Consider the following 506,576-nt stretch of genomic DNA (forward strand, 5'->3'; position numbering starts at 1 on the left):
GCTCTGTCCAACATGGTAGCCACTAGGAACACACGGCCATGGAGCATTTGAAATGGCTCGTCTAAACTGAAGTCGGCTAAACGCCATTTGCAGTAACATGGATGCTCCTGGAGAATGTCATTCTAAGTGAAGTAAGCCAGAAAGAGAAAGAAAAATACCATATGAGATTGCTCATATGTGGAATCTTAAAAACAAAAACAAAAACAAACAAACACATACACAAAAACAAAGCGTAAATACAGGACAGAAATAGACTCGTAGACATAGAATACAGACTTGTGGTTGCCAGGGGGGCGGAGGGTGGGAAGGGATAGACTGGGATTTCATAATTGTAGAATAAACAAGATTATACTGTATAGCACAGGGAAATATACACAAAATCTTATGGTAGCTCACAGAGAAAAAAATGTGACAATGAGTGTGTATATGTCCATGTATGACTGAAAAATTGTGCTGAACACTGGAATTTGACACAACATTTTAAAATGATTATAAATCAATAAAAAATTTAAAAAAATAAACTGAAGTCAGCTATAAGTGCAAAACACACACAAAATGTCAAAGACTTGGTACCAAAACAAAAGGATATAAAGTATCTCATTGATACATTTTTTTTAAATTGATGGTACTCTAAAATGGTAGTTTAGATAGACTAGGTCCCATAAGATTTTTACTAAAATGAATCTCACCTGTTTCATTTCATTTTTTTTAATATGACTCCTAGAAAATTCAAAATTACACAAGTGGCTCTCCTTCATGGCTCATGTTATAACTCCATTGCATAGCACTGATCTAGAGTTTTCTACCCAGATCACGGGAGGCAAGTCGGGACGCGTGGTCCTAACTCCGTGTTCTCTCCAAACCACCATTCTCACATTACTCATTGACACGGAGACATAACTGACAGCTAAGAGCTTAAAGTGGCATCCCAGGGCAGCTTCCCTTAATGCGATGGGATGAGAGAGAACTTGCAGGCAGAGGTGAAGTTTGGGTAGGATTAGGCCCACAGATCACCTTCCCAATCACGTGTGTGTGTTTGGCGTCTGGGAAGAAACCTGCCTATGGGAGGAGCATTGATTTAGAAATAAGAAGGCCTGAGTCTTAGACCCTTTGATGGTGACCTTCTTTCCTTAGCTGGGTCACCAACCTTCTCATTTTCCTTACCCGTAAAGGGAGGGCATATGTTTTTCAGCAGTCAAAGTCCTCTTCCTTCTCTGGAATTCTGTGATTTGCCATTTACATATTCACCTGTATTCTTCCCTGCCAGCAAATACTTTCCAATGAGGTGTTCCCACATCTACTTCTTTTCCCTTCCTATTCCACTCCTCCTCAAAGCTAATTTCAGCAAAGAGGAGTTGGGCTGAGAAGGGAAGACAACTCCAAGTCACTTCCTTTTACCCTTGGCCCTGAGAGCAATGAAAGAACTGTTGTTCTCTTAACCTCTAGCCCAGTAAAGGAGGACCTGGAGAAGGAAAGGGCACAGAATGGATGAAGCATGGGGTGGTGGGGGAGTGAAAGGATAGGGGAAAGAAGAAGAAGGAGGAGGAGGAGAAGGAAAAGGAAATGGGTATTAGAAATATGTATCTGATGACTGGATAAAGAAGTTGTGGTATATTTATACAATGGAATACTACTCAGCCATACAAAAGAATAAAATAATGCTATTTGCAGCAACATGGATGGACCCAGAGATCGTCATTCTAAGTGCAATAAGCCAAAAAGAGAAAGAAAAATACCTTATGATATCACTCATATGTGGAAGCTAAAAAAAAAACAAGACACTATGAAATCATCTACAAAACAGAAACAGACTCACAGACTTAGTAAACAATCTTATGGTTACCGGGGAAAGGGGGTGGGAGGGGATAAATTTGGGAGTGTGAGATTTACAAATGTTAGCCACTATATATAACAATAGATATATTTTTAAAAATTTCTTCTGTATAGTAGAGGGAACTATGTTCAATATCTTGTAATAACCTTTAATGGAAAAAATATAAAAATGGATATATGTATGTATATGCATGACTGGGACACTGTGCTGTACACCAGAAACTGACACGTTGTAATTGACTATACTTCAATTAAAAAAAAAGAAATATGTATCTGAAGGGTTAATTAGCCTTCCACCTGGACTCCTTGGTTTATCAACTCCTAGAGAGCAGGGATTACATCGTATTTTTCTGGAGGGGGCTTGTATACAATACCCAAGCCGCTATTACACCCGGGACAACAAACACGAAGCAATCCTTTCGTGGAGCTCACTGAGTCTGTTTACCGCCTGCCTTTTATGGCAGGTACATTTATAACAGGCGTGACGGTGAAGGCAGATGAAGCATGTAGTTACGCAGGATAGGAGAAGTTAAATTAGACAACAAATGTATTCAACTTTTCACCCTCCTTCAGAGCTCCTGTGAAGCAGAAAACACCCAGACATTGTTTTAAGTCAGGGAGTTTCCAGCTTTGCAACTGAAGTCCTCGGCAGAGGGCCAGGCCCGCCGTCCGTGCGTGGGAGACGGCTGCGTTCTCAGGGCTGTGCTGGAAGCTGCAAGTCTATGAGGCATTTCTGGCAGGATTTAGCTATTACCTGTGGGTTCGGGGTTGAATTTTTCCTCAAAAATAAGCTTCATCTCTGAATGGCAGCCCATGCAGAGACACTGGTCCTCCTCTTAATGCTTCTCTAAATCTGATCTGAGATAAAATGATGAGGCCTGAAGCTTCTCTCAGGCCCCACCCACACCTGCCAGCCCTGCGGGAAGAGCCGCATTAGGGGAAGTGGCTCTGAGGACTGTCCTGAACGCTGGCCCACAGTGCCCTATTGTCCTCATCCTCACGTAGGCGGCGGGTAGGAGGAAGGGATCTGTGCAGCTTCGAAAGGCAGCTACAATGCAGCCTTTCCTGGCTGCTCCAGGGGCACGAACTGTTGAGGTTAGCTTTGCTGGGAGCCAACAAGCATTTAATTAAAATTTTTTTTTAAAAAATCCTTTTTAAAAAAGGAATAAGGGAAGGAAGGAAGAAGGCAAAACCAGACTATTTAGTTAAAATATCAGATTTAGGGAAGGCTAGAAAAGACTTAAACTGGCGTCACTGAGATGGCGGTGGTGGTAAGGGTGGAGGACCCAGGCATTAATACTTCCGACATATTATCCTGTTACTGTCGGTGCCCGACCTCTGCCTCCCAGGAGAGGGAACACAGAACCAAGCTTCAGCAGAGCTAACAGCCAACCAGCTAACACCGAGTGTCAGGCAGGCTTCCTTCCTGGTGGTCCACTAAGACCCTCGCAGCCAAAGCCCAAGATGAGTTTCCCCTGATAGACTCAAGGTATATGGATAAACCATCCCTTGGGCAGTTTCTTAACTGAGAAGGGGCTGCTGAGGGCCTGGCCGGGCCCTGGGAAAAGGGGGGTGCAAAGTGGGGCCCGTGGAGCACGCCCCCTGGGTTGAGCACGCCCTGTTCAGACAGTGCTGAACATCCTAGAGAAGAAGGCCCAGGAAGCACACTTCCTTCCTGGGGGAGACTCCTCCATTTCTCCGCACTGGGGCTTATGAGCCTTTGTAGTTTTTCTCAAATTGCTCAGGAACCCCATCTCCACAGCTCCATTCATACTCAGGACTGTAATGAAGGGGAGGAAGTCCTCTCCCCTACCTTAGCTTGTCTTCCGAGAACTTCCTGTAAAACGGACAGGCTTGGAGCGGCAGAGAAAATCCCAGGTGTCCAAACGTAGGGGGACTGCAGGGTCACCGTGTGTGTCAGCCCGCCAGGGCCGCCACAGTAAAGCTCCACAGGCTGGGGGCTGGAACCACGGAATTCAGCATCTTGCTGTTCTGGAGGCTGGAAGTCCGAGGTGAGGGTGTTGACAGGGTAAACGTCTTCAAGGCATTTCTCCTCGGCTTGAGAGTGGCCATGTCTTCCTGTGTCTTCACCTGGTCTCCCTTCTGCCCATGCCTGTGCCCTGATCTTCTCTTCTTAAAGGAGACCAGTCAGACTGGAGTAGGGCCCGCCTTACGACTTCAGTTTAACTTTATTATCCCTTTAAAGGCCCCGTCTAAAGTATAGTCACATTCTGTGATCCTGATGGGGTTAGGACTGCAGCGTGACTTTGGAGGTGGGCGGTGGGGTGAGGGACACACAGCTGAGCCTATCACACCACATCTGTGACTTCCGGGAAGGCAAGGAACCTGGAGGCAGCCCCCTACTCGTGGCCGCACACCACACTTAGATAACCCCACAGTGCCATTCGCTCTCTGTCTCTTTCCAAATGCTCCAGCTTTCCTGGCCTCTCTGAGCTCCTTGGGCCAGTCTCCTCCAGAATCTCACTTCTCTCTGTGCCGGGGGATGTTTCCTGGAACATGTCTCTCGAGGACGGCAGCATTGCCAGGCTGCAGGCCGCTGTCTTCCCTCACCCACCATTCCTCCCCTGCAGGCCCTTCCCAGCTCAGCGCAAGCAGACAGCGAGGCCCAGTTTAGCAGAACTGTGGTCTCACCCAAGAAGCCAGGTATACACACATCCCCAGCCCCTCGGGGATCCAAAAGACAGCCTTCCCTTCATCGGCTGGTGGGTCCTGTGGTGTTTGCAGGCAGGCCTTCCCTGTGTGAAGCAGGTTCCAGAAATGGATGTTCGGAATTGATTTTGCTTCCTACCGCTCCTCAAAAGTCATTCGTTGGTAACGCAGGCTGGGAAGGAAGACAGGATTCCTGAGCCCAGAGAAGCTCTCGCCTTACCCCTCTGTGTCTTTCGAAGAGCAGTTTAAAGTCACTTCTCCTCTCCCTGAACCAGAAAAACAACTGTCCCCCGCACTCAGAGCTTCGCCATTCAACTCATTAATTTCCTGTGATCAAGGTGCTGAGTTTATTACGCGCAAACCGCCCTCGAGAATCCTCTCCCTAAGATGATGGTTCTTGGGTGGTCCTTCTTGGGTGGGTCCCTGGGCACGGAAACCCCACACTCCCCTCGCCACGATTCCTCCTCTGCTCCGTGTGCCGGGCAGATCCTGCCTCACAAAAGCACAGCTCCAGCTTGTCCAGAGATAAGATCAGAGACGCTGCGGAAGGGCCGGGTTTTAACGAGGCAGAAAATACAGGCTATTCCAAACATCAGGGCCTACTGTGCAAAAAAACAAAACCCCTGCAGCACACACCCTGGCTTTGGGGGCCCTCTCCCGGAGAGGGTGTCTCCCCTCATAAAGATTGGTATCGCGGGGTGAGGAAAGAGTCACGTCCCCCGCAGCCAGGCTTCCAGTCAGAAGGGCTTCACTTTCAATCACCCAAGAGCAGCTGTGGGCTGCTGCTTATGTAATGGGGCCCATGCCTCCTTCCCGGGAGGAGGATGTGGAACCATTTGGTGTTTGCTGAATAATGAGTCATGGTCAGATTTAGGGAGTAGCAACAGTGAATTTCTGCCTTGCATTGCTTCATCCGGAACTTCTAGTAAAAAGCAGAGAAGCGGTGAGTCAGTGGCCGGCGGGGCTGGCCCTGGAAGGGAAAACATCGCAGAGGGCCCTGAAACGCGGGCCCCCCAGGCTCACACGGGGAGCTGCTAAAGGGGGCTTCGGGGGGCATTTGAAGCTCGGCTGGGCACCCTGTGAGGAGAGTCACTGTTTATTTAGGCCTGTGGCTGACCTGACAGGGACTTTTCTATCTGAAGCGCATTGCAGCCTCTTCCAGACCCCAGCCGGAGTCCAGTGCTGTCAGGGGGAAGACAGAGCCTTCTCCAAACCTTATTTTACCCCTAAGAAATGCAACAAAGCTCAGCTGTAGGAAGAGGGCCCTGTGGATATCAACGGAGAAGTTAAAGGCTTTGGTTTCAGCCAGAAAGAAAGAAAAAAAAAAGAAATTAAGTTATTCTATTGTTTATCACATTCTGAATTAAATCAAACAAAGCCCCGAGGAAACAAAATTAAGCCCTGTAGGAAAATGAGCCAGAAATTATTTGTCTGTCTTCATGTTTCTAAGAAATCCAGTCAAACTTTTGTGAACTTTTCCCATCGGCAAATGACTTCTCAGAAGTCCCGCTCCCCATCCCCTGAGATGTTCTTTCAGCACGCCCAGCAAGAAGCCCCAGGCTTTGTTGCAAGTCACAGCCCGAATCTGTGTGCTTATACAGGGCTCTCTTAGAGTCGGTGGGTCTACCTCACGCTGCTGGGGCCCCGCAAGAATTTCAGGGTGTCTTGCTTGATGAATGAAGCAGGGAATGTTTTCTCAGCGCACAAAGCTTCAGGAGTCTGCGAGCCCTTGCCTGTGAGAAGGCGTGTGGCCCAGAGGTCAGGGTCAACCTGCCTGGGTTTGCATCCCAGCTCTGCTACCGACCACCAGCTTAGTGGCTTTAACGCGCCATTGGCTCATCTGCTGGGTTCCCTCATCTGTGAAATGGAGACCACCAGAGCCTGCCCCTCATAGGGTGGTGGTGGGTCTGAGGCAACACTTACAAGGCATTTCAAATGGTTTACTCTGCATTTGGGGGGGAGGTAGTAGTTTAATTAGGTTTATTTTATTTTTTTAATGGAGGTACTGGGGATTGAACTCAGGACCTCATGCATGCTAGGCATGCACTCTACCACTGGGCTATACCCTCCCCTCTTTGGTTTTTAAATATGCATAGTTGATTTACAATGTGTTAGTTTGTGCTGTATAGCATAGTGATTCAGTTGTACATACATATTCTTTTCCATTATAGGTTATTCTGAGTTATTGAATACCACTTCCTGTGCTACACAATAGGGTCCTGATGTTTATTCTGTACACAGTGGTTTGTATCTATTATTGTTACCATTATTATCATGATTACACTGTTCATCTCCAGTGACTTCCACCCCAGAACGTGTTAGCGAGGTAGGGCGGCCCAAGCAAGCCTTATGGTCAAGCAGGGCTGGCTTTTATAAACCAGTACAATTGTTCTTTAGCCTTTTCATCTATAAAATGGGAAAATATGGTAAATTTATAGTGAGGGTTCAATAGAGTAAAGGATATAAAGTGTTCTAGCTTGGAAAGTACTCAATACATGGTAGCTATTTTGATTGTTATGATCAAGTTCATGAACCTCAATCCCTGCTCAAACAAGCTCCAGATTTCCTTATCCCATGTCATGAAATACTGGAGTCCCAAGCCCCAGATCACAGACACCTCTTTAGAGTATTTCTACGTATATTTACGATATAAAATTTCCAAGAGGGGGCAGATTCGGAGAATTCTAACTTAACATGAAGGTCATAAGGGACCTGATGTTCTGGTCGAGAAAAGAGAGGTTAACAGACAAGGCGATTTTCCAGATTCTTTAAGAAGGGCTCTTTCGGTTGAGTTCTATTGATTGCTTTCTTGGCTTGATCTCCTTCAAGGTATTTTGACCACAGGAAGCAGATGACGCATGTCCTCTGAGACTTGCGCTGAGTGCAGTAGGATGGGGGGGCGGCCACATAACCGACATCATCATCACCCCCCCATGCAGCTCCCACACTTGGGGGGGCTCTCACTAAGTGTCAGGCACGGCACAGAGGACTTTTAGCTCAATTTGATGCTTCACAGGACCCTGTTGTTTTAATATTATTATTGTTCTCTAAAGGATCAGAAAACAGTGTCCAGAAGAGGCTTGCAAGCTGCCCATGGCCCCACTGCTGTAAGCAGTGCCTCTGGGGTTGGAATCTAGGCTTCTGATTTTAGAAGCATCATCCACCAGGCTGTCTTGCCATTGCTGCTGGTGGGGTGGGGGGAGATACCTGGGACACCCTCTGCAGATGTGGTGTAGAAATCATCTGAGCACGACCCTGCTGAGCAGCCACGAGGTGCCCTGCTGTCCAGGAAAGCTCACAGCCGGTCTGTGAACCATGGCCGTCAGGCTGGGGAGGCCGTCGCCATTCTTGAGCTCTTGGTGTAACTGAGATGAACTTGACAGAAACAATCCAGCTCCATGGGAGAATGCAATTCTCCACGGCACTGCCAAGTTATTCTGCAGAGTCAGCCTTAGAAGGCGGGGCGTGCCACTCAGCCCTCCTTTGGTGTGGTGGCCTCACACGGGAATGACCCCAGCCCCCCGTGTCTTAAGGCAGCTATCAGAACCCTCCAAGAAGAGCAGAGCGGATGGCTTGGACAAGTTTCTTTTCTTGAAACAACCCTAATTTGTCCAGTTTTGTGGCTTTTTTATGTGGAACAACATTAGCTCATCCAAGCCTGTGGTTTATTTGAAAACGAAATTCCGGTAAATCTTTCACATCATCTGGCAGTGTGGTGATTGGCCGCCAGTTAGGAGCAAGCCACCGAGCACACAAGACAACAAAGCGAAGAAAACCCACCCTGAACACAGAAGCTTTCTGTGACCTCCATGCTCGAGCAGCCCCGCCAGGCTCTCTGAGGATGGGGCTGCCCCATGAGCAAAGCTGTGACCTGTCACTCTCGGGGTGGGGACCGACTTTTCTCGATAGCTGAGGCCCAGTGGAATTTCTCAGCTTAAGCTTTAGCCAGGGCCTTAAACTCTTTCTATAGAAACAGATTAAGAGGGGGCCCTTGAGAATACGTACAGAGGATCTAGAAACCAGCATGAGTGATCAGGAGAAAAGGGAACTTTAGCCATCAGCGGTTGACCTTTGGAGTGTGGAAAAATGACTCGGCCTGAGTCCCTGAGGGACCTAGAAGACACTGTCCTTACTACGGGTCTGCCACACCCGCCCATCCTGGCCCCACCTTCACCATATGTACGACACATGTCCCCTCAGCGCTGACTCTGTACCTGCCCTGCCTGGGTCACAGGGGACCGAATTATGAACTAGACAGACATGGCCCTGCCTTTAAAGCGCTTAGAGTCTAGCAGGATAGACAGATTAGAAAACATATCACTTAAAATAATAGTTTTCAATATAATAAGTTATATGCCCGGAACAAATAAGAGGCCGAGAAGAAGAATCAATAAGGGGGCGGGGTATCGGCACCGCCCTTAGCTGGATTGCTCAGCGACAGCTCTCTGAGGAGGTGACGTTTAAGCTGAGACCTCAGGAGATGCTGCCGGTCCCACACGGTGTGGGAGAGCCCAGGGTGCTGCAGGGACTGAGGGACCAGCCTGAGTGGACAGTGAAAGAGAAGGAGGGACGCATGAGACCAGGATGGAGGGGCAGGCAAGGTCCACATCCGCAGGGCGTGAGAAGCCCTTTCCACCTGACACAGGGGTCAGGTGGGACAGGTGTGATCAGCAGAGTGCTCTTGTCACAAGACTGGGAGCACAGAAACCAGTCAGGAAGTTACTTCAGTAATAGACAAGAGGTGACGGTGGCTTGAGCCAAAGGGGTGGCAGCAGAAAGGGAAAGAAGAAAGAGATCTGAGGTCGAACCAACAGAATGTGCTGATGGATCTGATGTGGGGGACGTGGTGAGAGGTCCCATAAGGATGCTCCCAGCTTGGAGCAGTTTGGGGAACAGTGACACCATTTACCAAGATGAAAAAGACTGGATACGGGAGCACAATAATCCGGGGAAAGAAGTAGAGAAATCTGCTTTAACCACGTTAAGTTTGAGTCATCTGACGTATCGAGCAGATATTCTAGAGTTCAGCAGAGGAAAAATATAAATTAAGATGCCATTAGCATGCAGCTGGTAGAACCCACGAAGACTAACGAGCCGACCTAGCACACGGGGAGTAGAAAATTATTCCAGAAGGGAATATTTGGCGGTTTCTTACACCCTGGCCTGCACAGGTCCCGGGGCAGGAAGACACACAGAGGGACGAGAGCCGCATCGGGAGGGGCCTCAGGCACCTGTGTGCAGACCCCAGCCCACTCGTGTACAGCCCCCACCCTCCATCACCCACCTCCACACACGGCACCCATCGCCCACTAGGCAGAGATGAACCCGGGGGAAAGCAGCCCCCCCTCCCCCTCACCGGCAGGTCCTGAAGATGGGCCTAGGCTGTTGGAAGAAATTCCGGGGCCCTGGAGAGTGGTCAGAAGGGACAGTGTGTGTGCGGGCTGAGCGTGTCCCCTCAGACCTATGGGCTCTTACTCAGCCAGGTAAGCGGCAGAGCAGGGACCTCTGGAGCCCAGGGCACAGGGCAGGGGCCTGGGTGCCAGATCTAAGGGCGATTCTGTGCATGTTATGTTTGCCGGGGAACCAAGGCCATTTCTCCAGGCAGCTGCTCTGCAGCCCTGGGAGGGGAACCTATTCAACACACTCTGCCCACCCCTGGCCTCCTCTTACAGTTCCTGCCGCTCAGTCCCACCCCTCGCTCCATGCCCACCTTGCCGCAGTGGGAGTGGGCACCGTTCTAAACTTGCCAAAGCTTATACTGATGGGGAGGAGGAGAATGCTGAGATGAAGGCGTGGGTGAAGGGAAGCCATGCAGCTGCAGAGGCTGACATCAGCCAGGGGAGTCACAGGCCGGATGCACAGGGGCCAGTGGGCACTTGACAGGCACTGGGATGTCCAGCATGGTTCACCGAGGTGCCGGGGAGCGGCCATCCCTCAGGCTGGGCTCACAGTGGGAGCTCCAAACCCTGAGCGACACGCAGCGGGATGAAGAGCAGCGTGGCATCTGCGGGACAGTCCTTCCGTCCCGGATCCAGCCAAGTATCGACTGGGACAGAATCCACCCAGGCGCCTTGGATCCCAAGGGCGGGGAGACAGCAACAGCCAGCTGAGGGATGTGAGGCTTCGGACTGCCTTCCCGTTTGAGTGGGTTATGAAGATGCTGGCAAGACAACTCATTTTCATTTTGATCTGGGTCGGCATTTTGGGAGAGGCAGGGGTACCAGGGGTGAGGCACACTTGCTCGTTCACAGTGTGTCGCCCACACCTCTAATACTGGGACTGTTGACACCACGAGTTAATTTCCTGCTCTGGAACAGAGGGCTAAGTCGCCTGCCTTCGACCCGGTTGGCTCAAGCCAAGACAGGGCTGCAGGCGAGGCCCCTCAGCATTCCCTTTTCAAAGACTTGAGGACTGGCACCCCTCCCGCCAATTCCAGGACTGGCGACCAGGCCTTCTTTGCTGTCTGAATAATGAAATCCTTAGCTTTCTTCATCTCTGAGCAAATTCACAAGGGGCAGATGTCACATACAATAGGGCTATAAAAATAATTCAGCTGCATGACTCTTTCAAATTCGTTTTTTGGTTGTTGGTTTTTTTTTTTTTTTTTTTTTTTGTCTTCATAGCAACCCCAGTATCCCTGAAGCCAGAAAGAGGTAGGGCTGTCAGGGGAAGGTCCTGAGAGCCAGGAACGATATGTCTTATTCCAAACCCCAGTGGTGGCACATTCTGTGGCCTTGGGCAAGTCATCCAATCTGTCTGCTCCTTCTTTCCAAAATGTGAAACAAGCTAGAAACGGATCAGGGAGAATTCATTAGTTTGGTAGAAAGGTTTGAGCCACTGGGTTCCATCCATGCAATAATGACCCCTTTCTATTTACAAGACTTTGGCTCCTGTCCTCACTTCACTTTTGATAGTCAAGTGAATTTGCAAGTAAATGGGGCGCTCTCATCAGCAATCTGTGGAGCATTCTCAGAGCCTCTGGTTTGCAGCATCCAGAGAAAATGTCAGGGACTCTTCAGAGTGTTACTTAGAGTGGCTTTCTGTAAGACTGAAGTCAAGACCGTTTTGAAGCAGGTCTTATGTGGGAATGAAATTACGCTCCATTCCTTTTTTAAATTAAGGCAACTGGGAATTTGTGTCTTTGAATTATGGCCTCGAACTTCACACCTTCAGTTACCTCAAGAGGTTGGCTCACATCTAGTGCATTGCTCTGGGCGTGTCACATTCAATTGCTTAACAAATGTTTCTGGCCACACAGATGGATGTGTGGATGACTATACCTTAGTAGAAAGTCATTTACCGTCAAGTTTCGCCCTAGCTCTGCAACTCTCAAAATTCGAGATTTAGGATCCTCAGGCATGCTCGATGGTAACATCTGTCCCCTTACCTCAGAAGAATTCAAGTTTCACTTGAATTGAGGCGAAACCAGAAACAGATTCACTATGCTTCCTTGCAGCTGTGGGAAGACACTGCAAAGTATAGTTTGTGTCGGGCAGAAACCCTACGGTATGGGTATGATTTACCAAAAAAGAAACCAAGGCTTGGAGATATTGAGCATTTTCATGTGGTCTTATCCCTAAGTAGCCACCTGTGATTTGAGAGGCATTGAAAACCCTGCATCCCAACCTTTAGTCTGCTAGCTTGCTTACAATTCTCTAGATGCTCATAGATTCTCCAAGCCAGCACAGGAAGTCTCTGCCATTCACAATATCTTCACAAGACCAGTTTATCAGACTGGTTTCTGAGAACTTGAACACAACCTGGTCCAGAGAAGAGATTAGTTAAACCTTGGTGGTCACCAATCTGCAGAGTCCTGAGATCAGCCACTTCATAATAGAGACTGGGATGATCCAAAGGATTCCATGTGGATCCTAAGATACCATCTTCCCATCCCACCATAAGGTCACTGAAGACATACCTCTCCCTCATATACCCAGACCCTCTCCCTGAGAGAAGCCAGGGGAGGAGGCAGAACTCTGAAGGACTAAGCATTTAACATAAGACAGACTGAAGAGTTATACAGGGACCCTATTTAAGACTTACCCTATGACCCAGCAATCCCACTTCTGGGCAAATATCCAGAGGGAACCTTAATTCAAAAAGACACCTGCAGCCTAATGTTCATAGCGGCACTACTTACAATACCCAAGACATGGAAACAACCTAAATGTCCACTGACAGATGACTGGATAAAGAAGTTGTGGCATATTTATACAATGGAATACTACTCAGCCATAAAAAATAAATAAAATAATGTCATTTGCAGCAACATGGATGGACCTGGAGATTGTCATTCTAAGTGAAGTAAGCCAGAAAGAGAAAGAAAAATACTGTATGATATCACTCATATGTGGAATCTAAAAAAAATAAAAATAAAAAGACAAATGGACTTATTCACAAAACAGAAACAGACTCACAGACATAGAAAACAAACTTACCATTACCAGCAGGGGAAGGGGGTGGGAAGGGCTAAACTGGGAGTTCTAGATTTGCAGATACTAACTAATACACATAAAATAGATAAACAACAAGTTTATACTGCATAGCACAGGGAACTATATTCAATATCTTATAGTAACCTATGGTGAAGGTTATGAAAAAAGAATATATGTACGTTCCTATATGACTGAAGCACTGTGCTGTACACCAGAAATTGACATAACAATTTTAACACCAGTCTAAGCTTACTGTAGTGTCTAAAACTCTTACTATTCAAATTGTGGACCCTAAATCAAGAGCTTCAGCTGTGAGTTCATTAGAAATGTAGAACTCAGGACCCTCTCCAGACTTCATGAACCAGAATCTGAATTTTAAGCAGATCCCAAGAAGGTTCACTCGTACGTATGCACATGCAAGTCTGAGCTGCACTGGTCTAAAGTACGGAACCCTTCCCCGTAGTCCAGCAAGCAGCTCCTGAACAGGATGAAACGACATTTCATCGACACATCTCAGTGTACCCTCAGTAAGTGTGTGACCCGCCCACACTCAAATGAGAGCAAAGAGCAAACTGAAGACAACAGTGGCAGCTTCCGGTACCGCTCTGAGTCAACAGGTGCTGGGAAGCCCATGCCGGCCATTGGGTGTCAGTTCACGTGTCACTTCTCTCTGTAGACAGCTGCTGTCTTGAGTGCTGTGTTGAGAAGGGTTCTGAGTTGCCCCAAAGGTCAGTGGGAAGGAGAGCCGGGCCACATTAGCTGTGACAGTCACGGGTGAGGGACGGGGGAGTACCAGCCCTCCTTCCCCACATTTGCCAGCTCTGAGGCAGGAGGCGTGCTGAGAAGGACCAGTCGGGAAAGAGCCATTGATCTCATCTCTCAAAAGCTGCAGCCAGGGAAATTGCAAGTGCTTCCTGACTCTGGAAGAAAGCGTGTCAGCGGATCACGTGGCCACAGAGTGAGCCTACCTCCCCATAGGAGAGGCCGCGAGCTCCCTTACGTGGGATCCCACTCATCTGACTTCATACTCATTAAGATTCCACGGGCCAGGAGAAAGGATTTAACTAAGCACAGTACCAGAAGGACCAGGCTCCCCTTGTTTGTGAAGCTGTTGCTTGCTTAAGTTTTAGGAGCACTGATTACATACGCTGCATCTCTTTCGTGAATTTTACTGGCAAAGATATTTTTTTGCAAAGTCAGAAATACATTTCTTTGAAACGATATTATTTAAAAGAAATTCCATAATTAAGATGTTCAAGATGAGACTTTTATTTCCTTCCCTTCCTTATGGTGTTTTGGTAAGAGCACTGGACTGGGAGTTGAGAAGATGTGGGTTCCAACCCTGATCCTCCTTTGTGTTAGCTACGTCTACAGGGAACTTAATAAATCTCTCTAAGCCTCAGTTTCATTGGTGACTGGTATATACTAAGCAATCAATAACTTTTTTTTTTAAGAAATCAATTCAAGCCTTCACTGTAAATTGTATTTAGTTTGAGTACATATTATTGGTAGGAGAGAAACTTTCATCTGCGAAATTTTCAGGGCATCTGGCAGATGTTGGAGGTGGGAGGAGGACAAATTTTTGCCACTAAAAATCATTCCTCTTCTATCTTGATTTCATGGCATAGCCCTCCCTGAAGCGGGAGACCAGGCCAGAAGACCCCCTGGAGGTCCCTGCCTCCCTAAATAAATGTGGTCAGGTTGAAGAATGTTAATAGATGCAAAAGCACAACAGGAATTTGCCTCTGCCTGCCCCTCCCAAATGGCCTAAAGCAAACCAACAAACAGAAGGACAAAAACAGGCTCATTCAGATGGCCATGCCTGGGCTGCATCCTCGCCACCTGCCCCAGGACTGCAGATGTGGCGCTCCTGATCCCAGAGGGGCTGCTCCTGGAGTCCCCAGACAGACTGTTTACTTCCTGACTCCCAGAGAACCATTCTAACGTCATTCACACACAATCGCATTTGCCAGGGGCCTTGGGCAGTTACAGTGGTCCAACCCTGCACAGCCAGAGAGCAGCAAGGTTAGCGATGGGAAGCCCGCCACTTCCGGTGGGTGGGGCAGGAGGGCAGGAGAAGGCTGAGGTCCCGGGCCCAGGCCCAGCTGCCAGCTCTATTAGGAGGCTGAGAGCAGGGACAGCAGATGGGAGAGTGATGATCTCCTCCTGCTGCAGGTGATTCATAGGGCATCTGGGCGCACAGCCCACCTCCAGCACCAGTGGGAGCAGATTTCATATGGATCCAAGAGCCTCTGCTGGTGCATGAGAACCGAATGGCGCTGGGAGGTGGCAGGGGAAGGGGGCGGTGTAGGTTCTCACAGCACAGGCCATCCCAGTGCCAGACTCATTGCATCTTCTTGTTTTTCTTGCCCTCAGAGGCTGTGGTCCGTTTCTCCATTAGGGCAGCTGCATTTACAGCCATATTTGCCTTCAAACTGCTCCAGCTGCATTCCCCGCCTCACTTCCACAGGCATCCTACACCTCTGACTCTTTTGGGATGCGTGCTATACCTTCTCTGCTGACATCCTCACCAGAGGAATCCCACACTTTCTAGCAGGACCTAACCACTTTCTCCCCCAACAGAAAAGCAACTCTGGCCAGGTCCTCTGGCATCTTACTGCCTATGAAGCTGTGCAAGGCTCAGGCTCCTGACAACAAGGAAATAGAGTAACTCAGCTATTTGGCTTTTTCCCACAAGACAGTCTCCAGTGGGATTTGATCTATTTCCTTCTCTCCTTTCTCCTTGCCACAAAATGCCTTGGTCAGGATACTTTGCACTGGAAACTTGCCATGTGCCAAGCAGGAATTGAGGTGCCCCTTTCCCTTGGGAATCCGGAGGCTTCCGGCATCCTCTGGGGGCAGTCACTTCCATCTCCACATTGTCTGAGGGGTTTTCTCGCTTCCTGACATTTAGAAAGCATTATAATCGCCCTGCCCTTCCCTGTCTTGCTCCAACCTTCTCCAGGGAAGGAAATTGAGAATTCTCTCCTCATGTGATTCCTAGTCGGGGACAAAGCCCCGAAGTCAACACTGGTTTACCAAAGCTTATATGTGCTGCCTGGGATCCTTCCCCATCTGCCTGGATGGGCATTACCGCAGCAGGAGTCTGGAGCTGCTTCTCAGCTCCCAGCATGTGACCCACACATGCCCAGAAGCATGAGACGCAACGTTAACCTTTTAGGGGATTTTCCAGAGCAAATGAGACAGTCCATGGGGTGTTATTTATGTCTCTTCTTCTCCACTCCTCCTTTGGGAAGTAGCTATCTGGAATGGACGGAATAAAACAGAAGTCAAAGAACGGTCTATGATCCTTCCCCCAGCTCCAGTGAAGATGGAGGCTCATTTGTCATCCTGAGGACCGGTGCAATCAAGCATATGACAGAGCAAGATTCTGGAACATTTTTATCAGTTTTGGAACCACAGCTCTTCCGTGGCCAAATTTCCCTTCACGGTCTCAGATTTCAGCGAGGAGACTAACATTTCCCGCACAGGCGGGCCACCCCTCTGCCCCTCTGCTTCGGCTGACCGCTGCTCCCTGTGGCTGCTTGCAAGGGGTAGGGGTGGACACATTCCAGCTCGCTGGGGTTTGGACCAGCACCTCTCATCCCCAGAGAAGGGATTCTCTGTGGGGGCTGAGTTGGCAGTGCTCGAGCTTGCCTTGCGGTCGGCACGTAGGCCATCAGAAATCATCTGGGTGTCAACTTGCCAAGCTGGGGCCATCCTGGGGCACAGGGATTTATTGCTAACAGAAGAAAGCAAAGAAGCCATTTCCCTAAGGCTGCTTTGCAGGCCACTTCCATGGAAAGGGCCTCCACTGTTGCCCCGATCAGTTCAATATCTAATTCATCATGCCTGTGTTCCTCCCCAGCAGCTCAGGCCTGTCTGCCACCAGGAGCAGGTGCCAAATCGGAGTGTGGAATTTTCCCAGCAGGCCCCAGGGTGTGTTGCTGCCAAGGCAACCGTGGTAAGCTTGAGGAATAACGAGTAAACCACAAATCCAGAAAAGGAAGAGGAGGCCGCCTCTTTGGCGTGGGCTGACTCAGGTACAGGCTGTCCCTTGAGAAAAGATGTGGGTTGTGAACCACCCCCCAACCCCCACTGCCAGTGCCAAGGCTGGACCAAGCCAGGGCAGGCCAGGCTGGGCCCCACAGAGCAGCTTCCCAGAATGGGGTTGATCAGACCAGGTGAGGACAGCGGAGAGGGGCTGCCCGCGAAGGCCACAGCAGGCTCTGCTCGGTGGGAGTAGCAAAAAGGAGTGTGTTGCCGGGGACGTCCCGAGACCCATGTTCAGTGAGCAAAAGCAGCACCAAAGTGAGCATCTGGAGAGAGGTCTGGGGCCAGGGAGGATGTGGAGCTGTGCACCGTGCAGGGGCAGGTCTGGCGTTCAGGAGAGCAGGACCAAAGGCAGAGATCTCCAAGGAGTTAAGGTCAAAGGTCCAAGCCAAATGAGTAGAAGCAAAGAAGCAAGTTCTTTGGGGCCAATCAGTAGCAAATACAGATTGGGATCATCTGATAAAGCGTGTTCACCTCACCTTTGTGAAGGCAACTCCACCCATGACCAGTGGGGCAAGCCACACACCTAGAGTGACAGGAGACTTGTCACCAGCGCTGCTCACCTGCCTTCACTTGCTCTGGACTCCACAGCCTTGGCTGCCATTCTGAGACCACATCCAAGGTCAGTGGGAATGAGTGACGGGGCGTGAGGTCGGCCGTGGGGACAGGAGGGGAGACTGGAGACACACTGGCCATGGCCACGCTTTTGTTCTTCCTGAGGTTTCTACCAAAGGTTTTGCTGAGAATGACTGAGCCCATAATTTAAAACGAGAAACCATAGTTTTACATTTTACTCTACATTAATTTAAGCAAAATTGTCTACAGAGAATTTGAGGACACCGGGTGAGATTTGACATGAAAGTCCAGGCCTTCATCTCTAAACAGACAAAGCCAGGGTACCTGATTATTTTGTTCTCATCGAGTTTTGATTCATCTTCTTCCATTGCTCCTCTTCTATGTACACACTTTTTTGGATAGGGTTAAGGTTTTTCTGGTTTGAAGTCTGAACTGAAATTCCCACTGGGCTGAAACATTGATACCGCGACACTCCCTGCATTTTAACATTGAACATCCATTGGCAGCAAAGCTCGAGATTTCTTTTTCTTTTCTAAATGCAATTGAGTAGGTACAGAAGGAATATTCTAGCCACTGACCTCTTAGGGAGGTGGAACAAAGCTATTTCTTCCTCCTTTTTTAAGGGACACAGCTATGAGTGTTTAATATTTGTATAGGGTCTAAAACCTCAGAGTTTGGGCTGGCATCTGGTAAGAAGAAGAATAAACAAACATTTATTGAGTAATCATGTGTCAAGTACTGCACTGGTGTATTTTCTTATAGATTATGTCAGTAGGTCCTTAAAACAACAGAAAGGAGTCTTCACTTCCATTTTTACATATGAGTGTAGGAAAGTCCAGAGAGCTGAGTGCTACAGACTAATAACTGATGGCCCTGACATTTGAATCTAGGTCTGGTTTTAAACCCCAAGATGCTGCTGGAGTCTGTTCTTTTGGTGGAGGATACTTTAAACTACTTGTTTCTTCAAACACTTTATGCTATAGCTTTATAGAGTGAAACATTAGCTGCATACATAATTTCATGAAAAACTGACTAACAGAAAATAAACTGACTAATCAATTTGAAAAAGAGCTGGATGTTCTATTCTTCCAGTAATTATTACTGTTTAAGATTTTATCTATAACTTAAATGTGACAGTCGTTCCAAAAAAATGTTTGATTCAGAGGCAGATTATTCTGCAAAGTTTATGGCATGCGATAAAAGGCAGACGAGTATGAGCTGACCTCATTGATACTTCCATTTTCATTTGGATGTTTTAAAACTTTTCAGATCATCCCTGGGCATCATAATTCTTGCCTAGGAACTGGGTGCATTTTCCTGTGTGTGTGTTTGTGTGTGTGTGTGTGTGTTCACCTGCTCATTCTCCCTCTCCTGCAGATCTCCTGCTCTGGGATTTCAGCTCTATAAGGAACTACGTCTTAAAGTATGAATAGTTCTCGAATGCCTTATAGAAAGATCTCTGAGATATATGAAAGTATGGAGACAGAAATTGTTGGCCCGTGTTACAGAAATGATTGTAAAGAGATGCTCAAAGCCCAGACCTGTCCACAGGATACCTGGCTGCTGCCAAGAGAAAACAGAGGAGCAGTATTTGAGTCTGAACACAGAGAAAATCAGAAGGTCTCAGGAAAGAGTCTTTAGAGAATACCAACTCTTGAACAACAACAAAAAATTACTTGGGACACAGGTGCTGTTTTTATCAGTTAATTCTGCTAAGAGTATGGATTTAAGATGAAAGGGAAAGAGCTAAAAGATCAATGATTCCCTGTCCAGAGAGTGTTGATGAGCTGGATTTGGATTTGGGGCCCATTGGCTTAAGATACTGGAATCCTGGGTTCTTGTCCATGGGTGGTTCACATTTCACAGGCACAGAAAAAAATGTGTCTGCCTAGAGGCTAAACTGACAGAACCAGAATCTTTTTAACTCAATATAGTGGGGAAAGGAGAAAAACAGTCAGATAAACCCCGAAAAACAGTTACCATGGAGGGTGGCAGGTAGAAACACGAAAGACGAGATAGGGAAGAGGCATGGCGAAGTCACAGGTGTGATGGGGAGAGCCTTCTGTATCAGTGGACAGAGCATGGGGAATTCACAGGGGTGGGGCTGGAGCTGATGATGCAGGTGGCTTGTCTGCTGTCACCAAGGCCTGAGGAAACTTCAAAGCAAGGTACATCTTAGGTGCAGAATAGGGCAAGAGGCAGGAGGTAGAGAGGCAGAAACAGTTGGTGAATTTGATCCCAGAGGGGGTTGCAGTGACTGGGGTCAAGAAGTAGGCTGGATTCTCTCCAGGTTGCCAAGGGTTATTCAGACTGACTAGTGCATATGCTTAGGAGGTGATGAGTGGAGGGCAGCTTTTTAGAAGGCCTATGGCTGGACCACAAATACATCTTTGGGATTCATTTCCATACATATTAATAAAGCTGGGTGGACTGGGATTCAAGGATCAGGTGGAGTTTCTTATTGACTTAATCATCTAGTCAAAAAAATGTGAATTGAATGCCTTTTTTATTGGGGTGCTGAGGATAGAGCACTGAATGAAGGAGACAAGAGCCCTTCAGTGATGGAGCTTAACTAAAACATGGGAGGGAGACAGACTAAATGTAAACAGGATGGTCATTCAACTAATACAAACATTTCATACAGTGATTTGTACTATGAAAAAAAAAAAAGTGGTAAGACGGAGAGACTGCCAGTGGAGCTGTAGTGAGGTGGGCAGGCAACCTTGATGGGGAGGTGGTCGGCGTAGACATCTCTGAGGGCATACTATTCGAATAAAGTCCTGAATTATGAGCTGGATCCACAATGTGAAGAAATGGAGACAGAATGGTCCAAGCAGAGGGAACCACTTTTGCAATGGTCCTGACGGAAAACCCTACCTGGAAAGTTTCAAGCCAAGTTGTTTAGGGAAGACCTGAACAAAGACACGAATAAAATGAAGGAGTAAACCATGAAGTTAAGCGGCCACGGGGAGGAATATTCAAGGCAGAGGCTGTAACAAATACAAATTAACAAAAAGGGCATTCGTACGTAGAAGGTCAGCGGGCGAGAGGAGGAGTGGATGTTGGGTATTTGAGGAGTGAAGGGGTGTATGAAAACCAGGAGAATGACAAATCTACTACTAGAGAAATGATGTGGCGGTGCCAGGCAGTGCTGTGTGCCCATCTGAGGTTTGTGGTCATGAATTTAAAGTGAGACTACTCAGCTTGGTTCTGTGATTATTTTTTTCTTTCTCAGCAATGTTAAGACTTAAGGATGTCGGCACAGTATAGGGTGAACTCAGGACCAGAGTTTAACCAAGTGAGTACGATGAAGGGAAAAAAAAAAAAAGAGGAAGACATCTGAGATGCTTGTGAGTTATTTTAATGATGGAATTTAAGCTAAGGAGGGAGGAGGGGACACGAAAGGGGACGATGAATAGTGAAACTTCTCTAGGCTCGAACGATTTAAAAAAAATCTAACCCTGTAGGAGAAGAAGCCGCTTAGCTGCATGTCAGGAAGCTGTGCACCTGTGTGGAAGTGTAGCAATGTGTAGATTTGAGGATGAGAACACCAGACAGGCATCTGGGTGGTTTTAAGAAGGAGCACATACGTGGGGCCAGCTGGCAGAGAGGAGACTTTCCTGACCCAGATCTCAACACAGCTTAGAAGCCTGCTCTAACCAGGAGGGCACCTTCAGGGAGTCTCATTTGGCTAAAAGTAGAGCATCTGACAAATTCTTGTCTTACTCTGCTGACAGAATCATCAATCAGCAAGTGGAGGGAGAGACAGGGAAGATTCTACTTTAACAAGGAAGGATGTCTTGGCCAAAGCGAAATTGATGGGAATTTCGAGAGAAAGTGGAGCTGGTTCACTCAACTTCTCTAAATGAGCCCAATGCTCCTGGTTCACGAGATCACTGAATTCAATATTGGTGATTTTTGTAGAATGGTGAAAAAATATAAAATAATATTGGCAATACGTAAAGGTTCTGACTTCAAGGAAAAAGCTACTTTCTTTCTCTGCAAAATAGCCAAAGGAATACCAGCAAAAAGGATAATCAGATGGAAAACTAAATCGTTGCTGACCTTACCCAAATGATGAAGATTAATCAGAAGATGTATCTGGTGCCAACTGACAGGAAGCAGGGGTGAAGTGTTAGCATAAAGGAATCCCAATCCCAAATGGCCTCCAGGTGTCGTCACAGGGAGCTAAATCTATCAATGGCAATAAATTGGTAAAAAGAGAAAAAGCTATTTTTTAATTGTGTGTTTATATGGAGTAGCATCGATACACCTTCTTGCTAGTCCTTAAGTAGCTCTGTAGTGGACTTCTTATACTAACCTTACTGTTGAGGAAACTGAGGTTTGATAAGGTAATTGACTTTCTTGAAGTCTCATAGGATATGAGAGAACCAAGATTCAAGCCAGGTCAGTCTCTCTACAAAGATCATTCCACCATGTCACTTGCTTCTGAGAAACAACTCTTGACGTAAAGCGTGTGTGAGAGAGCTTTGCAGTGACGAAGACAGTGGTTTTAGCTGACAGTAAACTCATTTAGAACCAACAACGTGGTTTGGTCATCACAAAAACACGATCTCAGTTTGCATCAATATGGGGTCGGAATCTTAAATGGTCACCATGTGCACCAGCCATGCCTATGGTAATGTGCCCCACTGTGAGTACCATGAAAAGAGATACAGACAAACCAGATTGTATTCCTAAAGCAATGACCAATTTAATGGAAACTCAAAACTATGGTGAAGGCTCAGCGAAGAAACTAAGCACTCAAAAAAGGGAATATTTAGAGGCAATATGATGTCTTGCTTAACATTTGATGGGCTCTCTTGTGAAAGAGAAAACAGGCTTATTCTGTTTGACGACAAAGTGACAGGACGAGGACTAATTGATAAAAATCAGAGATTCACATAAAATAAGGGCTATCTGATGAATATATTAAGTTTCTCATCCTGGTATGTTTGCCAACTACTGAGCACAGGTATCATGGAAGTACTTCAAGCCTCAGATGGGTGACTGTGTTACGTGACTTTTTTTATTCCCTTCCAGCCCTAAGATTCCATGACTTTTCATTTTAAGAAAGTCAAGTTTCTTTATACACACGACTATGTGGTTTTATAACGTATAAATGCTATTATGTCATGCCTGATATTTGTTCAAAAGTCAAGTCTGATGCACTTCTTTTCCTTTTTAAAATTGCATTTCCCCTCCTCTTATCCCTGCTACAGTCATTTCAGCAGCTCTGCACCCCTAAGGGTTCAAATCTCAGCTCTGCCACTTTCCAGCTGTGCATCCTTGGACAAGTTACTCAACTTCTCTATAATAATGCCTAGCTCATAGGATTATTATGTGGATCAATGAATTCAAACTGGTGAAGCATTTAGAACTGTGCCCAGCATTCAGTAAGCACTCGATAAACCTGAGCCATTATTACTTCTCATGTGATTCCATCCAGGTCCACTGGGAGAGCACACGTTGACCATGAAGGCTGCCCACCATTCTATGACTCACTCAGTCCCTCTTCAATACCTATTCTCTTTTTCCCCAGATTTTCCCCTCATACAAATAGCGTGGCAATATGTATGTGCTATTATGTCTTTTGTCTTGCTGTTTTTATTTCGATGAGATTAAAACAGGAGCGGATTGCTGGATTGAAGGCTATGTGTATGCTTAATTTTCAGAGACGCTGCCATTTGGCTCTCACCAAATAACGCTGCGAAGTCTTCACGCCACCTCCAGTAATGCGTGGGTGCCCTTCTCCCCACGTGCCCAACAAGAGAGCTTTTTCACTTTTGCCAAAGTAATAGGGATTAGTAAAGTAATATTGCATTTTTTCCTTTAATTTGCATTCCCATAATTTTAAGGAACTCAAATTCATGTTAGCTAGCCATTTACTTATTTTTCTACTGGGTCGTTGGTGTTTTTCTTGTCAACTTCTGAGAACTCTTTGTATAGCGTATATATTAACTCCTTATGTGACTGCCCTTAAGACAACCTTGGTTCCAACCACGGCATAACCATGTTTGGCTCACTTCTGCACTACCATTTCTACTTGAATATTCCTCCCTCTTTTTTTCTCCTGAGTACCTGGGATGGAGATTGGCTGGTAAGGATGTAAACATCCCACAAGAACACAGAAGGCACATCACCCCAGAGTTCACAAGCGAGAAGAAATAGGACTAAAGGGTGGGGTAAGTAGGATGAGAGACAAATCTGCAGAAGCCAAAGACAGGGAATGAGAGGCAGAATCTCAGAGCCCCGAGTGTGGAGCCAGAGACACGAGACCAAAGTGTAGGCAAGTCAAGGTGAAGGGGCAGTGGTGTGGGGTGGACCATTTGCTTAAAACACCCATTAATGTTGGAAACTGTTTTTATGGGCCAGCAGGAGTATTATGTTGCAGTGGGTGGACCTGGCTTCAAATGCTTAGGCAGGGACAGATAATTTGCTTGTTCAAAAATCTTTATGACAGCCTTGGTACCTAAATATCAGAGTACTTTAACTTGATCTTCAAGGTCTTCTAAAATCCGATCTGACCCTTCCTTTCTCACTTTGCACCCTCTATTCCTTCATTGTTCCTCCAGTTCTTTTCATCTCCCGATTTTTGCCTGGAATATCTTTCTCTGGCCTCTCCTTCTGTACAAATTCTATTCATTTTTAAAGGCTCTGTTTCTCTGAATGCTGTCCTGACCACTCTGGCCTGATGTGAACTCTCCCCACTCTGAACTCTCACAGTAATTATTATCTGCCCACACAGCTGGCAATTGGTCATTGTCTCCTTGAGATCCTTTTGGAAACAACCCCCCCACCAAGCCAGCTTAAGCAATAAGAAAATTTATTATCTCATGTAGCAGGAAGCCTTGAGTTAGGAGACACTCCCAGGTTGATTCATAGACTCAAATGCAGCATTGGAGATCCAGATTTTCTCCCTCCTGCCATCCCATGTCTGGTTTCTCTGTGGTCATGAGATGGCTTCCAAAAGCAGCTAAGGCTACACTCTTTGCTCACATCTAGTGGCAGAGAGTGGGGACCCTCTCCCCAAGCAGTGGCTATCAGTTTCCCTCAGTCATCTGGAGCTGGCATTGGTCACACGCCTAGTGCTAGACCTATAAGAGTAGCACAGGGAATGTCATGTGTCGATTTCCTTTACTAATTAGTACCTAGACCTGGTCTGGGGAGAGGGTCCTCTTCCCCTGGTGCCCGGGAGGCGTGGACACTTAAATAGTGCTGAGCTTCTGGTAAGAAGCGAGAAGAAGAGATGAATGCTTAGTCATGGGTTGACTTGTGACAAATGTTCATTATCTTGAGTTGCTACTTATCCCTTTTAGTGTCACCTTTTTCACACTTTTTATATCTTTTCTCCCCAGGTAGATTGCAAATACCTTGAGACAAAGCCTGTATCTTCCATTTTTTAATCTCCTCCAAATGACTTTCTTATACATGCGTCAATAAATATTTATAGATTGGATTTGACATCTCTGAGTCTCACCGACTCAAGGGCACAGAAGATGTAACTGAAGCTTCCTGAGTCTCACCAACATTCTCTACCTCAAGAGCACAGAAGATGTAATTGAAGCTTCCAAGGTTCAGATGCTAAACACAAAAATGTAGGACTTTGGAGACCCCAAGCCCCAAAAGCTGGAGGTCTGTTTGGAGTCACATTGTGTTCCTTTTGTATCGCTGCCTCAGGAACTACTTGTATATTAGCATCAAACACTGATCAAAAGGGTGAGACCAAGGAGACTGAAAATTCTGTAATGCAATGAATCCCTTTATCTCTGATACTTGCGTTTGAGGACAAGTCACTGCTGAGAACCACAAAATGTATATAAAGCACATACTCTATTCCTCTCATGAGAGACAGGAATCACAAAATTGACATTCAAGATATTTCATTCATTCATTCAACGTATTTATTTATTTTTTTTTTAATACTGATTACCAAACTCTGGGTGAGGCACAGGAAATATAAAGTCGGATGAGAAATTGCCCCTGCCTTCAACTTGCTCAGTTAGGAGATGTGCTATCACTTCTTCAAATGTGGTAGCAGTTACTTCTGGATGGTCGTTGGGTTTAGACCTCAAACCATCACCTGGAGCATCTGCTCTAGAAGTCAGTGTTTCACTGCGGACACTTTGCTAATTCTGGTGGTGAGAAACAGAAGTACAGTTTCAGCCTCTCTTCAGTGTCTAGCCTAAGGTGATTCACTTAGCTCCCACATCACTGAAATGGGAATTCATCCTACTAGCCTACTTCTGGGACAAGCTATAAAACCCATTACCCACGTGTGAGGCATGATTCTGACAGCCCAAGCTGGAGAATATCATCAGCTGAAGTCTAGTAAGACTGGGTGAGGTGGTGGTTGAGAGATTTCTGAATGAGTCAGGCCTCTGGCGCTAAATGTATTAATGAGTCATTTTCCTCGCCCAGCAGACAGTGTGGCAGAAAGTGAAAGAAGAAGCCATTCAATGTCTGTTTTTTAAAAATGTATTCTGACCCTCAGTCCACCCAAGTAGATTTCAACATATTTTAGCATCTTAGACCTAATACTTGCCACCAAAACATTCTTATGGTTCCTCTCAATTTGGAAAAAGCTTGTGAGGACTTTTCTCCAGGAATGAGGAAATTGGTTTTCACCTCCTTTCAGGGGTTTCAGAAGATAAATTCCTAGCGGCCAGACACAGCATTTATTACCTTGCTTTGTGTAGCACCTAAAATTCAATTCTGATTATTCCAGCCTTCACTAAAAACTTCTGAATGACAAGGATGATGACAAATCATGGACCTCACATTCACCTGCCTTATATGATTTTACAGGCCTTCATCTCCAGTCTGTACCAGCTTCCTACCTGCGTAGCTATACCCTGAGTCTCTTCGTAGGAGATTTCCCAACCAAGATCTCAAATTGGTCATTTCATCTTTCTACTGCAACGTCCTCATCTGGTCTTCCTTCCATTCAGTCATAAGAAGTAAAAATCCTCTATTAGCTCCAACTACTTATCATTCTTTCTCCAACACAAGCACATGGAAGCCTGTCTAACTTTTTTTGATGCTTCATTCAGCTTGGGCGGCTCCATAGTCAACTATTATAACATTGCCCCCATCATCCTAGACCCCCTACCCGTGTGGCATTTTGCCATCACACCAATCCCAAACCCCTAATCTGCATCCACTGTACTCTCTGGACCTGCCCTTGACAATCTGAGACCATGGAATAAAGACTGAAAGTCTTATGGGATTTGTCTCTTGCAAATTTACACTATAAACTTCACCTGATATGCGGGGCAATTTTAAAATTCTGTCAGAAGACTTAAAACATTCCTCCCAGTCAGTATTTCCAAGTACTCCATCTTCTTCGAATCTCCAGCCACATCATTCTTGATCTTCACAAGTTAATTTGCCTTCTTAATTTATAGAAAGTGTTAATGCTGTTTCATAATTCTTCCCCTTCTTCCTTCTTCACCCTCTCTCCTCTGTGTATGTGTGTGAATACATGTATCTCTATATCATCTATCTATCTATCTACCTACCTTCCTACCTATCTATCTATCTATTATCTATCTATCTATCATCTAAAACTCCCTGTGGTATCTGCCTTGGCTCGGGCTTTGTGATAGACTTGGAAATTGTCCATATTCCCCTTGAAGGAATGACTTTCTGCCCAGTTATGGGCAATGTGACCAGCTCCTTCAGGGTCTACCTCAGCTGCAGAGAGTTCCCTTGCCTGACCTCACATCCTTATAAGAGTGGCCCACAGCTGTGACTGAAGAAAGCAAAAACAAAAAAGTCCCAGCCATTTCTTCCCACCTTGTGGGATGATCAATGAGCAACCCTCACTCTCGGACTCCTTGCCACATCCAACCCTCTCTACCTAATCCTGCTACTCCATCCTTCCTTTGGAAGTGTCCATCCTTAATACATATCTTGACCCCAAACTCTGTCTCAGTATCTCCTTCTGGAGAAGCCAGTCTAGAAGTGGTCCTAGAACACAGGCAGAAATTCTGGCTGCTGTCTGGTAGTAAGGAGATCATTGCTGGTGGAAGGTGAATCACAGATGGCCCCTGGCACAAGGCAGCTATGACACAGGCCTATGTTCTCATCCCCTGATGACTCCACTACAAGCCCTACCTTGATACTTCTAGACGGGCATTTAAGGAGCTGATGACCATGGTTCCCTTGCTATTTACCAGCCATCCCTGCAAAACAGGGGGTCCAGGCTCTGTCTAAGCCATGTCCAACTTAAAATTTTTAGTATATTTAGGAAACTGATGGCAAGTAGTTATCAAAAATCAGTTGGTTTGAGAGATGGATGAGCTTCTTGGAAAATAAATTGGTCTTAAGAAGACAAACTCATAAATGTTGTTTAAGAGCACTAGGCCAGTGTCATGGGAGAGATGCAGTTGTGAATTCAGCTAAGCCTTTGCTGCTGAAATCATGTCTAACCTATTTATCCCCTCTCTGGCTTACCTCCAGCGGCCCCAAGCCCGTGCGCTTATACCATGGCCATGGAGAAAGACCTTAGCGTAAGTAAATATTTATCTTATAATGGGACAATATTATACTCTATTATTTTTTAAGTTTAAGAAACTACATAATATCTAGAGAGCTCAGAATGGAGCATAACAATAGATACCAAGCTTACCCAACTCCTTTTACAGAAATTAATTCATTAGAGCAAAGAAGGCCTTTTTGTCTGCCATGGGGTAACACTAGAACTGCGACTTATTCAAGGCCTAAAGACCCAGGGAACCCCTGTCCCTTTGTGTTCTGCAGATGGAATGCCTTCCCCTTCAGCAGCCCGTGCTTCTGAGTCCTGAAAGGGGTTCCATGTGGATGGACCTATCGCACTGCCACATCTCCAACGCTTGTTTTGAAAAAGCCTCCGTTGGCAGCTAGCACCTCATTTAGAATTCCTAAGACGTTTGTGGTCTGTCTTAAGCTAGGGTTCTCCAAAGAAACAGAGCCAATAGGATGTATGAATAACATGCATCTTATATAAGAAACTGGTTTATGCGATTATAAAAGCTGGCAAGTCCAAAGACGGGCAGGATGAGTCAGTAAGCTGGACACCCAGGAGAGCCGTGGGTTTAGTTCCAGTTTGACAGCCAGAAGATTGCAGATCCAGGAAGAGCCAGCATTTCAGCTAGAGTCAGAAGATAGGAGAAAAGTTGACGTTCCTATTTGAAGGTCCTCAGGCAGGAAGAATTCTTTCTTATCTGGGGGAGGGTCAGTCTTTTTGTTTTATTCAGGCCTTCAATGGGTTGGACAAGGTCCATTCACATCAGGAAGGGCAATCTGCTTTACTCAAACCACCCACTGAAATGTTAATCTCATCCAAAACACCCTCATAGAAACACCCAGAATAATGTTTGGTCAAATATATATGGGTATTCCATGGTCTAGCCAAGTTGACATAGAAAATTAACCATCACAGTCTGTACCAATGGTTTTGGCCCTGAATCACTATTTTGTATCTGTATGGCTTCCTTTTTGGAGAACATGGCACTGGCTTTTGAATTATCTATAGTATCCAACAGAATGCTAGGTCCATTGTGATCTGAAGAAAATCTGTTGGAACAGTAAATTATTTAAGATAAGGGCTAAATGTGAAATAAGAAAACACTGGCCTGGTGATCTTGCATTCTGCTTCTTTCTATATAATTTGCCTCTCATGGCTTCCTTTCCTCCCTCCCAGGGCACCGGGCCAACATAATCCACTCTGGCTGCCCTAGTGTGAAACCTCAGTCAAAAGGTGAAACCCCACACAAGAGATGAAAACCACTCTGGGTAATACCTTATGTCTTCGATATTTTCTTCCTCAGTCTTGGCTATGACTTTTTCTCTGCTCAAAGGTGACTGTTTCTTCTGTACAGCACAGGGAACTATACTCAATATTTTGTAATAACCTTTAATGAAAAAGAATATAAAAACAAATATTTGTATGTACATGCATGACTGGGACACAGTGCTGTACATCAGAAATTGACACATTGTAACTGACTCTACTTCAATAATTAAAAAAAAAAAAAGAATCATCCAACACATGGAAACAACCCAAATGTCCATCAACAGATGATTGGCTAGGATGACACCTGCACCCCAATGTTCACAGCAGCATTATTTACAATAGCCAAGACATGGAAACAGCCTAAATGTCCATCAACATATGAATGGATAAAGAAGATGTGGTATATTTATACAATGGAATACTACTCAGCCATAAAAACTGACAACATAACACCATTTGCAGCAATATGGATGCTCCTGGAGAATGTCATTCTAAGTGAAGTAAGCCAGAAAGAGAAAGAAAAATACCATATGAGATTGCTCATATGTGGAATCTAAAAAAAAAAAGCATAAATACAAAACAGAAATAGACTCACAGACATAGAATACAAACTTGTGGTTGCCAAGGGGGTGGGGAGTGGGAAGAGATAGACTGGGATTTCAAAATTGTAGAATAGATAAACAAGATTATACTGTATAGCACAGGGAAATATATACAAGAACTTATGGTAGCTCACAGAGAAAAAAATGTGACAATGAATATATATATGTTCATGTATAACTGCAAAATTGTGCTCTACACTGGAATTTGACACAACATTGCAAAATGATTATAAATTAATAAAAAATGTTAAAAAAAAAAAAAACCCAGATGATTGGCTGAAGATGTGGTATATATATATACAATGGAATACTATAATAAAATAATGCCATTTGTAGCAACACTGGATGGACCTGCAGATCATCATTCTAAGTGAAGCAAGCCAGAAAGAGAAAGGAAAATGCCATATGATATCACTTATACGTGGAATCTAAAATAAAGGGCACAGGTGAACTTATCTACAAGACAGAAACAGACTCACAGACATGGAGAACAAACTTATGGTTACCAGGGGGTAAAAAGGGTGGGAAGGGATAAATTGGGAATTTGAAAACTGCACCTCGGGGAGTGATGGAAATGTTAGCTATCTTGATTGTAGTAGTGGTTTCATTGGGGTATACATCTATCAAAATTCATCAAATTCTACATTTGAAGTATGTGTAGTTTACTGTACAGGAAATATACCACAATAAAGTTGTTTAAAAAAAGAAAATTAGCAGATTTGATAATACATTGCTCTCTCTGGAACAATCAGGAGATCTCCAGTAGATTATTAGGTGTATTATTTCCTGAATAATAAATAAATTTTTTAATTGAAAAATATATTTTAAAAAGTTACTGTCTGGTAGTGCATTGCCGTAGGGTCATTGCTAGGAAACAGGCAGGTCTGCAAAGCTACCTTGAAATAAGGTGCTAATGGCCTGTGGTAGCTTAATAGGATCCTGGTTTAAACAGCAACCTTGAATATGCTACTCATTCAGATTAAACATACTCTACTGAGCGTCCTCTCTGCTAGATAGCACAGGGCCTTGTCTTAGACAGTTCCACATGAGTTATATCATTTAATGATTATAACCACCATGAAGAGCAGCATCTCTATTTTAAAAAGGGAAAAACAGAGTCTCAGAAAAGGTCATTTAGGGGGAGGGTACAGCTCAGTGGTAAAGCACTTGCCTACCATGCATGAGGTCCTGGGTTCAATCCCTAGTACGTCCATTTAAATGAATGAATGAATGAATAAATCCTAATTACCTCCCCCTCCAAGTAAATAAATAAAAAGAAAAAATATTTTAAAATAAATAAAAAATAAAATAAATAAAATAAAAAGTCATTTATTTGCTGAAAGTCAAAGAAAGCTGAATTCAAACCCAAGGGAAGTATCCTGTCCACTTACTAATGGGGAATTTTCAACTTCTGCAGCAAATTGATGATGTGTACAGCCAACGGAACTTGTGGCATCCCTTACATTCTGTCCTTAATTTGTCTATGCAGTACCATGCTTTTGTCTCAAATAAAAGAGATAGAAGACGACTTTTCTACTCATTTCTACATTATTTTCAGAACTGTCATTCAATTGTATTTTCAAATAAATATAAACAAAACCTGTAGTTACTTTATAATCCATCACAAGGGAACAGACTCCAGGAGCAGCAGAGATTTTAAATTCCTTCCTTTGAGGGAGTCAATAGGCAGGGGATTAAAAGCTAAATAAGAAAGCAAGGGAGTCCTTCTTAAGACTGTGCAACACCCATGTTGCATGTGTACATGCATGGTAACACATATAAAGCACATGAATATTATTTTGCTGTCTTTTGTTTTGGAAAATGATTAATTAGTACCTTGGATCCTTTTATCAAACTTCAGACTTCTTGGATTAAGATAAATTGCTTTGTAGTTAAGCTTTTGAAAGAAAACTCTGCTTGCTTGCCTTGTCCTTTGCCCATTATCCTATACAACAAGGTAAACCTTTGATTATTTAGAGCATTAAAAACAAATGGACACTTTTTCCTAATTTCATACCAAATGTTAATTTTACTATCTGTAAAATAAAAAATACAATAAATTAGACTTTATAAAGTTAAAACCTTCTGCTTTTCAAACTGAGAAAAATATTTTCAATACATGTATCTGGAAAATAACTTAAATCAGAATATATTAAAAGCTCTTGCAACTCAATAGTAAGAAGTAGCACAAATAAATATGACTGAAACATGACCAGAGAGATCACAAAAGAAGATCTGTAAGAGAGAGCTACAGATGTCAGCGTAGGAAGCTCCTGAACTCAGCTCCTCCTATGAACACAAATCTAGACTTTTTCCCTCTGAAAAAGTCCTGAAAACTGAATGAAAACAACAAAGGGTAAAAGGACATCAGTGAAGTGGCTAGGAGAAACAGAGACACAGAGATATGATCATGCCAAGGGAAAAACCCACACCCCAACTCACACCCCAGCTGCCATGATCCACAATCAGAAGTAAATGAGTTCAGGAAAGTCACAGGGTACAAAACCAATATATAAAGATCTGTGTTGTTTCTAGACATTAATAATGTACCTTCAGAAAGAATCCCACCTACAATTTCACCAAGGAGGTGAAAGGCTTGTACACTGAAAACTTCAAGACACTGATGAAAGAAATGGAATATACAAAAAAATTGCAAAGATAGTCAATGTTCATGGATTGGAAGAATTAATATTGTTAAAATGGCATAGTATCCAAAGCAACCTACAGATTCAATGAACTCCTTCTCAAAATTCCAACAGTATTTTTCAAAGAACTAGAACAAATAATTCTAAAACTTGTATGGTACCACAAAAGACCCCAAACAGCCAAAATAATCTTAAGAAAGAACAAATCTTGAGGTATCATACGCCTTGATTTCAAACTATACCACAAAGCTATAGTAATCGCAACAATATGGTACTAGCACAAAAACAGACACATACATCAATGGAACAGAACTGAGAGCCCAGAAATAAACCCATATGTATATGGACAATTAATCTACTACAAAGGAGCAAAGAACAATACACTGGAGAAAGGACAATCTCTTCAATAAATGGTGCTGGAAACTCTAGACAACCATGGGCAAAGAATGAAACTAGACCACTATCTTACACCATACACAAAAATTAAATAAAAATTGATTAAAGACTTGAAAGTAAGACCTGAAATCATAAAATTCTTACCCCAAAACAGAAGTGGTAACCTCATAACATTGGTTTTAGCAATATTTTGTGGATCTCATCCCAAAGTCAATGAATAAAAAAGCAAAAATAATGGGATTACACCAAACTAAAAACCTTCTGCATAGTGAAGGAAACCATCAGAACAAAAAGGCAACCCACTGAGTGGGAGAAGACATTTGCAAATCATATATCCAAAGAGGTAATAATATCCAAAATATATAAAGAACTCACACAGCTAAACTACAAAAAAACCAAACAACCTTATTAAAAAGTGAGCAGAGGAGCTGAATAGACACTTTTCCAAAGACAACATACAGATGGCCAACAGGCACAAGAAAAGGTATTCCACATCACTAGTCATCAGGCAAATGCAAATCAAAACCACAGTGAGATATCACCTCACACCTGTTAGAATGGTTATTATTAAAAAGACAGAGAATAACAAATGTTGGAAAGGATGTGGAGGAAAGGGAACCCTGGTATACTGTTGGTGGGATTGTAAACTTGTGTAGCCACTATGGAAAATAGTGTGCAGATCCCTCAAAAAATTAAGAATAGAACTTCCATATGACCCAGCTATTCCACCTCTGCGTATTTATCTGAAGAACACAGAAACACTAATTTGAAAAGATGTATGCACCCTTATATCCACTGCAGCATTATTTATAACAGTTAAGATACGGGAACTACTTAAGTGTCCACCAATGGATGAAAGGATAAAGAAGATTGGTATATGTATGTACAGTGGAATGCTACTCAGCCATCAAAAGGCTGAAATCCTGTCATTTGTGACAACATGGATGGACCTTGAGTGTATTAGGCTAAGTGAAATAAGTCAGATGGAGAAAGACAAATATCATACGATTTCACTCACATATGGAATAAAAAAAAAACTAAACAAAACCAACCAACAAACAAAAGGAAACTCATAGGTACAGGAAACAAATTGGTGGTTACCAAAGGGGATGGGGGGTTGAAGGGTGGGCAAAATGGGTGAAGAGGGTCAATGGATGGTGATGTGGTAACTAGACTTGTGGTGGCGATCACTCTGCAGTGTGTACAGATGTTTAACTATAATGTTGTACACCTGAAACATACAATACTTTTTTTTAAAAAGATCTATAAATGGCCAATAAATATATGAAAAGATAGTTATCATTAATCATTGGGGAAATGAAAATTAATACCACAGTAATATCTCATATTCATTAGAATGGCTAAAATTAAAAGATTCCAACTATTGGTGAGAATGTGGAACAACGGGAAATCTTGGCGGTGGGAGTGCAAAATGGTACAGCAACTTGGAAAACAGTTTGGCAGATTTTTATTTAAACATAATCTAATCAAACTACCCAGAAATTCCACTCCTAGGTATTAACTCTAGAGAAACAAGGCATATGTCTATAAAAAGACTTGTATTGAAATAATCATCGCACCTTTATTTGTAAAGCTTGGAAAACAACCCAAATTACCAGCTAACAGTAAAAAGAGTAAATATATTGGGGTGTATTCATAAAATGGAATCTTAATAGAAAGGAACACACTGATGTACACAACAACATGAATAAATCTCAACTGGCAAAATTAATCTATGGTGATAAAAATCACATCAGTGATTGTAGGGGAGTCATGAGGAGGGAAGAGGAGATTGTGAGGAAGGACAAGGGAATTTTCTGAGAAGATGGAAATAGTTTACATCTTGGATGAGGAGGTTGTTACATGATGTATACATCTATTTAAAGCTATCGAATTGTATACTTGCATATGTGAATACTAATATACAACTTATAAAACAATAAATTTGATTTTAAGTGGATAGGCACAATATTAAATGTTATATACATATGAATTTAATCAGAAACACACATAAAAGTTTCTGTTCAAGGATCTGTCATAGTGGATCAAAAAACAAGACCCAACAATATAATTGCCCGTAAGAAGCCCACATTAAATACAAAGACACATATAGATCAAAAGTAAATAGGGAGGTTGAGCCAAGATGGCAGAGTAGAAAGACTCACAGCTCACCCTCTCCCACAAATACACCAAGAATCACATCTACAAACCCACCGAATCACACAGAACACCTACTGAGCTCTGGCAGAGTGTCTCTTGCTTCAAAATTCAGGATTCTCGCAAAATTCAATAAACAACAAGTTTGTACTGTATAGCACAGGGAACTATACTCAATATCTTGTGATAACTTATGGTGAAAAAGAAAATGAAAATGAGTATATGTATGTTCATGTATGACTGAAGCATTGTGCTGGACACCAGAAATTGACAAAACATGGTAAACTGACTATACTTCGATAAAAATATGTATTAAAAAAAGTAAATAGACAGACAAAGATATGCTGTGCTAACATTAGTCAAAAGAAAGTGGAAATAGCGGTACTAGTTTCAGACAGAGCACACTTCTGAGCCAGGAAAGTTATCAAGAACAAAGAAAGGCATTACATAATGATAAAGGTATCAATTCTTCAAGAAGACATTACGATCCTTAAAGTGTTCTGTGACTAACAACAGAGCATAAAACTAAGTGAGGCAAAAATCTGATAGAACTGCAAAGAGAAATAGATGAATCCACTATTATAGGTGGAGATCTCAAGAACCTTCTATCAGAAATGGACAGATCCAGCAGGCAGAAAATCAGTAAGGACATAGTTGAACTCAACCACATCACCAATCAATTCGCTCTAACGGCGTTCCATAGACAACTCCATTCAACAACAGCAGAATTCTTCTCAAGTTCACAAGAAACACTGACCAAGACAGACCACATTCTGGGCCATACACCGCACCTTAACAAATTTAAAAGGTTAGAAATCCTATACGTCTGCTCTCAGACCACAGTGGAATTAAACTAGAAGTCAATAACAGAAAAATAGCTGAAAACTCCAAAATATTCCCAAACAATTACATTTACAAACAACACATTTCTAAATAACACATGGGTCAAAGAAGGAATCTCAAGAGAAATTTTAAAATATTTTTCACTAAATGAAACCTCAATTTACCAAAATTTGTGGGATACAATGAAAGCAGTGTTCAAGTGAAATTTATATCACGGAATGAATACACGTGTTAGAAAAGAAGAAAGATCTAAAATCATACCTCTAGGACTCCATCTTAGGAACCTAGAAAAAGAAGAGCAAATTAAATCCAAAGAAGCAGAAAGAAAAAAATGGTAAAAAAAAAAAAAAAAAAAAGGAAGCAGAAATCAATGAAATTGAAAAGAGGAACTCAAGGGAGAAAATGAAACACAAAGCTGGTTCATTGAAAAGATCAAGAAAATCAGTAAGCCAGGCTAACTAAGAAAAAAAGAGAGGACACACATTATTAATAACATAAACAAAAAGGAGGACATCATCACAGATCCCACAGACCTTAAAAAGATAATCAAGGAATGCTATGAACAACTCTATGACCACAAATGAAATGGACCAATTCCCTGAAAGGTACAATGTGCCAAAACTCACACAAAGAAAAGTAGACAATCTGATTAGGCTTAGAGCTATTTAAAAACATTGAATCAATGCTTTTCCACTTTTTCTTACCCCTTGTGCAAGTGGTGCTGGCAACTAGGAGACATCTGGGCTTCAACCCCCACCATCTATGGCTAAGTATTAGAGCAAAGCACAAAGCCCGTGGAGGACCTTGAATTCACAGGCACCATTCCGGGGAGTTATTCAGGGACAGCAGAGCACTGGAAGCACGGACCCCTTGTGAATCAGATGCAGTCACCTCCCATACTGGCCTAGTCATCTGCGAGGACTCAGTCTAGGTTTGCTGACGAGGGGTCACCTGAACTTAATTCCCTTTAATGGATGAAGGAGACAAGGGGTCTTCATCTGAGGGCCAGTCTGTCTCCGGGGGCTTTCTTATGTTGGTGAGGATGCTGCAGTGCCTTACTGGGCAGCATGGGTTTTATGGATGAGTCATAATGAATCAGAATTTTTGTTGTGATCCAGTCAGCAGTTGTCTCTGCGTCTGAGAGCCTCAGGTGGACACCTGGATAGACCCATCATACAGTTCAGTTGCAAATTACGCGGTGAGGGGAAACTCTACAAATCATTCTCTGACTGGTTCTAAAAAGGAAAAGGGAAACAGGATTATGCAGCATTTAGCATCGGCCATGAGCGAAGTCACGGGGCTGAGCCAGTCCTTCTAAAGCTTGATATCCACAAACCCAAGTGCAAGTGGCCTCTTTTAATTACTTGGGAATAGTGGGCCTCAGGGAAGTGAGTGCTCTCAGCCTTGTGATCTGAGCAAGGTTCAGGAGCTGGAGCGGTTTTGGCTGAGTCACCGCTGGCCTCATGGCCCCACGCACATCACCTGACCTCCGCATGCTTCAGCTGGCCCAGCCGTAGAGATGAGTAAACTCAGCCAGAAGGCCCTGAGGGGCAGAGACAGCCTTCTGCATTCATCTTGCCCTGGGGCAGCTTCTGGGGGAGCAGCTTAGATCCATTAGGGGCAGGGGGACCCTAAGAGAGACTCGCAGAGCAGCTTGATCTAAAAGCTACCTCTGGAAAGGGGACAATTGCATGCTCTGTAAGAGTATACACTGACCAAAAAAAAAAAAAAAAAAAAAAACCTTGAAGCCTTAAAAATATTCATACATTTCCGACTGTATGGTTTTCCTTCAGTGAATTTACTCTTAGAGAATAATCAGAAAGGCACACAAATATTCATGTTCAACAATGTTCGTCACAGTGCTGTCTTCCACAATGAAACACTGGAAATAATCTAAATGTTAAACTGTAGAGCAATACTAAATAACCTGCATTACTTCTAGATGCTGAAATAGTGGACAGCCACTCAAAAAATCACTGTAGCAGAATAATTAATGACCTGGGGAAGTGTCTGCATTAAAACTGTAAGTAGAAAAGGATCATAGAACAACATGAGAATAACCCAACTTATTTCAACCTATATATACTCCCACATATGTAACACATGCCTAGAAGGGTATATACTAAATTGTTAACAGTGTTTAATCTCTGGGCCATAGAATTATGAGCTCCTTTTTTATTCATGATGTTTCCTGTATGTTCCAACATTTTCACAATGAACGTGTGTTCTTTTTGCCACAAATATCAATTCCCTGAGTCTGTTAACTGGGACTGTCGTGGACAGGGCCAGCCTGGGTGCATACCTATGGAGCAGACGAATACAGTGACATGTCTGTGAACTGAGGCTTGAGCAATCCAGCCCTGGAGGCTCTCCGGCCTGAGAACAGAGTGGGGTTTTTGTTTCAGGAGCCTGAGCCTGGAAGAATGATGACTCTGTGGGTGGTTTCATAGATCCTCAGTGCACGTGGCTCCCAGCCCTGACTCTGCCCTGAAATTCTGGCTTGCTGACCAAAACTGAAGACCAAGTTTGCCGAAGCAGTTAATTACCCTCCATAAGCCCATGGTTTCCTCTGTATCTCTTTAGTATCTATTAAGCAACACCTGATCCTGTTCTCCAGGAAGTATGTTCCGAAGGAAATCTTTCTTTCAAAGTTAAGCAAAGATCTCTGGTCAGGGGCTCTGACAGCTGGGGATCAGGCAGTTAAGTTTTTAAGCATCAAATCAACACCACTGTCATCCTGAGTCACAGTCTCATGGTTGGCTGGATGATCATCTCACTGTGGTGCATCCTGTGTGGGAACAAACATTTGCAAATGGCACATTTTCCTTTGAGAAGAAAGCTGTCTCCTCTACAGTTCATCCTGGGAAGAAAACAGGTAATTTGTGGGACAATCAAATCACATCCTCTACAGAGCTTTCAAGGTGATATTCAGAAGCAATGCAGACATTCTTAAGCCCCTTTACCGAAGCCAAGGGGCAGGGGCAGTAGATGGACTCGCCATTCCTGACACCTGGCTTGGGGTGCCTTGCTCAGGGCTGTAGGAAGCATGTGCCTCAGCAGACCTGGTGAGGACGGCCCGGGGGCGTGCCGAGCAAGGAGGGAAGGCAGTCGGAAGTATATTTTAACGCTGTTACAGATAAACCACGTGTGAAACAGGAATACTACTATCTCCATTTCATGTAAAAACAATCAACGAATCAATCAGAATACTAATTTATTTGGCATCCTCTTTGTGTCAGGTCCTGTTTTAAGTCCTGGGGAAACAGCAGTGAACATCACAGGTAAAGTTCTTGCCCTCAAAAAGCTTACATTCTATTGAGAGGAAACGTTAAACAGATTTATAATATGTTGAGTGAAGGAAAATAAGGCAGGGGACGCGGACAGAGACTGAGGGAGGTGCAGCCCTATGTTGAGTGGTACCCAGGGGCACTTCCTCTGATAAGATGACATTTGAGGAGAGACACAAAGGCAGTGAGGAAGTGAGACACGTGAATCCTTGCAGGATGAATGTTTGAAGAAAAGAGAGAAAGTACGAGGTCTTGAGGGGAGAACATTCCTGATGTGCGAGGACCTGAGAGATGACAGTGGCGCTGAAAGCCATGGTGAGGACTTTGGCCTGGGCTCGGAATATGACGAGAAGCCATTGGAAGGTTCCCAGGGGAGGGGTGATGAGACCTGACTTAACCTGACTGTGAGGAGTGGGCACGGTCATGGGTGGGGGCCAGGTAACCAAGTAGGATGCTGCCGCCATCATCGTGGTGATCAGGGTTGGGACCGGGCTTGAAAGAATAAAGGTGTAAGAAGTGGGGCAATTTCAAAGGAAGATATGGAAGGACCGGCTGATTGCATGTGGGAGGTGAGAGGAAAAGATGAACAAAGGTAATTGACTGGCCTAAGCAACTAGAAGAATGAAGCTATTTTCTGAGGAGGGGAGGAGGAATCCACAGTTTAGCTTTGGATATACAGTCAATTCTCATTTTTCACAGTAGTTATAGTCTACAAAATCACTGTGAACACTGAATTAATGAATACGGAACCCTTGCTCCTAAGGGAAATACAGGGTTCGCTTCCTGGGAGCCCCTGATTGCAATGCTTTTGTCAGCTGGTCAATATGTGACCTTGTTTTACATATGCTTCTGTTTAAAGACACCTTACTGAACATATATTGTTCATTCATTATCACTGAACTCACTGCCAACAGCATTATAACGCATGCCTGAATGAAGCTTATGTAACGTGGATTTTCTCCATAAGGCATCACTGCCTTCTTACACTAAGGGACATGCTTAGGACACTAAGGACAGCACTTCAGCCCAATGCTTAGGAATCATTTTTAAACAGAGAAATCACCAAAAAAAAAAAAAAAAGCACAGTTATTTTTTTTTTTTAATGTGGCATTAAAGAGATCACAAAAGGTTGCTTGTTTACATTATGGGAGGTGAAACTTAAAGACAGAGTGCTGCCATGTTTGACCTCAGGTGAAACGTGCACGTCAAATGATTCAAGTTTTTGCAGGTCTGCACATGTCTGCAAATCCCCAAAAAGCACCATGAGTATTGATTTTGGGGTCACAAATAAATGTTGGCAAATAGGCAAGTTTGCAAATAATGGAATCATGAGGGTTGACTGCACTGAGATGGAGAAGTCTTTTATTCATCCAAGTGGAGATATAAAACATGAGCTGGATTCTGGGGATTCCAGGGGAAATGTTGGGACTGGAGGTACTGATTTGGAAGTCATTGTCGCCTATTTCAATCTGTATCTATAAGCTAGCATGAGACTGAATGAAGTCATCTAGGGAGTATAGGAAAAGGAGAGAAAAGTTCCAGAGACTGAACCCTGGGGCACTCCAGGGAGACTACGAAGGAGTGGCCAGTGGATGAAGAAAAGAACCAGGAATGAGTTGTGTTTCAGAACGAGGGGACCGGAATGGGTCAAATGCTGCTGGAAAGTCACGTCCCTTGAGAAGGCCTGTAGCACTGACCTTCAGATCAGGCAGGATGGAGGTCACTGGGGATTTTGATGAACCACTTTATTGGAGGAGTAGAGATACACATCTGTCTGGAATGGATCAAAGAGCAAGCACACACCCCTTTCCAGGAGTTTTTGTGTGAATGAGAGAAAAGAAACGAGGTCAAAACTGGAGGACGACGTCGGGGATCAAGGATTCTTTTTCCAGGGAGCTCTGGCGGTGCTTGTATGCTGAGGGCAAGTAACTGATGGCGAGGGAATGGTCGAGGATGTAAGAGAAGGGCAGTCGCAAATGGTCCTCCCTGTAACTGTAGTAACATTTACCGTCACATTACTATCTTCAAGTGAAGCACAGAAAGGCCAGAAACTTGTTCACAGTCACCCAGTGAACATAAGAGACAGAACCAGGATGCCAACCAGCACCTTCTGGAACGGGAGCCCGTGGTTTAGCTGCTGTACTAGACTAGACGTCTGTAAGTTTACATTCAGTCAGTTCCCATATGTGGGTGACCTTGTATCCAGCAGGCACCAACTGAGGCTGAATGGGGAGGGGAAGAAAGAGTGAAACCTCTCCGCTTACCACCCTTTTGGAAACATCGCACTTGCCCTCAAAGGTGAGCGAGGGAAACGCTGCTGCCACTGCCGTGTCGGGGAAGCCCATGAAGTCTGGGTCAGGGCCGGGTCTGATGCTACAAGAGCCTCACCTTCAGAAATGCTACGAGATCAGTTTTGCAGCACAGGGGAAATAGAATGCATTCCTTCGGGTCATTCCCAGATCAAGAATTTAATTAATCTTCTCATAAACTTCTCCTGCTCTTCTTTTGGTCCCACGTGAGAGATTTCTGAGAAAATAGTTCAGCCTTTCCTCAAATGTACGCAACTTGGCATTCCTCGGACCCTGTCTACAGCCGTTAAAATAAATCACTTGATGCTAAACAGAGCAATTTATTCCCCTGACATCCACATGGCCCTCTTGGTTTATTTTAAAATATATCAGCTAACTTGCCACAACTGCCATTGCTTTTAATGTGTCTGACACATCCAATTTCAATAGCTCAATGAAAATGTCTCGTCATAAAAGAGAGAGGCAGGCAGTGAAGGGGAGGAGACTCAGTGTAGAGACAAACCCTCGGAAAGTAAGCAATGACATCGCTTGTTCAGGTGGAATTCAGGAAAGGGTCTTCCTGCCAACAGTATGGGAAGTTAACTAGATGACAGGGAAATATCTCTTTTTTACATATTCTCTTTATAATGTTAATTCCCCCACTCGTGTTATTCTAGCTCATGGAATCTACCCTCTCTCCCGAGCTATTTCACACAAAGTAATGCCTGACCGACTAACACCTTTAATTTTTCATTTCCGTGAAAATATTTACTCAGGAATGTAACCATGTTGTTTAACAAAGTAAAGAACTCTGGAATGTTAGGTGTGTGGCATCCATTGATTCATTCCGCAAATGAGTCAATCCAGTGACTCGGTGCCACCCTACACTAGCCATTGGGATAAATGACAGAATTACAAGAATTAATGAGACCGGTTCTGACCTCACCAGCTTTGCAGTCTCATGAGGAGGATGTCACTCAACAGGCAGAGGTAGAAGAGGAAGTGGTCCAGTCATAGCTCCACGACTAATGAACTCTGATATCTAAGACGACCAACTCTGAGTCCTCATCTGTAAAATTGGAAAGATATTAAATACCTACCTTACAATTGCTGGGGGGATTAAAAGTAACAGCACACATGAAAACCCTGTAAACCTTGACACAAACCTCGGCTCCTCTTAGCTGAACACGAAGTGCACTGGGATGACTGCATCTCCATACAGTGTTCAGGAAACTGATTCGGTTGCCAACTGTCTGCTATTCGTTACTACTGTCTTGATAGTGATGCTATCTGGCATTGAAGATAAGGTGTTAGGAGATCACAGAGATGACACAATTTTGCCTCAGCAATTTCAGAGTCTATTGTAATATTCATCTGGGTGCCTGGTAGATTCCTCAAACTCAACACATCCCAAACATACCTGCTGTTAAGAATTTTCTCTCCCTATTGATGGACATCTACCCTCTCTCCCAAATTAGAACCTTAAGATAATCCTCAACAGCTCTCCCTCTCTTGGGCTAAAACCCTGGACCACTTCCTCACTGGTGTTCTTGGGTCTGTCCATGCTTCTTCGTCAGACCACCATGGCATGTGCTGTGTGTCTGTGCCAAGGCGTCCTCTTCTCTTGGGTGGATCTTTGCAACAGCCTAACTGGATTCGCCTTCTTGTTGATAACATCTTCCTTTTCAATCTAGTTACTTTTCTAAAACTAAACATGATCACATTCTGCTTCCTACAGAAAAGCTTCTGCTGGCCCCTCTCCCATCGCTCCTGGCTCTTACCTCTCCTCCATGACACCCCAGCCATTGTGACTTTGGCCATTCAGTGAACACAGTTCCTTTTTTCTTCTGTTTGCCTTCACTCAGCCTGAGACTTCAAATGCCTCTTTCCCCTGAGCCCTTTCCTCGGCCACTTCTAACTTCCTACTCAGTTCTTCGACATCATGCCCTCTGTGCGGCCCCTCCCCCCACTTCGGACATGGCATCTTTCCTCTGAGTGCCCATGGCACCTTCTGTACTTTACCCATAGTATTTACTACATTGTGTTGAAATGTGTATTGGCCCGTCTCACTCTGGAAATGTGAGCTTCTCAAGAACAGCAGTTATGTTTTATTTATCTCTGCATCTCCAGTGCCCAGCTCAGTGCTTGGAACAGTGTGTGACCTTGACAGATGTTTGATGGATAAATAAACGTACGAAGAGGCACATCATGTCTTCGCTTCCTCCTGTCCCTCAGGCATTTGTCCCAGATCTTTGTCTTCTGAGAGCTGCCTAGCTGTTCTCCTGCCTCTGCCTCTCCTGCTTCTACTTCTCTTTTAATTATTAAACAACGTTGCTACCTTTCCTCGTCTCCTCCAACATTACTTGTCCTAATTTTTCTGTTTGTTTTCAGTGCACAGGATAGTACGTGGGCTGAGAGAATGGATTTGAGAGTCAGACCGTGTTGGTTCAGATCTTACGTGCTGCGGGACTTTTGGCAAATTGCTTAACTTCTCACACCTCTGAGTCCTTATCTTTAAACTAGAGATAATGATAATACATCATAGGGTGATAAGACGATTAAATGAGTGCAGCATTTTGTGTCCCTTGGTGCACATTCAGGGAATGTTAGTTGCTATCAGAATTAGGCCATAAGTGAAAGCCCCAAATGAGGACTCCTTTCCTTTCTCCTCCAAGCTCTTTCGGGGGACCCTCAGTCTACCTCTCTTAGACTCCCTTGTGCATCCCATGAGTTTTTTTTTTTTTTTAACAGAGTGTGTTCCACATTATCCCCCACCCCCCATACACAGCACAATTATTTTTAATTTAAAGAAGTGACTGACGAGTGGTGGACAGTGGAATCTGGACAGTCAGGGTTGGGCATGGCCTTCACAGAATCGGTCATCACACTGTGTTGGATTGGCTGCCTGTATAGCTCATTCACCGAGCCAGCCCAGGGTCTTTAAAGGTGATGCTAGAAGAATAAGATTGTGCAGGGCACAAAGTCAGCCTCAACTTTGTAGTATAGTACATCCAATATTTGTGTCTTTGTCTCTAGGCACATCTACATACAATACTACTGTATTATTTTAAACCAAGATAAGGTACACACCACAATGTACAGGTCAAACCAATAGAACAATGTTGAAGCTATTGAAAAGCAGATAAAACTGTGTTATGTATCTTAAAGCCACTATATAAAGCATAAGTTGAAATAAATGAATATATAGAGTTGGAAGTTATTAAAAAATCTCAAAGTTTGTTGGATTTGTATGTGAATGGCTGTCTCCTCCATCCTGTATTTGTGCAACTGAGCTCTTTGGAGCTAAACTTATATTTTTCCCAGTTAAAGTTCATCACAATAGCTTTGTTCATCATTCCAGTTTTCTGACAATATTTTTTATTTTCTCATCTAACATGCTTACTCTGCTTCCCAACTCTATGTCATCTCCACACTTTATAATTTTGCCACCTATTTCTTTATTCCAGATATTGAAATAAATGTTGGTCAGGAAAAGGTCAAGGACAGAGATCTAAAATAAGCCAAGGATATTTTACTCTAATCTCACGTTAAGTAAAATTGTTCACTAGCATGCCTATTTGTAGAGCACTCTCATCTAGGAGAAATTTTCTATCTTGTCCACAGGAATATCATGCAACTTTTCTTAAATGTGTGGTTGAAATCAATATAAACTGTGGTGATGGTATTTACTTAGTCTGCAATTCCAGAGATCTTATAAAAATGTAAATAAGTCCAGGTAAACTTATTGTTAAGAAACTCTTGCTGGACTTAATACAACTTTCCTCTTAAAAATGTTATTATTAAACTATAAAAGCAAATTTTAAAACCAAAAAAGGCCTAGAAAGTAAAAAAGAAACTAATATATAATCCTATAGCTATTTTAAAGTAAATACCATTATAGTGTGTTTTGTTCAAGTCTTTTTGAGAATCATGCTTTTCTATGGTTAATGGTGTACATATAATTTGTAGGCATTTAAAAAGTTAATCCTGCCATTTTCCAATGTTGCCTCAATTTACATATTTTTCATAGATTCATAATATTCCATCCTATGACTGAATCATAAATTCTAAAATACACCCAAATTTCTGGACCTTTGGACTACATTTCATTCTTCAATTATAAATAATTAGATTTTGCACATACTGATTTTTCTTTATATTTTTCTTGAATACATCCTGGAAATTGTATATTTGGGTCAATTTTCTGGTGCCTAATACATAGATCTGTATCAGTCAGGTAGGCTGGGTTATGCTACAGTAACAATCACACATACCCCAATCTCATTTATTTAACACCAACCAAAAATCCCTTAAATTTCAGTGGCTTAGTGCATGAAAGTTTCTCTCACTCATGTCAGTCCTGCTGTGTGTATCAAGGATCTCCAGGTGGTTTCCTTCAAAGAGTTAACTCAGAGATTCAGGCTGGTTCCATCTTGGCCTCCTTGACTGATATGGTAAGACAAGAACTTGAAATTGTACAGGGACTTTCTACTGCCTCAGCTTGTCAATTGTACTCACAAAATGAAAAAATTGTTCAGAACTAATCATATCAGCCACATGCACAAAAATTAAACTTAGGACCAGTGTCTTAAACCATACACAAAAATCAACTCAAAATGGATTAAAGACTTGAATGTAAAGTCTGAAACTATAAAACTTCTAGAAGAAAACATAAGCAGTATGCAATTTGACATTGGTCTCAGCAATGTTTTTCTAGATAGATCTCCTCAGGCAAGAAAAACAAAAGCAAAAACAAGCAAATGGGGCTGCATCAAACTAAAGAGCATCTGCACAGCAAAGGAAACCATCACCAAAATGAAAAGACAGCTTACTGAATGGAAGAAGATATCTGCAAATCATATACCTGATAAAGTGTTAAGATCCAAAATATATATAAAGAACTCATACAACTCAACAACAACAACAACAAAAACCTAATTAAAATTTTTTCTAAAGAAATACAGATGGTCAACAGGCACTGAAAAGGTGTTCAACATCACTAGTTATCAAGGAAATGCAAATCAAAACCCACACTGAGATATCACCTCACACTTTTTAGAATGGCTCTCATCAAAAAGACAAGGAATAACAAATGTTGGAAAGGATGTGGAGAAAAGGGAATCCTTGTACACAGTTGCTGGGACTATAAATTGGTACAGCCACTATAGAAAACAGTATGGAGTTTCCTCAAATAGTTAAGACTAGAAATACCATATGATCCAGTCATCCAACTTCTGGGTATTTATCCAAAGAATATGAAAACACTAATTTGAAAAGATATATGGACACTTATGTTCATCATGGCATTATTTACAATAGCCAAGGTATGGAAACAACCTAAGTGTCCATCAATGGATGAATGGATAAAGAAGAGGAGATATACATATACACAGTGGAATACTAATCAACCATAAAAAAGATGAAATCTTGCGATTTGTGACAACATGGATGGACCTTGAGTATTATATTAAGTGCAATAAATTGAATGGAGAAAGATAAATATTGAATGATTTCACTCATATGTGGAATATAAAAAACAAAATAAATTAACAAACCAAACCAAACAAAAACAAACATATGCATACAGAGAACAGAGTAGTGGTTACTAAAGTGGAAGGGGGCTGGGGAAGGAAGAAACAGGTAAAAGAGAATCAGCTGTATGGTGATGGATGGAAACTGAATCTTTGGTGGTGGGCAGGCTGTAGGTTACACAGAAATAGAGATTATATTATATATTGTGCATGTGAAATGTATATAATGTTGTAAATCAACGTCACCTCAACAAAAAATCTAAAAAAAACAAAAAACGAAAAAACCAGTCATGTGTTTCCTCCCAACTGCAGTGGATGCTGGGAAGTGTGTCCTCTGTGTGTCTCGTAGGAGAAGAAAGTTTACTGTTGGTGAGCACTAAGTTCTGCTCCTGTGGAGTGGCTTTGTACTATGTCAGTTTAGCTTGGCTGGAACTACATTCCCCAGAATCCCCCTCTCATGGGATTCTAGGTTAATTTTTACTACAGGAGATGTTTTCATGAGATTTGGAAGGTGAGAGCTAAGCAATAGTCATTAAGTTCAGAGGGAGTTGGCAATAAGTGCTGTTAAAAAAAAAAAATCCCACAAACAAAATAAACACAACATTTAAAAAAATTTTTCGATTAAAAATTAAAAAATAAAAATAAAATGAAACAATAAAAAATTTAAAAATAAAATAAAACAAAAAACTTTAAAAATAAAAAAGAAAAATAATAAAGAGGGTATAAAGAAAAAATATTTTTAATTTAAAAAAAATTTAAAAAAGAATGATAGGTGCTGTTGCAGTGTGATCTCCTGCTCACCATGCTGATGTGGCAGCATCCGGTCTACACAGTCGTCCATCTTCCAGCTCCCAGCAGATCCTCTCCTTCAGCTTCTCTGAGTCCTGGGTCGGATGCACACGCAACTCCATGGTGAAGCACACTAGCTTCTTTTTTTAGGTCACTTGGGCTATGGAGTTCGGAGGTTTTCAGGAGCTAGATGCAAATTTTAGTTTGTCCCCATGAGTCCTAGTTTGCCCTTGCTCTTCTGTGCCTCACACCCAGCTTTTCTTCTTGACCACCAGCCCCACTGACTTGCAGGGACTTCAGACCCACCACCAATGCAGAAGCAGCAGCCTTCCGTGGAGTTTCTCACCAGCTCTTCACTAAAACTGCATGATGTCAAACCCTTAAAATAAATTTCTCAGGCGGTGTTACCCAACCTGATTTTTCTTCTCCAATAAAATCCTAAGTGATACAAATATCTTTTTTTATAAAGCAGGGTCTAATTTTAAGATACTGTGTTCACAAAATTTTTATTTGAGTATACTGCTGAGAAGATCATAAAAAAAAAATTTGATCCACGCTGAAAAAGAAGGAACAGGTTCTGGCAGACAGAAAGGCAGATACAACTGTCCACAGTGAAGACAAGTATAAAAAACAAAATGAAAAGCACAATTGTTAGAACAGAGAGCAGCGTCAGAAGCAGCTCTTTCCTATGCAGAACTTTGGAAGGATGTGCTGCAGGGGCTTGCAAAGCAAATCCACACCTGTACCCACATTTCCACAGCTGTGAGGAGCACAGTTCTACCTGGAGCTGATTTCACCCCAAGAACCAGAGTTAAAAGGGAACAAGCTAACCTAGGGGAAAATCCACGATGAAGTGAAAGACCAGAATTCTCTGTTAAATTCAGTCAAACTGAGCTCAACAACGAAACTCTGTTCTTATACATTTTCTACCTTCATCACGTTTGGTCTCTGTGTTTGCTGTGTGGCAGGCTCCACGCAATGGCCAGCACCTCTGTTGTTGGGGAGGGACACAGGAGGGGTTCAGATTCACAAATTTCCGGCATATGGTTGGGCTCTTAAGACGAGCCTTCTGAAGACTTCCTCAAAACACCACGGTGGACCAGTCAAAGACACGTGACTTTCGAATGCCCATCACTCTCCCCTCCTCATGTGTCCTCCCACCCTTTTTACCAATTACTCCCACTGGAAGAGGAATGCACCGTCCAGTTTCCCTCCTGAAACCTTTCCTCAGATCCCAAACACAACAAAACAATTCTTGCCACACAGCTTCAAGGAACTGTGGCACACTGGAAAATGTCCACGTGAGCACAGACTTCTCTTTGTGGTTTGCATGTGATTCATGCAAGTTATTTTGACTTCAGTGGTGACATCCTGCATTCTCTTCTGAGAGGAACTATCATTTGAAGCACTCGGTGTTAAGAATCAGGAAATCCTGGGTGACCAAACAGCCTGTGCCCTTAAGCCCATGCTGGTTATCAGCACATTAGTAGGTGCTGGCCAGTTGGGGATTTGGCCAACTCCCAATAAACGCTGGGTACAACGGTCCATCTGGATTTGCTCATCAGTGTGGTTCAGGCCACCAAAATTTTTGTCCCCCTTGTCTTCCTACATAAAATAGCAATAATAATGACTTTCATACCAATGGGTGTATTATTTAGAAACATATTAGGAAATGAATAAAGCACTTGAAAGTATCACACTCAAAAAAGTTAACACAACTTCAATTTTATTAATAATAATTTATAAATTATACTTATCTGGTCTTGACATATGTTTAAATTGTGTTTTTCAAAGCAAATATAGTAATCCTCTACTGCAGGGGGTAAAAAAGGCTATTCGTGAGATGAGAAGATACGATCATTTTATAAATTATTCAAGTCTGTGGAAATACTCCAGTTCAGAGATAATACGTGGACTTGTTTTCAGATTTCTCAAGTCTCACGTGCATTTTAGCTCCTCTGCTTGGTTTTGGCACTGTGTGTTTTCATCTATTAAACGGGGTAGCTTTATCACCAACTATTTTAGAAACAGCAAATGAGTGACTAGAGCGCATCAGTTGGCCTCAGGCATTTTCTACAAAGTGGAATCAGTTGTCAAATTTGCAAATAGCAAGCTCCCCATGGGCTCCGCCCCCCCCCCACCTTATGGTGTGCACCTCACGAGTGCATGCATTTTAGCCCTGTGCCTGGCTCCTGTGGGCCCCTGCGCTTGTGTTTAAGCTACCTGCTCCATCCATTTTTGCCTTGCTTGTGATCACTGTGTACTGGAACAGGTCTGTGGGTCAGAAGGTGTTGATTCGTTAATCTGTAAAGGTTTAAGAACTGCTGAAGGGAACACAGCACTGTTCTTTGCATGGTGAAGGGTTATCTCGTGAGTCTGTCATCTGTTACATCATTATGCTGTGCAATATTTACTTATGTCCCAGTCTACTGGGTCCCTGGAGGGTCAGCCCTTTTTGTCCTGTCATCCACCCTTTACTCCTTCTTTTCGCTAATCATAGTGAAGTCCCAGCCTGCACCTTCCCTCCCCAAGTCCCCAGATCCCTGGCCTCTTCACGCATTCTCAGCCCTGGGGCGTGGGGGAAGAGTGGGGGCCCTACTGCATTACTGTTCATTATAAAACATCTATAAACTAAAAAAAAAAAACAGCCAAAACTGAGTTGTGAGCTGAGAAGACGGAAAAGCGCAAACAACTAGTTCTGACATGAAGGAAATACTTCCTGATTTATCAATAATCCACTAGAAACTGCATTCTTATCCCCAATATGGAAGAAAAAAAGCCCATGTCTAAACTAACTTTTTTAAGAGGTAAAAATATGATTTTTTACAAGTGTAACATTTATTTATTAATATTATAGTCTTATATGATACAAAACATTTTCTTCTCTAAAAACGGTATCTTAAAGAAACATTTGCATGAAACTCTTAACTTGGAACAGAACATGTAGAGGAATAAAATCCTTTTGAAATTAAAAATTACGTTCAGCAGAAATGGATATTTTTAAACCAATAGGGGTTTTAATAACTAAATAGTAAAACATTTCCCTTAACATCAAAATCAAAGATGATTGTATTTATTTTTAAATCACTATATAAATATGAGAATGTTAATTGCTACCTGCCAAGGTCAAATGTCCCAGTTGCATTATGAAACATACCCAAAACAAATATAAATTTATAGCAGATGTCAAATTTCTCCATCATGAATTTAATAGCCTGGAAAATGCCTTTTTTGTTTGCTTTTGTTTATTTTGCTTTCTAACCTCAAAGGATTTAGGTGGGACAGAAAAAGAAACACAATGGAGAAATATTTCAATTTCGATTAAATAAGAGTTAGGTTAGTTGCAATCTCTTTTGAATACTTTTCATAGGAGGAAACACACTGTGATGTAGTGAGCTGTCACTGCACAATGGTTGGCAAGGTTGGGCCATTTCTTCATGGCACTTACTTACTCAATGGTTCATTCTCTATGAAAAAGTGTATGAAAAGACCAGATAGTTTATTTGAAAGACGGGTTGCTCTCATCTGGACAAATTAAATTTTTTCCATGTTTGGACATCAGAAATATTTTACTTTGTGCTTAAACAGAGATAGTTTCCTGCACTGCACTACAGCCAATATTTACCACTTTTCCCTGCATGCAAAATTCTCTGCCTAATTAAAATACTTTATCATGTACTTTTCATCTAATACTGTTAACAACAATCATGGTCTTGTTTTTTTGTTTCTTTTTTTAATGGTTGCTTTCCACTTCTGTTTTGGTGAAGCCACTTAAAAAAAAAAATAGGTGATATAGTTTAAAGTTTTAATGAAGAATTAGGATTGAATGACAGAGGAATTTCTTGTACATTTATTGGATGCTTACTAGATTCAAAGTTCTGTGTTGCATGCAGAGATATACCGCAGTTTCTGAGTATCTTTGGATCATAGTCCTCTAGCGACTGGTCAGGAAAAATACTATCACATCAGAGTGAGGAATTCCTAACTTGAGGAGGTACTTAAGGTAGGGATGTACCAACAGATTCAGTTCAAAAACTCATTGCTTTGGGTTTCAACATCTTGCCTCCCAGCCTACATTTTAACGGTGTGTGGGAAAAGGGTTGGCTTAGGAATCCTTTTTAATCTACCTAGACCACGATTTGAGAATTTTAGGACCAGCATCTTAAACTACATTAAAATAATCCAAAGCTTTAAAAATGGTCACAGCAAACCCTATCCAAACCTTAAACCCTGGTGGTAATAACAGGAGAGTTTAAAGACTCTGGAGGCAATTTTTTGTTCTCCTGGAAGCAGAAACCAAAAGCACAGCTTGCAGAGTGCCTCCCAGAGCCCAGTGTCACGTGCCTCAGTCTCTTGCCACGTGGCAGTTCTCTTAACACTTTTTCACTATCTGAATTTTGCTTTATCATTCTGAAAGCATAGTCTCCAAGAATAATACGCATGGCAGGTTCTTTTCTCCCTCCACAAATTCTGGTTGCATAATTTAACATTAAAAACAATTTGGGGAAGAGGTGATTATCTTTTTACATTCTGAAAAGCTCTTACTGAAACAGTTTAAAATATGCAATTGAAACGCTGCATTTTCTTGAGTATTCAACACATTTCTTGGATTTCTTTTCCCCCAACTGCACGAATAGGATAAATAAAACCACTCAGTTCTTTAAGCACGGCAAACATGAATAGCTTTTACTCCATATTTATAAAGGGCAATGTCACCATCGTAAGTTGCTCAATATTTCCTGTCACCTTTAAGCATTTTCATTTATTAATCTCAATGTATTTTAATAGTATACGTATGTTCTCAAAAAATTCTTCCCTGGGGCTACTTTCAGCTTTCGCTTCCCCCAAATCTTTAAAAATCTTAGCCTCTACATGACTTAAAACGTGTTTTTAACAAGTTATAAGAAAATAACTTTTTCTGGTCCATCCTGACAGAGCCTCTCTGAAATCTGGGAGCAAGTGGTCACATTCCAGACCTGTTGTTGGCGTGAGAGGCATAAACTCCAAAGCACTTGTTCCTGGAGCTGTAAATCCACTGCGTTGCACGTTATAAATAAGGAAATTGCCCCGTGACAGCTACGGTTTGGAAGCATTAACATTTTCCTTTGCAACTCTCAGTTTGAATCCTTTCAGTTATTTCCCTTAGTAAAACTTGGCCACCAAAATATGACTTCCTGTATCACTGACCTGCACGCTGTAATTAAAAGAAATAGATTCCAGCCAACCATGACAAAAGCTGCAGCCAGCATTTAAGAGAAAACGGACTCTCATCGATTTAGCAAAAGGTAGCTCTCTCCGCCTTCCACCTCCTTCCACCCCGCCTCCCTCCTCCCCTCTCCGTCCATCTGAGCAAGTGGACTTCTCTTTGCATTAAGAATGCGTGATGTGTGCTTTCTGGCGGCTGCATTTTAAGTTTGGTCTTCTCGACCATGAAAACACAGTTATAAATTGTTCTCCAAGCGAAACCACTCAATGTCTTGGCACTTGGTTGTTTTTAACTTTGCAACAATAGGCACTGTTCACTCCCCTCCGTCTCAGTTCTTTATCCAGCGATCAGGCAGGACGCTGATGAAAGGCTGGTCACGGCTGCCCCCCTGGTATCAGTGTGGTGGCATGTGATGATTCACATGGGGTGTGTTTGATCCGAGAAAGCCCAGTCTCTGCTTATTCTTCCTTTGTTCTGTCATCTGGGGAAAAGAGACAATGTGTTGAGCTCACTCTTTCCCAGCGCGGGTGGGACACACAGCGTTGGGTGAATATTTCTTCAGTATACCTACAGTCTGTCCAGCATCACATAGAATATATTTATCAAACAAAGGGAAAATTATTTTTTAAAGTGAATTTCCATAGACAGAGAAGCAGAGCAAACCCCTCTCTGCAGTTAAGAAGCAGGAGTCATGGTTCTTTTAAAGCAGCCCTTGCTTGTCACCTAATCATCGCCATCCCCTTGGTCATCTTAACAGCTACCACAATGATTACTTCCGATATTATTTTTACTAATGCTAACAATTGACATGAGGAGGGGGTTGATTGTAGTATTGAAATGACAGGTACTAATGATGATCTGCTTTTCTGGAGAATTTAGCCGTTGCTGTGATGGCAGACAATAAGACTTTCTATCAAAAAGTCCAAAGCTGTCTCTGTCTTTTGGCATTTGCTCCTTCCTTTCCCGTTCCATAGAAGGAGAAGTGTCACACAAGATGGGGCAGTGTGTTAAGTAAAAGAAGCCTCTGCTTGCTGAGATGTGGTTCTTACAACACAACGTGGGGTTTCTTTATTGGAATTTACAGCCCTCCGTGGATAACAATCTCGCTCCCAGGAGTCTCCAGTCTTCCCTCCCTCAAGGTGGTGAAGGATTCCACCCTCCCCCGGCACCTCCGTCTCCCCGAGCGCACTCACCTGTTCCTTGAGCTCCGCCAGCTGACCGGACAGCTGTTTGACCAGACTCATGGTCGATTCCAACTTCTCCTGCAGGTTCCGAATCTCATTTTGCTCACTGTCACCTTCATTGCTAACAAGGGACATGGCTCGCATCCGAGGAAACCAGTCCAAGTTCTTCTCCTAAAAGCAAATAAAAGTTTAGGAACAAGGCAATAGATATGGAAGGGAGCCTGAAGTCCTGGAGAGAATGTTTATAGGTATTATTATTATTAAACTTAAATCTAAGCTTCTTAGCATACAACGCAAAAGGTACTCTTTCTGGCCAGGGATGGGGAGAGGTTGAGGGTGAGAATAAAGTGGGGGTTAGACATTGGTCTTCATGAGCTGGGGGGAGATGTTAAATATTGGAACAAACTTCTATGGGCTCCCAGGGAGGTCCTGGATAAAGCACTTAGACAGTGCCCTGGACCCCGTGGGCATTCATGAATCTTGGTGAATGATGAGGGAGGGTCTGGAGGCAGTAGAGAGCAGCTCCGAGTGTGGGGGGTAGAGTAAAGGCATGAGCTGTTATTCCTCCCCACGCCTCGCCCTTGCCCCTGCCCTGGCACAGAAGGAAACGAAGTGGCAGAATAGGAAGGTGGTAAAAGAAATATTTCAGTTCCAGCCACCCATGCTAGTTTATCTCCCACTTGCCCAAGACAGGCTCTGAGCTCCACTCAGGGAAGAGGGAAGTGGGGGCGGGGGGCATGGCCCTAGGTTACCCTGTCTGTTCCCTGTGGAGAAATTTTATTAGCGGGGTGAGGTTTCCGAGTTAGACTTCCCCAGAGGGCAGTAGCTGGTGCCACTTCTGTTTTTCCAGGCAGACTGGGTGTAAGGGTGTGTGTGTGAGGGGGTGCACGTGTGCTTGTGCGTGAGTGTCCCCTCCATTGTGGTAAAGACAGACAGTTAACCAGATACTCAGCTCTCTTGCAAACTCTGCCTAATTGCCCAACATCATGGGATCACAGTGAATTACTTATATCCCATCTCTCAATCCTCAAAAGAGCTTGCAAGAGAAATCACTGTCCCCATTTTACAGATGAGGACTTAAGTCCCCCCCCCTCAACCCCCGCAACTGTTTCTTTATCCTCATCACACGCTGGGAAATGGCAGAGTGAGGATTTGAAGGCAGGTGAGCTTTTCCACCAACTATTGGGTCCATCAGTCTGCACTCTATTTACTTATTTCTCTAAGTCACCTTCTCCCAATATCCCCAACCTGCCTGAGGTTCTTTCCACTGCAGTGGCTGCAAAGACTTCCACATAGCAGATCCTCAGGAGAGTCAGCAGATCTTTCCTCCCACAAGGTACAGGGGAAAGGCCCAACCTGTTCAACTCTGCACTTCCATCTAAATCTCGTTTGCTCCTTGGGTTGGTTTTCTTTGGTAATTGTTGTTAGAGACTGACACGTTCTTTGTAGTTCCCTACCCCCAATGGCAGTGAAAAGGGCTACCAAGGGATTAAAGATAAAACATATTAAAGGGTTTTCAACTGCATTTAAACAGCCGGAGCTAATTAGCATTTCAAAGGAGGATGGTAACTTATTTTGAAGAGTGACAGCCAGATTCATTCATTCAATCAATCCTTCAACATCTCCTGCCAGGTATTTAGAGATGGCAACTGGAGAAGACAAAATGTCTGCTCTCAGGGAGCCTGTGGCTTACAGCAGCCCTCCACGGAAAGCAGACTGGGCTCTTTGCACATCAGAATCCCCTGGGGTTGCTTGATAAAACAGCAGATTTCAACCCCACCACCTCTTACGAAATCAGAACCTCTTAGGGGACCTGAAAGAACTCTCGTCTACAGACACCTAGGCGACAGATGATAACACTAGGGTAGTGGCAGGGGAGGGCGACGGAGTGATGGAGATATGAGATGGTTGTTGTGAGGAATGGGAAGAGGAAGCCAAACAGGGGTCTGCTAAGTGCTTGCAGGGCAGGAGTGGGAAACCGTGCCTTGTAATGACTCCAGCAAAGACCACTGTTCACCAACAGCCCAGGTGGATGTACAGTTGAAGCAGAGATACAGGATGGTGTGGCCCCTGGAATGGGCATCGGGAAGACCAGGGGGCGGGGAAGCTGGGAATGTCAGCGGAGCAGTGGCCGGAGTGAGGAACACCAGGACGAGGACTGGGAGGGAGAATGCAGGACAGACCTGTGCTAAACGCTCAGTAAGCACTTGATCCTTCCGACAACCCAACGAACTTGAGTTCTCTTACCTATGCAGTATCTGTATTATCTACAATATTATCTGTTATCTGAATTTTACAAATAAAGAAACTGAGGCTGGCAAATAGTTTAGCTGGGATCCCAATCCTGACCTGCCTGCATCTGACCTGTGGACAGACAGCAGAGTCACCATACCCAACATTCTGAAGGCAAAACAACTTCAAGAAATGAAAATTCTCGAGTGAGAATGTCTGAATTCTGATAAAATATCAGCGAATCTGGGGAGTGAGTATTTAATGGGTACAGAGTTTTAGTTGGGGAAGATGAAAAATCTCTGGAGATGGATGGTGGTGATGGTTGCTTAATACGGGGAATGTACTTAATGCCGCGAAACTCTCCACTTACAATAGGTAAAATGGTAAATTTTATGTTATGTGTATTTTACTACAGATTTTTAAAGTCACGATTTGCAGAGGTGAATCTTTTGGATGAAATGTGCACCAAGTCCCTGAAGTCATCTGAAGGAAATGAGTAGCTGGGGTGGATGAGGAGGCTGTGGGCAGCCCAGGGCCAAAATCTGAGATGAAGGTATGGGAGTGACCAGGGAGTGCTAGAGGAAAGGCTTGAAAAAAATGTATTTTCACCAGTCTCCTGCTTTTGAGGAAACAATGGTGGTTCTCAGGGGAACACTGCCCCAGCCGTTTGGGCCATGGGATTCTTTTCCTACACATTCTTTCTTCACTTGTTCCTTTGTTCATCCATTCATTTACTAATTCTCACTGTGTTGACTATGTCTGTGCTAGGCACTGGGAAAACAATAGGGAGCCAAAGCCAGCGCAGTTCTTGTGCTGGTGGAACTGACAATCTAGGTGCAGAGTGAGACTTCAATCAAAGGATGATGGACACGGCGAAAGCTGGGCCTCAGGGCAGCCCAGGAAAGCCATCGGGCTCCTTTATCCTTTCTCCTAGTCCCTTGAAATCATTCTTTCTTCTAATCTTCTTTTGGTTTTTCTCATCTTTCTTTCACTGCTTGTATCTTTCTCTGTTTTGGGGTTTTTTTTTTGCTTTGTTCTCAGTCTTTTTTCTCCTTGTTTTGTGCTTTTTTGTTTCATCCCTCTCTTCCTCTATCAACTGACCACAATCTGAAACTAAAATATAATGTGTCATTAAGATTTTTTTCAGTATTGGGTATTTTCTGGTTTCTTTTCTTAACTATTAGAAGCTTGAATGTTTCACATCTCACTAAAATGACAAAAAAATAACCAACCTAAACTGATCGGTTTTTTTGTCCTTTTTATATGAATAAAGACAGTCTTTTAAAAATACGTTTTCACAACTGATGTTTCTTCAAATTAGTGCAGAAAGTACATTCCTTTCACCGAAATGAACTCAAATCCAACAGAATTCTTAGAATAAATGCTGCATGTGATTTTTCACTAACAGTGGCTTCCAGTGAAATGAAGGGTTCCTCTCTCTGCTCCAGTGTCACAATGAGCGGCTTCCATGGAAGGCTCAGCCTGAACGGGGTGAGTAAGGAGAGCCCCCAACTTTAGTCTCAGCCAGCGCCACAGGGCAGACACCCAGCACAGTGACTGGTTACCGGGACACCACTTCCTCACTGCGTCCACTTGCAACGTGTTCGCCATCTAACAAAGCAGTTTGACTTGATTTGTTATTTCTCGGTTACTCACATGCACTCCCTACACCTCGTGATCACGCGCATGATTAGAAGATTCCCATGTTGATTTTGGTTAGTCAATATGACATCATTTCCTTGTTCCACCAGGAATGAAACTGTTTGACCACAGGGTGGTCTGAAGCCAGGGAAACGGAACCTTAACTGTTAAGAGTCTGAGGTTACAATATATGATCCTAGCAACTTGGTGGGTGGAAACCCCAGGGTTTCTCAAGGCTTCTACAATGCAAAGCCCAGAGATGAACTGGTCATGTCCCTGAGAAGGGATAGAGAGCATGCCAGCCAAAACCCTCTTGCTACTCCTAAATTCTAATAATAATGGATCCTTCTAGATGACTAGAAGATTGATAAATGGAATGTCAAAACCTTTCAAATAGTCCTTTCAACAGTCAGGCCAGTTTGACTTATTTAATTCTGTAGCTCTTCAGTAAATGATCAAGGTTGTCAGAGTCAGAGCTTAGCTGTGCTATGTTTTCGTATTAGGTTCTTAAATGTGATGCCCTAGTTTGTAGGCAAGAGGCACTGTGGGATAAAGGAAGGCGCATGGACCTAGGAGTCAGGACACCTGGGTTCTGGTTTCAGTTCAGCCAAAAACTATGTGATATCAGTGGGGTGGGGAAGCCTTATTCTCTGAGTCCCAGTTTCCTCACCTGTAAACCAAAACGTTACCCTGGGTTGGTCTCCAGGTCTCTTCCAGCTCATCATTCTGTGAGCTGTGAATTCAAGGAAAGCTTTAAAAATCAAATCGCTGAGACAAGCCCCCAGCTTGCCAAGTGAGCAAACGGAAACACAGCATTTAGGCTAGAAGCAACCTTGAAACCACATCATCCAAGCTCAGCGTATTATAAACGCCCAGTCCGAAACCTGGAACATTTAGGTTTCCTCGAGGTCTTACAACAATGTCCCTGCACTTGATTTCCACTTCTGGACACGTCCTTCCATGCTACGTGGTGGGACAGCTCTTACATGACCCATCCCTATGGACGTTTCATTGACAACAGGCTCAAGAAAACGTAAAGACTGTAATGATGTCTCTCTGCATCAAAATGAGATTAGAAAGCAGAATGAGATTGATTTCAGTGAGTCAAGCAGTAGAGAAATTATCTTACGTCTCTTTAACTCTACTAAGTACACATTAAAGTTGCCTGCATGTAAGCCAAAGAGAAAGCAAGCACTATGGTACTAGATCACGGTAACAGTCCCATTTGCTGGCTGCCTGGCAAGTGTTAGGCACTTAACTGCCGTGTCCAATAACCACAATACTTCCATAAGGTTGAGATGCTGCCATCCCCACTTTACAGATGACAATACTGAGGCGGGAAGCAGATTATTTACTTGCCAAAGCCACACAGGGGCTGTAAGTGTCTGGGCCGGGCTTTGGCCTCCACCTCATGTGACTGGAAACCTCGTGCCCCTTTCACTGCACTGGACTATTTTTCCACGTCCAATGGAAATGTCAATGCTTAGCTCCTGAACTTGCCAAAGAAGACAGAGACTCTACAGTGAGAATAGAATTTATAACTTGAATCCCCTTGATTACTTCTTCTGAGGTATGCTAAAGGTTTATTTATGAAAATCAGAAACACAAGTGCTTTCGGTATTGTATCAGAGATGCAGACGCAGGTACCGTGGAAATGCGCTGATCGACACTTGACATTCACTGCAATTTTGCAGAGGGCTCTAAAATATTGCTAATGACGGGGGCCACGTTGAACACACCATGTACTGTAATGTGTTGTACCGGAATATCAGTAACCATTTAATGTACCTGTCCTCTGCTTCCAGACTCTGCTGAAAATGTGCTGTCATGGGACCATGTGCAAAGGTTTTTCTTGGTTAGCATCCTCTTGTCAGCCTTATGTTTACACTGCATTTTCCATTCTAAAATCATATGCAATGCCTCTGAGGTGACGAGTGCAATCATTTCCCCAAAGCGTCAGTGTGACCCACTGCTTTCCTCTTCGCACTATTGACGATGTCAGCTCAACAGGAGCTCCAGCAATGCTAACACTAACCACTCACTGGGAGCTCCCTGAGGGGAAGACACCATTCCTGTTTTCCTGGAACTTCAGATCTCAGACAACGATCTGGAACAAGGATTCTTTCTGGAGTTGAGGTAATCACGTTGGTCAAGAGGAAGGAGTTCTGGTACCGCATCTCAGCCTCTGCTCAGTGAAGGAGGAGGTGCACAGTGGGCTCCTCACCTTCAGACCAACGCTGGCAGGTTAGACATCATCTCAGAAACTTAACGGAACCCACAACACTGGCGTCTGGGCTTCCAGCTTTGTTCCTAGTGAACACCCCACCCGTACATGACAGGGATCGCTCAACATGGACCATGAAAAGGCTGATTCTCACAGGGGTCGGGATGCAGGCCCTGGGTTGTGAGGGAGGAAGGATGAGCTGCAAAACACACTCTTTTGTCTGACAAACATTTGGGACTGGAGGTGAGAGAAAGGACCCAGCTGTGTCCTTTGAAAAGAAAATGCTATTCCTGGATTGACAAATAAATGAAGACCTTGGCCACTCAATCTAAAAAAAGAGGAGGGAAGAAGAGTAAATTCTGCAGCATTAGAAAAATAACACGTTCCAGGACTGGCAGATTCATTTGCCAGCCCTTACTAACCGTGTCTTCGTTCTTTCTCTCCCTGTTTATTCTGTAGCTGCATCTTCCCTCTGCGACTGGGTCCCTGCAAATGCAGGAGGGCACCCTGTCCGGGTGGCCTGAGAAATCTTAAATGGTTAGTTACCCAGAGCAAGTCTGTACTGAATGATTTTGTAAAACAACACATCCCTTTAGAGTGCCATTGTCAAACCTTGAAATATTTTTGAAATCTATATGCTCAGATATCAGGTTGGCATTACGTGTGTGAAAATGGTTTGAACATTACAAAGCGCTGTGCAAACTTAAGGTGTCCTTAGGCTGCTGGGCTGATCGCAGGGAGGTTGGAACCCATACCTCAGAGGAGCTTAATAAATGCTCAGAAAACATCAGTCTCTGATGTAATTGCGGTGCCCCTGCCTGGCGCCTTTCCACAGCCCCCACCTCCAGGGCTTGGCCGGGAAGGGGGCTGTTGGCCGGGGAGCCTTCCAGGGACTAGGCCTATTTAATGTAGTCACTGTTCCCAAGGGCAGAGAGAAAAATAGGTCCAGGGAAAGTGCTGATCAAGGAGGGATGAAAATGACTTAACAGGGCTACTGATCTCAGCAGGGCCACAGGCTTGGAATCAAAAAGCCACAGCTGGGAGGGGCTGGCTGCTGGCGCGCGTCCACATCCCTGGTTTCAAACGCAGCACAGCCGCGGTGGGGGCGCGACCTGTTCCCAGCACAGGGCGTGCAGGACGCTGCCGGCAGGCTCTGGCGTCCGCGGAAGTAAAAGCATGAAGGCCCCGCCTTCTGTGGCCTCCTTGCCTCGGGAGCCAGAGGGAAGCAGGTGAGTGTGGGCCCCTCTCAGCAGAAAGAGAATCAAAACAGTTCACCAAATCTTTACAGAAGAGTGTCAGAAAAGAGTGCTGGGCTTTGGAGTTTCAGACTCATGGCTCAAGGTTTCTCTCCTTGAAACATCTGCAGACTGGCGGCGCGGGGAGCTAGGTGCTGGGGAAGTCGGGCTTTTGTGAGGACCTCGGCCTCCTGCAACGGGCAGGAGGCACTGCAGGCACCAGGCTGCCCAAAAAGTCGTTCCCTGAGGATGGTCTGCAAGCCGGACGGTGGGCCTCGGCTACTTGGGAGTTGACAGGACTGTGATCTTCAAGGCCCGCCTATCCCAGCAACCTGGAAATGCACTCATTTTGAATGCTAAGCAGGGCTCTCACCAGTGACCTGGAATAGGTGGTGAGACCAAGCTTTGCGCCCCTGGTGGAGAACGGCCGAGTCTCATCACGACAGCAGGCTGGACTGTGAACAGAGACCACAGCCCCAGAGGAAGCCCCCTTGCTTCCTTCCCGACTCCTCCATCCCTCTTTCTCAATGCTCCCTCTTAGCAACATCCTGTCTGTCCACGATGGGAAGGCAGTGGCTGCTCATGAATTGAAACTGCTTGTGGATTCTCTTTGGGTCCTCAGGCTTCTCAGCCCTGATGCAGCTAACCAGGGCTGTTGGGTGTCTACACAGCACACCAGCTACATCTGCAGATGCTGGGGTTCTGATCCATGCCCAGCCCACAGGGCACCCAGGGAGGGAGCCGCACTGAGGGGAGAGAGTGGTCCACAGCTGCAGAGGTCCAAGAGGGCGTGCACCTAACAGCAGCTTAGGGCTGCCGGGAGCTACAGTCCTCATCACTCACTAGCAGAGTTGCTGGGTGGGTCACCAGGGACACTAAGGGGCAGAAAGGCTCTGGCTGTGGGGGTGCTGGAGGGCTACGGAGCACTGGGCCCCACCTTGAGCAGCCACCAGGGAGGGGATCACTCAGAGAGGGGAGCGGCGGCAGCACCCAGAGCTGCTCTGAGCCATCGCGAGCTGACCCTGATATACAGCAGCACCGGATGCAGGGACTGAAATCCAGTCAAAGGTCTGATGATGCAGTGGTGGGGGGGTTGGGGGGGTATGTCTGCCAATTGGCTTTGAGCGATCAAGGAACCAAAGGGCCTGCTTGACATCCTCCCAGATTCCCAATGCTGCTGTTCCCACTGAAGTGTTAAGTGGGAAGCATTCTGACCACAGAGGAAAAAGAAAGAAATAAGCAAAGCTTGTGCATCAGAGGAGACCGTCCGGGGCGTGCGACAGCTTCAAGGTCCTGCCTGCGGGCTTCCTTAGAGCCAGGCCCTTCCCTTCTCTTCCTGGTGGTCCATAACTCCACCTGATCTATATTTTTATCCCTGGGACTTTAACCTTTTCTTAGTCTTCCTGGTAACTTCCCTATTTACTCTCATAAGTTACTCTCTCTTGGCTTCTTGATCAAAGAGCAAGAATATTTTCTTCTGCAAATAATATGAAGTATGAGCGTTTGCAAGTCTCACTGGGATAGGAAAAAAAAACTGGAGACTTCTTCATGGAGAGATTGGGGCAAAGTATTTTGAACTGAATACTCAAGTGGGCACTTGTCCAACTTTGGGCTGCCTAACATCGGACCCCTCCTGTGCTTGAGGAAAGCACCGCCGGGGGTCTTGGGGGAAGGCCGGGTCCCGCGTCCTGCTGTGGAGGCTGAAAGGCTGACGCCCTTTCCATCCTCCCCGAGGCAGCTGGGCCAAGTCACGTGACCCAACAGTGGCCCATCGGTTGCTCCTGCTTGAGATTCTGACATGGAACAAGGCGTTCTAAGAAGCGGGAACGATTAGAATCCCTTTTGCTCACAGTGGCTGAAACAGTGACTTCTGGCCGTGGTGACGCCGTTGGTGCCGGGGGCGGACGTCCAGGGCACAGGAGCAGCGGCAGACATACCTTCTCTCCAGCCAGGCTGTCTCCAGCCAGGCTGTCCCCAGGCCAGCTCACTTTGCCTGGATTCCGCCCACTGGAGCCTGGTTGTCACTTTCCTGTTAATTCTGTACATCCCCTCCACAAATTCCTCTTCTCCCTAAGATCACCAGAGTCAGCTGCTACTGTTGAAAGACCCCCGACTGGCACAAGTGTCAAGGGACTAAGACTAATAGAGCCGGGGCTAAGTTAACACTGGCCAATTTTGTTCAGGATAAAGATGATAAAACTTTTAACTAGACTGACTAAGGTCCTTTCCCAAGTCATAGAGCTAACTATTACACAGTGATCATATCTAATAATATCATAATTATGGAATAATGATGATTATCAGAAATAAGAATATCACAATCATATCATAATATCATAAATGTCATAATTAACACTATTCATTAATTATGGGGTCATTAGTTATACGGAGGAGAAATTTGTGAACTGTTTAGTTTATAAGCCCTTCCAGGGGCAGAATCTCTGATTTTTTCTGGCGTCTCTCATTGGATGTCATGGGCACCTGATACGTATCGTTGGTAAAATGGATGGATAATTAGGAGTTGGATATGGTACAAATGAACAGAGGTAAATGGGGTAACATACATTTTTCAATAAGACATATTACTACGAGCAATTCCCTTTTCTTTTTGTTCTTTACTAATTCAAAGTGAAAAGCCTCCTTTCTCCCCTTCTTCAAATACATTTAATAAGCACCTACTGTGAAGTTGATACTGTTCCAAGCTCCGGCCAAAGCAATGAGCAACTGAGAAAGGGTCCCTGCTCCTACATTCCAAAGAAAGGTGAATGAAGGGGGTGGAGATGATAACAAATGAAAGTAAATAAAACAATTTCAGGTAAGGGAGAGTACTGTGAAGGAGACAGTGGTGTGAAACATTATCTTGGGAGGACAGGGGGCGACTGCAGGTTGACGAGGCCAGGAAGGTTGCTCCGAGTAGGTGATGTTTGGCTGGTGAGAAGGAAATAGCCTGGCACTGAAACGAGAGGAGCTCCAGACAGAGGGAACAGTAACGCAAAGGCTCCAAGGCTCAACAGGATGCTGGCATGTTTGAAGAACAGAAAGAAGGATGGTGTAACCGGCGTGTGGTGCCGAGTGAGAGACGGGGAGTGGTTGGAGATAAGGTACCAGAAATAGACAGGGACCAGTGATGGAGAGCCCTGGACGCAGCGGGAGCCAAGGAGGATTTTGGCTCCCAGAAAAGGAACAGCACTTCCTGGTTTACAGCGAATACATATACAGGCACATACACACATATATACATTAAAAATAATATTGAACAGAACACTGGCTGCTGTGTGGAGAACAGCCGTGGTAGACTCCCATTTGGAGACCCCCACCTCCAGGTGGGCATTTGTGGGGGCTTTGGCAAGGGTGGCAGCTGTGGGGTACAGATCCCACAATAGCACCAGCTCCCACGATACCGTCAGCCCGGGGGCTTCAGTCAGCAAACGAGCGTTTGAAGATGCACACTTTGACAGACAACGCCTTTTCCTGGAGAGTAAGGCTGCAATCACAGAGCTCAAATCGGGGTTGCGTGATTAGTGTGAACAGACAGACTGGGTAATTTGGCCCCTGAAATGGATTACTGAGCCAGAACTCCACAGCTGTTCTCCAAGAGAACTGGGCTGTCCCACTGTGTCCCAAGTCTGCGTTCAGTGACACCATGTTGGTAACCAGAAATCAGGGAGTATTTACACCACGGAAATAGGCCATGCTACCATCAGGGCTTTCCCGCTGTCACCAGAACTGATACACATTAGCATACTACTGGACAATGTCCCTTACTGACAGAGCCGGAGGAAACCTTAAAGATGGTTTCAATTAAACCACCAACCCCAAAGTCACAAATCAGAAGATCACAGCATAGCCAGGATGACAATGAAGGACTCCTGACACAGCAAAGACCACCCCACCAAACTTAGAAGGTGTCACCTTCTGAATTTTTAGTTTACAGGGCTCATGGTTTAAATGTTTATTTTTTTTCTGAAACTTTGTTATTCTATATTCATATACGTACTCTGGATATCACTTTCCTCAATTACAACAATAAAAAGCACGTTTAGATTAAGATCATCCTGTTCTTTAAAATCAAAGAAAGTCAACAATGAAAACAAACAAGGGCAATTTATATTTCAATATTATTGAAAAGATGCTGAATAGCAAGTGGTGACACCAGACTCAGAGTAGACTAGAGAAGTCAGATCTGAGAGGTTTTGGCTGGACTCTTATAGAAGGGTCCACCCACACTTTACATGAAGGGTCTGGACACCTTCATCTGCTCACCTGCTAAAAGACACCTTCAGAGAGGGTTTTGGACCTTCAAACTATGCTGAGGTTCAAATAACACAACTGTTTTGTGCTTTAATCATAAATAGTAATAATCTGGCCCAGTGCATATTTCAGTTAATCTACAATTGGATACATTTCTTTCTAAAATGTAAATCAAAACATCCATTTCTGATATTTTGACAGGACTCTCCTGAAATGTCTCTCAAGTATAATCATCATATTTGTTTCCATGATATGTGACTTATTAGGAGGAAAATTAAGAATGTATCTATTTTAAAAAGAATAACACATTTATATGTAGAGCTCAAGGAAAATCTTATCTACACACACACATTCAGTGTCGACACAGAAAATATATTCCTAGCGAAAAAACATTCCCAGAAATTGTTTCATACCAGAGTCAAATGCAACACAGTAACAAATGGAATTCAAATCTGTTTGAGTATCTCCAAACTGTTTGAACTTCACTGTCTTTTTTACTGTCACATATATTTATGTGTATGTGTATATAGTCAGCACATACAGGTTTGTCTCATACAGAGAAATGAGTAAATCTTCAAAACAGACTATTTAAATTCTTCCTTTGGATTTTGCTCCAAAGAGAATGCTCTTTCTTTTTCCCCCTTGGGAGCAAACTATTTAATGAACTGTCACCAAACCTCAAAATCACATACAACAGTCAATGAAAGGTCCGGCACGCGGCTCTCATCCCGGGGCTTTGTCTGTCAGACTCTGATGAGCCCGAGGTTGCAGGCAGCCAGCTCACCAGCTGATGTTGTTTTATTAGTCCCTGATATTGAGACATTTTATCAAATTGCTCTTTTAACATGTTTGGTTTATCCTAAAGTCTTTTTCCTTGTCTTCAAAACACTACCCAAGGAGAAGAAAAGCGTTGGTGGTCCTCCAAGTGTGCTTGTCCTGGGCTAGCAGCATCAGCACCAACTGGGAAATGGTTAGAAACGCAAATCCTTAGGCTGCATCCTAGAGCTACAGAGTCAGGGATTCTAAGGCTGGGTCCCATAAGCTATGGTTCAACAAGCCCTCCGGGTCATTCTCATGTGTACGGAAGCCTGAGAACAATCACTTTAAATAATTTAAAACCCAACCAGTTATTTTTCTTAACATCACTAACCATTGGATGAACCTTAAAAAGAAAATACTTAACTGTGTTCATGTTAAACACTGAGTAGTCAAATCATTTGTTGGCTAAATAGGGATACATTTGAATATGAAAGGAGTGTTATTAAAAATTTTGCAGAGGGGAGGGCATAGCTCAGTGGTAGAGCACGTGCTTAGCATGCACGAGGTCCTGGGTTCAATCCCCAGTCCCTCCGTTAAAATAAATAAAGATAATAAAATAAAATAATATAAAATAAATATATTTACATTTATTTATGTTTATTTTACTTTATTTTATATTTATACTTCTATATTTATATTTATTTTATATTTATAACATATTAGATATCTTACTATATTTATATATTATTTTATTATATTTATATATATTTAATGACATTATATTTATAAAATATTTAATATATATTTAATATATAATATATATTTTATACATAATATATTTATAAAATAAATAATGAATAATATTTTAAAATAAAATAAAATTTAAAAAGATAAATAGGCCTAATTACTCCCCAAATAAATAAAAAGAAAACTGCCATTTTAAAAAATTTGCAGAGACACTGGCATAAGATGATTGTTCCCATCGAAACAATGGTCCCTCTGGTTTCCATTAAAACCTGGACTATCATTGATGGTCCCGGGACCAACTAGTTAGGAGAATGAGAGTTCCACAGCAGTATCTGGAGAGTCTGTTTTAGAAAATTGCATTTAAGTACATAAACTGTTGAAAGGATGTTTGTGAGCTATTATCTACTATGAAGTCGTAAGTATTTTGGTCACTTGTAAATTGCCCATAAAAATGGGTTTTGACATCTTTCTCATGGGAGTGGTCTGTACCCACCATTCTCATTGCATTATTTCCCATTCTCTCTTTTTCTGTTACAAAGTGGATGAATATTAACACTCCCCTGAAATTTCTCCTTGATTCCAATGACCTCTTCCTAAAAAAATGCAATTTTTTTCCCTTTAGTTTTTCCTCATCATTGGCCTCCCTACCAGTCTCTGAATTGTTTCAAAAATCTACCACGAACAGACTCACAGACAAAGAAAACAAACTTAAGGTTACCAAAGGGGAAAGGGGTGGGGGAGGGATAAATTAGGAGTTTGAGATTAGTAGATACAAACTACTGCACATAAAATAGATAAACAACAAGATCCTAGGCTATAGCACAGGGAACTCTACTCAGTATCTTGTAATAACCTATAATGGAAAAGAGATGAAACAGAATATAGATATGTATAACTGAATCACCCTGCTGTACACCAGAAACTAACACAGCCCTGTAAATCAACTATCCTTCAATTTTAAAAAAATCTATCATGGAGAGCTGGAGCACAGTCATGATCAAGGACTGGAGTGGCCCTTTGGGGTCAGCACAACACAGAGACCTAACAATAAATTCAGAGTTGGACTAAGATGATGTGCCAGGTTGTATCAAAAAAATTTTATTCTCAGGCCAAACTTTTCCATTAGCACCAACGAATTAAAATTTCTTCCCTGAATTCTTTGAATAGGACATTATGTGGACTGAGGGATGCTGAACAAAAAAATCTGAATTGAGTCCAAACTAGTATGTTCTTCTAGGAGAGGGGCAAGCGGGCTGTGATGTCAAAATGGGACTGAGCTCTGAGTTTGATGATAGCTTTGCAGAGTTGAGCAGTGACCACTGTCTAGCTGGCTCTGGGACTTAGAACCACTGTAGGATGGTGCACAGCTTGAAAAGAATTTTACCACGGCTGCCAATGCACCAGTGGCTGGGTCCAAAGACAATGCAGTTCTGAACACAGTGAGCCCAGCAGCGGTAGGTGATGACACATAACTCTGCCGAGCAGCTGTGAAATGTGAGCAGCAGTGAGGTCATCTCAAGCAGGATAAACAAGGGAAACTTCAAATGAGGAAGCAGAGGTACCCAGGACACGGGCGAGACAGAGGGAAGAGTTGGGTACGTCGTAACTCTAGAGGATGGTGACCCTTCTTGAATACAACTCCTGGCTGGCTCTAATGATCAGATGCCAAGACATGAAAGGTGCAAGGTTTTAGTGAACAGGAATTTCAGCCATGAGTCCCAGAGCAGTTTGACACAAACACAATGTGGAAACAATCGTTGATCATGTAGGAAGTGCTGCATTTCTCATTTCTGTGCAGTTTCAAGAACTTTCCCCTCCACCTTTTTTTTTTTTTTTTCAACTGATGCTATTTGAGTTTTACCCATTCTGGAAACGTTTCCCTGATTATTTGTTTTTAGGGACTATTAATCTGATACCATTTAAAAAAAATGGAAACGGATACTGAAGCAACTCCTCTGTGTAAACTCGGTTTCTGACACAGGAAGGAGCCAGGTGACAAAACACTGTAATGCTTGGCAATGACTGGCTGTCGCACACAGGTGCTCCGTGCTGATGTGCACGCAGATGCTGCCCCAGGACATTTTATAATGAATGTGGGCTGACGGTTAAATTGCCTCCTCATTTAGGGGATACACATCTTGAGAGTTGAAACCATGGATATATACACAGGTATATGACCTTCACAGCAGTATGATCAATTTCTGATCTCACGTTTCTCCTCTGACTTCCTTCTACCCCCATTACCCTCCTCCTAACTGCCAGCTGACCACTCCCAGGTCTGTCACTCTCCTTGGCCGGGGCAACGTTGTATAATAAAAAACCAGAGCAATCTTTGCCCTGCTTTCTAGGAGAGACTCTAAATCCTTGGAATTTCCCAAATGATAGAAATGTCATTGTTGTTCACAAGCTCCCCAGATCACACCCAAATTTATGCTAATGAGGTGACTCCCGTTGACTCCCCTAGATAGCGTCAAGACAGGGGCGAGGGCAGGGACTCTGAGATGGCCTGACCTCTGGAAGGAGAGTGAGGCTGAAGATTAAGGTCAATGATGTGCCCACAACTCAATCAGACCCACACAGTGAAAGCCTCAGTAAAACTCAGGGCATTGAGGCTGTGGAGGTTCCCGGTTGGTGAACACCTGATGTGCACGGAGGGTAATGCGCCCCATTCCGTGGGGACAGGGCTCGGAAGCTCTGTGCTGCCTCTCAGACTTTGTCCATGTGTCTCCTCATTTCGCTGGCCCTCCTGATTTGTACCCTTTATAATAAAACTGTAATCATCATTTAAGTGCAGTGTTTTCCTGAGTTCTGTGAGTTGCTCTAGTGAGTTATTGAGCTGGAGGGGGTCAGGGGAACCCCTGAAAGTATATGTAGTCTGTCAGAAGTGTGGGTAGCTGGGGTCTGAAGTCAGGGCAGTCCTGTTGGGGACCATGCCCTCTCACTTATAGGGTTTGCACTAGCTCGGGGTGGTTAGCACCTGAACTGAACTGCAGTGTCCCCAGATGGAACAGTTGGTGTTAGAACAGTCAGCAAGCCTGTTCACTGCCTCTGGTTGTGGGCCAGGTGGTCATCAGCTGCGGCAAGTGCCCAGAGGGGCAGGAAGCCATAGTGACAATGGCAAAGAAGCTGTGGGACAAGCACTCCAGGTAACTGGGCTAGCTGGGTACCTGTTTAGACTCATTGTTACTGGTCTGAGACCTATAGATAGTGGATATTCCATTAGACTGTTTTAAAGAGAGCTGCAGAAGACAGGACACACCCAGAGGCATGCAGCTATATACACTTAGGATGTGACCACGCAAGGCAGAAAGATGTATCCAGGGTATGTTTATGGAAAAAGAACAAAGTGAAAAGGATGCTGTTGGATTTGTAATCTTCAATCAGTTCTCTCTTTACCTCTTACCTTCTGCCTGAGGGGTTAGGGGGACTCTGAAATCTACCAGCCAGTGAATGTTCCGTGGATTGAAACGCTTACCCTAGTATGTTCCACCCATCTCCTTTTCAGGAGCGAATTTTGTCTATTAGAGATAATCAACAATGTTGCATCAAAAAGTGAAAGCACTGATAGGTGTTTCAGAAGAAACTTTCCTAGCATAAATACAAAATCCCTTCCCAGCCCAGGGGGCCCTGCAGGATCCAGTCACTGTCCCTCTCCCCTCCTACACCCCTGGCTGCCACCCTCACCAGCTCCAGCCACGCGGGCTGCCCAGTGGTCCTCCCTCATGCCCAGCCCACTCCTGTCAAGGACATGGCCTCCATGACATATATATATCATGTATGTATACATATATGTTTGTCTGTGTCCAGTAATAGAGGGTAACTAAGTTCTGTGAGGGGGAGTATTGTCTGGCTTGTTCTTAGAGCCGAGAACTGTGTCTGGCAAACAGTAGGCTTTCGGTAAATGCTAGCTGAATAAATGCAGAGGTCAAAACGGAGGATGCAGGGAAAGAAAAGTGTTCTGCCACCGCTCTGCATTTTTTCAAGGATCAGAGGTAAGGAATATTCAGGTAAAAGGTGAAATGACTCATGCCATGCTGGGAAGGTCTGGGCTCCGTGTAAACGCTAACTGCCACTCATAACAGTCCTCAGAGAGAGAATGCTTACTTAGAGGATCAGGGACCCAGTAAAGCAGGCTGTGACTGAAAAGGCAGGGGCTTTGGAGGCAGCCCACTCTCCGAACCCCAGCCTTGCCTTTCCTTAGGTCCATGATCAGAGAAGACTATTAAGTTTCTTCCTCTGAAAATGGGGATCATAATGCCTGTGTTTTAGAATTGTGTCAGAGTATGATGGAATGAGAGCTGATATTTATAACAGGTTTCTGGTGGGAGGAGAGTGGAGCAGGAGTCAGGGTAGGGCAGTGAGGTGTAAGATGTGGGAACGGATTGGCTGGGGCAGAGGACAGAGACAGTGGGAGGACTGGTCTGTAACTGGCCGCAGGGGATTGTGACGTCCCTGAAATCAACAGATTTTCAGGGACGAGAACAAGAAGTCACCCTGACATGAGTTTTGATGTTTTCCCAGGTCAAATGCTATCTGGGAATTTCAGAGGGGTTCCTCCCCCCGACTCTGCCCCATCGCACTGTGAGTAATCTTGTGGGAGTCAGGAGCCTGTTCTTTGGTTCCAGATCCCCCAAGACAACTTTTGCTGATATCTGCCTACTTTAAAAAATTTAAATTCCTCAGGTCACCATGGATTTCGAAATCTGTTTGAAAATCACTGACACACAAAGAAAAGAAGGAGGCCACCTCAGAGTGGAAGAATTCTATTTCTGTCCCAGTTTCTTTACCAGGGCAGCCTGCAGTCAGACTTCCCGGGTCCCACGGCCCGAGCCCACAGCCCACCCCATTGGTGTATCTGGACTGTTACTTTGAAAGACAGTGATGAGGTTGTTTTTTTTTTTTTTTTCCCGGGGTTTTAGCCCTTCTACATTTTACTAAGCACACTGTTAATTCTCTTCCACTTCCCCCTTCTTTATTTGCCTCACGAAAAGGGGTACAGCGAACCCCTTTTACACATCAACTTTATCTCTTCCCTCTCCTGCTCTGGCCTCTCTGTGGCCTCTCTTCAAGGCTCTCTGTTTTGGAGAAGTGATGTTGGCCTTTGGCTTTGCCTGGTCCCAAGGCCCAGTCATGCTATGAATTCCGTTACAGAGGCCTTGCCCTGGGAGCCATCTTCGCCTTTGCCTTAACTTGGTGCTTGAAAATTAGATTCTAAGAGATCTCTGCACGTCGGCCCAGCACGTGGCGTCAAAAGCTGCAAGTGAAATGCAGGCCTACTTAACCTGCGAGCTGACAAGGCTTTTTAGTGCCCTAACAAACAGGATTTATCTGGAATTCAAATTTATCACTGGGAATGGAAAACTGATGGTTTTGCCAGTGTTAGTAGCTAAGACCTCCAAGGTCTTGATGAATTCAAATTTATCCTCAGTTCCTCAATAGATGTTCTGCTACATCCTATACACATTTCACCAGGAAGATATGAATATATATTTTTCTTTCTATGAAGATTTTAATTTGACTACATCTCTGTGTGACAGTTACATTTTTAGAAGGCATTGCAGGTGTCCAAAATTTCATAAATTTTTGGAACTTGGGGTACTTACTTAGAACATAAAAAATTTTACCAAATAGCCTTGCAATTAATTGTGTTGTGTTGGGGTGGAAATTATGTCATCTGTCAGAATTACAGCAATATCTATTCAGCATTATTTAATGTATTTGGTTATAATTTGTATCTCTGGTCACGGTTTATGTATCGTAAAAGATTTAGCACAACTTCCCCACATTTCTGTTCCTCAGAGTAATCGTTGTACCCTGTGCCCCACTGCCTCATAACTCTTTTTTAATTTGCTGGAAAATGTGAGGAATGATTTGGCAACACAACTATATAAAGCAGATTGTATTGGTTTAGAGTGTGCATAATTATCAACTTCTGGGAAAAGAAAAGATAATCTATTTTAACCTAAGATACAGGTGTCTTTAAGCTAATGTGATATATAAAAAACCAGATGATATATAAAAATCAGATTTAGAAAACCAAACAAAACAGATTACTTATTATTCATTATAAAAGGCTTCTTTTCTAAAGGAGAAAAAAACCACAAGATTTCTTTAAGTAACAATTTCTCCAGGTACATTGGAAGTATGATTCAGTTTCCCACACAAAATGCATTCATATGTAACATGCCAACGACATGGATGGGGAGAAGAGGGAGGGAGAGTTTTTTTGATGCGTACCATCAGGTCAAGCGGCTAATTTAGCAAAGTCTTATTTTATTTACACTGACAGCCATTTTATTGCAAAGTCAAAGTTTATAGGATGAAAGCAGTTGATGCAATGTGCAGTGTAAACTTTCCACCAGCCAGGTCCCACTTTTAATACAGAGTCTCCTGAGCTATTCCCCAAGTCACAGCACCACCACCTTATTGCACAGAATCCCATTATAAGTAATAAACTTGAGATGGTAGGAGCAAGGCAGTGAGCTGTTTCTGAAATGCCCCCCTTCCAAGTTGGCCTGGGATCCTGCAGCTGACGGGCCCTGCACTCCCAGGCTTCCAGCTGGGGTCCAAGTGCTGACGCTCCATTAAACAGGCTGGAATCACATGCTGCTGCACAGGACAGTGTGACCTGGTCCAGTTCATCGACAGAACTGGACGGGCATTCCCTCAGAGCTGGTCCCTGGCAATTTGTCTCCAGCCTGAGCTGAAGATCAAACCCAGAGCTCACAAGGATGTGTCCTTTATCAAAAATAAAACAATTTTGTGTAGTGCTTCTGGAGCCGAAATGTCAACATAAATAACACTTTAGAAAACATGCCTTCCCACGCTTTCCAGATGTCCCATGCACCTAATGGCCACTTAGATTTTTCTCTGCTTAATGCTTGGCACACAAGCGCAGCAGGCACTCAGATAACTGGGGCTGGATGTACACATGCAAGAATGTGGAGAGATTTTTACTATTGTAACTCCCCCACCTGCTATTTTTATTTAGTCACAGATTACTTATAATTATATTTTTATTTTGTCTCTCATCAGACCCCTTTGCTCTACTACAGTGTTGCCAGGACTCCTTAAAACCATTGTAACAAGTTCCTCTTCTGCTTAAACACTACCATCTTCTAATCTATCAAACCTAAACTTTTTGGTCTCTTGGTGTAACACTGAAGCCCATAAAGGCTTAAAAACAAGACACTACAAACCTCCTAGAAGAAAACAAAGGCAAAACATTCTCTGACATAAATCTTAGAAATGTTTTCCTAGGGCAGTCTACTCAGGCAATAGAAATAAGAGCAAAAATAAACAAATGGGACCTAATTAAACATAAGCTTTTGCACAGCAAAGGAAGCCATAAGCAAAACAAACAGACAACCTACAGAATAGGAGAAAATATTTGCAAATGATGTGACTGACAAGGGCTTGATTTCCAGAAAATATAAACTGCTCATACAACTTAACAAAAAGACAAACAACCCAATCCAAAAATCGGCAGAAGACCTAAACCAGCAATTCTTCAATGAAGACATACAAAGGGCCAATAGGCACTTGAAAAAATGCTCAATATCACTAATTAGAGAAATGCAAATCAAAACTACAATGAAGTAGTCACACCAGTCACACAGGTCAGAAAGGCCATCATTAAAAAGTCCACAAACTATAAATGCTGTGAAGAAAAGGGAACCCTCCTATACTGTTGGTGGGAATGTAGTTCGGTGCAGCCATTGTGGAAAACAGTATGGAGATTCCTCAAAAAACTAAAAATAAACTTACTATATGATCCAGCAATCCCACTCCTGGGCATATATCCAGAGGGAACCTTAATTCAAAAAGATACATGCACCCCAATGCTCATAGCAGCACTATTTACAAAAGCCAAGACATGGAAACAACCTAAATGTCCATCAACAGATGACTGGATAAAGAAGCTGTGGTATATTTATACAATGGAATACTACTCAGCCATAAAAAAGAATGAAATACTGCCATTTGCACCAACATGGATGGACCTGGCAATTGTCATTCTAAATGAAGTAAGGCAAAAAGAAAAGAAAAATACTATATGATATCACTCATATGTGGAATCTAAAGAAAAAAAAAAGACACAAATGAACTTATCTACAAAACAGAACCAGATTCACAGACAGAAAACAAACTTATGGTTACCGGGGGGAAAAGGGGCAGGAAGGGATAAATTGGGAGTTTGAGATTTGCAAATACTAACTACTCTATATAAAATAGATAAACAACAAGTTTATACTGTGTAGCACAGGGAACTATGTTCACTATCTTATAGTAACCTATAATGAAAAGGAATACATGTATGTATATATATGACTGAAACATTATGCTGTACACCAGAAATTGACACAACATTATAAAATGACTATAGATAAACAAGATTATATTGTATAGCGCAGGGAAATATACACAAGATCTTATGGTAGCTCACAGAAAAAAATGTGACAATGAATATATATATGTTCATGTATAATTGAAAAATTGTGCTCTACACTGGAATTTGACACAACATTATAAAATGATTATAAATCAATAAAAAAGTTTAAAAAAAGACTATACTTCAATAAAAAAAAAAAACAGCACTGAAGCCCAACTATGAAGTAGCTACCCAATCTCATTTACAGGTGTCTTCCTTTATATCCTGGTCAAGCATCTTCACTCTCCCTCAACACCTCTTTGTAATCTAGCTGAAAGACTGAATAACTGGGGGACAAAAGATAGGGTACCCATGGGCTGTTGATCTTGGGTGAGTACTTTGCTCTCTGATCCTCTCCTGGGCGAAGGATTCCTGAGCTGACCTGGAAGGCTGGACTAGTTCCTTGCAGCCCTAAGATTCTCTAAGCCTATGCTTTATCATCTCAACTCCTACTTAGGATTTCTGGCAAAAATATTGGTACAGAGATGAAAGGAAAAGTGAAGGAGAAACCACTAATAACATTGTTAAAATTGGTACCATTTCAATCACATAATACTTTAAATAGTTCCTTGCTTTAAATAGTTGCTTTAAATAGTTCACATGAGCTCTATGAAGGGCGTCCCAAGACACAGGAGAGAAAACTAAGGTTCGCAGCTGTCATTGCTTAACCAGTATCACACAGATCCTGAGAAAGTCAGAAAAAGAATATGGGCTTTTGATTCCCAGGTCCCAAGACCCTTCCTCTGGAGATCAGGAAGTATCAGAATCCTTTTCATGATCTTATCTTAGAAAAGATCCTACAAAATTGCTCTAAATATGTGGATGCCTCTCAAATGCCTAAAGCTGGACTCGAAAAACTGACTCCTGCTAAATGAAATTTGTGTAATGACATTTTAAGGATAAAATGTCTTCCAGACCAAAGAAAGACCTAACTGGTAATTAACCAAGGAAATGAACACATCTAAAGGCAAATCTGTCAATCGGGAGGAAGGTAGTTAGCTTCGGGCAAAGAGGGCAGAAGTCAGTGGCACTGGCGCGTATGCCCAGCCCTCTCTAGGAGACAACGGCTGGCTAGGCTCCCTCCACACGTTCCTCGTGGAAGAGAAAGTAAGAGAAGCAATAATAAGAAGTTAGATTGAAAAACACAATGGTCCAGGTGCTGTCATAGTTACATTCAGTATTTCACTGTATTTAAAAGGAACTCCATTGCCCTGGTTATTGCCCCTTTTCTGCTTTTTCTGAGCAGCGTCCAACGCCGTCCAGCATACAGTTAATTATTTACATTGTGGACTGCCTGCGATTAGAACATACACTTCATGAGGATAGAGATTTTTGTCTGTTTTGTTGACTGCTGTTTCCCCAGTGCCTAAAATAATGCCTGGTACCTTACAAGCACTATATAACTACTTGGTAATGAATGAATAAACAAATGAACTTCAAGGTAGGCACTAGTCCTATCTCATTTTACAGAGAAGTCAACTGACACACAGGGTGATTAAGTGTTTCTCAAGGTCACAGAGCTAGTAGGTGGTAAAGCCAGGAATGACACACGGGATTCAAGCCCTTTTTAACACTCTCGTCTGTAGCTGTGTGCAGTGATCAGGCTGCACCAGCTTATCCGTCTGATCCACTAAACACTCAAATCACGCATCCCACTAACCGCCTTTGCTCCGAACCTCTGCTCATTAAGCAACCTTCTGATTATAATCTGACTTCTCAGGAAAAATACGCTGGCCAGCCTGCGTGCATGTCTGTTCTGCTTGGAAATTATAATTTATCTAATTAAATCAATGCACAGATATTCTGATTTATCCACATCTCTGGCTTTTGACTTTGATTAGCGTATTCCCACCCCAACTCATTCTGTGTGCCCTGACGGCGTCTAGTATCTGAGCCTGTAACGGTTCAGCACAGGATCTAGAACTTTATCACCTGCGACAGGGCCTGTTTGGAGCATTGTCCCTGAGACACCACCCGGTGACCTGCTGTTGGTCAGCCTCCCCAGGCGGTAGCCCTATATCACAGCATTCCTATTCTATCTGGGATAAAGCATTTTCCGCAAAGCAGTATTCCAAGGACAATTATCTAATACTGTTTGCGAATAACAGCAATGAACAGGAACTGTGGAAGGAAGATCCCTGGTATCAGGCTCAGGGTACAAAAGCAGGTCACAATTTTATTTCAGGGTTTACTAGCAACATTAAACTGGAAACTCTAAGTGCAGAGGACTTGAGGAAAGGAAGATGAACAATGCCACTATGCGGAATGAAAATTAAATTTAAAGCTTAGTAATTCCCGTAGCCTGCGTACCTAACACTATTTTTAATATAATATAAGAGTAAGGCACTGTGCATTCCCCAAATACCCAAGGATTCAAGAAATGGCTCCTGCAACTTTAATTATACGAATTTTTTTTATGAAACTGTTACATCTTTCTTAGCATATTGTATCCTCAGACTTAAGACATGGGAGTTCAGAGGTACTAGATCAGAATGTTCATTAAGTACAAATGACATCCTGGAAATGTTAAATTGTTCATGCTTGTTTACCATTATACACACACACACACACACACACACACACACACACACACACACACACACGTTTACAGTTTTAAATCCTAAAATTAACTGGCTTGTCTGTGCACTTATTCTAAAAGGTGAGAAGCAGAAAAGAAGATGTTCTTGATGGAAAAGAACTTGTGGAAAATATTTTCCCACCATTTAAAGGAATAAAAGGTTTTCATTAAAAGCAGATCTAATCATTTAAGGAGTTTAAATAGGATGTCTCTTAAAAACAATTGCATCTGATTAAGACAACGGCAAATGATGAGGTCAGCTGAGGTGTTCAGGCACAAGAGTCAGCGAGTGTGCAAGAGGAAACCTTCAGATACACACTACTATACATAAAATAGATAAACAACACGGTCCTAGTGTATATAGCACAGGAAACCAACTTCATCAGCTTATAATAACCTATTATGAAAAAGAATATGAAAAGGAATATATACATGTGAATGTATAACTGAATCAGTATACTGTACACCAGAAACTAACATACATTGTATATTGACTATACTTCAATTAAAAAAAAAAGGTGGGGGGGACTTCCACAGACACTGGTCCCATGGTTGCTGCCTGCATAGAAACCATTTCTGAGGTGAGTATTTTTAGGCAATATAATATTGTTCTTGTATATTCTCCAATTTACCATGAAAACTATAAATTATATTAAACTAGAAATAAAAAAGGATTTCTTGAAAAAGACACCAGAATAGAAGTCTATTTTAAATTAATTACCAGTTATATACCCTCTTTCTGCTTGCTGACAAGTTTGCGGTATTTATGCAACAAATATTCTCATTTTCCTACATTAGTTGGACTCTTCATGAAATAGTTTAGCCTGCTTTCCTTGTTCTCTTTGCAAACTTTTAGACATTGCCCGGGTGATGCAGAAAACGTAGCTTTTGCTAGCTTAATGGCTAATTACAGCAACAGGCAGGGAATCAGGAAAATGCAACTAAATTGCAGAAAAGCCACAAAGAGTTATGTGAGCTTTAACTACAAGTTCACAACCTGTGACAACTGTTTCACACCCTTTGTCTTTTTGCTAATTTTAGTTTGATATTTTGATGTTTGTTAGGCACCTGTCTTACAGAAAGTGGCTCTGGATTATGCTTACATTTTTCATTACCTGGGATGCTTTATCAAGACCCATTCACCTACAGCCCTGTCTCTGCTCTGTCTTCAGAATAAAATGCACTCTGTTGTGGTTGAAATAACTCAAATACAATCTACCATGGTCTCCTGCACTACTGTTTTAGAATTTCTTTTCGGATAAGAACACTGAAGAGAATGCAAGTTTCTACGAGGCTGTTCCTCCTCCTGGACACACCCCTATTTATCCCACTTATCTGGGCAGATGAACTTTGCTTAAATGTTTCCTTTTGAGAAACAACAACAAAAACAGTCTACTGAGCAGTCACTATGAGGAAGGATGCCTATAATGGCAGTTCCCATAACCGTAAGGAAAGAAAAGTCACTTTATTACCTTTGCTAATTTTGGAAGAATACATTTTCTCTATAAAACCAACATCATGACTTCTTTTTCACAGTGAACAGAAAAGAGCATAAGATGACTACTTGGTCCTACAGAAAATCACTCTTACGCCATTTGAAACTGATTTAAAAACAGTGGTAGTTAACTGTGGGTTTTGAGGATTATTTAAAACCTCAACTTCCCCAAACTCCCAAACAATAGTGAAATTCTCAATCTACTGAACTCCGTGGAGTGACTGCAGAGGCTTCTGTCATATGTAGATTCAATGCACCCAATTCACAACCTCAGACATACAGGCCCTTTGAGGTAATTGTGTAAAATACTCTGTCGAGGATTGTTGGAAATATTGAAAGATTTCATAATGCAGAAACTATATCAATGTCATTTAAATTGAACAAAATGGTTCCTTCCTTTTCCGTATACATTTTAACCATCTTCTCCACAAATTTCCTCAATAAATACTGCATGAAACAAGCATTCTTCACTTTGCCCCATAGATGCAACTTGCCAACCTGATTGATTTCTTTCTGTGCAGCTCACCTGACTTCTACATGTTCTATATTTTCTCCTTTATTAAAGATGACGCAACCTTAGCTTCTATCACATTCACATCTGCAAAACTATGAGACTAAGAGAGACATGCAAAGATGAAGATAGGAAAGGGGAGGATATGACAAAGCAGGTTTGCAACCCAATAAAAGTCTCACAAAAACTCAGAACGCAGATGTGGAAGATTAATGAAACAATGACATCATATGAAGAGAAGAAATCTGGCAATTGAGCCAAATGAAGATACAAACCTGGAAAAAATTAAGAATGAGCAGTAGGAACAAATTATTTATTGTGAGAAGACTGACTATGTTTCTATGATTCAAGCAGATCAAATAATTTGCATGTTGCCAGATGGAGAAATTGCATTCACATGTGTTAGCCCATGTTTCTATCTAATTTCCTCAGACAGTGCCTTGGCTTACACTAATGATAGAAGGTAATTTCTCTTTCTTCTTAGGGAGTACTTAACCGAGAAAGAGTAAGAGAGAAAAGAGATGCTGACGTGGGTGTGCATCTCAGTCTGACTCCGCCTTCAACTCCACTTTTGTTTCCATTTCTCTGCACAGACCAGAGCTGGCAACCTAATCATAACCAATGGAACCATGCTTTTTAGTGACTGTTTATGACCTACCAAGTACATTTAGTTGACACTGTAGGACTAGTTGGTGATCATTTGAATGAGCAGAACCTTATAAAGAGAGCTCCATTGCTTTTCTTTGAGGTTACCGTATGACTGTCTGATCCACTACTGGCTTCCATGTCTGTCCAGACTTGTGGCTTTGATTATAAAACCACAGAATATCAAAGCTCAAAGGGTCTTTTGATAGATTTAATTCAACCCCCTTGTTTTTCATAGAAGAAAGCAAGAGGAGGTTAAGAGACTTGGCCAAGCTCTCACACATCTCTTGATTTCTCATTCAGTCTTCTATGTCCATGAGGTCTACTTTAGAGTTATTGACTCTTCTGATCCAAGGTTCCACTTAAATGTGTGTCTACTGAGGAGAGGTCTTCAAACATAGTTTTAAGTGTTAAGGTAGACAGTATTTTTTTCTTTTCCTTTTTAACAGATGAGGACACTAAGGCAGAGAGGTTAAGCAATTTGCCCAAGGTCACACAGCTACAAAGTAGCCAAGCTGGGATGTAAACTAGGAAAGTTTAATCCCTGTCTACTTACTATACCTTTTTCTCAATAGCTAGTATCTACGTTACTAGGAAGTGAAGCTAAGCCACTAGAGATATATCATTCCTTATTCCTTATTCAAGTTTGTTCATTCAGTCATCTATTCATTCAACAGGTACTTGCTAAGCCCCTACTATGTGCCAGCCACTGCTCTGAGTCCTGATGATATAGCAATGAACAAACTACGTTGTTGCCCTAATGCAGATTACACAATGTATGCACAAAGAAGAAATACAACTAAAAATAAATATACAACATGATGTCAGGCTGCAATAAACTTTGGCAGGAAATTAATGAGCAGGATAAGAGGATTAAGACTGATGTAAGTCAGGAGAAGGGACTCTTTTTGAAAAGGTGAGCAGGGCACAGGAGCATTGTGTTTGAAACCCACCCAGATCTCATTTGACTGTTCCCAATCTATATCCCTTATAATAAAACTGAAATCGTTAAGTATAGCATGTCTTTAAGTTCTGTGTGTCATTCCAGTGAAGTATCAAATCTGATGGCTTATGGGAAACCTGGCATTTGTAGCCAGTTGGTCAGAAGTGCAGGTGGCCTGAGAACACCCAAGGTGCAGCTGGCATCTACAGTCAGGGCAGTCTTGTTGGGGACTATGACCTTCAACTTGGGGGGTCTGAGCTAACTCTGGGCAGTTACCATCAGAATTGCAGTGCAGGATTCAACTGGTGTTAGAACAGCACCTCAGGTCACCATCCCTGCATAAGACAGGATGGAACCTGGGGAGAATGATTTATCCTCAGCCAGGACCTAATGAGAAGGAGGGTGCTTTAGTCCCACCAGCACTCTGTCCTAAACAGTGAGCAAATTCTTGTAAGCACTAGCATTGATTTACCATGCTCAACTCTCTCAACACTCTCCTTTAGGTTATTTTTCCCCAGGTAGAATTTTCATTCAAATATCAATAGTGACACTAATAGTTTTAAATAAATCAATCTTTCTTATTACCACCACTTAGCAAACATGAATTTCATATCTGAGGTTCCCAAATTCATTTTCAATTTTGGTCAGTCTGCTCTCCTGGACCCCAGTTTTGTTACTGCCGGGAGCCATGGAACCACTGTCCTCGGGGTGGATGGCGCTTTGTCATCACACATGGAATGAGCTGGCAGCCAAATCACTGTTTCCCTGCAGGTCTGAGGGGAAGGGTTAACTATTGATGTTTCAGGCAAAAAAGTATTCTTCTAGACATCCAAACTTGAAACCTTATCTTCTTTCCTTTCTCTTAAATCCACTGCCAGTTAATAGTTTTCTTATTTTATCTGACAGGTATTGGGGAATCAAAAATTAAGTCTGGAAGGACCTCAAAAATCAGTTATTTCATTCACTTATTCAATAGATACGTGTTGAAAGTCTTTTTATTTCAGAAGCTGTTCAGGTACTTGGGAAACAGGGAGCAGGACAGTTAAGGGTCCAGTTCCCAGGGAGACAAAGAAAAAAAATTAGCCCTGTGAGTGACAGGCAGACCATTTCACACAGTGGTGAGGGCTACGGGTAAAGTGTGACCAGGTGCTCCTACCGAGATGACTGGGGTCTTAGTGGGCTCAGCCAGGAATGAGGGTTTTAGTTCCTGAAGATAAGCACCCCAGGTGAAGGGAACAGCAGGAGACAGGTTGGCAGGATTGGACACCTCAGAGAAAAGCCAGGGAAGCTGGGCACAGGGAAAGAGGCAGGCGTGGAGTACAAGACCACATGGTTCCTGGGCGGGGGACCAGGATGGCAGGACATCCTCACTATTGGTCAAATCTGCATCCCACCACATCCTTCCCTTCTATTCCAGGTTCTTTCCTTTGCATTTCCCATCAGAGCGATGCTTACAGGATTCCCTTCCTCCAGTCTCTCACCCTTTCACTTCATCCTACTAGGAATTACATGATGCTTCATAAAAAAATCCCATTTGAAAAATCACATTCCTCTACTTAAAAATCACCAATGCCTCTTATTTATTCAAGGGATCAAGCAGAAACTCCTTACCCTGAACAACTGGTTACTGCTACCCTGTAGCCCCAACTTAATCAGGGGATGGGGTCCATCTATGCTTGGATATCATTACTCAAATCGGCCTCTCTGCTTTACACAGAGCATCCTCTCCCTATCCTGCAGGAGCGCTCCTCGACTGCAGCTCATCAAATGTGCAGACTGGTGTCATCCACCAACCATCATGACTGTGTATCAGGCTCTCCCAATCAGGCCCGGGATTCTTGATGGCCGGAAATCCATCTGTCCTTTACTGTGCTCCCCTACATGGCTGCTACAGACATAGTAGGCACTAAGCAAAAGTTGTTGAACAAATAATTTCTTGAGCCTTGAAATGCTATTTTGATCCTCAAACACTCGTAGGTATTTTAAATTTTAAGGTAACATTTAACCTTTACAAAACCCATAGAGGTAGGGATGTTCACCCATTTTTCAGATGAAGAAACTGAGACACAGGAAGGTTAAAGTCCCCCCAACGCCTCCCAGTCCACACCTAAAGCATTACGCCACGCTGGGTCTCTCTCACCCAGCTCCCTTCTAGTAACTCCCTTTCAACACCCCACACTCCTATTTCATCCTCAGTGACTTGGGCACAAGTGAGTTATACACTAGAAAACAAAGTGAGGAAAACATACTCCTCTTCAGTGACAACGCCTTTGATCATCCCCAACAAAACGAGTTATCTTATTATGTATCTGTTGGCACCATGTCCATGTTTGCTAAAATGGTATGTCTAGCTGGATTTAGTGCTTCCGAATGGTCCTAGGGCCTCCACGCGGGACACAGGAATTCTCTGAGCCTCTGAAGCCCAGGTGCAGCCCAAGACAGTGGACATTTTCCAACCCCTGCTGGAAGCACAGTTCAGTTTTCTCTCAGAGGCTGAGGCTCCCCGGGTCTTAGAGGAAAATTCGCGATCTGGTCCCTAACTGGTGGCATCCTCTGCAGAAGCCCAGCAGCAGGGAGGCATGATCATGTGGGCAGCAGGCCATCCACCATTTAACCGCCCGACTCCGGCAAAGTTTGGGGGAAGGGTCAACCCACACATGGCCTCCCAGTGAATAAAATGGAAAGAGTCGAATTTGGACCCTTCCAACGCTCCTGCCACAACTGCTTCCAGCTTGTAGTACAAAGCAAACATTAACATACTCGGAATTTGATGTAAAGAAATATTTCAAATATCAGAGTTGGATGAATTTTAGAACTGGGACAAAGAGACTTCAGAAACCAGATTCTCATCATGAAGGAGGAACGGATGTGCGTGGGAGCCAAGTCTCTTCTCAAAGTCACAGGGAGAACCAGGGCCAGGGGCCTTTACATCACAGCACGGCACCCAGAAGGCCAGGGAAAAACCCTGGGTCATTATCTCGTTGTCAAGTTACAAGCACCTCCACAATAAACCACCCCTGAATCTGGCTGTTTTTGAAGGTCAGATCCTGGTGAACGGGTGTCTTTTTATGTCAGTGGTGTCTGAAATGCTAATCAATCATCTCACCGAATGACATAAACACTTCGAGTTCTTTCCGAAGAGTCCGTGCCCACAGTGGACGTGAAGTCAGAGCACACCTGTTCTCACGTCACCTTTGTTCTGACTCAGTGGCAGCTCCTACCACTCCTTCCAAACAGCCTTGCCCCTGGGTCCTCTCTGGGACACTCCAGCTAGTGTCACACTACACCTGTTTGTTAAGTCTATCCTAAAATCACTTGTAAAACTCAAATGGATTCGATGGTCCAAGCAATTCTAATGCATATACGTGAGCACCTGACTTCCGGTTTAACAAAGGAACAAATGCCAGATGGGCCTGAACCTGAGTCAGGCCACAGGACAGGAAGGTCCCTCCACCTGGCCTGTTCTCGATGGTAATATTCACTATGTAAAAACTGCAGTAACTTGTTTAGGCTCTGCCTTCTGCTCTAAACAGGAAACTGGGTGACAGGCCACGCCTGTCTCACTCTCCTCTGCCCGCCTCCAGGGGCCAACACGGCGCCCAGGACAGGCAGGTAGGAAGTATTCCTAACGCCGAGGACTCAGCAGGGAGTATTTATTGAACAAATGAAAGTGGACCATTGCCTGGCCTCTTAAGAGGAACACGATGCTGAATCAGAAAAGGCTTAAGAATGCTCTGAATCTGCACAGCAGTATTTAAATACAGCTGTGTTATTTTAAGGAGCCAATATTTTAAGCAGAAGTGGAATGATCAAACACTCATTGAGCAATAACCAGGAGCCAGATGCCGTGTTAGACACGAGGATACGTGTGATTTTGTTTAACTCATCCAGGGGTCCTGGTAAAGAGGAGTATGATCCCCATTGACAGTTGAGGAAACAAGACTCGGAGCTGGGGGCAACTTAGCTCAGATCCTACTATGTCAAAACACCTTGATCTCTAAACCTCCATAAAAGTAACTGATTCCACTAACATGTCATTAAATGACTCATCTGGGAGATACAAGTGCTGAATCACTTTGGTAAAATTCAGCAATTATGTTTCAGGAATTTCCTTAGATAAAACTAGCCCCCAATCCTGTGGAAATTAGCTTGTCTGATAACCTCACCTAACACCAGAGTAGCGTTTCAGCTTAATTGCCATCCTGACTAATTATGCGCCACGTGGCACGGGCTATGCTGGCCTATTAAAGACCATTAGACGGAAGCGTGTGGCTTTACGGTATACACTCATTCCCACAACTTACATTTTGACGGCATCTGTTAGTCTCTGGAAGAAAGCCAGAATTTCTGAGTAAAATGTATCAGTCCTAACAATGTGGACATTATTATTCCAGAAAGCCAACTGAGAATTGAACAAGACCTTACGGTAATGGCTGGAACTGGGAAACAAGAATTTTCTTCAGCACAGCGGGAAGAAATCTTTTTATTAAGGTTATGAGAATCAGAGATGTGAGCAACCCTTTACAAGTTTCAGATAAATGACTTAGGATGGGTCCCCATAGCAGAGCGGCTCCTCTATACTGAACAAAATCCAAATCATTTTGCTCTAAACATTTGGGTTTGCAGCATAGTTGCATATGAAAACTTATTAGTCAATGTTGGGTCACAAGATATCCACAAGCTGACCAAGAAACCCTTCTAGGTTCGTTGGCTGATGAAAAGTGAAAGTCAGTTTACAACATTGTGTCAATTTCTGGTGTACAGCATAATGTTTCAGCCATATATATATATACACACACACACACATACATACATACATATATTCTTTTTCATATTTTTTTTCATTATAGGTTGCTACAAGATATTGAATACTGTTCCCTGCACTATACAGTGCAAACTTTTGTTTATCTATTTTATACATAGTAGCTGGTATCTGCAAATCTCAAACTCCCAATGGTTATACTTTTTTATGACCCTATACATTATTATTGTCATTAATTGTTACTAGTAGTATTAAATAGATCCTATATATTACTATTATATTAGGTATTATTAGTATTAATTAGATCCTTCACACCATTATTATCATTAGTTGTTACTATTAGTATTAAATAACAGTTACAGTTCTATGTCCTTCTGTCTGAGAGTACAATTTCTCTGATTTACTCACTCTGTATAGTCTTCCTTGGAAAGCCCCATCCGAATCTGTAATTTCAACCACCAGGTATACTCCAGTGACTTACAGACTTTATGATCAGACTTACAGACTTAACAAATCGATACTGAGTATCTACCATATACCAGGCACTGTTCTATGCTCCTGAAATCTCACTCTGGTGGGAGTCGATCTTTTCTAACTCTTTATGGGAATTCAATTCCTTATTGAACATATGTACTTGGACACCCACATTGGACCTGTGCACTTGGACACTATGAGGCAGACTGAGATGATCACATCTCCTCAACTGCCCCAGGGAAATCCCTCGGATTTGGGCTCAAACCCCCTCCCCACCCCCACCCCCTGCCAACTATTCAGCGCCAGAGACTGAAACCCCCTTCCTCTTGCCGTCACTAAATCTTCTACCTGAATCTCTTCACACGCATCATTTCTTCTCCATCTCCAGCGGCATTTCATACCAGCTGTCATCTTCTTGCTGGGTAATGAAATCTTTCTGTTATTTTCTCTTGGTCCAGGATGGCCCCCTTGAATACATTTCTTACACTGCCATGGAATATGTTTTTTAAAATACACATCTGACCTTGTCTCTTTGCTTTAATATCTCTGAAGGGTTCCCCTTAGCTTGGTTCAGGATAAAGACCTCCAAGCACACATAATCCATGCCATCTGGCTCCTGGTAACAGTTACCTCCTGGACAGCCTCAGTCTTTCCCTAGACCTGCTCCTTCGACCTGCTCCCTCCTCCTTTACCGACTCACTCAGGCATCCAGGCCTGACCGAAGCCTCCCCTTCCACCGCTGTGCTGTGCTGTGACCACTCCTTCACTGGACTTCTCTGTCTGCTGTATTTCACCAAAGCTTCCTGAAGGAAGTTAGGGTATGTGCCTCAGCCTGGAACCCCTGGGCAGCCCAGAGCCTGGAGTACGGTGAGCACTCAGCCTGCAAGCCTTTGTTTCTTGGATGAACAAATCTTTAACCGATGGAAAATAATTTCTTGGTCTTCATTTTCAAGGCATTTTGGATCATATTTCAATCACTGCAGCTTAGAAACTAAGGATTCTAATTCCTTAAAACACATATTAAGAAGCAGGAAGAGCTTTCCCCCTTCCAAAGGGTGTGTTTTGGTTTGGTTTGGGGTTTTTTCGCTACCTTTTCTCCAACATTGGACTTACACATAGTGGACCTTAGTCATTCTACCTGATTCTTCACTAGGAGACGGCACAGCTAAAGGTAAAATCATGTACAAAGGCCCCAGAAAAATCTGTGTTTCGATCCTGGCTCAAGTCTTATTTATTGAGCATCTTGGGTAAGTCATGAGCTTCTTTGAGCCTCCATTTACATAAAATAGGGTAACATGCCAAGCTGCTAGCATATATCAAACACTTAGTTTTTTCTTTTTGTTTACTCACTCTTTCCCTTTAAGAGACACACTTTGCCTGGAATATATTCTTCCCCATCCCTTCTGGCAAAATCCTCCTTCTTTCTGAAAATCCAACTCTCCTCCAAATCCTCTCTGTGCAATTGTCCGTCACCTGAGCCCCAGTACCTCAATGTCTTACTCACTTTGTTCAACAGATCTAGACCAAGTGCCTACGACAGTGTGCTGGGCATTGATACAGGGGCTGGGGATCAGCAGTGAACAAAACAGACGTGTAAATGCCTGAGTCAGAGTGGAGAGGAATACACACTTCAGTAAGTATAAAATGATGTGAGGTCAGATTGATCCAAGTGCTCTAGTGAGTAACAGGACAGAAAGTAACCAGAATGGGGGTGTCAGCAAGGTGCCAGGCGCGGAAAGACCGGGCGGACAACAGCTGTGAGTAGAAGGCACCTGTATGCCAAGGTACCAGGGAAAAGCATGGCATTTTTGAGATCTTCTCAAAGGGCCAATGTGGTTGAACTGTCACTGGCTAAGGAAGGTGGGATGGGATGGGATGGGAGGGAAGCAGGGGGGGGCCAGATGGCATAAGGGGACCACGGGAAGGAGCCTGGATTGTATTCTAAGTACCGCTGAAGGGTTTTAATAAGTCAGGGGTGTAATGGTATAATTTGTTTTCAGATTTCTCCAGCTACCTTGTGCCGATACGTCTATTATCTCACTCATGAGAGTTCTGATTTGCACTAAAGTTTCTGGTGAATACAGCTGCCCTTTCTAGTACATTGTGGTTCTGTAAGGGCAGTGACCATCTTTTTTTCTTGTTTCTGTCAGTGCCCCGTGCACAGTTCCCCAGCAAATGCTTGTCAAATTAAATGGAAACGTCCTGTAGCTTCTGTCTTTCTCTCCTGCGACTATAATAATAATCTTTGCAGGAAGCTTGCAGTCACCAGCCAGCTCTGAACAAGGACAGTTTTCCTATTTGAATTCCTCTCAGGACTTCCTGCCATTGTGGGCTTGTCTGCTGACTTCCTGTCTCCCAGCCAGGTTACCCCCGGCCCTGGACTGCCAGGCACGAGGCTTGTGCTGAGTGCAGGGCGCCCCCTTCTCAGGGAGCAATGCTGCTAGCTTTTTACGCCATGGGGCATCGAAGAACAACAGCACACGCACTGACCACCACTTGCGCATGCCCAGCACGTTAACGGATGCAGCATCCTTTCCGCTGGCTGTGCAACTTGGGGCCAGTGGCCAGTCCTCTCTAAGCCCAGCCTCCTCATGTGCGCAATGGGGATAATCATAACAGACTGCCTCCGAGGGTTGGTACAAGGCCTTTAAAGAGATCATGCATGCCGAACGCTTAGCACAGCATCGGGCACAGTCAGCACTCGTCAAACGGCAGTTTACATCCTGTCGGTACTGTCAGTACTGTGAGCATGCATGATTTGATTTCACCCTCACAGCAGCTCTGCAAGGAAAGTCGTAGTATATGCAGGGCCAATATTTAGCTCGTTTGCATAGACACAGCTGTACTGGTTGCTAAAGCTACTGCAGTATTTCCTAGTTGCCAAATCAGCCACTGTCCCAAGTGCTCCGAATCCACTCCCGACCCCATGACCCTGCAGCCTTCTCTGCCCAGGTTCTTCTTCCCCTGGAATTCCTGCCTCCCCCTTCTCCCCCACAATCCAGCAGCCAGGATCCGGGCACAATTCAGCTGCTTCTGTTCTGAGTGCTGACTGCCAGAGCATACTTCTTTGCATCGATGGGTCACGTGAAGGGCAGAGGGATTAAGTCAAGTCGCCAATCCTGTAAATGGAAATCCTAGGAAGTCCAGCTTCAGACTCCAGTGCCCGGGCTCCTTCCTTTACACCGAGCTGCTCCGTAGACACCGATGAGAAAAACCAGCAAGGGCCGCTCTGGCTTCTTGAACTTCGAGGACTATTACCTGCACACCGGCAGATTCAGTTTCTGACCGACTCAGGAAGTCGTCAATGACATGACAGTCTGCGCCTCACCTGCCCGCCCTCTTCACTCCCCATCCCACTTCTGTCTGTGAATTTCACTGAAAACTATTTGGCCCAAATCCTTTCACTCTGACTTTCCACTGAGGACAGTCATTGAGATGGAGCCTCTGTGTACAGTCACACTGGTAAGAACTTACCATTTCTATCTCTATTTTACAAAATGAAAAGAGGATTAGAAAGACGTCAACGCGTGCACCAAAATGTGGATCTTATGTATGAACACTAAATAGGAAATCAGGATAATGCAGAGGAGAGATCCCACAACAAGAATGAAATTCGGAGTTGGGAATTGAAAAAGATCCCTTTCAAATTGAAGACACATGTCTGGACTTGAAACGTGGGCCACAGAGGTGGCGTCTCCTTGAATGTTAGGCATTTACTTCTAAATTGCGCATTTTGAACTATAAAGACCCCCGCAGCTTGCCTTGAAATGTAAACATTTTAAAAAGTGTCTTATTATGTTCTAACATATTTAAATCAGGTTTAAAAGATTGAGCAGTTACATAATTGGCTTAACTAGCTCCAATTACCCAATTAGCATGCATTGGAAATAATAGAATCAGAACATGTAATTTCATAATTATGACCCATAACAATAATGCAGAAATTAAGCTGGCAAGTGGCGCTAACGCAGGAGGGGGTGCATATAAATCCTAGAGGACCTGATGTCTTTCATGAGCCCAAATATCTCCCCCTTCCAACAGTTACTGCTCAAAAATTTAGTTTAACTAAAAGATTGATTTTGAGTTTCATACACAGAAAGTAACATCTGAAAAGTTCTTCGCTCTTTTCCTTCCTCACGGGTGACTTGATTTCTTTTCTATCTCATTAAAAGGAAGATCCCTCTCTTTCTGAGGTCTTGATCATGCAAGGAATCATTCGTTCTGAAGGATGAATTACGCTGAAAACCCCACCAGTTGTATCTGCTTGTCTTTCCGTGAGGAAAGCAGCCTCAGACGCACGCCTGAGGATCTGCGCATGTGTGGGAGGAGCCGGGTTTGAGAAACACTGGGAGACAAGAGGGATTAAGTCGCCTGTCTCTCAAATCAGCCATCTGATTTTTAATACTGCATTCATTATACGTGGTTCAGGTGGCATAACCCTCCTGCTGCATCTTTATCTTCCGATTTTAAAAGAGGGGAAAGATGACATCTACTTAATGAGAAATCCATATTCTAAATTTCCTGCAGCTACTTTGGGGTATCTTTCTATAAATTACATCCAACTACCAGAGGGCTAAAAAAAAAAGTTCATTTGTTAATTCACTCATTATTTTATTTATTCATTCAATAAATGTTTTGAACTTCCTGAGGGAAGAGACTGTTTCTTATTCGTCCTTATATATTAAAACCCACAGCACAACAGCTAGCATATAGGAAGCACTCACTATTTGTCGAATTGCTTTTAATAGAGAGTACGATGTCACCCGCCCTGGTATTATACAGAACAAAGAGCTACTCAATTCCTGGTTGTGGTTTTCAAGAAATTGACAATTATTTTTTGTGTCGGGACACACAATACTTACGTTAACAAAAGCATGGGTGACATTGTCCCAGCTGACATCGCCAGAAAAGTCCGGAAACAGTTTTCAGTCAAGTAAGTGGAAGAGCTTAAAAGGTGCTTTGCACTAAAATAAGGAAATGGTCCCTGCAAAGCCATGGTCATGAGGTGTGGCCAGCCAGGGTCCGGGCTGCGGCCCCGTATGCAGAACACGTGGGCAGTTCTCTGAATACACACGGCACCTGCTCTTCTAGGCACCTCTGGTTTTGAGATCACTGTTTGTCAAATTAAGTACTAAATATCCCCAAAGGCTCCTAACATATCTCAGCAAATGAACACTGGAAATGTCCCCCAAAATGTTAGAGAAACATCTAAAAGCCTTGGGCACTTTTTCTAATGATCTCAATTTTGTTTGTTCCTCTTTGGTTCCATACTTTGGGTAATGGGAGAAGCAAAAGGGTTTAGTGATGCTCACAGGCCATTAGTGGTACAGGCTGCAGGATTTACCCTCTCATACCCTTTCCTCTGAGTTTATTGGCTTCTCTTTCATTATTTTTACTTTCCTGCGTGGTGCTTCTTTTTCCCTCTCTCACTTTCTGTCCTCAATAAATACTAGCTCAAAATATCAATTCCCTTATCAAAAATGACAGTTTGTTTGCCAGAAGAAAATATATTCCCCAAGTACCCTGATCTTCTCCTATTGCCCCTAACAATATCCCAGAAGGTGCTTTGTGTTAATTCAGACACTGAGACAGTGGATAATTGAACACCTTGGTGTAGGGTTGGAAGGCAGGGGCGAGGAAGTTTTAAGTTTCTGTTAATATTTCAGAGTCTTGATCCCATCACTGGATGGATGGAGAGGCTTAAATACATTTCCTAAGATTCTAACCCCTAGAAGCAATACGTTAACTTGTTTAGAATGTATGTTTTAATGCTTATTAGTATAAATATTCCCTATGGATCTGGAAACAAAAGAATAAAGTTGAAGTATTGGCAGTGAAAACATATTCAGAGGGGAGAAACATTCCCAAACTTGTTATATTCTTGTTTTTCTCATTTCACCAGAAGACAGGAAGCATTTGCCAAAGGCCCCTAGATTTACTTAAAGAGCAGTAGAAATAAGATGAGCTGTTTTGTGACCAATATGAAGAACTTTTAAATTTTCTTCTGCATAAATCCTTGAGGATAAAAGCTACACCAATGGTGAATAAGTAAAAACTTCCTCTTAAAGCTCTGTTGATAAACAGGCACTTGCATCAACTTGGTAAATGAATCTATTTTTAAGGCCCCAAAACAAAAGTGGTAGGAAAATGTCTGGAAGGTTTTCTACCAAACTGTTAAGAGTAGTTGCCTCTGACCTGGAGAGAGAGAGAAAATACAGTCTTTGAACTGAGCTTTAGGCATGCTTCAACTTGCCATGTGCTCTAAAATCTTCTCTCTCTCCGGGAGGCTCAAGATTAGGAGGTCATACAGAAGACCTAAACAAGCAATTCTCCAATGAAGACATACAAATGGCCAATAGGCACATGAAAAGACGCTCAATATCGCTAATTATCAGAGGAATGCAAATCAAAACTACAACGAGGTATCGCCTCACACCAGTCAGAATGGCCATTATTCAAAAGTCCATGAATGACAAATGCTGGAGAGGGTGTGGAGAAAAGTGAACCCTCTTACACTGCTGGTGGGAATGTAGTTTGGTGCAGCCATTATGGAAAACAGTATGGAGATTCCTCAAAAGACTAAAAATAGACTTACCCTATGATCCAGCAATCCCACTCCTAGGCACATATCTGGATAGAATTCTAATTTGAAAAGATACATGTACCCCAATGTTCACAGCAGCACTATTTACAATAGCCAAGACACGGAAACCACCTAAATGTCCATTGACAGATGACTGGATAAAGAAGCTGTGGTATATTTCTACAATGGAATACTACTCAGCCATAAAAAAAGAATAAAATAATGCCATTTGCAGCAACATGGATGGACCTGGAGACTGTCATTCTAAGTGAAGTAAACCAGAAAGAGAAAGAAAAATACCATATGATATCACTTATATGTGGAATCTACAAAAAAGAAAAAAAAGAGGGCACTAATGAACTCATCTACAAAACAGAAAGAGACTCACAGACATAGCAAACAATCTTATGGTTACTGGGGGAAAAGGGGTGGAAGGGATAAATCTGAGAGTTTGAGATTTGCAAATGTTAGCCACTATATATAAAAAGAGATTAAAAAATATTTCTGTGTATATCACAGGGAACTATATTCAATATCTTCTAATAACCTTTAATGAAAAAGAATATGAAAATGAATTTATGTATGTATATGCATGACTGGGACATTATACTGTACCCCAGAAACTGACACTTTGTAACTGACTATACTTCAATTAAAAAAAAAAAAAAAAAAGATTAGGAGGCCATAATCTCCCCCAAGCTTGGAGCAACAGATTTTCTGAATTGGGTTTGTCAACCACAGATTTTGAGAAGTTTTCCAAAAAGGTTATTTTTAAATGAACACTCTTACATGTGAATGACTGTTTGTTTCCATCAGTGCCAAGCTTAATATCGCCCTTCTCCTGGCCATTAAAATCCAAGACTGATGCCTGTTCCCTTGGATGAGCACTGCCTGGATGAGAATGAGACATTTCATGAATAAGCTTGTGGGCTCCCCTCCCTCCTGTCATGGTTCTGGAGAGAACTTGGACAGAAAAGGATGGACAGAAACATGGGTAAGGATGTCTTAAAAAGCCAAGCACAAGAGCCTGGCATAACGCTGGTTCTAATGTGAAGGGTAAAGATGGGTCAACGTTTTCGCAGCGGTCCTCTCTCATGGTAAAGTGATTTCCTTATCACAAAACCCAAAGGCTTTGACCTGTCTCTTCTTTATGGCCTCTTTGCATCAACTGATGCTGTTGAAATCTGACACCGAAATGCTCATCTCTTGGCTTCTAACACACTCCACTCCCTGGTCTTCCTTCTGTACTTATTATTGTCTTTATTTCTACTTATTTCACTTGTCTTTCTCCTTTTCCCTAAATGGAAGCTCCCCTAGGTTCTGTCTCTGACTTTCTCTTCTCCTCTCATTACATTTCTCCTTTCCCCCACCTCCCCCTACCTGATGGCTTCAATTGTCCTTCCACGAGGGCAATCACAGTGAAAACTGTCTCTGACTACGTACCTACCAGGAGCTGGACATTTTCCACTTCTCATCTCACTGATCTCACACCAATTTTCTGCCTTTTAGGAGAGGAGGCAGTGTCTCAGGGAGGTTCAAAGACTCACCCAAGATATTAAGACCACAAGGCAGGAACGTGATAGAGCCAGCGTCTGAGTCCAGATCTTTCTGGCTGTAAGGCTCAGGCTGCTGTCATTACACCGTCTCTCCTAATCCATGACTCTCATTCCAAAATCAACAAGTCTTCTTCTCTGACTGGCTTCTCCCAACTGAGACTTTCTGAAACGTATTCATACCTTTCCCCCAATGACCAGACTCGCAGGGTCGGGCACCTCCAGCTCCTCTTTCAGCCCTCCACCTCCCCTGCTCCTCCACGTCCTCTTCCCTAGTCTCCTCGGTTACCAAATACCCCTGACTTCCCCCTTCCCTTCTCCAAACCAGCCTACACACTGCTGCCTGGGTAGTGTTCTGGGCCACATTCTTCCCTTAGGGAAAACCTTCAGTGGCTTCTCACTGCTGAGACAAAATGACGCCCACGCACCTACACTTCTTACTCCAAAGTGCAATCTATTATTTTTTTTTGTCATATCTCTTAGAGCTTCCTTACAAGTTAACCATGTCAGTGAAACTAGGCAATTAACTATCCCCCGAGTGCCTCAATGTCCCATTTTTATGCTTCTGCTCAGACTTCTCCCTCTTACAGGAACCCACTCTTAATCCAGCAGACACTCCCCATCTGCACAAATCCTGCCCTGTCTCATGTATTGCTCCCCAACACACACACACACACACACACACACACACACATCAGTTTCCCTCCACCACCTCTCAGCTGGAAGTCATGCTACATCTTTAAGCCTTCATGGGTTTTCAGCTGTTCCATTCTTAGGGAACCTAGCCTGCTCTACATTCGATTATTCCCCTCCCTTTCTTAGTAAGCTCTAAGCTCCTTGGCAGAGAAGGAATGTTTCAGACTCTTCAGTGTATTCGCTGATATCTTTTAGTCCACGGGACATAATGAATGCCCGAAAAATATGTATTAATTAAATTTAAACTTCAAACTTTGATAAAATACAGCAATGTGAGGTCACATTTTAAATGTAATGCTTTACATGATTTTCCTAGAGACAGCAGAAACAAAATGTTTCACACAAACAGTCTCTGAGCATCTTGAGCTCAAGAATGTAGAAATAATGACGATGAGTGCATACCCTCGAAGTGATTACCTTTACCCCTAGAAAAGAAGGGAGAGAGGGCAGAAAAGGATAAGTGGAAAAAGAAACAATGTCAGGTTCTGCCCACAGTCATGTGAAGAATGGAGACAGAATAACTTACAGCAGGATGCAAGTCAATAATAAAAAATCATGAAAAATGCTGAACTACAAAGATTCCATTTACATGTAGCTCTCCTGTGACACAAGAATATCGTCAGGTAAGGTAAACTATTGCAATATTAACTTGCACTTAGTGAGGTATTAGCCGCTAAAAATATTCTTCGGTTGTCGCCTATGTTGTAGTTCACATCTTCCCAAGAGGAGGACAGGCTCCTGGAGGGAAGGCTAGGGATCCACTGTCACCTGGCTCTCCTGACCCTTTGGTCTTTACTAAACGTTATCCTTGGGACTCAGCATCAAAGAGGGTCATGACTCTTCTGAGGCTTCACTTTTAAATGGTTGACACAAGTTTGGAGGGTGATTCTGAGAAAAAATCCAATATACAGCTATGTTGAACACAAGAATATAAGAATTTATATCAGATGCAACAGTATTCACTAAATGTGTATCATGGATACACTAAAGCTGCAACGTTGACTTCTCTTTAAGCCAGTTAGTTCTCATCTATGAAAGAAGAAATTTCGAATCATGGACCACCAGACCCTCTGGGGGATGCTACTGAGCTTAATGAGGAGTTACAAGCAACTGAAGGTAGTGGGTCAGTGCAGACCTATCCTGGTAAATCTACCCAAAATGTATGCTGACAAAAAGCCAATGCTCTCCCACTGGGACTGAACATTCTCCTCTCCCCAAACACAGTTTAATTGCTTAAACCGCTGATTTCTGAAATTCAAGAAATTTCTTAAATTATGAGTCTTCTTTTGCCAATGGGAAAGTTTCAGGTTTTGGGAACTGAGACAGCAGTGATGACAGGAGGCATGGGGTCAGAAGATGACAGTCATGACTGAGACAGTGCCAGTCACTGCACAGAGAATTTTTCAGGAAATATTCCTGCACCTGAGCCTTAGACGTGGTTTGTATAACCAAGAAGCCCACTGGGAACCAATGATTTGGCCAGTATAGGGGTTCTTCAAAGACTGACAGTCCTATTTAGAAGTTAACAAAATAACTGTTAGAATCTTTACATTCTGGGAGAACGGGAGGGTAGAGAGATGAAAAAAACGAAATGCAACGTAGTCACAGACTCACACCCTCCAGGCACTCACCACAATCATCTGAGCCACGTAACTTTCAGGTCCGGTGTACTCCGTGGGGTCCTTGACCTTCACCAGAACGAGGAAGTACAGATAATGCCACATGTTGTGTTCCGACTTGATGTGCTCCTCAAAAGAAACCGTTTTATTATCAAACTTGTCCCTCTCGAGTCCTGCAAAACACAGGGGACACAACGTGTATAATTTGTCATTTAATCAGCACTCCCCTCTTGGAATAAAAACAAAGCATAATTATTGTGGAAAAAATGCTTTCTGCAAGTGTATGATACTTTAAGATGCTATGATTAAAAACAACAGGGTACACAAGTCCTCCAGAAAAAATGCCAGAGTTTTTAATTTCTCCCCAATTAACATTTTTCCCCTCCATGGATCCTTGGAAATACACAATCCGATGACAGATGTAAAATTTGCAGATAATTTTAAATATAGCCATATCAAAACTGTCCAATTAAACTGGACCACAAAGTCGAAGAAAAAGAAGTCAAAATGATTGTGCGAGAAAAGGCATGCTTGGTAATCAAGACAGGAAAAAAAGAATCTCATTTTTATCCAAGAACTTGGGTAAAAAGCGAGAAGGCATCTAAGAGAGTCATCTTTTCAAAACCACTTGTAATCAGTGCAGGGCAAGTAAGTGACCACAGCGATCTGGGCTCCCGGGGCAACAAGGACTCACAGGCTCGTCCCACCCCTTAGACGACCGTGTTCCAGGCATTTTGGGGAGGGGCTGAGCGGCTCAATTTCCCCTGGGTGTATTTGTAGCCACGTGAAGGACACTGAGGAGAGGATCTGGGTAGTAAGACTTTTTTTCTCTCAAAGATTGAAGGATGGATGAAAGGAAATGAATGGAGATGAAGAAAAACATCTACGGAAAAAATGAATTAGGCTGCCAAGTAAAATGGGATGTCGGGATTCAGTCTGGTTTTGCAGCTCAGATACTGGAGAAGCAATCTGGAAATTGAATTCCAAACCTGGCTACTCTTTTCCTAAGCATATTAAAAAAAAAATGCCATGTGGCCATTCAACATGAAGAAGATCCTTTAAACAAAAAGATACAAAGTACAATAAGTTTTTTAAAAAAAGAGAAAATCTGTCCCCAATGAAGGCATGACCTTTTAAATTATATTACTGGATATTTTTACGGGAAATACCATAAAATTTAGCTGGCTGGTGGCTCTGCCTCATCTTATTTGACCTATCATCAGCTCAGCGTGCTTCAAAGGAAATCCAGTCCTCTTCCCCAAAGCCGCTCCACCCACGTCCTCTCTCCTTTCCATGGCATCTCTGCTCCTCCAGCTGTCCAAGCCAGACGTCGCGGAGTCATCCCTGAGTCCTCCCGCCTCTCACAGGCCACATCCAATTCACACTGAAATTCTTTGGGCTCTGTCTTCAACATCCATCCAGAATCTCATTGCTTCTCGCCACCTCCACGGCGCCCCCTCTGGTCTGAGCCATCACTGCCTCCCACCTGGATTACAGAAATAATCCCCAGGGCTCCCTGTCTCCACTTCTGCTCTCTACGGCCTGTTCTCAACACAGCAGCCAGACGGATCCAGTAAAAACCTGAGGTGTCTCTCCTGTGCCCTGAACCCTGCAGTGGCTCCTCACCTCCTCAACATAAAGGGCCGAGTTCTTGCAACGGCTGACAAGGAGGGTTGCCAGGTAAAACACAGGACGCCCGGGGAAGTTTGAATTTTGGAAAAACAATGGATAATTGCTGAGTTTAGGTACGTCCCAGGCAGTATCTGTTTGCTGGACCCTAAGCGATCTGGCCCTCCAGCCTCTCTGACCCTGTCTCCCACCACCCTCTCCCTCGCTAATGCTTGTCCAGCCACAATGGCCCCCTTGATGTTCCACATGCTCAGACGCCTGCCTCAGGGCCTTTGAACTGGCAGTTTCCTCTGCCCACAATACTCTTCTCTGAGTATCTCTTTGACTAACTCAACTTCTCAATGTGGCTGGCCTCTATCACTTTATTTAATCCACTCTTCTGTCCTTTCCTTTTTGCTGGTACTTTTGATCACTTTTTCCTTTTTCCTTTCTTTTCCCTAGAGTGTTTATCACCCCCCTACCAGACTGAACAGAGCCATGTCAAAGGTGTTCCATTAAACTGGACCTCAAGTCTCAGATAGAGGAAAAAATGCTTGTGCAAGAAAAATCTCAGCCTGCTAATCAGCACAGAAGAAAGAAGTATCATTTTATCCAGGAACTTAGATGTAAGCTTCTTATGTTCATTATCTATTGCATCTCCACGGGCAGGGATATTGTCTCTTTTCTTCACCAGTGGTCCCAACAGCTTAGAATGATGCCTGGTACATGGTCAGCACTGAACAGAATACTGACTGACGAATTAAGAATAAACGAACATATGTATGTATATGTATGAATGAACTTCTGTGCTGTGTACCAGAAATTGACACAACATTGTAATGACTGTACTTCAATAAAAATACAAAAAATAATATTAGAAAAGAACGTCACTAATAAAATATTGTTCCATTAGGATGGCCATAATCGAAAACAGAGAACAGCAATGTTGATGACAACATGGATACTTTGGAGCCCTCATACACCACTGATGGAAATGTGAAACAGCACAGCTTTGGAAAACATTTGGCAGTTCCTCAGAAGGCTGAACGTACAGTTACCACATGTACCAGCAGCTCCACTCCTGGGTGTATATATATATACAGACAAGAGAAAAACATAGGTTCATACACACACACACACACACACACGAGAAAAACGTATGTTCACACGAAAGCACATACATGAATGTTCACAGCAGCATTATTCATAACAGCCCCAAAGCTTAAACAACTCAAATGCTCTTCATCTGATGAAAAGATAAACAAAATAACGGTATATCCATACAATGGATATTTTTCTGCAATAAAAAGAAAGGAGGAGCTGATACATGCTGCAACATGAACTGTGAAAACAAAAGTGATAGAAACAAGTGACAGAAGACCACAGGTTACATGATTCCATGTATATGAAATGTCCAGGACAGGCACATCTCTAGATGTGGGCTGTGGAGGATGGAAGGTTTGGTGCGAAGGAAAGGAGCAGTGATGGCTAAAGGGTATGAGGGCAATGAAAATGTTCTAAAATTGACTGTGATGATGGGTGCACAACTCTGACTACGCTAAACCCATTGAACTGTACACTTTAAATGGGTGAGTGGTGAGGTATGTAAATTATATTTCAATAGAGCTATTACCAAAAAAAAAAAAAAAAGAGAAAATTTTAAAGTAGACTTCTCCTAGAATTCAGTTCAAACAGTTGCCTACCTGTTGTAAGGTATATAGGATTATAAAGGCAATGTCATCTATCAGTTAATCTGCAGTATGGTCGAGGAAACAGACAACTTGGGTTATATTCTGAAATGGTATAAACATCCAAAGAAGCACGAAGGAGAGAGAGCCAAATGAACAGGTATATTTTAAAAGGTTTCAAAGAGGCATAAAACTTTTGATGTCTGGCTTATGGTACATGATGACGACAAATGGAGAAGTGATAAATGGTACGAAAAGGGGCTTAATTTTTACTGAGCAGCTACGTTTGCTGACAACTATAAGACGTCTAAATATGCTCTAGTAATCACAATAATCCAATATGACCTATTAGCACGCGAGGAAACAGATTCAGAGGGAGTCCATTAATTGCTCAAGTGAACTCCTAAATTGAGTGGGAAAGTCAGCCAGTATTTAAATAAAAATTCTTCTGACTCCAAAGCCATGTTCTTTTGCCTCGGGGTGGAGGAAATGGCACAGCAAAGGTAGAGATGAAAGCAGACACCCTGTTGGAGGGAGTGTCCACTCCTCTGCTGTGGCCAGGAGGGAACACTCAGCAATGAGGATGAAACGGTACATTTGGCACAAACCAGGAAAAGCTTTAAACACAAAGCTAAGAAGCCTGCACTTTATTCTGAAGCCTTTGGAGTGGAGACTAGCAGACGGGGAGCTGTGCTTTAAGTACCTTCCTGTGGCAGGATTCGGAGGAAGACTGGGGGGGAAGAGGCTAAGGGTGGGAGTCCAGGGGACCGGGGCAGCGGAGGGGGAAGGCAACGGAGGGAAACCAGTTGTCTCATCTGCACTGGGTCTTGCACACCAGACGTTATCACCCATTCCCGTGGTTTCAACCACCATCACACTGATGATTTCTCCATTGAATGACTTTAATGAATAAGCGTAGATAATAAAGACACTAAAATATGCATAAAGTACAGATAAGGGACTAATATACCAAGAGGAGAACATAGCCCACCCCCCAATATAGCCTTTATCTCCTATTAAATCATCCAGAAAGATCTTTAACTCTAGGAACCTGACTCTCCTTATGATAGGAATTCTGACCTATCATCACATCCTTTCTCCATTTTGCTATTTTGTCACCGCTGGTCTGTCAACATCTCCTTTTCACTGGATTTCCAACCCCTAGTCATTCAAAATTAATAGCTAATGTGGACAGCAGAGGCAATCTGTTTCTATGCTCGCTGCTTCAGCTCTGTCATCTGCTGATCATCACCCTATTGCGACCACCTTCTGGATCACTGGCAACTGTTCCCTGAATCATAACTCTCAAGCATCTTCATTGTCGTCAAGGGCAGGAAAGTCCCATCTGCTCCCATTGCCCGTCACAATATATACCCACTCTCTTGCTACTATGGGTGCGCTTGGAACATTTCTGGGGCCAATTCTCTCCTCTGTTGTTTGATACTATCTCCCCCTTTGGATCCCAATTTAACACTCAATCTTTCAAGGACCATTTCTAGATTAATCACAACTATCTTACAGCCTATGTAGTACAAATCCCAAATATCCCAAGTGTTTAAATCATTCTTGTAATTAAGCTCTTATAATATATACGGTATATAGTAGATCTTCTATGAGGTAAGTGATTCCAGGAATGAATGCACATCTAGATACTCGTTATCATAACACTTCTCACATGTTTCTGCTGAAGGTCCTTTGAGGACAGAGAGTAAAGAACTCTTACGTCCCTGAGGTCACAGGGATTAGCAGCTAGAAGAGCCTGGAACCACTTTTCAGTATTTAAATAAGTTTCTATTTTACTTCAAATGTTCACACTAAATTTGTTTTACTTTCAATATTCTATTTAATGTTCTAATATAAAAGTACTATTTATATATGCTCTTAGGTTAACTTACCTCTCAAATTTTTGAATAAATGTTAAGATTCTGGAAAATAGATCATGTTGATCTAATACCTCCTTGTACCTCCTGGTATATAACCGTATATCACTGTGGACACGTGTTTGCCACAGAAACAATACCTTACATGTGACAGAACTTGGAATAACTTGGAATTAATGCATCTAAGTTTTTTGTCTGTAGAATATATCAATTTAGGACTTGACTTGCTTATAGGATTATATATAATCCTTTTATAGATTATAAGCCACATCAGTATAGAGACAATGTTAATTTGGAGGTGGCTAACTGGATAGTCATTCATTAAAGCAAATATTTATGAATGATCTCTAATACATACTACGAAGGCATAAAAATGGATAAGACGTAGATCTGGATCTCCTTAAAGAAGATAAGTCAACCTGTATTGAGTTTTTAGGCTCAGCTGAGCATTGAGCTAGGAATTTCTATAAGCACGATTTCATTTATACCTACCGCGACCCCCAAACATGGCATTACATTCCTCACTTTCAAAGTGAAAGAAGACTTGGCCAAGATCACAAAGCCAGGATGTGGACCCAGTGTAGACCCATGTCTACGTGAACATAAAGTTCATATACTTTCTCTAATACAGCAATGCACATCCAACAGAGGAGCTAAGTCAATGAAAAATGTGCACAGCACCATGCAGCTAAGTGTGGCTGAGGAACTTAGGAGCAGATGTGTTTGCTTCTGGTTTGGGAGATCAGAGAAGACTGAGTTTGTGGAGCCGTGGCTTTAGATCCGGGTCTCAGAGAGAAGGTAGTAGTTCAACAGCTTAGAAGTCTAGGCATTCCGAACAGAAACACCGTAACTGAGAACACGTGGAGACAGAGTGAAAGATGAGTAATGCAGTTGAGCCGAACTTGAGCTACAAACGGGGGAGCAGTGGGTGAAAAGGCAGGCAAGAAGAGAAAGGGGCCCAACTGTGGTACCTCACGTGCCTGTACGGTGCCCTCGACAGCCTTTTGCAGAAGGAAATGATGAGTTCAAGTGGAAAAATTTGTCAGGCAGCCCTGATCAGACCATTTGGCCGTGTGAGCCAGGGTGAGCCTGAAAAACCAAGGTGTGGCTGTGGGACTTAGTGGAAGGAAGTGAGATGGCGAAAGCAGATTCATTAGCACATGGTAACCAGTGCACCGGGAAGAGGAAAAAGGAGATGCAAAAAAAAAAAAAAAAGAAAAAAAAAAAAGGTGGAGAAGTTCCCAGCCCAGGTGACTGAAGGCACAGTGGGATATCGTTCATTGCAATATGGAAGTCAGGATAAGCAGCTGGGTTAGAGCAAAGAGATGGAAAGACATGATGGATGCACCGGTTTGCAGATATGGTAGAAACTGGCTGCCAGGAAGTCACACGTTTCTAAACATCAATCAGTAATTGGAAACAAAGGACAAAAGCCAGGAGGGAGGTTGGAACCATGGTTGCGTATTTGGCAATGATCTGCATAAAGCGTTGTTGAAGAGAAGGGCAGAGGGGAAGAGACAGGAAGTCGATGATAAAAGTCAGAACCTCTTATCCAGGGGTTGGGAGAAGGGCTGGGACCTTGTCGTGGAACCAGAGGATGTGCAGTCTGAGGTAGAAGAAAAGGTCAGCAGGAAATTAATGATGAGATTTGAGAAAAACATTTCAATTTGGGGATGAAGGTTATTGTGGTATTTAAAGGAATTTATAGGTTACAAGTTTTTTGATAACTGCAAAGAGCCAGAGAGAATTTTGACATCGAAGGGAAAACTTAGAGGAGCAGGAAAGGTGGGAAAGCCATGCTTAATGAGCAATGCTCATTTTGCTCTTCTTGGTTTTTGTTGTTAGAATAGGGGAGACGGGATCGGGTCTTGGAATGATGCTCACATTCCACTGATTCTTCCAAACAACCCATTTTTCAGAGGTGGTTTGCTGACGCAGTCGTTAACAATAATTGTGAAGAAAAAGGCTTCGAGGAAGCAGCGTAGAAGCAAGTCCAGGAGACACAGGAAGATCTTCAAGGGCAGTATCTTCTTTCCTCCGTGGGACTCAAGCTCCTATACAATAACTCTCTTCTCCAAACCCCCAGTTATTGTACACCGTCTTCCTGGCGCCATGTTGATCTGGCTTCCCTCCATCTAATCTAGACATATAAAGAGAAGACTCTTCTTTCTCCCTCATTTCCTTCAGCAAATCCCTCCCCAGCACCATGCAGTCTGCTACCTGCCCTCACCCCCGTGCAAACTCCTCTCTTCAAGTCTCCTAAACCTCCTAAAACGAGAAATCCAAAGACTCTGCTCCAGTTCATGTGTCACGTGTTACTGGTCTTCTCTGCTTTGACCTAGTTGATAATCAATTCCTTTCTTCCCAAGGCTGTTTGTCCCGTCACTTCCATGTGCCGCACACGCCCAGTCCTCCTCACACCGGTGGGACCTGACGGTGTTCGTGTGTGTGATCCTCTTTCCCTTTCAGCTTTTCAGTTCTGATGCTTCCCACTTGAACTCTGTCTCCTCTCACATGGAAGTCTTCCTCCGCACTCCAGCTTTTCCTATCACCCACAGGCTGAGGAGTCCCCAGACACTGTCTCCAGTGCAGACTCATTCTCTGAGGCTCAGACCCATATGTTGACCTCTGTGCTGAGTGGATCCCACTGGGGTGTTCAGACATACCTCGATTTTAGTGCTTCCAAAGCCAAATTCAGCATATTTCTAACCAAACTTGTTTTTCCCCTTCTATTCTCAAATTCAACTGTTGGTACGACCATCCATCCAGGCAACCAGGCTCTTTCATATCCATTCCGAACCACTGAGCTATAAAAGTTCTATCTCCCCAATATTTCCTAACTCTGTCCTTTATCCTGAATATGGCCACCACTAAATTTCCGGGATCAAGGTTTTGTTACCTCTCATGGACCATGGCAGTAATCTTCTGCCTAATTACTCTGCCTCCAATATTGTCCTCTGATGAACAACTTCCCACAGTTGCTACAGAGTTCTAAAGTAAAAATTAGACCCTGCACCCCTCTACTTACAATTCTTTAATGGTTTACCATCTTCCATAAGCCCACAGGATAAAGCTTTTTAATATAAAAGACCATATGATCCATATGATATGGCTAGTCTCTTTTGTTAGCATGCCCTGCTCTGACACGTACGCTCCAGCAACACGGAGCTGTTCACAGTAAATGAAGACTATCATTGGGCTGGTCTCCCCTCCATGCCTTTCCTTGTGCTGGCCACTCTGTTTCTACCCACTTTGGATACCACGGAGTCTTTTTTGTTTTCAATTTTTTTTTTTTAATGGAGGTACTGGGGATTGAATCCAGGACCTCGTGCATGCTAAGCGCATGATGTACCACTGAGCTACACCCTCCTCCCCACTTCTTTCCACTTTGATATGACCTCTCCCCTTCCATCGTTCACCAACAGCTCTCTCTCATCATCTTTTCTGAGAAATCTTTCCTGTCTCTTTCTTGCCTGCCCCCTACCACAACCCAGCGAGGTGTTAACAACCTGTGAACTTTATCATTTCCCTTAATACATTAGATAGCAATGATATTTATTGTGTTTGCATTCCAAGACAGGTTGTGAATGCCCTAAAAAAGTGAATGTCTAATTTTGCTTGTTTCCTTGGCATATGGCCCATTCTTACAGGTTACTATTTGGCACACCTCCACCTGTTGGGAGGACCGTTGGAAAATTTTGGAAGAGCCATTTGAGGAAAGGAGATAGTTGACCAAAGGTGAACCAAGGAAGGAAGGGGATTTACTGGGGGTCCAATTTCAGTTACATAGAATCATGTTGTAGGGAAGCCCTTATCCTTGTTTTGTGACTTTTATCAAAAGGTTCTTCAGCTCGACATGGAAAAAATCGATGCGGGGTGTAACGAGGAGTCAGTGATTATTCAGGGAGGGGAAAGGAGCCGAGGGTGACTAAGCCAGCTACGGAGACAACTAAAGCCAGGAAGGATAGAGCAGAGGGTGGAGCCAAGGGAAATAATAAAGACAAAGAGAAGGCCAGGTGGACCTCATGATGGAAGAGGGGAGGACGGGGTGTGAGGTACAGAGGGAGAGAGGGAGGGAGAGAAGCTGAGAGAAAGCACAGTTCAGCATTGAAACCAAAGTGCTGCCAGTGAGCAGAAGGTCAAGCTGCTGGAAAAATCATCTGTGGATTCACAATCTAATGAAATAAAATTAAAAAATCCTTCTATTGTTTAATCAATATGTTACCGTGATTAAAACTCTGTTTGCCAGTCAGCGGAACCTTTTGGCATTTGGCAACACATTCTATAGTCAGAGAATCATACAAACTGCACAAATAATGACAAGATAGCTTTGAGATGTAACCGTCTATTTCTGGAAGCAGACTGCCCCAGTCCAATGCTCAGTTACGTAATCTGAATTTTGTCCAGCTTTCATTTTGAAATACTTTTTTCCCAAAGCCTGAACAAGTAAAACCATTCTAGCCCCTCCTTTCTTATGGGGCAGTTTTTTAGTCTATTATTTTAGTATCTGGACAACACTTACCACAGATGAAGCAGGTTGTCTTTAGAATTTCTTCTTTTTTCTGTTTTTCACTTCTGAGATCAGCAAAAGTATCAATGATGACACCAAAAATCAAGTTAAGTACGATGATGATAACGATGAAATAGAAGAGAAGGTCATATACCACTCGGGCAGCAAACAAGGGCTCCTTAAATTAAAAAAATTTTAAGACGTTAAAAAAAAATTCTTGTGTATATGTATGTACACGCACATTTTTCAAGGCACATTGATTTAGCATATTGTCTAGTAGAGCGTGTATGTTCAATAATTGTTTGCTAAATGAATAAAAACAATATTCCAAGTTGGAAAAATAAGACCCACTTTCTATCCTCACTGTCAAGTGTTGTGAGGAAAACTTTCCAGCTTACTCCCAGACCGCTTCCAGGCTCTAGTACTTGCACATTTCCTCCTCATTGGAGGGACTTACCATCTATTAAAAACCTGTTCAGTATGTCATTGTGCTAAATGCATTTTGGTGCAGTGATTCCCCCAATACCAGAAGCTGCACAAGAGGTAACAAAATATCAGTTCCAAAGGTCAGAGATTAGACAGTGGAGGATGATCTAATGATCAGTCTATTTCTAGAGGAGATTTTATTCCCTTATAGGGTCGAGGACGTACAACTCAAGCTTATTTTTACTTGACAAACGGTATTCAAATGTGCATTAGAGATCATACAGTCCAGCTGTTTCCTAGATGAGGAAATATCAGACAAATGGACAAGATGATACGGCCAGCCTGCTGGAGGACTGAGATTGTCCAGGCTCCCAGCACGGCACCTGAGATTTTGCAGCCAGTGAGAAAAATTTCAGCCTTGTCATTTTAATTTAGTAAGTCCTGTTAGAATTTGTTCTGATTCGATATTCATCATGGATAAATAATGGAGGCTGCTCCTATTCAGAGGCAAAGAGTAAATCTTCATGCCCGAGAAACCTGATGGACAAGAGGCAGCCTGGTTTCCATTATTTATGTAAGAATCGACTCCGCTATAAAGTCGGCAGTCCTGGTTTCGTTGCTGTTCAAACTTGGAAAGATTTCACAACCTTACCAACATACAGAGATTTTTTTTTTTTTTTTGTACATTAGCTACTTCTACGTCATCCCAGTATACAACTAATTGGTCTTACTGGCCATCCTTATACTTTTAAAGCAAACCACATGACATACAGTACCCTGCAAACAAAAATTGTAAATACTGTTAAGAAAGCTTAAAAAAATGATCATGTGCTTCTTGAAAAGAATATTTTTCTCCAGCTTACATCTTTCGACGGCCTTCTCAGCACGTCTCCCACGCCACCGCCGTTCCGGAGGCCCTGGTTCAGGACGGTCACAATGCACATAAGGAGGGTGTCACATGTCCTTTCAATTCCATCTTCATACTCTTCCTCAGCTACGAAAACACACAGATTAAACAGGACAGCAAGCTCACCTTTCTAAAACACACTCTCATCTGCTTCCAAAGACCTGTCTCTTGGTAACTCTGTGTGCCACAACACAAATTTTTTGAAGTCATATAACATATTTTCTCGGTGGCAGCCCAGGACTGACAGATGGATAAAGCCACACATATGATATCCCCAAATCATTTTTTCTTCCATCGGTAGAAGATGACAGAATGAGAAGGACAGACTGTAAGAAAGCTGATATTCATTGTGCATTGTTGTGGTGTAGAGAGATTTCAGTTAAGACCTTCTGAGAACACAACTCACCCAGGAAGCAAAAATACTGCGGGGGAAAGAGCATGGACGAGGAAGCCAGGAGGGCCCGACTTCAAATTCTACGCTGTTCTACAACTGAGACTTGGGCAAGTTACTTAACCTCAATGCCCTCATCTGTAAAATGGGGAGATCTGCTTCAGAATTAAATCCTTCCCAGGGTTGTTTAGGGATTATATTTAAGGTATGTGAAACACTTTGCACAAAGATTGGCATACCCGTGGTAAGTGCTTACAAATTGGAGCAGATACTATGTTATTCATTTTGGTAAGTGTCTAAGCTTTCTAAGCAACCAGTATGGATAAGAAACACAATGTATTTATATGAACAGTTGATTTCATATGAAAAAAATTATTTTATGTGAAAAAATTTAGGGACAAATGGAGAGAGAGAAAAAAATATATACATATAATGTGACAGAAATTCCTAATCTTGTTTTGTTTAAAGATCGTTACCAAATCTGGTAGTAATTTCTCAGTCATTTAGAAGAATGAAAAGTTCACAACAAACTGGTTGGTAGAATCAGGGTTTCCTAAATGAGAAGTGAGCAGAAATGTACTTTTCTTGTTATAAGATTAAAGAACCACAGTGATGTTGAATTTTGGAACTATGTAGCCAGTCTGCACATCCAGGCCTGAGTGTTAAACAACCACCACCGAAGGGAAAAGAAAAAGAATCCATTTAATTTCATGTATCTAATCCATGACAAATAGCCCGTTTGGAACATTGTTATGAAAACGTTGATTTTCTTCTTGGAGGCTGACTTGATTTTAACATCACATGGATGAGGAACCTGGTGTTTCCACTTTATTCAGAGCTGTTTCTTTCTAAAGCGTACACCTTGAGAGGAGGGAGGAGGTCAGAGATGGGCAGGCACCCAGTGCAGCATCACAGATATCGGCAGAATCTGTGCTGGACCACTTAACTTAGAGGTGAGCGCTAAGGTTCATTCTGACTCAGAAAGCAGAAGAAATAAAGCCGCTTTTGGAGAAAGGAGAAATGGGAAAAGGTAAAGCTTGTGCTGGCAGCTGTCAGAGCAGCAGAAGAGGCAAGAAAAGTGGAGAAGACATCAAGAAAGCTCAGTCTGCAAAGTGGCTAGTTAGGTCCCCTACACCTGGTGGTGGTTTCTAATGTGATGGCTAGGAAGAATGGGAAGAAAATAGTTAGAAGTGTGTAAGAGAGTTAAAGGAATTTTTAAAGAGAAATATGGTTTTCCAGGAAAGCAGTCATGTGCAGTACGTTTATATGCTACTTTGCCATGGCTAGACTTTCCATCAAACGATCTTCAAACCAGTGGCAGGATCTGCACTCATTCATTTAATCAGCAACTACCTGGGCACATCACACCCACGTTTACGAAAGACTTAATTAAGCGCCAGAGTGATCAGTTCATAAAAGCTACAGGAAAGTACCCCATCTCTTCCCAATAATTTAGAAAAGAGGCTGTTTGTTCTTCAAGAGCTGAGCCAGTAAAATCCACACTCAATTCATACGATTAGCCATTGTGAAATAAAACAGACTGATCGCAAATACATAATGAGAACTGACGTCCTGGGTGGCATGTAAACAGCGGGAGAGTGCCCAGCTCAGGTCAATGCCAGCAATGGTCCAGTCAACCCACTCTATAACTACTGCACGGGCGAGCCGGTTTTATACAGTAGCCTCTCTGAGCCTGGTTAATAAGGTTCTACATTTGCGAGATGGATCTACTCACAATACGTTAAGCCAAACCTTCAGGCTGAAAGCCAAACCCTGAGTCATGGTGAACTCACTTAAGTAAATGCCACCTTGTGGAGACCTACCTACATAACCAGCTGACTTCCCCCCTCCTGCCTCGTTTCCCTACACCAAGAGGCCCTGGGCTAGGTGCCAGGAATACAGGAGGGAGGACGAAAGAGCTGCAGCCCCTAGGAAACCCCTGGCCCCCAAGGAAAGGCGGGTCAGCATTTGGACAAAGGCGGTGCAGGACCGCGGGTACTGGGGAGGCAGGACGGATGTGCACCTCACAGGGCAGCATCTTGAAAAAGGTGGCACCTGGGATGAATGCTGAGCGAGGGGCATGGCTCGCCAGTAAAATCAGTGAGGGCATTCCAGGCAGATAAAATGGGATGAGCAAAGGCAAACAGGCATGAGAGCATCTGGGGTGTCTGGGGAACTGCAGGTGGACTGGGACGGCTGGGGCTTTGGGGCGTGCAGATGAGTGTGGGAGCTGTAAGAGGAGAAGCAGGCAGGGGCCAGATTACGGAGAGAATCATACACCGAGCTGAGGAGTTTAGACTTTATCTTGAAAGCTATGGGGAGCCACTGGAGAACTTTAAACAGGAGCAAGGTGATTCACCATCTAGTTGGCAAAATAGTGCGATAAAACATGTACTTAAATGACAAGGCTAACACATGATAAAAAGCCAAAAGTGTGGTGCAAAGAGATCAGAAGAAAGAGAGAACTTTTAATATTAAGGATAATGAGAGGGGAGTCCCTCTAATTAATGCAGACTCTGAGTTTGCCCTGAATATTCAAAGGACCAAGACAGCAGTAGATAGGCATTTCACATGGCAGGAGCGGAGAGCCCAGAGGTTACAAAATTGCTTATATGATGAAAAGCAAATAATATCAGCATGTAGAGGAGTGTAAGATATGGCTGGGAGATACACTGGGAGCTCTCTGAAGAGCCCTAGGGAGTTTGGATTTTAGCTGGCAGGCAATGGAGCATGGTGGAAATCTTGAGTTAGGAGTCGGGGAGGAAATATTCAAAGCAGTGATTTCTGACAAGTAGTCTGGCAGTGATGTAGTGGGTGAATTCAAGAAAGGAGAGTGACCAGAGGTAGAAAGACCACTTAGGAGGCAGCTGCAATAATTCAGGCATGATGTGCTGTGAGCCTCAGCCAAAGTAATGGCAGTGAGAATGGAAAGGGTGAATCAACGGGAACTGACGGGACTCTAAGCACGAGGGAGGTGGCAACCGTGTCTCAGGCTGACGCTTCCAGCTGGAGGAGACCTAGGAAAGGATGGTCCCATTAGACCACAGAAACAGACCATTCGGAAGGAGGAACTGAATGTCAGGTGTTTTGATGAAGACAAGGAGGGACTCTCAGATGATTTTTATGTTTATAGGATAAGAAGATGAGAAAATATTTTAAAATGTCCTGGAGAGGACAAGAGAGCTGGGAGAGTACTGTGATCCAAAATTAAGGATGAAAAAAATTTAAAGATGGCAAGAGTATCAAAAAACATCAAAATTACCGAAAAGTCAAAGGCAATGAGACACAACAAAAGGTTACTGGATTTAACAATTAGGTCATCAGGAAACAGAAAAATGGCAAATAGCGAAAGAGAAGATGGTTGATTCAGAACTTGAAGGAGGTGGGGAGGGCATAGCTCAGTGGTAGAACACATGCCTAACATGCATGAGGTCCTGGGTTCAATCCCCAGTACCTCCATTAAAATAAAGAAAGAAAGAAAAGGGAAAGAGAAGTTGAAGGAGAGAACGTAGGCCAACTGTTTTATAGAAACATTTAGTACTGAAAGGAAGGAGATTAGTAGGATATTGGTTTGGGGAAATAATAGAATGCAGAGGAAGGTTCAGTTAGGACCTTAGAGTGTCTGTAAGAAGAAAAGGAACAGATGGTAGCAAGGAAAAGGTTTCAGATGCAAGAACAATGATGGAGCTAATGATGGCAAGAGGGTAATGATGAAAAAAGAGGTGGTCACAAAAGAAATGAGAGAACATGGCTGTTCACAGGCAGAAAGAAAGAATTAGTGGAACTAGACTTTAATGTGGAGACATTTAAAAGAACTAAATATTTCTGCGTAAGGAACTTGGGATATTGCTTTTCATATATTTAGAGTGTAATAAATTCTAAGCATCATGATTATTATTGATAGATGGCTTTTAAATATCATGCAAAGTTATAGTTTTAACACAACAAATTCTATACTTGAACAATATGAAATTAAGTTATCCTCGTTTTCAGTTTAGTAGTATTAGAAAGTATTTTTTTCTTAACTGGTAATAAAAATGTTTCATATGAGGAAAAGAATAAAAATATATTCCATTGACTGAAACACTCCCCCTGATCTGAGGTTATCAGTTTATAAATTTTTTAAAATACTGGACATCCTTGAATAAGAGTATTTTATTAATGCCATTTTTTTCTGCTTTAATAATTAGGTTATTCCTTTCTTACAGTTTCTAAAAAATCAATAGATTGTCATCGAGATTTATTTGAAATTTTGAGTACAACTGAAAAATCTCTTGTTTCTTGGCCTTAAATTTTAATGCTAATCAACTCAATATGGACTTGCTGATTTTAAAAGCTTTAGGAAAAAATTTAAAACATTGGGCACCCAGTAGGAAGCCAAAATGCAGAGGGACATAAAGCCTGACCAGTTTCTGTTATTCATCAATCTTTTTTATGGAAGTAAAATACCAGAACATATTACATTTGAATTACTCATAAATGTTAGACATCCGCGAACTTCCTCTCTCTCCTGTACATTCAAACGATTTTTACTTAGAAAATAATTGCAATTATATTTTATAAATTGTCTCAAAAAGCCCTTACTTTTCCAGAAAGTCAGTTCAGGTTTTGTTTTTTGTTTTAAAGGGAATATTTTTGTCTAGGAAGTCAGGGAGGTCTGCAGAAAATGAAATAAAAGTTCTTTTTTTTTTGTTTTCGACCACAGTTGGTTGCCAGTTGCCATGAGAATGTGCTGCCTTTGGGACGGTGACCCTACCTGCATCTGCTGGCACCTCCTGGCAAACTGGCCGCTCCGCCGCCCCCTCGGCCGCCCCGCCGCCCCCTCGGCCGCCCCCTCACCGCCAGGCTTGTTATTATGCTGCTGCGTGTGTCTGGGCCTTTTGTCATGTGGACCTGCTGTCCACTAGGTAACACGCCAAGGCCTTCACAAATGCACACTGGGGCTTGCAAATTAAAATTTAATCCTGGTCTTAGACAAGTTACTTTTAAATCTAAGTGATGCACACAACAAACACCAGGTCCTAGCTTTCACTCTGCTTTTGCAGTTTTAAACACCTGTGGCCGAAATTTAAAGGTGGCAAAGGCTACGGGATCAAATCCATGGGATTTTCAGTCAACTGGATTTTATCACTTTCCATATCAAATGGAAAACAGGCACAGAAGAAAGTGTAGATTAATACAGGCTTTCCTGTAGTTTGAAATACTGATTTAGGATGATCCCTAATCGTGAAAAACCCCTGCCCCCAGCCTGGCTCCCACCAGTGTCTCTGTCACGCCTGCAGTGCTGAAACCCCTCCAGGATGCTTTCTTCCCTACTCTGGGAGCTCTTCCTGCAAAATCATACCTGCCCCTCCGCACAACTCCTAGCTCGCGTTGAGCCTAAAAAAATGGAGACTTTGCCCCGGGGTAATATGCCTGGAAAAATTGTCCCATTTTGTCCACAGAGAAAAGAGAAGTTCCATTTTTTTGTGCAATGTACTAGGAGAAAGTAACAGGTTCTAGAGATATGGGAAGGCTTTTATGCGTTTACATTCAGAGCTGTAAACCAATATCCAAAGAGTCATTGGGACAGAGCGGAGTTCTCCAGCCTCAACATTACCGACATTTAGGGCTGGATGCGTTCTTGTTGGGGGCGGGGGGTGTCCTGTGCATTGTATTCAGCAGCATCCCTGGCTCCTACTCGCTAGATGCCAGTAGAACTCCTCCCAGAGTTATGACAACCAAAACTGCCTCCAGACATTGCCAGATGTCCCCCGGGCAGGGGGAAGGGGGGGAGAATCAATGCCAGCTGATAAATACATAACAGCAGATGACAGTATGCACACAGAAACTCTTTCCAAGCATTTTAGGGGAAAGGCAGTGACAACAGGCAGAATTTTAAAAAGCTCTAAATCTGAGATAGGGGAGAAACAACTTATAGAGAGTAATCCTTTAATTAGAAGGTAATAAGATTTAGAAGGTTGGAGCACAGGCTTTGGAATCAGAGACAGAGACTGAGTTACTAGCTGTGATCTGACTCAAGGGCTGGATCCCTCAGTGTTTTCACGTAGAGCAGGAGGATGGTTACTGGCAGCATCTGTCTACCCTGAAACATGCCTCAGGGCCTTCACTCGTGCTGTTTCCTGTGCCTGGAATACACATCTCCTTCCTCTTGGCCTGGATGGCCCCCTTTTGTCCTCCAAGTCTCAGCTTAAATAATCCCTACTCAGAAAAGCCTGTCTGCTTAACCTCTCTACAGCCAGGCTCTCCCGTGATTACCAATCACAGCACCCCTGGCAGTATCATACTTAATAACTTTTTATGCTTCCCTCCCTATTTCATAAGTTCCATAAGGGCCAGGATTATTTATTTTTTTAATTCAATACTGCCCTGAATGCCTAGCATGGTGGCTGGCCCATGGCAGAGGCTCAACAAATATTGCTGTATGAATGAATGAATGAATACACAAGGTTCTTGTAATTATCATCATCATCACCATCATCATCACCATGGAGGATTTGTATGGAACTGACTTAACTAATTCCCTATCTTTACAAAAATACTCACTTCATTTTGTTAAATGTTAAGATCAAAATGTCACAATTAGTAATGACGTATGAAACAGTTACACTAGAGGACCCTGTTGAGAGCCAACAACAATGCCTGGGGAACCGTATACAGCCTGAAACTTGCAGAACTGCACAGAGCTGGGCAGCTGCATCCTGAGACATGCTCACACCATGCGTGACCTGGAGGATCTCATCCTAGGGGAGCGGGCTCTGGCAGCTCCCTCGCTGCACCTTAAAAGCTTCTGAAGACCGAGCAGTGGGTGACCAGCATCACTGGCTCAGCCCTGTGGGTTCCCTGCCTTTACAGGCTCTGGCAGGAGGAACACTAGCCTCCTTTGTTGGTTCACTAGCAAAGAAATATTTTGTTCTTAAAAACAAACCACTGTTAAAGTGTATTTTTTTTTAAAGAAATAATTTAAAAGTAACCTTCAGAGACAGAAGAACGAAGCAGGAATAGGTTTACTATACTTAGGACCATGCTGTTTAAATATTCGTGCTAACAAGAAGGTATATTTTTTAACACATTTTTTTCATACTCTGTCAAGGAGAAAGAGTGATGAATTAAAAAGGGCAGATAAGTACCGATGACAATAAATTGACATTCAAGGCAAATATTCTAAGAGCTATTTCAGTTTATCCAGCTATGTCGAAGTTTTTGAAATGCTCTCTGGGATTTTTTGAATCATGGATAGTGGTAAGAGGTGAGAAACATCTGTAGAAGTGAATTTGAGATGATGACAAACTGTGCAAGCTGCTACAAATGAGGTTGATGGTCATCACCCAGGTAAGATCCTAAGTGTGGCATTAACGGGGCAGTGTGGGAAGGCGTCAGTGGGATCAGTGTGATGCTGATCAAGGGAAGCCAGTATGGGTTTTGGACTAACCTCAAATTGGCAATATGGCAGATACTATGTATCTGGGCTTTGGCGAGGAGGTTTGAGACAGTCTCATGATTTCTTTTTTTTTTAAGATGGAGGAACATGAGCCAAACGATAGTTTATTCAAGACAGGTTTCTATGTGGGTGAATAATGCATGAAACGTGACTAATTCAGTCTGAAAGCCTGTGTCCGGTGGCAGTGTGCCAAAGGACTCTGTCCTTAGTACTGTCCCCATGTAGCATTTCCAGTACCTTTAATAAAACCTTCTAGAGCAGAGGTTGGCCGAATATTTTTTTTCTGTAAAGAGCCAGATGGCACATATTCTAGGCTTTGCAGGTCACATATAGTGTCCACTGCATCTTTTTCTTTAAAGAGGAAAAAAAAAAAAACTTAAAACAATGCTACAAGCGTTCTTAGCCCAAGGGCTGTACAGAAACCGGTGATGATTCAGACTTCCCCACGAGCCATGTTTGCCAACCCCTGTTCTAGAGCTAATCAAACTTTAGGATGATGGTATGAGAGAGCATGAATATACTGCTTAACAGAATCAGGGTTGCTAAAGACACCATGAACCCCACGTGATTACTGTAAGGGACCTGAAATCCAGACATCATCTGGTCAAAAAACTCCTCATCTATTCACGGCCCTGGGACAGCCTTGGATTATAAATTGGCTGAAATATATAGAAATAAATGCATGGTTTCATACTTGAAATCCCAAACTCCCAATTACATGAGGACAGGATAGGTATTTGTGGGTTGACAGCTGAACCAGGGAAGAATAGCATTTGAACCAAGAGTCAGTCGAATGTGGGTCAAGAGTGTGGTGTGACTGCCAATTACATGACCCAGGATGCGACAGCACCACTCAGCTTCCTGCCCGGAGTGTCACGTGAAGAGTCGCTGCTGTAATATGTGAGGAAGGCTGGAGAAACTGGAGGGGTATAAGCCACAGGATGCTTGTCATGGGCTTTTAGAAACTGCAGAGCAGAGTAAAGCTACACAAGTGGAAAAGGAGCTGGTCTGTGGTTTGTGGGCCAGAACTGGGGACCCAGGAGGTCAGGGAGGAAGGAAGTCTCGGTGGCGGCTACCCACTGTGCCGAGAGCTACTGGGACGTGGGGGTGAAATAGACGCACATGTTTAATTCTCCCTTTAGGTCACAGACCATGAATGATTTTAGTCAGTAGAAGAAGGTACCATCCATTCCTCCTCAAGCAACAGTCCAGCATCCCAAGGGAAAAAGCAACTTGTGAAAGAAGGTCCCATTGTTAAGACCAAACAATGTGCTTCCAGGTGGAGAGGGGGGAGATCCACCCTTACACTGCGCTTGCCTCTTGCTTCCCTCTTTCCCTGAGTCCAATTTTGCCCTTTGTACATGTGACAGGCTAAATCTATTCCTTTTTTTAAAAAAAATATATAAAACTCTTGAAATATCTAAAGACATACACTCCCTGAATCTTTGCTACTTCTGGAAACAGATCACTAATTCATTCTACAGTTCATTAAATTTCACACATGCCGTTGTTTCCAAATTCCTGCCACATCCTTAGAGAACAATTTAGAGTTTAAAAAGTTCTTTTTAAATGCATCGTTCCCTTTGTTCCTTTGGAGGAAGGTTAAGTGTCATGTGCTCTGTCTATCTCTCTCCCTCCCTCCTTCCTTCTCTATCTATCTATCTATCTATCTATCTATCTATCTATCTATCTATCTATCTCCTTCACTCTCTCCCTCCCTCTATCCCTTCCTTCCTTCTTCTCTTTCTGGGCAAGTCATCTGAACAAAATCCAGGAAATTTGCATAACAGATCCAAGACATAGATCTAAAAAGTAGTGGGTCAGGGATTATAACCAAGCCTTCTGAGTTCTAAACCAATGGTTTTCCATTCTTTGTTAAAGGATGAATTCTTTTGTTAAAGGCAATACAATCTTAGTTAAAGGCCATACAGTTAAAAGGTTCTGGCTTAGCATGGAGTGGTTTTGCAATATGGTAACAGAATTCTTAGCAGCACATACCACACGGTAAATCTGATAAATTCTCATGCATAGAAATAATGGAAGAAACAGGGTGAGGATACAAATGATGGATATGAGAATCCTTCCTCTAGTTTGAAACTTTTGGTTCTTTTACCCTGCAATCTTCTATTTCAACTCACCGTGAAATTCCTAGAGCAACTCTTTAAGTGATAACATTAATCAAATAAACATCACATCAGAAGTATCGAGTCCCTACAGTTCGGGAGCCCTTTTCACAGACCTGTATTTGAAGCCGGTATCGTGGGTGAGCAGTTGTCCTTTTCACATGTTCCCATCATTGAGGTTAAAGTCATAGTAGGAACGGCACTGCTACCTGAGAACACACAACGTAGACACGGTACAGAGACCACTATGCAAGTGACAAGGAATGAACAGCCAGTTACAAAGGCACACTAATGAAAGGCGCTGTCACTAACTCAGCTGTGCTCCTAAAGTTGTTGGTTAAGTTACTTGGAACTCTGAACACAGTTTCCCCCACTGAAGCAATTTTACAAACAGAGAACACGTTCATGGGCCAACCCACTAAAAGCCTTTCCCATCTTTTTAAAATGGCTGAGATAAAGTATTCATAACACTACTGGCCCTAAGCACCGCGTGTAACAGTGTTCCCATGGCCAAATGCTTTCAGGGCTCTGGCTTGGAGATGCCAGGAACGCGTTCCCCCAGTGCAGCTGGTGCCCCGCCAGCTCTCAGCCGCTGGTGCCCACGGCTGAGGCAGACCAGCAGGAGGCGGCAGCCCAAACAGTAGAGTGGGGGCTCCAGGCAACAGGGCAGAAGACATCTCAGGGCGGCAGGAATCTTCCGCCAGACCCCTGCTCAGGATCTTTCTTTTCTTCCTTAGTCTCCAAGGATCCGTCTGCTTGCTGGCTTCCCACCCACCACCCTGGCCCAGATGCAACAGAAAATAGTAACCTGCCTGTCTGTGTAAAAGAAAGTTTTATGAAAAAAAGAACTGTTCGTTGTTAGTAACAAATACAAAGTGAAAATACAAAAAAGACACAAATGAACTTATTTACAAAACAGAAACAGACTCACAGACATACAAAACAAACTTAGGGTTACAAAGAGGCAAAGAGGGCGGGGAGGAATAAATTGGGACTTCAAGATTTGCAGATACTGACTACTATATAGAAAATAGATAAACAACAAGTTTCTACTGTACAGCACAGGGAACTATATCCTGTATCTTGTAGTAACATATAATGGAAAAGAATAGAAAATGAATATATGTATGTATATGCATGACTTAAACATGATGCTGTACACCAGAAACTGATACACTATTGTAAAAGTGACTACACTTCAATTAAAAAGAAAAACAAAAACTCTTAAAAATAAAAGAGAAAAAAATAGTAATCTTCCTGTCTGTGTAAAAAAAGTTTTATGGAAAAAAAAAATTTGTTGTTAGTAACAAATACAAAGTGAGGGAGTTCATTCCTATCAAACCTATTTTTCATACAGAGCCATCAAGGAAAGTCCCCAAGGAGGAGGAAGAGGAGTAAGTTCATTTTTATATACAAAGGGCTGAAGAAATATTCCAGTGCATTTTGGAGCAACACCCACCAAGGTCAGCCTGGTTGTGTGGTGAGGATGGACATGGCAGGTGGTTGCTGGAGCTGGGACATGGGATGAGGGGAGGGCCCAGGCCTGGGGTTGCGCCAGCACTGAGCTCAGAGAGCTGGAGTCCATGAGGACGGGAGGCCACAGGGTTTTCCTCCGCCTCTCCCTGCACCCTGACGGGGACAAGCCCTGGGGGAAAGGATGGGTGTAACTCGTGGGTGTGGAGTGAGTGTCAGGGGGCTCAGAGAGGGAGAGAGGTGGGGCTTCTGAGTGTTCCCTGGTGGCCCTTCCCTTAATTAATAAATATTTACCGACTTCGTGCTAGGCTCTGCGGGCCCAGAGGGGAGGCCTTGGAGAACCCACAATCAGGGACACGGAGAGGTACAGACATAAATATAACTGAACGGAGGAAGCAGAGTGCAGGTAAAGTGAGGTGGTGCATTAGGAGACGAAGAAGTGAATTCTAGAAATGAAAAAATAGGAGGATTTTTGGAGAAGCATCCATCTAGGGGAGACAGGATGTACCCATGGGAAGAGGCAGGAAGGAAAGGGGCAGGTCCAGGTACAGTCTGTATTGACAAAAGGCACGGAGGCCAGAAAAGGCACAGACAAGGCAGAGCTTCTAGGCTAATGATTTTAAACCAAGCATCCCACAGCCAGTGCAGGTCCCCACAAAGGTTCTGAACCCATAAGATGCAGAATCAGAGCTGCAGTTGGAATAAATGACATGGGCAAGTGGAAGAGAGGCGGCGGGTGGGGAGGTTCCTGCAGTGTCCTGGGGAGAGGAAGCGCAGGTGAGAAACAGGAGGGCAGTCCTGAGGGTGGGGAGGAAGGGACAGTGCGAGAGAGACTGGAACCTCCCCTTGTCAGCACAACCTTTCCTCCAACTCCTTGGGCTTTTCTAAGACACGGATTCCCCTGAACACTGTCACATGGAGGCTCCTGTGTCTGCAGAGCCAGATTCCGCTGGTGCCGGAGATAGGATCTGCATCGTCCTAAACTCCCAAGGCCACGTGCGTATCATCGGTCCTCCGCTCTCATGTGCACCTGTGATGCTCCCAGCTCGAGGACTCTCAGCCTCCTCTCTTTGCTCCCTGACTTCTCCCCATTCACTGAAGAACTGTAACTTCTACACCGCAATGCCACTTGCTACCTAGTTCTGTTATCTTTGATAATTTCACCTCACTTTGGTTTATAGTATTTTTTTTTGTTTATTTGCTGGGTTTTTTTTTTTTTTGGAGGGGGGCAGGTCATTAGGTCTTTTCATTTATTTCTTACTGTTTTTTATTTTTAATGGAGGTACTGGGAATCGAACCCAGGACCTCGTGCATGCTAAGCATGTGCTCTACCACTTGAGCTATACTCTCCCCTTCACTCAACTCTGGGAGAATGCAGTGTTCAATCACTGAAAGAATAAACTTTATGCTGTGTAGCAATGGACATGACATATAGCATTAGAAATTCAATTTAAAATATTATGAAAATAGGAGTGCTTTTTTTCAGGGCATGATACCTCTCTGAAAGAAAAATCTCTCAATCTAGGAAGAATCAACAGTTTCACTTTGTTAGCTGCTCTTGTATGCTAGATTTTCACAGTATTGACAAATGCTTTCTCTTCTTATTTTAACAGCTTTTTATATAAATATGCATAAATATTTTTAGTGAAGATATTGACATTTTAGTTATCATGCTGCCTATTTTGTAAAAGACAGGAAGAAGACTTTTTTATATGGCTAAGGAAAATATATTCATAATATAATGACACTAACTTGCTTTTTAAATAACACAATTAAAATTATTTATTTTCAGATTCATTATAAGGACTCTACTCATTTGAATTCAGAAATTATGATGCTTCAGTGTCAGACTCACTCTGTACTGAATAACCCAATGCGATCATCCCTAGTAAATAATTAAAGATTTTTGAGAGGGGGTAGTTTGTGACTCACAGATAGTTCAGTGTAAGTGGCGTTTTGGGGGTGTATACGTATCTACACTTTTCCTCCAAACATTCACACCAGTAAAACTCTGGACAAAGTAACATTTCAGGGAAAACAAGAAAGACCATAACAGAAAATACACCATGTGTCTGCGAATAAGGCTACTGTCCAGGTCTGATGTTCAGTCTCAAGTTTAGTAACTTTCAGTCTATGTATGTGATGTTCCTATTCTGTGCTTTGATCATTTAGACTTACAAATAGCTTTAAACACCATTCAATTATCCCATATTCTAAAGGCATCACTAATTAAATCCTGCTTTAAAATTCAATGGTTTGGGGGGAAGGCATAGCTCAGTGGTAGAGTGCATGCCTAGCATGCATGAGGTCCTGGGTTCAATCCCCAGTACTGCCATCAAATAAATAAATAAATAAATAAATAAATAAGCCTAATTACCTTTCCCCCGAAAGAAAAAAAGTTAATGGTTTGAAGAGAGAGAGAATCACTTTGTGGTTTCCCTTCTCTGCAACCCACAGGCAGTGGAATCACCCAGAGTGTCCTATCAGCAAGATGCAGAACTACGATGGCTGTCTAGCAAAGCAGGAGAGGAGGAAAAAGAGGAAGAGTGAAGTTTAACCAAAATAACAAAGTGTAGGAAAGAGGGAAAAGAGAAACCATTAGAGAACATCATAAACACAAAATCCAAAGTAAGATGGAAAGAATCACCCCTCACATCACGAGAATCACAGGGTAAAAGGACGGTCTGTCTCACCAATCAGAGAACAAAAATAAATATCCCACAGCAATTCTGACAGCCATGTACGGATGGACTGAACCCCGTAATGACATGATTTTGAGCATTTTTCCTATATCACATTTTCTAACTATCTGATGGTTTCCAGATCAAAGCATTCATAATTTTCAATAATTAAAATATAGTATAATTCACTATGAGCAAGTATGTATGAAATAACGGCTGTGATTGGTGCTGGATGTTCTTGGGGGAGACAGGGAAAAGGAGGAAAAGAACCCCACAGCATTTCTTCTGCACTGAAATTGTTGCCTGTCTCCTGGAGTACGGTCAGCATGGTTGAAACTTTCGTACTGAGGCTGAGCTGAGACGATGTTTCTTGTGTAAGGATTTTCCTGTGCACACTGTCAGCTAACATACAGCCTAAGGGCATTTCACATTCATGAGCTCTTAGTGAACAGGAACACGTTCTCAAAGGAATGAAAGAAAGCATTGCCTCCATTAGTGTTTATCTGTGATCCTCTTGACAAGCTACATACAAGCCATGGCCACCTTCAGAGAAGGCTCATTTAGTGGTTAACAGCAATACCTGTCACAGGAGTTCTATTTTTCAGCCTATCCACTTCCATAGTAAAGTCATCCTTCAGAAAAAGGAACCCAATAATGGAAAACAGGTAGACAAGGATGAGAGCCAGGACTGCAGTTAGAATAATGGAGCGGCCGTTCCGCGTGACACTTTTTATGACATTGAGCAGAGTTTCTTCTCTATATACCAAATCAAAAAGCTGCAAAGATAAAGAAAAGAAAAACAAAGAAAAAAATGCAATGAAGCAAAAAGTGACTAAATACAAAGGTAATTACAAATACAAATGCAGGTCATTTTAGTTTATCTGTGAAAGAATGACAATATAAATGACACCTTAAACATTAACCAAAATATGCATTTCTTTGCCAGTCGCAATGCAGTCATAAACTGTTTTTCAATAAAGATAACTCTAACACAACATACAGTGTGCATCTGTTGGCTTCATAACCAACATAATATCAATTTTTAAAGACATGGAAATAGCATAGCCTCAAACTTGAATTTAGAAAAATTGTAATATTATATGCAACCAACTTAGCTACTTATTTCTTATTTTTGGTCTTACTGATATTCTGCAGTTGCTTCTGGAATATGGAAAATGGCTAAAGTGAGAATGCTGAATCAGGTGCACCTAAGGGATCAATAATTGACAGATTCATTAAACATACTGTTTAATCAAAGGTTTAGAAGTGAAATGACAAGAAAAATTTTATGAGCCCACTAGAATAGAAAAGGTATGAAATTTTAAAATATTTGAGAAATGCAAACATCTTTCTTCCAAAAGGGGTATAATGAGGGTAAAACTTTTGACTTGAGTATATACTTTTGGAAACAGAAGTATAAACAAAAACATAATACACAGGTGTTAATTCACTTTCTCTAATGGGTTATTATCCATTTTGTGTTTAGTAGTAGAAAACCTATGGACTAGTCAAGAACCTCAGTCTGTGTTTACCTGCAGTCAACACTGAGAACAATCTTATTTACTGCTATTACATACAGCTGAAATTATACATCGGCTAGTCATGTTTTATTATCAAAAGCTGGTTAAATGCAATGAATGAACATTTACTTTAAAGAAGCCATAAATACCAGTTTAGAGATCAAAAGTACTTTTGATATTGGAATAACTGGGGTTTGTCTTCTGCTTTCTGTGAGCAGTGATTACAATTTCTGAACTGGCTGAAATGATCAATTATCAGTGTCACTCATCACACCAGGGCCTTGTACTCTGTTTCTCTGAGTACTGAGGCTTATACAGTTACTTCCCAATTTAACTGTAGCCTTGTAAATAATTGCTATAAAGATATTACCTTGTTTGCTCACCTTAGGACATTGATATTTATGATGTCAAATATAAAAAAAGTTTAAGTATTTTGCTACCTGTTTTATCTCCTGGATGGAGATAAACTAATGTCTATATTCTTCCATATAAACAAGTTAATTAATGCAAGCTCAACTTCCAAATTATTGACCTGGATTATTTAACTTATTTAAGCATTTAGTTCACAGAAAGGAGGTTTTCCCTCAGCTGAACAGTGGGTTAAAGAAAAGGTCTGGCATTGGCTTCTAGCTCATTTCTGGATAGTTTCTGAAAGCTTATAGTTTTCAGGAGTCCATAGGATGCTTGCTAAAAACACGCATACCTAGAACTCATTCTATACCCATGGAATCAGAATCTGAAGACTGCAAAGGCATTGACACTGAGCAGGTGAATGATTCCTTGTTTATTATGAAAGGAAAATGTAGAGTGTGGTTTTCACTGCTGGTTAAAGGACTGGCCTTTGTGGACATAACTGGGAATGGGTATTCATATATTTTTTAAAACATAAAAAATATTTTAGAAGTATGCTTAAAAACCATTTTGCCGTTATGTCCATTACAATTTCCTTCTAGTACTAAACACAAAAACGGACTATATCGTTTCTATAACTAACCCAATGAAAACAAATTAGCATCAATATTGTAAGATTTGAAGGATAAAAGACAAGAGGAAAATACAAGTAGAAAATAATGTTAACATAAATTAAAAGTAACATTACTATTAATAACGTATATAATAATTCAAATACACCTTCAGTGTGTCAAAAAACCTTTCCCTAAATAACAGAGATTTACATACATCATTTCACATGTCTTTCATATTATTTTGTTATAATGTTAATGATATTACCAGTCTCTCACACTATCCCTGTCCAACAGGTTGAAGCACAAAAACATTATAATAAATATTACATATTATAGCCAGGTAAAAGTGCTGGGTATAATAGGACTTTATATATTATGGGCAGACTTTTTAAAATGGAATTTTTTCTGGTGAATCAGAGCACAGAAGGAATTCATTCCGATCCCTGGAATACAAAAAAAAATCTACTTTAGATTGTGAATACTAAACTAACTTAACTGTCTAGAAGATAACTTTGTATCAAAACATACGGGACAAATCCATTCTTCACTGTGCCTCTTACAAGTGTTTGATGGTAAATGGAAAATTAGCTGCTTATGCAATCATCCTACATGGGTTGTACAGGGCACAGGGAAGCAGAAGGCAATGGATTTGTCCCTCGTGACCCAAGCAAACTGGGTCTGCATAATGTTTTCAGATCCTCGACCTGTTTTCAGGAATGATTCTATTGAGGAGCGAGCTCCTCTGCATATCAACTATGAGCTGAAGATATAAATAAATTGCTCCCGTGGCATCGTGATGCTAACCTGGTAGGGTTCTCAGTTTCAAAACATTATCATATATTTGTATTGACTCCTGTCCTGGCTTATGGCTACAGAACATATATGTAGGAAGGAAAATTGATAACCAGTGAAAAACAAGAACAAAAAATAACTCTAGAAGAAATCTGAAAATCCATTTAATGAATAGCTATACGTAAATATGCTTAACAACGACATTTTAAGTCTGAAACTGTAAGACTGTACTTAACACTGTCTTTTTGCTAAGTCGGTTTCCCCCCCCTCATTTTATTTATATGCTGTTCTAAAGATACACAAAATATTCGGTTTTATGAATAAATACAATGAATTCAGTACCAAGAAAATATATCCCTTTTCTTCCACACTCTCTTGAGGAATCTCTAAATGTAAAGGAAAGTATGATTTGGTTGAAACCAAAAGCAGCCTGCCTATGTGGTGCCTGGGTCAAGAGGGTGGGACTCAGGGAGGAAATAAAGAACTGCACCATCTCTTTGGTTTCTCACAGAAAAAAGACTAAAAAAAATAATAATGCATGATTTTTCCTAGGGAGGTCTAAAAATACATAATTTGTCCTAAATGCCAAGCCCTGCTTTAAAAAAAAAAAAATCAAAGGAAGAAGCCTAAGAAGAAGCATTGTGTATTTTTTCAGCAGCAATTGTCTGCATAGAGATGTACTCACCAGGAAGCTATAGAAGAATTCGTGGACAAAAAGGCCCAGCATGCAAACCAGGACATACGCTACGTGGTAGAGAAAGGCCATATCCAGGATGACCGCTCGGTACCCTCGGGTGAACGTGCCGCGGTTTCCAACAAAACTCACCAGAAACACGATTTTATTACAAAGCTAAAGAGAGGGAAAGATTAGATTTTACTGTCTCGTTCGTCCTGCAACTCACATAACCAGCAAGGTCACTGACAAAACCGACTATTCCCAAAGTCTGTGGCTTTCCTGCATGATTTCTCGTTTTGCAATTTTTCAGCACTGCTTACAAATCTGCATGCGAACACACGACAGACAAAAGCGTGGATTCCCTGCGGTTCCAGGAAAAGAGAGGAGAGTGAGCGAGAGCCCCAGCTATGCAATCAAGACAGACCTGAATTAAATCCTAGCTTCCTCACCACTGTTGCCTGACCCTGGCCGTGCAACTGGAGGCCTTGATTTTTCTTCTGAGAAATTTGAATAAAGGAATTCCCGCCTCACAGAACTCTTCAAAGAATTAAATAATTCATTAATGTATATGAAGCACTTAGCACGAGGACTCTTGAAAATACTACACATTGGATTTTCCATATTAAAAGTAATAAATGTACTGTTTTTATTACACTGGAAATGTAACAAAAAATGTATTTTCAGAAAATATCCAGAGATCTGTTCTTGATTTTATTTTTCATCCTAGACTTTTTTACCGAATATTATTTTAAACAAGTAAGCCATTAAAAATGATTTTTGCATTCAATTTACTCTAAATACGTAAAAATAAAAATACACACTTAACATAAATATAACACATGCATTTCCTAAGCTCTATGTATGGTAATCAGTCAATAAACATTTTGGAGTGTTTATTATGCTTGGTACCACGTATAGTATTTATAGTACTTAAACTATATTTAAAGTTGCCTTTTGTGGCATTATTTTGGAATACAGGAATTTGTACTGAGATTCTTTGGCAATAAAAATTATCTGTGCAGTGATTTCTAGATAACATGGTTACCATAAACTCAGTGCCATCTATTTGGTTCTAGAATCACTGAATTATTTACAAACAGAAGAGCCATATTTGCCTCTTCGTCATCAAGGAAAGAATTAAAGATTCCAGAATTTCAGCTTGTTCTTCCAAACCATTCTCTAAGTTTTTGTTTAAGTTTTCTAATGGCACTGTATGTGTGCCTATACGTCCAAACTTAACTTTGGGAAAACAGATTGCTCTTTGCAACATCAACTGATTTTTTTCAATGTATATGAAAGAAATCACCTTATGGAATGATTTTAAATACCATAAGAAGGAGCATAACACTTTGGGCGGAAGTAACATTTGAAAGGTTGGAAAAAATCTTTTCCTTCCACCTTCTGAAGCCCAAATCAATACAGATAAAATGAGAACTGGGTTATCATTGCACATTGTGAAGATGGCCAAACCAAATCAACAGCACAGTGACTAAAAAGTTCAAACTTTTCCTAAATGTGCCCCATGCGAATTAACCATCCTCTCAATAATCTATGTTATCAATTCTTTCATCATCTTGTTAACAATGTGAAGAATGTCAAATAGAAAGTCTTACTTCACTAGTGTTTCATCATCACATCTTTACATTATTATTAAATACGGCTACCGTATTAAAGGACATCTTTATGTTTCTTATCCAAGAGCAAGTTTAATATTGTAAAAGGTCATTATTTTAAAAACCCAAGAGATATACACAAGGTGCTGATACAAATGTTGGACAAAAAATATCCACGAAAATGGTGAAAAGCAACATCAGGGTGACATACTACTCAGTGTTTTACTCTTTAAATTGTCTTCAGTGACTATTGTTTAAATTCGGACTATTCAACCATCTCATCAATATGAAATGGAAATAAGAAATTCTATTAAATGGTAAGGTTAAACATTAAAATTATGCCTTTCAGAAGGATGAATATGTAAGACAAATTGTTTATACGTTGTGTCCTTTATCTCTGCTTCTCCAAACTGAATCATAAAAAAAAATTATGCAGAAAAACTCTAAGTCCTACATACTGAGGAAAAACGATACGTTGATTAAGTTCTCAGAAAGAGCAATACATTTCAGCTCTCAAATAATGCGAAAGCAAGGACATACTTCTGCCTAAAAGGGCCTCTGCCATTTTTGTATGAAAAATAAGGATTTGCCTTATTTGTTTTCAGGTTAATTTTTTCCTTCTGAGCCTAGAGCTTGATGTTGTGAATAAGCTCCTGTTCTCTTGACTAAACCTCCGGGTGGAGTGGAGCTGACACTGGTCGTGGCATCCACCTATTTCTGTAACAGATCAGAAACAAGGGAATCGCAGTCTTTTTGTTTGAAGTGTTCGTCCCATGAAGAAATAAGTGCAAGTGTAAATAAATGATCTGGGTAGAAAAGAAGCTGAACTCTGGTTCTTCCTGCGCCAGGACCTTGAAATTTACAAGTAACTTTTATAGAGCATTTTACGAGACAGAGCAAATATTCCAAAAGCTGAGAATATTTATGGACATGGAGAAGAGACAAAGCATTCTCCCTTTTCATGTCATGACTTAGTGGACGCTGTGTAACCAGTCCTTCATTTGTCAACACCGTGAAGTAGGTCATCATTGTTTCTAGGGCAAGGGTCCATGTGGGCAACAATAAATGGGGGTGTGGGAACTGGGCAAGGAGGTTAAAGGCCATCCTCTTCTGAACTGGTGTTGGAAGGACCCTCAAGTCAGCATACAAATATCAACATAAATGATCATAACTGTCCCATATATATTTTTCTTTCTCCATCTAGTCTTTAAAGCTGCCCTTGATATATTTTTGTTGAGGATGGGGCAATGTGTGCGAAGGCTGGGGGGCGGGCAGTGGTCAGTGGGAGAGGGAGACACAGCAATGCAAGCTCTCTGCACAGCCTTTTAAATGTGACCCATCGTCCAAGTGAGTTAAGAATAATCTTCCAAAAAAGGAAAATTAATGTTCATTTGTTAATTAATGCATACTAAAATAAGTTCATTAATTTTAACTAGGTAAACGAATTACACAGTATAGTAATATTTTCATATATACTGTATATTTCATTGGTACGTCTTTGCAGGACTTTTACTAGCGCAGCCTAGTGGAAAGACCCTGGATTAGAAGCTGGGCCATCTGGGGTTCCAGTCTTGGCTCTGCTACTAATTACTTTGGTAAATCCTCCTGGTCTCCACAGGATGCTGTATACTCATTTCTAAAATGAAATGACTAGAGGTGAATAAGCCCTAAGGTGCCTCATAGCTCTAGAAAGCTATGTGATGTCCTTTAAATTTTGCTGTTTTATGTCATCACAGAAATTTATAGCTGTCTTTATGTTATCCTTTTTGTCTTATTTGGTTCTATGTCCCTGATCAGTAATTCTATCCCCATCTTACGTTGTTCCTATGGGAAAACATGACCTATTTTCCAGGAACAAATTATGGCCAAAAAAAAAAAAAAAAAAAAAGACTATCCACTATTTATTAAAAAGTAAAATTAAATTTATTGTCTTGAACTACAGTTTAACCACATTACTATATATTCATCAACCATTAACTTTCTTACTAAAAATGAGCTTATTTGATTCAAAGTCTCCATTTCAGTGATGTTACATCTTAAGACAGGGTAAGGTTCTACAGTTTCAAAGCCTAAGGCAAAGTTGTCATGGAGTCAAAAATCACCCAAGAAATCTTTTAAATTGCTAACAAAACAGTAAATAAGGGTGGTGTAAACCACAGTATCTCTTGCTAAATTCAACATGTGCCAGTATTCTCCTAGCACAGGGGCAGTTTTCTGTTTTTGCAACTGGATGTTAGAAATAGAAGCACTCAGTGACCATATCATATGAAAAATAGGGTGTGAGTGTGTGTGTGTGTGTGTGTGAGAGGCAGAGAGAGGGAGAGAGAGAGAGAATGTAAATGTTTTGGCTCAGAATATATCTTTCACAGGTATTTACTGTATTATTATTTATTATAAAAAAATCTAAAAATCTAAACAATAAGAATTAATATTGTGCTCTACACTGGAATTTGACACAACATTGTAAAATGACTATAACTCAATAAAAAAAGTTAAAAAAAATCAAAGTACCCTCCAAAAAAAAAAAGAATTAATAGACTGCTTAAATAGATTATATAAATATATATTATCCATACACCTGGAAATATTATTATTAAAGTGAGATTTACAAATAATTTCAATGGTATGAGAAAAAAATTAAGTGATCTCCAATTTATAAAATGTGTTTATATTTGCCAAAATAATATATTAATTTCCATTACCAAGAACTAAAAATGTAACATAGAGGGTGGGAAGAAAACTGTACTGCGTTATAAGATATGCTTTTATAACAGAGGAAAACAATTGAGTTTTTAAAAAATCTCAAATTTTCAGGAAACCCCTTTGACAAGACAGAGAGGCTATAGCTGCAGACTCAATCAAACTTCAGTTTTTAGCAACTGGTAAAGACGATAAAGAAGCAGCATCATAACAAACAGCAACTGGTAACAGTAGGTGCTCAGAACACAGATTGAGGGTTTTCCTCCCACTTGATTCCTTTGCCAAAAAAAGGACTTTCTGTATTTGCTTAACACTGTGAAAGACACAGAGTCAGAAACAAACAACTCTCCGTGAACCAAAACACTAACACTCTTGTGATCATGAGAGCAACGTTTCACAATTAAATCGCACTCCAACATATCAGGTACCCGGTAACCGGGAGCCTTTGTCGCTGTTCTATCATTAGCACTGTTCTTTTCTAAACCACCGCACTGATTTTCTCAGCTGATCTTCTCAACACCCCAGTTTGGAAAGACAAGGCTTTAATATCTTCATTTCACTGATGAGAACAAAATTCAGAGGCTTGCTATTTGCCTAGGGTCTAGAATTCTGATTTGCCTTAAGGCTTAACTGTCAGGTAGACATTTTTACCCCCCCGTCTCTGATACCTATAATTTTAGCAATTATAGTTCTGCCTGTTACACAATGCAAAGTTGTAAGTGTAAATTAAGTTAACAAATAAGTAAAAACTCGAGGTATAAACATGATTGATTTCTTTTCTTTTCTTTTCTTTTTCTGCTTCCCTAGACTTAGGGAAAAAAAAAAACAACAGATAAATCCATGAAGATTCCTTATCTTGGTTGGAAATACTGCAAAATTAGCTTCTTTCCAAGGCACTCAAAGTACAAGTTCAGTTTATGTAAATAATTTTTGAATGTTTAAGTGCCAGGCATTAAGATGGAGAAAAATGGAGTAAGGAGGGAGTGAGGTGGACAGGATGACATCTATGAATGTGACAACCTCTGCCCTCAAGAAACTTACAGAATAGTGTATTTGACACTTTACAGAATTCTTTACTGATAGACTTCTTTGTATGTACAGTACACTGTCATGCATATATACATATATATATATAAAAATCTGTCAGATATAGGTGTATACATATATAAGGCATATACATCATGGCCAATTTTTGAAGAAGTATAAAAGGGACAGAAACACAGAATTGGCCATACTAGCTCAGCTTCATAATTCTCAAAAGTTTTGCTACTTCATTTATTCATTTTCAATAAATATTTGCCATATTTTGTATGCACAAATTACTGTACCCGTATAAGAATACAAAGATAATCTTTCACTCATTCGTCTACTTACTCAGTTAATTAATTTAAGAAATATTTGTTGAGCACTAATACTGTTCCAGACATTGAGTGATCAGTCATTATTCTCAAGAACTGTATAACATAATAGGAGAGTTAAGGGCTACACACAGATACCCAGAATATAGGACAATGTATTAGAAATCTAGTAAAAGATATAGAAAGTGCTTTTAGGTATTCAGCAGACATATTAGCAATATCTATTTGCTTATCTAGGAACTTCTTCTTTCACCAACCTGGTAATTTACCTTTTTTTTTTAAACATCCCTTTTGAGCTCTGCCATATAGAAAGCTGTCTAGCCCCTTTCAAATTTCATCTCTTGGGCACCATTGCTACTATTTGGAATAGTACTCCGGCTTACTTATTTGAAACTTACCTAGCTCAGATTTTGAAATGTACTCCCTTGTTCTAATATTTTAAAAATTTAGTGGAAAAAAAACATTAATCTCATCTTTGCCTTTCACAAGTTTATAGGTTTTGTTCACATAAAAAGAGCTCAATTTCATATTTTCTCTTACAGCAACCCCTTTCCTTCGGTCATTTTATAAAAGGCACTCACTTCTAAAATTCTACTGAAATATAATTTAATCTTTCTTGGATGATTTAGAAGTCACTTTAAGATGTTAACAGCAGCTCGGAGTCATTTTTGTCAATAGCTGCCTGTATGGGATGCCGAAGGCATTAAAACTGGATTGAGTTAAATTGATTGCAGAACTGGGTCATGCCCCAAATATATCACATTTTCAGTTGCCACTTTTTCCTTTCTCTTAAAAGTCAATCAAAAAGGTACAAGTTAAACTCTGGTTAATTTGGATTCACAATGCATTAGAATTTATGGTATACACAGAGTTAAAGTATACAGTTACCAGTTTTATATTGAGTACAGTTTTAATTAATCCAGGATAAGGGGGGAGGGTGTAGCTCCGTGGTGGAGTGCGTGCCTAGCATGCATGAGGTCCTGGGTTCAATCCCGAGGGCCGCCATTAAATAAATAAATAAATAAATAAATAAATAAATAAATAAATAAACCTGATTGCCTACCCACCCCCCAAACAAATAAAATTAATCCAGAATAGTACGAAGCAAAGCAAAGTACTTACATTAGCTGCACCAAGAAGTATTAATGTAGGTCCAAGACCTATCGTATATATTGATCTGAGCATTATTGACACAAGAAATGGCCGAATACCCACAGGCTTGGAGAAGAAAAACAGCACGGATGTGCAGACTGCAACGGCTATCCAAAGCACAACTGAGAACAGTGGTGACAGTGTCCCTGTAAAATATGGAAGAAGTTTATTTTTACTGTGAACATAACTAGAAAATGTTTAAGTATTTGCTGCTCTACTTCATATAATACAGCAAGACAAGCCATAAGACACTGAATTTCAAAACAACCCACTCTGCACGCTGTACATTTAGAGGAAATGTCTTTGTACACATTTCTCACTGTTACATTTCCAGAAAGTTTGTGATGAATTCCAGGCGGCTTAAATACTCACTTCACTAGTTAATGCTTCTTTCAATAAGTCTGAGACTTACTCATCTTTCTCTCCCATTATGGGAGTTACACGCTAAGTACTTTATGGATTGTGGAATCTCATTTGGGAATCTTAATTCAAAATTTATGATTAATGACCATTAAATGCACAGCTAAATCATATGGAATCAGGCACTGAACTCATAACTTGTCCTGTTCTATTATTACCACGTTTTTCTATTACAGATTCCTCTAAAGAATTCAGAATACAGAATATCCAATCTTTAATGAAACAGACCTAAGCTTTAACTATTAAAACACACAAGTGTAGGGGGTAAGGACATAGCTCAGTGGTAGAGTGAATGCCTAACATAAATAAGTCCTAGGTTCAATCCCCAGTATCCCCATCAAAGATAAATAAAACCTAATTACCTCTCCCCAAAAATATAAAAATTAAAAAAAAAATAGAAAACCTAATTACCTCCACCCAAAAATAAAACAAAATTCAATAAATAAATAAAAGCATTAAAAAAACACACAAGTGCATTTATGTGTATGAAAACATAGGTATATGTATGAGTGTGTGTATCTGAAGGTTAACTCAAGTTCTAAAACAATGTTCAGCTATTTAAATCATCAGGAAACAAAAGTTCCAAATGTTTCAAAAATGAACCCCATTACAAGAATTTCTTTAGAAATTACCCAAAACTGGGTTAAAAATATACTTCCATTTAAAAAAGAAAAAAAAGGACAATTCATCGACATTTGCACTGACATGTGGATTCCAGGAATCCCCCTGCTCATGTGGTGCTGCATTTGCAGAAGCAAATTAAGGGGCAATACTCTTGGGCTGATTAGACCTCAAACATGTGTCTGTTGGCTGATGATGTCAGAGGGAAACAACAAAATAGAGATTTTCCATTAGTTATTCCTTTGGGCCACACCTCTTTTTATTATTTATAAAATTCACTTCTGCATGCAAAACACCACGAGCGCCCTGCTGCGCAGAGTTTCTGTATTATCCTGGAAGCCATGGGATTACCCGGACTCCTTCAACAAATTCTGCACAAGCCTTTAGTTCACGGTGAGTGGAAAGGGATCAAAAGTAGGTGGACGATCCTAGCTGACATTAAAAAATCAAAACAACAAAAGTCAGATAGTGAACAGCACTAGTTTAGACATGTTTGTTTTTGCAATGTCGTTCTTATCTTTATGTTATCTCTTCAAGCACACAGTGATGAAAGAAGGTTGGGAGGAGAGATCTGATCTGCCCCCTCATCAAGTGTGTGATCTGATAAGATTAGTCTGGAGATGGGGAAAGAAGAGGGCTAAGTTGCTTGCTCTGGGAATTACCTTCAATTCCTGTCCTCTGGTGACACTAACCAAATGAGTACCCAGCTCATATTTATTAAGATGTTGGTTTATAAGTCGCCTATGTCTGCCAAGACGTAGCCTGACCACCAACTGCCCTGGTCTCACAGATCACAAAGAGCCACGGACAGAAAATGCCTTCAACTTTCTCTCCTGCTTATTGGGGTGCCATCAGCATGTGAGCTCTGGAAGCGTGAGGACCGCCTATCACAGTGCCTGGCGTGCAGTACGAAGTAGATATTTGTTGACAAAATGAATAAACAAAAACATACCCTGTGAGCTCGTCTGGCGTCAGTCAGTCTCCAGCTATAAATTCCCAAGTCATGGAGCTTCACTCTGAAGTTTACTAGAACTGCCAACATCTTTGCACATTTACCAACTCTTAGCCAGTCACTGAACTCTTCAGCTCTTCAATGTAATTCATACGCAACAACTTGGTGTGACATTCTTATTTTAAAAGTCTCAGCTTTGACACTGACAGTACTGTCACTGATGCCTGACCAGCTAACCACATCTTGACTGCTCCTTCCCAGACAGTGTCTGGCTTGCTGAGATTTCCCCCTTGATTAAATAAGAAATTACAATCGTGCACTTAAAACTGGAGTGTTTGATCTCTTTGTAGAGAGAACTCAGTGTCTAGCCTAGTACCTTGCACATAGTTTTATTTTAAATATGTATTTGTGAATAGTAAATAAATTTATAAGTTACTTAAAATGGCTATTAATTTCCAGTACTGTCAGTTGACAACTGAGAAGTCTGTAATCATATTCTGTAAGAATGATCATATTATTTTCTAGCTGAAGATTTGATGCTTAAAAAAACTTGAAATCCTCTGACAAACTCTAGAGAAGACAGTGTAGACTGTTCAAGGCATTTTTTACCGATTAAGGGAGGAAAGAGGAGACTGTCTTTTTAATACTTTGTATTTGTTTCAATTTTCTATAATGAGCATGTATCACTTTTATAATGCAAGAAAATTTTTAGAATTTACTCTAAATGTTTTTAAATGTTAGAAACTATGAAGTCTGTCTTTTAAAAAAGAAAATTCAAATAGCAAAATTAGAGACCTCAATTCAATTCACATAGTGAGACGCTCTGGTCTACCTCACAGTGATGTGCCAGTAGCTTGCTTATAGAACATGCTACTTCCGACTTCCTTCTCTTCATTCCTCTGCCTTCTGAATGGCCCCCAACTCAGTCCAGCTAAAGTCTATGGGCGCCTTATTCCTCTCTTCATCCCTTAACCAGACCCTGAGCTCCTTGAGGAAGAGGACAGCTTTTCCAACCTTCGTATCTCTAGGACCCAGCACAGTGCCTGGCCCCCAGCCGCTCTCCATCGATGGCTGTTAGTCAGTTGAATGCGTTAAAATCACCTTGAAGAACTTACTTCCTTTAACACAAAGCACTGGCGGGGAAAAAGAATTCCACTCAAAATTTGAACATGATTTTTTTTTTAACAATCACATGCTATCTGGGTATCAGAAATCCCCATGGCAGCAATTTTGTCTGGTCTGCCTTTGCCAAACTGAGCAGGGGTGGTTGGCCTGGCAACATGCAACTTCTGCGTGGACATCTAGGAGATTCCCCAGCATCAACAGCTGTGGTTTCAGCTGCAACCCACACAGCCTCATTCCTCAACTCTGGCATAAGTTTCTTTTTTAGAGAAGCACATGTTAAACATATAAACCAATCAACCAAACAAGGAAACCCAGACCGAAACCCACAACCACACAAATAAGCCCTGAATTCCTGAATAAACTGAAACAGAGCTCTTTGAAGCCTGGTAATGAAAGGAGGTTATCTGCATGCAGTAGGGATTGGGAGGGTGGGTGCCCTATAAGCTGATCCTCTGAGAATCACCTTCCTGCTATGTATCTCCCTTTAATGAGTGTACACTGCCACCCTGGCTGAAGGGAGACACTATCCTTTCAGTTAATACTTTTACCCAAGTATGAACTCGGTATCTGGGCACAAGTGATTCCTGGTAGCTCATATGTGATCAGGCTGGGAACAACGCTTGGAGGAAGCATTCCCGGCGCATTTCCTCCGCCAGCTCCTCTGTCTTCACTGCTACAGGGGCCTCAGTGACGCAGGGATAGCTTGCATTACGGTCTGGAGTTGGGAAAGGTGGCCCATCTTAACCACAGATCTCTTTTTTTGGCCCAGGATTCAACAGGTGATTTTGTGATCAACTTCTATACCTAGAATCCAGGAACCTCAGAGGTGGATAGAGTACCCATATTTACTTTTCTTTTTTAACTTTCTTTTTAAAAATTCTTTCAGACTAATGTTACAGTTGCAAGCATAACACAAAATTCCCATACCCCCTCCACCTAGATTCCCCAAATGTCAACACCTTACATAACCACCTTACCACGACCAACATCAGCAAATCAATATGATATACACACCACGTTAATCTACAGACCTTAGTCAAAGTTCATCAATTGCCCAATTAATGTCTCTTTTCTGAACCAGGATCACACGTTGCATTTAGCTGTCATGTCTCTTTTAGTCTCTTTCCATTTAATTCCTCAATATTTCTTTGTCTTTCATAAGCTTCAAGAGTACGGGCCAATTATTTTGTAGAATGTCCTTCATTCCAGGTTTGTCTGAAATTTTCTCAATTTATACATTTTTGGCAAATGATGCCACGTCCTTGTCAGTGCGTCATGTCAAGAGGCACGTAGTGTTGCCGTGTCTCATTACTGGTGACAGTAACATTGATCACATAGTTAAAGTGATTTCTCCCCTTTAAAGGCACTCTTCTTTCTTTTATAATAAGTATGGTGTGGGGAAATACTTTAAGACTGCATCAGTATCCCCTTTCTCATTATACTTTTTCACCTAATACTCACCTATTAATTCTAGCATCCACTGTTGATTCTTACCACCATGTGATGTTTGCCAAATGGTGACATTCTGTTTCCATCATTCCTCCTACAGTTATTAACTGGAATATTATTGTAAGGAAGAACTTTCTCTTCTATCAATATGGACTCCTAGATTCTTATTTTATTCTATGGGTTATTATGTATTACTGTCAATATTTTTTTCTCAAAATTTCCACAGGGTTGGCTACTGGGAAATCTTTCAAGTTGGATCCTGTGTTTTTGATATGTCCCTATCTTTTTTTTTTTTTTTTAGCACTTTGAAGGAATCTTAATGATCAACTAATTCATCTTTAAATCACCTCGATGTGTTCCTGCCAAGGAGTCATCCAGCCTATGTTTGACAAAATCCGGTGCACGTCCAGCATAGAATTTACCTTGTCCAGCCAGTTCTGATGGCCAGGTGTGCTGGTCAGTCTTAACTTTGTTTCCTCAGCCTTCCCAGCTCTGCGTAGTGTGTATCTGAAGGTGAGAGGCTCAGCTAACCCTGATCAAAATTGTAATGGTATTCATGGAGTTATGATTAAATAGCCCATCGAGAACTATGTTCAGATGATGTAAACATCTGGGACTCCACGTGGCCTAAATGGCAGCTCATGCCTCCCCTCCCCTCTTAGCTCCATACCCACAACCAGACACCTAAGAAAGAGCCTCTACCTTGGTTATCTGCCCTCAACTTGTATTCAGTCCTTTTTGAAGAGCAAAGGCTGCACCTGCACTGTGTTTTCCTGTCTTGTTTTTGTTAGTTCTGTTTCTTTCTGAGGCTGGAGCCTCAACTCCAAATTCTACCACGTAGGCAGTTTCAAGTTCTTGTTCAAGGGCCAGTTGTGTTAGCAACACCTTGGGAACTGGTGGAAAAAATGTATTTCCAGACTCTACCCCCAAATTATCGGGCAAATCTTCCTAAGCCTCAAATTCTTCATCCATAAGGATGAAGTACTTACTTTCCAGGACTGTCAGGAAGATGAAATGAAATGATGTGTGCGATGTGCTTAGTGCTGTGTCTGACCCAGTCTAGACCAGTATGACTATTATAACCGTTTTTAGTCCGGCGGGTATTAGAGATGTCAGGTATTCTACTTTCTCCTGAATGAGGGAAGAGAAGATGTCCGGAGGGGTGCCCTCCCCCACCCCCATTACATGCCGTGCACAACAGGTGGCAGCAGAGGCTGTGTCCTTTGGCTCTGGCGGTCTCATAAAGGATATCACGGAACGGAACGCAGGGAAAATGACGTGCTGCACGAAGGGGCACCTGTTCTCTATATGCTTCCAACCTAATCATCCATGCAGAGAAGTCCTGGATTGTAAACAAAAGCATTCGCTAACCTTCTACTCCAAGAGCTCCCAGCTTTAGCTTCTCTGGGCGTCCACCTCTTTATCTGACAAATGACTGTTTGATATTAGATGATTTCCAGAAGTGCTCCCATACCTAAGATTTTATATTTCTATTAACCAGGACGCTACAATCTACTCTCTCTTAGCATCCTGTGTGCAGATGATACCCATTTATCATTTCATGTGGGACTTCTCTCCTCACAAGGGTCACATTCCTCTGCGCCAAGAGGGCTGTCATCACTAACTGAGACTAAACTCAGTGAAGAGAAAGCCGTTTCCACTTCCTGCTGCATTTGCAACTTCCCCACGATGGATGGCCAAGTATTTGCTGTTTTCATTGCTATTTAACTCACACGCCTGCTCCACTGCCAAACAGTCTTCTTTTATCAGCATTGGCGTGCCTTCTGAAAAGCTCAAACTTTTTTATGACCACTCAGATTATACTCAAAGGTTAGAACTTCGATATCCACCACATCCGCAGTGAACCTGTGAAACAGCCCATTGCTCCTGCACGCGCTCACCTCCAGTTCTTCTGAAATTGGCTTCAATAACTCTTGCTCCTGTCATGCCATCCTTTTCACTGAGCTTCCCTGTGTGGTGTCACTACTTCCCTTGTAACACCAACAACACCCATGACAACTAAGCTTTATCAAATGCTCACCAGCCGCAATTCTAAGTGCCTTACCTCCAGCACCTCACCGAATTCTCACAATAGTCCGATGAACAGATCAGACACAAAAGCAACTTGTGGTTGCTATGTGTTGGTATCTCTCGTGTTGTCCTCCAAGCTGTTCTTTCAACACCCGTTTCAAAGTTATTCACCTGTATCTATCCCAAACCTGTGACATACTTTCCCATGCACCTTTGTCAGATTTAAACCAAACTTAATTTCCACAGTTCCACCCGTTAGCATAGCGCTCCTAGATTTCCCATTTCACTTAAAATGGGATCTTTTCTCTTGTTTTTGCTTTTGAAAAACTTCATGCATTAATAGTTTACCAATATTAATTTCACAGTCAATCCTTTCCGCTCTATTATTATACTGTCTTATGCTGTAACGTTTAAAAATTGTTTTCCAGATTACCCGCATGCTCATCATAGAAACTTTAGATGACACTGAAAGCAAAGAGAGTAAAATAGAGATTCTGCTATTTAAGGTAATCACCATCAATATTTTGGCATACATCCCTCATTTTCCCATTTATTTATATAATTGAGATGCTATGGTATAAAAAAAAGCCTTTGGTCATAATAACTAGGGAGAAATAATTTTTTCAGGGCCTTATTTGTCAATATATGATATAGTTCAAATGCTCTTCTGTAGATGAGCTTTTGGAAAAGTATTTATACTGACTATAGCTTTCTGCCTACTCTACTTACCCTCATTCTCTACTTCCGATGAATAAAGAAAATCTATTTAATGAGAATTCAATGGCTGGAATTGGGACGCTCTAAATAGTTAAGGCATGCATCAAGAGTATTATTTTTGGAACTCTAAAATACTTATCATTTAAAGACAGACATTTTGAGATTTGCAAATGTTACCCACCATATATAAAAATAGATAAAACCCCTAAATCTCTTCCACATAGCACAGGGAACTATATTCAATACCTTGTAATAAACTTTGAATGAAAAAGAATATGAAAAGGAATATTTGTATGTATATATGTGACCGGGACATTGTGTTGTACACTAGAAATTGACACATTGTAACTGACAGGACTTCAATAAAAAAATACAGACAGACAAGCACTTGCCTTCATCTCCATCATCCCCAAATGGGTAGAAGAGAGCCACAGCCAAGTTGATGAACACAGCCAGGTTGAAGGAGATGCTGCCCCAGAGGGATATGTGCCTCGAGAACCAGAACAAGGCGGGGTTACCTAGTGGGCAAGAAGTGCGGTGGAGCAGACAGAATGAATTTTGGTTTCAGCCCCAGAGCCCTGCTGAGATAACATTTTGCTAAATGCACTTTTGTAAACTAGTGTAAAAAAGCAAGTTTAAATAAACACTTACTGTGACTGAGTTTAGAACACTTACAATCAACACAATCAAGGAGTTTTCTATACGACTCCTTCTTTATCCTTAAGCCAGTTTACACCTAAACCACTGTAGAAGGGTGAGTTAATTCTGCAATTGCTAAAGGTGGTCAGAAAAGACAATTCTAGAATAATTCTCTTTAAAATATCCATAGAGTAGGTTAGGAGAAAGTTTAGTAGCTGCATGGGGCCCCTCTTAATGGCATGGTACACACTACTGTAATTTAGGAATATTGATAAATTGGTCTTACCCCTGTATCTTACAGTCAAATGCAAACCCCTCATACACATATTATCTTGGGTAACAATTCCTATGACACGGTCACAGTTAACTGAAACTGAAACTTAATAGCATGGCATAGTACCGCTTACCAGGAACTAGTGATTTATAATACTACCTAAGTTTTAAACCTTAACACTTCCTGCAAACTTGTTGGGTTTGCAATAGCAGAAGAAAATGCAAGATACAGTAAGAACTGCCAGTAAGTGAGAGAGGCTTTGCTGAACATATTCAGAAATGGGATTCTGTGTCTGAGTTAGCAGACGTATGTACTGAATACAGTTTACATCAACCCAAAATCAGTTCTTCCCCCCTTTCCTAAAAAGATATGTCATGCATGTAAGTTGGACGTGTGACTTATTCAGGTTTTGTCCATTATCTAACCCTCAGTATCTTAACATCATGTTTTAAATATTGGAGTTCATTGATGGGGAAAGACACTTCAATTTCCAAATTAAAATTTTAAACTTTTCAAATTATGTTCTGTGAATTCCTGTCTCACATCTGGTGCTTACTTATAAACTGCACTTCCCTTCAGGACATCTTGTTTTCCTTCTCTTGGAATGGAGCATTCCAACACTGGAGCAGGCTATGATTAGCCATGGCATTTAGTTGACTAATGTGTCATAAATTGTAAACATCTGCACCTCCATCATTCCTGAATTAGGAGTCCTCATTTTTTCAAAGGAGAATATTAAGACAAAATTAGAAGATGTTGCTGCATACGTTTGTAATAACAAATCCATCAAATGAATTAGAGTCTGTCTCTAGCCCCATCATAACTTGCTTCCAAATTTTAAAAGTAATGTGAAAATGAATACTTGTATGCATATGCATGACTGGGACATTGTGCTGCACACCAGAAACTGACACATTATAACTAATTATACTTCAGTAAAAAAAAAAATTTTAAAAAGTAAAAGGTACATCGGAAATTATTTCCAGATTTCTTTTTTGATAAAGGACAAAATATTTATCCAAAAAAGCACCAAACCCACAAGCATTAGTACATTAAAATAACTTTTTGTCAAGAATAAAATGTATGTTTTTCAAATGCCCCAAATAAAATTGCTGAGTTTTCAACTGTATTCTGGACACTCCAAATTTTCTCTGAATTCCATAAGGTTCTACATGGTAAAATGCAATGGGAGAGTCATTTCTTTATTTTGTCAAATATTCTGCTAAGAAAGTCTGACAATGCGTGCCACAATCTTATATCCAAAGACATTGCCTTAAGCTCAACCAAAGTCATAAACCACAATCATTAAAGTCCCTAGAAAATTAAAATGATGAAGCACTGTTGAATAGAGGTATTGAGAACATATACCTGCCTGCCTGGAAAATTCCTCCCCAAGACAGAAAAGACCTAATCAAGAGTTTTCCCTTATCAATTTTTGTTAAAAACTCACGATCTTCCTTATCTGGGAAAATGAAATTTATTTTAAACTTGAAAATTTTCTTAATTTTAAAGTTCAGGATTTCCAAATAGACTTGAGATGTGAGAAATAAGTCCTGGGACGGGGGAGGGTACAGCTCAGTGGTAAAGTGCATGCCTAGCATGCACGAGGTCCTGGGTTCAATCCCCAGTACTTCCATTAAAGATAAAAACTTAAATAAACCTAATTACCTCTCTCCCCAAACAAAGAAAAGAAATAAGTTATGGGAACTATACTGTGCTAACTCTTAGCTAGCTTTATTTGAAGACACGTGTCACACAATTTCTTCTTTGATTTGGCGAGATAAAGATACGTTGAAAGAAGGAATGACTTTCGGAGAAAACATTAAACAATCTACTCAATCGTAAGACCAGAGACACAAGAGGACAAGCCTGCTGGCGCCGACGTCTCTCCACCCCATTTACTGACCATTAAGGCCAGTCAGGGCCCATTCATGGACTTCAAACCAGCAGCTGCGTAGCAGCTGAAACATACAGCTGCGATCTTGCATGTCATAATATTTATGAAACTATAGGATCAGCACCAAAAGACGATCTAATTAGTCAGAGTTTTCTGTTTTCCTTACGCCACAGGTGTCTTGGCTTCAGTTGTAGACTGAGCTGACGTTCTTAAGCCAGTAAGTGATTTCAGTAACATCAGACAGCAAGAAATTAAGAGCCAGTTTAAACGAATGCCGTCACGTATCCCTAAGTACCACTGTATCTAACATCATGCTCAAGACAAACCATTTCAGTTCATTGTACTTACTCCTGATTTTCTTCTGCCACTTCATCTCATTGTAGAGGTCTTCCGTTTGCTGGAAAAAGTCATTCACCTTACTTCCCTGTTCATCCCTTTCCGTGGTGCTGAACACGCGGCACTTGGATTCTCGCGTGAGGTATTCACATATGTTGGGGACAGGAAACACTATTTGTTCCATTGTCCTATCATGCCGAACAATCTGCAAACATTAATTCACATTTGGTTTAGGCTTGGGACAGTCTTAGATTATTTTCTGTTTTTTTAGCATGAGTTTATGAATGATATTTTATGAATTCAGTTATGAAAAATTATGCCAACTTGAAGCATCTGAAATAGTCCTCTCCTGTACCACTTAACATTCTTCTCTTTAGAGGAGAGAAAGGCTGACTAATGCATCATAAGTACTATACTTTGTTAGAAATAGCAAAAAGCAGAATCTTTATTCTTTCTGCATTAGCATCAAACTCTTGCCACTCATTTTTATTTTCATGAAGCGCATCAGAGAACTAAGAGGGTCTTAACTGGCCACTTGGTATATTTACAACTTGCTCTTATCCTGTTCTTCCTAAAACGGGCTGTTGGGGAACAAATGACATACTCAACATGAAGTGCCCTGAGTTCCACAGAGAAAAATGCTTTCTGTCATTAAATGCCGTCCTGTTCATGGCAAAACACATTTTTCTAGGCATCATGCCATTAAAGTATATACCCAGATGTGAATATTCATTATTTTGAACTTCTCTTATTTGGTATTTGTCACAGTTTAACCTTAGACTAAAAAAGAAAAACACCCTCCCCCGCCCTGAAAAGGGTAAATGTTTTCACACAGCTTCCCTATGTCAGAAGGGTTTGTGTAGACTAAGTCTCAAGGTTCATATTCATATATTCTACCTAGCCCTCAAGAATGAATCAGGGTTGGTTTAAGCCAAAAGAGTCGTTCTATTTCCCTTTGCTACTGATTGTTATGGTGATAAGTGCACGACCTAGTTCTGGAAAATCAGGTATAAGGAGAAATATCCTGGAGGGTAGGAGGTGCTCCTAGGAAAGATTTTGTTTCATGAAAAGACAGAGAGCCACATAAGACAAGTAAAATAATAACAACAACAACAAAATCAAATACACAACACAAAAGCTCTTTTTTCGCCTATACCCTTTTTCTTCCTGCTTAGAACAAAAGGTGGCAATGACACTTGATGATACTTGAAACTTTGGCAGCCATTTTGTAACCATGAGGTGACATATCACCAGCATAATAAGGGAGACCTAGTAGAAAGATGGAAAAGGCCTGTGTGTTTGAAGACATCACTGAGTCATTGACTCAATTATAGAAATACTGGTACTTCCAGACTTCCCATTATGTGGGATAATCAAATATTTTTATTGTTTAAAATACTATCAGTCTGGTATTCTGTCACTTGTCACTGGAGCTATCTTCAGTGATATGTTATATATGCAAACTACATACTAGAATACTGCCATAGAACAAAGATGAAATGTATAGTGGTAAATAAAAATTCCTAAACAGGTTAAAAAACCAATTGTACAAAAGAAGAATTGGACCTATTTGGTGTGATAACCAAATACGTGGGAGAAAAAAAAGTTTACTTTATCCAACAGTGTCAAACATATTTTAAAAAAAAAACTCAGGGTGCATATGAGAAATAATACCCTGATTACTATAAGCCAAGCTTTTCAGCCCCTTTATGACTCGTTATGTTTGATTCTGGTTGTTACATTTTACAAAGGGCACTGATAGACTGGAGAGATTAACAAAAGAGATGAGAATGTATTAACTGCAAAAAGCCAAATATGGATACTTTTTTCAATGAACTTATTCAACAAATGCTCATTCAGTCCTTAGGTGAGGAGCCCCCAGGTAATTCAAAGTGAAAAAACAACATGAACCCCAATCTATAAAAGCTTGGGTTTTAATAACCACGATAGTTCTTCAAATGTTTAGAGCCAAGCTTTCGTGTTGACAGCAGAACAAATACTCCAAATAGTGGGTAAACATTAAACTGAGCTGAACGCTCTCTTTATCAAAAAATAACGTTCTAATTATCAGAGTTGCTCCACACTGGATGTTTCCTCCTGAAGTGGTGAGATCACTATCACAGGAAGCATTTCAAGCAGGAACAGGATATGTTATGCATTCCTCCCTGGACAGGTGAGTAGACCAGGTAACCCACAAGGTCCTTCCTATTTCCCAGGGTCTCTGAGTCTGTAACATATAAACAAACTATGATTTTCAACCGTATTCATCATCATGGTTATGTTCCAAGCCCAGTGTTCAGTTTTGGAGATAAAAAGATGATCAAAACTGTTCTTTGACTCAAGTAGGAGACCAGTGACACAGAAGAAGCTAACAATACTCCAACGTGACATATTAAACTAACAGAATGATCAAACTGCTGTGGGGACATAGTGGGATGAAAGTAATGAATGCCTGAAGAAAGGAGGGGAGTCCTTTTTGAGGAGGTACTATGAGCTGGTCTTCCAATGAACATGAGGTCTGGTCAACATGAAGAATTCAGACCATCAGCCCAGACCACCCCTTTGAACCCTGGACTGCTATATTAACTTTTGGCATTCCTCAAAGTCACCCCAAATTCAGTTTATCCAAGAATCAACAAATGATATTCTCCTTCATTTTAACTGCCAAAGCCAGGGTCTCCATGCAGAACACCAATTTCTGTCCATTTATTCAAACCAGAAAGAAGCCCAGGGGGCATCCGTTTCCACGGCATTCCCTTTACTTACACGTGCAATCTGACATCAAGCACCAAGCCCTGTATGCACGTGTATGTGTGTATATATTCTCTAAGATATGTGTGTCTGTTTTCTCCAATCTAGTCATCTTCAATTCCACTGTCTCTCCCTTGTCTAGTATATCTTCCTGTCTAACTTACCTGCATTCCTAGCCCCATTCATGCCCTTCTCCAATCCTTTGTCCAAACAGCAGCCAGAGTAATCTTTTGAAAAGAGTCATCCCACTCCTGTGTTCATTCCCTTCCCCTTCATTTAACTCTACCTGAAATCCCACGCCCAAACTTTAGCAGAGAGAAACCTCTACTCAATTTTGAACACGTTCTTTATGGTAACCTTCTCTGTGAAACTTACCCTGAAATTCCCCAGGCACAGCTAATGCTTATTTTCTCCTCATTTCCTTGACCTTTGTTTATACAATGACTATAAAAAAATGATCTTCTGTATGTGTATGTAATTGGCAGAGAGTAAATGCTCAGTAAACATTTACCAAATTTATGTATTTACAGCTAAATCCCTCCTCACTGCTGGGAACCAATAAAAGTCCAACTTCAACCATAGCCCCCATCTCTCACACACAAGCGTGAACCCAAGCCCTGTCCTGGCTAACCCGCTACTCCACCGACCCATTCTGCTTACTATACCTGACACGCTCTCCTAACCACTAGCTCTGGACTAAATACTTTAGTACATGATCTCATTTGATCCTAGTAAGAAATCCTGGAGTATGCACTTTCTTTATCCCCTTCCTCAGAACCTTGGCGGTTTGACAATCCATGTGCATCAGTGTCTCCAGCTTCCTGACTCTGCTGGCTTATCCCAGTTCCTGAGCCCCTGATGTAGTGAGCAATGTCTCTGCCGCTGGTCCAGCTCATGGGCTGCACTAGGTCCAGTCTCCCACCAAAGCTACTCATGTTTGTAAATGCAAGCAAGGGATCCGTTTTGTGACACAAGGTAATAGCGCTCGCTATCACAAAGGTTTGGCAACTGTAAACAGTGAGGCACAGTGATTATGTATTTATTATATTACACACATCTTGAGAGTTAATAGCAGTGATACCATTATGCACTTTGCTGAAAACTAAAAAAATACCTGCCAAAGTGAATGCATGTGTGACTGTAAATTATGAGTGACAAGCGTCAACTACTCCCCTCACTTCTGTCTGATTAGCTCCGCCAACTAGTGTCAAAATGATACCGTAGCTAGAAATGACAGCCAGATGGGTCTCACGACACATCATGATTGAGGCCATGTTGACCCACACCTCCTGAAATACCGCCGGCCCTTAAATAAGGTCTCATTTATGCAGATGGGAGTCAACTGCTGCAGAGTGAAATGCAAACTGTTAAACCACTCCAAACTCATTCCATCAATATGAAAACCTGACTAGTGCCTTCCGTTTTTCCTACCCCTCTGAACACTTTCTTACACAGAGAGCTCTATTTTAATAAGCCTTCCACAGTTTTTAAAAAGAAACTTTTTCTTGAGTGACAGTGTCAATTATAATAATCCTGTCTCTAAAATTCCACTGCTCTGCAATGATTGGCTTCCAGGGCCAAAACAAAACAAAACAAAAATGACCTTATTAATTACAAAAGAGAGTTTACGTATAGTTCTGGTCGGAAAAAAAAAGGACAACTTTGAAAGATGTGATGTTTCACAACACATTTTTTATAGATCACCCCTCACATCGCCTCTTGGTACTTTTACAGTTTATATCACTGGATTCGGCTTCATTGTTCTAGCAAACAGTTATGAAACTGGCCTGAAATAGAAAGTAAACACATCTTTTTACAGCTGGTCCCTTTCAAGAAATAACAGATGGTTACCTCGATCTGTGCAGTATGGTTGGCATAATACTTCAAGGCTTCGTCTCCATTGTCTGGATCGGATCCTGGCTTCAGCATGTGCTGTAACAGCTTGTTGTGGCGGGCCAACTAGAGGGGCAAAGAGAGAAAAAAAGTTTTAGGTTTCTTCCCCCTTGCCTGGGGACAAACTTTGAAATTACTTTGTCCACTTACATACAAAGATTCATAGTTCTGGGGTTAATGACAATTAATTCCATTTCAGGAAAGCATGTCTATTTGAAGGGCATAAACCATGAAATCACTATGGCAATCTTACATTTTTATTGGATGACGTATGTTCTTAGTATGAGAAGACCGTGTCCTGCCCAGAGTAGGTCTTCCTTCAATTACTACGTGTTGATTACATTTATATCTTCAATAAATGTATAATTGTGCCAGAAAGAAGGAAGGCCCACAGTGAAATATAACTGATACTCCTTATAATAAATTTAGACTGATACACATGTAAAGTAACTTGATGAGCAGGGTGATAGTTCAGTGGGTGGCGGTACCAGTACAAATGGCAGCTTCCTACATACACGTACATAGGTATCTATATTTCTAATGGCATCAAATCAAAGCTCTACAATTAGCAATTTGTACTAAAGTCTGATGCTTCTGCATTTTCATATGTCAAAATTGGTGCTTTATGAGTTCAGATCTCAGCTTTATTGTAACTGAAACTGAACAATTAAAACACAAAAATTTCACCACAAATTATCTTAAACTGCTGTTAATAGAAGCAATCTTTCTCTCTCATTTGAATGTCTATGGCATTTGTTGGCTAGTTCTCTCACTGTAGATGAATAATACCTATTGCCTTCAGATGATCTCTTTTATGGTTGTTTTGAACAATCTCTAAAACCTTATAATGCCTTTAAACTTTCAGATTTTCCAGTAAGCCTCAAGTTCCTTGAGGGCTTCCAGTAACAAAGAATCTGCCATACAATTCTTTTATTCCTAGCAACACTCTTACCTCTTACTCTGTGCCAGGCACTATCCTAAATACTTTAGTACATGATCTCATTTGATCCTAGTAAGAAATACTGGAGTATGCACTTTCATTACCCCCATTTTACAGGTAGGAAAACTGAGGCACAAAGCATTTAATGGACTTGTCTGTGATAACATAGCTTTCAGAGCTAATGACAGAACCGGTATTGAACTCAAGCTGTATGGTTCCAGAATCAATGTTATCAACATTAAAGAGCAATAAATAAGTCTTTATATTATTTGTGAAGTATTAATACAAACTGTGGGTATAAACAATGAAGACAAATTTTAAACAATAATCCAGAACCTATAAAACCAAATAAACATTATCCTTGTTACTGATAATTTGGTAAGTTAAACATTCATTCCATTGATGTTACCCTTCGTTTTTGAAACTATTATTTTACAATGGCTTTCAGAGATATTTAGAAATCACTCAAGAAAGCCATTTTCTTCTTCGTTTTGGGTGAATTGCATTCTATTCCATATATATCTATGCTACATCTTCATTATCTATTCAACTATTGATGCGCACTTAGGATGCTTCCATATCTTGGCAATTATAAATAATGTTGCTGTTAGTAGCAGGGTGTATGTATCTTTTTGAATTAATTCTTATTTTGTGGTTGGCTTTATTCCTTTGATAACTATGTTAGTTTAAAAAGCTAAAGCTCTAAACATTCTTAGAAACAATGAACAGTATGTATGCATAAATTTAAAAATATATGTGTTGTAAAAAAAAAATTGATCAAGCCATGAAAGACATGGAAGGAACTTAAAAGACATATTACTAAATGAAAGAAGCCAGTCTGAAAAGGGTACGAACTGTACGATTCCAACCACATGACATCCTGGAAAAGGCACAGCTACAGAAACAATAAAAAGATCGTGGTTTCCAGCGGTTTGGGGAGGGGGAGGGAGGGAGGGATGAATAGATGGAGCACAAGGGATTTTTAGGGCAATGAAATTATTCTGTATGACACTATAGTGGTGGCTACATGTCATTATGCGTTTGTCTAAACCCACAGAATGTACAACATCAAGAGTGAACCCTAATGCAAACCATGGACTTTGGTTGATAATAATGTGCCCGTGTTGGTTCATCGATTGTACCGAATATGCCAAAAGGATGAGGGATGTTGCGGGTAGGGGAGTATGTATGTGTGGGTGGGGAGGGCTGTGTGTGAACTGTATTTTCTCCTCACTTCTGTTGTGAACCTGAAACTGCTCTAAAAGAATAAAGTCTATTAAAAAAAAAAAGAAAGCCATTTCCTGTTTATATTTACATTTTATTTTTGACTTAAATGTGAATTACACAGATTTTTATTACAAATCATAGTCATAAGACTTGTGACTGTAGGTGTTTCTAAAAATCTTAATGAGTTTCAAAGGATAAAATTATTGTAATCATTTAGGCATGATGGCACATGTCTTAAGAAATGGCCAGTTTTTGAAGGTGAAACTGGCATGAATTGTTTACAAATTGGATCCGGGGCATGAGAAAAAGAGAGGCATTAAGGATGACCCTCAAATTATTGACCTGTATAACTGAAACTTTAGAAATGCCATTTATTAAAGAAAAATGCAGGAAGAGCATATTTGGGGGAGAAAACCAGGACTGCGGTTTGGGACACATGAAGACATCCAGAAGGAGACAGCACACAGGCTGCTGGTGGGTTTGTCAGGAGCCTGGGCAGGGGTTGGGGCCGGAGCTGTACATTTACGGGTTGTCAGAACATGGCTGATATCTATCTAAAATCATGAACTTTATGAGATCACTGAAAGTAAGCTCAGACAGAGAAAGGAGAGCTAAGGAACTCTGATGGAGGTTAGAAAGATGAGAGGCAGACTGAGAAGGCTTGACCAGTGAAGAGGAACAAAACCCACAAAATCAGGCGTCCTGGCAGCCAAACGAAGAAAGAACTTTGACGAGGGAGGGAGTGATCGCTGTGTCAAATCAAATGAGGCCTGGGAAGGGGTAACTGGGTTTACCAACCTGGAAGTCGTCATGGGCAACCTTAACAGCAAAAGTTTCAGGCAGTGAAAACCTAGTTGTAGTGAGTTTAAGTAAGAATGGGAGGAGGGCAAGTATAAATAACGAGTGTAGGAAGTTCTCCCAGAGTATTGCTGTAAGGGGAAGCAGAGAAACAGGGTGGTAGCTAGAGAAAGGGGTAGGGTGAAAGGGAAGATTTCCTAAGATGGCAATGATAATATCATGTTTGTTTAAATTTGAGAGAGATGGCACATGAGCTAAAGCAATGTCTTGACCCGGTGAGAATGGAACGATGTAGTGTGTAAGTGGGCCAGGTTGCCTCAGATGGAAACAAATTCACCCACGGTGACAGCAGAGAATGCAGGCACAGGCGGAGGGTGGTGGGCAGTTGTGATGGTGGAAACACAGAGTAGTTCTTTGCTGGTTACTTTTATTTCCTCAGTGAGTAAGAAGCTGACACTGAGGATGAGAGAGGAGGCGTCTGGGAACTGGAGGAAGAAAGGGTATGAAACAGTCTGCTAGGGAAGGTGAGTGGACTTGGGGAATGCACTTGGATTGTCAGGAAGCCCTAAGGGTCTCCCGTCTGCTATGGTCAAAGTGAGACCAACGAGCATCTTTTCATTTTTCGCCAGCAATGTTCAGCGGTCGGGGTCCAGGCATGGAGGAAGCAGAGCTGTAACTGATGAGACTGCGGCTTTGCTGGGAAAGGTGGAAGTTACGAGTCTATGCAGGGAATGTATATGAGACCATGGAATCGAAGCTGAATAAGGAAGGAGATAAAGCCAGGAGGGACAATGAAAAGGTGATCGGATCAATGAATTGTAACTTCTAATGTGGATTAAAGAAATGTGTTGGAGTTGGGTGCTACAAGGAAGTGCTGGTTAAGAAGGGTCCGTCAGAGTGAGATACATGAAATGCAGCTTATTGACAGAGCACACAGAACAGTGATTTGGGACGATCAGGTTTCAGGAGTGTTTCTCATCTAATCTGTGTCTCTCACTCACTGCTTCCCACACCTCCACCGCCGCCCTGGTCTCAGTCACCATCTTCCCTCATCTGGAATTCTGCAACAGCCTTGTAACTGCCACAACCAGCCTTTGATCAGATCATGCCTCTTTTCTTCCCCAAACCCTCTGACAGCTGCCAACTCACTCAGAATCAGAGCCCAGGCCTCACCATGGCCAAGAAGGATGACAGAATCTGGTCCCGCTACCTTTCTGGACTCCGCTCCTAACACCCTCCCCACACTCCCAGCCACACTGGGCTCCTTCAACCCGAGAAGCAGGCTCCCGTCTCAGAGCTGCTGCAGCTGCTGTTCCCTTTGCCTGGATTCTCCTCCTCTAGATCCCTGCCAGGCTTGCTCCTTCACCTCCATCAGGAGTCCTTTCAGATATGGTCTTAACGACAACCACGCTTTTAAAGACCAACTCGCCCACCTCCCCAACACATCTAACCCCATTTCCTGCTTTATTCTTCTCCATAGCGCACACTATGATCTGATATATCACATTAGATAATTGGTCTGTTTATTAGTTCTCTCTCCCTATAAGAAAGTGAGCATATGCTCTTAGAGGACACACGTTTTCAGCTGTTTTGTTCACTGCTGTATCTCCAAGGCTTTGAACAGTGTTTGGCACATAGTAGATGCTCAATACACATTCGTTAAATCAACTGAATGCAAATCTTTAAATCTTGAATAATGTATTGCTCGTTTGTTTTTTGTTGTTGTTGGGGGGAGGTAATTGTTTATTTATTTATTCTTGGAGGAGGTACTGGGGATCGAACCCAGGGCCTCATGCATGCGAAGCATGCTCTCTACTGCTTGAGCCATACCCTCCGCCTAAATCTTGAATAATGGATGGCTTCCCAAGGGGAGACATTAATTTGAATAATTTCTTATAAATTTGTTTATCAAAAAGCTTTTACTTCTTTATAGTCACTTTATAGCCAAAATCGCTATAATTATTTTAAGAAACCAATACTGCTATCTTATGTGATATAATTAATAGTAGAAATCTGTACAATTTTCATTTCATCCTGCTTCACAGAAACGTAGTAGGGCTTCTCTCTTTCCTTTAGTCTTAATGAATGATCCTCTATTTGTCTTGTTTGATTGCAGACAAAGGGCATTCTAAAAGGCACTTGAAAAAATAAAATGTCTAGGGCTCCCTTAATGTATTCAGACATTCATCCCATAAAGCAATGTGGGATTATATAAGTAATCTCTACATATCTTGGAAAATTTGAAACATATACTTAAAAAATACAAATAAAACAGAAGTAACTGCACCATTTTTTTTTTTTCACCTGGATGTCTTTTACATCCTTTGTAACTGATGGACTTTCCTGACTAATGTCTCCTAGCTTGTTTCCCTTGGTCTGTGTCAGACAGTGCCCTGTACACATCTAAATAGCATAATTTCTCATATTGTATCTTAGAAACTATTATTTCTCTCCAGTGGGCTGTGACATCCTTGAGGAAAAGTGCCTGGTCTTATCTCTACATTCTTAGAGCCAAAAGCAGAACTTGGTACATCAAATAGACAAAAATAAATATCTGTTGAATCAATAAAGAAATAGGTTAGTTAATGACATTCATTATATGTTTAAGTGAGCAAAGACTCATAAGTCTCAGTAAATGATCTGATTTTTCCCTCAATAAAAGAGAAAGGCCAAAGAAATCTGATTAGACATCAGATGATGATAGAATCTACAGTGTTTACAGAAATAAAACATCTTAATATTTTTTCTTGTCTCATAGTCATTCATGTACTTATATCCCCTTCTGCTAGACTGTAAACTATCTGGAGAGGAAGGGACTGGGTACTCAATAAATGCTGAATTGACTCCTTCATGAAGTAAGGATAGCCTTCCCATTATACAGACAAAATACAGAAGAAGTTAAGATATCTCAGTGATTTCTGGAATGTGTGAAAACAGCTGGTATCAATGTAGAGCTCTCTTGGTCCGAATTTACACTTTAATAAAAGCACAGTACAAATTCTTGGAGACTAATTAACATATACCCGATAGTTTTTTTTTTTTTTTTTTTTTTTTTTTAGATTTAGTTCCTTAATCATGCAACTCTATTAAAACATCATGCAGAATGACCATGCAGCCAAGCAGAGCAGAGGCATCAGTTTTTTCTGAGTGTTGGGCTCTTCATTTTGGCCACATTGTGTCTGCTGTACCTCTCATGTACCTTTTCAAATCACATAAAAAAAAAAAAAAAAAAAAAAAAAAACCAAACTCCAGCATCCAAAGATGCAACAGTATCATTTAATACTATGTGCTTTGGAAACCAAATGTGAAAACACTCGACAAGTTTCTGGACAAGTACAGCACATCTTTCAAGAACCATCACAGTAAGAAATCTAATTTAAATCCTAATTAAAAACTGGAAAACAGCTAATTAAGATAATCAAGGGCACTCATATTATGACATCCAACTTCACTTGGCAGAGACCCTCACCACAGTATCAGCTGATGTCACAGCACAACATAGTCTGGAAAACCAACCAACAGTTGATAGCAGTAATAATGAGAGTCTGAATATGGGCAACAGTACTGAATGCTAAAAGGGATAATGTCATAGGTGGGAAATCTCAGGGTCCCAGCAACACTTGTAATCCACAACAATCTTTGTGAGGCCAAATAGTGACAATTGTCTTATATATGGTGTGGACATGGGGTTTACATTTGTCATTCCTATTTATGGGAAGTGGTAACAAAATAACTTTAGAACTCTTATTAGCTCATTACTACAAATAGAAGAACTAGCCCTGAGACAATTTATCATCATGATAGTAAAGTTTTAAAACAAAATGCAGTGCAATTCATGGGCAGATACATGCATCTATATCAGTGAGGAAGGGATCAAAGCACTGGTGGATAGTTAGCCTTATAAAAGAATCAAGACATCCCTTATAGCGAAAGATTGCCAAGAAAAAAAGGCTAGGATTCTTTTACTATATATTGAAAAGAAAAATGAAAATCCATACCTCATTATTAATAATGACAGATTTGTAATTTATTTATTTGTTTAAAATTTTTTTCTCCTTAAGAGGGGGAGATGATTTTAGGTTAATTTGTTTATTTTTTTAAACAGAGGTATTGGAGACTGAACCTAGGAGATTGTGCATGCTATGCATGCACTCCACCACTGAGCTATAACCCCCCCATATTTATAACTTAAATACATATGCAACACTGAATAGAAATTTAAAAAAAATATATATATATATACACTCATAAGTACAAACCTTATACATAAACACGTATAACCTATAGTAGGGTCTTTGACTAACATTGTGCAGTTTTTAAAATTCAAGATTGGGGAATAAAGATGAAAGACTTGGGCTTTTAATTTCAGGAGCATCCCTTAGTAAACCATTTCAAATTTATCTTCTTATCACTAGGATTTTAGTGTTCATTTCAGTTGGGTCCAAGTAAGGATGGAGCATAGAGAAAAAAATCAAGCAATTGCACTTGAATGTTGTTCAGCAATAATGACTCCCTGGCACTTGTCATCTGTGAACTTTTTCATGTGAGCTCCACTTCTAGTAATGGGTAAAAACGATACAGCAACCAGCTTTCCAAAGATCACAGAGCGAGCTGGAGCCTGAAGTCAGAATAATTGCCTTATCTGCTTAGGTCTGGCGCACTACTTTTATACCAAATGTTCTTGTTGCTTGAAGCAGAGAGAAATCAGCAGAAGGGGATATAAACTAAGGTTTTACCTTCATTCTATCATGCTTAAAATACACAAATCCTGTATTTTCAAGACATCTATTTTTCTCTGATTTTGTGATCGTGATCCTGTTATGTGCAAAACGCAGCACTACTGTGGGATTGTACAGGTAAGTGAGACATTTTCTTTCACGCAACGTACTTTCTAGTTGGAGGAATTAAAACAATTACAGAAAAGGAAAAGAAGGGCATAAATACAGGGAATCACATCTGGCTGGTGTACTAGGAAAGGAATCACGTAAGAAATGCATCTGATACAGGTTTTAAAGACTAGATAAAATGTCCACAGGCAGGAAGAGAGGAATCTGCATGAACAACTTCATGAAGTATGGGTATGTGGAGACAGGAGTGGAATTTGGAGCTGTGCTAAATGCCACGTGAGAAGTTTGAGTAGAGAATAGTGTTGTGGGTTGAACAGTGTCCATCAGAAAAGATACATTCAAGTTCTAACCCTCAGGGCCTGTGAAACTGACCTTATTCAAGATAAGGTCTTTGCAGATATAATGAAATTAAGATGAGGTCATACTGGGTATGAGTGGGCCCTAATCCAATGATTAGTGTCCTTATAAGAAGAGGGAAATTTAGATACAGACACACACACACACACACACACACAGAATGCCATCCAATGACAGAAGAGATGAGGATGATACAAGCCAAGAATACCAAGGATTGCTGGCAACCATCAGACACTAAGACTAGGCAGGGAAAGGTCCCACCCGAGAGCCTTCAGAGAGAGCCTGGCCCTGCCGACACTTTAGGACTTCTAGCCCCCAGAACTGTGAGAGAATAAAAGTCTGCTGTTTGAAGCTACCAAGTTTGTGGAAATTCGTCATGGCAGCCCGAGGAAACTGTCTTAGACTGTTCAGGCTGCTATACAATAATACCACAGGTTAGGTGGCTTATAAACAGAAATGTATTTCTTGAATTTCTGGAGGCTGGGAAGTCCAAGATCAAGGGGCTGGCAGATTCAGCTTCCACGGAGAGCTCACTTCCTCACAATTGGATGTCTTCGCATTATAACCTCATTGGAGGAACAAGGGATGTCTCTCAGGCCTCTTTTATAAGAGCACTAATCCCATTCATAAGGGCTCCACCATCACGTTCCAAAGGGCCCATCTCTTAATACCATCCCATTAGGCATTAGGATTCAACATATATAAACTTGGGAGTGGGGGGTGGTGGAACACAAACATTCAATCCACAGCCGAAGCTAACACAAATACAAACTATAAAAGAATTTCTCTCTTAACTGTGGCAAGATAAACTGAGATCCTTACCTATTCTTTTTCCTTCTATTAGAAAAGGAATTGGGGGTTTAGACAGCATATATTTAGGAATGGTGCCATCTGTCCAGAGATACTCTCAGGACTGTGAGGTCCTTTATAAAGAAAACAAACCAAAGAGTAACTCTTCTCCTAGCATGTGGATGCCAGAACTATTACTCTGTTAGAAGGAGGGCCAAAGCCATGCTGAGAAGAAGAAAAGGCTTTCTCACGTGGGACAGTTCAGCTGCATGGTCTCAGCAAGAACATACTCACTGAGGCGGGGGGCGTGTGCGCCAAGGCACTTTAGAGGAGAAGAGCTTCAGGTCGTTCTGGGAGACAGAATCACACCCTCCCCACTTCAGTCCACAGAACCTCTGCTGCAGGAAACCCCCATTAATATCCAGCTCACGTCTGCAGTCAAGTAGCAAAGGGTTCCTTCCCCAAGAGGAAATGGTGGCATTTCCCAAAGGAGGGAGGTGACAACATTAGGGAGTTGGGGAGGTGAGGATGAGAGGAAGCGAGGAAGAGGATTAGAGATGGGCTCTGGGAAGCAGATGAAAGCACTGGCTGGCCACCAAACAGTGTGATGGAATGGGTTAGCTGGGGAAAGTAACACATCTCGGTCTTTATTAAAAAGTTAATTCTTGTCCTCTTTTCTCTTTCTCAGACTTCCTTGCTCCTTAGTCAAACACAGTTGTCCAGATTATCTCAAGCAGAATCTGGATTCTAACCGGAATGAAAGAGAAAACACGGCAATATTTATTTTTCTGGATTTCCAAATAGGCTTGAGATTCCAAGGAGAATCCCCCAAAGAAAGCGTGATCGAGGGGAAAGCTGATGAAGGACAGGAGGGAGACCAGAGGGGGCGTTCATTCTGAGAAACATGGCTTGGCACCGTGGGAAAGAGAAGGCACAATGCCCTGAGCACCTTGCCAGGCAGCTGTGGAGGGTTCGTGGACCACCAGCCCAAAGGACCCCAGACCCAAAAGAAAGCATGTGATCTCAAGATTGTTTTCTCTCAACCCTGCCACATACACACAACCACAGGGAAGTAAAGAACTAGTCCCTTCTCTCTCCCTGCAGGACTGCAGGAGGGACCCCGGAAAGCCAGCATCACCCTACATTATAGAATCATCACCCAAGGAGTTTAAAAACCACAGCTTTTATTTATCTAATATCTAAAATAAACTCTTTATGGTGCTTAGATATCAGTTTACTATTTCCATTTTACAATAGTGGCCAAACTAAGATAAAGATATGTGCAAAATGATAAGAAATTTGCCCAAAATGTTAAAGCTCTTAACTTCCAGATGACCTAGACTCCTATTCATTAGGGTTTATCTGAAATTATAGGAAAATCAATAAATACCTTTACTGATTATAATAAATAAATATTTGATAGCTCAACCCTTGAAGCAGGGCAAAGAAAGGGAAAAAAGGCAAGAAACAATGCATTTTTGTGACTGAAAGCAGTTAAGTTTTCTTTGTAGTGAAGTTTTGACATAAAGCATTATGAATTGTTATGATGAAGAATCTAGCTTTCCTACTGGCTGCTAATCCTCATCCTAATAGGAAGGTTCTCAAAGTGTGGTCCCTGGGCCAGAGGCAGCAGCATCACTGAGAACTTGTTAGAAATGCACACTCTTAGGGCCCATTTCACATTTAGACTCAGAAACTCTGGGGGTGGGGTGCAGCAACCTGCTTCAACAAGCCCTCCAGGAGATTTCCATCCTGCCAACTGTTGAGAACCATTGTCCTTAAATCAATTTTATCACCAGGACCAATTTATATTCTTGATAGGAAATCCCCCCTTTTAAAAAAAAAGATCTAAAACTAAACAAAAGAAGCAATTGTTTTCAAAGGAGTTTCTTCCTTTAAAATCCTGTAAGAAAAATGTAAACATTTAGATACTCTTAATAACAGTAGTTTACTGAATAAAGTTTTCAAAAAAAATGGTCACTGAGATCATACATATAAAAAGTATTCCATTTAGTTAAAGAAACTGGACACATCACTCATAGCTTCCAATTTCTGAGCTCATTTTGCTCTTCTAAAAAGATTTCTCTATGAAAATTCCATTCAAGTAAAAAAGTCTATTAGAAAGTTTATATAAATATAACATACAATAAATATATTAGTTTATAAAACTAGTTCATACACTTATTTTCATGAAAAGAGTAGACGAACAAAATTACCTTCTAAAACGAGGTTTTTCCCTACCATTATTTGTCAAATTTATTCTTCAGTTCCATTTCTTCAACTAAAACGGGTCATCTTTCTCCTACCTCAAAACTTTAGAAGCTACATATAATAGTATTTTATCAAGAGGTTATCATTTTAAGGGAAAACACCTGTCATTTTACATTTTTTCATGCAAAATTTAATGAAGTATAACGCTGAACTGCTTGGGATACTAATGCAAGAATATATATCAATATTTTCTGAGTGACAAACTATGTGAATATCAGCTGTATGTCTAAGTAGGTCATCTTCTTTGAAATCAGTATTTCATAAAAATATTCTATTTTAACCATTGTTGGCAGTGCCCTCTTCAAAACAAAAGATTTCAGGGTGAGAAGCAAGGAAAGACACTAATTCTAGATGTGTAGTGGGTTATCCCAAGTACAGATAAACATTAATAAGAAAAAGAAGGTGGTAACTCATCTCAGGGAACCCCAGAATGATGTACACTTGAAGTTTTTGCTTTTGTTTTGTAGAACTGATAACAGACAAACATTTCTTCAGACTCTATCTCTTTTTGATGTAAATGAGGACAAGTCTTTGAAGTTTCTGGGTCTTAGGATTCCCGTAAAGGAAGTAATGCATGTCTTCAGACCCAGAGAACAGAGGATAGTAATACTTTAGTAGCTTCTTCAAACATCTAGAAATAAACTTGCTGGATATTTACCATCTAGTTCCCTCCCTAGTGATTTTTCAAATGTGTTTGGGGAGCACTAGCAGAAGGATCTTTCTCCATGATAATTAAAGTAACAAAATGTGAGCGTGAATTATTGTTTATTTAATGTTAGTGTGTATCCCTCACCTGGAACGTAAGTCCCAGGAGGACAGGAATTTTGTTTTGTTCACTCTTGTGTCTGTTGTGTTTGTTCACTGACGCAGCTAGAACGGTGTTCCACACAGAACAGCTCCTTAATAAATGTTCATTGGATGGATGGATGGATGGATGGATGGATGGGTAGATGGCAGGCACAGAGTGTTTTTATTTGTCCAATTTTTAATGGTATATGCGTTCAATTGTCTAAAAGAGATGAATTTTTAGAAAATACTGAACTATGATTTACAAGTGTGAAAGATGTTTTAATTCCTATTCCTGGAATAAAGCAGTCATTTACTTGCCATACAAATAAATTAGGAATTCTAACATATCTTATCTCTTCAAAAGTATTCTGACTCTTTCACTGTTTCTAGTGATTTTTTTTTTCCCCAAGGAAAGCACCAAGAGATGAAGAAGGCCATCTTTTTGAGACCTTTGTCTATATTAAAATAGGTCTTATGGTTGGCTGGGAAAACTTAGAGAAGCCTTGCTCTCAAATTGCTGGACTGAGTCCACACTGAGGGACTCTCTCTGGTTCTGCCCCAGATCTTTCATGGGAGCATGGACGAATCACGCGACCTTTTTATGTCTAATTTTCCTGGCTGTGAAATAACCATAATACCTACAAGACCACATCAAAGAGAGTTACTGGAGGATCCGTGCTCGTAACGCTCCTGACGCTCCTCAACCAGCCAGGCTGCGAGGAGCGCGTATTCCTGGTCTCCTCTCCTCTGCGATACGCCTGTTCTAAGAAGGAGTCAGTTGCTTTGCCTTGCTCGTGGTCTTGACGAAGCCATTTTAAAGTGGGTTAACCAAAGGCTTGGAAGCATAATGACGAGTTCCACAACAGCTCTCCCACTGCCAGGGAGCTCAGGGATCCAATCTGAGGCGCACAAATTCGCCAGATGTAAAATCGGCGGTGGAAATATGGGGAATTGAGAAGAGGCACCACGAGATCATTTTTAGGAACTTCAAGCTCAATTGCTGGAAAGCGCTTCGGCCCCGGGTCTCTGCAGCTTTCTATTTCTGAGTTACATCAGACTGAGCAGTAACGTGCGAGGGCTGCCTCTAGGTTTAACAACAGCCGCTTTTCAAATAAAGGTCAGTTTTTGTTAGAGTGGCTCTCAAAAGTGAGAGAATTATTGCGCAAGGCAACTTCTGCATTTTTCAAAGGCAAACTTAATAAAGGAGGAAATGAGGTGGCAAGGTGAATTTCAACTCAAAATCAGGATTCAGACCAGCTGAATCAAACCGAAAAGAGACAAAGAACTTCAAACAGACGCATTTTGTTACTTGTTCATTCTGGGACACCCAACATCTTTGCATGACTAGATAACAATCTGGTGATTCAGAAGTTAAATTACCCAGGTCGCAAATGAAAAGACAAAGAGAGGGCATGCAAAGAAGAGAGAGCACAGGAGGAAAGAAAATTTAGAGACAAACTCATTTAGAAAAATCTGTTCCCCATTCTTAAAAGGAGCAAACTGGTAGACACAGCTAAGTGGTAGACAAGACACTTAAGGATACAGGCATTGACCACAAACATAGATACTACAGACAAAACTATCGCCTGCATTTTAAGCTTCTTTGGTTTTATATGATGAGGTTATGAATTATCCATAAATGAAACAACAGCGTTCGATCCATACAGCATGTTATCTGTAATTTTAACATTAAGATAAATACCCTCTTATTCTAATCCAAAACAATAACAACAAAATTCTTTTTGTAACTTAAGCAACCATGAGCCTAAATACCATGATTAGTGTATGCCCTGTATTTTCATTCTAAAATACTTCATGAAATAATGGTGTGTCCCCAGCAGTTCTCCAGGCATCGGGATTGTAACAGCGAACAACACAGATAAAGCTCCTGCCTTTACAAAGTGCACTGTCTGGTCCTGGGAAGACACAAATACATGATCTATCAAAAGAGGAAATTGCTAAGGAGAAAAGAAAGCAGAGGATGGCGGTAATGAGCACTGAGGGGATGGAGGCTGCCATTTTAAATGAAACGGTCAGAACGTTTTAGCAGAAACTGAAAAGGCAGAAAAAATAGTACATTCAATGACATAAAGCAGGATTATGTTTGCGAGCTCAAAGCCCAGCCATGAGACCAGTGTGGCTTGAGCAGGTTAAGGAGGAAAGTGGCCAGAGAGGTAGGTAGCGGGGGCCAGGTCACATTGTCAACAAGATTGGACTTTTGTTCAGAAACCGGAAGTATTAGGAGGTTGTGAGCAGAGCAGTGACATGACCTGAATTACATTCCTAAGGGCTCAGTGCAACAGTCGTGTTGGAGAAGACACTAAAGAACACAGGGGTAAATAAAAGCGGAACGGATTCCAACAATCCAGGTGAGAGGTGGCGGCGGTCTGGACCAGGTGGTAGTGAAGGATGCGGGCGGATTCTGGAACACGTCAGTGCAAGAGGCGGATGCTCACAGAGACGGCTGGAGAGGAGGACTGTATGGTGGTTAGTTAGCATCACGGGCTCTGGACAGACTTGGGTTCAAGTCCTGCCCAGTAACAGTACTTTATTCATATTTATCTCAGAGAGTTGTTGTGATTACATGAGACACAGAACCTGGTACAAAGTCAGTACTTGATAAATATGAGCCAAAAAATTTTGTTTAAGTGTAATCAGACACATGATCATTAAAGGTCTCCCAAACCCCTGTTGTAGTGAAAGCTACTGAAAGGTTTGGTGAGGAGACAGACACAACCAGTTGGCATTTTCAAACAACCCCTTATTCCTCCCTGTGGAAAGTGGATTAAAAAGGCCTGGACTGGAGGCAAAGGGGAAGGAGGCTGCTGTAGCTGGCCAGGCAGGAGGAGGACCCTGGCAGGAGGAGTGAGGAGACTGGGCAGGTCTGTCTGGGGAGGGGGGAAGGTGGTGTCGAGATGAACACTAGCTTTCTAGCCAGGTAACTGATTAGAAAATCATGCCACTTACTGAGATAGGGAGCTCCGGGTAATTCTGGGGAGAGGCGATTATGATTTTAAGACTGTTTCCCTGTGCCACGGTAAACTCAGATTGCAGCACACAAGAAAGGAGAATGGCAGGGCCCTCAGGAGCAGCTGGGAAGGGCCGGCTGCCTGTCACTGCCTGCAGCCCAAGCACTGATCTTTTCCTGATATGTGTGTTTAATTTATTACTTTGGAAAACTTCTCCCTTCGTTTGTGCCCACGCTGAACATGTGGGAGTGATCAACTTTAAAAACAAGTTAAATAGGAGGCACTTCTAGAACCAGTGATGCAGTCAATCCAAGGACGGGGTGATGGAGGGAAACCATGTCAAGGCAAACTTGCCCCCAGAAGGTGCTTTTCCTTAAAACTATACAGACAAGTGTGTGTTTATCCCTTTCGGAGCTCATCCGTGAGCCCCCTTTTCAGCATCCATTTACGCCGGCACACAGCAGCTGTCTGAAGCCGCGCCCGCCCCGACCCTAATGAGCTTCGGGAGGCTGACATGCCTCTCCATCCTGCTCCTGTCTCAGCAATCGGAGCGCGAAGGCCCACTGACATTTAATTAGCACCGTCACTGTGATCCCACAGCCTGCCTCCCCAGACAGGAACCAGGGAGCAGTACACAGAGCGGGGACAAGCCGGAACTAATCCCCCGTCTGGCAGATGAAGATCCGCTTTTGCCAACTGGAACCTGGATTTCCTATTAGCCCTTTACCGGTAGTGCTTTTAGGTAATGCCGCTGCGCTATGAGCAGGGTGCACAGCCTATGAGGAAATGAGCCTTAGGAAATCCTGGAGGATGGTCATTTTAAACAAAACACACAGACACACACACACACACACACACACACTTCTTCTGAAGAGCAAATGCAATGCACTGAGGGTATAAATACAGTTGCTCAGTGACAGCAAGACGATCTGAGTTGTAACACCACCTGTGTTTATCTCATCCGCCATCCCCTCTAAGATTCAGAACTGATACTTCACTTTCATTCCATAAGACAGGGATGAGAAGAGGACACACTGGCTACGCTGCCTTGAACCACAGCCTCTCTGACCCTAATGGGCACCTGGAGAGACTCTCCTTTTCAGGAGTGAGCCCACGGCCTCCCTGGCTCACACTGTCTGTCTCGGGCCCCCACCACTCAGAGCGGATTGTTCTCAGTGACTGTTGGCGACCTGCTAAGCCCAAGTCCTGGGGCTGAGTTTAGGGCTGCACCTTCTGTATTGAGTTCTCAGGGCCACGGGTCCCCCTCTCCTTTGGGAGTCTCTCTCCTATCTTGCTTTCGTGCCCCGTTCCCTCAGACCCCTCCTCTTCAACCCACGTCTATAGGTTTCTCTTCCTCTTCCTTTCCTTTCAAGCTTGAACTTTTCCTCCTCTCAGTCCAATTGCTTTTCCCAGGAATCTCAACTACACCTACCACTTCAAAGAGCATCCATCTACTAACGCCCGAGTCCATCCACGTTCCAAGCCTAGCGCTCTTTCCTGAGAATCAGGTACATATAATAAACCTCACGTCGTAAACCTCTGACCCCATGGCCCGTACGTTCCTCAGACACCAAAGGTCTAGAACCAAGCTGCTTCTCTCTGCATTCCCCCTCCAAGCCTTCTCCATCTCCAGCCTCATGAAATGTGCCATCATCTCCCCACCCACCGTGTCCACACCTGGCAGTTGTCCAAGACTTTCCCGTCACTCCCACCTCCTCATGCCATTTCCAGTCATGACATCCGCTAGAGATGAAGCGGTGTTGGATTTAGATGGTGGTGAAGGCTTCTCATTTCTCCACGGATAAAGGACAATCCCCTTAGCAAGCTCGACTCCACGCCCTCTGGCCTGACCCTGCGAACCTCCTCGGCCTCCTCTCTGCCCGCCTCCCGTCTGGTGCCCCAGCCATACTGGCCTTCTCTGCTTGTTTGGTCATCAGGAACTTTACATATAAAGCAGTGAGCGGCTCGGGATTCTCAGGGAGTTGTGGTTTTATTTGTTTTGATCTCAGCTATATTTTAAGAGATTCTTCCTGTTGACAAGTAGCCCAGATGAATTCCTTTCATTTCACACAAATGAAAACTAGGTGACAATCAGATCAGCTGGAGGGCAGGAAGGTGGAAGGTTCAAAAGGAGAGGGAAGGGAAGCAGATGAGCAGAGTCTGTATCTGGGTCAGGTGACCAGGCTCTGGGACAATTAGGGAAGGAAACTGATGGGGGCAAATGTCTGGAGCAGCTTTTTTGAGACTGTGGCCTGCGGACAGTGTGAATAAAAATACCCAGGATGTATGGTAAGACGCGGATTAGGGCTCCACCCCAGACCTAGTCAACCGCAGTCTCGGGGGACGGGGTCTAGGAGTTTGATGCACACTGCAGTGTGAGAACCACCGCTCTGCCCTCAACTTTGATGCACAGCGTTTCCCAAGTTGTGCCCCCAATGTAAGCAGAACGCTATCTTTCCCCCAGCAAAGTTTCTCTAGCTCGCCCTCTGCCCTTGACTCCTGGATCTGTGTTTCCAAGTACTCCTGCCTTCATGTCCCTCTCTTCTGCTTCTATTTGATTCATTCACACTCTTGTTTCATACCTGATTCATTCATACTCTCAGCCTAATGATGGGACATACGCTGCCTTGTCGGTTGGTTAGCCAGTGGTCATTCAGAATCAGGCTTCCAGTGTTCACGGACGACTGAAATCACAGAATCGCAGCAATGGGAAGAAATGACCTCCAGTGGGTTCACTTTTACCCAGGCAGAAACTCTAAGTGTACGTCTCTGTGTGTGTGTATGTTACATATAACATATATTTAGGTTCTAAATATAAACATGAAAAATACTTAAAAATAAATGACCTATCAATTCTGACTCATAAAGATTTTTCAAACGTGGAAAACTGAAGATTCTAAAAATTCATCTAAAGTGAGGTTTAGCAAACTATGGTTTGTGGGGGTAAATCTGACCTGCTACCCATTTTCTTCAGTTTCTTAAAATTTTAATACAGCCATGCTCATTTCTTTATATATTGTCTAGGGCTGTTTTTGCACTAGAGTGGCAAGTTATGTTTGCAACAGAGATTCTAACCAGAAAAGTCTAAAATATTTACTATGTGGCCTCTTGCAAAAAGTTACCTATAAAATTAAGACAAACTTGCAAATAGTTTGCAGGTCTCATACAGCTGACAGAGAGAGAGAGAGGGGATATCTTTTGAATCAACCAATTTTCTATCTCTAAAATTGATATTATTCCAATGATAACTTAAATCCAGGCAAGGGACTTCCCAGAACTTTCCCCTACTGTTTAATTTCACAAGACTACTTGGTTGTGACGAAGAAGGGAAACTTTTTTTGGTCTGGCTGAAGATAACTATTTCCCTTTCTGAAACTTGACTTTTTAGTTCAACAGTGGATCTTCCAGCATTATCTTGTCACTATGCTCTCTCCCTTTTCTGTGCGTCTGTAATTCTGAAACTCAAAATTCACCAATAGCCACAAAACACAAGCCCATCACGTTACTAGGAAGACTCGCATACCTACAGAAGTCTCTTGGCTATTAAATAAGAAAGAAGAAAGAAACTATTTTTATACACCACCTTAACATTCTACTACTGGGTCTACTGACCAAGAGTTCTATTTAGATCCCCCTGTTCTGCCATCCCATCCCCCTCATACTTTTACAGTGTGTCTTTGGGACAAAGTGTCAGCTATATAGTTAACCTTTCTTCACTTACATTTGAGCTGGAAAAACAAGTTAACCAATAAACGTTTGCAGACACAGGCAAGCACACACTCAAACACATATATTCAGAATACTATCTGTGCTTTGACATAAGTGTTTTTATAGTGGCTTCCGTGCTTACTATTATTTTCTCATGGGTTCATTTTAAACTGATTTATCTTTTAAATACTTGCTTAATAATGTCAGGGTATAAATTAGTGCCTAAATAAAAAAGATTTTTAATGGTTGCACCTTAAGGTTTATAATAATGCTTTTGAGTTGGTGGCTGTCTTTAAAGCAGACCTCTGTGCCATCTGTTTTCATGTTACTGTGTTTAGCATCCTTAACGTCAACATAAATAAGAACTAAGTACCCGAAGGAACAATTTAGCAGAAACTTATGCTATGTCACATTTCAAGAACTATTTCTACTGAATTATCTTTCGGTACTTAGAGCCCTCCAGAATTTGGTAAGATGCCGCCCTGCTCCGCCACACTGCTACTACCTCCGTATCTGTATCTGCACCACGCTGCTTTCTCTGTCCCTTGACGTGATGTCCCAGAGCATCTCACCTCCCTACACGTATCATGATGTACATTACCTCCTCCTCTGCTCATTCCTTCCCTGGGATGGGAATGCCTCCCCTCTGATCTCTGCTTATTTACATCTTATCAATACATAAGATCTATCTAAAATGTTAGCCCCTCCACAAAGCCCTCTACACAAACTCTAGCCAATATTAACCCATTTCCTTTCTAGTCATCTGGAGCACTTGGCTGTAACGGTCACTCATTCACTCACTCAGCCAATCAATCAACAGTATTTATCGTATCAAACACAGTTCTGGGTATTGCGCAACACGTTCGTGAATAAAACGTAACTCCTGTCCTTGCTGAACTTGGGGCCTAGTGGAAAGAAACACAAAAAGAGGCCACAATAATTCAGTGGTATACATTCCATGATCAGTGTAAGCATAGCGTTTGACAGACATCAGCCCAGCCTCGGGTTGGGTAATGAGAAGAAGCCAAGGTTCTAGAGTCACGGGGTTGGGGTTTGTATCTAAGTTAAAATGACTGTGGGAGAATGGAGTTTCACCATAAACCTGCAAACTGTGAAATGCCTAAAAGGACATTCAAATGCAGATCTCAAACCAGCAGCTGGATGTACCAGACTGGTGTTCAGAAGACAAGACCATGCTGAAGATAGAGATCTGGGGTTTATCACGGCACAGCTGGTGTTTAAAGTCAGGTGATGCAATGAGATCCCCTAGGGAGTGAGTGTCAGGTGAGAGAGAGCTGTGGGCTGAGTCCTGGAACATTGACTAGAACCCTTCTCATAGAAGCAGGAGTGGAATAGGAACCAGTGAAGGAAACTAAAAAGGAGGAGCTGGTAAGGAAGCAGAAATGTGGGAAATCGTGCGGCGTGAATGATAAGTGAATGATTTCAGGAAGAGAGCAGCCAACTGTGTGAACTGTTAGCAATGGGACAACTATGACAAAGACTGTGAACAAGCCATTCGATTTATCTAGGTGGCGGTCAATGGTGACCCCGAGATAAGCTGTTCTGGTGGCATGGTCAGGATGAAAGCCTGGCAGAGGTGCACTTAAGTGAGACTAGGAAGAGGAAACGGAGATAGCAATTGTACACAACTTTTGATCATTTTGCTAAAAACAGGAGAAGAGCTATGGGTCAATGGGCTAGGGGGTTTTAGAGAAGCTGATTTGCCTGCATGAATGCTGAGCAAATGATGGGGCACAGGGGAGAGCGATGTCTCTGATCCTCTGACTCACTCCTCCTCTCTGTCTCGGCCACACACTCACTTTCCTGGGCTCACTCCTAACAGAAGGTGGCAAGCATCCCGGGACGCATCTCCCACAGGACTGCTGCGCTGTGACTGCTTTCATGCCTCCCTGTAATAAACGGTAAATTTCACGGGGGTAGAGAAAATATCTCATTTTCACACCCCAGGCATTCTCCACCTGCGGCACAATTAACGTCTGTATAATACCTGCCTCAAAGGAACAAACAGTGTGAACTCAGAGCGGGTGACGGTCCCTCCAAGAATGCAGACTCATTGAGGGGGGACCTGGGGCCTGCTTATAGTACAAGATCATTAAGTTTGCACTGAATTAAGAAGGAACTGAGAATGTACAATTTAGCCGGGGAAAGTCACGAAAACAAATCTGACAAGCCTTAACACTGATGGACCACTTCCTGCACACCAGGCTCTGTCCAGGTGCTGGCTGTGGACGTAGGAACGTTTATGAAAACAACGGTCAATCTTTATATTACGTTAAGATTTTTATTGAAAACCCAGTTGTCATTTATTACTACAGAAAATGCATGGCAACAAGATAAAGCTAAGTTTAAAAAAAAAAATCTAGTATCTGATGGGCATTTTTATTCCTGAATTATATTAATATAAACTTCTATCACACCCTTAACAATTAGTATTACTAATGAGGGTTCCCTCAATAAATTCCTAGTAGAATTAGGTGCAAAGAAGTGTTGTGCTTCACTAATAATCAATATAGGTTTGGTTTTTTGGGGGGTTGTGGGTTTTGGTGGGGGAGATTGCATTATATATGTATGATGTAATTTAAATATTTCTCTCTTTTTTTGCCTTGTTTGCCAAGAAACACAGAAGAATAAATGTTCAAAGTAACATTAGTTAACAATTATATATTTATTACCTCAAACTACCTTATGATACCAACATAGAAAAATATCTTTCTTGTAGGGGGAAATAGCTGATGCTGCTTCCCTATTTCTTTCAAAAAAGAAAACTTGCAATTATGTTCCATTTTCAGGCAAAGTCCTTTCAGCTGCTTAACCCTACATATCTATTGCCAAGACTAACAGCAAGTTTTTCACATAGCTGGACAATTAGGATAAGTCTATTTTCTGCTTTTTAATAAAATAATCTCTTGATATTTAAAAATTTATTTCAACTAAATTCACATATTGGAAAGTTGCTACATTAACAAAGTCTCTCTACGAATTGACTTGACGTGTCTATTTTCAGAATGACTGTTGTATCATATACATGCAAGTTTATTTATATTCAGCTCTTGATTATACTTCAGAGTGTGGACCATTATTTATCCCTGAGGACTGAAAACAGCTATGTGCATTTTTTGTTTTCTGGTGTGTTCTGTAAAACGGTTTAGAAAACATTGTCTACCGTGCTCTCTTCTGCCCTGGCGTAAACTCCTTTTAGAATAAAATGCCAGTCATAAGTTGGTCATTAACGAACAGTATAGGTATTAATTGTATCGCCTGTTATTTTTCACACTTGGTTACCAAGAAACTCTGAGCTACCACCGATAGGCAGTAAGGATACTGGCCAAGACCTTTCACATACTTAGATTCCTTTTCCTTCTCAAGACTTTTGATCTTGTATTCTAACAGTCTAATTACACAAGTGCATTTCTTCTTCAACCTCAAATTCCTGCTATAAGTAGGTAAGGTATAAATAAATATGTAAGTATCCAGTAGCTGGTTAATTACTTCATTACATTATTGAAAACATAATCCAGTAAAAGAGTCATCACGGTCCATCGACTCTCTAGTGTCCAACAGGTCTCTGAAAGTTTACTCTGCAAACACAGCTCCTGGGTCCTCATTATATTTTTATAGAGAAAGTTGAAGTCAAAGAAGTTGAGTGATGTAATCTGCTAATGGAGAAACCACAGGGTGCAGGGGTGAATAAGAACTAAGCTGTCTGTACGATATTCTAGCCAACACGTTACTTTGCTGCAAGTGAGCTGTAAGTCCAGCTGTGTTTTTCTACTTTCTGCGCTACAAGCAATAATGAAGACAAAGTAATTGTAAATTAGTTAAAACCCTTCAAAGATATTAAAGATGGAAGCTATGTATCCAATTACAAGCCCATCCTTCTGTTTCTACAGATAAAGTAAACGGAGCAATGCTGATTACTACATATTAGCACAAGGAAATAGAAACAGCAAAGAGGTGAAGCCAGAGGTCCCTAAGGAAAACATTTTAAGTAGTCTGAGCAATATATATATTTCATACGACTTCAGTATAAATGAAAATTTAGCTACTTAATGTATATGCATATCCCTTAAAATGAATATAGCTCAAGCAACTGGAGGTATGAGATCAAATGTTTAAGGAAGAAAAAAAAAAACCAGTTTAATGAGGACTATCAGAATACCTAGCAAATTCCTTCAGCAAGACAGAAAGCATCCCAGTCTTTGAAACAGGGTGGCTGTTCCTACCACCCTTTCTCCACTGAAAGGAAAAAGAGAGATACTGACTTTGGTTGGGGACAGGGTAACAACCCAAAGGTCTAAAATATGCTAGGAAATAAATGTATGTTGCTGCATGGAAAAAAAAATCTATATAAAAGCAGCCCTGCTTGGTGTTGCTAGTTCTCCAAAGAGATTTTGAATTTAATAAAAATAGCTGATGTCAAAGCAGACCCAAGGAGGAACTGAAGACACGGCAAAGGCCTTCTACGTTGCTAGAATTCAGACTGATACTCTAGTAAGTATGTCACTCAGAAATGAATGGAAATCTACCACACATGAAATGTTAAGCAGAAAAATAACTGCTTCCACTGAACTTGGCTTCATAATTTTTACACCAAACTAACAATTAGAAATCTAAGTTCAATCCACTTCCTGGATTGCACTTTTTTTTTTTTATTGCTCCCACTAACCACGAATTTGAGAGCTCATATAAGTGGTAGTAATCCAGAGATTCTTCATTGCTCCTTGAAAGCTATGTAGGTGCCTATTGAAGGATTTAAGTACCTTAGCATTTTCCCCATGATATTTTTCTTTGTGGAAAGTTTCTTTTTCTTTCTTTCTTTTTTTTTTTTTTTTTTAATAAACGAGGTCTCATGGGCGCCCAGATTGTGCGAATCTGCTACTAATTTCATAGCCAAGACCTACATACATGAAATAAAGGACAATTCTAGAATGATAGACACGTAAGTCAGGGTGGAAGTAGATATGCAGTTTAGGGTGAACATAAGAGATATAAGAATTCAAAACAAAGAAAAGATCATCTTTGGTTGGAAATGGGGTCAGTAGGTCTCAACTTGGATCTTAGGGGAACTAAGGTAATACTAAATGAGTTTTAAGACTAGGAGGAGATATTTTATTAGTTCAGAGGAAAGTTATAAACAAAAGTAAGAGAAGTGCTTGACACGAGGGGAGATATTATAAGGTCCCATCTATGTGTGGTTTGCTGACATGATGGGCAAAGAGTAATTCACAAAATTGAAGAGAAAATCTGTAGCAGTTGAATAAGGCCTTTGACTGTTAGAACACTGGTCTTAACTTTGTAGGATTCTATAAATCTTACATGGTACCTGTATTATATAAAAATATTATCAGCATGCATGCATTTTTGCCAGAAACTATTCTCCCAAACTCTTCTTAAGGATCTACTATATGCTAGATATGCACTTGGCGTAGGAACAGAAAAAAAAATTGTCTGTGCACCAGGAATTTATAGTCCAGTAGAAGAAATATCACTAATTTTGATCATGATAATGATGATGGTAACAGGAAAATATCTGTATTCATTTTTTCACTATAATACTTAAATTATAAAATGCTAAAGTTTTAGAGTATATTCTATCCTATTCGTTCATTCATTCAACATTTGTTGCCTACAAACAGGGTCCTTACAGTTATCAAAGATGCTGACTCAATTCAAGCTACTGTAATTCATCTTATATAGAGACATAAGTTGATACCATGCAAGGTCCCTATCAATATTCTGAAAAGAAGTTCCCTTCTCTAAAATTTCTACGGTGCATTTTTTGCAGAAGTTATTGCCTTTGCCTGGAATGTTCTCCCCCATCCTTCTATCCTTCAAGATTGAGTTCAAGTACCACCTTCTCCATGAATCCTCTCCTGACTCCTAAGGGAAGCATACTTTGTGCACATCTCATTTTAACAAAGCACATTAAATTATAATGACTGATCTGTCTTCCTCTCCTTCCTCCAACACACACTTAATTATGAGCTTCTTGATGGCGTCTTCATTCATTTTCCATCTTTGCCATGGAACAGTGACTGACATAAGAGGTGCTCAATAAATGTTCTTGAATGACTATCTTTTAATAAATGAGCCTCAGGAGCAGTATATGTGATCATTATAATATTCATGTGCTAATAGCTGGTGGAGGGTCCAGCCACACAGGCCTTTTATTCCTCTAAACGTGCCAAGTTCCAGCCATCTCTGAGATGCTCCCCACACCTCCCCATCTCATACTGCTGATTTTTGCTTTTCACTTTCATGCAGCTTCAATCTCACCTCCTCAGAGGAAACCTTCCTGATCAACCAGTCTGCGACAGGACCTCACAGCTGTCTTTCTTCAAACCCTCTTCTCATTCACTGCATTGTGTGTATCACACTCCACTATCTCGGGTTTGTCTGCTCCTCACTGCCCCAGCCAGAAAGTTAATTCCCTGAGAGCTGATCTCTTTTGGGTCTGCACAGCTGAAGTCCCAGTCTCTAGCACAGTGCCTGACATCTAGTAAAAGCACTCAGAAAAATCCATGCAACTGAGTAAAATAAATGAATGAGAAATTTAGATCTTTCACGCCACAAGTGGCAAACTAGGGCTCATGGGCTGCATTCTGCCCACTGGTAAGTTTTGTTTGGACCACTCAGTGTTTTTAAAATTTTTGAATGAGTTGTCAACTTTTAAAAAGTTGGAAGAAGCGGAAATTCAGGGCCTGCAATTCCAAGTTGACAGAGGTAAGTAATGGCTTACTAGATCACCAGATCATCCCAGCCTTATCTGCCCCCCACATCACTCATTCACATGCCTTGTTTGGCCCTGAAGGTGCTTTGAGTTTCGGCTCTGATCTCCTCTGCTAAAGGTCTTTGATGTCCTATATCACACTCATGTGACTCCACAAACCCCGCCCTCATAGACTACTGTTACTCCTAAACTTTGGACTCTGTCTTTAGAGATAAATTAGCATAAGAACTTACCTTTTTATCATTTCTGCATTATGACATGGAAAAGTTAAATAATTAAATACGAAACCTGAATTCATCACACAGGAGAAGAGTCTAGGTGAGCGTTTAACAGATCTCAGGGTGACGGAAGAAAGCTATCATTAAAACATTAAAGAGCAAATGGATCAGGAAGAAGTACATGTGACTAAGATTTATTAACTTAATTAAAATTTACTAAGAAAAAGTGAACTCCAACGGAAGAATGAATAAACACATATTCAAGTAATTCACAGAATAAACAGAAATGACCAAATCATATATCAAAAGACAGTCTATTTTATTAGTAATCCCAAAGAAGTGGGTTAAAATAAGATCCCTTTTCATCCATAATTCATTAATTCATTCAATGAACAAGCGTTGAGTGGTCACTATGTTCCTGACACTATCAACTTGGCAAAGCTTTTTTTTAATGGTACTAATTGTAGGTTTTACTAAGATGACCACCATCACACTGTGAAAAACAATTTTATAATATGCATCAAGAACCATAAAATAGTCACTACCCTGAGACCTAGTAATTAAACTTCTTGGAATTTATCCTAGGGAAATAGTCAGTGTATCAGACAGAGATTAATGTATGAGGATGTTAATTATAGCACAATTCATAATATCAAAAACACTAGGAACCTAAATATCTAACAATAAAGAGTGATTAAATAAATTATGGCACATTCAAATGATGAACAATTATGCAGACACTAAAATTACATTTTCAAAGACTATTTAACGACATGGGGAAATGCTGATGAAAATTTTTAAAGCCTATATTTATAAAATAATTTCATATACCCAATTAAAGTGATCCATTCTTTCTTGCCTTAAGTGCCAGGAGTTATTTTTGCTCTCCACAGGTTTGCTATCTAATACTTCTCCCCATCCCACAAAGTACATAATAGTTCTCCATATAGCTCTTAATTCTAGTAGGTATTGAAATCAAGGGCCTCCCTCACACGTTCACTGCAGCATTATTCACAAAAGCCAAGATACGGAAACAACGTAACTGTCAACGGATGAATGGCTAAAGAAGACATGATATGGGTATACAATGGAATCTTATTCAGCCATGAGAAAGGAGTTCCTTCTGTCTGCAACAAGCTGGATGAACACTGAAGGCATTATGCTAAGTGAAATAAGTCAGAAAGAAAAAGACAAATGCTGCATAATACCACTTATATGTGGAATGTAAAAATGACAAACTCAGAAAAACAGAGAGCAGAATGGTAGTTACCAGGGTTTGAGAGCGGGGGCTGCGAGGGGTGGGAATAGGGAGATATGGGAGTCAAAGGGTATAAACTTCCAGTTGTAAGATGAACAAATTCTGAGGATCTAATGTACAGCCCAGTGATTATAGCTAATGACACTGTATCATTAACTGGAATGGTGTTGCCAAGAGAGTAGATCTTAAATGTTCTCAGCATAAAAGAAAGATGGTAATTATGTGGCTGGATTGGGGTGCTAGCTAATGCTAGTTAGGTAACCATTCTCTGATATATAAATGTATCAAATCAACATGTGGTAACCTTTAAACTTACACAATATATGTGTCAATTATATCTCAATAAAGCTGGGGAAGACAATGAAATGAAACAAAATAAAATAAAATAAGAAGTCTCAGAAAAACAGAAATTGCTACATGGAATCAAAAAACCAATCTGGCTTAATATAAGTTAAATTTATCCACAGTGCTGGACAATGTTGCAGACAGCGGCAGTGACTGTTCTACACAAAGACAGAAATAAAGAGGAGTCGGGACAGGAAGAAAGCATAATATAAAAGACCAAAACGAGAGCAGAGAGAGGAGGCAGACGCACGAGAAAAGGATGTGGAGGACAGAAAGTCTGAAAGGACACATAGCTGAATTTTAAGGAAATTCTCTGCACAACACTGTGGTATTAAAACTTAAGAAGTTCCCTTTTTAAAGTATTTATAGTTCTATGTAGATCAGACAAGACACTTACAAGAAGCATTATTTGTTTCTTGTAAGACCAACCACAGGAAGGGCCAAAAAGGATGTCATGGTAGAAAAAGCAGAACTATCTCACTACCATGAAAAGAGTAACAACAAAAATTGAAAGTCTGAGGGCACCAAAATAAACTGTCTGTACAAAAGATGATTATACTAAAACTAGGAGGAAGTCGAACCCCAGTTTTGGAATTACTGAACTGTGCAGAGGCAAAAACCAATCTGCATGGTCATCAGCAGGCAGGAGCCAAATGATTCCACGTCCACAGTGAAAACACGTGAAGCCTGGATGCAAGCAAACGCTTGGAGCACAGCTGCTCAGCGCTTCTGAAGCCCTGGTTTCTGGTACCTGGGGCTCGGAGTGGGCGCTGTCTGGACAACAGTTTCATGAAGAATTCAGCAACCATCTTTGGCCTCCTTAGAAACCAGTACAATATCCTGGCCCGAAAAAAAGCCAAATGAGTCACTTGTGGAAAGATAAAAAGAACTCAGCGGGCTCTCTTCTGAGTGAAAAGTGAAGCTTTCATTAAGATTGGTGGGAGGAGTCACCCCACAGAGAATGCATTTATAAAGTGGCAAGGGAACAAGTTCCTGTGTCACTGTAAGAAAATGAGCAGACAGTTGCTTAACTAAGTCACTTCCATCCACTGTTCCATACATTTTGCCATTCCTCCCCTCTCTTTGTGTTCCTCGTAGGGACTCCTGTGGACTCTCATTTCACACTTACCCTCTTAACGATTTAACCACAAGGCCTTAAGTGTTCAGCCAGTCAGTCCCAGTCTCCCCCTTCCCCTCACTCAGTCTGATGTTCTGTTCTTCCTCTTGCTGAAGTCTGGCTTTGTTTACACACCTCTCTGTGGGACCATCCCAGCTCTGCACACTCACCACTGCTTTTCCCACACCCTGGTTCTGCAAAATGCAGAAAGCTCTGTAGAGCCATACAAGCCCCTTTCACATCCATTGTTTTATCTCTTCATTCCAGTAAGATGTTTTTAACCCCTTGTTCCTTTCTGACTGCTTCTGAATCCCCACTCCTTGGATAACTCCACCATAATCTCTGAATCTAGTCTGTTACCTCGAAGCACTTTCATAAGCTCAAATCCATCAAAATCCTTGACCTTTACACTGTCTTCATTTTTGACTCTTTCATACTTAACATCGCTCGTTCAGTCCATTGCTAGCTCTTACATTCCTCTTTATTCTCCATTTTTCTCAGTATCTGCCTTAGCCTGTTTTAGAAATTTGTATTCTCTACTCTTCTATTTAAATCTGCTTAAAACTGAGCTGACCTAAGTCTTTTCTTACTTTGACATGTTTATTGTTATTCATATTATACTGGTAACATGAGGTTGCATTTTCAAACGTCTTCTTCACGGATATGGGATGGTCTGGCTCAAACATCTTCCTCCCTATTGCTTCTAGGGCTGACTTGGCTGGTCTGGTTGTTCATATCCCACTTAAAAACTACATGATCAGGTCTGGTTCAAGTCGCTGCTCACTTGTGCAGAAGGTTAACCTTTCCAGACAGAGCAAGACCAGCTTTCCATCACGAGAACAAGTGTGGCTGTGTTCCCTGACTTCCTTCCTCTGAGACAGATTACTGCTCACTCTGCCCTTCTCTTCTTTGCTGTTTTCCATCCACAACACAACAGCTTCTGAAGTAACTTCCTGATCATGTGAACACGCTGTGTCACTCTATCTCTGTATCCGTTCTAGGAACCAATATGATTTTACTGTTTTTTAACTGTTTATTTAAAATTTTTAATTTTTAAATTTATTTTTACTGTAATTTAAAAATTTTCTTTTACTATAAAATTTTATTTTACTGTATAGTTATTAAATTAATTTAATTTGATTAATTAAAGTTAATTTAATAAATTAATTTTACAGCTTGTGATATTTTTCTTCCCGCTCACATTCAGTCTCTGGTCGGTCTTTTTCTAGCTGGATGCAGTTCCTGTCACCGGATTTCTTTCTCTCTAAAACTACATACACCCTTTCCACACCCTAAATCTCTGTGTTTTATTTCCTTCAGCTTGTCCTTCATCTTACTTTCAGTTTCTCAATACCTAAAATTCTCTCATCTTCCTGGCTATAAACCCATTTGCTTTTCCCCTTTTCTATTCTATATGTGCGCTCTGCTATACCATGAGGGACCCAAAAATCTTCTCAATGGCACAACTACACCACAAAACAACCGCAGCAACTTACATTAATATCTTTTAGAATTTTGACTCCTTTCCTGAATTTTCTGTAAAAATTAAACTCAAGGTTACACCCATTAAGCAGTTATACACAGGACGGGGCAGGGCAAGAAATGTCTAAAGAGGAAACTTGTAACACCTTAAACACACATTGCTGTTTGTCCATTACATCCCAATAAAACTGGAAAAATTTTAAAAAATAAATAATACATCTACTCAGAGTCTTATTTATACCTATCAGTGTTTGTTCAATTATCTGATAAGATATTTAACATCTATTAACGTTTGTTCAATGATGTACAGGAAACTGGGAAAAGGGAGACTGTCAATGGGAGACAATGACTAGGAAGAGAGGCTGGGAAAGTCTAGAAGCTTAGAGTTCATTCTGTAAAAAAGTGAGAGCGATACAGATGAAATCAAATGGGCCTACTTACACTTCAACTTTTTAACTTCTAAACGACTCTGCATTAGAAGATGCAAATATAGGGGGAAGGATATAGCTCAAGCGGTAGAGCGTACGGTCAGCAGCCAAGAGGTCAGGGGTTCAATCCCCAGTACCTCCTCCAAGTGGAAATCAATGAGGAAACCTAATTACCTCCCCCACATAAAAACAAACAATCCTAGCCAAAAAAAAAAAAAAAGATGCAAATTTAAAGTTGATCTTTACATCCATGGAATTAAATTGCTCAAACAATTATCAAACCTGTTTTTAGAAGCTACTCTAAAATAGAAATGGTTCCTCTAAAACAATGTCAAACTTAGCCTCATATTTGTTGCAAGTCCTATAAAACCCAGTTACAGGCGCCGCTTTATGGCTTCTGCAGGAAACACGCCAGCCTACAACTTAAAGAGGCCAGAAGCCTGTTTTGGCTTGAATGCAACCCCTTACTTCACACACTCTGTCTGGTCAGTAGCCTCTTTCCTCTCTCCTTCAAGACCTCCGTTCGCTGCCAGGGTTAACCCTTCCTCAGGCTCTGAGAGGGAACTAGATGCCTCCACCCTGCTGGCCCGGGTTTTGGCACCAAGTATCCTTTTCTTGTGGATCCGCCCCTAAAGCAGCCCTGGGGGCAGAAACAAGTCCTCTGGGAGCTGCTGCTTCTCTGTGGCCCAGAGCAAGTGCTGTGGTCAAGAGCAAGGGGGTCAAGTGCTGAATGACCGAAGGGACCAGAACTTGAATACACAACAGCAAGCAACGACACGATGTGATTGCCAAGTTGAGCAAAACAACATAAAGACATAAAACGTCACCTGATGGGCCAGAATATAGATGTTGTGTCCGACATCTTTTGGAGAGACGCCATCATCTCCGCCCTCGTCCTCCCCGTGATCGCACTCCAGTCCTTGGTTGTAGGCATTCTTCATCACATCCACCTATCAAACAAACCGAACAGGAACAGCGGGGCTTGAATGCCACCGACAACATGCATTTGCATCACTGATGGGGTACGATTAAAAACTGGAATGCTTCCCAGGACTCGCCAAGTAGAAGAGAATTCTAAATGAAAATGGCCTTGGAAATTATATTTAAATGAACATGGAAGTATTTTCCTACAATATTCCCTGTTTTCCTTGGAAAGTTTTGCTTTGATACCTGAATGCTGACCATGCCAACGTTCCCATGAAGTAGGGAGGAGACTCTGGAACCCTGCTAAGCATCCATTATTTATTAAGGGCCCATTAATAGCAAGAACACACGGTGCCGGACACCGTCGTCTGCCCTGAGGACCCAACAGTGGATACAACAGAGTACCCGCCCTCAGGGAACTTCCTGTCCAACGGGAGAGTCAGCACGTCAAGAGGCCAACACAACAGCCCGACCTGCAGCAGGGCCGAGGGCGAGGCACTCAGGACGCCCAGGGCAGGGGCACAGACTCAGGCAGGAGGTTGAGGGTGGGCCGCAAAGAAGAAGTAGATGACAGGATAAAAGCGTCACAGGCCAAGGAAGTGGTATTTGCAAAGGGCTACCGCACAGCGCTGTAGTTGAATTAATACATAACTCACTGCCCCATTTAGCCACGCAGATAAGGAATGTCTTATTCCCCTTAGCCCCCTGCCTCGCAGACACTATGCTCTCATTAAATACATGTTAAATCAAATCAAGATCTTCCTCTTGATCTGCCTTCTTCGACTCCATTCCTTACTCTTAAAGAGTGCAAGAGTGCCTTCACATAGCACCAACAATGGTGCTCAAAAGACTGGGACTTAGTCACTGGGGCGCTGACCTAGATGGTCTGAGTTATGTTTTCAATGCTTTTGAAACCCAGTGCTTTTAAAGCATGACGATATTTCTTCTTAATTTCCATGTCACAAGAGAGGCAGAAAATATAACTTCTACCATAGGAAGACACACTAATGATCTCTGTGGATCCCCCATCAGGTCTCTACGCAATTTCCTCTAGGCTGAGCCCTGTGCAACATTTCATTAATAAGAACAAGTACAGAAGATGTTTACTGGAATTCTATTTTCAGAAAGAGGTATCAATGACATTTTTGAGGCAGTACAAATATTTTTATTACACCTTCCTCACCTATATTCCAATACACAAACTAAAGCAAACTACCCCCGACCTCCCCACTCCTGGCACAAACAGCTTGCAGACAGTTTAGTAGAGTGTGACAACCTGGCTTTAAAAAGTGTTTAAAGTGGATAAAACCAATGAAAGATCCAAATCGCACAAGCCTTTGCTAACACGGGCCTCCTGAAGTACTGAAATAACAGTAAAAGTCACTAGACATTCTTCTTGACGTGCACGCTATAAACTGTCCCTTTCAGGTTACCCATTATAAACACAGTTTTCAAAAGTTTTCTTACCAGCTCCCTGGGCCTCATGTTAAAAAGAATTCTCTCTGCATTCTCGCTGTCATGCCTGCTTTCCATGATGGCCAGCAGCAGCTTGGAAGCGTTGTTCTAGAGACACAGATGGAATGGGTGCACATGAAAACTCTATTTCATGGATTAATGATCCCCTGCATTTGGTTTAATTGAGATTATCAGGGCTATTTCTTTTAACTGAGCAGAATTTTGAACTGCAAATATTTCTGGCTTACTGACACTTTAAAAGACACTTTAAAATGTTTTACTTTATTGTCAACACAAAATAAAAATAATCATGAGATATATGTTACAAAGGATATTTCAAATATGGGTGAAAAGGTGTTTTAAACACAAAATTGATTTTATATGTAATGTGTTAAAATATAGTTATATTTTCCTTCAATAATTCCTAAATAGTCATTTCTATGATGACATTTTTAACAAGACAGTATGATAAACCAGTGTCACTGACATATTTCACAGAAATAGCATGTAATTTATAAACAATTTAGCACCATTGTTTTTAACATGAAACGTTAACACATATTAGCAAATCAGAATTTTAAATAAATTTGAGCAATAATTAGTGAGAATGAATGTACAAAGTTCTAAATTCATGAGTGAGAAACAAAATATAAATATTTTGGTCTTGTTTTTAATATTTCATTTTATTTACTTATTTTTGTTTGTGGGGGAGGCAATTAGGTTTATTTATTTACTTACTTATTTTAATGGAGGTCCTGGGGAGTGAACCCAGGGCCTGGTGCATGCTAAGCATACGCTCTACCACTGAGCTATATACCCTCCCGACCAACAAAATATAAATTTATTGATCACAGTTTACTCGTTTCCCTATATGGTAGTATATATGCAACATTTTTACCACCCGGGCTGTAGAAGAATAGTATTTTCTATTTTTGTTTAATAGAGAATAAAAATAGTTTGTATTGTCTTTGACGCTTTCTAATCTGGTTTATAAATATATTGTCTCAATCATGTTTACCTAGAGATACCAAAAATGTTTCTGATAGAGTCAATTTATTACCCCAAATGGGTACCACACAGGTACAGAAAGTCTTGGGACCCAAAGCACAATATCCTCCACATTTGGGGTGAAGTTTCTTTATACTGTGTTCTCAATAGTGCTGCCCTAGAATTGTGGCCAACTGCAAGATGACAAAAACTACCTGGGAGATATTTCTATAGTGTTTTTGTAATACTCACTTAAAATAAAAATGTCTACCTCCACACACAATCTTTGACAGGGACACACAAAAAAGGAGAGTCAAATGGCTTTAAGATCCTTCTCAGTGACTCCAAATTAGCATCTTATAGGATTTAAACTTAAACTGAATCAGCTGTTCGGAGATGCACTCATTCACAACACAGATTTTGTTAATGTAGTGCTAATTAACTTAACTGAATAGTTTTAATACCAAATTCTATCCAACCAATTTTTTCTTTCAGAAGTACAGTCTATTGACTATTTTTAAACGACTAGTATTAGCAACAAAGACAATGATGATGATGATGGCTATGGTGACGGTGATGACATCAACATCACTGAGCCATCCTGAGATACAGTATTTTGTGGGAAAGGCAGCATTATTTTTCTGTTCCATTTTCAATTTTTGCAGATCTGTGCTAATCCTTAAGTTCCTTTTTCACAGTCTAGCATCCCATACAGACAACATAAGCAAAAAAATAAGGTTCCAGGATTAGTGGGGAGCGTAGATCCTCAGAGCAGTCTGAATTGACCGCATAGAATTGAGGCTTACAACCCTGGCAAAGCTAACAGTACTCTCTAACGAACCTCACTCGGCAGGCCCAATGTATAACGGCTTCAAAGCACACTCAATCTCAGAATGCTATTGGCAATATGGTATTTTTTCTAGCCATTTTTTTTCACACCATGTTGGAGGAATAGAAATCTTATAAACGACGTACCGAAATCTGAATCAATTTGAAAGTACAAGAGCCTGTGTGCACTAAGAAATCAAATGTGTGTGTTAATAGAAGATTTTTTTTCCTAAATGAAGCTCGTCCTTAGAAGGGGGAAAAAAAAAAACCAACAACAATCACAAAAAGACCTACCTAGTTATAAACTCAGCACTTTTTAGTTCCAGATCAGTTATGAAATATAAATTAAAAGGGGCAAGACACATGCATGAAAAATCCATAAAATTATATATTAAATGAGTAAAGTTAAATATATTTAATATTATAACTGATTAAGTAATTAAATTTAGGGGCAATGATATAAAACAAAACCTAAACATTTTTAATATGGCATCTTTATAATGTTCCAGAGAATTTATAATTAAAAGCTTCCTACCCATCCCTTCTAAAATTTGCCAATATACTATACCATTCTGTCTTTAACATTATTTTCATATTAGCCATATGTGCAAAGCCTCATAGATTATTTAGAAAGGTACACGCACCACTTTCTTAAAGAAAACTTTAAGAAAATCTTTCAAGTCAAATCCATTCACTTTGTATTTTATACATACCCTGATGTGTCCAACTGCCATAATTTGAAAAGGTATACATAAATTGTGCTTAGCAACAAGTGACATTTTAAAGGACCTTTTTTCAAAAAAAGTTTTCATTTGAACAGCCAAGAGTATGTCTGTGCTGTTAAGTCACTTCCCATAATTGAGCTTTTTTCACATAGGTCTGAATTTGTACATAATCTGTATGCCTGTGTTTCATTTTAAATTGATGAATCCTTTAGTATTTTCCCTCATTAACGTATATCAGTTAAAAACGAGACTTAAAGGTCTAGTGTTTAAGATTTAAAAAGCCAAAAGCCAAGGCTTCTATATGCTGTTTCTTTATAAATTATGGTTAAGGATGAATTTAAGATAAAATAAAGATTTTTCTAGTAACTCAAATTAAGCTGTCTGTCATAGGCCGAGGGTGGCTTTACCACCTGAAGCATGAAGCTAATGAGGAAAAAGACACAAGTTCATTCCACATAAAGCTCACCTTCTTTCTAAGCTATGAAGAGAAGGACCCAAAGCTAATACATGTTGCAAACGAAAATAGTGAAATCATACAAATTTATCTCTTTTTTTGCTTTTTAAGAGCCATTAGCACGATCTCCACGTAAGTAGGACAAACACGTACTCCACTACACACCTAAATCTACATTTAGAAACAGAATCACAAAAATATCATTTCTAGTCTTCTTGATCGTAAATTTCTCCATACAAAGTTAAACTTTAGACTCTCTGCGATACTGGACAGACCTAGCTTTACAGAAACATTTTATTTAACCTATGATTTTTAAACCTGTTTAACACCAAACATATGTGGTCTTTAATAATTCATCTAAGTTGAATATCTCGCCTTTGTATTTGGGATTTATATAGTTTCTTGTGTAATATTCATTTCTCTATTTCTATTTGAACAAAAGTTGAAGAAAAATTTTTAATGCCATTGTGGTCCTGACCTCTGATACACGGAAGTGCTGGGAAGTGTGTGCATGGTTTAGTGTATTTGTGGGGGAAAAAAATAAGATTCTAGGATAAAAGAAAACAAATTTTAGAAAAAAGAGAGACATAGAACAAAAATGCAGCCCTCCACTGCCATAGTCTAATTCACCGTGACTTCTAGATAGAATTCTGTAGTCAAGATGAATTAAAAATACATGGTGTAGGGAATCTTCAGCACCTTTTGCTTCTCTATATAACGAAAAATATAAAATAAGAGCAGAAGAAAAGGAGTGAAGCAAAGTGGGTGCGAAAAAAACTTGCAGTAATACAGCCCCCAACTAACATTATCTTGAATCATATTTGACGTTTTATCAGAAATTGAGTGCTTACTGTGCTTTTTACTATCTCTTTCTGTTCAATTCATTAGTTGACAATATGACAATACCTTATTTTTTTCACGAGACGTACCTGAAAATTTAGAGTCAACTCTGAAAGAGAGTTTTATAGAGAGAATGTCGTTCCCCACTCCCCCCAGATAATGGCTTTACTCTACCTTTAGCTGGAGCACCAGGTCCATTCGGTATTTACCAAGAGGGTTGATGTCATTTAGAATCAAAGCAATGATGATATCAATCCCATTAGATTCGTGGGTAGCAATACATGTCTAGAAAACAAAATGTTTACAAAATAACATTGCATTTACCACATAAGAACACTAGAAGCCATGACATAAAGTAACACAATCACCTTGGCTTTCTGACCTTTAAAATATAAAGATTTAACTTTGAGATTAAATCAAGGATCAGTCAAAGGTTTAACTTTGACTTATTCTTTTGCATAGAGTCTGACTATTAACTGATTAGCATTAATTAAATGGCTTTGTATGAAGAACACAGAGAGACTGTGTGAAACAGGTATCTTTAAAAATGAACCATTTTTACAGGATTTCAAAAACAATGGTCAAGTAAAATACTCTGATACATTTAATATGCCTTTCATTAGAGGAATTACTTAATTTAGAATTTTAACATCTGATCTATCCTGGCTAAGAGAATATTCCCATTTATAGGTTTGTAAGTAAACTTTATTGGTACTGATGAAGCATCTTTATTTATCCGCTACTTAATGCAATGTGAGTAACGAGTGATGCTGTTGATGGTCCCTGGCAGTAGACAGGAATATAGGTACCTCCTGACATTTTGAAGACATCCTGTCAATTATGGTGGTTGAGGGAAAAGCTCAGCAGATTCCCTAAACTTAAAGTGATTTATAGAGAGATCCGACTTGGGAAAATTTTATAGAAGATCCTGAGAGATAAGTGTCAGTATTTTGAAGGTTAGGGTCTACTGTGCTAGGACTCCAAATTTAATTCATTTTATACAACTTGAAAATCAGGAACTTGTGGGCTGGAATTTATGGAACTACATCTTACCATGTAGCACCCAGCATCAAGGGGTTTGAAAAACTGAAACCCAGTGAAATAAATGAGAAAAGAATAAAATCAAGGTAACTCTGAAAGGATTGTTATTTTTCAGAATGGGCTTCATTTCTCCCTTCTAACAAGGAAATTTTTACTCCCCTGACACCAAGGAAAGGTGTTTTCCATTCATCTTTTACATTTTCTGAGTTTCTTCTGATATTAAAATATTTGCTAAACTTATGAGGAATCAATTTGCAGGTCACTTCTGGAATTTGCTAGCAACTTCCTTTCCTTTCACACCTTTTTCAGAGTATACGGTTCATAGTAAGTGTATCTTTAGAGCATGTGGAGTCCATGTTATTTTACTATTAGTTTCTACTTTCAGAGCTTACCTAATTTACTAAATTACTTTCAAAACTCAGTCTCATTTTCTTAAAAGACCAAAAGTGGAGAACATGTGTTTTGTGTTATAGATATACATGTTTTTAACCGACACCGCCACCAAATCTCTGTATTTGCATATTTTTCCCTAACTTTAAATCAATAGTTAGGTTTTCCTGTATCATTGCCCTAAGAGAGTGGAAATATAATACAGGGCAAAATCCACAAATTCTTTTACTGTGACACATGTATATTACAGACGGGGAAAGAGTATCCCCATGACAAATTGTTTTTATCAGTGATTGTGTTTTTGTTCCATATACCTATGTAGGTACATGTCTGTGTGCGTATATGTCTACACATACATGTCATATAATTTGCAGTAGAAAAGCAAATTTCTTTTCCCCATTTCTTTTCTATTTTAGGCACTGATATTTGGTCTCAATGGCTTCTTTAAAATTTATATCCAGAAATGTTGGTGGTTTGAAAAGTCTTTCAGGGTGGATCTATGCTTGTGATGGCAGCCCCGTAAACACTTGAGTGGATGTGAACAGCCAATTAATAAACCCCAGGGTGGCCCCCCTCCCTTTACTAACCCAAGTGTTCTATCTTGTGCTCCATCTATGTGTCTGCGATATCCAAGAAAATGGAATCAGAGACAAACACTCTGGAAGAGGGAGTGGAAACTTTGCCCTGGAAAATGTAACACAGTCAAAGGCATACCCTGTGTAGACGCAACCACAAGTCCTGAGTTTTAAGAATAGCTCTACAATTTAACAGAGTCATGCACTCTGAGATTCCGGAATATCACTCAAATTTCTGAGTCAGAACCTACTCATCAGCAAAATGGGAACAACATTACCTATTTCATAAGTATACTGCGACTATTGAGGAGGTAACACACACGACCCACTGCAGGGGAACCAAAGAAGCCAAAGCGAGCTGATTCCACAAATCCTGGAAAGAGTCACTAAAGATGAAAACTAACCAACGATGAAGAAACATATTCTACTCTTTCTGATGTCTGATTTTTTTTTTTTAACTAGAATGTTTTCATGGGAAATTTTCTTTTATGATGACATTAAATTTAAATACGGCATAGTGTTTGCTGGTCTATAATTCAGTCTGTGTATGTTTTGCTAGGAACAGTAAAACAGTAAAACAGTAAAACTGTCTGGCAAAGCAAGAAGAAAGAGGTTTTAAATGCACATGAAGCTGGGCTCCTTCACCAATTCGATCCTTCTGCTGACTGGTCCGAATACCAAGTTTATACTGTACAGCACAGGGAACTATATTTGATATCTTGTAGTAACTCAGGGTGAAAAAGAGTATGAAAACGAATATATGCATGTTCACATATGACTGAAGCCTTGTGCTGTACGCCAGAAATTGACACAACAATGTAAACTGACTATACCTCAAAAAAAAAAAAAAAAAAAAAAGAATACTTTTGCATTCATTTGAGGGGCTGTTCTCATGGTTACCTGATTTTCATGGCACGGGCCCTGGCAGTACTCGGTCAAGCTCTCCAGGGTCTGGTTGACCAGCACTACATTCTTCTCATTGATGTAGAGGCCCAGCAGGCCCAGGCCGCCGGTCGTGCTCCCACAGATGCAGTCCAAAAACTGGAGGGTCTCACAGACAAGGTTGTAATTTGTTTTGTTGTTTTGATTCCTCAAGAAGTTCTAAAGGCAAAAGAAAACATACCAGAGGGGTTAAAAAAAAAATTCACTATGCTAATTGTTTTCAGTTCTATCTCTGTGTTTTTCTAACTTGAAAGGATCCCCATGGCAATGCAGAACGAAACTGCTCTTTATAAAGAAGCATTCACATTTATTAAATTTCTCCTGGGTTTAAGAAAAAAAAAGATGCATTTTTTTCAAGCGTCTGTATTTATCAGTGTAGTTCATAACAAATGTTTCTCAGTGTCATTATCTTAAAACTATACACAAAGGGCAAGAGCAAGAGGTAACAGGACAAGGAGAAGGGAAAAGGAAACTAGAAAGAAGTTCATTAGGGGAAGAAGCAATTAAGTATTCAACTGAGTGATTCCTTATGATCAGCGCAGCTTCAGTGAATCACACGACCATCACGGAGGGCAACGGAAGCACCTATTAAAATTTTCAGCTAACATACAACTATAAAGAGGATCACGGCACACTGCCTGCAACAGCCAAAAACTGAAAACCATCACAATATGACTGAGTTAATAAATTATTGTACATCCAAATACTGAAATATGTCACAGCTATAAAAATGAGTTACTTCAATCCATACCGATACAAACATAATCTAGCGATAAGTCATTTAGTAATATGTCTTATTACCGTATTATTATGCAAGTGGAGGAACATTATATTCTGCAGGTGTGTTTTTATAAAGGTTTACATGTATCGATCAATATGCTTATATGTGCATGAAAACTTCTAGAAAGAAACACAACCTGTTAAGAGTAATTTCTTTGGGGGAGTAGAGCTGGTGAAAGATAAGCAAAGAGGGAAATTTCCATTTTTAAATTTAATTTATTTCTCACTTTTCTTACTTTAATTTCCTATTTATTTATCTGAATTCAGTTCTACCAATTATTCTTTTTTAGTTTGTGTTTGTGATTTATTTCCCAATTTGTTGTCTTGTGGCAAAATACACATAAAATTGACCATCTTAACCATTTTTAAGTGTATGCAGTTCAGTGGTACAAAATATATTCATAATGTTGAGCTACCGTCACCATCTTCCATTTCTAGAATTCTTGTCACCTGGTAAAACTGAACTCATACCTGTTAACAATTCCCATTTTCCACCCCCTAGGCCTTGACACCTACCCTTCTACTTTCTGTCTTCATGATTTTGACTATTCTACGGATCTCATCCAGGCAGAATCATAGTATTTGTCTTTTTGTGACTGACCTTTTTCACTTAGTATTTGTCCCAAGGTTCACACATGTGGTAGCACATGTCAGAATGCCCTTCCTTTTGAAGGCTGAATAATATTCCCTTTTATGTATATACCCCATTTGGTGTATCCATTCATCTGTCAGTGGACACTTGGGCTGCTTCCACATATTAGTTATTGTGAATAATTCTATCATTTATTCTTATTAAAACAAAACTATTTTATAAGTAGCATTTTCCAAATTGTTTGATCCCACATCCCTATCAGTAAAATGTGTGACCACTTACTGTATGTCTTCTTCCCAAATGGACAGACCACACAGGTCAGGGTAAGCACACAGGCCATATCCAGTGTCCTCCCTCTGGAAGTCAAGTCTCTGGCCTTTGCCTGCTCACAGCTCTGCAGTGGTCCCCTCCAAGTTGTGGGGGGGTGGCCCCCAAGTGTCATGGCTGAATTTCTAAGGGTCTCATCTCCTTGGAGGATATTTAATTCAATTCCTATGAATCTACCAACTCTCACCAGTTCAGAACACCTGCACTTCAGATGCTTACTAGAGAACACAGCTTCAAACTCTGCTGTCTCTCTAATACTGATATGTGCTCTTGGAAATGATGTGACCTTTCACGTGGTTTTGCTACAGTGGTGTAAGCAGTGTGTACAAATGATGCCCAAAAAGGGGGGCCAAAATTCCTAGGCACCCCTAAGTTCATCTATTTGACAAAGGAAAATGTACCAAAGAAGATGTAAGACCAGAATTAAATTCTTTATAAAGGTTATCTACCTTCACTGTTGGAAAAAATCCTCTTCTATATTAACTCTGTTTCTAATAAATACGTATAAAGATACTCCGTATCCTCGCTCAAGAAATACAAACTAAGTTGGAAATGAGGAAAGCCCCCAGAGTCTATAAAACTATGAAAGGTACAGATGAGGTAAATGTGACCTTACTCAGCAAATCCCAGAGTCCTAGGATAAGATGAAACCCATCAAGGCCAAAAAGATTTGAGCTGAGGATGCAAAGGACGACACGGTAGCAGCCTGTTTCATGCATAAAGGAATTTTCCTCTTCTTTTTCTTCACTCAGATACCAAAGTTTCTCCCCACTTTAGAAGAGCACTATTGTTTTTATTATCTCTCCAAAACTCCCTCCAAAACTACTTGTCCGTTTTATTTGAATTTAATGACCTCGGATCACAGGCTGGACACTCAGCTTTCCCACAGAGAGAACACATACCTGCAGCTCCCGATTGTGATTCTCACAGAGTAACTGAAGAAACCTCAGGATCGGCTGCATGATGGCAATGGCAGGACTCATGGTCACCTCCTCGGCAGACTTGTCCTCGGCGTTTCCCACCTCGGAGCCTGTGCACATGATGTCTATTTCCGGATCCATCTCTCTTCTGTACATGCAGTATGCTTTGGATGTTGCCGAAGAAGCTTCTGTTAGTTGCCCTTTCATTCCTTCTTTTAAATGTAATGATGAATCTCTTACTGAAAATAAAGCAGTACTCTTAGATGGATGAATTAAACTTCCTTTCGCTAATTAAAAAAGAAGACAACCAGTTACCTCAGAGTCTCTAACAACTGAATTTAAAATCACCTGACAAAAGATGCAACAATTTCCCAAAAAGAACCCGAGGTAGCAACTAAAACTTTAAACTTGCACTGGAATATTAGAAAAAGATCTCAATGCTTAGCCAATATTAGAAGGGCTCCTGTCTTCCTGATATAAAATATGAGTTCTTGAATACAAGAAGGTAGCAAAATTGGGCAAATTTCAAAATGCTAAACTTTATACACTTTATATTTACTATCCTGATGACCTTGTTACTCCAAATACCAAGAATCTTTTGTAGAGTGTAGTGCTGTAATTTCCATTCTTACAGTTTAACTCGCATGAATGGTCAAAAGGTCTGGGGAGTCGTCCTTCAGCATGAATTCCACCATGAAATCAAACATTTTCATGTCACTGGTTGCTCTGCACTGATAATCTCTTCTTTGGGCTCCTACAGAGCTGTTTCAAGGTCAGCCCCGTGATCATAATAATTCAAGGATGGAATTCCGTACGCAGAGGCACAGTTGGGATAATTAGGTAAAGAGAAGCGAGATCCAAGGAGAGTGTCATTCTCTTTTCCCTCATTCTGTTCTCCCAAATACCCAGCCATTTCTTTACCTCTCATTCGTGGGCCAGACGTCATCAGCTCATTGTCATCATCCCGCTTTTTGTTACCTAAGTCTATGGTGTTAACCGTCACTGTTGACCTGATCTCTTTCTGAGCAGCCTTCATTCGGTCATACAGAACTTTGAAGAATTTTTCTGACTTTTTTTGTTCATGCAACTGCTGGTAGAAGGAATACTGCAAGAAAACATATTTTAAGATGTCAATACCCAAGGGAAAAAAAGAAAGTGTTTTTAATGTTTGAAATAAACATAAGCATTATGGACAAAAGCCCGTATTTAATGCGCCGCCCATCATTATTTCATGCACTGACAGCTCTGCCAGTCTCCTGTACCACTTACTGTGTACTAACAAGAGCTTGTCTTGACATAGCACTTCCCACTAAAACCCAACAGAATTTCACATTATTTAATTTATATTTATTGTTTTCAAAATTTACAAGAGCACCGTAAGACATATGCAAGGAGCTCTTCGATTTTTACATTATCATAAAGTCATGTTTTGATTCCACATATATTTATTGTGGGCCTACTATGTGCCAAGCCCCAAGTTGGTACCAGGGATAAAACAAACAGAGAAAACAGCTGTAGTCCCTGCCCCCTCATGACATTGTGATTGATCTAGAGCGGAAGACAGCCACTAATCTGATATTCATCCTGCACAAGCGTGAGTCTACAAAGAGTTATTTTTCTCTTTACCTGAATTATAGTATATTTCATTTAGCACACGTTACCATGGCAACCGCACTCGCAGGACCCCACTGATAAATGGGCACTAAGTTCTTCTGGTACTTCATTAGCTACATTGCTTTGCATAGGGTCCAGGACAAGCCCACCATAAAGGGCATAAAATGAATTCTGCTTTAGGGTAAATAATGACGGAGGAAGGATTCAAACCCAAAGTAGGATAAAGCATATCTCAATGAGAGGTGGAACCACTGAACCTTGAGGCTATCTGCCTTAATCACTGTCTGCTTCGTGACTTATGGAAGCATTAAGAAGAGGTAGGAGACAGGAAAGGTGATACATTCTGGAGAAGACAGGGTTTGCACTGGGAGAGGAAACTAAGTTATTAAGGCTAAAACCATGGGATAGACAGAACATAAACAAGAGAAATAAAGTTTAAAAATGAATACAGGTAATTCCAGTAACTGTACTGGAAAAAAAAAAGAGTTATATAATCTTGATGAGAGACAACGTGAAGAAAACATCTGAAAAAATAATGATTTCCTGATCAAGTAGAACTGACCATAATACAGTAAATCTAAACAGCCAGTTCTGGGCAGTCTGGCTCCTGCAGATCCGCTTCCCTGAAAGGATGCCTGAAGCCATGACTCACAGGTCCTGGGACTTGCAGGTGAGACTCTAACTGACATCAGGTCTTGAAATGGACGCCTGTCCTGTAATTTCTGATTTGGGTGATGCATAGTCACAGAGTGCTTTATGAAGTATTAAAGTCAGCTTCATGCCTATGAGGGGGAAACTCTAAGCAGAGGGCTAGCAACAACGCAGGAAAGCCGGCCAAAAAAGCCACAGTAACCATAGCAACCGCCGTCAAACAGTCGAGCTGGTTCTGTTAACTCAGAGGCGAAACGCAGCATTCAGAGACCTCGATGGTCCCACAAGTTAGACTGACGCTTGCACCCTAATATTTCCAACATGATGAGTTAGAAGTAGAAGGGGATTCCTATAGATTAATGAGGAAGTTACAGGAACTTTGTGGTTCTATTAAAGTTTTATAATTTATGTTGTCCCTTGACATATATTATCCATTGATTCTTTCAGCACAACTGTGTGATGAACAGAGAGTGTTCATATTTCCGTTTTATAGAGCAATAAAATAAGTTTTGGTGAATGTAAAGGACTTGCCCAATATTACATAAGTAGTTAGTGGTAGAGCTAGGATTTAAAACTAGATTCTCTGATTCTAGATCACTGAATTTATAAAATAATCCTGTAAACTCAAAATAACAGATTATTTACATAGACTACACCGTTCAAAAACCAAGGTTTGATGGGGGAAGATACAGCTCAGTGGTAGAGCGCATGCTTAGCATGCATGAGGTCCTGGGTTCAAGCCCTAGTACCTCCATTAAAAAAAAAATATATATATATATATATATATACACACACACACACCTCCCCCCTACACAAACAAAACAAAGAGAACTGCTGCTCCCCAAGAAATAAAAAAAAAAATCAGATTTCAAGGGAAATAACTGAAAAAAAACCAAGGTTCTACAAAGCTGAACAGTATGATTTTAATAAAGATAAATGGTATGTTTTTATATATGTAAATAATCTCAGCAGGTTGCATCACAATTTCTCTCACAAAAGATGTGGGTTTTGATTAGGAAACTACCTCCAGACCCTTCAGAGCACAAGGGGAAACTTGAAGGATTTTTTTAGGAGCCAAGGGTGATAGATAAACAGATCTGTGTGACGCAGAAGGACTTTCCCCCAAGGGGGAGGCGGGGGAGACTAGAAATGAGAGGGCAGAGAAGAGGGTTAAAGTGGGGGAACCAGAGAGATGGAGGAAGACGAGGGCGTGACGCAGGGGGATCAACCAGTGAAACTTGCCAGGGCAAGGAGGCAGGAGGTCATTTTAGAAAGGAGATGTTCAGAGTGGCTAAGAGCACGGGGTCCAGTCCAAGCTTTATCTCTGACTTGCGGTGTGAGTTTGGGTTTATCTCAGATCTTCTTTGGTTACCGCCCAGGCTGTCGTGAGGATTAACCATGTTAATACACAGAAATCACTAAGAGCAGCACCTGGTATTTAGGAAATATTACCTTCATTACTGCTATTATTAGTGTGTAATTTGAAATTGTAATATAACCACTTCCTCTCTCCCCACCTCAACCAACCTTTAATAAAGTATATTAAACATATAAACAGATTTATGTAGCTAGGAGGGTAGAAATTTAAAAAGGGGTTCAGATTCCTGTCTCAGAATGACACAAGCTGGGCGTCAAGATAATTCAGGAACTAAGAAAGCAAGACAGGAGTGGCCAAAAAGACTGAGAATGTGACCTACCCGCCGCCTCTCCCCCGGGCCCCGCCCAGGGATATTGGCAGAAGTCTTGGGGAGGAGGGTTTCGACCGAAGAAGGACAAGGATTCAAGCTGATCTCAACTAGACCTCTCAGGGCCAGAGCACAGAGCTGACATCTGGGTTACATACACAGTGATGTAGGTAAGAGAGAAACCTGAGTGGGGGAAGGCTGGTAAACGAGATTCTCATCACCCCTCTTAAAAGAAGACTTTCAAAAACAAAAGTCATTGAATGTTATACCGAAAGCATGGTAGGTATAAAGAACATGACATGATCCCCTACTTGACAGAAGACGACATTTCACTGGAGAGACAGGATGTTATGTGAATCACAACCACAGCAGCAAAGGCAAAGTGACAAGTGAGTATTAAAGAAACAAGTGTTATGGAAGCTCAGACAAAGGAGTCTTCCCAAAGGCCCCAGCCACATAGGGAAGACTTGTAAATGAAGTAGAATTTGATTTGGACCATTCCCTTGTAGAGCCATTCACTCCTGAACGTTTATTGAACCCCTAGGCTGGGCCAGACATGGTGCCAGACACAAGAGATGCAAAGATGGAAAACACAGAGTCTCAGCCTTTGAGGATTCCTAATTTACACTCACAAAGAGGCGCAGTAAAGTGGCAGAAATGCTGCTGAAGACGCCTTCAGGACACAGCAAGAGCACACAGTAACCAGGGGACAATTCTGCCCAGTGGGGCATGGGATCAGAAAAGGCTCCCAAGAGAAGTTCATAAGCTAAGATCTCAAAGAGGAGAAGTGATATGAGAAACGGCACCAGGCATTCGAGCAACTACAGAGAGCCGAGTATGGCTGGTGCGCGCGGGAGAGGATGGAGGAGGGAAGGGATGCACTGAGAAAGGGAAGCTGGGAAACTGGAAGAGGTTGGACACTGAAGGATCTCATGGACTATGGTAGGGAGCTTGCCTTCACAGGCAAAGTGACTGATTTTAAGCAGGAGAATAACATGTGTTTTGGAAAGAGACAAGATGATTTTTTTAGTATTTAATTAGATGTGGCTTCTACTTGCCATGAATCGAGAACATGAATGCCGGAATTTCCAATTAGTTGTAAGCACAGTTTCCTTCCTGATCAAGGCAAACCTGGAAATATCAGGTTAGCGAGCAGCGGGGCTAGGAGGATGGTGCCTGATTCCTTGGAACACTTCCCAGCTCTTGGGATCACACAGCCAGCTCTGCCTTTGGGTGTGGGGCAGCTGGGCAGGACTTGCCAAGTGAAACGTGTGCCTCCTGGGAACAGTGGTCTGATCCTGCAGGCAGGTGAGCACGTCGCTCACTGGAGGGGAGCACTGAACAGGTGAATGATGACTTTCAACTCACCCCTTCCTGAGCCGAATGAGCAAACAGAACGACAAAAGAAGAGACGGTCCTTTTCTCCCCACACCAGTGAAAGCTGCACCTACTCAGAGCACCCGGTTAACGAGCACTGGGAGATTTGCGGCAGCAAGAGAAGGTACTGTACTAAGCTTCTAAAAAGGTGACTGGGAGGGGATGTGTGAGATGGGTGATGAAGGTTACTGAAAGCTGTTTGAATGCCAGATGCTGTGTGAGAAGTTTATTTATATATATTACCTCACTTAACTAATGCATTTAATTCTTTTTCTTTTACATTTAATTCTTAAGATGAGTCAAAATGTTGTTCCAATCTGCCAAAAGTCAGCCTAAAATTTCCCTAAGCGAACCCAGAATTTCTGGTATAATGTTAGAAAGGATGCTTCTAAGGAACGTTCTGCTTCGCTGAAGAATTTGTGAAGCCCTGGAGTTTCTACAGCAAATCAAATAAATTTATAAGGAAAATGTGATACAAGGCTGCCTTTTTTGGGGGTGGGGGGGGATGGTCATGAGAAGCTAAAAGAAAACACATTTACTTTCCGTGGGCTTCTATGATGAATAAATAAGAAATACAAAATCACAAAATGTAGCAAATGGTCATGATGGCAAGCAGGTACCTGAGTTTGTGTATTTCCTCCTTCCAACAAGGCAATGCCAAGCAAAATGCCTTCTGAAAAAATTCTGTCGTTTTTGGTGTTCACTATAACATCAATGACAAGTTCAGATGCACCTTCTTTATCCAGTAGACACTGAATATCCGACATGGATATCCCCATCTTATCTGAATCTTGCCCAGAAAAGCTCCCTGCGATTAGGAAAAGTACATAAATAAAACTGTCGAAAGGCAAAATTAATCCTAACGTTCAAATCTGTTGTTCTACGAACTTAAAACTGTACATAGGTTTTTAATAGTGCCTTTTATTTTTCCAGTTTGGCTGAGATATAATTGATATAATAATCTAACACCGTGTAAGTTTAAGGTGTGCACTGTAACGATTTGATACACGCGTATACGGCAAAATGATCAGTACAATTAGTTAACGTTCGTCATCTCATAAAGTTAATTTACCTTCCTTGCGATGAGAATTTTTAGGACCTATTCTCTTAGCAGCTTTCAAATATGCAACACAGTATTGTTAACTACAGTCATCATTTGCATATCACATCCCTAGGATTTACTTATTTTATAACTGGAAGTTTATTCCTTTTGAGCATTTTCACTTGATTTCCCTACTCCCCACTCCCTGCCTCTGGCAACCACAAATCTGTTGTTTCTGTGAGTTTGGTGTTTTTGGATTCCATACATAAGTGAGAGCATATGGTAGTTTTCTCTCTCTTTCTGACTTATGTCACTTAACATAATGCTCTCCAAGTCCATCCTAGGGGTTGCAAATGGCAGAATTTTCTTCTTTTTGCTATGGCTGATAGCAGTGCTTCTTAAATGAATTGTTCTTATTTGTTCTACTTTAAGTAAAACACTAGAGTAACACCAGCATGCAGAGATGTTATAACAATTCAAAAATGAGGGAAAAAGGGTAAGTCTTGCCTCCCCCTTGTGCAGATTTGCAGTAGGTTCCGGAGAGGTGTCCGTTCACACACGCTCCATAGTCACCTTTAAAGTATCGATTCAGGAGTATCTTTCTTAACGTGTTACCCTAATAAAAAGGATAAGAAAATTGTTAGTTACTGCCTTCTTTTTCTAGTATGAGGGAAAAAAATCTATACATTAAAGTGCCACTTATAATGCATTTCATCAATGATGTTGAGACAAGGAAAAATCAATTTTACACTGCACAATATTTTCTGAGGCAAAAATCTGCAAATATTTTCCCCCAAATTACAATAATTTTGCTTCGCCCAGAAATAAAGAATAAAATATAGTATTTTCAATAGAACCTACTAGGAAAATCACAAGCACTATAAATTTAAAATTGCTTCAAAAGCTGAGGGTCCCAGTGTTGGTAAGAATACTCATGGTGCCTAAAGAAAACAGAGATTAATAAATATGCTAAGAACTGGAAAGTAAAAACCTTAGTTAGAAGAGATCAATAAAAAGAACTAGACAAGTGCAAGATATACAGCAGGTGCTCAAAAAATTAAGCTTGATCAGACAGAGAGAATTATATTTAAACTCCAAGAGCTTTATTCAGAAGACTGTGGGCAAAAGATAGAGTATAAAACTGTAATTCAAAAGTCCCTCAGTCTTCAATTTTGTTTTGATTCAAAGACACTTTTTAAACTATGTACTTTGCAATATAATCACTTGCATGTACATAAGAAATACAATTCCAAGCCTTCCATTTTATTCATTATACTTTAATAGACAAGAGTCATTTTTAAAGTATTATTTAAAGACCATTTGTTTAAAGTATTTAAATTAACACCACAACTACCAAGGTAAGGAAACTATGGCCCAAGAGTTTATGTCATTGGCTGCAGATCACGCGGCTAAGAGGTGGCAGAGTAAGACCTGAGCTCAACCCTTGATGGCAGAATCCAGCCATTCCCAGCACGCTCCCTTCCAAGCTGTGACAGGTGGCTCTAGTCGCTCCTCCTCTCTCTCATGCCTTGGTTGTCTTTGTTTCTCAAGCCTGTCAGGTTTTTGTCCTCAGTTCTCCTCTCCTCAGCTTCCCTCTCCCCGTCAGCAGTTCCCGCTGACCCTCGCTTGTACAGCCACCTCTGCAGGTCTGACAGCCAGATGTGTTTCCTGCGGCCTCGGCCTCGGCCTCCTAAGCCTCTCATCCTGTTCCCTCTTACATTTCCTTATCTGCATCCGGAGATTCTACTGGCATCTCAAACTCTATTTTTCACAACGGGATATTCCTTCTCTCTTAAACCTGTTTTCCCCTCAAATGGAAGAAATTCAGTTTATTTCAAGGAATCACATCATTCTGGTCTTTTAGGCTCCAAACTTCAGGGGTCATCTATTACCACCCTCCAACTTGACAAGGACTGTAAAATCCCACCTACTCTACTTTTTCAGCTGTAGCTTCCAACAGTGTCCTCACACATTATATTTCACCTGAACTGAATGATGTGATGATTCCCAACCACAGTTTTCTACATCCTTCTCTTTGCTTACATCATATTCTCTGCCTGAAAAGCTCTCCTTCCATCTCACTTATGGACACGTCCTATCTTCCTTCTTCATCCTGCAAATATTCATTAGGTATCAACTCTGTTTTGGGCACGATCCTAAGAGAATAAAATACAATCTTCTCCTCAAAGAATTTATAATAAAGTCATTTTCACAATAGAGACATATACTAGACCCATGGAAGCACAAAACAGGAAACACCCAATTTAGAAGGGGTTTTACATGGCAAACCTCTCCTACCAACCCATGCGACCATCACAGCAAAGCTGTCTCATGCACAAACAATGTAAAAACACAGAGACTGGCTGAATGGTTACAAAAACAAGACCCATATGTACACTGTCTACAAGAGACCCACTTCAGAGCCAGAGACACATGCAGGCTGAAAGTAAGGGGATGGAAAAAGATATTCCATGCAAACAGAAACCAAAAGAAAGCTGGAGTAGCAATACATATATCAGACAATAGATTTTAAAATAAAGACTGTTACAAGAGACAAAGAAGGACACTACACAGTGCTCAAGGGATCAATCCAAGAAGAGGATATAGCAATTGTAAATATATATGCACCCAACATAGGAGCACCTCAATATATAAGGCAATAGTTAACAGACATAAAATGAAAAATCGACAATAACACAACAATAGTGGGGGACCTTAACACCCCACTTACATCAATGGACAGATCATCCAAACAGAAAATCAATAAGGAAATACAGTATAAAAACAAATATGTCTGAAATGTCACAATGCCCAGAATTTAGACACTCACAGCCTTATAGAGATTTTTATTGATTGATCTTAAATGTTTTAGAACACAGACATTTATTATTGCTTCCTATTCCATATTTTCTTCCTCTAAGGCTTTTTCATAGAGGGGCGTTGTGGGTAAAGGTGATGACTCGTCTTGGAAGAAACAGTGAAGTGTGAGAGCTTATTTTCCCAATGAAAAGAACTCTACTCCGCCTATAACCAAAGTGGGGCACTTAGAGAAGACGTAAGAAATGACAAGTCCTGTTGACTTGAATACATTTCATCTGGCCAAAGAACGATCCTTCCAAAAGGGGAGGGACAACAAAACAAGACATATCTTTGGAGTCAAATGAGGTTTTACCGTGTATCTCATGACAGCAGAAGGAGAAGCTATAAGAGACCTTTTTAGATCCATAAATTACGAGGTTGAAGCTGTAAGTCGGGGAGAAAGAGGCGAGGACACATTAACTGAAGTACTAAATTTCTTTAGACGGTATCTCAGTTTGTTGTACTAAGCATGGCTCTCACTTCTACAGACCAATGTATCGCTTCCCACTCTAACCCTGGAAGATACAGTTGGCCCAGCTGTAATGAGTAAAACTGACAAATATGAAAACACAGGACTATGCTTCTCAAAATTGCACAAATCAGTGTCGCTGTCCAGAAGAGAACCTGTTCTGAGGAGAGCCCAGTTCCATGTGAACAAGTTCCCTTTTTATTTAAGAGCCTTCTGATCGCACTACGCCAGGAACTCAACCAAGAGACAAAAACCAAAAAATTAAAAAAAAAAAAAAAACAAAAACAAAAAACGAAGAAAACCAAAAAAAAAAATAGTTTAAAGGAGAACTTGAAAGCTACCTTTTACCCTTTGTTTTAAAAACGCCCTTTATATTGCTAGAAAAATAAAGCTGCTCAAAAGCAATCACAGAGTAGAAGTGTTTCACATCAAATTAAAATAAGCATCTGATATGTCATCATTTCTAAAGTCTCTTCAGGCAGATAAAATGAAGCCACAGGTGCTGATCAGATTCATGAACATCAAAATCCAATGAGCAACAGTCTTCTTATCCAAGCCCAGCCTAGTGAGTTACAAGCATGTATTTTCTAACCATGTGATATTCCAGATGCCACAGAAAGGGGGCAGGGGCTCCCTGTACCTCTGTTCTTAACCCTGGAGCCACACCGCCTGCGTTCCAACTCCCTCTATGCCACATACTATGAGATCTTAAGCAAGTTACTTCACTACCTTGTGTCTCAGTCCCACAATTGTCAAGTGGAAGAGTGGTAACACTTACCTTCATGGGGTTTCAAGGATGATTAAATGGGTAAAAATATGTAAAGTATTTAGAGCAGTCCCTGGCACATAATAAGTGCTAAACAAGTTGTGAACAGCTGATGCTGTTGGTGCCAGTGTTAATATTATTCCCATTCACAGAACAGTTCACAATTCACAAGGTGATTCTGTACATACTTTCTCACTGTATACCAAACCATCCCACGTACAAAGAAAATGGTAAAAAATAATCAATGATAAACTGCCTGAAAATCCTCATTTGTCCACTATCCATCAGTCCTTGGAATTATATACTGGTGAGCTAATCTGCACATACTTAATTATATAAAATGGACCTTCCAACTTCAACTAAAGTGGAAAAAATTCTACTTTGTCTCAAACTCCATAGTTTTCAAAAAAGGCTAGCTTTGGTGCTAACCGAGAATAAAGAGTAGGTACAGATGGGACAGGATTCTTTCTGGTTGTCTCAATCATCCTCATCTAAGACTGGAAAACTTCAGATATTGCTACATCGCAAGTTCAGAAGAACTGATTTATGTTATTGTTGTCATACATGATTTGTGTATCCATGGTGTCAAATGCTGAGTTTTGACTTGAGGGATGGGAGGTCAGTACTGTGTCCCAGTCAGTCTTGGAGCATTCTTGGTGGCCTGCACTATCTGTGATGGGTTACACTGGTGATGCAAGTCATTTCCGCAAATTCCTTCAACTCAAATAAAGTAATTGTAGAGCCACTGTCAGAAAGTCTGGTGCCAAGGTTATAAATAATGGCCTCAGAGTTCTAATTGCCGTGGCAGAAATTTGGGAAAGGACTAAAAACACATTTTGAAAAGAATTCTACAACAATTGAGAAGTTCAACTTCTGTGCTCGCTCTTCAATTCCAAAATGCATTCCTGACTGGGCTTCCCACGGAAGGTGTCTTTGTTGAATAAGGCCAAGTAGCAAGCAATGTCCTTTCCAGTCTTTCAATATCAGAGTCAATTCCAGGCCACAAGACACAGTTTTAGCCAATGTCTTCATGTGAACACATCCCAGATGTGCTAAATGTAATGCAGCCAACATAACTAGCAACCACCTTCTGAAATTACAACAAAACATCTCCATAAAAAGACATCTTTTGTGGCCAGGGAAGTCACGCTGACAGTTTGTGAAAATCTGAGAGGACTGGTTTTTCCTGGCCACTTCCTGTTGCATCAATGCCAATGTATCAAAAATTAGGAGGCTCAGAAATGATTCCCTTTCACGGATAGAAAGGATGACAAAAAAATGTGTTCATCTTAGAAAGGACTAAAGATTTTCTGATTTTCGAGAAAGTACAACACTGTTTGCCTTAACAGGATTTAACAGCAGTAGGAGTGAAGAGTTCAAGGATGTGCTGTTTGAGGTACTGATCCCACACTTGTTGCTTTTCCCTTGGAAAAACTGTAAACTAAAGTAATATTTTTCCACTGTGGGCAATATCATCAAAACATCATCAAAATATGTCACCACAACCAGAAACCTAGAAAACAAAGCCTTCAGCTAGAAATTCAAAAGGTAATGAAACTTGCAAACTAAAAATGCTTCATTTAGGGTTTTCCCTCCAAGGCTAATGACTAGCTGCTGATCAGCTTGGATCAGATCTCGAAGGAGGTGACGGCAAGTATCTGTAGTCTCCACCTAGTCTCATTTTAACATTAAACTCAGTATTTGTCTAACTGCTGTTCTTCTAACCTTTTCGTTTAATGATAGCCTGTCTAAGTAGGTATGTCTCCTCATTTGAATTCCCGGCGGTAAAAAGGTATATTTCTAATTTCAAATAATCATTGCAACAGCTACATCCTAATGGAATTAGATTAGGTCCATCATTATAATCAACTACATCTTCAAGGAACTCCTCTGGGAATGTATGGCCAATCTCCTATAATCTAACTGTCTAATGGTTTGAATTTCTTGGTCATAGACTCTGAGGGATATAAGTCAGTACTTTCCCTGATAATTTTCCCTGCTTTCTTAAGATAAGAAACATAAACTTCAATAAACTTCAATAGGAGTAGTTATATACATTCACAAGATGCTCTTCATCAACACAATGACACAATCATTGTAATCTTGACAAGTATACAGAGGTCTCAATAATTCTCATAAAGGCGCTCATGTGGGGAAAAAAAAGACTGGAAAATTTTAAAACTAATTATTCATACACCACAATGACAATCTACTTCCATATTTTTTCTTCCCTTGTTTGATTCATTGTAAAGACATACTCTATTTCTACCATGTGTCAGGAACTAGGAAAGGGGGTGCAAAAAGCAATTCTCCAGCATATGCTAAAAGAATTTTCAAGTACGTAGAGCTGAGACATATGGCAGTGTTTTTCAGTATAAATAATCCTCACCAAGCCATCTGATTCCATTTGTGAAATTTAAACATTTAAACAGTAAACGATGATATTTAAACATGTGATGATGATGCTGGAGATTAGAGGGACTTCAGTCATCACTCTGGGTTTATTAAGGACCCTAGACCTCTAGATAAACAGGGTTGCTGGGAAGGCTTTTATTAGGGGATGAGTCTATGCCCCACAACTAGTGAGGAGTAAAGGAAACCACTTTCTTTGGGGTATTATAAAAGCCTCTCAGTCTTTGTTTCCAAGAAGCATAGTGACTGACATGAAACTCAACAGACTCGTACACCTCACCCATTTTAGTACAGGGTCTGCTTAAATTCAGAGGCTAAGAACTTATGCAACCCTTCACCCCTAGTACTGGAGAATGGATTTTTCTGCTTGTAATTGTTTGCTTTTCTGAGTAAGTTAGCCTTTATCTCATCTTTAGAACAATAAAGAGTTGAGAGATTAAATAAGCAAGAGATAAGCAGAGAAGTCTTAGATACCATTTCCCTGCTGAAGCAGAACTACTGGACTTGCATGTCATAAATCACTACCTCATAAAACTACACTCAAATGAGTGCACTCAACCACTGAGGTTAAGCCCGTAATCCCCTGGCATATAGTAAAGAGACCTACCAGATTACTACTTGCCACTGAGAAAATGGAATCAATCTGCCGCCAACGCAAGCATGTGTGCTCACACCAAAGGCTGGGAAAAACGGAATTTCAAATGGTAATTTGAAAGTCTTCTGCAAAGACTTTGTGTACCTGAGGGACGGGATGGTGAAGAATACATCAACAGAGGTTCAGCTGATGGGCGGTCTCAGGGAACACAAGAGGACAAAGCAAGAGGGGGAGGGGATGGAAATAAAAGAGAGAATGGACCTTGATTCGAACAATAATGTGAAGCACAATGGGAGAGTCTCCCTCCTGGACGATGGGGAGACTGATGTCTGCTTTAGCTCCTCAAGTGCTGTGATTCTTCTCATATTTCCACAATCATTTAGTAAAGGTTGATACATAGGGACAGCTGCACAAGATGGTATAACAAGGGGTAAGGAACAATTCATAAAGAGACGTGAGACCAGCACGCTCCAGCCCTAGATTTCCCTTCTGCTTCCATGGAGTTTACATTCTTAGTGCAGCTGGTGAGCTCCAAGCTCTGATCTACTATGTACAACCAAGAGGGTGCTGGCCCACAGGGCCGTGAGAGGAACACAGGACTTGGAAGAGCTGTCAAGGGAACAACATGGTAGAAGCCCATCTCCTCACAGAGCAAGAAATCTCATCTCTTTTCCCTCAAATACTAGAAACTATCCTTAAAAGGGAGGAAGAAAACTAGCACTCACATTACTTATCAATCAATGCAAATATTTTAACAAAATCAGTATGAAGACAAATTTTAGTAAGATCAGACTATGTCTAGAAGTTCCTCCGATAAGAGAGAAGCATTTATAGAGTCAATGGAGTCCAGGAAAGCTCTGCATAGCCCAACTTGAGAATTAAATGAGATAATATCCATCTACACATAGTTTAGCACACAATAATGCAATTTATGAAGGTGCTCAGCACTGGGAAGCTGTGTGCTTAGTGAAAATGATAATGTGTTGGAGACCAGTGTAATTGGTGTGGGATCTGAGTTCTGCCACTGGCTTCGTGAGCTCAAGAATTTTATTTAGCTGCCTTCAGACTCATTTTCCCCATCTTTGGAAGGCAGCTATGCTCACCACTACACCTACGACCAGCACTAGTTTCCCCATCTATGGGTAATAATGTCCATACTGCAGGGCTACTTTAAGAATTTGAAGTTGTATATGGAAAGCTTTATGTTCTTAGCCCATAATGAGTACTAAATAAATAGTTGTAATATTTTGTTTAATGTTTAAAAAACCAAGCTTCAGTCTAAGGAAGACTTACACAACTGGCACCTACAGGAAACTGCAATGTCCAGTGCCACAGGGATACCCACTGCTTTAACTGCTGCCATAAATATCCGGCCCCAACCTTCTACAAATTTTTAAGAGAAGGTGGATGAAAAGCAGCATTCACTTTGTAGAAAATCACTTTGAAGCCAACTTGATCAATCTGTTATGGTTTCACAAAAATAACAGACACAGATGCAGAAGTTTCAACCATCCCTAGTGTGTGTGCAATGCAGAACTCTCCAGAAGCTAATTCAGATCAACTTCTCTTAAAGTAGTAGTAAGTAAGAAGACCAATGGTCCAATTCTATCATAAAAGAGCAATTTTTCTTCCTAATATTTGTTTTAAACAAGAAATGTAAAAAAAATTAAGTACATTTATAACATCATCACACGATGTTCATTAGGAAAGACTGAGCTTCCGAACTAGGCTCCCCATATACACTTGGTGCCCTTCTCTTTCATTCTCTGATATTCAGAGGGTTGTGAGACAACAGAGGACTATAAATAAGTAGATGTAAATATATAAAAATGTAGAGGGGGAGGGTACAGCTCAGTGGTAGAGCTCATGCTTAGCATGCATGAGACCCTGGGTTCAATCCCCAGTACCTCAGTTTAAAAAATTAAAAATGCTTATAAACCAATGAGAAAAGAAAATCTGGTAGAGAAATAGACAAAAGAGATGAGCTAGCATTTCATATAAGAAACACATATGGCCAATAACCATGGAAAAAAGCTCACCTTTGTTAGTGATTAGGGAGTATGAATTGTGGGGTGGGGGGAATATGAATTAAGACTACAGTAAGACACCATTTTACACCCACTAGATTGGCAAAAATAAAGAAGTCTGACAAAATAAGCGCTGGAGAAGATGTGGATGAACTGTGGGAATGGAAATTGGTACAATTACTTTAGAAAACATACGCTCTCACTCAGCAATTCCATTCCCAGGGGAACATGTGCTCTAGGACGCACACAGTACCACATCCTAGACTTTCATATTAGCCTTGATAGCAAAACAAACAAGCAAAAAATAAACCAAAACACTGGAATCAATCCAAATACACACTGACAGAAAAATGGATCAGCAATTTCGTCGTACATTCCCAGAGTGGAATAATATACAGTGGTGAATATGAGACATACAACAACCATGATGAGTCTTAGAAAAACGATGCTGAGAGAAAAAAAAAAATCAAGTCCTAGAAGATATATAGTGTGGTATTAAAAATGACAGCATCTTTAGGATTTTCTACGTATAGTATCATGCCATCTGCAAACAGTGACAGTTTTACTTCTGCTTTTCCAATTTGGATTCCTTTTATTTCTTTATTTCTTTTTCTTCTCTGATTGCTGTGGCTAGGACTTCCAAAACTATGTTGAATAAAAGTGGTTTATACTGTGTAGCACAGGGAACTATATTCAATATCTTATAGTAACCTATAATGGAAAAGAATATGAAAAGGAATATATATATGTATATGTAAGACTGAACCATTATGCTGTACACCAGAAATTGACACATTGTAAACTGACTATACTTCAATAATAAAAAATAAATAAATAAGTAAATAAATTAAAAAAAAAAAAAAAGAGGTATCAATTGCCTCTGGAAGGGGAGGCCAGGACACACAGTTAGACACAAGCTATTGTTCAGTTGGCTGGGGGATTCCTGGATCTTCATCATATTATTCTGCTGTATAATTTAAAATAATGGTGTACATATTATTTCATATAAATTCAATATTATATTAAAAGAAAATACTCAAGAAATATTAAACATCATGATGGTTCCTTCCTGCATATCCTGTTCTGTTGCTTTGGGAAGAACCAAGTCCACAGCATGGCTTAGGTAAGGGCTCATGATTCAACACCTACAAATTCTGAACCACATTCATCATTGTTCTCTGAACCAACCTACATCTTCCTCCTGCCACACAAGCCTTTCAGTGTCTCATCATGTTCTCTTCTTCCTCAAGATATTAGCAGATGATGTTCCCTCTTACCAGCCATGCTTTCCACACCCCTCCTCCCCAAGTACTCCTAACCTTGCTTGGTTAACTCCTACTCAACCTTTAGGTCTGAGCTCAACTGTATCAGACTCATCCTCGCTAGCCTTTACCAAGCTACTTCTCATTCAGTCCTCTCATAACACCGTGAACTTCATCCAGCACGTGTTTTAGCTTTACAGTTATTTATGTCAACCTGTAAATGGTTTCTATCTCCCTCTGCTAGATGACAAGCACCACAAGGACAGAGACCACGCCTTTTTTTTTTTTTTTTTCCTTTTCGGTTGACCATCAACTCCAACACCTAGTGCAAAACTTGGCACACTAAGAACTCAATAAATACTTTTGAATGAATGTATAAACCAATAATTCTGAATGAGAGATCACTGCATTTACTGAAAAATATTGGTACTGAGTGCCGTCTATTTAAGGACTACAGTATATGTTGTTTATCATGTCTTATAACTTTGGCAGATATTTGAGATATATTTAATGTTACCTGCATATTAAATATTTTTAGTACACAGACTCATTAACTATGGTTCTATGGCTGAAAGAGGAAAGGTATGTTGGAATCCAACAAGCAGAACGTTAGAATACTAAAAGATGAACAATTCTAACACTCAGTATGAAAAATTGGAAGCTAAAATATGACTCAATGACTGTGATTTGGCCTAATGCAGGAGAATACAGTAATATGCCAAAAGTCCAGCCCGAGTTCTTCCCTTGTTACAATACGTTTAATGAAATGGGATTTTCGTATTTTATTGAAAAATACAGATACCACCTTAATCCTGTCATCACTTGAAATCCACATCATTGCAAGGATCTGATTTAACAACATGATTCCTAATATTATGTAAATGTGTCATTTTATAAAGATACAAAGTTACTATTTTCTTTTAAAAGTATTATGTTTGGAAGTGCCATAAATTACAACAAAAGATAAAATTCAAAATAATTCTATTTTATTTCACTTTCCCCTCATCAAATGAACATTTTTTTTCTTTGGTGTTTGTTGTTATGACAATAAAAAATTATGTAGGTCGAATTTTGATGACTTCTTGCATCAAACTGTCCATAAGATCATATGGTTTGCCTACTTTAATATAAGCAATTATCTGCTTATACCTCCCAACTGTGTTCTATATGCTAACCATAATTTTCGAAGAATTGCACAGCGAAAAACTACGAGACAATGATTTAGAACTAGTGGCAACTAGGAATTCGATAAATATTCAACATTTCAAACTACTAATACAGTTATTACCAAAAGAAAACAAAGTCTCAATTTGAACAAATTAAAGATGCCCGAGCTGATTAAAAGACAGTGTCAAACGCCTGCCTTAGGAAGAGGCTTTTCCAGAAAGTCTCTGACTAGGCTTACTACAGTCTCTCGAATGCTATTTTGAACGTCATTTTGGTTCCCTTTGGCACACACCACGGCAGATAATTCACTACTGTATATATCCTCAACTGTAACTGGGATCCAGGGCACTGAGAAAGTAACACTTCGTGTCTAATAACATGTAAAGCACGTTGACTGTTATGGAAGCGTGGCTGCTTGACAGAGCGGGGGTGCAAGGGGTCTGCACTATAAACGTGGACTGTCACAGACTTGTGAACCACCTGCTTAGTTAGCTTCTGAAAGAAACAAAACAAAACATTCTCAGGCTGAAAAGAAAACACAAGCTTCCAAAAATTTGACTTGACGTAATCCAGCTATTTTCAATGTGTAAATTAACCAGGGACAGGGAAAAGAGGAATTTGGGTGAACTAGAGGCTGGTAATTTCAGACTCCCAAACTCGGAAATAATAAGTCAGTAACTATCTCTCTCCTCTTTTTCTGTGTGCGTGTGCATGAGTGTGTGGAATACATCATTTTTACACACCTGGATATTTATGTTTGTAAAAGGTATTTATCAAGTCTTTGAGGTATTAAAAGGCCTGTTTTCCCCTGTGAGTACTGGTAGTAAAGGTAACTGAGTTGCCTCTTAAAAAAAGAGTGCACAAGTGTATCTCCTGTCATTATTTCAATGATTCCAACACACACATTTGTCCCCCACATCTAACATTCCTGAATGACAGGTTATTCTAAAATGCTATATCACAGCTCAATTGGCCGCATTCTTTTCCTTTCCAGCGATACAACTGATAGCATACTACAGCTGACTGATGTATTACATTGAATGAAAAAATAAGAATGTCCTTTAATCTGGCTTTGGAACTCAACTAAGCTTCTAGTACATGGCATCTGGCATCACTGTCACACCGATTTTGCAGTTCATATAGAGGACGATGAAATTATATCAGAGATTTGGGGATTTAATCTTATGATCAAACATTTGTCTTTAGTGCTTCCCCTTTTCCACTGCTGCATATTCTATATAATAATTCAATCCACCACCATCTTAAGTTTTGATGAATGCTCTGAATTGGGTCTACATTAAAATTTGTGAACAAAATAACAATACTGATAGAGATGAGGTATATTTGCCTAAAAATCAAGAGCAATGGAAAAGTAAATAAGAAAGATGCATTTAACTAACTTATGAAGCATGGGCAATATTACATTGCTCTCCTTTAAAAAAAATCACCCCTAGATACGACTTCACACCCATTATGATGGCTAAAATGAAGAAACAGACGATAACAAGCCTGTAAATGCAGGAAAACTGGGATTCTCACACGTCGCTGACCATAAGAAAATGGCACAACTACTTTGGAAAACTGTTTTGCAGTGCCTAAAAATTAAACACAGAGTTTTCTTATGGCCCCAAATTTCACTCCTAGGGATGTGCAAAAGAAAAATAAAACAATGTCTGTCCAAACAAAAAGTTGTACATGAATGTTCATAACAGCCTTATTCACAAGAGCTGGAAAGCAGAAACAACCCAAATGTCCATCAATGATAAATGAAAAAACAAAACGTAATATAACCATACAATGGAGTATTATTTGACAATAAAGAAGGAATGAAGTACTGATGCAAGTTACAACACGGATGAGCCTTGAGAACATTCTGCTAAGCGAAAGAAGGCAGTTATATGAGACCACATATTTTATGACTGCATTTCTATGAAACATCTAGAAGTGGTAAATCCATTGAGACAGACAGTAGATCAGCAGTTGGCAGGAGCTGGGGTGAGGGAATGGGGAGGGACTGCTCATGGGTGTGGGGTTTCTTTTTGGGGTAATGAAAATGCTCTAAAATTAGACGGTGGGTGTTGTTTGCAAATCTGTGAATACGCTAAAAGCCACTGAACTGTATACACTTCAGCAGGGTGAATTTTATGATGTGTGAATATTTCAATAAAGCTGTGATCAAAATATAAAATATATCCATTAGATTAAAGAAATTTACTCTTCAAACGATTTTTCTAAAATACAGATCTTCAAGAAAATAATGTCAGTTCTGTCCAGATTTTTGCTCAGCAGCTGAGCCACTCCTGCTACTTGCCACGAAGGCTCTGGATCTAAGTGCATGTGTACAACAGATGTTTAATAATGGCACACGTTTTGAATGCTACATCTGCTAGAAAAATGCAGAGAGGCTCAAACTGCTAATTAAATGTAAAATTGTATGTGTCAATTAGGAGCCAATTTCTTGTTCAAACTGTCTAATGTTTAAGGCGCAGGAAATTGAACTAGCGTCTAAGACTGTTTGCATCTTGACCTGTGTGGGTAGGCAGTCCAGGGCACCAGATAGAGGCTGGACAGTTTCCATGGATACCTCACACTCCTGGAGGTGCAGAAACTCAAATTTATAAACAACATTACGGAAATTATGCTTCACAAAATGTATTAGTTAAAAAATACTAATTTTCCTGAAAAAAGATGGCAAGAATTTGTTTTGTTAATAAGTGGATAAGGGTTTTCTTAGTGGGGGGTGGCTGGTACTACACTGCATTATTCCAGCTGAGTTTAATTAATCTGGCCACTGCATACTAATATGGTGATCTTTCCAAATAAATGTACACTGTAATTACAACCAGGTTGCTCCACCCACCAGCCTTTTGCTCCTTCCCATGAAACAAGACTACACATTTTCCAGATGTAGCACAAAAGCCACAGTGTTCTTCAGCAACCGTTTCAGAATTAAATGAAAGAAAGCAAAAGAAGAACACATGTCGCTTTCACAAGAAGAGGAGATATCCCCCACTCCACTTTGCTGAGAAGACCTGAACACCTGTTCACGCACACCTGTAAGGGTCAGAGAAGAAGAGTGAGAAAGCCACAGTATAACCTTTTCCATGTCCCCAGATCACTTCCACTATTAGGCAACCAAGTCAGCACTCATTCCCAGAACTCAAGCGATAACCGGTACGCATGCAAATATAGTTGTTTTCTTTGGACCTTTTAGTCCAGTCATTGCATGAGATCCAGCATGGGTAAGGGGAAAGAACACAAATGGTTTTATCAAAGGAGACAAGCGAATCAGGAAATTTTAAACAAATGACACTAATATTTTACCTCTAGACCAGGACAATTGCACAACTATCTCATTCAACGCTCATAGCAAGCTGACACCACTCGCTTAACAGCCAGAGTCAATGTGCTGCCTTACGCTCTTCCAAGATATTTCTAAAAAGCGTGCTTTTGCTTTAATTTTATGTTAAAATAAAGACAGCTTTCCAAAAAATTGTGAAATTTTTCACTAAAAGTGTTGGGGGCAGAAGTTGACAGTAAAAGAACACAAAAAGAACTCTACCCAGAAAAATACTTATATTAAATAGAACTCACTCAAGTCAAGGTTTCTTTACTGTTGCCAACTCTCTTCCCCTATCTCTTATTCACTATCATCCTGACTCCCCACAACTCTTGCTGTTTTCTCAGTTTCTTTTCGTCTGAGCTGTAACCAAGCCCCTCCTCGCTGTCTCTTTTGCTGGTGTCTATTTTTTTTAAAGGGAAGCAAGATCTCAGCCAGTATCATCCCACCCACCGCACAGCATCCTTCGACCCCCTTGTTCTGTCCACCCGGGTGCCCTTCACTACTCCTACCGCCTCCCCCAGCACCTCGTCATCCTTCAGGTCTCTGCTTAAATGTCACTTCCTTGGAAAAACCATCTTCTGGATACCCCTCCCCTCGCCTAACTTGTATCCCCCAGTTACACACTATTACAGCTTTCGGGATTCCTTCCTCAGAGTAATTCAGTAAAGAAAAGAAATTAATTAATCCCTGTCCAACTGTTTGGTTGGTACCCGATTTTCTCACAAAATTCTAAACTCTATGAGGGTGTAACAGATCATTCATCAACGCATCTCTGGGGCTTAGCAGACATTCGGTAATTTTTTTTGTAAGTATATACTGTCTCATCCATTTTTTTCTTATTCCCAAATACCTCTGTATTCTGTCATTTTCATGATTTTCTAATAGAAAATTTTTCTTAGAATCAGATACTTGTTTTTCAAAATCACCTCAAAGGTCCTACTCTGAAATAAACAATTCTTCATCCTATTTTGGCCTCTGATGAATAGAAAATGACCACTCTCAAGCACATGTGGGACCAATGCATAAACATCTGTGTGACCACATTTGGGACACGTGTGCAACCAATGGATCAACAGCTGGAGAACGGTAGGGCAGGAGGGAGTTTCCGTATGTCCACTCTAGCGGAAAATTAAGTCTTACAACCTAAGCCATTTCTGTCTTCCACTTTCACCCTTCGGCTTGTCTTTCTTTTTTTCTCTTTTTTAAATAGATTTTATTCTTTTAGAGCAGTTTCAGGTTCACAACAGAACTGGGCAGAAAATACAGAGTTCGCACACAGCCCTCCCCACCCACACATATGTACTCCCCTACCCTCAGCATCCCTCATCAGTGTGGCATATTTGGTACAATCGATGAACCAACATGGGCACATTATTATCAACCAAAGTCTATAGTTTACATGAGGGTTCACTCTTGATGTTGTACATTCTATGGGCTTTGACAAATGCATAATGACATGTAGCCACCACTATAGTATCACACAGAATAATTTCATTGCCCTAAAAATCCCTTGTGCTCCATCTGTTCATTCCTCCCTCCCTCTCCCCAAACCCCTGGAAACCATCTTTTTATTGTTTCTGTAGCTTTGCCTTTTCCAGGATGTCATTTGGTCAGAATCGTACAGTTTGTAGCCTTTTCAGACTGGCTTCCTTCATTTAGTAATAGGTCTTTTAAGTTTCGTCCGTGTCTTTCATGGCTTGATAGATCTTTTTTTTTTTTCTTTACTGCACATATATTTTTTAATTTACATAGATGTACTGTTCATTGTTTCTAAGAATATTTAGAGCTTCAGCTTACATAATTTACATAATTATCAAAGGAATAGCGTGTATTTCTTTATCATTTTCTGGTTAGTTTCTTTGTTATTAGTTAGTCTGGTTATTATTCTTCATTATTAGTTCCTCTGTTAGTTTCTTTATTTTCTTATTAGCTTCTTTAGCTCTGACCTCCTCAGTGCCTTGCCACACGATCTCACCATTTGTGGCACTAAAATCTCATACTCCGCAGCTTCCATCACCTGGAACCACCTCCTAGTACCTCTCTGCCTCATTTACTCTTCACCTCGTTTCAAAGCTCAGCCAAAACCATCCCTCTGCCCATGTTTTCCTCCTCAGTGAACAGAGAAGGGCACCAACTTTTAACTCTAAAGCACCTGAGCAGACACTTTAAAGGAAGACATTGCAGTTTCATTGTGAAGCAGAGCAGCCTGCCTCCCCATCCAGGGGATTTCTCAGGTTTGTGAAAGCCATTTCCACCCTGCGTTTTAAAAGCCTCTGCTTAAGTAAGAATTACAATTCATGATGATCCTGCCACACGCTAACATTTTAGCTCCTTGAAATAGGAATATTAGTATGGTTGTCCCTTCTGGAAAACAGAAAGTTGTATAAAAATCCATCATTAAATATACCAGTAGATATCCCTGCCCTGTAGGTCTGACATCACCAACACGAGAGAGGAAAACAAAGACGCTCTGGTTTACTGCTAGGAGAGGCAGAGGCTGGCCCGGTTTAACCAATCCTCTCCCTTTTCTTCTCGAATGCTTTGCCCAGGCTTCTCCGCAGGCAGATGGGGCCACGTGTCTGAGTCTGAGCCAACTGGAGGTGAGCTGAAGGGACACAGATCCCACCCATGGGGGAATCCTGGGTTCTCTCCTCTACTGCAGCCTGATGCAAAAAAGGGACAGAAGCCTAGGACGATGGAGAGCCCCAGGAAGGAAGGACCAGGGGGCTCTGATGGCTGGGGAGCTGTCCTGCCAGAACGCTCACACTGGGATTTTAACTTTTATTATGCTAACACAAGTAAATCTTTATTGTATTGCACCACAGAGGTTTCCAGGCTTATCTGTTTCATTAGCTAATGCTATCTTAAACAGTGCAGGCCAGCGTGGGTCAGCCTGGGTGGGGAATCGCTGGTCTTGTCCTTGGCAGCTCCAGCCATGACTCTCCTAAGGTATTTTGTCCAGACACACCTCTCTCTGGAGAAACTCTGACTCTGAGCACAAGCTCGTCATGAAGCTGCCATGAAGAGTCATCTGGGAATGTAATTTCATCAACACAAGAGTGTTTCCAGGTTTCCCTTAACTTGTCACAGCATTCCCTTTCCAGCAATCTTCGCCTTCTCCCTCTCATCCAACTTTTCCATTGTCTCCAATTCCCCATTACTACAGTTCACACGCAGACACACGCATACACACGCGCGCATACACGTTCTTTCCCATGTGGCGGTCTCTGAATACAGGGAAATACAGAAGGAAAATCAACTGACTTCAGGCCACACACACACATCATCAACTGCTTCAAAGTCTCCAGCATCCAAAGATGTTTCCACCAACCTTGTCATCTGTCTGCTTTCATTTGTCCCATCTTTGAATCTCGGAAAATATGTCCCTCCCACAGTGATAACTTAAGGATTAGTAAGCCTCCGAAAGTACTCAGAAATCCCTCAGTTAAATACGTAGTCCATGAGCAACATGATACTTTTAAATAATACGAAGCGAGATTTGTTTTTATTTTTATTACTTAACCAACTATGGACAAAGGATGAGCTAAATTCTTACTATAATCTATTCTCATGTAAAAATCTTCCAATTAACTTCACTTTTTAAAAAGAGAGAGAGGAAAAAATAAAATAAATAAAATAAAAAAAGAGAGAGAGAGAGAAAAAACCAAGAACGAGGAAAGAAAAACAGGGACCAATGAATTGATGAATCGTACTGGCTGGTATTCGTATCAATTTAGTTTGATATAGAAAGAATGACGTGATTATTGCTATTTCTTCTCATGAAGTCCAATACATGATTTACAGGAATATTTACTACAGTCTTGATGTTTCTGGGCTTGAAATAAATCCATACAAAAGGATATTCTCCTGTACTGGATCAATCAAGTTCCAGGCTGGCTGGAGGTGACGATAATTATTGGAAAGTAAATTGTTATGTTTTCGTCTGCCTGACTGCCTGCTACCTTGGCATGTGTTATTTCCAATTCCGTCTGGAAATAACAACACATCAAGCCATCCTGGGTGACTTATATAACCAGCTACTATCATTTGAAAATTGTCAGCTCCAGTAACTTGCCACTGTATGCAGAGTTACACTGTTGGAACACTGATTTCAGTTCATTTATTTTCTGTCCTGGAAAACGGTATTTTACAAGGGAAATGAGTTCTAAAGCTTCACCTTTAATCTTAATTCAAGCTTGGTAGCTAACAATAATCAAAAAGGAGTAAGATTTAATGAGCAGCTGACCTTAAATTTTATTGCTTATTTTAATTTGTCAATTAAACCTTGCATTTACACTATGATTAATTCTTCAGACAAAACTTAGTATCTACTGCTGACTGGATTTATAACAACAGACTGAAAAATTAGCCATCAAATAGAACAGACTCTGGGTATTTTCTCATCAACTAAAAGTAAGACAGTAGAAAATTATTCTCCTAAATTCTGGACAGTTTAACAAATATACAAAGTAATTTCTACCTCTGTACTCACTGACATATTTTGCACTATCAAAAGAAACAAAACAAGAATGGGGGGGTGCTTTTCACACTATGAAAAGAAATAAGACATCTAAAAAACAGTGAAAAACAGGGTTCGTAAAACCTTACTCAGACTGAGCCAATTTGGTCCAGTACAAGCAAGAGAACAAGAGAAAGAGGAAAAAAAGTACAAGTTTTTTTTTTTTAAAGGAAACTCTAGGGGGAAAAAAACACACACACAAAAACCAGAAGCTTCATATTATTTATTCATGAAAATAATTTTCCTGGACCATCAAAATACTAGCACCAACTTCCAATACTGAACCTTTTTTTTAAGGAAATGAAAGTCAAGAAAAGTAGCATCTCTCTCATTTCCTACCGTGACTTTTTTGGGGCAGCCTGAATATTATTTGACTTCCACATTTGAACAGCACCTGCTACAACTATTGTGTTACACTTTGTGTAAATCATGCAAGCCCTAATAGTAAAATGCTATTCTTTAAAAACACACACTGACTTCCTAGGACTACATGCACGGCTAATTAACTTAACGCCATTATACTTCTGTGGAGATCAACAAAAACAACAAATGAATAGAGCGAAACCCTGAAAACTCCATTTGCAGCACAAGGAAGAGACAGATAATAATCCAAAGACTGCAGAGGACCCAGAAAGGCTGCCACATGAGCTGCTGCCTGGCAGAAGCCACACAGGATGAAGTGACAGGAAGAGGCACTGAGAGTCGTAAGGTGGCCCCAGCAGAGCCAAGAAGGAGAGGCAAAAATATAGCCCCTGGAGGTGTGGAAACCCCAGAAATACAAAAGCTACATAGCATATTGCACCGCTAGGAGTCAGGATGCGGGTGAGAGAAAGCAAGGTGAGGGATGCAGAACTAGCCGCCATATTTACAGGATGCTGTCTTTGTGGGGCAGAAAAGGAAGAGATCGTTCCAGTGCTATTTAACTGTTTCAGGAGAGGAAAACAAGAAAAAAATTGCAAATTCTTCTTCTGAAACAAGTAAAACTGATATAAAAACCTGACAAACAGTGATCAACATTAATAAATACCTACAATTTTTTTATAAGTTATCATTGTGTGTGTGTGCGCGTGCACGTGTGTATGTGTTAGCAATTTCACAACCCAGTGGAGTTTGTTCCAAGAATACAAAGATTGCTCAGTATTAGAAATATTAAGACATCTATACAGGAAGTTAAAGGAAATATGCTTAATGTAGTAAGTATGAAAAGAAAAGCCAGATGGTCATGTTCTCTAGATGCTGAAAAGTCATTTAACAAAATTCAGCATCATTTCTGATTTTTAAAAATAAGCTCAATAAATGGATACTCCCTTTAGCAAAATAAGATATTTGTCTTATCCCCAAATCCAGCACCAGGCCTAATGGGAAGCGTTAGAAACATTCCCAGTAAAGCCGGAAAGAGACAAGGATGCTCACTATTACCATTAATATTTAACCTTGTGCTGAAATGTACAAGCCAAAACAATTAGCAGAGAGAAATGACTTTAGAGAGAGAAAATTTGGAAACTATCAGTGTTGGCAGATGATGTCATTTTATCCTAAGAACACCAAAGGGAAAAAAATTTAAAACTACCGAAAACAGTAAGAGAATTCATTAAGGTAAAGAGATTTTAAAACATGTAGAAGCCCTTTATGGATGAATAGAGCAAACTCAACAAGCTATACTGTTAAGTAAAAAGAAAAAGGTGCAAAATAGTGGTATGATAAAAAATATCATAACAGAGATAAAAATACGCATTTGTTTTTGCCTACGAGTGCATAAAGAAACTCTGAAAAGGGTACCTAAGAAACGAGTAACAGTGATTACCTAGTGGGAGCTAGATGGGAGGGCTTGAACAGGATACAAGGGACATGAAGGAGGGAGGGAAATTATTTCCTTTCTGTTTTTGTACCATGTGGTACATTACCTACTCCAAAATTAAATTTTGAAATAATTTTTAATTGAGAGAATTTTCTTAAGTTAAAGTCAAGTATGCTGGTTATTAAGCTATTGCTTCTCAGCTCCAAACTGGCCCTTGTGATGCTTGAGGCTTGAATTTTAGAAATCTCATTTCTGCTTTGCTGGCTGCATCCCAACGAGGCTCTGCCAACAGGGGGCACGAGATGGAGAGTGCAGGGCTGGAGGAAGAAGAGACTTGTTCTTTTGGCTTCCTGTAGACTTTCTGTTCTTGCTTCCTGTTCCTGAGAGTAGCATTCGAGCCACACGTTACTCTGGCAGGGGTGATTCCTGCCGAGAGCTACAATTGGCCCAGCTGGTAGTTTTTCCATCATGCCTTTCCCTCAAAAAACATCTGCTCCTGGCTTTGCCACTGCCCTCAGAAGTCTGCATCCAGCCACACTGGTCCCCTCCACTAAGTTTTTAAGTTTTAGTGATTCTAATCTCTTCCCTTTGCTCCAACCCTAGGGGTGATAGTTGCTTCTTAAAATTGCTACCTACATAACACTTCAGTGTATCTCTTTTAGCCTTTTCATTTCTCCAATTCCTTTCTGACAATTCTTTATATTAAATAATCTGTTAAAAATAATCTGTTTTTTTTTCTGTCTCCTGATTCAAAGCTGATTAATACATCAAGCAAATCTTTAAACAAAATTTTTTTTCTATTGTAGTATAGTCAGTTTACAATGTTGTGTCAATTTCTGGTACACAGCATGTTTCAGTCATATAAAAAATGTTAATACTACCTACAAATTTGATTAGATATTCGTGGGTATGGATACTCTATAGGCTGATATAACTCTGAAAAATTATAGCGGAACAAGTCAGGGACTGAGGAGAATCCATTAACATAAGAAATATAATTTGTTTCTTTTTAGAGTACCTGAATACATTATTTCCAGGACCAAGTATCATGACATTAATATAGCAATAAGAGTCATTGTGAAACAATAGAGACCCAGATTCTGCCCTTAAGTAGCTTCTTTTCTATGGCATAAATCCTCAAAAAGAAACGCCACCTAACCAGACTGCATCATGCTGACTTCATTTATTTGATTACCTGAAGATATTTTTGTGAAGCACTACATTTTCAACGTTTACACAAAGTTGGCAATATGTATGCAGTTCATTTGCAAAGAAAAGTTTATTCGCTCGTGACTGAAGTTCAGAAAACCATAACACACTCTTATTATTTACTTTTATGAGCTCAACACCTGAGAAATTATTTCTATTTATTATGCAGTACTAATATTATGTAAATACTTAAATTTAAGTAAAAAATGCCTAAATGGATGTCAATCATATACTTGGTAAATGTGTTGTGACAGTTGAACCATTAGGAATGTGTTTCTAGAAAGTACATGCTCTGCAATAACCCTGGTTATTAACTTGGAACTGTCAAAGGTTTTCAGATTCATTGCAGGCATTCCGGGCCCCCTTTAGAGTCTATCCAAAGCCCGAGCCATGATGCTTCGTTATGAAGCATGTAGGTTCACAGACTTAATTTGGCCTATGCAAGCATCCCCCTTTAAAACAAATACTTGTGATACAAAACAAGATCATCATTGCAAAAAGATGGGGCTGAGGGGTAGGGATAAGGGGGTAGGGGCGAGATGAGAAAAGGAAAGATGTTCACGGAGCCTCAGACCCAGCAGTGATGGATCAAATATCACCTTTTAAAGATGCAAACAGGAAACGGAAAAAAAAAGACTCAATTATTGTAGGTTAGGGGATGCACTCGTCCCTTTTCCTTATTTTGCGAAGATGCAGCAGCAAGTTACATTCACCGATGATAACGAGCCGTCCCTCCAACACCAACTCATTAAACCAACTCTGAATTCACTCATTAACAAAGTGACACTAGCCAGCATCAATTTCAGACCTGGAGGCTAGGTAGCCTTTTTATAGCAGGCGCCATTTATTGAATTTCATTCCCACTATATTCTTTTGAGTATTATAAAATACTATTACGTGAGCCACAAAATATTTTATGTCCATTTTGGAAAGATATTTTTTTAATTAAAGTTTGACTAAGAAACAAAAAAAATGACCTATGCTTTTACAGTTTGGTTTGAATATATAGGACATATACATACATACACACATACATATCAGAAGGATGAACAGAAAAATAGGTATATACGAAGTAGAACATAAAGAGATGTTCTAACGTTCTCTCTATAGATCAGAATATTAAATATGAAGTAGCTCCCAACTCTTACCTTGCATCAGAATCACCTGGAAAACTATTTTAAGATGACAGAATCCCAGACCTTCACCCTAGGCAAAATAAAATAGAGGTACTGGTCCACAGAACAGCATTTGGGGACCATTAACACAGTGGATGAAAATGCTTACGGTCTGTTCTGGAGCCCCTCCCCAGTCACCTCCTTGCAGCGTGACCCTGGGCAGCCCACTGCACCTCTCTACACATCGGTTTTCCCTTTGGTTAATAAAAATAAAAGTAGCAGTACCTACGGCAGAGAGTTAGAAAAAGTAAACCAGTGGGAAATACCTATGCACGTTAAATCTCACAAAATCTAGATAATCTATTAGAAAGAAAACCTATTAAAATTCAGCTTTTAATATGACACGTTAGAAAACAACCCACTTGTGAATGTCCATTAAGACTAAAATCAGGATATAAGGCTCCACAGAGAGAATCTGTGTCCTAAGGTTTTCAAAGAATAGGAGAAAAACAAAAGCCTTTTTCAGCAGGGAGAAGACAACAGCAGTGGTTTTGCTGCAGATCAAGACCACGTAACATATAATCACAAAGGAACTGCACCCCTGATCCCTGTGGATATGAGGAAACGGAAGTTCTCTGCAAACGCATTTCAGCACCTTTGGTTTCAGTTCAATGTCCTAAACAATTCTAGTGAACTTTAACTTCTCACCAGTGCTTTTAATTGAAATCTTAAATCGTATTTGGGGGAGAATGGGGGTATAAGGATCTGGGAAAGTCAAGCTCACGTAGTTGATTTTGGTTGTTTCCCATTGGTTCTTTAAGCCCTTAATATGACAATAATTCTCTACTTCATTCCAAATTCTCAATTTCTCAACATTCACTATTACCTTCCCTCTTCATCCCAGATTTTCTTTTGTGAAAAGATACCAAGAAGTTTTAGCCAAACAACATGGGGTTAATTTCTGATGGTTCCCAATTCCTTAAATTGATCAGCTACAATCTCACAAAGAAAGTAAACTCACTCAATATAAAAAGGCCACTGAACCCACAATTTTAAATTCTTTCTAATGAAAGTTCCTTCTCCTACCAAATTTTATCACCCTATCTATTTCTTTATTCTCATTTATAGATCATGGCATTGGGGGGGGAAAAAGCCACACAAGCTGCCTTTAAGCAGATTCCCCCAAACAATGGCAAAATCTATTTTTAAAAAAGAAACTCTATTGCTAAGTTGCTTAGTGTCTGTAAGAAAATATTTTTTCCTCTAGTTGTAAGGGTTGGGTTCTCCTCCCATTATTTATCCAGGTTACATAATGCTTAAATTCTGCTCCTCTGCAGCACAGTGAGGTATGTATAATGCACATATCCTTGCTGGAATACAATGGCAATTTCTTAATTTATGTGGGGCTAATCAACCCATTTGCTTTCTATGTATAGCAGCAAAAGCTTATCTCATGCAGACTCACGGATCATTCAAAGCAATCTAATTGAATTTCAGGGCCAAGAGCATTGCACAACACGTGATGTCTCCAGTGGCGCACAGTGCCAGACACTGCAGGCGTTACATAATCCCACGCTGTCGTTGGCAGAGGACGCCTTCTTAGCCGCCTCGTGGCTTGGCAGTCGTGTCTCCTCCAATCATGCCCTGCAGCTTTAATCTGCACAGACTGTTCACATGGACAGTCACATGTTTTTGAGACTTTCATAGCAGGGAATAAAATAGGGACCATTTCTCTACTGGTAGAAACAGTTCATTAAAACTAGTCACGCAGCACACAAGATTATACCAGGATAGAAGACACACACAACACTGCATCTTCTAAGCAAGCAAGAAAGAAAGCAAACAGCAAATATTCCACTTTTCAAATAACTAAGTGTGCGTAACAACAACAACAACAACAACAATAATAATAATAATAATAATAATAATAATAATAATAATGTGTGAAATAATAAAACTCTCTGCCCATGGCTTCTGCTAATATTTGGTCTTTGACCCTGATTCCTGACAAGAAGCTCCTAAAAATCCTTGTAATTGAGTAATAGGAGTGTCTGGCACAGAGCTCCTAATCCCTTGGAGCTTCCTGGGTGATAAGAGCATCTTTCGTTCTAATGAGGCAGCTCTTGGTGGGCTCCTGGTTGGGAGCTGGTCACCAGAAAGACCAGATCATGATTAGAAGTCTGGAACTTTCACTGCCAACCGCCATCCTCCAGAAAGGGGAGCGGGGCTGGAAATGGAGCTATCAATCCATCATGCCTACAGGATGAAGCTTCCATAAAAACCACTAAAAGTATGGTGTTGAGGGAGCTTCCGGGCTGGTGAACACATGGAGGTGCTGGGAGGGTGGCATGCCTGGAGAGGGCACGGAAGCACCGCGCCCCTTCCTACCTACTTGTCCTGCACATCTCTTCCATCTGGCTGTTCTTGAGTTGTATCCTTTTACAATGAATTTGTAATTTAGTAAGTAAACTGTTTTTCCTGAGTTCTTTGAGCACCTCTAGGAGATGATCAAACCTGCAGATGAGGTCATGGGAATCTCGGATTTACAGTTCAGTCAGTCAGAAGCACAGGAGAAAACCTGGACTTGCTTTGGCATCTGAAGGAGAGAAGCATTCTTGTGGGACTGAGCCCTTCAACTGTGGAATCTGATGTTGTCTCTAAGTAGCTAGTGTCAGAACTGCGTTAAACTGTAAGACACTCAGCTGGTGGTGGAACACTGGTCACTGGCCAAGGGTGGGGACGGTGGGGGTGGGGAGGAAGTACACATTTGGCGGCCAGAAGTAAAGTATGAGAGTAAAGGAAAACACAGTCAGCCCTCCATATCTGCAGATTCTACATCTGCAAATTCAACCAACCAAAGATCAAAAATACCCAGAAAAAAAATTCCAAAAAGTTCCAAAAAGCAAAACTTCAATTTGCCAGAGGCTGGCAACTACTTACATGGCATTTACATTATATTTACAACTATCTACGTAGAGTATGACCAACTGTCAAGCATGAAAATGAGCTACAGGGGCCCCTATAAATTCCCAGCCTCATATACTCAACATTTTATTTCCAAGACTGATTAAAATAAGCATGATGTAAAAATATTAAGCATATTTAGTTTTCAAGCAATGTTATTAGATTTCAAAACACTGAGCTACCATATAAACCTAGACATTTTAGCCCTGCCTTCTTTCCATTTTATTGCTAATGTTGTGCACCAATGTACAAAAATTCTAAAACTGAGAGGAAAATACAATACACACTAAACAATAAAACAAAAACAAAAACAAAAATCTCCTGTCCATATTTTGTTTTAAAATTTTAAAAACCTTTCTATGTACAAGATCTTGAACCCAGGCACATGGTGATGTCTGCAGATTTTTTTTTTTTAACAAAAGAGACCAGTCTATTCTATACCAGGGCTATCTAATATAACTTTCTGTGATGGTAGAAATGTCAGATGAAGAATGAAAAAAACAAAAACAAAGGAAACAGAAAAATGAAAACAAAATACCATAATTTTTTCCTGGCTCTAAGATGTGTCCAAATATTGAAACATTATCAAAATAAGTAACATAATACTGTGGTAGCTAAAATTAAGCAGACTATCAATTGAACAACAGAATTCAGAATAAAATGTAACTATGTTATTGTAAGTAACCAGATTTAGAAACAACTTTATTGATCTTATGTGACCTGAATAAATATTTATAATTATGAAGTGAGAACTCAAAAGATACACAGGATAAAGTAAAACATTAATTTATTTTATCTAACTTAAAGCTACGGACTTGAGAAATGCTCACAGTGGGATAAATCATTTGTGGGATGGTGACACCTACTGATGAGTTGTAACACTGCAGCCCAGCTCTATAGGTTCTTTGCCCATCTATCTTAGAGAAGAGACAGAAAGAGGAAATTTCAAAAGATTTCAATGCAAAACATGAGTATCACTACCATGAGGAGAGTGTGGACATGGAAGACAGGAATGACAAGGAAGAGAAAGGCATGTACCTGATGACTTTCTGGTCCTAAAGCTTCCCAAGTCCAAGTCTTCAAACCCTTCGTTGCACTGATAACTTGCTTTGAATAGTTTTTAGTTTGGGATTTATGTTAGACATATAAAGTCCATTCTTTTCAGGTGAAAGAGACTTAGAAATACATTTCATAAGCTCTCAGATAGACAACTACAGTCCTCTCCTACTGAACTCTCTGCCTACAGCATTTCTCACCTGCAGTATCACTGCAGGATTAACCTCATAGACTCATTCCCTGATCAAAACTCTTCCTTCAGCAGCTTCCACTTGATTGACTGCAAAGTGCATTCTATTCCTATAGCTTAAACTTTAAGAGCTTCTATAAGTTAGTTTCTCCTTCCGACTGTATATCCCAGTACAATTAAAATAAAACTTTGCACCATATAAACAGGATTACTCCCAACAAGAACAGTGCTCTGGGTAATTTATTCACAAACCATATCCTGAACTATTTTGCATTTTGCTCACACTCTCACCCTAGCTGGAATGCTCCTTTCTTTCTCCTCTGCTTATTTAAGCTGCATTCTTTATTCATGTAACAAGTGTTTACTGAGTGATTCAAGACACTGTGATATGCACAACAGACACAGTCATAAACACAAAAGACAGGATTCTTATCCTCATGGAGTTACAGGTCTATCTATAGAGGGAGACAGATAATAAGTAAACAATAACATAAAAATGAAACTAGATGTTTGCATTTCCTTAAATGTGCTATGAAAAAAAAATAAATGGGATAATGTAATAGAGGTCAACTGCAGGAACTTATTTTAGATGGGGTCATCAAAAAAAAAAGGCGTCTGAGCTAAGAATGTGCCATCTGAGCTGAGACCTGAAGGATAAAAGGAGACAAGGTACACAAATAGCCAAAGGAACAGCATCCAGGCAGAAGGAAGGGCAAACGCAAAGCCTCTAAATGGAAAGAGATGATCTTGTTTGAGACCAGAAGGACACTTTGTGGCTACATTACAGTCAAGAAAGGGAAAGAGGTTAAAAAGATGGCACAAGCGAGATCATGCAGGGCCTTATCTACTCTGCTAAGAAATATGACTTTTTAAAAGAGCAATAGAAAACCATCAAGGAGTTTTAACAGGAGAATGGCACCACCCGACTTACGATTTACAATGATTACTCTATGGAAAGAAGGGACTGGAGATTACAAACAACGGAAGCGAGGAGATGAATTTGGAGATCAGGGGGTAATCCAGGCGGGAGATAATAATGACTAAAGTCAGGATCATGGGTTTAGACCAGGGAGTGGCAGGGCAGTTGGACAGCTGGGTGTGTTCAAGGAACATTATAGGTAGAGTCATTGGGACTTGCTGATCCATTTGCTGTGTGGTTGAGAGAGAAGGATGGATCAAGAAGCCCAGGGAACTATATTCAATACCTTGCAATAGCCTATAATGAAAAAGAATAGGAATATATATATATATGCTGCACGCCAGAAATTAACACAATATTGTAAATCAACTATACTTCAATTAAACAACAACAAAAAAAGAATGACACCTACGGTTTTGATTGAGCAGCTTGGTAGGTGGTGATGCTACTCAATAACAAGAAGAACACAGGGAGAGGAAGGCACCAACGACTCACTCCTTGGGATATGTGAGGACCAGCTAAAATTCTACTTCCTCCCTGAGATTTCCTAGGACCAAAAACCCCATAATGATCTATTCCTGCAAAGTCAATGGTAACATTCATTTTTAGTGTCTCAAACCTTATGAATTATTCCTAGGAAATGTCTTGTAGCCATCCCAAAGCTGTCAAAAATGCCTGTGGTGCATGACTTCACATTCTGCCTCGAACACCTATAGAATCCACTTAGCAGGTGGCACAGGCTTAACGTACGCTATTTACTTTTCACACGTACTCACCGGGCATTAAAGCCCAAACTTCTCGTGGGCGGATACATGATAACTCCCGGAGCCTCAGAACTTTGTAGTGTTGTACTTTGCATTGAAGCAGGATTTTTATTACAATTTGTTGTTGAGGACGAAGAGTACAGTGGCTAACAGTGGCATCAAATCCTGCAAATTCTACTAAACAGTATCCAACCATTCAGAATGGTTCTGACGCAGCTGAACGCGCAGTGTTTTGCGCGACGGAAATCAAGTGAATACCTCGCAGTCCAGGTTTACTGGTAAACTGACTGAGAAAATCAATTCCAAATGTTCGTTTTACAGAAATTCTCTTTAGTCTGTCTGTCTGGACTAAAACATACCTATGCTAGTGGTTCTCAAGCTCACAGAGAAAAGGAGAGATGTTGCATCAGTGAAACGGGCAATTATGCATAGCTTAGCGGTAGCACCTGCTGACATGCCAAGAATGATGGCATGTTACTAATCCATATGTTTCTGTGAAAAAAAAAGTTAAGACCTAGTGTTCCCATACTATAAAGCTAGGAGTGTACACATAATTTTTTTTATAGAAATGTGAACTTAGCATGGATGAAGGCAATTAAAATTTATTATGTAGTGAAACAAAACTCTCAATGGAAAAAGGTCCGTGGGGAAGTTCCTTTTTCCTCATATCATTTGTTCTGGGTGGAGTAACTCTTTTAGTAGTGATACTTTTGACCTCTCTTTGTCCACTCACTCACTCACTCCTCCCCTAAAAAAGGGAGATATCATATCTGATTGGTGAGTTGGAAAGAAGGGATGAGAAGATATATACCATAACTTCTTTGTCCAGTCATCTGTTGATGGACATTTGGAATACTACTGGGCCGTTAAAAAGGATAAAATAATGCCATTTGCAGCAACATGGATGGACCTGGAAATTGTCACACTTAAGTGAAAGAAACCAGAAAGAGAACGAAAAATGCCATATGATATCACTTATATGTCGAATCTAAAAAAATAAAAAGGACACAGATGAACTTACTTAAAAAAAGACACACTCACCGACACAGAAAACAAACTTATGCTTACCAGGGGAAAGGGGGATGGGGACGGATACATTGGGCACTCAGGATTTGCAGATACTAATTACTACATATAAAATAGATACACAACAAGGTTCTACTGGATAGCAGAGGGAACCATATTCAATACCTTTTTAATGGCCTATAATGAAAAAGAATATGAAAAGGAATATATGTACATATGTATAAGTGAATCACTATGCTGTATACCAGAAATTAACACAAGATTGTAATTCGACTATACTTCAATTAAAGAAACAGATCTTCACAATGAGGGTTCACTGTTGGGGCCAACAGCATGAGAAATAACCCAATTTAGCTATAAATTTTTAAAATTACAATTGGAAATAAAATTTGTAGTATTCACTGTTAAAAAAATAATAACAAGATACTTAGCCAAGCTGCTCCTGAGTTCTTCCTGCCCACACGAGCAGGTGAATTCTGAGCAGCTCCCCGCCACACTCTCAGAGGCCTGTCCTTTTGGGGAAGTTCAGGGTTATTATTATGTTGGAGCGAAATATCAGCAAATTTAACCATAGACCCAAAGTATGTTTTCCAGTTGGATATTCCAGTTATTAAGCTGGCATTTTGATCTCAGTCTGAATGACTCCTAATTCTCTCAACAGTTCCAAATCCTGGGAGGGGGGTGCTGTTTAAGAGGCCTCCTCAAAACCTAACACTCACAGGTGGTTTGAAATAGAGCCACACAGGTGCTGAATTTTCATGTGGGGCTGCAGAGCTAAACATAAAATCCGACACACTTTGATGATCTAGGAACACTGCATCTCTCCTAGGGAAACAGCACCCATGCAATCATCCTCGCCCAGAGTCCACTTATTATATAACAACACCCATCCTTATGGAAACTTGAAGTGGGAAGCAGATTGGAATAACATTTTCTCATGGCTCACCGAAATCTATTTAGTGTATCTAGTATATTTGGTAAAAATAAATCAATTACAGCAACAACCCTTAAGAGCCAGAAAAAGACAGATGTCTGGGAAGCAAGCAAGTTCACCTCCGTTACGCGGGTCCCTTGGAGGACCATAAATATTCACTGGACTTTCCCAACGCACCTCACTGTACGCTGCCCACTGGACTACCTGAGGCAAACGTGAAGCACAGACAAGCGTACCACACTTGTTATTATATGTGTTAGACATTTCAATAAATGTACCGAAAATAACAGCACTGAACAATAAAATCAGGAAAAAAAATCAATTTCCACATTAAAGTCTGTAACCTACTTCTAACCGCTTATTTACCACACCACGGTCGTGTGTCAAACTGGAGTAAATATTCAACTTAGAGAAACAGAGTAGTGCATAGGCATAAAGAGTTGTTTTTAAAAACGCCCCTGGGGTTTTTTTTTTTAAGTCCTCTTAACTTTGTAATACATCCATAAAACCGCTCTGATGATTGCTATACAGCTCAGACTGGCTCTCCACTTCCAGGATAATGTATCTCAGTCCAGTTTTTAATGGCTGACATCTTCTCATATACACCTTTGATTTTCCACTATCTTGGTCTATGCCTCATGTTTATTGCATTTACATACATGTACAAATGTGTGTCTGAATGATCCGAGAGAATTCCCTTTTCTTGTGCAGTTAGTGAAGTAACCAATCACTCAGAATCCCATGGGCACGATCATACCAGAGTCAAAACAAAAATGCTGAGTAATCCTCATTTCCCGATGCAGCCACTTGCATGAGGACAGAAGGAATTATTCTGTGAACGTATCTTGAAGTGTCTGTTTCTGATACTGTTTACCTTACGTTTGCTGGTATGAGAGACTTGGTTTAAAATAGGCAAGAAGTAAACAAACTTTATACCTAAGGAAATAAAGTAATGCTGCTTTAAAATAGCAGGGAAACGTTCTACAGACTGGGAGACTTGCAAAAGTAATACTATGACCTGGGTCATTTTCTTTCTTAAAATAATGAGAACTTACAGTTCATCCCACCTACAAGCACAAAGAATGAGGCACTGAGGCTAAGCTAAAAGCGGTGCTCCTGGCAGCATTATGGTTTTAAAAATTCACTTTATCTTTATGTGCATATTAGAAATAACCATTTTAAAAACTGGCCACTTATCCAAAATAAAAAAATTGTGCCTGTGTGGTTTACAAATACTTGTAAATAGTAGGGAGGCCTTCCTCTAGAAAAGGTACATTTTTTCAATGAAAGATTTTAAGTGTCTATATTTTACGAGAAGACCAGAATGATAAATTGCTAAAGTGATATTCCAGAATAATTCTTTAATTTAATTTGAAGCAAACAGAGAAACTCCAAAGATCATATCTGAAACTTCCAATTCTTTGTAATTGTGCATAAAACACTGTCAGAAGTGCCCAAGAAGAACACTGGACTCTGCTTTTGAGAGTCAGGCCAAGGCTGAAGAATATCACAAACATTAAATTCCATCAAGTTTTCAAATTTTCCCATTTTGTGTTTTCAGAGCTAGTAAGATCTATGTAACGTTCCAATTTTATGCTCAGAACATCTAACCATGTACTTCCCGGTGTCACTGGAATTTTTTATGCCAATCAACAGTTTTCTTTTCCTTTCAACATTAGGATACAAAACAAAAGGAAAGCAAAATCCTTTTGCTATGTTTCTTTGTTGGTTGAGACTGATTTAAAGAATAATGTTTAGAAATAACTTCCTAAATCTCTGTTTGCAGATGCCAGCAATCTGCTCAGGGCATTCGGCCACCCTCAACAAAATGAGCAAAAGAGAAGCCTCCACAAGAAACATTTGCACGCATCTTATCTGGGAGCAGATTGTAGGACCCAGGTGGTACCCCAGGCTGAATCACATCACCCCAAATTCATGATTGAAGCCCTAACTCCCACTACCTTAGAACAGAACCATGTTTGGAGGTACGGGCTTGAAAGAGGTAGCTGAATTAGAGCAAGGTCACTGGGACGGGTCTTACCCCAGTATGATTGGTATCCCTGTACAAAGAGGAAGCTGCGAGACAGACCCGTGTCCAGAGGGAAGACCACGGGAAGGCAGAGGGGGAGATGGCCTCCCACAGGCAAGGAGAGAGGCCTGGGACAGAAACAAACAACCCTGCCGACACCTGCATCTCAGACACCTCCAGGACTGTAAAAACACACGTTTCTGTTGTTCACCAGTCTGTGGTACTCGTTACCGCACCGCGAGAAAACTAATGTGGGGGGTTTCATTTCATTCCTTAGTGTCTCACCACAGAGCGTGAGCTGACTCATGGCAGGTTCTCATGCGGTGTGGTTATCCGACTGAAACGGTACAAATGAGGCTTCTCTCCAAAGAACCCTCTCGCTGGGGCCTAAACCCTGGCCCAGAGGAACACTGCTCAAGTGTCCAGCCCCCAACCGCGCGGACTCACTGGCCGCCACGTCAGAGGCCTCCCTGAGGTGGGACCTTCACCTGCTCCTCAGCTTCTGGAAATCCTGGAAATCCAATCCTGGAAAAGTCCCCAAGTTTTGTGAGATTCTCTTTTCTCCCTAAAACAGAGGCACACAGAGATATTCAGTATGCTCTTTCCAGAGAGCGTGCCTGGCAAGAACCAGCAGCACGGTGTGCAGACATGTGACTCTCATTCTATCTCGGAAAACGCCAGACGCAGAGAAGAGCTGACACCTGCCAACAGACCTCCGAGGTCACTGTGCTTGGTCTCGACTGCGAGATACGCTCCCCGCCCTGACGCACCCCTGCAAGACGGCCAAGCATACAAATCTCTTCTAACTCGAATTTTTACATGATTGTAGACAAAGCTGAAGAAATAACAATTTCATCACACATCAGTGGTACCATATTTTCCCATTTATTACCTCCGCTTCAATAATAGAGTATTCTGACTTTTAAAAAAAGAAAGCCTCTTATGAAAACCTGAGAATCCAGCATCCCTCTTCAAGATCTTGTCATGAGATCCTGCAAGCTATTTTTTAAAAAATACAATAAATTCAATACGTTGAACAGGTGGGTTTACTAAGGCAGAAAAGACCCTATGGCATTGTGAGCAAATAGTTTCCTTCAAAATTAGTCTCTTGCTGTGTCTGGCATATTGGCTTAACACACAGGTAACTCTTTGCCAACAGGCCTTAAGATCAGGGATCTGTAGGAAGCACTTTTCATTCTTTTTTTAACATATTTTTACTGAAGTATAGTCAGTTTACAATGCTGTGTCAGTTTCTGGTGTACAGCACCATGCTTCAGTCATACATAAATATACATATATTCATTTTCATATTCTTTTTCATCATGAGCTACTGCAAGATATTGAATATATTTCCCTGTGCTATACAGTGCACTTTTCATTCTTAAGATTAAAAAATGTTTTACTAATTGAAGAATAACTGAAGCAATTTAAAATGGGCTGAATTACTGATCCCTAGAGTCAACAATAAAATGAATCAGGAACTACCATGCGTAATAAAGATGAGCCTAAAAGGCTGCGTGGAGATCCAACACTGCTCTCCACACGCTACGTAGAGCATGGCAAAGTCCCACGAGTGCAGGAGATCTGTATCAACAATCATCAGATATTAACACCCTATGGTGGAAGGCGTGCTCACCGTATCTTCCACCGCAGACCTGTCAATTATCTTCTCACGCAAAGGTGTGATGAGGAATTAAACACCAAACACCGCCTGTGAACGTGTTGAACAGGCTATTTGTTGTCCAGTTCAAAGTCACCATCCAGTTCTCAGACTCATAGTTTCAGACACAGAAGGGGTAGTTATCAACCTTGGGGACTCAGTCACACGCCTGTGGAATTTGAGCTTAAATGTCTTCCTGAGGTACTTTCAAGGACCCCGGAGTGAAAGACTACTTTTTGCAAAATGACTGCAGAGGCGTTAGTCCAATGGCAATAAATTTAAGGAAAGGACAAGGAGGGAGAGCTCAGATGTTCAGAAGACAAGTAACTGAATTTGAAATTTTAGCCCTTGATTCTTCTAACAGGACTTTTTCACAAGAAGAACCTTATTTGTTACATTGCGACTCAATTATTCCAACATGGTGCACAGAAACAAGGAAGGAATCCAAAAAGAACAACTTCTACGTCAGTCAAGATTTCAAAGATTAATATTTATGAAAACAAATGGCAAACAACAGACCACGATCCAAGAACAAAGAATGCTATAGCAGATGTCTTGTAGAAAGGCTACAGACTTCGAGAAGCAGCACGCTCTCGTCCATATGTTTTCTCAGCTTGGAGAAAAGAGACCCACAGCCTTTTTCCATTGGGGGAACACAGCCCCGGGGTACAGAGCGAAGGAGAGGCTTTCCCATAAGGGAACTCTGAGCCAAGGATGCTGGTTCCATTTGGAAAGAGGCGGAATCTACAGTTAGGTGGAACATGAAGAGAAAATCAGCCAAATAGCTTAAATAATCTGAGTAACTCACTCTGTCAAGAAGCAGAAACTGCAGAAGAAACTGGAGTGGTCACTGGCTGTTTTTTGGGCCTTTCCAGCATCCTTCCCTCCACCTTCTGGCCACAGTCCTCCGATCGTCTCCTGAGGAACCTCCTCCCCTCTTCCATGCTGTTCAGTGAGTGCTGCTTGCTAGGGGCTAGGGGCCTGCCTTCAACAGCTGCTCAGCAGTTGGGCTTTGACTCTGAAATCTTGGGTTGATAAGCAGAGGAAGGGAGCCAGGCGAGATTTCATAGTCACAGCTGGGGAGTTAGCAGGGTCCATGGTCCTGCTCAGGTCAAAGGACAGTCATAATGGGTGTAGTTAAACAGGCAGGTTGAATGGGAAAGAAGAGAGGGCGGCCAGCAGGATGCCTGAATTCGCTATTACTGGGGATGAACGCGTAGGGGAGATCAGCACAGATGCACGGGTCAAGGGCACGAGAGGCTGGAGGGTTGGATGCACAGCCCACGTGGACTAAAGTCACCCTGACGATGGCAGGTCTCGGGATGGAGACACAGAACACGAGCCAGGTTCCAAAGTCTTGAACAGGTGAGCGGAGTGACTGGAATGCTGGCAGAGCCCAGACGGATCGAGTCAGAAGGCCTTATCCTCAAAGGAGCTACGATTTCAAAAGAGGGCAGAGGAATGAGTCTAGAAGTAACAAGGAGAAGCAGCAAGGACACAAAGCCTCTTCACGCGGTGGGTGCAAGAGAAGAGAGGCTCTAACCCACAGAGCCGCTGAGAAACAGGGGTGGCCTCGGGGAGAGTAAGCCTTCATTTAAAGCAAGAAGGTGGAGGGGACACTCGGGGCGATAAGGACATAGGAGAGTTTGCTGAGAGGGACAGAGGGGGAGAGGAGGAGCCCGGGAGACTGAGGAGGAGGGAAATAGCAGGGTCCAGGCAAGGAGACAGGCGGTGCCATCGGCACGACAGTGGGACCAGGGCGGGAGGAAGCCTCAGTGTTCACACTTTGTGCCCAGAAGGGTAAGAGCGTGTGGAGTTGATACCAAAGGTCTCTTTCAAGAGAGCAAGCAATTGACTAAGGAGAACAGTATGGAGGTTCCTTAAAAAAACTAAAAATAGAGTGGATGTACGATCCAGCTATCTCACTCCTGGGCATATATCCAGAGAAACCTCTAATTCAAAACAAACATGCTCCCCAGTGTTCATAGCAGCACTATATACAATAGCCAAGGCATGGAAACAACCTAACTGTCCATCTATAGATGACTGGATAAAGAAGTTGTGGTGTATATGTGTGTGTGTGTGTGTATACATATATTTTTCTAACAGGAATTTTATACATACACACACACACACACACACACACACACACACACACTGGAATATTACTCAACTATAAAAAAGAATGATTTTGCAGCAACAAAAAATGTATTTGCAGCAACATGGATTGACCTAGAGATTACCATACTAAGTGAAGTCAGTCAGACAGAGAAAGACAAATATCCTATGATACCATTTATATGTGGAATCTTTAAAAAATGATACATGAATTTATTTACAAAACAGAAACAGACTCATGGACATAGAAAACAAACTCATGGTTACCAAAGGGAAAAGGAGGAGAGGGATAAGTCAGGAGATTGAGATGAACATATATACACGACCATACGTAAAATAGATAACTAACAAGGGCCTACTGTACAACAGAGAACTATATTCAATATCTTGTAATAAACTATAATGGAAAAGAATCTGAAAAAGGATAGATTTATATATACATATATATAAATGAATCACTTTGCTATACCCCTGAAACTAACACAACATTGTAAATCAACTATACTTCAATAAAAATGAATATATGTATGTATATGCATGGCTGGGACATTGTGCTGTACACCAGAATTTGACACACTGTAACTGACTGTACTTCAAAAAAACAAAACTATACTTTGTATGTCTCTGATACGTACTGTGGCTTTTTGAGAGAAAGAGAAATCAACTCAATACCTGAAATGGAAATTTGTTAAGTATATGTCTCTGAATTAGAATCACCGATATCATTCTATCTGATATTAATTATAAGCATCCAATTTAATTTTAACTGTCCACGTGCCCTCATTTAGATCACTTTGTGCCACCAACTCATTAAACCAAACTGCTAAGGCGTGTTCATTAACACAGCACGTCTGTTTTCCCTGTTCCACGGCTATAGAACTACTATCGTCTGTAATTTGAGTTTTAATTAAAAACTCAGCCAAAGGCTAGAAACAATTGAGAAAAGATAAACCTGACATCGCACCGAGCAATCTGAAAATATTCAAAATGTTGTGTGCCGTTCTGTTGTGAGTAACTGAGATTTACCCCAAAACGCCTGAGGTTCTCAAGCACCAGATGGAATGTGCAGGAGCTGAGCCTACCCGGAAGAAATCAACAAATGGTAGATGTTCCGAATCATTCGGCACAAGAAGAAATATCTTAAGGTGGTGTGTGTGACTTGAAACAAGAAAACAGTTTCCCTCTGGTAGCCACGAGTGACATTCCTACGGCTTTGTTGGTTGATGCTAGACTAGAATGGAAGGCAGACTCATGTGGTGATCGCAAACTTGGGCTCTGGAGCCAGAAGGCCTGAGTTTTCAAGTTGGCTCCACCATTCTTTTGCTGTGTGACCTTGGACAAGTTCCGTAACCTTTCTGTGCTGCGGTTTCCTCAACGTGTTGTTATGAGAGTTACACGAGTTAACACTTAGAGCGTTCATAGCACCACTTGGTGTTTACTACACAATCAACCCATGAAAGTTGCAGCTGCTACTATTGTTTGGAGCAGGTATCTAGAAATGAGCAAGAATACATCTTTGCTTTTAATTTTAATTTTTTTAGGATTGCTTGCTTTAATTTTTTTTTTAGGTTTCTTGAGATAGCAAAAGAAGTGAAAATCTTAAAAAGGTGGTTTCAAAAGGTGAAATCCAATTTAAATGACCATTTATTTTCTCCAGCATTATTCAATTCCTTACCATCGGGAGAAGCAGCACCTACAGAGCAGAATCAGAACACCTTGATTCACACCCCTGCTCTGCCACTTAAGAATCTCATGATTGTTACCAGGTCATTTTACCCCTGGGCCTCAGTCTTCTTACCTATACAATGGAGACTGAAAAATATTTCCCTATCTCAGAGAGCTATTGTGAGGCTCCAAGTGCCCAATGATACGCTGTCATTTTGCAAATAGCTTCTCTACAGATGCATCCATAGTTAAATAAGAGCAACAACAAAAATGTGGTTTTAGGGCCTCATAGACTGGGTTGGATATCTCCTGTGTAAGGACCTGTTCAAACAGCAGTCCAGAGATGAATGCATCAGACAGAAAAAGTGAAATGTCTCTGGCCCGATCTACTTCGCGGCCTTTACATCCCTCTTCCTCGCGACGTCAGTAGCAGGGCAGTTCCGAACACCAATTCTGTCCTGCGGCAGGAGGGCCTGGTGCTGCCTGAGGTCAACAGTCTGAGTGCTCGGCGGCTTGTCACGCTAGCGCATCTGACAAACTCAGCGACCGCTTCGGATGACTGGCGCCTCCCTCCAGCGCCCCAGCTGCTCTCAGGTTCTCCCGGTTTTACACTGGGCTCTTCCCACTTCTTTTGCAGCCTGAGTTCCTTGCTTGGTCTTCCCAAATCCCTTCTCAGAGAGGGCGGCCCTTCCTGAGACCGAAGTCCAGAGGCCGAGCCGTCCACCCATCTGCTTGCCTGCAGACCCGTCCATCCTTCTTTGCCACAGCCTCGCTGAGCTGAGCTCCCGCGTGACTGTGTCTGGGGATCCCCCACTTCTTCCCCTTTGGCTTTCCAAGCCAGGCAGCCAGCACAGATGGCACAGCCCACCAGACAAAGTATGGGCTGCAACCTTAGTCCTCGATGCTGTGTGTAGCTCTCCCTGTTGCTGACCCAACCCTGCACGTAAAGCATCAAGAAAACTGCCATTTCCTGGGTTACATGATGGATGCAACGTAGGACCTGAAGTCATATTTCTAGAATCCACTTCTTGGATATGATTAGTGAAGGTCAATGCATTGTACTAGCAGACGGTCGATCACATTTATTTCCACTGAATATAAATAAGTCAGTCCTCAAACATTTACCGAGCAATGATGGTGTGCAGGACATGCCCACGGGGAGTGCTACAGTGAATAAGATCACCCGTCTCTGTCCTCGATGGCACGACACTTGTGGCGTGTGCAGTGGGACTGGAGAGAAATACACAACCAGACCCTCACAGAAGCTCAGCACTGAAACGCCTTCTGGGCATTTCTTCATCACCTGCATCAGACCTATCCTCGAGGCGTTTCTAATTTATTTAGAATAACAACACACACCAAAGAAATCCTTCAGAAGGCATGATAATAAAAGGCTTACATGAGTAAGACAGAGATGATTTTTAAGTGCTGAAATGATTACAAACCAGAATAGTACGGAGTTAAAGGAAATTAATCATGGAATGAATGCATCCTGGAAAATGGTCCAGATTAGATTTGGTGGAAATAACCAACATGATAATTTGGTAATACATTAATTTTAATGTTTTCTTCTTTTCTTCATATTCTTTTTACTTTTTATGTCATCCATGTCTTTTAACCAATACCATTTTTCACCTACAATTATTAGCTACCAAATGTCTTAGAGAGGCAAGGAATGGTTAATTCTGACGAATTGGTAATATTTTCAACATGACCTTTTTTAGTCACTGATCTCTACAGAATCAAAATATATCTCAAAAATCATGGAGGCAATGATGTTATTATGTCAGATTTTTAAATGGAAGGCTAAAGGCGAGGCAAGACTAAGAACTTTATAATTTTTGTAATAATGAGGTTACAATGATTTTAATAAACCCGATAAACTTATCATTTTTACAGCCTAACAACTGACCAAGTCAGACCAGCAACTGAAGAGTAAATTTCCAAAAGCAATTCTTGCCCATGTGCCCACCTTAATGATCAAAGTCTCACTCCCTAGACAGAAAATTTCAAAGTGGAGGAGTATACTAATTATGTTTCTAAAATAGATCACTTACTGCAAGGAGACCTCAACATATTTTCATATTTCCAACCATCTAGTTACCTAGTTAAAACACAATACACACACATACACACACACACACACACACACATTCACAACACAGGGGTGATTAAGATAGTATCGCACGTTTGCAACATCACTTACTGATCCAGTTTAAAACAACATTGGAACATAGAGGGAAAACTGCACTCACCTCTAAAATGTATTTATTCAGAAATTCTACAAAATGCAGCTGATGCTAAAACTGAAAGTTATTTTCCCTTAGCAAACCAGTCATTATCAAATTCTTAAGCTACAGTGAACTCTGTGTAGCAATTCTACTTAAATGTGTTTATTTGCCTCCTAAAAAGTGAAATGAGTATATGCATGGAAGGTGAATGATTCTGCACAGACTCTCCCAGTAAGAGGAACTTGATTCAATTTACAGATTCGCAACAATGTGATTACTTCTGGGACTGACAAGTGTGCGTATCTGACGTAGGAGTTAAGTTCCTGGGTGTAATTCTGACATTCTTTTTGCAGCTCTTCAAAGTCAGAAATAAAAGATTACTTACAATGAGGTTTTTTTTTTTTCCCTGCTGAGGGGGGGAAAAAAAGGAATTCTTCTTAACTCCACTGACAGTAAATATATCTTAAAAATAACTCAAGGCATCATTTCTTAAAGATCTTTGTTCCATATCACTCCTGATAGCAACTTTGAAATCAAGAAGCCTCTGTCTTCCATCATTGTTCAACGTGTAAATATCACCTACCCTACCTGGGCGCTTGTAAAGATCACAGCTCTCAGTCAGATGCTACGCTGTTTGTTGAATGCCACATTCCCACAAGGGGCTATCTACCATGCCATCTTAAAAAGCACTATTTAGGATTTTTACGTATAATATTCAGACTACTAACAACACAGACCATGATCACAGGGTGGGGTCTGGGAAGCTCTGGTATTGATCTGTAGGTCTGTAAAACTAAATCTTAAAATTCCCCACAGCTCTTGCATCAATCATATTGTTTCCAAAATAACTCGGTTTAAAATCTTCAAACCTTTTCTTAGCAGCTCACTGAATAAATGACCTATGCTTTCCAGTACACAGGCACACAAACTTTATCAAGAAATAATTTAAAGACCTTTCCATTTTATTTAGCTGAATATCTGAGAAAATCGAAGAGTTGTGATTGTAAGTCGTGTAATCTGCTTGGCTCTAACATGCTCGTGAAGAGCTCAGGAGCCACAACGTCTGGGCTAGATACCAGCTCTCTTCACCTACTAACGAGTGTGACCTTCAACGTATACCTTTAGTGTCCTCATCAGTAAGAGGGAGACAGCAATACTACCTACGACATAGGATTAAATATTACATAAGAAAATACATTTAAAGGGTCAGGAACACTCTCTGAATTTAGAATTTTAGTAAGCTCCCAGTAAATCCTAGCTACCATTACTTTATTAAAACTGCACCAGAGCAGAGATAGTTTCTAGATCTCTAAGCAATAATATTCTGAGGACATAAGATACTTCAAAGCTGAACATCTTAAGAATATTGAACTTGACTAAACATCTTTGTTGTCTTACAGATTGTACGTATGGCAGGTGTAACTTACAAGTAGACAGGAATACACTCACAGGGGAAGCAATGACTGGCATTCTAAGCAAGTCAACTTCTTTGACCACAGTGTAAAGAAAGTGACTTTAAATCACCAGTTCCACAGGCGATCAGGGGCATTTTTAGTAATCACTACCTTTTCCAATTCCACAGTAGAGAAGCTACAAATTTTATATATTTAGGATCAGCTCTTACAGACATCTTTACTAGTCATGTTTCTCCCTTTTTATGAGAGAAAATTATTTGTAATGCTCTATAAATCTTAATGAAAATGTATGCTACAGAGGATAAGATGAAGAAAGTTGACCCCCTCAAAATCCTTAAAGCCAAACCGATCCTCTGCACACAGTCTTTCCTATCCCCTGCTCCCTCCCCACCAGCCCACTCTACCCCATCCACAGAGCCCTTTCTAGCTCCATTACCACCTCAGGTGAATCTCTGCTCAGATCTGGACCTACAATAGTCTTCAAATACGCAAAACCAAGATGTGATGTTATAATGAAGCTGCCCTGTTCAACTGCACACACATCCTATCAGGTACTTCTGTTTTGTGGGAGAGAGGTCACGGAAATAAGAGTAGAACGAAATGGCATTGAGGGTGGAGAACATTAGAAATCACACTGCCCTGAAGCCATTTTAAAACATCCCTTCTCTTTCCCTCCATGAATTTTCCAACGTATGTATCTTTTTAAAGTGCAAATAAACACGGCTGCATTTTTTACCTAAAAAAGAAGGCTTTCAAATATGACCCAACCCAAAGGAGCCCTGAGCTTTCAAGGTAGAGTTATATCCTTTGTAATTTTTTGCTTTTCTACCAAAATCACCTAAACAAATAAAACATTATAAAATTTTTATAAAACTCGGCTAATTTTTCCCTTTAAGGACTTTCGAAGTATAATTCTCCTGTTTTAACCTTTGATAAAAATAAGTGCTATAACTTATGCTATAATAAATGATACGTACAGGATCACTCAATTCCACACACAGGCATGCATAATAGAAAATTAAATTTCCATTTACATATGTTATCCCATTTGGAATCTTCAAGAAATTGCCACCCACATCTTATCTCTCAGCCTTTTAGCAGCACAAACTAAGGAACATGAAGAAAGGAAGAATATTAAATAAATTTAATTTAAGATTTGTAATCAAAGGTATTATAAATTATAAATGTTTTAAAAGTAATTGAGTAAATACCAGAAGAAACATAGTTCCATGATGATTTTCCTTAATATATCATACAGAGAAGGCTAACAAAGTCGGAAAACCAGGACCGCAAAGTTGGAAATTGCTGTAGGAACATCAGTTTCAAGCATGAAGCAAAGCAGATGTATGTTTCATGGCTCTACTTTTAAACTTTCACCAGCTACACACACAGACACACACAGACACACACACACACACACACACCCCTTCAAGTATTGGAGACCAAAGAAACAAAATGAAAATGGAGATTTTCTTCTAAGGTAACGTTTTAAATTTAAATAACTGAAAAAATAGTATTCATAGCTGAAAGATAGTATTAGGGGAGCTAGTGTGAAAAACCCTGGTTTTCTGTTTTCTGTTTTGATTTAGTTCTGAGAGATCTCTTGGGACGGCCTCAACACAGACAGAAGTCCAGTTAATTAGGCATTAGACAACCAGGCTTTAGGTAACCTGTGTGACTTAATGTAATTCAGTTCTCTGAGTCTCTCCACATTACTGACCTGAAGTAACATTGCCTGCTCTATATACTTCGTAGAACTGTTGAAAGGTAGCAAAATGTTTCTAAATACTTTGCAAACAGCAAAGTGCTGTAAGTTCAAAGCATTTTTTGTTGTCACATTCATTCACATTTAAGCTGCCCTACATAGTCATTTTAATCAGCCGCAGGTAAGCTCTCCATCTGCATTCAAATGCCATTTCTCACTGCCATTAAAAGGATCATTGTGATAAAATGGATAATGGCCTGCACCAAAGATGTCTATGCCAGTAACCGGTAATCACCTGAACCTGGGAATATGTTTCCTTACGTGGTAAAAGGACTTTCCAGATATGATTAAGGATCTTGTGATGAGGAGATTGTACTGGATTACCCAGGTTGGTTCCAATGTAAACACAAGTGTCCTTATAAGAGGGAGGCGGGAGGGTCAGAGTAAGAGAAGGTGATGACAATGGAGTGTGTGTGTGTGTGTGTGTGTGTGTGTGACAGAGAGAGAGAGATGTTATATTCTGTCATATTCTGTCTGCCTATGACTGAAATTTGGATACCAAAACATGCTAGACAAAATTTACTAACCTTTCTTAACAGTGACATACAAACATTTGTAAAGTTGGCTGTGATCTGATGAGTATGGTTAGGCAGAACGGAAGGATCACAATTTAAACCCTGGTTCTGGCACTTGCTGTGTGACCTCGGGCAAATCACATAACCTCTCTGGGTCTCAGTGACATCATCAATAAAATAAGGAGCTTGGACTAAACACCCAGATGCAGCCTGAAGCGTCTTAAAAGAGGGGCACAAAGTATTTTGGTAATTCTGTTGAGAAAGTAGTCACCACTGGCTAACACGACTGAGAAGAACTACTCATTGGCAACTTCCCGTCCACACCACTAGTGTACTGAGGCCTGTTTGGATTTGAGCAATCCCCGACTCCAGATGTAGTAAGGCTAAGTGCAGGAAAAGCCTGGGGGACATTTTCCAAGCACATCAAGTAACACAAATTTTTGGAAGCTAATGGATGAGGCTGGGTGGGGAGGAAAAAGCACAGCGGGTGGCCTCCAACACCGAGGCAGCGCAGAGCCCCGGGAGGTTCCTGAAAGGCTCTCCTGATCTCTGCAGACAGGAGTCCACCAGCAGGTGAAGTACACCTGCGGTGGCCCTCAGCAAGCTGCGCCTTTGTCTCCTTATCCCCAGGGCCCAGGCACAAGAACTGGCATTTAATAGTTGCTCACAGTGTGTGTGAGGTGACTGAGCGGCTGAGCCCAACTAGCCTCCCCTCCTCCCCTTTCCCTGAGGGCCGTGCCCTGAAGGACACATGTTGGATGTGAACAATGCTCTTGGGGTTATGCGAACAGCAGCCCTGCCTCCCTTCAAGAAGGTCTCAGGAGTTTTCTAGACAAGAGAAAAGCTTGAACTAGAGAGAGCCGTGGGCATGGAAAGATGCCAGCGTGATTAATTTCAGGGCAGTTTGGGAGACACACTGAAATACTCTTGACCAGTCATAGTAAAATCTTTCTTGACTTCTTTCCTATTTTCCTTTAGTGTAATTCAATAATAATCTATTACATAAAATTGGAAGGCTCATCACACATCTCCTGTTAAGCACAAGTTACTGTTATCATAAACCTCACTCTTCTGTCAAAAATGTATATGATCCCATTTTTCTACTTTAAGGTCTAGTACTGCAGCCAAAATCAAACGGTCTACAGCAATAGTTTAAGGAACCAAAGAAAGAAAACAAAAAGTCCCAAGGAACTCTACATACCATTGTCGTAAGCAAACTATATATTCAAACTTAAGAGAATTTTTCTTGAGTCCTATGTCACAGAAACATTTGCTAAAGCTACACTGACCACTTTTATTTTGATCACGTTTCTCAAATACAGTTTAAGTGATGAAGAGAATTAATGCAAAGCAGAAATCATTTTGATTACTGAAGCAAACATCGGATTCAAATGCAGTATTTCAAAGTTCTGCCCCTTCTATTAATATCCAAGATTCCATTGCAATTCTCTTCTACGTGAATATATTTGAAAAAACCTACCATTACGATCTTTCTGGAATTGAGATAGCATACACATAATGAATAAATAAAAATAAAATTCTCCCCATTTTAAATGTAGCAAGTGATTCGTATTTACAGAAATAGACCAAAAAATTATTAAGGAGCAAGGCACAAATTATGTCTGATACCTAACATAAAAGTAAAGGGTAAAGGTAGCTAGCTGAGAAAACCCTACACCAGGTTTATATTTTACATTTAAAGGTATCACCTTGGGTATTAAACATGCTGCCAGCTATCTCCTAATGAGCACCTCAGCTGTCATTTTTAATAACAGACTGACAATTATTATCTATAAGTTGATATCCCCTGAAAATCATTTGTGTAATACTTAATATACTTAAGAATAGAAGCTTATTATTCCATTTATTTTAAACAATATTATTTTATAATACTTGGCATAATAGTATAGAAAATGACATGAACATATATTTACAGTGAAAAATCAACATATTTCAAAATGCACAGGCCATTTCAATACGCAGAACTTCACACAAAATCTTAATAATGCATCTCAGTTGCTCATTGCCAGAAAAGATCATTGGGTCCACTGAAGCCATATGAGAAAAATAAATACTCAAGACAAAATATAATAAAACAAATAGACCAAATACTTCGGCCGTTCTAGTCTTAGTTACTTCTCAAAGCAGACACAAAAGATGAATGGATATCATAAAACTCAAACGATCTAATTCGTCTAAGTACACACACCATTAATATGTACTTAGTAATCATATAATAGCCTAGTGTAATTCATTCATTATAATGTTCTAAAAATTCTATTTTACTTGCAAATACTAAGAAAAAATTTTAAATACCTCTTCCACAAAGCTGTCTCTCTTCTCCAGCATTTCTCGTAAAGTCTGAAGAATTTTAATGCACAATTTTTCTTCTTTCTCCATCAGCTTCTTTGTATGATTAATCAACCTTAAAACAAAAGATTAAACCTTAATAAGATAGTGACTTCTTTTCAAGCTATGTACTAACATCATATACTATGGGGGGAAAAAAATCACAATATTATTTGAGAATATAAAACAAACCAGATACATGTTTTCAAAGTGTTAAAATTATACTTCAGCTTATAAATTTGGAATCATAAAACCTTTGTTTTATACTCAGCATGCCTCAGTGCTTCTCCAGTTTATTCAGGGAGCACACAATACTCTTTGAAAAACAGTGAAACACTGATTATCTTCAATCTTATCATGTGAACTAAAATAACTTTACTAGTAGAGAAGTACGAATATTTGCAGTGTGTTACATTTCATTACAGTATGTTATAGTACATTATTTTCTATGTACTATATCACATTCATTATATGGCAGCAGCATACAATGCTGGAACTTTAGCATTAATGGGCTGCTTCCCAATTTCTGATAATAATAATTGCTATTTTTCACTGTTAGAGCATGGTAGAAACAGGCAATTTTTGTGATTAGAAGCAAAAAAAAAAAGTAACAAGACAGTCTATCCATTTACTATTTTTGCTATAATTTGGGCAAAAACTCTAATTAATTTTACAGTGGCGACCTCTGTACTAGTATTCTGTCAGGAGAAAAGTTTGAGGATCGCAGTTACAAAACATCCCCAAGAACTCAGAAACAACTGAGATGTTCATCATCGAAATTTGCAGCTTGGCACATACAGCTCATGCTGTTGAAAAGCTGGTTCTCAAAATGACCCTATGAGATACATCCTCCTAGAAAAACAAAACAATGGAGGATATAATGGAGTGATCTGATTTCAGTGACATAAAGGGAATCCTGTGGGACACAGCCTGGAGGAAAAGTGAGCTTTCCCTAGACAGTGGCTAGTCAGTGCTTGTCAGGTGTCAGGTGAAGTATGAGGACTTCCATGGATTCCCCCCCTCATCCTCACCACAAGCCGATGTAACGGGTTCTGTTATCAGGCCAACTTTGCTAATGAGAAAAGAGGCCCAAAGAGATAAAGTAACTTGACTCTGGTTACACAGTTATTAAGTGGTGAGATCTGGCAAGGAACCCAGGTCTATCTGACTTCAGAGCCAGAATTCTGAAGCACCGCTCGGTGGAGGCAGGACAATGCACCGATGCAGAGTCCTGACACACACACGAGGTTGTACACAGTCTCCTCTTAAGTGGTATGATAAGCGCTGTAACAGAGGCAGTGGCAAATGCTGAAAACTAGACAAAGAAATTACTACATTCTGTTGGGGGAGCCGCCTAGGGCTGATCAGAGAAGGTTTCAGCGACAAGGTAACATTTCACTATGAAGATTCCACCTGGCAGGGAAGAGCAGCATGAGGAGGCATCCTTGCAAAGGGAATGAACAAAGGGCAGAGGCAAGAAAGCCGACGGCATGTCCGGGAAATAAGTACTCCAACCACTAGCTGACATTTGAAGACGTGGAAGAGGAGCGTGTTGGAGATGTAGTCTGAAAAGAAGGAACCAGGTGTGAGTCTGGAATTTACTCCACAGAAAATAGGGAAGCACTGTTTTAAAGGACCTAAATGACCCTACCCACCTATGAGAAAGATACCTTAGACGGCAGTGAGAAAGATGACCTGGAAGAGTGAGGACAAGCCAAGAGAAGAACAGGGCATGTGACGGGGTAAGAATATGAGAAGCAATACAGAACTAAAGGCGGACAAGACTTCACAAACAATGATACGCAGAAACTGGGCGAAGAGGAGAAAGGGCAGATCACAGACGCCTGAAATTTATGAGCTGGGTCAGCAGATGGATGAGGGTACTTTTCAATGACACCTTTTTCTCCTGAAGAAGTAGCACACCATGAAGGAACAGTGATTTCCTTTTAGATATGTTGTATCTGGGCAGGGTGCTATATGTCCATGCGGTGGGGTCCAGTTGGCTTATTAACAGAATAACTGCTAACAGAATAATTTTTCTAAAGTTCTCTTCGCAAGGAAAAGACCTGCCTCTCTAAGACTTCTGCTATTTGGTTTGTCCTTTCACAAGACAGTCTTTATAGGAAAATCATTTGGTGGGCACTGTAAATTTCTTTAAATTTTTTTACCCTTCTTAGGCTGTCTCCATTTTCCTTAACTCTTCTTTAGATAAAATATTTAATTCACTAACCATTTGAAAATATCAATGGGAATGAATGACCCCTTGCTAGGGATTTATACAAGGTATTTATCTATCAAATAATGTTTGGTTTAGTCAGGTCAGGTGGCTTTGAAGTATTTTTTTCTATGATCTAAGTGAAAAATAAGTTTCACCAAACACCCCACCATACAGATACATGTATGTGACTAATGGGAAATCTGGTCCTTTCCTGGGGCTTAGCCCTTACATCCTCCCGCAGACTCATCTGAGACAAGTTGCAAGAATTAAATTCATGTGAGGAAGTCAGAAGCCCCACTTAAAGCCTTAAATCTAAGCTACATTCTCCAACCAAGCTCTACAAGAGAGCTTGGCACAGTAACACAAGGTCCCTTGCATAGTAATTAATGACACTGGATTCTAATTTTATTAGGCATCTTTGCAAATAAAACTCGTGGTTCTTCCCAGAATTGAGGAAGGAGTAAGTAAGGAGACATCCCGGAGCCTCTGGCCACACTACAGTCACACATACTCAACAGCACAAAAATCTCCTCTAGCCGCTAATGAGCGTGTGACGTCCTTTCCCTCCACCTGACTTCAGGAGCTATAATACATTCCAATTATCACATCGCTCAGCTTCTCTCCTTTGAATTTACCAAATGTTGCAACAGACTTGCTTCACCTTCAGCACAGGTCATTTCTTGATATTCTGAGTTACTTTACATCACCTTCTTAAAGACTTACATCTTTAAGATATAGACCAGCGCTGTCCAACAGAACTTTTTTTGAGGTAACTGAAATGTGTGTATCTGTGCTGTCTTACTTGTTGGCCACTAGCTACATATGGCAATTGAACACTTAAAATGTGGCAAATATGACTAAGGAACTAACTATTTTATTTTTATTGTAATTAATTTAATTTAAGTAGCCATGTGCAGTCAGTTGTTACTGTATTGACATTCTAATCCTTGACACTGGATCAGCAAATTTTTTTTCTAAAGGGCTAAATAGTAAACAGCTTAGGTGCTGCAGGCCATGCAGACTAGCCAACTGGTCGGTTCTGCTATAATAGTATGAAAGCAGCCACAGATGACGGTATGTAAATGAATGTGTGTGGCTGTGTTTCAATAAAACTTTATTTGCAAAAATGATCAATGGCCTGTGGGCCAGAGTTTGCCAACCACTTGTCTACACTAAGTCTCTGGGATGTAGCTATAGCATCATATTAATATCCTAGAGTTTTAAAGTTCTCAGGTTTATAACCCACTTTGTAACCCACATTCTACATACTGATACACATTCATAGGAGGTGAAGTGTATTTTTCAAATACCTATTTACCTATTTATTTATTCATTTATATTTATGTATTTATTTTATTGAAGTACAGCTGATTTACAATGATTTGTTAGTTTCTGGAATACAGTAAAATGATTCAATTTTATATATATATATATATATGTATATATATATGTATATATCTATATCTATCCTTTTTCATTTTTTGCATTATAGTTTATTACAAGATATTGAATACAGATATTGAGCATTCCCTGTGCTATACAGTAGGACCTTGTTATTTATCTATTTTATATACAGTAGTTTGTATCTGCTAATCCCAAAATCCTAATTTATCCCTCCCCTGACCCTTTTCCTCTTTGGTAACCGTAAGTTTGTTTTCTATGTCTGTGAGCCTATCTCTGTTTTGTAAGTAAGTTTCTTTGCATCATATTTTAGATCCCACATACAAGTGATATCATATGATATTTGTCTTCCTCTGTCTGACTTCACTTAGTATGATAATCTCTAGGTCCATCCATGTTGCTGCATATGGCATTATTTCATTCTTTTTATGGCTGAGTAATATTCCATTGTGTATATATACTGTATCTTTATCCAGTCATCTGTCAATGGACATTTAGGCTGCTTCCATGTCTTAGCTACTGTAAATAGGGCTGCTATGAACATTGGGGTGCATGTATCTCTTTGAATTAGATTTTTTTCTGGATATATGCCCAGGAGTGGGATTGCTGGGCCATAGGATAACTCTGTTTTTAGTTTTTTAAGGAATCTCCATACTGTTTTCCATGGTAGCTGCAACAATTTTCATTCCCACCTACAGTGTAGGTGGGTTCCCTTTTCTCCCAATCCTCCCCAGTATTTATTATTTGTAGACTTTTTAATGATGGCCATTCTGACCAGTGATATCTCATGGTAGTTTTGATTTACATTTCTCTAATAATTATTGTTACTGAGCATCTTTTCATGTGCGTATTAGCCATCTGTGTACAAAGACCCTATTTTTATACTAGGCAATACGTCTACTTACTTTTTGTCAACGGTTTCCACAATCATCAGTTTTACAGACACTCTGGACCTCTTCATTAAAAACTTCTTATTAGAAGACTGGTAAGTGTCCAGACAAACTCATTCTCCCCAGGCCCCTTAAGATACAGTGACTGAGAGCCCAGAATCCTTGATTCAGGCCATAATACAGAAACCATCTATTCTTCAACATGATCCCTGTAGATAGTTCTCCTCATTCTATACCTTGTTTTCTCTCCCCAGATCCCAGCTCTAACTGGTAAAAGAAAGGAACACTTTTGTGTCCCCCAGTCCTTCCATTTCTGCCTCAGTATGTCACAATCAGTAGAGGAGGTTTGGAGACCATTCCATCCATGTCCTCAACCACACAGGAACAGGCTGTGATGGAAAATCATCAAGGGGGTTTGGCCACCTCCTCCGACTCTCCATCCAGACACTCTCTCCAAGAAGACCAAGCAGCTCCGCCTGGCCACCTTGAGTCCGGCTGTGATGACCCGCACACATCACTCAGTGGCATGTCCTCAACATTAAGACATGTCTTTTCTTTCTGGGGCTAGTTACACTTTTTCTCACACCTGCCTCTGCTTCCTTGAGAAGCATTCATTTACCATGAATATGAAGATATTCTAGGGTAAACATGTCAGCTGCAGCAGACCTGACAGCACCACAAAGGTGCTGAGGGACACACGCAAAGGAAGGGCCGCAGGGGGGCATCGTCGAGGCAGCGTGGCAGAGTGCCGGGCAGAGACTTCGCAGCTCTTCCCTGAACATGCCGGAGCCTCAGCTTTCATCTCTACAATGAAGCTGGCCGCTCAATCTCTCAGAGCATTTGTGCAGATGAGATAACACAAGTAAACACATGTAGGACAAAAACACACACGTTAAGACTTCAATAAATGCGAGTTCCCTTTCCTTCCTCTGTATGTCAATGAAAATCTGTGATTTTAATCAGGAATCGTTTTAGAGGTCCCATCACACAGTTGCAGAAAGGAATCAGAACCAATCTATCCTTTCATGTGGTGTGCCCAATGGCGACACGTCATCTTCTGTAAATTTTAGTAAAATACAGTAACTTGAACTTCACCAAAATGAAATTTCCATTGAATCAGACTGGTCATTTTGGAAGTATATTTTACTATGGGGATTTGATACCTCTCACATGATCTGTGGACTGTCATTACGCACCGGCAGAGTGAGAGGCGGAGATGTCAGAGGCCCCCTCAGTGCGGTGGAACCGGCAGAATCCCAGGCTCTACCCACTTACTTGGACATGAAAGCACCGCATCTTATTCTTGCGTCGCTCCCCTCGGGGAACAGCAGTTCTGGACTGTACAGCACGTCAACCAACACTGAGAATTCAGCCTGCATCATCGGGCTGAACTGCTGCTCCAAGGAGGCCACCACATCCTGAGGAGTAAAGCACAAGAGAGTCCATGTGAAGACCTAACTCAGATTTCATCCTCTGATGATACGACAAGCCTAAGTGCAGTCATCAGGACTGAGACACGGAAATTTCAGAGAAGGCGTGCCCTACTTCCCACGGCACCAGATGTCTGTGCTTTAAGTACAGGCTGGCTTTCTGTATGACTACTGCCTGGGTCTCCTTTTTCATTTACACAGTAAGGGAGGGGTGGATAGCCATGTGATTCCTAAGGATATGCAGACAAGATGAAAAGTCTGTAAAGCCACTGTTACAAGCCCTGCATTGTCTAGGACTGTAATAGAGACACTACCGGTATTCATCCAACTGGAATTGGGGTAGGCTCAGGGAACAGCTGAAAAAGATTTCATGTGTGTCATTGGTCATCTGGAACTAATCATTTTTTCAATGGGAAAATTCCTTGATACATTCTTTGGCGCACAATTAGTCCTGCACAAGGGTTCAATGATATTTAATTGTATTTCAAATTCCATTTTTTGATGGACACCATTGATCGCCGACCCAATAGCCTTTCTCATCTTCTTCCTTGCCAACAGAATCTCCACGCTAATTCTCAGTCAAGCAGCAACATTCTCAGGGTTAGAGTCAAGACTGGTTACTTGAAGCCAGGCAGGGTCATTCCACGCTCCCTGCCACTGATTGATTAGGTATGACTACGTGACACAGTCCTGGCCAATAAGACATCAGGTGAAGTCTGCTGAGCATATGAGGGTGTATGTTGGGGGAAAAAGGGGCCATCCTTTAGCAACTACCTGTGGCTCTCACGACAGCTTGAGAATGTGGAAATTCAAAACACAAGGCAGCTCTCATATGACCTTTGGAGACCAGTCTTAAGCTGAAAGTCAACAGACCAATGGTGTTAGGGCCCTTGACCTACCAAGCACTGAATTAAACACCTCATGAAGAGCCCCAAGTCTGGAATCGTTGCTATGTGAAAGGATTTTTTTTTAATTGCTTAAGCCACTTTTAGTTGAATATTGTATTAATTACAGCCGAAAGCATCTAACTGACATGTTTCTCAAATGGACTGCAAGCAGTGATAATTTACTGAACATTCTTCAACGATTAAAGCATCCCTGTTTTGTTTTTAAAATAACTAAGTTAGAAAACAAACCAAAAAAAATCTCTCATGAAGCAATACTTCATTCACCCGTAGCTGCGGCATATTGTGTTAAGCAGAAAACCGACTGCTAATTGCTTATTGCTACTCTCAACTATAGTAACACTCGTTTTTATGTTATTTTCTTCCTGGTTGTCTCTTGATTTCTTACAGTTAGATTTCAGGACTTGATTCTTGTTTAACTCTTTCCTCCCCTTTTAGCGAAAGTGATCATTTCTACTTCAATTACTGCAAATAAGCTTTCTGAGAAATCCCTCATGACAGCTGAAAAAGATCACCAGGGAGGAAATAACATAACTGGGACACTAGATATTATATAAATGCGGGGAGAGAATATGCTTACCAGACATGACCACATTTAATAAAATGTCACTGAAATGTACCTGTCTTTCAGGTTACCTTCCTCCTTCATTTCATTTACTGAACAAATTGTGCCCAGGCTTCTATGATGTGAATTCTGTCTTCATCTCCTATTTTGATCATGGACCAACTGTGTAATCTCTCTAACTCGTTATCTCTCCACATGAAAACTCAGAATAATGATCCCAGCAATTATACGGGTTTGCTGTGAGGATTAAAAGTAAATACACAAAACAGCCTCTACCGCATACTGACCACTTATTATTCCTTAATAAATGTTAGTCATTATCATTACTGAGTACCAGGAAGCTGCAATCATCACCCTGTGGTCAAATTCAGTGGTTACTTTTCTGTCCTCAGCTTACGCACCCCCCGCTAAGCATTTTACGCACTTAGCCCTACTCTGTCAAACACTTTCTACTCTTGCCTTCTGTAATACCACACTTTCCTTATTTTCCACCTATGTCCTGACCATTCTTTGCCAACTCCTGGTAGCTCCTGGTCCTTTCTCTTCTGTATCTACACTTTGACATGAGGGAATCCATCCATTTCCATGGTTCTAATATCATAAATGCTGAAAAATCCCACATTTGTATTTCCTGCAGATGCGTATGTCCAGCAGCCCATCTGACATATCCACATAGATACTGACATAGGCATCTGACACTTAACATTCTCCATACAGAACTCTCCCATCCTCCCCTATCTTAGCAAACAATCCAATCGTCTCATATCCAAGGCTCATCCTTGATTCCTCTTTCCATCACCCTACACTTACCCACTCATCCACCAAGGTCCACTGGCCCCACAACCAACTATATCCAAAATCCATCTACTTATCTTCATTGCTATTGCTAACCCCCTCAAGCCAAGCCATCAACTTTTGCTTGAATTAATGTAACAGCTACCTAACTCACTGTTTCCATGTCTGGACCCTGGAGTCTATTCACCACTCAAAGTCCACAGTGTTTTTTTTTTCTTTTAAAGGTAAATCAAGTCATGCCTATACTCTGTTGAAAACCTCCAATGATTTTCCATCACAGAATAAATCCAAATGCTTCTCCATGTGAGTCTCTAGATGATTTTGCTCCTTATTTCATAATACTCTCTTCCTTCACTCACTCGTGCCCCAGTGGGCTTCCTCAACCCCCCGACCTCATTCCTGCCTAAGCACCTTCGCATTTACTCTTCCCTCCCTATAAAACTGTCCTCACATCTTTGAATAGATGATTCCTCTTCATTATTCAGGTCTCATCTCAATGTATGCTCAGCAGAGAGGAGCTCCCTCACCACGGGATTACTCTCCTGGTCATTCTTCACCATGTTGTTACCCTGATTTATTTTACTCATAGCACTTTTAATTATCTAACACTATATCATTTATTTAATGGTTAGGATGCATGTTCCATGAGGGCATACAAAGCTCTATCTCCAGCACTTAGGGCAGTGGCTGATGTAGAGTTTTCACCAAACGTATCTTTATCCAGTGTTTGCCAACGTTTGCCAATGGCTGTGCTGAATGTAAGTGTGAAGCAGCCCGCCCTGTGCTGGCTGACACTCACATCTCTCTCTCCCCTGAAATGTCTAGTCCTCTGGCCCTCATAAACCTGACTCCCCTCCTTTCTGGCCTGGACTTTTTTTCTCCTTTTATCTGGCCATTCTGCCACTTCCAGCCTCAAGAAATGTTCTTTGTTTTCCCATCACTGTACCCTCACTTTTAGCAACACCACCCACTATCCTCACTCCACCGATCAGCTGCAAATACAGGCTTAACTTTCAATACATTCCGTAGCCTATAGGCCTGATCAGTGTATTTTCTATGACCAGAGCCAACAACCTTCTACTGGATTCTCTCCTTCCCTCTTACAATGAAGCATCTATAACACCACCCAGTCTCCCATCATCAGTGCCTCTTAGAGGCCCCCATGCCTTCTCTCTGCCTCCATCCCAGAGCCACCAGGGCCGTTGACCTTGCCTTCATTACCGTGTGCAGTACCTGCGTCCTCATTTCATTCCCACCACCACCTGGCTGAGATCTTTCGTAATTCCTTATTAATCCGCCTTCCACTAGTCTCTTCCTGATATTTCTATCCTGCAAACCAACAACTGCTTGCTCACTTATAATTATATTTCCCTCCAAAACTTTACTGGCTTATGGCCTTCACGTTTCATACTGAGTCTGCCTTGTCTTTTTAATAACACAGAGCACTCATCTATCAAATCTCTGAACCTTCACCAATTAATCTACATGTTACCTCTCACAATATTTATTCCGGTTAATGTCTTGACCATTCCCCAAGCCAAAAACCTTCCTCAAACCATATTCCAGTTCATTCCATGAAATCCTCCACTAATTATGTGGGTGGGGAGATGAATTATGTCCCCCTTAAAGCTCATATGATCGAGTCCTAACCCTGGTGCTTTAGAATGTGACTGTATTCGGAATCAGGGTCTTTAAAGAGGTGATTTAGGTAACATGAATCCACATAGGTGGGCTCTAGTCCAACGTGACCGGTGTTCCTATAAGAAGAGATCAAGACTCAGACATGTACGTGCACAGAGGAGAGACCACATGAGGACACGGTGACAAGCAGGCCGTGAGCAAGCCGTGGAGAGAGGCCTCAGAAGAAAACAAACCTGCCAACACCTTGATCTTGCATTTCTAGCCCCAGAACTGTGAGAAAATAAACTTCTGTTGGTTAAGCCACCCAGTCTGTGGTATTCTGTGATGGCAGTCCGAGCAGATTAACACAATGTCTCTCTTTACTCAGTGTCCCGGAAAGTCCAGGCCAAAAACAGGAGTGGGATGCTCTGCAAATAATTTGGGAGTAAAGGTGCTTACCCCATTCCCACCAAAGGAGCATAAAAGGATACGCAGAGATAAATTGAAGCAAGGCTGTGAATGTTCCTTACAAAAGTCTACATAGCGAATTATTTCACCAACTGTATTATAGTTGTTATTTTGATATTAAGACCCATTACCCTGCTACCAAAGCACATTCAATAACACATACTCACTAAAAATAACTTACAACTACTACATGCTATGCTTTTAAAAGGGGTGGTGTTGGTAGGAAATTATCAAGTAAAGCCTGGTCTCCAACTAGAATTTGATATTTTTAGATCATGTTTTATTTATATATACTATATATGTTAAAAGTTATAATTTAAAAGTATTAATGTCATTTCATGTTCTCACCGTACCTGTAACTTTTCAATAATATTTCTATAGTCCCAAGAAGGCCCTCCAAGAGCTTCCTTAAAGCGTGGTCCAGAGCGAGCTGAGAGTCTCCAACCCATGGCAGCCCGCTGCACCATATTTGAATGACTCTTCATAAAAAGAGTATTAACTTGGCCGTCCAAGTCCACTGGAATGGCAATCCCACGATTCTTTGCTGAAAAAAAAAAAGATTTTAAATATTTTCCTCCCAATTTGACTAAAGCTTCTTGCACATTATCGAAATACTTTTATAAAAATAGAACAAATGAAAAAAGACAAAAGTAAGATAAATAAGTTCTGGGATATCATGGTGACTCTAGTTAGCAATACTGTATTGGACATCTGAAAGTTACTAAGAGAGAAAGTTACTAGATCTTTAAAGTTCTCATCACAAGAAAAAAAAACTGTAACTACATAAGATGTTGGTCATTAACTAAACTTATTGTGGTTATCATTTCACAGTATACACAGAGATCAATGACTATGTTACATGTCAACGATAGCGCAATAAAACTGGAAGAAAAAACAAAAATATCAAATGTGTGAAGTCTGCCATTAAATTATTTTATGTGACTGTAAAAGCTTCTAACTTGAAAGTATTTCAATTCTTAAGACCAATTATTAAAGTGAGCTCATTAAACAGTCGAGAACTTACTTGATTTCTTGATGATTAATGTTTGAAATGCACTTTTATACAACACCAGTATGGAAACACACTGTGTGACAACCATGCAAATGTGTGCCTTCCTAGATGCAAAGGAAAATTTAAAAGCAGACAGAAAACACGTGATAAAATCCTGCCGCTCCATTTTATTAATATGATGTGTGTGTACGTGTTTGTGCACACACCCAAGCACAGATGCACAAAACTGCATGTGGTAAAACATCTGAGAGAAGAAATAAAAAATTGAAAAGTTTGAAAAAATCTGCATTAGAAGACAGTACACAGTACATGTCCTTCTTCCCAAGATCCACTGAAATTTCTGTTTTACCAGACTTGTATCACAACACAGAAAATGAGAACGCCTGCCATAAGGAAAACAGAAATGTAGAGGCATTTTTGCAAGCAGGATGAAGGCAGGATTCAATCTGTCCATCAAAGAAAGAAGAAACTGCTCTCCAAGAGATGAGCGTTAGAACAGGCTTCCCAGCCAAGCAACACAACGAGCGGCAGCAGGGGATGGTGGAGTCACCTGGCAACTCAGTAAAGAACAGCGTCCGAATAGCTGGGAAGGGAAGGCCCGCCTCCCTCGGACTGGCATAAACAGAGAGGCTGGCAGCCGAGGCTTTTACCCAGAGGATGAAGTTAGAGAAATGCAGAAATGTTCTCTCAAGAAAGAGGAATACCTGCCTGGGGAGGATGCCAAATGAAGGGGCTAGGATTTGACAGAGAAGCAGAAGAGAGCTTTAAGGAACTCCAAAGTGCTTCATCAAAGGAGCAGAAAAGCAGGGAGAGAAGAGGCAGTTCCAGCAAAAAGGGGAAAATACACAAAGGATTCCGACCCCTGAGGAAAGCCCTCCTTATTTTAACACTTGTTAGTATTCCTAGCTGGTCCCCTGCTTCACACACACACACACACACACAAACACATACACACTTCAAAAAAAACCTGTGTATCATTTATTCAGCCCCTCACGCAGAACTCAGGGTCAGCCCCGTCATTTACAGGGGCATGTTAGTAGAGAAACAGACCCTCAAAACTGCCGTGGAGACCCGGGCCAGTCATTACAGACCTTTAGGACACTCCACCAAGAATCACAGGAAAAAACCAAGAGCATTAAGAATAACTGGCCCCAGCGAGAACAGAGATGATCCAAGGAAGAGCCAAAAATATTTAAATAATTCTAATCATTGTCCTCAGAAAATGTGAGCATATACTGCATCCAAAAAATTAGAGAACCAGAAAAAAAAAAAAAAGAGAAAGAAATCCTGGAAATTAAAATTTGATTGTACAAATAAACATTTCAGAACGTGAAACATTTCATACTGCAAAAAAGAAAAGGACAGGAATAAAGACCAAGGTGGGACAGCCACGTGTAAATCAGTGAAGCTACTAGAACACTCCCTCACACCGTACACAAAAATAAATGCAAAATGGGCCAAAGACTTAAACATGAGACAAGACACGATAAACCTCCTAGAAGAAAACATGGGCAAAACATTTTCTGACATAAATTTTAGCAATGTGCTCCTAGGGCAGTTACCCAGGCAATGGAAATAAAAGCAAAACTAAACAAATGGGGCCTAATGAAACTATAAGGTTTTGCACAGTAAAGGAAACCATAAACAAAAGAAAACGGCAACCTTCGGAATGGGAGAAAATATTTGCAAGTCATACGACTGACAAACGCTTAATTTCCAAACTATATAAACAGCTCATACAACTTAATAACAAAAAAACCAAACAACCCAATCCAAAAGTGGGCAGAAGACCTAAACAAGCAATTCTCCAGTGAAGACATACGAATGGCCAATAGACATGAAAAAATGCTTGATACAGCTAATTATCAGAGAAATGTAAATCAAAACTACAACAAGGTACCACTCACACCAGTCAGAATGGCCATCATTCAAAAGTCCACAAACGATAAATGCCAGAGAGGGAGTGAAGAAAAGGGAACCTTCCTATGTTGTTGGTAGGAATGTAGTTTGGTACAGCCTTTATGGAAGATCCCTTAAAAAACTAAAAATAGACTTACCAACAATCCAACTCCAGGGCATATATCTGGAGGGAACTCTAATTCAAAAAGATACAAATTCAAAAAGATACATGTACTCCAATGTGCATAGCAACACTATTTACAATACCCAAGACCTGGAAGCAACCTAAATGTCCATCCACAGATGACTGGATAAAGAAGTTGTATATTTATACAATGGAATACTACTCAGCCATAAAAATAATAAAATAATGCCATTTGCAGCAACATGGATTGACCCAGAGATCATCATTCTAAGTGAAGTAAGCCAGAGAGAGAAAAAAAAAATACCATATGATATCATTTATATGTGGAATCTAAAAAAACAAAACACAAATAAACTAATTTACAAAACAGAAACAGACTCACAGACATAGAAAACAAACTTACAGTTACCAGGGGGAAAAGGGGGTGGGAAGGGATAAACTGGGAGTGACAACTGAGCACAAACCTGAAGAAGAGAGTAAAGCAAGATGCAAATGAAAGAAGATTCATTAGGTGTCAATGGTTTGAAGTTTTCTTCCAATGGGAAAACTTTCAGTATCATGGCTCTACAGTTTTGTCTCTAATGGATATACAGTGAAAAATATTTACACATCACAATATGGTAAGCTCTGAAAACTGATTTTTAAGCTTTATCAACCTAAGAGATCTCATTATATTTCAGAATAGAATACAAATGTCACAAATCATAACATCACAAACCAATGCTCTGTCGAGCAACCATTTAGAACATAGAGTGTGAAAGAAGACATAAAAATGGAAGTTCTACATTGATTTACTGATTTTTTTCATACTGTGGAAATGTAGACATTATTTAGAGCTGTCACTTTAGAGACAGAGATATAAAGATACTATTTAAAGCTATCATGATCATCACCAGAAGACTTTTTTTTTTTAATGAATGAAAATAAGAGGGAAGGAATAAAAAGAAATGAGAGTGAGAAAGAGAGAATCTGGCTTATTTCATATAATGAAAGGAAAGCTACAACAGTAGGCAGGACTATTTCTGCTGGTGAAAATTCTCTGAAGCTGTGAGATACTCAAAACCTTCTTTGCAAACAGATTATTTTAGCTACCAACACAAAAAGTTCCCAAGTTAAACAAGAGCTCACGCTGAAGTTTTAAGGAAACAATCACAGCTCTAAGGCAACCCTAAACAATCTATTGCACCACCGCTCATACTTCTCCAGCGAACGTTTTCCTAATAGTCATTAGAATGTTCCTTCTCCAAAGCATACAATGTCTCTGTTTCTGTCCATCACACACAGCAAAGCAACTCCTGTCTCATCGGAAGGACCAACAGCCTTGACAAGGCCAGGCTGCACATATTTTTTTATAAATACTTATTCCTGCGCCATGATTAAATCCTGGTGAGCCTTTCATCCTTTCTGGCTGCTTCATACATAAACTGGGTTTGCTCTACACGTTTGAAAGTCAAACAGAAGACAATGTTGCTCATATGTTATTTTCTAAGCGACCAAAATAACAAAAATTATAAAACTTTAAAGTTGCTCAAAACATGTTACAACCAAGTTTCCACTAACATTTAAACAAAGCAGAGGGAGGGAGGGAACTGGGATTTCCCTCCCCTGTAGGATCGAGGTTCCTTAGATACAACTAACCATCAAGTAAGCGTTTGTTGCTATGAACATGACTTACACGAAGACATACTCAATTTTTCTAATGACACTAGTGGAAATGTAATCCAATGGTAGCACCTTTGTCTTTCTCAGCAATACAGCCCCTCTCCTATTAGTGTGACCAGGAAAATCTCACCTGCCCTTCCATGGCCAGCAGCACCTTCAAACCAGGGGGGGAGACACCACTATTCCAAACTTTGCTAAAAGGGTTTCTTTTCGTACCCCAAATGGCCAACTTTAGTTGGCATTTTCTAGTCTCCTATCTTAGCACAAACTGCACAATATAAATTAACTAGGTAAAATAAACATGACTTTCTCATGCCCAAAGGTAATCTCCAGCCAAAGGCTAAAAAAAAAAATCACAATTTCTAGGTAATAAAAGAAAATTATGCAATTGGGGAAAGGAGAATTTGAGTTAAAATAGGTCAGCTGTGCAGATAATGATAAAACTTTTCAAAGCAATTGTAAAAATATTAATACCTTGAAAGACATGGCCTGAAATAGATTCTCTGCACTGTCAAAACATTACAAATATTAATTGGAAAGCAGAGTTGACGAGGCTAATTTAGTTTCCTGCACATTGTTTAAAAACTAAAGCAGAAAATTGTGACTAGAAAAAAATTAATTCATGATCTCACTTACAAGAATGTTAATAACTAGAATCATATTTCTCAAGTGCAACCAAAAAGATGATCCAAACTTGGCTTACTTTTATGAAGCTAGAAAAATTCTGATATAAATCTTATGTTGAAATGTGATCTAGGACATAGTCTCAGGATTGTTGGTTATTTTGCACCCCCACCCCCAGTAAGAAAAAAACGAATGAATTTATTAAGTCAGTCAATCTTCTGATATGAAGCATTAACTCCAACTTGCGTGCTTTAGTGGACACTTAAGGTTTAAAATATTTAAAAAATAAATGTTTCTATTTTACTCCTAAGTTAGAGGGCAACTAAGATACCACTTTATTAAGGATATTTTGTCAGAGAATAAGCATATGGAGTTCTTAAAAAACTAGTAAGAGACAGGATGCGTTGCTATGAACACATTTATCTTGTCTAAGGCTCTGCCCAGAGACAGCCAGTTCTGTAAAATGAGCTATTTTTTATTCACAGGTATTGCAATTCCTAGGCTGACCTACTAATTAGGCTCACAAATCCTGAAAACGCTCTAGATATGACAAGTCTTTGCAGTGATTTGAACAGGTAATCAAAATCTAATTCTAATTATTATTCGTTAAATATTGCAGATTATGTGAAATTTCTTAATTAGACAGAAATGCTGGTGGGATCTGCCAGACCAGATCTCTGAGAACACACATACCGCAGTGATATGTGCTGTGGAAAAGAATGCTTAGATACATAAACTGACAGGTAGGGGGAAAAGGCAACCGCAAGTGTGAGCATTAATTATAACACTTGGTTTACTGTCAAGCCCTCCTGTACAGGCCCCCAGGAACAAGAAAAGTCGGTGTACAAGCCAGGTATGATGGAGTGGGTGGAGAGTGGTACCTTTTCCGTATCATGTCCAAACATCCAGGATAAATCTGTACTGAAACACCAGTGTTCTTAAATGTGAAGAAAAGTAAATACACAAAATGTATCTTTTCTCTCCTGTTTGGTACTCAAACTATACTTAATGAATTCCTAAACTGAATAAAGAATATAATTTCATAACAAGTGTTGGCGAGAATGCGGAGCAAAGGGAACCCTTGGGCACTGTTGGTGGGAATGTAAATTGGTGCAGCCACTATGGAAAACAGTATGGAGGGTCTTCAAAAAATGAAAAACAGTTACCATATGATCCAGCAACCCCACTTCTAGGTATTTATTCAATGAAAATAAAAACACTAACCCCAAAAGATATATGCACCCCTATGTTCACTGCAGCATTATTTACAATAGCCAAGAGATGGAAAATGTCCATCAATGGATGAATGGATAAAGAAGATATACACACATGCACACACACACACAATGGAATACTACTCTGACATAAAAAAGAAGTACATCTTGCCATTTGGGACAGCATGGATGGACCTTGAAGGTTATGATGCTAAGTGAAATAAGTCAGATGGAGTCAGACAAATCCCGCATGATTTCACTTTTACGTGGAAGCTAAAAAACAATATAAATGAACAAACAAAACGAAAGATACTCATAGATACAGAGAACAGACTGGTGGTTGAAAAAACACTAAAAGTATTTTAAATTGTCATTAATTAGTTAAGCCATCTATTCACTTACAAAATATTTACTTAGCATATACTATAACCCTGGCCAAGTTACTTAATCTGGATAATTCTGTTTCCTCAATGGTAAAATGTAAATAAGAACCTGTCTAAGGTAACTGACTGCACTTCAATGAAATAAAAAAAAAATTTTTTTAAGAAACTGTCTAGGGATTAAATGAGAAAAATACATGTAAATTGCTTAGCATTGCAAATGGTACTTGCTGGTAAAAGTCAGCAGTGACAATGACCATGACAATGAAACACACTATAAGCTGCCCCTCTGTTTGTTTTTTGAAGTCCATCCCAGTCTGAATTTCTTTTCTCCTCCTTTCTGCCATCTAAGGACAGCCCTATTTAACTTTATAAAAAATTAAAAAGGAGGACTCAGTGAGAAATTCTTTCTAGAATGTTCCAACCTTCCCTTAGTTATCATCCCCTTTCATTCCGTTTCACTGGTAATTTCTGAAGCCTTCAATGTATAACAGACCCTCAGTAAACACTGATGGATTTTAAACAAAATTAGAAAACTAAAAACCCCTCAAAAAGTCCCCTTGCCACATGAAGAGGTGAGTAAATCAGGCCACTTAACAGACAATTCCATAATGAAATCTGAGGTAACAGTTAAACTAAACTCATTCCTGTAAAATCTTACTGAGCCATGTTAAAGCACCATCTGCCACATTAAGTTCAGAAATATAACAATTTAAAAATAAATAAACACATTTAAAAATCCTTAAAAAGAAGAACTATAACAATTATATTCCCGTCCCAAAAAGGTTGCAATGCTCAGAACCATTTGCTGATCATGGCTCTTCAGCTTTATAGAGACCATACTTGCTTTTTTTTTTTTTTTTTTGCTGCTGATTGCACAAAATAGCATGTGAGAAATTTTAATAGGAAGATAAACAAACAAATGAGTTCACATTTACACTCTCACACTCACACATCGTGCCTCATTATAAAGGCTCTAAAGTAGCTTGCAAGAATATAAACCATATGATCAAACAGGAGACAAAATTTTATATTACAGTGTAGGAAAATACAGACATAATAAAGGGATATGTCTGGTAGAAACCCAAGAGTTATATAAGGCAACATAAGTTCACTATACTGTACAAGTTCAATAGGCAAAAAGATAACTATTAAAATTGGGGAGAGTTTCCCGTCCACCAAAATAAATCAGAAACACGATTTTTTATAAATATCACTTCTTTGATCCCCTTCCCTTGAATTATATTAATTCTTCAAGCTAAATCAAAATTTCCCGGACCAGTGGGTCTAAATTTTTTTCTTTTGTTCATATGGAGGCACATCACAGAAAAGACAACCTGCGTTGTTTTTAAGTTGGCAACTGGAACGCTTCTTGGATTGCCTATTAACCAGAAGCCTGGTATCTTTTACAAAAATAAGTAAAACCCAATACTCTGACTCACCCACTTCAGCCAAACTTCTGATGCAGGACTCCACCGAGGCTTTCTGTGACGGATTTGGCCAGGTGCAATTGTAAATTCTGAAGGCAGATTGAAGCAGCTGAATAAAAACTGGCTGATGTGTCTGAAAACAGAAAGAAAGGAGGCAAACTGGTCGCTAAACCATGAACGTTCATGCAGGATCTACGCGTTATCAAAAAAGCCCATCAAAATATAACACAATCTTGTCTCTTTGATTTTCTGCACTAGGGGGAGGGTATAGCTCAAGTGGCAGAGCGCATGCTTAACATGCATGAGATCCTGGGTTCAATCCTCAGTACCTCCTCTAAAAATGAATCTAATTAATTATCTCCCCCCCCAATTTTTTTAAAAAATACGAATTTCTTGAGTTTCCATGTTACTTAATGAACATATCAGTCAATCAATATTTATTATGTGCCCACCTCATAACAGGCACCATGCCAGACACCACAGAAAATCCATTATTTTAACTATATTCTTAAACAGAAAAATATGGCATTTCTTGAAGCCAATGACATGAATTTAACTATATTTTTTATAATCTCTGGTTTATTTCCAAGTATATAAATAGACCAGGTGTTTTGGGTTTGTTTCATCAATTGTACATTTTGGTTTCATACGACAGGCAAGTAGAGGAGACAACCATTTTGACCTACAAAAACAATTTTACATGGTTCTAGCTAATAGTTCAAAAGTGTTCCCTAAAGAAAGTGTAATTGAAATAACACACAGTCACTGTAGAATATCTGGCAATCACAGAAATGAAGATCACCAGTAATCCTAACACGTGGAGATAATCAGTGTCAAACTTTTTAGAATGATGACTTCTTGTGTCTTTCTGTGTATGTACGTACATACATTCTTTACACCCACAAATCTGGATGATACTATGATGCAACTCTGTGGCCTGTTTCACTTTCTAATACTTCATGATCATTCTCCTTTGTCATCCATCTTTTTCTTCTAAAACATGATGTTGAATCGCTACATAATAAACCATCACCAGACATACCATAATTTATTTAGCTATTGCCCCATTCATAGACATTAAAGGTTGATGTCAATTTTTAAGCATTATAAATACTCGAGTGGAAATCTTAGTATATACATCCCTGTTAATTCTTTCAAGATTTACTCATGTGGAATTACTGAGTCAAAATGCTATTTAAAGAATCATTTATTTCACCACTTGGCAGTGAATAGACAGATAAGAAAGTGCCTTCTATGCTTAGAGGGAGAGCAAGAATAATTCAATTTGAAGATGGAGCCTCTTTATTTAAAATAAAGTTTGGGAAACTCAGAACAGGGCATAATAGAAAATAATATGAGACAAGAGAGATCTTCAGAAGTGTAGGACGTGACTCCTGACCAGATTAACGTTTTTTCCACTCATATAAGGTAAATAAATTCTGTGTGACAGTGTTTTCATATATGCTTGTTTAAGTTACCTGGAGGCTGGTGCTGTTGTCTGAAAAGGGAGAATTGAAGAAGCCGCTCACAATGTTCATGATTGACTCAGTGACACACTTCTCCAAGAACGTGTCTGCGTGTTTCCTGTCTGTGGTTGTGTTGCAAACCTGGAGAGAAAAACAAAACAACTCAATATGTTCTATCACATCTTTGAATGATAACTCAGTACTGGACGGAACCTCTAAAAATTGCTGAAATGGTTGTTTATAACATTTCTTCGGCTTTTAAAAGTTGCTTTGAATAAAAACATTTCTGACTAAAATCCATTAAAAGTGTAGCATGCTGTAGTAGCTCCTCCTTTAAGTTTGGTTGTCATTTCATCCTCAGGCCAGGATTCTTTCAGACCCCAGCCCCTTCTTCCTGATCTGCTTCTCCCTACTTCTGTACACACCTTCTCCCTCCATCCCCAAGCCTGGCTTTGCTGGAAAAGACTTTTCCACTCAAAGCGAGGAAATTAAAGAGGAAACTGTCATTGTAAGTATAAGAAAGCGGTGAATGTGATTAATGGTGGTCTCTATCTCTACACATGTTCGCTTATAATACCTGGCCCAGATTGGAGGATGCACATACAGGGAACACTTGTAAAGGAAAGCAGGTAAAAGAAGATCAAACCCTTGCCAACAATTTTGACTTGTTCATCCACAGATGATCCACGGAGGTGTGTGTGTTTTGTGCGTTCTTCTGTGAGTCAGCTAAGCAAGAAGAGAGGACACTAGAGCAAAGGACACGTCAGCAAAGAACATGGGCTCTGACCCTTCTGGGAGGTTACTCCACCAGGCAGAAATTGGTCATTCCGCTAAACAAACCGTAAATTTCCAAGCATGTCAGGGTAGACAAATTGCAAACGTGAAGAGCCACAATTGAAACCAAATGAAAAAAAAAAAGTTGGGTGGAGAAACATGGAAATAAAAAGAAGTGACTGGGGGTGAACACAGGGTGTGAGCAAACACTCTAGAACTGAGCAGAGTAAGAATGTTTCAATATTCACAAAATTACAATGGGTAAGTGTGGTGACCAGATGTTCCAGATGTTCTTAGACAATCCAAAGTTTTTACATAATTTTTTATTCTTTTCAATAAGGTGATTAATCAAAAGATTAAGTAAAGGTAATGTGATTTGATATTGTTTTAAAATCCTGTGCACACACACCAAAAAAAAAAAAAAAAAAAAAACCACACAGAAGAGAAAAACTCCCTTCTGCAACCATGTGTCCCAATGTTTTGGTTTGGAAAATAAGAGTGCCAAATGGAAAGAGAAGAGAGAGCACAGGGTTTGTTTTGCTTCTAAGTCACTTCCCATTGGGGTAGCTCACTTCTTCCCCATCTATTGACAGGGTTGTTATCACAACTAAAAGGTTTTCACTGTGTCTAATCTCATAGTTATATTGTAGGGAGCAGTGCAACTAAAGGATAAATTATGTCAAATTATGTCATCTTTTAGTTATTGCTCCTACATATAACATACTGCCTGGAAAATTTAAATGTTCAGTAAATGTTTGTAAAATGAATGAATCAATTAATTAATTTTTAAATGGGAGAATATGCAAGAATATCTTTTTATCTAAGGTGCACTTAGGGTTAGGCTCTATTTGTAGAAACTCTAACATAGGATTAAAATTTAATGTGGTCCCAGAACTAATTTAAAATCAATTTTCCTGTGATGGATATTACGTAGGATATATTATTTCATTTAGTATCTTTCCAGCACTGGCTTTTATGAATTTTTTTTTTGAAATGTACAATAAAATCATATTAAAGTTGAGTAGGTAGTTGACCAATTCCACCATAACCAGTCCAAAGAACCTTCTTCACCCAGTGACATATCACATAGTTGGGTGGGGCTCTCTGGAGCTATTATAGAATCACACTGCCTTACCTACAACTGGATATTTGCTTTAAAAAAAAAAAACAGATTTGCTTTAGTCAGTAGATTAATAAAGGTAATATATTTCTAGATGAGACTTTCCCAAAAATCCTGGTAGAGGAAATTCTGGGTTTACAAAACTGTGTGGAACCTATTTTCCAACTCATTTAAACAAGAAATTCAAGTAACTGTTCAAGACATTTTTTCTGTCCCAGTTGAATGATAACTTTTTCGCTTCTAGAGCCTTGCATCTTACACTGTGATTTCAGGATGGGCAAGAGATGTAGGGAGCCACTTTTCTTATTAAACCCCTTAAGAAATTTTCAGAAAAAAAAAAGAACCTAATTAATAGTAATATTTCTTCAACCTGTTATTTATTTATTTTTACTGGCTCTTTCCAATAAAGATTAGAAATGGGTCAAATAAAAGGACATCATGTTAAGTTACTTTTTTACATGTAATACATATATTTTTAAAGTTTCTATCTGTTTACAGATATTATTCATGTACCATTATTTCCTATCAAACTTTCTCATGTACCATCATTATCTAAACATTTATTTCAAAGGCTCCATTCACTCCCTCACTCTAATGCACCACCATGCTTTAATCTGTTTTTGGAATGAGGTGAGGTACACGTAACCACAAAATACAAGTCATTTTCTTATTTTCTTAGTTGTGTCCTTCTTGCTACTCTCTTAGGTGAGTCCCCCTTTTAATTGATCTTGTACAGAATTGGGCAAAATTATTCTTTTTACTTTCAGATTTTGGGGGTGTATTTCACCAAAAGAGGAATCATCAGATGAGAGCTCACAGACAGCTTTACACTACATGCTGAGCTGAGCCTCTAAAATAATAAATTTACATTATCAACAACCTGTCTGCGGATACACAGGATGGGCCCTCATTTCCACCAATTAGCTCTTGCTTTTGGGCTCTGCTCGGGTTCAGCTGATACAATGCACTGGTGGAAGATTCCAGAGTGGAAGAGAAAGAAGTCAGGTCTACCTCTGCCTCCATCCCCATCTCCATCTCCTCGCTCAGGCTTTAGCAGCATCCATGCCTGTGGAAGCAGCTGCTGCTGGAGCCCTTCTGCAATGTCTCCAAGTGCTCTCTGGGCTCCCGTAACACTGGTACCACCCTGGCCCCTTCAGGCTTGGGGTGGAAACAGCTTTGCACTGTTCCCAGTTCCTGGATGCTCCCCTGTCCCTCCTGGTTCCTTTTACCCTGCTCACACCTCTTGGAGCATGCCATCTGTTTGCTGCTGGAATTGCATGTTATCTCTGCAAATGATAATTAGTTTTGCCAGTTTAATGATACCTAAAAGCTATTTTATTTGGCATTTCTGACATTGCTAACAAGGCAGGGCATTTTTCACATAATCATTTCACGCCTGTATTTTGTCATGTAGGGATGATTCAAACCCTTTAAACCACTTTCAAATGAAACCTGGATGGTGACTGCCTATTACATGTCAGTTTAACATATTTTACGTAATAAACTCTTCAGCTGTCATTTCACATGTATTTTCACAGTCTCACTCTATTTAGAACATTCATTTCATTACATTTCATCATATAAAATAATTTTAGCATTCAGGCACTATCTTTTATTTAAATCATTTCCCTTTATTTAATAAAAAGAAGAAAAAAGCATCCTTTTCACAAAAGAAAAGGATGTTCTGTATATTTCTGTTCTAGGTTTTTATTCGAGCTCTCACATCTCTATACACACCTTGACTCCTATTTCACTTTTTAAGCAATCTGAGTTTTCTGCTATAGATGACCTGATTCATGCATTCTGATTAATTTTTTCCCATACTGATGTCCAACTGTCCTCCAAACATTTACTGAATAGTAATTTCTTGCCTCACTCTCAGGTTACTTGAGATCTATCTTGCAGTGTATCACTGATCACTGTTTAAATCTCTCTCCAAATCTCTGGTATACTCCATGTATCATTGTTTTTAAATATCTTAACTCAATCCTGTAAGAATGAAATGATTCTCAACTTGTCATGTGTTTTACAACTGGAAAAACGAGTCTACCTTCATTGTTCTATCCAAGAAAAACAAAATTCACCTTTTGAAATAGCTGTCCTCTTCTACTTCCAGATGAATTTTACTGTGTTTATTTGTCAGATTTCACAGACTACCACTCAGGGACATAAATAAATTAAAACGAACTGTTAGACACTATTAGTTAGAACAGTGAACCACACAAAGTCCTTACTCTATTAAAGCCCTCATTCTGATTAGAATTAGACAGACATGCAATAGATTATCAAACACATAATACAAGTGGCAAAAAATAGAGCAAATAATAGACGCTGGAGATGCAATGGTGCAGGAGGACCCACACCTATGGGCAAGGATGACTTTTATTTAAACTGCTTGGAGAACTCCTCTGTATACAGCAACGTGTTAACCAAGAATTGAAGGAAGTTGGGAAGCAGCCATGGAGGTTTCTGGGAGAAGAGCAAGTAAAACTCTGCCTCCACCATTAGAATGTAAATCCCCAGACACCAGGATTGAGTCCATCTTGCTACTCACTGCACATGCAGATCTCAGCACCTAGTAGGTATTTTAAATTGTTGGATGGACCAATAAATAGTAAGTGTAGTTCCTGGATATAATTATGTCTGACATTTCTCCCCTTGTAAATGCTGTCCCTTCTCTCTTCGTCTCTAAAAGTGACTATTATTCTTCCAAAGATGGCAGATTGGGGCAAATAAATTAACATATGTTGGAGCATCACTGTCCAGTAGGACTTTCTGCAGTGACGGAGATCTGTATCTGTCATGTCTGAGAAAGTAACCACTAGACATGTGACTATTCAGCACTTGAAATGGATTTTTTATTTTATTTCATCTAATTAAAATTAAAATTTTATTTTATCTAATTAAAATTAAAATTCAAATCTGGCAAGTTGCTACTCTACCAGACAGAACGGCTCTCGCCAGTAACATACTTTTTGATCATACAGACCAAGGAATACAAATCTTAAAAAACATTTTCCACTCCTCATAGACAGTAAAAATGTTCTTCTATCTGAAATGACATCTTATATTTATTTTAATTTGCATTCTTTTATTAATGAGGCCAAAATTTCTCCAAACATTTGCTTTTTGTATCCCCTTTTTATGTGCATCATCTCTTCATACACTAAATTGGCTTTCTTAGAATTTTTAATTCCTTTTTACAAAGATAATATATATTGATGTTAAGAAAAAATATTAATTGTAGGAACCCTGTGACAAAACAGAAAAATACAAAATAGAAAACAAAAATTACCCATAATCCTAAAATCCAGACAAAACCATCATTAACACTTTGGAATCTTTTCTTCTAATCTTTTTGCTCAGCCATATATAATTTCCATAATTGAAATAATTTTGGATAATCAGTTTTGTGTTCTCTTTTTTTTTTAACTTCATCACCCAATCATTAGCACGTCTCACATCATTAAAAAATCTTCAAAAAATAATCACAGTGACACTGTAATTTCAGTCTTATTGATAAATCAGTTTACTGAATCATTTCTGTTACTAAATATGTAAACTATTTCCTACTGTATTTAATTATAAAAGTATGCTGAACTTCCTTGATCATAAAGCCTTGATATCATTTGTAATTATTTCCTGACAACAGATTCTTGGAAGGGAAGTTATTTGACACATTAAAAAGGTATGAAGGATTTTTTTAATGTATTACCAAAATGCTTTTCAAAAAGGTGGCATAAATTTCCTCTCATCAGCAAGGTATGTGAATCAACATTTAATATTATCTTTTTACTTTTATCTTCTTACTCTTTAACTTTGAGAGTTAGAAATTAGATATTATTTTCCTTTGTACTTTCTTAAAATTATTAACAGTTGATTATTTTTTCAGGGGTTTACCTGGATTCCCTCCTCTATAACCATAAATGCCTGGATTTGGCTCATTTTATTATTAGACTTTTAGTATTTTTCTTATCAATATAGATATGCTCTTCGTGTTAAGGTTATTAGCCTTTTCTTAATGTCCAGTAATTTTTTCTATTTCGATTTTTTAAATGTTTATGATGTTTATATACTTCAAGTTTTACATTTTCTAATAGTGAAATGTTCTTTCCTTAGCTAATTTCACTTATTGCTTTTAGGCTTAAAAAAGCCTTTCTCATCCAAAGACAGATAAGCATCCACCTACATTTCCAACCACTTTTATCATTTCCCATTTATCTCTAACATCTATTGCAATTTATGCTATTATGTAATGTGAGGACAGGAACTGAGTTCATTTCACCCCAAATAGCCAGGATCTTCAAATGTCACTTTGATTTAGAGCAAATCAACAATTTGTATTGAATATCTATTCCAAGCCAAGAATGTTCTGTCTACCTGGGATCCATCAGTGAATAACAAAATAGATAAAAATCACTAACCTAATGGAGTTTATTATTATTAATTTAAATATCCAGGGACAGGCAAATGACCATGGGTCAAATATAGCTGTGCCCATTCGTTTATGTGCTGTCTCTGGCTCCTTTCCCTTCAGTAACTGCTGTAAGAGTTATGATAGTGGCCTGAAAAGCTAAAATATTTTACTATCATGATCTTTACAGGAAAAGTCTGCTGATCACCAAAAATGACCAATCACTTCCCCACTAATGGGTGATAGTTTCTTTATTATATGTTAAATATGTAAAAAGTTTTTTCAGGCTTCTTATTTCCTTCCACTGATATGCCCACTTAATTCTATGCTAAAATGACACTTAATTTGTTTCCAAGTTCACTTCTTAACTATTTTTAACTTCAGATGACAATTATTTATTCCACGAATACTGAGTATCTACTATGGGTGAGACACCGTTCTAGGTCAGGTGTCCTGCAGTGAACCAAACAGACAAAATCTCTGCGCTTCATTTGTTTCAGCAGAAATACAAATGCATACAAAAGTATCAGGTGGGGGTAAATTCTATAAAGAAAAAAGAAGCAAATGAAGGGGGGACTGAAGGAAGAAGGGTTGCTACTTTACACCGGGTAGTCCAGCCAAGGCCTCCCTGAAGACTTTAAGTGGGGACCTGAAAGAAATCATGAGGATGGAGGACACATGGGGGATGACTGCTTCCCATGCAGATGCAAGTGCTGAGATGGGAGTGTGTTTAGCATATCTGACGAGCAGCAAGGAGGCCACTAGATGAAACAGAGAGCGAGCTAGGAAGAGAGTAAGAGGACACGGGGAAGCAGGGGTGGGCATGGCGGTAGTGGCTGGACAGAGGAGAGCCCAAATCACGGTTTTACTCTGGGAGGAATCTGAGCACAGGAGTGACCTGAGCCAATCTTCTTATTTTTTTTTTTTAATCATTATGGGCTGCTGTGTAGAGAATAGATGAAGGGAGGGGGCGAGGATGCAAGCAAAGTTATGAGGCTACTGCAAGAACCCAGATAAGAGTGAATGGGACCTTGATGCTGGGTGGTAGTGATCAAAGCACTCAGAGGTAATCAGATTTTGAATATTTTAAGGTTAGATCTTGCAGAATTTGCTAAAGGATGAAATTTTAGAGAGTGAGAAAATAAAATTTACAGATGACACACAATTTTTTTTTTTCTGCCTGAGTGCCTAGACTGAGATCCCAAAGACTTGAGAAGGATTTGATTTTTAGTGGGCCATGGCAGTGAATGAGGAGTCTAAGGTTAGACAGCCAGCTGGAGATGTCCATACGCCTTGAGATATGTGAGAAGAATCCGTGCCTCAACCAGCCTGGAATTAAAATTAGGGGAGCGGATGAGATCAGCAAACAAGTGACTGTAGACAGAGAAGAGAGTAAGTCTAAGGTTGGAGCCTGGCAAGTTTCAATATTTAGAAGCTGGGAAGATTTGGAGGAAACAGCAAAGAAGACTGAGGAGTGGCCATTGAAGTGGGAGGCAAACAGAGCACCAGACCAATACCCTAGGGGAAAGGGAGGACATGTTTCAAGAAGTAACTGATCAACTATGATAAATCTGCCAATGGTTTGAAGACCAGGCAGTCTGATGCAGGGCAGGGGCCAACCAATCATCCACCAGGAAGAGCCAAACAAGTGTCCAGGCCACGTGGGTGCCACCATTACAGTTCAGCTTGAAAGTGGAGGAGAAAAACGGAATTACAATGGAGGGCAGGGTGCTACACACCAAATAAGGTGTATCGTTACAGTGCTTTATACCCTTCACTTCCCTGCAATGCTAGGTAACAAGGCCATGTGAAAAGAAAGCTTCAGGATGAGACTTTCCAATGGTTCGTTCAACTGAAGAAAGCAAAGTATAGAATCGAATCAAGCAAAGAAAACCTATTCAATCCTATCAAATTAAAGAACCTGGAATGTATGTTTCAAAGCACATATAAATTTTATGTTTATTCCTACTTCCTGCCTGTGTGGTAGGCTAAGCGAGGAGAGAGAAAGCTCAGGTCACCTATTTGGCAATGAAATCCCCTGACTTCTCTCGTTAAGCAGTGATTGATGGGACAGTGACATGACAATCCTGGGTCTAATTTCTAAGTTATTCTTTGGTCTAATTTCACTCCGCCAACACATCACTTAGAGGGCTGTTGGCCATTACAGAATCTTGAAACTGATAGCAAAATCGGGAACATCTTCAGAAAAATACTGTCTGAGGCTAACACTGACCACAGTCCACCCTGCTTCACGCACTTTCAAATAATGTCTCAAATCCCCTGACTTTGCAACAACAATCAGTTATGAAGGCAAAGAAAAGCATTTCTAATCTGCAAACACCAATTTTAGCTGCACCGGCACAGAGATCAAAGTGGGCTGTCGTTATTTTAAATGCTCTAAAAGACAACAGAACAACTGCTCATGGGTCTCACAGCTTTGCTGCTGCCTAACTCTGGTGTAGTGACGGGACACAGATGCATCTCTGTCAGAAAGGATGTGAAACAATCTAGCATCCATTTATCAAGAACAATCCTTCAGAAAGATTTTCTTACACGGCTCTTCACAAGACAAAAGACCCTGGGGTACAAACAGGAAAATGAAAGATGCTAATTAAGGTGACTCCTTAGAGAGCTTTACCAAGAGCAAACAAAAAGAACCTGGTGGTGCTGAGTCCACAGAAACACGAGGAGAAAGGTGAAAGGTGGTGTGAGTGCCGCTACATGTTAATGTTTCATTTGCCTTTTAAATAGGACGGCTCTCCAAACCCTGTGCTGGCTGGACCCTGCCTGCAGCACTGGGTTCCATCCCGAATGCCATGCTTTACAAACACTGATGAATTAGAGAGAACTCAAAAGTGTACTGAGAACAAGGAGCCCAGAAACCCTTATCAGAGGAGGAACCACTGAGAGTCATGGGGACAATAATGGAAGACACGAGGGCTGTCATGACATATTTGAGAAGCTGCTGTGGGACAAGCACGGGACTAGGCTGCCCAGCCCTGCCAGCTCTGTTACTACCTGGCTGAGTCATCTTCTGCTGGCAAATTAATCTCTCCGGAACTCGGGAGCACAATTATGAAGTTGACCTAGATGATCTTACGTTCCTTTAAATTGCATAATTTTATCGTCTCAAAGCAGATCACTAACAAGGAGAAGAGTAAACACCCACATCTTTCCTGAACTGAATCATTCTAGGTCGCTGCAGAAGGAAGAAATAGCTAAGACTCATAGCACATAAAAATTTGGTTCAAGTAGGAAGGGATAAATTAGCAGTTCGAGATTTGCAAATACTAACTACTATACATAAAACAGATAAACCATAAACTTATACTGTATAGAACACAGAATTTTATTCAGTATCTCATAGTAGCCTATAATGAAAAAGAATATGAAAAGGAATATGTATGTATATGTATGACTGAAACATTATGTTGTACACCAGAAATTGACACAACATTGTAAGCCGACTACACATCAATAAAAAAGTACATTAAAATTTGGCTCAATTTGGCTTTTAACAATTAAAATTGTGCAATAATGAAATCTTGTCTTCAAAAGAAAAAAAAAAGTGAGACCATTGTTAATGGAAATCCACAGGCAGGAGCTGAAAGCTGTGAACTGTAGGATTGCCAGTCTGTTCCAACCCTCAGGTCCCATGATTCTTTAGGTCCAATTTACGAAATACATTTCCTCCAGAGTACTTCCACTATTTCTCACTGATATAAATCAGTTGTCCCAGGATTTCGTAACTTCGTTGTAAGATCTGAATTTAGTCCGACTCTACATCACATCACTATTGTGTGTGTCCAGCTTCATAGACAGGGTTCCTGGCCCTTGCTGTGTGGCACGGTATTCCTTTAAGGTATCCTCAACGTTAGTATTTGGTATAGGTCTTGGGGAAGCTGCTTGAAAACAAATCGCTTTAAAGGCTACATATAACCTTGTGCTAATACCACTGCTGTTACCATGAGATGGATAAAATGGATAATGGTACCAACCTCTCACTAAGCGTTGAGCTCGTGCTAATAAGAGCTATGTACACGTTATCTCATTGACTCCTCCCAGTAACTCTCTGAGGAATGTAGCGTTGGATTCATTTTACAAACAAGGAAACTCAGAGGAATAATTACCTTGCCCAAGAGAGCTGAATGAGTAAGAGGCAGAATCTTAACTTGAACTCTGGTCTGGCTCATAACGCCTTTACAGTGCCTACCCTTAACTACCGTGACCTTCTGCAGTGGTTCTCAAAGTGTGGTCCCTGGACCAGCAGCTTTAGCATCACCCAAACATGTGTTAAAAATGCAAAGTCTCACATCTCCTGAATCAGAAACTGTGGGGGTGGGGCCCAGCAATCTGTGTCATAATAAACCCTGCAGGTAATCCCGCTGCTCACTGAAGTTTGAGACCCACGGCTCTACTGAACCAGAAATTTGCCTAACAAGCCACCTTCTTCTTATTTAACCATATTTTTAGTATTTGAATTTGAAAGTGTGTGGTAGCTCCTTAATCTTCCTTCAAGGGGAAAAAGACAAACCCCAGATATGAGAAGTCGGATTTCCTGTCCCTTCCCTGAAGGAGGAAGGGTGATTCCCTGTCGTTCCTGGTGACGGGATAAGAGGGCGGCTTTAAAATATAAATCAAAGGGAAACCAGAGGGAAAGAAACAGATGCTTTCTGCAGTACAGCTAAGCTGCTGTGGTGAGACATAATGACCAAAGGGACCGAGAAGATCTTGAGAGTCCCCTGGAGGTTTTGTATACGAATAAATAAAACTGATGTCTACTTAACCAAAATAGTTAAAATTAGAATGCTTCCTACATGAATACTTAAAAAAAAAAAGAACCCCTTAGCCTTATGAACAAAAACATCGACAGAAAGACTGTTTTCAAGGCAGCACAATCAGTGGCAGTTAACATCAGCTTTCTTTGGGTTAAAAATAAAAACCCTTCGAGCTTTGCAGCTTACGCTGCCTAGAATGTGGCCTTGGTCTTTCCAAGCCTATCTTTAGCCCGTAGCACTGGGCAGTGCTGCAAATAGGTCGTTAATCTCTTTCATATCTTCCTGCACGTGCAATTTGACAGCTCAGCCTTCGGCATATAAACTGTCCTTTACTCCAAGATCTCTGGGACAGTGTGGCCAGGCTCTCACAGGGCTTCCACTAGGTCACGGGGGTAAATACGAGTGGTATGTGAGTGCTGTGGGAACCGGGGGATTTCTGCACAGGGGCAGGTTTACCTGAGAGAGGTAACGAGTGGCTTTTAGGTTCTACAGAAGGGAAGTGAAACAGAGACGGCCTTACTCCACACGGGTGTGAACACAGCCCAGCTGGCTCAATCCACCCGACCCCCAAGGTGAAATGCACACATTCCAGCTGCAAGCCTTGACTAAAGACAAAAGTTCCTGGACTAGAATACGTGATTTATTCTATTCCCCAAGATTGCCCTTGGAAGTCTGGGCCTGCAGTCGATGTTTTATGTCCCCTTTGTCTTCCCTCCTTCCAGAAAGAACTGTGGGGAGGCAGTGAGCTAATGGCTAACAGTCAGCATCCATCCATATGGATTTCATTAACCCCTCTCCTCCAATACACCTCAGTGAGGCCCTTGTAAACGACCAGCATTCAGCAATGCAGGAAGCCCAAGGACTGGGATAGGCCACCGTTAAGTCATCACAGGTCCAAGGAGTCAGCTACACACTATCTTCTATTAGCAAAACCCTTATTTGAACATTACATCCCATAACTTTTAAGGAAAAGCTAGAAAGGATCCAAAAAAATCCCTAAAATAATAGACCCTGGACATTATGATAATTCAGCATGCAAAAAGAGGGAGCTAAGATACATAAACTAAAATGAAATGCCACCTATCAAACCCTCCTTCCTTCCTTTCTTCATTCATTCATTCATTTACTCAGTATTAACAGAGCAAAAACGTATGCTAGAAAATGCCAACCACATCCATGTGTCCTCTCCAACCCCCAAAACACCAAACAGGAGAAAATGAACTCAAAGGAAAAAGCAGGCTATATTTTGAATGACTACGTATATTCTGACTGTATTTTGAATTAGCTGGAATAAGAACACCAAAAAGTTCAGTGGAGCACACTTCCAAACAAGACTTGGAACAGGGAACAGTGGGCAATGGTAGGTCCTGAGTGGTCTGGTCAACCACCTATTTGCCCTAAAGCAGTAGCCAAGACCTCGTGAGCTCTCTACCATCTATGGTTTGTAACTGCATTCATGACAAGAGGCTGAATACAAACTGACCTCTGCCAAATATTGTCTCTAACCAACGTAAAATGGCCACTGAAACTCCATTTACTAACTGATCAGTGCAGTCAATTATAAAAGTGAAAATGAACACCTTGCTGTCATACACACCGTACTGGGTACCCTGGGTATATTAGCTCATTAAATCTCACTCACGGTCTTGTGAAATTCAATCACAACTTTTTGCATGTGACAGATTACGTCCAAACACAGTGGGTTTAACTCTAAGTTTCCATTCAGATCCCTGACACTGTTTAGTCAAAATATGTATCAACAACCTCACGCAGCGTGAAGTACTGTTTAATGCTCACAGTGCAACTTACCCTTGCCATGTCCACCAAGAAGTTCTCAAATAACTTCCAAATGTGGTTACTTGTATAGATTTCCTTCATTTCCACTTCAGTGTCAACGTAACAGTGATTCACAAAATTCACGTAAGCAATTTTAACCTGTGCAAGTTTCAAATATAAAAGAGAGAGAGTTTTCTTTGTTGTTCATTTTCAAGTATCTATGATGAATAGTTAAAATTGTGTTATTTCCTAAAGTAAACTATAGTATGTTTTGTGTCCAACCAGAAAGCATTCTCATCTCCTTTCTTTTACTAAAATACTCTTCCCCCTGACCCAGGGTAAACGCATGACCTAGAATTCCATTCCCGTGTGATTGGTGTGAGAATATGCACTTCATGTAAACCAAGTCTCACATATTTGAGACACTAGGAGTCACACTTTCCCTCTCTTCTCCACTCCCATTCTCTGCCTCTGTCGTTCATTCATTCATTCATATTCTTTCTCTACCCCTCTGCCCCCTTTGCCAAAATGGACCAAAGTAAATCTGAACTCCAAGAACCATCCTCTCCAGGTGTGTAGAGAAAAATTATGCTCAGATGAAGAAAACGAGGCAAAAATCACAAAGGAAAAGGGAATAAGAGACAGAAGGAACTTTGACATTGTTTGAATCTCTTGATCCATCTGAACAACTATCTTTCATATTCCCAAATCTAGGAGCCAATAAAATTTCCCTTTTTAATTTAAATTAGTTTAAGTTAGGTTTCCAACACTTGCAACCAAGAAGGTTCTAATACAATGCTTCAATATGTTGACTAAATAACACTTCTTTGCCATTCAAAAACATTTAAATTACTATTTCTGAGAAGAGTCAGGCTCATAGTTTGCCACAAAAATTGTACTATTTTAAGATATCATAAAGTTCCTTTCCAGACTTAGCAAAATTCCTCACAAAAGACTGGGTGAGTCTCCCCAACATGTACCATTTCTAAAGTGCACAGGGCAAAAGTTTTTGTTTTTCCTTTTCTTTTCTCTTCTTTCCTTTTCTCTTCTTTCCCCCCCCCCTTTATGAAAATGTAATGAATGCTATAAATCTCTCCAGAAAAATGCACATACATAAAAAATCATGTAAACAATTTCAGGAGATTCATAGAATCCAAGTTAGAACCATAAGGAATAAAGGGCCAGCGTTCGTGCCCTTAGTACCTCTCTCTACTTGACTGAGGTCTAAGACAAATCTCCAGTGACAGGATGTCAGTGCCAAGGACTGACCACAGGGTAAGGAGCCATCAGAGCCACTCAGTGTGCTACCGTAATCATCCTCACAGCAGTTAAAATCCATTCATTGTTTGCTACATGCCAAACACCTTCAGCATTTTATATGTAATATCTTAATTTAATCTTCCAACAATCCTATCAGGTGCATATCATAATTATTTCAGTTCAAAATTGCATACATTGAAGATTAGAATGGTTAAGTAATCTGTTGGAATCAGTCTCACAGCTAGGAAGTAATGGATCCAAGATTCTGACTCATTTCTTAATTCCATTTGTTCATTCACTCAAAACACATTTATTAAAAGCAGGGGTGGGAAGAGATAGACTGGGATTTCAAAATTGTAGAATAGATAAATAAGATTAGACTGTATAGCACAGAGAAATATATACAAGATCTTATGATAGCTCACAGAGAAAAAAATGTGACAATGAATATATATATGTTCATGTATAACTGAAAAATTGTGCTCTACACTGGAATTTGACACAACATTGTAAAACGATGATAAATCAATAAAAAATGTTAAAAAAAATAGAATAAAATAAAGGCTCAGGCTCAGACAATACAGTGGTGAATACAAACAGATCCAGGTGTTAACTCTCATCGAGCTTATAGTCTTGGGAAAGAATGAGAAGGCTGTGGACATTGGTTAACTAATAAAATTCAAATGTCAGATTTCAAATTATAGACTCATAGACTCGACTACGGGAGCCCAGGGAAGTCTTCCTTAAAGAAGAAATACTTGAATCAAGATCCAAAGGAGGAAGGGGGTTAAGTAGGTGAATATAAGACACCAGAGGGGTGTGTCAGAGAGAACAACACGACCAGAATCAGTACCTCAAATGTAGACAGAACGCACTGATTTAATTCCTACCCTACACTTTTTTCCTTTGCCATTTTATTTCAAACCAATCAAGGCATGGAGTACCTACGGCATGCGGTGTCAGTAATTCCACAACATTTTACAAAAACATACTTGCAAGTCCATCACTACATAGGACTATTTGGAAGTAGGGAAGTTAACCTAACCTGATACCTTTTTAAGTTACTATGATTTTAAATGTTTGGATTTATATCATAGTCAGTGTATCACACGTTTGTGAACTTTGCAACAATACACCACAGCAGTTGAAAAGAAAGAAATGATTGCAATGTACATTCCTGGAAGCCTCATGAATCCTGTTGGCAGACAAGCTAGTTTCTAATGAGTTTTTCCCCTACTGTCGTGCCAAACTAGGACGGAGGGTGTAAGTTGATGTGTGAATAAAGCAAAACGTGTGTCCACGTTTCCAAGAACGCATCAATTCCATAAAGCAAAGGTAGACCTAGAGACTCTAATCCTGATTCTTCAGCCCTGTCCTAGCCTCTCCTGTTAATGTCTACAAATTATTTATGAAGCATCTGGTTTATGCTCAAGCACATACTAGAGGTTACAAGTCAATTTTTCAGTTCGATCACAATGCCATACCTGGAAATTCCCATAGTAGCTTCTAGCAAACCAACAGTGGTCGTACTTTTAAAAGGTTTCTCTTCTTTCATTGTTTGTTGTAGAGCAAAAAGTAAACTTTTTATGCTCTTTCAAAATTTCCTAATTATGTAGCTAAGTACAATTCCTAGACTAAACATATTATCTCATAAATAATAGTAGAAGAACTTCTGGCACTTACGCACTTTAAAAATTAATAATGAATCCGTAGCTGCTGAGCTTTTGCCAAGCTTACCTCAGGGATGCAGTCATCGTGGGTCACCACCCTCACTATGTCGTCCAGGGGCAGAAGGGAATTGCACTTGATTTCAGTGTAGACGTTTTTCCCCTCTGTGCATGCTGCCAGCAACTCCACAAGGGTGATGTGGTAGGCTAAGGGGCCACTCTCGTCCCCTCGGTCTCTCTCTGAACACATCATATGGAGAAGGATGGGAAATGATGCTCTATCATTGTAAAATATCAGCACATCTTCACCCCCATTTATCAACTGAAATGATAACAAGAGAGTGTACATAGCGTCCAAATGTCCATCCTTACAGTTGCTTCCAAAGGCTTGGTCTATCTGGACACACATGCATCTCTTTGTAAAAACACAGATAACATTGCAAAAGCAGAACTATACTGGGGCAGGGTGGTAAAAAGACTCTAGTCATGGGTCAAGTGATTAGTTATGAACGCTGTCAAAACCAGCCGGGCAGATATGGAAGAGGTGGATGGGGACAAGAATAAATGACACAGACGACAGTAAACTGTTCAGCGAATTATCCACTGAAATCAAACTTGCAAAATACTCCAATAAAGTTACATCCTTCTACTTCAAATGGAAGACTCCCTTGCCAAAGCATCAGAAATCTCCTAAGTCTAATTTTACTATAGAATAAAATATCCCCAGCCCCTTTCATAGTGACAGAATAAGTAAGCAAGCACATTGATCCAAATGCAACCCTACAAGAATTTGGAGACTGCGTGCATCATGGGTACTGGCAGAGAATGCAGGTAAAACACAGATGGGAGAATAAAGAGAAAAAGACGACTTTAAAAGAGAGAAAGAAAGAAATGAGTAAGCAGAGACTTTCAGGACATAAATTTTCCTTCTTGTTTTATTTATATAATTTTAGTGGAAATTCCAGTAGGTGGTAATTTTATTGCTCAATCTCCATAATGTCTTATTGTCTACTTTTTTTTTTTTGGAAACTGCATTATTATTTTATTAAAGAATTCACTTCCATGACTGTCATGAAGCCCGGGCTGACTTAAAAGTGACGAGTTCTGGAGGTAATTACATTCCCACTCCAGACTTTCTGGTGACAAGCACTGTCTTCTCTCTCTACCGCAACAGAAAACCCACACTCATGAGGCCTCAATCCCTGCCCTCCTATTCCTGGAAGATGCCAAGGCCAACTACATAGGAGGCCTTTTCAGAGGAGAAGACAACTTTCATCTTCCCAGAGGACAAACCTTCTCCTTTGCTTTATAAGGCAGATAGTAACCCTGAACCACAAGCAGGCTGGGACCTGCACGGGACTCAATTCCTATTGTGTATTACAGGACCAATTTTCTAACCCCAGCATGAAATATTCTGGTGGGTAACACAGCTTCCATAATTTTTTCTCTATTTTATTTGAACTGATAACATATTTAAGTTGATAAGCCAATTAATTGGCTTACACTGAATGTTTTCTTGAAAGAGAATTCACGTGCCAAAAAATGTATTATATATTAATAAAATATTATACATACTTCTTTCCATATAGAAACACTTCACCTAATAAATGCCATAGGACTGGCTTAACTATTTACTGCTTTCCCATTTTAATTTATTCTTTGATGATAATAATACAAAATCAAATTAGCTCCCACATTTCTAGGCAATGAAGAACAAATGTGAATGTAAACACAGGTAAGAGGTAAATTTTACAAGTTCAAAATGTCCCTTAAAGGTTTAGTAACAATAATTTACATTAAAATTTCAAGACTTTAAGCTGAATTTATTTTAAGATTTCTATGGGGCAGAAGGGACTCACATTGTATCAATAGGGAAATTGCTCTCATTCCCAAATTTAAGGTAGTTAATTATGAAAATTGCCCCAAATCAATATAATCTACTGCATAACTGTTTGTAGCCATGGCTGAGGGCTGCCTTAATCCATACAGCCCTTTAGAGAACCATTTCGGTCACAGAGCAATGATTTACCCAAATGGGCTCAAACTGCTGTCAGTTCTCCAAAGAATCACTTGGTTCCTAGTGAGTAATTTATTCGTTGTTTAAATCTCGCTCAGTGCCAAACATCAAAATGAAAAGAGTAAAATAAATGAAGTACTTCGTCTATTTTTAAAAGTTTTTAACTTACTCTAAATAGCTAAGTTTCCACAAGTAATAAATCACTGATGGATAATTTCTATTAATTAGTTCAACTCCTTTCAAAGCCCTCTGCAAACAGTAGCAAAGAACACCCAGTCTATGTTTCAGGAAGAGTAGTAAAGACACTCGAAAAGCAGAGTTTAATCCATTTTTGTTATACATTGAAAATGTATTAAAAATATAAAATTTTATCACTTTCATTCTGAATAATCTATAACATTTCACAGGATTTTTGCCCATTATTTAAAACACCTCAATTCATTAAGAATCAAAAAAAAAAAAAACAAGCTCTTAGAAAATTATAAAAATCAACTTATGCTACTTCACTAGTTCTAAGTAAAATATATTTGTGCTTAAGTAGTAATTAAATTATTTTCCAAACCTATGTCGCTGGGGAATTTTTTTCAGCCTGTTAACAGAAAACATATTTGAGCATATTGCTTACGTGAAGCTGATAAAATGCAAACTGAGAACGTACCTCGGTCATTACCATATCCTGGCACTTCTTCACGTATTTGCCATCTGCTTTGACAATCGTCTGCAGAAACCTCAGGTACTCCACGTGGCGGCCGTGCGTCTCGATGCAGTGCACAAAGTGCTGGACCACCCTCTCGCTGATTTCATTGCACAGATGGTAATTGTTCATGAAGATGTGCCGCATGGTTTCTGCTTCAAGGAGCTAATAAACAGAGAGGAATGTGCCCTTGTAACTCCGACAAGATCAACTTTCTAGTCTACAGGACTTAGACCAATTGCCCTGCTTGTGATCGGTTTTATATTTTATGCAAAAGTCGTAATGGGTTTTCTGTGCAAGTCTTCTACAAAAGGCAAGATCATTCAGCATTAAAAGAAAACTGAGCTCACAAAGGATCTGAGCTGGAAAAGGGAGATTTATTATCATAAAGGTCAGCATGTTGGCAACAGTATTCTTGAGATTAATTTAATTATGTATTATTCAAAGTTAGCTTCTCCTCAGTATCCACTGACACATTTTACAGAGCAGAGTTAAGTCTACCTTTGAGTCACTCATATTTATCTTGCTCGTGTCATTGCAGAATTAGTCTCTGTTCTACCATCTCTTTTTCCTGACATTAAACTATATATACATATAAGTGAAGTTGTCATTTGCAGGCAAAATTAGTGTAATTTTTCAAGTTTCTTTAAATGTTTCCTTAATGGAAATAAAAGATATTCACTTTTAGGAAGAAAACCCCTATAAGAAAAAAAAATGAGGTGAGGAAGATGAATAAAATTCTATCCATTAATGCTGCTAAAACAAATTTGATGGACACTTTCCTATAACTATTAGAAGCCACTAAAATACTTACTCCAGGAGTTAGGAACAAATTCAGATGTTTATGAAGGAGAACTTGATTCTGTGGATTTCCCCGACAGAAATTCTGCAGGAAGGTATGGGCCAGATTCATGACTTCATTCATCTTTTCATCATTCTGGAAGTTCAAGAGCAGCAGGTGATACAGAGAAACACACCAGAGCAAAAACGTTATCCAAGAATTTTCCCAAATGCACATTGCTCTTCTCTGTCACTGTTTTATGCTCCCCTTTCTGTTTCAACACCTTTCCTGGTTACCCGGTCCCCGTCCACCCTCCCCACTTTCTGGATGTCTCTCCCCTTCTCTTTATCCTCCTTCTATTCTCTGTTCTGCTCCACTCTTTCTTCCCCTTTTTGTTTGACAGCCCACCTCTCATTGTCCCCACCTTCCCGCCTGTCCACTACCATTTCCTGTCTCCCTATAAAGCAGCCTCTGTCTCCCTTGCCTCCATCCCCACACCTTCTCTGTCCCGTCTTCCTCTCTCCCTGGCCGCCAGTTCTGCTCCCTTCGCTGGACCTTCCACACTTCAAAAGCATCAATGTCATGAGAGTTCCAGCATGAAGAGATTTAAACGGACATGACACTCAATGATAACTGTTTCCAACGTGGATCATTTGTCAGACAGGACCCGACTGGGACGATGGGAGAAATGTGAATGGAGTGCGAGGATCAGGTGGCAGTAGAGGGTCACGCTCTTACCTGATCTGGAAAGTTGTTAAGTGCTTATGTTTGTAGGGGATATCAGCTAAAGGGCTCAGAGGTGGTGGGCATCAGGTTGGCAATTTACTTGCAAATAGTCCAGGAAAAAAAATTTCTTCATAACTTCCCTATATTGAAATTGTATCAAAATTAAAAACTAAAGGAGAAAGTAACCTAAGAGCTCACCTTTTCATAAGGTATCTGTAGAAGGTCCAACACCACTGAATGGGCTCCCATGTTCTTCAGTAATCGCTGGTGTTGATTTCGGCACTTTTTGTTCTGTACACAGAGTTTACTTAGCCTGATCAAAATCTTCCGAAAGAAGAAAAGAATTAAATATAACACACGCAATATTTAATGTAATAAATAAGCAAAAATTCTTTGCCATTCAAATGTAAACCCATATGAAAAAAACTTCACATCTGCTGACCTCCTTGACAATCCGGTAGTTGTTGCTCTTGTTGCTGTCAATCTGAGGTTTCTTTGTCCCATCTTGCACGGGACTTAAAATGTTTGAGTCCTAAAATGACACAAAAATATGTATTTTATGCCCCATATAGCTTTGTAATAAATTTATCTATTTTGTTTTTTAACACATTAAAAACCACTTGGTTTTATTAATATAAAAAATACACAAGTAGTCTAAATAAAGCCTTTCAAAATCCACTTTTTTTGTTTTTAATTGAGGTATAGTCAGTTTACAATGTTGTGTCAATTTCTGGTGCACAGCACCATGCTTCAGTCATACATGATATACATATATTCGTTTTCATATTCTTTTTCACCATAGGGTACTACAAGATATTGAATATAGTTCCCTGTAATAGACAGTATAAATTTATCTATTTTATATACAGTAATCACTATCCGCAAATCAAAATCCACTTTATGATCCTCAATCAAAATACAGACAGATTACAAGCTTTCAAAAACATTCTTGTTCTTCTGATACAAGGATCTGAGAATTGTGATTTCTATGGTTTACAAAACTGAGGCTAGTGACTTAGTAAACATGGGCATAAATTAATTTTAGGACTTTTTAGTGAAGGGTTATCTGTACTTTTTTTGGCTATCTATGAAGATGTCCTTATTTTAACCATATCAGCTAATATTCATGACTCCTATTTACTGCTATTATGAAGGTACATCAGGATTTTAATGAACTATAGGATTTTTTTTTAATCCTTAAAAAACAATTAGCACAACTATTTAAAATTTAGGAGGTTCCTATGTATTATTTTAAGACAAAGAATGGTTTCCTAAATAAATACCTAATGGTGACCTATAGGAAAATTATTTAGGTATTTATGTATCTTTAATTGAAGTATAGTTGATTTACAATGTTGTGTTAATTTGCTGTGTACAACACAGTGACTCAGTTAGACACACACATAGGTATTCCTTTTCATAGTCTTTTTCATTATAAGCTTTTACAAGGTATTGAATACAGTTCCCTGTGCTGTACTGTAGGACCTTGTGGTTTATCTATTTTATATGTAGTAATGTGTATATATAAATCCTAAGCTCCCCGTTTATCCCTCCAGCTCCCCCTCTTCCCCCTGGTAACTGTAAGTTTGTTTTCTATGTCTGTGAGCCTGTTTCTGTTTTGTAACTAAGTTCATTTGTGTCTTTTTAGATTCTACATATAAGGAATGTTCTCAGTTAATGATAAACAGCATCTCCTCTTAGATTTTCATTGTACATTTTACATTTTCGGGTCCTCAGTCTTCCACGGAAAAGTAGACATAAGTGATAGGTGATTTATTTATTTTGTAATAAATAGTAAATACATTTTGTAATTATTTTGTGATGAATTTATTATTCAACTTAAATGTTTCCTTTGTATTTTTTTATCCCATGAAAAGCTCCTTTGGCTTAAATGAATCATGAAAATTCGCACTTCAAAATAATAACCAAATTACAGCATCTATGGCATTACTAATAGTTAATGAGTTAAGTGTAAAAAGTAAAAGGTATTACATGTAACATGATCAGAGCATTTCCTTATGCTAAAAGTATCAAACATATTGTAATTTTATACTGCCTATATGAAAAGGAATAGTAAAAACCCAGAGCATAGAAGGCATAATTTTATTATCAGGGATGAACTGCAGGGAAAAAAAAAAAAAGACTGATGGAGCATACCATAATAGCTGGAAAGCACTTCAGGGATGGGAGGAAAAAACACCTTAACCCAAAAATTCTCTGCCAGGTTACCATGACATCCTCAAGAGTCACGACTGAGGGCCAAGAAACCAAGTACAGAACCAAGAAAATAAAAGAAAATTTAAATTAAAAATAAGATTTTAAACTACTAAATTAATAAAGCTTATTAAGGGGAACTGAAACACCAAAAACACTTCATTATAGCAGCCACCATCTGTAGCAGTACAATAAAAAACAAACATAGGGAGTGGATGTATTTTAAACACCAATTATTGGGGCAACCATTTGAAAATAAATCACCAGTTACAAATTAATACCTGAACATTTATTAAGACTTAATATATGCCTGGTACTAGACAGTGGTAAATGGAATTAAAAGAAAAAGAAGATATGGTCCTTGTAATTGTAATTTCCAGAAGAAAATTACAGTCAACCTAAGAAAACAAATAAAGCTTTGAACTGAGCAGAATTCACTGAGCTGAGAGAGACAGAGATGCAGAGTAGCTATAGCTTTAGATGGCTTGATGAAGGAGGTCAAGTTCAAGCCAAGGCCTTGAAAAATAAAAACTATGTAGTTAAGTATAAGAAACATGTTGGGGGACAGGGGGGGCACTTGTTAGGTGAAGAAGTCACCTTAGCCAAAGGTGCTGTAGAAAGAAAAAGCCAACCGTGTGCAGAAAATGCCAAGAACTGGCAGTGAATGATGCCAAAGGGGTCAATGAGGCAGAGTGGGGCTTGACCACCTCCCTTATTCACAGTTGGTACGAAACTGCACTTGGATGAATGTCAAGTTCAACTTAGGTTAAAAGAAAGTCCTGGCTACCTACACTGATGGTGTTGGAAACTCCATTCTAAGCTCAGGGAAAAGGAAAAAACATAGGAAGCCAATAGGTATCATTTTATTTGTCCCAAGCTGTTGTTCCTACTGTGTTCCAAGACAAATTACAAAATGAATGCCAACCAAGAAAATACATGTAAATTTTCTTTACTAGTCAAAAAATTCCGATGGAAGCTTCAAGCAAGAGAGTGACTAGTCCGCGTGGAGCCATCCCGCTGCTCAGCAGGCTCTGTCTTCTTCTTTGGAAGGCAGCTACGCTCACCACTATGCCACCAACGCCTCCCTCTGTCTTCTTCGGCTTCTCTCTAGGCAAATATGGTCCAAAAGGGAGCCTCCCAACCTGAACTCCACCTTAGCAAGTAACCTCTTCTCCCATCTTACTGCCCATAAGGAAATTGCCCTGCATGACATTTCCTCTTTTCCTTCTGAAAATGTCTGGTATCATCCACAAAGCTGTCTAGCTTCCCTGCTGTGTCTCAGAGAAAAAGAACTTTTGAGGCATGGATTTCTAAATTCATCTCCCCTGCCTCTTTGCTTCATCCCTGTTTCTTGCGCATGAACAGTTTCCACCCTGTCCTGATTTTTTCCAAACTCTTTAAAAATACAGCCACGCTGAGGCTGAGCCCTTTCCATGATACTGCCCCATCCTGGGAAGTAGCCTTGCATCTCAGATGACAGCCTCCAATACATTTTTTAAAAGAATAATTTATACCACCCTGTACTAAAATTGCTTTATATGTCAGTGATTCATAATTTCTAAAACAATCTTTAGCATTTGATTTTTCTGGTTCACTATCATTTTCTTTAAATCCCACTTTGTTTTGTGGTGACACAATACTCTCCAAGATTTTCTGACCACTTTGTCTCTCTCACTCAATGGAATTGGAGCTGCAAAAAGTAAAGAGTATAAATGAAGGCACACAAAACGTCCCTGTCACCTTCCAGGGTTGTACCATCTGTCTATGCTCATAAATCCTAGGAGGGAAATGAAAGCAAGCCAATAAATAAATGAGTAAATAAATGAGTAAAGAGAATGGGAGACGTTGTCTATGAAACAATAAACACTAAGTAAATCCTAAAAAGTTGCAAAAGAAAACGTAAAACTACTTATGCAAGTGAAGCCAGTATAGAAGAGGGAAGGGGCTCCAGTGGCTCATATGAATGGAAACTATTTAGATGGGAAGAGGCTGGAGGTCAGAGCATGGAACAAACAGGCTTTCTATTTGATAGCAAAAATAATGTATTGATGAGAAGTAGAAATTACAAAGCTAGAAATATAATTAAATTTCCTTTTTCTGTTTACAAAGGTGGAGACTGAATTTTAAAAGGGCCATATTCATTTTATTTCTGGAAGAGAAGAAATATGAAAGAAAATCAAGTTTGTATTCCAAGCCAGCATTAAGATATTACCAAATCTAAAGACTGACAAAGTTCTTAAGGTGGAAAGGAGCTCTTTCTAATACATGTCAATTTTTTTTAAAATATCAGTTAAAAATAAAGGCAAAACTTTGCAACTACATTTAAGTCTATCTTTTAAACAATGACCTGAAGAAAAAGCAACCCCCTTGTTTTAAGAAAACTCATCTTGGGCACATTGTACCACGTTACAAAAAGTTACGCTCTTTAGTTCAGCCCAGGGGAAGCTATAACTAATGCTAACCTCTGTAAGTATGGGAATTAGGAAGAAAAATTATTTTAATTTAAAATTGCCAGCAGTCAACAAAAGGAGGCACCACTGGAGAATGCAATAAACAGCCCTTCTTAATTTCAGAAAATAATTCAATGTAATTAAACTGAACAAAAATATTAACCCGTCGAACATCTGGATGATCCCAAAGCAGCAATCGGGGGAATTTAAGAAATGTGTAAACTATATAACCACAGTTAGGTTTTGTTTTCTTTCTTTGATGCCAAAATGCTCTAAGTAAAGATGTTCCAAGAGTTTTCCTCCAGAAAGGAAAGAAATTGATTATATTTTTTAATATGCTATACAACTTTGGTCCTGGGTCAGTGGCCAAATCTACAAAGCCCTGACTTCATTCTAATGACAAAATACTAGGAAGGAAATATTAGTAAGCAAAATAGAGAAGTACGACTTATGCAGAGTAGGCTCAGGGAAAATAATGTGAAACGCTGAGAACAGTGCCATGCTTACAGTAAATATCCAAATTAACCTTTTGACAACAGTGATGAAGAATAAATATGGCACTCCAAAAGTACTTGCACTTTTTTGTAATTATTTCCTATCATCTAGAAGAACTTGAATTTATTTCCTCTAATGGAATATGGGAACCACTTAGTTAAGTGATTTTATAGAAGCAGCTAGATTTTTAATTGCATAGTATGTACTGTAACAGAAAGTAGTATATTCAGAAACAACACAGCAAGAATGGTCTAGAAGGGTCTAGAAGTTTCTGGGAGGGTCTAGAAATTGGATGGGCAGCAGGGATTGAGACAGACTCAGAGTGAGTATCTAAACAAATACCGGTTCTGAACATCGCATCATCCCCAAATTTATTTTGCATCAGACAAGGAAACTCTTTTATATCCATAGCAAAAATGAGATAAGAAAATAATATTGTATGAAGAATATATGGTGAACTATACATTGGCACAGATTAATGAGGAACTGGCTCCTTAATTTAAACAAGAGCAACTACGCTTTTAAAAAAGAACTTCCCATATCCTACAATGCAGAACTGCCTGCATTACTACAGCTGCGTGATTAAAGCAGCTCCCTGCATGTCTCCTCCTGGTCCCCACCCCAGTGAGGTTAGAGTCTGTCGTCAAGTCAGCAAGACTGCAAAACATTCTGCTCACCATCTGCATCCCAAACCTTCTCTTCCTGTAACCACCATTCAACTGAGTCAGTGGCGTCATTTACCAATCACCCTCCTCCCAACTTCTAGATGGCAAATGCTGTCCTTTCCCCATCCCCTTTCCCTCCAAAACATGAAGAAAAAAAAAAAAGAAAAACTAAAAATCCATCTTTTATACTTGATTGACCAACCAGATTACAACTGAGTCGAAGCTCTTCACAGTAAATATCGCCTCCTCAGACAACTGAATGAGAGCCTGGCTGTGGGAGGACAAGGTTTTTTTCCTCCTTCCCATCTAAGAGTGACATCACACACCAGCCATGCAGGATGATATCCAGGAGGTTGGCAGAAACCCTAACATGAGCCTGGATCTACTTATCTGACCTTGCGTGTAAAGCTAATTCAGACCATCACGGGGTCACGGTTGACAGTTTCTGCTTCCCTGGTTGGCGCCTAAGGCTGGCTGAAGACTGGGCCCAAGACCCACAGTGCAGGGAAGTGGCTGTGTCCACCCATATTGGTGGATAACTTCCCTCCAGTTTTCCCTTGACTTAGGCACAAATGCCTGCCCTTCTAGAGGGTCAATGGACAGTCCTCGCCTTACTCCAAACCTGTTTTCCTTTCCCTTTGTCCCAAGACAAATAACAATATTGGCGTTTTCTGATTCACCTGATGTCATTTGAATTCACATTTGATGATATTTAATTAGATGTCCTAGAAAACATCTTAATCCCTTTGACTATCTGTGTCTCTGATAAACAAGGTAACAAAAGGGGTGTGCTCCTGGAGTGCATCCTCTTTGCTTAAAGAGATATTAGGTATGATGGAGATGCTCGAGGCTGACTAATAGCAGTTTCCGTAGGACTGCAGCAGGAACCCATTACAGCACAGCGAGGTGCGATGCTTTTTCTATATTACTTTCCACAATACTTTATTTATACTATGTAATACTTTTTTATATGACCCTCACCAGTATTATTTAAAATGTAGAAAGCAGAGGTAACCTTTTAGTCAGCAGGTGACAAAGAATAAACAAAGCACAGTACAGGAAACAAAAACAGTGACACAACAGAGCCATGAGAAACTGTGTCTGGTACCCGATATGTTATGTGAAGAAAGCATCCCTCATCAGTCATCGCAGAGCCGACCCCGACGTGGCTGTGAGTAGGGCTGTGTATACAGAAGGTGAGAAAGAGAACCGGCACCTTCTTTGGGATGCCCCCTTCAGAAAGCAATCACCCCAGAAATGCTGCCTGGTCCTGGTCGAGTGACATGTTTGCCGGGACTGGAATGAATCAACTTCTGTAACTTCCTCGCAAGCCACCTGCTGAGGAAAAACTCCATACAGGGACTTAGCCTCCTCGCTAACAACTTCTATGGAATTGAGAACAAACGACAAAATGAAAAAAATAAATACAGTAGTAACTGTCCTTTCTCACATAAAGAAAAAGATTAAGTTTATGCAAAAATGGCTTTCAAGTTAAATGTAAGCCGAAAGGCAAGAGGGGAAAAGATTGTCGTGGAAATAATTCAAAGAAACAAATTCAGGAGATACGAGCATTACATGTAAGCATCTGCACTACAACCAAATAAATGAGGATGAGCGCAAGTGGCATTTGGCTGAAAACCAAAAACTAATTCTCCATCAGACGTCTTGTGAAAGGACTTAGTAACAGACGCTCGTGAGCAGCAATCACCTCCCGCAGCATCAGCTCAGACATAAAAAACGGAGATATGTGACGTGATAAAAACCAGCAAAACAAATATACGAGGAGGCTGAGGGCAAAACCAGAAAATGGAGACAAGAAAATAAACTCCATAAAGGAAAATTCAGGAAAGCACTCTCCAAATTATTGGATTAGAGCTTTATATGCAGTGACCACAGTGTCCCTCATTGGTCTGATCACATAGGAAGATTCTGTCTGAAACTCATGGACTCTTTCTGTACCAAACCGGGAAGCTTAGACATTCTACCAGCTACTTTTGCCAAAAGTCAGTTAGTCAATCACAAGTTTGGCTGAAGAAACCAAGTTTCTATAGAACTATTTTCCTGCTGTGCAGAATCAAAGGACTAACACTTGGGAAAGCACACTTTTCTTTCAAGGTATCTTTCTAGAGGGATCTGCCTGCTTGCATGCTTGCTTCATCAAAGAAAAAAGATCAGAGGTGGGAGGCGAAGAAGGGAAACCGGTTTTTGCTTTTAAAGAGTAATGGGATGTGGAGGTAACAGGAAAACCATCTGACAAGAAAGTGGTGCCGAGACAGAAGCCGAGAAAAAGCCAAGGAAGGGAGGAAAGAGAAGGAGGCAGAGAAGAAAGGAAGGAATTAAATGCATTCCGTCAAAAATATAAATCTGCAAACTAAAATTCAAATGCCTGTGAGGACAGTTAATGCTAAGAAAGACAACGAAAAACACCCAATAATGAGATTGTATCTATTCCAGCGAAATGCAAAGAATCAGGTAACCTTTGGAAAGGACTTTTAAATATAAGTATGTTTCCAATAGTCATGGAGATGAACTGAGGAACACCTCTCACCCCGACCATGGACCACTCTGCAGCTGCCGCATGCGCAGGCTGCCCCCAAAGCATCACTGGGCATGGGGGAGGGAGAGCTTTCCTGGGAAAGGGGGAGCCATGAGCCAAGCATCAGAAAAGAAGAGAAGGCATGTGTCCCCCAGCCCTCCAGCATTCCAGAGACTTGCTGGATGCTCAGCTGGACACCAGCGTGGGTCTACATTTCTGAGCAACCACCTCCCCCAACCCTTCCTCACAGCAACTTCTTATGGGGCAGGTTTGAGAGTAACGGATCAATGAATGTACACAGAACTTCTCAGGCACCAGGCAGTCTGGATTGGGGCGCCTGCTGTTCGTAGGAATTGATCAGGAACACTAGCTGTGGGGGTCCTCCTGCTGAGAGGCAGAAGCCACAGGTCCCGTGGGAAGTCAAATCAGCGCACAGACTCTTAGAAGAGAAGACATGAGTCACCCCCCAACCCAAACCCCCACCCACCCCCAGCCCTGCAAGTGGCCAGCCAACCTGTTGCCCAGGCAACCTAGAGAGAGCCCCTTAGGGACATTTTTTCAGTGAATTCTGTTCCTCACATCACACATCTATTAAAAGAACAAAAAATTATAAAGCGAAAACAGGCAGCTACCAATCAAGAATACACAGATATTCTTGAACCAATTAGAAACCAATTAGAACCAATTAGAAACCCCGCAAATGAAACAAATTAGAAACCCCGCAAATGAAAACAAAAGTCCTTGAAGCAAAAACTAGGTAGAAGGTTTGAACATCAAACTTTAGTTCCGTGAGAGTCTAAGTTTTCTTAAAGAAGCAGGCAACTGCATTTAGGTGAGCAGATAGATACAGATATAAATACAGACCTACAGATACACAGGCACAAGCATCGTGAAGAAAAGTTAATAATAAAAATATCTAACGTGAGTGGGAACTTCTCTCTGAGGCCCTGTGATGCCCATGTGGCCTGCTTCTTAACTCTTAACAAGGCTGGATGAGCGTTCAGGGCAATCCTGACTTAACCCACTCGGATCTGGTTTCCTGAGTTAATCCCTCCTTCCTATATTTAGAAGTCAACACGCATCTGAACGTATAAACCAGGGATGCCACCGAGACGGTCAGCCTGTTACGCCCTATTCTTTAAGCTTTCAGCAACGATGCTGCAGTCTTTTAATGCCCTGGAAGATAAGTTAATAAAGGGAACCACCGGAAGATACAACAGGTCATGAAGCTCACAGGTACCAGGGATGCAATGCACTTACCAAGAGGACCTAATCCACCCCATCCTCCTCCCGGTTTTTATGAGATCAACTACAGTGAATGGGATAACTTTGGACCATACGCTGAAGACTTGTTAAGTGTTAGCAGACGGATGATCAACTCACATCTATTGCTCTGAGTAAACAGAACTTACCACTGAGTAAACACACACACACACACACTTTTATGTTATTGGCAACATTTCTTATTATTAAAATGAAGAACCACATTAATGTTGTCTGGTCTTCTGCTATCTAAGCAGGCACAAAGTTAGGCCATTATGAGCTGTTTTAAAACAATGCCAGTTGCCCTGTGTTTAGAGCCTTTGTAAAGATTTACTAAACAACAAAGGATTATTATGTGTACCGCCTGCCAGAGCGCATGCTGCCTGCTACTGGCTGTTTCCATTGATACTGTGATATATTTCATCCTGTTTACAATAAATTGGCAGTTGGTTCATTGCATAACGGAGATTATTTGGCTGTGCACAAGTCAGTAACTTTGAAGTTTCTCACTTTTTCTCCTCTTATTAATCTATTATCAATGTACCATTCTCCTGGCTTCTCAACCCATCGGCTCGTGTGCATTGCTAAGGCCGCCTCCCAAGTTCATGCTCACATAACCTCACACCTGGAATCGGGCAAGAGGCTCTTAACTGGTGCCCCCACCAGTTAAGTCTCTTTCTGCTGAACCATCCCGGGTTCTTCTGGGTGAAATTTTCTGAGACAGTATATTCACGTCCCTTCCCCCAAATCTTCAAAGGCTCCCGATTTCCAGCCACTTCAAATACAAATCACTTATTCTTGAACTCTGCTTCTCTCGTGATTATTCTTGAATACATTAGCCAACGAAATCCTCCCAATCTTTCAAAACAGTGACGCCTTCTCCAAGGGGTCAGGCCTACAGTGACCTCTCCCTTTTCTGCGCTATACAGGTCGGTGTTAATTACATGTCATACATTTTGTCGTATTGTTTCATGTGTGTTGTTCTGCGTGTTCCATTCTTTGAGGGCAAGAGTCTTATCTCAAATATACTTGATTCTAGACATCAAACTTTAAGAAGGGAAATGAGAAATTCAGGCGTGTACAAAGGCATGGAAGTATGATGGTGAAGAGATGAAATCATACTTTAAGCAAGATGTTCAAAAGGACGCACGTCCTCTTGGGAAACGCGACGGCAAATCAAGGAGAGAAGGTTCAGATACAGTCCATGCTGCCTTAACCCGAGCACCAGTAGACAGACCGTGCAAGGATTAACATATGGGTTCAAAATAACGAAGAGTTTTCTGCTGTTAAGAACTGTTAAATATAGAAAATGCTGAGGTAGGACTGCAGAGAAATCCTCTGGCTATACCACACCTAGAAGTGATAGAGAAAAATACTTCAATCTCTTTTTGATAAAAAGAAGGAAGCAAATGGAGGCCAAAATCCATAAAAACACATGAAATTTCCAAGCAGCAATCAAGCACGTTGTTGGCCCTGAGGGTATCAGCCTGAGATAATAACCAACAAGTGAGTCTTAACTTGTTTCGCACACACAGAACAGAAAGGAAACAAAGTCTGGATCCCAAGGAAGAGGGGAGGTCTGATCAGAGACCAGCCTTAGGACCAAGAATCTCAAAAGGAGACACCCGCAGTGATAAACCAGGCCCAGAGAAGATCAAAGGGGACCTTGGCTTGGCTTGGCTTGGCTGAAACCAAAAAAAAGGAGAAAAACTCTCTTAAGCTTCTACATACAAAGACAAGCCCATTTTCACTCAAGATTTTGGACTAGAATTCCCACTCATAAAGGCCCCCAAAGTCCCACGTCAAAAACTTTGTTTAACACGGTCACAAAGTGCAGCCTCCCACAGTGCCTCTGGGAGGCAAATGAAATCTTCTCCGGATTAAACACAGGCTTCGGAGGAATTCACACATAAACTTCCAAAGAATCTTAAGTTCCTAATACATTTTTTTAATTACTAAATATCTCAGTAAACACGTTCCCAAGGACTTCTGCAAGAACAGTGAACTTATAACTGCAAATGGCCCTCCTGTGACAGAACAGCTAGATCCTAGAGGTGGAACCTGTTTTAAATACATTTCTGGGCACACTGAAAATGAAGGGCTGAAACACCCCACCCACCCTCCATCTACACAGGAAAAAAAAGGTAGCCTGAAACCAGATCAGAGAGTTGGAGCTTCAAGCCAACATGGTAAGTGTCCCTAAGGAAAACACCAACTCTGCAACCCTGACAGACAAGTCAGCCCTCAACAAGTGTCAAGTTTGGGGAGGGAAACCCAAGACTCCTGCCTTCAGACAGGTGTGTGGGGAGGGAGCGCTGTGGTCCCAGGCCAACAGCGCCCCCTGGCCACAGGCCGAGGCAATCACAAACACTCCAAGGAGGAAAACAGGCCGGCTTTCAAGCCTGAAGTTGGAAGCCAACAAGATACAAGCTTGGGGACAGACTGGGAGTTGCAGATTTGTAGCTACTGACAGGTACATATAGAATAGATAAACAAGTTTACACTGCATGTAGCACAGGGAAATATATACAAGATCTTGTGGTAGCTCGCGGTGAAAAAGAATGTGACAATGAATACGTCTATGTTCATGTATGACTGAAAAATTGTGCTCCACACCAGAAATTGACACAATGGTGTAAACTGACTATAACTCAATTAAAAAAAGAAAAGATACGAGCTCAAAACCTACACTCTGGATGCAGTGTCACTTGGCCTTTGGAAAACAACTGGCATTATTGGGTGAGGGTAAACACGCTAGATGTTTACACCTAAATATAAATCCTGAAGGGGCTTCTTAAACATGTGCATCAGGTGACATTAACAAAAAGTTTTCAAAGCACCTTTTGGTAGCAGATTTTCTTTTAAAACACTAGAACTGTAAAGAATGAAATGTTCATCAATGTTAATGAGATAAACATGTGCATAAAATGTAATAATACATATTAGAGGCAAGGAACGCGCTCCTGCTGTACAACAACAAAGGTGGAGAACAAAAACACATCTAAAACAGACCAAATGAAATACTTTTCTTTTTTGTGTTTTAGAAATACAGATATACATGGTGAGGCCATTAAGAAAAGCAGGGAAATTATTAACATTTAACTCATGACAGAGGATTCCTCTGGGATATAGGGATGGGCCACAGGGACTTCGTGTTGGTAACATTCTGTTTCTCAAGCTATACATTAATTTCGACAGGATGTCCTCTGTCAGGAGGTACTGAATTTCCCATCACAGAAATTTGTTTCGTTTCAAGAAATCTTCACCTAGCTGAGCTATTTAGAGCGAGAACAACTATTACATAGGAACTGAACTTGATAATGCTACAAGCATCTTGCAATTTAACAAGTATCTTTAAGATTTCATAATTTCATACTCATCATAGTAAACAGCACAGTAAAGTGCACACAAAAACCAATCATAATGATGACAACCATCACTCATTGACTGCTGCCTTGGCGGACACTGCTGGTCGCTAACCTATATCCTTTTTCCTTTCTTCCCTGCCAGCAAATCCTGACTTTGTTTTGCTACTTATCCTTCCCCCGTGTAACTCAGGGGAGAGGATGCTGGCTGTGGAGCATCTTTTATTTAGCTTAAGCCAATCATATATAGTCCATGGTTTGGAGGTAAACATGTGGTCCTGCTCCAGCCAAGGAGTCAGGAGATAGGATCTACTGAAGGGCACCTGGGAAGTCTGCTTGTTCCTAAACAGGGGACCCAGAAAAGCACAGATATTCCTTCTTGGTGGTGGTGTGCAGAGGTGTGACATCTGCGATGCTGCTGTCATGATGCAACCATGAGAAAAAGCAGTCTCAGAAGTAAGACCATTGGTCCATGATGATCGCATAGACACAATAAATTAATTAAAGCTCCTTGACTTGTTGGTAAATAATATGTCATCTTGTGGTGTATATTTTCCCACTGAAGTCATATCAACCGGCATGCTACATGCACAGTTTGCTCATTTAATCTTCACAATAATCCTGTGAGCTAAGAAGCTTTTTTATGTCCATCGAACAGACAATGGAAACAAAACTTAGAGAACTAAAATTAATTGTCCAAAGTCATACAGATACTTAGTGGTAAATTCTGGGATGCCTGATTCCAAAACCTATACCCTTAATACCCTATCCATTCAAGTCCACCTTCCTGTAGCTATGAGGGCTGGAAAGCACATTCCAGTGGATTCGAAGGCTCCATTATCTGGTCACACGCTTCTATGGTACGAGTTGGTGTTGGTGGCAGCAGTAGCCTTGACCTCTGAATTGCAGCTACATCAGTAGTCCAGTGTCAGCCTCTAAACCGTACTCCTCCAGACTTTCCAAAAACTTAATTCCTTGTAGTAAATTGCTTCCTGCTTTAAGCACCTAAAATTACCATTTCCTGAACTGATAAATCCTGAACTGAACAAGTAATTAAATACATTCCAGCTTCATTGACTTGTATTTGTCTGAAGTCCCTAGAAGAGCAGTTTCATAGCCCACAGGTAACGCGGCGTTATCTTTAAGCCATCCTCGGGTGACTTGTTCACCCTCTTTCTCACATCAATATGAACTGTTTATTAATCCGCCAAGAGCAGGCCATGGGCAAGGACTGTAACAGAGGTTCTTCCTCCACTTTCCCTCATGACTGGGAACTTAAACTGTAGACTAGTGACTAACATCCTATACGGAACATCTCATCTCTACTCCTAGGAGATTTTGTGGGGGCAAACTTTTACAAAGAGCATACTGCATTTTCCTAAAGTTTGGAGCTGTTCTCCATTTTAAAAAAAGAATGAAAGGTTCTGAAAGGGCAAGTGACATTCTATTTATCTTCTAGAATATTCACAAAATGTGTATTTATAAGAAGAGGAGGTATCCTAGTCTTGTGGAAGCACAATACATCTCTTAACAACTTTAAATATTATATTAGAAAGTGCAATCTTACATTAAAGAGCCTGGAACTTATCATCAAAAAGACTGGAGTTAAAATCTCATAGAGCTGTTTGAGTGAGAAAATCCTTGGGTTTTCTGAATTTCAGTTGATTCATCCTTAGAAATGTGATCTCTGTGACTATCTCCAAAGTTTGTTGTAACATTTAAAAAGATATACCACATACAATCATGTCTGCTATGAGTTGGTATACAGTGAGTACTAAATAAATGTTGAATTTTCTCTTATTTCTTAAATATGCTATGGAAGAACTCCATTTCAACCAAAAAAAAAAAAAAACCTGTAGATATTCTACATTCTACTAACTTACATTATAAAATCACAGAAAAGGTTCTTAAAAGATTAAGTCAAAAATTTTGTGCAAATTAGCGGTAATGAGTCCTGAGACAAAGTGGAAGTCGTTACCCACCACTGAAATTTCATTTGGAAATTTTCAGCATTCTGATGACTCTAATTTCCTCCCACTCTGTCATCATCACCCTTCACTACAAAATATTTTGGGTATTCGAACAAACAGAAAAGCCAGGGTAGGTAAACCCCTCTAAATAGTTGACATTCCTGGAGGATTGCCAAGCTGGTAAAGTAGAAGGATGTGGTGCTTACCCTCTCCCACAAACACAACAAAAACTCCATCCACACATGGAACAATTCACACAAAATACCTACTGAACTTTGGTAGAATATCTCTTTCTATCAGAACTACAAGTTTCTACTGTAGAGCACAGGGAACTATATTCAATACTTTGTAGTAACCTATAGGAAAAAAAGAATATGAAAACGAATACATGTATGTCTATGTATGACTAAAACATTATGCCGCACTTCAGAAATTGACACAACGTTGTAAACCTACTATACGTCAATAAAAAAATAGCTTACATTCCTGCAGATGAAAATGACAACCAAATAAAACACTAGTTCGGCATTTAAGAAACTTAATGCATTATCAAATTATCACGTTGACAGTGGTTTGCTAAGACACTGCTTCAACATTTTTATTGGTTATTTACTATTTAGTGAAATGTGAAAACAGCAACTAATTAACCCACTGAAAACTAAAACCAATATAACAGAAGACTTATGATCACCATCTCACCATTCTTTGCATCATACATAGATTTTTTTAAGACTTTCATGTTGGCAATAAAGAACACTGTCCTTCCATTTAGGTTTTTTACATATTTATAAGGATATTTAATAATAAAAGGAATGGTTTATAGGTTGGCAATAAACAGTCACAATGAATGGTAAAAACAAAAAAGAACCCATTTCTTTTTTTCTCCACCTCATTCCCTCCTGTTGTCTTTACTCCTGGATTGTAAGATTTACAATGGGAAGGAGAAAAGATTAAAAAGTAGGCAGATGGGATAACATGTCTTAGCAACTGACAAGAATGAAACAAAGTACAAGTTTATGGGGTTAACTGACTTGGCAAATGGAACTTTCACGCTCTGATTTAAAAGACATTTTGTATTATTTCAAAACAGATCTTGAACACGAACCTCAATGGGCTCTTCACCACCTTTCACTTGATTTTCACCCATTTCTCCATTCTCATAGCTGCTGCTCTTCTCAACCCATAACTCGGATTTTTCTACAGTCAGTCGAAGCTGGTCGAGGTCTGCCTTGATTTGCTTGTAGTTGTCCACATCCTGATTGGACACCAGCAACTGCACCTGGAAACAGAATTTCAATCCTTCATTTACTTATGGAACATTCTTTATTCCTATTTATGTCAAAAATCCCAAGTCTTTGAACAGATTTGTCCCTCAGTTGAAGTTTAATATTTCTAGAATATTTATGGATATTTTAGATCTACACTGAGCATGAAAATTTACCTGGAAGCATTGGTAAACTCTATCCAACATAGTCACATGTTGTAAAGAATCACACATATAAAAAAGGGAGACGTAGCAAAGCTTTTCAAAGTATTAAACAGTGATTTAAAAGATACCCTAACTCTAATTTCACTGCTAAAGTTTGAGATTCTATCTGTTTGAAAAGTAGAAACATAAAAATAAGTGAGATTCTATCTGTTTGAAAAGTAGAAACATAAAAATAAGTGAAAGGAAATAGTGATACAGTCTAAACTTCACGATATAAACTTATAATTTATAGGTATAATATGACATTTACAAACACATGAAAAATTGTATCTATTTATATAATTACTCTTTTAATTATTTCATATTATGACATATTCTTGTAAAACTTCCTAGTATCAATGCCCTAGTAAACAAATATTAGTGAAATACATGTGAGCACGTAGATATTCCTCACTAACAGTCTCAAGGTTGATGCCACTCAAAGATGACAAAGAAAAAGATTAGATCCATTACAATTCCTTTCTTTGGGGTTTATACATTTTTCAATCACAAAACATTTATTTCAGTGCTACTGTTTTTTTCCTGCCCAAATTTATCAGTAAAATCTTGGGTCGAAACAAACAGCAGTGACAACAAAATTCCTAATATGGAATTATCCCCCAGTGCCTTCCTAAATCTCAGTGCCTGTCATTTACATTAAAGATATCAACTGAAAAATCACTGGTGGGGAACTCTTTCTAAAATAGATCATGTCTTGGCTTAAGACAAGGCCAGAGCTGTCTTTAAAAACAGTCTAAAGCGTCTCCAGGAAAAGTCTGATCAACTCTGCAACCATGAAGGCAGGTTAGATGTTACAAACAGTATTTTCAGAGCCTCTGCAAAGGAGCCACTGAGGGCTTCTTGATCTCACCTGTTTAAATGCCTGTAAAACTTCTGCTCTCTGGCTGAAGTGCTTGAACAGCAGCTGCAGGGCTCCTGAGAGCAGAGGAGGGTAGTCGTGCATGATCAGATGGATGAGGACCCGTAGAAACGTCCTGCCTCCTTCGTCGTCAAGTTGAACTGGATTTTTTTCCTTTCTGTAAAAGCAAAAATCATTCTAAAATAACTTAGATTAACCTAAAATCTAGTTGCAAGTGGTTAAAATTGTGTATACATTCTCAGAGTTATATCATTTCTCCCCCAAAATTGGAAAGTAAAAAGGAAGAATTTTTCACTTTTTTTTCTTATTTCCTTATTTATTTATTTTCTTTTCCTTTTTCTTCTCTTTTTTTTTTCCCTCATGTAACTGGCGAGGAAATAAAACATAAAGAAAAGCTTGTGAAAAGGAGAGTTGGAAGTAAGGGTGGCCAACCATCCCAGTTTGTTCAAGACTGCAGGGTTCCCGAGATCGGGGACTCCCAGTGCGAGCACTGGGAAGGCAGCAGGCAAGCCGGGATGATTTGGTCATCTAGGCACAGACTAAAGAATCTGAATCAACCCAGAAGCATTTACTATGAAGACATACGAGGCAGGATGTACACCCAACGACTGACTGACTTTCCCCCCATCCAAACACTCGGGCGGGGTAGGGGGGAGACTGCGCACCCACACAGGCACCCAGCCAGCACCGGCTCTGAGCGTTTGGTGTATTTGGACCCCGAACAAGATTCTCCTGCGTGAAATGTACATTTATTTTAAGGTGAAAATCATACACTGGCTTATTCTCTCTTCTCGGGAATAGTGAAATAGTTGGACAGGAAAACACTAACAATAAAAGCAAAAACTGGCAAAACAATGTAAAAATAAACCTAACCCAAATTGTTCACTCGAGATAAAAATCCTTTTGGGTTCCCTTGATTCTCCATCCTTGTCTTTCTTTGCTAACCAAAGACAATGCCACAGAAGGCTTAGTATAGAAATCTTTTTAGATACTCATGGTAAATGTGTCATAAAAATGAATGCCAGAAAATAACGTGTAACTTAGACACTTTACATTTTTTATCTTTTGACTATTAGTTTCATTTCTGGAAAAAAAGAGGGGAAAAAAGTAACCTAAAAACAATGAATTAGCAGGGCTCCTAATACCGAAGGAGGGTAGTCATGGCAGAGACACTTTGTTTTCTTTAATCATAGATATTTACAGTTGGCAGAAAATTGCTTTATTTCTTACATATAAAGTTAATGATAATGCTGAAAGGAGTAACTTTCTTGCCTCAAGTTTCTCAGATTCAAGGAAGCAATGTTTTGCAAGATGCAGTGATATTTATACCAGGGGAGTTAAAGGGCATTCATGTGCTGTCATTATTTGAGGAAAGAAAAGCAAAGAATTCAGGGGAGAGTTCAATATACTGATGTCATCTAGCCTGGTTTTCGGGTTTTTTTGTTTGTTGGTTTTTTTTTTTTACCTGACCTAAAGGAAAGCTATGCTTTCTCTTCTATGGTCAATTAGCAGCTTCGTTTCTGGCAGAAATTATGTTGGCAACAATAAAGGATCTAAACTTACATAGACAGAGATGAACAATAAAGTGTCAATAAAATTCTAAGTAAAATCTTATCCACAAGATAAACATACATAAATGTTACCGTACCTTCCAGCAAACATAGTTTCTGCCTGAGCTGCAATTTCATCTATATCAGGAACAATAGCTGCAATGATACAGGGCAAAATCCAGTCTTTATCTTTTTATAATTAGGAGTCACAATATTAATATTAGCGTACCGAAAAGCATTTTTGTCTTAATTTCTTTATGCCACAAAAGTCAATCTACACTTTAAAAAGTCATAACATAGTTCCTCATACATATCAATATTTTAAACTGAAGTTTACATTTTAAAATGTAAATTGTTATAGTCAAAGATACATTCAAAAGACCAGAAGCATCATTTACAAAGTTACCTCCTGTATATAACTGTGTGTGTCTGCGGATGTGTGTGTGCACATGTGTCTGTGTGTGTGTATAATAACATGGAAGGATAATTTTTTTTTAAAGAATCACAATATTTTTATAAAGAACCTTGTTACTATACGGGACTTCCAAACAACATCATCTTTTTACCTAAACTTGCTTACTTCTATAATTCCAGCCTTTATTCTTGTGGGACAGGGTTCTTGTGTTTTGGTTTTGGTTTTTAATGTGAACCAATCACGATTCTTCAGTCATCCCCACCACTAACACTCTGAAGATGTCTGTGATAAGTACACAATTTATTTCTCATCTCCAAAAGCATAAAAAGAAAACAGAGCAAGATATAAAAAGGGAAAACAGAAGTCTTCCCAGAAAGCTACCTCTTATGGATACAACCAGTGAGAGAGACCAGGTAAATCAGAGAGAACTGCTTTTCTGCCGACGCCCCAGACTTTCCCTCCCACACTTCTTACTGACACTTAGAGCTCCTGTTTCCAGAAGTCTGGCTTCTGAGAGCCAATAATTTTTATGCCACTGTCAATGCAACCGCCAGCAGAAGTTTCTGGTTCTGCCATATCGTTCCTGGAAATAGCCCTTTGGGGTTCTACACTTCTGGGAAACATAAAAACAACACTGTTGCAAACATGCCAGAGAGACTTCTAGCTCAGGAGACCTTGACTCCGTCTCTACAGACACGCTGTCTTTGGATGGTACCAAGGAGTCACAGCTAGCAGGATGTTTGGTCTAGCATCCATTCTAACTGCACACTTACTTACGATCACTGACTCATTCCTGTCAAACTGATTGATGGACAAAGAAGAGGAGGGTTCCTGACATTGCCACAGTGGTTGTGGTTAAGAGAAAGTTTTGTATCTGTGTATGAATCCTGCCCAAAGAAGAAGAATTCTGTCAACTGGCTAACTCTTTAATACGCCATAGTTTCCAGCTTGCCATGACTGGCTTGAGCTATCCAGAAAAACAGTAATTTAATATTTCTTAAGTTTCATAAGGTTCTTTCTAGAGTCACAAAATTTTAATAATAATTTTTATGGTCTTATGTCATTATGCGCCTATACGCAGAAATAAGAGTGGCTTCGTTCTTACACTTTTTAAATATGAAAAACTGATATACAATACCCATTTACAACCACGCAAAGTAATAATAATAGTTTAAAAAAACAACACCTATACACAAAATTAAACCAGCATCCACATCGAGACCTCTGGGGAACTCCATAGCTTTCTTCTTGAATTGGGTGATGTCTTCCTACAAAACACCTTTCCTCCTGACAGCTGCATTTCACTCTGCTCTTTGATCCAGGCCAAAAAAAAAAAAAAAAAATTCCCTTGGATTTTCACCAAAATAACATAATGCTTAAAAGTTTCAGACCCTGGAATTGGAAAGACCTCAGCAAGTATCCCTCTTCTGCTATTTTCATGACCTTTAGCAAGTGACTTAACTCTTCTGACTTTGGTTTTCTTATCTGTAAAATGGCACCATAAACAGCACCTCAACCTCACGGCGGTGTGACGATTACAAAAGAAACTGCATGCAAAGGACTGAGCACCAGCAGTGGCAAACATCCTCCCTGCTGTTCTGGGCAAGTTACTTGATGTTCTGTCTCAGTTCCTTCATTACACTGATGGAGTTTATTTTGACACTTTTGTCTCATAGGAATACTTCTTGTTTTAAAAACATAAAAGGAACTTTCAAGTCCTCAGGAAGACACCATACAAAGAGGAAACACTGTCACAAAAGAGATACCTGATGGCAGCAGCGTATCTGGAGAGCCACTGGCGGACGTCTCAGCATTTCCATTGCTCTCCCCGAATTCCTTCTTATATATTGACAGCATGTATGAGATCCTATAATCGAGTCTGACACTCAGAATAAACTACGAGAAACAAAAACAACGTAAGTTTCTTTTATCAGCCTGCGATGCTTAAAAATTCAACTCATTACGTGACACCAAGAACAACATAACTATCAACGTGCCACACGAACTCGTGAGAAACCTCATTGGTAAACTCATCACACTTCAGCTGCACACGTGATAATCAGTCAGAACCCTAAGGAAAGTGATGCATTTCCATCAGCCAACGTCAGTGAAATCTCTAAGCAGTTTTTGGAAAGAAGAAAATGTGACATTCCCCCCATGATTGCTCTCCGAATACTCCAGGTGGAGGTAACCAGCAAGTCTGGACGAAGAGGTGAGGATGACATAATTTCCTGAGCCTTTTTCAGAGTTCCCATTTTCTCTGTGAGGAAAGTGCTGGGGCTGTGACCCTCATTCACTCACAGGAAGGCCACGATTTCAGCACCAATGGTGTGGACTCTGGCCACGCCACAGCGGGTCCTGGATCCAGGCTACCGAAGGGCAGCGTAAGTTACAGCGTCCAGTACACCAGGGATGTGCCTGACTGGCGTCTGCTTTCCCCTGAGTCTGTACTGTTGCCCTGGTCATGGAAACTTAAGTGCCAGTAAGGTTCCCATCTGTGCCCATCACCATGAAGAATGCAAACGCCCCAAGCCCAGGGCCCTCAAGAAGTCAGTGATCGAGTTGGGAAAACAAAATATAACACTGTTAACATAACTGGGAAATTAGCACACGTCTCATTGTGGTCTCGAGTATAATGCCGATCAGAGAAGGAAGAAGTCTGGGCTGCCAACACCTGAGTGGGGACGGGAAACAGCAGAGAGGTGGTACCTTCCCTCCCGGTTTGCCTGAGACAGGCCAGGGTTGGCCTCTGCTCCCAGTATTTTTATCAGTGTCCCCTACACTCACTTAAGAGAGTCTCACTTGAACAGCAAACAATAATGGTCATCTGAGTTTCAGAAAACTTGGTGTTTGGTGCTACCATCTAACCTTGTCTCTCACTGTCTCCGCCATCACTGTATCAGACCCCTCCCTCCCTCCCTCCCGCCTTCTCCTGCCCCCTTTCTCTCACTCTCTCTCCCACTCTCCTCTTTCCACCTGCACAAGATGGAACACCTGCCGTTTCTCTTTTGCCTCCTCACCTTCGTCTCCCTGGTTCCCTTTACCTTGGATGCTCTTCTCCTCCACCCCATAATCACCAGCTTTGGAGATTATCCTCCAAGGTGGGGTTTGAACCTCCTTTTTAATGAAACTTTCCCTGGTTCCCCAGTCCAGATCAATGTTTCTCCTTTTTGCTCACCCAACACCTTAGTTACACCTCTAGGTCCACAGTGGAATCCATCTCCCTACCCCACCCCCTCCTTCTCGCCCTCTCTCTCCTCTGCTAGACCTTCATGGTCCTCGTGGCAGTAACCATGCCCCACGTCAGCTGTGTCCGGTCAAGTTCAACAAACTTGTTGAGCCAGGTCCTGAGGAAGGTCCCAAGGGTACAGAAAAGGCTCCAAGGATATAAGACCTGCCTTTGAAGAGCATTTAATCCAGAGGGAAAGGCAAACACCAAAGAGAATCTTTTATTAACATGCTGTGAGCACTGCAACACATAGCGGCGGAACTGGTTCCAGTTAATAAGGAGATTTTCATTCCCAGAATAGGCAGATCTATAGCGACAGAAATAGATTAGTGGTTGCCTAGGGCGGGGGGGGGGGGGAGGTGCGGTGACACTGGGAGAAATGGGGTTACTTTCGGGGATGATGAAAATGTTCCAAAGTTGACTGTGGCAGTGGTTGCCCATTATCTGGGAATATACTAAAATCCTTTGGAATGTATGCTTTAAATGGGTGAATTGTATGCTATGTGAATTATAGCTCAATAAAGCAGTTTTTAAATATAAAAAAGGGGGGATTTTCAAAGAAGACAGACCGTGGGAGAAGAGGGCTGAGAAAGGGCGTGGGTTTGGCGGCCCTGAGCAGACAGGTGGGAGCAGAAGCTTGACTGCAGGTGCCTAAAAAGACGGGTGTTTTTGGAGAAAAAAAAAAAAAAACCCTTACAGAGAACAAGTTATTAAAATATGAATTAGTGCAACACTTACTAGGTTTTAAATGAAGATTAGTATTCAAGGAATTCTATTTTATAAATAGAGCCAAAATTGAAGCTTTCATCCTCCAATATATTTAATTATGAAAAATAATGGAAGGTAGAAGAAAAGGGGGAAAGGGAAGAATAAAAAGGAAGGCAGAGAAAGAGAGTGGGGAGGCAGCTGAAGACAGATGGAGAAAGAGAGAGAAGTAAAAAGACAAAAAAAAAAAAAAGATACATGAAATGATGGAGAACAGAAAGGAAGAGCCTGAGGAGGCATTGCTGGCAGAAAGCAGGAGGCTTGCTTAAGGGACGTCTCGAAGGGACGTTCTAAGAAAAACATTCAAGAGCTTCACACAGGAACACAAGCACAGTGAATCAGACCCAGACACAGAGACACAAAAACCAGAGCGAGAGCAGGTTCAACAAGAAAGACATAAAGCACCCAAAAGAGAGGCTGCAAATTAAGCCAGCCCTCGCCCGCCCTGCATCGTGTCTCCAGCCCACCATTTTTCAGCTGTTAGACTGCTCTGGAAATGCTGCTTTCCTGTCACTGTTCCTGGGCTGAAATGAGGGCACATATTTCAGAGGCTGTCCCATGAGGAGGAGGACGTTAAGCTGGGGGCCCATCAGGCCACAGGTCAGGTGATCACTCGCCACCTTCCTGAGTTTCAGAAAGGACCGCTCAGTGATTTCTCAGGGTCGTGAACACAGAGTTGGGAGGCCTGCCAATTATTTCTCAGGGTTCAGCCTTTGGAATTCCTGGAGGAACTGTGAACCCTTTTATGATTATAAATCTCATTACTTTAAATAAAAATGTACAGACCTCTTTCCAGGACTACTAACCCACTTCTGGTACCTCAGTCTACATTAAAATATGATGGAGGACTTAGTAAATTGTATAGATCTTTGAAAACTCCAGGCTCCATTCTTCAAATCTAAAATAAATGCTATAATTAAAGAACCATAAAACTACTTTCCAAACTTAAACAAAAAAAAGCTAAGAATTCATAGCTACAGGAATGAGGAATTTATCCACTAAACCAGTGGTTATGAAATAGCAATTTACCTCCTTTAAACTCATAGAGCTAGGCATTAGACTAGGTTAATTTAAAAATATATATGTATGTATTATATCTAGTCTCTTGGAAACAAAAATGCAAAGTGGGGGGAGGGAATAGCTCAGTGGTACAATGCATGCTTAGCATGCACAAGGGTCCTAGGTTCAATCCCCAGTACTGCCATTAAAATAAATAAACAAATAAACCCAATTACCACCCCCAAAAAAGATGCAAAGAGAGATAGTCACTTATATAAAATGCTAAAACCAATTATTAACATTTTCTTGATAAAAATAAAATTTTATTTGAGTTCTTGCTACAGTAAATCTATGTACATAGAATTGTATGTCCAATTCAATTAAAAATAGGAAAAGAGTTAGAATTCAATCTTAATTTTTCCTGCTCTGAAATCCTACTTAAATCAACGTAAAATTAAGTCAGGGTCAGTACTAAATGAGAAAATACATATGAAAGAAATTATGTCAACCTCAAAGCCCTCTGCAGTTGTTAGACGTCATTAATATATTTAACAGGAATGAACACATGTAATTAATATGTTACATACTGTCAGTGGGAGATTTCTTCCCAGGCTTATAATTAACTTAAATAAAATTAGACAAATAGCATTTCAGAATATTTACATAGTGATCTGGAATGGAACGTGTAAGACATTCAACCAATGAGCACCACTGGGTGTTTGTCCCCCCTCACCTCCCAGTTGGGCCCCGTACCTGTAAGATCTCAATAATCTTCAGCTTGGTGTCCATCACAGTGATGTCCTCTTGCTCGGCGGGGGTCCCCTGCTTGCTGGGGAGCAGGCTGGGCTGAATGTCAGGCACACTCATGGGAAAGATGGAACCCCTGCTGAGTACCATCTGGGTCATCATCTCTCCCACCCCATGGATGGTTCTCATGACATTGTTTCCTGGCATGAGAAAAGTCCTTAAGTCAGTGTACAGGCCACCTTGGGAAACAGCGGCTACACCCATTTGGCCACAATCAGACTGGAAATGTAACAGGGAGGGTACCAAGGACAGGAGAGAGCGTCAGCACTGCTCAGGCTCTTTCCCTGCAGACAAAGTGAAGAGAGTGCAGGGACATTGCAAAATGACAGGTTTTAAAAGTGAACATTTACTCTCCTCAGAGAATTTTTTCATACACGCACCCCAGTGTTCATAGCAGCACTATATACAATAGCCAAGACAAGGAAGCAACCTAAACGTCCACCAACAGATGACTGGATAAAGAAGTTGTGGTATATTTATACAATGGAATACTACTCAGCCATAAAAAAGAATAAAATAATGCCTGAACATCGTCATTCTAAGCGAAGTAAGCCAGGAAGAGAAAGAAAAACACCCTATGATATCACTCATATGTGGGATCTTAAAAAAGAGAGAGAGAGAGAGAAAAGAGGACACTAATGAACTCATCTACAAAATAAAAACAGACTTGCGGACATAGTAAACAATCTTATGGTTACCAGGGGAAAGGGGGTGGGGAAGGGATAAATTTGGGAGTTTGAGATTTGCAAATGTTAGCCCTATATATAAAAATAGATTAAAAAAACAAATTTCTTAGGTATAGAACAGGGAATTATATTCAATATCTTGTAATAACCTTTAATGAAAAAGAATATACATATTATGCTGTACACCAGAAATCAACACATTGTAACTTCAGTTAAAAACATTTTTTTCAAAACCAACAATTTTTCAAAATAAATAAATAAAATAGAAAAAAAAGAAAAAGCTTTCAAGTGATGCACAGGAGGTGAGTTGTTGGTGACTCTGATAAAAATCCAAATCAGGTCCTTCTGGAACACAGTAAGCCCTACCAACCATCATACCAGTAGGGTCTAACTCCTACAATAATGAGAAAGAAAGGTAATTAAGCCCTAGGATAAAGTGAATTGCAAGTGAGGAGACAAAGATTACATGCCCGAGATCACACCATTTTGTTTAAATGGTGACTAATGCCCTAATCCTACCCTCAAACCAGGGGCTTCTTGGCTTTTAGCTTTGCTCTCGTGATGCCTGTGGAACAGCTTGGGAGGAGGATTTTTACAACTCCATTTTAAGGGGAAAAAAAACTTATCTGGGGGAGAAGCAGGTTTTAGCCCTTCCTTCATCAATTTGAGTAGAAAACCACACTTCAAAATCCACAGAAAGCAATCATGTTTGGGAAACGTATCAGTGACAAACACGATCATTCTCGATAAGATTTTATTACTCCTCCTCTGCATCTTCTCTTGAATTTAGCTTCGTTCGCCAAGAAAACCGCCCTCGCACTCATTCCTCACACTGACCACAAGCAGCTGTACCCAAGGACCCTCCTGACACCGCTACCGTTAACCTTCTCCAGCCTGACCGCGTTTCTCACTTCTAAAGCCCTACAGCGGGCGGCAAGGACTCAGAAGAACAACTGTCTCCTTTCCTTTCAGGACAGTGGTCTTTGCTTCGTGGGTGTTCGTGGAGCTTTGCGTCAAGCAAAGCCTAAGAATCTGGCAAAGAATTTTCCTTTCCCCAAATGTCTCAGGGTGTAAACCAAGAGAAAGGGAAATGGAAATAAGATGGGATGAGATAAAACTCTCAGCTCCAAGTGAAGAGCATAAACTGTGGGAATACCTACAGGACTGAAAGGCAAACACATAAAGAGAAGGAAAATATTTAAAGGATGACTCAAGAGAATCTTCACGGCCCTGTGCACAGACCACAATTACCAGGCAAGCCACTGGTAACCAATATTATTTGTATGTTGCGAAAGGTGAAATGTCTTTTAAAATTCATCACCGTCTCCAAGTATGAAATTGGTATACACAGAAGAGGATGGTGCTTAAACAGTACATTTCTGAGTAGGCAAAGAAGTAATATTTTTTTCTAGAATGGCATCCCTCAGGCAGAGATGAATTTGTGTTTCCATTCTGAGGGTCTAGGACCTTTTATTACACTGCTGTTTGCATAAGTCAAAAAATGGGGGGATGAGAAAAAATATATATATGGAAGGTAATTTCTAAGTTTGGACAAGGTTGAGACAAAGGATTGAGACAGCCCCGTTTTCTGTCAGAGTGACCTCAAGGCAGAATTGTCTGTGGTTCTCAAACAATCATAGCAGCTGAGTATTTCCAAATCCCCCCACTCTCTGCTACGTGGGCTGCAGGGATGCACATCTGGCTGTTGGCAATGGTTTGGGGTCATCCATGTTCAACCAGGACATTATCCAAGTCTCGATTCCAGTATGTATATGTGTTAGCCTCCAAGAGATGCCTTCTCACCACTAACACAGAGCAGGCTCCTCTGTTACTCGTACCCTTGATTCACACAAAAATCCTTGGCACCCAGGGTGTCTGCATCTTATTTACATTTGCATGGAAAATAAACATTTAATCCAAATTATTGTTACACACGATGTTAGCCCAGACAATTCTTTCCCCCAAATATAGATCCTGTCACCAAGAAATTAAAATCTAGAGGCCAGAACCATAATAATACATAACACATGTTGTCAATGAAATGAGATGGTTCATTCCCATTGTACCACATCCTTGGATGCCTGTGGCACGTGGTTGCCACAAAACTCTCCTAACATCGCCATGTATAGCCAATTCCGAGTTTGCAAATTAAAAGATGCTATATTTTCTAGAGTTGCTTAGTGGTGATGAGAAGGGCTTAAATTGTCAACTATTACAGCTCGAAAAACCTAAGTCAAATGACACAGAAATCACAAACACGCAAGGCTCCCAGTATCCATTTTTCCACAGAAACATGTCTCATTCTGGACTGTTGAGATACGTCAGAGGCAATCAGTCCTCGACATGCAAGAGAAGAAATCCCACTATTTCTCTTCTTAACCATAATTAGTTAGTATTACTGAAAAGCTTTCAGTGACAAGGATATTATAATGTAAATCCTCTGAGCAAATTCAGGTTTTCTATGTCTTTTATACTAACCCAGCAGCCAGAATTTGGATTTATGTATGAAGTGTATTGAGATGATTTGAAAAAGGGGAGTCATCTTTGTTAAGTAAAAGTACAAAGGAAGGAATTGCTTAGAAACAAAAGCAGATCGACTTTCCAGGTTCTTTCATTACATAACTGTCCAGATATTTTTTTACTAATCCTAATTCCCTCGGGAGAAAACCTCAAAAGTAAGACAGGTGTCGTCTTACCAGAAATGGCGACGGGGAATATGGGTTGAGAGTACCTTGCTTTGTTTCTTTGATGGTTCCGATGAGCCAAGTTTTCATCACCGACTCCAGAGACGTGAAAAGCAATAAGGAATTTACGTAACACTAAAGACGTGCTGACTTTCACTTGACTTTCCCCTATTCAGAAGTCATTTTACTGATGGTGATCACTAAGGGGTTGAACAATCCTTAGCAGCTACGTGGATTTATAGACAGTGTAAGAAATTTAACAAAATCTTATTTGATGGACATTTACCTTACGTCCATTGGTGTTTTATTTAAAGTCATCTCTATCTGTTATCTCTCTCTATTAGACATACTTTTCTCCTTTGAACACCTAAGAACAAAAGGGATCATTTGAATTTTCCAGTTGTTTAGGTTTTAGATAGACACTTCTGAAACCTGCTACGCGTATATAAGAGATGACAGACATACCGCATAAGGAGAGCTCTGTGAATATTTGTTCACAGCAAGTTTCTAAGTTTCTTGATTTTAAGCACCGAAGTCAACTCTCAGTGTTCTACAGTAATAGAAGCCAAAACATGGATAATCCAAAAACCATTCTTATTTCTCTGAAACCTATCTTTATAGTTGGATTTGGATAAATATGCCTGCCGTTATAATAATTCATGTGAAACAGAATGATGTTAAACCATGAAGACCTGACTCAGGAAGCCTTCCTCCTCCTCCTCCCTGCTCAGCACCTCCCTATAAACCTCCACTGGCTGGGAAACGCCCACACTCCCTCAGACTAGGGCACTTTTCCATTTTGAACACTCTTTGGATCAGCGCTTCCTCCCAGTGGTTAGGGTCTGGGTTATAAAAGGACTTTTATGTATGCAAAGAAAACAAAAACATTAACCCAAGATTATCACTAGCCTTACTTAAGCCAGTGATATAAGCAGGGTAATAGATAACATGGTATCAACCTGGATTAAAAAGAAAATCAAGGTTTAACAGCCTAGAGGACAACAGATAACCAGCACTCCCACTGTCAAAGTTAGATGACAGTATTCTGGAGAGCTGGATGTCCAGTCCACGTAGGGTTTTTAATCCACGTGTGGGAGCTGGAGGCAACTTGGTGTTCCTCTGCCTGGAGTTCTCTTACTCAGGTGGCCGCTTGGCTTGCTCCCTCAAAATCCCTTCTGATTTCTGGTGCAATGTCACCTCCTCAGGATTCCTCCGGCCACCCTCTCTAAAGAAGGGCTGTCATCACTCTGGATCCTGCTCTTCGTTTCAGTCATGGCATTAGCACCATCTCGTATCACATTTGTATTTGTTTATGTGTTTATTGCATCTCTCTCTCCCCCCAGAAGTAACATAAGTTTCATGAAGACAGGGAGTCTGCCTGGTGTCTCGCTCTGTCTGCAACACCAGGAACAGTGCCTGACACACAGTAGCCATTCAACAAATGCTTGTTGGATTATTGCACAAACAAAAAATAAAGCTGGATGAACAAATGAATTATTAAAAATGATTGTTTTATAAGGTCTGCATAAAAAGTAGGTATTGTTATATTAAAGGTAAGTTTCATCAAGGGGAGGTTTTGCTTGCTTTCTTTTCTACTTTCTGAATTTTCTGAATTTTTTCAGAAAGTATATATAATTTCATGCTACTTAAAAAACTATTTGCAGCGGGGGAGGTACAGCTTAGTGGTAGAGTGTGTGCTTAGCATGCACAAGGTCCTGGGTTCAGTCCTCAGTACCGCCATTAAAAAATAGATTTAAAAAACCCAAATTACCTCCCCCCAAAATTAAAAAAAAATTTTTAAAATTGTTAAATGTATTTGCTAAAAAAAAAAAATTTAATGCCATAGATAACAATGAGGTGAGGAAAATCATGGAGTCTGACTTTATCAAGGGCATTATCACATCCCATGTACTTTGCAGGCCACATACACCCCTCACAGCAGGGTATGGAGTTGGGGGACCCGTCCCATTTTACACAGCCGGAAAGTGACAGGGCCTCGGATTCAGGTCAACTAATGTCAATGTGCATCTGTTCCCCACATCACGTTGCTTCACGAATAGGCCATCACCTTACAAGTTTCCAAAGATTTTATATAAAACTCAGAAAACCTACCAAATGCAGAAAGAAACTATCCTAATTAAACAGCCCCTGTTCAGAAAGTATTCATTAAGTAGCCAACGTTCATCTGGCCACATACTAGGGACACCAGGCGTTCAAGGCACAAGAGCAGGAATTTACACACAGTGAATGTTAGCTAAGGAGACAGAAAGTATGTCCCCCCAAATTTAAGAACAAATACAAAGCAAATGAGATAGTAACAGTATGGCTTAGGACAATTTTTCTAATTGGTTAAAGCATCTTAGGTGAGGAGAGGGACAGCTGCTTCCCTGAAGAGATACAATTTTGAAGTAGGCTTTGAATGGAGTCAAGGATTCGAGTAGATTCGAGTAGTGTGATCTTTCTCAAATCGCTTCACCGTCCAATGCTGAGAATCATAATCCTAACAAAATACGTTGCAATTCCTTGTGAAAATAAAATATGTGCAAAACAGTCATGAAGAACGAAAAGTATCCTAAGATTGTAAGGTATTACTTCGAGTGAGAAACGGAGGACGTGCAGTGTTTTCACAACACTTCTGAAAAACAGCTCTTCTCCGCTTTAATATGTTCTATATGACAGTGGTCACCACCTTACTAACGAGTCTGTGGTTCCATCACATAATCCTAGCTCATAATCTCTCACTCTATGGCATGGCCGACACAAAAATCTCACCTCTAAAAGGAGAAATCTTGCAGAAGAGTGGTTTACAAAGAATACTCAATGGACAAAGTAGGGGAAATGATACCTAATTTTCTTCATTCTAAATAAACGCTCATTGAATACCATGTGTCGATAAGCCTTTTACAGATTCCAACTTTCCAGGAGCTTAGAAATAGAACAAAGCAAAACCTATTGAAAACATGTTACTCAAATATAGTAAAGCTATTCTCCATCTTTTTTTGAATATCAAGTAGACTGCTTAGAAGAAAATTATTTCCCATCCCACACCCTAAAGAAGTATTATTCAAAGGATGAATTGAAAAAGCAATTCATACAAAACAGTGGTTGAGTTCTATATCTTATTTTGGATTTCATCACTGTCAAATACTGACAGTCTTTTCAGTATTCCAAACCTCAAGATTTTATTCTGATTTGTAGAACTGGTCTTTAATTCTTAACAGCTGGCAATTCAGGCAATCAATGGATTTACATACTATTTTTATAATTGAGATGAAAATTTAAATGCAGTACAATACACAGATCTTAAACAAAAGGTTTTAGCAGTTTGGACAAAGAAGGACATACATCCATATAAACCACATATCCAGATATTCGAAAATTTCCATTACCCTAGAAAGCTCTCTGTGCACTTTTCCAGTTAATCCCCTCCACTTTCCCCCTCCCCACCTCCACCAAAAACAACCACTCCTCTGACTTACTACACCACAGAGCTCTTCGCTGAAGAATGTACAGTTTCATAGGCATGATTTTAGTTAACTGATTATAGCCAAGGAGTCCTATTAAACCAATCATTGCTACAGTATGGAAGGACCTCTAGTTCCTTGCTGCTCTGTTGTTGCCTCCACCAGGTAAGTATTTCTGTCAGTGACGAGTGAAGTCAGAGGTAGCACATTTTGCAAATGCAAAGATAACATGAAACAAGGAAGGGTAACTAATATGGTGAATGACTCCATCAAATCCCAAGACTCCATCAACAGGTTGAAAACTAATGGGTCAAATCCAATGAGGTAAAATCAAAATATAAAATGCCCTGCCACTTAGGTCCAAATGAAAGCAACTCAAGCATGTGATGTGATATTAATAGAGCACAAACTAGAACTTCCGTTGTGCCCAAGTTCAACAGAAATCAATACTATGTCATCATTACCAAAAACACTCATGTTCACTTAGACTGTATTGTGAAAGTAAAGTGTTCAGAATGATTGAGAAAATAACTGGTTTGCCTTCGTCCTGGCCAAACCAATGACCCATCATATTTGAATGCTAAGAGGAACTTTAAAGGAAGTGCAGGTGACTACAGAGAGGAGGAGACTCTCAGGTGGCAGGCTGGCCATCTGCAAACAGAAAGAACTAGATTTCAGTGTAGCTCCAGGGAACACAAGCAGGGCTGCCTGTTGGAAGTTAGAGGGAGGCGTCCTTCGGATAACCTAACAAAGAGACCTAATATTTGGAGCTGTTGGAAATAAGTACAGTAACCTTAGTGTAGGTCACTGGTGGATGCTCTTGACCTGAAACTGAGGGAACCGAGGAGCCAACCCCAGTGTATTAACACCTTGAGGCATCAGATTCTGAGGCTCAAACAGTCTTCACAGTTGGAGGAAACACCTGGAGCAGACAGAAGGTGAGGACAACCTGGTCCTCTGTAGTCCTTCTCATTATCTGTGAGGTCGCCTAAGTATTGATTCTGCCTTATTAACTCAATTTGGTAGTGTCAGTAGTTCTTTCTGATGCCAGGAGTCATTCACATCACTCCTAGGGAACTCCACAGGTTTCAGAGTCATTTTATAGCTTAAAGAATAAGAATAAACTCCACACCAAACCAAACATGGTTTGTGATTCATCCATTGTGCAGAGGATACCCTTGGGAAACCCAAACCCCAAAACTACAGACAATGCCTTTGTTTCTCACACATCCCAGAGAAAGACAGACAAACCTAGAATCAAAGACTTCTGCCTCTACTAAGTTAAATTAATTACATAGCATAATAAAACTATTTTTATGTATCATAACTTTATGTGAGCAACCCCTGATGAGAGAGCTGTAAGGAAGTTACAGAGCTGCTTCCCGACTTAGGGTAGTGTGTAAATTACTCATGCATTATGCCCAGTCATGCCCATGAAATTTATTAACCTACACAGTTCACAAGTGACTATTTGAACCATATTATTCTGCTAAGACGGTGCATCAGAGATCACTTAAAAGGTACAACATTAATCACTAAAATTGCAGAAACAAAATATCAGAAAGTATTTTAACATGAACTGGCATTTGTCATATTATTTATCATTCATTAGAAATCTGGAAATCCAATTAAAGGTGCAAAAGTACCAAAAAAAAAAGACAATCATAAATCTAAAATGTCATGGTCTAGAAACTATTTCAAATACATACATATTTATAGAAAACATGCAAATTACATACATTCATCTAATGCATGTCACTCAACAGATATTTCTGAAAGCCAAGCATGCATATAATAATACATTAGGCATGGAACAAGTCAGCTATAGAACCAGAAACAGAATCTTTTCTCATAATTTTTCCACCTACTTTGGTTCTCTTACTCAACACATTTGAATCCTTATTATTGAATTACCTGGTAGTAATTCTAAGAGTCTTGGAGTCTTTTGTAAGTCTCCTAGGAAAAAGGGCATAAAAAATAATTACAAAATCAAAAAAAAAAAGGCGCAAACATGTATTTGGAATTTTAGCGTCTCTAAATATGTCCTTCAAATGCATGCGTATCTATATAAGGCATGTCACATCCATCCATCCTGATGATAAGTGAGTTATGAAAGTATGCACGAAATACAGAAGTAGCTCATAAAAAGGTGCCCTAAGGATAAAATTGTTTAGTCTTACTGAGGAAACAGCAAGAGACAGAACTAGAGACATCGAATGCAGATTATGAAGACCTGTGGGCACCAGCTTAGGGAACTGGTTATTATTCTCTAGAGGTGACAAGACCTAGTAAGGGGTAGAGAGCACGGCAGTCGGAAGGATCCGCACGTGGGAATGTGAAGAAAGAACCAAAGACAGTCAGGGGAGACCAGCAGGGAGTAAAGCGGAACATTCAACTTCAAGATATTTAAGTGGTAACATTTTTAAGGCCTGTCACTGAAACTGTTTCTGAGACAAGCCAAACAACGGTTCCTGAAGGCGAGATTCTTGGTTTAAAAATTTTTTTTTGATCTGGGCTGTGAAATCACCTCAAGCTAAATCAAAACTCCTTGGTAAACACCTACTGTTCTGTACTAAACTTTCTTGGGGAACTTGGAAAAAGTAGAAAGCAGGGTCCCTGCAGGTGAAGAAGCCATCTGTACAAGACAGCAGCGTAACAGTAGAAAGGACAGTCACTGCGGGGCTGTGGGCTTCTGTGAAAAAGGAGAGAAAAAGGAAAAGAAACCTGAATTCAAAATTTGGTCCAGCAAGCTACACGCTGTAGAATCTCAGGCAAAGTATTTAACCTCTCTAAGACCCTATTTCCTGGGCCAAAAGTGACCAAACTACCTAACTTGCTGGACTGTGACAAGGATTAGGGATAAAAATATGCAAGATCTAGAGGTGTGCTAGGTGTTAAATATAAATAATAGATACCTTTTAATACATAAATAATAGATTACCCTTTCATAGTAACCCTTTGCCAAATGTGTGGCCTGGCCCGTGGTAGAAACTGTGTGAAGCAGCCACATTACACAGTTACTCTCTGCCTATTTTTATAAATGTGTTTGATTTTTTTAAAGGGATATGATCTGGTGTAGATCCTGTGCTTGGGACCCTCTTGATAATACAGAGACAAAATTAAACTCAGCAAGAAAAAAACCAGCCCTCTCGGGCACCACTGATAACGAAGAGGAAACCTGACAGTTACAGGCATTTTTTTTCTAAAACTTACAAAAGCTTAAGCAGAAAAAAAATATACAATAAAAGTGTAAAAGACAGTATCCTATAAGCCAGAAAGGACTCAGAAGTGCAGTCAGCATAGCACAAAGAACCAGACTCAGAAAATGGCAGAATGTCAGAGAAATCGTCCTTCTTATCTGAAGACGAGGATGCCAGGAAACACTTGCTGCGCAGAGCAGGTTTCTGATGCCTGTGATTCTGGGGCATTTGGAAGTAGGCAGCCTTTTGAAAAAAAAAAAAATTTTTTTGTCTCTAGAACTTTGTTGTGCATTTAAATGTCTTAATGTTGTTTTTATTTGCCTCCCAAAAATCTCTGTTTCTGATAAGATCCCATCACTTTTATTTTTCTTCCTAATCTGTATCTCCTATGCGATCTTAATCCTGACCTACAGTTTTCCCAGTCATGGTACTTTTCTGGAAGACACCTGTGGTGGGTGCTGTGATGGTCCTGCCCGGATTTCCTTTCAAGAACGAAGGACTATTGCCTGAGCAGAAGGAGGGCTACGTGGCAGACAGCCCTCATAAGTCAGCTCTGTGGGGATTGGCTACTCAGGAGAGAATTGTTTCAAGCAAGACCACACCCCATTCCAGGACAGCCCACAGGGGCATAAAGACACAGCTCCCCCACTTCAATGGGAGACAACTCTGAAAGGACATCCCAACTTCAGACTTCCCAGAAGCTCCCGCTAAGATTGCATCACAACTCAATTTCTTCCTTGGCCCAATCCTGCCTATCTCCCTTCTATTCCACCGACGTTGATCCTCTCAGGCTCTCCCTGATAAACCTCCTGCAAGCTCATCTCTGTCCAGAGTCTGCTCCCAGGGAACACAACCTACAGAAAGGAACTGCAAAGATCCAGGGAGGTAGCTGTCGGTGGAAGAATCAAGGCATTAGAAGAACACGCTCAGCTGACACAGTGCACAAGCACAGAGGACAAGAGAGACCCATCACCACGGACAGGACTGCACACATGCCCCGGCCTCTTCTCTGAGTCTACAGTTTCCTTTACTAGAAGCATATGATGTGGACAGAGAGAAGCTGGAGGCAGAAGGGAGAAACATATGGGAAGCAGGCAGGTGTGAGGAACGAGACCCAGAATGGATGAGACAGAACTGCCTGATGGCAAGGGACAGGCTGGAAGCAGAGAGAGGGAGGACAGGTATAATGGGGCAAAGCCATCTAAAAGGAGCATTCAGCACCTTGTTGTAATCTCTGCTGGAAAAGAATATGAAAACGAAGATATGTATGTCTACGTACGATTGAAATATTATGCTATACTCCAGAAATTGACATATTGTAACTGACTATACGTCAATAAATAAATAAGTATATAAAAATAAATAGAAAGACCATCTCAAGAGGCAGAACGGGGGTGGGAAAAGTTAAATCCAGAAATCCATAAGAGAGACGTTCAAATGACGACTGGTAATTGTGGCCTCTTCCCCCTGCAGGTCAACTTGGCTAACGCTTCAGAGGACTGTGAGCTCTGCTCCGAACTTGAGTCCTTTGTCCAGACCTGGAAAGAGCTCAGCCCGATGAAACATTAACAGTAACACTGGAGAAGGTCCTTAAAATGAAGCTGCCTGGACTTCGGTTATGGTCTTTGTACTAAACCTCATTTCCGTTCTTTCTCATCTGTCACTTCCATGTATACATACACCTCCTTGGAGTCTCCCCTTGCACCCAGGTATGTCTTTCTTGCTTGTTTTTTTGTGTGACACACTCAATATTTTACGTGAACTATGGACTCTTGGTTTCAAGGCATTCTAGCTGGTGTCTTTACAAAGGGCAATCACAGCTCTTAACCAGAAGACACGCTTCATGGGTATTTGCTAAAAGGAGTGTTTTGCAATACACATGAAAAAGAACACCTTTTAGTGAGCAAATGAGAATGACATACAAATCGTCAAAGAATCACAGTTTCAAACCGAAAGAGACCACAAAGATCACATTTAGACTAACCTCTTAATTTTACAAAGGAAGAAACTATTTGCTGGCAGATTTTTTGCTGCAAATAGTTTCTTCCTTTCCCACCCGTATAACACCATTAAAAAAATGTTTCAGCCCCACCTCCCGTCTCCATTTCCCTTCTCCCTTTTAACAGCAACTATGCTGCCAGAAAAAGCATTTTAAGGTGGATCATGTGAAGTCCCAGCCGAGGTAAAAAAAAAAAAAAGTTAAACTGAAGCAGCAGCTGGTTCTTTGCCACTAGATGGGGAGTTCAAGTGCCCTTACCCTCTTCTCCCAATCTCCTGGGGCAATCTCTACGAGGCATTCATACATCTAGAGTGCCTCTCACTCCCGCCTCCTTATGTCTTCCCTACCCTGGGATGGGCCCACAGGGCTCCATGAGTCTCCCAATGCAGCTCGTATCCTTGTAGGGCAAGAGGATAATTTCAGGCTGGTGCGGTCACCTATATCTTACTCTCTAAGACTAAAGGCACTTCAGCTCCAACCCTGAAACCTTACAGTGCGGGGAGGGTAAGTAGATCAATGGAAGAGTGCATGCTTGGCATGCACGAGGCCTTGGGTTCAATCCCCAGTAACTCCATCTAAAAAAAAAAAAAAATTTTTTTAAAGGTAAAACACTTGAAACCTCAATGGAAAGGAAATCCTAAAATTAAATGGAATTCTCCAATGATTTTTTTTTTTGGTGATTTCCATTCTTCAATATTATCACATATATGCCAGAAAAAGAGATTATCTGGTTACTGACTGGGAACAAGCCCACATTTCAAGGTTTGATTATGGAAACTCCCAAGAATTTGGAGCTGTGAAAAAAGCGAAATGATAGATGATCAAAAGAAACTATTCAGCTCTTGTTTGGTCTCTTGGTAGCTTTCTGATCTGTTGTCTTTTCAAACTGTGGTGAGTTCAAGGGTGGGGGAATAATTGTGAAAAGAAACGACAGTGGTGGCCTAGACACCCTAACTGGCCCAAGTTTTACTCAATGGTTAGACTTTCTTTTTTGCTCCATTTTGGAGGTTTAAATTTGAACCCCAATTCCATTCAAACAACAAACAGGTAAATGAAAGGATCTTGACAGGATAACTAAATAACAAATTAGACCTGAACCATTTCCAGACTGTGTCTCTGCTCTGTTCAAATGGAGGCAATAGTCTCACCATCCGGAGGTAACGTGCTGTGTTGCTTATTAGAAGAACGTGTAAGAAGGATTCACATTAGCCCCAAGTATGTAAACAACTTTCTGACAGAACAAAACATACCCAGACACCTGCAATAAGTGATCTTAACTAATGATTCGTACAGACACACCTCAGAGATATGGCAGGTCCCATTCCAGACCACCACAACCAACTGAGTATCAAAATGAAGCAAGTCACATGAATTCTGTTGGCTTCCCAGTGTATACAAAACTTTTTATTTACACCCTGCTTTAGTCTATTAAGTGTGCAATAGCATTATGTCTAAAAACACAATGTATATACCTTAACTAAAAATGTATTCTATTGCTAAAAAATATCAACTATCATCTGAACCTTCATTGAATTGCAATCGTTTTTGCTGTGGAGGGCTTCGCTTTGATGTTGACGGCTGCTGACTGATCAGGGTGGTGGTTGCTGAAGACTGGGTGGCTGTGGCAATTTCTTAAAATAAGACAACAATGAAGTTTGCTGCATTGATTGACTTCCTATCGTGAACAATTCTTCTGTAGCTGTTTGACAGCATTTTAACCACAGCAGAACTTGTTTCAAATTTGGAGTTGATCCTCTCAAACCCTGCCACTGCCTTACCAACTCAGTTTATGGAATATTCTAAATCCTTTGTTGTCATTTCAACAATCTTCACAGCATCTTCGACAGTAGATTCCAGTTCAAGAAACCGTTTTCTTTGCTCATCCAAGAGAAACAATTCCTCATCCATTCGCAGCAATTCAGTGACATCCTCAGGCTCCACTCCTAATTCTCTTGCTATTTATACCACATCTGCAGTTACTTCCTCCACTGAAGTCTTGAACCCCTCTCAAAGTCATCCAGGAGGATTCTGGAATCAACTTCTTCCAAACTCCTGTTAATGTTGGTATTTTGATCTCTTCTCATGAATCACAAATGTTCTGAGCAGCGTCTACAATCAGAAGGCTTTACAGAAGGTTTTCAATTTACTTTGCCCAGATCCATCAGGAGACGCACCATCTATGGCAACTACAGCCTTACAAGATGTATTTCTCAATAAGACTTGAAAGTCAAAATGACTCCTTGATCCATGTGCTGCAGAGTGGATGTCGTGTTAGCAGGCATGAAAACAACATGAATCTCACTGTACACCTCCAACAGAGCTCTGGGGTGACCAGGTGCGTTGTCAAAGAGCAGTGATATTTTGAAAGAAATCTTTTTCTGAGCAGTGGTTTAAATAGTTGGCTTAAAATATTCACTAAACCACGTTGTAAACAGAAGTACTGTCATATGGGCTTTGTTGTTCCAGTAGAGCACAGGCAAACTAGATTTTGCATAATTCTTCAGGGCCCAAGGATTGTCAGGATGGTAAATGAGCACTGACTTCAACTTCAAGTCACCAGCTACATTAGCCCCTAATAAGAGAGTCAGCCCGTCCTTCGAAGCTTTGAAGCCAGGCATTGACTTCTCCTCTCCAGCTATGAAAGTCCTAGATGGCATCTTCTTCCAATAGAAGACTGTTTGATCTACACTGAAAATCTGTTGTTTGGTGTAGCCACCTTCACGAATTATCTGAGCTGGATCTTCTGGATAACTTGCCAAAGCTTCCACATCATCGCCTGCTGCTTCACCTTGCATTTTGATGTGATGGAGACGGCTTCTTTCTTTCAACCTTGTGAACCAGCCTCTGCTAGCTTCAATCGTTTCTTCTGGAGCTTCCTCACCTCTCTCAGCCTTCATGGAACTGAACAGAGTTAATACCTCGCTCTGGAGGCATTGTGGCTGGGTTGATCTTCCGTCCAGACCACTACCACTTTCTCCGTATCAGCGATAAGGCTGTTCCCCTTTCTCATCTTTCGTGGGTTCACTGGAGTAGCACTTTTAATTTCCTTCGAGAACTTTTCCTTTGCATTCACTGCTTGGTAACTGGCTTAAGAGGCCCAGCTTTCGGTCCGTCTTGGCTTTTGACACGCCTTCCTCACTGAGCTTAATCACTTCTAGCTTTTGATTTAAAGTGAGAGACGTGCAATTCTTCCTATCACTTGTACACAGAGGCCACTGTAGGGTTATTCATTGGCCTAATTTCTATACCATTATGTCTCAGGGAATAGAGGGCCCCAAGGAAAGGGGGAAAGGTGGGGGAATGGCAGGTTGGCGGAGCAGTCAGAATACACATAATATTTATTAAGTCAGCCAGCTTATGTGGGTGTGGCTAGTGGTGCCCCAAAACAATGACAATAGCAACATCAAAGATCACAGATCACCGTGACAAATATATTAATAATGAAAAAGTTTAAAATATTGTGAGAATTACCAAAATGTGACACAGAGACACAAAGTGAGCAAATGCTGTTGGAAAAATGGCTCTGATAGACTTGCTAGCCTCAGGGATGCCACAAACCTTCAGTTTTAAAAAACACAAAATCTGTGAAGCACAATAAAGCAAAGTGCAATAAAAGGAGGTCTGCCTGTAGTAGTATCAACTCTTGGATTGTATATCCTTCTGCAAACATGAAGAAGAGCGCATAATTTCTTAAATAAAATAAACTTTCACAAGTCTATTGAAAATACCCAGTTATCAGCTGGTGTATGCATTTGCTTTTAACTTCTGTACAGGGCAAAGAAGAGCACTGCCTGACATAATCCTTCAACCCAAAAGATCAATTACACTGAACGGTGCTTGTGCATTTTAAATCGCTGAGAGTAAATGATACGTATTAGGCAAAGCAAATTGACTGAACAACATAGCCTGCTGGGAGTGCATACATTTGTTTGAAAACAGTATTTCTTTTCTGAAGTGAGGACATTGCCAATGAAGGGTTGATGGCTGATAGTTCTGAAGATCAGAATCTTCCATCTCACTAGGAAAGGCCAGGGCAGTGTCAGCTCCCTGTGCCTCCATGTGAGAATGCCTGGAAATTTTTCTGAATGGACCACCTCTAGGGCAAAAAAATGAGAAGCTGTTTCTGAGCTTAGCAATTTCTGCTGAGCGTGCCAACTAAAAGCCACTGGGAGCAGTCACGGCCTGGGAGCAGGTCTCAGACCCCCAGCTCGCTCTAGGATGAGGACAACCCCCAGGGACAGGAGGGGGGCTGTGCTGTAACCAAGGACCCAGAAGACGAAAACTTCTGTAACTGCCACTTTCCAAGCCAGCCATCCCCATCACCTCAAAGACTCATCGCTAACGTCTAAACCTACAGGGTTTCCCAGAAAAAAACACATGAATGCTGTGTGCACAGCCTACTTAAAACAGGCGCCATCGAGGCCGGCACGGACTGGAACTCCAGGAACCATAAGCCTTTACCTTCTCCACATGCTTCTTTTTCTGCTCCCCTGGGTCTGACCTGCCAAACGACGAGCAAACACACTTCTCCGAATGTCTAACCCCAACTGCGCTGGAGTAAAACTCATAAGCGGGAAGCAGATCAGAAGGATAAAAAAAAATAAAAGACATAGTTCTACTGCACACAATTTTCCAGACATAGTATGAGACAAGAAAACTGTTATCACTTACTGGAAAGAGCTAATTTGTCTAGCAACGATGCTTTTAAAATTACCTCCTATTTTTCAAAAATTGTGCTTTGCAAATGACTTCCAATTAAAACTAAAGTTTGACTAAAATAAGAAAACAGAACCCAAACTGTTTGAAGATAAATGAGCCAAGATGATGCTACGCCGGATTCTGTAATGGCAACACTGCCGTGACTCCCTGACTTGTCCTTGACAATAACAAGTCGTTTTTCCCCAGGTACTTCCCATAATCTGGGATTTCCTCTCTGGCATCAACCTCTGTCTCACCCTGTACCACAGGAATTTTTCCCAGGCCTGACAATTCCTGTCTCCACATTTGGAGATTCCAGAAATGTGCTCTCTCTTGCTTCTTTTGCTAAGAATTTATAGGGTCTAATTGGACTTTTTAAGGAATTTACAGCCTAATAGAACTCAGCTATAATAACATGCCTCCTAGAAGCGTTGCAAGATAATGCTGTAAGTTGGAAATCATCTTAGGTATAACAAATCATTTTCCTATTTGGCTAATTATTTAAGCCATTAACTTTTCTGTCGTGAAATACTTTCAAGTTTATGGGAAGAGTTGCGAGAATAGTACAAAGAACTCTCATAATACCCTCTGCCCACATTTACCAGATTCACAAATTTTGCCACATTCTCTCTCTACATACACACACACACACACACACACACAAAATCTTTCCTGCACTATTTGAGGGTTAGCTCCAGACACCATGACCATTTAACTCTCAATTCTTCAGCAAGTATTTGCTAAAAACAAGTACATGCTCTTACATAACCACAGTCCAGTCCAGCTATAAAATTCAGGAATTCTGGTGCAATGCTACAACCGAATATACAATCCCTATTCCAGTTTTACCAATTGTGCCAATAATGTCTTCTGTAGATAATAATTTTCCCAATCCAAAACCATATACTGTATTTAGTTGTCATGTCTCTTTAATCTCCTGTATCCTGGAACAGTTTCTCAAACTTTCTTTATCTTTCGTGACACTGACATCTTTGAAAAGTTCAAAGCAATTGTTCTACAGACTACCCCCAAATTTGTATTTGTCCGACAATTCTTCAGGACTAGCTGGAGACGATGAATCTGTGTCAGTAACACTAAGTAGGTGATATCGGGTCCTTCTCTGTACTTCACATCTATGATGTTGCCTTGCCCTGATTTTATTTTGTTCTTTGTAAAAAATTTTATATTAAATTCTGTATTTTGTTTTCCTAGTTTAAAGAAGGTCTCTGATTGATGTCCTACAGAAGTGTTAAATTTAAAAAAAAAATTATGAACCAAAATTCTGCCCTCAATAACAGTTTTTCTTAAATATTAGCTCATTGGACTAATAAATAACCAAGTGGTGCAAAGAATACAAAGAATTAATTTCTTGCACTTTAATTCTTAGCAGCGTCAGGTAAGTTAATTCAACCCCCTGAAGATGCTTTTCTATATTGGCACTTGAAAAGGAAACTTTTTATAGCACAGTGTGGAATCCATGCACAATCCAATTACATTTGCCTATTGGCAATTTTTATGAGTGAATGATGTAGCCCTGTGAGGTACATTCTTTTCTATATTATAGAATGCAAATAAAGCCACGTGCTTTTTCGAATGTACCTCAAGGCAATACTGACAAAAAGTATCATACCCTTTTTTTGTCTTGCGAGTATAAATATGCTCCAAAGAAATCTGAATCAGATTTAGATTGGTCCTTCCAAATGTACGCAAGCATTGTCCTTCCAAATGTACGCAAGATGATGACATTAGACACATGTTTAACATCAGTAAAAGCAAAAAAGATGCCTTGAGAAGGACTTTCAGAGTTGAGAGAAACAAAGAAAGCCCACCATAACAACTTCTCTCAAGGGTACCATGTGTAGTATAATTACAATTGTCATCAAATCGTGCTTAACAACAAACTATATTTTCTCACAGTTTATATTACATACCCAATAATAGCAATGCATGAAAGAAATAGTTTATCCTCTCATTTGCAAAGAGAAGAGACCTTAAGACTCTAATCCTTAAATGGAAATTAATTTCAATACACCAAGAACCAGAATAACAGATTTCAAGGATATTTACTACCAAATAGGGGGATGAAAATATTCTTCCAGATTCCAAAAATCTAACCAAAGTCCACAAACCCTTGCAACAAATTAGGAAAATGCACTTCCCCAAATGAAGAGCCACCACTCTCCACGCCATACTGGTCTCCAATGGAAGGGACGGTTCATGCAGAACACATCTAGGTATCTTCTATCCACACAGCAAAAAGTTTCTTAGAAAATTTAAATTGGCTGATGACACCTGTCATGTACTACTTTTAATACTGGAATAGAATTATGGTGTTTCATATTTCACTAATGGAGTAAAACTGAGTGTCAGGGTTAAGCACAGGCCATACTACATGGAAGGGAATCCACGTAAAACCACTAAACACATCAAGCACTCAGTGAATATTAGCTACCGAGGAAGCATATTTATTTATCTAAGCCAACAAATGATTAAAATTACTTTTCATTTGGCCTCCAGGGCATCCTGTTCTCATGGTTTTCCTCTTTACTCACAAGCACTCCATTCTGTTCCAGTCTCTTTTGCTGGCTCCTCCCCTATCTCATAGTTCAATATTGGAGCTTCCAGGATTCCATCTTTAGACATCATTTCTTTCCAATCAACAATCACTGCTTTGGTGATCGCATTCAGTCTGGTAACCTTGAAAGTCTCCCACGTACTCATTCTCACATTCATATTTCCCACCCTGACAACACCCTAAGTTCACTCACATATCCAGCTGTCATAATGTCCCCCACCTCACGTGACCAATAGGCATTTCAAACCTGATGTGCCCAAAGAGAAGTCGATTGTCCCTCCAACCCCGCGGATCCACCAATCTTTCTCATCCCAATAAACAAGGGCTTTCAAAACCCAGGAATAATCTTTGACTCTCCTTTCCTTCCATTCCACACCCAAGTCCGATCAGTCAGGACTGAACCATTCCAAATCCATCCACTTCTCACCACCTCTACCACTATTACACAGTCCAACACCACCATCCAGTTCTGCATCAGCCTCGCTGCTGTGGTCTTTCTAGCCCTTGTGTCCACACAGATGCTCTCTACTGTCCAGTCAACATGATCAAATCCTATCAGTCCCTTCTCAAATCCCTCTGAAGCTGCCCGTCAAACACAGGATACAATTCAAATTCAGGGAGGTGCCAAGATGGTGGAGTAGAGAGACTTCACAGCTTGCCCTTTCCCACAGATACACCAAGAATTACATCTGCAGACCCACTGAATCGCACAGAACACCTAACTGCACTCTGGCAGAGGGCCTCTCGCTTCAAAATATGAGAGGATTCTCACAAAATCCGATAAACAACAAGTTCATACTGTAGAGCACAGGGATCTATATTGAATATCTTGCAGTAACTTACGGTGAAAAACAATATGAAACGAATATATCATGTATGACTGAAGCATTGTGCTGTACACCAGAAACTGACACAACATTGTGAACTGTACTTCAATTAAAAAATAGATATACACATATATAAAAAGTTCAAAGTCAAAGGCCTGCAAGTCTCCATGGTCTGGGCTTCTCTGACCTTCTCTCCTACTGTGCTCCCTTCCCTCACTCTTCCTGGGCCAGAATGGCCTTCCGGCTGCTCCTCACTCATGTCAAGCTTATTCTGCCCCGGGGCTGTCTTCCTCGATGCACGCAGGTCTCAGCTCAGGTGTCAGAGAGGTGGCCCCATCCACTCCAGCTAAAAATCACTGCCCCTCCCTTACTCCATCACACTCCATATTGTCCTACTTGACTTTCCTCCATAGCATTATCCGATGTAACACTGTCATTCATTTGCTTATTATGACTATCTCCCCCAATAGGGGGAGGGGAGGGAGTCTGCCTATTTATTTATTTATTGTCTGTCCTCCCTGTGGCTAAGGACGTAATGTTGTTCATCACTTATCCCAGTGACTAGAATAGTGTCTGGCATCACAACATTGTAAAATGATTATAAATCAATAAAAAATGTTATATTGTTAAAAAAAAAAAAAAAGAATAGTGTCTGGCATGCAACAGTTGTTCAATAATTTCTTATTGGATAATTTGATTAATGGTTCTCAGATAACTGAAAGAATGATTAAGGTAACCAGAGGTGAATGGAGCTCATGAGAAAACATGAGAATTATAAAATACTGAAAAGAGTTAAAAAAAAAATGCGTCTCAGAGGGCAGACATGCATAGGACAGCGGAGCGTACGTACAAGATACTAGCAAATTTTCAAGGGAATAAAATACTTCTCTTTGGGGTAAAAATGCTGAAAGCAGATTATAAGCACCAAGACCAAAAGTTAAGATCAATTTCCAACTTTTAAAGGGTGGTTTGATGTAAAGGAAACTGGATATTGTAAAAGCATCATGCCAGGAAGCATCTTTCCTTTCCTTTTTCCTCCACTTGCTTCCATAGTTCCTCCCTGTCCCCTTCAATACTCTCTCTGAATATATATCGCTATGTATTATGTATCCATATATAATTGTTTCATTAGGCTGTGTCTTAAGTCTTGAAGATTACCATTCTGCACAACTTCACCAGGTAGAATTCAGGTTATTTTTTATTTCTAGAATGTTTTCTTGGATTGGAGTTTTAAATCTCCATTCTGTTCCACTGCTTTGTTTTCCTTCTTTTTGTTTCACTGCTTTGTTTTCAGGGACTCCAATTATTCATACGATGACTCTTCTTTGCCTCTCTTCCATTTCAGCTACTTTCTCTCTGACTTTTTTTACTTGTTTATTTAAATCCTTCCCATTCTCATCATTGTTCTCCTGCCTCCCTTCAGGGGTGTTTACTACACTTTCATTCAAATCTATTCTCCCTTTGATAGCCTGTAATTTAGTCTGTTATTTCTAAAAATAATAATAAAGTTCACCATTTCAGTCTATTTATTTCTTGAGTCCAATCAACTTTCATTTCATTCCTTACTGATTTTTTGGGTCCATCTCTAACCTTAGTTCTTGGATGTATGATTCAAGGTGTTTTTTCATGTGTTCATGTTTTCGTATCTGAAGATACTTAATTCCGCTTGGAGTATCATGTTACAATTTTCTTCTCTTCCGTGGTTGCTTTTCAGATAAAAATTCACATCAGTTGAAATGCTGTGATCCTCCCTTCTGTTTTGATCTTGTATTGTATCCTTTCATCTGGATAAAGACTGATTACAGCTCTGCCTTTCATGGACAAGGGGACAATAGGAGCTGGTTTACATGATCTTTAGTTCAAGAGCACCCTCTCCTGTTCGAGTTGTGAAGTGCAGTTTCTTTAAAGTTTGGCTTTTGTTGGGGGGCAGTGGAGGAGGAGCTATATTTTCTTTTTTATTTGTTTTCCTTTATCTCGTGGTAGTCTAGATTTCCCCACCTTGCTTCTTTTTCTCTCCACCAGCAAGACGCCAAAAGGTGCCTCTTCCCTGCTTCTAACCTTGTTCACCCCTCGAAGCACTGCCTCCCCACGACTACCACCTGGGTACTTTCAAGTTCCATCCTCTTTACTCCGCACTCTTACCTACCTGGATTCTCCTTCTCTAAGTGGTGGTTTTCACACAGTCTCTTCTTGTCTCTTCCACATGGCTTTTCCAGAACCCACTAACTGTCCAGAAAGGCTAGCAGAGGGAACTTGCGAGACAGCACCACTAATGTTACTTTTCCACTTAGAATAACTGAAGTTTGTACTGTCCTCTGTCTTCTAGTTCTGCTCAAGGTGAGAGGTTTGTGGGGGTTAATTTGCTTCTTATTGCTCTGTATGGATTTTTGGAAGAGGCAGAGGGAACTGAGATTTAGAGCAGCAACAATGAATTATCTCAGCTACCTTTTTGTTATCATTCTTAGCCAGAAATTCCCTCCTTATGTCTGAAATTAGACTTCTGGCTTTCCTTTTTCAATCCTGTAGTGGATACTGTAGTAGATACACTGTACTCCACACATATCACCTCTTCAGAAGTGAGGCATCTACTTCCTCAGTTGCTGCTGCCTTCTCACTAAGAGTGACCCCTGGCCAAGGGAAGGGAACCTGCCTTACCCAAGGCTCCATAAACTGTCAATGATGAAGCCAGTAGTCAAAACTGGCTACTGCAAAGATACAAAGCTCAGGCCCCTTGCCTTAATTCGTGGCAACTCTGAAGGGCCATCCCAGCTCCAGAACTCTCTAAAGGATCAGCGAAGATCTCAGCTGCACCTGCACCATGGGTCAGCTTCTCTGCCCGCCCCATCCTACCTTTCTCACTTCCTTACAGATGCATATCCTAAATGCACACTTCCGTACACATTCTGCAAACAATTCGATACCACAGGGTATTTTCAGGGCATCCAACCTAAGACAATCATCTTCCAACAAAAATTTTTATTGAGTTATGAGACCGGCACTGTTAAAAGTGCTTTGAATATGTTGTAGATATTCACTTAACTCTCATACGGAAACTGTGAAGAAAATACTATTACCATCATCATCATATCTTAGATGAGAAAAGGAACTCTTAAGAGAAGATAACTGCCTTGCCTAAGCTAATAAATGGTAAAGGCAGGATGTGAATATAGGCACTCTGACTCAAAAGCCCATTCTCTTGTCCACTTTCCAATACCATCTCCTGTGCTAGCTTTGCACCAACTGCTTCTCCCGCGTGACCCTGAGTGTGCCTGTTATTTGCATTTTTCTAAGCCCTGCTAGGAAGCACAGCCAGCACATGACATATACCATGGTGATCACAAATATTAAGACGTTTTCATTTTGTAATACATAATATTTTCACTAGTGGACTGACCATCACGTTAGCTGCTCAAGATGGAATTCCTTGATCTTATGAAGTTGTCTTTCACAGCTTTTCATTAAAAAACAGAGAAGCATGTTTATAAATCCAGCCTATGGTCACTCAGTCCTATCATAGGATTACTTCTCATTAGCACACACATGTTAGCAGGAACATATTAACAACCACTTCTCTATAGATTTGGTTTTTTTTTTTAATCTCACCTCAAAGTAATACCAAAAAGATTTAACTGTTCTCAAAAGTTCTTACCTCCATCCTGAAATTTGCTTAATCTTTCAAAATACGATGACATGGGGACCTGCACGATATCCAGGATAGCCAGAAGTGTTCTCGTTAGCCTTAATAATTCACTGAAGCTGTAAAATCCAAAGTATATGAGATTCCGAGCCAAGTGGACCACCTTAATTTTAAAAGGGGGAGGGGCGAGAGGATGGAAAAGAAAAACATTAGGAACTGAAATAAACACTGACTTTTTATTATCTAAGTTAATGCAGGCATTTCATTCTTCAATACGTAGGAATTGAAATCCCTGCCAAAGCAACTGAATACTGATTGATTCAAGTTTAGAACTAAATCCAAATAAGACCAGTTTATCAACCCCATCAAAGGCCCAGTGACGAGAAGATGAGATGTCTGGTTAACAGCCAGCGAGGAAGCAAGAAGACAAGACTTTAGTTGTAACATAGTAGTTAACAGAGGTTTTCACTAGAATGATTTACCTCTTATTTAAGTACTAACTTAAATTTAAGTCAGTAGGATACCACTTAACAAGTAGTTACATTAATGAATAATAAATGGATATTATCCATGAAATTTGTCTATAAATATATGTTCTCCATGTCACTTTGTGGTCTTCTAGGATACACAGGACATACTAGGAGAGAGAACCAGCTTCCAAGATGACCCCCAATGTAGGGTCTCCTTCTGCAGTGCCCCAGGATTGGTCTGTGTCACCAACAGGACATAGCAGAAGTGATGGCATGGTACTTCTAAGACTGGGTTATAGAAGATTGCAACTTCCATCTTGGGCTCTCTCTCCCTCTCAAATGGTTGCTCTGGGGGAAGCCGGGCACCATACCATAAGGACATGCAGCAGCCAGTGGAAAGGCCCACGTGGCAGGGGGACGAGACGTCTAGGGAGCAAGGAAGTAAAGCCACCAACAGCCACGCAAGTGAGCTCAGAAGCAGAAGCAGACTATCTAGCTCCCGATGACTGCCACCTCAATCAATAGTCTGATTCCAGCCTCATGAGAGATCCTGGCCCCGAATCCCCGAACAAATAAGCCCCCCCAGATTCCTGACCCACAGAAACCATGAGATAATAAATGCTTGTTGCCTTGGGCTGCTAAATTGGCGTGTAATCTGTGACACACCAGTAGGTACCTAAACACCAGATATCATACAATGGCATCTTCCCTTTAGTTTAGTCACTATATCCCCCAAATGATATTGTAACTGGAGGTATTTCAATTCAGTTTAATGAGACTAAAAGCATCCCTTCATCGAGATGAAAAAAATGTATCTGAACATACGACACATATACCAAATTGTCTTTGTTTATTAAATGCAATAAAGTATACACAGATAAATGAAACTTTTTTAAAAAAAATCAAAGAAAAAAGTAACAGATAATTAGAAATCAAATATTTTGTGGTATAATTAAAGCATTAAATGTATCTTTTAAAAAATGGCACAAGGAATCACACCTCCGTGAACTTAACTACCTAATTACCAAAACATCCTAAATAGTCTTAAGAAAAAAATCTTTGGTGTTCAATGTATCTAATTTTAGACAGGGGAAAATTGAATAACCGCATGAATTAATTGTAAAAATTACCTCAAATGTCAGTTTGTTTTTTTCTTTATCTCCGAACGGAAAAGGCTGATTTACAACCTCTTTCAAGTATTCTTCAACAAATTCCATGGTCAGTGCAAATTTCCTCTTCATATCGTTTCTGGAAGAGTCTGTTATTGAATCATATCTGGGAAGACAGAAAGAGTTTAAAGCAAGTTAAATTGATTGTAATCACTTAAAAATAGGAAAACACATATACTTTAACCTCCTGACTTCCAAGCTTGGGTAAATTAATTAACCTTTCTAGGTGCTGTGTCCTCATCTGTAAAGTGCAGCTGTTTTGAAATGAGTTAATATATGTAAAGAACTTAAATCAGAGTCCACCATAATATTAAAGGCTTAACAAATTGTTACCCCATCATTAATATGATTTCTGTTGATTGGTTTTCAGAATAACATTTCTATTTTCAAGAGTTATCATTTTACTTTCCAAAAATAGGATCTTATTTGCATTTGGAAGATTAACAACCCGAGTTTGAACACAGCAATGCCTTTCCTTATATTTCACTTCAGAATTGAAGACATTTAATTTTGAGTTCGTCTGCCGAATTTGAAGTCCTCGAGAAATTTTTTCAAACGTACTCATGAATCGTGATCTTTGTGGGGATTTCCGTCCAGAGCCTGGCATAGCGAACAGGGACCACGGACTCCTGGGGGTCCCGGTCAACATGCATGTGGAGCATGAGGCGACAAAAAGATGCTCGGAGGTCAAAGGGCAGGCTCTCGTCTGACATGCACCGCAGGATCAAATCAACGGAGAGCTGCACAGAAATCTGGTTTATGGCCAGATACTGGCGATCCAAGCACATCCTTGCGAAGAGGTTCAGCTGGTACCTTAACAATATTAAACACGTTACATTATTTGTCTTTTCTGGATAAAGGCTGTAAATATTGTGGTATCAGTCAGCATCTACTTTTATGACACCAGTATTTCCGAATGTATGTGATGCTGTAGTCAACCCTTTGGGTACTGGCTTAAGTGAGCAGATGACAACACACAGATGGAGTCATCTCTATGCTCATTCAGCTGCAACTTCTCTTACTTGTTCCAGCAACATGTGTCTTGTGGAGAGTGTCATTAGGCTCTCGGTTCTCGGCTTCCTAGGATTACAAATACACGAAGCCTGAAGGCTATGGACAAGAGCTCACCTAAAGCCATCTCTCTCTGCCTTGCCCAGTCTCACTCCGCTCCAGGCTCTGGAATCTGCACTCCAAGTAGAGACCCCCTCGGTTCCCAAACCAAACATGATCAATCCAAATGACATCAGTACCCCTGGATTCATCAGCCCCTGAGATCAAGAAGTGGCCATTGGCTTTGCGGCTGTAGCTGTAAAAACCTTGTGGGAACACAAAGAATTCTCTGCTTTTCTAAAGATTCCTGTCATGTGGGTCCTGCCTGGCCCGAGGGCTTCTGCCTTGGGTGTCCATGCCTTAGACTTGAAAACACCAGCTAGCTTCTTGCTCCCAATCTGCTGACCAGTTACTTCGCTGCCATGTGCCACCGCTGACCTTCACAACCACAGACGTGTTTCTCTGAAGCCCTAGGTCTTCACATAATTGCTTGTGATTACAAGCAATATTCGCATAACTACTTGTTAACTTTCTCTGAAGCCACCTCGACAGCTGTAGCAGAGTCCCCAGCCCCAGTTCCACCTCCCATGCAACTGGATTACCTTGGTCCCAACGTGTCTCTCACCTGCACCCACCCTAGGCAGTAAGAGGAAACAACCCTTTGCCGCGCAGCAATTCCAAACCAGTGGAAAAAGCAGAAAACTGCAAATGCAATACGTGGAAAACACAAATGTGCATGTTTACTGCAAATAATTTCAATAACACTGAATATTTCAGCCACCCTAGTTCTGACACAACTTCTTAAATTTCTTCTTCATAGATAATGGGCTTCAGGTTTCAGGGAGTCATCTCTCAACGAATGTGTGAGACTTAGGATTACGATTCTCCACAATACTGCACCTGTAATAGGTAAGAACTTCTAAATCAGCTTTGGTGCCTTCCTTGGCCTCTTGAGCAAGATGCCTGATAGCTTTGCCGTGAGGCTCCTTGTTGCTGTCAATCCAGTAGAGCCAGACCTCCTCGTCGTCAATGTCATCTGACAGGATGGTGCTCTCCATGGGGCTGTCTCCCTGCATTGAGACCAACCTTGAAATAAATCACACACACATAAAACTAAGAACCAGCTCACTGGCAAGCATGATCAGTAACTGTAATGCTTACAAGGAATGAACAGAAAAAAAAAAAAAAAAAGGTGTCTCCATCGTCTGGGCTTACTTGGTTTGAATGAGAATGTCAGCGTTGCCTGGGCTCAACATAAATTTGCAGATGAGTTCTTGAGTTACAGGGATCGCGGTGGTATTAGACACACACAGATCCGATAAATAATCCAAAAATCTGACGGGAGGAAACATTAAATGGAACATTAATAAACAGCATCTTATAAAAGCATCCTCCAAAACCCCTCAAATATACTCTGGGATATAATGAAAGTAGCTTTTTAGACATATTCTTCATCTAACTTCCATACAACATTTTTCTAATGTGTTGCTTATCTGCTGCATCATTAGAAACAAATAAAACATCCAACGATTTGTGTTTAGTCCAAATCTTGTTTTCGAAAATCACTCATTTGCTTCTATTTATTTCTGATGTTCATACCACAGCGCTGTGACTTGTTGTGTTTGGAAAATCATGTATCTATCCTAAACGGAGACCACCCCAGAACTGAATAGCAAAACAGAGGCAGATCAAAGCCAATGTCGTACTGAGTAAAACAGACGTACAGCACACGCTGACCCCGAGTGACTACGGCCTGGTCAAGTCCAAGGCCCTGTACTACCTTCTAACGCTTATTTGCTGTGTGAGTTAAGAAAGCTTTGTCCATCTGCTTGACTCTTCTGCCTTCATTTCTCCCAGATCAGGCAGCATGATGCCAGAGAAAGGGAACGTGATCTGGAGTCAGAAACCGTTCATTTACCTCCCCTTGTATCCCTGACTACTGAGGTATTCTTGGGCAAGTCAGCCTCCAGGCTTCTGTTTTCTCATCTCTAAACGTGGATAATATTACACGAGCAGTGCAGTTCACGAGAATGTGCGAGGATTTAAACAAAACAACGTACATGAATATATTTTGAAAACTGACAGAGTACTAGAAAAACCTAAGCTATCAGAGAGAAAAACCACTACATTTAAATCCGTTTATAAAGGGTTTTGCTCTCCTCTAAGTTAAGAACCCTTTATGATATGTAATTATTACAGCCATATGCCCAACATCGCTTGTCCATGAAAGAATCCTAACTTTTAAAAAAAAAAAAGTTCTAAAAATAAAGCAAAACGTCGCAATTCCCACAAGAAAAAAAACGCTGCAAGAACCACTTCCAACCTTGGCTCGCGGTTTCTCCTGAGCAAACTAACAAATGTTTCTATTTCTTTTGCTGTGATGTGTTTCTCTAGTAGTTTTCTGTTGTTGTGCAACAAAGCTGTGATGGTATCTTCTGCCAAAATATCATAGCCAATCTGGGACTGCATGACACAGAAATTCTTAGCAATATATTCCTGCAAAGAAGAAAGACTGTCAGAATGCACTGCCGCACAGCTTAGAAATAATAGCACGTTCTGTTAGGGTCGGCAACGTTGACTGATTTATTCATATCAGAAAACTCGCTAAAAATTATTTTCAAAAGAACAGCAAGCCAATAATTCTTCAATAAGCAGGATTTTGGGAGGAAAGAAATGAAAATACATTAGCATATACCAAATTTAAATTGTAAAGGAAAATTATGTGCCTAGAAATACTTTTTAATACCGATGCTTACATTCCTTTACGGTAGAAAAATAAAAATAAAGCTAGTTACAATAACCATTTTTTATGACATGGTAACTAAGGATTTCACCAGGTAACAGAGGAGCTTCTTCTAATACTAAAAGTCATAACCTATGAATTTGGCATAATTATAGAAACAAAAATGACCCTCTGACGTTTTGCTCACGAAGGACGAGCTCTGTACTGTTACATGAAGATCCCAGGTGAACTGAGGTGATTTCTGTTTTGTACACATTACCACCACGATCTATTAAATCTTCTCTTTAAAATAACAGTAAAATTTTGTACCACTTTTTGCCTTTAAAAAAGCTATCAAATGATTTTTTAAAAAAAGCTATCAAACGATAACGTGATAAATCTGTGATTAATCGATATATTGATCAGATTCATTCGTCCCAAAGGTATTTCTGGAAAGCCATTCCAGGCACTGTCTGAGAGACGAGGGATGTGGCACTGAACAGGACAGGTAAGCTCTGACGGAGGTTACATCCCAGCGAGGAGATAAACGTGATCGTTTTACACGTTGGTAAGTGAAATGAAACTAACAGAGGGTGGGGGAAAGGTGGCAACTCTGGATGCGGTAAACGCCAAAGAGGTGACCTTTGACCTAGGATGGAAATGGTGAAAATGATGAAATGATGGAAATGATCAGGAGGAGGCAATTGTGGGGAGAGAAGCCATCGAGGCAGTGGGGACAGCAAGGGCGAAGGCCATGGGGTGGTGGAACCCAGACTTGTAAGCTCTGTAAACAAGAGGTGGCCCTTGCAGCGCGAGGGCAGGGAGTGAGGAGAAAGCCAGAGAGGACGTGGGAGAGCTGGGTCCTTCTGAGCCACGGAGAAAACCAGAAACATCCATTCTAAAAGCCAGAGAAAGCCACCGGGGACCCTCAGTCACGCCTTATCCCACCTGCTCCTCACTGTCCACACTGGCTCTCCTACATTCCAGCCACCATCACCCTTTTCTCACATCTCAGAAACCGCAGCACGGTGAGCTTAACCCCTTCCCCAGTCCAGCAGTTTCACCTCAATTTCTTGGGGATTTCTCCTTGGGAATTTGTCTCTGTTTCTATGATGGGAGAATTTATTGATCAGAAAGTGGTTTTGCCTTCAGTAAAATTCACTGGAACCTATCTATTGCTTGAAATTGATATTGGTTACAAAACCTAATTATACTTTAGGCAGCAATTTTGTTGGCCTTCTTCAAAATGACGGCTTTGTTTATCAGTAGCCAGTTAAGTAAAGTAAATGTTTGCTGTTACTGTATCTTTTTAAAGATATGTACTGATTTATACATGTTTACCACTGTTCTAAAAACCTCCAAGACATGTTTGCTAATAGATCAAGACGTTGATAAATAATCAAATGAAGTTAGAGTCTCAACATTAAAGTCTTGGGTTAGCACTAAATCACAAAAGAATTCCCTACTAGGACTCTACAAAACATAGGTGAGGATAAAGTAGAAAGTCTTCCTGCTTTTATATAAAAATCATGATCTAAAAACATCAAAAATCTACATTGTGTTAGCACAAAGCATTCTCTCTTTTTTTACACCTTTATTGTGGTATGGTTCCTGTACAGTAAACTACACATATTTCAGACGTACACTTTGATGAATACTGATAGATGTGTACACCCATGGTACCACCACCACAATTAAGACAGCTAACATTTCCAACACTCCCCAAGAGGTGCAAATTTCAAATTCCCAATTTATCCCTTCCCACGCCCTTTAACGCCTGGTAACCATAAGTTTGTTCTCTATGGCTGTGAGCCTGTTTCTGTTTTGTAGATAAGATCATTTAACACAAAGCATTCTTAATGCAACAGAAAAGAAAAAAACATTTCTCGACTATCAGTGAGATTCGACGGGAGCAGGCAGAGAATGTGAAGCAAAATACAATCTACCCCTCAGTGAATGCTGGAGATGCTCTATTCTCTTGTAAGTTCAATGCTCTACCTCTTGGGGAGACATCCTCAAAGACAGGAGTCGCCCACCCACCATCACATGCTCTAAAGAAATCAGAAAGCTGGTCCCCCAAAGTGAATAAACATTTACCTGGAGAAATGATGTGCCTAGGTGGGGCGAACTGAGAGCAAAAGAGAGGAGAAATTATCAAGGAGGAACACGTGTGTGTGTGTGTGTGTGTGAGTGTGTCTACTTGTCAGAAGGAAGAGTGTTTTCATAGGAGAGACCGCACACGCCCCTGAGCACACCAGGCATGTGAGTCCCCAACTTGGACAGAGAGGCGTGAGAAAGAACTTTGTGCGAGACCTTGAGGGCATGAGAAAGGACACCAGTTAAGACGTGCTGCCTTGGGGAAGGGACCTGGGGCTGGCGGTGGGGTAGGGCAGGAAGGAGGTAGATGTGGTTTAAAGGGGCTGCGTGAGGGGGATCCTTGAATTGTTGGAATATTCAGTATCTTGACTCTGGTAGCAGATACATAAACCTACACAGATGATAAAATTGTATAGCACTTCATAAACATGCATACATGCAAACAAATGTGTATCAGTAAACCTAGGGAAATGTGAGTAAGATCGTGTATTGTAGCCATGTCAATTACCTCACTGTAATATTATACTATAATTTGGCAACTTGTTACCATCAGGGGAAACTGGATGAAGTATAAAGACATGCTCTGTATTATTTCTTACGACTGCATGTAAATCTACAGTTATTGCAACAGAAATTTCAATTAAAATGTTGTGGGGGAAAAAAAAAAAGATGTGCTGCCGTGGACACACCTGCCTGCACATGGTTGCATCTAGAGACCAGCAGAACAGCCAGCCCCCAAGGAGATCTGGTGCTGAAGCACAGGACTCTGCCGTAGGAAGCGGACCCATGGGACCCTGCAAAGGCTGAGCACAGTCGAGGACGTGTGCACTGGGGGACCCAGTGGGCCCGAGGGCACCAGGTAAACTCTGTAGACCTGTCGGTTTTCTCAGTTAATTCGACCTCTCTTGTAGAATACTGAGCATGTTGTGTGGAGTGGTGGCCTCCAAGAGGATGAGTGAGGCCACGCAGAGAACACTGAGTGACCATTAGCCCCGCCCCCACTGCTGAGCCCCCCTGAACAACGTGGGCCCTGGTATTTGGGGCTCTCGACGCTGGTCCTCTGAGCACATAAAGGTCTGTCCTTTAACGTTCTGGAATTTAATTTTTCTTCCAATAAAACAAGTACAGCTCTACCTATGATATCTTGCCATCTTAAAGGAATGCAATGAAGTTGGGGAAAATCTTTCCAATGACAGCATTTTCCATTGGAAAGAAGAAGCTTTAGAACTCAGGTACCCCCTGTGCCTCCACCTTACATTTCAGGTGCACACGTCGTGTCTTTTCCACGAGACAATGACCTCTTTAGCCTACACATGACGATGTGGTACCTCGTGTGCTCCTCGAAACGCCAAGAAAGGCCTCCTTCCTCTTTACATAATACATCCCGCACACCTCCTGCCCAGCAGGAGCTAATACCACACACAGAGAAGGACTTAAGACATCCTCATCCAATGGTTCTAGTTTTACGTGGAAGAATACATACAGATGTCTGCCCAAGGACATTTACAGGTCATGTTTGTGTGTTGCCAACATAAAACGTTTCACTGCAAAGCAGAATTTCCCTTTCCTCTTCTGTATGTTTCAGAACAGTAACCACGGAAACTTGCCCATCCTGTAAATGCTAAACAGAGGTGAAAATGAGCGCCCCCCAACCTGGTTTTTCCGGTAGTCCTGCTGCGAGTGTCTCAGCACACGGTAGCACAGCCTCAGCATGTACTTGTAGGGAGCGTATCTTTGATCTCCCAGATCTTCAAGCCTCAGCATTGAGCCTTCTCCCGCTTTCTCCTTAAAGGGCGCTTTAAGAATCCCAAATACCTATCAGGAAAACACACACACACACACACACACACACACAAAGAAAACAAGAAAACCACTTATTCTGATGAATGGAGGGGCATGTTTTGCAAAGTTTTGATTTTTTTTTTTTTTACAAACAAGCACACAGACTCAAAAACACTTTTGTAATATTTGAGTAGAATTAAAGTTAAAAAGAAAGATGTAGGATATAAGACCAATATATTAAGGAACAGAAAAATACTGCTAAAAGGGTTCCCTGAATTGAATGACAAAAACATTATCTAAATAAAATGCTTAATTTTGTCTAGAAATTATATTTTATTAAAGGAAAAAAATATAATGATGTTACATTGTACCACTTTACATGAAATATGCAGATAAACTAAAATATAATTTGATTTTGACAATATATAAAATTTGATTTTGACAACGTATAAAATGGATGGACAACGGGTTTCTGCTGTATAGCACAGGGAGATCTGTATTCAATGTCTCGTGGAGGCCTATGTTGGCAAAGAATATGAAAAGGAATATACGCATGCATGTGTATGACAATGTGTATGACAATGTTGTACTGTACACCGGAAACTGACAACATTGTAAACGGACTATACATCAATAAAAAAATAGTAATATAAGGAAAACATTTATTTTTCATCTGACACTGACAGAAAAACACAAAAAAACCTGTCTTCAAATATTGCTTCTAAACCTCTTCATTAAAGAGTTAATTCATTGTCCCTGTACATAAAGATGTGGCCAAATCAATGAATGTACCATCATTCAAAACAAGGAGGGGGCCAGATGGGCAGCTGGTGACACCCAGTGACTCAGATTCTTCTTGTAAGAAGATTAGCATTTGGGAAGTATGTCAAAAGCACTGAGGAACATAACTCTTTTAGGCAGCAAGACAGCAGGTAGGATCACCTGGAGATGAGCTCATAGGATGAGCAAACTGCTTATGACAGAGCACCTAGACCAAGGCATGAGGATTCACACACGAAAGCCAAATGGAGGGAAATGCTCCTTCGTAGTTCATGAAGCATAAGATGAATTAGAGTTTCTTCAATAATTCTATATTCACAAAACCTTGAATTTTATATTTATCACATTGAAATAAAATGTTTGACATATGTTGGTTGAAATAATATGAATAAATCATTCAAGGTCCTAAAAGTCCCTGAAATCAAATGTTTTATACAAAAGCAATGCTAATGTCAGGAAAGACTTTGTCTCATAAGATTTGCAACCTTTATTTTCTTTGAGAAAATGGTTGATTTTATATACTCAGACAATCAGCAATAGAATATTAATGGACAATATATCTACCGTTTTCCTTTCCCAGCTCCATAAGAACATTGGTATTAATAACATAATTTTTATTTTTTAAGTATCTTCCTTCAGTCCACAATTAACACAGAAGCTCATTACTTTATATAGTAATTAAGAGAATAAAAAGAATGCATGAAAGTAGGCATGTCCATATGTGTATATTATTAGGAAGTGAATTAATTTACTGGCATGTTATGAACAATTTTGGGAAGACACAGTATAAAGGAGCAGCTCTAGACTTTCAGGGGAAAAACCCAGAATACTGTATAGAGCGCTTGTGAGCTGATGAACTGACTGTCCCACTTTCCTTGGGAAGAAAGGGGAAGAAGTAGAAAGCAGATGGAGGTGGCAGTTTCCAAGTTTCCCTGGAAATTCTTCCTAGAGTATTATTCCAGTACATTTTCTGGAGATAGTCTGACCATGGAGGGTCTTTAGAGGTCATTGGTAGACTGTCTTCCAGATGGGGCCCAATGATCTCTGCCTCCTGGAATTCACACTCTTATGAAATCCTGTCTCCTTGACTGTGGGCTGGATTATTGACTCACTTCTAACTAACAGAATACAGTAGAATGGATGAGATGCTACTCCTAAGATTAGGTTATAAAAAGACTGTGGCCTCCATCTGAGTGCCCTCTCTTGTTCTCTCTTAGACCCCTCACTTCTAAGGATAGCAAGCTGCCAAGTGTTGAGGCAGCACTGTGGAGAGGCCCAGGCCAGGGAGCTGGGTAGTGAATCTTCTCCCATTCCAGCCTCGCGATGACTGCAGCCCAGCCAACATCTTGACTATAGCCTGTGAAACACCCTGAGCAAGAATTTCCCACCTAAACCACCCAGATTCCTAATCCAAAGGCACTTTAAGTACCTGCTGTTTTCAAATGCTAAGTTTAGGGCTAACTTGTTACACAGCAATAGACAACTAATACAAGGACTTTGCTGATACTACAACTCAGATAAAATATGCAAATTTAGTACACGGAAACATTCACCTGTGCCAGTATGTTTTGTTCCCTCATTAATTTCTGACGTTCTCGGTTTGGCTTCGTGATAACCACATCCAGAACTTCCTGTCCGTTGTTAAGTACATCAGCAACAAAGAAGATGAGGTCTTCCAATAATTTGGTTACAAATCTACCAAAAAATGAAAAGGCAACTTCATGGTGTGTTTAATTTTGGAAATTTTTTTAATAAACACTGAAGAATTGAAACTGCAAAACTGAAAGCATTGAATCATAAAAATTCTTTAATCAACAAAATACCTACTGCAGTTAATATTTACCTAAATCTTTACAAAGAGCATCCCTTCTCCAGTTCCTCCAAACTCCACTCCCACCTCCAGCTCTAATCAAGTATTTGCAAAGATTATTATGAAATAAAACCACATGAGCCCCAGCAACAGATGTGTGGCTAGGATAACGCCTACCAACAGATGTTTTTCCACGACTGACCAGCAAAGAAGAGCATTTCTGCCTTAAGGGAGAACGGCTAAACGTGTAAATTCTTAAACTCAAATTCTTTTTTTTTTGACTATTGACTTAAACTATATTTCTTAATCATCACATTTCAATTTCTCTCTGTCCAGAATAGGAAAAATTTAAATTACCTGTGAAGAGACAAGAGTAAGCAATCAGATGCTCTAAACTGTCCTGGAAATATTACCTGATCTATAAAAATTACAATATTCTAAAATCAGACACTAATGTTCACATTTAATTCTACATTTTGGTTATTATTTTAACTATTACGTGAACTTCAGTTACATCTAGGACCTAAAGTGTCTTAAGACCCCTTCCTCCCTGAGTCATCTCCTTCCTTCTTCCTCTGCTTGAGCTTTATCATTTTCTAGATGAATTTTTTCTTTTATGATCCCAGGCAGGAAGAAAAGTAAATCCAGAGAGAAGCAAGATGCAAGGAGCAAAAGCAAGCAGGACAAGAGGTAAAATACATTAAGAAATATAATTAATAACTGAAAAACAATTTTTAGGAACTGAGTTTTCAGTTTAAAAAAATGTGATACAGCATCATTCACACAAGTAATTTAAAGAATAAACAGAGAACTATGGTTCTAGACAACTATTCTGAAAAAAGATTAGAGGTAGAAATATCTAATTAAAGCATTTGAGGGTATTTTTATCCCATGAGAGAAAGAAAGAAATATTTAATATCTTTGTAAGAAAGAGTATGTAGTTAAAATGTATGACAAGAACATAAGGGCAATCGCTGAAGAAGAGAAACATGATCTGTAGCTTCTAAACCAGGGGAAGAAAAGGAAAAAGGGGAGAAAATATAAACTCCATCAATCTAACAGAAAGCAAGAAAGAAGTGAAGGGAAAAGACAAAAAGTTACACCAACGAAAGAAAATAACAAAATAAGATACCCAGAAGTATGAAAGCCGCCCAAACACATTATTGATCAAATGCAAAGTAATTAAATTTTAGCAAATTCAAGTAGACTATCAGATCAGATTTTTTTTTAAATCGAGCTCTCTGCTGCTCACAAGAGACGCTAACAAAGCAAAATGACCGGGGAACCTTAAATAAAGGGATACCAAAAAAGAGGCAAACGCTAAACAAAAGCTGGCTGGTGTCAAGGTAGCAGTATCAGGCAAATAAAGTTCAAGGGGAAATGATGTAGCTATAGGAAGAAATTGACTTTCAGTCAGAAGGACATCTGACCCGATGATCTCATGTTGGATGACCCTTCCTGTAGATCCTGAGCTCCTGTCATGGGATTTCAAACCAGTTCCCAAGCCTGGAAACTGCAGGAAGACATGGCCAGAGTCTGGGCTGTTCGCCACTGCATTGCCACCGAATGCACACCAGCTGCATGGCCCAGTGCCTGGCATGTCCCAGGAGTTCAATGATACTGAAAATAAATGGATGTTGAACTATAAACGCAGCAGAGGAAGCCCCATTTGTCTTCTGTACCCTCAGTGGTAAAACATGGTGCAGAAAGTCTGGTTTACAAGCGCACAGGTCACCTCCTCCAGCTCTGAACAGCCGCTAACCCAGCCCCTTTCTCCCGGCTCTCCCTCCCCAGCATGTTCCCAACACTCTCTGTTTTGTTGATGCAGCTATACGGAAGAATATCAGAAAATCCCACTAAAAGGATATCCGAGGCTGAGGATCTTGGCGCATATAAGGCAGGAGTGATGCCTCCAGAGTCCGCTCCTGGGGTGAGTAAAAGGGGAGCTAAGAGACAGAGACAGGACGAGGACAATGCAGGCATTCTGAGACAGATCTTCAATATTCTAACACTTTCCCTCTGATTTTGTATCATTCTTCATGGTTTTGAGTAAAAGAATCTCAAAATAATTTCATTCCCCAGAGAGGGGAAAAGTCAGGGCCATGAGATTTTTTCAGAAAGAATTTTGTATCAAATTCTACAGCCAAGAAAATAATACAAACACATTCAACGAGGCCGGTAAGCTCTCCTGTGTGGAGGCGCAGCTTTGAACGTGTTTTGATGGAAGGTGGCTTTTCTGAAATTACTAAATTAAGATCAGTAATTGCAACTTCCTATTTCTCAGGCAAGGTCTTCATTTTTCTATGATGTGTTCCACTCTGAAACATCAGAGCGGAAATAAAAATGTATGATTCCTGGTCAGTCCTGGTCTACCGCCTTCTAGAGAATTGTCTCAAGAAGTTAAAAGAATCTCTCCGGCAGTAACTGAAAAAGAATTACAGTCGGCAATGGCGGCGGGCTCATAACCTTAATCATTACTTGTCCTTCTCTTCAAGGAACATCTTAATATTTAGCAAGGGAGACATTTTATGTGTATATGTGACAATGACAAAGAAACAGTCATCAAAAGAAAAGCTAATAGATAAATAATAGGAAAAAAAGTCTTATCTGCACATGGGATTCCACTGCCTGTCATAATTTAGCTCTGGTACTGAACTACCTGTAGTCCAGAAGAGGGGAGCAGCTGTTTCAGCTTGTGGCCTTTATTCATCTCCCCCAACAAGGTTGGAGGTAGATTGCACACTCAACAGTTGTTTTCAAATGCCGGTGTGTTGAGGGCAAAACAGAGCTAAGAACAGAGGAGGCTGAGAAGTAACTATTCCACGTGTTTGCATATTTATGATGGGTTTCTATTAATAGGGCTGGAAGGAAGCAAGCTGGATTTTTTGCTCCTTTGTACTGTGAGTTAGATCTAAAAGTTCATAAAACATACATTTTTTTGTTCTGGAAAACTTATGTGAAGCTCATAAAGCCACCATGCAGAGTAGGAAATGGGACGCTGAGACAGCCTCCTGCCATCCCTCCCCTCTGAAAACACCATCCTGATTCTTGTGACGATTATTTCCTTGCATTTCTTTATAGTTCTGCCAATTTCTTAAACCCCATGAAAAGAGTTTAGTTTTGCTTGATTTTGAACTTTACAAATACTATTACAGTGTCTAGTTCTTACTCAATCTAAATCTAAAGTTTATTAGGCTTATCCATGTAGTTACACATAGATGTGGGTCATGTATTTTCATGGCTATATTGTATTCCACTGTATGATCTAAATCAAAATTGGATTTACCTATTCAGCTGGTGATGGACATGGAATGGTTTTCAGTTTGGGATTATTGAGAATAAGGCTGAACATTCTTAAACATGTGTCCTGGTGTAAAAGCTTATCTTCGACAGATGTTCAAGCACGTTTAGCCAAGGAATGGAATTGGTAAGTCATGGAGTATTTGCTTCTGCATGTGTGTGTATGCATGCATGTGTGTGCATTAAGAACACTTATGGTATTGTAAGTCAACTATATTTCAATAAAAAAGATTGAAAAAACTTATGAGATCTACCATCTTACATTTTTATGTGTATAATACAGTATTGTTAACTAAAGGCACAAGGTTGTACAGCATGTCTCTAGAATTTATTCATCCTGCATAAATGAAACTTTATACCCGTTAAACAGCAACTCCTCATTCCCTCTTCCCTCAGCCCCTGGCAACTACCATGCTATTCTGTTTCTATGAGTTAGATTATTTTTGCAACTTTATTAACAATAGGCAAACATGGAAACAACCTAAATGTCCATCGATGGATGGAAAAAGAAAGTGCAATATATACGTACAAGAGAACATTATTCAACCTTTAAACAATAAGGAAATCCTGTCCCATGTGAAACACAGTGAACCCAAGGGACATTATCATAAGTAAAACAAGCCAGTCACAGGACAAACCCTACGTGATTCCACTTACATGAGGAGTGACTGGCTCTTTAACTTTGCAAGTTACCGTCAAGCCTTGTCCCAAAGTGCTTATACCAATTATCATCTCACCAGCTGTGAATTAGAGTCCCCCGTAGAAATGCCTGGGAAATTGGTAAACAGCCCCTTCTCGTCCAAAAGTAAAGGCATATAGCAGATCATGAAGTGGAGACATACAGAGAATGCTTGTGCTCTGGCATGGGGACTTTAAAACCACACAGGAGTAAGTCAACCACTTTCTGCTTGACGTTACCTAACCCTTAAGTGCTTAACCCTTCAATTCTCCTTTATGTAAAATGGGAATAATGCCCATCTCAGGGCTGCCTGAAGGACTGGAGAAATGTATCTACAGTGCCTGACACGGTACCAACATGAAATGATTGACAGCTATCAGAATCGTTCCCTCTTTCACTTATTTCCAAAACCAGACTTGAAGAACCAACAACGCAGTTCTCCTGAGGGAGTTACAGGGCAGACAGCCACGCTTTGCAGGGCGTTTTCTGGTATTATAGATGTGTTGTTTTGTGCTACCTGAGCAGAGAAAAGTATCTTGAATAAATAAGAACAGAAGGACATAAAACCTCTTTAGAACCTTTTACTCCAAATATCAAATCTAGTGCAGCAAAAGGTATCTCTTATGAAACATTTAAAAGGAAAGATCAGAAGTAACTAAAGTCAACTGTATTGCAGCCAAGCTAAAATGGAAAAAAGTACATATTCCACCAGATTTGCATGTCGCCCTTTTCCTTCAGTCGCCGTGACCCGCTCATCCGGAAGCAGGTGTGCCGCTAAGGAGACCATCCTACTTACCCGCTTCGAGGCATCCGCCCGCCTGACGTCTACCGCAAGAGCTGACGACTGAGTCTCGATGATTTAAGAGCCACTGTAGAAAGTTACTAACCTCCTTTCGTTCTGAGTTATCGTGCCGTTTTCCAGCTTTTTGACTGTGGTCGCTAGCACTTTATTCGCGTCATTGGCGAAGTCTAGGTCTCGGACCTCAGACAGCGGGACAGACACGATGGCAAAGGCTTCTTTATCTTCTTTCGTTTGGCAAGTTCCAATCTGCAATGCGGTTTTCCATTACGATTAGTTTGTTTTTCTGTAACTACGTGATATTCTTCAAGCCCTAACACTTCTCAGTACTGCTTAGGAAATAAAACAGGGGTAGATAATCCAAACACAGTAATTCCTCCGGGCATCATCCACTGGGAAAGACTGTGGGGGCACAGAGTTCCCAGGTCCACTTCCTGCCTTGTTCTCATTTGCCCTTTGCTACAGTTTCAACAGAGTAGAGAAACTGCCCTCCTGGAATCTTCTTCCCTTTCTACCTGCTCCTCCCCATCTTTTAGCCTCTTTGCTGTATCTTCCTGAATCCCAGCTCTGCTGCAGCGAAGCCATGTGGTTCAGCTCCCTGAAGCAACTGGCAGCCATGAGTCCCTGATGAAATTAATTGCAATTATCTCTAATATGGGTAAAGCTGGATTGTAAGAACACGTCAGTCACCCCCTAATCCTCTTCACGCACCATTTGGCGGAAAATTAAACCATGCTCAGCAACATTTACCTTCAACATAACAGGCCTCTCTTCATCTGTGTCTATGGGGATGCTGGTACTGGTGACCCACGTGTTGGTACACAAATGCCTTAACCGAACATACGAGTTCCTAAAAGCAAAATAATATAAAAAACAGCACAACTCACATATTAACATATTTAACAGTTTCATGCATATGAATACAAATATATTTTAGACTAGCAACTGAATCAAGTGTAGATCAGTCTGGTTTAAGGAAAAACTCTGAACTGCAGACTATTTGAAAGCACGCAGTATTATTATCTAGCTTGCTGGCTCTCAAAATGTGGTCCCTGGAAAAGCAACAGCAGCTTCACCAGAGACCTTGGTAGAAATGCCAGTCCAAGTCCACTAAATCAGAAAGTCTGAAGGCGAGGCCCAACAGCGGGCACTTCACCAGCCTCTCCAGGCAATTCTGATGCATAAGAACCACTGGCTGTGTGACCACCTCAGTTAAAACTACTGTCTGATCGTACAGTACCTTATGAGGTTTGACCATCTGCATGTAAAAGTACACAGTACAGTCAGTCCCCATTATTTGCTGATTCCCGACTCATGAATTTGCCTGCTCACAAAAGTGTATCTGTAACCCCCAAATCAACACGTGGGGCCCTCTGGCAGTCCTTCTCAGACATGCGCAGAGTGGCAAAAAATGTGCTTCCCCCGCCACTCACATTCCCCGTGAGGCTGAACAAGGTGATGCTCTGCCTTCTTGTTTCTGCTCTCAGACCGTCAACCAGTGCCCACTTCGTGGTCTATTTAGTGCCATGTTTTTCACTTACTGTCAATTGTCGGTGACTTCATTGTTTAAAACAGCCCCCGAGCAAAAAACCTTTCCACGTCAACAAAAAGAAAGAAAGAAAACAGCCCCCAAGCATAGGGCTGAAGTGCTGTTTGGGTTCCTAAGAGCAAGGCTGTGATGGGCATCTAGGGAAAAATCTCATGTTAGACAAGCTTCACTCAGGCATGAGTTACGGTGCTGCTGGCCGTGAGTTCAGTGTTAATGAACTAACCATATATATTAGATAAGGTGTCTTCAAACAAAAACACATATAAAACAAGGTTGCATACTGATTAACTGACAAAGGTGTTGTGACCAGAGGCTCGCAGGAACCTAACCCTGTATTTCCGCTAGGAGCAATGGCTCAGTATTTGCTAATAATTCATGTACCAGGAACAGTAAGAATCAACTGCAGGTGAACTGTGAGCGGGTACATGAAAAAAAAGACAGCTAAAGCTTCATCCAACTCAAATATTACCATTTTTAGTGAATCTTTTCTTATCATCATTTCTTTAACAAAATGGGTCAAGTGTCTATTAAAAGAAAAACATTGCAGCGAGTTGTCTGCCTTCAAGTTGCTGAGAGTTCAGTAGGAAAGATGAGACATAAAATCAATCATAAAACATGAGGCAGGAAGCATCAAAGCCAAAAGAGAAACTCAAATAAAACACACAGGGCTTCAGCGAAAGAGGTTCATTCAACCTCACGGTTCTGCTCATTCAGGAAAGGAGATAAAATACAGGCTGAGTTTCAACAATCTAAAACAGCAAAGGTCCAATCCTCATCCAAAGAGTCAGAAATTCTGAAATACCTGTGTTTCCACTTATCGTCTTTTGCGTGGAATCACACAGGAGGTGTCACCTGCACTCTGTATCCTTCCCACTGTATTTTAAGCATCTGGAAAGCGGGGCCACAGCTTATTCAGCTCTGAGGTCACTCTCCCAATTCTTACCCTGCTCTTGTTCAATAATTGCTTATTGACTCAACCTAGATTACTAGGTTCCAAGCTAAAGGATCTAGACTTGAGCATAATAACTTGCAATTTCCAAGAATTGTGGAAATGCATAACCCTTTAGGACCTACACCACATAAATCTGCTTGTTCAAATCTTGATACAATCTGAATGTCTAAAATATGAAGGCATTGTAGCCTCGTAGTTGAAAGCCCAGACTCTTGAGTTCACACACTCCAAGATCCATAGCATGAGCTTGACACGGGCCAATTAACCTAATTGGTTAATGAGGCGAGGGGTTCCCAGACTCGGCTGCACATTAGAATCACCTGGAAAGCTCTGACAATCCTATTGGCCAGGCTGTACTACACACCACTGAAATCGGAACATCTGGGAGAAGAGGGGGTGTCCGTATGTTTTTAAAGACCCCCTGATGTTCCAATGTGCAGCCAAGGCTGGGGACCACTGCTCTAAGCCCTTGATACTTAAAGTCCAGTCTGCAAACCAGGAGCATCAACATCCCCAGAGGGCCTGTTAGAAATGCAGCACTCAGACCCCACCGCAGACCAAACGGATGGGAATCTGCATTGTCCTCAGATCCCGAGGTGATTCAGTGCACATTAAATTTTGAGGAGCACTGACTATACAGAGTAAAGTTTGAGGGGTATTTGACCCTTCACTGGACTCAGTTGGGTAATAATTTTAAAAAGTAAAGCCTGCATTCCACTCAAGTCCTATTTCACTGGTCTTGGCGAAGGCAGAGCGTAAAGAGGGCACAATGCTGCCCAGCTGATTCCAACTTAGTGCCAGCCGGAAAAGCACCGCTCTGAGTCTTTAGCTCCTGCTTGGTAAGAGTTACCGCAAGAATTAAGTAAGATATTTACAAAGCAGTTGACATAGTGCTTAGCACATAGCAAGTGCTCCAGAGTTATAATCACAATTATTATTGTTAATTAGTGTTAGCTTTAAAACAATCAATGACAAATGAATCTATGTTGACACAAAATTCTGATCCATACAGAGAAGGGCTTCAGCAGTCTGCACAGTAATGGATGTTCCCTTCCACATAAAGCGAGGCTCAGGGGCTTGTCTTGCGTCTACACACTTTATAGTGAAGTCTTTCTATCATTTCCTTACGGAAACTTTCTTGCATAGAGTTCAAGAAGGACTCTATTTTCCTGAGTTGAAATCTAAAATGAATAGTCACAGTAAGGATGTGTTAAGATGCAATCCTCAGAAGAAAATGTCAGACACCTGCATTGGGTACAACCTTCAGAGGGGATCTCTTTTCACAGGCTTCTATTGGCAGAACAAAAGAATGAGAGGAAGAGTGAGAGACGGCTCATGTGAGGCCAAGATTCAGTCACATTTCTCATGAATGAGAACAGCCATGAGAACAGCGCGGGAAGCCCAGTGCTTCTCAGCAGTGTTAGCACAGCAACTTGTCACCTTCCCTGAAAGTCACACACACAAGAATGTCTGCATTTGGAGCAGGTACCTTCAGCCTAAGCACTGCCATCTGCCCAAGGCCAAGGCCAATAATACTCGTTCAAGGACATTTGGAGCCATCCCACTAAACCTAACAGTATGTGCAAAACTCCTCAGCGTATCCACAGACTGCACCGTAGTGCTACTGTCGGAAGGTAGACAGCCAAAGGCAAAAAAATCTTAATCAAAGTAATCAAATCCAGGCAAAAGAATGTGAAGGACTCTCTTACATTAAGTTCCGGTGACCTCATTAGCAGCCCCCCGCCCCCTCCCTCGCTCAGGTCCAGCTGGTCTCTTCGCTGGTCCACCTAGTAAATGTCTAAGATTTTCCCATTTCCTGCTCCTGCTGCCTGAAACACTTCTCCCAGATGGAGAGGACTCGATCCTTCATCTCATTCAGATCTTTCCTCAAATGTCCTAAATCAGAGAGGCCTCATACCTAATAAAAGAACTCTCCATACTCTTCAGTTTCTCTTCAAAGCATTTTTATTATCTGACCTTATATTTCTGTGTGTTTGTTTATTGCCTCTCTCTCCCATGTGAATTTAAGTCCATAACCAGTTTGTTCACGATTGTCTTCCTACTGCCAAGGGCAATGCCTGGAATGTAATTGATGTTCAATAAGGATCTGTTAACTGAATGACTAAATGAATGAACAAATGGACGAGTGAACGAATGAATGAATCTGGAATTTGACATAATAAAAATAAATGCCATAAGTATTGATGGAAATGCTTCTAGATTATTTTTCATTTTAGTAACCATGGGCCATATGAGTGATAAGAAAAAATGATTCTTACAAAATTCTCAAACTACATCAATTACTCACAAAAGAAGCATGATTTTTCACACTCTTGTTCTTCACTTACGCTTGCTCTCTTGACATCACAAAAATTTCATTACCTTGGAACCAGGCAGTCTGCTCTCTGAAGAGTTGTGGCATCCAGTTCAAAAAGGGATGCGATGTCATTTCCATGTGGGACTGAGACCAAAGTGTACATGATCTTCTCCCCTGCCTGGCGTTTCTTCTTTGAAGTTGGAAGATCTCCATCTCTCTGTTGAGAAGGTACAAGGTTTTTACCTTTTATTGGATTTCTTACTAAACTCTCCAATTAGTTGGGAGATAAGGTTTAAATTTGCATTTACTTCTTCTTTGGATTATACCAACGTCTAGTTCACGCCATCCAGAAAGAGCAAGTCAGGCTTGACAGCCTCTGAAGTAATGATTCTCCACAGGGACATGCTCCCAGGGGGCGGCCTGAACTGGGCAAGTTATCCAAGCACCAGTGTCACAGTGGGTATGGTCCTTTCTCCAGCATTAAACCTATTTTCACAGTAGTAATTTTGACCATTCCACACTTAAACCCAGAGAAGAAACAGTGTGTTGAAGCATCTAGATTTCGTAAATTAAAGAGTAGGCACGGCAGTGGGTCAGAGTTCCTGCCTAACTCCCAAAACACCACTGGGATGTTAACCTGGAGTGAAGAGGAATGAACAGCAGCATTTCCATCGGCTTGTTGCATGAGACCCGAGAACGTACCACAAAGGCACATAAAGCGAAACAAAATGGGATGGACAAATAGAAGCCCTCATGAAGATGTGAAACTGAGTCAACGTTTCCAGTACACCTCTACCATTTGAAGCAGGAAACAACACAAAACAGATGATTATGTATTTTCACTTGAACTTCCCCAAGTTCCAATGTCCCATGGAAGAATTTTGGTGTATAGGAAAACCAAAATGTGACACAGTAAATGTAATGTAAGCTTTGTAATAAGGTGCATAACCATAGTGACTTATACGTATTTATTAAACCAAATTAAATTTGAAAATGAGAGAGAAAGATTATGCTTGCACCATCACAGGAAGCTGGAAGGAAACAGAGGAGGACAGGGAGGCTTAAAGGCAACTGAAAGCAGTCCATTTGCAAAGACCAGCATCTCTTTAAAGGCTGCTATGACAATGAAATAGTACACCTGATCATCCAAAACATTCACGTGAAGCCCCAGCCCAAGACTGTGAAATCATTTTCCTTAGATCAGAAAACCCTTGCAGTTTCCTTCTGGTATCCTCTGTAAATGACGCACAAATTGGTAGCCCCACTGACATGTGGACGGGCAGAGGAACGGCAAGGGTTCCTAGGCAGAAGCAGGATTGTTATCTGCTAGACACCACACAGCCAGGCAGCACCTGCTAGCTCCTGTCATCTTTGATTTATGCATCTTCTGCAGAGACCAAAGTTCAGAGTTCAATGAAGACAGGGGTCTGGCAAACTCTCCCCAGGTGGTTTGACCCCCATAACAGGTATTTCTAATCAGCAAGTATGAAATAGGTTTATCTGTCAGAAAAAGGTATACTTCACTTTCTAGACATTATAAGGGAGCATGGGGATATAGGAAAGAAGGAAATGCAAAAACAGTTAGCAAACTACACTTCTGAAATCACACCAAGCTTCTTGTGATGCCCAAACTAGTCCTTGGTTGTTCTCGCTAATCTTACAACAAAAATTTGAGAGAGAGGAAGATGAGCATTTTTCCTTTAAGCAAAGAAATGAATGCAGTTACCTACAGAAGATAAAGGATGAGGGAAGAAGCGACGGAAAGGGGATGGAGAGAGAGGATCAGAGGAGAAAGAGGGGGAGGGAAGGGAAGAGGAAAGGAAGGGAAGGGAGAGTGGAAGGAGGGGGAGGGTGGGGAGGAGGGAGTGAAAACCAGAAAAGGAAGGGGAAAGAGGAAGCAGAGGAGCAGTGGGCAGCATCGTGAATGCTCCACCCCAAAATCAACTAGCCACGCCTCCATATGCAAATGAACCATAGCCAGAGGCCTGGCCTACAGTCCTTAAGCACTGAGTGAGCCACTCCTCAAAGCGCAGGCATGAAGTCTCCTGGCTAAGAGCCTTCTTTAAGTCTTCTGAAAAAATTCACGGGTCAGGAGACCCATTTCACAGGGATCTGCACTGAGGCCATGGAAGTCTGTGAACTGAAGACAAAAATCTTTGAAGGGCAAAAACATCCTCACATCCTGACAGGAGAAAATTTAAATGTCTTTTTTTTTTTTTAACTTTTCCCATTATTTTTTTTTTAATTGAAGTATAGTCAGTCACAATGTGTCAATTTCTGGCGTACAGCACAATGTCCCAGTCATATATATACATACATATATTCGTTTTCATATTCTTTTTCATTAAAGGTTATTACAAGATATTGAATACAGTTCCCTGTGCTATACAGAAGAAATTTGTTTTTTTTAAATCTATTTCTGTATATGGAGGTTAACATTTGCAAATTTCAAACTCCCAAATTTGTCCCTTCCCATTCCCTTTCCCTCAGTAACCGTAAGATTATTTACTATGTCTGCCAGTCTGTTTCTGTTTTGTAATGAGTTCATTAGTGTCTCCTTTTTCTTTTTCTTTTATTTTCTTTTAGATTCCACATATGAGTGATATCATAAGGTATTTTTCTTTCTCCTTCTGGCTTACTTCACTTAGAATGACGATCTCCAGGTCTATCCATGTTGCTGCAAATGGCATTATTTTAGTCTTTTTTATGGCTGAGTGGTATTCCATTGTATAAATACACCACAACTTCTTTGTCCAGTCATCTGTTGATGGGCATTTACGTTATTTTCATGTGTTGGCTATTTATTGTATATAGCACTGCTATGAACATTGGGGTGTATGTATCTTTTTGAATTAGAGTTCCCCCTGGATATATGCCCAGGAGTGGGATTGCTGGATCATATGGTAAGTCTATTTTTAGTTTTTTGAGGAATCTCCATACTGTTTTCCAAAGTGGCTGCATCAAACTACACTCCCACCAGCAGATTAGTGAACAGAATCCAACAGCACATAAAGATCATACACCAAAATCAAGCTGGATTCATCCCAGGGACACAAGGATGGTTCAACACACACAAACCAATCAATATGATACACCACATCAACAAAAGAAAGGACAAAAGTCACATGATCATCTCAATAAATGTCTTTAAATAGCCAATAAGAGTAGTCTGGCCAGACAAGTGAGTTGAGAGAGGAGGCTGCCTACATAACACAGAAGCTTACGATCATGGACTCTCAAGCTTAGGAAGGTCTTTAAAGATCATCTGTGAGCTAAAAAGACTTCTTCCCAAATAAATCTCTGGCAGCAGCCAGTCAAGTGAAATTCTATTACTTGGAATTTATTCCTTTGGATCTTGAAAACATTGGTCTTTAATTATTCCCTACTGAAATTTGGACAGCCTTTGTAGAGTATTTATTTCTTGTATTTCAACTCTCACAGTGGTTTGGGAGAAAGGGTCCAAACAAAGAGAAATAGTTGGAATGAGAAGGTAGAAACAGGGGAAAGAGAAGAAAAGGGGAATGACTGTGCACACTAGAAGAAAGTAGGAGTGTGCAAGAGAAATACGACACCAAAGACAACTTCCATGAAAGTAAGAATTGACAGACTAGTTTTCATGAAAACCAATTTCTCTTGCTGCATGAAAGATACTGTCAAAAGAATAAGAAGATAAGTCACAGAGTAGGAGAAAATATTTGCAAAAGACATATTTGATAAAGAACTGGTATCCAAAATATACAAAGAACTCTTAAAATTCAACAATAAGAAAACCCAATTTAAAGATGGGCAAAAGACTTGAATAAATACCTTATCAGAGATGACATACAGGTGCTAAATACATACATGAAAAGATGCTCAACACCATATATCATTAGGGAATAGCAGTTCTCTCCTGAGATACCACTCATAACAGTGAGATACCACACACACCTATCAGAATGGCCAAAGGCCAAAACGTTAACAACACCAAATGCTAGTGAGGATGTGGAGCAACATGAACTCTCATTCATCTTTGAATCTCACCACCTCATTGCTGGTGGGAATGCAAAATAGTACAGCCATTTTGGAAGACAGTTCAGTGGTTTTACACAAAACAAAACATTCTCTGTACCATATGATTTGGCAATCACGCTCCTTGGTATTTACCTAAATGAGTTGAAAAGCTGTGTCCACAAAAAAAAAAAAAAAAAAAAAACCTGAATAGCAACCTTACTCATAACTACCAAAACTTGGAAGCAACCAAGGAATCTTTCAATAGGTGAGTGGATAAATAAACTGTGGGACCACCACACAGTGGAATATTATTCAGCACTAAAAAGAAATGATTAAGCCATGAAAAGACATAAAGGAAACTTAAATGCATATCACAAAGTGAAAGAAGCCAATCTGAAAAGACTACCTACTGTGTGATTCCAACTGTATGACAGTATGATATTTTGGAAAAACCAAGCTATGGACACAGTAAAAAGATCAGTGGCTTCTAGGGGTTTGGGGAAGGGAGGGATGAATAGGAAAAACATAGGATTTTTAAGGCAGAAAGTACACTATTCTGTATAATACTACACTGGTGGATACATGTCATTCTATTTTGTCAAATTGGTATAATGTACAACACCAAGAGGGAACCCTAATGTGAACTATGGACTTTTGGGTGATGACAATGTGTCCAGGCAGGTTTACCACTGTAACATATGTACCACTCTGGTGTAGGATGTTGAGGGGAGGCTGTACTTGTGTGTAGGCAGGGGTATGTGGGAATCCTCTGCACCTTCCACTAAATTTTGCTATGGATCTAAAACTGCTCTAAAAACTAGTGTCTCTTCTAAAAAAAACCACACAGTCCAAGAGGAAATATTTGTAAATTATATATCTAATAAAAGACTTGTACAAAGAATAAATAAAGAACACTTACAACTCAAGAATAAAAAGACAAATAGCCCGATTAAAAACTGAGCAAAGAATGACTAGACATATCTCCATAAAAGATATACAAATGGCCAATAACCACATGCAAAGATGCTCAGTATCATTACTAATTAGAAAAATGCACTAGGATGGCTATAATCAAAGACACAGGCAATAACAAATGTTAGTGAAGATGTGGACAAATTATAACACTCATATATTGTTGAGGGGACAGAAAATGGTATAGCCACTTACAAAGAGTTTGGCAGTTCCTCAAAATGTTAAATATATGACCAGCAATTCTAATTCTCAGTATCTACCCAAGAGAAATCAAAGTATATGACCACACAAAACTTTGCACATTGATGCTCACACCAGCTTTATTTATAATAGCCAAAAAGTAGAAACAATGTAAATATCCATCAACTGATGGATAAGCAAACTGTGGTATATGTACGTGATGGAATATTATTTGGCCATAAAAAGGAATGAAGTATAAATATGTACTACAATATGCAGGCACCTTGAAAACATGCTAAGTGAAAGAAGCCAGACACTAATGCCAATATATTGTACGATTCCACATGTGAAATGTCCAATATAGGCAAATCCATAGAGACAGGAGATTTGGGTTGCCAGGGGCTGAGGGAGAGAGGGAATAGGGAGTGGCTGCTAATGGCTATTGGCTTTCTTTGCAGGGTGGAGTGATAAAATGTTCTGAAATTAGATCATGGTTATGGTTTCACAACTCTGTGAATATACTGAACACGACTGCTTTGTGCATTCTAAACAGGAGAACTTTTATGTGAATTATATCTCAATAAAGCTATTAAAGGGAGAGGGGAAGGGAGGGGAAGAGGGAGGAAAGGAGGAACTTACTCAAAAGTGTGTTGTTTTGTTGGTCTCTGCCATACAGCTCAACATGAAAATCCAAGTGTTATGCTAAGAAATGGATGGCAAAGGAGCAGTTTTCCCTGGAGGCTCTGAAATGTAACAGTGACACAGGAACCACACTTCTGTCTGACTGCAAATAACTGCATCAAGGTCTCAAGAAGATCTCCACAATCCTCTTATACAGGACCCAGTAGAATACCACGTGCAACTAGGAGCTCCTTCTCAATGGGAAAAATGGTGGTGACATCTGATAACAATGATAATCATCACTATGATGAAGAAAGAAGGCAGAGAAGAGGGAAGAGGGACCTTTAAGAAGACAAAGTCCTAATTCTAAAAGGAAGGAAAGAAGTTCCTTTTAATTCTATCAGAACATGGAAACTTGGGGAGAAATAGACCAGGAGAATTACGAACATGAAGAAATACTATAAAAGGGTTCTTTTCTGGGTTTGGCCATGCCACTGTAGCCAAAAGAAAGAACCACCAACATAACGAGTCTTACTACTACATGTGAGGGAAGATTGCCTCAGAATGCAAGAACACAGAAATAACAGATGAGATCAGTCAGTTGTAGACATAACTCAAAGGATTTTTGTGAATATGCAGGCAAAGGGATTTAAGCATAAGTGGTTTAAGTGGAGTATTAACAGAGGCACAGTTAAATTACGATTTTAACTAAGGAAAATAAAATCTAACTGATTATATTGAACCATAATTGAAGAAAGGCTTTATTAATAGAAAATGAGCATGTAATCTAAATAAATAAAGAGTCAAGGAACAGGAATTTGAAGTTTCACTCACCATAGGCTGGCATCGATGCAACAAATTACTATTCCATACCCCTGAAAAGAATGTGTGTCATCTAATTTCTTGAGTCCCTCCACACCAATCTTCTAATCATAGTTGAGCTTTCAAAAAGGTTTTAAAAATGCACTAACTGACCAAAGGATTTAAATCTACTTAGCTATTGGAAGTTGGCACTATGGTTTATACATCTGTCATTTGTGAATTCATTTAGTGGGAGTCAGTCCTTCTACACGCACTCCCCTCTGGAAAAGTTTATAAAGTGAATTTTCTGGACATAAAAAGAGAGCAGATCCAGATTCCCAGAAACTGCCCTCCTATGCCATCCCCCGTGGGAATATCTCTCTGTGGGATCCTGGCAAGAGTAGTCAGGGACCTCTCTATTTTGACACTTTCACAGTGAATAATAAAAATCTTCTCCATTAGAAAAGCCACGCTTATTAGGGCTAATTAAAACAGGTCACTCTAAATTACACACTCTGTTTAAGACCTGCGGTTTAATTTTAATTACATAGTGTAAGTGGAATGTACGACTATACCACCAAATAATTTGCTTAGGTCCTTGGGTAAAAAAAGCTTTAACGAATAGATACGTTCCATTTATAAACAGCATAACAATTATTTATGTGTGAATAAGAGCTTCTAATATGTTCAGAAGCTTTTTTAAACAGTGCTACAGCCTTAAGCATTCTGCTTTTAAACTCTTGTACTCCGTTAATTTGCTTAACAAAGCGTCGCAAGCAGTTTGACAGTAAACTTCAAGCCAGCCCCCTGGAATTTTTAAATAATGAAATGTGGATAATGAGTTGCAAGTATACAATTTTTAAATGAATGGATCAAGCTTCAATAGACAGAAAAACCAGTATTATATTTCTATCGTATGAAGGCAGTTCTGTTCAAAATTACGTGCTTGTGGCTTTTGTTTATAAACATAAACCCTTTTTAAGTAAGAAAAAAACACTCGTTCCCTACGCAGAATTACAGAAGCACACTGCCCTCCCTCCTGCATCTTGAAAATACATTAAGGTACAACAGAGCTTAAACAGGTGTTAAATTTAACATCAGCTCGCCCTCCAAAACATTCTCAATTTAGGAAGTGCAGGGCCTCAGAATGTTAACCTAGTCTGTTGGGCTTTTATAAAACCAGCATTTTCATTTGGAGGAGAAGGCACACAGCCTCTCACATTATGCAAGTCGAAAATCCCGTATGAAAAGCCAGCGAGGTTACTGAAGGCTTGCAGGTTTCTCCTGCATCCCAGGGCCTGCCTGTGGCGCACACCAGGGAGCCTCCTGCAACACCTTCTCTGTTGACTCATTTGTGAGTCACCGCATTTTGAGCAGAGACATCACATTGCAATTCTGCTGTGAGGAGCCAGAGACATTAGGTAAGAAACAACGTATGCGTTTTCAGGGCTGATTCAGACCTGTGTGCAGCCACGGGCAGCATAACGACGTGCAGGCATGTGCGATTCCATCCAGACCCTCTGGGGCTCTCACTGCAGACTTTATGTAACAGACACAACCTTGCCATTTAAAGCTGCAAACGTTTCTCTGGCCAAGGTTTCTGAACAAGCGAGTACTCTCCAACTAATTCCTAATATGACCCTTTTTTTTTCTTTCTTTTCCTTATCATCTTACAACTGAAGAATACATAATAAAAACTCAAGGAAATCTGGGGGTCTTCTTTCAGAATCTGGTTCCTCCCCTCAAAGAAAATTGCTATGAAATCAAATTTTCAAGTCTATTTCAGCCAAGTTTCATGGTTCCTAGAACATTTTCTGTTTAGTCTATGTGTATGCACAAAGACTGATGGTTCTCAAAGAGAAAGTTTAGCCCCCAGGGGGCATTTGACAATTTCCAGAAACATTTTTAGTTGCCACAACTGGGGGTGGAGGGAGAGGGGTAAACAGGGAGACATCTAGTGAGTAGCACCCACGAGCTGCCATACACCCTCCAGTGCACAGAACAGCCCCCCACAGCAAAGAATTATCAATATATCAATATTGCTGAGGTTGAGAATTCTCAGCCTAAACAAAAGACATTCTCTCGAAAAGTCAGATCACATTCCACATAAATAAGGTAATGTTAAAATAGGTGGTGTTATTCCAGAAAAAAAAAAAATCCCCTTCAAAGAGCCATTTGAAAAGATGCAGGCTTTCAAGGAGAAAAAAACTAATGACTGTCAGGTTCCCAGCTGGGCTTGACACAGTTCCAATATTTACAGGGTCCCTGTGGATGCTGTACATTTATAAGATTGGAAATAATAGGCTTCTTTGTAGAATAAATACAGCAATTTGGGTCTTAATGGGAGCTCTGACACACGCTGCCTCATTTCAGCGGCACCATCCATTAACCTTTGAAACTTCAAAAATGGAAGGCAACATTTGATAAAGGTTCCTAAATTACAGGAAAAAAATATTAACTGGGTTTTAAATAGACAACATAGGGGAAATTAAGAAAGAAAATAATTAGCATGGTCACAGTGAACTCAGTGTTACTGGAACCCAGATCTGAGGTGAGATAGCATAGTTTTGGGAAACTGATTGCATTTTTCACAGGCTAAACTCTAAATTCTCCTTTGTTTTCTTTTTTAGACAGAAACATCACTATTGCTGCGTGGCAAATGGTCTATAAAATAAGAAGCCATACTGGTAGCTTTCTTGTTCCATATTCTCAGGTTTACTTACTTTCAAGCTAGAGGTTTTAGAGAGGAAAAAATGAAATCAAATGTCTCCAGTTGGATGGGTCTCTGAAATGACAGATGAGATCCAGTCGTAAAAGTCTACAGCAGAAGCAGACCCACCTGTGTTGTATGCAATTAAAGTCTTGCTAGTAACAACTGTTTAAACAAAAGAGTGTTCTTTCTCACCTTTAGAGATGGATAAAGAAACTAAATTTAAGAATAAAAACGGAAAAAAAATCTAGCAAGTCTAACTAAAAGCTTGATTAACACAGAGTGAACTTCACCACAGATTTATTACTTAGTTATATGCTCTGTGTTGCTTCATAAACCTTCATACACTATATTCTCCCACTCAGCTCTGCCCAGAATCTCCAAATGGTACGTAGCTAAAAAGGATGAGCACAGAGATTTAATTCAATTGCACAATCTGAAGCTTTGATATGATGCCCTTTTAACAGAAACAGCTTACATTTTTAGCCTACTAACATCTTTTATTCAAAGAGTTTTCCGTTTGATCGCATTTTTTCCTCATGGCATGCAGGTGGGCAAACATCCCCATCCTATCAAAACTGAGTCTCAGGAAAGCTATCTGACTTGTCCCAGGCCACACAAGTTCATGGTGGTGCTAGGATAGAGCTCTCCTGTCTCCACACCATGCTCGAAAAGTCACATAAAATATCACAAAAAATAAACCTTGACAATGAGAAAAGCAGTCCCTGACATCCAGCAGCTGGCCTGGTGTATCAGCCAGGCCTTGGTGTTGCTAGGAGCTGGCCTGACACTCAAGCTGGGCCATGATGTTCTTCTGCTGAGTGTGGACACTTTCACAAAACAGCGGCACCAGACAAGGCCGCTTCATGACCGCAATAGATCAAGACAAAACGATCCCACTCCATAATCACGTCTGCACACCAACAGAATATGAACATTGTCCAAGCCACAAAAATGACTATGCCCCGCCTCTCCTCCAGCAAATACGAGTGACTTCGGATTCTTCAGCAATTACAGCTTCTGCCTGGATCCACCAGCCCTACCCGTAGGTGAAATGTACTGAGATACCTCGTCTTCCTGGCAGCACTCCTACCCACAGCAAAGCCCCACTTCTTTACATCCTCCCCCAAATCAAGTGCACAAGCCCAAATCCTAAAATAGGTTCTTTCTATCACTTTCCTACTAAGAGGCCCCACGGTTCCCCATGGTGTACATGCAGTGAGTAATAAACCCACTTGTTTAAGTTCCAGTATGTTCCTGGTGTTCTCTGGCTGGAAACCACTGGGACCACCGACAAGCTTATAGAAAGAACCAAAAAAGCCATGATTCATGCTTAGCTTTTTAAACATGGCTACTGACAGCTTTCCCCTAAGTCAGAGGGACAAATTCAAAATCCTGGGATGGTCATTTGAAAACCAAACGAAGAAAAGCCCACACAGGGGGATAAAATTGAGTGACAGATAAAAGATACAACTGATCTAACAAATCTATATTTAAAGACATTTTGACACAAATTCAAGGTTTCACTGGGTCAATGACCTGATACTTTAGCTTATCTCTATTGCAAACATGACAATCATATGGAGAGAGGAGTCAAACAGGATTGACTCAGGTCCAGAAATTCTTGTTTGATTCACCTCCCCCACATCAATATCCTCATAAAACATAAATCTGTGTACCAATGTGAAAACAGCAGTCATTTTAATTAAGCATTCCAACTCTTTCTATCAAAGAGTAGAATTCTGGATGATGCAGTAGTCATGCCTACCCATTCCAAAAGGGAGGGCTAAGTTCCTAACAAAATTGTATTATAGACTATGTCTATTTGTATCAAAGTATCTGGCTAAATATGATCCAGCAATCCCATTCCTGAGCATTTATCTGGAGAAAACTCCAGTTTGAAAAGATACGTGCACCTCAGTGTTCATAGCAGCATTATTTACAATAGCCAAGACATGGAAGCAAATGTCCAATGACAGATGACTAGCTAAAGAAGATGTGGGATATATACATATGAGTACTACTATATATATGTGTGTGTGTGTGCACGTGCGCGCGCGCGTGTGTGTGTGTGTGTGTGTATGGAATACTACTCAGCTATAAAAAAGAATGAAATAATGCCTTTTGCAGCAACATGGATGGATCTAGAGATGATCATACTAAATGAAATAAATCAGGCAGAGAAAGACAAATATCATACGATACCCCTTATATGTGGAATCTTAAAAAAAAATTAGATAAATGAACTTCATTACAAAACAGAAACAGACTCATAGACACAGAAAACAAACATGATTACCAAAGGCCGGGGAGGGATAAATTAGGAGTTTGGGATTAGCAGATACAAAGTACTATATACAGAATAGACAGACAACAAGGTCCTAAGGTAGAGCACAGGGAACTATTTTCAATAACTTGCAATAATCTATAATGAAAAGGGATATATATATGTATAACTGAATCGCTATGCTGTACACTGGAAACACAACACTGTATATCAACTATACTTCAATTCTAAAAAAGCAATAAAGTAAGTGGTTACATTGTGGTGATGGCAAATACACATCTATTCAAGAAATAAAAAATAAAAACAAAACAGAACAGAATCTTGCTAAATAGCTTTTAAAGAAATCCAGCCCATCATCCAGGTTTTATCTGCATCACATCAAACTTTCCCGAATTTCCGACATTTTTTGTAAGTTTCAGGTGTCCAGCATTATAGCTGGACAGCTGAACACACTGCAAAGTGGTCACCACCACAGGTCTAGTTGCCATCCATCACCATACAATTAACTGCCTTCACCCTATGCACCTGTCCCCCAACCCTGTCCCCCTCGGGTAATTCCCTTCCCCTCTGAATTTTTCATTGAACTAAGTCATGTTGACATGATTAAGTCATTTTCTTTACAAATGATGATGAGATGAGCAAGCTAAATAATGATAAGTATTTTTAACGAAAACTGGCTTTAAATAAGGACTGAGATTTTTTTGAATAGCACACTTTAGAATATAAGAAATATCAGTTATCTAGTTGCTTAATGTTTCAATGTCTCAATGTCTCCATAAATAGAACCCAAATTATTTTGAGTCAGAAAGGATTACTGTCCTAGTTTAATATGATGCCACAACTCGATTCCCCCTTCCTAATTTCTGTGCACTTCTGAAAACTAAATGTAGACTCAACATATCTCGTAGGTCCAGCTGCCGCCAGTGCTCTGTCACAAATGGCCCCCAAGCTGCTAGAAATCTCCCTGAACACCCACTAATGGTCATTTCCTTATAGTCCAAGCCATACCATCTTCTACTTTTTGTCTTTCATCCACAGCCTCTACTCAGAGAATCTCTCTCAGAGTCCCTAGTCTTCGAGTTTTCTACTAACTTTTCCATTTGTTCATATAAAATATAAATAATATGCTTGTTATTTGATGGGGGAAAAACAATTCTACTCACCACGTTTTTTCCTTCATTTTGGGCATCTCGATAATCAGGGTTAAGCTAAAAAACAAACAAAAAAACTAGTTATGAATTGCTGTTAAAAGCACATTAATAAGACCAGTGATCTTTAATTTTGGTTCACTATTGTACCTTTAACTAAGCTTAACATAAAAAGAGGCTAAGAAAGAAACGATCAGTAAACAGTTACCTCCAGACCCTAGTTGCAGGAGAAAAGAGCTAAAATGCCAAGTTTATGGCCTTTGTTTATCTCAAACAGTGGACATCCTTGAGCCAGTGAGAGTTGACAATCTCACCCCCTCTGGGGAGGCATTCAAGACAGTTCATCCTTTTGCCCACCACAAAATCTGCCGCTGACCGATAACACAGACATCAGTTTTTAAAAACAGACCAAAAGAAAGTTTTAACAATGATTCAAGATCATGCTCCAAGTGCTACACACACAAGAAAAGAAAAATCAAGCAAAAGAAGAGCTATGTATCCGAACAGATACACATATCAGATATGTCAGTGCATAAGGACCATTGAAACTAACAAACAAGAACATGTCTCTGGGTTGGGAGTTTAGGGGTCATTCCGATGAGAAGGATGAGTTCTGGATATGCTGTGTACTGGCCCACACCTTCCAGCGGCTTAGATTCCCATAACTCCTGACTCCCACCTGACTACACAGTTTCAAAAAGACTTCCTCGTTGTACAGAAATAACTAGATGATCTGTCAAACAACAGGTTTATAAGGTGTCTTCTCAAAATAGCAAGTTGTCCAACTGAATTTAATCCTACCAATGCGAATCAGCTGGTGCATACAGTATGCACCTCCAGGCCATTAAAGTCACCACATGAGATGTAAAGCCGGTGTCTTTCTCAGAATGACACTTATCACTAAATAATAATGAAAAGTGCTGGAAAAAAATCAAAAGCAAAACAAAGCAAAAAACTGTCAATCTCATTGAACACTAAGGCTGAAAACAACCTAAACTCCAAATCTTCAATGAATTGACAATAATTATAAAGCCGATATTGCAGGGGAAGAGTGGATAACTCCCCAGTTGTCATCTCATGGCAAATCTCAATCTCACTTGAAGCCAGTGGCCAAGGGAACACAGTTAAGAAGATGCTTCCTGCAGTTCCACTATTCGCCCACTGACCTGGAGAGTCCGATTATTCACCAACCAAAAACCTATACAGAAGGGCTTCTCCATCAGTGAGAAGCTGCTGTGAGATGGAGCAGAAAACTGTTCCTCCAATCCTCCCCTCCACTGTCCACTACCCCCTCTGTCTTCTCATGGCCAGAGAGACACAACAAAGCTCAGAAAGCAAACAGGCAGAGAGTGGACAGAGCAGATGGTGGCAGAGGACTTTCCAAGCAGGACTGCCCGGAGAAAGGGAGAGAAGAGAAAGCACTGTGGCTGCCACGGGCTGGAAGGGCACTGCGGGCTGGAAGGGCACTGCGGGCTGGAAGGGCGCTGCGTGATACACTAGAAAAGCAGAGAAGCCGGAGGGAGGAGCAACCACAGCTGAGCCCAGGGATGCAGATCCGACGCCCCCTGGAACTGGGAACTACACGGCCCGGGCCCTGCAGGCTACCCTGAAGCTGAAGGTTTAACAAGAGGATTGAGAAGAAAGAAGTGGAACAAAAGGACCATCCACTCAAGCCTTCTGCTTCTGCACAGAGCTCACCTGACTGAGGAAAAGGGAGGAAACAAGAAAAAAACAACACGCGACTGACTGGAAAATATATCAGAATGGGAGGAGTTCTTTCTCAGAGTCTTTCTGAATATTATCTATGGTATGATACAAAATAAATTTTCAGGGAAAGGTTTGGCATCTTCAAGAAAGTGCAAGTAAACATTGCCTCTATGTGAAGGCAGTGGAAGATGAACAGCTAAAACTATGATATAAAAATAATACAATAAATAATAAAATAGTACAAAAAATAAAGACTCACAATATAAAGAAGTTAAAGTAAGGGGGGTTTCAATAAAAATGAAAACATAAATATAAAATTAAAGTCCACCTTGGCAGCGGAAACAAGCATAGTTGACATTACAGGAAATGAGCGATACAAAGGCTAAAAGGTGAACAGCTGTCCTTCAGCTCAGAGGAAGGATGTAAAGAAATGAAAATGAGGAAAAAGGGAGTAGTCATGGAGGACCAGAGAAGGGTGTATCAACTAGTGGACGACCAGGTACTAGACGGGAGAGAAAATAAGGGGAACACAAGCAATAATCGAAGACAACGGACAGTCAGGCCTTCCTCAGCTGAAAAAAAAGCTGTGTATGCGGAGGTGACCATATTCCAGGAGAGTCAACGAAGACAGACAGACACATTCGAAGATTATGGGGAGCCGGGGGAGAACAGTGGTCGGGGCATCAAACAGAGCCAGAAAGAAGGCTTAGACAAAAATGCCTATCATGTAACAGGAGAATGGATAAACAAAACACGGCATGTTCACACAACGGAGCACAACTCACCAACAAAATGATGAGCTGCTGATGTCACAACAGGATGGATCCCAAAAATATATACAATGGAATATTATTCCATCATAAAAAAGTAGGAAATCCTGCCATTTGCAACAACGCGGATGGACCTTGAGGGCACAATGCTAAATGAAATAAGTCAGACAGAGAAAGGTAAATACTGTGTGATCTTGCTTATGTGTGGAATCTAAAAATATAAAACAAACTTACGTAAACAGGGATCAGTTTTGTGGTTACCAGAGGCAGGGGTAGGAATGGGTGAAATCAGTAAATGGGGTCAAAAGGTACAAACTTCCAATTAAAAGAATACAAGTCCTGAGGATGTAATGTACAGCATGGAGATAAATTTTTAAGGTACAGTCCATTTACAAAGCTGTGTTAATTTCTGGTGTATAGCACAGTGATTCAGAGATATATATATATATATTATATATTCCTTTTCATATTATTTTTCATTATAGGCTATTACAAGGTAGTGAATATAGTTCCCTGTGCTGGACAGTAGGACCCTGGTGGACCGTGGTGACTACATTTCATAGTACTGTATATTTGAAAGTTGCTAAGAGAGCAGATCTCAAAAGTTCTCATCACAAGAAAAAAAATGTATAACTGTGAGTGTTGATGGATGTTATCAAGATTTACTGTGGTAATCACTTCAATCTATCTATCTATCTATCTATATATATATAGTTATATATAGTTATATGTAGATATATATAATTTTATATATACATGTCTCAAATCATTAGGTTGCATACCTAAAACTAATACAATGTTATATGTCAATGATATCTCAATTTTAAAAACACATTATAAATGGAAGAAAGAAGACACTGTATGACTCCATTTATATGAAATCTAAAAACAGACAAAACCAAAGTATGGTTAAACAAATCGGAAAGTGGGTGGGGGTATTAGGGAAAGGGGAGTCTGGAAAGCAGAACCTGGTCCAAGAGCTACTTGACAGCAGACTTTCAGTTTTCAGAGCGGGTACACAAGGGGGGAGGTGGGGTGTGGAGGAGGGTTGATGAAACAGGAATCCAGTTACAAGTTGCCTGTTGGTGCAGGCCAGCCACTGGGGAGGTCTAAGCATGAACTTTATTTTTCTTTGGAGATCCATACCTCATGCTCCTTAAATTCCCTTGAATTATGAATAAAACAATTAGTTTCAAAACAGGATAATCCCTGGTTCTGGAATCCAAGAGTGATAGGTAAAAAGCCAAAAAGACAGTGATTTAATCAGCTGCCTGTCTACTGATTAATCAAACTTGAAAGGCACACTTTTTACTCCATAGTAATGAAAGTTCCAGCACAGTACGCAGAAGGGGTTTATTCAGCTCTTTTAGCCAAAGATTACTATATTTTTAAATTTGTTTTCAGTTCGAAAAAACTCAGACTTTCCTTTTAAATTAAAAAAATACATAGTAAAATTATAGCTAAATTATATTCAAAAGACATAAAACATGTTTAATCAAGCTATACTTTATGGTTGAAGTTTTCATTCCACAAGCATTTAGAATAGTTAGTTACAGACATTGTAAAGTAAATTCATGCTGGAAACTATGATGTAGCCATAACTGAAATGTGTACAGAAACAGGAATTAATGAACCTAAGCCAAATAGTCATTCATGCCTCTTAAAATGTAGGTCATATTCTACCTTAAAAACAATTTTAATTTCAAAAACTGCCTTCACATATTTCACCCTTTCAGGATCACCCAGTTCAGCCCCTGAGGGACGTGTGGGGAACTGGATTCCAAACTCAGCTCCGTAAGGAAATACTATGGGCTTTAGGAAAGGTTGCCTAACCCCCAAGCAACACAGGGTCCTTAATGTAAAATGAGAAAAATCTCTGACTAAAGCCTAATCCTACTAATTATGTGTCATCAAATTTTATATATTCATGTCTTTGACAACAAGACTAAAGATGGTGCTGATCAGTTAGGTTTTGCCTCATCTTGCATCTTACAGGCTGCAATGTGGTCTTTTTAATATAGAGTTGTTGCTTCAGTACATTCACTAAAGTGATAATAATAATGAGGAGGAGAAGAAGAGGAAGTAGAAAGAAGAGGAGGAACTGTGATATATATACACATATATGTATATGTATATCATGGAATACTATTCAGCTGTGAAAAAGAATAAAATAATGCCATTTGCAGCAACATGGATGGACCTGGAGATCATCATTCTAAGTGAAGTAAGCCAGAAAGAGACAGAAAAATACCATAGGATATCACGTATATGTGGAATCTAAAAAAAAAAAGAACAGACAAATGAACTTACTTACAAAACAGAAACAGACTCACAGACATAGAAAACAAACTTATAGTTACCAGGGTGGAAAGGGGGTGGGAAGGGATAAATTGGGAGTCTGAGATTTGCAGATGTAACTACTATGCATAAAACAGATAAACAACAAGTTTATACTGTAAAGCTCAGGGAACTATATTCAGTATCTTGTTCTAAGCTATAATGAAAAAGAATGTGAAAAGAAGTATTTGTATGTACATGTAAGATTAAAACATGATGCTGTATACCAGAAATTGACACAACACTGTAAACTGACTAAATTTCAACAAAAAAAAATTTTTAATTAAAAAAATAAGAGGTGGAAGAGCCACCAAAATAAACAAAACATTCTCTGTATAAATTCACCAATATTAACTAAAGGCCAGATAAATATATGCTTTAATATATGTTTTAAATGTATACTGCTGATTTCCTTGTCCAGCTATAATAATAACAGTAATCATTAAAGTTATTAGACTAAAGATGAATCAAAAAAATATTTCTAAAGAAGAGGAAAAAAGATATGGTCATATAGAGATTCCTAAATCTTTTAGGACTTCAACGGAAATATTTCCTTATGTTAAAAAATAAATGATAAATCTGGCATTGGAGAAAAGAGATTTAATATGCTGCTCAATCATTAATACTCAGTAAATATTAACAGAGCATCTATAATGGACAAAGCATGGTGGCATATGGTATTTTAGCAAAGAAGAAAGAGACTATGGTCCCTGACCACAAGACCTTACAATCTAGGACGGAAAATAAGACATAAATACAGTTAGCTGTAATACCAAACAGAATGTGACAAGAGATATAAGACAGAAATGAATAATTTATAAATAATATAGGTCAGAAGAAGGAGGGACAAATTTATTCCAGAATTATTCATGGAGAAGGCAGCATATGAGCATGGCCCTGAAGGATGGGCAGAATTATCTCGGGCAGAGAAGGAAGAAAGGACTGATGAGGGACAGGTGGTGCAGGGGGAGCGAGAGCCAAGCAGGTGAGAAAATCAGCCTTGATCAGAGAAGACACATAACTGTCATTTATGGAATATTTTTTATATGCTTTTAAAGGTGAATTCATCTCCCCTTACAGTTATCCTATTAGAAGGGCGCCTTAACCCCACTTTACAGTCATGAAGCAGCCCATGCAAAGCCACATGGCTGGGGAGTGGCAGGGCTATTCAGAAGCACACGTCTGATGATTCCAAAGCCACAACTTTTAGTGCCGACAGCACGTGACTTCCCTCCCCACTCCGTAAGGAGGACTGGCGTGATCCCAGGTAGGAAGGCAGGCCAGGCCAATGGGGCTTTTGCCACAGGCTACCGGGTTTGCATCTTCAGAAAGATTTTGAATATCGCCGGGAAAATGTTTGCAGAAACAGCACGTTAAAAATCCTCAATTGAAAAAAGAAAAAGGAATATATATATATATGTATATGTAAGACTGAAACATGATGCTGTACACTGGAAATCGACACAACTTTGTAAACTGACTATACTTCAATAACAATAAATAAAAATAAAAATGCTCAACCGGCCATCGTGAGTAGGACACAGAGACAGATGATGAAAAAGGCAAAGCAACCAAGTGCGGGGTTCCAGTAAGAGGTGGTAGAGCCCCAGTAACAATCACAGTGCCGAAATGGAAAAGAGAAAGCGGATGCAGAAGAGTTTAGAGACAGTTTAAAGAGTAGAATCTGAATGTGCAAACTGAGAGAGAAAAAAAACATTTATCATGACTCTCAAGTTTTTAACCCAGAAAAGAAGAAAACTCACTCTTTGCAGAGAAACAATTCCATCTTAGGTAAGATTACTGAGAGAACAACTCAAAAGAACACAAGCAAATAAAGGCGACTGGCTTCCATGACTGGACAGGGCAGAGGTGGGTCTGATCTAAAACCACTGGACCCAGGGCTCAAATAATTTCTGGGTACCTGTCTGGGCTCTGTAATCCCTGTTACTGTCCTCATTCTCTCCCGCCAAAGACTAGCTTCCTTCAAGTGCTCGGGGAAGCTGGTGGTTCCAGGTGTAGTGTCTTCACTGCGGAAGGAGAACACCTTGCTCATAAATCCCAAGGGAAGAGTCTGCCTGGCCCTGCTGAGTCGTGCATCCTCCGTCTGAACCAACTGCTGCGTCAGACGGACAGCACACCCTGATCAGAGATTGGCAGTCCCGTCAACGGAGGGAAAGCAAGGCAGCTTTTGAAAAATAGGAATGTCAGGCAGTCCAAAATAATGAATTTCCACTACATTTTGGCCTTAGTCAAGTCACTTAACCTTGGTGAGCCCCAGTTGCACCATCTATTAAAAAGTAATAATACCAATTGTATGGGATTCTTCTGAGGTATTAAAAATCATATGAAACAAACAAACAAGCCAAAGAAAAAAAGATTATTGCGTCTCAATGTCAGTGGGACAGCCAAGGTCAAATTCAGGACCTGGGAGCGAGGGACAGAAAGAGAATAAAATACCCACCACGAAGCTTTGGAGGGAGTCTTCATTTAAGTGGCCACAGAGGCCCAGAATGGAGTCAGGTAGAGAGTGTGACGAGTCAGAATAGAAACGTGGCAGAGGGAGAGAGCAGTGTCATGGACACCGAGACAGTGGACGGTCATGGTGGTGCCACTATCCAATGAAAGTCACCTGCCACCAACCCTCTGTCACCAGAGCAGGAAGCAGACCCAAAGTTGTAAGTCCATAATTTATGTTCATTTTTTAAAAGAAAAAGGCTACTTTTTTATAATGAAATATCTTTTGATCAATTTTTAGTACATATAACATTGAAGTCATAAAATCATCACGTATGTATTTTTAAATAATTATATATGTGTATGTTCCTCTTCCCAATGACTAGGCACTTCAGAGCCAACTTATTATTCTGATTGTTAGGTCTAGAAAAGAAAAGAAGGGAAAAATAGCCTTTACTGGATGCTTATATGTGCCAGGCATCATTTGTATTTTGATACATACTTACATGTGTGTACAGGGGCTGGTATGTATGCTCCTTTCTTGTATGTGTCTGTGTACATCTTTTTTAAAAAGACCCTCCTCATATACTATGGCTGATACATTTGACAGAGAACTAAACATTGGGATATTTAAAACTACAGCCCTAATATCCATAAGATTCTATGCTAATATATAGGTTCCTGAGTACTAGGTTTTTAATTAATTAAATCCAAAGGCTACTGCATAGTTAGGAAATAAGTGTTTACTGCCATCTGGTGGAAGTCTGGTCCATCTACAAACAAATAAGCTAGTCATCTTTAAACAGGCAATTATAACATCTTTAACAAAATTATTTTGCTCTAATCGCTCTATCTTGTTTTTGGAAGGATCATCAAAAGCTACTGTTTTAATAATATCCAAAGAAAGAAATTGCAGCGGATGAGAAATTGTGATTCTTGATTCATTTCCCATGACCGTGGAAGAACTATTTACTAAGGCTCCCATAGTATCCTACTCAGGATATACTTTCTTCCCCACAGACATGGTAAGGGAACTCCCTGCACCAGTAAGGACAGACGAATAAAAGGTCTACGGCAAAATGGCAAGGAGTGCGCTGAGAACTGCGCTGTGCGTTAAAGGCAAAGCTCCACGGCAGTTACTTCCCCCTCATGGCACCTGGTTTCTCCCGTGGCCCACAGAAACTGACGCTATAGGAAGACGGCCTAATAACACAGCGCTGCAACGCATTGTCTGATGAAGCCAGAAATGCCTTTATTACCGAATTCATAATCAAATGCCTTGTTCCGTATTTTGTCCACGAATTTCAAGCATTGTCGATTACTCAAAAATAAATCTCGAATTCGCTAAAACAATACCGTTAAAGGTGTTGAAATGGAAGAAGGGTCCATTTCTAAAACCTTGTCTCTCTTTAGCAACTCAGAGAATAAAATCTAAACAGATTAACATTTTACACCATTGTCCTAATTCCTAGATGGTTTCCACAGTTCACACAGACATACACACAAAGTATGGCGCTCTTCTTCAACAGCTTACAATTTACGTGTTTTGTCTCTACAGTTAAGACCACAGAATCTTCAGCGTATGAAATGGTCTAATTTTCTTCAGCTAGTTCCTCCTTCATTTCTAAACAAACCATAATAAGCTTTTCGTGTTTTCCTGAATAACTTAGTCACCCAGTAAGTACTAGTTAAATAGAATATCATGCTTAGGAAGTATACATATAAGTAAAAAGTTTAGGTGTTTCTTTTCTAAGATGCCTAGATTTAACGTTGCAGCCTTTAAACTTACCGTGAGATTTACCATGGTCGTCTACAGGTGTTAATAATTTAAACACTACACAAAGCCAGATATCTCAGATATGCCTGTATGCTGGAAGCAATTGCAAAAGAGATGTTCCAGTGATGAGTTAATATAATTCTCTAGATTGCAAACTCTTAAAGGACAAGGACAAACTTTAATCATTTTTGTTTTCTTCACAATAAAAAACAGTGCTCCTACCTGGGAGGCTGTCAACCAATGATTGTGTAATTTCAGTATAACATAGATCAGGGGTTCTAAGCCTTGGCACCACTGGCATTTGGGGTCAGATAATTCTTTGCTGTGGGGGCTATCCTACACATCATAGGATGTTCAGTCGCATCCCCAGCCTCTACCTACTAGATAGCCAGTAGCTCCCTCTCCCCAGCTGTGACAATAAAAATGTCTCAGGACATTGCCTAATATCCCCTGGGGACAAGATCACCCTCAGTTGAGAACCACTGATACAACAAAGCGAAGAACACTTGTTTCTTTCAGCCTGAATAAGATCATTCTCTTGTTTTTTAACTCGGGATCACCTCTCTGAGCCTGGGTTTCCCTTTCTGTAAAGTGAAGTGATTGGATTTACAACCTCACTGAACCTCTGATTCATTCATTAGACCATCTGATATTTACTGAGTGTAAATTAAATATCAGGCACCATTCTGGGCACAAGGTAGCCAGTGGTGAGCCCTGAACATTTTCCCCTTGGGTTATCTGCCTGACAAAGAAATACCAGTTCTGGATCATGAAAATAATAAAAATAATGTTTAAAATAATAATAATAATAATAATAATAATAATAATAATAATAATAATAATAATGCACTACTTCACATTTTTTGTCCCCTTCCTCTCAGTGGAAGCAACAGGACTTAACACTTACTGAATGCCTTTTAGGTACAAGGTGCTGAAAGTTCACAATTCCCCAAAAATCCCATATAATATATATTATCACCTTTTTTACATACAAGGGGACTGAGGTTCAGAGAGGTTACATAGTTGCTTAAGGCAGAGAGATTGTGAGCAGTATACCTGGGGCTTTTCTTCCCACTGCACAAGGCTCTCTTTGCCACACTGGCCAACATAAACACCATGAACTCAAAGGCAATTCAAGAATGACATCATGCAATTTACCAGGAATGCCTCAAGCACATTAAATTAATATTTCCAATTATAAATATGTGTTGAAAGTAGACAAGCTGAGGGCAAATGCTGCCAACTCCTGCCCTCTGATAGGACCTTCCCTTTAAAGCAAAAACAGCTCAGTTCTCAGCCATCTTACTTTTTAAAAAATACTTTATAAACATCAGCCTAACAGGACTCTTACTTTCCTTTAATGAGTCTGCTTCCCGCCCTTTTACAGCCATTGGAGGACTCCATCCCCACTTCCTCCAGCTTCCTGGCTTCCTCCTTGGTCCTCCACCCCCTGCATTCTGGTTTCCACTAAAAATGCTCTTGGGGAAGTCACAGATGACCATGTTCTTTGCCAAATGCTGTAAAGACATTTCATTCCTGACCTTTTTGGGAGCACTCCCTCCTTGCTGAAATTCCATCTTCCCTCACTTGGCATCTGCGAGTCAGCCCACTGGACCTTCCAGTGGCTTCTATGACTTCTCAGACCGCCAGACTTTCTAACTTTACTTGACTTCAGGAATATTCGTTTTAATTTAAATAGCCAGCACGTGGCTGGTGACTACTGTAGTGGACAGTGGACCACTCTGGAGTGGTCTTTCTTTGAACACAAATCACTTAGAACACTGCTCTTTAAGTGAAAAAACCCATTCTTCTTGTCTTAATATATATGGTCTGAAAAAAAACAGCTGCCCTACCTTTCTGGCCCCAGCACTCCCCTCCCACGTTCTAGCACGACTTCCAAACTCACACACATCTTATGTGTGACACAGACATGCACTATCCACATGAAACCAGGTTGTATAATGCCACACACCTCCCTGTCCTCATTGCCTGAACACGCCTTCTCTCTCTTCCCTTCCCCATCTGCCTTACTCATCCATCAAGCATCCTTGCACCTCCCTGGTACCCCCTACCACAGGTGTGTTGCACTTGAGTTCTCCCCATCTCCAAGAGAATAATAACCCTAACTTCTAATCTTTATGGGACATCCAGTAGACTTTTCTAATTCTTATTTTAGACAAGATTCACCCCCCGCCTCTTACTGTTCAATTTTGCTTAAAAAGGTTACTTTTCAAAAAAGTTACTTTAAAACACTTACAGTATAAACAGCCTATAAATTGCAAAGCTGTATTTCATCTAGCCAAGCAGATTCATTAAAAATGAGTCAGATATTTATAAAGAGAGAACAATCCCTACTTACCATGTAATAAATTAATCATGCCAGCATCCCTTACTGGAGGCTTAGCATAGTCACACATTATGCTGAGCACTTTACCTCACTTCATTCTCTTATAATCTTATTACACAAAAACTGTGATGATCTCCATTTTTCCAGGGGAGGAAATAGGAGATAAGAGATTAATTTGCCCAAATATGGCTCCAAATGCCTCGCACATAACAAATCCCGAAATTTCCTTCTTCCTACCCACTAAGCTTATAGAAGCCTGAATAGTTTCCTCGTCTTCATTCATTCATTCAAAAACTATTCACCAAATGCTTTCTAAGTACCAGGCACTGTCCTAGGTGCTGGGCACACAGTGGTGATGTTAAAAAAAAAAAAAAAATCCCTGCCTTCAGAGAATGTCCATTCTGACAGAGAAAGTCAATGAAATAAAACATACAATAAGTGAGACAGTGTTAAGTACTACAAAGAAAATCATCACAGATTAACAGAGTGGGCGAGGAGGAAACTTCCTGTTTCCACACGTTTTTCTCATCAGTTTTCCATCCCTACTTCCTCACCCTCCCTCACGTCCAAAACCAAAAGTTAGACACATAATACTAAAATTCCCAACACCAAATTCTGGTTTAGAATCCCAGAAGAAACTCTAAATTGAAAGGCGGAGTTGAGGAGAGTTAAGAACGAATGGATATTTTCAGACACCTAAAAACAAATATTTTCAAAATTAGTTTTAAACTAGATAACTGACCTTTAATTAAATCATTTCTAAAATTTGTACGTGGCTATTTCTACCCACCCTTCATTCTACCTGACTGTCAACATGCATTTCGTGGAGAAAGAAAAGACCTCTATATGTTTTTACCATTTTTATTGACAGGACAGTTCAGTCTCTTACGGAAAAACCTCTTTCCTCTCTGATAGTTTGAACAATAAGAGCCACTCACCAGGGAAAGACTGATCACAGAAGATCAGCCTGAAGCTATGTAGGCTACACCACATCAACAATGGGCTGATCATGGCTCCAAAGCAGACATTCTGATAGAGTGAAGCTAAATAGGAACTCTCAGGACGGATCCCATATGGTTGCAAATCGGATCCCTGCTTCCCCATGTCCTACAGCAAACCAACCACAGGGTTCTGTTGTTGCTGTTGATGTTTTAACGTTCAAGACAAAGGCCATCTTAAGGTTTCAATTAACATCTACATCTTGAGAACAATTTACACGCCAATCCAGAACTTGATAGGCAATAATCAAATGTGCACAAAAACTGTTCCTACAGATACAACATCTTTTGTATCGCCCGTTTCACTATTTCAGAATCAGAGACTTAACAGCACCACATCCATTCAACTTACCTCTGCAGCTAAATAGTTCCCGGTTGCAAGATGTTTAAATCTGAACAAGCTGTTCCACTGTCCGGCACCCCCTCGGCACGGGTCGTGGTGAACCACCTACAGCCAAAAAAAGAGAAATGAAAACAACGGCTAACAGATAGGCATGTTCCTGGCAAGCAAATGCCCACACTTTACATGGAGTGCCCACCTGTTCATGCTCAACTTGTCAAATCGAATATACGTTTTCATGAAAACAATGTGGCAGAAAAACAAAATTCCCCACAGATGAGTAAGAGAACAGTTAACTCACTGGGCTTACATGATTCTCACACCTCACATGTGCAAATACAGCCTTACTCTAAAAGACATTTTCCTAGACCCAAATTGGAAATACGATGGAGTTTCCCCACATTTGTTATTCAAATATTCATTCAACAGATTATATTAAGAGCCTGGTACACGCCAGGTACTCCTCTAGGCAATACAGCCCACAGCAATGAATAAGACTGGAGCTTTCAACCAATAAGATTTGGCTACTGTCAGGGGGAAATAAACAGGGCACGTGATGGGGGACCTAGAGGCTACCTGAGATATGGCCATCAGCCTGGGCACTCTGAGGAGATGATTTATGAGCAGAAACCAGAAAGATAAGAAAGAGATAGTCATACAGAGAGATTGGAAGGGACCATGCCAAGCAGAGAACCATAAACACCAAAGCCTGGATGTCTGGACTCAACTCTTGGTCCTTCCCATGTGCTGCTTGTTTATTAACACCATGTCCTTTGATACCTGTCCTGGAAACCAGCCTTGCCCCCAGTGTGGAGCCACCAGGCTCATTGAGAACGAAAGCGGTAGAAGGTCTGAGACAGTTGGTTGCAACAGGTGGGGCTGGTCTTCCAGCCCAAAGACGACTGTGTGAGTCCCAGCTCTGCCAATTACTACAGTAGGATCACAGCAAGCAATGTGACGTCTTCAAGGCTGTTTCTTCTTTTACAAAGTGGGTTTAAATCATAGGATTGTTGTGAAGATTAAACATCATAAGGCATCCTGAAGTGCTCAGATGACTTTCCATTATTCTCCAACAGATTACCTTCTTCTTGTTAATAGGAACCACGCTTTGCCTCCTGCCCCAACCTCAAATTCTGTGTGCTAATGCAGAGAACGTTCCGATGCCTTTTGCTAGACTCCAGCTTCTATGTCTTCCCTTACCCCAGAAGCTCAAATAGATAATTATGAAAACACTTCAAAGTGCACGGAGTCTTACAAAAGTGTTCCCCCTGCAGCCAAACACCAGCATCCTTCAAAGTTCAGTTCTCACATCAACCTTCCACCACCAAGCCTTTGCTACTTCCACGGGCTAGTGTGATCTCGTCAGTGTTTGAACTCTGACTCCTTTGGGGGAGGCATGGATACCTTTGAGAATTTGATAAAATCTATTGGTGGTCTCACATGCACACAATACGCACACACACCTTCTGTATACAACTGCTAAACGTAACTAACAATGTGAAGCTTATCATGAATCACAGACTAAAAACTCCCGTCCTGTACACTAGCCGGTCTAGCAACAGACAATTTGGAGATAGGGAAGTGAAGGTGTTTTTATTATCACGATGATTTTGGAGGGACGCTACTGGCACTCATGGGCAATGGCCGAGACATTATATATCCTGCACAGGGGAGTGCAGCATAGGCTAGACTTTGTGTGCAATACTTGGGACTGTCCTTACCCTCCTGTTATCAAGGGGCTCGGGGGGAAGCAGAGGGAAGTGGCTCCTCTTAGGGCTCCAGTGAAGGTGGTGGCAGCTGCCTCGTGCAGGCTCCCACAGGGAGGCGGGGTGACGACTCCTGGGGCACAAGAGGAGGTAGTGGAGGCTGTGGCACTGCCAGATCTTCAGGTAAGACCATGTTCCTCACCCCGCTTTTCCCCATCCAGTCCCTCCAACAACTCTGGTGCCTCATTTCCTATATTAAATACCCCCTTGCTTGAAACACCTGGTGCTCAGGCTTCCTGGCGGGAGCCTGGCTGATGCAACACACAATGAAGAAACGTCCCGTGGTACCGCTTTCAAATCTCCGACAGAAATAAACTCACTGCAAACACATATTGGTAATGCTTTAATATATAATCTTATTTAAAAGTTTTTACATCAAGTTATTTGAAAAATCCAATAATTTCAGAGAAATTCACTACGGAGAGGGAAGCTTAAATGAATTCAAGACATTATCTCAAAATTATTGAATAATTTATTCACTCTCTCCACTCTGACTGCTCAGTGGGTCATAGCGTTTCCATCTACGTGTTTTCTTGGAAAGGATTTCGGTGCACTGGCACAATTACAGCAAAAGCTATAAAACTAATAATAAATATAAGAAAGAAGATTCAAAACTCCTTTTAACAGACCTAGAACCAAACATTAAATAGACAGAGACACATGAAATGCAGGGAACTCACCGTATAGGGAAATCACTATGTGACTTTGCCATCGCTGTATTTTGCCAAAAAAGTTTTAAAATAGTATTTTACATTATTGCTATTCCTATGTTTTGAACATTTTTGGAGCACAATGATAAGAACTCTATGGCATGAAAAATGCCATATTTTAATTATGCATTTATGTTCTCTTTCTCTTACTCTGACAAGAGACACTGGGAGGTGGGCTTCTGGGAAGCAGATCATGTAGGTGTGGTGGGGGCTGTTTTCCCCAGACCTTGCCGTCCCCGTCACCTTTTCCCCAGATCTCGCCATCCCGTCACCTACTGAAGGACACGGTCTCCAGATACATGGGAAGATAGGGTCTCTTCTGAATGTGAGAGGCTGAAAGTATGTCTTAACATGAGTAGAGTTCCAAGATAAAAACCATGCTTTTGGGGGTTATTTCATCTCTATTCTAAGTCATGTCATAACTGAGAGAATTATTTTGATGTTCTATTTGTAACTAAGGCTCAGCTCATTTGCATAAACATTATACTTTCTCATTATCTCCGTTTCAATAGTTCGTAATCTGCCTTATGAATCCCATTTCAGTTATGGTGATTTCCCTCTTTTTTTAATCACGTACAAATACGTCTGTTCTGTTATTACTTCTCCTAATTCTAGATACTACCCGAGGGCCCACGTTTGCCTCTGCTCTTTCGTTTCCCTGTACCTACACAGAATGTATTCCGAGCCTCTTCTTTCACCGTTTCTCTCAAATCCAAATGTATCCATCAAAGACTCACACAAATATTGTATCTTCTAGAGTTGGTACTTACATGTTGAAATACGTATTATTTTTATTGTAAGTTATCTCCCTCTTATTTCTTCCTTATATTAGAATTTGGCCTTTTTATTTTTAATCATGAGAATATATAATAATATTAACTATGAATTTCATTTTAGGACGTTAAAGGAAATGTAACAAAACATATGCTGTAAAAAGGGGGTGATGGGTTTGAAATGGTTGAGAAGCACTGCTGTAGGTCTGGATGTCCATTAAATCAAGAAGGAACTTATCAAATGACGGCTTGTTTGTAGTTAATTATGTATATCTCTCTCCTCCACTGTATAGAAAGGTCCTTTAAAGACAAATCCAAACCTTAAATTTCCTTAATTATCATATTAGCACATTTAAGAAATACTTTTTTTTTTAATCTATACCCACCACTTAAAAAAAAATTCTGTTGACATATAGTGGATTTACTAACTATGTTAGTTTCTGGTATACAGCATAGTGATTCAGTTACATGTATATAAATATATATGTTCGTTTTCATATTCTTTCCCATTACAGTTTATTACAAGATACTGAATATAGTTCCCTGCACTATACAGTACGGCCTTATTGTTTATGTATTTTAGATATAGTAGCTTGTATCTGCTGATCCCAAACTCCTAATTTATCCCTCCCCCACCTCTCTCCTTTGGTAACCATAAGTTTGTTTTCTATATCTGAGTCTATTTTTGTTTTGTAAATAAGTTTATTCGTGTTATTTTTTAGACTCCACAAATAAGTGATATCTTACATTTGTCTTTCTCTGTCTGAGTTACTTCACTTAGCAGGATAATCTCTAGGTCCATCCATCTTGCTGCAAATGGCACTATTTCATTCTTTTTTACGGCTGAGTAGTATTCCACTGTATATAAAATAAAATACTTAGGAAAGAATACTTCTTAAAAGATGAATGGAATCTTAACTATGGGTCTCCTCACTCCAATAGAAACGGCATCCCCAGAAGCCATAAATGTTCTTTTTGGTAACTGTGGACTTACGATCTTCACTTACAGTGAGTTATCCTTCTCCATCTTAACTCCAATGCCATTTGAAGCCCAAGACCTTAAGTCTGATCAGTCTTGACAACATTCACAATGGAATTTTAAAAAGCAAAATCATAGATATGCCCTTGTTAAATAAAAGAGAGAGAGATGCCGTGAGAAGACAGGCAAAGGGTCACAGCAGTGAAGAGGTACAAGCCGGTTCACAGAAATTACTGTTTTATGGGTCTATCGAAGAAGATGCCTATAACAATAAAACAATCAGCCTAGGGACCGTGTCTTTTTGATGTAAGTATTTATTAAATGCCAAAAAAAAGGGGCGTACACACCTCTATTTCCCAGAGTGCTTTAGAACTGGTGGCAGAAGTGGCTGATTGACGCAAGGTTGTGCGAAGGAAAATGTGCTGCTTTTTCTCGTATTCGTCACAAGTCAGAAACTTCTCTTGTTCCGCATGAAACAGTCGGACAACATCACCCTAGAAAAACAGGTCAAGAAAGCTGCATTTCCAACAAAGCCCTAAGCAAGCAGACATAAGAAGCGGGTGTCTCTTTCTGGTTTTGATACTCGGGGCCCTTCTGCTAACACTTGGCTTTTAATGATTACTTATACATTCCCGAATATAGTGGGGAGATAAGAGAGTTCAATGTGAGGATTAAGGTGTACACTCACAGCCTAAACTTCAAACGCCAGGGAACACACAGGGTTCGCAACCAGAAGCTCAGGAAAGCTACCTTCAATTCTTCCACCAAGTGCGCTACATGGGACATACTTACGCCTTTCAGTACATCCTCTCGATAGGAACTATATTTCATGAATAAAGTGATTTTCCAGCTAGTGTTGCAATTAACAGCATTCACCTATTAATGAAGAGATGTTAAGTTACTAGACTGCAGATTGCATTTCATACCAGAAATTATTACTTCAACCAGCAGAAGGAGAAAAAAGAACAGATTTGGACAATGGGGCATGTATGTGAACACAAACATCGTCAAAGGCCCGTCTGAAATTTACACGTACCTTAGGAAGACAGACTGGCATATCTGGGTTTACGCTTATGAAAACAATGAAAGAAACTGTAGGACTTTTTTTTTTCCTCTCTCGTGAGAAAAATCAACAAATTCATTTCCTTTCCTCTTAAGCTTACCTCCTTACACCCTGGATTATCAAGAAGCTCTATGTTGCTGGCATGTAGCGGCTGTCCTGCATTCACGGGCATCAAAACAACTTTATCTCCTACAACAATCTAGGGAATCAGAAATAAGTTGCAAATGAGACACTGCACGGATCTTTGGTGCTACATTTAAAGCTAAAAGTAACAGCACAGAAATCCTTGTTATTGACCTAACATCTGGCCTATTTAACCCCCATACAAATTTTAGTTCAATTTTTTTTTTCTCCTTGAGGTAAAACACCTTCTGATAAATGATCATATAATCATGTCCCACGGTGCCCACCAGTCTGGATTCATAAAGCTGGTGTAGATCCTTTTCTTATTGGTCTCCATTTCAGTGAGAGCTTTCTTAAATAGGTCAATAAACAGGCCAGCATCCCTCCACACCAGGTCTGATGCCATGTGCACAGGAGATTATAAAAGTGGATGCATGTGCCACAAAAAGCCACTCTGCCTAAAGGTTAGAATGACTTCAAGCACACGCAGGAAGTCTCATACATGTGTATTACCTCTGCAATGAAAAACATATCTCTTATATCTCATCTTCCCCATAATCTCAGAAATTTATTAAACATTCAAAGGTCATCTGGATTCAGGAAATGGAGAATTAGGTACGACCTTATAGGGACACATTTATAGTCTGGGCCTTGGGCAACTGGTTCACTGTTATCTTAAACAACCAACACTAATATTGCTCCTTAAACCTGGTGCTCGCTTTTAAATCACAATTAAAATTGGTTATGGGAAAGGTACTCTAAAGAAGTTAAGTCTAAGGTGACTTTTTATTTATGCTACCGTTAACAATGTCTGCTTGATCTTCAAGTTTTTTATTCACAACTCAAACTGTGGGGAAATGAAGTTATGCTTTCTTGATGATAATAATGAACATTTATTTCATAGTTACTCAAGTGAAGTTCTTCTGTTGTTAAGTTCCGTTAGAAGACATCACTGCAGTACCTACACGCTCTCAGAAATGAAAACCAGTACCTTCCCTTTGCATACTTCGTACCAACTAAACATTGGACTAGATTAACAGACAACTGAAAAACAAATAAGGACGCAGACGATTAAAATGAACAGTATCTTAACCTAGACCAAGACTTTAAGGAACACAATTTCTCATTTTCAAAATAAATTAACCTTTAATAAATCATATACAGGTGTCTACATTCACATATAGGACTGTTGCCACAAACTACGTCTTTAGATTCAAATATGGTAAGAGAAGTCTCAAGCTCACTAATGGAGCAAAAGAAGGTTGTTCTTTGGTCTGCAGAGATGGCTCCTATTATTTGCAGGACTGGTATCTATCCAGTGCCTTTCAAGTTCGTAATCAGTCAGATGCTGTGACTCAAAAAGATCCATTAAAAAGTTCTTTATATGTACCAATTAAGGAAAAGTCATCAAGAAAACGTGTTACGTGAGAGGATGAGGGGGCAGCACTGGGCTATGTTTGTGTAAAAAACGGAGAGGGAGAGAGTAGGAGCGTATGCATAAGAAATCCTCCTGGGGTTAACTGTGCAAGAGAGAAGTTGGAATTGGGGACGTGGGGAAAAGGACACAGACTTCTCCCAATGTATCTTCATATTGTTTTCTGTCTTTGAATCGTGAATTGGTATCTATTTTAAACAATCAAATGACAAACAAATAAACAAAAGTCAACATGATATAGACATATTTGCAACATCCCCCTCCTCAAAAAACAAAAACATTTGCTATTGCACATGACACCAAGGCAGCTCCAAGTCTCAGAGTCGTGTAGAAGCTTGAGTCGTCTTCCATCCTATACGCACTGGGGCTGGAGACCACTCTCTGCCAGCGCTGTCTGGTCTTCCAGTTTCTTAAAGAACAATTGCATTTGGCTCACCGTGTCACTCTTACCTGTACCATATAAATATTCACCAGTAAGCTGCTAAATAGAATGACATGTTTTAGTTGTACCCTTCCAATTAAAAGAACCCTTTTGGTTGCACCCATATTCACTGCTCTAAGTCGTATTATTTTACCATAGCTGTCTATAAGTCTTGGGTCAATCCCTATGTTACTTTTACTTCAAATCACCACCTGTAAAGTCTTATACAATTTTAAGGGACTAATCACATAGCCAAAATGTTAAAAACATCAAGGATTCGTAAGAATGGTATTCATAAGGAGAAGCTAACATTAATTCATTAATACCAGGTCCTGGGTCATGTTCTTAACAATGGTCACTTTTACAATCCAAGCTGAATAAACTTACAAGTGAAATGGACAAGACGCTAATTGTAAGATATGAAAAGAACAGTAAGAAGTGCCAGGAAGAATACAAGTGTGTAAGAAAGAGTCCCTGTTCTCGGGGAATTCACATCTACTTAGATAACTTGGTAAATATGGACCTTGGTAATGATACTATTCTCAGAAGAGAGCAGGCATGAAGCCTGAACCACTGGTGGGATCAGATGCACCCCGAGAAGCCACAGGCTTAACACAGAACTGGAGGGTGAAGTCATTTTCTGCCACATCACATTCACCCCAGTGCACAAACATTTTTAAAAATCACAATTCCAAAAGCACTTCTGCTGCTTCTATTTAACAGCCATGCACGATTCACGCTGGGATTTTGCCGAAAATGAAGAGCGACGCAACGCCTCCGGCTGCTACGCCTCTTCTGCAGTGGCACCTGGTGTGGTGAAAAGCAAATTGCAGTAAAAATCAAAACACCAGGGATCAAGTCCCACCTTCGCTAGTTCCAAGGGGTCCAGTTTTGCAGAAGACTGAAATCTACTTGCTGTCTAAAGAAGCTCTTTCCCTAAGGGTTGGGGTTGGTTTTGGTTTTTTTTTTTTTTTTTCTTGATTGAAAGAATATTGAGCCTTTTCTCCATTTTAAAATCTACCATCCAGGTAAAGAACTAATGTCTTCTTAGACCAAAGTTGGAAATGAAAAATTAACCACTCAATCATGGGAAGATAAGTGAAAATGAAATATTTATGTACTCTGCTCAAGGCTGTCCCCAGTGACTTTCGAACTGCTCAACAGCAAGCAAGGACTTCTACACAGCTGAAAGCTGAGGGATCCAGGAATCTACTTTCCCCCCAAAACTACCCACCCCGGAATTCTATGAGGTATTTAACAGACATATTCTTAAATGGTAGACACCAGTGACTTTTGACGATGGGAGCCTTTTTCTCCCCAGACCATCAAGAGCCTCATTCTTCCATTTCATTTCAGCCGCCGAACATCCTGTGGCTATTTACAACCTAAATCACAATGTCACCAACTGCTAAATAGTAAAATAGAAATTTTAAAGTCCTTTAAATCTTGTGCTTTTCTCCTCTTAGATTAACAGGCTTCTAAAGAAAATCAATAGTAATTAAACCTCCTGTTACGAAAGGATAGCATTTCCAGTTGTCTTCAATAAAATACGGCAGGCGTGGCTTTTAGAGAAATGCTACCTGTTCATAGGGAGGAAGATGGGCATCACAGGACAACTGTTCATGTGGCAGGTATGGGGCCGTGGGTGTGCTTATGCTTCACAGCACTGTAATCACACACAAAAGCTGCACAGTGGCGAGCAAAAACAGTGAGCTACTTCAGCAAAAAGCAACGTGTAAGGTTGTTTCAGCCATGCTTTATGGAGCACATCCACACAAGAAGGATTTCTATGCTGCACTTAACAATCACATTGTCTGTTTTAACCAAGATGGAGAGTTTGGGTGGTAGGTTGCACCCAAACCGGCCCAGCAACCCAGTACAACTAATTATTTGAAATAGTTCATTACACTCAACTCTCTTTGATCTGGTAGGGACCTTGTAGTCTCCTTTGATGAGGGAGCAGGGAAAGGAATAGATGGAATGGAAAAAAAAACAGACAGAATGAATCAATAAAATCCACAGCTAGTCTCCAGGCCCCTCCTGGTCCAATCATTTCATCACATTCCTCCAGAGCTTGAGTTCAGGTTTTGTTTTTTTTGATGTTTAATTTTCTTTGACCACCTACAAGCAGGGACCCTGCTCAGTGTGCGGCTGGAGAGGGCACCAAGCATTAGAAAGCAGGGCATCCAAAGACCTAGGTTTTTCATAAACTGCATCATCAGTCTCTGAATAATTGAGAGTTGACTGTAATTAACTACCTACTGAAACTGAAATATATGGCATGCTCCCCCACACATCACTTGATGCCAAAAGAAAAAAAAAAGGAGAAAGTATTTATAAGGAATCCAACACAAGAGGTAAAGTGCATTACATTCCTGCGTGCCATGCCTCCCCAAACCTTACCTAAGGAGGACATCATCAGATAAGTTATTAACCAAATTAAACCATGAAGCTGGAAGCCTGTGGAATTGAATTTACACTTCAAAATTCAGTGGAAAAATACATTCACTACAACAGAAGACATTTCTAAGACAAGAAACAGCCAGTGCATTTTAAGATGTCATCACCATATTGACTGAGAAAACAGTCAGAAAAATTACACTTTCACATAGCTTCGACTTCATGTTAATTTTTTAAATCTCAACTACTTTTCTTGATCGCCTGACCCAGTATTTGTAAAGTATTCTATTTATGACAGTTATTCAGTATTTGGCGTCTACCAGAATTTAGTAAGCATCTCCCATGTGTTAGGGACTGTCACCTGCTACTTCATTTTTGACACACAAAAGTATCTAACTATTGATGCTGTTGAATCATTTCACATAATTTTTATTTACTCTATAAAGTGGCAGAAAAAATTTTTCAGCAACTACTAAAACTCACATGATGCAACATGCTCGTATTCCACAATGTATTTAAATACTGTCATCAATGACAACACTGCCAATCTATAGCTCCTCATTCGTAAAACATCTACACATCTTAATGTATAGACTGTAAACAACTGGTCACAGAGCCAGTAAACAAAATACTGTCATGATTCACTGTGTTACTCTATTAATTCAAAGGGTAGACACCATCTTCTAAGCACAGCATTTTGTCCTTACAGACAAGCTCCCTCCTGATGAGGCAGAGAAGCAAACTCTGCCTCTTCCCTTAAAAGGCTCAGCCAATATTAACGTTACTTAAGTTCTTTCACACAAATCCTGGCTGGAAGATGATTTTCAATTAATCTGATCTTTGTCTTTTTACAATTCCTGAGCACAATTTGTACAACAGATAGATGCTTTTAACATTAAAGAAATTAACATAAAAATAAATCCTTTCTTTGCACTTTCTGGACTCTCTTACTTATCAAGAACTATTCTTTTTAAGAATGCACTGTTTTCTCTTAATTTTATAGTTACATACATTGTCACCCTCGCTTCTCAGCTTCCAGAAGGGATGGATATAAAACCAAGACCCTTCATTCCCTGCAGCATCCAAGGACACGCGCATGGCATTCTTCTCCAGTAAAGCAGGGAGTCTCTTGTTGACAGTCAGATACTTGTTGCTTTTTATATGCAGCAGCTGTAGGAGAAAGAAATGGATGACCACCTTTATTCTCTGATCTCCTCTGCTTATACCTACATCACGTGCCCACATAACATGGCTCAGGGTAGAGATCAAACACAGGAGCTCTTTGCAGACTCCACACTGCCACCTTTCCAAACTGACTTTCTTTGAATCTCTCCTCACCTCCACCCCCAGTTCGGTTTCATTATAAAGTGAGTACATGAGGAAAGCAAACCAGGGGACACCACGGAATAATTTTCATCAACTGATAAGAGAATAAAACCAGGCTTTCCAAAGGAAACCTGGAGGTTCCCCCAAACCACATTCTTTCTTTCTCAATTCCAGCACAGCCACCAAAACAGAATATACAAAAGAATAACCAAGGACCTGTAATAATGCACCCACCTACTTCATATTATTAACCACTCCAGCCCGCAGACAACCCTGCTGTGCGAGGAGGCAGACCGCACGTCCTGACCAACCCTGCCACTCCCACCAGAGGACGCTCCATTTCAGATGAGGGCGGGCACACTGCTGCGTGGGTTATCTGGACTCCACCGGCAAAACCTTTCCAGGACACTATTCTGCTGAGTAGAAAGCTAAGACAAATAAACTTCCTGTCTATTATTCCAATCGCTTCAAAAAATAATGGTCGTCTTGATATCCACACACTAAGAAGGAAATTATCTCAGAAACCAATGGAAACCCTCAGGGGCCAACCTCACTCCTTGGGGATCCACCCTGTTAGAGCACGTGGCTCAGCCCCTAACTCACCACGCAAACATTTGTATGTCAGGTTCTTGATAAGACACAACAGCCCCACATGCTGGCACTTAGTATCAATGAAAACTTGGCTAAGAGAAAGTCTATTTGTGGAGGACCAGACGGTCCGAGGGACATGCAGCCACAGGGACCACAGAATCCATCACTGGATTAACTCATATGTCCAGGGAGCCACAGACCCAGGCACTGTCATCCTGTCCCATCAGAAAACTGCTGTGACGGTCCTCTGCTCGGACATTTTGCCACTGGCCAGTAACAAAACATCAGGGGGTGTTATTTTTTTCAAGCAGCTCTATTGTAGTATTTACGATAAGGAAGTTGTTCAGGTTATTGTTTACAATATTAAACAGTGTCCTCTTTGTGAGAGCACATTGGAGAAACAGTTCTCTGGTCTTCTTCCTGGGAACGCTTTGCTTCTAGACTTCTGACTTAGTTCCACGTTATGGGCCTTCTATGTGAACACTGTAATTATCTTATGCTTTCCTTATAGCCAAGGGGACAACAGAAAGGCTTCCAGCCAAAGTTTACCAACCTTCTGATCACGGATTTTATAAACATGCCTCACCCTTGACTTCACTTTATCTGTCCAATCACTATTTTCCCTTCGATCTAGTTGCTTTATTTATTTCTATTTTATCTTGTTATGAGGAATGTATTTTTGAAAATGCCTTACATTCTTTTTGGAACAAGGTGGGGCATATATTAACAAATACCTAAGTAAAAAGCTAAAAGATCTAAGTGAAGCATGAGAAAGGAATGCAGCTGAGATAAATCAGTGTGTGCACTAACTAAAAGTCAAAATCCTGGGGGTGAGGAGTATGCTCAGTGGTAGAGCGCATGCTTGGTGCGCACAAGGTCCTGGGTTCAATCCCCAGTGCCTCTGTTAAGGAAAAAAAAATCTAGTAACAATTCAGGAACAATTTCCATCTAAAATTACAATTTGAAAACTTTCCTCTGTCTACAAAATGAAAAGATAAAGCTTCATATGTTATACATTAGTCCCATTAATTCTAAAGGACTATTTCATTACAGGCTACCCCCTCATCATCTTCCTTTTGATTTAATAATTTGTGCATATGTCTAGAAAAGCTCACTTCTCTCTATGTATCCAGCAGATGTGTTTGTACAGAATGGTGTGCTGAATAAAACTGGAAATATCATACTAAGAACAAACTGTCGTATTCCCAAATTTTAATGCAGCTTGGCATTGCTACCAAATGTGTTATCCATAAAATTCATCTCTATTTAAGAGAAAGTTAAATCGACACTTACTTGTATGACGTTGCTGTATTTCACAATTTCTCCCAACAGTTTCTTATTCTCTGATTCATTTTGCTTTTGTTCCAGTTCAGCAGCATGCTATAAAATGATTATCACATATTTAGTGGGAAGCATAGGAAACAGAGCACAGTAAGTGACAACGAAATAAGGTTTATTTTAAGAACAAAGACTACAACCATGACTAAAATAGGCTGGTTGCTTGACTCTTGGTGCTCGGGGAGAAGTGGGGCAGTAATTAAATACATGATTCTAATGTGTGATGATTCTCTCAATTTAATGCTGAAATGTAACGAAAAATATATTGGGATTTTTTTTGTTAGAAATTTCAGGAAAGTACCAGGCTCTTTGGTCCTATAAAATTACTTTCAGAAGCACTATTGCTAGAGAAATCAACCAGGACAGCAGGTGAATTTCAAAAGCATCAAAATACAGTTTCAGCTCTGAAAGTAACAGGAATTTTCATGACACAAATTAAGTTCTATTAAATGTACACTCAGCCCAAATCAGAAACAATAGACTTTCAATTTTTTTCCAACGGTCTTTCCAAAAAAATTAGGTGCTACGCCAAGTAAAATATAACTGGATTTGATATTCCTACAGGGATTGAGTTGGTTTTCAGTTCGATGTGACTATCTGAATTAGCCTGGCACACCCTAATAAATGGGAGAAATGTATTACCTACATGCCAGGAAACCAGTGGTCACACCCCATGACCTCAAAGTCCTTTCCACTCTCAGAGTGTTGCCACATCCACTCGGAATCTCAGTGCACTGAGTGAAATCACCAAGCTACGATCTTTTGTTATTGCTATACTTGCGCTGGCCTGAGCCAGGCAGGTGGGAGGCTGGCCCTTACCTGCAATTTCTTCAGCAAGGCTGCCTCTGTGTGGTTCCCCTGTTTAGCTTGCTTGGCTTTCCAATATTGTTTCTGAGCAGAATATCGGTTCATAGGGCACACCTTAAAGAGGCAGTCTACGGCAAACCAACAAACAAAACACCGTAACCAAGGAGGACCAGCGTTTCTTTGATCTCTCCTGTAGCCTAGCCCTGGAATCTTGAGATCCCTGAGATCAACTAACACTTAAGCATCATCCAGCCCCTTCCCCTGTCAACTCTTAAACTCCCCCTGTACCATCCTTCTTGAATAATTATTTAGCCTGTTAAAATACCACGTTCTTCATTAATTGAGCTGTTTTTTTTTTTTAAGAAAACCATAGGTAGTGTGATTTATAAAGAAAGCAAGCCAATGTAATTATTATAAAGCCTTTCTTAATTGTAACAGGGGTACATGGTCTTAGAAAGTGAACAGAGTGAGATGCGTGACTTTCACTGCCTTCTCTGACCTTGCATAATTAATTACTTATGCATGGTGTGTTACGTTTGACCGAAGTGATCTAAGAAGTAGAAACAATCACAGTTACCACAACAATCACATTTCAGTCATTCATTCTCCAAGTCTCCACATACCCAGGGTGAATATGGCATGGAAATCTGAGATGCAGGTGTTACAAGGGGAAAAAACGAAGCAAAACAAAAACACAAAAAACCAAACCAAGGTTATAGTCCTAACTCTTCTACTAAACACCAGGTTGGGAAATCATGGTGGAATAAAGCAGTCAGTGAGATCTCTAAGGCAGAAAACAAAGTGTTTGTTTTTCTGTTGAATGAGGAAAATGGAAGTTGGACTAAACAATGCTTCCATACGCTAATGATGGGGGAATGGATTACAATCCAGATCAAAGGTCAATCCCGGCAGTCTACACTAACGGAGTATGGACATAGAAGATCCAAACATTTCATTTTTCTCACAAAAAAAGTATGAGAACTCTACATAACAAATTCACTTTGTTTTGCTTGATACGTTAATATTTACAATCATTTTCATTTTTCAAAAATGTTTCACAAAAATAAAATTCAGTCAACTCAAATACCCATTTTAGACACATTCTTGATGATATTTTATATATATGCTCATTCTGTCACTCTCATAAAAATTAATTATAAAATTAAATGAGGGGCTCGACCTCTTTTCAAATCTCACTGGTTCTAATGGCACACACAATCAAGAACTATGACTATTTTCTAAGGAATTTTTAAAATTCAGAAGGAATCATGACTTTTTTCCCTACAGCTTGTAATTATAAACACCAATTCTATTGATTGCCTCCCCTCCTACACATACAAAGCTAGAGAAAACATTATTAATTTCTGGTCTAAAAGTTATTGATGTGGATGAGTAAATATTTTATATGAAAGTAGCAGAAAACAGACATCTTCTAACTACTTAAAGTAGGTTGAGTGACTATCAAAATTACAATATGATGCAGGAATCATTATCACTTGGCAAAAGTGTGTGAAAACCAAATAACTAGACGTGAAAAGTGTTCTCCTTGGCAGCATATCTTAGAAGCCCTAGAAAATATCTCCTATATATTAACACCTACAAAGAGAATATACGATTTTTTCAAGCTCAGATATAGAGATTGTTTACAGGTTGTCTCCAAAAGAGGACTCCCAGTTTAAAGCAGCAGACTATATTGACCATCCTATGTTAGGCAGGTGGCCAAACCCTACATTGCTGAGTGCAGCAAAAACACAGATCCGTATTCAAGTCGAACTGAACTCTACAATCTGCAGTTTCTACTTCTGACTTCCTTTATCTATGAAAAGAAAAGAGAAGAAAAAAAGTGTTCTCCATTACTTCACATTCCTAATTAAACTCATTAGAAAATGGTCTTTTGACAAAGAAAATGTTTTTTTTCCTAAATTCTAGACCACCTGACTAGCATTCCTGATTAGTGGCACCCTGGGGTAGTTAGCAAAGAAACTGGGTGTCGTGGTCCTCATGCTCGTGGCTGAAGAGATTGTGAGATGAAGCCATACATCCAGCCTGGCAGGGTTACGTGAGGTTGTGCCTCTGGGTGACTCAGGCCCTGTCCTCAGAAAGTTCTCGGTCCACTGGGTGAAACAGGCAACAACCCTGTGCTGAAGTTTCACAATGGAGCCTTGGAGAAGGTACTGGGGCTCAAGGATGCATGTGACCTTTCTCATTCTTTAGGGGAGGCCAGAAAAGTCTTCCCAAAGGAGAAGACATAAGCCAAGGGGTAAAGGGTCAATAGTAAGTCAGTACATCGGCAAGAGGGTCCAAATGCTCAGGCGGGCGGAGCCTCCCAGAGCCCATGACCCACACAGTGGCAGAGAAGTGGCAGGCCCAGGGACCTGCCAACCACGCAGGAAAGCTACGGCCCAGGCTGCGAAATGAAAACAGAGAGGCTGCAGAGTGCAACCTTCTAGGTTAGGAGTACGGACTTCATCCCACAGAAAATGCCGAACTCTTACAGGGTTTCAGCTCGAACAGTCTGTGAAGGATGATGTGAACAAGAAGGCGAGAAACACAGCAGGAAAGCCCACTGCCCGTGTGATGAGAGAGTGAGGATCTGAAGTTGGGCATTCGCGAGTTTCAGGGTAGCTGTTGATTTGAAGAGAAAACAGCAGAACCACCAGGCTTCACCTTATCTATCAGTGTGGGGTGGGGAAGGGCGAGGGAGAGTGAGGACGGCCATACAGGCTTCCACCCACTCTGTCTGAGACACCAAGCCTTAGATTTCAAAAGCCCTTTCCATTTTTGGGGCCTCAGCTGTATGGTCCTTTCCAGGAACCTCCCCCAGGAGGCATCTCATTTTGTAAATAACTGATCTGTTTCTGCATGGGAACTCATATCACAGGACTATTCTGGCTGATGGGAGGGAACCTAGGGCATGCAGATTTCAGTAAAAATACTTTTCGTGTGGTGGTGGCTGCGATGGGTGTGGGAGTGTGTGTGTGTGTTTAATTCTCTCTGCTTCCTTTAGAAAACATTTTTTTTAATCTACTGGTCTTGGGCTAGTCACGTATTTTGTCTGATTCTAAATGTACTACATAATAATTGTGTTAATAATACTGCCACGCCTAAGGCACAGGACTGCTGAGATGAGCAGAAAAGATAATCTGAGAAACTGCTCTGTGAACTTTAAAGCGCTATTGTTAAGTGTTCGGTGTAAGGTACTATTATTAATATTGCTTCATTCATTCAGCAAAAGCTTCATGAAGATTAAGAGGTGACTAAACTCTTACAGAGCTCTCAGCAAAGAACATCAAAACGTAGAGTTCTCGGATTAAACCCAAACACAACCCCGAAGTGCCCAATTCACAACAAGGTGTTCATCCCTTTGGTTTAAGATACCACAAGTATATTTGTAGACAGTTCCTGAATTCCCTGAAACCCCATGGCAAGGAGCAAAGGATGCATTCTCTACTACCCTGTATTATTGTTTCAAATATGTGGAAGCAATCATTAACACCAGCATGGGTGCAGCCTTTGACAAAAAGAGTCCACGTTCCTTGGCACACAGGAACTCGGCTATTTCAAAGCTATCCGCTCTCAGCCAGCTTTCAGAACTAGCTCTCTAGTATCCTTAGGTCTGCTCACCCTCTGAAATTAGAGATGTATATACCGCTAGGAAAAAAAAGAAATTCAGGGAGATTTCCAATTAGAAACCAGTTCAGTGTCGTTTAATAATTAGGTAACAACAATCTCTTTAGCATTTCAAGACTCAAAGAATAATAAAAAAGGAAAGGTTTCCTTCATAGAGTGAACACCAAAAGCACAAACAGAAAGAGGTAATTTTGAGTCACGTTTTTTAAAAAGCTTAACCTGAAGACCTGAGGCCAGCAATTTTACAGAATTACAGAAGCTCAGGAAATGTTAAAAATCCGACAAAACCAGCTATGTTCAGTCAGGCAATACCGTAAAAATAATGTCCTAGAATTAGAACACATTTTTATAACCATGGAAGGAAATCAAGCCTCCCAAAATTGTTCACGTTAAATTGAAAGAAAGGGTGGCCTCGTAATCTGCTAATAAATGCTAGTGGCGGGAAGAAATATGAAAGCCATTCAAACTGTGTGGAGCACGTAATCCACGGCATATAAAGCTGTAAATCAAAGAACTAACCTTCCCATGTGACTCCCTGTAACTCTGGGAGGAAACCAGTCTAAATCAACCTCCACTTACAATACCTAGCTAAATAGGTTTGAAATGTTTTGCTTTTGTCCATAAACAACCACCTCCAAAAATATTTGTATCTAAGGCAGTTTCTGCAACCCAGTTCAAGCTATACAGTAGCCAGCAATTTCCTTTCGTAATGGTGGAAAGAAAACTTTCTGTTTCATTTCTCCTTGCTCCAAAAGATGTTGTAAGATTTAAATAAGGCAAAGATATTAAACCATCGGCGAATGCCTGTCACAAAGGGGGCATTCAACAAATGTCTCTTTCATGGTAGCTTGTAAAATTACCTCATACTGATTGCTGGGAACGTGGTTGCCAAGGGCTCTATTATCTCCACATGGAGAAGGTGGGGAGGGGGTGCGTCAGGAGCTTTTCTTTTTCTCTTTGTGATATAAACAGGATGGAGCAGAGTTCCAGGAAGACAATCGGACCTTCCCAATGATAAAATGGAAAGTGGTAACAAAACTCTCCCCAGGGTAAGGGACAGGCAGACAAGGAGCCACTGGGCACTAGCAGTTAGAATTCAGAGCTGGTCAGGGGAGGGGTACACGTTCATTAGCCAAAAACATAACTGTAGCTCTGTTTTTGTTTTTCAGTTTCCTAAGAAATGCATCCTGAAATAACTGTGTATAGAAGCCTCGATGTTTAAAGTGTGTTTTTAAAAGGATCCTGCTTTGTTTTGTTTCTGCGTGGAAATTTCAAACCAAACGTCTATTCCCTTGATCACAGTGAAAGGCAAGTATAGAAAGGGTGTCTAGGAGGGAAAGTGTCCTCCAGAACGTTACAAAGGCCAAAGAAAATGCATCGCAGGTGTTAGCAAACATTAAAATACATGTATGTTCATGTATAAATGAAAAATTGCGCTCTACACTGGAATTAGACGCAACTTTGTAAAATGACTATAACTCAATAAAAAAAAGTTTCAAAAAAATTTATCCCAACACATGGATGGGCAACTATGAAGACTACAGGATAAATTTCTCTCGGCAAAAGTCAGCTGTTTTACTACTGAAGAGGGAGATAAATGGCCTTTCATAGTTACAGGCTTGTAGACTCTGAAAATGTTAGAACTTAAAGGGGCCCCAGATAAAATCCCACCTTTCCTGTCTCTGAGATAAGGAAGCAGAAACTCAGAGTGATTTGCCTTGGTCGTTCATGAGAGAATCTCTAGGTTAAAATAAGTTATAAATACGAGTAAGTTCAACCACACATAGGATGCCTGGAAGCCCCGACCTGGGAGGTTAACACTATACTTGGTTTGCTCATTACACTTTACTGACACGGAGTACTTGGTAAGCTATACTGAGTACTACATACTGAGATTAAGGATCATTTGAGCTTCACAGCCACCTTGAGAGTTAACCAGGATTATTTTCTCCATATTCCAGAGAAGGAGACTGAGACTTTTCTTAAGTCTACAAAGTTGGTAAGGAATTGAGCTGGAATTTGAACTGAGATCCTCTGATATATACCTACATCTATCTACACCTATAGATACACAGACAGATACCTGATACCTAGATAGATACACAGATAGACAAACAGATACACAACAGTTCTAATACTGCAAAAGAAACATGAATGTTTTCTCATAGGAAATATGCCACATGTCCGTACATAATTAAATGTTAAGACATCAATAGGAATGTTATAAAATTATAGGCTCAAAAATAGGAATTACCTTATTCCTACATGAATGGCTAAATACTCAAAAACAAATGAAATTTTATATTTTGCTTCCTTTGGAGTGAGGCGGAAAAATAAAATTCAATGCTAATTTTCATTCTTGTCAAGGTTTGAATTTTAGCATTAAGCAAACCATTACACTAGAAATAAGTAGGATTTGCTATCGGAACATCATAATGGTATAGTTTTCCCATTCCCAGAGTATCATATTAACACTGATTATCAAAAAAGTATAAACACAGATTCCAAAATCAAAATGCAAGTCTATAAATCCCATTACACAAATATCAAGTCTGAAAGAAAAGAAATGAAAGTAAATTTATACACACATAAATTTGTCTATTCATATAGGCACACACAATACTTTTATGTACATATTTTATGTTTATTTGTATTCTTATTTATAAGTATATAATATGCTTTCATAGTGTTGCCTATGTATCACAAGTTGTCACATTCCCTGATCTTTTTTGTTACTGAAGTATGGTCAGTTACAATGTGTCAGTTTCTGGTGTACAGTATAATGTCCCAATCATGCATTTATATACATATATTCCTTTCCATATTCTTTTTCATTAAAGGTTATTACAAGGTATTAAATATTTCTTCTGTGGTATACAGAAGAAATTTCTTTTTTATCTATTTCTACATATAGTGGTTAATATTTGCAAATCTCATAAACTCCCAAATTTATCCCTTCCCACCACCATTCCCCAATAATCACAAGACTGTTTACTATGTCTGTGAGCCTGTTTCTTTTATAGATGAGTTTATTAGTGTTCTCTTTTTTCTTTTTTTTTCTGATTCACATACAAGTGATGTCTCATGGTATTTTTCTTCCTGTTTCTGGCTTACTTCACTTAGAATGACAATCTCCAGGTCCATTCATGTCCATTCACTGAGTAGTACTCCATTGTATAAATATACCACAATTTCTTTATTCAGTCATCTGTCGATGGACATTTAGGTGGCTTCCATGTCTTGGCTATTGTAAATAGTGCTGCTATGAACATTGGGATGCACGTATCTTTTTGAATTAGAGTTCCCTCCAGATATATGCCCAAGAGTGGGATTGCTGGATCATATGGTAAGTCTATTTTTAGTTTTTTGCAGAATCTCCATATTGTTTTCCATAATGTCTGCACCAAACTACATTCCCACCAGCAGTGTAGGAGGGTTCCCCTTTCTTTACACCCTTTCCAGCCACATTCCCTTGTTTAATTCTTCTAAAAACCCTTTGAGGTAAGTATTAGCTTTATAAATGAAGAAAGAGAAACTCTGAACATTTTGAAGATCTATCCTAAAGTCTCAAAACTAGTTTTTGGACTTAATCCAGATCAATCTGTCTCCAAAGCCCATCTTCATAATTTAATAGAAGATGCTCTATATTTCTGAAATTAAAACTTTAAAAAAATCTACTTCACTTCCATTAGGACAGCTATTAATTTTTTAAAAGCAGAAAATACCAAGAATGGGGAGAAATTGGAACCCTTACACTGTTGGTGGGAGTATAAAATGGTGCAGCCACTTTGAAAAACAGTACGGCAACTGCTCAAAAAATTAAACACAGTATTATCATATAATCCAGTAATTCCACTTCCGAGTATCCAACATAATTGAAAGTAGGGTCTTGAACAGATAATTATACTTATGGTCACAGCAGCATTGTTCATAATGGACAAAAAGTAAAAGCAATTCAAATGTCCATCAAGAGATGGACGGACAAACAAAATGTGGTATACACTTACAATGGAATATTATTCAGCCATAAAAAGAATAAAATTCTGATATATGCCAAAAAAAAAAGTACATTAGGTACATTCACTGAAATTAAAACACACAACATGATTTCATACTCCTGGAGATGCTGAAAATCTCCAAGGACCGAAAAAGAGACTATCTGAGAATCTGTAACTATGACTTAATAGCATAACAAAGTAGCCGCCTAGAAACAGCCAGGCAGGGAATGTTATGGCCTCAAGCTCTACACTTGGCAAGTAATAATTTTCAAACGGCTGAACAACTAAACTCTCACGACAGGTAAATTAAATTTATAGAGATCGGCTTTTTAAACCAAATTTAGCATCCAATAATAAATCTTGGCCTAATTTATTTAAGTTGAACACAGGATGTTGCATGCCAAGTTATAGTTATGTAATGGAGAGTTATGTAATATTTAGATTGAAGAAGTGTTTGCATTCATTGTCTAGCTATTAAATTAATTGCTATTCTATTATGGGAGAACCAAAAGAAAAATCAGTTTATTGTTCTCAGTCCTCTGTGAGCAGATATTTACCCACAAGAACAAAAAAGATCATAAAGCCTTAATCATCATAATTATTTTAAGTTTATGCCAAAGTGACACTAGCTTTCTGTAGATTGTTACAACAAAGCATCTACCTCTACAGATAATTTAGAAGTCAATGCACAATAACCTGAAAGCAGCGTTCTTAAAACTTTAACTGTGCAAACCAGGTTTGAAGTCAGTGTACCTGGTGAAAGTCAGCCCTTTTTGAATGGAGTAAAATGGAACAGAACGGAATGGAACTGGAAGGGCAGGGAAGGGAAACAGAGGACATCACAACAGCAAGTGCTCTTCTCAAGAAGCTTGTTTCGGGGTGTGTGTGTGTGTGTGTGCATGCTGGATTACAATGTGAAATGTTCAGTATTATTGAGAGTTGTAATAAAAAGTGTTTGAAAGTCACTATTATAGAGGACTATACATATGTGCAGGTTAAAGTTAAAGGAACTGCAATTTAAAAAAAAACAGAGAGAGAGGAGAAGCGGGGGAGGGAGAGGAAGGAAAGGAAGGAAGGAAGGAAAGAACGAAAGAGGGAAAGAAGGAATCCTGTGGTCAAGAGAAGAGAAACCTCAAACAACCAAGGACACTTTTTTGCTCTATGGATGACCTGAAATCCAGTTTTTCAAATCTATGTATGTATGTGCATGACTGGGACATCGTGCTGTACACCAGGAAGTGACACACTGTAACTGACTGAACTTCAATTAAGATAAATAAATAAATACTTAGAGTTCAAAAAAATAAAATAAAATTATAGATATGTGAAAAAAAAAGAAATCCAGTTTTCATTTTTAAATAAAAACGAGCCTTTTTTTAATTGCTCTATCAAACCTTTATATAGGCAATTACAATGGAACAGGAAGATGACCTGTTAAAAATATCTTCCTCCTTCTTGACCCCTGCTCTGGTCGACCTCCACCTCTACTCTAGCGCCGACCTATCAGAAGCTGTCTTTCCTTAGTTAACATGCTTGCGTGTAACTCCACATTCAGCACCTATTACTGGTACACAGAAGATGCTCAGAAACTGCAGAAGCACATTCCTGCCAAGTCACCCGAGAAATAATCATTAGATTTCTGTTCTTTCTGCTCTGAATGGTCTTTGTCTTTTTTTTTTTTTTTTTTTGTCTCCTATTAAAATGCAAATATCTGAGCAGGGAACACACGAAGATCTTGGTTCTCAGTTCAAAACTGGAAGTTCCATGCGTGACATGGGGTTGGCACTGCAGATCTGAGGAAGGCGCCTTTTAGATTGCTGATGACTGCAAGGCTAGGCAGGGAAGGTGTTTATCAAATTTTCAGATGGCAGGGACTGAGGAGGAGTAACTAACTCAACAGATAAAAATCTAGATTTTAAATAATCTCTACAGGACAAACATCAACCCAATTAAATTTTAAACATATATAAACATAAATTTCTACATTGAAGTTCAGAAAAATTCAACTGCTTGCACACGTGATAGACTTAAGTTCCACTTTATAATTAAAGTGACCATGCAGCCCTGTGTGCCCAGGACAGTCCTGCTGTTTGCTTGTTGCGTGAGCCTATTAATTGCGTCCTTTTATGCTCTCAAAAGTGCCCTGGTTTAGACGATAAAGCATATGCTCACTTCAAATATAATAAATGAATACCATGATGTGGCAGCTGGAAAGCTGATGTGGCCATTTGAGGCCGACTCATGGAAGAACGGAGCCTCAACCAGAGAAAAGGAACACATCCAGAATATTAGGCTCAATTATACACCTCCAGAGTGTGGGCTCAATGATAGCTGGCACATTTTAAGTGGCACCCTGACAAGATCGCCTGGACCCAAAGCTGGATAAACAGGCCAGCAGGCATAATATACAAATCCTGTTGTTTGAAGAACAGTGGCAGAACTGGAAAATACTGTCCAATGGAGGAAAATGGAATAGACATTATCTACTTTCTATAGCTGAAGGTCGACATAGGAGAGGGAAGAAACTTTCTTCTATACCGCTCTAGAATCAGTTTGTTGGATGTAATGAAGATCTTGGCAGCAGTTGGAAAAGTCCAAAAATACAAATTAATCACAGGCAAGTAAACTTTTACAATAGCATCCGGGCAGAGGCAGGTGAAAAATGCCGTCGAAGGGACCTTGCATCGGAAAAGGAGGCCCCTTCCAAACACTCCCTTCTGTTTTATGATGGGAACTGTGGCAGAGGTGACTGGCATGAGAGGGCAGAGTTCACACCTCGTATTTAGGGATGGAAAGTTCAGACTGCACACCTGCCGCAGCTGTATTTATCACACCGTGGTTTGGTTTGGCACCTCACTATTACAGACACCAGGAAATTGCAGCCCTGGAACTTAGAAGTCTTCTGCTACTAAATATTTGTCAGCGCTAGGTTAAAATACCCAAAGCACTATGCAAATATGCCTTATTATTACTTCCAACTTTATTTCTAGATGAGCAAATACAGTTGTGTTTACGGCTCAGATGCTTGTGGTGACATTTTTTCACTTAAGTTTTTTAACTTCGTAAGAGACTCCCAGATGAAAAGACAATGAACAGAGAACCAAAGTTTAAAAGACACCTTCTCCCTGCAAACCCTCCCATGCATCCACCCACACACACACACTATGCACCAAGCACCATGATACATGCTTCACATGGGTTCTTAAACCTTCACAGAAAATGTGAGACAGGTCCTGTTAGCATCCCCATTTTACAGATGGTGCAACTGGAGCTTGAAGGTTAGGTTCTGCCCAGGGTCACACAGTTAAGCAAGTGGCAGAGCTGGGATTCAAACCCACACGACTAACTTCAGAGTCTGTGCTTTTATACACTGAAGATGGAAAGGACACACACAACCCAGCTATGTTGCACGTTTGAAAGACAAGGCAGGAAGACATTGAAGAACTGGGAAGCAGCAGGAAAGGTAAGGCGTCCGGAAAGCAGGCTGGACAGGAGAAGGAGGAAACAGAGACGAGGAGACAGAGGAACTGGGGCAGGAGACAGGACGGGGGGAGTCAGAGCAACAGCGGAGGACTTGTCTTCTTGCGTTCTTTTGTTTTGTTTTGTTCTTTTTTTCCTTTTTGTCTTCTCCTTTCATATCTGTTTCCTTTTTCCTTCACAACTGTAAATCTTTGTGTTTTCCTCTTGCTTCACTTCTTAAGCCCTCATTCCATCCCTCTTCTCGGTATTGGTTCATACTTTCTCTTCTCCTAGTCATTTTTTTCCTTTCACTCTCATTTTATTCTTTCCCCAGTGTTTCCTTTATCTCTTCTCTGAACTTTCCCTTTACTTTTCTTTGTTTCTTTCTTTCTTTCCTTACATGATTACAAAATTGTGCTTCAAATGTCTTCTTACTCTCCTTGGATAAGATGATCTCTTTTGTATTTCAAATAAAAATATGGATGACTTGGACATTTCTTATCAAAACTTAACTTAAAATTAACTTTCAAAAGCAAAACGGATATCTAACAAAGGACTTGGGTCCAGGATGCAGAAATCAGTTTCACAGCTCAGTTAAAATACAAAACACCTACAACCCAATAGACGTGAACAGACACTTCAAAAAAAAGATACATGGAAGGCCAGTAAGCACAGGAAAAGACGCTCAGCATCACTGGTGATTAGGGAAACACAAATTAATACCACAGTTACACACCACTACACACCCACTAGGAAGGCTAAAATTAAAAAGAAGGACAATACTGTAAGTTGGTGAGGATGTGGAGCAACTGGCACCCCCCTACACGGTACACACGTACATAGACACACCCTCGCTCACAGGATGAATGCCAATGGTCCAGCTGCTTCTGAAAACATTTCGGTAATTTCTTGAAAACTTAAACACACACTGAATATAGGATTCAGCGATCCCCGTTCCAAAAGAATTAAAACACATGTCCACACAAAGCCTTGCACACAATCGTTCACATCAGCATCATTCACAATAGCCACACCAAACAAAGGGAGGCAACACAGCTCCACGTGCGGCAGAGTGTCCAGACAGCAGAATACTCCTTAGGCCAGCAATAAGGACTGAGCTGCTGACACACACACACAGCACAGATAAATCTCAAAAAACACACGCTAAGTGAAAGAAACCAGACTCAAAAGATGGCATACCATGTGATGCCATTTATATGAAATTCTAGAGAAGGCAAAACTGTAACATCCAAAAGAAAGTCAGTGGTTGCCTAGAACTGGGGTGGTGGGGGCAAGGACTGATGGCAGAGAGGCAGGAGGAATTCTCAGGGGGTGATGGAAGTATGATTGGAGCATTGGCTGTACAACTGTATACATTTACCAAAACTCTTGGAACTGAGCACTTAAAATGGGTGGATGTTACTGCCTGTTAAGTTACTATTGTAATAAAACTGGAAAAACAGTAAATGACTAGATGTGTATACAGCCCTCAACTGCTTTCTTTTCTATGGATCAGTGATGTCCCATAAATAGTCTTAAGATAAAAGATGAACTTTAAAGACATAATAAGGACTTGTTTCTGTTGCTTGGGTTGTGGTTGGCTTGCTGTGGGAGGGAGAGGAAGCCTCGGTGGCTTGCTGGCTACACAGCAGGACCTAGCTGCCCTCCCTGCACCTGGTCGCTCTCAAACATATTTGGTGACGGACGGATAAGGCACGCCTCGGGCTGCAGCAGGCAGATCGGGTTAAACCCAGCGAGACAAATTTCCCTAAACTCAGCATGAAAACATAATAGAGGCTTAATCCCAAATTTAACTTTAGTAATTTGGAGCAAAGAGCAGCCTGGAATACCTTGTCATACCTGAAAGGGAGGAAGCCCACACAGACTACTGGGTCACCTCCACGGGCCTTGAAGAGGCTCCCGCTGAACAGGGATGAGGCCATCTGAGCCTAAGGACTGATGACTACATTGGATGAACGCATGTCAAGTATGTTAAAAATCCATGAGTTCTAATACATATAAAATAGATAAACAACATGATTATATGGTATAGCCCGGGGAACAATATTCAATATCTTGTAGTAACTTCTGGTGAAAAGAACATGAAAATGAATGTATGTGTGTTCCTGTATGACTGAAGCACTGTGCTGTGCACCAGAAACTGACACAACAGTGTAAACTGACTATACTTCAATAAATATATGTATAAATATATATATACATAATTTTTTTAAGTCCATGAGTTCATAGTCATAAGAAAAATACTTGTTAGTCCTCTTTGGAGGTCAGTGTACCAACTCATTAGTCTCAATACGAGTAAGTAAAGGAAATTCAGCACTAAAAAGAAAGACAAAAGCGGGGAGAGAACAGCTGGTGGTGTTAGAGCACGTGCTTAGCATGTGGAGGGTCCTGGGTTCAATCCCCAGTACCTCCTCTATAAATAAATAAATAAACCTAATTACCTCCACACACACACACACACACACACACACACACACACAAAAGACAGACAAGAAAAGAGGAAGGAAAATCAGCACATGCACAGAAGCCTGCCTGTGCTACCCTGCAAGCTGCACAACACGGCGCAGCATGACCTCAGGGCTGCAAAAACAAACAAATCTACACCACACTATTATATGCTTGATAAAAAAGACCCTGGGAAGAGAAACTATTAACCCTGAGGAATGGAGATGGGCATTGTAGACGAGGGGAGATGCTGTTCCCTTTTGTGCTGTTTATTACTTTTGTAAAAATTTTAAACCGGTAAATTTTTAAACAAAAAAATTATTTTTGGACTGCTTGTCTACTTCATTTAGTCCACATGTGTTCTCTTCCATGGAATTCTGCGTTGAGCAGCACCCAGTTATTCACCCATTAATAAGACACGAGACAGGAAACTCGCCCCGGCAGAGGAGGGGAAGGCTCCTGGGGAGGGAGGAAGCGGGAGGCTGCACGTCCCACTCGGATGCCAGCAGCGGTCCCTGCGGCCAGGGAGACGCCCCCTCGGCCTGGGAGGGTCCAGCTCAGCTGCAATGTATTCCTTTTGATCTCCAGTTAAGGAGTTTAACAGGAGTGGTGAAGGACACAGTTAGAAAAGTTCTCACACGCTAGCAGAACTGAAGAATGAGGAGGACCCCACAACAATGACAGTGACCCGTGCTGGCAATTCTTACCTCTTCTGCCAGCGAGGGCAGGATCTCTGTATTAGCCAGATTTATATCTATGCATGTATGGTCCTTCCTATGTGTGCATCGGTTGACTGCTCGGAAGAGAAGATCTTAAAGAGTAAGAGAAGGTTGGAGAGTATTGATATTTTTAAGGCATTACAAAATTAAGAAAATTCTTAACCTAAGAACCATGAACACACAATTGGATGGGATTCATGAAGGTCCACAAATCCCCCAAAGGTGTAAGATAAATTTTGTGTGTGTGTGCGTGTATGAGTGTGTGTGTTCACAGGTAAATTTTCTGTCAAAGGGCCAATAGCTTTTATCAGATTCTGAGAGTGATCGAGGCCCCTCGAAAACCCATAGTAACCACTACTGTAAGGTAATGCGCTTTTTATAAATCACTTTAGGCTCTCAAGCTGGAAAATGTACAAACACAGTGAGTCGTAGACAGGCCTGGGCTGAAGTCTGCTTTGTTAATCAATAGGAAAAAAGTATGTAAGGAAAGAGAGGACTGTCACAAGATGCTTTAGAGAGACTAGACAGAAGAAAAGTTGATCTCAAATGTGTGCCCAGGCAGGGAAGGGCTCCTGCGGCAGGTCTGCAAGAAGCCAAGGGCGTGCCAGCACCGACGTGAATGAGCACGCCAGGCTGATGCGGGAAGACAGATAAATAAGGTTGGCCTAGCAACGTCTCTTCTGTGTACTTACCCAAGAGAAATGAGTGCTTTTTCCACCAAAAAGCATGTAAAGACTGTTCACAGCAGTATTCATCATTGCCCCAAACCGGAATCAACCCAAATGCCCGTCAACCAGAGATGGATAATAAACTGTGGTATGTTCATAGAATGGAATCTTAAAAAGGTAATGAAAAAGAATAAAAGGCTGCAACATGCAACAACGTCAGTGAATTAATTACACAGACACGCTGCTGAGCAGGAGAAACCAGCGACAAGAGGACGTGCTTCTCACTCCTAAGGTCTACACCCCAGAGAACCAAAACCGTATGCCCACCAAAATCCTGTACACGAATGTTTAAAGCAATATTATTCACAATAGCCTAAAACTGGAACCAACACAAATTTCCATCAACTGAGGACAGATAAGATATGGTATATTCACGCAGTAGAGTATTATTCGGGAATAAAAGGGAACGATTTACTGATCCATGATATAACATGGATAAACCTTGAAAATATTACACTCAGTGAAAGAAGCCACTCACAAAAGGTCACATATTGTATGCTCCCATTTATATGAAATGCCTAGAATATACAAATCCATAAGGATGGGAAGTGGTGGCCGCCAGGGGTAGACGTGGGAGTGATCGGAGAGTCACTGCTAATGGCTACATCTTTGGAGGATGCTGAAAAAATTCTGGCATTAGAAAATGTTGATGGTCCAGAGACAGAAAACAAACTTACAGTTACCAGAGGGGAAGGGAGTTGGAAGGGATAAACTGGGAGTTCGAGATTTGTAGATACCGACTAATATATATATACATAATAGATAAATAAGTTTATACTGTATAGCACAGGGAATTCAATATCTTGTAATAGTTCATGGTGAAAAGAATATGAAAATGAATATATGTGTGTTCATGGATGACTGAAGCACTGTGCTGTACACCAGAAATTGACACATTGTAAACTGACTATAACTCAATTAAAAACAAAAAAAGAAAATGGTGATATTCGCACAAATCTGTGAATACACTAAAACCACTGAATTGTGCATGCACTATGAATTGTATGGTATGTGAATTATATCTCATGAAAAAACTTAATTTAAAAAACCGTATGTATGATAGGATCCCATTTACATAAAGTTCAAAACCAGACAAAATTACCCTCATGTGTGAAGAGGGTAAAAATAATGGTTAGATTAAGCAGAGGAACCGACAAGGCGTGAGAATTGCATGAGGAAACCTCTCCAGGCTGAAATATTTTATATCTTGATCAAGATGGTAGTTACATGAATAAATATTATATGTAAAAATTTACCAAACCTACACTTGATCCACTTAAGCTTACACTGAATAGCCATGTGTTTTATTGAATGTTAGTTAAACATTTTAGCTGAGAACTTTTTGGAGAAAAAAGCTTTTTGCAATCCATAACCCTGTGGCTTGTGAACCCCACAGAACATTCTCCAGCACACAGCACGTGCTCAGTGAAGCAATTCCACGTTTCCAGCTGCCTTGTTTAAAAACCCTAGAGCCGTCTTTGGCTCCCACCTCTTATACCTCATGTCCAAAATAATAAATCCCCATAGGTTCTACCTGTAAAAGGTAGCTAGAAATCTGCTTTCTTACCAACTCAGCAATCTGATCCAAACCAGCATCATTTCTCTCCTGGCTACAGCAATAGCCTCCTAACAAGTCTTCCTATTTCTTTCTTCCTTTTTTTTTTTTTAATGGAGATCCTGGGAATTGAACCCGGGACCTCATGCATACGCTCCACCGCTGAGCTCCACCCCCAACCCCCAAGTCTCCTTGTTTCTGCCCCTGCTCCTCTGACTGCTGAGTCTCCACAAACCTGGGGAGTGAGCCCACTGAAACACAAACCTGGTGGCATCAGTCTCTGCTCAAAACCACCCAGTGGCTCTAGTCTTCCACTGCCACCACTTCCAACGACCATCCTGACTTCACAGGCCACGCCAAGCTGCTCCCTAGGTACCCCCACCAGCCACCCCATCTGCTTGTGATTGCTGGCGCTTATCCAGGAAACCCCGACCTCAGGGCCTTTGCCCTTGCTGCTCCCTCTGCCTTTGCGTTTCCCCCAGCGTTTCTGCATGGTCCACTCTGACCCCTGCTTCAGGCCACTGCTCAAATATCAGCAAGGTGCCTCCTGGCACTGTAAAAACAGCAAGCCCCTTCCAGCCAGCACTCTTGGCTGCCCTGCTTTGTTCTCCTACCTAGCGTCTCACCACCTGATAAATGCCTGGCACTTAGTAGGCGCTCCAAGAACGTGTCCTAAATGAATGAACACACACGCAAGAATAAAGCAGTCAACGAAGTGAATAAACATGAGTGATGTTAATTCCCGGATGTGGAATAAAATCCCCCAACTTTTGGTATAATCTAAGTTTCTTAGCACAAGTATGGATTATTCTGACCATAAACAGGAGACAGAAGGCACAGTCACAGAAGCCGCACACATGATAAGCCTAAAAAGAAAAACCCAAACAGTGAAGCCTAAGGAAATGTGCTGTCTTCTACCTGTCTTACCATCAGCATAGCCTTGTTAAGAAAGTGGCTACTCTGATCTTTTAAAAGGAAAAGGAGAGCCTGGATGAAAATAAATGTGCAGGCAAAATGTTATTCATTTATATTTTTGTGTATCCTGTGAGGGAGTGTTCTAACTTCACTGATTTACACGCTGCTGTCCAGTTTTCCCAACACCATCTGCTGAAAAGACTTCATAGCAGCACTATATACAACAGCCAAGACATGGAAGCAACCTAAATGTCCATCAACAGAGGACTGGATAAAGATGGTGTGGTGTATATATGTATATATACACTGGAATACTATTCAGCCATAAAAAAGAATGAAATAATGCCATTTGCAGCAACATGAGTGGACCTAGAGATCATCATTCTAAGTGAAGCAAGCTAGAAAGAGAAAGTAAAATGCCATATGATATCACTCATATGTGGAATCTAAAAAAAAAAAAAGAGGACACTAACGAACTCATCTACAAAACAGAAACAGATTCCCAGACATAGTAAACAATCTTATGGTTCCCAGGAAAAGCGGGTGGGAAGGGATAAATGTGGGAATTTGAGATCTTTAAATGTTAGCCACTATATATAAAAATAGATTTTTTTTAAGTTTCTTTTGTATAGCACAGGGAACTATATTCAATATCTTATAATAACCAACCTTTAATGAAAAAGAACATGAAAACTAATATGTATGTATATGCATGACTGGGACATTGTGCTGTACACCAGAAACTGACACATTGTAACTGACTGTACTTGAATCTTTTTTTTTTTTTAATGTTATTCTTCTATAGATAGTCAGGAGCAGTTCTCTGTTTAAAAGTTAGGCAAATCATGGCAGGTGCCACTTTTTTCAGATAAAAATGTTTTGTGAAAGTGAGAAATCTTTCCCAGAGAGCAGCATTATCACCGTTCTCAAGGGTCAGAGAGGCCTGCCCTGTCTCCAGATGATTTGTGACTTTGCCAGAACCAGCAGGCTTTGATGTAATCCAGGAAGAGCCAACCACAGGCCTCCCGCGCTCCTTGCCCGCTGGATGAAAACATGGGAACAGAAAGGACCCCGGGTGCTTTTGCCTTTTATCCTTGAACAAACACAGACATAAAGCAGCGGTGACTTCGCTGAATATGAGCGGTCCGATGGGGGCGCAGTTCTGACGGCACTTCTAATGACACATCGTGATGCTCCTGTTCTGTGGGGCTGAATCCAGGCAAAGGGTGACAGCAACCCTCTGCACCGCGGACATGAAAGTTTATGTGAGGCATAAATTCTGGATACTCTAACAATCTGGTAAATGGTACAGGCTTATTTTTCGACAGCCTGACGTGCAGAGTTGAACTGTTGGCTTGTTAGAACAATTGCTCCCCAGAAAGCTGACTCACACTGTATGAAGCAGCAGCTTGATCTCCTTCCCAGAACCACCGCCTCAAGAAAGGAGAAGAAATGCCTTAACGAAGCCCTCACGTACAGAAGTCAGTAGGGGAGTCACAATTTCACCAGGCAAAAATTGGGAAACATTTGGTTTAAAAAAGAGAGTGAAAACAAAAATGTGGTGGCCATCCTGTTGTTTTGTGGAATGCAATTATCAAAAAGCATTTTAAGTGGCTCTCTTTAATATATACAAAGAGAATGACACCAGAGCGGTTTCTTATTCGTAACTCAAATTTTAATCCTTACTGAGAACAGAGTCTGACATCATAGATGTTCAATAAATGCCAGTTTAACAGAAATTTACTTCTAAAACATGCACCTCATTCTTCCAGGAAGCCATCCCTGACTACAGCTCATAAGAAACCCCTTCCTCAGACCCCTCCAATACTTACGATCCAATGATGATTTGAAACTGTTTTTGTTGTTCTTTAATTATTTCATGACACTTTTTAAAATTTTAATTTTAATAAATTTTATGCTTCTTTATGATTATTTTATTTAAGATGCTTATCTCCCCAACTTACCTCCCAACTCCCTCAAATTCAGAGACTGAGAATTAAATTTATTTTGTATAACCCAGCAGTACCTAATCAGGGAGGACACAGAGTGGGATTCATCCCATGGGAGCACAAAACAGCTCGAAATGTAATATTCCTGCTAAACACACACACACACACACACACACGTTCTTGTACGGCTCTTTGTAAGCTGCTTCTTTGAAGATCCAGTAAACTATGCATGCACATGGAGGCAACCTGCAGAATGAGCCCATTCTATTCCACCCCATGTCCCCCATTTGCTGAGCGAGAGAAGACAGGGCTAGTGTTTTCTGTGCTGCTCAGGAAGCACTGGACGTGAGTTTGAATAGCAAATGAGCAGAAACAACCTGACAATTTGCCACTCTGAAGCGTGTAAACTTCTTTCCTCAGCTGCTGCCTGGTCCTACTCAGGAAGGCACGCCCCCTTGGAGATCTGGTCCCGTGACTCGCATCTTTTTCAAAGAAATCTGCTGGAGATTTCACCACCACCCTGGGTTTGCTGCGAGCATCAGAAATTTAATCTGGCAATTCTGCTTTCTTTATGCTGCTGAAGCACATGTGGACCACTTATGACTAATTTATACCCACCAATAGGATCAGCATGAAGAAAAGCAGAGGATAATCAAAGTAACACAAACTGGGCATTTCAAAACAGCGTGGTGTTGTTTCTCCAAAGATCTCAATATTCCTCTTATCCGTTGTGTGTGTGTATGTGTGTCAAAGGGCATTATTCTGTCCACAATCATTCAGACATATTACTCATATAAATTTCTCAGGGGAAAGTTACTTCTTATTCTATAATGTAAAAAATATCAAGAATTAGTGGAAAAATCTGAATGTAGCCATATTTAAGTCAAAATTGATTTTTGAACCATAGTAATCATACAGTGTCAGCAATCACTATTTGTTTGCTCCTGGAAAAGCAATGAAATGCTGGTATGGTGCACTGCACTCACCACCTGCTCCTGATTCTATGAGAGGAAATAAAGACCTTTGTTTTCCAGTGTTGTGCCAGGGTTGTAACATTTCAGCTCTAAGGACTACAACCAAACATTATGCTCATTTTAGGAAACCAAGCCTACAGATCTCAGGTAATGTAAAAGTGAACTTGTCCATTCATTTCTTATATGATCAATTCCTGCAAATGTCATGAAAATCAGAATAAACACAAAAAAACTCATTATCTTTGTTATGACACATGTCATCTGCCTGTGATTCCCTAAATAATCTAGTAGCTTTAAATACTATGCATCAGGAATACAATTACAGGATCATTTGAAAGCGGAAAACGTGCGTGATTTACTAATCACGTATGTTTTCTCCCCCTGGCACTGTTAGAATAACCTTCACAACTGCTAATTGATATTTGCTGAGTGTCCAGCAGGGGTAAAGCTCAGAGCCAGAGTTGAAAACAACCCACAGGACAAGAAGCAACAGTCTCGAGTGAAACATCAGGAGAACAAGAAACTCTTCTGCTCCTTCTTAAGAGCCTGGGAGTGAATAAGAAGACCTGTTTCTAACTCCTATTATGAACTTGAGTGTAATCTTACATAATAGTGGCACATCTCGCTCCAAAGCGAAAGAACGTTTTACTCTACTTGGGAAACGTTCACCATGATGTTGAGCTGCAGGTCGCAGAGGCAGATTCCCAAGTTCAATATCCGATCAATTGCTGACTTTCATTCTGCAGTCTAGGTAGTCGGTGGTTACACTAGACACCTCCCTGAGGGCATGCTGTGCTTACACTCCCCGGGTCATTTCCCTATAGACAGTAAGTCATGAGTCCCCTCTCCTCTGGTAACAGCTAGGGTAAACTAGAGATTAACAGCTCATCTGAAGACAGCTGTCTCGGCTGTGCATTGTCAAGGAGGTGACCTTCATTCAAGAGGTCTGCACCCCACAGGGTCCTCTATACTTGCTGGTGACCAATTAATAGGGGGACCATGCCCTTTTCTCTAAACTAGGACACCTTTAAAAGTTTAAAGAACTACTGTAATTACCCTAGGACAATGGGTGAACGGCAGTAAAATGGGACACATGGTTGTAACAAATTAGCCCAAATAGACATGGGGGGGGGGAGTCAGCAGAAACACACAGAGTGAAAGGAGTAAGCAAAACTCTTAAGGCAGAAGAGTAGGAAGTAGGGAAATGGAGAGAGACTCATCAATGGCACTGGGAAAAGGAGCTCACTTTTCAGACACTGCTCACAACTTCAGATGTCTTAGTGCAACTCCATGAGATAGCTACAACTACCCGATATTCTAAATGAGTTAAGCGAGGATAGCTGCTCAAGATCGGATAGCTAGTTAACACCACTCAGGTGATGAAAACAACTGAGTCATCATAATGGCAAAATACCAGGGTAAGAGGTTCCCGAAACATGTGCCCATTCTCAGGGAGTTCCCAGTCTACCAGGGTGTGGAAGAAAATGCTAGAAGCGAACTTATATTCATTTTTATCCCCTATTTTTAAATTTATTTTTGTGTATGTGCAACAATGTATACCACTTAGTATTAAAATAATGTACACGTATATGATTTATAAGTAAACATATCTATTTTTTACTGAAGTATAGTCAGTTACAATGTGTCAATTTCTGGTGTACAGCATAATGTCCTAGCCATGTGTATGTATATATATATACACACACACACATATATATACACACACATATATTCATCTTCATATTCTTTTTCATTAAAGGTTATTACAAGATAATGAATATAGTTCCCCATGCTATACAGAAGAAATTTGTTTTTTATCTATTTTTACATATAGTGGTTAACATTTGCAAATCTCAAACTCCCAAATTTATCCCTTACCACCCGCTTCCCCTAGTAACCATAAGATTGTCTACTACGTCTGCGAGTCTGTTTCTTTTGTAGATGAGTTCATTAGTGTCCTCTTTTTTCTTTTTCTTTTTTTTTTTTTTTTAGATTCTACATAGGGGATGATAAAAGCACTGAAGGAAATAAGAGAGACTAAAAACATGTATCTGTTATTCCCACTTTGTTTCTGATGAGGCATATGATCAAAAAAGTTGAAAGACTACTGCCCTAGAGTTCAGAGCAGTGGACACCACTTCTGAGGGGGGTGGTTCCTACAGCCACTGTGTCATCATCTGGACTCATCTCACACTACTAGAGCCAGTGTCAGAGCCAAGTGGTGGTGACATAGACTGATTCAAGTTCCCCCTTACTTCACTATACATTCCAACAGTTACCTCTCCTCAACTCATATCAGCTGAGCTTGAACAGTCAAAAAGCATCATCTTATACTAGAAGTTTAAAGGTCCTAAACAAACAGTATTGAACAGCGTGAGTTTAAACCCACACATAAGATTATTTTTACCACATGACCAGTCCTACAGAGTTATGAGCTATGTGTGTACACTCTCGTTAAATTATTTAAACAGGAGGCCATCAGACTGAGGTGGTTCTAACACCTTGGTCTCCTACTAAAACCTAAGAATCAATGGACTCAAATCTGAGAAAGTGAAACCAACCACAAACAGCCAACCAGATTTTCCCAAATGTGGCGACAGATGAAGCTATAACCAATCAATTGCTTTGCTTTGCTTCTGCATCTTCTCCATAGAAACCTTGGTCCTAGCTCCTGTCCTGTCAATTTGGCACTGTCCAACAGAATCGGTGTTTGCTCAAAAAAACTCTTCAAAACGTTCATGTGCCTCAGTTTATCTTTTCACAGTCCTGAGAGGTCAAATGTAAATGCAGGATTAATAATAAGCTTTTTTAAAGATTTCACTTTATTTTTTCTCTTTCTCTGGGTTCTTGTACTTTTTTCTTTTGGTTTTTTAAATTGAGTTATAGTTAATGTACAGTATTATATAAATTACAGGTGTATAATATAGCGACTCACAATTTTTAAAAGCTATAATTCATTTATAGTTGTTACAAAATAAGGGCTATATTCCCTCTGTTGTACCATATACCCTTGTAGCGTGTTTTAGACATTATAATCTCTACGTCTTAGTCCCCTACCCCTATGTTGCCCTTCCCGTATTTCCTCGCCACACTGGTACCCACTAGTTTGTTCTCTAGATAAAGATTTCACTTAAGACACCTAAAAACGCCTCTTAATTTCAACAGACCTCTTTGTTAGTAACAAAGCGCTTCTTGTTTAAGCTACATGAATCAGAATGCTTAAGCCTTTTCTCCTATTACATCCTCAGCTGAGATCATGGCTACTTTTGCATAACTATTCGAATATGAGGAAACGTTTATTTAACTCAACTGTCCTTCTATCTCTGATGATCTGATCCACATTCATCTCAGTTTGAGTTTACTGGCCTCTCAGGAAGGATCCTATGTTGTGACGATGCTTCAGCCAGAGTCCTTAGGAAAATAATCCTCCTTAGGAAGTGGAAGATGAGGAAGTGAGGCTAGGAGGTGACTGCTACAACTGTCCTACTTGAGAATTTGTAAAACGTCAAAGACGGCTCTCGAAGTGTTAAGTAAGAATAACTGCTTATACATTACTTAGAATTTCAAAGAGCCAAAATAGTCACTAGTATTTGATGCTGATGAAAACTGTCCAAATTAACAGCCCAGGGTGAGGATCTCTCCTCCTGCCTCCTCCTCCCTCCTCCTCCCTCCATGCGGTGCTCTCTTCCATCTCTGTTCTGTCACCTGGAGCCACCTCCTCCTGATCCTCTCTTCCCTCCCACCTCCTCACTCTCCATCTTCCCCTCTTCTAATCTTCTCTCTTCACCAACTGAACAGAGTAGATAAAACTTTATTATAAGTATCCATTTAATATACATTGATGTCTCCTTGTCTCAGTTTTAAAAGGTGAGTTGAACAAGAAAATTGAGACATAACCGAATACTACCTAGTACATTACAGATGATTGTTAGTATCAGTCCTCCCCTCTTGGCTTGTTTGCTGTTTGTTGTTGCGTTGCAATTGGCCCTTACCTGATTAATTCTGTGAGGATTAATGGCCCTTCATGAAGGATTCCTCACGCTAACACTAGGCTTTTCCTGTAACACAGTCTTTCTAGACATAATGGCTCTAAAAAATTCCAACTCTACAATGTTTCTGTTAAAAGGCACAAATCTAGTATAGGAAGCCTCTTATCAGGAAAGAGCATGTCCAAGTCTTTACAGACTAGATATAGAGAGAGATGCCCCAGGTATAACAGGGCATCTGATTCAGTAGCCAGACTATCCTACTGAGTTTCAAATGCCACCAAGGTGTTTCAACTGCTGTAAACTACCTGTCCATCTCTCAGTGATCTACAGCTTCCCTCTTTGAACTAGGCACATGGATGGAAAGAAGGGTTTTCTATGTTCTTGTTAACTCAAAGGACATCAGCCAGCATTGTCTTTAAACTTTTCTTATTAAATGCCAAGAGAAATATAAAATGAAATATTAACAAAACATACGGCTTCTCAAGCAAGTTACTGATCCTTTATGGGCCACATCTGACCCTGTATCCAGTCTCCTCTGTGATCAAAGTCAAGAGGCCAAACTTAAATCTTCTGGGCATTGTGGGTCATTTGCACCACAAGGGCAGAGACAGTATCTTTATTCTGTACATTAAGATCACCTGTGTCTACCAAAGTACCTAACACATACATATATCAAATTGTCAACTTGGACACTTTAAATATGTGTAATTTTATTAGTAAATTAACCCCCATAAAGCTGGGGAAAATAAAAATTTTTAAAGTATCTAACACATAAAGTCTTCATTGGATACTTAGAAATAAATGAATGATGCACACATATAAATTGTCACCTTTCAGAAGAAACACTCCTCCAGAAGTAGGAGATGGATCAGACCCATTACAAGAACGAACAGATAAGAATTTTCTTCTCTTAGAAACAAGACAGTTAGTCTTTCAAAATTTTCTCACAGGAATCGAACTTGTGTCACATTCGCAAACAAATTCAAATGAGTAGGGTTTTTCCCTTTGCCCATGTAAATCAAACCACAGTAGCAGATCCAGGTATGCCCTAAAATAACATTCTTCATTTCATCACAGCTTAGCTCTTTTGCAAAGGAACAGAAAGCAGCTGGTAACTGTCTGCCTTCCCTCAACAGCTGCTATTGAAATCGTGAGATGTCATTCGACTGTAAACCATATCTTAACCTAAGGAAACGACACAAGCTTTGCAAACATCAAGCAAATCTAGACAAATAAAATACAAAATTACTAATACTATGAGCTGGCACACACAATCTACCTAATGAAAGGTAAGAAAGATTCCTTCAAAGACTAAAGAATAATTTGAGGTAGTGGAGCAGGACTAAAGGACAGTGTGATAAGACACTGAAAATAGCAGCTTTGGGCAAAGCCAAGAACAAGATCCATGACTACCACATCTCCTTTTCTGGGGCTGCAGTGATTCGTGTCCACTAAGTCCAAGCAAAGTCCAAACTAAAGAAAGTCACAGCAGCACGGAGGTCACCAGAATCACAACATGATTGCAAATGGAATAATAAAGATGAAATCAGATGCAAGTCCTTTACGAGGTACGCGATTCGCAACCACATGGGGACTGTCTTCAGCCTGCTTGGTTGCTTTACACCATCACGACATGGCTCACAGGGCACTTGTAGCAAATGCAAACCTTTGTTTTCCCTTCAAAAAGTGATCAGATTCCAAGTTCTAAAGATTTTATTCAGCTAAGTCAATGTTTCTAGGCTACTTAAGTTCTGGGCTATTTAAGTGATGAAACCTTGAACCCCAGGCTGTTTAATCAATTTTATTCAGGAGGACATGGAAGGGACAGGCAGAATATTCAAGGAAGCCGCTAGAACAGTGCTACCCACGTCTTGTGTTAGGTGGAAGCAAGAAACTTGCTTGCTCTTCTGACTCATCTATATGGAAGTCCATGAGTGAAGACACCTGCCTTTAATTTTACTAACAAGGCTGGCCAAATATATAAAAGAAAACAAGGATAAGAACTAGATTTTTTTTAATTTATTTTTATTTTTTGTTGGGGGGAGAGGCAATTAGGTTTATCTCTTTATTTTCAGAGGAGGTACTGGGGATTGAACCTAGGACCTCATGCATGCTAAGCACACGCTCTACCACTTGAGCTGTACCCCACCCCCCGTTTGTGCAGTCAAACTGTAATAATTCTTCCTAAAAAAACTGAAACAGGAAAAAAAAAAACAACATGCACTTTTGACTTGCAGAAATACAAAATAATTAATGAGTCTCATTTCAAGCTCTTAAAAAAAAGGATGAAAAAGACATAGGAATTATAGAATTTCCACTGTTACTGTTTTAAGTCAAAGTATCAGTTACGCACAGTCAGCTGCTCTTTGCTTTGTTTGCACACTTGTCCACTGGACAGTCACACTGTTTTTTTTTTTAACATGCCATTTCAGGAACTGGATTTTTTTCTTTTCTATGGTAACATTACAAAACCCAACTCCCAACCTTGCCACACAATTAAATTTGTTTTAACTCCTTTCCTTCTAATATTTATCCTCCTGGAGGTTTTAATTAATGCAGATCCCACCAGAGTACACGCTGTATAACTGTGAAGCTCTCTACAACAACCACAGCCAGACTTGCGTTTCACACAGCACATCTACATGGAACCGGAAGGACAAACTCCACAGGCCTGTTTCTCAACAGAGCTGAAGCTTGTGTCGTTTAGAAAATGGTGGCTTAAAGTCGTTTTTAGCCTACTTACACCTTTGCTTCCAAGACAGGACCACACACACACACACACACACACACCAATCACATTAGAGAAGTAGTAAGACTCAGTGAGCTCCTGGGACCCACTGCTTCCACTTTCAGGGCATAAATCTGTCTTTGCAGGGGTCCCCAGCCAACAAAGGACAGCAAGGCTGGAAAAGAATACAGGGAGAGGGTGGGGTGTCACCATCTGAGGCTGGATTTCGCCCCTAAGGGCTGCTTTATTAGACATTTCACCTCTAATTCTTTAAAAGGCAAAGTTTCCAAACTACTTCCAAGCATTTGTAAAACAAACATCACCACCAGCCAGCAGTTTGCTTTATTCTGAAATTGCTGTATTTACCTTGAAAACCACAAAATGTAAACAAGGGCACCTGATCAGAGAGGATCCTTAAACTGCTCTCTCACTAAATCAACACGGTAGAAAAGGCAGTTGAACCTGGACTTGAATACACAATATACAAATCAATCTTCTATCTTAGCAGCAGCTTGAATAAGTTAATGATTAGTATGCTTTATGGAGATGCATAGAGACTTTCATAAACAAAATGTAACTTTTATTAATTTATTTAATACTCAGAAGAGACTCAAACAAGCAAGGCCCACCTACCATCCACCGCAGAAGTAAAGTCTTAATTCACACACACTTCCACTTCAAATAACAAACGTGTGTAAGACACTGCCTCGCGCTGGAGATACTTTATGCTATACGTTATGGGAAAACTGAAGTGATTGACTTTTTAATAGGCCTAATACATGTCAAAATAAGAGAAAATAGGGAAACAGTTTATTTAAAAATAGCTACTATTTAATTCACTGAAGAATTCTTGAGTGAGCCATGGTTTCAGTTCTATAAACAGTCCATACTTCTTACCACAATGTGTTCCTGAAAGCTATATTATAAAAGCAACGCATTTCCTGTAGGAAATTCCACTGGAACAATATAATTGGGGTTACTTTCCTGAAGAATACAAAGTTAATAATGGACATAGCATAGACAAAAATACTCCAACCCTCCAAATCATTTAGAACAAACATCCTGTAAAAGTAATTAAAAGGTGCTTTGACATCCTTTCACGAAGATCATTCTTTTCCCCCAAATTAATACTATATCCGAAGACCCAGAGAGGCAGAGTCCTGAATGAATAGGGTCTTTCTCCATCTTCCCACACAGCCAGACTCAGAGGAGGAAAAAAAAGTCACCGAAGTGTAGAATGGGGAAACTTCATCTTTTTTCAGTGAAGTCAAGAGATCGTTTTTGAGTCAAGTGAACTTCTAACCACCTCAGTGCTGTTTTCCCTCCAGACTATCTTGAATTGGCTAAATTCACCCCTCCTGCCTCGGCCTTTCCCAGGATGGCATATAAAAGGAGTCACACATTACACAGCCTTGAGACTGGCTCCCTTCACCTCGCATAATGCACCTGAGGTTCATCCGTGTTGCTGGGTGTATCCGTGGTTCATTCCTTTTTATTGTTGAGTGGTATTCCACTGCATGTATTGTTTATCCATTCACCACGTAAAAGAGATTTTTTTAAATTGTTTCCAGTTTTTGCTATAAACATGGATACATGGATCTTAGTATGAACTTAAGTTTTCACTGCTTTGGGTAAATATTTAAGAGTGATGCTTGGGGGTCACTTGGTATGTGTGTGTTTAACTTTATAAGAAACTGCTAAACTCTTCTCCAAAATGGCTGTACCGTTTTGTATACCACCAGCAATGTCTGAGACTCCTAGTTGATCTGCATCCTTGGCAACACTTGGTATTGTCGGTGCCTTTTATTTTAGTCATTTTTGTAGCGGTTCTTCATTACGGCTCTTGATGTTATTGTTTCAGGGCAGCTTAAATGTTGGTTTTCCAAGGGGTTCCATTTTAGGGCACCCTTTTCTTCTCACTCTCACAGCTTTAAATTCTATCTACATACTATTAAGCTTGCTATCTGTATTTTCCATCTATATTTCTCTCCTGAGCCTCCAGACTGACATATCCACCCATCTTCTAGATCTACCTCTGGCAGAAAGGATGCCAGAACCAAGTTCATTACTGTGGTAAATTGCAAACGGCCACAAGTTCTTCCCATCACTGTATGCATATGGTGACTTTGCTGTTGCTCCCATCAAGAGACAGAGTCAACTTCTCCTCCCTTTTCCTCCAAACTTAGGCACGTAACACTGCCAATTGTGACACAAGCAGAGGTCTGAAGAGAGCTTGAGCACTGGGCTTTGCCCTTTCTTGCTGTTCTCATACCATCCCTATGGGAAGCATCTGAGCTAGCCTGCCAGACAGTGAGAGACACATGCCCCAGCCATCCCGCCAACAACCATCACAGGCAGATCCGTGGGTGAAGCTAGCACAGATCATCCAGCTGCCAACTGACCACACGTACCTGGGCACGTTCATCAGCCAAGACAGCTCAGAGCAAAAGAATCAGCAAGCAAACCCACAGATTTATGAGTTAAGTAAGTAAATGAATGTTCAGAAAGCCACTCAGCTTGGGGGTGTTTTATTACGTAGTGATACAGAACTGATACTATTACCCTCCCCTACCAAGCAATTTGTTATATATTCCATATTTCAATAAATGCCACTAACATATATCACACTGCCCAAGTCTGACATCTGGGAGAATCCTGGGAGGCACCTCCTCCCTTCCCCCAACCTCCCACCAGATGCCCCCATATGGTCAGTCACCAAATCCTAACACAGTCAAATATTACAGCAACTGTCTTAGGCCATTAACATATTTTTCTTAACTATTTTAATCGTCTCTTAGTTGATATCCCACCCAACATTTTCATCCTCTCCATGAAGGAAAATAGTCTTTCAAAATTTCAATTCTGTGTTATCTGTTTCTGTTTTATAGATAAGTTCATGTGTGTCCTTTTGTCAGATTCCACATATAATCGATATCATATGGCATTTTTCTTTCTCTTTCTGGCTTACTTAACTTAAAATGATGATCTCCAAGTCCATCCATGCTGCGGCAAATGGCATTATTTCATTCTTTTTTATGGCTGAGTAGTATTCCATCTTATAAATACACCACAGCTTCTTTACCCACTCATCTGTCAATGGACATTTGGGTTGTTTCCACGTCTTAGCTATTGTAAATAGTGCTGCTATGAACATTGGGGCTTACAGACATAGAAAGCAAACTGATGGTTACCAAGGGTTAAAGGGGGTGGGAAAGGATAATTTGGGAATTTGAAAATTGCACCTCTTGGGAAGTGATGGAAATGTTAGCTATCCTGATTGTGGTGGTAGTTTTATGGATGTGTATATCTATCAAACTTCATCAAATTGTACATCTGAAATATGTTTAGTTTACTGTACAGGAACCATACTATTAAAAAGGTGTTAAAAAAAAAAACACAGACTATGGAACACAAGCCGTCAATAAATTAAAGTCTGTATCTATTTTTTTTAACGCACTTCTGATCACGTCATAGCCCAGCTTAAAATGCTTTAAGAGTTCTCCACTGTGTTTGACATAAAAATGAAAATGCCTCAGCATACCAGGCCATGGGGCATCGGGACCCTCCCGTACGCTCATCTCTGCCACTTTTCCACATTCTCCTCAGCTTTTAACATTCTTAAAAGCCACAGCCACAAATGGGTTACCTACTCCACACCTCTGTGCCTCTTTCTCCTCAGCCCTCTCCTGTCGACTTGGTTAACAACTGCCCATTCTCCCACAGCTCCAGCGCACCGCCAGTCTTGCTCTGAACACCCACGCCAATTACAGTCCTCTTCTCTCACTTTTGTAGCTCCTTGGGCCTAAAGGCAGTATAGTTAGTGGTTAATTATCTGGAATTCAATCAAACCTTTGCTTCTTTCTAGTTATGTGACCTTGGGCAAGTTACTTAACTTCTCTGGACCTCAGTGTTCTCATCTATAAAATGGGGTGTGGCAAAGATGTTACCTCTCACCCCCAGTGTCCACTCTCTTCTTCCTTTAGGTAACAGAACTCTTGAGGTGGGTGTGTGGCCAGCCCACTACGCACCGGACTCCTCAGCCTCCTTGCAGCAGATGTAGTTACGTGTATGAGTCTCCCGTGGCTGCTGTAACAAATCACCACAAACGTGGTGCCTTAAAACAACAGACATTTATCCTCTTGTAGTTCCTGAAGACAGAAGTCCAGAGTCAATGTGCAGGCACCACCATTTTCCCTCTGAAGGCTCTAGGACAGAATTCTCTCTTGTCTCTCCCAGCTTCTGGTGGCTCCAGGTCTTCCTTGGCTTGTGGCTGCATAACTCCGTTCTCTGTCTCTGTCTTCACAAGCTCTCTCCTCTGGGTCTGTTTTTTCTCCACTTTTGTCTCTTATAAAGTCACTTATCATTGGATTTGGGACCCACCTGGGTGACCAAGGCTGATCTCATCTCAAAATTCTTAACTGACTTCCAATTGCAAAGACTCTTTTTCCTAATAAAGCAACGTTCACAGTGTCTGGGTTTTAGGACATGGACTTATCTTGGGGGACCACCATTCAACCCCACATACTATGTAACTATAAGACAGGAGTAGGAGTAACATATGCAATTCCAGATGCCCTCCTGAAAGAAGAACCTACTTGCCCTGGATTCCTCTTGCCCCCTTTCTACTGACTAGGAGGTGATGACTCTTGAAGCAACTTTGGAAGCCATGTGTTGGAAACAGTCGATTTGCAAGATGGTTGGGGATTACTCACCCAGGAACTATTAAGTGAAAGAGAAATGCACTTCTCTCCTATATAAGCCACTGGTTTAATTTCTATTATAGCAACTTATCTAATACATGCAGACAATAACAGTATCTTAACAATAATACATACCTCTCAGGGTTGCTTAGGGATTAAATGGATTAATAGACTGTAAAGCACTTCAGACATCACCTGAAATATGGTAAGGACTAAATAAATGTCAGTGATGAGCAGCAGGGTTAGGAGTGTGGCCCCGTTCACATTCAGTAATCATTGGTGTACTTGTCTGTCTCCTGCAGAAAACCAAACTTACCAGGGTAATGGCTTGGCATTTACGTCTCAGTTTTATACTGGAAAAAAATACCAAACATTCTATTACTGTTTAAATGGAAAATGCAATTTAGCTTTGACCCTCGGAAGTACTTTCATGAGAAGGTAAATACTAAGCCTGGAAAGCCTAGATGGTCCTTTGCCGGAGGCACCTGTGCCTTTCAAGTCACAGGTCAAAGGTTATCTTAATTAAGAAGCTTTTCTCATCTCTCAAAACAGGAAATTAAAATCTGCATCCTCCCACAGTGCCTTCACCATGCCTCTTTAATTAGCCCTTATCACGTTCCACCTTGGGTTGTAATTATTCACACACACATCTTATCTCTCTCATTAGATTATAAATTCCTTGAGAGCAGCATTCGTTTCTGACTTGTTTGACCCTTAGCAACTAGTTCACACACTGCACTGCACACAGTGGATCATCAATGAATCTCTAATAAATGTATGAAGATCTCACAGTGTTGGGAAAAAAAACACCAGCTTCAAACAAAGCCTGCCTCACCACCTACTAGTGGTGTGACCTTGATCATGTAACTTTCACTTCTCTCTAGTGTGGTTTCCACATTCGGGAAAATGGGGCTATTAAGTTTAGACACACACTTAATTTCATACACAACACTGGAAGGGAGGCTTTTGCACATGACCCCCCGGCTCAGGAAAATTGGCCCATGACTACAGGATCAGTAAGCAAGGGAGTCAGAGAGTTATTCTAACGCCACTAAACCACCTGCATCCCATGTGCTCATTTGCTGTCCATTGCTTTTCACTCTGAAAGGAGAAAATTAACCTTCACAAGTTAAAGCCACAAATCAAAGTTCATACAGCATATATATAATTTTTTTGATACACAATTAACTGGATGAGGGCTGCCCTAAACAGAAATTCATGAGATTTCCAGAGCAGTCCTCTCTGACCGTTCAGAACCACAGCAACTTCCCTCCAGGAGAGGGTAAAGTAGTTTAAAGTACCAGTACTTTTACAATCCTGGCTAGTTTCAACAGGAGAAGCAAAGAGGCAAAAAGCAGTCGGTTTTCATTTCATCCTTCGGCCCATCTTTGAAACCTCACTGAGAAGAGTCAACTTATTAACCAATTTCCACTGCCACTTAAGAGTTTAATAATAGGGGACTAGCTGCAGAAGGTTCTTAATATGATGACTTCCCACAAACACACAGAATCAGCCTAGCAGTAACATTCAACTGGAGAATTTTAAAGATGATTTTGAGTAAATCGTGTATTCTGGCTTGGAAATCCATTGCAATTTTCTAAACTTCTTTGAGTGCCAGCAAACTACAAAATGCTACAACCTAAAAGAGCTTCACTTAACACATGTGGAAGTTTTTGGCTTCTGCTATTCACACTACAGATTTATCTGATAGAATGCACATTTAACACCAATGAACTTAAATTCAGAGATGTAGCATATAAGACTGTAACAACATAACAGGTCCATACCTTGCTTTCTTATAAACGAAGCAATCAGCTAACAGCTACATTACATGCTGAGTAGTATGAAGACCCCCCACAAAAAGCATGTGTTGACAGAACTGAAATTATATTGCCTTTAAGAATTACAATTTTTTTCTAGAACTTTGATCATTCATTCAACAAAAATTAATTCAGCCCCAACAATATGCAAAACACTGTTCTTGATCTTGATAATTCAACAGAGGAGTCTTCACCCTCATACACTTTGCAGTCTAATTGCAGGTCTCTCAAACAAAGAAGTGGGTGCAAATTCTGAGCATGCACAAGTGACGTGGCTGTGGGCTCCCAGGCCCAAGTTCACTGATAACAACCACAGTGGACAGTTTCCAGCGTGTGGTTTCTGAACTCAAGCTCTTGCATCTCTCCTCTCATCTTCTGAGGGCTTCTGTGACGGAGAACTTGCTCAGCTGCAAGCAGGAGCAACCCAGAAGTTTGCGTGGCAGGGGTGATGACACAACCCACAGAGGATGGAAGTTGGCCCCAGCCTTCCCATCCTTGGGTAGGAGATTTTGAGGCATGTTCCGCATGGTTGCTCAGAGGCCATGGCAGGACTGACTTCCAGTTGCCACAGTGGTGGGTCTGATGCACAATTCACTACCTTTTATTTCTTTAGGCTCACTCTCCCTCGCTTCCTCGCTCACACTTCCCAGGACCACCTCCCAAACTGATTACCTCCATCCATATCTTCCAGGGTCTGACTTGTAGATACTCCGACTAACACAGTCCTAATGTATTTCTCTTTAGATAACATTCAGTAACACCAGAGTAACACATGAAGTGAGAGTATCACATACATACCTGTTATCAACTTACATTTCAAGATGTCATGAGGTTGAGAATTTAAATAAATAATTTGGGTGAGAGTTAAGATCAAAAAAGAAAGAGAGAAAAACTTGGCAGGCTAGAAGGATGACCAGGGTTAAACGTGTTAAAAGATTCTCCACTAGGTTCCAAAATACCAATTATGCAGCACAGGAGGAGGGAAATGAGCGTCCAGAGATGCCAGTGAAAAAGCACCAGGAGTTTGGGTTGACTCACAGCTGGCGGCGAGTTAGGGATTCCTGCTCAGGACTCCTGGGCTCTAAGTGTGACATCCAAAAAAGAGGGAGATTCTCATCCGACCACACCCAAACGTTCTACATTCAGTTCTTCCTACACCGCTAAGAAGTACATTGACAAGCAGGCAGGAGCCTAACCAGAAATCAAACACAGCAGCATGATGAAAACTAGAGAAATCACGGAGGAATTTGTAGCTGGCAAGAGGTGAAACAATGTTTTTTACTAAGACTATAAAAGAGAAGATCTGCAGGAATATGACCATTCTAAACAAATACGTCAAGCCCCACTGTGTGGCAGAGGGATGAGATGTAACCTCTATGGCTCTAGGGGACCAACAGGTAAAAACTGATGGGAGGGTGCTATTCAATAGACAGTATGGGATAGTGACAAACAGCTCTGGAGTCAGACCAGCTTGTTTTGAGTCCCAGCTCTACCACTAGTAGGTTTGGCGACTTTAAAACGGTTGTATGACTTCTTTATACTTAACTCTCTCAACTGCAAGAGCGGGATAACAAAAATTCCTACTTTACAGGGTTACTGAGATGACTAAATATTAATGCACAGAAAGCCCCAAGCACGGCACAGCATGTGTTAAATGCTCGATAAACGTTAGTTGTTTCAAATCTGAAACAGTCTGTCTGCATCCAAAAAAAAAAAAATTGCACAAACACCAAAGCTGAATAAATTCAATAAAGCAATTGTCGGATTTGTAGACGGAGTATTTATAATTGGCTCACACTGGTGAATTACTGCGTTAAACAAGACTGGCATGTTCGACCACATAAAAAGTCAAAGCTGGCTAGATGGCTTTTTCACTTACGCTCTTAAGTGTATAACCAAACCCTAAACGGTGAGAGTGTCCGCCTTAAAAATGACTTCCCTTAAAAATGAGTTACATGAAGAGAAGGAACTGAGTTAAAGAAATGAACTTGTAAGTGTTCCCCGAAGTCCCTGATTTTCACTTTCGCTGATTCTCGTGTGCCACTGCACAGCAGAGACAGTCTCAATTTTAGTTCCAGTTCCTGAAGCATTCTAACTTACTGCTTCAGAGCAACTTCTTGCTTCCAGAAGCAGCCACTTGGTAGGCTGGATGGATTATGAAATAGTCACATGTGTCAAATGACCACAGAATCTCAGAGCTGGAAATTTCAAGACCAAATGGTCCGAGGCTGCGGGACTAACTAACCAGCCAGGAGAAGGGGCTGTTTTCCCTTCCCTCGTCCCGCCGGGGGAGTGGCTCCCTGGGTTCTCCATTACTTCTGTGTTTTATCACCCTGATGGGAATAAAAGGACACACAAACCTCTCTTGTTTTGATTTAGATATGTCTCTCCTCCTAACAGAAAAGGCACACATATCGGTAGACACAAACTTTTGGAAAAATCTGTGCCAGAGAAGAGTTTTCTAGAGATGAGGGGGGAAGTACACAAAGAGACTAGGAGAGAAAAAAAGAAAAAGAAAAAAAAAAACAGAAAATATAAAGTCAACAAAAATAACTCCTACCATTTAGTGTGAAGGAGGAGGGTTAACTGTATATCAAAAAATAGGACCAGTGACACCTCGTGTTGATAATACGCGCCCCTGATATGAAGCAAGGAGAAGGGCCGTCAGCCTCCTTCTCAAAACCTTAGTCCCAGTCTAATCATGGCCAAAACACCAACCAGAGCCAGACCAACGAACATTCTACAAAATACTGGCCATTACTCTTCCAAGTATCAAGGTTACCAAAAAACAATGAAAGACTGAGAAAGTGTCACAGGCCAGAGACGGCTGAGGAGCCATGATGACTAACATGGGATCAGGACTGGAGACAGGACATCAATGGAAAATGGGTGGCATCCGAAGGAAGCCTGGAATTGAGTCAACAGTAATGGTAAACGGTAATTTCTTAGTTTTGACAAACGTACCACAGTTACATAAGACGCTAACATAATGAAACTGGGTGGAAGGGAGCTCTCTATACTGCCTTACATCTAAACAGATTCCAAAGTTTAAAGTCCGTCTTTAAAAATTACAGAATATTTGATCATGAAAAAGTTTTTGCACTCACTTAAAGCCACTGTGCTTCTGTTAATACTATTATGACTGTGTGGTTTCCACTGAAAAATAGCTGTCCATCTGCCAGGCTGTAAATAACCCTTGGGAAGTCGTTCATTTGTTAAAACTTCATTTCCTCTATTCACATGAGAGGCAGTGTGACACGATCAAAGGAACATTTCTTGCACAATTGTGTCTATTGGTTAGTCTTGTTAACCCCTTTAGAACTTTGGCTCCTCATTCAAAACGTTGGGGGAGCTGTATTAGATTTACTTTGAATTGCCTAGAGCCCTAAAATTTGATGATTCACTTGAACAAACCATGGAGTGAGTATGAAAAATAAAATACTTTTCAAAGTACTTTGAGAACATCATTTGTCTGGCTGAGGCAAGAGGGACCGAGGTGCAGCTGAACTATTGCGGATAGACAGCTATTGTGTCTTCGTGTTACCTAAAAAGTAACATGAAGGGAGGGGGCTCTGGACACTTGCCAGAGGATTCTGGAAATATAGGCGTGGTGATTCTGGGAGGCAAATCTAGGAAAAAATGATGACCTTTACAGTCAAAAGGTACAGGAGAAATACATCCAGGCAGAGAAGGGTGAAGCTGCAGAAAGGACAAGGTAGGTGAAAGGATGTGGCATCTGGGACCACACGGTCTGCTCAGGGCTGCTGAGTACTGTGAAGGCCAGGGCAGAGACAAGCCTGGGGAACTCTCCTCCGGGGCTCCTCCGTCAGGATGGGCTTCCAAGAATCAGACGATGAGAGTCAGAGTTTTAAGATAAAAGGGAACCTTGAATTGCCAACAGAAAAATACCCTCCTTCTCCAAAGATGAGCGGAGTGAGACACATGATTTAGTCTTAAGCTACAGGTAGAAAATGAGAGCAAACGAGCAAGGACAATGACCTGAAGTATTAGATTACGAGAAAAGCCAGCCTCCCAGGGGCGGACGGAGCACCTGAGTGACTCATACATTGAACCGGTGCCCGCTGAATCAGAGGACACTGAGTATCTGTGTATAGTCACCTACTGGGTACAGAGCTGGTACCCCAGGGTGCCCTCGGATATACTGAAATAGTCTTTGCACTTAAAACAATTCCCTTCACTGGGAAAGAGGAAAAGAAAAAAAGGCAGCCACAAACCCTGAAGGTTTGTCTTTGACAGATCAACCTCCCCGGACTGACAGAGGAATAAAGCTACCCAAGCTCACGGCAGTGAAGCATGGAGCACCCCTGGGAACCAAGCTGTATCACATGATCCCGGGAAAGTCTGGGTCTCTCACCTACAAGCATCTAATGGCTTTTTTTTTTTTTTTTGGATGTCTATGGTGGGCAAAGCTCTATGCTTGTAAAGCACAAAAAGAAAAAGGATAAAATCCTGCCCTTGTAGAGGTTATAATGTAAGAACAGAGCCAAATACATTTAAAGGAAATACATTATGCCTTTCTGTGGTAAGTTAGCTGCCATTTGTGTAATGGCTTAAAACACTTTTACATTTATGCTCTGGAAAGATTTCAAGCCTCACAAAGCATTGTGTGGTGGGATTGTTCTTGTTCTCATCCACCCTGGCTCCCACCAGCCAATGACAGATGTCCTCCAAGGCACAAAGTCATTGGGTGACCTACTTAAGATGACACAGCCAGCGAGCGGCACAGTCAAAACCCGAACCCCAAGCTTTTGTCTGCTACAAATGCAGATTTGTTGTCCCGGTTTGTGTTTTAAAACTTTGCTTTTTATCTTTAACAAGCTGCAGTTCACAAAAGAGTGTCTGTGGACCCGGTTTTGTTTATCATCACAACTCTGAACTCAGGGTGCCTCTCCCACCTGAGGAGCATTGGGTTTCTTCAGCTTCAGGAAGTTCTCGCCCGTATCTCTTCCCACATTACCTCATTCTCGTGCGCACCAGCCTCACCTCCTGGAACGGGATGAGATGCTCCCGGACCTTCTCAGTCCAGCCTCCACACTTTTTATGACTCATTCATTTCCTCTGCGCTGCATTCTGGGTAATCTCAGCTTTCTTTTCCAAAACAATACCTGTTTCTTCATCTTTATATAATATGCCAGGTCATGCTTTTTAGAACCTGTATGCTCTTTTTTCATATTGTCCGTTCTTCCATTAGGGCTCATCTGGCCTCTTCTGTCTCTGAAATCATTTCCACACCCTTACCCACAGTCCCCTGTCCTGGAGCACTTCTTGTCTGTTTGTCACAACTGCTGGCTCTCCTTCATGGAGTTTTATTGTGAGTCCACCTGCCGTGGGGACTGTGTGCAGTGGGAATACTGAATTAGGGGAACATCCCCACTGAGCACTCTTACAAGTGCTTCTAACAGGCAGTCTGTCCCCCACCGCCTGCTCGATGTTAATTCCTCTACCTGGGGAGACATCTGGACCACTTATTCAAAGTGACCAAGTTTACCCAAAGGATATTTATTGGGCTTGGCACGCTTTCTGTAAGATTCTAAGTTTACTGCAAATGCCATACATAAGACAGTCTTATAAAAAGAATTGTGTAGAACGTGCCCATCACAGAAAGTGAAACATGGAAACCATTTACCACATGTTAAACATCTCCCTTCCCCCGTGCAGGCAGAGCACATCCTGACTTGGCCTTGGGGCCAGGGGAATCCCTTTCACTCTCTCTCCAGATCTGTATCTCTTATTAAAGCTACTTTTCGGTACTGTGTAAGTAGGAATACATTTGAACACAGTGTGTTCAAAATGAACGCTGTTTTAAAGTTGTTCTTATTATAAGTCCACACAAACTATGAAACTGATTTGCACACGCTCTTAATTACTGGTTTTAGTTGACTATGATTCTCTGCAAATCCCATTAACCCTTCTCTCGGTAACAGTCGAGTTATAATGTCTCCTACTATGAACAATTTCTTAGTTGATATTTATGAAGGTACCTCTAAGATGATACCTAGAAAGGAGTTCTAAGACAACTGCTAGTCACTAGACATCATCCAAAATGACATTTTAAAAACTAAGCAAACACATTGATGTCACCGTCCTGAAGATTTCACAAAGACAACTTAAATAGCTAATAATGAAACACTAACATTTACTGTACCACTGTCACAAAAATACACAAATACTTATCATTCAGCTGTATTTACTGGTTTGCAAAGTGGCCTCTCACAGCTATTTACCAAGATGTCCTTTGAACACACAGACCAGCAAAACAAAACTTGGAACTATTCTTTCAATATCAGCCCTTCAATGTGTAAAAGAAGAAAAATAATGGGAAATTTGGGGGGAAAAAAATTCAGTGGATACACTTCTATTTGAAAGTTTTATAGTGAATAAAGTTCTAACATTACTTATTTTAAGACACAAAAATAACACCCCCCCTCTTTAGGTCGCATGGTAAAAAAAAAAAATACATATTTATTTCTTACCTCTGAACTTCTTGGGAGGGTTGGCAAGGTCCCCCGCCTCTGGGTTTACGACACATCTGTCGTCCACTAGCCTAGAAGGAAAAGCATGCTGTTAACATCATCCTGTTCACAGAGTACAGACCCCACGTGGATATTGTATAAATATTTCCAAAGAGTTTTAATACAATTCTTCGCTCAGAAATGTTTTAATGCTCATAGATTTGTAAAATGATTTGGTGATCCAGGCATTAGCTAAAGCAGGGTTTATGAAATTCAAAATTAAGAAACATTGTTAAGTGGTAGGAAACTGGTTAGATAAATCCTCGTAGATCATGATACAGACAAACCACGGAACACTGCTCAGCTAGTTACGCTCATATTTTTCAAATGCACGGCCTGCAAAACATTTATCACATGTTGTGAAAAGAAGTGGTGACAGATCAATAAGATATCATATACATTTAAACACACACACACACGCACACACACACGTGCACACACACACACGTGCACACACACATGTGCACACACACATATGAGGGCTGGAACAGAGACTCCAAAACATTAACAATAGTCAGACTGCCCGTAGTGTTTATCTTCTTCTCTGTGTGTGCACGCGTTTGTTTTGTTTTGTTTTGTTTTTACGAAGAATGTGTAAACTTACAAAATCAGGCCTAGAGTGACCGTACACTCGGGGCTCATCCTGTGCTCAGCCCTGGCCCGGCCACCTCCCAGCCAGGTGATGCCGACCCTCCTTCCCACCTTCTGCAGAACAAGGATCAGAGTGCCTACCTCACCGCATTGGCAGGAGGTTTAAGTGACTTAACATCATCTGTAAAGTACCCGGTACAGTTTCCGGCACACAGTAAGCCCTGAAATAAGTTCTAATAGATAAATAAAATCAGGGACTTTGCCTGCCTTATTCCTCACCACGTGTCTGTCTCTTGAAGGATGCCTGACACAGAGTGGGCACTCAACAAACATGACTCAAAGGAATAAAATACCTTTGTAGTCACAAAAACATGTTTAATACCTATTAAATTTTTTATAAGAAGCCCATTTCTAGGACAATTCTGAGAGAAGCCGAATCTCTGATCTGAGAGCCAGGAGACATGAATCTCCTGCTCAGAGAGGAACATCTAACAGCCAAAGACTCACTAACGTTCATTTTCTCCATTGACTAAGCGATGCAGTAACTGGGGTCGCCTCCAGAATATTGTAAGAATGCATGTGAATTAATTCTAAATTTGTGAATTCATTTGGAAAGATGCCCAAGTTGCAATTTTGTTTCTTTTTAAAAAATGCTGTTAACCAGACTCAAGAGTATGCATCAATTCCAGCACAAAGTAAACCCCAATTTGTGATCAACTGTCCTCTTGAACTAGGATGATTATCCAAAATGAAAACTTTTGGTTTCTGGTTTATCTCGTTACAACAGCAAACACATCCTAAATCACCAGATTTTTCTATGGGATCCAATTTCCACAAAACAAAATGCTACTTTGGTCAAGCAACATGGTTCTTTCTTTGATTTTTTTTTTTTAATATATACTTCATTCACACTGGTTTACTAAAATGTGGTTTTACAGGAGCTGCCAAGCATGCAAGAAATTCCTTTTAAGAGTCTTTAAAACTGTTTTCTTAGAAACAGGAAATCACATTGGGTCAAGAGAAAGCAAACGCAAGCCTTCACAACATCCAGCTTCAGGCTCTAACACTGAACGTGAAAGACTCAGTCCTGAGATTGTCACAATGTAATATTTAAATTTTTTAAAAAATGCTCTGAGGGAAAGGTCAGGTTTCCTAATCAGTTAAGATACGTTGTTTTGCAGATACTGACTGGTATATATAAAATAGATAAACAAGTTTACACTGCATAGCACAGGGAACTATATTCGATATCTTGTAGCAGCTCACGGTGAAAAAGAATATGAAAACTAATATATAAATGTGCATGTATGACTGAAGCAATGTGCTGTACAACGGAAATTGACACATTGTAAACTGTCTATATTTCAATTTAAAAAGTTAAAAAAAAAGACATGATGTTAAGAATTCAAAACATGATGGTCACAAGAAAGCCATAGTCTCATTAAGAGCACATAACAATTATACAGTAAGCGGCATTGACATTTTTACCCACTCTTTGTGCCTGCCCATCCCCATAGAAATGCAGGTCCCCCGAGAGTCCCCACCTGCACGGGCTAGCCACCAAGAGGAACGGGGAAGACTAAAGGCATAAAATCAGGTCACAGGGCGTTTATATAAACACTTGCGCCTCTCCTCAATTATCTGGTAGCCCAGATAAAAACATAATAATTAAGAGTGACTTCAGTTCTAAGAATCTGTCCTATCCCTTATAAACAAAGGTCTGTTAAACTGCAAAGAAAATCATCTCATCACGCAGACTTAAAGACCTGGAACTGAGTTTGGAGCAAATGGAGGAAAGGGAAGATTAGGATAGAAAGGGTGGAAAGAGAAACAAGGAGTGTGAAATCTGTTATAAAAACATATATGCTGTTTATCTATTTTACATATAGTAGGCAGTATACTGTACAGCACAGGGAACTATATTCAACACCTTGTAGTAACCTATAATAAAAAAGAATATGAAAACGAATATATGTATGTCTATGTATGACTGAAGCACTGTGCTCTACACCAGAAATTGACACAACATTGTAAACTGACTATACTTCAATAAAAAAAAAGACATGTGATCATTGATGTTAAAAGTTAAATAGGGTTTAATAGTAGTTGTCAGCACAACTTCTACAGTATCTCCAAGAAGCCTCTTCTTGAATATCTCCAGGGCCAGAGTATTCACCATTCGCCATCTTTCTGACAGTACTAATACTGGAAATGTGTTTTACATGAAGGTGAAGCAGCACCCTGTTCTTCACGTCACAGTACTTATAGTTTCTTGTAACTGTGTGCTTAACCTGTTTGATCCTCCAGCAAATCTTAGGTCCCAGAAGTCAGGAACTGACTCCATCCTGTTTACCATTATATCCTTGGCATCCACTTGAATGAGTTACAGTAGATACTAAAAAAAAATCTGTTAAATAAATACATGAGTCAATGAATAAATGAGACTTGCTTCCCAAATAACTTTCCCTTTCTGGTCCCAGTTCTTTCTTCTGGAACTATAGCTCTAAGCTTTCTTTTTCTGGGATGAACAAGACCATTTCTCTCCAGTTCTTCCTCCCAAGGATATTTGCCAAGGAGCTCAATGTCCTCTCAGACACCCAAGTGCCAGCATCCCCCTTAAATGGGATCCTGGAGACCATCCACAGGAGTCCAGGTGTGCAGGGGACCGGGGACTCTTACCTCCTTCTTTCCGATACAAAGCTCATAGTTACACATACTAAGGTGCAGTAGCTTCCAGGCCCGCCAAGCCCACCTCTGACTTCCACTGGGCTTATAATAGCTAAACGATGTCAGGTCCTTCTCCTGTGTGCTACTGATAAGCCAGGCTTTCCCATCCAACACTGGGACAGTTAACTTTTACAGGCTATGTAACAAGAATTTATAATTGAATAGGAACAAATATAAATCTGCCTTTGGCCTGGGATCAGAAATCATCCGAAAATTATTTACTCCATCCCTGACTAAGTCATTTAGAAACTTTGTCGTGATTACTGCCCATTTTTAATGACTCATCAACAGTGTATCCCAAATGTGGCTACCTGGCTGAACTGTATTAGGAGGTAATAATAAAAACAATAACAACAAGAAGTTTCTTTGGTCCAGACTTACTCCAACCACAATGTCTGGGGATAAGGCTTAAGAATCTGTACTTTCTAAAGGCTCTCTAGTCTTTCTGAAACGGATTCGGAGTGCCTGTTCTGCACTGCCATCCCACCCGAGGCCATCCACCATCAAGAGAACTTCTCACACTCCATCAAGATCTCTTATTTATGCATATTTCTCTAGCACTATAAATCATAAATTCTAAGAGAATGAGCCCAATTCTGTGCTGCTCACCATAATACGGCCGGATCTAAGTATTAGGCCCCAAACATGGAAGGTGCTAAAGAATTATTAACCGAGTGAATGACTGAGTCACTTTTTGAATAACTGAGTCCATGTTAATCACGTTGTTCTGGGTAGATGCCATAAACAGTAAAAATAACTGGATCTGACAAATGGCCATCTGGTAATGGATGGCAGAAAGGGCAGGAAATATTCCCCAACCAGATGTGTCTCAGAAAAATACCAAACACATCAAATCTGAAAAAGGACCAAGACAGCCTGCTCTAAATAACGATATCTTATGTAGCATCTCTCCCAATGTATCAGTGCACTTTTTAATGGGCTGCATTAATTTTGCCCCTGTCTGAATCAGCAAGTAAGCCCCACAGGCAATTGCAGCAATACCCTAAACCTCTCAATCTGTCACTGAAACTCAACTAACATAAAATCTATTAGCCCTCATATCTATCTTCTCTTCATAAGGTCATAACTGTAAATAGTTGTTCACTTTAACTAATAAGAAAAAAATCATTCAACAATTAGACCTTCTAAGTTATCGATAAGGAGATGTCATTAGCTACTCTGAATTATTTTATACATATATGTGAACCAAATTTCAACTGGACAGATATGCCCCCTAAAGAAATCCTGCACATGTGCATCTGGAGACATGTATAAGAGTGTCTGAGGCAGCACCGTTCAGGAGAGCAAACACTGGAAAAACCCAAATGTTCGTCAATAATTGTACTATGGATAAATAAATTATGACAAATGAATAATTTCATATAAAAGATAACTATTTCAGCTGATGCAACGCTGAAAATCTCAAAGACATAAAGCTGAGCTTAGAAAAAAGCAAGTCCCAAATGTTATATAATTCCATTTATGTAGAAGGCATAAGTAGGCAAAAGTAAATAGCATATGTTTTAGGACTACATATGGAGTGTAAATACATTATTGCATAACAATGCATGGCAATCAGATTTTTAAATAGATTTCCAAAAGAAAGTTAATGACTCCCTGGTCCCTTCTTACTCTATCAACTACAAAGAAAATGCCACGAAATAGGTAAAATATATTAGTCATATATTTTTCCTTATGAAGCCATAAATGGTATTTCTACCTTGCACACTTTGTAAAATAAGTGTATTATCTTCCTAATGTTTGCTTACCACATACATCTGATCCTTGTACAATTGAGTGATAAAGTTCATTTCTAATAAAATGACTCAGTAGTGCATTTAAATAAAATAAATTTGAGGGAAAAGAGAAAGTGGAGAATCCCCAAGGGACATTAAGAAAGATCAGTAAGAAAGATGTCTAATCTTGTGGCTAGGGTTCATTAGTATGACGGAACTGCCTTTAAAGCACCCTCAGAACTCTGTCACAAAAAAACTTCATCCCCAACTCTGGGATTTTGACTCTGCTGGCCACATGAACTTCTCCCTTAGCTGCAATCTTCTGGCTTCTTAGCAAAACTGTCTCTCCGCCCCACACAACCCCACCACTCACCACCGCCAGAGCCCTCCAACAGCCCTGACACACCAGTCAACCCCCTCCTTCACCTGCATTTAGAAGCAGTACCAGAAGAGAAGAGAAAATTTTGAGTTCTAATCTTGACCTGCCACTACACAGCCAGCTGTGTTATGTGTTTAGCCACGTAACCTCTGTGTCTCATTCTTTAAATGGGGCAGCTGCGATCTCACAAATTCCTTCTATTTTTGTGGGTTCTCATTTCTCTGATCCTGTTTTGTAATTAAACTTGGCTTGCGGTATCATCTTTCCATAGCAGATTCTGACTTTGTAATATTTTGTACTTTGTAGTTTGAAAGCTTAACTGTTCAGAATCAATCGGGGTGGGGGTAGGGAATTAGGTTTATTTATTTTAATGGAGTTAATGGGGATTGAACCCAGGACCCCGCGTATGCTAAGCATCCGCTCTACCCCTAAGCTGTACCCTCCTCCCAAGAATCAATTTTTTAAGTTTATTCTATTGATTATTTCAGTCCCAGTAAAGTACTAGTATGTGATTTTTGTTCCATTCATTCACCATAGTCTTTAGAAACACAGCATTTTAACATCTTAAGGTTTTGCGATTTAGTAATGTGAACATTTTCTTACCTAGCAATACTCAAATTGCCTTAAGTAAGGAGCCAACCTCAAGACCTGTAGATTCTTGCTTGTAAGCAAATTAATCTGTCTTATAATTCAGAGTACCTTAACAGGAAATACTAGGTTCCACAAACGTCCAGTTCCATACTTTACATCTGATAAGTCCAGTGGGTACACCCCGTACAAGGCCATAAACAATTCTAATCACGCAAAGAGGGAAGTAATGTTATTGGAAAACCTTCTGCCAAAAAGAGTTCTAACTTGTAAGTGTAGAACAAATGCAACACAGAAAATTTACTCCTAGCTGTATTCATATTTTACCTACACTGACAAGCAGAGCTAAATTCACTTTTGCCATTTGAAATGGGAGATTTTTAAAAGTGAAACCAATAAAGCTTAACATTATCTTCTCTCTTTAGATTTCTTATTTCAATAATATATTTTTACTAACACAAGTATTTTACGCTTAACTATTAAAAGTACATTTAATTCTGTATGTAAGTTTTTCAACCATGCACAGGGTTATTGCTGCTAATATCTCTAAAACGGGTTCCTTCTAAAGTCAAAATTGTGTTTGCTCTTAAGTATTGAAAATGTTTCCAGTTGTTCTCCCATGAAAGATAAAATTAATCTAAACCACATATAAATTACAGCATAAGCACTAAATTTTGAAGTACATGGAAACCCCGATAAATACCATATGAATCCTTATGCTTAAATTTTTTTATCAGTTTTATCGCCTAGACGAAATGACTCAAAGACCTTTAAAAAAAAAAAACAAGGTATTATGAGGACTACACAGGGAACGCTGTCACTCACATATTAACTTTTTTAGAAATCACCACAAGAAGCCATCGTTTTGTGCAACAATTATGTTGAGAATATGGATGCTACGTGAACCTGGAGGTGGGGGTGGGGGTGGGGCACTAGAAGAGTTACACGTTGTCTTTCAAAGAAAAGTATGTGCATGTGACTGTGACTTCAAAAAAGATTTTCCTGTATCTTTTGAAAGCTTAAAGTCTTAACCCAGCCAAATAAAGCAATCCGACTTCTCAGATTTTCCTTCGCCGTATCATAGCTTCCTTTCCTTGATCCTCTCTCTTGATCCTGCCTGCTCAACCTCTTTGAACTCAATACTATTGCAAGTCAGTATGTGCAGCATTTTGTTCTAGCTTGTCCATTACCATTCTCATGAAACGCAAAGCATTTGCAAAGTGTCTTTCTCAGGACGTGAATGGGAATCTATACCAGATAAGATCAATTATTTAGTGACGGCTAAGTTCTCAATCATCTTTAAAGAGCTAGAAGATCGTTGGCATTGGTAAAAGTGACTCACTAGGCAAAGTTCAGGTCCAGATGTTTACTACTATCAGACTGTCATCCCTATCTGAGTTTTTGCCACCTAGTTGGCACCAGCTTAAAGGTGCTCTCAGGAAAAAAGGCTATAAAATGGGAAACTCACCTAGTGACACTCTCTTATTCCAAGGGGACACCTCCCCACCGCAGGTTTTGCCTGGTTTGGGTCACTCCCTCACACTTTCACATTTTTTTTTATATCTTGTCCAGAGTTTATAGTAGTTAAACTGCAGATTACATTCAAGAAATACGAGTTCAAATATTTTTTAAATTACTAATAAGACAACGCAACAAACTGCTATGTATGTATCAACAAAAACAATAATAAACAGGTATTATAATTATCAACTTAAAATATAACTATTATGAATGTTTAAAGACATTAGAGAACGTTTTTTAAAAGAGCAAAGAGTGAGAGCACATCAAAAATGGCCAAACAGATTAGATGAAGAATTTCTAGAGATGAAAAAATAATTGTTGAATTAAGTAGATGGGTTTAAGACAGTAAATTAGACACAACTAATTAATGACCTGGAAGATAGTTCTTAAGAAATTACTCAAAATGAAACAGAGGACAAGAAAGACAAAGAAAATAGGGAAATGGGGTTAAGAAATATAAGGGACAGGACAAGAAGGTAACTGTGTATATATAATCAGCATCCTGGAAAGACAGAACAGAGAGATGGAAGAGAGGCAATATTTGAAGAGATAATAGCTGAGAATGTCCTAAACGAATGAAAGATATGAATCTACAGACACAGAAAACACAACATATTGGTCTGCTAACTTCTCAGATTCTACAGTACAATCCAGGAGATACTGGAATCATTTCTTAGAATGCTGAGAGAAAATTTAATTGTCAAGTTAAAATTGCTTACCCAGCAAAACTAACTTTTAGGAATAGGGTAATGTCAAAGTCTTTTTAGATAGATAAAAACTAAAATTTACCACTAACAAATTTTCACTAAAAAATCCGGTAGGATATTCTTCAGGTAGAAGGAAAAATGTGTTAGTAGAAAAACAGGAATAGGAAGGAAAAATTGTTAACCATGTGAATAAATTTAAATACACATTATTGTTATAAAAGAATAATAATGACTAATTTGTGAGTTTTTAAAAGTACAGCACTACATACCAGACATCTGCATATACGTAGAAAGGGAGTGATCAGAGTTAAATAGCTCCATGGTTCTGAATTGCACAGGAACGAGTTAAAATATCAATTAACTTTATATTTTATTGAGGGTGCATATGATAAGTTTAAAAGAAAATACTGAAACAACAGAAATAGTATATAAACACAAATCCAATAGAGAAGGAGGAATGGAACAAGAAGAAAAATAAGCAAAAATTCAACTGATTCAAAAAGAATTAAGAGAGAAGAAAAAAATCAAGGAAAATCATGATTAACATACAGCACAAAGTAAGAGGGTAGAAATAGATCAATTTTAATCATAATAAATTTAAGTTTTAACTTACCACTTCAAAGACAGATTTTTAAAAAACAGAAAACAAAACAAAACAACAAGCAAAAAACACAGATTTCCAGATTGGATGAAAAAAAAGCTAACCATATGCTATTTACAAGAGTCATGCCTAGAACATAAGGACAGAAAAAGGCACAGCAAAGAAACAGTGCTCAAAAGAATGCTATGATAGCTGTGACAGTATCAGAAAAACAGACTTTAAAAAAGCATTATTCAGGACAAATAAGGCCACTGTGTAATGAGAAGTGTTTCAGTTCTCTAAGAATACGTAAGAATTCTAAATGTAAATGTAACAGCCTCAAATTATATAAAACAAAATTTACAGAACTACAAGGAGAAATGAACAAAGACATTATCATAGTGGGAGATTTCAACACACTTCTCAATCACGGATAGGGCAAACAGACAAAACATAGTCAGGGTATGTGCTCCGAAACCCATAATTAGCAAGCCTGATCTAACAGACATATATAAAACATATAACTTCTCACGGAAACACCTGGACTCAGCAGCTGGAGAAAATATTTTCTTTTTGAGCACATATGGAACATGAATATACCAGATCCTTCAACTCTTTTCAGATTATACAGTTTGCCTGTCCCTACTATATTTCTAAAATATAGCCTAAATTTACAGGGTTTTAAAAAAATTCTCTTGGCTCACAGCGCACTTACGTTTAACTTAGAGTCCCATACTCATCCATCCTCCAGTCTCTTTCTAGGATCCCACCATATTTGATATACACCCTTTCAAGCTGTTATTTACTGCATTATACCTCCAGGTCCACGTCTCTAGGAAACAGTGAGCTCCTTGGGGACTGCAGCAGAATATCTTAAATGTTCCTATGCTCAATACTGAGCACGGTGACTGGCACGTAGCCAATACATAAAAAGCATCGTTGACTGAATGAACTTACACTCCAGTGGGCCCCCAAGATAAGGAAAACAAATTGCAAAAGACTAAATGACGTTGATGATGATATAGCAGGAAGAACAGAGTAAGAAAAGATGAACTAAGTATTTAATAATGATCGGACTATTCCTCCTTGGCTCACGCCCTCTGCAAACCATAAAGTAACATTTAATTATACATTCTAGATGTGTATGGTTAAAAGAGACCTCAAAAAAATAATCCAGTCAATAGAAGCTCCTAGGCAGAACAGGACATAATTTAGCCAAAAACGTTTCTTTCCTTTGAAACTGCCAGAGTGCAAAGCAACTGGTGTGAGGACCTGCCTCTTCCGTGTTCTTTCAAGTATGCTACCTTCTTCAAAAAGAGATGAATATGGGGCCCAAACACCACCTCCTAGCTAATCAGACATAAAAGAGAAGGAAGAAATAGTTGGCAAGAGAAATTTCCTGGCCAGAAAAACCTCTGGCAACTATAAACTAAGCCCCACAATTATTATAGCATGAGAAACTAGACATTTGTTTCCCAGAAAGTTGGAGGGTATAAAAGTTACCTTGTTAAAGCTACAAGCAGATGAATCTTGTTTCTGAGTCAACGAGGAACTGGGACATTTCTAAGAACTACCAAAAAAGGAGAAAGCTAAAAACTCTTCTTATTATAAATAAATAAATAAATAAACAAACAAACAAACAAACATAAAACTTCACACTCTCACATAATTCCTTCAGAGACATAGCTTCCAACACTTAATTAACAGTGGCTAAATGTGAACAAATATGGGTTAAAAAAAAAAAACAACATGTCATTCTAAGGTCACGCCTTTAATTGGTACGGTTGGAATCAAGAGATGTTAAGACCCTCTTTTAAGTCATTTCTGTGCCCAAAGGAAATAATCTCAGACTTATCTATGTTACCAGCAAGGATCTAATTGAAGCTGAAATGACAGATATACTTTTTTCTGCAGTGTTTTAATTAAAGAGCAGACACCTCTCTTTCTGGGATGGAATAAATGAATCTTTACTTGAAAATGATGAAGCAACCCACGTGACCTCTGAAAGCAGAGCCAGCTGAAGGGAAAATCAAAGGTAAACAAAAACAAGCAGAAAAGTCTGATGGCTGAGAAGAGCCACACATATGTGTTAAATTAAACTATTCCTTCTTGCTTCCACCCCTGGAAGCAGAAATAGCAGTACTTTTAAAATAGAACGCGTAATTAATCCTAAGTAATGAATTTATCCTAGTTCTAAACCCTAATCTTCCAGACAGTGATCATCAAAACCACAAATAAAAGTTCCCAAAGAGACATACTGGCTTCTGCTAGATTAGGACAAAATGGGATTACATAAATTTAACAATACACGTCTCCTTTTAAGATTCTAACATCCCCACTGTACCTATCCCATACTAAATGTGTGACATTGGGAAGTTCAGCAGTTACATTACCTATAGCACTGAGATGCCTCTAGTCCTAATTTCATAGAGTTGGTCTGAAAAAGAACTGTATTTGATAATGCAAAGTGCCCAGCACAAAGTCAACACTCAACACAGGGTGGTCGCCATCATCATTATCATCATTATAATCATCCTCAGCATCATTTATTATAAATGCCCAGCACAAAGTACATCCTCAGTAATGACTAGGATTCATCATTTGCATCATTATTATTTCTTTTTACCACTTAATTGCTGAAAGAAGTTCGCAGTAAGGTAATCACTTCAGAGAAAATGAGTTTAAATCTCTTCATCAGGAAATTCATTCATTCCACCAATATTTACCAAGCAGCTACCATGTGCCAGGCATTATTCTAAAAGCAAACAAAACCAACAGTCTTGCAAGGAGTAGTAGGGAGGAGACAAATAGGAAACAATAAACATAATAAATCCATAAATTATATAGCGTGCTAAGGGATAAATGCTATTAAAAAAAAAAAGGAAACATAAAACATGGTAAAAGACATAATAGAGGTGACGGAGCTGTCCAGGCAGAGGGAAGAGCCAATGCGAAGACCCGACAATGGGAGCATGCTTGCTGTGTTTGAGGACCTGCAAGGAACCAAGATGGCTGATGGGAGTGAGAAGCAGATGAGTGATTGGCAAGGAGGCCAGCAAGGTCAAGGAATGGAAGACCAGGTCCTAGAGGACCTCCTGTGTCACAGTAAAGACCTTGGCTCCAATTATTCTCAAACTTGCATGATAACTATAGAAAGAAAACAGTCTTCTTCTCTTTAAAAAAAAAATAGACATTATTAGAAAGTCAATGTTGAGTGAAATACGTCAAAGAAAGAATAATTGAAATTATGATTGAAATAAATACATAGAAAAGTATTTCAACAACACTCATACATTTCAAGGTATTTCCTTCCCCAACCGGGGCCAACCTGCACTGGCTCCAATTATGAGCCTGGCCAAGCACGGTGTGTCAGCACCCATTGAAGCCCTGCTGGACGGACCACAGCGCAAGTGAGAAGCCAAAGCTAGAACAGGATGTCGCACACAGCAAATCCAAACCACCGCCTTTGCAATCTGAAGACAGCAGCTCTCTCTGATTTATAATAGGTTTCACAAGATTCCTAGTTTTGTTCCCTCATATACAAATATTGGTATTCATTCTGTTACTTCTTACAAATTCCACAAGAAAGATAGAAATCTTTTCTTTGGTGGGGGGCAATTTATAGCTCAAGTGGTAGAGCACATGCTTAACAAGCATGAGGTCCTGGGCTCAACCCCCAGTACCTCCTCTAAAACTAAATACACAAATAAACCTAATTACACCTCCCCCCACCAAAAGAAGTCTATCCTTTGAGGATGTAAGTGCCTTTGGGGATATCATCCAGAAAACCAGCTGCTCAGTAAAGGACCCACTGGCATCCTAAGACCACAATATCAATCTGAAATTGAATCATGAAAGGTGCCTTGGACACTTACTTTTTATTCTGCCCCTTACCCTTTTAGAAACTTCCATTTCTCACTTAAAACTCTTAACATAACATAGTTAAGAACCAACAGGATCCCTCCACCATCCAAGGGAGGGGAAGACCTGGGCTGGCCCCTCCTGCTCGTGTCTGCCTGGACACAGCACTTGGTCCAGAGGAGCCAAAGTGCCTTTACAGAATCAGATACGAACAATGAAAGGGAAAAGGCCAGGTTCTACTCCTTCTAAGATCAAGCATTGTAAGAGAAAGTGTAGGCCTAACACAGCCAGGAAACATTCTTCCCCACCACGGGTGGAAAAAGTCTGCCAGAGAATGAAACCTTGGAAGGAGGGAAAAAGTGAAGAAAAAGACAAAATCTTGCTCTCATCAACGGAACCCATGGTTCCAGCTGAACCCAAAGCCACAGCCTCCTCTTGGACTTCCCAGCAATGCAAACCCAAAAGCCTCTATTTCACTTAAACTGATTGGGTTTCTGTTCTTTGCAAAAGAAGTAAATGTAGCCATGAAGGCCACAGAGCTGGTAAAGTACCGCCAACCAGAACATCCAGACTAGCCACATACCAAAAAATAAAACACGTTCATTTTGTCATTGATTCATTTGTTCAACAAAGATTCACTGGGTGCTAATTGTGAGCTAGACACTGTCCTCGGCACTGGGGAAACAGCAAAGTACAAGACACACCCAGCCCAGAGCTTCACTTTCATGTAAGGGCCATTATTACAAGTCAGGACAAGCACTGCCAAGCTTTAGGAGTGGACTTTACGGAATCCTGAATACCCTCAAATACATGTAAAATCTTGTGTTTGTGTATATTTATGGGAAGTTGCAGAGTAAATTTTCTTTCAGTCTCAAGGGGACACATAACCCCCTCAAAAGATTAAGAAAAACTCAGAGCATAAATATATCTTAGGATGGAGAAGTCTGACTTCTCATGGAAATTCTCACAGCTTCATCTTAGCACGGTTTTGTCCAAAGAAGACACACTCAATTCAACAGGCATTTTACAGAAATATCGTTGTCCTTTAAAATATATTATGAAGCTAACTCCTTTAATAAGTCCTTTTCCTATACTGTATAGCACAGGGAAATATATACAAGATCTTGTGGTAGCTCACGGTGAAAAAGAATGCAACAATGAATACATGTACGGTCACGTAAAACTGAAAAATCGTGCTCTGCAGGGGAAATTGACACAATATGGTAAACTGACTATAACTCAATAAAATAAAAATTTTTTTTAAAAGTCCTTTTCCTCTGTAAACAAAACTAACAGCTAATAACCAGTTGACTTAATCCTTAATCAGCTGGAGAGCATCTCAAATATTGGTGCTTCAATTAAGGGCTGTAGGGAACAGAGGATAAAACAGACCCTCTCTTTAAGATCACAGTCTCATCTTCCTAGGAAGCTGTCTGTGGCCAACATGTAGCTGAATACCTTTTTGAAACGGATGGAAAGCAAAGGAATTGCAACGCAAGAGGAAGATTCCCCCACAAACACACACATTAAGCTTCAAAGGGCCCAGTTCACACAAACGGCTGTCATCCATAGCCAGTTTTTTTTTTCTTTTCCCTTAGCAATTTAATCTGAATTTGGAAGTTTCCATGTTGTCATTTCATACAACTAAAGAGCAATCAAGCTGCAACAAGCAAGCGTCAGAGGGGAAAGTACCATCAGAGAAGCGTCTCTTGAAGTTCTATGTCTCATCTTTAGAGTTTTAAGTGAGCGGAAACTAGTTTGACAAAGACAAACTCAAGAAAGGTATCATCTCCTGCATTCTGCCCTGCATCTGAATGGATGGGAATAGCCTGCCCTACTTTCCAATTCCTTTTCTACACAGGCTGTCTATGTTTCACACTTGCATTTCCTGGACCCAAAAGCAAAGGTATCTCCTTTCATCTGCAAAATGGTTTTCTTCTAAACTGATACTGATCAGAGTCCTATCTGGTAAAAAAGAAAAAAAAAAAAAAAGAACCAAGGTCATTGCTTTCCCTTATTCAGAAAAGGTTTTTTGAAGATGCCTCACCAGCAGCTGATTCATTATAATTATTTTCTCACCAAAATTTCCCGTAAGAATGTAATCCTGGTGGCTTTCATTTCGGCTGCTCCTACTTCTAAGCTACCAAAAGCAGATCCCTTTTCAAGGCAAAACAATCTCCTGCCATTGTGTGGAATGAAACTGAGGACCAAGTAATCAGAAGTCCATAATGAATTCTTTTCATCCTGCCCAGATGATTCACTGACTCATATTCCCCAGGGACCCACAACCTTCACTCTTCTCTAAAAGATGTCTCCCTAGGGACACGCAACATTTGAGTTTTAATAGGGTTTTTCCCAATTCCCTCCAAGGTGGTGTGACTCTCTTGCCCCCTGGAGAGGTGACAGAAAAACAGTGTCACCAGCAGCCATTCCACTCCATGAATAAAACCAGCCACAGTCTTTCGGTAACACATGCTCTCCTAAGTCCTGTATCTGTATCTGTCTCTCTCATCCTTTCCCTTTTATAATGTCAAGCTTTAAATAGATTTTGAGAAAAACTTATCCAAAATGTTCTCTAAACTGTCTTTTGGAGTAACTGTTTTTAGGGCCCAGTCACCCTGCCAAACTGATGATTTCAAACCAACCTTCTAATCAAGAGGAGAAAGACAAACCTCCACGGTTACCCGATCTTGTTGGACGTCCTCTAAGAAAGAAATACAGATTTAGTAACATGCGCCATCTCTCCCACAAACCATTACAACTTACAGCTTTTTAAAAGAAATTTGTTAGCTTTGCACATTTAGTCTCAGTACCATACACAGAAACAAATTACACGGAAAAAATACGTCTGCAAGTGCGTGTTGGTTGTGGATTGTACACGAAGGGCTTTGTCCCTGGGAGGGCCTCCTCCATGCAGATGACGGCATCTGCTGACAGGAGTTTTGTCCTGTCTGAAGAAGGTCTATGAAAGGCACGTGATTCACTCTGGCCCGAGACTGAATATCACCATAGAATCACCTTATTTCTTTTTCAGTTTTCTCTCTCCAAGTAATTCAATGGATCGTCCCTACAGGAAACGGTCCCCCCAAAGGCTTATAGTTTTTCCCCCTCAGAGAGTCCTATATTTCAGTGTTAAATTAGTGCAGTGACATCTCTTCAGTTACCTGCTGAATTCAATATTCTAAATCACTGAACTCTCCCTGAAAGTAAAGAAAGGCAGTTCAGTAGGGACTTGCCGCTTCCCTGGTGTCCATCCTTTCTAACTTTCCCCTCCCCTCGGCGCAGCACCACAGGGATGTTCAGTCCTCCCTCCCTTTCACACACCAATCAAAAGCTTCTGCCCTCACTGTCCAAAATCTAAATTGCAAGAACTTGGCAGTCCAGCGGCTGTTCCTGGGCCAGGCTCATAAGCATTCCATCCAGGGCCTAAAGAATTACTAAGGAGCTAAAGTTTTCTTTAAAGAGCTTGGAATTTAAAAACAGGAAAAGAAAGGATGTGATAGGAAATGTTCTATTTTCTCTCTTTTAGTATTATATTAATTTATGAATATCTTGATTTAGCTCTGTAAATGTGTTTAGTATTTCATCCTTTAAACTTCCCTGAACACTGGAGTTCTAAGAAACAGCTTCACCAGATTTCTTTTTAACGATCAATGAATCTTAAATCTGTGTCTCATCTCCTCTTTCATGTTTCAAGGTTGAAAAAAAAAAGTAATAAGGTAGGTTACCTTAATGGCACTCCAAATATCATGACTGATCTGTTGAATTGTAATCAGATGATATTTGGAGTGTAGTTTTAAAAGCACCGCCTAAAACGAGATATTTAATTATGCATATAACTAACATAAATTATTCTCTTTTCCAAATATGTTTCTTCATCAATAAACACAAAATACAATCAAGAAAATACTGAGGTATGTAACTAATTCAACATTTTCTTTTTATTTGCATCACTGCTACCAGAGAAACGTTTTCTTGCTTTTCAAATTATAGCTGGAAATCTGGAAAAGTAAGCCACTTGTATTAAAATGTGTAGTATGAGTCACCCTTTGCTAATATATGTTTAGGTGACCTCTTTATGATTTTATCCTTTTTTTAAAAACCCTAGGAAAAAATTTAACCAAGGAGGTAAAACACCTGTATATTGAAAACTGCAAGATATTGAAAGAAACTGAAGAAGACATAAATAAATGGAAAAATATTCCATGCTTTCCAGAAGAATTAATGTTAAAGTGTCCCTATTACCCAAAGCAATATATAGATTCGGAGGGATCTTTATCAAAATTCCAATGGTATTTCTCACAGAAGAAGAACAAATAATCCTAAAATTTGTATGGAACCACCAAAGACTCAAATAGCCAAAGCAATCTTGAGGAAGAAGAACAAAGCTGGAAGCATTTCGCTCCCTGATTTCAAGCTTTATTATAAAGCTGCATTAATCAAAAAGGTATGGTACTGGCACAAAAACAGACACAGAGACCAAGGGAACAGAACAGAGAGCCCAGAAATAAACCCATGTAAGTATGGTCAACTAATTTATGACAAAGGAGCCAAGAATATACAACAGGGAAAGAACAGCCTCTTCAATAAACAGTGCTTGGGAAAATGGAAAACCAAATGCAAAAGAATGAAACTGGACCACTATTTTGCACAACACATATGAATTAAGTGAAAATAGATTCAAGACTTGAATGTAAGACCTGAAATCATAAGACTCCCAAAAGAAAACATAGGCGGTAAGCTCCCTGACATGGCTCTGAGAAACAATTTTTTGAATTTGACACCAAAATCAAAAACAACGAAAGCAAAAATAAACAAGTGGGACTACATCAAACTCAAAAGCATCTGCACAGCAAAGGAAACCATCAACAAAGTGAAAAGGCCACCTACTGAATGGGAGAGAATAATTGCAAATCATTTGTCTGATAAGGGGCTAATGTCCAAAATATACAAAGTACTTATACAAGTTAATAGCAAAAAAACAAAAACATCTGATTTTAAAGTGGGCAGAAGACCTGAATAGACATTTTTCCAAATAAGACACACAGATGGCCAAGAGGTACATAAAAAGATGCTCAATATCACTAATCGTCTGGGAAACACAAATCAAAACCACAATGAGGTATCTCCTACCTGATGGGCTATTATCAAAAATACAAGAACTAACAAGTGTTCATGAGAATGTGGAGAAAAGGGAACCCTTGTGTACTATACATGGATATGCAAATTGGTACAACCACTATAGAAAGCATTATGGAGGTTCCTCAAAAAACAAAAAATATAATTACCATATGATCCAGCAATTCCACTCCTGGGTATTTATCCAAAGAAAACAAAAACACTAATTCAAAAAGATATATACACCCCTCCATATTCACTGCAGCATTATTTACAGTAGCCAAGAAATGGAAACAACCTAAGTGTCCAGCAATGAAGGTATGGATAAAGAAAATGTGGTATACACCACACAGATTAGAATATTGATGGAATGGAATATATACAATGGAATATTATTCAGCCATAAGAAGGGAAGGAACTCTTGCTATTGTTATAACATGAATGGACCTTGAGGGCCTTATGCTAAGTGGAGTAAGTCACAGACAAATACCTAAGATCCCTCTTACATGTAGAATCTGAAAACAGCAACCCAGGCTCACAGATGAAGAGAACAGACTGGTGGTTACAAGAGGTGCGGGGGGCGGGGAGTAGGAGAGCTGTGAACTAAGGGGGTTTTTTAGTTTAAGTAAATTGAATAAAAGAAAGATTTTTAATCCTAATACTAATTTTTAAAATTCTAGCAGGTGCCAGTATAGCCTTCCAAATACTCACACGGATATAACGTCATTTCATACTCATAAAGGACCACTGAGGAACAGAAGACAAAGAGCATTAGCACTCTCAATTTTAAAATGGGGAACTGAATTCAGAGGTTAAATAATCTGTCCACATTATCAACCTCTTCTGGGCAGACCAGAATTCAAACCTCAGCACTTAAACACCTCTTTCCAAAATCCACACTGCCTTTAAAAGCTCACTGTCAACCATCTATTTAATCAATGGTTTGACTTCAACCTTGAAATTAAATATGATTTCCAGATAGTCATTTCATAACCAACCAATTTCTTCATTAGTTCACGATGGGCCCAAATTTTTACAATTTAAGATGGGATCAAAGAGTTGAAAAGATTGACTCTCAAGAGTTAGAAAAATTTACTGCGTTTTTTTTAAAAGGTTATACAAAGATCACATTTCAAATATGACAAATTAATTAGGAACTATAATTCCTATCTACGTCTGGCATAAAATAGTTTTGTTTTACAGAGGGAATTTTTAATTAAAAGCATTTTAGCAACAGAATTTTCTAAGTTTTGAGAACTCAATTAATTAACTAATAAATTTTTAATTTTTAAATTTGTATTTTAAATCCTGCTTATATTACACCTGCTTTGTACACATTTCCATCACAATAATTAATTCTTGTACATCGTGTACACATACGGTGCCACCATTATTCCATAAAGTAAACTACTTGTGTCTAAACGAAAGCTTTCTAAACTGAAAGCAAATACATTCACAATCAAATTTACTGGGAGAAGGAGGTTCCAATGCATATACCTTCATGGATGAGACTCATTTATCAAAGCACATTTATTCATATACTTGTGAATAGTGTACACATTTTGAAAAAGGGTGTTTCCTGAACTCCTCCCCCTCTGCGAATTTTGTATCAGCATTCCTGAGGTGTCATTTAGGAACAAGAAGCTGCTGCCTTCCCTTCTCGACGCCTCACTACAACCCCCACCCTCGATATCCTCGGAATCCCTTCCTTCAGGAGCTGATGCCAAAGAAAAGTTTACACGAGACCAGACTAATGGGGCTTGATTATAGTACGTCAAGTACTCAGATAATTCTCCTTTTTATCAGAAAGTAGACTCCACCTGAAACAGTGCTAGTATCAAGACCAAAACTGCTAAACTGGAAAGAGAATGGTCTTATATAAGTACCAAAAATGATTAAGGGCTTCACATTTTAAAACCTGATGGTAAGGACATAGGAAATGGTGGCTTTCAAGGTGTCCTACAGCAGACAGATGTTGTCTTTGCCTCTCAAGCATCCACTGCCTTCCTTCTGACAACTGAGCCCTGAAAGGAAGGGCTCTTCCTCCATCCATCATCAGAGGTGATGACGTCACCTCTGTCAGCAGAGCATCTCATCCCCTGGCCACAGGGTTTGGCTGAAGGTGGGGCTGTTACCCCACTCACTGCAACAGTGATGACTGCAGCGCTTCATCTAGCGTTTGAGGAGACGAGACACTCTTTCTAGCTGTGCGTGTAAGAAGACAGGGTCTGGGACGGCTGAAGCCGCTGGCAGCTCTGCTGCTACCAGAGGCAGAAGACCTGCCTGAGGATGCACGGGACTGACACTGATGACAAAACAGAATCCAGGATAAAGAGAGTGAATCCACAGTATGCTATGCCTAGACTTCTCAGTTACCTTGATCACAAAGTTCTCTTCTTTGCTGACAACTGTTCCAATTAGGTTTTCTGTTTCTTGCAACCAAAAAAAAAAATTCCTGATTAATAAACGGTCTTCAGAGTCATTAGTTCACTGTCATAGCAAGGAATGGGGCCCTTTTCAAGCTCATAGCCACTACCAATTACTCCAGTCTAACTAGAAATCGCAAACTGGCATCAACTACACCATAAGGAATTTATGTTAACTAAAAGGAAATATCTTCTCATAGAGAAATTTTCGAATAAGAGTTTGCAAAGTGGGTTTTCATAAGTATTTTTTAATACTTTAATTTTCAAAAGTTCTTCCATAGTTTGTGTGCACACATATACTAAGATTCTGGTAAACAGTAAAATCTCCTTCTGTGGCATAATTAAAAGAAGGCTAAAGCCAGAATAATTTTTGTTCATTAGGTATGAGCCAAGAGGCAGGAGTAGGACACACTCTCTATGCCTTTCAGATCCTTATGGTTCTGTCTGAAAGTCACTCATATTCCAAAGAGAAGGAAACCATTACAATTTGATTAGTCAATGTTTAAAATTTGACAAGATTGTCCTAGACAATTTGTTTATTTGTAAACTGACTTATTATCCAAGTTGGATAAATGTTTTCGCTGATCCCTCTAACAGTCACAGAAGTTCAACAGGAATTCTCGGCCAAGAGGAAACGTCAGAGAAGGGACAGTAGCATCAGCTGCCCAGTGGAAACTTGTGCAAAACCTATATTCCAATGGCTCCAAAGCTAACATTTGTTTTGTCTCATTAAGTAAAACAAAACTGTTTCCTTTCACCACTATGTTCCAGTAGGGAAGAAATGTTAGCAACTGAAATAACATGTTGGCTTTCAAATGTGATAAGACTTGGAAATTCGAGTCAAGGAAGCAATGGTGTACATATGCCGAGCAATTCTAAGGTTATTACTTAATGCTGATACTTAAGGTTATTACTTCAAGTGTTTGCATTACATCAAAGAGATAGCAGGCATCAAACCACTAATAAAAGATAAATACAAGTGCCTGCAACTTAGTAGTATGCTTTATCAAAGTAAGGAAGGGGAAAAAAAGGCCAAAACCAAAATAAATAATAGATAAGGCAGAGTCCCTTTGAACAGCCTACTAAACAAACAACCAGCTGAAAAACTGGTTTACTGCAAATTTTTATAAACATAACACAGCAGAACTTTTCAATCAATATGCAGTATGAACTTGGCCAAGCTTCCAAAGAGACTCCTATTGATTTTTCAGATGTAATAGTAGTAGCAGTAATCATCATAATCATAATCATAATCATAATAATGGTTTCCAGCTATTTGACATTTAGCTGCCTAATTCTAAGGGCCTGATGCTAACTAAGGGTTTTATATATGTTAATTGCCATCAGTCATCGTGGCAATGCTATCAACTAGGCAATAGTCCCATTTTACAGATAAGGAAATTGAGGTTTTCAGTATTAAGTAGCTTTTGAAGATCATATCATGAGGAGTGGAGCTGTAATTTGAAACCAGGTTTTTCTGAATCAAAAACTCAGCCTCTTAACCATTAGGCTAACAAGTTATTCATTCAACATATTTCTTTGAGTACCTATCACGTGGCAGACACTGTGCAAGGCACTGGGGAGGTCATTGTGATCAACACAGTTGCTGGCCTCACAGTTTAAAGTCTACTGGGAGAAAAAAAACGTAATCCAATAATCCTATAAATGGAAGTGAAATTAAAACTAAAAGTGGGATCAATTTTCTGAAGGACAAGAATATGGCGCTGTCTTTGGATGCATGTAGCAGAAGGAGCTCACACAGCCTGGGAGGTCAAGAGAAGTTCACTGCAGAAGAGTCACAGAGCTGAAACCCTGGGGGTTCAGAGGGAAAACCAACCAGACAGGGGAAAAAACATGTGAAAAGGCCCTGTGCTAAAGAGGGAGCTCAGAATGTTTGCGCAACTAAAAAGGAAAAAAAGGGCTTTATGCCTGAGCCAGAGAGCGGGAACCTGGGACAGGATGAGGCTTGTACCTCATCCCAGAACCTTGGAAAGACTGAGCTTCTGTTGGGCGTAATGACATTTTACCCAACTGTAAGCAAATGAAACAGAAACTTCTTTCAAGTCTATAGGTTCCATTTTTTTAATGTAATAAAGCCTCAAAAGCAACAGTGAACATTTTAATTCATAAATGTTTTCAGGTCTAAAGTCAAACACTAAACAAAGATACTGTCCCTTCAGTGATTCTGAGGACAAGCCACCTTTCATCCCCACTACAGCTGCTGGATGCAGGCTGCCTTCAAGTGTCACCTGATTCCTCCCAGGCCCACCATTCGCAGCCCTCTTCCATTCTCTCTCTTTACCGCTGTCTGATCTCCCTAGAGCAAAACCTGATTATTTCATTCTCCCGCTTAACAATCCTTCAACAGCTTCACATTGCCTAATGGGGAATGTGTGTTCTAGCCCACATCTGCCCAGATAGTGTCAGCTTCTGTTCGAATATACATCTGTCCAGAGAACAGGTTCCTTTCTCAACACTCCATTATTCCTGAAGTATTGGCCTCATTCACATGGTTCAAGATGGCTTCGTCCCCGACATATGACAAATAGCTGAATAGGGGAGGGCTGGGGGGAAATGTTGAGGTGGGTGAACACCTCCTTTAAGGACCTGACCACACATATTAGAGTCTGAGGCCGCACCTGGTTACAAGAGAGGCTAGCAAACGTGGTCTTTATTCTCACATCCACAAACTCAAGTACATCTGTTAACATGGAAAAGGGAAAAATTAATTTGGGAGGATAACTAGCAGTCTCAGAAACTGAAATTAACATGCATTTTGCTAAATTAAATAAGGCCCAAACTAAATAATGTAGTTAATATTGATTCTTTGAGAGTTTATTATCACTTCTATTTTGAAAAAAAATGTGCAATGTGAATGTTGATCTATGCTTTAGAAAATGTTTATGGTATAACTTTACAGATATTTTGTTGCCAAAGTAATTACTGCCTCTCAAAACTTGTATATGGCAGTTTACCTAAGCAATCCTTTACTCCGATTCCCCAATGATTAACAAACTGTTTTTCTATATGCAATTTGATATTTTAAAAGATGGTCCTGAGAGATTCTTTAGCTGCTAAGACTTCGGAAATAAGCACTTGGTTTCACCCTGACAGATAACAATGACTTCATTTGTACTGACCAGGAAAGGAGGCTCATTCCTGACATGGGTTTAGAATCGGAACTCAATTATTAAACCATATCCTGACAGGTAAATAGGGAAGAAAGGTCAATAAAGGCCTTTTTCTCATTTGTTACTAATCCTAGAGATGGATTGATTTAGTCAAGTTTTAAGTAACACTTTCATTGACAATGAATCTTGATTGGACTTAAAATGTCACAGTATTTACTATTCCTAGCCACAAGTAAAGTCCTGAATACAACAATACTCCTTTCTTTACCTTTCCCGCCTATTTCAACAAACCAAGACTGAAATTACCTCTTTGAAAACATGGCTGAAACCAAAAATCTACCTGAAATGCAAATGTTTAAGTAGTTATATTCCTGATACTAGCAATAACCTTGAACACTTTAGCCAAACACAAGTAACTAATCCCTAAATCATTAACTTACACTGGATTCTTAATGTAACTGTGTTTGGTGATTTGGGTAAGAGATTTTTTTTAAGTCACTGTCTTTATTTGGTATGATACACTTCAACTGGATTAATCTGGATGTTACAGAAATGAAGCAAAACTCTAATATACTTCGTATCTTTCATCGCAAAATTACTTTTCTAAAGATATTATACTTTTAAGCATCTATCACAGTGGACCATATCATGTCAGGACTAGAGAGAATAGAATGACGCTGTTTCACTTTTTTAAATTATTTTGTAATGTGTACATCTCTGTATTTTTCACTTTACTTGTCCATCGTGTATGCAAATACGCTCTCAAACAAGTTCTCATCTGAACATTGCTACCAGTGAGGATTCCAACAATAAGAGTGAATAACGACACTGGAGAATTTCAAGTCCTTAAAGAGAATGGCCAAACATGTCTTTTACAATAAAACTGAGGCAAAGCACATTATAACAGACTGAGTCAATAGAAAGAATGGAAAGTAATAAAGAACAAAAATACCGTTCATTTGTTCTCCTCAACCTATATTTAAATGTCTATTCCTTTCCAGATACTTATTCTTAAATTTCAAAAGTAAAAATTATAAGTTGTCACCTACCCTCTTCCATTTTTCTAAAGTTCTAAAGTTCCCCAACTAGTTACTGGTTTTGTATTAGCAAATTATTTCCAACTAAACTTTTCTGCTGATAGCTGTTAAAGCACAAAATGTTTCTTTCCCTGGGTGTATTATACATTATCCACTAAGGGAAAGGGCTGATCGAAATTAAGAAATGGTCTCACAAATTGCTTACAAATTCTCTCTTTGCAAACATAAAAACCAAACTGAACTTTCAGAAAAACCTTTTCTTTAATGTGCTTATAACATGCAAACCATTAAATGAGGCTCAATACATTACTTTTTCCAGGCTGTAAGTTTCCTCACATGTTGGGCCAGGTAGGTGCAGGGATATGACGCAAGAGATTATTAAAACACCTATTATAGCAAGAGTTAATGGTATCATAAATCCAGTGACAACTTTCATCCATTTTAAAAGAATTACCCATATAGAGTCTCAAAACATTTAGGAAGAACAATTACACTGACTTTTTTCCAACAAGGGAATGATGTTAACAGCGACTTAGGTATCCAGGAATATGCACATCCTCATTCAACAAATATTCATTCAATAAATATTTATGGAGCCAAGCATTCAAGACACTCAGTGACAAAACAAAAGATCTCTGCCTTCAAAGAGCTTATGAAAAAAAGGTAAAGAAAGGTAAGGAGAGCCAGGAAGGCTGAGACAAAGTGTTAAATAAGAGTTACTATATGACTTAGCAATTCCTCTGCTTAAGTGTATACCCAAAGGAATTAAGAATATATGTCCATACAGACCTTGTACACAAATATTCATCACAGCATAATTCATAATAGTCAAAAAAGTAGAAACAATCCAAATGACAATCCACTGATAAATGAATAAACACAAAGCACTGTATCCTTACAATGGAATATTATTCAGTCATAAAAAGGAAAGGAGTGCTGGCCTGCACTACAATGTGAATGATCCTTGAAAACATTATGCTTCGTAAAATAAGCCAGACACAAAAGGACAAATATTGTGTGATTCCACTTACATAAGGCACCTAGAACAGGTAAATTCATAGAGACAGAAAGTAGACTAGGGGTCATGGGCAGGGGGTGGGAATGTGCAGTTATTGTCAAAAAGGTAAAAAGTCTGTTTGGGATAATGAAAAAGTTCTGGAAATGGATAATGGTGATGGCTGCCCACCACTGTAAATGCCCCTAAAGCCACTGAATTTTACACTTAAAAATGAAAAAGATGGTAAATTTCATATTAGACATATTACCATAATTTATTTTAAAAGATGCTAAGAAGTTACTATTAAATCACCTACTAATTACCACTGTTGAATTACCTACTAAGTGGTGACATCGCAGCTCACGCCCAGGTCCTCTTTGCCCACTTTCTGCCATACTACACGGCCCCAGAAGCAGGAAGAAATCCAAGTCCTGGTCATCTGACCTCCCTGGTCATCAGATCTGGCACTGTGACTTGTTGTCGTGGACATAAGTGAGTAATCCAAGTGGGGCCAAATTCCATCACTCTGTATTTTTAATGTTAAGAAGAGATACAGATTATAGGGATTACTATGTGCCAGTTATGAAAATGTCAGGACCCAGAGAGAAGGTTCTGCTATTGGCGATGCCAATAGCAGCCCTGGGTTTCTGCCTTTCTCGATGCTCAGTTGTTGAGCGCATCATTCAGTTCCTTGACGCTCCTCCAGTATCCTTATACTAATAAATTTCCTTCCTTGCTTAAGCTAGCCAAAGATGGTTTCTGTTCCCTACAAACAATAGAAACTGTACTTCTAATATACAGTTTTCCAATTCTTAAGCTTTATCCGTGTGGGCAAAATGATAATGCAAGTATCCTTTGCCTTCCAAATCTCTTGTGTCTTTGGGATCAGACAGTAAGAATCAGGATAGCAAGGGACAACTATAGGTGGTTTTTCAAGAGTTTCAAGACAATTCAATACAAGGCTTGCAAATAATTTAACTAAATGTGAGCTGGAGAGCACTTTATTCTCTGAAAGTTTTACAAATAATATACTTTTATTTGCCACTAGAAAAGTTAATCAACAATTTTTTAATCCAGTTGGGTTTTTGGGTTTTTGTTGGGTTTTTGTTTGAGCTCTTACAGTTAGCTCTGACAACCATCGATTCCCTCCATAACTTGAAGACTCCTCTTTTCAATAGGAGATCTGTGTGGGGAGTAGCCGTGTCTGCTCTTAGGGACTGTTTCGTAACTATTCATCACCACAAAGTCTTGGAGAGCTAGACATCCAGGAATTAAAGACCTGAAAGTTTCTCCTAGGACTCTGCTGAAGAATTGCTTTGGATAACTAATATATAATGAAAGTCCAGCATTTCATCATTTTTCACAAAGAGGTTTTTATGATGATAGTTTAACAGACAGAACCGCAGTAACACATGTTTGAATTCTAAGAATTTAGAAATGCACGTAGACGATGCTTTGTTCGCTTCCTAAGCCTGTCCCTGTGTTCATGGGACTCCATCGCTTGTTTAAATACCAAGAGAGAAAGAGGGCAGGATGGACTCCACACATACTACCAAGTGTGTGTGTGTGTTTGTGTGTTGAATATTCATAGGTACAAGGAGACCAAACAATTTAGAACTATTTTAGATAGTAAATTGTCCTTATTGCCAAAGTTTCCAGGGATCTATTAAATAGAAGACTATTTAAGTTCATGGTAACTGAAGAAAAAGTATGTAACATTGGGGATGAGGAGAAATAAGGAGGAAAGGAGTGAAAACAGAATATCCAAAGGAGCTGGGAAACATTGTATAAGCTCCCCCAAATAACTGCCAAGCTTCTGGCTTTCTATCCTGCCGTCAGTATCTCAGGTTTTGGTACACTGAGCGCACATGACAAGGATTGAAGGCAGTCCAAATACACTCAGAGGGTCTGAATCAAACTTAAAGCTCTCACATTTCATAAATCAGTATAAAACACGTTCTTAGATTATTTCTTTCATCTTTGCGTATCTCAATAACATCAAATTGGTTTCTTCCCATTTTGGACCTATTAAAATGAACAGTAAAATTTCACCAATATTTTTTACAAAAGAAACAAGTATCAAGAACACAAATTATAGGGTATAGATTTGAGACAAATATCCATCCTAATAATCCTTGAAAGTTCACCTAAATGCCACCTCCTCCTTGAAGCCCGCCCCAATTCATACCAGCCAGAGAAAGAATCCTCTTTTGTGTCTAATCATCTTTATTTGAAAAGAATTGCTTTATGTCGTGGTGATTCAATACCAGTCTCATCTCATACTAAATAATCACTACACCAACTTCACTAATATTTAGTAACTACTTACTGTCTACCTCAGGAATTGTGTGAGGTGCTGAGCATACAAGGATTATAAGGTCAGAGTCAGTTCCTGATCTTGTGGCATTTACAACACTGAGAGCAAAGGTACCACATGCCCTGATGTCTCCTGTTGATCCTATCCAAGTGTCATACCACAAATTCTCAAAGGAAGTTTGAGTTCTTAAGATAACACCTTAAAATAGCACAATATCTGGCATCTTTTCATACTGTATCTCTAGCACATGGTCAGGGCTCGATAAACATGTGTCAAAGGAACCAATGATTCAGTCTACAGCATGCTCCAGCGTAAACCACATTACCGGGAAAGGTGCATGAACTTGATTCAGGGTGTGGACACATCCTAAATTTTATGATTACATTTTTTCTGAATAGCCTGATAGTTTGACTTATTCTGAATTCAAGGTTGGAGATCTGTAGGTTTGTGTTGAAATAAACTATAAAATAGCTATCATTAACGAATCATTGATTTGAATTCTGAGACAGCTAATCCATCCGCTTCAAAGACATTCAGTAAAAACAACTTAATCAAATGATTTCAGTCACACACACACACACAAATCCTGCACAAACTAATGCCTACAGAAAGTGACTCAGACAACAGAACTTCGAAAGTGGGTACTAAGATTACGAAAATGAACAAGCCAGCCACGCTGAAGGGCGTATTTCTTACATGTGTAAACAAGGCTTCTAAAATAAAACAGACCATATATTTACTGCATAAGTTAAACCAACCATTCATAAATGCTCAGCATTACTGGCCAAACATTCTTCCATATGACGTTTTAAAACACCAAAAATAACCAGAAACAAAAATTTCTTATGGTAAACATATGACCATCTATTTCAGCAACAGGCAGTTTCCCACTTCGTGGTTTTCTTCCACTGACCATGACCAGAAAAACACTTCACGTATGCTTTTTAAAACAAACATTGTTGATGAAGAGTAGTAAGAAATTGGAGAATCCTTAGAAACATTATTTTCATTTTAGTTAACTTTCCTGACTATAACAGTAATAGGTGTCTAATTAAAGAAACGTATATAAATCTGGGAAATACAGGAGACACAAAAATGAAAACGAAAATAAAAATCACCCGCCCATCCACCATGCGGCGTCACCGTTGTTAGTAAATACGCTGTTTTATTCTCTCTCACTGTTTTCCATGTACCTTATTTTCTACATTTTTAAATTAGAATTATGGTTTTCTAAAGGTATACAGTAAAAATTTTCCCATGTAAATCTGCATGGGAGTAGAAAGATGACCACCAAAAAAAGGCATTCATGTATCTGAAAGGCACCAAAGGAATGAATGAATAAATGAATGACCATTAAAGTTTCACTCCTCTGATTATAATCTGGTGACCTATTATCAAATTCTGATGTTAAAAAAAAAAGAGTAAAATTCAATCTGCTATAATGCTATAAATTTGTCATAGAAGCCCGCTGTTGCTTCTTTTATATTTATATATGAAGGTACACCGTGTGCCTGGAATTTAAGTTTTCAAGTTTAAGTCTATAGCATTCTGCCTATATTCTGTAAGTTATACACACCCCACCTGTCCAAGAATAGTTCCAAAGGGAAAACATGACTATGAAGAATGCTACCTGTGCAAAAAAAAAAAAAAAAAAAATTTTTTTTAAGCAAGAAAACTCTGTTAAACCTAGAATGAGGCCAAGCAGTTGCCTCTGAATTCTCTTCCATCAACGTCAAGCATCAGGGGCACTTGAGAAGGGATGGTTGTTTACCGGACTGAGCTTTCTACCAGAGAGGGTCTGAAAGCTGCAATGTTATTTATGGAATGACTTCAAAGTTTAAGAAATAGTCGACCTTTCAGCTTAAAATAGGCCTTGTGTTCACCACTTCAGAAACTGTCTCTGTACTCCAGCTGATTTCAAGTTCCATAACATGACATGAGCAACCCTTAGACTTTCCAAAACAACTCAGGATTCAAGATTATACTGTCTTCCTCCTCCCCACTAAACACACAGGCACACATCCAATGGATTTTTAGATAACTTTTATCACAGTGATAGATGCCCTAGGCAAAACAAAGCTAGGTTTATACACCTAGTTACAGCTGGAAACAATGGCTATTACTTGGAAGTGTTCTGTTTGGAATAGACCAAAGATAACTTACAAATCATGCAGATGTGAAAGTTGGCTGTAACCATTCCTAGCTTCATCTGTGCCTCTACTGATCAGACAGTGCTGTTAAGGGGAAGATTTTTTAAACTGGGATAAGGAGACCACAGTAAAATGAGTAAAAGAAGAAAAAAATAATAATAAATCTGCAAATATTTAAATATTTAAAACTTCAAGCAACAAAAACAAAAGATCAGGAAGGGAAATTCAAGGGACCATAAATGGGAAAAATAAAACCTAAACCTTTACACAGTTTTACTCACCTGTCTAAGGATTTAAGTCAGAATTATAAACCGTGTGACACACCAGCCGCCTACCTGATGTCCATCAATGAACATGGAAACAAAGGACTTAAAAAGCTCACTGAATAGGCCAAAATCAAACCGCAAGTAAAAATAAGGGCCCCAATCTTTTGCCATTCTGGCTAAGAAACTACTGTGATGCTTGGCAGTCACTGCTTCAGTGGGTCACCTGACAGTCTTGTCAGACCTTAACTAGAGGCTGTTGATTCTTGGTGGATCCCGAGAAGAAAGCTCAGGCCAAAGGCAACAATCACTTAAACACAGGTACGTAGGTGTACACACAGAGACACACACATGCACACTTGTTCACTAACCTCTCAGCCCTGGGGGGGAACAGACAATGAAACAATTATATACCTTTCACTGATTCTCCTATCCCACCCTTCCTGGGACTTCCGCCATGCTCACTACGCCCTCTGGTCCCTGACTATTGGTCAAGCTGACGGACCCCAAAATACAAAGTGTCAGTGACCAGGGAAGTGAATCTCAGTATAAAGAAAATGGAAGAAGAGGGAAGGAGCAATTAACGTCGCATTTGAAATTGTACAGCACATCCCCAAACTCCTTCCTTCCCTTTTAAAAGAAAAATTAAACCTATAACCCTAAAATATGCCAGTACCATAAAAATTGTTTAATATATTCACCATCATCACCCAATAGGATTTAAAGTAGTTCCCCTGAACTCAATGTATTTCCTAATTAGATCTTTAGGTGAGCAATTAAGTTAGAATATACAAACCAGACCCCTTTTGCACCAACACAACCTCAGGTAGAGGCAACTCAGGATCCAGAAAGATCGGGTATATCCTGGTTAAAGGATAACTGAGAGAATAAGAGGAAATGCAAATCTTCGCTTCTGGGACAATCCAATTTCTCAGACTGAGAAATCAGACTTAAAAGCTGGGTCCATATTACCAGGTGGAAGGACCTCTAAAAGGGCCTGCTAAATTCTAATAGATTGAAACTTTGATTATGTTTTCAGCTGAAAAACTCATTACCTTATGGCAAAAATGCCCAAAAGCCAAATAATAACAACGTATATCCTCCCAAATAAATTTACACACTAAATATTAAAATCAGACAAAATTTACTTGCAGACAAATAAATATCTCTGAGTTACCCTGAAATGCTGTAAACTCCATTCTCATTAACCACCTCTTGAACTGAATTTGAAAAACCATCATGTGACCAAAAGTGTCAAACAGATAAAGAGCGAAAATAGAAATCAGAAACTTTCAGCCTCATTTTTAGCTCTTCCGTTGAGTTCTTGATATTGCAGTGGAACAAACTTTCCGAGCTAAAGAGATTCAATGCCCATGTCTCCAATCCAGCTCTCCAATTCACTTTAACAATTCACACGCCTTTGAAGACATTTCAGGGCCACAAAAATCTAAGCATAATGTGGATTTTCCCAGCAATTCTCTTGAAAAAGAATTGGGCTCTTTCATTTCTGTCTCTTTCATTCACTTTTGTAATACCCCAGCGGTGAGGACAGCATATACTCTTTTTCTGAGTCTCCACAAAGACATGCTGACAGGAAAAGAGAATAAACTATATGAACAAGGTCACATGAAAAATTAGCAACAGACCTAGGACAACTGACCTCCAACCATAGAAGAGCAAGGAAATCCAACTCGAAGTATGCATTCTGTCTTTGATAGAAAAAGTGTGTAGGGGGGAGGAGGGTATCTCTCAAGTGGTAGACTGGGTGCTTAGCATGCAGGAGGTCCTGGGTTCAATCCCCACTACCTCCTACAAGAACAAATAAATAAGTAAACCTAATTACTACCCCCGTCAAAAACAAACAAAAACAAAACAAAAAATCAACAACAACAACAAAAAGAAAAAGTGTATAAATATTGAACCAATAACAACACAATGAAAAACTATAATGTTGCTTTGATTTCATGGCCCTAAAAAGAACTTGCAAAGTAAATTATCTACCAATTATATTCTCAGTTAACAAAGTAGGTGATGCTGCTTCCCCTGGAGAACATGTCATATGGCGCAGACACATGCTCCTGCCAGCTGGGCAACTCCTAACCCTCTTGAGGGCAATGGAACTCCACAAGTTAAAGAAACGGAATATCCAACCAATCCACTGAGCTTCACCAAAGCAGTATCTCCAAAGATCCATCCTCACCTCAGGCTCGAGCTGCACAGAAGTCCTGTCATCTTAACCTCAACAGGACTCAGTTTGTCAACAGAAAAATAATACATTCTAAGGCAACTCAACTTCCAAAACACCACCAAAAAATGTTGAAAACAAGTAAGAAATATTAATATAAACCTATATGCTAGATAAAAGGTCAAGCTTCTTTTTCGCAAGGCTTAAAGATACAATGTGTAACCAAAGAAACACACACTTGGATGAAAATCTGGGGACAGGGTTACAGTTTCAGCTTTTGGCATTAATGTTCTCTTCCCCCTGTTTCTCAATCTCTAAAAAGAGCAGAAGAAACTCCACAACTGCTAAAAATTACATAGTTCCCCAAACACATAACTTTACTCCAAATAGACAGTACAAAAGCATGCCCTTTTATTTTTCGAGGTTTTATACTCTATCCCTAATTCTTATCATTTTGTACGCAAGCGTTACTATAGCTCACAGTCACCAAGGTAGTGATAATCACAATAGCTAACATTTTATACAAGTGTTTATTTTGTACCAGGTACTCTGCTAAGCACTTAACATACATTAACTCACTTCTTCCTTAGCACAACCCTATGAGGCCATAACCATTGATTTTCCCATTGTAAGGAAACTAAGATGCAATTATGTAACTTGCCCAGGGTCATACGGGTCTCAGGAGGAGAAGCCAGGATTTGACCCCAAGCATTTGGCCCTGGAACCCTTCCCCCTTAACCACCACACTACACAAACCTAGAGAGTCTGGGGGAGGGGGAGGGGGAGCTGCAGCAGAGTTCATCTGCAAAACGTTGTTGGGGCCCAAACAATGACCTTGTACTATGAATGCTCTCAGACACAAATGGTAGCTTATGACAAGCACTTGTCACCGGTATTTTTTTTCTTCCACATTTCAGTTTCACAATTAACTAACATTGACCTTAGAGAGATTGAATCAAATCTACCTCTTTTCTTCCACCCATTAGGGAAGATGCTCCAGTAACAGAAACTGTGGATGTTCTGGTGACTTCCACATCCCCAACCGAGTAGCCACCACTCAGTTAGGGCCTGGCTCAAAGTCACAGACCAGGGACACTGAACGTTAAGTCACGTGCCCTAAAGACTAACAGCAGAACACAGTGACCAGCCAGGAGAGGAAGCAGCAGTTCTTGGACCTGAAGTCTCTAAGTCTGGGGAGTCCAGGTACTGAGACCCGGCGGTAGCGACAACAAACGTGCGCATCAGCATGCAGTGCAGTGTGCGTTTAAACTGAGAACCGGTATCCACGCTCAGGACAGAGAGAAAGTACTAGTAATCAAGGAAGTCCTCTTTAACGGTGATGTTTATATATCTATTTCCCCCATTCATAAATCAACTCGAATCTCAAGAGCCCCGCACTTGGCTGAGTCCCAGGAGAGGTGCAGCATTCCAGTGGGCCGAGGCCCGGGAAGGGAGAAAGCAGGTGTGAGTTCTAGAACCCAGACGGCCGTCGGAGCCCTTTGGGGGGCTCACAGCGCGGCAGACACCCCCGGGTGCCCCCGAGGCTGGGCGAGTCCCCGTTCGGTAAGGCCAAATGGAAATTCCTTAAGCGAAGCGGGGACGGTGACCTCCTCCCGCAGGGCAAAGCCACACTCCGGCTCACCACATCGCCTGAGTTCCATGTCCAAGGCCACGGACTTTTATCGACTGCCCTTACAAACTCGGCCCCTGAGGGACAAGGGCTCGAGAGCGGCGGCAGGCTCGGATGGAGGGAGGAGGCGTTCTGCTTCACCTCTGAGGGAAAACAAACATTTTAACCAAAACAACCCACGGAGAAGCCAGCAAAGGCTTCTTCGCCGGGCCTGTCTCCGGGCTTTTGAATCACTTCCTCCTTTTCTGAGGCGTCTCTGAGCTGGAGATTACGAAGTTGCTGAGAAAGACTTGCCTCTCCAGGCAGCTTCCTGCGAGTGAGCGAGCGAGCCGAGCGCACGGCGCTGTCCGCGGGCGCGGAGCCTGCCCGGCCGCCGGGCCACCGCAGGCGGGAGCGGGAGCCAGAGCGGAGGACGCGCGGCGCCAGGAGGGACGCGGATGGGTTCCGAGGCGACCGCGCGCCAGCGCTCCCCAGCCCGCGCCCCGGCTTACCCCAGCGTGTTGATGAAGCCGTTGACCGAGCCCTCCGCGTACAGGGACACGATGTCCCCTATGTAGAGGAAGCTGGACATTTTATCAGACATGCTGCTTCATGCTCCGAAGAAGACGTCCCTCCGCTTCTCGGCGCCCTCGGCGCCCTCTCCAGCGAGCCGCCGCGGCAGAGGCGGAACGGGGCGCCCGCCTGCAGCTCCCAGAGCGGCGGCGGCGGCGGCAGCGGCGGCGGCGGCGGGCACGGCCCGAGGGACAGAGCGTGGGGCTCAGCCTGAAGCCGCAGCTCCGGACGCCCCGCGACGTGCGCGGCCCAGACGCTCCGAGAGCCGCAGCTGCCGCCTCCCTGGCAGGTTTCCTGTTCCTTTCAGAAGTTTTCTCTCCAACACCTTTGCTCCTCCTCCTCCCTCCTCCGCTCCCCCTTCCGCGTCCCCTCCCCGCTCCGCGCGCCGCTGCGATCGTCCCCGCCGCCCGGCCCGAGCGGGCGCTCGCACAGCCCCTCGGTCCCCTCGGGGGAATTTTTGGACCAGGTGGTGGTGCCCATTGGGCGAAGGGGAGGAAGGCAGCCCGGGACGACGGGGCAGAGGCCAATCAGGCGGCGGCGGCCGGGGGCGGAGCCGGGCCGGGCCGAGGCGACGCCGAGGGAGACACTGCCACCCGGGAAGCTGCGGCGCGCGGGGACCGAACGCCGGGAGGCGCTCGAGGGACCGCGGGAGCCCCGAGCCGGGAAGCGGGCGCGGCAGGGCCGCCCTGGAGAGGCTAGAATTGGGGTGCGACAGTTCCCGCCTGGGAAAGCGAAGGGTGGCGTGGCCGAGACCCTTTCATGGGTCTTAAGGGGGCGGGGAGGATGGGAATTGGCCATGGGGCGGGCGGGCGCGCAGGACCGGAGCCAGACGAGCCCGCGATGTGCCTGGAGCTGAAACTGAGGTGAAGGAGTGAGCCGGGTGGAACAGGTGGGTAATTTGCTGACAAAGGGAGAGGAAGGAAGATGTTAAAGAAAAGGAAAAAATAGAAATAAAAAAACAAATACACAGCAAAGAAAGAAAATAAGAAAGAGAAGAAGGGGAAAGGGAGAGAGGGACGGTCTGCCCCTATTTGGGGTATGCAGTTTTGGGGTTTTGTCTCTAGTATTCGGAGTTGGTGAAACTTGACCCGTCTGAAGTTGTCCAGGTGGACACAAAATCACTTGTCCAAGCTGGCAGTTTTTTTAGCCAGTCGCTGGCGGTGAACCTCCTCTTAAGGCCTCTTGCTCTTAAACTCGGAGACCAGGTTTAACCTTTCACCTCCGGGAGCCTGCTGTCACCGTCTCACTGACAGTCTTGGTCTGTTTGCTTATAAAGCTTCTGACTCAAGGCTCCAGTGGTTAGTGAATGAAACTGGCGACAGGACTCGTTTCCACACCTTCTCTTGCTTTTGTAACCCTCATCTTATCATTTTAGAAGACTTTCTCCCACCTTTGTGGAAGACCTGGAGAAGGCAAACTCATCAAAGAAGTACGACCTAGGTAATCCCCCTAAAGCAACGTTTTCTGAAAGGTGGAGGAATCCAGGGTGTTCAAAGTGGTGTGTGTCAAACTGCAACCGACCAAAATTTAAACTTGCATTTCGAAGCTGTCTTGACAGTTCAAAGATGGCTTGGGTTAAGACTTATAATCACATAATGGAATATGAAAGAATAAGCTTAATATTCATATGTTTATGTTTAGAAAGACTGCAGGATAGAGAATAACGCACTAGACCCAGAATCCAGGAAATGTCAGCACAAAGCCTGTTTGTGTTGAGATAAACTGGACCCAGTCATTGGGCTGCCATGCAGCTGACAGATCTCTACTTCTGGGTTCTCCTTTGGAAATGGTTACTTAGCAACTTAGAAATGCTTGTTATATGATAGAAGCCCTCTTCTCTACATGACACATGATATCACTGTTGGGAGCCTCCAAGACATTGGACAGATGAGCTATTTAAAAGCTTGTGATGGAACAAGATGATGACCCAGGAAACTGAGGTTTCTATTTATCTAAGAGATCCATGGATTACATTCAGTGATTTCCAAAATTGCAGTCTTGTGCCATACATCCAAATGGATGCTCCACATTGTCAAAGTCATGAATGTTTTTCTTTGTTTCCTCTAGGTGCAGACTGTCTCTGGACAACATACTACAAAACAAGTAGGTGATTGTTTATGCCAATGAACAGGTTAAAAACTTTAAGCCACCTACCCAAGTCTGATGTCTTTCTTCGTCCTCACCCTATCCCACCACCCACCACCCACCGTCCACTGGATGACCTATTTAGTCTGAAGCCTGGATCTGGTCACACTTCTGCATTAGCTTGGCCGAGATGGTCAGCCAACCACTAAAGGTTTGGGCTCTCCTTCCAAGGCAGTCAAGCCTCCTTAAAAGGGTCTTCCCAGCCTTAGCTATTAGTGCAAATCCATCCTTCATTTGCTCAGCTCAGAAACCTTGGGGTGGTTTCTGACTCCCTCTCACACCCCACATTCAGTCCGTCAATCAATACTAGAAGTGAAAGGGTTTGTAATTTGTTATATGTCAACTGTTTTTCATGAATAGCTTTCCTCACTCCCCTGCTTTGTAATAAATATAAATTTTAATATGTTACTAATTGATTGAGCAGTCTGCTTTACAAGATACAAATAAAGTACAGATGTTTGAATCACACCCTTGCAAGAACCAAATCTATATGTTCCATTCCTTAATGATATTTCAAGGAGAGCACTTGGATTTAGTTACTTTCTGTTATTAAACACACACACACCCTGTTCCAGTCCAGTTTAAAATGTTGGTCTCATCTCTTTCAGGCCTCCTTAGGTCAGTGTGACAGCCATGAGGAAGGGAGTGTGGTCCATTCTTTACTTTTACCCAGACATCTTCACATTTGAGCTCCTTGGGTGTTGGCATAGGGAAGTGAGGATCAGGATGAAATGGGCAAGCATATCATTCTGAACTGAGTGTGTGATTTCTTTTCTTTTGACTTTTGCTGCTCGTATGACCAACATTGACTGGGTGCAAGGGCCTCCTTGTGAGATAGATGTCAAATGTTGGCTCTCTGTTGGGCACGTGGATGAGGTTTTAGTAGCTCTAAGTAACCTCTGCCATGCACACTTCTTTGAAGTGGGAGAGCTGACCCTGTCCTGACTTCGTTCAAACCCCCTTAGTTCCACCACTGACGGTACACCCTACAGGCAGACCTCCCTCTTGGGTGGAGTTCTAGCAAATCTGGTCTCCTTTTGACCATCGGAGATTCAGGCAGGCAGGGCCTACTGCCTGGCTGTGCAACCTGTGCAGTCGCACAGGGCCTGGGTTTCAAGGGCTGCATACTTGGTTTGAGGTTCTGCTGGTGGCATCTTGAAATTCTTGATCATTTTCTCACAAGAGGCCTGCATTTCCATTTTGCACTGGGCCATGCAAATTACGTAGTCAGTCCTGAATTCTGGCACCCTTTCCATGCCAGAGTGGGCATATGAACTGCTCCCCTGGCTCCCCTTACTCTATTCATCTTTGTCTCTCCAATTCCTTCTTCCTTACTCAGGGCAACAAGTCTGATGTACCAAGTACCAAGCGTCCTCCAATTACCAGAGTCAAGGCCAGGCTCCTCCTCTCATGGACACGACCACTCTTTACAAGTTTCCGTGCAAAACACCCTCCATGGAGACAAAGGAAAAGTTCCACCATCCCTCACTGCCTCACCAGTCCCCAGATGGACAGCTCTGCCCATTCCCCATATGCAACCTACACTCCTCGGGAAGAGATCTGCGGATTTGTTCTCTAACAAATCTGTGTTAGTCATTTGTACAGCCTGCTGTGAAATTTTGGACTAAAAAAATGCTGTTACCTGCCTCTAGACACAAGCAGGAAGAAGAGTAGATGATCCAGGGGAGCACGTAGGGGAATCTCACAGCCATGCTCAGCCGCGGCTGCAAGGTCCAGCCCGGATACCCGTCCTCCTCTCCTGCATGGCTAACAGCCTGAGTGGGGTTACCACCACCCCCAGCTCCAAGCATGGGTCCTGACTAGTCTAAACCAATGCCTCTCAAACTTCAGCATGTGTAAGAACCATCTTAAAGCTTCCTGGGCCCCATCCCATGAGATTTTGAGTTAGCAGGTCTAGAGTAGGGCTTACGAGCATTTCTGAAGGGGGTGGTTATGTGTGGGCAGGGGTGGGGCGAGATGGGAGTGAAACAGACCTTGGCTAGTGGGAAGGCACTGCTGCGAAAATGACTTTTCATTTTTATTTTGAAACAATCTCAAACAGAAAAGTTACAAAAAGAGTAACTTTTTACAAAGTACATAACTTTGACTCAAATTCATCAATTTTTCAGTTTGCCAGCTTTGTTTCATTATTGTCTTTCTCTACAAACACACATGCACACATATAATTTACTGTTAGAACCATCTGACCGTAGGTTGCACACATCATGCCCCTTTACCTAACACTTCGTGTATTCCTAAGAACAAAGATACCCTCTTACATATCCATAGCATAGCTTTCAAGCTTAGAAAAGTTAACATGGATCTAAAACTTGAATCTGCTGTCCATATTACAATGTTGTCAATTGTCCAGATTGTATCCTTTACAGCATTTTTTTCCTCCAGGACAGAATACCATCCAGGATCACATACAGCATTTAGTTGTCATAGCTCTTCAGTCTCTTTTGATCTGTACCAACTCCCCAGCCATCCTTTGTCTTTAATGACACTGACATTTTTGAAGAATCAGGCCATTTATTTATAGGATATTCCTCAATTTGGGTTTATCTTGCCTTTTCTCATAATTGGATTAGCCTAAGTGTTTCCAACGAGAAGTGTACCCACGTGATGACATGCATGTCCCTGGGTGCCTTGACCTCAGGCGCACGGTGTCCATCCACCCCGTTGTTGACGACGTTAGTTCTGATCACTGTCAAAGTGTTGCCTGGTGGACAAGAGTTTAGCAATCATCCCAAACCAGTTCTCTCTTCAAAGTGTGGTCCACAAGAAACACTCTCTTAGCCTGGGAAAACTCCAGAAATGCAGGCCCATCTCAGAGCAGCAGCAAGTCTAAATTTCCTGCCAAAAATGCTGCCCAACCCATCTCCTTTAACCTTTAACCTCTCTATTGCTAAATCTGGAGTTTGACATCGGTCTACTGTGTTTTCCTACCTGCAGGGGATAAATACCAAGCTCCCCGAGCTGTGCCTTTGAAGTCCTTCCCACTCCCCAACACACACACACACACACACACACACACACACACACACACACACACACACACACACACACTGAACTAGATCCCTTCCACACCCTCCCCCCAACACACACACACACACACACCTGCCTTTCCCATGCGCTGGGGGCTGGGCAGGACTCAGAACACAGCCACAGCGCAGTCCGAAGCACTCCAAAATAGGCTTTCATCCCCAACAGCCCAATTCAAAATGCTCCCCTTCTCAAATGGCATCTTGGTCCTCACTATTGTATTTCACTGCCTCCACTGAAATTCTCAACTTAACATCCTATTAAAATATTTTTCCAACCTATTTGATAGAGTCACGGCTCTTAGAGATACTTACACGACCTGCTGTTAAATTGCTCAAGTATTTCAAACCTTGCTTACTTCAGTTTGCAACAATTCTTCCCCCGATACAATTTCAGATTCTCAGCTAGATATCAGAACCAGCGTTCATCAATCGTAACTGTATACCAGGACACTTAGGGGAACAAGCATCACGTCAACTTGTGTAAGTTACTAACTCACTAATTTACTCTCTGCTAATCTTTATGCAAACATTTAACCTCTGATGCCCCATTTTCTGTATCTGAAGAATGAGGGCAGCAATAGTACCTACCTCCTAGGTCCTTGTGAGATTTGAATTAGAAAATACACTTAAAGGGTTCTGCATGGTGCCTGGTCAATCATGCTAACTATTTTTGTGATTATCCAAAAGAAAGCAATATTTAAGGTCATAAGAAAACCAGGCACCAGAGATGCTGTGACTCGTGCAAGAAGACACATTAGTGACTGAGCCACACCAGACCTGTCTCCAGAGAGTCTGCGTCAATAGCTCTCTCGTTTACACGTCTGTGCCTTCAGTAAACAGTAGTAAATGCTTGATAATCTCTTTCAGGGATAGTTGAATAGTTTTAATTTCTGAAAAAGAAAGAAATTCAATTTTTAACAGGGACATCAGACAGAAAAGAGGAAAATTTGAAACAAAAGAAACAGAGGTGGCTAAATTCCCAGCCTGGGGCTACAGAGCCACCCCCAAAATGTCCCACGGGAACTCTGCCTTCCATAAGCTGACAGTTTTTATCTCTTCACAGAAGGGGGCAGATAAAACCCACAGAGAAAACTGCCGTCTAACAGCAGAGAAAGCTGTCACGCTTGCGGTCCCCTGGATGATAACAGGGAAGATGTAATGCAGAACTTTGACTCTCCCTAGCGTTTTACAAACTTCCAGTAACCGTAAGAAATGCAGCTGTGGCTGTTAAGGTCCTACAATGTAAATTAGAGCAGTTTCTCAATGTGTAATCCAGTTTCCCAGATCCCCCAGGATTTCCCAGATCCCCCAGGATTTCTGGGCTGCTCTAAAGGTTTACTTCAGGAATTTTAACCTTGTCCTAATGAATGGAAACAAACTACTAAGGCCAAACTCATAAATGCCAAAGGGAGTGAAAGATTTGAGAGCAAGTTTTGGTAGGGAGGAAAGAGATGGAGGAAGGAAAGTAATGAATATTAATAATTTATATATTTAAGTCTCTGTGCTGAGCACTCTTCATATATTAACTGAGAACCTCCAAGAGAGCATTACTTTTATTGACCCCATTTTGCAGCTAAAAAAAATGAGGCTTAGAAGTTAAGGAACCTTTAACCCAAGGTCACCCAAATAGTAAAATACACAGGGAGAAAAGACAAAATAGCACCACAACTCAGAAGAGGGCAAAAACAGGAAGGATGAACCCAATGAGAACTTCCTAAACTCTTTCTTCTCACCCCTTGACCCTTCTCCACATTTGCCTTGGTTTCCTCTCACCTGTGTGCACAGTGTCAATGGTTGTACAGTTGTCTCTCAGTGTCCATAGGGGATTGATTCCAGGAGCCCTTCCAGATACCAAAATCCCTGGAGTATATAAAATGGTTGTTGGTACATTTGGCCCTCCAGATCCACGAGTTTTTGTATATGAGGATTCAGCCAACACCCAGCCATATGCACACCCATGTAAAACTGTACCACATTGGCATACTGCGGAAAAATTTAGTTTAACACAGTTTTAGAATATCACACAGTATCTTAAGATCAAAATAAATTCAGGGAACATATTGTTATTCAATATAAGAAAAAAATGAAATTTGACATTTTAAATTCTACAAATAAAGGATTTCTTAGCTTAGAAATACACATGTATTCATATAAAAAATAAGGCAAAATATCGAGTAGATTTAATTTACAACTGCAAATTTTTATATCAAAATTCTAACAAAATTTAAAAGGAAAACAACAAAATGGGTAAGCTCCATGCTACAAATGTTATAGGCCAAGCAAGAAACGGAAGTAATATAATACTGAGATATCATTTCACACGTATCAGATTAGCAAGAAATTTTTTTTTCATTATAATAACCAATGCTGATAGCGAAACAACTAATCTTAAATCTGTACAACCATTTTAAATGACAATGCAGAACTATGGAATATAGCCTAAGGAAATAATCCCATCAAGGAAAAATACTTTAATCACAATTATGCTTTTATCATAGTATTAAAAATAACAATAAACATTAGAAACAAAGTAAATATTGAACAATAGCAAATTAATGATGTAGAAATGAGTAGCTGACAGGACTTATATATATGATTTTTATTAAGAATATGTAATAACATGTAAAATAATTTATATCTTGACTTTAAAAGTAGGCTAAACGTTTATATGAGTACGATCACTAAAGTGTTGGAGAAAAATCAACATGCTAGAAAAAAAATTCTTGTTTCATAGAACTATGGGTAATTTTCTCTCCTTTCCTAATGTGTTAGAGAGTTTATATTGTTTTTTAAGTGAAAAATTAAGCCATACAGCAATAAATGACATTTGCTTTTAAGTGGAAAATTTTCCAAAGAAGAAACCATGAGATTTTTTTTTTCAATGTTTGACACAGAAAAAGCAGAATCATCAGATTCAGCTGTGCAGAAGACATGGTTGGAAACTATCTTTTGATTCTGGTGTTTTAATTGACCATCTCCTATTAATGCATATTTTGAAGACACTGTTTATCACATTCTTTGTAGCAAAATTATGAGCAGAGCACATCCAGCTTCATAGCACTTCAGTAATTCAATTTTGGCTGGGCCAGTGTCTCCTGGCATCATTCAGAACATCTCAGTAGACAAAGATGCTAAGTGGTAATTCAAGAAGCCTGTAGGATTCAAATCCACCCTTCTTGGCAAAAACAGATTTAAGATTGGAATGTAGCTCTCCATGACAACCTTATCAGCGTTTGAGGGCTGCTTATTTCTGGGTACCATGTTCCAGGAAAGTGTTGCAACTAAACCTGTTAGCATTTTTGCCTTAGCTCTGGGCCTTTGGCTAAGCAAGGATTTGGCTACGCTCACCATTATAATCTCTGCTTATCAAACTGGAACAGGTTTGATATTGAGTAAACCTTGCCATAAATGACACAGAAACATCGATAGAGAGATAAAATGCTGAACTCTTTTCAATAGGAACTTTTTACAGATATTCAAATCTATGGGCCTTAACTCAGCTCCCCAAAGCTCTCCCAAATCAGACTGCATCTACTCTTGAGAATGCCTAAAGGCTCTCGTATAAATCTAACCCAGTATTTTTCCTATTGAAGTAAGTTTACACTAGAAAAAAATGTTCACTTGCCTTCAAATATTGCGAACAGCACAGCTGCTTCACATAGACTTTCATTTCCCTCAAAGGATGGACACCTGCCTCAGACATCACTTCCTCCCGACGTTTGCATGTGGACTCAGATAACACAACACCAGGTTTTGAATACATGCTCACTTCCTTGTAGTCTGTCTTTGCATTGCAGAATCGCTGAGAGAAGGTGTAAGTAGCTGTGGGTGGAACTGGAGGAGGGGCAGAGGGTAGTGGTAGAACGTTTGAGAAAACTTGCTACCAGCATCTGTTCTGTTTGCTTCTGGCGAACGTGCAATTTTACTCGCAGGTCACAATCCCTCCATTCCCACAGCATTTGAAATATTCTCCCCTAGAGTCATTCCATAATTGTCCAGATCTCTGGTATTAAGACTTCTCAGTACATGCCATCTCCCCTAACACAGGCATACACAACACCGTGTAAAGTCGTACCCTGTTGGTGTTTTGGCTGCGATATTACAAATCTTAAATATTAAAACATTGCATCCTTAGAGTTTTAAAATCATCTGGTTTTAGTCATTAGTTATTTTCTTCCAATTTAATATTTATCTAACTTCTTTTCACAGCTGTTCTTATTGTCGATGTATTCTCACATCAAAGACAGGGATATGGAGAGAGAGTCGAGTCCTCATTCTATCTGATCCTTGTTAAAATGTATCTGCGTTAGATGCTGTCAGGTTGCTCCACTCCTGATAGCCATCCACTTCCTCCACTAACTTGTTGGAAGTCTCAGCCTTCTCTTCTTCGCAAGCTGAGACTCCCTGTGTTCTTTTCCTCCATGACTACAGGTCAGTTTGTACACAGGATTTGGAAACATAAAACTAATCGTGTTGTCATTCACCTGACAATGTTCTTATAAAGCAAGAAGACAGGAACATCTTAAATGCTTTAAATATAAGTTTATCCAAGGTTAACGGGATATACTGGCACTCATTTTACTCATTCAGTAAATATTCATTGAGCACCTATTATGCGCCAACACCTACGCTGAGTGCCGTTATTCAAGAGTGACAAGAAACTGTTTCTGCCCTCAAGGAGTTTGACCTAAACCTCCTTTAGAAAATGCCAACCTATTTTTGTAAGTCATGTAAAATTGGATAGGCACTGAAGAAAAAGAAAAAATTGATATGAAATATTTTATGAATTATCCAGTCCAGTTCTGTCTAAAATCAGAATCAGATGAAAATTGAATAAAGTAAAAAAAAAATTATCCTCTAAGCATTTGAATCTGTTCAAGAACTATCACGTGCTCACACTTCCAAAGGTCAGATGCTGCTGAAACAGAGAAGAGCAGGTGAACAACTCCCCTCTCATCCTCTCCCTGGAGCTGCTATACCGAGAGAGGCAGCAAAACCTCCTCCCCTACTAAAATTGTTATTTTCCCCTTTTTTTCTGAACAAAATATTAAAGTGCAAATTAAATGTAGCCATATTTCAACTTCACAATAAAAATTAAGCCCCTGAATATGAAATGTGCAGTGTAGGGAATACGGTCAATAACCACATAAGACATTTCTTCGTGCGGTGACTTAACTAGGCTCATTGTGGTGACCGGTGTGAACTGTACAGAAATACCAAATCACTATGTTATGTACCAGGAACTAGCCAGTATTGTCAGCCAATTATATTTCAAAAACAAGTGAACAAACTCATAGGAAGAGATCAGATCTGTGGCTACCAGGGGTGGGGGTGGGGGGTGAGGAAACAGGCTGAAGGCAGTCAACCGGTATAAACTTCCAGTTATAAGATGAAATAAGTACCAGGGATGTCATGTCCAAGACGATAAATATAAGTACTGCTTATATAATGCTGTACATTATATATGAAAGTTGTTAAGAAAGTAAATTCTACCCCCCCAAAAAAGAAAGTAAATTCTAAGAGCTTTCATCACAACAACTGATGTTTTTCTCTCTCTTTAATTTTGTATCTATACAAGAGGATGGATGTTCACTAAACTTACTGTGATACTCACTTCATGATGAACGTTAACTCAAATCATTAAGCCACACACCTTAAGTTTATACCGTGCTGTCTGTCAATCAGACCTCAATAAAACTGGAAGAAAAAAGTTAAGCTCATGGATTTTTTGGACTGACTCTTTCCTCTGACAGGCATGTATTCTTGTGCCTGTTACTGAGAAAGCATTTGGTGGGGGAATGAGAATTTAGAAAACTGGTGCCCTGAGGGGCAAAAGAATGAAACCATACACTGTCACCCACGAAGCGTTAAGCATAATGACACAGTCCTCCAAAGCATATATACAAAAAACTCCAAATAATTATATTTATAATTATTTTATAGAGACTCTGAAGGAAAGAAAAGGCAGATTTGAGTGGTTTGTATGACCATTAACGGATGTCAAATATTTTCACATAAAAAATATATTAAAACTTTAGCTCAATGAAATAGCTAATCAATAAAGTTTGGTGTCTGTGAGCACAGTCTTCTCTACCTACAAAAGCCGAACACATTTTATTATTTGTTGCTATCATTTACTCCAGATTGAAATAGATTCATGTTTTCTGCCTGTATGTGTGGATTTCTTATAATCAAATATCATTTTGATAGTGTATCTTTAACAGCATAGTGACACTTAAACAAATGTATTTTAGCAATTCTAAAGAAGACAAAACTAGGAACTTTTTTTAAGTTATCCAAACTTACAGAAAGAGAAGGAAAGGAGAGCAAAAGGAATGGAAAGAAAAGAAACAGAGAGGGTAGAAGAGCAGAGGGAGGGAGGGCAAGCAAGGGAGCAATAAAGGAAACGGTCCTCCCACCCCTCCCCCACGCGATGCAGAACAAGGTAGCCGGGCGAGGGCGGCAAGAGCCAGCCTTTCTAGGTGGGATCAGCTTACTTATTAAGGTGAGTTTATTCTTTGTTTGGCTTTTAGAATGTCAGTGCCACGGGGGCTTTCATGGAATGCTTTTCAAAGAATAAAAGGATGCATTTCGATTGAAAACAATTGCCTCCCGTGTAGAATAATTAAACAGCAAAATCCTTACCAATACTGAGAATTTCTGGTTTTGTTCTCTCAAGCTTTTTATTGCTTCTAGAACATAGCTTGTTCCAAAACAATTTTTTTTAACTTGCACATTAATTTTGATCAGATCTATAATATATTTTGGATTCATGTCTCGTTTGCAGAAGTCGCCACTGAGAGCACATCGTTGGCTGGTCTTACGCCTTTTTAAAGTTAGTACGGTTTAATGTGGATAATAAAAACGTGTTTGCAAAGCCAAAGCAAAGCAGGAAATTGTGGTAATTATCAAATCAAACACCACATACCATCAACTACCCATTGTTCACTGGCCATTCTCAATAAATCTGGACCAACAGCTCTCTGAATGCCAGGAGGGGCAATTCTCACTGTCACAATTCCTCCTCAAGAACATGGTCTGCTTATAAGACAGAAACTTAGCTGTCTACACATCAATATTTAATATGCATTCTCATAACAAAATCCTCTTGGCCTAAGCATTTGTATAAAGACTGCTGAGAACAACTTTATCACTTATTATTATAAGTCTTTATAATTTTTAAAATTACTTTTATATCCAGTTAAGCTACATTCAAATAGATACAGTGGGAAAAAAAGGAGAAAGAGTGAAAAATCCTGTCTGAAAATAGGGAGGGTATCAGTAAATGGAAAAACAAAACCATGATGTATATTAACAGATTACCAGAACTTGTTTCTTTGGTAACGTTTTTGGGAAAATAAGTTGCATTTTCTCTTTTTTTAATCAATCTCTCATTTTGCAATGAAAATTACTGCTGCACACTTAGTTTGTCCATCTTTAGATTCTTCATCTTTATTCTGAGTTAAAGAAATACTCAAATTGGACTTATTAGAAGAAAATGCATCTACTCTCTTATTTGGTACAATTCCAAAGGTTATATTGGAATTTTACGTAATCTGAAGAAAATTGCCATATAAATCGGTGGCAACAGTGTAAGGATTAAATCGATATTCTGGCGGACATTGAACAAGTCACCATTAACCTTAAAATGAACCTTCTTTTGCTTTACTGCAACACTTGCATATTCCAGAAGGATTGGAAATTCCTTATTCATCAGTTTGTCTAACATAATTCATACTCCAAGATGTATTATAGGGGCAGAGGTACACCTGAGAGAAGTGAAAGGGTCATCAGCTTTGTGGCCGACGTGGCTGAGGAGTCCAAGATGCCTTGGAGTTGGTGTCAGCCTGCTGGTGAGCAGAGTCAGGTCGTGGGGTCTCTGGCTGGAGGGCCCAGGGCGGGGGGTGGGGGTTGGGGGTTGGAGCTGGTGTAGGCCCAGTGGTGTGTGGGGCTAGATCCCCGGGCAGCTGGCTGAGGGGCCCAGGGTGTCCCAGAGCTGCTGTTGGCCTGCTGGTGGGCAGGGGCCCGGGCCCAGGGGGTCCTGGCGCTGGTGTCTACTCACGGGTGGGCAAGGCCAGGTCCTGGGGCTAGTGCTGGCCCACTTCTTAACAATCTCTTAAAGGATATGACAAAGTTCTATTTTTCCTGCAATGCCCAGCAATTGCTTATTCAGCCAGTAGCAGATACAAAACTTCATCTCCGGAGAAAAGTTTAACATATAAATATGTGAAAATCTGGTAAAAGCGAGAAGCACTCAGGGAGCAGATAAGCTCACGATCGTGACAAGACAGAACAAAGACGTGATCATTCTACACCTGAGTTCCAAAACATTGGCCTCCAAATATAAAACTGTTTACCCTGGTAGAAGGGCAGTAAATGCTTGTGGACAGGTCACCTCAATGTCACAAGCTGAATGCAACCAAATTTTAGATGGCACTGGAGGAATTCTGAAATCATTTTATTTTTCTCTTTTTTGGGTAAACAAAAAAGCCTCACTCCGCTTCATTGCTCATAAGTTGTCTGTTCTCTAACATGACATCCCCTGATTCTCCTCAAACACGGGACTTAGCTCTCCTTTTAACGTTGTCAAAAATTCCTTTTTAAATAGAAGAAAAGGGGGGGGGGCATTTCTTTTATCGAAACATAAGGAAAGAGGGAGATGGTGCAGAAATAGGCATGTTCAGAAGACTGCTCATGGGAAGACCCGAGAGCACCATAGGATGCTCAATAGACTGGGATGGAGAGGGAGAAATGGGAGAAACAGGGAAGGTTACAAAAGAGAGGAGAGCATGTAAATAATCAAAGAGAGAGAGGAACTTATTAGAAAAATTCTTACTTGTAAAATGGAAAATGAACAGATGCACACAAGGAACACATGAGAGGGTGTTAAGATGCTGCTGGGTAGAAATAAATTCTCTATTTCTGTGTTCAGAATAAAAGCGCCTATACAAAGTCAAAGCTTTAGGTAAATTACATGTTGTGTAACTAAATTCAATGTAAACCTTTACCTTGAAATTATGAGGTTTTAGGTTTATAACTCTGAAACAAATAGCTACCTATTTGCCTGTGATGAAAATAATACAGAAAAAAAAGAATCAGCAGGAATTCTGTTAATGGTCACTTGAGCAAAACCATTTCCTTTCTTTGAAATCCAGCTGGAAATTTTCACAGGGCAAGAAGTTTGTTGCTAACGCAAGGTACAAACACTCATTACAGGACAAACAGAGGAAATTATTCCACCGTAAATCTGTCAGTCATCAAAACAGCCCATTCAGACCCCTACAAAGGCCCTATTTGCTCACTGGTTCTTGGGCTCTGGCTAAATTTCTCTTTCCTTTCCCCAAGAAGGGCTAGACATTTAGTCACTGGAATCATGGAACTTGAACTCTGGGAGAGGCACTGAAATTCATCTGGCTCGGTGCTCTCCATATGTTTGCACTGCTTATTTCTATAAATCACAGAGTCTGTGCACGAGATTCTCCACTGAAAGAAAACTCAGTAGCTCTGCAGGGAACCCGTTCCCAGGTTGAACAGCTCTTCCTTCCATTGACCTGAAATGATTTCCCTGCTGTGTCCAGCTCTTTCCTGAGTTTGTCCCATTAATAAATTTTCACAACAATTCTAATGCTTATTCCATATGCTCTCCCTTCAAAGAGGGAAGAGAGCGATCACGTACTCCCCCAATCTTCTTTCTCCAGTAGACATCTCCAATCAATGTCTTATCCTAGTGCCCTCTTCTTAGATCCTTTCTCAATATTCCTTTGATTGTGCCCCTGTTTGGCTGTATTTTAAAGTGTGGTGTCCAGAGCTGAACAGTTTTCCATGTATTCCCTGGTAAAGAAGAATAGAGTAAAACTAGAATCTCTTTCATTGGAAGTGTTATGTTACTTTTATTGTTCGCTATATTATTCATATGTTTACTATATGTTATCACAATAATATTTTATTCAAAATATTAGTACATCCAATGATCTCGTAACTTTTGGCAATAACATCACTGTGGAAGGCTGAATAATGGTCCTCCAAGGATGTCCACATCCTAACCCCAGGAGCCCGTGAATGTTACCTTACACGGCAAAAAGGACTTTGCAGATGCAATTGAATTAAGGATCTTGAAAAGGGGAAATTATTCTGGATTACCTGGGTAGGCTCAATGTAACCACAACATAAGCATAATAAGGAGGCAGCAGGGCTAGAGAGTCACAGAAGCAGGGATCAGAGTGACGCAGGGTCACAGGTGGGCACAATGTCACAGGTCACAATGTGGGCAGCCTCTGGAAGCTGGAAAAGGCATGAAACAAATTCTTCTCTAGACCCCCCGGAAGGAACGCAGCATTACTGAACCATTTTAGACTTCTGACCTCTACAACTGTAAGAGAATAAATGTGTGTTCCTTTAAGCCACTGACTTTGTGATAATTTTTATATAGCAGCAGTAGGAAACAAATATACTCGTATTTAGTTTAGATTAATACAGGTTTTGTTCATATATATTGTAGCCAAACTCCATATTACATTTACATGATTGATTTTCTGGATATAAGAATAAAACCTTCACAATTATCGGCATCAACTTTATTTTACTTGCTTCATCTCATCCCTTCAACTATCAAGAAATTACTAAAACCTGATTCTGACATCCAAGTATTCCTGGGGTCTACTGATATTTTTATTAGCATTTCTTTCTATATTATTGATCAAATCACCAATCAAAATGTTTAATAAGGGAGGACAAAGGGAAAAATCAAGAAAGACATACCTTCTTCCAGATTTTGAAAAACCACTGCTTATCAATGACCCAGTACTTCATCCAACCTATATTTTTCAACTGCACCCAAAAGAACATCATGAGACTTTCACAAAGCCCTTGAACTGGTCCACACTTCCCTGACAGTAATCCTATCAAAGAAGGAGATGGAATCAATCCAATGAACTTGCTCCTTGTGAATCTGTGCTGGTTTCTCGCGACCAAAGCTTTCTTTTGTAGGTGCTCATCAATCACTACTTTACTAACATGATCTAGAATTTTGCCCAGGACCAATGATGCATTCATAGGGTTTCATTCTGATGAGTATAAATGCTTAATTATTTCATAGTATTCAAGAGATAGCAGAGTATTTGCACATGGCTTATCTTTTAAAACTTATATTGACTAATTTTAACTCTTTCTTGCATATTTTCCAGAATATTAGGATACTAATAATGACCTAGAAAATAGCAAGCATTAGTATGGTGGCCAGGTACTTCCTTAACGACACTTTCATCCCCTTGAAAATGAAAGAAAACGAAGCAAAGAATTTCTACAGTAGTAGAAAAGTATCTTAATGTTCTGTGTTTTGTTTAATTTGTTCTAGAATAAAAGATTTAGAGACATAGACTTTTACTAGATCAGTCCAAAATCAACATTCAGAAGACCCAGTTTACATCAATAGTTTGGGATAGTAACGTAACAATAATAGATGACAATTATTGGTGTTTACTATATGTGGGCATTATTGACTAGGTCCTATAAAAGCTCTTAGAGATAGACACTGTCATGATCCCTGTTTACAGATTAAGAAACTGAAGTCCCAGATGGTTTAGTAACTCGCTCCAAGTCACATAACCAGTGGCTGTAGAGCTAGGACACGAAACTAAAAATCTAAAATTAGAGGCTGATTCCTTAATCAGTGTGCCTTGCTGCGTTGTCAGCTAGTGCTCCGACTGAACAAATCTGTTTCCTTTTCATCTTTATTTTGAAAATTTTCAAACATACAGAAGAGACATTCCCTAGATTTAACAGATGTCAGAATTCTATCACTTTTGATTCATCTCTTTTAATTTTTATTTTTAAACCAATGTAGAGTGAAACTATCACATGTATTGATTCATATAATCACCACCACAATCAGGAGGTAGAACTCTTTTATTTTGCCCCTCAGGGCATCCCTTTGCAGTCACACCTTCCACCGCCTATAATTCCTGATAACCACCAATTTGTTCTCTATCACTACAACTGTTTGTCTTTCCAAGAATGTCAAAAAATGCAATTCTATAATATTAGCCTCTTAAGACTAGTCTCTTGTAACATGGCATCATTTCTTTTAGATTCATCCAAGTTGTTATATGACTAGTATTCCAACATATGGACGTACTACAGTTTGTTTATTTGTTTACTTATTGAAGGACATTGTGTAATTTCCAGTTTTTTGGCAATTATGACATTATATTCTATTATAATTATATTAACTAATAATGTTATTTTTAAATTTATTGATTAGTGTGTTGATTAATTTAATTATTATGATATAAACATTCATATACAAGTTAATTAATGCATCATCCTAGGCCCCTTGTCTCTTTCCCAACTTTACCCTTTTTCTTCATGGAAACCATTGTCTGGTTTACATTAAAAGTGCACTTCAGTCAGCTTGCCGCCTAATGTTATTGAGGAGAAAACAAAAACTTAATTATAAATAAAATAATTAAACAACAAAAGGATATCATTAGAGCTTTACTGCTTTAATGTAAAAAGGACTTACTCAGGGGGAGGGTACAGCTCAGTGGTAGAGCACGTGCTTAGCATGCACAAGGTCCTGGGTTCAAGCCCCAGTATCTCCATTAAATAAATAAATAAATGAATAAAATCTAATTACCCCAAAAAAAGAGACTCATCCTCTAATCATTTTGTTCATTTCTCTTGAATTTTCTTTTTCAGAAAAGAGTACCTCCTTGTCTCATTTCACAGGAAATGTCTCCACACAATGCATGTATTTCCTACCAGTTGTTCTGTCTTGAGCAGGTTCTACCCAGGTGGGTAGCTTTTTCTTCTTTCTTTCTTTTTTTTTTTTTTTTTTTTGCAGAAGTTGTTCAAATTGAGTGCATACTGACTTCTCTCACACAGAAGCCACAGGTCTCAGTTTCTCCTAAGTTGAGGCAAAATGATTCTCCCCATCATATCAGCAGTTATCTGGCATACTTACTATTTCATGATCCTTCTGTTTCATAAACGTGACCATGTCAGTGATCATTAACCCACAGAATTGGCCAAGGCCTAGCAGTGTTGCCCGTACCTGTCATGAAGTAATACATGTGTACAAGGACATTTTTAAATAGGTGAATGGAGCCTGGAGGCATTTTTGGGAACTGTAAGGTACTATGTAAGTGAGGGAGAACCCCTCAGCACTAGAGCAGATGTGACAGCCTCAGTTCAGATCCTGGTTTGGCCACTTCCTAATTCTGTGACTTTGGGCACATTGCTCAACCTCTCCGTGCTTCAGTTTCTTCAAGGGCAGGTTATCCTGTTTGTCCTTATGCCCTGTACTGACCCTCCCTGGGACTGGTACCTCAAGCCTATATCACCCGGACTGCCTTGCCCTCAGGCTTCCAGTTGTTTCAGCCAACAGGATATCAGAAGAAGGACGAGAACTTGTTTCCCCTGCACCTCACCAACCTCCACGCTGTTCCCTTCCCTGCTGCCCCTGCCCCCACGCCCCTGGGGCTCCCACCTGTTCCTCCAGGACTGCTGAGTGGCTCCTGAGAGCAGGTCTTCCTGGAACAGCTCCTCATCAGGCTCTAACGACACAGTTTTCTCAACTGCCTTTTCCACCTGGGGAAGGAAAATCTTCCTACTATGGCTAGTTTCCTGGGTGCCTCAGTACTCCTGACTGGTTCCTTTAAATCTGCCTACACATTTACAAATAGTCCCTTCTTTGAATTCTCTTCAGAACTCCATCTGTGTGTGACTCCTATTTCTTGCTGGACCTTTGAGTAACATACCTCATAGGACTGTTGTAAGGGTTAAATAAATTAATACATATAAAGTACTCAGAACAGTCCAGGACACAGATTAAACACTACGTGATTAGCTCTGTTCCTTTCCTCTGGCTTGCCAAAATGGTAGGAGACCCATCCCTAGAAAGCCTCAGGTGTCTGGAGGGCCTCCACCAACCTCCCTCCGTGAGGACATCAGCACAGGCTCGGATGGGGACGCTTGTGTGAAACTGACTCAGATACAGATGGAAAACCAACAAGCCGGGGCAGGCGGGAGCCAAAGGAGCATCAGGGTGTCTCGAGAAGTAAACAGCAGAGGCTGAAGAACTCAGTCCTTCTGGCAAGATCTGGGCTCCGGGAATTGAAAATTAGAGGAGTCTCTGTTTGAGAGGATACTTAGAGGGTATGGCAGAGGGCAGAGTTGTCTAAAATGCCCAAGACAAACTTCGTCCATTTCACGACTTGGCCAAGGGCCAACCTGGCTGCTTTCCAAGTTTCTGAAGACCAGGTGGACTTAAGTGTTTGGGACTAAAAGGATCTTATCTAAAAGAGTGCCAGCTGGCAGAATGCACGTTCACATATTTATACTGGTGAAATCCAGTCCAGGCAGGAACCAAGACCATTCTTCATTAACAGGACCGAGGACATAAACAGAGGATTAAGAGGCTATTATACAGCAGTGGTTGAAATACAGGCTCTTGGGACAGGCTGACAAGATTTAACATCAGCTCTACCCCTTTTTAACAGGGCAGCACTCAGGCTCTCTTAAGTCTCAAAATTTTAGTATGTAAAAATGTTGCTAACAGATTCTGCCCTGAGAGTGGTTAGGAGAACTAAAAAGGAAATTCAGGTGCAGTGCTTCACACAGCGCCTGACACGTAGTAAGTGCTCAGAAATGTGTGCTGTCGTAATTCTCATTATCATGAATCTGCATCACGGTTCTTAACAGTCAACTGGTAAAAATCTTGCAGGCACAAGTTAATGAAAGGATAACGAGGGTTGTGAAAATATTATAAAGGAAATGGAAGGTGTACTGTGTAATAATATTAAATCAACCAACCTATTATTTTTCCTTTTCTCATAAAAACAGATGCACAAAATCGAGACGCAGGAAAACAATCATTAGCCAGACCTCGGGGTGTATCTGCTCTTCAGCAAAGCGATTTAAAAGTCAAGTTCCAGTCTGTAATAATTCTACATAATAAAACTGAAAAAGGGAAAAAAAAAAAGTCAAGTTCTAGACTCAGACCAATCTGAACTCAAATTCCAGCTCTGCCACTTAAGAGCTTTTTGACCTTGGGGCACTCCCTTTCTCTCATTAAGCTTCAGTTTTCACATCTGTAAAATAAAAGAAGTACTAGTTCATGCCTCACAGGACAGTTTTGAATATTGAGGCGATGTGGCCCATATTGGCTCTCATTAGTTTACTTCCAACAGATGGAAGTTGTGAGAATTCGAATGTTTAAAATAGAAGACATCAAATAAAATCAAATAAAATAGAAGACATCCCTAAGGACGTTCAGGGGCTCTCACAATTAAAAAAAAAATTTCTCCAAACAGCATGGTACTGGCACAAAAACAGGCACATAGATCAATGGAACAGGATAGAAAATCCAGAAATAAACCCACGCACATACGGTGAATTAATCTACAACAAAGGAAGCAAGAATATACAATGGAGAAAAGACAAGTCTCTTCAATAAGTGGTGCTGGGAAAACTGGACAGCTTCATGTAAAAGACTGAAATTAGGACATTCTCTAACACCATATGCAAAAATGAACTCAAAATGGATTAAAGACCTAAATGTAAGACTGGGTACTCTAAAACTCCTAGAGGAAAACATAGGACACTCTTTGACATAAATCACAGCAATATTTTTTTCAAACCTAGAGTCATGGAAATAAAAGCAAAAATAAACAAACGGTACCCAATTAAACTTACAAGCTTTTACACAGCGAAGGATACCATAAACAAAATGAAAAGACAACTTACAGAAACGGAGAAAATATTTGCAAGTGATGACACTGACAAGGGATTTGTTTCCAAAATAAATGAACTGCTCAGACAGCTTAATATATATATATATAAAATTAAAAATAAAAAAAAATGAGCAGAAGACCCTAAATAGACATTTCTCCAAAGATGTACAGATGGCCAACAGGCACATGAAAATGTGCTCTGTATCACTAATTATCAGAGAAATGCAAATCAAAACTAGAATGAAATATCACGTCACATCAGTCAGAATGGCCATTGTTAAAAATCTACAAATAATAAATGCTGGAGAGGGTGTGGAGAAAAAGGAACCCTCCTACACTGTTGGTGAGAAAGTAAATTTGTGCAGCTACTATGGAGGACAGTATGGAGGGTCCTTAAAAAACTAAAAATAGACTTACCATATGATCCAGCAATCCCACTCCTGGGCATATATCCGGAGGGAACTCTAATTTGAAAAGACACATGTACCCCAATATTCACAGCAGCACTATTTGCAGTAGCACATGGACCCAACCTACATGTCCATCAACAGATGAATGGATAAAGAAGATGTGGTGTATATATACAATGGAATATTACTCAGCCATAAAAAGAATGAAATAATGCCATTTGCAGCAACATGGATGGACCTAGAGGTTATCGTATTAAGTGAAGTAAGTCAGACAGAGAAAAACAAGTATCATATGATATCACTTATATGCAGAATCTAAAAAAAAAGAAACAAATTTTATTTACAAACCAGAAAGACTCAGACATAGAATACAGACTTGTGGTTGCCAGCGGGGAAGGGGGTGGGAAGGGATAAACTAAGAGTTCAAAATTTGCAGATACTGACTGGTACATATAAAATAGATAAACAAGTTTATACTGTACAGCACAGGGAAACAAATTCAGTATCTTGTAGTAGCTTATGGTGAAAAAGAATATGAAAATGAATATATATATATATCCACGTATGACATGGTGCTGTACACCAGAAATTGACACATTGTAAACTGACTATACTTCAATAATTAAAAAAAAAAGATCCACATAAAGCATGAAGTTGCATCTGATTTAAGAGGTACATGCCAAACCGAGGTCCCCAGGTTAATACAAAAGTCCGTTGGTCTTCCTGCTCCAAAGGAGAGTTGAAAATGCAACCACCTGACTACAGTCAGCTAGGTACCCCGCCCCCACCACGGGTAATTTAAAAAAGTACCTCTGGGTAAATGTAGGCTAAATGGTCTGTGTTAATTTTGCCCTGAACAAATGTGAGATTATAAAAGTTATCTTCTTTATGTTATATGCCTCCTTTCTCTTGATGCCTAACTCACCTCCATCAAGACCATCACCAGCACCCAGGGCTCCCACACAGCATCCCATCTACAGTCTATATCCTAAGAAATAACATTTCATTTTCTTGGGACTCATGAAAACATTCTTCTATGTCTCATTCGTTAAGACAGTTCTCTTTGTGACAATGTGCGACAAAGGGTCAGGTACCTTAAACTAAGCCCTCTAAATAAGGTAGTATTTTTAACATACATACGGATTGTTTTCTCATTAAGAGAGAATAAGCAAACATTTCAGGTAGGACTAGTGATGAGAAGGGCATATGGAGCTGGAGAATATTACTGAAGACACGAAAAATATAAGGATTTCTCCTCCTGCCAGGCAATCTTGATAAGCCTGATGCCTGTCATCTTCCCTATTTAAAACTAGGCTTTTCCACTTCCTCACCTGCTTCCCCTCAGGGTGAATGGGGGTTGCCCTCATCTGCTGATCTAGAGAGAACAGTGCTTGGGGAGGGGGCCAGGTGGCCAGGGCCCAAGGGAAAATACAGCAACCTTGGCTTCTCCCGGCAAGATGCAGAAGAAAGCTGGTCGACCTGGAATCAGGCTTCCACTACAAACAATAGAGGAAGGATCGGGTATTTCCTGCCACAGTCGCTATGGAAACGGTCGCTAGAATAGTTTACCAAACTTCACTTCTGTGCCCGGAGCTCCAGCAGAGAGAACACAGAGAAGCCAGGCGCTGACAAGCAGCAACGACCACATTGTAAGGCACGTGCGGTAGGGGGCGCTGGTGAGTAAGCCAGCTCTCACGTTTGACGTCTGAAAAGGGAGAGAAGATGGTCTCAATGTTCCAATGGACGTGTTAAGCTTTATCTATTATTCCTGAGAAATGCCAACAATGCTAGTGCTGGAGCCACTCCTGTTCGTTTAAGAGCCTGTGCGTTGATGGGCTTTTTATTCTGTAATATCTGATTCTCTTACGTGGCGGCCTTATAAGGCGGATGTGCTCAGAGCTCACAAGCAAGATGCAAAATATTTCTTTTCAAACAAAACTTCTTTTAGAGCAGTTTTAGGTTCACAGCAAAATTGAGTGGAAGGTTCAGAGATTTCCTGTGCACTCCTGCCCCCACAGACGCACGGCCTCGCCATTATCAACGTCACCCACCAGAGTGGTACATTTGTTACACTGATGAACCAACATTGACACCTACTTCATAATCGTCCAAAGTCCATGGTTCACATTAGGGGTCACTCTTGGTGTTGTATATTCTATGCATTTGGACAAATATATAATGACATGTGTCCATCATAATGATATCATACAGCGTATTTTCACTGCCCTAAAAAATATTCTTTACATCAAGATTTAATTTCTTCTTTTGGGGGGGGGGGGTGCAGGGAAGAAGTAATTAGGCTTATTTATTTACTTTCTTTTCAATGGAGGTACTGGGGATTGAACCCAGGACCTCGTGCATGCTAAGCATGTGCTCCTACAATTTGAGCTATACCCTCCCCTCCTAGTTTTTAAAATAAAGCTATTTTGGGGATCATGGAAAAATACAGAAATTTGATTTTTTAGTTCCAAACTAAAAACTTTCTTCACTTCCTTTTCCCACTCCTGTCTAAAAGTTACATGGGCCAGGCAAACATGCCAATGTTTCTTTATTAAACAGCTTTTCTAGATATATTTGAAACTTCTCTGAAAGATCAAAAAGGATCAAATAATTGTAATAGTTTCATCATCATTCTTTGCTCCCTTTCCCAGCCCACCCTCCGTATCTCTGTTATTCTAGGGAGACAGTTTCTAGCATACTGTTTCACATGCTGTGTTGTGACATGCAACATATACAATTGTGACTGCAGGGCTCCAGGGGGAACCAGGAGAGGGGACATAGAGATGGTTAGGTGGCAGTTTCCGCCATCCTCATTAAACTCTAGCAATGGGATGATCTCTCGGCTCGTCCATCCTCCACTAGAGGACTGTGAGCTGTAGGAATGGGGTTGTTTGGCTCACTACTACATCCCTGGCACATAGAACAATGCTGGACCACAGTGGACATACAATAAATATTTTTAAAATTATTGAATAAGCCGCTGTTTGTGAGCGCTTTTACTCGGGCTTTCTGAACTACTTAACTATCTCTTTTTAACCAGCATCCTAGATTGCCTACTTGAACAGCACTTGAGGGTTCAGAGGTGGTGTCACCACTGGCCATGGGCTACTCTCTCTGTAGTGAGGAGCCACGTTCAACTGACTGCTTTCCCAGAGATAGTGGAAGTTTCTATTAATAGCCTGCAGTAAATCAAAAAATGTTAGCATTTTTAAGCTAGAAGAAATGTTGGGTTCATGTGGGCTACAGGAAGCAGTAGCTAAGTATGGAGTTTCCTTCTTTTTGTTGATTTGGTTGAGAAACTCTTAAGATGACAGCAGGTCTCACTGTGTCCTGTAGAGGCAGGAACAGGGATGTAGCCGTTTGCCTTTTTCTAGGGACATGATATTTACCAACTTGCTATTGGCATTAAGAGTAGTTTGTTCATAGCAGCACAGTGGCCAAGACATGGAAACAATCGAAATGTCCATCGACAGATGACTGGATAAAGAAGTTGTAGTATATTTATACAGTGGAATACTACTCGGCCATAAAAAAGGACAAAATAATGCCATTTGTAGCAACATAGATGGACCTGGAGATCATCATTCTAAGTGAAGTAAGCCAGAAAGAGACAGAAAAATGTCATATGATATCACTTATATGTGGAATCTAAAAAAAGAGAGAGACACACACAAATGAACCTATCTACAAAATAGAAACAGACTCACAGACATAGAAAACAAACTTTTGGTTACCAGCAGGGAAAGGGGTGGGAAGGGATGAACTGGGAGCTTGAGATTTGCAGATATTAACTACCATAGATAAACATCAGATTTCTTCTGTATAGCACAGGGAACTATGTTCAATATCTTGTGTTAATCTATAATGAAAAATAATACCAAAATTAAAAAAAAACACTACCTTCCCTTTAAAAAAAAAAAAGAAGTTTGTTCATATGAATTTCCAAAGTGAACTATTTTTCAGAACTGTTCTCAGGAAACAATGCCAGTTCCTGATCACAGGGCAACTGAGCAAGTCAAAAGAGAAAAAGAAAGGCGAGGAGGAATATTTTCCTGGGTGCCAGCACAGCACACCTGGCTATAGCCATCAGTGGGTATTTTCACCTCCAGATCCAGTATCACGTGGGAAGCACTCCCAGGGTGGATCTTGCACTTAAATCAGTATAATTTGTCTATTAACAGTAAGTTACTAGGAGTGATTCAGTCAAGTCTTTTTTAAAACTCACATTTCACATTTTAAATTCAATGATACAGACCTTGAGTAAAGTAAATTCTGAAAGCTGGCAAGTGTCAGGGTCTACGTGCCCTGGATGTTATAAGAAACAGAACTACAGTTCCATTTACCTTGTAATAATTCTCATTTGCTCTTTAGCTAAGCTTGATCCAAATTGTGTGACTTTTTAATCACCAGCTCTTTGTGTCAAAAATGAAATTCACTGACAAAAATAAATTGTATTCAACTTGGAATTGTATAAGACCAATCCATTTCCAGCAGTTTGGCAGACAGGGTGCCCTAAATGACTCTCACAATAGAAACAAATGAAATGTTGGATAAAAGGAGCAGGAAAGTGAGAAATATTTGTATCTTCTAACCAAGTAAAAGCACTCTCGGCAGAAATTAACAGCTGACCCTCACAGGGATTTATAACCTGAGATGTGATTTACAGCCTGTCCGTATGGCCCAAAACAAAACAAAACTTAAGAAAACAATTTTATTCAAAGCAGTGACATTGTCTCCTAGATGTTCGGCTGAAGAGAGTAAAATCCAGGCTTCAAAAATTCCCATGGATAAAGAGTCAAGGAAAAGGAGTAACTCACATGTGAACATCACAAAACACAAGGAAGCAAGGCACTATGAAAATGACATAGAAGCAGCAGCAGGATCCCAAAAGGCTTCTAATGTTGGAATTATTAGATACAGAATATAAAATAACTACATTTAATATGCTTAAATACATAAAAGTGAAAACTCAAAATATGAGTAAAGATACCAGATGCAAAAGACAAACAAACAGATTTTAAAGAAAGTCAAACAGGATTTCTAGAGGTCAACAACTGAATTAATAAAGTATCAAGGGACAAGAGTCATAGATTAGCTATATCCGAAGAGAGAATCTGAGAACTGGAAGAAAGCTACAAAGAAATTCAGCAAATATCTTAGCCAGAGGCAAAAACTATGCAGTAGAAGTTAGAAGATATGGAATGTAAAGTGAGGCTAATTATCATTCCAGAATGAGGTAACAAAATTGGTAAGAAGTAATATTTGTCAAAGTAATGGCTAGGAATGTCCCAGAATGGTTAAAGGACACAGATCTAGGAAAACCGAAGCAAACCAAACAAAAGCAAAAGGCAGGATGGAAAACAATTCCGTATCTAATCACAACTGCAAAACACCAAAGACAAAATGACTTCAACAGCATGCAGAGAGAAAACACGTTACCCACACGGGAATAGCAATTAGGCTGACAGCTGATTTCTCAACAGCAATGATAGAAACCAGGGGTGGTGGAATGTCTTCAACAGGCTGAAATACTGAGATAAAACAATTGACAATCTATTTGTCTATATCCTTTAAGAACTTGGGAGAAAAGAAAATAATTTTCAGACAAATTAAAAACTAACAGATTTTACCACCAAACGGCTCACTAAAGGAATTTTAAAGGGAGGACTTCATTGGAAAAAAAAAATATATGGTGAACTAAGACATTGGTAATACATGGGCAAAATAAAGCCACATTGATTGTTTATAATAATTGATCACACTGATCGTAATGTAACAAAAAAATCCATGAGAATAATTGGTCTAAAATACCATGACAGTAGCTTATAAATAGTGAGGGGTGGTCAGAATGAAAATATTCTAAGGTCTTTGTGTTTTGGGGGAAGGTAGAAATATTCAACAACTATAAACTCTGCCAAGTGATCACATTAAAATAATCTGAATAACCACAAAAATAAAAGACACAGAGCAGATTACTTCCAAGTTAGTACATTTGAAAGAATCACATAAAAGGAGGAAAGGAAAACTCGATGAATTCGAAAGACAGCATTAGTGAAAAGCAGACAGAAAAGGTAGCACAAAAAGAAAGGACATAAAAAGATTTATTTCTACAATCCTAATATTTTAATAACCACAATAAGTGAAAATACATTAAATTTTCCCACTGAAAGAAAGCAAAGTTCAGACTGGATTTTTTTTAAATCCACAGTTTAAAGCTGGAATTCCTAAAACATAAGAATACAGGAAGTTTGAAAATCAAACTGATAATCAATGAAATAAATCATTCAGTGTTTGCGTTTTCACTGAATTTTCTAGCTTTAGAATTAGGCTGCAGGGAAGTGGCCCCCACAGTGGCTGTAAATAAACAGTTACTAGGCAACCGTTGTACACAGTGTATCTAAATATGTGCTGCTGGAGTACTCAGGGAACAAGGAGCAACCTCCAATCCTTATAAACTCAAAACTTCATGAATTCCCTAGCCACAGATTCTTTTATTAGCCTGGTTTTGAGATCTTGCATATGAAATGTGCTTTTCTTCTGGGAAAATACCTTAAAACCAAGATTTTTGAGAGTGAAGTCATTCTCTATTGTTTGCTTCTTCAATCATCCTGTTCACCAAAAGGAAGAGAGGATCTCAAACTCTGGCAAAGCCTGTCCTGTTTATGTTCTAGCTGTTATCACTTGTCATGGGGAATAGGAAAAAAAAAATCCGTAAGTTCCTACCTATTTAAGTGAACAGTAAGTTTCTAATGGACTCAAACACATATTCTCAAGCTACCCAGTAAATCTGTTTTAGGATTCCTTTATCAGTGTGTATTATGAAATGGAATTTGAAGTGTTCAGTCTCTTCAGCTCTCTGGAATCACTGAAGTGCCTCCCTCTTGAGAGCCAAGTAAGCAAGGGTAGTTCCTTCGGTTCATTCTCTTATGATTCACTTTAGTAAGGTGTTGACACCTATCAGCACAAAACCATAAAAAGGCAAGAAGCAAAAGAAGCCATAGGGAACTTCCAGTCCTAGCCCCTCTGATTCAACAATTGCAACATCTGAGACCCAGAGAAAGGAAGTGATTTTCCCAAGGTGTACCATCTAGTTAATTGCAAAAGGGACAAGAATCAGGTCCCTTACCTCTCTCCAATTCAGACAGCCTCCCATTCACTTCACCACTTTCCATTTATCATTCTGCTGATAAAGCCTTAAATGCCTAAAAAGAAGACTACAAACTGTTGACTGGAGGGCGCTTTCTATTTTCGGGACTCATCAGAATGATGGATTCTAACTTTCCTGGGTCATTAACGCCAAGATGCCACAGTGAAACAAATGGCAGTTTGTCCAGACCCACATTCCCTTTCTGAGGCATACACACATTTCCTCCTGGCACCTCCATCCTATTCACAGGGAGCTCAAAGCCGAACCCCAGCAGATGTGGGAAACGTGGAGAGGTGGCCATCATTCTCATACAATCAGCTAAGTCACATTTCCCCCTAGGAATCACTTCAGCGAAATGGTCTTTTTCACACAACATTTGCACAAGATGAAATCCTTCCTTAATGTCTACTTTCACTCTCATGTGAAAGAATGTTGGTGAGCTTAAAGAGAGTCTAAGATTAGCAACTTAGACTTAAAGGATGGGAAGTGGTCTCTCTGCAGGAGTCATGCAGTGAAGATGTTTACGTAAAGAAGAGACAGCTAAGTGGTGATCTAAGTGCAGAAAAAATACATTAAGAAATATCGTAAGGAGGGATGGCCTCATTAAAAAGCAAAATGCTAATCTTTAAGGGAACTTCAAATTTGGGGTTCTGAAATGTTATGTTGCCACTGGAAATAATAATAAAAAACCATATATTTGATCAATTCTACAAGTAAGTGATTAGCTCTGTAAGAAACTATCAATGTGTTTTTCAAAGTGGCTACCCCATTTGGTAACTCCATTAGCAATGTATGGAACTCCAGTCTTTCCATGTCATTGCCAGCCCTTGCTATTGTTAACTTTAAAAAAAATTAACCATTTTAGAAATTATGTGTTTTTTATATCCTAAGAATTGAGTGTCTAGTCCAAGGTCATTAAGTTTTCCCCCAAGTTTTCTTCCAGAAGTTTTATAGTTTTAACTCATATTTAGATATAACCTTGATTTTTCAATCTAAAATTAAGTGTGAGGCACAAGCTAAGGAATGGGCTTAGGAATCCCTTGGCAAAAAAAAAAAAAAAAAAAGTAAACTGTGGGCAACAGTTGTTAAGGTGAGTAGTATTTTACTTTATTTTGTTTTGCTTTTGCAATTTACAAGTAAAAGCAATAATCATTTCAGTATTTCTTGACATTCTGTGTGTAATGTACACAAGCAGGAACTGTGGGCAGGGAAGACTCAAGAAGTGGTAGACCTATGCCTTCTTCCGAATGCATTCCCATTTATTTAAAGAGATGAAGCGTTGGGAATTTAAATAATAGAAGATGTTTTCAAAGTAGCACGCACTTCCTTGAGAAACATAAGGTATAGACCAGTGATTCTCAACAGGGATGGGGTCATATCCTTCTATGCAGACATATCACAATCACAGGGGAGACGCTTTCAAATTATACATGGCCCCCCCACCTATGTAAGATTCCAGCAAAAACCCTCTCTTTTCCCATTGAGGATAAAGAAAATTGAGCCACTGTTACAAAAACGCATATTTTATCTCTAAGTTGCTCTGGGAAAATCTGTGAATCACTGCTCTAAGTGCCTTGGGAGTTGTCTACAGAAGATTCATGGATGGTTTTAAACTGGGTCTTAAAGCATAGGGTTTGGAGAGACAGAGAGGATGAAGATTATTTCAGGTTTGATCATTGGTAGGGAGGCAGGGAAATGACAAGAAGCTGTTTGCTTTCCCCTGGAGCACATGTTAATGCAGGGAGATAAGCCTGGAAGGATAGATAAGGGTTAAATTGTGGCATATAAACTCCATAAAAGTAGAGGTTTTGCCTATCTTACTCACTTCTGTACACCCGGCAACCGCGACAGTGCCTTACACATTACAGGCCCTCCTGCATGTTGAATAAATGAAGTCTTGACTGTCACATTAAGAGTTTAGGACATTATCTTCCAGCAACTAGACAGTGGAGAGTAACTGAAGATAGTAATGGAGAGGTCAGCCTATGGTTCCAGCAAGAGAGCAAGATGGAGCTACAGTATGAGAAACTAAGGCACAGAGAGAGTCTAGAACCAATCTCCTGGAAACACTGAGAGAGAGGGTTGGGATAAAGAAAGTAAGAGGGAAGGGCTGTGAGGTAAAACCACGAACATAAAATGTCACCTTGTAATTTACAAACGCTTCCATATGCATGATAGCAGGTGAGAGCCGCGTTGCTTCTCCCGTTTTACTAGACTTCAGGGGTGGAATACTAATAATCAAACAGTAACAACACGGCGATCAGAGAAGAGGCAAGCCAAACACAGGAACTAAAAGTAATGTTAAGAATAAGAGGTGAATCAGTCTGGACAATCGGGAAACGGAAAACATAGTAATCTGAACAGGAACGGTTTTACGTAAAGAATTATTAACCCAGAATAGAAGAGTAACTAAAAAGGGTGAAAAGAGGACTCTACAAAGGGTCACGCGGGCTGCTGGAGGGTGCCGAAGCAAAAGCAAACTTGGGGGAGGACCCACTCGCAAGAATAGGGTATAGGCCTCTTTAGAGAAAGCATGGTTGCAGCCCACGGGACGGCAGGGAAGTTTACTGGGTTACCTGAGCCAGAGCTGGTCCACAGTCACCAGGCAGCAGGAAGCAATCTTCCAGGGGACAGGCGCGCCAAGGCTGGTGTGCGCATGCCTGGAGAGCGAGGGTCTGGGTGCCACGGCCGATGGGAGGTCTGGAACAGGCCAGCGTCCGGGTCAGGAGGGTCCCGGTGACGTGGCCAGCTGGGCCTGGACCGGGCTGCAAGGTCCCCAAGGGACAGCGTGTGGCTGGTGCCGAGTGCCCTGATGTTTCTTCCACGCACAACCTCTCTGCGCCCTGCAAAGCAGGAGCCGGCAAACGCAGCAGAGCACACGTACACCGCACGCCCCCGTTTTCCCGCGCTGTCTCTCCCGCGCCCTCTACTGGCGGAGCTTCGCATCGTGCTCACTGTAAAGAAATGCTCTCGAGGCCGGTCCACCGGGAGCCGAAAAGGAATAAATTGTAACGAGCACTATGGATTATTCGACGTTTTCCAGAGTGCCTGTATATGACCGGGCTGTTCTATAACAAGTCCCAGAAACCAGAGGAGGCTGGTCCGGGGGTGCTGGGAGAATACTGCATTGGAGTGGGGAGGGGAAGGAGGGGTGGGTGATAGGTAGCTAACTGCAGGTTAGAACAGCGACCCTAGAGGAAAGGGAGAGGTTTTATGTCCCAGCACGTTCATAGAAAACCCCAGAAAACACTAAAAGGATCTGGTAAGCCTCGCCTGGGTCTCCTCCCCAAACCTGGTCTTTCGGCACAGCCAGAGGCACTGAAGATCATGACTGACCAGCCCAGAGTCATTTGCTCGTCTCTTTGGCCAGAGAGGTAGGTGACTGAGACTGGAAGCTACATCGTTTGGTCATGAGGTGGGAGACGGGTGTTCTCCCAGAGGGAGGCTGTTATGACCAAAAGAGGGAGAGGGGTGCTGAGAAACTTCTCAGGTCTATTACAGGGACACAGATCTTTTTTTTTTTTTTTTAATCACAGTTTATGTTTTGTTTGTTTGTTTTAAGGCTGCCTCTGAGGAAGACTTTTTTGTTGTATTTGTTTTCACTGTATTATTACATTAACATCTTTTTATGAGTCCCATATTAATCTGAGTAGAGCAGGATGGAGATCACTAAAGGAAGCAATGCAGGGCTGGCTCTATGTCCAAGAGCATCAGTGAGCTCCCTCTCTCTCACTTTATTGTCACCACCGAGCAGTGATGTCCTGAGACAGTGGGAATCTTTATTTGAATTCTCCACTACTTGATGCAAATGACACATGAAAACAAAAGGATTCTAAACCTTACTTACTGCTCTGAAGATAGATGAGTACTAATTGGTTGGGCTCAAATCTCGCTGTTTTTGTTCTTAAGCAGTTTGAGGTTCAGTGAGGTGATATCCAGTTAGTTACCCAAGTGGAGCTAATTGCCCGGCGGCCATGGGTCCCAGTAAGAAATGCCCGGGAGCAGACGTCACCGGCACCCACTTGTCCCTGGGCTGGATCAGAAGAGTTTTAGTAATACTAAGTCTTAAGCTGTTGCTGACATCTGTCCCCATGAATACGCTGACTGACCACTCACTATTCATGTGAAAAGCTCCGAGTTCTTCACGGCGTGCCACACCCAGTCTCTATTATTGGAAAGTTATTCTATTATCCAATTTCTCCAAATGCCTTCCAGGGCAAAGTAAGTCAGCTTCAGGTAAGCACTAAGTATCTCTAACCCATCTGCTCACTATTGTGTTCTTATAGATATTAAAAATGAACAGGGTTCAAGCTTTCCAAGTTGTCCCTGTAATAATTTACGTATCTCAGAACACTAGCCAAGAAAATGTATTTTTAAAGGCTCACAAGTTACAGTCTACTCTAAGGAGCCTGGTCTGAGAAGAAAAACAATTCGATATTTGAATTTAATAGAATATAGCAGTTTTAGACACAAGCCTTAATTGTCAGTCGTATTAAATAGTTGCCAGGTTCTTGGTAAATATTTTTTAGTGAAACATTTGGCCAAGTATTTTAATGAGTTTCATGATTATTCTGTGAATTCTACTCAAAGTTTATGTTTTTCATAAGGACTTTGGGAGGCTGAGATAAAAGAATGTCTGTTCCTTTATCTCAAGGTTTAAAAAAATCTGGTTTATGATGCAACTTGACATTTATACCTCAACAGAGATATTTAACTCTCATTATCAGTGCTCTGCTGTAGGGACAGAGCAAACACATATAAAACCTCTTCCGAAAGGCAAGTTCGGACTTTATTTCATGTGTGATTGAACAGGTCACACTGGTTCACAACGTCAAACTGCCGAGATGGCTGGAATATAATTCTTCCAGCAAGACCTTGCAAGGACTGCCCTTAGAAGCTGAAGGAAGAGATTACCAAATCATGGTGCTACTGCCTGGGGATTTCTGTTTCCAGCAAACACGAACAGCCTCCATCATCTTTACCCTTCGTGTGCTGGATAGGAAAGAAGTGAGCCTGATTCCTTCTCCAACTGGGTAGGTGTCCTCGTTAAACAGTCCCAGGGCAGCTGGCGGTGGTGCTCAGTCTGTGAGTTTAGTCAAAAGAGGAAGAGCAGGATATGAAGAAGCCAAACCTTGCACTACAAAGAGGAGGGAACATAAGACCATCCCAAAGGGGACAAGCAGACATATTTCACAACGTTGCTGAGCAATAGAATCTCAGAATAAAGCTTATTATGGTAAGTCCTTGAATTGGAAAACAACCTCCCCAAATAAATGAACTCTTGGGATCCAAGTTTTAGTTTCTCATGCTATTTTATTTTACACTTATGGACCATGAAAACAGTCCTTTCTCTTTTTCCCTTTCGAAAGGGAATATATGTATGCCTTGTAAGCATAGAGTACACTGGAATGTTATGGTAACAGTAAAGGAGGGAAACTGAGAGACTGGGCAGCCAGGATGACAGGGGTAAAAAAGGAATGTTGGGTATTTTATATGATTTTTATTTTTGTGCCTTGTGAATTTTATATTATGTGCATGTATTATCTATTTTTAAATTGATTGAAAGGCAATTCTATATAGTTTAACAAATCACATTTTGAGTATTTTCTTATTTTCATTAAATCATTTTCCAATCTGGAAGTAACCATGTTGTTAATACGTTTCCCTCTTAATCTAAATTTTTGAAGTTTTTCTCTAGAAAAATTCCTTTTAACTTCTAAAAGAATTTGTATGCAAAACAATGAAAATTATAGATTAGGCCAATAATAATCAACTCTTAACACAGCAATTCACAATGTATAAAGTGTTTTCACCCATGACATGCATTTTTTCTTTTTTTTTTTTTTTTTTTTTGTTCATTTATCTACTCATTCATTCAATAAACATGTAGTAAGTGCCTACTATTTGCCAGATCCCTGAGCTGGGAGTAGGAGGTGATATAAATAAGTTGTTGCTGAGGAACTCAGTCTAATAGTCCAGTAGGGGATGTAGAAATGCAATAAAAATTATAATACAATGTGACAGATGCATTAACAGAACCATATGTAAGCTACAGAGGCTAAATTAATAGCTTAACTTAGCTGAGGGGAGAATGTTGGCAAAACATGGGGGATGAGGTAATGTCCGTGATGGATTTTTAAAGTTGAAGTCAGCTGGCCAGAGGAGGAGGAAAGGTACCATAGGCTCAAAGAAGGACCTGTTCAGTGGTTACAAAAGCATTAAACAGGATGGTATGCTGGGGAAGCCACACACAATTTGGCGTGGCTGGAACACAGGGTGAGTTCATTGGGTTGTGGCAGGAAGTAAGGCTGAGAAGTTGGCAGAGCCTGGATCTTGAAAAGCCCTGTGGACTCCATGGAACATTTGAAAGTCTTGGAGATAAAGGCAAGAAGTAGAAGCCTTCAGTGGGGAGGATATACGTCAGTGGTAGAGTGTGTGCTTAGAATGCGTGGGGTCCTGGGTTCAAGCCCCAGTAACTCCGTTAAAAAATAAACAAAAATAAATAAACCTAATTACCTCCCCCCAACAAAAAGAAACAGAAGCCTTCGGAATGCATTAAAAGCAGAATCTAATCATGTCACCCTAAAAATAAATCTCATTTTCCTTCTCTTGAAAGAACTTCCATTTTTTTTCTACTTTTCGGTTTAGCATGCCTGTTCATTTCAACAGTAAACTAGGGCTATCCTACGCTCAGATCCTTTCTAGATCTGTGAGAGAATGCATTTGAGTTTGTGTTCGGCTAAGCCACAGTCTTCTAGAGACATTGGCCTCATGATCTCAACTCTGGACTAAAGTTGAATCATAGGATGTTACTTAAAAGAGCATGTTTAGTAACTGCAGGGGCTACTAACCAGGAGTTCCATTTAAGAGGAGATCTACCGTTGGTCTAGATGCAGAGATGTGAGATGAAGAAATGCAGCAAAGCAAAGCAAAAGGGAGGATGCAGGGAAGAGAAGGATGCAGAAGGATGAAAGGAGAGGAAGAACGTAGGGAAGGACCCAGAGATGGGAAGGAGAGGAAAGCTCACAGGGAAACAAGGAGAAGGGACAGAAAGGAACCAGAAGGGCACAGTTAGAGTGAAAGTCTTACTGGGTGCCAGGTAGCTCACAAAGTGCCATATGTCAATTCATATTCAAAATATCCCTGCAGATTAAGTATTGTTCCCATTTTCTATTCAAAGAAACTGAAGCTCAGATCAGTTACATAACTCAAAACTTTCTAACTTCAAAAACTACTTTTCCCCTGAAATCCTTACCTTCTGATTTGAAGTCAGAACACCTGGATTTGGATCAGGCACTTTACTCGGTGCCTTCGGACGTTTTGCTAAGCACTTTTGAATCTCAGTTTCTTCAACTATGAATTAGGGATTGTGATGATTGTCCTCCCTACCCTCCTAGTTACTGGAGGGAGCAATAAGATGGTGTATGTGAGAATACTACTACATAAAAACAAGGGATTCCAAATAAAGCAATAATCCATACTGTGTTAAATTTTCAGTGTTAGGATGCAAGGAGGCTCAAAGGAGTTTTCCACCGTCATAGCTGAAACTACTCTTAAAGCACCTGCTGAAAATCTTGGTGTTCAAGACTGTCTCTTTTTGGTACACACCCTGGCAGACTGTTTCCATTTGGATCCTTCTGTGAGCTCATTCAGAAGCAAGATAAACAAGCACCTCTGGAACCTTCCAGTGTTGGCTGAATGTCCTAGGCCAGTCATTCCTTCACAAGGTCGCTCTGTACAATTCCACTGGTCTATGGAGTATGAGGTTTCTACAAGACTGCCAGAGCTAATGCAAGTGTTTCAGCAGCATGCTTCCTCTAAGTATCTTGCCCAAATTTTAGGATATAGGGTTGGAGGTTGGAGGTTACTTCAAAAATCTCAAAAGAGACGACCCAGGCAGTTGAGAGCTACCCCGATTACAACAATGGGGCCAAATGAAATAACAGAATTAAGCAAGCCTTTCTCTGTTTCATTACACACCTTAATGACTCACTGGATCCCTAAGGATGAGGCATGGTCAGTTCCCAGCTCATTTGCTGCCTTAAGACAGACCACTCCTATCTTGGATCCTGACTTTACTCCAGGTACTCCAAGGTGCACAAAAGTGACAGGCCCCTGCGTACGGTGGTATCACAGGATTCACTAATGGAAATGTCCTCGACAGCAAACCTTGAACATTCTCTTGCTTTCCCTGAGGTCACTCCTTCTATGGTATTAAGGGCGACTTCACTCACAGATCCCGACCTCCTTCAGAGTAGAACATCTACAGTATCAAAGTTACTCAAAAAACCAGACTATAGAGTGGGACATAACGGAGTACACCCTGCTCCACGGCACAGAAATACGAAAGCATCCTGTTTTATCTGATCTTGTCTCGGGATCAGTTAGTCAAGCTTGGTATTCACAAGCCCTCCTTGATGTAGCCAAGTCCTCTCATTTTCTTGGTCCTCAGTCTCTGAGGAGGCCACACAGGACACAGCCAGACCTTCCGAGGGACTCTCTTCCACGACAACGTTCCTCAGCACATGGAGTGGCTCTAACTCAGTCTACCTGGAAGGGTTTGCACAGTCACCTAACAGCCTCTTGCTCCCTTCAGGTTCAGCAAGGGAGACCCTGGCAGCCTCCCGTTTGCCCCTCGAGTTTAGCCAGTCACCCCTGTCAAGCCAGCTGAGGCAGAAGCATCTTCATGAACATCATCATGGGCCGGAGACTCCTAAAGTTTCTCAGCAGATTGATTCATTCCCCACTCTTACAGAAACAATCTCACCTCTTGGCATGAGCAGAAATACAAAATTTATACGGAATAATATATTTGACTGAACTCTTTTGCTGTGGGAAACTGCTTGTTTCCCCAGCAACCAATTAGAGGAAGACTCACCGTGTGATATGACTACGACAACTCCATCTTGTTCTAAGAAGACCTCATCATTTACTCAGTTACCTGGCTTATCTGATTCATCCCTTTCTGAGCTGCCCAAATTTGCAAATGCATCTGGGTTACCTTGAAAGTATGGGCCCAGACTATAATGCATTTTCTTAGAGACCGGTATTCAGACATAGAACATTTAGCTTTCAGCAAATTCTTAAAATCTAGCAAAACTTCACCAAGTAACACAGTGTTTAACATGGATTCTATTGAAATGGTGCTAAATCACTGATAATACCTCCAAAAACTTACTGACAAGGTATGACAGTATTTCTGACTTTAACAACATACAAGGTAAGATTGTGGTAGTTGCTGAGTTTTCTGTTTTCTATATTTTTCAGTGTATCTCTATACCAACAAGTAGTAACTAACAAATGTTGGTTAAAATATTCAACTAAGAATGTTAAGATGAAAATATAGTGCCTAATGTTAACTGGGGTGATACTATGATTGCTTGAATTCCTTCTCTCTGTATTTCCTGTACTTTTCAGTATTTCCACAAGGAACATAGTGATTTTTAAGGAGGAAAAAATTTTAAGAAAACGTTATGTAAGGAAAATCAACACAAAATACAGTAACCATTTTATGCCCTGTACACAATTAAATACAATTCAGATTTATTAAAGGTTCACAAACCTGGAAG

The 506,576-nt window shown here is 40.5% G+C and overlaps 1 protein-coding gene and 1 long non-coding RNA gene across 3 annotated transcripts; one reads left to right on the forward strand and one right to left on the reverse strand.

Annotated features, from left to right (window-relative positions):
* The first annotated feature begins 18,850 nt into the window (after positions 1-18,850).
* Positions 18,851-30,666, forward strand: LOC116150327 (uncharacterized). Its single transcript, XR_010377828.1, has 3 exons — positions 18,851-23,752; positions 24,926-28,081; positions 29,254-30,666. It is a non-coding gene; the product is annotated as an uncharacterized LOC116150327 (long non-coding RNA).
* An 18,923-nt stretch (positions 30,667-49,589) lies between these two features.
* ITPR2 (inositol 1,4,5-trisphosphate receptor type 2) lies at positions 49,590-468,607 on the reverse strand. 2 transcript variants are annotated; one of them, XM_031443910.2, is made up of 57 exons: positions 468,467-468,607; positions 433,993-434,063; positions 393,881-393,996; positions 393,017-393,103; positions 390,818-390,976; positions 385,528-385,626; positions 385,157-385,240; positions 384,712-384,858; positions 380,149-380,244; positions 367,422-367,466; positions 354,760-354,911; positions 350,627-350,726; positions 349,965-350,125; positions 344,842-344,983; positions 342,380-342,541; positions 338,231-338,403; positions 337,123-337,242; positions 336,808-336,993; positions 335,419-335,670; positions 334,819-334,963; positions 333,231-333,381; positions 309,395-309,588; positions 305,415-305,544; positions 303,332-303,389; positions 301,675-301,840; positions 300,441-300,614; positions 284,820-284,909; positions 284,576-284,701; positions 283,685-283,807; positions 282,835-283,035; positions 280,230-280,481; positions 277,266-277,391; positions 264,383-264,511; positions 262,917-263,037; positions 254,892-255,082; positions 250,031-250,173; positions 244,214-244,322; positions 197,613-197,721; positions 196,684-196,871; positions 191,658-191,841; positions 190,719-190,975; positions 188,076-188,276; positions 185,344-185,454; positions 181,348-181,443; positions 179,784-179,906; positions 148,621-148,728; positions 144,031-144,223; positions 141,265-141,390; positions 133,528-133,703; positions 126,744-126,908; positions 123,362-123,557; positions 118,744-118,836; positions 108,629-108,759; positions 107,352-107,517; positions 97,666-97,826; positions 54,284-54,445; positions 49,590-53,571 (listed from the first exon to the last, which is right to left on the reverse strand). In XM_031443910.2, the coding sequence occupies exons 1-57, from the start codon at positions 468,556-468,558 to the stop codon at positions 53,485-53,487; spliced, it is 8,106 nt and encodes a 2,701-aa protein (XP_031299770.1). In that variant the 5' UTR covers positions 468,559-468,607; the 3' UTR covers positions 49,590-53,484. The 2 variants fall into 2 exon arrangements, with proteins under 2 accessions (XP_031299770.1, XP_064335203.1); XM_064479133.1 differs by lacking the exons at positions 49,590-53,571; positions 54,284-54,445; positions 97,666-97,826; ... (2 more) ...; positions 118,744-118,836; positions 123,362-123,557 and adding an exon at positions 123,892-125,709.
* Positions 468,608-506,576: the final 37,969 nt, after the last annotated feature.

The sequence above is a fragment of the Camelus dromedarius genome, chromosome 25 (assembly GCF_036321535.1).
Source record: "Camelus dromedarius isolate mCamDro1 chromosome 25, mCamDro1.pat, whole genome shotgun sequence".
Classification (NCBI taxonomy): Eukaryota; Metazoa; Chordata; class Mammalia; order Artiodactyla; family Camelidae; genus Camelus; species Camelus dromedarius.

Bases quoted from the DNA above. Each gene is read 5' to 3' on its own strand.
- ITPR2 (XM_031443910.2), bottom strand. From the start codon at position 468,558: ATGTCTGATAAAATGTCCAGCTTCCTCTACATAGGGGACATCGTGTCC. The intron at 190,976-191,657 runs GTAAAGAAATGG...CTTTATTTTCAG, and splicing joins GTCTGGCCCACGAATGAGAG to TAAGAGATTCATCATTACAT. The intron at 118,837-123,361 runs GTATTGCTGTTA...GTGTGTTCTCAG, and splicing joins AAATAGAACTCCTGTGACAG to GTAGCAGTGCCGTTCCTACT.